Source organism: Brassica rapa, chromosome A06 (genome assembly GCF_000309985.2).
Source record: "Brassica rapa cultivar Chiifu-401-42 chromosome A06, CAAS_Brap_v3.01, whole genome shotgun sequence".
NCBI classification, from domain to species: Eukaryota; Viridiplantae; Streptophyta; class Magnoliopsida; order Brassicales; family Brassicaceae; genus Brassica; species Brassica rapa.
The window spans coordinates 2,223,193-2,714,787 of NC_024800.2; the positions used below are offsets into that span (position 1 = coordinate 2,223,193).

Genomic DNA, 491,595 nt, shown 5'->3' on the forward strand with positions numbered 1-491,595 from the left:
ATGAGACAAAGATCTATGTTTCTTTATTTTCCATACGGACACGTAGCACTGACACTGGACACGTAACCTTTTCTTCTATTCTTTTTTATTTTTATTTAATTTAATTTGGGAATTTAAGAAAAATGACAGCAAAGAAAGTATGAAATTGGTAAGCTTAATATGGGCAGATATTTGGAAGTTTATATTTATTTGTTTCCAACAGCTTATATGGGCAGATACTGGGAGTAACTTCAAAGCAACCAAATCTTGTTTGTTGTATACATTTATAGTATTCAATTCTTCTGGATTTTATGAAAGATATAGTGAAGCAAGCATATACGTCTCTCTCTGGTCTCGACTGATAGACAAGTCAAAAAGTATTGCTACAAATTATTTGTCTAAGAATTATAAATATCGTAATGCTCTACAAGAGTCGTCCCACATGAGCAGAGTAGTTACTTTTTCTGAGTTTTAAAATCATACTTTTTTTGACCCTTTGTAACTGACCTTCAAAGTTTCACATTACTGGAAGGACATATCCAGATTTAATTGAAAAGTGATATAGATACCCCATAGAGAGCAGGTTAAGATGCAAGGATATATCCAGATTTAATGGAATGTGATACATTATACTCTATAGAGAGCAAGACAACTGTATGTAACAGAGTAATAATCTATTTATGAGTAGAGACCATTTTCAATAGCTGCCTATATTTTTTACCCTAAAAGTAGAGTATTCTAAAAATTTGCTCCAATGATTACTTCTATTTTCTACTCTAATATATTTTTTCTATTTATTTCTTAATTTTTATACAATCCATAAATTTTAAAATATTTAAAATTTACCTTTTCATTTTATTTTATAGCAATATACTACCATAATTACACTATTTATATAACTAAATGACTATTTTAAATTTTTTTTTATTACAATACATAATTAAAAATAAATAATATACTAAACATAGTATTTAAATGTGAAAAGTTATACTATATAATTCTATTTGATAGAAAATGAGAACATATAAAAGATGAAGTGTTATTTTATAAAGAAAAAGTCTCCATCTAAAAAATAAAAATAAAGTAAATAAATAGTGTTATTGTAGATTTGGAATAATATTATTCATTCTTCTATATTTGGTGTAAAATCTGGTATACCATTATAGTAACTTTTACTATATTTTTAGCGTTTAGAGAAAATAGAATACTATTGAAGATGTTCTTAGCCGAAAAAACTAGTTATTTGAGAAGCGATTATGTAAATTTTTTTACAAATATAGATATGTCTGGTGAATGCATAAATGGTTGATATTATCACCATGTTATAAATAGAATGGAACATTATTTAACAGCCAGAGAGATCGGGTGAGTAGAGCCTCTGAGTGTGAGTTCTACTTTTACTGCTCTGGTTTGGAAAAGATATGCTTGAAACATATTAACTTTAAATAATGGGATCACTTCCAGTGTTTAATTCTCTTTTGGTATGGAACTATAGCTTGTGGAGGATAAGATGAGCACCATACTGTGGGTGGAGGGTGAAGACAGTGTAAGGAGCATGGACATAGGTAGGAGAAAGCTCAAAGGAGAATCTCTGTAGAATCAATGCCATTGCCATCTTTGCCTCTAATAAGGCAAAATTTTGGCCAATACAGATCCTTGGTCCCCAAGCAAAGGGAAAGAAGGAGACTTGGCTCTTTGTTGCCTTTGAGACACCATCTTCGAATCTCTCGGGCTTGAACTCTGCTGCATCGTTCCCCCATAGCTGGGTATCGCGTTGGACTAGCATAATAGGTAGATTGATCTGAACACCACCTGGTAGTGTCAGGTCTCCTAGCTTCATCTCTTTGTGAATCGTTCGGGTCAGAAGAGTTACTGGAGGATATAGCCTAATGACCTCATTAATTATCATTGTCATCTGAAAGAGATCAAAACATTCAGCAAAAAAAAACATGAAAACACAACCAGAGGATAGTTACTTGAAGGTTTTGGTTTAGACTTACAATTTTGAGATGGTTAAGGCCTTCTGTATCGGGTTCTTTATCACCAAAAACTTGCTTCACTTCTTCTCGTGCACGAGCCTGCCAGTCTTGGTGCTGGCTTAGCAGAATCATTGTCCAAACTAGAAGTACTGAAGTTGTCTCTTGCCCGGCAAAGTAGAACAACTTGCACTCCTCTATCACATCGTCAATGCTCATTCCATTTCCTTTAGCTTGTCCTAAATTTGATTCAAGAAGTATACCTAACAAATCTTCGTTTGGTGCTTCTCCAGCCTCTCTTGCCCTTAGCCTTTTGTTAACGAGCCCTCTTAGTATATCATGGGTTTCTTTGGCTGCTGCTTTTATCCTTCTATTGTCCTTTGTTGGGAGATATCTTCACGAAAAAGGACAACATTAGTCATGTTTCCTAAAAGAATTTCACTGGTTCTAAGTCCAAGATTCAAACCAGGAGAGTGAGGTTTTCATTACCTATATCCAGGGATGTAAGATTTTCGAAAAGCTTGTATAATGAGCTGTGCTAGTTCTGTTTGGAGCTCAAAGATCCTCTGTCCTTCTTTGTAGCTGCTTCCAAAAGCAGTACGAGAGATCACATCTTCTGTTATACTCATGAGCCCAGGCCAAACGTCCACCTCACAGGATGACCCTTTGTCCGAAACCATCTTGTCCCATTTGTCAACAACCTCGTTGCAGCTCTGGTGGAACACAGGTACCATATTCTATTCATAGAAACAGAAGTCAGGTTTTGAGTCAGATACAATACATAAAACGTAACTCCAGACTTGAAAAAATAAAGCCAAACCTTGATCTTCTCAAGGTGGAAAGCAGGGTTGATGATTCTTCTGTGTTTTGCCCATTTATCACCATCATAACTAAAGAGTCCACTGATTATAAGGTTGGTCAAAGGAAATGTATGCGGCTTTGGGAAATCATAAACTTTATTGAACACTTCCTTGATTTGCTCAGGATCCGTAATGGTTATGGATGGTATAGTTCCTCGCCATGTAAAGAAAGTCCTTCCTGTTCCAGACACAGAGATACAAAACCTGACACCTTTAGAGTAGACCAGGTACTCTCCGGACCCAGTCCCTTGTCCCCCAGACCCCAATTTTAATATATTTATGTTTTTATACCAAATTTACTAAAGCACTTTTTATATTCTTTTATTAGAAGAAAATTAAGTAAAGCACTCTTTGGTCAAAATTTGGTAAAGCACTTGAAAATTTAGTAAAGCACTTGAAAATTTAAAATTTAAGGATTAAATTTTATTCTTTTTCTCTAGAATCCCAAAAAATGTTGAACAGGCCCTCGTACTTTGCAACAATAGTTTTTGACAAGTTTATGAATCGATGAATGTTAACCTCTCTATTAATGTGGCCGCAGCCAAGTATTTATACAACCATCATAAGATCTCCTAAACCTAGTATCAATAATGTTAATAACTAGAATAGGAAATATAGATATACACAAATCTATGTAGTATCTCCCGTAATACCCCCCCTCAAGGTGGAGCATGTAAGTTACGAATGCCCAGCTTGGACAAGAAAATGTCGAACTCTTTGCGTCCCAATGCTTTCGTAAAGATGTCCGCTAACTGCTCTTTAGTGGAAACATATGATGGTTTTAGAACACCCTTGACAATTTCATCTCGTATGAAATGACACTCAATCTCTATATTCTTAGTCCTTTCATGAAACACCGGATTTGAACTAATATGAATTGCTGGTTGACTATCACAAAACAGTGTCATCGGTTCCTTGTGATTCACTCCAAGTTCCCGAAGTAAAGACTTTAATCCTAACAACTCCTTGGTGATGGCTCCCATAGCACGGTATTCGGCCTCTGCCGATGAGCAAGACACAGTGTCTTGTTTCTTGCTTTTCCACGCGATGGGAGAGGTTCCGAGCTGAACTATCCAACCAGACAGAGAGCGCCGAGTAGTGTGACATCCTCCCCAATCAGAATCACACCAGCCAGTCAAGTGGAGAGATGACTTCGCATCCAGAAAAATACCTTGACCTAAAGTTCCCTTCAAGTATCGTACCACCTTCAATGCAGCAGTCCAATGATCTTCTTTAGGATCTTGCATAAATTGTGAAAGAATGTGTACAGCATACGTTAAGTCTGGTCTTGTCGCAGCAAGATAAATAAACCGGCCAACAAGTCTCCGATACCGTTCTGGCTCAGAAATTGTAGGACCATCAGCTCGACTAAGTTGATGATTTTGATCCATAGGGGCTCCAGCCGGTTTACAACCAAGCAATCCGACTTCAGTGACAATATCAGTAGCGTACTTACGCTGACATAAGTAGAAACCAGACGGGCTTCGAGCAACCTCTATACCCAAAAAATATTTGAGAAGACCAAGATCCTTCATGTGAAAGCAAGTGGAGAGATAGTCTTTTATGAGTTTGATATCCTTCGGAGTACTTCCTGATATAATCAGGTCATCCACATAAGCCAAGATGCGAATGGACACTCCTTGCTTGACGTAAACAAACAAGGAATAATCAGACTTGGTTTGAGTAAACCCATACTTGAGAAGAGCATCTGTTAACTTGGCAAACCAACAACGAGGCGCCTGCTTCAAGCCATATAAAGATTTGCGAAGTCTACATACCAGATTCTTATCTGTAGAAGAAAAACCTTGAGGAATTTTCATGTATACTTCCTCGTGAAGATCCCCATGAAGAAACGCATTGTGAACATCCATCTGATGAACCTCATGACCCAACTTACACGCATAATCCAGAAATACTCTCACCGTAGTCATCTTCGCAACCGGTGAAAATGTGTCTGTATAGTCAACTCCATGTTTCTGGCGATTACCACAGACAACTAATCTCGACTTTGGTCGTTCAATACTGCCGTCCGATCGATACTTAATTGTATAAATCCATTTGTTATCAAGTGGTTTCTTACCAGGTGGCAATGGCACCACATCCCACGTATGCTGGCTCTCCAAAGCTGTAACTTCAGTACCCATAGAATCCTTCCATATCTTGTCAAGAATTGCTTCTTTAAACGATTTAGGAATATGATGAGATGATATCGCCACCAGGAAGCTGCGATGTTGGTCAGAAAATTTATGACTAGAGAGATAATCAGAGATAGGATAGACCGAACCTGAAGACGACTGAGGAGATGGTGAAGTAGTGGAGAGAGAGAGAGAAGAGTCAAGAGTAACCGTATTAACGACGAAGTCTCGCAATCGAGTGGAAGGAATTTTTGGACGATGTCCTCTTCCTAAAACCTCATCAACCTCAGTAGCCGGTGTATTTATTTCAACCGTCGGAGGAATCTCCTCGGGAACCTCCGCAGGAGCCATCGGTATATTCTCAGCTGCAGGTGCAGTATCCAGTACACCTTCCTCTGTTTCAGGTTGCACATCGTCGGATGTACCACTATCAGAGTCAGTGTCATCGAGAGTAGCCTCTTGTAGTTCAGACACTGGCTCATGATTGTCAGATTTATCAGAAGAAGCAGCCAATGGGAAGATATCTTCACAGAAAACAACGTCCCGCGACGTAAATATACTCTGCGTTTCTGAATCAAGCAGTAACCAGCCTTTCTTTCCTGCTGGATATCCAAGAAATATACACTTTCGACTCCTTGCCGCAAATTTATCTCCTTTGTGATTAATGTTATGAGCATAGGCAAGACACCCAAAGACCCGAAGATGATTAAATGATGGAGTTCTCCCATACAGCTTTTCAAAAGGAGTCTTACCATCAAGAAGTTGAGAAGGAGTCCGGTTCATGAGATAGACTGCAGTCTTCACACACTCGCCCCAATATTCAATAGAAAGATGGGCTTGAAATCGCAAGGCTCGAGCAATATTAAGTATGTGTCTGTGTTTACGCTCTACTCGACCATTTTGTTGTGGTGTGTACACACAAGAAGTCTCATGATGAATTCCATTCTCTTGAAAAAATCGAGACATACACACAAATTCTGTTCCATTATCACTTCGAATTGTCTTGACTTTCTTTGAGAACTGTGTGTTGACCAAAGCTATAAAATCCATGAGATGCCGTGAGACTGACGTCTTATCTTGCAAAAGATAGACCCAGACAGCTCTAGAGTGATCATCAAGAATAGTTAAGAAGTATCTTGTGCCACACAAAGCCGTTGTACGATACGGACCCCATAAGTCGCAATGAATTAAATCAAATATTGCATTAGAATAAGTTGAACTTTCAGAAAAACATTGGCGAGTTTGTTTAGCTCTGAAGCAGACATCACAGTTTTTAAAAGAATCCTTATGACTACTAACACCAGGAAGCAAACCAACAATACGAGAAGATGGATGGCCTAAACGACGATGCCACAAGATGGAGTCTTCACCAACACTTGTATGCGACGACAGGATTGGCGCAGCACAGCAGAGCCGGTAAAGTCCCTCTCTCTCTCTTTCACCCATCCCAATCAGCGTCTTCGTATTGCGGTCCTGTAATATCAAGAGTTTGTCAGTAATCTGCCCGATCAAACCATTGTCAGTAACCAGTTGACCAAAAGATATTAAGTTTGTGTCAAATCCATCAACAAGAAAAACATTCTGAAGTATCAGATGTGGATTTAACCGAATGGTTCCTTGTTTAGAAGCAAGTGAGTTTGTTCCTGTAGGCAACCGTACAGACACTGGAAGTATAGAACGAATGTCCTCTAGACACTCAGCCAGTCCAGTCATATGGTGCGTAGCACCAGTGTCCAGTATCCATTCGTTGCAGTTAGGCTTACCCGTCAAGGAGTCTTGTTTAGATGTGCTTCCCACCATACGTTGAATGATCTTCCATTGGTCATCAGAGATACCAGACAAGCCTTGTCTGTCAGCTTCTGTTAAGGTCACCGGAGTAACAGCAGCGGCATTTACTCCTATGATCTGCGTGCTGTTTACACGAGGCATGGATCCACGACCACGTCCTGAGCCACCACGTCCACCACGACCTGAAGTTCCATACCACTCAGGATATCCAACAACCTTGAAGCAGGCACTTGCCTCATGACCCATCTTGCCACAAACTAAGCACTTCCTGGAAGGATCTTTATTAACTGGTCGAAAAGTCTGATCACGATTATAAGTTGGTGTCGTGACTTGTGAAGCAAAGCTCATAGCCGGAGTCTCTTGTGTGACATTTGAGCGGATGGTCTCATTCTGAACAATAGTTTGATACACACTATCAAGGTCTGGAAGTGGTGTGATCGCACATATTTGAGAACGGATAACGCCGTGAGCCGAGTCATCCAGTCCCGAGAGAAAATCATGAACCCGTAGAGTTTCACGGTCTGATTCGTGAGCTGTGTTTAGATCACACTCACACTTTCCACAGGTACACTTCTTAGAGTTCATACTCTCACGAATTCCATCCCATATTTTCGTGAGCCTGCCAAAGTAGTCATCAACTGACGTTCCATTCTGTTTGCAAGTTGCTAGGGAATTGCGAAGTTGTTGCAGCCGTGCGCCGCTCTTCACAGAAAATCTCTTCTTGATTATCTCCCACAGCTCCTGTGCTACCTCTCGAGTAGATATAGAACTCCGTAGCTTTGGCTCAATGGTCTTGTTGATCCATCCGACCAAGAGGTGATTATTCGCTATCCAATCTTCAAGGTTAGAGGAGTCTGCTGGAGGTTTCGGAATGCTTCCATCAATGAAGCCAAATTTCTTGCGTGAACTTAAGGCCATACGCAAGTTAATAGCCCATTCATCATAATTCGTACCGTTAAGTAACGGGGATGAAATAACTGCACCAGGGTTGTCACCGGAGGTGAGGTCATACGGTGAGATAGTACGCCTCTTAGGTGTGCTCCCAATGTCTGTCATCTTGTTCGATTGATAGTAACTTGGAAGAGAAGAAAAATTTGAGATGTGAGGTTCTTGTAGATAAGCGGCTCTGTTTTCGTGAATGAAAACCGAGGCAGCTCGAAATCAATAAACTGTAAGGAATTGGATCAATGCTCTGATACCATGACAAGTTTATGAATCGATGAATGTTAACCTCTCTATTAATGTGGCCGCAGCCAAGTATTTATACAACCATCATAAGATCTCCTAAACCTAGTATCAATAATGTTAATAACTAGAATAGGAAATATAGATATACACAAATCTATGTAGTATCTCCCGTAATAGTTTTCTTGTTTTCGGTATCTCTATTAAGTTCTTAATAGATAGGAATCAAGAAACATACCGTAAGTCTTGAGCATGTGCGAGGGGAAAGGCAATACACGTGAGATGATATCATCCGTAAGTTTGATGGGTTTGGACCTTGCCTCCTTTGACATGCTATTGTCCCTTCTCATGTCTCCAACAAGTGGCGTATAAGGAGTACCGGCAATACCCTGTCTTCTCAGGTAACTTTCAAGCATCTTTGGTTTAAACCAAACCCACTTTAGAGTTCTCCATATCCACAACAACACAACAGATATAGCTACTGAAACTATTACAGACTCAGCTGATGTTTGCATATTCGTTTCCAGAAAAGAAAGAGAAAGAGAGAGATATGGACTAACCCGCTGATATTCTCAACCATATATAGATTGAAAAATTCCATGTTGGTGATGACATCACCACTTATGTCATTCACACTTTATCCTACGAAGCTACAAGAAGCAAATTTAGATTTGTGTGGGGGAAAAAGGCACGACCGTCAACATTTTCACATTTCTTTATCACTACAGCTACGGAAAACATTTTCCTGGTACAAGTGAATGTATTATATTAAACGTGTTAGACTTGCCCACTGATTAATTTTGTTTGAAAAGTGAACGTTAATTAAAAGTCAACTAGGATAAGACCCGCGCCTTGCACGGGATTAAGTTATTATTTTTATTATATTTTGGAGAATGAAACAATAGTTTGGCTTCATTTGAATTACGGGTGTTCAATCCGGATATCGGGTTGGTATCGGTTCGGTTCGGTTTTTTTCGGTTTTTGGTTAGTAAAATATAACTACTATTCTAAATCCATATTTACTTTGACTTTAATCTTTCACATACTTTTGAAAGATTTCAACTGGACGACTAAATTGATCAGCCAATCTTGTTGCTTTAAATCATTAGTGTTTATATATATATATATTATTTAGTTTGAATATTTATTAAATAAAAATTCATATGCGTTATATTTTATGATCATTTGTAACTTATTATAACAAAAAAATAATCTATTGATCACAAAATTTTTAGAGTGGGAATATTCAAATTTCTAATAATATATAGACGTATTGAAAAATTCAAATATAACATATAAGAAAAAATATAAATGTTTTTATTATATATTTAATGTGATTTTTTAATATCTTTCAATAATATAAAATTAAAAAAAAAGAACTAAGATACCAAAATTGTTATCAAATATTTATTATTCATAATAATTAATTTTCATATATACGTTAATCATATTAGGTAATTTCGTAGCTTCTAATTAAGGAAAGTGCAAAAAAAATTTTGGTAGATTATTTATCAATTCGATAGTTAGTTTATAAAAAATATAATGTAAGTCAAGATGGACCAACCTATTTTTCTAAGAATAGTATATTTTATATAGTCATTTATTAAATGAGAATTTATAATCATACAGTTCTATGATCATTCATATCATTTTATAACTGAATATTTAAATCATCGATAACAAAATTTTCAATGTGAAATCTTTAGTAAGTTTATAATTTATAAATGTTTTTGAAAATTCATTGAAAGTTTTAATATTAAAATATTTATGTAATCTTATGGTATATAGTATAATCTATATATATATATATGTTTTATTATTAAATGATATTTTTTACTCATATGGTTTTAAAATAATGTGTATCTTCTTATAATATTAAATAAAAGTTCATATTAATACAATTTTATGATCATTTGTAACTTATTATGACAAAAAAAAAATCTATTGATCACAAAATTTTCAGAGTGGGGATCTTCAAATTTCTAATAATTTATAGACGTTTTGAAAAATTCAAAATATAACATATAAGAAAAATTATAAATGTTTTTATTATACATTTAATGTGATTTTTAAATATATTTTAATAATATAAAATTAAAAAAAGAACTAAGATACAAAAATTGTTATCAAATATTTATTATTCATTATAATTAATTTTCACATATACGTTAATCATATTAGGTAATTTCGTAGCTTTTATTTAAGGAAAGTGCAAAACATTTTTTGGTACGTTATTTATCAATTCGATAGTTAGTTTAGTAAAAAGTGTAATGTAAGTTAAGATGGACCAACCTATTTTTCTAGGAATAGTATATTTTGTATAGTTATTTATTAAATAAGAATTTATAATCATACGGTTCTATGATCGTTCATATCGTTTTATAACAAAATATTTAAATCATCGATAACAAAATTTTCAATCTGAAATCTTTAATAAGTTTATAATTTATAAATTTTCTTGAAAATTCATTGAAAGTTTTAATATTAAAATATTTATGTAATCTTATGGTATATAGTGTTTAATATACATATATATTTATTTTATTATTAAATGATATTTTTTACTCATATGGTTTTAAAATCATGTGTATCTTCTTATAATAAAAATGTTAAACCATTGATCATTAATTTTTAACATAATAATTTTAATAGTTTTAGTCATTTATTGTCGTTTTTAATTATTCATAATATAACATATACGAAAAAATCTAAATTTTATTTTTATAGCTAATTTGATTGTTTAATTTATTTTAATAATATAAAATTAAACAAAAAATGATGGAGGAGATATACATTGTTATCAAATCTTTATTATTAAACTCATTAATTGTCATATATATATTAGTCATTTATGGTAATTCCGTAGGTTTTATTTAAGGAAAGAAAATATCATATCATATCATTATATCATATAGTTTGACCAATATATGTATCTAACAACATATAAAAATCAAATGTGGACCTACTTATTTTTCAATTGAATGTAATTGACTACCTAATTGAGTGCCACATATGCATTGGGGCCTCTTTTAATTAATACAAAATTGAGGTTACATCTTTTCAAATGTTCCTCAATTAATATATAAGTGATTGGTCACATGAAGTTGTTACATAATCAAAATGTTATCTTCTAAACTCAAAGAATAAATTTAATTAATAGACCTTTAATACTGTTTCGCTGGGACCAAACTTAATAAAACATTGGCTTAATAAAACAAAATTTAATACAATTATACTCTTCAAATAACTAATATTTAGATCCTTTTGTATATGTAAATGTATAAGTGTGTTTATACAAATATTTATACTGTTTATTAGACATAATTGTTTAAAATTTTATATATATATATATTGTTCCATGTGTATACTACTACACTGTTATGAATATATTATAATTTTTAGATATCTTTCTATTTGAATGACAAAAAAGATTACTCCATATGCATAGTGTCTAAGTTTGCTTTGTATTTTATACCTAAAAAATATGTATTTTGGTTAATGTTACTATTTTGCTTCATTTTACTATAATAGTTAAGTAAATTGTCAAATGTTAATATGTATTTTTGTAGTTTAACTTAAATATGTACTAGTAATTTCGTTTCATTTTGAAATATATATTTTGTAAATATAGGTCTCTTATTTTATATATTGTGAATGTTTTTAGATATTGTTATTTTGATTACTTTAACTATTTTAATATTAATTTACCATTTTATTTTTCTATAAACTGTATTTTGGAATAGTTGCAAAAGTCACATGAAAATTGACGGAAAATTTTCTTACATTCCAGCACCCAGATGAAAGCTTCAAGTTTGGCGTGTAAAGGTGATAGACTTTGTTTTGCGTTTTTTGTCTCCATCAGTCCCTCAAAATCTTCAACTGTAATGTACCATCCTTGTCCAGAGAAAACATTCTTATCATTCCTAGATCGATCTATAAAACATTCCTTCTCTGAGGTGTGTACTATGTGTTTTCTCCTCTCTAGGTTGTGTGAGTTGGAGTTGAGAATCATTATGCTTCGTTGCCATGTGTGCTTCATTCCATAGCATTACTTATTTTCTCTACCAATTGTAAAGTATATGTTTAACCTTTTCAATATCTTGATCTGGTCAAATGCAGCATAACAAGCCTGTTAAATCTCTTTAGTCTCGTAATTTTGTGTTATCTCTTAATAATAACAAAAAGGTGTGGTAATTAATGCTCTCTCTCTCTTCTAAAGCCCCTCTTATGCTCATATACTTTTCCGTATAAAACCAAGGTTTCTGATCAAGTATGAACCACCTTGTGTCTCCTTTGAAATGAAGAAACTTTTATGGAGTCTGACTCTGTTTGGTGTCATCTTAATCCTCCCTGTTAATGGGGAGAAGTTCAAAGATTTTAATGGGACAAATGTGTATCAGACCGAAAATAATGTCAATTCCAAAGCAAAGGTTACAATGGTTGGACTCACTCTCATTAAAAATGCTGCTCTGAGATCAGCAGGTAACATCTTCTATAACACGATCTGATTCATTGAACCATATCCTTTGATAATATGTTTATTATTACTCACTTTTTCGAACATTGATTCATTATATCATTCGATTAGCGCTTTTTTATTATTGCAGTGTGTCTAGATGGAAGTCCTGCCGGTTATCATTTTCATCCCGGGTCTGGTTCAGGAGCAAAGAATTGGCTCGTTCATTTGGAGGTTTGTTGCATCACAAAGATAAGTCTCTCCTAATAAGTGTTAATAATATTAGTCGTACATGATTTCATTTGATGTTTTGATAGGGAGGCGGATGGTGTAGTGACACTGAAAGTTGTGAATACAGCAAAAGAACTAGTCACGGATCGTCCAAGCATATGGAGAAAAAGATACCTTTTACAGGAATTCTAAGTGACAAAGCCTCCGAAAATCCAGGTTAGTGTTGAAATCACTATGTGTGATGATGTCTATTTCTGTTTAGGTTGCTAATACAAATTAAATGTTTGTTTGCAGACTTTTATAACTGGAACAGAGTAAAAGTTAGGTACTGTGACGGTGGATCCTTTATGGGAGACAATGAAAATAAGGTTAGCCAAGTCTAAAACATAAGTTTGAGAGGATTACTGTTTGTGTACTATGATTGCTATATGTTACTTTTTCTACGTATTAGGATGCAAAACTTCAGTTTAGAGGAAAGCGAATATGGACTTCTGTTATGTCAGATTTGCTGTCGAATGGAATGGAACATGCAAAGCAGGTAAACCATAGTTGTTGTTTTCGTGTATGCATATGTCGTATAATATCGACTTTATATATGTCACATTAGGGTCTGCTCTCTGGATGTTCTGCCGGAGGCCTTGCAGCAATATTCCAATGTGAAGACTTTAAGAGTTCACTCATGTCTTCCACCAGGGTAAAATGTCTGAGTGATGCTGGCTTTTTCGTTGATGCGTGAGTGATTTTCTAGCCAACTTCTTTTAATAAAACTTTGGTATCTATATATATATATATATATATTGAATTGTTTTGTAATTTATGTAACTGAAGCACTGATGTCTCTGGAGATCGATCTCTGAGACAGTTATACACCGACGTAATAGAATTTCAGGTACGAGCACATAAGATTTGCAATGTGTTACATTTCTCGAGTATATACTAATATGACAATTGTGTAATGTTTCTACAGAGTATTACAAACAATCTCCCTAATGACTGTTTAAATCGTCTTAATCCAACTTCGGTATATGTTTTCATCTTACATCTTCTATTCTATCTTTATAGTAAAAAACCAAATGAACTAGATCTCATAAGAAAGTGTACTCAATGCTTCAATATTTACAGTGTTTTTTCCCACAAAACCTAATAAACCAAGTCAAGACTCCATTGTTTATTCTAAATGCTGCATACGATTCTTGGCAGGTTAGTTTATCATCTTCTTTAATCCTCAGCTCTATCTACAAACGTCAAAATGTATCTTTTGATACAATGTATTCCTGCAGATCCAAGAGAGTTTAACTTCTAAATCTGCAGATCCAACTGGAAGTTGGGCTGACTGTACATTTAACCTCGCCAAGTGCAATGAATCCCAGATCATGTTCTTTCAAGGTGAAAAATGAGCCAATAATGTTATGGCTTTTTAATAAAACCAACTGAGCTAGTGCTTTCGAAATATGTAATACAGAGTTCAGGATTCATATGGTGAATTTGCTCGGTGGATTCAAAGAGCAGCGTAAGAATGGAGTGTTTCTTAACTCGTGCTTTTCTCATTGTCAAACAGAGAGCCATGACACATGGTATTCCAAAAACTCTCCTTCGGTTAAGAACAAGGTAGGCAATACTATTGGTTTTTACTACAGATCATGATTCGTGAACTATACAATATAATCCGCCAAACAATCCACTGAAAAGATGGGAAAACATCCAAACTAACACTTTAGCAGCCATTCTTTTTGAACTTTTGTTTTGATCTTATTTTTTGACTGACATCAAATACAAATTTCCATGCTAAATTTAATCATGTTATTTCCATTATACTATTTGTGATATTTTGGTATGATTTAAGCCCAATTATTAATGATGTTTGTTCCATATACTGAAACAGAGGATTGCAGTTGCTGTGGGAGATTGGTTTTTCGAAAGAGGAGGAGCAAAAATCATAGACTGTGCTTATCCTTGTGACAAGACTTGCCGCAATTTAATTTAAAGGATAAATTTGTTTTGTGTTTCTATTTTTTTGGGCATCCAAATCCTTCTTTCATTCTCCTAACAGCCAAAAACTTTAATAAAGTAGAATACCTAAAACGATTTACCTAACCAAATTGGTAGTGTCAAAATTAGTCCGAACCCTTTTTTTTTTAGTATGAACTATTGCTATTAGAAAACTTCGAACAATACGTGCCAATAATTTTTTTAGTATGAACTATTGGTGCATATCATCTTCTGCACTAGGTCAGAATTTTTTTGTTTTTTGTTTTTACTAAATTTGAAGGTCATAATTATGGCAAAAATCACATTACATTTTTCAGAGTATTATTACCTAAAAGCTAAGCTTTAACCTCTACGTGCAGGGAAGAGAGGTAGAAATACTTTTAGTTGGGGGCACAATGTTAAAAATAACAAAACAAATTCTGAGTCAGGGGCACTTTATCTATTTCTTCACTAAACTATGAACAATTCAACCAAATTAATTCAGATTACGTAAGAAATTTTTAAAAACAGTAGGGGCACGGGTTCCTGTTAATGTCCGACCGCCCTTGAGAGAAACTACTTCAGATATTCCTACCACTCATCATTGTATTTCCCACTCCATTTGTACTACTAATTAAACCTTTTCCAGTAAAAATCTAATGGTTTCCAGACCCCATTAACATTACACCAACCATTATAAACCAAATTACGATGTTGAACAGACTCTTTTGTATATTCATTTTGTCCCCTCCACTAATTGAGCATCTTCCCAATAATATCTTATATTCCCACTAGGCCTGGGCGTTCGGGTACCCATTCGGGTTCGGATCGGGTTTTTCGGATTTCGGTTCCATTTTGTAACACCTCCTAGGTCCCATTCTAGTAAATTTACAAGTACGAATCGGATTCGGATATAACACTTCGGTTTCGGATCGGTTCGGATATGTCCAAAGTAACCATATATCATTCGGATTCGGGTTATATCGGATCGGTTCGGGTATATCAAAAGTAAAATCTAAAATTTAAAAGTAAAACATAAGAAATATATCCTTCTTTGTATATAATGGAGTATTTAAAGTGTTTATTTAAATTTTTAATACTTATTGTTAGATATCATATCCAAATAAATATGAAATTGAATATTTGAAGTACATATTTATGTTTCAAATATTTATATTATATATTAATTTGGACATTCGGATCGGTTTCTTCGGATGTTTTTTCAGGTTTTCGGGGTTTTCGGATTTTCGGGTTACCCGTTCGGGCTCGGTTAATAACACTTCGGGTTCGGATATGTTTTGTAACACCCTATAAGATCCATTGAGGTATTTTTTTACATTTCGGATCGGGTACGGATCGGGTGTTTTGGTTCGGATTCGGTTCGAATTTCGGGTTTCAGATTTTATGCCCAGCCCTAATTCTCACTATTTGTAGGATCTCTTGATGGAGTAATCTTTCTAAAATATTTTTTCATTCCTACTTTTTCATGGATAATATCCAAGGAAAAAAAACTCGATGAAAATACCTTTTGGAAGTGTCCAAACTAAATAATCCAAATCAGAGAATATTGAAGATATTTGAAAAAGGCCTAGGTTGTAGGATGTTAAGCTAGATGAACTTCAAACTTAAAATCAATTGTTAATAAGTAGAGTGGCATGTCTATCTTATATATTACTAAAGATTCATTCTAACCTCCAATGTATGACACTTTGTATCTAATGTAGGAGACCTTAGATAAAGCCCAAGTTTTCTGTGCATAAAGATATTCAAAGGGACTGTTAATAATTGATTCCCTATCCTCCTTCTCACATGATCCACATTGACAATTTATCCGATACATTAAATTTTTGATAAGACCCATCATATAAGTGTATCCGGCCAAATAGCGAGAAGAGAGGCGGTTGGAAAAAGACAAGTCGTCAAAGGCAAAAAAGAGATATAGCCGACTTTTTCCTATATAGAGAAAAACTCATTTGAAGGATGAGACATTCACAAACACACGGAATCAGCACAAGAACATGGTTTGTATATGTTTTATTGTTATATTATATATTAATATAATATAGATCTAATTAGCATTCACCTGTGTTAGTATATTGTTGTATTCATATTTATATTTTCTTTGGAAAAGAAATAGTTCTTTTCATCCATAAATTCAATGTTTTTGATGATTTTTCTTTATTAGTTTATTTTTTGATATTAATTATTAATGATATTAGAAAAATTAGAAAATTACTTATTTTATACTTTGAGAATTTTTGTAGATGTATTGTTACTTTAACTATTTTAACAGTAATTTACCATTTATTTTATTTTAAAATGTACGTTGGATTATTATACCACGAATATGTATTTTTGGTTAATATTACTATTTTGCTTTGGATTTTCTAGGGTTGGGCAAATAAACCGAACCCGAAAATCCGAACCGAATCCGATCCGATAAAAATGAATCCGAACCGATCCGAACCCGACGTAAATACCGAATGGGTCTTGTTTTGTGGTATTTTGGGTTATGGGTATTATCCGAACCGAACCCGAATCTAAATGGATATCCGATAGAACCCGAAACATTCAAAACCTCGAAAAGATCTTGTACCAAACATGATCTCAATTCCTAATATGTATCCAAAATACATTAAGAAATATTGAACATCTAAAATACTTATCTATTACATGAAAGTTGGTGGTTCTATTACATGAAGGTTGATGGTTAAAGATGGCCGTTGAATCTTGAAGTATTTAGATTTAAATTTTGTTTTCGTTAAACAATATTTCTCATTTCATGAGAATTTGGTTTTCGTTTTATGCTTTTATTTATTTGGTTTTCTTTTTATCAGTAAATATGTTTACTTTTCGTTTGATTTTGAATGATCACGGTTGATGTTCCTTATTTTTGAATCGATTTTACTTAAGTTTTGGTTACAAAATAGGTACAAATCAGGTATTTTAAAACTGGAGAACCGATTTTACTCATGTTTTGGTTATAAAATAGGTAAAAATCAAGTACTTTTAAACCGAAAAACCGATTGGGACCCGAACCCGAAAGTATATTGGGTTGTACCGGTTCTTTGAAGATTCACTAACCCCGACCCGAACCCGATAGAACCCGAACCGGTCCCGAACCGAACTTTCATATAATCCGAATGGGGCTGATTTTGATGAACCCGAAAAACCGAAACCCGATTGGATAAAACCGAAACCCGATTGGGACCCCGAATGCCCAGGCCTAGGATTTTCCATTTTATTAAAATAGTTACCATTTTTAAGTAAGTTGTCAAATTTTAATATTTATTTTGTTAGTTTAACTTATATATGTAAAATTAATTTAGTTCTATACTAAAATATATATTTTTGGGAAATATAAGTTTCTTCTCCTATACATTGTGATTTTTTTAGATGTTTTCCTTTTTCTTAATTTAAATATTTTAACACTAATTTACCATTTTATTTTAGTATAAAATGTAATTTGGATTATATACCTAAAAATATGTATTTTGGTTAATATTACTATTCTGCTTTGATTTTCCATTTTACTATAATAGTTAAGTACGGTGTCAAATGTTAATATTTATTTTGGTATTTTAACTTATATATGTAATAGTAATTTCGTTTTATTTTGAAATATATATTTTGGAAATATAAGTCTCTTGTTTTATACATTGTGAATGTTTATAAATATTTTTTGTTACTTTAACTATTTTAACATTAATTTACCATTTTATTTTTCTATAAAATGTACTTTGGATTTATTACACCTAAAATATATATTTTCCCACCATTTTACTATAATATTTGCCATTATTTTAAGTAAGTTTTCAAATGTTAATATTTATTTCTTTAGTTTAGCTTATATATTTAAGCTCTATATGGTAACCAAATGAATGAGTGGGAATAGTGAATTCGTTGTCATTACTTACAATTTACAGTATATACAAAAAAATATTTGTTATTTATAATTCTTTAACATTCATTTACATTTAAGGAATAATAGATTATATTTATTTTTATCAAATTCGGAGAAGAACGTAAGTAATAGACATTTCTCTTTGTTCCTTTTATTTTATTATTCATATTCTTTTAATGGTTACATGTTGAAGCCTTAATAGTAATTAGACTTTGATCCACACACATGCGCTGATGTTTATTTTCATTTTCTAATAAATAAATATTTATTTGTATAAGTAATAATGTATATTTTTATAATTTACCTGCATTAAATAGTTGTTTAATATGAAAATTTTAAACATAATAATTTATAGTTTATATTAAGTAATTTTGTTTTGTCTTGTAAACTGTCAATTGCATTATCTTTATTTTTCAAATATGATCCATGCATTCACACAAATGTATTTTTATTTTTTATGGAACATTATTTAACAGCCAGGAAAGATCTAGAGCCTTTGAGTTTGAGTTCTACTTTTTCTGCTCTGGTTTGGATAAGATATTCGTTAAAAAAAAATTGACTTTAAATACTGGGATCACTTCGAGTGTTTTATTCTCTTTTCTGGTATGGAACTATAGCTTGCGGAGAATAAGATGAGCACCATACTGTGGGTGGAGGGTGAAGACTGTGTAAGGAGCATGGACATAGGTAGGAGAAAGCTCGAAGGAGAATCTCTGTAGAATTAATGCCATTGCCATCTTTGCCTCCAATAAAGCAAAATTTTGGCCAATGCAGATCCTTGGTCCCCAAGCAAAGGGAAAGAAGGAGACTTGGCTCTTTGTTGCCTTTGAGACACCATCTTCGAATCTCTCGGGCTTGAACTCTGCTGCATCGTTCCCCCATAGCTGGGTATCGCGTTGGACTAGCATAGTAGGTAGACTGATGTGAACGCCACCTGGTAGCGTCAGGTCGCCTAGCTTCATCTCTTTGTGAATGGCTCGTTTTACATGAGTTACTGGAGGATATAGCCTAAGGACCTCATTAATTATCATTGTCATCTGCGAGGGGTCATATTATTCAGCAAAAACAAAAACATTAAAATGCAAGCAAAGTCACCATAAGGTTTTGGTTTTGACTTACAATTTTGAGATGGTTAAGGCCTTCTGTATCTGGTTCTTTATCACCAAAAACTTGCTTCACTTCTTCTCGTGCACGAGCCTGCCAGTCTTGGTGTTGGCTTAGCATAATCATTGTCCAAACTAGAAGTACTGAAGTTGTCTCTTGCCCGGCAAAGTAGAACAACTTGCACTCCTCTATCACATCGTCAATGCTCATTCCATTTCCTTTAGCTTGCTCTAAATTTGATTCAAGAAGTATACCCAGCAAATCTTCGTGTGGTGCTTCCCCAGCTTCTCTTGCACTTAACCTTTTGTTAACGAGCCCTCTCAGTATAACTTGTGCTTCTCTGGCTGCTGCTTTTATCCTTCTATTGTCCTTTGTTGGGAGATATCTTCACAAAGAAAACAACATAATTCATAGATTGCAGTGGTTCTAAGACCAAGATTCAAGGCAGGAGAGTGGGGTTTTCATTACCTATATCCAGGTATGTAAGATTTTTGAACAGCTTGGATGATGAGCTGTGCTAGTTCTGTTTGGAGCTCAAATATCCTATGTCCTTCTTTATAGCTGCTTCCAAAAGCAGTACGAGAGATCACATCTTCTGTTATACTCATAAGTCCAGGCCAAACGTCCACCTCACAGGATGACCCTTTTTCGGAGACTATCTTGTCCCATTGGCCAACAACATCTCTGCAGCTCTGGTGGAACACAGGTACCATATTCTATACATGGAAACATAAGTCACATTTTGAGCAGATACAATACATAAAGCATGCAGCCTAACTCTAGACTTGAAAAAATAAAGCCAAAACCTTGATCTTCTCAAGGTGGAAAGCAGGATTAATGATTCTTCGGTGCTTTGCCCATTTATCACCTTCATAACTAAAGAGTCCACTGACTATCAGGTTGCTCAAAGGGAATGTATGTGGCTTTTGGAAATCATATACTTTGTTGAACACTTCCTTGATTTGCTCAGGATCCGTGATGGTAATGGTTGGTATAGGTCCAAGCCATGTAAAGAAAGTCCTTCCTGTTCCATGTCAAATATAATTTCTTTTTTTTTCTTGAAACACTTTTTTGTCACATATATAAAAGAGTGAATTTATGTCTAAGTTCAAATGGCTTCAATATACTATGGAAGTGATTGGTTGGGTTGTAGGAAGTTGGGCTGTAGGAACTGACTTTAACTTTAATTTTCATCTACAACCTTAAATACTACCAATAATGTATTATCTTAGTTTTTAAATTTACAATAAAAAAACTAAAACTAAAGCAAAAACATACAAAAAATGGTTGTAAAAATTTTATTTTTTAAAACCCCATATTTTTACCCGTAGAAAATTTTAAAGCTACATCCCTTAAAATTAAATCAAAAAATTCTACAAACTAAATTTTAAAGTAAATTTTCTACAGTTACAATTTAACCAATCACCCCCTATGTGTATCAGTAGAGTGATGGAGTCAGCCACACGAGCGCTACTGCGCGCCATCAACCCGCCCTGGCTAGTGGTTCTTCTTGGTATAGTTTCAAATCTTTAATTCAAAAATAGAAATAATCTATGGCATATAGATTTGAATAATTAAAGCTAATTTTCAAAAAATAAATAAATAGAAATAATTCAAGAGTTGAAAAATCTATGATATATAGATTAAAGCCAATTTTCAAAAAAAAAATAAAATAAATAGAAATAATCTATGGCATATAGATTTGAATAATTTATGCTAAATATCTTAAATTAAAATGAAAATGGATCCAATTTATACATTTTGATGAACAATCAGTAGGCAAGGAAGGTATCTACGGTGTTTTGAGTACTTTTAGATATTTTGGAATATTTACTTTTAGCTATCTTTCAAATATTTTGAATAATTTTGAGTATTTTAAAATATTTTGAATATACATTTAAATAGTGGAGTATATATCACTATTTAGTTTTGTCCCCAGAAAAATAAATTTCTAGATCCGCCAGCGTACTTCCTACTAAAATTAACATGCATATTAAGTTATTTTGTTCTGACTTAATTTCATATCTAATTGCAAGAGAATAAAAAAGATACAAAGCCTTTCGGCCTAGAGTTTTTGAAACTCAAATTAAGTTATGCAGCCCAATACAGACTGAGGCCCAAAAATTAAAAATCACACGATCAGTTAATCGGGGGCTTTGGTTGAAGCCGAATAACCGGAGGATTGCATGTCGGAGAAGGCGGAGTAGAAATTTCAACAGAGGTCCTATTCCACATCTGAATCAACCGAGAAGAGTGGGATGTATTCCTTTCATGATAACTAAGAAGCAGCAATGCATCCACTTCTCTTACAAAGTCTACTCTTGGATGGGTGTTAACTGTCTCATTGAGGGGCCGTAATGGTCCTTTGATGCTGTAAACACAACATTGTGTGATGTGACTGATTCTTTTTGCACTAGGTAAATAAGAAAAACTAGAAAAGGGACCCACCATATCAATGTCGAATCCGGTGGCATTAGAAAGCTGAAGGGGTCTTTGAAAGTCTCAGCCATTCGTTTTCCAGTCTATCAGCCAAGCATCATATTTAGAAGATCATTCAGCAGTTTCATCCCAGGACTTGCTTGCCGTTTTAAGATCCCTGTCTGGAAAAGCCAAATAGATAGCTATAAGGATTCACTTTCAACATTTGCATCTAGGCCCGAAAATCCCCAAGTAGCTGGAGGGAGACGCCAATACTAAGATAAAAGTTGGTTTGAAGGGGTTGAGGAAACTAATAAGCATGGACCTGGAGTTTACCGAACTTAAAAGCATTGATGGGATAGGAACAAGCTTACCAAATATTCAGCTGTTGAAACTATATCATTCTAGTTTTTTTATTGATGCAAGATCAATTGAAGAGCTACAACTTTTAGAGCACTTGAATATATTAACAGGAAATGTAGAGGATGCTTTGATGTTGGAAAGTATCCAAAGAGTGGAGCGATTGACGAGTTGTGCTCAACCCCTTTGGATTTTCAAAATCTCGGCAAAGATTTTAACATTAAACACGGTAGCTGTAGGTAGTTTTCTAGAACTTGATATTTTGGTTTCCAGAGATAAAGATAGACTGGAAAAGCAAAGAGAAAGAAGATCTTCTATGTAACAGTTATCCATGCTTCAAGCACCTCTCACGTATTGCTATATTCTGTTTGGAAGGTCCAAAAGAATTGACATGGTTATTTGTCTGCTCCAAATCTCAAGCATCTAGAAGTGGCACATTCACTAAGCCCAGAAGAAATAATAAATAAGGAGAAGGGAATGAGTATTAGCAAAGTGCATCCTCTTGATATGACAGTTCCTTTTGGGACGGTAGGATCCTCATTGTAATGTATATGGATGAATTAAAGAGAATATGCTCAAATTCTCAGGCTCTTCCATCGCTGAGAAAATTTGTTGTCGAAGACTGCCCAAAGCCACCATTAGAAAGTTTCCGAGACACGAACAGGAATAATGAAGTTGAGGAATGAGTTTTCAACCACATCGACTAGATATTATATACAATTCAAATATAATATTTTGAGAATTAAATACAATTCAATATACCAAAGAAGCAACCACATTGACTAGATATTATATATTTAAATTTATGTCTAATTAAAATAATATAATATATATTTTTTTAAATACTTATAAATTAAAATTTGAGTATTAATAATGTAAAATATATTTATTTGCATATATTTGTATCCGTGCATAAGCACGGAAAAATCACCTAGTATATATTATATACATACCTTATAGTCGGACTAATCATCCTTGAAATATCTAAAGTTAAAACTTACAATTACAGTCAAATTAATTACAACAAAATACTGCAAATATATCTACAACAATAAATTTACATTCAAAACCTATTCTCTTAAAGATAAATCACATGTAGTCCACAAGTGGTTCATGTGACTCTAATTACACATCCTAGGGGTAGGGGATAGGAAAAGTGTGGTCTTCATTATAAGTAATGTTTATGAATTATTGGTGTAGAGTTATTGGTCTTTGTTTATGAATTATTGGTGTAGAGTTATTGGTCTTCACGGGTGGCTTACTATTTTCTCATCAAGTCAATGATAATTATTGGTGTTCCTCTTCCACTTTCTCTTTCTCTTGTTCATTCACCAAAGCAGTGAGTTTAGTGGTTTTGGTTTCTTTCGGAAAGTTTGAGCAAAGATGGGAGGCTGTGTATCACTAGATTTATCATGTGATCAAGCGCTGAATCAAACTTGCAACTGCCTATTTGGTGATAGAAACTACATTCACATGATGAAGGCTAATCTTGATGCTCTGGAGACAGCTATGCAAGAACTTAGAGAAAAGCGAGATGATATTGCAAGAAAAGTTTCCATAGAAGAAGACAAAGGTTTGGAGCAGCTTGCTCAAGTAAAAGGATGGCGTTCAAGGGTGGACAGTATTGACTCTCAGGTCAGTGATCTGCTTAAGAGTAGAGAAACTGAAACTAAACGATTGTGTCTTTTTAGATATTTCTCCAAAAATTGCATATCAAGCTGTAAGTATGGTAAAGACGTATCGAAGAAGTTAATAGAAGTTAAAGAGCTTCTATCTAAAGGAGTTTTTGAAGAGTTGGCCGAAAAAAAGCTTGCAGCAAAGGTGGAGAAGGAAGATATCCAAAAAACAGTAGGTTTGGATTCGATGGTTGGAAAGGCATGGGACAGCATCATGAAACCTGAACGAAGAACGTTAGGTATTTATGGCATGGGGGGAGTTGGAAAAACAACCCTCTTAACTCATATCAACAACAAATTCGAGGATGAATTTGATGTTGTGATATGGGTTGTGGTCTCTAAAGATTTGCAGTACAAGGGCATTCAGGATCAGATTCTAAGAAGATTATGTGCTGATAAGGATTGGGAAAAGAAAACAGAGAAGGAGAAAAAAAAATTAATAGGGAATAACCTAGGAAGAAAGAAATTTGTTCTGCTGTTAGATGATCTGTGGAGCGAGGTAGATTTGAACAAGATTGGAGTTCCACGTCCAACTCAAGAAAATGGATCGAAGATAGTTTTCACCACTCGTTCAAAGGAAGTTTGCAGTGACATGGAAGCTGATGATAAGTTGCAAATTGATTGTTTGCCAGCGAATGAAGCGTGGGAACTGTTTCGAAGTATAGTTGGAGAAGACACATTAAAGCTGCATCAGGATATTCCCACACTTGCAAAGCAAATTTGTGAAAAATGTTATGGCTTGCCACTTGCACTCAATGTGATTGGCAAAGCTATGTCATGTAAAGAGAATGTACACGAATGGCGTCACGCAAAAAAGGTTCTCAGTACGTCTAGCCACGAGTTTCCAGGTATGGAAGAAAAGATTCTTTCAGTTTTGAAGTTCAGCTATGATGGTTTAGAGGATGAAAAGGTGAAATCATGCTTCCTATACTGTTCTTTGTTCCCGGAAGATTATGAAATAAAGAAGGAGGAGTTGATAGAATACTGGATCAACGAAGGATTTATTGATGGAAAGAGAGATGAAGACGGAAGTAACAACCAAGGTCATGATATAATTGGATCGTTAGTTCGTGCGCATCTTTTGATGGAGTGCGAAAAAGAATTCACACCTGCTGTCAAAATGCATGATGTGTTACGTGAAATGGCTCTTTGGATAGGGTCTACGTCTGGAAAAGAGGAAGAAAAGCAGTGCGTCAAAACAGGTGTGAAGCTAAGGCGTATACCAGATGACATCAACTGGTCAGTTTTGAGAAGGATCTCGTTGATGAGTAATCAAATTGAAGAGATATCTTGCTGTCCCAAATGCCCCAACCTTTCGACTCTATTTCTCCAGGGTAACAATTTGGAGGTTATACCGGGTAAATTCTTTCAGTCTATGCCAGCTCTTGTCGTCTTGGATCTTTCGGGTAACAAGTATCTAGAGGAATTGCCGGAAGAAATTCGCAGCTTGACTTCCTTGCAATACCTCAATTTATCACGCACATGTATAAGTTCTTTACCGGTTTGTTTGAAGGGGTTGAGGAAACTAATAAGCCTGGACCTGGAGTACTGTATCAATCTCGAAAGCATTGATGGGATAGGAACAAGCTTACCAAATCTTCAGGTGTTGAAACTATATTATTCTAGTGTTTTTATTGATGCAAGATCAATTGAAGAGCTACAACTTTTAGAGCACTTGAAGATTTTAACAGGAACCGTGATAGATGCTTTAATGTTGGAAAGTATCCAAAGAGTGGAGCGATTGGCGAGTTGTGTTCAACGCCTTTTGATTTTCCAACTGTCCGCAGAGGTTTTAACATTAAACACGGTAGCTCTTGGTGGTCTTCGAGAACTTGATATTAAGTTTTCCAAAATCTCAGAGATAAAGATAGATTGGAAAAGCAAAGAGAAAGAAGATCTTCTTTGCAACAGTTCTCCATACTTCAGGCACCTCTCACGTATTTTTATATACGATTTGGAAGGTCCAAAAGAATTGACCTGGTTATTGTTTGCTCCATATCTCAAGCATCTAAAGGTGGCAAGTTCTGGAAGCATAGAAGAAATAATAAATAGGGAGAAGGGAATGAGTATTAGCAACGTGCATCCTGATATGATGGTTCCCTTTCAGAAGCTACAATTCCTCAGTTTAAAGGATTTGGGTAAATTAAAGAGAATATGCTCCAGTCCTCCTCCTGCTCTTCCATCCCTGAGAAAATTTGTTGTCGATGACTGCCCAAAGATGCCATTAGAGAGTTTCAGAGACACGAACAGGAGTAAGGAAGTTGATGGATGAGGCTCCGAATCCCCTGTTCCATATGTCATATATGTGTGAGTGTATCCTCTCAGTTTCTTAAACTTGGTTTTGGTTTTATTGTTCTGCTTTTGATTGAATGTCATTGTTGTATTTCTCAAAGCTGGAAACTTTTCATTGTTTTCATTTCCACTTCTCTCCAGTTTGTATTCATTTGATACATTTTCCTTAAAGCTTTCATTTGTGTGTGTTTTGTTTCATGGATCTCTTGATTGATGCTCCCCCATGGCTGCTGGTTCTGAACTTGGTTAATGGCTTTTCTATAACAAGCAAATAGAGGGAGATCTTAATTTGACAAAATTTTGGGACTTTATATATGACTTTAAAGCAACGACTTCTCTGCAAACAGTTCGATTCAAATGTTCCATGTAATATCTGAGAGAGAGTGCGTTTCCCAAGAACCTTAAATTTCACTCGTGGGTCTTCTATGTAACCTCTCAACTTGACTCGCTACAAAGATGAATCAGGAATGAGAAAGGAGACATGTTTGAATGATATCAACCTGTGATCTGGAGTTTGATTTGAGTGATTAAATATCAGTGATGAGAAAAGAGATATATTTTCTGTTTGAATGATTTATGTTCAAACAGAGTCAAATGAAAAAAAGGCTTCCTGATCGATGTTTCTCAAGAGGTTAAATGAAAGCTACACAGTTTGCAAATTGCAGTTTTCACTTGTTAGTTTCTTATTTAAATTATTGGTGCTCATTCATTCAAGCATTAAGTTTTCTCTGTTTTTCTTCAGAAAGTTTTGAGCAAAGATGGAAGGTTGTGTATCACTACAGTTATCATGTGATGGAGCTTAGAAAGTAGTAATAAAACAAAACAAAAAAGTATTCAAGAAGCTGAAAGAAAGTTTAAGAGCTTCCAACTAAAGAACAAAGCAAGAAAACAAGAGAAGGAGATAATATAAAGGGTATAGAGAAGAATGATAAAGAACCGTTGGGATAAGAGAGTGAGAGATGTTCACCAAGAACTTACACTGAGTTGAAGCAATTAAACTCACAAAGATTGAATCATATTCAAAATTGAACACTCTTTAAAGAGTTTATAGAATTTACTTAGCCGAACTGGTACGTCAAGTTATTCTACGATTTTGGCATTCATTTTTTTTTTTTAACTCTTGCGTAACATTAATATAGAAAATGTGAAACTGAAACACCACGAAAAAACAAAATAAAACCAAACAGAACCAAAAGACAAAAACGTGCCCTCCTCATGGCAGGTACCGAGCATGGAGCTCTACCCTTACGACAAACCAACACCTCCAAATTTTATAAAACCAGTAAGCCATCCGCAGTCAACCAAGCCTTTGTCTATCTGCTTCGAAGAGATCCCTCAACCATTGTGGGTTACCTATCGCAACATAGGACTGGAGCCTCTTCTCCTTCGTCACACTTTGTGCAATAGCATGTGCACATCTGTTTGCTTTCGCGCTAACGACCGAGAAGTCCCACCCCTGAACACCGACCAGAGCTTTCCTCAGTTCTGTCCCTTGGTATCTGTAAGCTGGCCAAACCTTGGGCTTGGTGACCGCACCAAACAAATCCGCAGACTCTACTTCGAAGATAACCTTGTCCACATGATGGCTTCGCATGGATTCTGTCGCCCACATCAAAGAGTAGAATTTCGCATCCAGAAAAAAACCTACATTTCCAAAAGCCCTCCTACTATGCAGTAAAGTCCCTCCTCCACTGTCCCTTAAAACCCATGCTGCTCCAAGCATCTTATTTTGTTTAGACCATTGTACGCCAACATTACATTTGAAAAAACCTCGTATTTTACGCCTCTTCGTTATGATAAGTAGAGATAAGCAAAATTAATTCAATCTTCATGGACCAAGGTCAATCCATAAAATAATCAAATTACTGAATATTTGTGAGATTAAGAAAGTAATTACAATCTAGCTATAGATTATTTACAGGATTTTAAACAGAAGTAATTTAGAAAAATAAAACAGAATCTTGTGAGTTTGGTTTAAGACTCAAAGATCGCATAGGCACTGTCGGTGTGTCTGAAAGGTAACAGAACACAAACTCAAATGTATAGCTAACTCTCCCTCAAAATATCAATAACATCATTTTGTCCACCAAACCCAACCCAAAAAGTTGTCTCAGTTTACCAAATGAAAACGCATTCACTAACCAAAAAAAAAAATCATAATTCACTGACTAATCAAAATTACACATTTTCTCTTTTTTTTTTCTTTTCCTATCTCTATCTACACTCTCTCAGCAAAACTAATATTTTTTTATGGGTTATTTACAAATAAACCTTTTACCTAAATCCTCCATTAACAAAAGAAAAGGTCTAAAATACCATATAAAACAAATTTAGTTACAAAATATATAATTATATTTAAATTTTAGGTTTATAAAGATTTTATAAATAATACTATAAGTCACTAAAGTATTATTAATCAATTCTCGGAGAGAACATTAGAAAATTAACTGACCATTAACACACCGGAAAAATGATGAATATTAGGTTATATGCATAAGAAGACCTAGCCTACATATACAATCTAAAGCAAAAAAGGAAGTTAAGGGCGTGGGTAAGGAGACAGAGGAGGCAGAGCCTCCAACTCCATTGAACACCGGTGGCAAGCGAATCAGGTTGTCCCCAACATCACTGAGGCATGGTGTCCAAACCGACTGAAAGATCTGTCAGCGGTGTACCGTCAAAGCGTTGCCAGGCCACAGTACGGCGGAATCGCAAGAAGCTGAGTTCTAAAACCCTAATCCATTGTCGATTGCGAAAGGTTTAACCGTCTCACAGGTCTGCGCATCCACATGCAGATCTCTCTGATGTGCCATGGGGTAGCGCACCGGGCAAAACAGACATGCATGGTTTGATCATTGGAAGCAGTAATGATATATGTTCATTGTTTGACTCATATCTGCTAAACCACGAGGCTTCTACACATGAAATCACTTGGAGAATGTTCTCAACTCAATTACGGAGCTCCTCAAAGAAGAATCAGATCAAACGGAGTTCATATGTGATAGTTATGCTATTTACAAATCAGGTGATCTTCAGTTCTCGCGAATTCAGACCACCCGAGAAGCTCGAAATGGCTAACCTTCTTTCTGATGAACCAACGGTCAATTCAATCATGCCAAAGGTGACTATTCATGTTCTAAATGTCCAAAAAAGCATTGGGCTTGATGGTTTTCAAAAAGATTCAAAAACGAGCTTGTTTAGCCCAAATGGAGAAACCGATAAAATATTGGCTAAGAGAAAAGATGGATTTCGACCAGGCCTCAAAGGGACATGTCTTGGCCCATATCAGGAGTATATTCTTCACCTTTCAAAGTCCTGGTCGTGGCTATATGAAGAGGTAGTCCAAGTTTCAGTCAAAGACTTTATTTAGTCAAGTCTTTGTTTCTATTTCCAATGTCTTGTTTTTAGTACATTCTTCTTTGGATCTCTACAATTTGTAATCCTATAAATAAGGCCTTAGAGCCACGAAATAAGACAGATTGTTTTCCCCTTTTGTTGAGTTAAAACTCTTTGTTCTTTGTAGAACTTGTTCTTAGTTTCTTGGTGAGGTTATCTCCAAGTTTCGATCCTTCTTTTGTTGGACCGGTGCGTCACATCCGGCAACGATCGAAGTCTGGTAGTATCTTTGGGCTATTCCGCAACCCTTAGTGTCACCCCTCGATCCATCAGTTCTCAATCCTCTCGGATCTGAGTTCATATCAACCTTACCGAAGAGTGATCCTTATTTTGGTTCTATCAAGTGGTATCAGAGCCACTCTCTCGGTAACTCTATTATCATTCCATCTTCTCATCTCTCCATCTTCTTCAAACACTTCTTCTTCTACCTTTCTTAAATCTGGGCCCCTCATTACCATCCATATATATAAAAAAAAAGATTTACGATTTAATTCAAAAAAAAAAAAAAAAAAAAAGTTCAAAGTTTGTTTTGTGGATTGGTGGTGGAAGAGAAAGCCTGCTGGCTGAGGAGAAACCCAGCCTTTGAGGTGGTTAAAACGGATTTCAAAAATCAAAAATCTCTTATCTTTCTATCTTGAGAAAATTTCCTTGTTTGCTTGGATTTGCCCATTGGGATTCTTTGATTTGTTCTCTTAGAACATTGAGTAAAAACTTGTGTGTGATCACCTAAATCTGAGAGAAACACTTGTGTGGGTGAGGATCAAACACTTGAGAGTGTGAGGTTTTTATCTACTAACTTTTGTGTTGAGATTTTTCAGGTTTATGATGTTTGGTTTGCAAAGGAAAAGTAACAAGGAGAAGCCTCAACGAAATTCTAACTCTCAAACTCCTTTTAAATATCCTTTGAATTATTTTGATGAGTTTGTTAGTGTGCAGGAACAGCCAGCTATAAGGAGAAAAACAACCAGAGATGTGGCTGATCCAAAAAGGCAACCCTTTCAAATTGATGTCCAACATATTTGTGATAACCTTGTGAAGGGAGTGGACAAAGCCCTTAAGGACTTCAACAAGAGCCAAAAGAAGAGCACATCCACACGTGCCCCAGTAGCTGAGCCATCCTTGTTCATCAGTAAGAAAGCCCAAGGTGAATCTGAAAACCATTTTGAAGAACTTAAAGATTTTTCAGATTCTCTACCCATTTTTGATGAATCTGATGAAGAGCTAATTGAAAGCTTGATGTTTTGTGAAAAAGATTGTGATCTTCCTTCTCTTGAAACTGAGTTTAATCTTGATAATGAACAAGCTATTGAAGAACTAACTGTTTTGCAACCGGAGCTTCCGAGTAGTCTTGTTTTGTCTCCACAGGTTTTTGAGGAAGAGCCACTGGATTTTCCACATCAGTGCCCATGTCTTGACACTAGGATATGTTTGGATGATGAACTAGGTCCTATCTTTGATGAGGAGGACGAACTTGGTCCAGTCTTTGATGAAGAAGCAACAAGCATCATATCCACCTTTATGGAGAGCCATCTTTGCTTTGATTCCGGCACAACTACTGCTCCTTCATCTCCTGCCCCTTTGCTTCATGATCTTCAAGAGCACTGTGAGGAACCTTCTTCTCTTAATTCTCTGCCTGACATGGTTGTGAAAGTCAGTACTGATGATGTAATTCGTTTTGGTCTTGACAAGATGAAAGATTTTTGTGTTTCAAAATCTGTTTTTTATAACATGATTAATTCTTTAAAAATCTTTGAACCTGATAAATGTCTTGATCAATCACGTTTTCAAAATGTCAATGGCATTACTTCTGGAATTATTTTGAGCTCTGATCAGTTCTTGGAACATAACAAAGGTTTTCATCTTCTTGGAAGGCCATTTGATCTTGATTTGCAACAAACTGATTTTTGTGCTGAAAAATCTCTTGATTCGTTAGTTTGCAAAAGAAATAGCTTTGATCTGAGTTCTTCTAGACATGTACTGATCACTGATGAATTGTTTGCATCCTCTTATGCCTTGGACGAAATTTTGATTCAGAAGTTGCTGGAACAGAAATCACTTGAAACTGAAAATGATTTTCGTGATCTTGAATTTTGTGGTTCTGTTTTGCAGCCTGATCTCTTGAGTTTTGAAACTGATAATACTTGGCATTTTCTGAGATCATTTCGTGATAATGGTGTTGTCTTGAGTTCTGATGATATTTTGGTTTACAACACATTTTTTGAGAAATGCCTTGAACTTTTGATAAATGATTCTCAAACTGAACTTAAGCTTGTGTGTTCAGATGTTGGGAAGGATATGCCCATTTTGAAAATGAATACTGTTGTTGCATATCTTGATAAAATTCTTGTCTGTAATATTTACTTTGATGAGCACCTTGAAAGGCTGAAAAATGTGCAATTTGTTCTTGGAAAAGATATCTTGATTTGTGATTTGAACAAATATTTATCTTGCACATTTGATCCTGGTCTTTTAGTGTTTGTTTTGAGTATCCAGGAAAGACAGGTTCAGCCTCTGAATGAAAGCATTGGCCGTGCCCAACAACCTCAGATTTGGAGAAGCTTTGTTGTTCAAACCGGCTACCTTGGTGCCAGCGACAGAGGTTCAGTCCAAGAAGGATATCTCAACAGTCCTAAGGTCTTTTGTCTTGAATCCAATTTTACAAGAAAGCCAACTCATCAAGGATTCACTGAGGCTTGGAATCGCATGAAAATCTTCACGGATGAAGAAGTTATGAATTTTCCAAACCGGAGGTTCTTCAGTCCAACTATCCGCGAGTACCAGATTTCTAAAGGAGATTCATGCCCCAGAAAGAATCGACCTGAGCCAAAACCGATCCTCAATGAACCAAAGGTGTTTCCTCAGTCAACCTCCTGGCCAAACCAAAAGCACTGTAAGGATCATGGGTTGATTATCTCTGCTCATCATGAATATGTTTTAAAACCGAGAATTTCTAAACGAAATCACATCTTTACTTGGTTGAAAAACGTTTTGTTTAAAACTTTCCATGAATTGTGTTCATTGAGCTGTGCTTTGAAAGAGATTTGGTTTAGGAAAAGGCATGAACCAAAATTTCTTAGGCCAAAGAATCAATTTGATTTCATTCATGATAAGAATTTTTCAGATTTGGCATTGACTCTTTGTTTTCCTGACCGTTTCTCAGCTTGGCCTAATTTTAAAATTGATAAACCAAATTTTGGCGATCAGCTTACTTGTTTGAGTCTTGCCCACGTTCTTGATGATTATCCTAAGGGCTTGGATCCTGATCTTGATGTCCTAAAGATAGAGAAACCCTTTGATTATTTCTTTCGCAGATTTGATGTGGTTTCTCTAGTTGTTTTGAATGAACAGGATAAGCATGATCAGTTTCCAAGGAGAGCAAGTTCTGGAGAATGCCTAAGGACTTATGTTCTTCGAACATGGAACTGGAAATACTTGAGGGAAGCAAGTTCAAAACTCCAAGAAAGTTTCTGTCCAAAATTTTCCTTCTCTGAATTTTACATGATTTTAAAATTCTTTTTGTCTGATTCATTTTCTTTTGATTCAGGTAAAATTGATTTGAGGTCAAATCCTTTTGAAGAGGGAGGGAATGATGTGCCATGGGGTAGCGCACCGGGCAAAACAGACATGCATGGTTTGATCATTGGAAGCAGTAATGATATATGTTCATTGTTTGACTCATATCTGCTAAACCACGAGGCTTCTACACATGAAAACACTTGGAGAATGTTCTAAACTCAATTACGGAGCTCCTCAAAGAAGAATCAGATCAAACGGAGTTCATATGTGATAGTTATGCTATTTACAAATCAGGTGATCTTCAGTTCTCGCGAATTCAGACCACCCGAGAAGCTCGAAATGGCTAACCTTCTTTCTGATGAACCAACGGTCAATTCAATCATGCCAAAGGTGACTATTCATGTTCTAAATGTCCAAAAAAGCATTGGGCTTGATGGTTTTTAAAAAGATTCAAAAACGAGCTTGTTTAGCCCAAATGGAGAAACCGATAAAATATTGGCTAAGAGAAAAGATGGATTTCGACCAGGCCTCAAAGGGACATGTCTTGGCCCATATCAGGAGTATATTCTTCACCTTTCAAAGTCCTGGTCGTGGCTATATGAAGAGGTAGTCCAAGTTTCAGTCAAAGACTTTATTTAGTCAAGTCTTTGTTTCTATTTCCAATGTCTTGTTTTTAGTACATTCTTCTTTGGATCTCTACAATTTGTAATCCTATAAATAAGGCCTTAGAGCCACGAAATAAGACAGATTGTTTTCCCCTTTTGTTGAGTTAAAACTCTTTGTTCTTTGTAGAACTTGTTCTTAGTTTCTTGGTGAGGTTATCTCCAAGTTTCGATCCTTCTTTTGTTGGACCGGTGCGTCACATCCGGCAACGATCGAAGTCTGGTAGTATCTTTGGGCTATTCCGCAACCCTTAGTGTCACCCCTCGATCCATCAGTTCTCAATCCTCTCGGATCTGAGTTCATATCAACCTTACCGAAGAGTGATCCTTATTTTGGTTCTATCACTCTCTACACTCGGTTCAAGAGGTAATCTGCGCTGTCGAGGAATTAGAACCGGGAGAATTACCATCTCAGTAGCCAGATCCGCCGACAAAACGAACACTTCCCACCTCATCGATACAAACCCTAGAGGTTTCAATAGTTGACTTGCAGTTTCCGACTGTTCCACCGTCCTCTAGTAAAGCGACCACTGTCGACTCACGAACCAGCAAAACCTCTGCGATTCTCTTAGGGATCTGTGGCAACAAGGATCCACTTGACTCAAAAGAGAAAGAGAGGCATCACCAATGCCTCCATCGTCTCCCTCAAAAGCTCAGATGCCGAAGAAAGAGAGGCATCACCAATGCAATTAATATATTTAAATATTCAAATTGTGATTCAGGTATTTTTGGGTATCCGGCATATTTTGGTCCGGTTCGGATTAGGTTCAATTTTTCAGATACTAAAATTTTAGATCAGTTCAGATATCTTACTAGTTTCGGTTAGAATTTGGTACTAATTTTTTAGGTCGGGTTAGGTTCAGTTTTTGGGATTTGGGTATTTTGCCCAGCTCTAGTATTTCGTTTTTGATTTCATTTCCGATTTTTCGAGTCTTAAAATATTTTATGTATACCGGGAGAGTGGAGACACGTTTTTTTGTCTTTGACAAAAGGCTGAATACTGGATACACTTCAGCATCAGTTTTCTTGTTCTCGGTATCTATATTATGATCTTAACAGATAGGAATCAAGAAACATACCGTAAGTCTTGAGCATATGCGAGGGAAAAGGCAATACACGTGGGATGATATCATCAGTTACTTTGATGGGTTTGGACCTTGCCTCCATTAACGTGCTATGGTCCCTTTTTATATCTCCGACAAGTGGCGTGTAAGGAGTACCGGGAATACCCTGTCTTCTCAGGTAACTTTCAAGCATCTTTGGTTTAAACCAAACCCACTTTAGAGTTCTCCATATCCACCACAATACAACAGCTATAGCTACCGAAACTATTACTGACGCAGCTGATGTTTGCATTTTCGTTCCCAGAGAAAGAGAGAGAGAGAGATGGCTAAGCTGCTGATATTCTCGGCATATATAGTTTGTAAATGCCTATATGGCTATATTGGTGATGAAATCACCACTGATGTCAAATATTATGCCAAACCAGAATTGAAGTCCATCTTCTTAGCCGTCATCTCCTATTAATTCTCTGATAATTATTCTGTTGTGGCCGTTGGATTTGTGTGAGGGAAAAAGACATGAGTGACAACATTATTGACATTTCTTTGTCACTACAGATGAAAACATTAGTCCGCCAGAAGTGAATGCAAATATGTACTTTTTTCTTACTTTTCTTCTCTAGAAAACTATGTAATATGAAACGTGTTAGGACGTGTTTCAAATAAAGTGTTTCAAATAAAACAATGAAACGTGTTAGGACTTGTCCACTGATTATTTTCCTTTGAATTGAATGTTCGATCAAAGTACTTTGGTCACATCAAGTGTTACGTATGCGTGAATGACAAGTTAAAAATACTATTTTAAGCTAAAAATAAATTTAATAAATAGATGTTATGCCAAACCAGAATTGAAGTCCATCTTCTTAGTCTTAGCCGTCATCTCCTATTAATTCTCATTACTCAAAGCAGCCTATGCCTCATATTTTTGTCGATGAGAGTTTGTTTCTCTCAAGTTAATATGCATAATTGATTGAAACACACAGCTCAAAACAAATAATGGTGTCTTACTTTTTAAGGGTCCTGAAAGGATCGATTTCATTCCAGTTTGTCTTATATTATTACTTAAAGAATCAATTTTGCTACTACTTTCCATATTTAAATCGTGAAAAGCTTAAGTCTACATGAGATTAAACAACTTATTCCCCACACTTGGTCAATGAAATGTAAAGCTAAACAACCTTCTTAGTTACTTTCACTGAATCTCAAAGCTGGATTTCGATTTGTCCATGTTTTTGTTCACAGCCTGGATATTGTCTGCTCAAACGTGGGATCGATGCAAACGACAACCTGCGCAAAATTTGGAACATAACTAAAAAAGTAAGAAAACCTCATGTTACTGTAAAACTGGTATGTTTCCATGTTCATGAAAACTTAAGTTTCTAAGCTTTGAAAAAGGATTTATTATATTACCTTTCCAGTGCTTTTACCGGAATGCAGATACTCAACAGCATCTGCAACAGCGTTTAGACCTATAAACTTTTTCTGATCAATCCCAACCTACCAAAGGTGACAACAACAAAAAGGCGAGTTGTTAACTTTGGTGAACAAAACTAAATGTAAACAAAAAGAAACGCGAGGTTTAAGGTAACACACTTAAGCTTAGTTATTACCTTGAGCTTTCCGAGAGAGTAGAGATGGAACAACTTGTTAAGGTTTTGTTTCCAGAGCTGACTATATTGCACCAGAAAGAAACCCGCCTGGAAACAATATTCAGTTTGAACAAAATCAATTGAAGTAAACCAATATGAGTTTCTTAAGTCATCATTGTCAGATACTCAAACATACCACGGTTTGGCTTTTTGCAAGAATCTTCTCGCAGAGCCCCGGATAGTTTGCGGGTTGCCACCCCTTCTCACCTTGATACTGAGAAGAGATATCAAGTTATAACTATACTACTTCAAAATAAAAAAGAAGAAATGATGTATAGATATAATTGTTAATAAAACAGAACCTGAGAGATCATTCCAATCACAATGAGCCGTCCGTAAACAGCAAGAGCATTCAAGCACAGATCAAACATTCGACCACCTACAGATTCATATATGATATCCACTCCCTTTGGAAACTCCTTTTTCAAGACCTGTGAAAATTATGAATATTAATTCTCTATTAAGCCCACATAGACTAATAACATAATATAAACTAGAGTTTCTACCGTCTTGATATCTTCTGCTTTATAATCTATGACTCGATCCACCCCAAGCTCTTTTAATAGCTTGGCCTTATCTGATCCCCCACAAGTAGCAATCACTTTATTTCCTGCTAACTTTGCAAGCTGCATAGAGAATCTCACAATATCTATACTTAATACTTCCACAGATGAAAGAAAGGGAAATGATGAATGTTATGGTTAATAATTAAAACAACATATGATATGGTTACTGGTTAATAGATTAGACAATTACATAACATAAACTATCAATGAATCAACTAGAGATTTTTTAGTACCTGGACTGCGAATTGTCCAGTCCCTCCTGCAGCAGCAGTCACAAGTACCGTTTCACCTGATTTCATTTGTCCTGCCTGTGAATCCCACAAGACAAATGAAATTTTCAGACTGCATATCCACACATGTTTCGAATGATAACAAATATCTAACAAGCAGATAGCCAACAAAGCTTGTAAATGGATCAACCAAGACCTTTTCAAGGGCGGTTAAAGCAGTTAATCCTGAGGTAAGCATGGCGACAACTTCTGGATCTGGCCTTGGAACAGGAAGCACGTGCTTAGAAGAAACCTAAATCACCAAAAGACAGGATCACATTACCATTGAAGCCTTGAAAGAATCTCAAAATGGTTTAGAGAACTCTCATACTATCATGTATTCAGCATATGCTCCAAATGTCATAACGGCAGCTGGAGTCCCAACTTGCAGATTCTTAACAGATTCTCCCACTGCTGCAATTAGTCCAACTCCCTGACAAAGTGAAACAGTTTAGGAGTTTTAAAATGTAAATTAAAGGCTGGAGAAGTTGAACTTAACAAAAGAAAGTTACCTCAAATCCAGCGTCAAAAGGAAGCTTAGGCGAGCCACCGCTAAAGTAACGACCTGAGCTGAAGTTTACCTGCTCATAGGTTTACAACAAGAACAATATTATAAACTATGTGATAGACTGATATAATCTCGTGTTATGTGTACTAAGCTATACAAAACAAAACCCTGGACAGGAGAAAAGATCTTACATCACTAGCGTTGACACCAGCATAGATGATTTTCAGAAGAACTTGGTGCGGTCCAATGGGTAACTGTAGTGGTGCTCGAACTATGCGGGTAGCATTGCGGAAATTATGAGACAAGGCATGTACAATTCTGAAGGAGAGAGAGTGAGACACATCAGTATGTGTAGTCTAAGAGTAGATATAAATTTTTATTTTAACTTACATCTTCTCGAAGCTTTGAGGAAGTTTGATATTTGAAGTTAGTTTAAAGGAAGTCTTTTTGGTGGAACTTGAACCAACCAAGTACTTTGCCTGTTCCATTGGAGTCGGCCAATACTCCAATCCCCTGCGGTTGGTAATCCATAGACATGCGCCGGCTTTACTCTCATCGGTTATAAGCTCAAAAGCACCTAGAGATACAAAAGAATGGTCGCTCATATGAACCAAAGGCTATCAATAGAAAGTAGAGCTTAGACAATCCATAAAATAGCATTACTTTGTTCCAATTCTTTCTGCACCACTCCACATTTTACTTAACCAATCAACCATACCGATCTCTAATATAACTAAGTCTTGAAGTATAATCAAATATGCACACACACACACCTTTAATCAACATGTCCATAGACATGTAACCGCCTAGTGAGTGAAGGAAGGAATCACCAATAGCTCCAGCTAACTCCGTCTGGATAAACTGCACAAGACAAGTGCAGAACCAACACTTTAGGCAACACTCACCTACTTTGGTTTGTAACATGGACGGCATATGTTTCTGAAGTAAAACTCAGATATTTGATGAGAGAAAACGAATAATACAAAACTTCCATAGCATTGACAATTCTTATGTTAATCATATGCTGCATAATATACAATTTAAACAGCCAAACAGAGCATAAATAACCAAACATTTTGAGTGATTCTTCTTACTTCAGGGCAAAGCACATTGATGCGGATCCCTTGACGCTTGAAATATGCTAATGATCTAGTGAATAATACAACACCCCCTGTATAAATGTAAAAATATTGGAATAAAAAAGATAAAACTATTCATATGAAAAGAAACAACAAACAGACAAGTAAAGAGACAAAACCTTTGGAAGCAGAGTAGATAGGATCTAAGGGCGATGGATAAAGACCCGCAGCGGAGCCCATGTTAATGATAACTCCACGCTTTCTCTTGGCTTTCATAGCTTTGATCTACACAACAACAAAAGCAATAAATCATAAGAGCTACACACTAGAGAATTAACAAGGCAAGGAAAATGGTAAGAGTGCTCCAGAGAAAGAAACTACTTGTGTGGGAGCAGTATGAAGTTTATTTGATTCAGCATGTAAGAAAGAAGAGGAGTGAAGACTCTTACAGCAAGATGTGTGCATTCAACCACTGCAACAAGATCCACATTAATGGTGTGTTTCCATGATTTAGATCCATCAGTATCATCTTTATCAAACTTTACAGGATTGGCGATCCCAGCATTGTTAATGCAGATGTCCAGTGTTCCAAATGTCGCTAAGTGCTTGTCAAAAGCAGCAACGAGATCACCTGCTCTCATTTTTACTCAGTACAAACACTAAACACAATAGTAAAATTCTTTTAGCTCAAATTACATCATAAGCTTACTACCTCTATTGGTGACGTCACATTTGATAAAGATAGCAGAAGGAGAGTTTAGAGAAGGATGGAAAGGAGCATTGGCCTTTTGAACAAGAGAGGTAGTCTCTTTGCCTTTGTCCTCAGAGAAATCAACCACACTTACAAAAACTCCTTTCTCCGCAAGAGCCAAGCAGAGAGCTCGACCTACACATATATTTTTTGAACTATTCAATCACCACCTCACACGTGTCACTACCAACTACTTGGGGAATCATATACGTAAATCGAAGGAGATGAAAACTAACCGATCCCGGAGGCACCACCGGTGACAAGAGCGGACAAACCTGGCTTGATCTCCATTTGATTTTGAGGTTAGAAAAGAAGATGATGATGCTTGATCAATGGAAGAAGATTGAAATGGTTTGATTCGAAAATCCAAACAAGAGTGACCCCACAGCCACTTTGGCTGTCCTGTCTTAATAATCCCACCCAATGTAGTGTGTTATATTGTTGTGTCACGTCTCTAATTATACGATACTTGGTTCGGAAACCCGGTTTGTCTTAAACACCGTAACGGCCAATCATAAAACCGTAATATAACATTTTATTTTATTTTTGGTTAAGTAATATAACAATTTTGTCAATGCTTATTTTACAAACTCTTATTTAGAACATCGTATACATTTGAAACGTTTTTCATTAATACTTTGCTAGAACGTACAATGTAATAGAAGATTATCTTCTATTTTCAAAGTTTTTGTTTTAATTCCTTTTTCTGAAATTATTTTTAAACTACACATACTATATGGTAATAGAGATATATAATACTTGTTGTATAATGATGACAAGCAAGCGCCTGTAGCTCAGTGGATAGAGCGTCTGTTTCCTAAGCAGAAGGCCGTAGGTTCGACCCCTACCTGGCGCGAATAATACTTGTTATTATTTTTTCTTTTATCCAACACTGGAAAGAAAAGTTTATTCTCTTTACTTATCAATGGTAAAAGTGCTATTTGAGATATGTGGACACTATTTTTACCATCAAAAGAGACAACACCACAGTACAAGGTGTGATAGTTAAATGTCTGCATATGAATAAAAATATCAGTTGTTCTACATATCCCTTTTGATCTAATATGTTTAGATTTTTTTTCACTTCCCATTCAAAAGGTAAAACCACCTAAGCACAAAGCCAGCAACAAGTAAGCAAATACTGAAAATTTTATAGAGTAAGGTATAGCCCTTATGAAATACAGAATTATCAGGCTTGATTTCGTTCATTTAACACAAGCTTCCTGTTACCTAAGCAATTCAATATAAGTATCATGTTAGGATCCAATCTCAACAACTACAAGTCCTTCCGATAAAATGTAAATAGACAAATCAAAATCTGATTACCTACCCTCGCAAAGTAAAGAGGAGACAAATGAGGATGCTGGTTATTATGTGATGAGCCATCATAACAGCAAAGTCCTTTTCTATTGTCTCCCAGGCAAGCAACGCAACATTTTTTTTCAAGGACTCTTTGCATCGTTCAGTTTGTAATGGGTAATAATCGGGAAAGCTAGATTCTAACCAATAATCAAATCTCACCGTTCTTGCAAATATATTCGATAAATACTGAATAAAATATTAGATTATGTTCCTTTTCAGTTTTTCGTGACACAGAAAATTAACACTGAACATTGGTTCAAATATGTTATACGATAAAACAGATGAATTCATATTTCAAACAATCAATTCGAAGAAGTATGCTTTCTTACATAATAAAAGATGTTTATATGAAGGCATCAACGGGGAATTAAGATTCTCGCATGAAGAACAGCCATTTCAAAAGTAAAAAGATGATGGTCCCAATCGGAGCCGGCTTATTGGGTCATAGTGGGCTCGGAAGGCACCGTCTCGTGATCCTTCCACCGTTGAAAGCGGGAGGTGACGCTGCTCTGTGAAACCAGCCTCACGCAGTCTCCTCCGCTCTAAGAGAGGTTGAACCCCAAGCCTTCGCTCGAGTCCAAACCCTCAACTCCAAACTTGGAATGGGCAAGCAAGTAGATAGCCTAACCCGAACCCGGCCCAAAGAGATCGGTTCAATGTCCCATCATCTTGTAGTCTCCACTTGGATCACAAGCCTGCGTTACTAAGCTCGACGTACAGTTGTTGTGAGCTAAACTTATATATATAACAAGGGAAAACTTGTTTCTTCCGATGTGGGATTAAGTATCTTGAAATCATTTGATTAAACTCCCTACGACAGCGTTTCACCTTTGAGTCACCAAGACTGGGGAGTTATGGTCAAGTAGGACCAAACATTTGGTCAAGTTGTAACCATTGTTTTCTGAAATTCGCAAATATCTTGTGTATGAATGAATCGATCTGCATCTTGTTGATGAGCAAGATCCTTAAGGACCTAAGAAGCACTGCCCTTGCTCCCAACTTGAGTCTTGTAATCTAACAGGTCATATTATGATTGCTAAGAACTTCTTTTTGAATTTGGTGTCCATCAATGATTTTGTGATGTTCTTGGTCTCTGGATGATTGAGTGTTAAAGATCCACATACATTTCATGTGTTATTTAATGGGGAATAAGGTCAAAATAAGTTTTTGCTTTTCATATTCATTAGGGAAAGATAGTCAAGTTGAATGGTCCTTCATCATCCTTTATAAACAGAAGACTCGTCATTGTGAATGGCCATACGATCAGATTAACCCACCCCTCGACTATCATAATAGTCCATGAGCAAGAACGTTAAGGAACCCAAGAAGCAATGCTATTCATTGTTCCCAACCTCACTCTTGAAATCCAACAACTCAGAAAAATTATAATCTACATCGGATTATTTCTTTAATTCTTCACACAAACGCTAGAAAAAATATGCATGCCCGTAATATCTACACTTTATTGTCAGCTCCCTTTATTTCATATAAATGTTCTGAAGTAAAGGAACAGACCAAAAGAAGAAAATTAAAGGAAACAAGAAAAGGTCATTTAGACCATTACTGATTCTTTTTGCGAGTTTCTTTTGTTGCGTCACTCCCTGTTGTTGCTGTTGAGCCGCTGTTGTTGGTGAATCCATCACCTGCTTCAAGAGAAAAAACAAAGAAACCATATTTAGTAGTGTGTGTATGTGAATGAAAAGATTTTTATAAAAGCTAGTTTACCAAAATCAAGACTGTTCAAAGAAGCCAGAGACTGATGAGGCACTTGTTGCACAGGTAATGTCGTATAATCATGTTTCTGAAGACAATATTCTACTTGTTGATCTGTTAGATGTTCTGGTTGCTGAGATTTTAGCTGCAATATTTGTTGTTGTTGATCTAATTCTCTAGTGAATTGCTCTATACTCATCATATCTTGAAAATCAGTACCGTAATTAAAAATATTTGATTGTGGTGGTGCAGCAATCCATGACGCGTCAATGAGAGAAGAGACTGAGTTCTCTATATAAGCAAAATCATTAGATGCAATCCACTGATCATAAATATGATCTTGATGGTGATGATGCTGGTGATGATGATTAACTTGATCATTATGATGATGACATTGATCAATAGGTTGCTGAAGTTGTGTGACTACAAAAAGACACACAAATCAGATCTTTCATAAAACGATTTGAGTAATAAACTTAACGAGAAACATAATAGTGTTCTAACTATTATTAGTTACCTGGTGCAACGTTACTAAGCTCAATTTCTCTAAGTTTGTGCATTAGGTCTACTTGTTGAGCAAGCAAGTCGTTGAATGCAGCTATTTGACGAGCAACCTCGCATCGTTTGTAGTATTCTTCGAAGAAATCTGGATTACCTTCTTGAAGACGTTCCCAAACTGCTAACAAAAACAAAATTTTACAGGAGGAAAAGATTGAGAAATTGAAATCAAATTTGATTGTTTTACTTACTTGCGCTAGTGATAACATGATGAATATGGTATTTTTCATGTAGATACGTAATGGTTTGTTCCAAATTCATATATTTTTTAATACATCTTTCGATTTCGTCCTTGATCTGAAACAAAGTTTGAAAAGAACTAATGAGAAGGGTCATGAATATTGAAGGATTTCTGTTATTTTTAAAAAAACATACACGGTTTGCGGTCTTCTCTAGAAAATTCTGATTTCTATTCATAATTTGAAAATCCAAGAGGAGAGTTTCGTTTGACAAAAAAGCTTCAATCAAGTGAATAATGAGGTTCTCTTTGGTTTGTTTAAATATGATGAGTCGTAGATTGCGCGAAAGAAACTAACTAATATAGTGTTGTTGTGTTGGGTTGTAGTTTTTATTCGGTTTCTACATAAGATTCTCAAATATTTGTTTTGATTTTTAACGATATTTACTCTACTACTTTGGTTTTTTTTTTATCGAATAAATATTTCTGATTTTAGTATTTGAAAATGTTACCTCAGATCCTTTTTGTTCAGTCTTTTTTTTTTGTAATTTTTTCAGATTCTCTAAAAATCATATATAGAGTCTAGATGCATTATACATAGTGTTGCTTACAGTTTATCCCTTTGTTTCTAAAATTATAAAATCGTCTTAAGATACTCAAATATTTGTTTTGATTTTTTTAACGATATTTACTCTACTACTTTAATTTTTTATCGAATAATATTTCTAATGTTTGAAATTTGCAAATAATTACCTCACATCTTTTTTGTTCCGTCTTTTTTCTTTTGTAATTTTTTTCTGATTCTCTAGAAATCATAGAGTCTAGATGCATAGTGTTGCTTAAAGTTTATCCGTTTGTTTTTATAATTATAAAATAGTCTTAAATATTCAAGTAGCGAATAAAAAGGTATTGCATATATTTTATACGTTATGTAAATATAATTTTATGCTTTTGTTAGGATATTTCTCCTGATATTATTGGTCAAAATATATGGTAGTTAATAATATTTTTTAAAGAAACAAATCACTCATAAATATATAATTGGATCATGTGTCTCTCCATTTAATACAATATTGCATAGTATTTTACATTTTTACTGATGGGATACTTACAAATTGACAATTTTCCTTTATAGTTTAACCCTAATGAGAAGTGGTTTTTGTTTAAACATAAACCTATGAAAGATATTTAAAAGGTTAATCAACCAACTCTAAAGAGAAAAAAAAACTATCAAATTCATCTAAAACTTCAAACATCTATGCACCAAGAAAGCAACAACAAATCATCTGCAATGTCCGAATGATTTACACAGAGAAATATCTTGCCTAAAACAAACCAGTGTCATAACTTTAATGACCTTTTGTCTTTTCTAATCGGTTTCTTGCACTTTTGCGATTTTAACACAGGGAAATGCCTTCCAAAACTAAAGATGAAATGCTGAAATAGATCTTTGAGAATGAAACTACACGAAGACAACCTCAAACTTAGCACAAGGGTTGTGTTGAATGTGAGTGCTTAAACTCGAGTTCCCCTCGAATTTGAAGTTGTACAAAGCTTGTCGCTGCGTGAGGCCAAGCGGGTAAATCTTATGTACTCTAAGCTCGTTGTCTCCTTTTAAGCTTGCAGGCCTTTCCTTCTTCCACACCGGCTCATGTTTTAATGACTTGAACTTGGCCACAACCGCAGATTCCAAAGCTTCCAGAGTCAGATTTTTACCCCTGTATTGGACAAGAAAGCAATATTTCAGACAAAACATAATCATATCATGTTTTATGTAAGCTTTCTTACCTCAGAAAGATGGATTCCATCTCAAAACGGCCTCTTTCTCTAACAAAAACATGATAAACTGTGTCTGATCCTCCCCTGGTGCACTTGCAAGGCCGTTTCTTGAAACTAGGGCTTTTCTCTTCTTGTTCTTGGATCCTCGTAGCCAGAAAAATGCAGAGACGGCAAGAAGAGTGTACAGCAGCCATATCAACAAGTGCTTTGAAAGAATCTGAAGGACCTTCGTACTTCCATCTAAATCAAAACACAACCATGAAAGCTTTCAAGAAGAAGTTATTTACACACACAGATACAATCATTGAGGGCAAAGAAATGGACCTTAGTGTGTGATTATAAGCAGCAGGGTTATCTGCGAGAAACTTCATTCTCTTTGCAACTGGCTCCACATCTTCCATACTCTTGATTTGAAGGATTGAGCCTGAAGCAGGAGCAAAGTCTTCTATATTCGGAGCACCAACAACCACAGGAACAGATCCTGAAAAGAAACATTGAACAAATTGCTCTGATCAAATACTTCTTTGTTTAACTGTGTCACCAATCAAGAGTTTCTAAACAAATTGCTCTAATCAAATGCTTCTTTATTTAACGATGTCACAAACAAGAGTTTCTAAGATATGCTAATAGAGAAAGACAGTGAATCTAAAACATACCAGCAACTAGAGATTGGAAGAACTTCTCAGTGACATAATCCTCCTCATTGGTGTTCTCAAAAGCCAAACTGAACTTGTAGCGTTTGAGTGCTTCAACCTTGTCAACTATATGAATTTCACAACACCAAATTACATTAGCTCGTTGATCATGCAGGTGTTCAAGTTGAATCCTAATCTCTAAGCCTACCTTTTCCATCTCGGTTCCGATGACAACCACCATAAGAATCAATCTTGATTCTAGTCCTCATCAGGGCTTCAAGTGCTTGCAACCGAAAATTACGAGCACCACAGTTGGAAATAAAAGCAGCTGCAATAGCCTTCTCGGTCTTAGGCTGTACTGGCGCCATAATATCATACTCCGCCCATGAAAAATACCCAACAGGAACATCTGATGAAAGACTAGTGGTCATCACAACATCATAACCTCTCCTGATGAAACAAAGAATATATTACAAAAAAAAAGTCAGTCCATTTACAACATCTTCTACACACAAAAATGTCCTGAAGAAAACGTTTAAAGATTGTGCTTACCCACCGTCGTGCCTGTGAGAGATCATTATCAGGATAGTACTGAGCTGATTCCATGGAACGGATTATGCCAAGAGTTTCAGGTTTATGACCTAATCCAAACGTAGCATCTGCTGTCTTACCTGCGCTAGCTTCAAATGTACAATCGACAGAGCAAGATTGAAAGTCCTACAAAAAAAATTGAGAGAGGAAAAAACCATGATAACGCATACACCAATCACAAGAGAGACAAACACATATGAAACACGTAAGTGAATCCATCCATAAGAGCGAGATTAAAAGTCCTATAAATTGAAAGAGAGAGATGAAACCAATGATAAGCCATGAAGAAGCAGTAGCTTAACATATATCACAGATCTAGAAGAGAGACAAACACTATATGAAACATGTAAATGAATCCATCCCATGAACAAATCAATCTTTCTCACTCCATGATTCACAAATTACTATGTGTGATCATCAACCACCCTTCCATAATGAGAAACTTGAGCCCAAAAACGAATAATAACTGATCAAATACAAGATTAGCCAATGATGTATATACCAAACAAATCGTTCTCTTTTGTGATAGATGTTAAGAAACTCGATCCATCACAATTTAAATGAATCCATCAAGAAGAAGCAGCAGCTTAACATCTTATAACAAAAGACACAAACACTATATAAAACATTCTTTCTCACTGCATGATTCACAAATTACTTTCTATGATTCATAATGGACTAACCAACCACTCTTCCATAAATAATAAATGATGTATTACCTTGGCACCACCGGAGATAAAGATTGGATTTTTACGAAAGTCCCTCGAATAAGTCACCGAGTCTTCTCTCATCAACCACTCCTCGCAGCTCTTCTCCGTCCCCACCACACCGATCTTCCTCTCGGATCTACTCGGCGGAGAGAGCGACGGAGACTGAGTGAAGAAATCAGTCAACGTGTCGACCAAAGCGACTTTATCGAGCCGACCCAGAAACCCGATCTCGGCGATGACGACAAGAGCCACGCAGATTGGTAATAAATTCGACAGCTTTCGCCTGATCGATGAAGAGTGAGACGACGGCGAAGAAGATGAAGAGGAGTCATTTGCTAGAGGCAATTCGTCGTGGGTAGCTCCGATTCTGGGTCCTCGAAGATTGGAGAACGGACCCATGAAGCGAGAGGACGAATCTCGGTGAGGAGAAAGGATTAAAGGTTTTGCCTTTACGAGGTTTCAGAGAGAGAGAGAGAGAGAGAGAGAGAGAGTCTGTCTGATTAATGCTGTGTTTTGATATACTATCAGGTAGGCTTTGCTTCAAAGTCAATGCTCAGAACTTGTATAGTCATCGGCGGTGCTATAAAGTCGCCTACGTATTTTGATTTTTAGTTTTTTTTTTTTACTTTTCTTTTTAACATATTTTTTTTGTTTTTTTTTGTCAAATTTTTTTTTTATTTATTGCTTCATTCACAACTACAGTATTTTTTAACATATTAAGCTAGCTCACCCTTATTTTTAATTTGATTTTATAAAGTATAAGATAATATGTTTAAATTGTATATTTTATAAAAAACATTTGTCATTCGCTGAGTCTACATGAGTCTGTGACTGTTTGCTGTAAAAAATAAATAAATAAATAAATTTTTGATGGGAATTAAAATGATATGTTTTATTCATATGATTCTATTTGTATAAAACTCGTATCTATCAATTTGTATTTTAAACCGTTTTAATTGGTTACTTATATAAATATATTTTCAAAAAAAACTAGTATACAGTAATATGTTAACATGCAAAGAACTTCATAGCTATATCTAATTTTTATATATACACCAAATACATTACAAAACTAGCTTTACAGTTGGTCTAAACTTTAAAGTGTGAAAAAACAGATTATGTCTAATTAATAAGAAAACAGATAACATTGTCCTTAGGGCATCTCCAACCCCACTCCATATTTTACTCCAAAATTGAGAAAATGGAGTGGGAAATGGAGTGATGAACAAAAAATAAAAGCATTACTAGAGGCCTATGCCATATTGCCATCACGAGTAATGCCAGTCCTATATGCTTGAGAAGAATCAAAGTAACGAGTTTAACGGTGGAGTCTTCCATTCACTAAAATTCTTGTGATGTTTTCAAAAATAAGAATAAGGAAAGAGGTAGTGTCTAGACTAAAATAAGAATAAGAATATGTAGCGTTTGTGGGAGACTCACCTGTGTCATGGAAGACAAAGAAACAAGGAGTGGTGTCGCATTCGTCTGCAGAAGCTGAGTATAGGTCTATGGCACAAGCTACGCGGGAAGTAAAGTGGCTCAGGAGACTGTTGTGTGATTTGGGAGCTCCGCAACGTCAGCCCTCAAAAATGTATTGTGATAGTAAGTCTGCAATTCATATCGCAGCCAATCCGGTGTTCCATGAACGTACGAAACACATAGAATCAGACTGTCATCAGGTTAGGGATGTGATTCAAGATGGGTTGTTGGAGACAGTGCATGTTCGTACAACAGAGCAGTTGGCAGACGTGTTGACGAAGGCATTAGGGAGAGTTCAATTTGAAGAATTGTTGTTCAAGTTGGGAGTTCGAAACTTGCATCTTCCCAACTTGAGGGGGAGTATTAGAGTAGATAATGATGAAGTTGGTTAAACTTGTGATAAAGATAAGAGTAGTTAGGAGAATATTCACTAAGTCGGTGATTTGTGTAATATATATACGAACGTAATCTAATGAATAGGACAACACGTTTATACAAATTCACACTAAACAACCTATAGAGATCCCGCATTTTCAAATAGCATCTACATTAACTTTAGAGTGAAGACTTTAGATGGGTCCTTGAATTAATTTTTTATTCTCACGCCACCTTCTCGCTTATATAGAGACACATCCACACTACTTTGTTTTCATTGTAGAATGGGGAGACCTTCGCCAGAGAAAGTCAGAACAGATTCTACCATATCTATAAGTAATGTTTTGAAACTCTAATCATTAAACACCAACATCTCCAAAGGATCTCTATTTTCTTCTTCAAAATAGGTTAATTCTATAATAGAGCTGAGTTAATAAAATCATTTTTAATTGATCACTATTATTTCTTCAAAATAGAGTAAATACTAAAATGAAAATGAGTTATAATCTAACGATACTCTATTTTATACTAAAAACAGAGTGATGAGCAAAAAAATAAATAAATTAAATTATTGATTTAGTAGATCCATTTTTTACTATATTATAAAATGAAAATTGAGTAGGATTAAAATATTTTTATTTTCGATTCTATTTTACAGTGAAAAATAGAATGATGTTAAAGATGCTCTAGTACTCTATTTTAAAGTGAATAAAAATAATGAACAAAACATAAATGAATTACTTAATTATGGAGTAACCATTTTTAACTATTATATAGTTAAAAACAGAATTAGAATTATGAACATTTTTATTTTAAACTCTATTTTATAGTGAAAATAGAGTTATGCTAGACATGTTTTTGGTGATATTACTCCCTCCGTTTCTTAATGTATAATGTTTTGAGAAATTTTTGATGTTTCAGTACGTAAGATGTTTTTATTTTTCTATGTAACTTTTAATGTTATTAAAAATTATGTAATCAATAGTATTTTGTTGGTTAGATAGTTTTTAATTTATACTTTAAATGATATTTTTAAATAAATATTAAATTTCTTAACTGTTATGCACATGTATAAAATATCATACATTTTGAAACTGAGGGAGTATTACTCATTGAATGAGTTGTAATTGACATGCGCATGAACACTATAATTTAGTTACTTTATATAGCAAATTAAATTGTTGATAAAAGAACAGAACCATTTAAAAATTTCAATTGCAATATATCATATATGGTAGTCGTGATAGTGTGTGGGGTATTCTAAGGGAATGAGATTGGAACTCACTCTCAAAGACTTATCGAGTACACAGGTATGTTATGCTTGCCAAATAAGAAAGTTGCTAACCTCAAACTCTGTGGCTTAGAGAGGGGCTCTTGAACAAGACATCTTTCATTCAGTGAGTCTTTTCTCTTCTCCCTTGAAAGAATTATTATAAGAGAACCATTTTATAATCTTATACATGAGATGTTTTGTTTTCCGATTTGTCCCGTATAATTTATCATTAATACAAGAGTTGGTAGCCAAACTTTAAGTATTATTAACGTTGGTAGAGTTAGGCAAGGAGGAGAGGGTCAGCTGAACCCCATGACTTTTGAAAATTTTGTTTACTTGCTAGAGTTTGTTAATATATAATGGGAGATTTGGTTAACTCATGTTTAACTGACCTTCTTGTTTATGGTGTAAATCTTAATTCTTGCATTCTCTTAACATTATAGTCATATACTCCAGACAAAAACTGTATAACTTTACTACTGATATGCATCCATGGTGTTTTCAGTAATCTTTAGGCGTGGTGGATCTCATTGCACATGTCTTTCATCCTTCAAATTAAATGATCTTTAGATGAAGTTCTTGATAATGCATCATTACTGTAACTAGTGAGAATCATCTCCATCAACATAAGTGGAGGTAAAAAAAAAAAAACATAAGTGGAGGTGAACTCTATCATGGTTTTGATGCTCATTCCATACGTTTGGTCCAGCGTGACACAAAAGTAGACATTCCCTTAAATAACATATCATATAATGATGACTAGATTTTGACCCGCGCAGGCGCGCGGGTGTATATTTTGAAAAATATGTTGATATTTGTTTTTCATGTAATTATTAGGATTTGGAAAAATGAATCCGAGGAACATAACCGATACCGATCCAAAGATATAGTACCAAACCCAAACATAAATTGATTAAATATTCTAATTATTCAAAATTTTGTTATTTAGAGAACCGAATCTGATCCGAACCGAAGTATTTGGGTATCCGAATTTATCTAAAAATAGATTTATATACTTATATATATTAATTATTTTTAGATTTAACGTATATAAAACATAAAAAATGATACTTTTAAATTGGTTTAAATACTTGAAAATATATATAGATAGTCAAAAGTAAATATCTGAAATAGTTAAAGTATACTCAAATCACCAAAAATACTTAAAATAATTATTGATTTCGTATCCAAAATTTTAAATCAAGCCAATTGATATGTTAAGCTTAAGTATTATGACATATGTTATTCAAATTTATACGTAATATATTATTTTATTTATACATTTTGAGAAATTTAAAATATATAATGATTTAAGACTTTAAAAATAATTTAAATTAGTTATCCAAACCCAAACCAAACCCGCAAAGATCCAAATCGAACTCAAACCAAAATTTAGAAACATTCTAATAAGGCTGAAATCTTTGACCCCGAAAACCCAAAATACAAACCGATCAGAACTAAACCCGTATGGGTATCCAAAAGCCCATCCCTAGTCATTATTATATATCGTATTTTATCATCATATAATTAATCGTATTTTATATGTACCATCATATAAGTAATCATATAATTAATAGTATTTTATACATACCATCATATAAATAATTACATATATTATATTTTTAAAACTTAATATGAAATATGAAAACCATAATTTGAGTTGGTATTTCAAATTGGGCTTTGTATTATATTTTTCTTATATATATTGACAATATTTTTTTATAATGGTTATTGAAAAATAGTTTAGTAAAAATCCATTTTTGAATATATGTATATTTTTGAATCAATTTTTGATATAAATCAAATTTGAATTATTATTTTGATTTGAAATATGTATATAAAGTTTAAATTTTGTTTTATGGTTAGTTTGGAAAATTTTTTTTTAGGAAATTAGATTGACCCATTTTGGTATATTTTAAAAGTGGCCTAGATAACTTTCAATTTTTTAAAAAAACATAAGCCCATTACTTTTTTTCTTAATACTACTATCCTTGTTTTCAAACAAAAATATTTTTTTTTAAAAGACTGCAATCCATGTTTCCAAACACTCCAAATTTTTAAAAGTCTTATTCAAGTCTCCAAACACTCCAATTTTGTACTTGAGTTTTAATAAGATATGAGGAACCAATTACTAGATATGGAGAGGGAAACTTTCCATATTTAGAAGTGAATTGTATTTACATCGACGCAACAGTATTGTTCATTTTTGGGTTGCTTAGATATAATTATTGCTTGGAATAAAAATTCGCACACCATGGGGGTCCCAAAACAATCACTACCCACTTCTAATCTTTTTTTTTGCCACCATTTACGTTAATAAAAATAATAATACCAAAATTATAATAAGTAAAAAGATAATTAATAGATTTACTCCATGTTCGGAATCGCGCTAGGCGTGAATCGGGCGGTTGGCATACGCCTAGCGAGTTACTAAAAAATCGGAGATTAATCGGGGATTAATCGGGGATTAGTTTTTAAGCTTTTACGCATTTGTACATGTACATATATTAAGTATGCATTGGAACTTCAATAAAACACGCTGGCACAGGTGGTTTCGGAGAACTTTTGAACCAAATAATTCGGGTTCAAACCTCTTCCAAAACATTTTTTTAGTTTATTTCCTTTTTCTATTAATGAGGGGCAAAATAGTAAATTAGAGTTCGTCTTCCTCCTCCTAAACCTGCGATTTTGTTCTTGTAAAAATGGCGGCTTCTATGTTTTTCTCAGATCCCTCATTCTTTTTTATCATTTTTCACTTAATCTAGTTCAAACTTTATAGATCTAACCCATTTTCAACGTAAAACAGAACAAAAAAGCAAGTTTTTTTCGCAGCTCCGATTTATTAACCGAACTGACCCTAAACGCCACGGTGAAGAGTCACCTAGCGCTTCCACACCGAGAATCCGGGCGCATTGCCCGCGTTTTCGAACATGGGATTTACTCAATATTTACTAGAATAATAAACGAGTAACAAAAAATAACATGTCTGTCAAAATAAATTTAGCACGTGATTTGGGTGATAATATGGACTTTTAAATTAAAATAAAGCCATGTTCGAAAACGCGGGCAATGCGCCCGGATTCTCGGCGTGGAAGCGCTAGGCGACTCTTCACCGTGGCGTTTAGGGTCAGTTCGGTTAATAAATCGGAGCTGCGAAAAAAACTTGCTTTTTTGTTCTGTTTTACGTTGAAAATGGGTTAGATCTATAAAGTTTGAACTAGATTAAGTGAAAAATGATAAAAAAGAATGAGGGATCTGAGAAAAACATAGAAGCCGCCATTTTTACAAGAACAAAATCGCAGGTTTAGGAGGAGGAAGACGAACTCTAATTTACTATTTTGCCCCTCATTAATAGAAAAAGGAAATAAACTAAAAAAATGCTTTGGAAGAGGTTTGAACCCGAATTATTTGGTTCAAAAGTTCTCCGAAACCACCTGTGCCAGCGTGTTTTATTGAAGTTCCAATGCATACTTAATATATGTACATGTACAAATGCGTAAAAGCTTAAAAACTAATCCCCGATTAATCCCCGATTAATCTCCGATTTTTTAGTAATTCGCTAGGCGTATGCCAACCGCCCGACTCACGCCTAGCGCGATTCCGAACATGGAAATAAAGTGCGAAGAAAACTCCAAACACGATCTGTTTTTCACCTATTCACCACTCTGAGAAGGCAACAGAATCAACAACGAGTAATACTTTCACACGTCTCAGCTTCTCATTGGTTACCAGTCAACGTGGATGTCAGCTCAATTAAGTGAATAAGCTTAACAAATTTAATATAAAAAAAACAGGATATTTATTAATTTACTCTAAAAATTGAAAACAAAATATCTAAAAAAACCCTTAAAGAGGAAAAAGCTCACCCCCTTAAAATGGCAGTTTGTGTCGAGGTAGTAGCAAGCACACACACACACTTGTCGTCTCTCTCCCGCAACTCTTCTCGTGTTTCCGCAGTCACCAATAACATTAGGTGAGAACTCTTAAACCTTTTTTTTTTTGAGATCTGTCTTTGTCTAATCATCCCTCGAACTGTTTTTTTTTGTCTTTTGTCCGATTCATTACATCTGAATATCTGATCTATGTTTATTTTCTGTATGTAGTAAATAAAGTAGTAGTAATGAAGGAGTAACTACTTGTAGTGGAATAAGAGTTCAAAGTCTTCTTCTTTTTTTGTTCCTTCTTGAACAGATCTGTCTTTTTGTATTTTAAAGATTTTTTTTTTATTTTAATCTCTTTTTTATTATTGGTCTGAAATCAAATATCATTTGGGTGCTCAGATACACAAATACTGTATGTAACAAGAGATCAATGGTTTTTTGCTCTTTATAGGTAAAAGCTAAAGAGGGTGTGTGTTTCATTTAGTTTCAAGATCTGAAGAGGAGAGTGATGGGTACTCACATCAATTTCAACAGCTTAGACGTAGACTCTTCAGGAGGTAATGGGAGTGACAATAGCCAGTCAAAGCCATTGGGGAGGCAGTCTTCGTTATATTCATTAACATTTGATGAGCTTCAGAGCACATTAGGCGAGCCAGGGAAAGAGTTTGGGTCAATGAATATGGATGAGCTTCTCAAGAACATATGGACTGCTGAGGAAACTACGCAACCCATCATGACAACTACATCCTCCGTTGCATCCGTGCAGCAACCAAGTAGTGGCTTTGCTCCAGGAGGAGGGAGTCTTGTGCAGAGGCAAGGCTCCTTGACTTTGCCTAGAACGCTTAGTCAGAAAACTGTTGATGAGGTCTGGAAACACTTGATGTCCAAAGATAGTTCTAATGGAAGTGATGCGCCTGAGAGGCAGGAGACTTTAGGGGAAATGACTTTAGAGGACTTCTTGCTCCGAGCTGGTGTTGTGAAAGAAGATAGTCAACAGAACCAAAACAACTGTGTTTCTACTGGTTTGGGATTTGGATTTGGTCAGCCGAATCAAAACAACATATCGTCCAAGGGCAACAATAGTTCTATGATCTTGAATCAAGCACCAGCAACAATGCAGCAGCAGCAGCAGCTTCAACCACCACATCAGAGATTGCCACCAACTATATATCCAAAGCAAGCGAATGTAACATTTGCAGCGCCTGTGAACAACAATAATAGTGGTTTTGCTGCTATGGGAAGAGGAGGGGTTACTGTGGCATCAACTTCTCCTAGTGCGGAGAACAATGCAGCTTGGTCATCACCAGTTCCTTATGTGTTTGGTGGTCAGGGAAGAAGAAGCAATACAGGAGTGGTGGAGAAGGTTGTTGAGAGAAGACAAAAGAGAATGATCAAGAATCGTGAATCAGCTGCTAGATCAAGGGCTCGAAAGCAGGTAAAAAGTGTTCATTACCATATTCTTTTCAAGAACTTTCATATTGATTTCGATGTTCCCTTTAACCACAGGCTTACACCTTGGAACTCGAAGCCGAGATTGAAAATCTCAAGCAACTGAATCAAGATTTGCAGAGAAAGCAGGTGCGTTTTCTTACTTCTTCTTAAAGAATCTAGCTGGCTCAGTTCTTTAACTAAGCTATCCCTATAATGATGCAGGCTGAAATTATGAAAACACAGAAGAATGAGGTAAACAACAACTACCCACAGCAAAAAGACTATTTACATTTTCAGATACTTTTGTCTGTCTGAATGTGCGCTACTGTCTTTTTGATCTTAAGTTTACTGATACGGCTTGTTGAATTTACAGCTAAAGGAACCGGCAAAGCAGCGTCCATGGCTGGCCAAAACGCAATGCTTGAGAAGAACCTTAACCGGTCCATGGTAAGAAGACAAACACAAGCAAGAAGAACTCGGACTTGGGACTTGGAAGACAAAACTAATGTAATAGAAGATAGATTCTACTGTACAGGAGAGATGCAGACAATGTAGAAATCTTTTGAACTGAATCTACTTAAAAGAGTGAAGAGTATGAGAGAGCGTTTCAATATGAATTCATAAATGTTATATTTATATGTGAAACTTAAAGATTTAACTCAGAAAGAGAGTCCATTTACTGGAGAGTGAGGCACACTCTGGCTGCAAAGCGACTTGGACGACGATGAACCACCAATGAATCGGTTATTATTGCTTCTTTGAAACCTCAAAACGGTTCTCTGCATAGTATCTTGTCCCACCTCTTCATCAACAGCTTTAGCAAATCCGCTATGCAACGGATCATAGCTTTCACACAGCATCCTCAACACTTGCTTAATCGATGGCCTAGACCTGCCTTCTTTCTCAGTACACATTCTCACAACCGTCACAACAGCTTCAAGCTGTCTCTCTCCATCATCATCAATGGAGTCTTTGATTCTTGGGTCTACTAGATCCTTGTGTCTTGATTTAGTCACTAGAAACCGCTGAGACGTTTCAACAAGGTTCCTACCTTCATCAACAGCTCTTCTTCCCGTAATGATCTCCAGCAACACAACTCCGTAGCTGTACACATCACTCTTCTCTGTCAGCTCTTGTGTCACCACATACTCTGGATCTACATAACCTGAAAAAATAAAATTCAGTTTCCATCAGAAGTAGTCATGTTGTTTTGTTATGTATCTCTCTTCTTAACCTGGAGTTCCATGAATATCAGTATTCACAGGCTCAAAACAAACAGATCCATCTCTAGACGAATGTGCAAGGCCAAAATCTGAAAGCTGCACCAAGAAAACATTATTTAAAACAAGTTGAATGGTTTCTATAACATAGATAATGAGTGATGGTAGATACTTTAGCTACAAATTTATCATCCAGTAGTATATTGCTTGATTTAATGTCTCTGTGGCAGAGAGGTGGATCACAGTAGAAATGAAGATATTCCTGGAGAATAGAACAAAGTTGCAGCCAAAAAATAAAATAAAAAACTGTAAGAGACTTTTATAATGAAACTAAAAGAGTTTATCAGTCTACTAGAGAGTATTTACCAAAGCATTAGCCACATCAATAGCTATTTTCATTCTTGTTTCCCAACTAAGTGGAGGCTTCTCTGTAGCTGCATTGGAAAGAAGAAAAGTTTCAGCTCTTTGGATCTTTTAAGCCTAAGGTAAAAGAAGCAAGCATGTACATACAATGTAGATGATCTTTTAAGCTGCCATTTTCCATATACTCGTAAATGAGGAACCTGAAAGATTGGAGGGGAAGAAAAAAAGAAGAGAATTAATTTTTAACATTTTTACGAAAAAAACTATGCATGTTTCTTCACCTTTCTTTCTTTTCAATGCAAAAGCCTTTCAAGGCAACGAGGTTACGGTGATGAAGCTTAGCTAAAAGCTCTATCTCTCTGCAGAAATCTTGTTTAGATTGTTCAGAGGCTTTGTCCATTCTTTTTACAGCTGCAACCAATCCATCGCTGAACTCGGCTTTGTAAACAGTCCCAAAACCTCCATGACCAATCACCGTCTTGAATTCATTCGTTGCGTTTCGCATTTCTTTGTAGCTGAACTTTTGGAAAGGAGAAGAATCATCTACAGAGAAAACCGAAACCACATCATGTAATATTAGTTTCGTCCTAATATCATTCATATGATTTAGTGTAACGAAAGTACACATGTTGTTTTTCTTCACCTTGATGAATCTTGAATACAGGGCGGGGAGAAGGAAGTGTCTTTGCTGATTTTCTTTCCAAACTCTCGGATTCATCGAGTTCCCGGTTCTTTCTACGTATAAGAATCACCAGAACCACTAGCATTGTAAGAGAAACAGCCGTAACAACAATCCCAATGGTTGGAAGCAATGTTAAGTGATATGGATTGTTGCTTTCACTTGAAGAAGTCATTGGAGAATCACTCTTGCTTGGGACATCAGCATCAACCACGCTTGGAGACGGTCCTGGACTCTCCATAGGTGGAAATGAGACTGTCCACAAGAGAACCAAATCATAAAAAGATACAAACCTGAATGTGATGATGGTAAGAAAATTATACTTTCTGTGTTTCATTTTTAATGTAGTTTTAGATTTGTGCACAGAAATTAAGAAAATATTTAATTTTCTATGTTTTCTAAATAAAAATGTCATTAATTATACATCTAACTATATTTCAACTAATAAAAAATATTTCTTCCGTTCCATAATATAAGATGTTTTGCTTAAATGCACAAAGATTAAGAAACTTACCTTGTAGGAGATAAATTTATTAAATTATATAAATTAAGCATAAATTAACCAATCATAAATAATGTAGTAAAATGATATTTTTTTTTTGTAGTAAAATGATATTGGTTAACCAATTTTCAATAAAGTTAAAGTACTTTAAAAGTATCAAAACATCTTATATTTTGAAACATCAAAACTTCTCCAAAACATCTTATATCGTGGAACTGAGAGAGTAAACTGGAAGGAGTAACAGTCTAACCTGAAGGGACAACACTAAGCTCTGTCACTTGAAAGAAACAACCAAGCAGCTCAAGAGCCGAAGCATCGTCCATACGGCTCGCTAGTGTAGCGTAAGTCGCATCACGACAAGTACTCAGAGTAACGTTATTAGTCTCCGCACCAACTAGATTACGAAGGTAAGTGATACCAGAGTTCAAACACTTCCTGCATTGGTTAACCGGAGAAAGCGGGCCCCTGCAGTTTCTTGTAACGTGTCCGAACGTTGGAGACTGGTGCATTTGCGTTACAGTGGTCCGACCTTCGCAGCTGTACGTGACGAGGATCTTTGTTCCTAACCCGCAGAAACTAGTCGCGTTTCTAGAGACTCCGTAGAGCTCCATTGTTTTGGAGATGGAGGCAACGCAGGTTTCGGATAGATCCGATGTGACTCCGAGATTGTTTGATATGTTAGCGTAACGAGCCACGGATATGGCGACGAAAGCGTTCATGTAGCGGCAGCATTTGCCTCTGTTGGTTATGTTGGAGCAGACGGAAGCTACTAGAGTGAAGTTTGATGAAGTGAAATCTAGTGGACAATCTTCAGACACAGAGACAACAATGTAGTAAAACGTTAGTGTCTGAAACTTTAATTTTGTTAATCACTGCTTCAACAAAATTAAAGTTTTTTTTTTTGGTCACAAACAGAATTAAAGTTTTTTTTTCTTTTTTGTTCAAACAAAATTAAAGTTTATATCATTGATTTTACTCATGGAAACTTAGAATCTTATTTATTTTTCAAGATCTGTTTTCAATCCAAAACAGAGTATTTGCATGTAAGCAACACATTCACCAGCAACTCATCAAAATTCAAACTAGTGAAAGAAAGCAACAAAATTTTGGAAAACCCAGAAGCTCAAAATCTGATTTTGATGAAAAGGACCACCATATTATATCTTTGATTTAGAAGAGGACAAGATTAGAAAAAGAAGTTTTGAGATAAGGAAACAGGGGAAAATTGGGAAAGACAAACCTGCAGCCATTAGTGAAGACAATTGGGTTCCAAGTAATGCAATTAATGCTAACAAGAAAGCTTGACTATTCACCACCATAGCCAAGACCAAACCAGAGTGAGAGAGAGAAGAGAAAAGAGAGAGAGATTATAAAAAGGGTTAATGGAAGGTCCTGTGATATGACATTCGAGGGTCTGTATACTCTCTCTCACTAGACAAGGAAAGAGACAAAGAATCACAACTCTTCTATTCAATTCGTGATGATAAACGACGAAATGTTTTTAAAGAAGTCCATAACTTATCATTTCATCTCGTTCTCATCCAATATGAAATGAATAAAACATCCTCACAAATCATGTTTAATTATTCAAATGGTCTTGTTATAAGATTAGTTTCTCTCATGTGAAGTTTTCTTTGATTGGTTCAAACCAACATTAGTGCGTATTTATTAGTAGGATTAACAGAAGTTTTAAATGGGAACTGGCATGTTAATTATTATAATCTATTGTATGATTATGTCTCATGCAAGTTGCTCATAACAATTATTATGTATCTAACTAAAACAGTTAATTTTAGTATTTGTTTTTTTTTAGAAAAGGAAGATTATAGTTTTGTCCTTTTCTTGGAGAAGAAGGAAGGTATTGGTTGTTTAAAGAAAAGAAAAATAAACATTTATTTCAAGTGTTTGAAGAAGAGAAAACGACACAGTTAGGATTAAATGGATAATGGATTCGAGGGATATTAATCCTAAATTATCCTAATTTTGGTTTTGAAAAAAGAAATTATATAACAAATTCAAAAAAAAAATTGAGAAATGAAAGAAGCAGTGTGAACCTAAATGCTCTACATAACGGTGGTGGGGGTCACTCACATGTGTACACCCTGTCATATCACAGGCCTCAACCGCAACATTCTCTGTTTGATGTTTGATTTTTACAACATTTTTTCTGTGTTTTTTTTTGACATCAACTTTTTTCTGTTTTTAAAATTTTGATTTTTTCCAAACTACATGAAAATGATTCGTCGTGCCAAATTTTCATGATTTATATAAGCTATAATTTCAAGTTTGATTCATACCTGTCCCAAATTGTTCTGTGTCGGGCTCAAACAAATTGTTTGGTAAATAAATTAAGAAGGAAAAGATATTTTTGAAATTGGTTTAAAATGTAGTAGACTGGGCTGGATTGGGCGCCCATTGGCTCTCTTAGTCGACTTTGAAGGCTTACAAATGGACCATTAGGAGCCATGCAAAATAAGGTATGTGAACGTGATTGCGTGCAAACTTTATAATGGAAAAATATCATTTGCCTTTTAATTTCGTCAAGACTCTTCTCATCTCATGTGTATACATAATTACAAATCCTCAGCTAAAGACTTAGCGTTCAAGCCTCTAATTTTGGTACCTTTAGAGGACATAATGCGTATCTTATAGAAAGTTAAACCACATTTCATATAATTGGTATATATTTCCATTATCGTAATAAGAAATAAAAAAGATTAGTAAGTTAATTTTTTTGTTTACGTAACATCCCGATTTCTACTATGTAATGATGTATATTAAAAGATTTAAAAGAATTGATTTAACTAATATGTCATTCCGTACAGATCATTATATAGTATAGAAATCACATATCAAGTGAATAGAGTGAGAGCTCCATTAGCCCTAGATGGCGAAGACCTTACAATTTAGATGATATTTCGTTCTAACGTCGTGGTGCATAACCAGAGGTCCATATCCAAACCACATTAGTACTATATTCAATTTATCATTCAAGCGCGATTGGCTCAAGCGGTTTGAAGACTGGTGGAAAAGTCTTCCTAGACTCAAGCTCCAATCATTATTTAGCCTAAATTTGGAGAAGAAACTCATTTATTAGCATTTAATTTTGAAGTTTAAAAATGTCCTTAAAAGTTTAAATCACAACACTTGAATAGGCCAATTGCCAAGACTCAAGAGTGAAATCAGTGAACCGCAACACATGCTAATATGTTATGACAATTTCTTAAGTCTAGCAATATAACCAAATATAGAAACATAGAGCTAGTAAAGACACCCAAAGCTCCGTTACGGTTTTCATTTTTTGAATAAAAGGTACAGTTGGCCGAGTTGTTTAGAGTTCTGGTATGGACCAATGGTATTTTTGTGGCTCATAATTGTTGGACTTTATCGCATAAAATTAAATTCACAAAAAACATAAAATCAAAAATCAAAGAAAGAGACCTTGGAAAAGAAACGCACAACAACAACCCACTTTTGCAGCTTTTACATCATCGTGTATTCACCAACACGCGCGCACTTCCGTTCACTCTTATATTTTATCCTTAAAATTGTCAGATTCTTTGCTATCTTCACGCAAAAGCAAACCACAGTGATGATGAACTAGCTCTCCTTTGCCTCCTCCTATTCTTTCGTGTTGGGTTACATTTTCTTGGCGAAGAAAACCATGTTTCAAAGATTATTCTTCCTTCTCATTGTTTTTCTGTTTCAAGCTTCTTGTATTTTTGAGATTTCATCTGCTCTCAAGGTAAGCAATTATCAGCAAACATACAACATGTAGAGGATCTTTGTCTACCTAAATCTTTATTTTCTGGTTCTAATGAAACGTATTGCTCATCATTTTGAACTAAGTAATGGGTCGTCTAGTGATCTTAATTTGAGTAATCGGTTTCCAAGAAAAAAACAGAAACGTTAACCTATATCTTTTTATTTTGGATCGTAGGAAGGAAAGACATGCATTCTAAACAAGAACTGTGACGCTGGACTACACTGTGAAACATGTCTAGCCAACAACAACTTGAGACCCAGATGCTCTCGAATTCAACCCATCAACCCCATCTCAAAGGTTCACACTTTTTACTTTTATCAGTATAGTCATATGGACCAGTTTATGACAATTGATGAAAGCCAACATCTAGATATTGTAAAACTGAAAATGAAGATATATAAAGTTAGTTATAAGGATGAATAGAAAGAAACGGGTTATTGTTGAATCCGATTTGATATCAATGAAGTTTAGACGTTAGAAGAATCTTATGGACTATTTTCATTTAAACAAATTAATCAATTGATTATATATCAAAAGGTAAAGGGCTTGCCTTTCAACAAGTACTCATGGTTAACAACTCACAACTCGTTTGCTCGATTGGGGGAAGTATCAAAGACCGGTTCTGTGATCTTGGCTCCTACTAATCAGCAAGACTCGATCACAAGCCAACTCGCTGTAAGATTCTTCCCTCCATACTCATTACACAGTTTCAAACATTAATAATCTCTTTCAAAGATTTATTGCTAAAAGTGAATCTTTTGTGGGTTTGATGATTACTATTGCAGAACGGTGTAAGAGGGTTTATGCTCGACATGTATGACTTTGAAAACGATGTCTGGCTTTGTCATTCTTTCGATGGGACGTGTTTTAACTTCACGGCTTTCGTAAGTTTGAGGACATTTTTTCTGTTATGTATTGTATACGAGCATGCATGTCCTAAGATTTTAGAGGCCACAGACAATTTATTTCGAATTTTAGTAAATATCTTTAAATTTTGGGGACTTATATATACTAACTCGTAAAAAATTGAGACCTAAAGTCAATATTTTATTTGGCTATGTCCATGACCAGTTTTGTATACGAAAATGTTTGTGATTTATGTTTTTTGTTTGTTTGATGTAAAATGGCAGCAACCGGCGGTTAACGTTCTAAGGGAGATTCAAGTGTTTCTAGAGAATAACAAGGACGAAGTTGTAACGGTTATTATCGAAGACTACGTAAAATCTCCCAAGGGTCTAACAAGAGTGTTTGACACGGCAGGGCTACGAAAGTTCATGTTTCCGGTTACTAGAATGCCGAAAAATGGAGGAGATTGGCCAAAGCTTGACGACATGATACGACAAAACCAAAGATTGCTAGTTTTCACATCTGATAGAAGTAAAGAAGCAACCGAAGGAATCGCATATCAGTGGAAGTTTATGGTTGAGAATCAATGTGAGTCCCTATCTATGTGCTGCAAACCATATTATATACAAATTTACACGAACATATTTTGCTAATGAATGAAGAAATAAATTGCAGATGGAAATGGAGGGTTGAAAGCAGGAGTGTGTCCAAACAGAGCTCAATCAGCACCTATGAGCGATAAATCGAAATCTCTTGTTCTTGCTAACCATTTTCCAGATGCACCGGATTTTGTAGTAGCATGTAAACAAAACTCTGCTCCTCTACTTGAATCCATCAAGGCATGTTACCAAGCTGCTGGACAACGGTGGCCTAACTTCATAGCAGTCGATTTCTACAAGGTATATATAGTTGTAGGTCTGGATATGGTCTTAATTATTACTATTCATTATAACTTAAGTTTCATTTTTGTGCATCTGGTTCAGAGAAGTGATGGTGGAGGAGCACCGCAAGCTGTTGATGTTGCTAATGGCAATTTGATATGTGGTTGCGATAATTTTGCTGCGTGCAAGGTTGTTTTTCTTAATCTGTTTTGAATCTGAAGTCATTATGTAATATCCTATAATATTTTTTTTAAAGAAAAATCATTAGATTTTGCAGGCGAACGGGCAGTGTGAATAGAAGGACAGACTGAGCAACCAGAGGCAACTCTCATCACCAAAAGCTTTGGTTGATTTACCCATCAGAGATGTTGACTTTCTGTGTTTGTCTTCACCATTGTGCAACTTGTTTTCTTAGTGTAATGCTTAGGTTATCTTACAAACTCCTAATCATATACGAACCAATCACTAAACAATTTATCTATATAATAAAAACCACAAGTGAATGAATGTGAAACACCATATTTTTTTTTTAAAATAATTTAGCGAGATTAAGATATGTCCATTTGTAGTTAATTAACAACATTATAATAGGTGATAATTTATAACTATAACAAGAAACTTAACAAAATAATCTCCAACTTTAAAACTTAAGCCAAAAAATTTATAACTAAAAAATATACCATTATAATCGTCAAACTTTCAGTCACACACGAATACATCTCAAATTTTTATTCATCAAGCCATTTCAGTTCAGTCAAAAATCAATCATTTAGACCATGTTTGTTTTTGTATTTGATGCATCATCTAGATATAGCATCTGAATACAATATCTAAATATTGTATTTAAATGTTGTTCATTTTTATAGTTAGTATATGCATCAAAATGCAACATCTAGATGTCGTTTTGATTCTGTAATAGCATTTGAATACAAGTAGTTAAAAGACTAAATTGCATGATTTTGTTCTTGATAATGAACAAATTATAATATTAAAATAAATATATCTAAACTGATATTGTATTTTTGACGAGAAAATGAGATTTTGCGGTTCTCGCGAGAAACTTGATTTTGATGTTTGGGCGGAACAACAAAAATTGTAATTTTGGCGAATACATGATTTTACGGTTTCGACGAAAACAGTAACTTTATAGTTTCGGTAAGAAAATTTGATTTTTTTTTATTTCTGCAAAAAACGAGATTTTCATGTTTCGGTTTTAAAACTGAATTTTGTGGTTTAGACAGAAAAACTCAATTTTGCAGTTTTGACAGGAAAATGTGATTTTGCGACTAAATAATTACCAAAGTCACTTTTTATATAATTTTTTTTTGAAAAATAGACAACATAGACAATAAAATAAATAATAATCCATCCCATTTCAACAACCAAATCAATATGGCATGGTGACTCAATCCGCTTAAAGATACATAGTCCTATACAAACCCACAACAAAAGTTAACATGTACCGTTTAAAAATAAATCACAGAGAACAAGCCAACAAGGTGAATGATGCATGATTTCCATACACGAAATATCCCATGAAATTGATATTTTCAGATTAGTTTAGGACTGGTCAAATTGGGTTTTTATAAGATTGGGCCATAGAAATGCAGTCCAGATATTTTCAACATTTCAAGAAACCGGTTAACAATTCGTGGCCCATTTTCATTCAGTACCCAATAGGTAAACCGGTTTAGCATTGCTCAACTGTGTTTTGTAAATTGTGTTTCAATGCATCACATGTGGACAATTTAAACATGTCTGAACAATACATTTTATAAATTTAAAACAATAAGATTTTATAATTAACGGTATAACTAACGTTAAATACTTACAGAATCAGAACATTAAATAATTTTATTTTACTTTTAACCAAAGGAAAAATCAAGTTATCCAAAACAAAAAAGAAAAACAAAAGGAATTCACATTTATTTTTCTAAATAAATAAAAAAAAAAGGCAAAACCAAATATGGAAACAAGCATCCACAATGGGACCCAGAACACGACACGAAAGAATAAATCCAACGGCTGAGATATCTCAATTTCCATCAAAGCTACTAGGGTTTGGTGTGTAACCTTCCCTATATAAACTCGGACACCTCCAAGTAGCCTTTCCTCTTTGCAGTTTTTTTTCTTTCATTTGAGCTTTTGTCTCTGAGAGATAAGGTCACTCCTATCAAAGCTCAACACTGCATCTAAAAAGATCCAATTTTTATTTTCGTTGTTGTTCATTGAGCTGATTCGGAGAAGAAGAAGAAAGACGAGAGAAAAAATGGCGCAGATTCAGAATGCCAACGGTGGAGTAGCGGTTTCCGGTGCCGGCGCGGCGGCGGCTGTGGTCGGAGCGGGGCAGCAGGGGACGACGTCGCTGTACGTGGGAGATCTAGACCAGACGGTGACGGATTCGCAGCTGTTCGAGGCGTTTAGCCAAGCGGGACAGGTGGTTTCGGTTCGTGTCTGTAGAGACATGACGACAAGGAGATCTCTTGGCTACGGATACGTTAATTACGCCACTCCTCAAGATGGTAACTCTCTTGTCTTTTTATGATTAGAATCTAAGATTGGTAAATTGAAATTAAGATTTGCTTGTTGTGTTGTCTGCATTGATGTGTCATTATTATGTTTCTGAGATCTGTTTTTTTTTTATTGAGGATAGGGCGTAGTGAGAGATAATATTATTTGGAAACTTGTGTAATAAAAATGTGTAACCTTGTTAGGTTGTAGAGTGGTTTAATAAAATTGAAAACAGTGTGACATTTGTGTTCTTGGCAAAGCTTATTACTTTTGATTTACTAAACAAATAATTGCTTTAAGATTGTGTTATTGGAAACTATATAAATAAAAATGTGTAAGCTTTTTAGGTTGTAGAGTGGTTTAAAATTGGAATCAGTGTGACATTTTTGTTCTTGGCAAAACTAATAATAATATTACTTTTGATTTACTAAACAAATAATTGCTTAAGATTGTGGTATTGTTCATCTTTTAAACGATTGGTTTGTGCATTGCTTGAACAATCGGTTCAGTTTAGCTTTAATAGCTGCAAGAAAACTATACTTAGACTCCATTAATGATTAAAGCGTTAGTTTGTATGTGTAAATGATTCTCTTTGTGTGACAGCTACGAGGGCACTGAATGAGCTGAACTTCATGGCTCTCAATGGAAGGGCTATTAGAGTTATGTACTCTGTCCGTGATCCAAGTGTCCGTAAAAGCGGTCTTGGTAACATATTCATCAAGGTACGCAATATAAATATGAACTTACAATGCAGTGTTTGATTTCTTGTTTTGACATTTGTTTATCCATATCTCAGAATCTTGACAAATCAATTGATCACAAAGCACTCCACGAGACATTCTCCGCCTTTGGTGCTATCCTGTCTTGCAAAGTGGCTGTTGACCCCTCTGGCCAGTCCAAAGGCTACGGCTTTGTGCAGTACGACACCGAAGAAGCAGCTCAAAGAGCCATAGAGCAGTTGAATGGGATGCTTCTCAACGACAAGCAAGTCTACGTTGGACCCTTTGTTCACAAGCAGCAGAGAGACCCTTCTGGCGAGAAGGTGAAGTTCAACAACGTCTATGTCAAAAACCTGTCGGAGTCCATGAGCGACGAGGAGCTGAAGAAAGTGTTTGGAGAGTTTGGTGTGACTACTAGCTGCGTTATCATGAGAGATGGGGAAGGCAAGTCTAAAGGCTTTGGATTTGTGAATTTTGAGAGTTCAGAAGACGCAGCCAAAGCTGTTGAGGCTTTAAATGGAAAGACCTTTGACGACAAGGAGTGGTTTGTTGGGAGAGCTCAGAAGAAGTCGGAGAGGGAAAACGAACTCAAGCAAAAGTATGAGCAGAGTTTGAAGGAGGCTGCAGATAAGTCTCAGGGGTCTAACTTGTATGTTAAGAACTTGGATGAGTCTGTCACAGATGAGAAGCTCAGGGAACATTTTACTTCCTTTGGAACTATTACATCCTGCAAGGTATGTGACTGACACAGTTGTTATCGGTTTGTTATTTTAAAATAGTTTTGATGATTTTTAACACTAAAAGTATTTTGAATTTGAAAAAGAGTTCTGATGATTTTAATTATTTTGAAAAATTTAGTTGAAGAGTTTTGTAGATTATTAGATTTTTAACTGAAGATAATCCTTTGCCTTTCTCTCTCTCTTATTGTAGCAGTTCATCTGTTTTTTTCACGGCTAGTCATTTTCAAACTTTTTTCTTTTTGTTGACTTTGTAAAATAATGAATCCAATAACTCTAGATTCTTATAAACTATTAACTACTTATTACAAGTTCATAAACTAATAACACAAGATTTTAACATTGTTTTGAAAAGACTCAATTGAATAAGACTAGAATAATTATAAAATCTAAATCTATATAACTCTTTAAATACAAAATCTAAAAAATTTATTACATTTTGAATGTGACAGGTGATGCGTGACCCTACTGGAGTGAGTAGAGGATCTGGATTTGTGGCATTCTCAACTCCTGAGGAAGCATCTAGAGCTGTAAGTGACTACCATATAAAGAAGACATGTGAATTTTAAAGCGATCTCAATGTTTAACTTGTCCTTGGGTTCAGATTGCTGAGATGAATGGTAAAATGATTGTCTCAAAGCCTCTATATGTCGCTCTTGCACAGAGGAAAGAAGACCGCAAAGCTAGGTTACAGGTCTGTTTATGTTTTTAACCTTAAAACAAGAGTTGACGTTATCCTATTCTCATAGTACTCAATTTTCACTTTCTTTGCATTTTAGGCTCAGTTTTCACAGATGAGGCCAGTACCTGCGGTTGGTCCAAGGATGCCAATGTATCCACCAGGTGGCCCACCAATGGGTCAACAACTCTTCTATGGCCAAGGACCTCCTGGCATGATTCCTCCTCAGGTAAAAGTCAAAGTTCTTTAGCTAAAAACATGTGAAACCAATCTTTATAACTCTTCTTCTCCATTGAACAGCCTGGATACGGGTATCAACAACAGCTTGTACCGGGCATGAGACCTGGCGGCTCACCGATGCCAAACTTCTTCATGCCTATGATGCAACAAGGCCAGCAACAACAGCAGCAGCAACGACCTGGTGGTGGTGGTAGAAGAGGAGGAGCTCTTCCACAACAACCTTCCCCTATGATGCAGCCACAGCAGGTTAAGTATCTTCTGCAGCAATTATTGTCTCTTTGAGAATCATTTGCGTTCTTATATTTTGCTGTATTCTCCAGATGCATCCAAGGGGTAGAATGTATAGGTATCCACAGAGAGATGTAAACCCAATGCCTGGTCTTACTCCAAACATGCTGTCTGTACCGTATGATGTGTCTGGTGGTGGTGCTCATCTTCGTGATTCACCTGCTGCTTCTCAGCCTGTTCCTATTGGAGCTTTGGCTACATCACTAGCTAATGCGGCTCCTGAGCATCAGAGAACGGTAATATTAAAATGTTGTTTTTTTTGTCACTGAGACAATTTATTGTTTACTGAAAAAGTGTTGTTTTTTCTTCCTCACAGATGCTTGGTGAGAATCTGTACCCACTAGTGGAGCAGCTTGAGCCAGAATCAGCAGCTAAAGTCACGGGAATGCTTCTTGAAATGGACCAAACCGAAGTACTTCACTTGCTGGAATCTCCTGATGCACTTAAAGCTAAAGTTGCAGAGGCAATGGATGTGCTGAGGAGTGTAGCTCAGCAGCAGCAAGCTGGTGGTGCAGCTGATCAGTTAGCGTCTCTGTCTCTTGGAGACAACATCGTACCTTGAGTTATAAGTGCTTTGTTTGTCCTTGTGGAGAATCAGATACAAAGAGTGGTTCTTGAAAGTTTTGGATTACAATGTGTTTTTTTTTGTTTTGGATTTCAGCTAATCTTTAATACTTTGGGAAGTTTTGGATCATTTACCCATTCCATAGATCTTGGTTTGCTTTTATCTATTTAAGATTCATAAAACGTTTGGTTTAATGCGTTTGATGATCTTAGTCACAAAATGCACCAAAACTAGCGCATTGCTGAGTTCATATTAATTAGTTCATTTAGTTCTAATTGCATACACAAAACAATATTTCATCCAAATTGTGTTTTTTTTCTTTGTTTCTATATTGACACCAAAGGCACTATGGAAATTAGATTGTATGCCTAACAAAAAAATTATAAAAATCTAACAGTTTTACCTAATTAGCTAGAGTATACGATATATTATGTGTAAATGTTATTTTGCCTTTATAATCATGAATTAACCAACAATCTGGTAAGAAATACATAATAAAATAATTATTAAATAATTGTAATTAGTATATCATGTCTCATCCAGCATTCTGGCCTTTGTTTAAGTGTCTTCTGCCTTTCTTGTCCTCGGTAGTTTCGGTTAATGGAAACTTTATAAAGAGGTTGAGGCTGTTGATTCTCCAATGAAGGTTCAATTGAGCAGGGAGCTTAATTTCCAGACGTTTGTTTGTTTGCTTCTTTGTTGGTGTATGGTGTTAGGCTTGTGAGTTCTGGTTTGGTTTTTTGAACTGAAGGTTCAGGAAATCTTAGTCTTGTGTCGTTGTGAAAGCCATTGCATCGCTGTTTCTTCTTGTGCAGTTCGCAGCAAGTTGTCCGGCTCGTCAAAGTTCATAAGTCTTATCTAGGAGGAGTAGTGTCGAGTCTCTCTAGGAGGCTGTCTTTGGTTATCTAACCGACGGTAACCGCGTCGATCATCATGACGTTGCTTCTCAGCTTCAATTTGATGAAATACAATTCGTTGAGTGATGCCCAAGATTCTGTCCTTAGGAATGGGAGCGTTCCTAGGCCTGGAGGGGAAGTCTCTGTCCTCATGAAAGCGTGAGAAGCACGTAAAACAGTGTTTTTCAATTATGAAGTGTTCAAACTCCACTTCAGTAGTTTCTCCAGAAGGTAGGAGGATATCCATAGTCATTTCTAGAGGTTGGAGGCCGTTAATGTCGACTCTGAGTGACATCTTTAGTGGAGACATCCCCAAGTTCCTTTCCAATAGCATGAATCGCCTGTTCCATCCAGTAGAATATAGATTATAGAAATGTAACTATAATTCTTATTATAAATCAGAGAATTATATTAATGTCCGCACATCGTACATCTAGTTATATTTTTTTTAAATACCTAATTCACCTAGTAATGGTTTTCTTTTGTCGACGCTAGGATATTGGATTCATGAATCGTGATGTGTGAATGATTGCCACGTTACGTAACAAAAAAGTTACTTAGTTTTGTTTTATAGTACATTAAAATAATATTCCAGACTGTTTCCATTTGATAAGGAATAAGTTCAAAAACTCGAGAGTGAATATGAACAGATTCGGACAGTTTCAATTTAATTCAAAAAGTGTTTTTCAAAAAAATAATTACTTAAAAGAGGAAAGAAAAGGACACTCTTATCTCTGGCGATCAATGATTACAGGCACTGAAAACCATAAAGATAACGCTCACTTTTACCACCTGATAATTATTAGACAGTTAAGATAATCACAAGTTAATTAAGGATCCTAAATTCACATTTTTATTCTTTTCGAACCAGAGTAACAACTTTTTTGATAAATGGTTTCAGTCAGAGATCAGTTAACAATATTTTTAGATAGCTCATATTTAATCAAACAAAAGGTTACATAAAATATTAACTAATGAGTACCAAGACACTAGAATTCGTCTTTAAGCACTAACAATTTAAAATTTTAGAATCTATCTATACTATAAAACAAAAGTCATGACTTATTTCATGTGTGATATTTTAAAATGGAAAATTCTTTAAAATATTTATCAATTTTTTACATAGTTTAATCATCATATCTTTTAATATTTTTATATTTTACATAAAATACAAATAAATATTGTTTAAGAAAAATCTAAGAAAATCTGTTCAGAATCATTTAAAATTTTATTTCTGAAAATTAATTATTTTAAATTTTAACTATCATAAAATATAATTAGAAGTACAAATTAAATTTATTTCTTATGAACGAAAATTAAAATCATATAAAATACTTTTAGATATATTTTAATGATAAAAAATTTAAATTAATTAGTTTTCGGAAATAAATTTTATAAAGATCTTAAAAATATTTGTTATATCCATTTCTATTTCAAATAAAAAAATCTTATCTAATTTTGTGTATTTCAAGCAATTTTTCAAATAAGATTTTTACTACAAAATTATTTTGCATGTACAATATATTATAGTTTCTTTTAAAAAAATATTATTGTTATTTTTAACAATATCTCACAATATTTCTTCTCTATTATGTAAGTCTAATTTAATTTGACTTCCATATACATTTCAAACTTAGAAATAAAATTAAAAATTATGTAATACAGTATTGTTACATAATAATGTTCTCAAAATAATTAACAATATAAGCCACTTAAATATAGGCATTATAGAGTTATATAATACATATAAATTACATTAATTTAGTGATAATTGTTTTTATATAAACTAAAATGTTTTAGTATAATAAACAAAAAAATATAGTAATAAAAATATAAGTCACTTAAATGTAGGCATTATAGAGTTATATAATACATATAAATTACATTAATTTAGTGATAATTGTTTTTATATAAACTAAAATATTTTAGTATAATAAACAAAAAATTATTGTAATAACAATATAAATCATTTAAATGTAGGCATTATAGAGTTATATAATACATATAAATTACATTAGTTTAATGATAAATGTTGTTATATAAACTAAAATGTTTTAGTAAAAGAAGAAAAAACTCGCATGGATATGCGGATTAAGATCTAGTTTTATAATTTAAAATTATTCTTCATCACCCAAATAAACATTTACAAGTATTAAATACTCTCTCTGTTTAATAAAGATGTATGTCTTAGAAAATAATAATTTCAAAAAGATACATTTTTATTTATTTTTATCAAATAAGAATTATAAATGAAAATTTCAAAAGTATTGATTGCATTTATTAAAATCTTATTGGTTTTCAAAAGTATGGGAAATGGAGAACATAAAAAAAATGCATATTTTTGTCATCACAAAAAACTATGCATTTATAACTATTTTTATGCATTTATAACTATGATTTTACTATGTTTTATTAATATGTATAAAAATTATAAAATATTCATCATTTTGAAATATAATACTGTCTAGTGATTTCAATTTTATTTACAACTAGGTGTTGAGTCTTTTTCTGCTCATATATACGTCTTCTGTTCTCCAATATAAGTTGTTAAGAATAATTATTTCATTTTCTCTCATTTCTACAATTATGAAAAGTTTATATATACATATTATAATCATTTGTGTTTTGAAGTTTTATTATTGGCTAAAATTTTGTTTAAAGATAATATTTTATTGAAATATAAACGTCCATTGCTTCTAAGTTTTTGTGTTTGTAGCTAAATATATTTTTATAAAAAGTATAAAACTGATAAATTTAATATATAAAATTAATTAAAAATAAAAAATATTCTGTTGAAATTACAAATTTAAAGTTATAAAAAGAATTTTGTAACAAAGTAGAACTATTTCTATTTTCGGAGAAAACTAAGGCTACAAATAATCTTTAATTGAAAATTTTAATAATTTAATATATAAAAATATAGTGATTTTAAAAGGGAATATAAGTATGAGAAAATATAAAATTGATTCTATAAGTATATTACACCATATATATTGTGTAAATGTTACAATATCAGTTAAGTAGACAATGTTTAATTATTATGAAAAATCTCAGTACATTTAAAAATAACAATACCTTTTCACATCTTTTCGGATATTTTAGCCAAAATATAGATTTTATGTGATCTAACTAGAAGTATTGACATTTTTTCTACTTCAGCTCCCTTATCAACACATTAACTTGACAATTCACTAACATTAAACTTAATCTTAATTTTGTTTTCAGTAACATATCTAATATTATCTATACTATCAAAACAGAATCACAACTTTAGATCCAACTTGCTTATAAGTGAATTTTTTTTTTTTAAACTTATACACTATAATAATTTTCCTAACACACATATAATGTTAAAACATAATTACAACTTTAGATCAGACTTGCTTATAAGTGGAATTTTTTTTTTTTAAAATTATACACTATAATAAATTCTCCGAACACATTAATATTAATAACACATCAAATCTAGCCTAATTATGGAATGTATTTTGGATCAATATATTTGTGGGCCATATTAAAATAATGTTTATCGATTTGATTCTTAATTACTTGCCTTTAATTTTACATCAATAATAGTAAAGTTTTCTTCTTAATATTTATAAATATGATTTGCATCATACATATTTCTAACAATATGGACTCTTTATTTTACATAATTTAATATATCCAACAATATCTGACACCAAGAGAGGAGAGACAACACCGAAACACATTTAGCCAGCAGTTTAAAAAACAAATATTACTCTAAATTACAACTCTGTTTTATGTAATATTAAAAGATCTTTAATCCAACTTACTCTTATTTTCTAAATATTTATATGATCATACTTTCAATTTTTTTACTTCATATTAAACATCCCCACCATAAAAATATGATAAATGATATGATATTATCAATACCATAAAGTTTTATACATATTACTCTTATTATCATTCAAAACTCTTTGGATGAAAATATCCGATAAATAATAATTGGTTGACTAATGTTGTTTGTATATTTAATATTATGATATTATTTAAATTTTATGTAACAACTTTCTATTGTATATATAACTTTCTATTGTATATAATATTATTATTGTATATATAATAATGTAGCTTATGTTTTTCTTAAATCAAAATCATTAAAAGATAAAAAAAAAATCATTAAAGATATATTTCCTTATAAAATACAAATATATTCATAAATCTTATTTCTCATATCTTAACGTTTGTTTGAACACTGATTTGATTAAAAACATTCCACTAAGCTAGTTGGCGATAGCAGTACCATTAAGAGGGTGGCTTTAGCCATAGCATCAGTCATCTAGTTTTGGACCCTAGGAATGAAATCGAAACTGAAAATATATTGATAGTGCGTCGATGTCCCCATAGATTCCATAGATATCCACCGGAGGAGCCTTCGAGGAGATTGCTACTAAGAGAACTTGACAATCTTACTTGATGCAGATTTTTGATAAGCCAAAATCCTTGGCATTAAGGAGGGCAGAGCGCATGGCGAGAGATTCAGCCATTAAAGGTGACAAGATGTGGGACTCCAGCAATGATGCCTGTCTCAGAACGCGTCCATCTGAGGTAGTAATAATCCAAACACAGCCTGCTCTTTTGTTGGTTTTGTTCCATGAAGCATCAGTGAAACAATCCAGGCAGTCATTATGGTTGGTGAAGGTCCTGAAGGATATACGTCGTAGCTGATAACCTGAGCGTTCGGTTGTCTAGTAACTTGCGCTTGTTGCCATTCACGTGCCGATCTGATTGCGAGATTAAGCGTGTCTTCTGTAGACTATCATATCTGAACCATCTCTACAATCTGTTGAAATGTGTATTACTTTGCCAAAATTAATAACATTATTCAATCCAAAAATATATTATATATGAAAAAAAAATTCAATACAGAACATTAAGGCATTTAACAAAATCAGTATGAGATATTACCAAGAAAAATCAACAGATTATATTTCGGGAAATATTTTTACTATCCTAAAACAATTCAAGCAACTATTATGGAAAAAATATCATTTATAACAAAATATTTATAATTTACATTAAAAAAATTTTGAGCAAAATATAACCCCGCCTTTAGATACGCGTGACAAAATCTTGTAAATATGCAACATTATTAAAACTCTTTTTAAAATATAGTATACAAAAACAACAAATCATACACTTTCAAATCTTAATTAGATATATTTTATCATTTTATACTAACAAAATAACTCTTAATTATTAGTAGTATTGGACCATCATAAAATTCAAAAAAAAATAGTCATGGTAGCTTTTAAGCAGAAACAATTAAACCAAAAATATATACCACACTTTAAAAGAATCGGTCAAAATTTAGTAATTTCTTAAATCCAACGCATCTGCATATTTACGTCATACAACACAACACGGAGAGAGAGAAAATTCAAATTAGCATTGAATGTAACGTATATTTTATATGTATCGGAAATGAATTTTTATAATTGTATGACATATGTCAAAAAGTTTTTATAAAATTAAATGACTACTTTCAAATATTTAAATTTGGGATGAGGTTGAGAAATATTATACTACTATACATATATACAATCAATTACATTATGTCATATGTAACCAACTTTTATCTAATATTAAACTTAAGTACATAGTTTTACAACATACATATATACAAGTGGAGAAACTATGGAAATTTTTTGAAATAATACTAAGACAAAATGGAAATTTGGAATGAATTAATCAGAAGTTTAATATTTTGGTACTCATTTGTCGATATTTCCAAAGGATAAAAGTTATTCAATATATAACACCATTTTTTATATAAAATATATGCTTAAGACAATTTATAAAGTGTATATTAATAACATTTTATAAAATGCACTTCATATAAAATAGTATATTAATATTAATTTGTGTGCTTTCGTTTGATCTCGCTATATATATAGTGATGTACTTATTTTTGTCACTAATAAAAATATATGTGAGTTAAATAGGATTGATGACAACATTAGCACAAACCATGCACTAACTTATTAAATTGGATTAATTTATCTTGAATTGGTATGGTTGTATACAAATAAATTATACCATTTTAAAAAAAAATTAATAAAAACACGTATTTGATTATGCTAGTCATTTAATCGATATAAAAATATGTTAGCTGTAAATAATTTTAATAGATTTTTTCTTAATAACTTCGTAAAAAGGCAAAAAGATAAACGTTTATAACGTATATAATTTTTGATTTTAAGTTCTTAGTAACGGCCCTCGTGTTATGATTGTATTTTGGGGTTTTCCTATGAATTCACTTTACTTTATATATATATATATATGGTCTCTTAGTTTTCTTTCTTTCACCATCTTTGAAGCTTCTTTCTCTCTTTATATAAGACATTCATAAAAGCACCATAAATACACCAAAGCAAAAGAGGTAAAATGAGCATCCAATTCAATATGACTAATGCTCAAGAGGGTTTTATGTGGGGCGTATCCAGTTCTGATGATTCTGGAGGCGGTAGTAGAAGAATCGAGACGCAACTACCTCTACTGCAACCTTCTCTTCTGTTAGAAAATCCGATCTCGATGGATAAGAAGGATGCAAAAGGAAAGAAAAGGACGAAAAGAAATGGAAAAAATCATGTTGAAGACTCACCTGATCATGAAATACATATATGGACCGAGAGAGAAAGGAGGAAGAAAATGAGGGACATGTTCTCTAAACTACATGCTTTGCTTCCCCAGCTTCCTCCTAAGGTATACAAGATTTGGTAACAAAAACATGCATATTTGATATAGTGCATGCGATTGATTTATTTCTTCATTCATTTACTACCAATCGGAACCTGTAGACGATATTTTTTATTTATTTGCTGTCTGCTGTTATATCATCATTAATTAACATACGGTTAGAGCCGTTTGTATAAGTAGATTGAAAAAGGAATTTTCATTAAGTAGTCCCCATGTTTTAAAAAAAATTTCATACTAGTTAAACTTTTATTTAAAGTTTTCTACGCTTATTTTAAATAGTTAGTTTATATATTCAAAATTATTGTGATTCTAACTATTCTATTTTTTTAAGCCACAAACATTTCAACCCAGCTTACCTTTTTATTTTTTCTTTCATGATTGAAATTCGTTTTATATATATTTTTAAAATGTTTAGAAAGTATTGTTTAACTAAAACTCTGTGTTTAAAAAAAAATATCATAAGACTTACCAATGTCTCACCTCACATTTTAATTTTAATGTTATGAATTCAATTATTTGCGATGATTAAATTTTTTATTAAAATTTAATTAAAATTCAAAAGTAAAATTCATATATTATTTTAACAATTTTATCCATAAGCTTATTATTTATAAGATTTTTTTTATAATTTAAATTTAGATACTAGTCATTATTTAAAAATTGTAAAATACATTAATCTTTTTAACTCCATCGACCATCTATAAGTTTTTGTACGGTATTACATATGGTTCCCATCAATCAATTATGTTTCTTCTCTACCGGACTATTTTATTTTAGATTTCGATTTATTCAACTGCAGGTTCTTGTTTCTTTTCAGGTCAAGTTACATTTCTTTAAATTTATATAAATAAATATATCTGATATATGTCACTTAAGTTTGGTGAGATTTTGGCAAAGCTGTCAAAGCTTTAGATTCCTTTTTCTTATTTGTCTTTGTCCCAGTTTTTCCCGTCTTTTGATAATTAATTTTCGTGGATGTTAGTGTGTCGGATATCTTACGTTATGTAAAATCGTATACATATTCTAATATATTTTAACCTATGATCCATAGGCTGACAAATCAACAATTGTAGACGAAGCAGTGAGCTCCATCAAATCCCTTGAACAAACTTTGCAAAAGCTCCAAATGAAAAAGCTCGAGAAACTTCAATATTCTTCTGCTTCGAACACAACTACTTCTCCTACAACTCTGCTCACACCAATCTCACACCATTCCCAAATCCTTCCCGTAGGTGCCGCCCCAGCAGATTGTTACTCTCGTGAAGCTTTCTTGGCCGATCAGATATCTTCTTCCATCACAAACCTGCCTTACCCTTGTAATGACCCGACCGCTGCTTTCGATATTTGGTCCTCAAGTAACGTCGTGCTGAATTTCTGTGGGAATGAAGCTTTCTTCAATATTTGTTGCCCAAAAGACAAATCAGGAGTTTTCACTAATGTTTGTTACTTGTTTGAGAAGTACAACATTGAAGTCGTGTTTGCTAATGTCTCCTCTAATGTTTACCGGAGCACCTACGTGATCCAAGCACAGGTATAATATTACATATATCATTTTTATGATATGATATGTGGTGATACTATTTTTTTATAACAATGGTTCTTTTGTATTGAAACAGGTAAGTCCGAGTTATGAGAATCAGTTACTGGGAGATGGATTTGGAGTAGGGGATATTTTCAAGCAAGCTGCTAATGAACTGGCCTTATATTTTTCATCTCCTTGAATTATAAATGGCTGCTTCGGGTTGAATTCCTTTTCAGGTCATTGGATGAATCTTCAGTTTTAAGTACTTTCAGGGTTTGTTTTTCACAAAGTCCCGGCTTTTTATCGATGTGCATGCAGAGATAAGTTTGGACTTTGCACTTTATAACCCATTATTATCAAAAGAAAAAAAACAAAGAATAAGAGAAGAGATAAGCTTCTTCGAACATTGTTGTCTAGTGACTCTTTCGACAATTTTATTTTATTTTCTTTGACCAATGCATTGGCAAGAACTGTCCTATGGGATGTTGAAGTGCAATTTTCTTTTTGAGGGTTTAAATTTATTTCTTCTTTAACGTCTTAGAAAGAAAAATATTTACCCATAGTTTGCCGAACATCTTTTAACAAGAAAAGTAGCAAACAACGTCCAGTACGTACGTGTTTCCTGTCAAACCAAAAGCAATGAGACGTAGATAAAACGTAAAAATAAAAAAGAAGATTAAAGACAGCATCTTTATTAAAAAAAAACATTGAACAATCACAAGTACTGAATATCAAAGTCGTGATTCTGACATTCCAAATCTACCCAAAACTTACATACACAAACATCGGTTATGCTACAATCTTTGTTTTCTTCACCAACTACTTTATTTCTTTATTTCTTGATCCTCTTTTTATTACTTCTATTATGATGGCTAACACTATTTACAGAATATTGACTAAGATATATCACAACACTTTTCGGCTTGCTAGAACTCAATTTTAAAACATATTGCATCTATACTTCTTCAACAAAAAATCCGATAATTTTCCTTTTAAAATTTTTGTTTCCTTGGATACATTCCAGCACATTTTGATTTTGGATACATTCCAACACATTTTGAAAACTTTAAGACTATATGTATTGGAATGAAAAATATTTATCCTAAAAGCTTAATTGGTTTTGCCGATAGCACCCACAAACACTACGGCTAGAAAACTTTAAGACTAGAGCTCGGCAAAAAAATCAGAATCCAAAGAATCGAACCGAACTGAATCTGATCCAAAAAAATAGTACTGAATCTGAACCGTTAAATATTCAAAGGGGTTTAAAATTCTGGTATTTAGAGAACCGGAACTGAGCCCGATCCGAACCAAAATATTTCGGGTATTCGAATGTATCTAAAATATTTCGGGTACTCGAATGTATCCAAAATAGATTTATATACTTAAATATATTAACTATTTTAGATTTAATATATAAAATATTTAAAATATAAAAGATATGTTGCAGTTGTCCAAAATATATGAAAATATATATAAATAGTCAAAAGTAAATGTCTAAAATAGCTAAACAATAATCAAAACACCAAAAATACTTGAAATATTTATTGATTCATATCCAAATATTCAAGTTAAACCAACTTATATGTTAAGTTTAGGTATTTTAGCATATATTATTCAAATTTATATGTAATATATTATTTTTATTTTTAATTTTTTAAATTTTTTAATGATTTATTAATTTTAAAATTTTAAAATAATTTAAAAAGAATATCCAAACCAAACCGAACCCGTAAAGATCTAAAGCGAACTAGAACCAAAATTTATAAATATCTTTAACTCCGAGAATCTAAAATCCCAATAGACCTGAATCAAATCCGAATGGATATCCGAACGTTCACTAAAGTTGCGCAAAAAAAAGAGGAAGATTGAACTGATACTAAACCATGTGTGCACATCAAACCGAACCAAAGCCGAAGTTGGACTTGGGTTGATTGAAAACAACCGGATAGAAAAACCAAGTAAGAAATTAATTGGTTTGGGTTTGGCAAACACTAACGATCGGTTGGTTATTCAACGGTTCTTGAAAGGCCTGCGTGAGTATTGCCGTCTCGTTGGTCGGTCACTCCTTATACTGACTGCAGATGTGAAGCCAAAAACAAATAGAGAATCTTTGAACCTCTCTCTCTCTCTCTCTCTCTCTCTCTCTCTCTCTCTCTCTTATCTCTCCACACTTGCTTGAAACTGAAGCTGAGAGGAAAAGAGATGTCGTTCGATGAGTTCAAGCCGTTGAACGAGAAATCTCTAGTAGAGTACATAAAGGCAACGCCTGCCCTCTCCTCCAGGCTCGGAGACAAGTACGATGATCTGGTTATCAAAGAAGTTGGAGATGGCAATCTCAACTTCGTTTTCATCGTTGTCGGATCCACTGGCTCACTCGTCATCAAACAGGTTCTTTCTCATCTCATCTAAACCATAACAGATTCGTTATCACTTCCTACTGTGTCCGGTCTAAATCAGGAATTAGGGTTTATCGTTAGCAACTCGAATTGAGTTTCTAGATGATGGGTATTGGATCAAAGCCTTCTCTGTCCAATCAGCAATCGTATATGTCTCTGTTGTCTGAAAGTTTGTACCTTTGTCTTAATTTTGAAGAGATTGTAAATGATTCACTTTGTACCCAGTCTTAATCAGGAATTAGGGTTTATCTTTTGTAACTCGAATCGAGTTTCTCGATGATGGGTATTGGAGATCAAAGCCTTCTCTGTCCAATCATCAATCATATATGTCTCTGTTGTCTGAAAGTTCATACCTTTGTCTTAATTTTGAAGAGTTTGTAACTCTTAAATGATTCACTTTTGTCTGTCTCTGTTGTCTGAAAGTTCATACCTTTGTCTTAATTTTGAAGAGTTTGTAACTCGTAAACGATTCACTTTTGTCTTCAAGTTTGTACCTTTTTGTCTTAATTGTGAAGAGATTGTAACTCGAAAGTGATTCACTTTGTCTTCAAGTTGTAAAAGGTTGTACCTTTCTCTGCCGTTACTTCCATCTATAGAGAACATTGCTATTAACTTCCATGGATATGAAACAAGCTTTGATCTTTCAAGTAACTCAAGTTGTTGATTAATTTGTGTTCTTTTATCTAAGTAGGCGCTTCCGTATATACGTTGTATTGGAGAATCATGGCCAATGACGAAAGAAAGAGCTTACTTTGAAGCAACAACTCTGAGAAAGCACGGTGGTTTGTCTCCTGATCATGTTCCTGAAGTCTACCATTTTGACAGAACCATGGCTTTGATTGGAATGAGATACCTCGAGCCTCCTCACATCATCCTCCGCAAAGGACTCGTTGCTGGAATCGAGTACCCTTTCCTTGCAGAACACATGGCTGATTACATGGCCAAAACCCTCTTCTTCACTTCGCTACTCTATCATGATACCACAGAGCACAAAAGAGCAGGTTCCAAACTTGCTACAATAAACATTTTGGTGTTGCCTGAACTCAAGATTGATTCTCTGACAACCTTTTTTTTTTTTGTAGTAACCGAGTTTTGTGGTAATGTGGAGTTATGCCGGTTAACTGAGCAAGTAGTGTTCTCTGACCCATATAGAGTTTCTACGTTTAATCGTTGGACTTCACCTTATCTGGATGATGATGCTAAGGCTGTGCGTGAAGATAGCGCCTTGAAGCTCGAAATCTCAGAGCTTAAGTCAATGTATATTCTTTTGCTACCATTTCCATTACAATCTGCTTCTAAACCATTGTGTATTCGTTATGTTGTTAGGTTCTGTGAAAGAGCTCAAGCGCTAATACATGGTGATCTTCACACTGGCTCTGTCATGGTTACACAAGACTCAACTCAAGTTATAGATCCTGAGTTTTCTTTTTACGGACCAATGGGTTTCGACATTGGAGCTTATCTTGGTAACTTGATATTAGCTTTCTTTGCACAAGATGGGCATGCTACTGAGGGAAACGATCGAAAAGTAAGCAATATATATATTCAAAACTCTCTCATTTTCGTTTTTCTTTCTTCTCATCATCATCTGCAATGCAGGAATACAAGCAATGGATCTTGAGGACCATTGAGCAGACTTGGAATATGTTTAACAAAAGGTTCATTGCGCTGTGGGATCAAAACAAAGATGGTCCTGGAGAAGCATACCTTGCAGATATCTATAACAGTACCGAGGTTATGCAGCTTGTTCAAGAGAAGTACATGAGGAGTTTGTTTCATGACTCGCTCGGATTCGGCGCTGCAAAGATGATTAGGTGAGAGAGAATGAATGAATGCTAAGCACATAGATTTTATTTGTGGATCTTGAATATCTTGTTGATAGTTTTATCTTTTGGTTTTGGTATTTTGATTAGGAGAATTGTGGGTGTGGCACATGTGGAAGACTTTGAATCGATCAAAGAAGATGAAGAACGAGCGGTTTGTGAGAGAAAGGCGCTGGAGTTTGGGAAGATGCTTCTCAAGGAAAGGAGAAAGTTTAAGTGTATCGGTGAAGTTGTTTCAGCTATTCAACAACAAAGCTGAGACCTGTCTCTTTTTGTGTGTGTTCTAATGAATGATAAAGGAAAAAAAAAACAGATGTTTAAACTTGAAAGTCTCTTTTACTTTGATGATCTTCTTGGCTGGAGTTGCTTGCCATTGCCAAGAATGATCCCACTTTTTTAAGTAAAATAAACACAACATATTCGTCATCACTTGTAAGTTCGTTACTTCTTTAGCGAAATCACTTGAAAGAAAAAAAAGCGTATTCAATGCTTTTGTCTACAAAGCGACGAGAGGAAACAACATAACTGAGAGGCTGCGAGCGAGTGTAGTGAAACTTTTGAAAGAGACGACATGCATGCAGTGAAAGCCACTGTTTTTATAATACTGGTCTGAAAGAGAGGTATGTTTTCTTGAAACTCAAGGTATTCCAATTAATTTTATTCAAAAAAAAAAAAAAAACACTTAGATAGAACAATATAAATAAAATCCAAAACATAGCTAGAGAAATTTAGAGTAAGAAGGGTTACTGAATCGTAGAATTTAAAAGATTTCAGTTGCAGGCAAAAGCTACTGTACTCTAAATTTTTAATGTATTTAATTTAACTACAATTCTAGTGTTTATATTTTTCTAGATTTATTGACGTAAAGTTACAAAATATGAATTCTTCTAAAATTCTACGAATGCAATAGATTGTAAAAACAACACATGATTATTATATGCCTATTATAATCAATAAACCCCAAATCAATAAACCCCAACATGCAACTAGTTAATAAAGTATTATATATTAAAAAAAAATATGATGAAACAAAATAGGAAGATTATTACTCTCAATTAAAACCCAACCAAAAATGCCGTACACAAAAATAATTTGAACCATCCTCACTCTTTTACTCTCTCACTTTCTATATGTATATAAACCTATATGTCCTTTCTATAATTATTGTTCTCTTTCACTACTAGTAGTGAATCCAATATAACAAAAAAAAGAAGTTCTTGAAAAATGTTTTTTTTTTGAGATTTATGGAGATCTCAATCTCTCCATATCTGAAAGCTCTCAGATTTAGCATCTTCAGCATCTTCCATGCAACTATCACCACCTGTTGTAGTAGTAGTTGTTGTACAAGGCAAGTGCAATGGACCCTGAGGAGAATCAGACAGCGAGTTGCTCCTCTTTGATGATTCTCCTCCTTCACCTGCTCCTTCTTCTTCCTCTTTCGATGATGAATTCCACAAGTTAAACCCTAAAACAACTAGAGATTGTTTCTCCAGATTCGAATTAGACTTCCTGATGTGTAACCGGTACTTCTACAAATATAACAGAGAAAAATGTAAAGAAAGGTTGTTAGTAATAGTAACAGTTGCTTAAAGAGATTCAAAGGTCTTACCTGTAAATGACTCTTCACTTCATCATTGGTTAAGCCTTCTTCTTGCATATGCTCTCTTATTTGCTTAGGAGTTGCCACTGTAAACTCAAATAAACAAAAATATTATTAAGCAAACCAAACTTCAAAAACAAGAAGATGGATTATCATGTCTTTTTACCTCCAGGACCACCGAGTAGTTGCAACGCATCAACGAAACGGCGATGCAACTCAGGAGTCCAACACCTTCTTTGCTTCCGCGACAACGCTTGCTGCTGAAGATATGGTGGTAGCTGTGGCACAGAGTTAGAGTTAAACCCACAAGAGGCAGTCCCTTTTCTTCTTCCTCCGTTAACCATCGAGCTAGAAGCTAAACCGAGACCTAAACCGGTTTCCACCTCTGGAGTCTTCAACAACATAGGCAAACCACTTAAAGATTTCTCCTCATTTCTCTGCAACAACTAGACCAAACCAACTCAATCCTTGTCCTGGATTAATCCAAAACGTTGTCTCGATGTCAGAACTCTTACCTCAATATCATCCAGTTTGTTGTTATCTTCTCTCCATAGCAATGGAGAGATGAAATCTTTCAACAATGGTTGAGTATCCATCTCCGAACATCTCTTGTTCTCCTCCTTCAAATACAAAATAGCTGCAAAAAAAAAAAAAAAAAAAAACAGAGTTTCAGCATTCTCCTAAATCAAATTCAAAATTGTTAAAATGAGATAACACAGACCATCGTTTAGGATCTGCAAACAGAGAGGAAGCTCAAGATCACTGCTTTCGATCTTTATCTTCTCTTCTTCAAGCTTTTTAACATTCGTGATCCTCGAAGGTTTTGTCGGAATCGAACAGTGACTTCTAGATCCTAGACTAAGCTCATCTCCTAACGAACCCATCGACAAAAAAAAAAGAAATCGATCTTTTTAAGTTCAAAGTCTCGATCTTTAAACTTGGAAAGAAAAAAAACTCAAACTTGTCTTCTTGTCATGACAAAACCCTGTTCGAGTGTGAGCTGTAACAACCTGAGAAGAGATCTGTGTGAAGAGATTTTATAGCAAGAGAAGATGGAATGTTTAGAGAGAGAGAAGAAGATTGAAGGAAGGAAGAGAAACAGTAGAGAAGATTCTGTATATTGTTGTGGGGTATCTTCTTCTTTTTAGATACCAAAAAAAATCTAAAACTCTTCGCTTCGTCGCGTATCTCTCACATTCTCACTCGCTCTAGTTCGAGTTTTACATGTTAGTCGCGACTTGACTCGGTCTTATTCTTCGTACCAAACTCATGATTTTTCTCAATGCTTATTATGATCATCATTTAACATTCACATTCCATTTTCTTAAAACTAGTGGCTTAAAACCTGATTCGGTAAATTAATTTGTGTTTGAAGACGAGATACTTCTGTAATATATTATGACATTTTAATTTTTACTATATAAACTAAAACTTCAAATAATATTAAATTAAATTGTGTTTGAAGACGAGATATTTCCATAATATATTATGACATTTTAATTTTTACTATGTAAACTAAAAATTCAAATCATATTAAATTAATTTGTATTTGAAGACAAGATATTTCCATAATTTGTGTATTCATCCTAAAGTTTGAGCAGTTTTGATTTATTAGATGATTTTATCTAAATAACCGCTATAAAATTTCATTTAAAACCATGAAATTTGTGTTTTATTTTTTTTTCAACTAAGAAAATCCACTAATACAGTCTAAAATTATGCACAACTTCAGAATATTTTATTAAATGTCAAGTTGTTGATAACACTAGATTTTAAATGAGTTTTTGAAATTCATGTTTGAATAACATATGATTTGTTATTTTAATACAAATCACCTTAAACTTTTGGCTGAATACATCCCTTAATTTTTTGGCTTATTATTAATAATCAGTAGAAATTTACATTGTTATAATTACATAATTTTATGAAATAATACAATATTTCTATGGTGATGATGGTTTATATACCAGAAAACAGCATGTGTTTGTAATATATATGGAGGAGTTTCAAAGATGCAAGAATACACATTTGTGATTTTTGGAAGAAAAGTTTGTTGAATATAGTTATTTTTGTCCAAATTATCATCTATAACGTTATTTGAACATTAATATTTGTTGCGTTTTCAATGTTGGACCATTTCATATTTAATAGCATTTTATGTTCAAACAAAATTTTTTTTTGTGAGAATCAAATATAAATTAGATTATTTTAATAAATTTCTACTAAAATGAAACAAATAATTTGGCTACTAGAAGTCTAGAAAAAAAGAACTTCAAAATATTGGCTAATTTGTTAATTTGACGACCATGCTATACTTAATAAACAATTGTTCTAGACACAAAAAAACAAAGATTACAACACTAAAAACCATTTTTGGTACGCATAGAACCATTATTATAAAATGCGGTTACATTTCATTTATTTTAGGCCTATGAAGAAAACATATAGCATGACTAAAATTCTTGTTGATTTATTAGTAAAATAACTCTTAGCATTGCATTTGAATAGCATACTAGTTACTACACTCACCTTTCTTCTGTGTTCTTGATAAATGGTTTGGTCCAACAAAATTAATAACGCGGTGTTAAGGTATTTAAATTTTCATAATTGTCGGTGAAAAGCTTATAAATTTCAAAGATGTGGTGCCTCAAAAGTCAAAGATACTAAAATCATAGGATTAGGGGCACAGAGAAATGTGGTTGTTCGTTCCACCCTTTTTTCTCTGCTTTCCGATTTCGAGCTTTTGTGTAGTTGAAGGTTTTGTCCAAATAATTACTTTTGCAAATGCTCTCCTGGCTCTTGCTCCAATTGATACCGGACTCGTGTCCACTAGTGGCTAATATAGAATTCTAAACTCATCATTTTTTCCAATATCAACTATTTCTTGCTAACTAAGAAAATATGAAAGCACTTAGTAAAAGAATGTCAATCTTTTAGTCTTCTCTATCTATTCTTCGCTAATCATTTCAAAATCTATATTTTAGTCTAAATATTTGGGAGATTTAGACGAAACTATATTCATTTGTCTGGTTTAGTTATTTTAAAATCAATTATTTTTAAAAAGTGATGCATTTTTTAATAAAAAAAAAACAAAATAATGGATGATGCAGGTAGGCATATTCTGACTCACCATGTCATGTGCAGAGAATAGTTTTGTCTGACGAACCAAACATGCAGATACATTTTATTGAAAAAATTGTATGTCACTCTGCCAATATATTCTTCGAAATTATGAACCGAGACAAATATTTTGGAAAGGCCAATCGAATCTCTATCTATTAATATATTTATTTTATGCTGGTTGGATTCTTACTTTACTCTTTCATAGATATAAGAATCTTGCCCATCAACCAATGGTTTAAAATATATGTGTATAATATTTTTTTATATCAGTATGCAAATTTGATGTCATGATATACAACACCAGTACGAAACATGGATGTTTGGACCTTGCGTTGGATCCACATCGGTTTCTTTCATCTCCACTGATTTTGTCGGATAGTCATAGTCAAAGAATCTACTTTGTATTATTTAACTTTTTACCAAAAAAAAGAAAAATCTATTTTGTATTTTCCTAGGATTTATTTTAAAATAATTCGTTGTTTTGGCTACGCCACTTCTATTTGTATACTAGGGTCCTACTGAATTCATTTGTTTAAACTGAAGTTATGCTGAGATCTGAATGCAGGGGCGTCCCTTGGCACAGCCAACTGAAGCATTGGCTTAGGGCCCCCTTTTTTTAAGACCTCCATTTTTAAAAGTTTTATTATAATTTTTATAAATAATTTTGGATTTTACTGTTTTGTAAAGTAAAAAAATATACCAATGTCAAAATGAATTAAATTCAGTCCATTACTAATATGTCAGTGAAAAAACAAAAATAATATTAATAAAGAAACATTAAAAATAAAATAAATCCACAATTAGATAGGCCCCCAATTTCTTTTTTGTTGATGGTCTCCATAACTCTAGGGACGTCCCTGTCTGAATGTGAATCTAGATAGATGAATCTATGATTTACATACAATAACAAACACATTCGAATTAGCAGACTTAATAATGTTAAAACGGACTTGAAATTAGAGGTCTAAATGGGCACATTATGTGAAAATGAGCTGTTTTGCATCTATAAACTAATAGTTTCTAAAATGTTAAGACAGACTGATCTGATTAACTTTTGATTACAAAATGCGTTTTACAAGACTAAAGTTGCACTCGGTTTAGGAAATTCAGAATTATATATATTTTTTTTTTAAAATTCTAAAAACAATAGCTAGATCAATATATGAAATTTGATTAATATCTCTTGAGGATAACATTCTTATTTATTAACGAGAGTTTTTTTTTTGATATCGAAAACTTATTCTATTACTCAAACTAGAGGTGGTCTGGATAGTTAGACCGGAATAAAATAACTAATACAACATAGATCTTTTTAAAAAGACCTTGCAGTCTTATTTACGAGAGTTAATAGCCAAGTTTGTTACACAAAAATAAGGGAGTCAAATAGTACAAAACAATATAGAAACAAAGTTGTTACTAACATAATATCTATATTCTATCAACTTCTAGAATTACATCATCCGGCTGAAGATAGTAAGATTAGTCGAAAATCATTAAAATATTGAAAGAAGATATTTCATGAAGATATCTACAAACTGGTGTGAAGAAGGTATATGTAGTACCCAAACTTATCACATAGCTATTTTATCTTGATCAAAATGAATATCTATTTCAATATGGTTAGTATGTTGGTGTTTGTGGATTGTGAGAGAGATGAAGTGAACTGATATTGTCACAATACATAACTAATGCCTTCGAGATGCGAAAACTAAGATCAATATATGAAATTTGATTCGTCTGATAATACCAATAAGTCATCTGAAAGATAAAATGTGTGATCTTTGGAGTTGAACATTGTGGGTGCAATCTGATGGAGCCTGCATCAGCCATGAGCTCAAGCCTTCTAGACAGTCCCTTCATCACCATGATAAACAATACAGAGAGAATGAACCGCCTTGGCAAAGTCCTTTCTTTCTTGCAAAAAATCCAGCTAGCTCACCATTGATCACAACTGAAAACCAAGGAGAGGAGGTGCATTCTCTGATCCATGTAATAAACAGAGGCAGAAACCCCTGAGATTTCAAAATATTCAGCACAAAATTCCAATAGACCGTATCAAAGGCCTTCCGAATATCCACCTTAAGCATACAACTCTTCCGACAATCCGCTTTTACGAACAAAAAACTTTAGCTGTATACTAGATTCCCCATAAAACCAAATCTTGCTCATAGCCGGTGACTCTTCTTATACTTGTATCCAGTCTATATTTGTCTCCAGTTGCGAAAGAACTACAAAGATGATAACACTGAATTTATGTTTTGTGAAAGCACCAAAGGTTCAATAATTGATATTTAATGTGTTCAACTCCAGACAACTGCGGTGGTATGAGCATCTCTGCTTATTACGAAAAAAATGAAATAACTTTGGATCTTAATGTCCAATTTGTCTCATGTAACCACTTACAAATATATTACCCATCTTTAGCCCAATTAATTTTAGAAGGATGAAACATTGTCTATCATTTTATAGTTTTAGTTTAACCTATGAGTAATTACCCCTTTCAACATCCGTAAATGTGGGCATCCACAATCATTTTGCTCATCTAAACTTTGGAGGATTTTAATTCTTAGGAGCATGTCTAGCTCATTGTCATTTTTATCTAAATGCTATAATAAAAGAAAAGGTGCTTTAATCTATTTTTTACATTCCTGTAAAGATAGATCTAAAGATAGAGGAAAAAAATATGAATTCTCTATTGTAGAGTTATACTTTTTATTTTATTTTTAAAATAGTTTTAACTTTAAAATTTTATAGTTATAACCAAAAGAACTATTTTTAGAAGAATGCAGTTTTTATAAAAATATAATCACACTTTTTATTTACATAATAGTTTTTCAAGGAAACTTTAGTTTAAACAAAGTCATTATTTTATGAAAATTTTGTAAAAGTTTAAAGTAAATAGGATTAATTATCAACTTTCATTAATAAATACTATTTTTTGTAAAACTAAAATAGAATCTTTTGAGAACATTATTTTTAGAAGTAAAGATAGAGGAATATATTGAAAAAAAAAACACATCTCTATTTTATAGGTAAAAAAAAAAAGGAGAATACATTGAGTGTCTATTTAAGAACAGTCAAGTATTTTTATTAGAGCTTTGGAATCTAAAGCTTAACGGATCGTTACCAACAACTTTGAAGCTAAACTAAGAATAACTGAAACTAAGCTTATAAAGATGCTCGTGGATGATCTCAGATAAAAACCAAGAGAATAATATAAAACAACCCAATCAATGTTCGGGGAAAAAAAACATAGTATATAATTCAAGAAGAATAACTTGTTTTGCTGACTTCATTCTCCAATGCTTCAACAAACTTATCAGCGTAACCACTCAACAATCCCGGACAAGCCAAAGTCTCTCTCAGTTTCATATGATTCCTCTTCACTATATTCCCAATCTCACTGTCTTTATCCATCACAGATTTAACTGCATCTCTCAAGCTCTCTTTGGAGAACCATCCAGAATCTTCTCTTTGCACTTCCACAGAAACTTCGAACTCTTCACTCAACAATTTTGTGGTAAGAACTTGATCACCTGATTGAGGAATAAACACAATCTGACAATCACTAACCAAAGATTCCCACATTGAACCGGATCCACAATGGTTAACAAAGCAACCAACTGATTGATGAGACAATATCAAAGGTTGTTCCACCCTATAAGATTAGAGGCTGAATTGATTCTTTATTAACAACCGTAGAAGGTATTTATACATTATACAAGTAGGGTATTTAGTATTCTATACTAATTACAAGGAGGTCCTATAGATATATACTTATTGCCTAACACGCCCCCTCAAGATGGTGGGACTGTAGTAACACCAATCTTGTTGCATAAGTTCTGAAACATCGTCCGAGGAAGAGGTTTGGTGAGTCCATCCGCCAACTGATCGTGCGTGGAGACATGAGTGACGCGGAGCAAGCCATTCTGAACCTGTCCCCGCACAAAATGAAAATCAATTGCTATGTGTTTCATTCTTGAATGAAAGACCGGATTCGCACAGAGATATGTCGCGCCAACATTGTCGCAGTAGACCGTAGGTGCTGATGGAATAGAGACGCCAAGTTCGGTGAGGAGTGAACAAATCCAACGCAACTCTGCAGCGGCATTGGCAACGGCTCTATATTCAGCTTCTGTGGATGATCGAGCCACCCCTTGCTGTTTGCGTGATGTCCAAGACACAGGTTGACTGCCCAAATAAATGATGTAGCCATTTGTGGAGACATAGTCATCAGAGTCTCCTGCCCAGTCTGCGTCGGAAAAGGCATGGAGATGCGGCTGGTGTTGCTTGCGGAGGAAGATACCATGATGTAGCGTGCCTGAGAGATAGCGTAGGACTCTCTTGACCGCTTGCCAGTGATCCGTCGTTGGCTGGTGCATGAATTGCGACAGCCGGTTCACCGCGTAGGAAATATCTGGTCTTGTGAGAGCAAGGTATTGTAAACTACCCACAATCTTCCTGTACTCATGAGGTTCTGTTAAAGGAGTACCAGACCGGAGAGAGAGCTTTGGAGATGACGCCATTGGGGTAGAGACGGGTTTGGCATGAAGCATATCCGTTTTGGTCAGAAGATCCGTGATGTACTTCTTCTGTTTGAGATGTAAGCCATGCTTGGTCCTTGTAGCTTCAACACCAAGAAAGTAACTTAAGTCTCCCATATCCTTAATCGAGAATTTGCGAGCCAGATTCTGAATCACACTCTGTATGAGATGGGGTGAGGTACCTGTGACCAGAATATCATCGACGTAGACCAGCACATAAACAAAGTCTTGTCCTTGTCTGTATACAAACAGGGACGTATCTGCAAGAGAGTTTCGAAACCCGGAGGAGATGAGATAGCGATGAAGTTCAGAGTACTAAGCACGTGGTGCTTGTTTGAGACCATAAATGGCCTTCCTGAGCTTACAGACATGAGTCGGCCTGTCAGAGTCGATGAAACCAGGAGGCTGACACATGAAAACTTCTTCATTAAGTGTGCCTTGTAAGAATGCCGTGTTGACATCGATTTGTCGAACCGGCCAGTCCTTGTTCACGGCTAAGCCAAGAACCAGACGGATGGTTGTCGACTTTATAACAGGGCTGTAGGTTTCAGTGAAGTCTATCCCAGGTTGCTGATTGTAACCTTTAGCCACAAGCCTTGCCTTGTAACGATCAATGTCCCCATTTGGCTTATATTTGACCGTGAAAATCCACCGGCAACCTACAATGTTCATGTTCTCTGTGACAGCTTTCAGATCCCATGTACGATTGTCAAGCTGAGAGTTTATTTCAGCTAACATCGCAGCACGCCATTTTGGATGTTTGAGTGCTTGTTGCCAAGTAGTCGGTATCCAATGAGGGTCGGACTCAAGATTGACGTTGAGATTGTACTTGGTTGCAGGTTTGACAATATTATTCTGTGACCTTGTGGTCATAGAATGTCGAGGCTGCTCGTTGGTCTGCGAAGTGGTGGCTGTGGTCGTCACTTCTGCGACTACAGGTGATGGTTCCTCATTTGCTGTTCCACTTGAGACTTCCAGCTGAGTTGTTGATGGTGCCAACGGTGTTGTCGCAACACTCGGTGAGGAATCAGAGTTCGCAGGCGTAGTGTTCGCAGCCGGTGACAGAGACTGTATGAGTGACGGGGTGAGGTTGATCGTGGTGTGAGGAGGATAGGAGTAAGATGGGTTTGTGGTCTCAGGTATGGTTGTGGGTTGCGGTTTTGGTATGGGAAGTTGGTTTCATTAAACCGGACGTGGCGCGAAGTATATACGCGGCCAGTAGTTGGATCAAGGCATTGATACGCACTCTGTGTGAGGGAATACCCTATGAACACACATGGAGTGGATCGGTTTTCAAGCTTGTTAGGAGCATACGGTCGTAGCCAGGGATAACATAAGCAACCAAAAGTTCTCAGTTTCTGATAGTTGGGTTCAGTTTGGAATAGTTTCTGGAAGGGTGATTGGTTTGAGAGTATGGGTGTGGTCAGACGGTTAATGAGAAACACAGCAGTGGCAAAAGCTTCCGGCCAGAGAGTGAGAGGCATTTTGGCGGTGGATAAGAGGGAGAGACCAGTCTCAACAATGTGTCGATGTTTTCTTTCCGACAAACCATTGTGTTCTGGAGTATGGGGTGGAGTGGTCAGGTGAGAGATACCTTGGGCAGCAAGGAATGGTCTGAGGGCGAGAAATTCTCCTCCATTATCGGAGTAGAGGTGTATGATTTTGGTTTGAAATCGTGTTTCCACAAGGGGTTTGAACTGGATGAAGATATTTTTGACATCTGATTTGGCTTTGAGGGGGAAGAACCACGTATAACGTGTGTAATGATCAACTAGGACAAGGTAGTATTTCTGGTTTTGAGAAGAAGTGATCGGAGATTGCCATACATCCGAGAAAAGATATTGGAGAGGTTTTGTTGAAACAATTGTACTTTGATGAAAAGGAAGTTTATGAGTTTTATTGAGAAGGCAATCATTGCAAGGAAAAGCACTAGAAGTGTTTAAACAAGGTAAAGAAAACTTGGAAACAACAAATTTGAGAGTGGATGAAGATGGGTGCCCAAGCCGATGATGCCACTGGGTTAAGGTTGCTTTCGTATCAGGGTAGGTAGCAAAAGCTGTAGGGTTGCGGGTAGGCATGGGCCACTCATACAGTTCATCCCTCGTGCGGCCTTGAAGCAACTTCGCCCCCGAGCTGAGATCCTTCACCTGAAAATGAGCAGGAAAGAATTCAACCGATACCTTGTTAGCATTACACAACCGATAAACCGAGACAAGATTCTTGCTAACAGTAGGAACACAGAGTATATCATTAAGCTTAAGAGACTTAGATGATGTAGAGATAGATGCAGAACCAGTGTGAGTTATTGGTAAACTCGAGCCATCGGCAATGGAGACCGCTTCACTTCCATTGTAAGGTTGGTGGAGCGACAGGTTCTGGAGATCAGACGTGAGATGGTGCGTGGCTCCGCTGTCAAGGATCCAGGGAGCGACGTTGTAAGGCGACGCTGTAACAAAGTTGGCGCGCGGCTGCCATGGGACTGAGGCCTGAGACGGTGGTGTTTGAAGCGCATAAGAAGCTCCTGACTGAGGCATCTGAGGGCAGCGACGAGCGCTGTGACCATACACGGAGCAAATTTGACAACGTCCTTGGTAGCCACGACCTTGACCCTGAGAAGCAGTGTGCGTGAACTGTTGTTGTTGCCAGTTCTGATTTCCACGGCCTTGATAGCCACCACGACGTCCACCATTATGTTTGTTGTTGTGACTGGACAGTCCCTTGTAGTTGGTGAAGTTCGCCGTAACAGGAGCAGAGGAGACCTGTGTTGTCGCTGTCTGAAGCTTTGCTTCCTGGTTGATCAGCTTCTCATGGAGTTCTGAGAGAGAAGGAGCTGTATCACGGCTCTCAACTTGGTCAACAAGAGTCTTGTAGTCATCCGGAAGACCACCAAGTACCCGCTCAATCTGGTCTTCATGGTCCATTGGCTTCCCAAGAAGTGCAAGCTGATCGAACCTCGTCGTAAGACCTTGGAAATAGTCATTGATAGACTTGGTTCCTTTCGTCCAATTGTCAAGTTGCTGTCGAACTTGTTTGATGTGCCCGCGTGTGGGCTTTGCGTATGTCGAGTTCAAGGTCGTCCAGATCTCAGCTGATGTTGTCGTGGTGGAGAGTATGGGCTGGATGGTAGGGGTGATTGCACCGAGGAGACCACTGTAAATGAGCCGATCTTGACGTTTCCAAAGAGTGAATTCATTGTTGGGAACGATTCCCTCATCTGTAGTGATTGTAGGTGGTGGAACGATAGCTGATCCATCTATGTGACCAGCCAAATCGTAGCCATCAAGTAAAGCGTGGACCTGACGGCTCCACATGAGGAAGTTAGAGGAGGTGAGTTTAGTCACGTTCGTCATGTTGACGTTGAGAAGGCGTTTCGTGGTTGAGATCTCGATTGTTTCATGGTTAAAGGTTTGAGTTTCATCGGTGGGAGGCATGGTCGCCGAAGAGAAAAGGAAAAATTTGAACAATAGAGATGGCGGCTTAGCTTAGGGTTAATGCTAGCTCTGATACCATATAAGATTAGAGGCTGAATTGATTCTTTATTAACAACCGTAGAAGGTATTTATACATTATACAAGTAGGGTATTTAGTATTCTATACTAATTACAAGGAGGTCCTATAGATATATACTTATTGCCTAACACACCCACCCTCCACAAACGATACCACGCCCTTTAACCCGTTCTTCGAACCCTTGTGGTAACGCTTCTTGAATCGTTGATGCGCCTCTTGGCGGTTTAACCGCTACAAGAAATGGTAAACCAGTTAGCTCCATTCCTAAACAGAGTTCTTGAAACTGATCTTTCTCTAAAATGGTTTGGCTGCCCAAAGCACAAAACACTACCGAGCCAGGTTCGAATCCGTTCAACCAGCGGTTCCATTGGTCTTCTAGTGGTCTAACACTATTTTCTTCCGCCTCAAGGAACATTGGACCGGTCAAGAAAACTTTTCTCTGACATTCTCTCTCGATGAAACTGCAATATTTACCCTCGATTTCCGCGCATGTCCTAATGGAAACTACGTCACAGTTCTTAATCCCTGTAATGATCCGGCTAAAAACACGTTTGTGGGAGTTCATGAAGATAGAATAGAGGTTAGCGTCGTGCCCACGTAACCCCGATGGTTGAGGAAACCCTAATTCAACACCAGGTGCAAGAGCAATAGCTACACAAGCTGCAGATACGATCTGGTAACTCACACTCTTGACTCCAAACTCTTTCGCCATTTCTGGAACCCAAGGAGTTAAATCGAAAAAGATTAGGTCTGGTTTCAGAGCACAAACCTTTGCTTCGATTTGATCGCGTAAGAGATCCATGGCATCGGATATGACTTTCCCAGTCAGGTTTGGTGGGAGGTCTGAGGCTGTCTCTGCACCAACGGGCAGACCTTCAACAGGAGGAAGAGTGATAGGGTGGAAGAAAATGCTCTCTGGGAAAAGATTGAGAGATTCGAGATGTTTCTGAGCTTTCTTGGGAAGCAAGAAAGTTATGTAATGACCTTTCTCAGCTAGTTTGTTGGCTAGATGAAGATATGGGATCATATGACCAAAAGCAAAATAGGGGTACATAAATGCATGAAACTTTGACCCCATTTTCTCAGGAGAGGAAAAAGAAGAAATTTGTTTTGAACCTTTTCCCCTCGAATTATAGAAGCTATGTCACTTATTTTATGATGGATTGAATATGCCATTTGTTAAAGAATGTATTGATTAGGATTAGTTAGGTTAGGTGGTCTGGTTGGTGGACTGGATATATCTAGTAATTTACTCGTTTTTAACGTTAATTGCCATTATTAATTAGGATTACTTAGGTTTGGTGGTCGTGGTAGGTGGATTGGATATGCCATTTGTTAATGAATGTATTGGTTAGGCTAAGGGATTTCAGTGACATTATAAGTGTGAGAGAGCCTTACAGTTTGACGAGTCAGCTCGTTCAGTTGTAATTACTTACAAAACAAAAGCTAGTCTCTTCCCAATGTTCCTCAATTAATATATATGAAATATTTTGACTTTTAAAAATTGTAATTTATAGTTTCAAAAATAAAATAAACCATATACATAATGTTACTAAAGTTAAATCAATTGATATACCAATATAATAATAAACACATGTAACTTGTTAATGTAATATATTTTGTACCATTTTATAGTACACTTGTTAATTTGGCGTTATACGTTGTATTCTTTTCTAATAGAGGTAAGATGGTTAAAATTGCTAGTACATATATGTAAAAAAATCAAATAAAATCACCTCATATCTCATTTACTAGAAAATTCATGATCATAGACATTTATAAATATCAAGAAAATGTCATAGTAGTAACCACAAAATAAATAAAAACTAAACAATGTTTGAGAACAAGCAAAAAGTTTATGTATTGATCATGTTATTGATGGTAATGTTACTATCGATTTCTCAAAATACGAAAGGTAATGCAAATATTCCGCTTGCTCCAGTGTCAGAGGAAGGATTCTTGCCAAATCCATTTCAGTGTGTAAACGATGCTAGGAAAGTTCCAAATTGCATAGATGCAGTGAAGAAATTCCAGTTCAAAATTATCACAAAAGAATGTTGCTTTGTTCTACTAAAAGCTCCAGAAGATTGTCTTGGGATGTTATTTCCTATGCGTTTTGTTATTAAAATTATGCTTCAACTTACATGTAGGTTTATTGGTATACATGCTTAAGAATTTTTTTTTGTTAATCCTATATTTTTTAAACATTCTATGTAACAACAAAATTTACTGTATTAGTTATATTTTTTAATAATAATTTTGCTTCATATATAATTAACTAGCTAATAATGATATTTGCATTAAAATCATGCTTTAACCTTTTTGGCCATTTGTTTGTTTGTTTATATATGATGTTTACACTGTTGGCCTATTACTTGTCGCTCATTTTTTTAAAAGTAAAAAAATATTTTTGCTTAACTATGAAAATTTCTGTAAATTTCTTTTAATTTTATTTTTCCTATTTATTGTAATACAGAAAATCACTTAGAAATTATTTATTTATTGCAAAACTGCAACTTTTAAACAATTGTGAATAATATTGAATTAGTTAAAATATAGAGTTCAACATTTACAACATGGATGGTAAAATCTAAAATTTTAACATATCCAAATGCGTATTACTTATCTATATTATGACTAGAAAAATAATTCTATAGCTTTTCCTTAATTATAATATTTATTCTTGACATTGATAATTAAAAACATTATGTGCAATTAAAAGTAAAAGATTTATAAGATTTTTTTTAGTCTTTCAAACCTATTAGTATTTCGCAGAAAATGAGAGATAATAGTTGATACCTTATCCCTATTAAGAAAATAATGGTTAAACCTTTTATTGTGTGGCGATATTGTTAACATTACGATCACATTAACAATAGTCAAATATGTTTCATACTATATCGTAATTAAAATTATAATTATATTTCTATTTCATATTATTTATTATTATTTTAATCATGATCTACGATTTATTACCATACTCTAAATACTTTCCAAAAATATAAATTAACATTAAATGTAAATGTCTATGTCACAATTACCTTCAAGCCGTATCATAATTATTAGCATGTCAGGTCATCATTTTTTTTTATTGTGGTGATGACACATGGAAAATCACTTCTGAAATAATATTTAGGGGACAATAGCTTTTCTATTATTAACAATCTATCATGGTATTAAGAAGGTTTGTAATAAAAAAAACTTAGTTACATTTGCAGGGTGAAATTGGTTTTAATAAAATTTAGTCAACATACATAATCTACATGTCTGATTAATGATAAAATATATATTATAATGTGTAATAATATATAAGGGATAGTCCGAGTAGCAAAATAATGCATTACATTATTAGTTACCACTGGTCTTCTTGGGCTTTAAAAATTAAAATATTGTGTTCCTTTTCTATGTAGGGACATTAATATTTGGAAGCGGAAAGATACATAATCACTGGGTGTAAAGTATTCGTCAAGTGAGTAATGATTAACGTTAAGAATCAATGATAAAGGAAAATAAGAAACGCAATGTTAAATAAGGTAAATGTATAATGAATTGTACAAGCAATGCAATTCATCTTATTTTTGGTTAGGCTAACGGGTTTCAGTGACATTATAAGTAAATATTCTATTAATTAGTGGGTCTTTATAATTAAAACGTGAGAGAGCCTTACAGCTTGACGCGTCAGCTCGTTCAGTTGTAATTACTTACAAAACAAAAATTAGTCTCTTCCCAATGTTCCTTAATTAATATATAAGGGATATCTTGATTTAAAAATAAAATAATAGTTTTAATAATAAAATAAACCATATACGCAATGTTACTAAAGTTAAATCAATTGATCTACCAATATAATAATGAAACATGTAACTTGTTAATGTAATATATTTTATACCATTTTTATGGTACATTTGTTAATTTGGCGTTATACGTTGTATTTTTTTCTAATAAAGGTAAGATGGTTAAAATTGCAAGTACATATATGTAAAAAAATCAAATGAAATCACCTCATATCTCATTTACTAGAAAAGTCATGATAATAGACATTTATAAATATCAAGAAAATGTCATAGTAGTAACCACAAAATAAATACAAACTAAACAATGTTTGAGAGAAAGCAAAAATTTTATGTATTGACCATGTTATTAATGGTAACGTTTCTATCGATTTCTCAAAATACGAAAGGTAATGCAAATATTCCGCTTGCTCCAATGTCAGAGGAAGGATTCCTGCCAAATCCATTTCAGTGTGTAAACGATGCTAGGAAAGTTCCAAATTGCATAAATGCAGTGAAGAAATTCCAGTTCAAAATTATCACAAAAGAATGTTGCTTTGTTCTACTGAAAGCTCCAGAAGATTGTCTTGGGATGTTATTTCCTATGCGTTTTGTTATTAAAATTATGCTTCAACTTACATGTAGGTTTATAGGTATACATGCTTAAGAATATTTTTTGTTAATCCTATATTTTTTAAACATTCTATGTAACAACAAAATTTACTGTATTAGTTATATTTTTTTAATAATAATTTTGCTTCATATATAATTAACTTGCTAATAATGATATCAGCATTAAAATCATGCTTTTAACGTTTTTGACCATTTGTTTGTTTGCTTATATATGATGTTTACATTTTTGGCCTATTACTAGTCGCTCATTTTTTTTTAAAGTAAAAAATATTTTTGTTTAACTATGAAAATTCCTGTAAATTTCTTTTAATTTTATTTTTCTTATTTATTGTAATAAATAAAAACACTTAGAAATTAATTATTGATTGCATAACTGAAACTTTTAAACAGTTGTGAATAATGTTGAATCAGTTAAAATATAGAGTTCAACATTTTAAACATGGATGGTAAAATCTAAAATTTTAACATATCCAACTGCGTATTACTTATCTATATTATGACTATAAAAATAATTATATAGCTTTTCCTTAGTTATAATATTTACTCTTGATACTGATAATTAAAAAAAATGTGCAATTAAAAGTAAAAGATTTATAAGAATTGTTTTTAGTCTTTAAAACCTGTTAGTATTTCGCGGAAAATTGGAGATATTAGTTGATATCTTATCCCTACTAAGAAAATAACGGTCACACCCTTATTTTGTGGCGATTTTGTTAACATTACGATCACATTAATAATAGTCAAATATGTTTCATATTATATAATATTTAAAATTTATAATTATATTTCTATTTTAACTATTATATTATTTTTTATTACTATTTTAATGATGATCTGTCTACGATTAATTATCATCTTCTAAAAGATTTTTCAAAAATATAAATCAACATTAAATGTAAATGTCTATGTCACAATTACATTCAAGTCGTATCATAATTATTAGCATGTCAGGTCAACATATTTTTTCATTGTGGTGATGACACATCGAAAATCACTTTTAAAATAATGCTTAGGGGACTATAGCTTTTCTATTATTAACAATCTAGCATGGTATTAAGAAGGTTTGTAAAACTTGTTAAGCCTGCACCATTTGCAGGGTGAAATTGTTTTTAATAAAATTTAGTCCACATACATAATCTACATGTCTGATTAATGATAAAATATATAGTATAATGTGTAATAACATATAAGGGATAGCCGGAGTAGCAAAATAATGCATTACATTATTAGTTACCAGGGCCGGCTCAACACTGATAGGGGCCCTAGGGCAAAAAAAAAATTTTTACTCTCTAAAATTTATATAGAGATAATGTTTAAAATATTTTTAAAATTTAATCAATAATACTTTATATATTTTGTAATGAAAATAAAACTATATACATATCAAATAATTTTGGGCCCTTTTCAATTTTATTTATTGTATTTATAATTTTTTTTATATATAAAAATATAGATTTATAAAAAATTGGGCCCCTTATTTATCATTACACGGGGGGGACACGGGTTCGGACACGGGGCGGTCGCACCGCTTGTCCCCCCTTGTAAGCCGGCCCTGTTAGTTACCACTGGTCATCTTGGGCTTTAAAAATTAAAATATTGTGTTCCTTTTCTATGTAGGTACATTAATATTAAGAAGCGGAAAGATATATAATCACTGGGTGTAAAGTATTTTTCAAGTGAGTAATGATTAACGTTAAGAATCAATGATAAAGGAAAATAAGAAACGCAATGTTAAATAAGGTAAATGTATAATGAATTGTACAAGCAATGTAATTCATCTTATTTTTGGTTAGGCTAACTGGTTTCCGTGACATTATAAGTAAATACTCTATTAATTAGTGGGTCTTTATAATTAAAACGTGAGAGAGCCTTACAGCTTGACGCGTCAGCTTGTTCAGTTGTAATTATTAAAAAACAAAGGTTAGTCTCTTCCTAATGTTCCTCAATTAATTTATAAAGGATATCTTGATTTTTAAGAAAAAATAATTAATAGTTTAAATAATAAAATAAACCATATACGTAATGTTACTAAATTTAAATCAAATTATCTACCAATATAATAATGAACACATGTAACTTGTTAATATAATATATTTTGTACCATTTTTATAGTACATTTGATAATTTGGCGTTATACGTTGTATTTTTTTTCTAATAAAGGTAATATGGTTAAAATTGTTAGTACATATATGTAAAAAATCAAATGAAATCACCTCATATCTCATTTACTAGAAAAGTCATGATCATAGACATTTATAAATATCAAGAAAATGTCATTGTAGTAACCACAAAATAAATAAAAACTAAACAATGTTTGAAAACAAGCAAAAAGTTTATGTATTGACCATGTTAATGATGGTAACGTTATTGTCGATTTCTCAAAATACAAAAGGTAATGCAAATATTCCGCTTAGTCCAGTGTCAGAGGAAGGATTCCTACCAAATCCATTTCAGTGTGTAAACGATGCTAGGAAAGTTCCAAATTGCATAGATGCAGTGAAGAAATTCCAGTTCAAACTTATCACAAAAGAATGTTGCTTTATTCTACTGAAAGCTCCAGAAGATTGTCTTGGGATGTTATTTCCTATGCGTTTTGTTATTAAAATTATGCTTCAACTTATATGTAGGTTTATTGGTATACATGCTTAAGAATATATTTTTGTTAATCCTATATTTTTTAAACATTCTATGTAACAACAAAATTTACTGTATTAGTTATATTTTTCTAATAATAATTTTGCTTCATATATAATTAACTAGCTAATAATGGTATCAACATTAAAATCATGTTTTAACCTTTTTGACCATTTGTTTGTTTGCTTATATATGATGGTTACATTTTTGGCCTATTACTTGTCGCTTAAGTAAAAAATATTTTTGTTTAACTATGAAAATTCCTGTAAATTTCTTTTAATTTTATTTTTCTTATTTATTGTAATAAATAAAAACACCTAGAAATTAATTATTGATTGCAAAACTGAAACTTTTTAAAAATTGTGAATATTATTGAATTAGTTAAAATATAGAGTTCAACATTTATAACATGGATGGTAAAATCTAAAATTTTAACATATCCAACTGCGTATTACTTATATCTATATTATGACTAGAAAAATAATTATATAGCTTTTCCTTAGTTATAATATTTACTTTTGATATTGATAATTAAAAAAATTATATGCAATTAAATTAAAAGATTTATAAGTTTTGCAATTAAAATAAAAAAAAATTATGTGCAATTATGTGCAATTAAAAGTAAAAACAATTATGTGCAATTAAAAGTTTAAACAATACAAACAATAACTCATAAATATTGTAATAAACTTTGGGCCAATATTAAAGCCCAGCAAAATACTCCCTCTCAGACAGAACTCGAAAGTAATAATAACCCTTGTTCGTCTCCGCTTTCCCCTGAAATTTTCAGTCTGTACAATTCCCGGCGAGATTTTCCGCCGCCGGCGATATTTTACTTGAATACGCACCAGAAACAGAGAAGAAACCCCGTAATCTTCAGATCAAAAGCCATCCTTCCGACAAAGATGTCGAAAAACACCCAAGTGGAAGCGAAGAGAGTGTTCATAGGAGCAGGATGCAACAGAGTCGTCAACAACGTCTCTTGGGGAGCTTCTGGTCTCGTTTCCTTCGGTGCTCAAAACGCCGTTGCTATTTTCTGCCCTAAGGTCTCTCTCTTTCACTCATCTTCAAGAACCCTTTTGTTGTTCTCTCAATAAGCAAAGATGTGACTTTTTTTCTCTTGTGTTTTTTTTTCAGACAGCCCAGATTCTTACAACGCTTCCAGGTCACAAAGCTTCTGTCAATTGCACTCATTGGTTACCTAGTGCCAAGTTTGCTTTCAAAGGTACCTTCTTGCTTCTGCTTCTAGCTTACTTGCTGAACTATTTGTGTTTGGGATCTCTTGCATTGCAAAGGAAGAAACTTTTGATATTGGAGGCTTTAATTATTCTTATATGACTTATCTATTAGATCTAAGTGTGCTCCTTTTATCATAAAGAGATCTTAGACTGTAGGATTCTTGAGTTATAGCTAGCACTATTAGACACATGTTTAGTAAAATGTGAAGTAAATACGCATTCAGATTTCTATTTATAGTCTCTATTTACCGGTTTGGTGGTTTAGATTGTAGAATTTAAATATAGATTGTAGGAGAAAATCATTGAATGATTGATTAATCCCTTGAAATGAATATGATTTTTTTTGCAGCCAAGCATTTGGACCGACATTATCTGCTCTCAGGTGATACAGATGGTGTAATCATCCTTTGGGAGCTATCAACTAAAAGTAACAATGTAAAATTTCCTTCAATCTCTCAAATCTCAATTGAGTTTCTTTATGGTTTCTGTATTACCGCTGATCCTTTTTTTACGTGTTCTGTTTGTTATAAACAACAGTGGAGACATGTGCTACAGCTTCCACAGTCTCATAAGAAAGGTGTAACTTGCATCACTGCGTTTATGTGTTCTGAAACCAATGCAATGTTTGCTTCTGGTTCTTCAGATGGAGTTGTGAATGTCTGGGATGTTTCTTTTCCATCAAAGCCTAGTGGTACGCACTAAAAGTTAAACAAAGTGTATGTCTTTGAAAGCATTATCTATAATTTGTAATGTGTTATTTGTTGCAGAGGAATGTAAAGTTTCGTGCTTGGACTCCATCTCTGCCGACTCCAAAGCAATTGTAACGCTCTCTTTAGCGGAACTGCCTCAAAATCCTGGACGATTCGCCCTCGCCATGGGTGGATTAGACAACAAAATCAAACTGTACTGTGGAGAAAGAACGGGGAAGTTCACTTCTGTCTGTGAGCTTAAAGGCCACACGGACTGGATCAGGAGTTTGGACTTCTCTTTACCAAGAGAAGAAACCACCAATAGTATTATGCTTGTGAGTTCTTCCCAGGACAAAGTCATTCGAATCTGGAAGCTTGTGTTAGTAGGTGATGTTGGCTCATGGCAAAGAGAGATCACTCTTGCTTCTTACATTGAAGGTCCTGTTTTCGTCTCAGGGAGGTTCACATATCAGGTTTCAGTGGAATCTGTTCTCATTGGACATGAAGATTGGGTCTATTCCGTGGAGTGGCAGCCTCCAGTGGACCACCACCAACCGTTGAGCATTTTATCGGCTTCAATGGACAAGACGATGATGATTTGGCGACCTGAGAAGAAAACGGGTGTGTGGGTGAACGTTGTGTGTGTTGGAGAGCTTAGTCACTGCGCTCTTGGCTTCTACGGTGGTCACTGGAGCCCAGATAGTGTGTCCATCCTAGCTCATGGGTATGGTGGATCGTTTCATCTCTGGAGAAATGTTGGTAGCAGCAAAGAGTCTGAGAACTGGCAGATGCAGAAAGTCCCTTCAGGTCATTTTGCTGCTGTTACTGACATTACGTGGGCTAGAACCGGCGAGTACTTGCTATCCGTGAGCCACGATCAGACCACTCGGGTGTTCTCGTCATGGAAGAGTGATGAGGAGGATGAGCATTGGCATGAGCTGGCTCGTCCTCAGGTTCATGGTCATGACATTAACTGTGTGGCAATGGTTCAAGGCAAAGGCAACCACCGTTTTGTAAGTGGAGCGGAGGAGAAAGTTGTGAGAGTTTTTGAGGCTCCTCTGTCTTTCTTGAAGACACTGAAACACACTTGTGCCGGAGGAGAAGGAAGCTTCCCTGAGAATTTACAAGCAGATGTGCAGGTCCTTGGGGCGAACATGTCTGCTCTTGGTTTATCACAGAAGCCTATCTACTTACACTGTGAGTGATTGATTCAACTCCTGTCTAGCTTTTAACCAAATACGGTCTTGAGATTTCATATTATTTTTTATTTTTTTGCAGCTTCTAGTGAACCTTTAGAGAGAAATGGGGGAGGAGAAGGTTTGGAGACATTTGAAACGGTTCCAGAGGCTGCTCCAGTGGAGTTGAAGGAGCCTCCAATTGAAGATCAGCTTGCGTTTCATACTTTATGGCCTGAGTCTCATAAACTCTATGGTCATGGTAATGAACTCTTTTCTCTCTGCTGTGACCACAACGGAAGCCTTGTTGCTTCATCGTGTAAGGTAAGCTAATATATGTCTGCACTTGCTCCATCTCCTCTATACATATTTGACCGAGCATGAACCACAAACTTTTTCAGGCTCAATCTGCAGCCATGGCGGAGATATGGTTATGGGAGGTTGGGACATGGAAAGCTGTTGGTCGTTTGCAATCTCACAGCTTGACAGTGACACACTTGGAGTTCTCTTATGATGACACTCTGCTCTTGTCTGTCTCCAGAGATCGTCACTTCTCAGTGTTCTCTATCCAAAGAACAGGTAAACACCTTGAACTTGGAAGCTTTTAGTCTTGAGTGTCAGTATAGTCATCTAAGTCTTATCTATTTTTTCTTCTTTGGTCATTTCTGTTCAGATGATGGAGAGGTTAGTCACAAACTCATGGCAAAGGTCGAAGCACACAAGAGGATCATCTGGGCATGTTCATGGAACCCATATGGCCATCAGTTCGCAACTTCATCAAGAGACAAGACTGTGAAGATCTGGTCCATCGAGAAAGACGCTCACGTCAAACAGGTTCTTGCCTTGCCTCAGTTCGGGAGCAGTGTCACAGCCGTGGCTTGGACGGGACTAGACCAGAAGGAGAAGAGCGGGTGCATAGCTGTTGGGATGGAGAGTGGACTGATTGAGCTGTGGAACATAAAGATTAAAGAAACAGAGGAAGAAGGTACAACAGCAACAGCAGCTCTTGCTCTGAGGCTTGAACCGTTCATGTGTCATGTCTCGGCTGTGAACCGGTTAGCATGGAGACCAACCGAGAGTAACCAGAGTTTGCTGAGGTTAACTTCTTGTGGGGATGATAATTGTGTTAGAGTTTTTGACTTCAAGTTCTGAGCAACACAAAACAGCTTGTACTGAATAATGGCTAAAACTCTATTTCCCTATACTGTCGTCATTGTACTGTTTATGCAAATTTTGGGTTGCTAAGTTGAAACATGTTATCATATCTCAGACTTTTTCAAAGTTGTCGGGTTGATAAAAACTATGAATTCGTCTTGGTAATTGCAGAGAATAATATTATGCTGTAATGTTAAGAAAGAATGTGAGCTAATGGGTTTTGATATCATGCTTCTTGATGTAATTGACCTGCTCATATTCATTCCACACTAATTGTATCCATACAGTTCTCACTAATTTGATTAATTGGTTGCATGAATCCACCTAACAGACAATGCTATCTCGTTGTAGATTTTATACAGAACCTGGCCAACTAGCAAAAATTAGACAACCAAAACCAGATATGTGGTAAAACTTGCTCCTATTTAGAAACTGTCAAAGGTTTGAGCCTAGTGACTAATGTCCAGAGGTCTTTCTGCGTCTGAAAACGCCCCACAGGTACTCCTTTGAGTGAAACTCTGCAGAAAGAAAACTCAGCCTTTTTAGCTTAACAACTTCAAGAGAATCATAAATGAACAACCTGTAGAAGTGTAATAGATTTTTAAAAAAGACTTATAGACTTACTCCAACAAGGCAGTGGTAACTGATACGAGGTGAAAAGTAGAAGTTCCGCATCGTCAAGCAAGCATCTCATCCCCAAATCTTTCTTCTTCATTTCATCAACAAGGGAGTAGTAAAGATTTTCACTGTTACTGGAAAACAGAAAAGGTAAGGTCAACACTCTACAACATACGCATATGTTCTAGTGTGTGTATATTACATACCTATCATGGGAAGGGAAGAAGTAAAGAGCGATACTGTCATCTGTAGGTGGTCCGTTCTTGAGAAAGCTCGGTGGCCATATCTCCAACCTCGGAAGCATTTCAGCAGATAGGCGAGTGCGTAATGAACTTGCCTTCTCATAGACTTTAGGACACGCTAAGTTTGATACATGAGCAACAAGTCCATGAATGCTACAATTGTTTCCTTGTTTTACAGTTACTGACCCTCTACATATTAACCAAAAACATATCAGAACTCAAGTGATGATGATACTAAGATGCTTAAAATAGAGAGGAATGTGTTTTACTTTACCTCCACACCGGTGTGCAGATTGGTTGCGCTCTACCATTATTCAGTGCCAGCATCACCTCGTTTGTCTGAGGCATATTTGATTCAGTTTCTTTGCAAGAAGGTAACTCCATGTTTTCACTAGTAACCTGTGTGTTGCCAGAACTTAATCTTCTCTTTTTGCTGGTGGTGCAAGAGTTGTCATCTGGCACATTAGTTGAGTTACCATCTTCGGAGACTGATGCTTCATTTTTCTCTAATCCAGCCGGTTCATGAGGTTTCCTGCTAGCTGAGCTTTCTTGTGCCTTTGCCGGTTCAACATTGTCTGTTGTGTCACAGGCTACATTGTCTTTAGCAGCTAAAACCGGTGCAGTGTGATTGCTGCTCTCCTCATTTGTCTTCTTCTTCTTCTTCTTTTTCTCACTCTTCTCACCAATCAATTCATCAGATGTTTTGTGCTTCTTAGACACCTTCATAGCTTCAACACTGGCGGTATCCTGATGCCCACAGTCCACATCCTTTAGAACCGGCGAGGTGTGATTGCTGCTCTCTTGGATCCTCTTCTTTTTCGCACTCTTCTCCAAAACAGATACTTCATTTCCTACTAAAACGTTCAATCCCTCGGCTTCCTTACTTTCTGAGCATTGTCGCTTCTTAGACTCCTTCATAGGTTCAACACTGGCGGTATCCTGATGCCCACAGTCCACAGCCTTTAGAACCGGCGAGGTGTGATTGCTGCTCTCTTGGCTCCTCTTCTTTTTAGCACTCTTCTCCAAAACGGATGCTTCATTTCCTACTAAAACATTCAATCCCTCAGGTTCTCTGCCTTCTGAGCATTGTCGCTTCTTAGACTCCTTCATAGGCTCAACACTAGTAGTACCCTGAAGCCCATGGCCCTCAGCCTCTAGAACCGGCGAGACGTGATTGCTACCTTCTCCCTTCTCTATCTTCTTCTTCTTCTTCTTCTTTTTCTTCCCACTCTTCTCCAAGACAGATACTTCATTCCTCGCTAAACCAACCAATTCATCAGATTCTCCATTCTCTGAGCCATCTTGCTTCTTAGACACCTCCATGGTCTCAACAACGGTGTCATCTGGAAGGGAGTGAGTAACAATCTTTCTTCTCTTCTTCTTCTTTTCGTTCCCACTCATCTCCAAGACAGATTCGTTAGATTTGCTGCTACCAGGGACTCCTCTGGTCTCAGTCTCCTCCATTGTTGGTGGCGAAGAAGACACATCTAGAGATTCAACATCCTCAACCCCAACTTGTTCGGAATCAGAGGCAGAGTCACTCTCATCACAGTCTGAACAGAACCAAGTCACATAGCCATCTATAGGAACAGGCGTTATACCACAACAATGGCTGCAAAAAAGGGAACACTCTAAATCACAAATCAGCCAAAACACAAAAACAAAACCACAAGGGATATAGATAGATGGATATACTCCTCACCGATGCACAGCGGCAAGTTTACAAGAGTCACAGAAAATGAGTGCTTCTACCCAACCTTCGTCCCCACAAGTCTCACAAACATTCGCCTGACCAAAAAGATCAAAACTTTATACCCAAATCTTACAAATCTCGTCTGAAAATCAGCAAAGACATAAACCACTGTCGAGAGAAAGTTACCATCTTTACTGCAAAATTCAGATTAGGGTTTTGTGTGTTAGTTGTCGTGGTGGTTTGTGTAACTCGCCGTGATGAAGAGAAGCAGAACTCAGATTTCACTGTCACTTCCGTTCAAATTTTGGTCTGGTAGAACAATTGTAACTTTGCACTTAGGGTGTTCAGATATATTTCTCAAGTGGTTTTTTTTATCAGGGAAGATAAAAGTGACTTGAGAAATATATATATATTGTTTCCTGATATTTTAATTGGGCCTGACAATATTCAAATTCATAGCTTAGTAATGGGTTTGCTCTATATATATTGGGTGGGTAATGGGTTTGCGTAGTAATTGGGCGAGCCATGTTAACAAATCTTTTTTTCTTTTTAAACGAATCTTGAACCCGGGTCCGTATTGAAGTTTTTCATTTCCATTTCTTAATCTGATCATTTAATTTTTGATATACCAATAAAGTAATATTATAATTTAATTCTTTTTTTTAAACACAAATATTAGTATACTTTAATTCATCTCCCATTTTTTCTTTTATTCAATGTTTGTGTTCCAAAAAAAAAGTGGGCAATTTTTTAATACGCATATAATTGCAAAGTTGACTTCTATATTTTAGATCTTTTTTAGAAATGAAATATTGCAATCTTCTATTTGGTAGCTAAATATTTGGCAATTTTTTAATATGCATACAATTTTATGAAAACTGTCATTTATTATGTATTTTGTAAATTTATTTATTAACATTAATTATGTCTAAAAGTAACAAAGGAATGGCATTAAATATAATTAAAAAAATTGTTTTAACTGTTAGTTTCTATTTGTATTTCAGTTTTAATATATAGATACTGAGTGAAAGTTTGAAAATTCATAATTTCTACCATTTTTTCTAAATCCAAATTTGTGGCTGCATAAGGTAAAAGCGGGGCAGAGCATGCACCACCGATACAACATATAACTGCTTGTCACTAATAGTAAAGTTTGGTAGTATTGACAAAAAGAAAGAAGAAGTAAAGTTTGGTAGTGGTGGTGAAAAAAGATAATCAAACCCATTTAATTTTACTCCAATATTTTTCCATCTTACAAAGTTTACTTTAGTTCGATGAAATTAAGAAGTTAACATTAAATCCAAAAACAAAACAACAAATTCAAAACAAAACATAAACAATGAGTTCAGAATACTTTTTTTTTTGTAACACAAATGCAACAGACTAAAATATAACAAAAGACAGACCACTTTTCCCCCCTTCAGACACAGAGTACGTCTTCTATCCCTCAAAAGACTCGACCCTGCTTATCAACCTCCCAGCCTCCCCATCCTCGACCTCACCGTCGCTTCTGCAATCATCCACCGATGTGAGATCCCTAGCCCTTTCCGCCTCAAGTTCCCAATCAATCCTATACATCGCCACCATCATACCAATCACACAAGTTATCTGCGCTGCGAGCATCCCGAGCCAAAGTCCCTTTAATCCAAACCCAAACCAAAACGCCAGAGCCAGTGCAACAGGCGAACCAACGAAATAAAACGCCACCGTATTAATCCAAGCTCCCATCCACGTCCTCGCAGACCCTTTGAGAACGCCACCTACCGTCGTCTGAGGGCAGTTTCCTAGCTCGCAAAGGCAGACAATCGGCAGAACCTTGGAAACTAAATCAATGACGTCTTCATCATCCGTGAAAAACGTGGCCCATACGTTTCTGACCGAGAACATGAACGTGGACGCCATGATCCCGAGGAGAATGCTGAGACTGAGTCCCACGATGGCGGCTCTTCTCGCTGCTTGTGGCCGGTTCGAACCAAGCTCGTTTCCGACCCGAGTGGAGATTGCTGAGCTCAAAGAGTGAGGGAAAATGTAAACAAGAGAAGTGATTTGAATGATAAGGCCCATTGAAGCAATAGCTATATTGGGCTTTTCAAGAAGCCCACAAATTAAAATCATTATCTCATAGAACCAAAACTCTAGACAACCCATTCCACAACTCGGTAACGCGAGATACAACAGTTTCTTCCATTCTCTCTCACGATCTTCGTACGACTCCTCTGTAACCTCCTCCTCCTCGTCATTGTCGCTGCCTAGCTCTTTTTTGATGTAGATGAAGAGAAAGGCGACAAGGATAAAATTTGACAAAACAGAACTCACAGCGATACCTTTAACCTCAAACTTGAAGTGCGACACGAAAATGTACATGATCAGACAGTGGAGAAGACACGTCACTCCTGTCATGATTAATAGAGGCCGAGTCTTTGACTGAGTCTTGAGATAAGCTTTTAATGGGTGCAATAAAGACTGAGCGACGAGATCCGGAACAGAGTAAAGCAGAAAGGTGCCAGCTATGGACGCAAGCTTCACGTTCTGTTTAAGCAGTGTCAGAATCCTCTCGATGTTTAACCAGAGAAAGAAAACAGGGAATGATGTGCGGAGGAGGAGGATCATTCCTCGCCTGATGGTTGCCCTGAAGAGGTTATAGCGTTTTGCGCCGATGGCTTGTGAGCAGATGGTTTCGACGCCCCCGATCAAGCCGGAGAACAGAGCGTAAGCGCTAATGTTGGCGGATGCAAGGGCAAGGGAGCAGCCAGCAAGAGTAGAGGAACCAAGACGGCCTAGGAAATGCATAGTGGCTAAGGAGCGAAGGTAAGTGAAAACAGATGCGAGTAGCAATGGGAAAAAGATTTTGGCGACTGAGAATGCTCCAGTAAAGTAATTTTTAAGGAAATGCAGTTTCTCCTGAAGAGGCATGTTTTGGAGTAAAGGTATTGTAAGATGGTTTGATTGAGACATTTTTTTTATATGTTAGAAGAGAGGAGAATTTTTGGGTGTGAGAGGTGATGCATTGTGCATTGGCTTTATATAGTGAAAAGTCATTGGGTTCTAACATTACTTTTTTCCAAATTTCGCCAATCCTTGTTCTTAGTCAACCGTTATAATACATTAGTTTGGTATACATGTTATGGTTTAGACTTGAATTTGTACTCGCAATTTCGATTCTCTTTTAATCCATAATGACACGTGGAAAGCATCCATACAAACAATAGATTTTCAACTTCATATGGCAATTTTTACGAGGATATACTTTATTTCCTTCCGAGTTGACCTCATACCAGTTATGAGGATATATTTTACTTCATTACTTTTATTCCAAATTTCGCCGTTCTTATTCTTAGTCAATAGTTATAATAAATTAGTTTCGTATAAATACATATACATGTATGGTTTAGATTTGAATTTGTACTCGCAATTTCGATTATCTTTTAATCAATAATGACACGTGGAAAGCATTCATACGAAAAATAGATTTCTAACTTCGTATGGTAATTTTGTACGAGGGATACTTTATTTCCTTGCTTCACTATTTTTGTTCCGAGTTGACCTCATACCAGTTATAAGGATACACTTTATTTCATTACTTTTGTTCCAAATTTCACCGTCCTTGTTCTTAGTCAATAATTATAATAAATTAGTTTCGTATAAATACATATACATGTATGGTTTAGATTTGAATTTGTACTCGCAATTTCGATTCTCTTTTAATCAATAATGACACGTGGAAAATATCCATACAAACAATAGATTTCGAACTTCGTATGGTAATTTTTACGAGGATATACTTTATTTCCTTTCTCCACTATTTTCCTTCCGAGTTGATCTCATGCCAGACCCGGCCTGCAGCATAAGCAGCTGCTAAATGGGTTCAAGCCTTTATCCAATTTTTTTAATGCTAAATTTTCACTGTTTTTTAATACAATATTTACACTAACTGAACCCAATTCTTGAGTGGGGCCTTCACCACAACCGGACTGGCGCTGCCTCATACATATATGTTCTTTGATTATGCACACACATGTACTTAACAAGATTTGAATCCAATGCACGAATTTATGCGGTTTGAATCAGCATAGTGACATGTGGTACGTTTCATATAAATAGTATATTTTCAGCTCTAAATGGTAAATATTTTGAGGACATATATTATTTCCCTGTTTTCCATATTCAGTTTCAGTTCATGCAATGTATTCTGTTTGAAATTGTACAAATATGTAACTATTTGTATTTTAGTTTATACATATTCTACTTAAATATGTGCAGACAGGTAAGTTGTTAAATTTGAGTCAAGATGAACTTTATGCTGTTTGAATTCATATAACGACACATTGTAGCTTTTGTAAATGTATAGACTTTAAGCTTTAATTCTTAAGATTTACATTTAGCTTTCACTAATATATACTAATTTTTTTGTTTTGTTAAAACAGAAGTTTTATTTAAATTAAAATTGAGAAGTTCTTACTTCTTAAATCTGTAGTCTCAGTCCCTAACTCAGATGAGTTAATATATATTGTAATCTATCTTGCTTAAATAAAAGTGCCAAACTGAAAAAAAAAATGTGTCAAATAAAAATAGGTTCAAGATTAAATGCAAAAGTAACAATCAAAATTATTTAATTTTGGACTTTTTGATAACAATATTAATTTCCTTAAAATACGAGTTCACAACTCAACATCAGAATCATGCATATCTATTTGACACTAAAAAATACAATTAAAAGAGCAAGACTGAGTGGATCTCAGATATTCATTCATGCAAAATCTTCTTTAGTCTCTAGCATAAGATCTTTGAGACAATCTTACAACTCACATTGCACAAATTTATAGGGCGGAACTAAACCATTTCAGTGGTTTTTCTCTTTTTCCAGGATAATAAGGCATATGTTAGTAACATTTAATTAGTCTCATGACATAAGAAATGTTAGTCGTCATGAGATTCTTAGATAAACGTGTTTTAAAAGTTAATGAAACTAAATATATAGGAACTGAAAATATTATACTTTATTGTTACTCTACAATTTTTATATAAAAGCTGAAAATATATAAATATATGATTGACACAATCATTTATTTTATTTTTCTCGTTACTCTTAAATTTTAATGAATATTTGTATATTGTTATAAGAACTAGAGATTTTTTCCGCGCTTCGCGCGGATTGTGTCTTATAAATTTATTTTATTTATAATATTATTTGTCGGTTTGTTTCTTTTACATTAATTTTTTGTTTTTCCAATGTTAGTTTTTCTTAATTTAAATTTATATGTTTATAGTTTTTCTTTTTTCTGGTTGTAGATGGAGAATTATATTTTTTATTGATGGTTTTTGTATGTGATATAAACTTTTTGAAATTTTAAAATAATGTTATATATAGTACAATTAACACATTAAAGAAGAGAAACATATTTAAGCACATTTTATACAGGTTTTATATACATAATTTTAAACATTATATATGTATATATTATAAGTTTGAAACATGTAAATGTTTTCTAAAGTTAAATACTTGTTCTGAATTTACATAACTTATCGAAAATTTTATCTTTTTTAAATTTAAATCACAGAAAAAAATCAAAAAGTCAGTATAGATGGGTTTTCTTGGGCTTTTAAATCAACACTGAAAATTTACATGAATCATATAACAACAGTTTTATAAACAACTCGATAAAATTTGACCGAGCCAAAGATTTTCACACAATATGTTCTTTCTTCTTCAAATTGCGAAGAGCCTATAGGCACAAGAAAAAAATCATAATTTTTGTTTTCACTTATATAACATTTTTTTCCTTTACACACGGAATTTATTACACTGCTATAAGCAATTGAGAACTCTATTCATATAAGATTCACATCTATGTATTTTGACAAAGAAGAATTTTAGCCATCTTTAGTTTCGGAATGAATCAACTTCAGTCATATACACTATATTTTCTCTATGATTCAAATCTTACAATTTTAATATATGTGCAGATTTCCATGTGAAAAAACACGCACGCCATCTATCGTTCAACCTATTACTTTTTCCAAAGTAAACACTATAATCCTCGTTTGGTTAGCTCCACAAACTAATCTCTTTGGATCAGTGTAACCTTTCAGAAAATGATAATCTTAACATCTTACAAAAAAAACAACAAATATTGACTTATTTATATGAATATATATATTATTTTAAATCATTATAGTGGACGAAGAAATCACCATAATTTGTACAACAAATTTTCTTAGATTCACTTCATCATATTCACCATTTTACCATTTTAATTACATAATTTTATATGAGCTTCACCTTTCCCGGTTATTTTCTATTTATTTATAACTACAATATAAAGTTATAAACTATATATATATATATATATTATAAATTAATAATTTATTTACTCTTAAAGTAACGATTAAAAATAGAACATAATTCAATATAGATATATGATTCTAGTAATAAATTAGCAGTTACAAATTTGAAATTTTTAGAAATATCAAAAGTTTTATATTAGTTAATTATCTTCTAAATGACATTTATTTTTAATTCTTTTTGGATGAGAATATTTTGGCTGAGGTGGATAGTCTCAAAAGCCTTGAATTTAGTCCCTTTTATATAGTAGGATAAGCTTGAAAATTAAAGTATCTCTAAATATTAAAATTTAATTTTTCGAAAATAGTATAAATATGGAAGAAATGTTCTTTTCTTTTAAATTAGGTCATTATTTACAGATTTTTTATTTAAAATATTTCTCAAATATTTATAATTAAATTTATATACAAAATAATAATAAGAGATTGATACAAATAAGAAACTTCTCAACCATGTCATATTTTAATATATTAAAATATACTTTCCGATTCCAATAACAATTTTGCTATAAAGTAAAGCGTGGACAAGTGAGAAGGAAGTCCGAAAGATGGGCCGTTGTAAAAGCCCAAGAGTGAGCCCAAAGGCAGTTTAAAAAGCTTTCTCGACCTAAACCCTTATCTCTTATCTCTATTTTCTACCAAAGGTCCAATTAGCCTCTCAAGCCCAAATCTCTCTCTCTCTCTCCCACTCCCTCCGCCGGACATCCGCTCGATTCCTCCGTCGCCACCGCGCTTTCTTCCTCGCAGGTATTGTTCTCGATCTATTTTAGAGATTCTTGTTCTTCGGCTCGATCTCCTCGAAATCAATTTATCTAGCGAACTTTGCCTCTAATGTTAGAAATTCTCAGAGCTTGAGACTCGGAATAAATTCGAATCCGTCAACAATTTGAAAATTGATCGAATTTTGAGAAAGTTGTTTGGAGGCAAATCAATTTTGAAATTGATATCGAGGTTTATAGTTTTGAGAGCTTGGATTCACGTTCGTGTTGAGCCTTGTAATCTGGGCTCTAGTTTTCGTTCTGCAGCCCATGCTTGATCGATGTGTTAAGGACTTTTAAAGTTCCAGATCTGTATATCTTTAAATGACGATTTTACCCCTACGATAAGATGTTAATTATATAGATTATTATAGACCATGGGTTCGATGATGGCCTTAAATAGGGCCCAACGCACAACACGAAACAAACACAGTCTCTTTAATTATTTTAATCATTTGTTTTTTTTATTTTGCTCTCTGTAGAAGCAAGAAAAACAAGAAGATGGACACAGCGTTGGAGGTATACAATGGCGTTGACAATAGAACACCAGAGATACAACCCATCAAGCGACGCAAGAAGCAGTCAAAGGTCTGGGAGCACTTCACTATCCAGTTTACACAGCCAGGTTGCAGAAGGGCTTTCTGCAAAGGCTGTAACCAGAGCTTTTCCTACAGCAACGGCTCAAAAGTAGCTGGCACTAGCCATCTCAAGCGTCATATTGATAAAGGCACTTGTCCTGCACTTGTTCATCATCATAATACGCAGGACAGCAATGAAATGACAACACCCCAAACTGCCAAGAGTGAGACACCTAGTGAGACACCTAGGAGGAGGCGTTACCGAACCCAGGACAGAAGTGCTTGTGTTGTGTTTGATCAGGACAAGTGTCGCCGTGAGATTGTTAAGATGATCACTATGCATGACTACCCTCTTCACATGGTTGAGCATCCAGGGTTCGTCTCCTTTGTGCAGACTCTCCAGCCTCAGTTCTTTGACGCTCTCAGTTTCAACAATGTTCAAGGAGACTGTGTGGCGACTTACCTTGCCGAAAAACAGAATGTCATCAAGTGTTTAGAAGAGATTCCTGGACGGTTCTGTCTCACTCTTGACTTCTGGACCTCCAAGTTAACTCTTGGTTATGTGTTTATAACCTGCCACTTCATTGACAGTGATTGGAAGATACAGAAGAAGCTTCTCAACGTTTTGATGGAGCCTTATCCAGAATCAGAACAAGCTCTGAGTCTTGCTGTTGCTAATTGTGTTTCTGAATGGGGTCTGGAGGGCAAGTTGTTTAGCGTTACCTTCAACCATCCGGCGAGTAAGCCTGCAGCCGAAAACATCAGACCTCTACTATGCATCAAGAACACTGGGATTCTGAATGGTCAGATGGTGATAGGAAACTGCGTTGCGCGAACATTCAGTGGCATTGCTAAAGATGTGCTGGATAAAGGGAAAGATGTGATCAAGAAGGTCCGTGACTGTGTGAAGCACGTGAAAACCTCAGAGTCTCATGAGGAGAGGTTTGTTGCGCTCATGGAACAGCTTCAACTTCCAGGCGAGAAGGTACTTTCTCTTGATGATCAGACGCAATGGGACACAACATACAAGATGCTTGTGGCTGCTTCAGAGTTAAAGGAAGTGTTCTCTTGCTTAGACACTGTTGATCCTGACTTCAAGCAACCTCCTCCTTCGGCAGAAGATTGGAGCCACGTGGAGACACTTTGCACACTCCTGAAGCCTCTTTTCGAAGCGGCCTCTACTCTTCAGACAACTGGAAGTCCCTCTGCTGTTACGTTCTTCCACGAAGTGTGGAAGACGCAGTCAGATCTGTCTAGGTCCATTGCCGGAGAGGATCCGTACGTAGCGGGTATTGCTAAAACCATGAAAGAGAAGGCTGACAAGTACTGGAGAGAGAGTAGCTTGGTTTTGGCAATGGCGGTTGTGATGGATCCTCGGTTCAAGATGAAGCTCGTGGAGTTCAGTTTCTCCAAGATATTCGGTGAAGACGCTGGGAAGAACATCAACACCGTGGATGATGGGATCCACGAGCTCTTCAGCGAGTACGTGGCACTCTCGGCGCTGGTGAAACCGGCATCTGAAGATGAACTGTCAGAGTTCGACAAATTCATGATAAAGGAGAGGGCAGGGAAGAATCTGAAGTCAGAGCTGGACCAGTACCTTGAGGAAACGCTGTTACCACGGGTTCAGGAGTTTGATGTTCTCGAGTGGTGGAAACAGAACAAGCTCAAGTTCCCAACATTGTCGAAGATGGCTAGAGACATCCTCGCTATCCCAGTCTCGGCTGCAGCCTTTGACTATGTCTTTGACGTGGAACCGAGGGAGATGGATGAGTACAAGACGTCACTGAGGCCTGAGACTGTGGAGGCTCTTATTTGCGCGAAGGAATGGCTACGTGAGAGTGATGCTTCTTCTGCAGCAGATGTGCAAATGTCAAGTGCTATTGTCAAAGCTGAAACATAGGTGCTTCTTTTGTGTGGTTAGTCTTTAACCCACGTGTGAATGATTTGCAATAAAGAGTTTACCTCTTTTAAAACACTAGGGATCGTGTGGATCTGTGTTGTTGTTTTTGCTTTTAGATATTGAGTACTAGTTGGAGAGGCGTTGAGCCGTTGACCCAAATTTACAACAAACAAGATTCATTGCAGGTTGAAGATCAGTGTCAACTATATTTGATGTCGGTTGGAGCCCAAGATCTGTTTGTAGAATCTTATAAAATGGTGTGAAACATGAAAATGACATGCATTCTTAGTAATTGAAAACAAGCCACATCATCTTCTCGTAGTCGATGTCAAATATTTTTTCATCTCAAACCTCTAGTAATTTGCGGTGGCGTTTTTTTGAAAATTTTGATCATAATAACTCAATTACTGGTAAATTTCTTCACAGACTTCCACATCTTATAGGGTTTCCGGACAAATAAATTGTATTCACGTTCTATTCTATTGATCGATAAAAAATACTTTTGATCTATTCTTTTTGTTTTACTACACTACTTCTTGTTTCTGTACTATTATTACAAAAAAAACCTCTATTTTATTTTATCCTAACAATGAGCATAGTAAATAATAAGTATTAAATTATATAATATTATCGTAAAAACTATCAAAAATCTCAAATTTTTATTTTCATCTATGATATCTTAAGTTTTCTATATAAAATTTTTTAAAAAAAACAGATAACAAAAATTAATTAGAACATATTTCACTATAAAATGAATTAAAAATATGATATATTATATATATATACGAAAAATAAATTGTTAAGACATTCAAGTTAGTAGAATTTGAATATTTCACTGTCGGTGAATGCAATTTCTGTTGAAGAAATTTAATATACATTTTTGTTAAAAAAAAATTGAACTGTAATAAATAAATAATAATTAGACTATCAGATAAGTAAACCAAATTATGTAGGTTAAAAGAGTTGTATTGTATGTATAAAACATTGGCCATGAGGCAATGATGCCAATAAGAATTAAGAAGCAGCATCTATACTTTCTAGATTTGTTTGTTTTCACAATGCGTAGGGAAAAGTAATAGTTGGATATTTGCACAAAATAAAAAGAAAATTTTACATTTTGGAGACTTTGTATTGTTTTTTTTTGAACAAAATAATACATTTTGGAGGCTTTGTATTAGTAATAGCAATGGAAATAATACAAAATGTTTGTATTGAACGTAAATATAAAATCTAATAAATAAGTAAGTAAACTGTACATTATTCAACTATTTTCCTATTAAAATCTTTCTTGAAACTCCATATATAAAGCATAGAAATTCATAGAAGAATATCATACATAATTGTATTCTCCCCTTGTTAGCTTTCTCTTTATTCTCTCGTTATCTCTTTTTGGAAACCATGCCAGTGGTGGGCAAGGAGAAGGTAATGAAATAATCTAATAACTTCTCTATAAAAACCTATCAAGCAAAAACAAGGTTGTTCTTATAATATAAAAGCAACTAAAGTAACCATAATGATATATGCATAAAAACAGGTAACATGGATGAAGTTGACGACGAAACCTCTTGACAAGGAGGAGAACTTCAGTAAAGTCAAGAGGGCTCTTTGTAGCCTGACTCGTAAGTTATCTCTTATCTCTCTTTTTTCTTTCGTTGAATATATTGAGAATGAATGATTTTATAATTCAAAAAAAAAAAAGAGAATGAATGATTAATTTGTGTGTGTGTTTTCTTTTGATTCCTTTGCAACACTAAAGAAATAAGAGACCAACGGTTCGACGATAACGAAACAGTCACGATCAAAGTGGTTTGTTGCAGTCCTGAAAAAGTTGCGGACAAACTCTGCAAAAAGGGAGGTGGAGCTATCAAGAAGATCGAGTATGGTATCGAAAACCCTATGGCACCAAAGCCTAAGGCACCTGAAAAGCCTAAAGAAGCAGAGAAGCCAAAACCAGCTCCAGCTCCAGCTCCAGCTCCAGCTCCAGCTCCAGCTCCAGCTCCAGCTCCAGCTCCAGCTCCAGCTCCAGCTCCAGCTCCAGCTCCAGCAGCTTCCAGTTCTCAAACAATGATCAATAATTCAGAGCCGGGTCACCCGATGTATGGTGGGTCTTACAACGGCTATTACCAAGAATATAGGTCTTACCCGGAGACGCAGTGGGGTCAGCCGATGTATAATGGATATCCTTCAAGACCCATTTATGATAGCTATGGAGGTGGAGGTTGGTACGGAGATGAGACCGGCTCATCTTGCACTATTATGTGAAGTCTTGATATCACACACATTATTACCTTACCTATCTAACTAGTTTATTTAATTTAGGCTTTTTAAAATGTTTTGTTTCATTGTTTACAATACACTAACGATGCTTCTTTAATTATATATATCACATCTAAGTATACATATACAACTGCTATAAGTTATGGTTTAAAATTTTAAACAATTTGAACGAACCAAACCAAAATTGCATGGAAATAACTGGTTTTTATACCAAACCGAATAAACAATGTGACTGATTCGGTGTAATCAGTTCCATATCCAGAAAAAAAAAAGAAAAGAATTCGTAGCGAAACTGAACGAAGATTTATGATTTTGAAGTTGTATATACTTAAACCTATTAGAAACTGAACCTGGCTCAACCAACCACTAAACCGAACCTGGTTTAAACATACCAAAAAACGAACCTGGTTAAACCAGACTTTTTTTCTGAACTAAACCAGACAAAATAAAAACATTTTGAACATCTCCAGAGGGAATGAACAAAAAAAAAACGCTTACTTAACGGCCTATATCCAAACCTCTTCCTACAACTTGATAAAATAGTGAAGTTCAAAAGAAAAACTTGATAAAATAGTCAAGGCTATAGATATACAAAAAAATGAGGGTAAAAAAGCTGATATTGCAACTTGACTAGTTGATTGATTTGGTGTCAAATTAAAATGGTCAAAGTGTTGAGTGTGATATAAAGTGAGAATTTACTAACACTGTTACAGCAACTTTTCACTACATTACCGATTACCATAAAATAACTCATAAAGATCCTAGGAAACCAAATATATTACATACATCATCCTGAAAAATCAACCTCGATGGATGTATATGTTTTCGATTAGTCCAATGCCATTTTCCTTTGGAGCTCATGATATCCATTATCTAAAAGACACTTCCCTCTCTATGCATTCCGACTCCTAACAAACACTGCAACAAGATCATAGAAGGTTTAAGAGGGCTCGAGAAAATAAGGATATATCCAATTGGGAAGATAAAAAGGTCAACTGTTCATACATTCACTTCCGTTTTGTGAAGTCTTACGATGTTTACTAACTTCTTTTTTTTAACGCTTAGTGCCTTCAGTTTTTAAAAAATGGAATAAGCCGAGGCTTATAAAAACAGCGTATTGTAGCAGAAACAGAACATGAAGGTTAAAGCCAGGGTACCCGTGTATGGATAGAAGAGTAAGATCGACGGCTATCCCCTAGAGTCTGTCCTACATTGTTCTCCAGGATCCAAGAGGCACCACTATTCTCGGCTTCTCTTATCCAGGAGGTACTTCACAAAGCTAGGACAGGGCTTTTGCCAACGCAGGATCGAGGATATGCCCGAATTATCCTGGCGATCTTGTACTAAGCTCGGGTGATTTACCTCTAACGATATTTACTATCTAATAAGAAGATCCATATTGTCATACAAAATTGCTTTTTTTTGTTTGTGCAGTGTCGTACAACAATGCTTATAATCTAAACTAGATTTTTAAAGCCCGGAACATTTTACATTGTAAAAATCTAATAAAAATTCCGTCACATGATTTGTTAAGAATCTTAAATTGGTAGATTCACCTTATTTAAATCAGTCTCATTTTTCGCCAACACATTTACGACCGTTTGAACTCATTTACTTATAAGATTCAAAAAAATTATCTATTTAGATTCATGTAATTGTATTGATCTATTTAGACGATTATGATTTATCTTGAGTTAAGTTCCAAAATTATTTAATTTTTAGAAAAAGTATATTTGTATTGTATTTTTCTTAAGAATTTTTTTAATTCATTTCTAAAAAGTTGAAGTCAAAATTTTTATTTTTTGTTTTGAAAAAAATGAAAAATTAAATGATTGTAGTTCATGTATAAAATTCTTAGTATCTACGGTTTTCATGCTTAGTGGATTAACAATAATATAAAATTAGTAAAAACCATTAAAAAAAAGTTAGTAAAAAATTGATACATGTGGAAAATTACATAGTGAAAGTGAACCGGTCACCACATAAATCAAACAAAATCAAATAATCATTCACAATAACTTCTAACCTAGATTTGAAAATATTCAATAACTTTAAAATTAGATATTTGTAAGCCTAATAGTTTCATCATGCCCAATAAAATCCTCATATTCATACAAAAAATTATTCTAAGGTTTTCAATATTTAATTAACTGAGATTTTTAAAATATATAATTTTAGATAATCCAACATATTTATGTTTTAATATAAAATAAAAATATACATTCATATGTTATCATTTCTGAATAATTATTTTATATGTGTATATGCATATCTAATTTAGTGTGACATAAAGTTCCGATTTATTATTTATAAAAGGGAACAAAATAAATTAAAAATAGATTATTGGATCAATTTGTGCAATATCTATTTTTCTAATCAATCTTAAGAATATACCATTTGTGATGGAAAATTTAGGATATAACATTTAAACCCTAATGGACGAAGAGGAGTGCAAACAAAGTAACAGACTGTCTGGCAAAGCGCTTACAAGATGGAGTAGATTTTCAATTTAATTTCTATGTACCGCAATATTTACATTGTTGATCACATACACTCAAGCTAAAGTAATAAAATTGATTTTATAAAAAAAACATTTAAACCCTAATAATGTATGTTTCACCCTCCGATATAGCAGGTTGACTGTTTGTATATTATGGATGACGTTGGCGACTGCTTTAAATGTGATTAATAATGGAGGTGTACTGTCATTGATGCATGGTTCTTCAAACAGTTTTCTCCATTATGCATATACAACCTAAATTCTTCTGAAGCCTTAGAGAAGATTATTCAGTGTCTTTTACCAAAAAAAGAAAAAAGATTGATTCAGTGTCAGATCGAGTCTTCTCAAAGTAGAATTGCATTTCGAGTTTTCCAAAATTTTCAAAGGATCCATGGAGAGCCTCTCATGCATATCATGCTTCTTGCTGCATGCGAGTAAATGATGGTAGTTGAGGAAGAATGAGTTTATGGAAAAATCGGCTAGATGAAGTGGAAATGATTATCTCGCCCACATATCTCGAGCCACTCTGCAATGAAAGAGAACATGAAATATAGTTTCCTGACTGGAACCATACATTGGGCAGTAGGTATCAGTCACAATGCCCCTCAACGACAGCCTTGCCCTGACTGCTAACGCATCTAGAGTGCCCTCCACATAAAGTGTTTTTATCGTAAGAGGGATTTTCAATTTCAATAAACAATCACAAAGCTGTTTCTGCAAGGGATGAAGCTGATTTGGTTGGGGGGAAGCGAAGGTCATTCACAATTTTTACTAGCTTATGTCCACTCCTCGTTGTGTAGCTTTCAAAGCTTGCGAAACCCCAAACAAAAGAGTCCTCACGCGAAGGGGAGATTACTGTATTATCACTAAGATGACATCTTCCTCACTAATGATCATATGTCTAATACAGTCCATGTTCCATGAATGAGATGGATCATCAATGAGATCAGCAACCTCAAGATTCATGTCCACATTGGCATCATGCTAATAATGTGTTGTGTGAGGGATAGTGTCACGATTATCTAACCAGACCTTCGTATTTTCTTCCTTTACACCAATACTTATTTTATTAGTTCACGACTATGGAGGATACTATGCCACACATAGGAACGGCATATACTTAAACAACAGTCCATGAAAGAACAGTTGACTAAGTATTAGTGTTTAAGTACATCATCCATCAAAGATTCTAGATTGTCCCAAATACGCCAAGCTTGTTTACCAAGTAAAGTTTGATAGAAGAATTTGATGTCATGGAAAACTTCCCACATATTTGGACTTGCATAGTTTTTTCAGGCTACTCAAGGGATCTCTTTCGCCTTGTCGACATTGTTGCACCAAAACTTAATCATCGCGCTAGTAAGCTTGGCGCACACATCTTTAGGGAGCTTAAGACACGAATTTACAAACACTAGAAGCGCAAAAGTCACTGATTTGAAAGGAATTTATTTACCTCTCTGAGATAGAAAACCTGCCTTGGAGCTTTCTCTGAAACTTTTTCAGATAAAACTCAGTAGCTTCCTCTTTGATCCACTAAAACACTAGGGGGGACCGAGGTATAAGCTTTCACCACCCTTTGCTTTTATTCCAAGGACATGTTTAATCCCTTCCTTTGTATTTTTTGGCACGTTTGCATCAAACATTACCGGATGTTTTAGGAGATTGATGACCTGACCAGAAACCTCGCTATAACGTTTGAGATATAAGATACGCATCATGAGAATGTCGTCTTAAAAGCGGAGCTGGTGGACAGAAGGCCCGAGATAGCCAACTTGATACCATGACGGGAACCCGATGATTCATCGACATTAAGGCAACTTACTAAAGCTTCTGCGTACAAGACAAAAAAAGAATGGCGAGAGAGGATCACCTTGTCTAATACCACACTCGGGTTTGATGAATGCGAGTTCCCATTCATGAGGACCGAAAATGACATTGAGCTCAGGCAAGATATGATCCATCTAATCCAAACACGATTAAATCCCATTTTTCCAGTAGTATCTCCAAGAAATCTCATTCCATCCGGTCATAGACTTTGGACATGTCTGTCTTAACCTCCATAAAACCATCAGATACTATATCATTTATCCGGAGATTGTAAACTATTTTACGAACAATCAAAACATTGTCGGAGATCAATCTCACTCGAAACAAAGGGGCTCCTTGAGGTTTCTGATATAATGTCTTGTAAAATGTTCTTATACCAGTTACAAAATATCTCGGAGATGCTCTTATATTACACCGAGCACAAGCTAATGGATCGCAATTTTTAGACTTTGTACATAAACATATTTTTAGGCTTGTATATAAACATTTTCGTCAGTTGATTTAATGTTTAAAAAAGGGCATTCTTAAACAAAAATTATTTTAGATTTCAATAATCATTGCTAAAGACCCACATGACATTTGGCAAGTGCAGTATTTAACAGCATGAACTTGAAATTATTTTTAAAGACAAGACACGGTCGAGAAATCTCTAAACCGATGACAATACACATAAATAAGGATAAGCAAACATAGCTAAGCAAGCAGACCATTCATCCCTCATTTCTTAAACTCGCCAATGATCATAGCCATAAATTCCTCAAAGCTCACATAACCATCACCATCTGCATCCACGGCTTGAACCATCTCTGCACATTTTTCTTCTGTGAAGTCCTCCCCAAGCCCAGTCATGGCCGCATGGAACTCACTTGCTGTTACCTTTCCGGCACCATCAGTATCACAAAAATCAAAAGCTTCCTTCAACATGTTATTAATGCACAAAGTAAACTCGTCAGCGTCAAGCTCACCGTCACCATCCACGTCAAATTCCTTGAACATATTTGTGATTTCTTCATCAGGAATGTTCTTAGAGAAAGCAAGAGCCGCTTCACGGAACTCCTCCAGTGAGAGCTTGCCGTCGTTGTTCTTGTCGAACTTTTGGAGGATCTGTTTTGCAGACATTTTCTTATTATATTTGTTTTAGAATTTTCTTTTGTTTATGAGTGTGTGAATCTTGACACACTATGGTCTGGTATATATAGTCTTGACAACCCTAAACAAAAAGACCCTGTAAAGATTGATAGTTCCAGTGAATGTTTAATAAAAATGAAAATGAAAAAAAAAACTAGGAAATATTTAGAAAATATATATGTAGATATTATCCTACAAATGGATTTTTTTCATAATAACATAGTGCAAAGCTAAGCTAATTTTAACAGTATTAACCTTTAAATATTATTATAAAAAAAGAAATTATATTTCAAGGTTAGAAAACAAATTTTATATTAAGATTTTTTTCCAAAGTTGATGGATTCGCTTCTGCAAATGTCAAGTTTCCATTTAAACTATCAAAATTAAATCTTCAATATTAGGAGAATAATAAGCAAATGTAGAAAAAACAAAATACCAAATCAATACATTCTAATTATGATAATTTACAAAAAAATGTTATATAAAACATAACTTCCAGATAAATCTAAATACGTGTGTCATACTTATCCTATATTTGGGTACACGTTGACCACCGCTGACTCATCGTGCTAACAAATCCTTTTTTTTTTCTCAAAAATTGAAGATATATTAACGAATTGTTTTTTTAAATTAATGAAAAATCAGTACCATTGGATTCAAGTATTGCTACTTCGACGAGAAAGAAAAGTATTAGTAACGTAATCAACGAATTGTATACACTTATTTAAGAAATAAATTGGAGAACACTCGGTTTTAGTGCTTACGTATTCAGTGATGTAAAACAAGAAATAAGAATATGGAGCTTAAGAGGATTCAAATGTCTACAAGGAGAAATCATTTAACATCCATATGCGTTTGGCTCTCGCGTCACGTCCTTCTTTGTAGAGCGTAATAAGTGAGTGCATGCATGTCTCTAAAACTTATCTTTTAACAATGAAAAGGGAAAGAAGGTACATACACGTCTCTTTTCTTTCTTGCAATCTTTTTGGATTTATGGATATTTACATGGGCCATTTAAAACTTTGTGGACGATCGACTGACTGGTTATCATGCCTACGTTTGAATCTTGGAGAATTGAGGTAAAATTTGTTTCTTTTATTAGATGGAATAATCCAGTTGTATATGTAAACCCACCACGCAAATTTTTGTTGCTCTTCGTTTTTTGCTTTGCATGACAAATGTAGAGTTGATCGACTTTTATTGTTTTCAAGGTCAATATGGACTAGAGAGGTAAAGTTTCCCGTTTGTATTCAAGATTGTGATGTACGATCCAAGAAAAAATCATTGTTGTTGATTGAGGGCTTGGTTCCATGAAACTGAGCAACTAAATAGTCATTTCGAAGTGCTTGAGGATAATGAAAGTTTGAGCTCTGACTTCAAGTACTCTATAGTCTTCGTAAGAGAGTCTGGAATCGAAATGAAACTGTCTCGAGGTTTGAACAAAAGAAACTCTAAGGGGAACCGACAGAATAGGGATAGAGCTGGGCGAGGATTCTCGTTCGTGGCAACTATGGTTAGAGTAGAATAGCGTTTTACCACATGTTTCTAGAATCATTTTCTGATGCTGGAGATCGTCTGGTTAGTAAAATAATAAAGTAGGTTCTGATGTCAACAGGATAATATGATATACGTGGATCAGTTCTATCATCAATGAATCAAATACATTAATAGCTTGCACCTTACGTTATCTTAAACTCGTCACACAACACTCTACCTTGTCTTTTGTGAATGGCAACTCTGGTTTACGATAATCGAATTCCTCTTCCTCTTCTTTTTTTTGTTGGTTTACTTCTCGATGCCTTGTTGCAGATACTGAATCAAGTCGTAGCCAGCAGTAGTCCACTTGTTATACGCATCTGTACACACATGAATCATGAAGTGTGCAGCTTCACGTTCGCTCATCTCTGGGTGAAATCTTTTCCTTAGGTTACCAATTGGATCTCCTCTGCTAAAGCAAGGCAATCCACTGTCTAGCATCATTTGCACCGTGCTTATGATTCCGTCCATGTACCGGCGAGCAGCCAAGTATCCTTTGACGCACAAGCTTTTTAATGCAGAAAAGACAATAAGATTATCTCTCTGACAACAAAAAGAAAAGATCTCAGAAAGTTTTTAAGATATCTACCTCACAAATTGATGCCATGTTTTGCTTTTCATAACACCTGATGGATCTAGCAACTGAGTCATTTCGTGGCTCAGTTTGAAGTGAGCACTCTCGAACCGCATGTTTCCACCAGGTGAAGTTTCCAATATGAAACCAAAGTCGATGTGGACAAGTCTTCCCACGCTGCATTACCGTAACACATGGTGTTATTTTCAAGAAATTGCACAAATAAATAATATTGTCCAGAGAGAGTTAGGAAGCATACTCATCAAAAAGAAGATTTCCGTTGTGTCTGTCTTTGGGTTGGAGCAAAAGACTAGCCACAGCATAACCGGCACTGCTGATGAGGAAGTTCTCTCTTGCTGTTTCAAAGGTGGCTGAGCCCACGGGTCCATAGTCTTGTTGAAAAATTTCATACAAACCCCCGTCAGTTGTTTCACCCATTTGACTTCTGCTTCGTGTATTAGGCACAACCTGTAATCAAAGTAAAGAAAAGAGATGGAAGTTCCATTAGAAAGAAACCCGTATGAACCTTATCTGATGCATGAAATTCTTATACAACCAAAATCTATTCTAACGAGCAATAAGAGAAATAAGCTCAAGATTAACACATTTTAGACCGAGTTTACCTCAATGATTCCCCTCTCGTCACCAGTTGGGAGTACTCCATATGGAAAAAGATAAAGATTAAGACCAACCGCTTGAAATATATCTCTAAGAAGAGATATCACTTGAAGGGCAAGAACATCTTGTCGGCAATCATCTCCGACCTGAATACAAGAGCAAATCAGACTCAGAGTAAATACCAACTAGTGGGGGAGCGCATGACTGATTTTTTTTTTGGGGGTATTGGCAAATACTATTAGAATTATGAAAGATATCACAGTAGAATAGCTTTCATGTGGACCTAGAAACCCTACAAATTGTATGAAAATCATACCAAGGCTTACCTTGAAAATGCAAGCCTGTGGTTTCACATCATTATGGTCACCATCACGATCAATAACGTTGAAAGTTATCATAATAGGGACTTTGGCAGCTGATTGTAAGGGTATTCCACTGTCTACACGGATACCCCTAACAAGCTTACTAGGAGCAGTTGGCAAATAGAGGTCATCTCCCTGCATTTCAATTTTCTCTAACTCCCTGCCATAAATAAAGTGTTAGATTAACCTTGCATCCAACATACCCACCCATACCATGAAAGATAAACTCATACCTCCTGATACCGGCTCTGCGCTCTTCTTTTGGAAGGGGAAATAGCACCCCGGAAATCGATGTAACTTTGTCAAAGAAGTCGAACTCTCTAGTGAACATGTCCAAGGCACTGGGACTGAAACCATCAATGATATGCTGCCGAACTTGTGGCAAAATTTCTTGGAATGATGCATTCTGAAATATTACAGAAACAACAGGTGAGCCCGGATTATTACAGCCGACCACTCCACAGCTATACAACAAAGTTCTACTCCATCTCTATCTAAACAAACTAATCACTTTCTCACAAAATCTTTTGTCCAAATAATACTTTCCAATGAAAAATTCATGCTAATACAGAACTATAAGCAGTTATGAAACTCATTTTCACTCTTGGAATTATGTAACTAGAACTAGCGATCAACATGTCAAATCAAGAATGCTTTCAGCCTCGTATAACATGTGAAGAATAACCTACCCCAGAAGACTTTGCAGATGTTTTCTACAGGAGACCAGTTTGGAACTCGGGATATTCACAATTAGGGCCAGTAGATAGTACTAGATGACAATGCTATTTAATATTGTGAAAGATCGTTAAGCTACATAGCAGTATGTAACATAGATAACATACTAGCCAAACAGGAGTAAGATGCTGACTCTACATAAACTAAGACCAACGAAATATAAGCAGAAAATTATAATAATGGGCAAACCTTATCGATAGCGCCCTCCTTCGGTGTTTCCTGAACAGACTCACCCTGGCATTATAAGAGATATTTGAAATTAACAAATCTCCACATAGGTTACAAGCAAAACTAAGATCTTGCAAAGTCCACTAAGTTAAATTTACCTGCAAATGCCAAATGAGAATATGGGCAAATATGTCGCTTCTTTGGGTAGCTCTAAGAAGATACCCTTCCACCAACCTCTGCATTCAAAAAGAAATCAAAACATTAAACATCTTAAATGCAGGAAAAAAGGAAAGACGTAATATCCAGCTTCCCTAGAAGTATAATTTCTGTAGAGTTTGAGGATACTGTGACAAGAAAAACCGTGAGCAATCAAAGGCCTAATAACAAAAAAATAGACATGGTTTTGAAAATGCGAGGTTGATAATCCAATTCTACTTTTTTAAATAATAGTTTTAGATAAAAGACCAACAAAACAAAGGTTCCTGGGCTCGTAGTTTCTTTTTCACACCATGGTTGGATAAATTCTGGGAAATGCTGCAGTACACCAAATGCAGAATTCTATTTTTGAGACTATAAAACACTTCAACGACAGCACTGAAAAAGCAATATGATAAAACTTCACGTATTAAGATGAGCGACAATATATATAGTGAGCACAAGCAGAATGATATAATTCAAATCTAACGAGCACATGACGAATGATATACTTGAAATAGCTTAGACCCCAAACTGCTTATAGAGACTATGCATATTAGATAAGACGTACCCCTTCATCATAGCGTAGAGACTGCACCAACTGGGGCATGAAGAAAGTAACTCGGTCAGGAGGATAGGACTCCAAAACTCTTAGTACATATGCCATGACACGTGGATGGCCTTTATAAGCAGGAGTGAGGAACTCAAGAGCCTGTGTGATTGAACAAGCAGCCCAGTGTGGTAGCTGCTGCAACAGCGCTGAGTCCTCTTCAACATTTTTGGGTGTTACAAAGTACGGCAATGCCTGGGGAATTGTACGAAGATCTACAATATGTGTCTGCATGAAAGAGTCTCAGTGAGAAAGCTCATAAACATCAGACGATCAATACAAAGTAAAAGTATCATGGCCAAACTTTTTCCAGTTGCATCATGCCTGCTGATTTTGTAAACTTAAAACCAAAGATACAGTATACCCCACTTAAACTATAAAATCGTAAGAGGTCTGTCTTTCTACAGTCTTAGAGGAGTAGCATCTGTTTTATACCTGAACAAGCTGAGTGACTTCGGATTTCACACCAGCATTTGCCGGAAATCTTGAAGCAAGAGATAAAGCAATGCGAGGGTCCACTGAAAAGGCGGTTTTAGCATGTTCGGTCCATTTTTCGGAGCTTATTTTCAGCCGCGAATATGGACTGTCCCTGTACATACGTTGCCAATTGGAAGAATGAATATCATTTACGTCAAAGAGAACTAATGAGAAGTGAAAGCGTCATAAAAGGAAACCAAGTTTTACTTTGAACTAATAGGTTGCGCCCATACGTCAAGCCTGTCAGCTTCATGCTGGCAGAGCATTAGGAGCAACTGCCTCCTCTTTTCTTTTCCCACAGTGTAGTTGTCCATCTCACCCCAGACGGGATGATACTGATCGGTCTGTAGACATGCAGCCAAAGTAAATATCATATTTTGCAGTCAAACTATGTTACTCCGAGAAAGTAGAAAAAAAGTTTGCAGATGGTTACTATACCACGTCAATCAAGTTCCCTATTTCACGAGGTTTTCCTTTGGAATCGGATTGACTTAAATCCAATAGCTCGTTTGATAAAAAGTGAACAAAAACTGAAACAGATAGAGCCTCGCTTTGACAAAAATTCGGAATATTTACATCATACCACTCTGGTTGATGAGCAAACCAGCCTAAGGAAGTCCTGGAACAAGTAGAAAAGACATAGTTTCTTATTGACGTGCACGAACATAGAACAAAGGTATATCAGAGATAATAAAATTGGCCTAAGCATTAAGCCATTTGAAACACCGGGACATGCCATATTAAATGGCGGATTAACATAAGGCCTAAAATGTAGCTACTTTCAGTTTTCTCTCAATCTATGATATATCTATTAAAATAGCAGACACTAGGCCATACAGTTCAATGCAATGTGCAATGGCAATTCAATTTAAATCCTAAGGCGGACAAAACAGTAAGAGAGCCTATGAACATTAATATACAGTCCAGCAAAGAAAGTAGAAAAAAAATCAAATATGTGACGCCAGATCATAGACGCAGGATGGGAGACCTCCAAAAAAGAAAGAATAACAAAATGTATGGTGCAACAAAAAACAATGGCTCATCTTACAAAGAAAAAAACTGCGAATTAGCAAAAACTGACCTGTAAATTCGATCTTCCAATAGCTGGAGTCCAGATCTAAATTTCTGCATATTGCCTTGTGTTTGGCATGAGCAGAACTTCAGTCCAAGGAGCATCAAAGAAAAAAAGGTACCAGCAGCTGCAGGGTGGCGAGTAAAGCACCAGTCAAGGTCTGTACTCCGTTGTAACATTCGACCTAGCAGCAAGAGTTGCTCCGTGCTATTATGTCGAACAACCTAGAGAAGCATTTTGTGATAAGAAACTCACATAAATAATTATTTGCTTACTTAGTGGTTAGTAAGCAAATACCCAAGTGAAACAAAATTTCTCCAAGACCACAACTTTGTCGCCTACGGACGTTCGCAGAAAAGTGATAATTGATTCAACTAGTTTTATAAAATTATCACCACTAATAATACTCTAGATCTTCTTAACCAACGACTAATAAGAATTGAGGTGATCCACCTACATGAGTTCCGTCTGTAAAAGAAAAAAGTAGAGAGATAAATCCTAACCTCAAAACGATCAATTAAAAATCCAAGCCACAGTCTGTGAGCGACTATTTGGTCAACTGGATCACTTTCCGGTGATCCTTCTGGCTCCCCAGGGGCAAGATGGGGTCTTAATTTTGCAGCTGGGCCAGAGTATCGCACATCAGACGCAAAGAGCCCTCGCTTTGTATCAATTGTCCATATCCATGCATCTACAAGCTCGGCAAGGACTAGAGATACAAGTTGAGGAGCAGCAGAAACCAACCAGGTCCAAATAAAAATTCCAGTTTCCATAGCATCTGGAGTAGATATATATGCAGGACACCAACAAAGGAGACGCAGTAACTGAGAAAAGCCTTCCACATTCGTTTTTGACTCAGCACCCTGATGCAACAAGAGGAGAAATTAGAATACATGTGCTCGTCAATTCATCTGCTCTTGGTTAGAAAACCTTACCAGGTTTGACAGAAGTAGTGCAGTTGCTTGAGAACAAGTTTCTCGGAATTGTGTCTTATCCACCTCTCCACCTTTTTCAGCAGTATTAACAAATTGCTGAAGGAGACGCACAAATCGCGCTATCAACATCTCATTAAATGAGTCATCCTCTGGTTGTGGTGCCTGGGAAAATGCCCCAGATATTAATCTTTGAAGGCCACCACCAAAACCACTAGGCGCTGAGCCAGATTGAAATCCACCAATACTGTTGTACAACCTTCGCATGCCAGCAATTTCCCCAGCATGGTTGCACTTTACTGTTGCACTGACTACACCAGTACCAAGCACCTCCAAGTTAAAGGATTCAGAAACTTTTAAGTTTGCCCCTGATGCTGCAGCTGCTGCTGCCATCACCGCTGGAATATTTGCAGTTCTTATCCCTGACCAAATTTCATTTTTCCCAGTTCCAATCTTTATCTCAGATAGAAGAGAAACCACATCCGTGGTAGTTTGTGCTCGCTGCCATGTGTTTGCCTTACACAGCTTATCCTGTGGTGGATATTAAAAACAAGAGAGGACCGTGAAACCCTATTGTAACTCAGAGGAAGCAAAAACAATTTAACTTAAGCAGAACCCACGAAAAAAACCCCAGCCATGAGAATATATACAAAAAGAATCCATGAAAACAACAACTTAAGCCCCTATGTCTAAAGCAATTCATAGTTCGTTTGTGCACCAAAAACAGACTCATATATCTGAAAAGGAACACGCAACCAATACCATAAACACTGAAACAGTAATTATTAAGGGAGAGAAAAACTGAATGAATCCCACCTTCTTGAATCATTTCAAGAAAATAGGGAAGTCTACAACTAAAAAGAAGTTCGTTAAACAAAGTAGATGGAAGGAAAACATGGCACTGCAACAGAACAGACAGGAATTATATCTCCACAGTAAGTTCTGTTTAAAATGTCAAATTAACAGATTGAATTGGCGTAACAGAAATCTCAAAATAAGGAAATGTGAATGTGAATGTGAATATATACGATAATATGAATTGGTAAACAGAAGGAAACCTGAAGCAAACCCTGACTGGTACATGGAGCATATGAAAGCGATATTATGATCCATTCTCGAACAACTTTCTGGTATAAAGATCGAACAGCAGCAGTCCAAGCAGGATCATTGACAACTGTTGAAGATGTATTGTCATGAACAGAAAACAGCAAACTATCCAGACACGACGAATGCCAGAGGACCTGTATTTTCTCATTGTCAGACGATCAACAAAGCAGTGGATAATTTCCAAAAGAACAGTTGGAGAAGGCAAAAGGCAAACACCGAAACTTAGTAGACAGTACCAAAGGCAGTGATATAAGACAGACACCAGTAAAGAGAAGGAGGAGAGTAAATTACTAGATGTACAACAGAGAGGAAATATGCAGAAAAAAAGAGAGTAAAACCGTGAAAAATGTCTATAGTAGACGTGAAACAGCAAACACAACATATTTAGAAATCCAATAAAACAAACAGACTACACCACTAGTATCTAACGGAATTATATATGAGAAAATTGATATTTGTTAGAGATCAATAGAAAGAGAAAAACTAGATTCAGCAAAAGATAGGAAAAAAGTCTGCAATGGGTAACCCATGAAATTATTGCAGGCCAGTAGGAAGAAAAACACTTCAATCTGCAATTGTTCAATGCAAAGCTAAATGTAAACTATAATTATTAGAATTTGATAATATTAATTATTGCCTAAGTCGCCTTGAAAATACTATCATGGCTAAATATAACTCTACTTCTCCATACTTCTATCAGTGTAGTATATTCATCATATATAAGCAATATATCGGCTCGTTTTTTTACAAACATGGTGAAACTACATATAATCTTTTGAACGAGAGTGTATATCCATTTACCTGAGGAAACTTGTCCCGTAACTGAGTCAACAAGTTCACAGAGATATTTCTAACGTGTTCATCTCTCTGTGACATACTCTTTATGAGGAAACAAGCATGTGCATACGTTGTCAGTTCTCTATTACGAGCATCTTTTCCAGTAAGTGATATTCGATCTTCCTGAAATCAGATGGAAGTTTTATGAAAAATTCATTTACTGTTAGAATGTATGTGAGGATGTAGCAAACACACAGAAAAGCAGAACTGGTGTTGGTGACAAAATGAACAAAGTGCATATATATAAGGACAGAAGGAATGAACGGGCTAGAGTTGCCATCAAACGGCCCTTGGCCAAAAATGAGCTACAATAGTACGACCAAGTATTTACGTACCAGCCATGAGACTGCTGTTTCAAAGGATCTATGCACAATTGCCGTCAAACACTGGGAAACAGCAGGAGTAAGATTTGGAGTTTTCAGATATTCGAAGACACAGCTGAAGGCACTTCTAGAAGCAGATACACTTGAGTCGCCGTTAAGGATACCCCCGTTGCTAATAAAGCGTATGATTTCCAAAAAAGCGACAGCAAGCAAATAGGTAGCTTTCACTCCTAATAGGATTAAAATAATTAAAATAAAAATAAATTCTAAGCATCTAAGATAGCCAAACCAAAATCCTTCAAGCAGATATTAAACAATAACTCCTAGTTTGTTTTACCTGAAATGGTGTTCATTGATGCAACGTCAACTCGGCCACCTAAGGCAGTTGAAAGAGCAAGTCTCTGTGTTGAAGCTACTTTCTCATTTCCATTTCCTCGACGACTACCAGGATTATGGAGCGCGTTGAGTTCCAATTCGTCTTCAAGCCATTTTACAGAACTGACAACCTACAAAGAGCAATGCTCAATTAGGTACAGTTAAACTTCAGAACAAGTACGTATCTACTGGGAGATATAAGACTCAGTATTTAGAAGGTTTATAATATGGTGAACCATAAATTAAACTCTGAAGATGACCTTCTAGACTGACTTACAAGAGGGGGAGTGCCTTGAGAAATCCGCTGAACAGCAATAATCCACTCTGTATTCCACATGTAAGGCCCTCCCACAGCTTGCAAAGCAGCATTCATGCTCCCACTATTCGCTGAATTGGAGGTTGACTTCCCAGCGGGTGTTGGAGCTTTCAAAATAGGAGGTGCTAAGCCAAAAAGGGCTATATAGAACCAAAGATTGCGGAACAACTTCAAAAGTGAGGGTTCCACATCCAAAGTAGGATCAAAATCCGAACATATTTCCGCCACCGCAGGAAGAAGAGGCCCTAAAAAATCCACACCACTCCTGGAAGAAAAGGAAGCGCGTAATAAATATTCAGGTCATTACGAAGAGAGAAATAAACTTTGGAAAAGCATCCACTGATGATTTTCCGATTATTCTAGTTTTAGGACAATTGTAGTAGAGAGGAAAATGCTTATTTTATCTATAATGTTAACAGCAAGATCACAACATTGATCATCCAGTCATCCTTCATGCAATACATAAACCTTTCTGGGAACATAGTAGCCAGCAAAAGCTGTTGCCAGCAGATTTCTCGTAGTTTGCAGACTTTCTAATGTATAAAATACTTTTTATTCAACAGCGAATAGTTGTTCAAGCTTTTAGTTACTATATGACTAGGCAGTTAAAAGATAAACTAAACCATAGACAGTGAAAAAAAACTCTAATGTTTATACAAAGCTAAGACGATATAATTACCCGCCACTTTTGGATTCGGCAGCCAGGCCTACATCTGAACATAAGGAAAGCAAACGATGGCGATAGTCCGAACGCAATTTTGTATCCGCAAGACCATTGGCAATTGTAAGAAAACCTGCAGGAAGAGTCTATAGCACAATTGGATCTGTAAGGATCAGTATAATAGTAAAATCAAAAAAACATAGTAAAATACCTCTATACGCTCAGTTGTAGCTTCTGGTGCTGATGTTTTGCTCTCTACAGATCCTACAGTCGACAGTTTGCTCAAGTAACTTCTGGTCATCAAAACTACCGTCTCGCGGTAAGATTTTTCAAACCCTAACGTTGCTATGCGAGAAACAGCATCAAGAAGCTGCATAAAATTGGCATAGATGCATAAATAAATATGTCAACAAGGATGAAGATATCACTGCCAAATTTCGAGAAAGTAACATATATGGGGTATCATGCTAGAAAATGGAACCATACTTGGAGTCGCAAGAAGCTAGGAGCCGAAGCATCACCCTCTTCCAAGCTTTCAATAAAAAGTGGCAATATCATGTCTGCTACTTCGGGCTTCTTCACAGCAACATTGAGATCAGCAAGCAGCCGTATCACATTTAGCTGTACAGCAGGCACTTGCTTTTCTCTATCAACCTGGACACCAAATGATGAGCCTTAGCGGAAAGGTAAGATAAAAAGGGAACCTAAGGAAGGCGGATTAATAGCTGGCGAAGTAAAATGATTTTCTCCACGTTAAGAGAACGGTTGAAAAATTACCTGTTCTTCATAATCATTTCTTTCACGAATACTTGATGCTAACCCCATAATGAAGGTGTCCACTGGGGCTCGGTCCTTGGACCAGCCAGATTCAATAATCTCACAACTAGTCTTAAATACGCTCTCGAGCAAAGCCCCTTGATCAGGCTGTTCAAACAAACAATTAGAAATACATAGAAACTTCGTTTAGTAATTTAATTGAAAACGAACTATAATATACTAATATCTGTCCAAACTTGTGACATGATGTGTTCGATTGTACTTCTATAGAGATCCAGCGATAGAGTAGAAAATGTTGCTCGTCTGAGTACAAACAAAATTTTACCTGAGCACAGACTGCCAGTACCAATGGTTTAAGTCGGATGAGCAGCACACGAAGTGGCTGGCCTCCTCTTTCCACTGCAATCTTTGCAATCCCAGAAAGCAGAGAACCGAACAGCTCTTCACAGGCCTTCATTTTCCGCCACACAGATGTCAAGCAGGCATCGGCAGCATCTAATAGCAATGCAAGAGTCTCCAGGACCAACCTTTTAGAAGTTTTTCCATCTGTTTCCAGAGACACCAGGCTCTTGATTTTCATTTTAGCTACAGCCTGATAAACAGAGAGCTTCGCATTGACTCTAGTTTTCAGAACTGGACCTTGTTCGTTCCAGTCTCGTTTTCTTGACTGTAAACAAAATGCAGAAACAGAGTCATCATCTTTTCTAAGAAATCCATACTCCACTCAAGATCCGCAAAGTAAGCACCACCGTAGTACTATACTACTATCCCTCTTGAAAACATGCCGAATAATATTATAACCACGAGAAAAGCATTACCTTCAGAAACGCAGACATGGACTGGAGCTGCCTCTTCGCTATAAACCGCACTTGATCCTGAAGTTTGGAATCAACTTTGACCTTCTCCAAAATATGAGTGATCAACCTAAAGGCAATCTCTTGCTTCTCCAAGCTCTCGATGGACTCATCCTCAAAAGAAGCCACTTGTTGTCTAAACACAGGGTTAGAGCCTCCACTACCTTCACTAAATCCAAAGCTCAGCTGATCAACCCCAGTCTTCCACACGATACTACCCCCATTCACCACAACAGACGAAGAACTCTTAGAGGACGCGGTGGACCCGTCGCCAGGACTAGACTCCTCCGTTTTTCCTGAGGGATAACGATTCGTGCTAACGGGAGAGCTCTGAGCCGAGGAAGTTTCAGAGTTCGCCGAGTTCAGAGGCGCACGGCTCACAACAAACTGATCAAGCAACATTGTGATCAACTTATCCCCATCAGACTGCAGAATCGACGGAAAATTCTGAGAGAGCGCCACCAAGAACGCCTTGGAAATCGACGGATCACCATCCCCATTGCCATCGCCGCCGCAGCTCGCGGCGGCAATCACGACCTCACCTGTAAACCTAGCAACCTCGGTGGCGAAATCCGGCGATAGATCCGCCGCGGACGAAAGGTAACTCAAGAAATCGCAGTAGAACGCAGAGATCGACTGCGAGGGGAACGAATGCGGCCAGAAGGAGCGGCGGAACGAGGCGGGGACGGCGCTGAGGAAATCATTCACGGCGGATTTGGCGCGGTTGTCGGTTGATTCGGGGTTCTTGGAGATGATCCGCGCCACGGCTAACACGGCGTTGAGGTGGCTCCGAGAAACCCTGGGCGATTCGGCGAGGAGCCATTCGGTTTGGGGGCAACGGCCGCATATCCACGCTAGTTTCTCCGAGAATTGCTTCGGATTCTCCGCTATAATGTCGCAAAGCTCCGTCAATGCCTCCATGGGAAAGAAACAGAAAAATTTAGCTGAAAGGTTCGAGATCGGATCTGCCTTTAAGACGGAGTCGAAATCTCGTGTGATCCACGAACGGCGGAGATCATAAATGTGAGTGCGGGTTCAATTGTTCTTTGCATGAGGAGGAGGAAGCCATGGAAGGGGTTTGAAGGTTCATTGTGACGTCGACTGAGTCATCATCGTCATTCGTTTTGTCTCTTCCTTTTTTTTTTTTTTCTTCTCTCGCTCTTGGGGTAATGATTTGTCCGTTGTGGAAGATCTCCGAGAGGGGTAAATAGGTAAAATCCAGCTAAAAGTGTTCGTAGAGACAAATCGGTAGAATCGGTATAAACCATACCGGAAACATGAATCGGATTAAGATCCGGTTTATTTATGAACAATGCTGATATAGCTTCATGGCTGGCCTTATAAATTAAAGCTTTACGGGATGAATAAATTTCAAAAAATGTAAGAGGCATTTGGTTAAGAGAGACATGCACCCATGTTCATAATTTGGGCTCCGAAAAAGTCAGTGAGACGACCACTTTTTGTCGATTAAAATTAACATATACACCCCATTTGGTGATATTAATTGATTATTTACATGTGCTTTTAACATTTTTAATCTTTAGGATTAAATAGTTAGGTATTGGATGCTATTTTTATGACAAAATATTTCACATTAATTTAAAACATTTTTAATTTTTAATATTTGTTTTTCGTTTTTAGATTTTGGTTTTAGTTTTTAGTTTTTGGTTTTTAGCTTTTAATATTTGATTTTCAGCTTTTTGTTTTGGTTTTTGGTTTTTGGATTTTGATTTTGGTTTTTGATTTTGTTGTAGTTTTTAAGTTTTCAAAAAAGCAAGTAATACATTATTTTAAAATAATACAACAAAAATACAAATTAAACATTTAGAAGTTACAATTAAAATTGATCAAAATATTGTGATTCTTATTTAAAACATAAAAATACATTAACATGTTTTTAATAACTATATTTTATTAAAAAAACTTACATTATACTAAAATATAAATCATAAATATATCTAAATTATTTTTATTATTAAAAACTTGAATGGCAACTTTTTATTTTAAAAAATAATATATTCTATTTGGTTATTAAAAAATATTTTATGTTTTTATAATTTTTAGTTATTTTTGAATGTCTAATAATTATTATAAATTATTCAGTAATTATATTTATAGAATTTAATAACTAGTTTTTACAATTAGTTTATAGTTAGTTAGTATTATAAATAAATATCTAAATTTATTTTACATATATGAAATAAAAATAAATTATTTCACATTATTAAAAAAAATTACTTAAACAAAAAGATAGAAAGTATATACATATAATGGTCATGTATTTTATATTGATATTTACAAAAATAAGAAAAATATATATGAAAAGTAATCGTAGTACTATATGAGTCTGTAAAGTTGATGACAAAAAAAAAAAAAAAAGTAATCGTAGTACATTTTACAAAACCACTAAAACATGGCTTTTGGTTTTTCTTTGAATTTTGGTCAAAAGATCTAAAAACCAGTTTCCCTATTTTATAGGAAAACCTTTTTGTCAGAATCTTGATTGGTTTAAAACTAGTTTTTTGCAAAATCAGTTTTCCTAATTCTTAGGAAATCAAAAACTTGATTGGAAAGAAAATGGTTTTTGCAGTAGATTTTGGATTTTTGAAAAACATGAATGGTGTTTGTAGATTTTTGTTTTTAGTTTTTGGTTTTTGCTTTTAAAACTAATAGAATGAAAATATTATTCAAAGTAAAATATTTAATCTGCAAAATAATAAAATATAAAATACTGTTATCAAAACACATATAAATTTATTTAATAAAATTATTTTAAACAATACTGTAGATACAAAATAAAACTTTGGTTAAATGCAAAAACAATATATATATATATATATATATATTTCTATGGTTTGTTATTTTCTGTAAATTTTAAGTTTTTCTAAAACTAATGATATAAAAATAATAAAGATTTATTTTAAATTTTGTTTTTTTTTTATTTTAGTGTAGTTTTAGTTTAAATATATTTTATAACTTTGGTAAAAATGTATAACTTTTTGTAATTTAAATATTATATAATAAAATTAAAAGCTGATTTTTTAAAAAAAATCCAGTGTAATAAATGCATAATACTTATAACTAAAGAAATTATTTAACTTTTCTATAAGATTTATGGTATAAATATTGAATTGACTAAAAATTATAAATTAACTTACATAAAAATTAAAATAACTTAATTCGTAGAGAAGATTATTATTTGTAAGTTTTTTTGTTTGTTTTCTAGAATGGCATATATAATTATATATATGAAAAACTAATTTCTTGAAAGAAAATGAAGTGAGTCGTTTGGAAACCACAAAAGCACATAAAAAGTGGATTTTGGTTTCTATGTATAAAATGGTGTAGGAGTTGAAAAACTGGTTTCTCTAAAATATAGGGAATCTATTTTAGTTAAATCTTGATTGGGTAAAAAGTAGATTTTAGAAAAACAAAAACTAGAATCTAATCCAAAATCAGCAAACAATCAACCTCTTAGACATTTTTCTCTGTTTCAGAATAGATTTAGGACATACATTTATTAATATGTAAAAAACAAAAAAAACTTAAAAATAGGTTCATTAAATATATCAGTGGCATTGAAGTGTAAATAACTTGCAAAACTAAAGGTATTTTTATTTTGTACTCCTCTTTTAATAGTTAGATTTGTTGGTAATCTTGATTTTATGAAGTAGGTTAGACCCAAAAAAAAGAAGAAGATTACTATTTCTGAAATTTTGTCAAATATTTTTAAAAATAAGTAGAGGATAAGCAGAGCCGTTGCTGGTGTTGGGAAGTAAGGCCCCACCGTGTACCTACACCAGGCTTCCTCCACCGGTTGACTACGCCGACATTAGAGAACCCAGCCACACGTTGCCTCCGGGAACCGAAGAATCAAACCATCTTCTGTCGGTGGAGTTTGAGAGGTTTTGAAGTTGTTTTATTTCTAAACATGTAGCACAATATGAAAAAACAGTGTATTTTTCTTTTTGAGTAAATTTTACATATATTCCAAAAAAAAAATATGTTACATCAATCTTCGTTGTATTTTCACGTTAGAAGCTGCAAGTCACACAAAAGTGGCAATACCAAAACCAACAGTCCGTCCATTTTTTGCTTTCTTTTTTTTTTTTCTTTCAAGCCATAGTTATTAGAAGACACATATACTCACATCACATGGAACTAAGTTTATTTTCCTACTTTGCTACCCACACAATGTTATCAAGAGGGAAGAAGTGGCAAACTGGTGCGGACCTTGGCTCTATTTTCAACACCTTAAAAGCTTCGTGATCAACGTTCCACATAGACGTGTTCATGTGGCAAACAGCAGGTCCCACAACCCGATGTTTCCCATCATCTGTCACCAAGTTAACCTCAAAGACTTTGGTACCACTTTTATGACCATGGCAATAGTAAACGACATAAGGGTATGGCATTCTATGACACCCCAACATCTTTATCCCAACAAGCTCCTTTGGAGTCTCGGCGAACGTATAGTTATGCAAAGCATAGTTTATTGTGTACTGTTGGGAAGGTACCATTACTTTTGTTGTCATGACCTTGAGATCTGCATTAGACGCTATTGTTTTCTTGGCTAGATCAAGCATTGACTCCAAAGATGTCCCACAAAACTTGTACTCTCCTTCGATGGCCTTGTAGTTACAACGTACCAGAGTCTCCTTCATGGCTTTAGCTTGAGGGGACTCTTTTGAGATAGAGAAGTGATTCAGCAGGAAGTCAAGCTTAGACTTAGTGAAAGGAATGAGATCAGCTTCTTGTCTTGTGAGAAGTGGAGGAACTTTTCTAAGATCGTTTTTGTTGAAGTAAATGGGCAATTTGGTTCCTTTTTTAAGATCATCGATTTTGAAAAACATGTACAGTGTAGGATCCTCGAATTCACCATCTTTGAGCAAATGGCTATTGTTCTGAACTTCTTGTTCCTTGGTTGATATCAGCTTTCTTGACGTGTGTGCCTCCACGACCCACTAACACAATAACCGATTTGATATATTTAGAGACGAAAAACTTTTGAAAAAAAAAAAACTCAAATTTTACCTACACTTTCATTTTACGAAGCCATTTTACAAAAAGAAAAAAAAATTGACTTTCATTTTCACAAAAAATTTAATAACATGTTTCTCAAAAAAAAAAGATTTGTGTTTCTTTCTTTCTAAAAATGTGGTAAGAAGTTAGAACCACGAATCAAAAACTTCTGCAGATTAAGCTACAAAATTAATTCATTACAAACTATTTGATGAATACGATGTAATATTCACTCAAAAAAAAAGAAATCGATGTATATTTTTGCAGTATAATTAGTGTTTTTAATGATTTATGTATATTCTTGCAGTATAATTAGAACACTTGAAAAGAGGTACATAACATACCAGAGAGAAGAAGAGGAAGGTGTGGAAGGTGACTGAGAATCGCAAAGAAGCCATGGATTTTATTTCCTCTGTGGAGAAAATTGAGTTTCTTCTTCTTCTAGTTTTGACCTTAAAAAAAGATGCGCAAATTCTTTTAAAGAAATTAGAAGAAGGTATTCAACTGATCTTAGATCTCAATGAACTATGAATACCACCATCTCTCTACATATTTATAATAATAAATCTACTTGTGCTGATGCGGACTTATTATTATTATTTTAATTTCATTGATGTTTTCATCTATTAGTTTACATATTAAGTAAACTGTTGACATTCTTAATTCCATTTGATTTTTAAAACTAATTATTGTGCAGCCTGCAGCTTCTTACATCGCCATCTGATTTGAAACGGTAAAAGATGAAGATAAAATAATTGATATTAACTCAGAGATTGGTTCGATTGATTCTATAATACAAACAGTATATTTCATGGATCATCCTTTACGTCCTGAAGAAAAATATAATAAAAGAATTAAATTTTGTTTTGTATATTAATTATTATTTTCTTGTCGTATAGAAAAAGAGGAATATTCATAGCGATATACTTTGTTTTTTGTTCTAACTTTTGAAACTGTTTCAGTGGTTTTTGAAGCTTTTCAAAAAAAAAAACTTTCATCTACGTTTTGCAGGTGTTTTAGATGTTTGAGTGCTTTCAAAGAAAGATGTGATGTTTTATCATTAATTCAAGTAAATTCATGATGATCTGAAGAAAAGGGCAAAAAGTAGGGGTTTAATCTGAATTTTACATATTGAAAGTATGCATAATTTTGATGGTGGTGGGTTCAAAAGAACTTTTTTTGTACTCAGATTTGAACTAGATGAATAAATATAATGAATATTTTATATAATAGTTGAACCTGAAGATAGGTTGTCTACATACCATTTGAAGGAGTATCAAACATATCATATAGTTCATTATAAAAGAGACAAATTGCCAAAATGGTGTTTATAGAGAGAACTTGCTCTTTTTGACTTTATGTATAAAGTCATATAGACGATTGTCGATTGCCTAGATGATATGTGTGTGCCTAGAGGATTGGTGATGTGCCTAGATCACTCCCTCGAAGTTTTATGCCTTTGACGATCTAAGCGAATTTACTATGATTCTTTTCCTTCTTTCAACTAGATGATGATCAAGACGAGTGACTTAAATCTATCAATGAAAGTTTTACTCAACTAAGTTCCTGATCAATGCGAGTTTATTGTGAATCTTTTCAGAGTCATTCAACTAGACGGTGATCAACTAGCCGAGTAATTCAAACTTGTCAAGAAGAGTTGCATTCAGAAAGGGATTAAGACAAGTTTATTACCAACTATTTCTAGTCTTTCAACTAGGTGATGATCAACTAGGAGAGTAACTCAAACATGTCAAAGAGAGTTATACACTACTTAGTTTCTGATGAAGGTGAGTTTATTGTTAACTCTGTTCAGAGTCATTCACCTCTGCAAGTTACTTGTATGTGTCAAGGTGAGTTGAACTCGTTTTTGTGCTTAAATGAAGACGAATTTACTGTGAACATCTTTCAACTCAGTTACTCGTACATGTCAAGCTGGGTTAAAATCCTCTTTGTCTAGATGAAGACGAGTTTACTTCAACTCAGTGAGTTACTTGTATTTGTCAGGGTGACTTGAACTTGGCTTCATGCCTAGATGAAGATAATTTTACTGTTAACATCATTCAACTCAGTGAGTTAGTCATACCTTTCAAGGTGAGTTAAAGTCAAACAAAGGCGATTTTACTGTGAATGTCATTCAACTCGGCAAGTTACTCGTGTCAAGGTGAATTGAACTAGGTTTTGTGCTTAGATGAAGACGATTTTACTATGAACGTAATTCAACTCAGCGAGTTATTCAAACTTGTTAAGGTAAGTTGAACTTGGCTTTGTTTCTATATTAAGGTGAGTCTATTATGAACGATTTTTATTCGGCGAGTCTACTGTGAACGTAGTTCAGGCTTTTCTTTGACTTAAGGTTTTTGTTTTAGGATGATTTTATTGTTTTCTATGAATTATGGTTCTTCTTGTTTTTCTTTTATTTTCGTCATTTTTATTTAATGCATTTGTAGATCTGAATTATGTATGATCTGGTTCAACTAACATAGTCGAACTTGGTTCAACAAATTCAGTAGTACTTATTATGTTTCGGTATCATTAGCTCAGTATTACTCGGTAATGCCTTCTGTATTATTCAGTAATACCAGTATAACTTAGCATAACTCAATATACATATATTCAGTAATATCAGTACTACTCAGTATAATGAAGTATAACTGAGTAAAACTAAAGAAAACTAGTATATCATAGTTTGATCAGTTGTCGTTAATAATTAAAATTTAAATTTTTTAAAAAAATTGAAAATTTTGAAATTTTAATTTTTTTTCAATTTTCGAATTTAACTTTTTTAAAATAATAATTTCAGAAAATACAAAAAGGTAGAATCGAATATTCAAATTCATTAAAGAGGAAAGAGCATAAGCGAATTCATTAAGAAAAGGATATATGCGATTGTTTCTCGAGAGATGAAGCAGAGAATATGATGTTCCGGTAAGAGAAGGTCTAGATATCACATATAAATAAATAAAGCACAAAATTTCATTGATTTTCGAAACTAGACAAAATTCTATAATAATCTACCGACAGTAAAACTTTTACTGAAAAAGAATATTCATTGAAAATATAAAATCTTCAGCATATATATTATATTGAATGTTTCTGGTTCTTATTTTAAAATAGTATACAAAAGAAGTCATTCTCACGAAGTCTTGTGGTACCACATTTATTTTTTTATATTTTTTTATTTTTGATCAAATGGTACCTCATTTATTTATTTATTTAGAATGTGAATGATAGACGTTTGGCGAATTCAAAAGGATTAACGCACAATAAATCTATATATTTCTATGAAGACTGTAAATAATATTCTTAAAAAGTACAAGAAGGCCATTGATCTTTCATTGAACTTAGTCGCAGCATCATTGACCTTTTTTCATTATTAGAGCATCTCCAAAAGAAACTCTATAACTCTAAATATAGAGTTTTTTGCTCTCCAAAAAGAAACTTCAAAACTTCAAATTTGAAGTTTTGAAGAGTGAAACTCCAAATATAGAGTTTCACTTTTCAAAACTTCAAATTTGAAGTTTCATCTTTTTATTTGCATTTTGGTCCTTACAATTATAAATCATATTTATAATTCTTAAATATTTTTTTGTTTATTGTTTTAATCCTTAAAATTTTTATCATAAATATTTTAAATTTGTTTTATAAATTTAAGTTTTACACATGAAATTAAATAAAAAATTTAAAACAAGATTTAAAATATTTTAAAACTAGAATTAAACAACAAAAATATTACAAAAAACCATAATCTTACTTCGAAATGCACTAGTTGATCATATATGGGAGCATTACGAAAATAATTTTATAGAATAATGTAGTATTTTCTTGCAGTTTAATATTTAATTATGTACTTTTATTTATAATTTTATATTTTAGTGTAAGATTTTTTTAATTAATATTTATGTAATATTTATATATATGTACTAGCTATTTATAGAAGTTTTATGAATTTACATCAACTATGACAAATATAAGGATTATAGTGTAAAATATAAATAATTTTGAAGTTAGGTTTGAAGTTTTACTTTTGGAGAAGAATACACTGAAACTTCAAATATAAAGTTTTGGAAATTTCAAAATAGAGTTCATTTTTGAAGATGCTCTTACCAACCAACATTTACAATCTTTGACTTTAATGCATCAACCATTTAATTTTAACATTCGAATTTGCGCAAAACTAAAAACAACAAAATGTAGAAAGAATATTCACGTTCGTGGAATCTCTTTTAAATACTTAGGAAATAAACCAATTTGAAAGAATGTAAATGCACCGTCATTACAGAAATGAAATCATTAATGGTATAAAATCCGTTTTGAAGAATTTTCAAACAGGAAGTTGTTTCGGTTTTTTTTTTTACGTATTAGATCCATATATATTAAAACAAAAAAGAGAGAAGCAAGTTAATTATACGAATAAATTTTAAACAAGAAGTTGCATTACACAGATCCTGTTGATTTGCATTACGCTACCAAGCTTATATATAAAAAAATAATAAACTAAAATGATAATAAAATTATATGAATAATTATATTCATTTCTGTGTTTTATTCAGTGATGTTTGGTATATTTTTAGAGTTGTTGAACCACATATTATTTGAATACTTAAATTAAAAATCATATGGATATATATATATATGTGTGTGTGTATTACTCTTTTCATTTCACAAATAGTGTCTCTTCAATATTTATTTCGTAATTTTAATAAAGTATAGTTTTAAAATTTCATTGTCAATATTTCAAAGATTAAATCTAAAATTAATACCCAAATATATATCTACGTTGTTCCAAGTCAATTAGTATAACATCTATTAAAATAAAAGGAATGTTGATCTCTTATAACAGTGAATAGCCATTATATTAATGAACAGTAATAGTTGTAATATCGCAGTACAAAAAGAAAGTTGTAGTGTTTGTGCATGATTGAGAAATCTAAGTTGACTTTGGATTTAAAAAGGCTATTCCAGCAAGTACATGTTGAAGTTGACTATAGCTATATATTTACTCCATCGATAATTTCAAGAAAAGATAATTAAAACCAACTATTAAGATATGCATGCATGACTTCATTGATCCCCACTCACTTGCTTCGTGTCGTTTGATAAGATGTTACTTTTAAATGCAAGGTAAAAATATGAGGGTTATTCATTGTTATAAGAGATCAACATATAAGAATGATATCTATAAATTTTTTATTTAAATAATGTTTTATATAAATCACAGTATAAACTACAAATTAATATTTCATTAATTTATTAAGTGATTAATTTATAAGAATAGTTTAAAGTATTATGAGAATATGTATTCGATAAATGTATTATAAAATAATGCCACCAATGAAAAAATCATTTACATACATATAGTTACAATAAAATTAATATTTCTATTTAAGATTGAGAAAAAAATAATAATATTGTTTTCTAAAACATCACTTGTTATAAAATAAAAAAACATATTAACTATTATTTTTATATTAATATATTAACATATATTTTAACATATATGAGACCATAAATTTAGACAGATTTTGAATATTAATTATCATATTAATTATGTTCAAATTTAAAACTGAACCAAGCTAATTAAAAATCAAAATAATTTATTATTATTATATAGTATTTGTTAATTTAACAAATAATGATTTATGAAATATTTATTGCACTAAAGATTATATTTTTAGCTAAGGCTTCAAATGTTACGAACCGCTCCGCCCCGCACCACAGTTAAGAGTACCAAAAATCTCTATATATACCATATATCTATACGTTTTTATATCTGTTAAAACCGCACTGCAGTTAAACCGCTTGTCCCGCACCGCTCAAACCGCAGTTACCATTCAAGCCTTTAAGTGTGGTCGAGTGGAAAGCGGGTTTGGGAAAGTGCTTAACACATCATTCCTCTGTTTCTTCAACCCTATGAGGAACTACCCGTCGAGGTAAGTTAGTCGGTGTCATTAAGCACTCCTCACCTCGATTTCCTCATCTAGTTCCTCTCTAGATTGTCGATTTAGTTGGATAGCTTCGCCTCGTCCACCATTAAAATGAACTACATTCCATTGGTTGTGAAACCTCGAAGTAAAGCGGCAATTGTAAATGATGAGGACGTGTATGTTTATTTAACTTTAATTGATAGAGAGACACATAGATGTGTTTTTCATGTGGAGGTTAACAAAGAGTTGGGAAGAGGCCAGCTGGGCGAGTAACTTTCTAGGGCTGGATGAGGAAGTTAATTTGGTGTGAATTATAGTGAGTTAAACTCAAGTGAGGATGAGCTTGCACTTGCTGTTTACGTACCCAAAGAACAAGTAGGTGAACAACAGGAGCCAATACCATAATGTGAACAAGAAGAGCTGATGGAGAATATAGAACATCATACAAAGGAAACTGATGATAAGGTTGTGGATAGTCCTTGTAGGGATGATGATTATGTTTCACGGTTAAAAAAAATACAGAAATATGCATACATTTTGTGGTCTAATTCTAGTACAACAAACTATATAGAAAGAAAATAGCACCATGACTAGCTGCAGACTGTCCAAGAAAATATGATACTCCATCTCTTAAATGTCTGATCAATATGGTTCATCTAAGGAATGGTTTGAAAGTCTCATTCCATGGCATCGCGAGGTAAAAAAACTAGCTGCTAGAGATATTTGTGGCAGTTCAGAAGAAAATTATAAGGTATTATATAAATATTTATATATGTTAGAGAGGGTGAACCATGGTAAAGTAACGAATGTGGAGGCGGATGGAGGAAAAAATTCAAGTATATGTTTTCGTGTTGGATAGAATATAAGGATTAAAACCCAAGAGGAAGATGTTGATTGTGTATTCCACTTTTGTGAAGACTGTATATGGTGGTGTGATAATTTGTTGTGACGGCTTAGGTACACAATCAATAAAACTGAAGTATTTGATTCGAAATTACATAAATGAATATAACAAGAATATTCTGAAATCTCATGTATATATATAAATTATATTGTAACAATTAGTAAATATTTTATTTCATTTATTAATATGGTTTGAGTCATCATGTAATTTATATGTATAAAAATAAATAGATTTTATAATAAAATTATATTTTTCTTATTTTAGTTAGATCTTTGATTTTGGATAGAAGTTGGATTAATCGAATCACTCATGTTGTGAGTATATTGAGTTGCATATATATTCTTTCAAATTCAAACTCAAGTATAATTATTATATTTATTCTAATTAATTCTAATTAATTCAAATCAAATTAGTTTTATTTCTCGCTTAAATGTACATGTTTTTTCATAATATTTATCAAAATTATATGTTGATTTAAAAAAAAAAATTATAAATAGATTTGTGTAGATAGTTTGATAGTTTAGATTTGGGAGAATCAGTTGTTTATTTATATAGATGTTGAGGCTCTCAAATAGTATTAGGATTAGGAAATTATATATTAAAATATACAAAATTGTTAGGAGAACCTCTTAAAAATAAGAAAATTGTATACTTCTGAAAAAGTATAATATTCCTATGTATAGTAGAAAATTGTATAGTTATTATCACCTTAGGTTTATAAAAATATCAAAATTGGAAAATGTAAATAAGGAAAAAAAAGGATAACTTGTATAATTCTTACTAACTAAAACGTAGTTTCCTTTTCTATTAAGAAAATAACTAAAATAAAAATCGTTTAATGAATGATGAAATATGTAAGGTCACCCACATTATAATATAATTATGTTAATATGTAACTTACGTGAGGAAAATTTATTAAATCACATGTTTTAATAATATTGTGGGCATTATAGTAACTAGGTTCGTGTCCGCGCTACGCGCGGATTATATGGTTCTATAAATTTCTTTTAAAATTTAGCATAAACATATGAAATAACTGATAATGGTTGTGTAGGAAGAGAACAAACCATAAGTTTGGCAAAAGAACTGATATAATCTTCAGTTGTAGTTTATACTTGCAGTAAAAGAAAATTTACAAAACATAAGTGAGTGTGTACGAACTTCAGCATAATTCTCTAATTACTGTGTTTTATTTTTAGCCCCTAAGTGAATGTTATATACTAATAAGAAGATATAGTCGAACATATGGAGAGTCATACAAACCGGTGGTTTCTTATGTTTATGATTGGACATCTTTTGTATCAAAAAATAAAAAATGATTGGATATTTTCTTGAGCAAATGCAAAAATGGAAGTCCGTCTATCGGCATGAACGTTATAGCCTAGCTCCTTATTTCATTATTTAACTACATTGCTTTGAAATCAACTTTTTTTGTTTGCTGAATACATGGTTGGTGAAGCTGAAGCTTATGTATCAGATACTTATACCAAGCTAACTTGAGAAGAAATTTTTGAAATTTTGGTATATAAACGACAAATTGTTGTTAGAGAGGGTCCGAACAAAAACTGCATAATAGGTGTATTAGTTGTTATTTAGAAGAAAAAGCTTTGATTTATGTACTATGACCGATTGGCCTAAATGATAACCTTTGACTACATCCCCAAAACCGTAAAACTGCTAATTAGTTGTAAACTAAGTGGAATCCATAACTCCATAGGCTCTCTTAACTTAACGGAGATTCAAGAGAGAGACGCTCCGAATATCTTTATTTTGTTTACTAAAAGAATCAAACAAATATTATTGTAAAAGATAGTATAATTCTTTTATTATTTTGTTCACTCTAAAATATAATAATCAATATAGAAATCCAATAAAAAAATCGATCATGACCAGCCAAGTGAAGTGATTTATGCTTTGACACGAATACACACACCCGGCTAAAAAAATGCTCTTGGTAAAAAATTATCCCATATTTGATTGTTACTATCTTATTATATCTTCTACTCTATTAAAATAGAGTCCTATTTTTTATCTACCATACACAAATCTATGTTAGACCATTCATTAAAAATTTAACTAAACATCCTAAAATTACTCATATATAATATTCTCCTAACAAAAAAATATACATCTAAACAATAACATTTCTAAGAAAAGATAAATATATTGTCATTAGGTAATTATCATTTGACTGTTTATCATATTTAATATAGATCATATTTTATATATTTCAGTAACTAATTTGAAATTAAATAGTATAGCCTAATTCTTTTTAAATTATCAAATTAAATTTTTAGATAAAGGAAAATATATAATATTTGATTGGTTGTAACATTTTATTTTTGATATTTTAGTAAAAATAAAAACATTAAACTGAAATATAATATACTAAATAAATAATATTTTAAAATATAAAAAAATTAATTTATTCACATAAAAAAATTTCGAGAATAAAATTTCTAAACAAAGAAGCTAATAATTTTTTTATTAATTCATATAAAACTAATGTTTAAAATTAAACAATTAATATTGATGTTGCATTTTAAATAAATAAACAAAAATACTTCATTAATATATGATTTGTACAATATCATCAAACAAATTTCAACAAATATTTTTTTTTAAATAAAAATTATATACCTAAAATTGATATTAAATATATTTCTTTATAAGATATTTAATAGTTTAAAAGTTAATTTAAAAATATAAATATATCCGCACAGATGTGCGGGTTAATATCTAGTATATATTAAAACAGAAGTCACAACCTTGATTCATATGTGATTTTTTTAAAAATAGACCTAATGGACTTATTCCTATAAATTTATATTACATTTAATCTCTAATTTTATCATTTAAATTTTCAGCATACCAGAAGTTTTTATTGAGATATCAATAACTGAATATATACAATAGAAAATCCATTGGATTTATAGATAGTATAAATTAAATATATGTAATTTAAATATTTAATGTTGAAATACTATACCTCCATATGTTAATTATTTAAATATTTGTCGATGTTAACTTTTAAAATTATAAAGATTTTTTCTTAATAACAAAAATCATATTATCTAACAATGATTAATTTTTACTGCCTTAAACCAATAAAAACAAATTTTAAACTATATAGTTTATTTTAAAAATTAAACAAAAACTAAATGTTTAATTATTTACTCGATAATATAAATATATGAAGCGAAAAGTTTAATTTTTAAAAAACTTTCTAAATTTGTGAAATGTTACAATATCTTTAAATATGGAAATATAACAATAGTTTACTAATCTTTATATATATAGTTATGATTTTAATAATGAAATAATAATCTGAAAATATATATATGGAAGAAGATAGAAATTCATTTGAAAGTTTGAAACAATCTATTCAATGAAAAAATATACCGTAAACTTATATATTTTAAAAATTGATAGACACATATGTATTATAATATATACTAATTTAGAATCGAAAACAAAAATCCGCGCAGTTATGCGCATCGAGATCTATTATTTGATTATAACAAAAAGTTTTTAAACAGATTTTAAAAATCATATCCACAAACAGCTGGCAAATCCTCCGGTCTAGGAGGATCTGGAGCCGTGAAACAACCTAGCGTATCTCTCGAAGTTACTCATGTAAACCATCTTGAAACTCACGAACCCCTTCTCTCATTCTCTCCAACACATTGAGTGGAATACCGTGATTGATCACCTGAAAGAACTCAGCCGCGTCTCCGATCTTCTCCACCAAGTTCCGCCACGAGATTGAGTCTGTGCTGCCTCCTTGGAGATCGATTATTGGGAGGGTGAACTGCGACGAAGAAGGTAGTTTTGGGCTTGGTGATGGGCCACTGCAAAGCTAGATCCGATTTATTTTACATGTCGTAAAAGAAAAGAAGAGTAACTGGTATATGTGATGCTGAGCTGTCAATTTAATTATATATTTCTATTTTTTTAAAAATTTGAAACCCCACCTTCATAACTCTACCTTTTAACTTTAAATCATAAGTATAGATTAGTTAATCCTAGGATATAAATGTATATTTACTTTTTAATATATTTCCTTTGGTCATTTTTTTCTCGTTGAGATATAAATGTATATTTACCATTTACCATTTACCCTTTAATAAACTAAAAACACTATATTAGGAAATTTCTCTGTCATAATCTCCAAAATTCTTTTGATATATAAATAACAAAAACGGAAAACTTATTAAATTTAGCAACTAATTAGATTTTCCACAAGATTTCTATAAACATATGCTATATTCCTAATTCCACAGCCACAAAATAAACATATTCTATATTCGTAAGTACTTCTTCAGTTTTTTTATATTTGACGTTTTAAAGAAAATTTTTTGTTCCAAATTATTTGACGTTTTCAATTTTCTATGTAAAATTTATTATTAATTAATACTAGATGATCAATGATGTTATAGTTTCTATTTTATTATTGGTTAAATTATGGTTAGGTAAACAATTAATGATGTTTTTGTTTAGAAAATTAAATGTTTTTTAATCTATGTGTACAAATCTAAAGTGTCATATATAAAAAAACTGAGAGAATATTAAATAACATTTAGATACAAAAAACGTTACAAACAATATTTTAAAGTTACATTAATTAAAACCCGCATTAAACGCAGATCCGAATCTAGTCGTGTGTTAGTTTCAAGAAACGTTCAATTGGTGATATCAGTTTCAAAGACAATTTATTTGTGAAAGCATATTAACGTTATTTATTGATTTGTTAGCCAGATGGTCTGGTCTAGTCAAATCCAAACTAATTAAAAATGAAATGGTTAAACATTGTGGTTATTTAAACATTGACAGAACTGTCCTATTAGAAATTACAGTGAAGTAACTCAAACCCTAATCTCTCTTTTTTGGTGCTAACACGGTAACACCCTAATCTCTTAACTTACAAAAAAACTTTCGATTTCCCTAAGTTAGTTAAAGCTACTCAAGCGGAGAAATCCATGTTTATGTGACATGTTGTTCTTTTGGGCACTACAAATTTTAAATATATTTAAAAATGTAAATGTTTCAGAAAGCATTAAATACGGAAACTATTTATCTGCACCACAATTAATCAGGAAAAGTTGGAATCATTGAAACCATAAATACATAAATCTTATCTATTACCTTTATCATAACTTAAAATAGTAACAAATATTCAATATCCACTTATGAGGAGCACTAAGATCAGCTTTTTCTTCATGACTTTCTTTCTAAAGGTAAGCTGGTAGTCATGATTATCCATTTTATAAATGGAAAATCGTATAAGCGGTTTCAAATCTTTAGACAAAATTCCAAAAGCTAGCAAAGTTGAAAGGAAATTGGGTAAAGTATGACTGCACTTAGCCAAACACCATACTTTTGAGATCATTACAAGACAAATAATATTTTATTTATGTTCAGATGATCACAATCGCGACACATCATCTCCTGTAATATATATCGAACTGAGAGGATCAGCTAATGAATATATGGTAGGGTCTTTATTAATCCATTGTTCTCCACCAATTATGAAGTTAGGTTATTGTGCTCAATCCTGGCTGCCAAATCAATTTTTGAATTCGCATTGTTGTAATTTAAAATTTACCTATAAATTAATGACTATTTAACACGTGGTTTTGATTAAAATGGAAAAGTTTTCAATATATGTATATATGAAAGTTGTATACATTTGAAAATCATAAAAGCAAAACACTAAACAATAAGAGGCTTTAACTCATCTTGCCTTTAGTTAGTTACAATGCAAATAGTAGTTTTCTATGTTCGATGAATGTTTGATTTGATATGTAAAAAGTCAATACTTACATAATTATATATGCTCTTGGTCGCTCTCGTTACATGTCATAATTCGTCACAGCTTTTGTTCATATGGTAAATTACATTATTTAATAACATTTTGTTTGCGTTAATTTACTTATAAATTATGAGTTTATATTGTTCTAATATCATATGAAAGACAAACATAGATTACTCCACATATAACAGTCATTTTTCTTAATATTATACTAGACTTTGACCCGCGCGTCCGCGCGGGTATATTTTTCAAAATTATGTTTCTATTTGTTTTTCATGTCAATAATATAAGGGCTATGCAAAATATCCGAATCTGAAGAACCGAACCGATCTCGATCCGAAAAAGTAGTACCAAACCCAAACCGAAATTGAGTAAATATCTGACTTATTCAAAATTTTGGTTTTTAGAGAACCAAAACCGAATCCGATCCGAACCGAAGTATTTCGGGTATCCGAATGTATACGAAATAGATTTATATACTTATATATATATTAATTATTTTTAGATTTTATATATATATAAAACATCTAGAATATATATGATACTTTTAAGTTGGTTTAAATACTTGAAAACATATACAAATAATCAATAGTAAATATATAAAATAGTAAAAGTATACTTAAAACACCAAAAATACTTAAAATAATTATTGATTCTCTATCCAAATATTTGAACTAAAGTAATTTCTATGTTACCTTTAGGTATTCTGACATATGTTATTCAAATTTATATTTAATATATTATTTTGTTTATATTTTTTGATAAATTTAAAGTATATAAATATATAATGAGTTTTAAAATTTTAAAAGTAATTTAAAATTATATCTGAAGTCGAACCGAACCCGCAAAAATCCTAAATGAACCCAAACAGAAATTTAGAAATATTAGAATGAGGCTGAAATCTTTGACCCCGGAAACCCGAAACTCAAACAGACCTGAACCGAACCCGATTATGTACCAGATAGATAATTTCTCACAATATAATGGACTTCCAAATTTTCTTAAAAGTATAAGCCCATTACTTTTTTTCTTCTTAATATAGTGCTATCCATGTTTCCAAACAAACCTATTTTTTAAAACTACAATCTATGTTTCCAATCAAACCTCATTTTTAAAACTGCAATCCATGTTTCCAAACAAACTTTTTTTTAAACTACAATCTATCTTTCCAAACAAACTTTTTTAAAAAAATTGCTATACATGTTTCCAAACAAACCTAATTTGTACTTGAGTTTTAATAAGATAGATATATACAAATGCCACATGTAGTGCAGCGCAGTTACTAAAAAGCTATGTTCGGAACTACGCTAGGCGTTAGTCGGACGATAACTTTAGATTTAGCGAATTACTGAAAAATCAAAGAGTACTCAGAGATTAGGCGGAATCTAGTTTAAAATATAATTTAATGTATTTATAATATATTTAGCTAATTTTAAACAGATGATACAAGTTCTTAGACATAATTATATAATTTTTTATATATAATTTTAAACAGTCTCGTTTTGATTCGTAAATGGTAGGTTTGGTACGGAAAAAAAATCTCTAAATGTAGTATGTATGTGTTTGTTTTGGGTTTGATAGCTAATTATAATTATTTAGTAATGAATAATTACACAAAATCTGTCAATAATGAGTAAAAAATAATCAACCATGTTTTAACTTACACGGACGAAAAAAACTTAGACAGTCAACGTGGGATTAGGCGAGAATTAGCCGGTTAACACGAAAATTAAACGGTCTTACGCGGATCAATGCCTGACTACACCGATTTAGGCATAATCGCCGCGGTCAACCTCCGAACAGTGCTTAAACGACTGTGTTTTCGAACACGGCTAAAAAGTATTGGTTTGACACTTGTCACTCTATAAAAAAAAGATGACATAAAGCTATTGGTGGAATGTTTTTTTTTTACTTTGCTATTGGTGGAATGTTCAATTATGTTAAGTTATTCTAGTATAGTGGTTAGTTGTCTGTAGTTAAAAGTTATGTATAGGTGGAGTGTTCAATAATTTATATGACTATTTATTCATTTCTAAATGATGTTTACTTATATGCTGAAGCTAACAAAAACGAGAATCAATCAGAGGAATACCATTTTGCACTCGATATACAATACAAAAAGATAACAATGTAGAAAAATAAAACCTTGATTTGGAATTTTCCTACTACCAACTCATCATCACTTGCACGTTAGAAAGTAGGAGTAGGCTTCTCGATGATGCTGGATGTGGGTTAAGATATGATAGTAGGACAGCTTTATTTTGGACAAGACCAAAGTTTTCAATCGTTGTAATCTCATGTTCGATGCTGACTGGATCCCCCATGGTTTATTTTCTCACTTACTAGAAAGGAATGCACATATATATGAGTCACTAGTCACTAAACTAAATTAACAACTTACTAATCACGTTTGAGCTAACAATGACTAATAATATCACTCTTAGATAACTGTAATCTTTCTTTCAACTTTGAACTAAGGATGTACATTGAACTATTTTTTTCTACTCTCGTTAGTTTTTGTTGTCCTTATATGCTTTAAAAGTATTTTTAACTATATGACTGACAAAGTCATAACTATGTAATTTCTTTACCTTGCATTCTAACAAAAATAATTTAACAGTTTTTAATCTCAATGATTTTTCGTATTCAAAATTCAAAAATATAATTAGCGCACTGGAATGATTTCTTATTTCATATGTAAATTTTACAGAACAGTATTTAATTAGACGAATGAATGATACTAAACAAAAATCGAGATTGCTAGATTATTCGAACGCCAATTAATAAAAGTAATACGAAGAAGAACTAATCAATGGCTCTTCAGCTAATAAGTAATAAGTAGCCCACTACCAATTATGAAATTCATAATAGGTATTAAATTATAAGTATTCGATAATGAAAGTTTTAAAAGCAGGGTTATGTGTCGTATAGCAAAATGTGTGCACACATCCAAAGTTGACCGGCTTCACTTGGCACTTATAATATTTTTTTGGTAAATCCAACTTTTGGCCTGTCTCTTTCATCATTTAAAATAACTCTCACGGAGAAAAGCCAACATTTTCTTCTTGTCTTTTTCAATTAAAAATTCCTCTATTTTTTTTTTTTTTTTTTTTTTTGTCATCAACAAACAGACTCATATAGACTCTGCGAACCAAACTGGTAACTCCGCATCCATGTGAACGACGAAAGACGATTGTTTTCTGGCACATCGTGCTAGACTATCCGCCTTTTGATTTTCCGTCCGGGGTACATGAATGATTGTTGAGCTAGTAAAACATGTCTTCAGTAGCTTTATGTCGTGCAGGTAACTCTCAAACGCCGGCCATTCCTCTGGTTCCGAAACTATCTTCACCAATTGAGAACAATCCGTAGCAAAAGTAACCTGAAACTGATGTAAATTCCTCATGCATTCCATTGCCCATATCAAAGCTTCCATCTCTGCATGAAGAGGTGAAAGACATGCCCTAGTATTCCTTGCACCCATCAATCCCTGAAAGCCCTCGAGTATGCTATACCATCCTTGACCTGAATAAGGTTCTTTATCTTTCCAGGAAACATCTATAAAACACCAACGACCAACTCTCAGCTGCCGATTCAAAACCTCATTCTGTGGTGGAGCCTGCTTAGTCTTAATCACCTGGGCCTCAGCCCAAAGTGTTGATTCAGTTTCTGCAAGCGTAAGTGTATCTTTTGGATCAATATCCAAATTACTAAAGACCTTATTATTCCTTCCTTTCCAGATATACCATAGTATCCACGCAAAATGATGATCTTCCATCTTCGGGAGTACCCTCCAGAAAAGATGATCCATATTTGTAAATAGTGAGCTTGTGGGAAAGTAGACTGGGTTAGACGGTATCTTTGATAAAGCCCAAACTTGATGCGCAGGAGGGCACTCAAAAAACACATGGTTTATTGATTCCTCCTCAGCTCCACATCTAATACAACAAATATCTCCTTTCATTCCTCTTGCTTGCAGATTCTTCTTAACAGCTATACAACCGGATACCATTTGCCATAAAAAATGCTTAAGCTTCGGAGGACATCTCACCTCCCAACAGAAAGCTTTTAGAGTATCCACTGTGGGACCATAAAAAGCTGGTGGTTTTGCCTTGTCCGGATAGACCCGTTCTAGCTGATATCCTGTTTTAACCGAATATTTTCCATTATTTGTGAAATGCCATCCATTCCTATCCACCAATTGAGTCTTACTCAAAGGAATACTTTCAATAATTTGAGCGTCCTGGGGATCCACCAAATCCCGGATTACTTGCGACTTCCAAGTTCGTGAAATTGGATCTATCAAAGAGTCCACTGTGAGGTCCTGATAAGTGTCATGTTGCTTTTTGTTTGCTGGTCTCGGGCGAGTGGTTGGGAGCCATGGATCACTCCATACAGAGATAGAGGACCCCGTTCCCACCCTTTTGATTAGTCCTTTGCTAACCAGAGATCTAGCAGATACAATACTCCTCCAACCGTACGACGGAGAGTATGAACGGATCGGTTCTAGGGGTGAGGCATTCCTATAGTACCGTCCTTTAAAAACTCTAGCAAAAAGAGTTGAAGGCTTCTCTATCAGCCTCCACAATTGCTTTCCAAGCATAGCTGTATTGAAATCTGTTATGTCCTTAAAGCCTAGACCTCCTTCGTCTTTGTTTGTACATACTTTGTCCCATGACTTCCAGTGCATACCCCTTGTATTTCCCCCTGGGCTCCACCAAAATTTTGATACCGCACTCGTCAATTTCTTTACCGTTGCTTTTGGTAGCCGATAAACAGACATCACATGGTTAGGCAAAGCCGTGACTACTGATTTAATGATAACTTCCTTTCCACCTTTTGAAAAAAACTTAAACGTCCACCCATTCACCCTGTTATTCAAACGGTCCTGGACAAAACTAAAAACCTGTATCTTGGATCCCCCAAGACTCTCTGGCAGACCTAGATATGATCCCATCCCTCCTAAATTTTGTATCCCAAGGATGTCTCTCAATTCCTGTCTAGTGGACTCCTCAATCTTATGTCCAAATTGAATCGAAGATTTCTGAAAATTAATCAGTTGCCCCGAGACCACCTCATATTCCTTCAGAATCCTAAGAATAGTATGACATTCTTCCTTCTGTGCCTTACAGAAAAAGAGACTATCATCTGCGAACAATAAATGAGAGATTGAAGGACAAGCTCTTGCCACCTTCATTCCCGTGAAATGATTTCCTCTTTCAGCCTTCTTAATATTAGCAATCAAAGCCTCAGTACACATTATAAATAGATAAGGGGATAAGGGATCCCCCTGCCGTAAACCTCTTTGAGGAACTATATGTCCACGGGGCTGCCCATTTAGCAAAACATGATATTGAACTGATGATATACATTCCATAATTAATTTAACCCAATGCGGATCAAAACCCATCCTGAGAAGTAACGCTTGAATAAAACCCCACTCCACCCGATCATACGCTTTGCTCATATCCGTCTTTATCGCCATATATTTACTTTGGCAAGCCTTATTAGTCCGCAGTCCATGAAACATTTCCTGAGCAATAAGAATATTATCTGAAATCAACCTTCCTGGTACAAATGCTGATTGTGTCTCCGATATTAACCGTGGGAGGCATAATTTCAACCGCTGACATAAAACCTTCGAAATAATCTTGTACCCTACATTGCACAAGCTAATTGGCCTCAACTCAGACATCCTTGTAGGCCTTTCCGTTTTCGGGATCATACAAATATTGGTAATATTTAACCTTGAATCCATGTCTCCTGTGATCAAAAAATTATTCACCATTGCAACCAAATCAGTTTTGATGATATGCCATGCATGTTGGAAAAAAAGTGCTGTCATTCCATCCGGTCCTGGAGCTTTTTCCGGATGCATCAGGAACAAAGCCTGACGAACCTCCTCCTCCGCTGCTGGCCTCAGCAGCCCATTATTCATCTGTGGAGTAATAGACGGAACTATTTCCTCCAGAAAACTGTCAAAGTCTGAAGGAGAAGTAGTAGTAAACAAATCTTCGAAATAGTCCACCGCCACCTTTTCTACACCATTTTCTTCCGTTATCCAATTACCAGTTTCATCGTGAAGACCCACAATTCTATTTCGAACCCGTCTTTGTTTTGTTAAAGCATGATAGAATTTAGTATTTAGGTCTCCACATGAATACCACGTATTCCGACTCTTTTGGTGCCAATACTCCTCCTCATCCTTATAAGCCTCTTGCAACTTCCTAGATACTTCCAAAATCTCCTCTTGCGTTCTATTATTATCCGATTGGACCTCTTCCAATGCTTTTTGGAGCCCCTGAATTTTGTCCTTTCCATAAGGGGGGTTATTTTTTCGCCATGCTGCAATTTCATGTCGAGAATTACTAATCTTTGAAACAACATCCCCTGTTCGTCCTTCATTATTTTCCAGCCAGCCTGAGGCAATCGATTCCATAAGGCCATCCTGTCCAATCCAACGTTTATCAAACCTAAACTGCCCTCGTCTACGGTAGACTTTATCTTCCAAAAAAGCGACCACTGGCCGATGGTCAGACGCTACCATCCCTAGGTACTCCGTATAAGAACAGGGAAAAAGCGTGTGCCAGTCTTCATTCGCTAGAGCCCGATCTAGCCGACATCTGATCGTTACTGCCCCCTTTCCTTTTCCCCTTCTCCCCTGCCATGAAAAAGTGTTTCCCCGAGCTGGAAACTCCAACAAACCACAGTTTCTAATCATATCATTGAAGGGGACAAAAGAACTTGCGCTTCTTAAAGAACCTCCATCTTTTTCATGATTTCCGGTAATCTCGTTTAAATCTCCAATAATGAACCAAGGGTCTGTTCTCGATAACCCATACCTCGTCAACCGTTCCCATACCTGTTCCCTCAATTTTTGCACCGGTTCTCCATACACAAAAATTCCTCTAAAGGACCACAAATTCGAAAGAAAAAATCCATGTATATATTAAAATCGTCGACACAAAATATATTAAAATCATGAAAACAACGATCTCAAGATCCTCAACAATATATAATCAGAAATTAATTAATAGAGATATGGCAACCTTAAAAAGTAATGAAAACCTTGTTGTGGGATATATATCATAATTTTCATGTTATTATTGCAAACACTAATAATAAAGAAAGTAGCATTTTGTGATATGTACGCATAATAAAAAGGTATAAAACATAGTTGGGTACACGGTGTACCAGAGTGTTTCACCAATTTTTAAAATTAAATTGTTTTGAAGATACTTATAACGGAATACGAGCTTACGATGTTCGTATATTTGTCCCAATTCTTCTTTGTTTTATTATAACTACGGAATCTTTATGATCATAATAATTAATTGCTCAAAAAATTGCATTATAAATCATAGAATTCTTCTATGTTCTATTCAATTATTTCAGTTATATATTGTTATCACATATAAAAAATGTTTGTGTTGCTCTCTGAGCTGTAATAGTTGATCGCTCCATAGAAGAATAGACAAAAATCCTTGCACAAGTTAGCGGCCCACCACTCTGAAATTTAGATAAACATAAAAACTTGGTTACAGTAATATTACTATAAATAAATATGCACAGTACAAAGTTGACCTTACAATGTACTAATATTAAATTATTTTCATAATAATTAAAATGCAAAGAGCTAGAGGAGAATTATCACTATTATCAAGAAATCAACTTCCTCTAACAGGGTCTCTATATATAAAAACTTAACACCCCAAAGATTTATCATAGATCCAGAAAAATCCTCAGCAAAACAAAAGTTAAAAAATATGAAGAAACAACGTTACTTGGTCTTCGTCTTTGTCCTTTTCAGCTTTCTCGTGGTAAAGCTTCTTTATATTAAAACCCTAACTGATCAAGATCTGATTTATACATGTATATATAATTAAAAAATGTTGCATTTTGTTGGTATAGTTTGTGAATCTGAGTGAAGGAAGATCTGGAGGAGTTGCAGAGGAATATTGGAAGAAGATAATGAAGAATGAGCCATTACCTGAACCAATCAAAGAGCTTCTCAACAATCCATTTAGGACAGGAGAAGAGAGGTTCGTCAAGGATTTTAAAACCAAATCTATCGTCATCATCTACCACAATCCTAACGTATGATTAATTAAATCTCACACATATATATATATATATATATGGCTCTGTGTTTGTGTATGTATCGGTTTATACATGCAGGTATATGTGTGTATTAATTGAGCAAAGAACAGCTGTTTGAGTTGTTTGACTTAGGTATATTTTCCGTAGTGAAGAAATGTAAACCCTAGCTATAAGGGATTTTTAAATGCCAGTAATGTGAGTCTTTTGTGTGGTAATGGGCTTCTTGTGTATTTCTTATATTATGTACTATATGAAAATAAGGAATTTCAATATCTCATCTCGAGGGGGTTTTTCTTACGGATATTTGATTAGGGTTAACTTTCCTCTAAATGACTTTTTAACGTTACTTAAGAATGAAATTTTAAAATTTTAGTCTTTTAACCAATTATTCCCCTAATATTTGACAGCTTTTTTTTTCAACTGCTTTCATTGTATTTGCGAAGAAAATATCATCCTTTTAAGAATCAGTAAACTAACAGATACACTACTGATTTAGAGAAACTACAGTTTTTCTGGCTATATCACCCTACGTACAGCTTTTCTGGCTTAAACATCTGCACAGACATTTGCAGGCCGACTGTACAGTATTATACTGTTATATGGTGTTATTCAAATAATATGTGCTATATCCTTCCGTGACAAAAAAAAAAAGAAGTGCTATATCCATATAGGTCGTCGTCAAATCTACGTTAAGGCTTTGACTGATAAAATTGTACTCTTCAGTTTAAAAAGTACCTAAGTTTAAAATTTTCACACATATTAAAATATATATTAAATTTTGATTATTAATACATTATCTTTTGTGATTAACTATTTTTCACAACATTTTACCAATGTAATTTTAATAAATGTAATTATATTTTTTAAAGTTCACAATTTATCATCAAATAATATATTAAAAATGCAAAAAGTATTTTTTAAAATAATTATTTTCTTAAACGTAGATATTTTCAAAAGGGAGAAAGTATGAGTAAATAGAATTGTTTCAAGTAACTAGGAGAAAGTAGTAGTAAAGGACAACAAACGCTCTTATATCTTTTCTTTGTCAGAAACAAATAAATGAAAAAACACAAAATATTTCACCTTGTTCTAGTAAGTGATTAAAAAACTTCAGTTATATATAACCAAAAGTCAGAGTAATTTTCTTGTTGCTCAACAAGAAGTGTCGGCCAGCCAGAGTCCAAATCAATTAAAACTAAATCATTATTAAAGTTGAACAAACTACTCAGAACATCTCCAAAATAGAGTAACTCGAGAACGAAGTTGAGTTTTGCTCTAATGTATTACTCCATTTCCTATTCCAAAATAGAATATTTTAATATATTATGTTTTATGTTATTAAAAAATTAGTAATATCATTTTTCATTTATACTATTTACAAAATAATGCATTTTCATATCTATGATCTTTTATGTTTTATATTATATATCTTTTGTATGGTGCTTATCTTTTATTTTTTTATATGTATGGTCTTTTATGTTTTTTATTATATATATTTTGTTGCATAAAAATAGTTCATTAGATGAATATTTATATAATTAAGAAATATTAACAGCAATTTTTATAATATATATAGTAAAATAATGTTTATACATTTATTTATAATAATATTTTATTAAAAACGAAAATATTTAAATATAGAGGACCATTTTATAAATAAAAAATTCAACTCCATTTTGGAGTAATAAGTTGGTTGACTCCATATTTGGAGTAATCGTATCTATTCCTCCATTTTGGAGTAATCGTATCTATTACTCCATTTTGGAGTGGGTTTTGGAGTGGGATTGAAGATGATTTTACTGCAAAATGGAGTTTGAAGTGGGTTTTGGAGTAGCGTTGGCGATGCCCTTTAATGTATTAGAGCATCTCCAATGCATCTCCAATGTATTACTCCATTTTCTACTCCAAAATAGAGTAACTCTAAAATGGAGTTGAGTTTTGCTCCAATGTATTACTCCATTTCCTACTCCAAAATAGAATATTTTAAATATATATTATGTTTTATGTTTATTAAAAAATTGGTAATATCATCTTTCATTTATACTATTTGCAAAATAGTCCATTTTCATATGTATGATCTTTTATGTTTTATATTATATAGATCTTTTGTATGGTGCTTATCTTTTATTTCCTACTCCAAAATAGAATATTTTAAATATATATTTTGTTTTATGTTTATTAAAAAATTAGTAATATCATCTTTCATTTATACTATTTGCAAAATAGTCCATTTTCATATGTATGATCTTTTATGTTTTATATTATATATCTTTTGTATGGTGCTTATCTTTTATTTTTTATATGTATGGTCTTTTATGTTTTATATTATATATATTTTGTTTCCTAAAATAGTTCATTAGATGGATATTTATATGATTAAGAAATATTAACATTAATTTTTATAATATATATAGTAAAATAATATTTATATATTATTTATAATAATATTTTATTAAAAACGAAAATATTTAGATATAAAGAACTATTTTATAAATAAAAAAGTTCAACTCCATTTTGGAGTAATGAGTTAGTTTCAGGGACGAATCTAGAGGAGTTATTGACTGAGTGCATTATCAGTAGTAAAAATTAAATATGCATGGAAGAGATTTGAACTTGCAATACTATGGGTGCATTAGGTTGGGTTTTACCATGTGAACCACTGAAAATTTCATATTTTTACATGTAAAATTTTAAATATCATAATAACTATGGGTGCAAGTGCCACCACTCTCCGTAACGTGGCTTCGTCCCTGGTTGGTTTATTCCATATTTGGAGTAATTATATCTATTACTCCATTTTAGAGTGGATTTTGGAGTGGAATTGAAGATAATTTTACTGTAAAATGAAGTTTGGAGTGGGTTTTGGAGTATGGTTGGAGATGCCCTTAGGCCTTTATCAAAAGAAAAACAAGCTACTTAGGATGAGCCAAGGGTGAGGGATACAATAAATTTTTAACTAAGCGAATAGGTCATTTCATCTACCATCTGAGAGAAATAAATAGTGACGGTTACAAATTTCTGATTCATGAAACTCGCCTAGTGTACACGTAAAATTAACCCTGAAACTTAAACATGAAACTCAAGGGAAATGACCTAAGACTTGAAAAATGAGATGCTGAAACTTGTTATTACTCCGCCGAATGACCTTAACACTTGAGTGGATCCACGATTTAACTAATGTTACTGGACCGCGCAATGTATGTAGGTCAATGAACATGAAATTGTGTTTCTTTATAAAACTGTGGAAAAAAATTAATCGGTAAAAATCTGCTCAATGGAGTTGTACTAGGATAACTTTCCCACTAAAAGTTCCTATTATGTTAGAAGATTAAATTAATAAAGTAATTAGTGGTTGTAGTTAAGTGTTAGTATTTAATAAAGAAAGTTTGATGAGCCTAATATCTCTCATAATGTATATTTATATATTTTATTTAGAGTTTTCAAAATGTTAAACCTTATGTCATAGTATTGATTTGAAAGACTGGTATAATTTTCTTAAGATTTTATTTTTTCTTAACTTATATATATATATACTGTACGAGCGATCGTAGCTTAGATATACTACCAACTATAATGTTCTAAGTAATAACAAAAGAAACCATTTTGTCTTTCGTAAATGCGATGGACAAGAACAATAATGTTCAAAGTCAATACTAAAAGCGTTTTTTTTGTCTATCATCATAAACAGATTCATGTTAATACTAAAAGCGTAAAATGCATGAAAAAGAGATTCATGGCCACAAACTCTGATCAGTTCAGTTCCATTTCTTGATTTTTTTATTTGTTTAATTCCATAAAATCTGGATATTCATGGTATTGAATCAAATCAAATATTAATACGTAATATCTGTAAAAAATAAAATAAATCAAAATATTTATATAATCCACTTAGATTCGTTATATACTTATATATATATATTAAATTTTTTATATAAATTATATAATTCTTAAATTTAATGTAAATTTTACAATATTTATTTATTAAATTACTTATTTAGCTATAGAATTTTAAAAATAAAAACTACGGATACCTTTAAATCATGAGTATCCGTTCCGTGCCCATCCCTAACGATTATACATTAAAAAAAATATACGACATAATTACAGATTTACAATAAATAACACTTCAAGATAGTCAAATAAACTAGTTGGTTAGAGAGCTGAGGTAAATCTTTCCGTGTCACATCATGTTTGCCTCTGTTAATTGTGGGTTTTGACATCGATTATGTCTGGCAAGTACCTAAAATCAAGCATCAAAATAATAAACACTATAAGTTTTAAGACATAATTTCTGGCGAAAAAAGCAAGAGCAAAGCCCGTGAGTTCGTGATTGCGATCGCATGAACCTTTTCTGACTACTCGTGCCCTATATCGTGGTTTATTGGTAGGTGGACTTGGGGAGATATGCAGCCCGGATTCAAAAACACTCCACTACACTTCACCTTATGGTCACATGAATATAAATCCATACTTTAGGCTCCATTTGAATATCCAGAGAAAAGTTTATCCATGGACTGCATTTCATTTTCAAGATTAATTGAACCCTTATGTAAATCTAGGATATTCTTAGATTAATTAAAAATTATGCAGAAGTCCTACTGGAGTGATACATGAACTCTGTCCTCACTTAGAGTTCGGATAGGGGATCTCTCGCATGGTCCAAGTCTACCAAAAACAAAAATGTTCAAACTCGACGACTGAGTAATGTTATTTAGAATTGAAGGCTGGAAGGTGTCCTCGAGGTATTGGACATTAATTTCCTGAAAGTTCTTAGAATCAGAGTTTGAGTCTCCAAGTCCAGCACGAATTCTCTTCTCCGTTTGAATTGATAACCTTTTTTTAGCAGACACTCGTTCTTCACTTGACTGTATTCCAGTCTGAGGGTCACACAGAAGAGAAGGTAGGTTTGCTTTCCTCTCTAAATTTTTCTGATTGGTAACTGGAAACGAGTTAGACATTGAGCTGCCTTCTTTGGCAGAAGAAGAAGGAATTCTTTACGGATGAACATATAGTCTTTCTTTTGCAGACACTCTTTCTCCACCAGACTGTGGGCTAACCCGAGGGTTTGAGAGGCTAGAGGTCAAGTTAGGGATCTTTGCAGAGCTTGTTACTGGAGACTGGTTTGACTTGGAACTGATTCCTTTGTTTGGAGAGGTTGGGCTCTACAAGAGGGTTCAATAGCCGATGGACCATCTATTTGGAGTCTTGAAGCTGACGAGTTCCTTTCCGCTGCTTCTCTAAAGCTAGGTGTTCGTTGATGAGGTGAGGTTCTTCTAAGAGGTGGAGAGATGCGGCGTGAGAAACTCCTATGATCATAGCTTCTTTGGTTTTCTTCGAAATTAGAGCTTCTCTGCGATCCATTGCGGGAAGGTGCATACTGAAGAGAAGGTAGGTTTGCTTTCCTCTCTAAATTTGTCTGATTGGTAGCTGGAAACGAGTTAGACATTGAGCTGCCTTCTTTGGCAGAAGAAGAAGGAATTCTTTACGGATGAACATATAGTCTTTCTTTTGCAGACACTCTTTCTCCACCAGACTATGGGCTAACCCGAGGGTTTGAGAGGCTAGAGGTCAAGTTAGGGATCTTTGCAGAGCTTGTTACTGGAGACTGGTTTGACTTGGAACTGATTCCTTTGTTTGGAGAGGTTGGGCTCTACAAGAGGGTTCAATAGCCGATGGACCATCTATTTGGAGTCATGAAGCTGACGAGTTCCTTTCTGCTGCTTCTCTAAAGCTAGGTGTTCGTTGATGAGGTGAGGTTCTTCTAAGAGGTGGAGAGCTGCGGCGTGAGAAACTCCTATGATCGTAGCTTCTTCGGTTTTCTTCGAAATTAGAGATTCTCTGCGATCCATTGCGGGAAGGTGCATACTGAGAGAGAGAGAGAGAGAGAGAGAGATCCCTCTGTTTTCAGCTCCTCTATAGTTTGGCTAACGAGCCCCGTCCTTATGAGAGGACTGCTGGATCCTAACATGTTTCCTATCATCTTTACGTCTTTTATCTTCTTCAATTTTCATCAAGGTATTTCGTTGAGAGATTCCTAGGTGTCTTCGTTCTTCCTGGTGTTGTCTTGATGAACGGAGCTGACAGTCACCATCTTCATGAGCTTGTGACTTGCAGAACAAGCAATGTTTTCTAGCTTTTCATATTTGAGCTCCACTTCAACAACCTCACGAGAAGGTAACTGGATGTCCATGCGCATGATAAACGACTTCAATCCGTTCACTTAAACTCTCAATCTAGCCTTATCGACTTCCCAATCGTCAATAGGACCAAGCGCATCACCTATAGCATTGATAGTCTCATTTTTCTAGTAGTGTAGAAGAATACAAATAATGTTAATCCAAAACGGAATTAGAGCAGGAAAGGTATCCGAGATAACTGGTCCCATCTTTGCAAGATCATCATCCATTTTTTAAAGTGAAAAGGGAACTTGACAAGAATGGATTGGAGATGTTGTTCAGACTCGAACCCGAACTGGAACAGGAAAAGACCCAAATATATGCCGGTTATTTTTCCAACAATATTCCTGGAGAAAGAAGTCCACTAGAGCTCTTGTTTTTTGAATAGAGGGACTGGTGACTCTACCAATGAGAGTAAACATGTCACGTTCAATGAGATCAGCGATATTGAATTTTCGTATCTTCACAAGGGATTTTCGCAGAGGAAGACTCTCATCCTTCCATTTCCCCATTTTCGACCTCGAGTAGTGGTGCGTCATGACTGAAGTAGGAAGTGGTTGCTGGCATTGATGCAGGAAGTAGATCCAGGAATTAGACAAACTACATCAAGTAGAAAATATATTCCAGAGGAGTTGAGCGAAATACATAGAAGTAGTAGTGGAATCTAACTTGGTAGAGTGAATCCGAGCTCACGGATATAGCGGTGAAACTAAACTCAAACCGACTCAGAGCAGAGAGGTTAAGTTAAATACAGAGGAGACCAAAAAACGCCTTAGAACTAGATATAGCTTTATCGGCACCGAGGAGCATCATGGTGAGCTTCTCTGCTGCAGGGGAGGCCGGCTGCGACGGCTGAGGCGGACCTTCTGACGAAGTCGAAGGTGGAACCCGGCGGGTAATTAATACTCAAAGAGGTCTTTTATCCATTGAATTTTCCCTTAGAGGGTAGAACTAGTGGGCAAGGACCACTTTTGTAACTTGTGCCTGGGAGAGAAAAAACACTCAGAATAGGGAAAAATACTAACGAGGAGAAGTAAATAAATATTTATCACGCAACTTTAAGTTACATATACACATACAATATACATATATACATACTTCTTCTGTTTTATATTACATATATAACGTTTTAATTTTTTCACACATATTAAAAGTAAATACTCTGTTTTGCATCTAATATATATATCGTTTTGTCTAAGTGATAACTATTAAGTTAAATAGGATAAAAATAAAATTTGAAAGTTTGACAAAATAAGCACGTAAATATACAAAAACATTTAATAAAACAAATTATAAACATTCTTAAGCTTTGAATGTTGACTTACATATATACATATATCTATAGGCTTTTGTTACTGTTAGAAACAAGTAATTGTTCCGCATGTCACCGTTCGGATCCTTATGAATGAATGCATTTTAAGTTACATACACATACCTAGGAATGGAACTTTAAGTTACATACACACATACATAGAAATGGGCCTTTGAGTTACATATACATACATATACATAGGATTTTACCTTATAAGTTTTTTGTTTTTTTTTTCTGATAAAATTTATCTTTATGTTTAAGTTTTACACATATACATATTCATACACATGCATAGCAACGAATTTTCCGTAATGGAAAGAAAACTAGAAGGAAAAAAATGAAAACTATACAAAAATAAAAAGGAAAAAAATTAGGGTTGGGGGGATGAATCATCCCTGATAATCGAAGGGTTATGATGTATCATTCAGCGATGCAGAGCCTCTTTCGATATAATTAATTACAGACACGAACGACGCAAAACATATTATAGGGAAAAAAAGATCGCACCTCTTCACCAGTTTGAATGTCTCATATATTTAAACTGTCTAGAAACTAAAAGTACTGCACCACCGCCATAAAAATATAAGAAACCCTCATGTATTCTTCTACTTCTTCTTCGTCGTTTTCGGCTTTCACAGACCTTCCTTCATCTATTGTGGGTGTAACACGTGAGGAGTACTATGCTTTTCACAAAATAGACAGGACCTTATTCAGTCGTCTTGTCTTTGATCTTAACCGAGACACGAACCAAACGTCTCAAGTGATTGCTTTTCTCTTCTTGCTCGAGCAAATCGAGTACGCTCGAAACCTAACACCGTTTCTCGTCGAATTATCAGACGCATTCATCGATGCGGTGGCCAACGAAGTCGATGTGTGTCTAAGTATCTTACACAACCTAGATTATTCAACGCTCTTCGTTGCCAACAACGATGATGGTTCGGTTATACCTTTGCTCTTGCGTTTGACTGGAGGCAGGCTTACTCTCAGATACGTCCATCAACACCGCGAAACTCTCCTCCTTGGTGTGATAAAGAATATGAATGATATCTGCAGCCGAGCTTTTGATGACTTATGCGTGAAGGGAGAGATGTATAAGGAGCAATTGTTGGCGGCGTTAGAGAGGGAGAAAGTTATCGAGGAGATGAGCAACATCAGGTTAAGTGTTCAACAAGAATCCCCTAATAGGTTTAATGTTCCACAGGGAATCTCTACTCCGCTAAGGGTTCAACAACAAACCCCTATTAGGTTGAGTGTTCCACAAGGAATCCGTAATAGGCAGAGCGTTCAACAAAGAATCCCTACTAGGCAGAGTGTTCAACATCAAAGTCCTATTAGGTCAAGTGTTCAACAAGGAATCCCTGCTAGGCAGAGTGCGCAACATCAAACTCCTATGAGGTTTCAACAAGTAACCTCAAGTGTTCAACAAGAAAGCACTCCTGCTCCTACTACAACTCTTCCTGTTGAAGAAGAAACAAACAAGACCGTCGCGGAGGAGGCGGAGAGCGAGGAAGTGGTGGTACTGGCGGATGATAGGACTGTTTTTCTGACCTTTTCGAAAGGATATCCCATTTCGGAGTCAGAGGTTATGGTTTACTTTACAAGGATATTTGGGGAAGTGATAGAAACGATACTGATGCAAGAGGTGGAAGAGAATGAGCAACCGTTGTTTGCGAGGATGGTGTTGAAGATGGAATGTGCATCGAAGATGGATGATATTGTGGGTCCAGGGAATAAAAGAAAATTCACTATTGATGGCAAACATGTTTGGGCTCGTAAATACGTTCGCAAGAATCCTAGTTCAACTGCTTCTCCCTCATCCTCACATGTGTGACTGTCCTCTTTAGTTTTTTTTTTTAAATTATAAGTTGGATGTTTTCTCAGACATAAAATGGCAGTTGGTCTTATCACCACATTATAATATATATATTTTTTATTTGGCGATATATATAATCTATTTACTATTTTTATTTCGTTCAGAATGTGAAATTATATTGAATGTGACAATGTTAAACATTAAAAGTTCATCAACCATAAGTCAAAAGAACAGATTTTATCTTGGTTGAAATATTTACAAAATCAAATAAACTTATGAAATAAAAAGAAATATATGTTGTAGCTTCAAAATTATCAGATTGAGAAAGTGGAAAGATAAGCAGTAAAATTGTCAGAAACAATTATTTTCCGGCAAAGTCTTATATAACGATTAGTAAGAGTGGACGTAATCATTGTACAAACAATTATACATCCATGAAGTTGGTTGCAACTTTGAACTATGAAGGAACCTATTTTGAGTATCATATATCCATATTTAGTTAGGCTATGTGCGGACAGATTATTAATATCCTTATAAAACTGAATTAGTATTTTTAAAATTTCTGACTCCACATAAAATATCCGAAAGAATGTAATCGATGGATGCATATTTCCATCTTCCACAAATTGAGTCTATGAGAACTTTGTTTTCACCTTCAAAACTATACATATATTCCCATACGCCATGAATGTTGCGTTGAAACAAAGAGTGTTTTACTTTCAGCTTCCAGTCTATACGCTTTGGAGACATCAGTTTTAGTGGTCACATATAGTTTAGAAATTCTTGTCACATTATCATCAGTGATTATTCTACTTAGGATATAAGCTGCCTGTGTTTCTGAAATAGTCTTATTGGGAAGAGTTTGGAAACAGTTCACTAGAATTTTTGATATAGTTTATAAAAAACATTATATAATCCAGTAGGGCGATAGTCAGAAACATGTATTTGGTTTTTCATTTGGGATTATACAAATGTTTGTATTAGTGATTTCAATATTCATCTTAAAATAAAGAAGATTTTGTCTTGATCACATATTTTCCAACAAAAATCCCAACAAATATGATAAACATTGCAGTTAAAACGTCTGCTCAAAGTGCACATCAGCTCCAATACTACAGACTGCTTCTTCAATCTCACTTTCATTCACTTCCATTGTTAGTAAGTCTTTTACAGTAGAAGTTACCGTAGGTGGTCATCTCCTAAGTTGTCATTGCTTGTGTGTATATATATATATATATATATATTTTTTTTTTAAATCTTCCATTCTTCAGCATTCAGTTCCAAAATTCAGTTTCTCGAATATCTTGCTTTTATACATGCTTAGTTGTTAGAAAACAAGTAAATAAGAAATTTGGAAAGGAAAATAAATATGCAAACAGCTCTTGTAGCTCAGTTGGTTAGAGCACCCATCTAGTAAGCGCAAGGTCTCACTTTCAACTTTCAAGAAAATCATTATAACTAACAAATTTTCTTAGCTAACATCTCGGTTACAACAGAATTTTAAATTTTAATACTTTGCTGGGCTGTATAATTCCCAAACATAGAAATAACCAAAACAAAATCAAAAAATTTCTTAAAAATAGAATCTTAAAAGATTTGGAGTTCTAGTTCCTAATCTTAGGAACAGAAACAGAGGTGGGTATCCATTGTTTCAAATAGCTTTCAATTGACACCACCGGAGAGAGAGACCATGGCGGAGGGGCAGTCCCCGGAGAACTCACCGCCGGCACCTCCTCCTCCTTCTCCGTCATCTCCCTCTTCCAACGACCAAACAACATCTCCTCCTCCTACTTCCGACAGTCAAACAACATCTTCTCCTCCTCCGTCTCCAACCCTAGCTCCTCCACCAGAACAATCACCTCCTCCACCGGAAAATTCCTCCTCACCTCCACCACCACCGTATGAATCTTCAACCCCCTCCTCGCAATCACAATCTCCACCACTTCCTTCACAATCCCCACCGCAGCAGAGTGACAACAAAGGAAACAACCAAGGAAATGATGGAGGAGGCAATAACGCTTCTCCTCCACCTCCACCACCGTCTAAGACTTCCGAACATAGCTCCCATTCACCACCAAAATCACTGGCGCCGCCTACAAGCAACGGTGGCTCTAACTCGTCAAGTAACGATCGTCCGAACATGGGTGTTGTTATAGGACTTGTGGCTGCAGCTGGACTTTTGTTCCTTGTCATGATATTGTTATGCGTCTGTTGCTTGCGGAAGAAGAAGAAGAAATCAAAGATTGAACAGATGCCGTATTACGGAAGCAATGCTTTCGCTCCAGGTAAAAGTATGTATATTCAAAACCCTGTGAACCCTAACTAAGCCTCATTAGTTTTTTGTTTGCCAAGAAAAAACATGAATTTTGTTTCCGGAGAAATATTCTCAAATATCACCAAACATATTTTATGATTAAACTAACACACAACGGGGAAAATTAACGATAAAAAGCAAAAAAAAAAAGTATTCATATTTAGATTTATGGTTCATTGATTACAGTTTCGTATTAGGGGGGTGAAGATGGAATTATAATTTTAGAGGGTAATTTATTTTATTTATTTTTGTCAAATGAATGCTATTATTGGGTACTATTTTTGTGATGAACTCTTAAAATGTTCTTTTTAAAATTTGCCCAAAAATGAATCATATTTTCCGCTACTCTATTTCAATATGTACAGACAAACGAAAATACACCGTACGAATTCATAAGCTTCAGAATGATTTCTTGTTACACAAGAAACCAGCTGAATCACTTTTTCCTGCAAGACTCTAGTTCTTATAAATTGTTTTATTTCAAGTCAAATCTCATCTATGTCTTGTCTTAATTATTTTGTTGGGTGGGACTGTAGATGGTGGTGATCAATACTTCAATAATGCCGCTACACAGCAACAACAACATTACAACCAAAATGATAACACTGCCAATCTTCCTCCACCTCCTGGAACAATGGGAACAAACTGGGTAAATTCACCGCCCCCACCACCACCAGGAAACTGGCAGCCAATGCCTTCACCACCAGCACCAGTTTCAGGAGGTGCAAATGCAATCCATAGCAATGAGATGAGCTCAAATTACTCATCAGGTCCATATGCTCCGTCTCTACCACCACCTCACCCTTCAGTGGCTTTGGGATTCAACAAAAGCACATTCACTTATGAGGAGCTAGCAGCCGCGACTCAAGGTTTCTCCAAAGACCATCTATTAGGACAAGGCGGGTTCGGATATGTTCACAAAGGAGTCTTGCCTAATGGTAAAGAGATCGCGGTGAAGAGCCTTAAAGCGGGAAGCGGACAAGGAGACAGAGAGTTCCAAGCAGAGGTTGACATCATCAGCCGTGTCCATCATCGACATCTCGTGTCTCTTGTTGGATATTGCAGTAATTCAGGAGGACAGAGGTTGTTGGTCTATGAGTTTCTTCCTAATGACACACTTGAGTTCCACCTTCATGGTAATTAATGATGAGTTTTTTTTTCTTATGTTCTTGAAAAAGGTTATTAATTATATAAAAACTAACTCACTTTTTTTTCTCTAAGAAAAAGAACTAACTCACATTGTCACTAAATTAATGGAGTTATAGGGAAAACTGGGACTGTGATGGATTGGCCTACTAGACTCAAGATTGCCTTAGGATCAGCTAAAGGACTTGCTTATTTACATGAAGATTGTGAGTGAATATCGTTTCTTTCTTTGCTTTTCATTAATTTGACTTTAAATCAAAGCTCCAAAGTTATAAAATTCATATCTTTTTATCTAATAATTGTGTTAAGGTCATCCTAAAATCATCCATAGAGATATAAAAGCTTCAAACATTCTGCTTGATCTTAACTTCGAAGCCAAGGTATGTTTTAATTAGTTAAAAAAAATTGTTTAATATTGCTCCATAACATTCCTTTCAATTAATCTCCAGGTTGCAGATTTTGGGTTGGCTAAGCTCTCTCAAGACAACAACACACATGTGTCCACTCGAGTCATGGGGACTTTCGGATACTTAGCCCCTGAATATGCAGCAAGTGGAAAATTAACAGATAAATCAGATGTTTTCTCTTTTGGGATTATGCTTCTTGAGCTCATAACCGGACGCAGACCTGTTGATCTGAGTGGTGAAATGGAAGACAGTTTGGTCGACTGGGTATATACTTGTACATTCATTTAAACTAAACTCAAACCAAAATGAAACTAAACAGTTTCATGGTTTGACTAATCTTATTTGGCAGGCAAGACCATTATGCATGAATGCAGCTCAGGACGGAGAATATGGAGAATTGGTTGATCCATTTCTTGAGAATCAATACGAGCCTTATGAGATGGCACGCATGGTGGCTTGTGCTGCTGCAGCCGTTAGGCATTCGGGTCGTCGCCGCCCAAAGATGAGTCAGGTAAATAATAAGTTTGTATTTTACTATCAAAAATCTACATAGATGTTACAATTTATTTAAAACAAGTCATTTTTAATCATAGAAACTCTCGGCGTTAGTTAATCTTAGATCGTTCGGCTAATGCTTACTATAAACTAAAAATCTTCTGCTTTTTTTTTTCGTACTAGATCGTTCGGATATTGGAGGGTGATGCATCTCTGGATGACTTAAACGATGGTGTGAAGCCAGGGCAGGGCTCATACATGGGCTCAAGCGGAGGTGATGGGAGCTCAGACTATGAGACGGGCACATATGGTGCTGAGATGAAGAAATTCCGGAAAGTGACACTAGACAGTCGCGATTACGGGGCAAGTAGCGAGTACGGTGGCACCAGTGAGTACGGGCTTGACCCATCCTCCTCGAGCAGCGAGGAGATGAATATTGGAGGAGGCTCCAACAAAACTACTACTACTTCTACCCGCAGGGTTTAAACCATAAACATCAAAATCCGTTAAAACAAATATCTATTGTTTTTTGTCGGAAAATATGACTGTTGGATGTGTTTGTTTGTTGAATGCCAAAAATAAAATAAAAGTCATTATTTCTTAATTTATGTATCTTGTGCTAATATTTTTTAATATAATAAAAGATTGAAAATATTGGTTGTTACAATATTTGCCATGCTTGTTTTTTTGAACAATATGTTCATTCAAAATTATCGTTTTAAAACTGTTGCATGTTGTTTTCGTGGCTCTCTTGACTTTAAAACTGTTGCATGTTGTTTTATCTTTGAACTCTTAAGGTCCCCAAAACCTTATCTCTGTATCTTTCTAGCATTTAAATTGAAAACCTTTTTTCAAAAAAAAAAAAAAAATTATCATTTTACATGTTAAACCTTGATTGATTTATAGAAGAGAGAACTCCATTAACCAGTGACAACAAATGTTGTAACTCGATCATGGTATTTGTTACAAATAAGTAAATACACTAAATTGTCATTTAAACTTTTTATTATTTATCATATATTGATGCAACTCGATCATGGTATTTTTACTGCTTTTTCAGTATCAAATTATGTGGTTGATTGCAGCTCACTATACTTAATTTTCGATGAGTTTGGTTTGGTGAAACTGATCTTTATATTAGATAGTTGCATAGATTGATAGATGCTAGGTTGTTGAATTAGTTATGGCTACTCACATCTCCTCCTGTCACTCTCTTCATGTGATCTGTAAAACACCGAACCACCCAACCCCCTCTTTTAGTATGTTTTGATTTGACCATGTGATTGGTTCGTGCTCCGACCCCATATCTTGTGACCTCTCTTTTCCTTAACCCACCTCAGTGGATTCATTAGTGTATGTTTCTCTCATTTGTGGGCCTTTGACATATTTTTCTGGGGCTTTGTGTTGTCACATTCTTATATGGCCTGATGATCATTATCATCACAGCCTACACAGCTTAATTTTGTTCAATAACAATACAAGAAGAGCTGGTCTTCCACTACTTTTGGAAAGCTATATTATTATAGTTATATGCTTTTACATAAAAGTGCATTAACCCATATTATAATCAGTAAAAATAAAACTAGCTAGTGGCAGTACCTGACTTTTAATAACCTTGAAAGTTCTTAATGCTAACATTAAGATATTGCTCCTTAGTTGACCTAGCGATTTGGCCACTTCCAATGAACTATTGTTTAATTGGTTTTGCCCTTTCACAAGTCTGCACGTTTGGACTTCTAATTCTTTATATGTTCTTTTTCGAATGTGAGGTTTTGCAAGTCTAGCAAAGCGGCTGGTTGTTATGTAAAACTTTTGCCTGTAATTGTGAAACTATTATTTTGAGGAGGTCATTTTATACGAAGAAAGTAACATTTCCCGTAATTACAATGGAAATGCTAAACATGTTTTCAAGTGTAGGCCGCTTGTGATCTCGTTTAATTCTAAACACAATATTAGACCGTTTGGAGTGGACTTCTTCTTCATTTATATGTTCTTTTTCGAAGGGGAGGTTTTGCAAGTCTAGTAACATTTCGAATTTGGATGTTATGCAAAAGTTTTCATTGCCCTGTAATTGTGAAATTTTAAATATTCTAGAACGATTTAACCCCAAAAAATATATATATTTTAGAAGGTTAAGTTATGAAGAAAGTAACATTTCTCGTAATATTTACAACTTTACAATGGAAATGGTAAACAATAGTACTTTACTCGGGTTTTAAACATTACTGCTACTATGTCTAGGTGACTAGGTTCACCTAAAACAGTATATTGACCTATCCGGTTGTAGAGGTGCTATTTGCACGATGATGCTATCTTGCGGTGGTTGAGTAGTGTTCAACGAGCTTGTTTGGCTGCAGTCGGCGATCTTCTGGCATGTCTGGATGAGGCAGTGCCTGCAGGTGGGACAGGACGAGTGTGAGCTGAGCCACTTGTCTATACACCGGACATGGAATCCGTGGTGGCATGTCGGAAGCAGCTTCACACGCTCTTCGGATACAAACTCTGAGAGACATATGGCACACTCTGTATCTAGGCCAGGCAGATTCAAATCAGCAGAGTAACTTACTGTCTGGAAACTCTTCAAGGCTTTTCGTTTGACTCCTGTGTTGCTCAAGCGAGCTGCTGGTTGGTTGTCACCAGCTTCGGATGGTGCCAAACTGGAGCATCTCAAGGCACATCTTATTACAGAGTTGAGTCCAAGCGAGCAAACGAGTGCACATAAGAGGACTGATAGAACCATAACAACATTTGCATCAAAGTTGGTATCATCTGCATATGGGGACGGTGCTGGACTTGGTGACTGATCAAGTAGTAATCTTCTTGCGTAAGAACTTCGAAGAATATCTTGAAAGATCTGAGTTTGTTTCATGGTGGGAACAGACATGGAAGTTGACATGATAAATTGGTTTTAAGATAGTTGTGTGGGTTTCTATGTTTCCGTTGGAGAGCCTTGTTTATATAGAGGAAAGGTAAGGTTTCCATCTTTTAGATATTTAATTAGTAATAGTTCTTTTCCGTTTTTCTAATTATGGTTTAATGAATTACGCCCACAATAAGGTCCTCCTTGACTTTAGTTTCGTCTTTTCTGGAAAAATAATTTGCAGCTTAATATGCTTTGTTATAGAGAATGGGGTCCATCATACCAGTTGCTGCGAATGGTAGTGCCATGTGGCTGTGGCTTTAGCAAATCAAATCTCCCTGAATTGCTTCTAGGGACCCATGAGCTTTTAACTGGAGCAAGCAGCCGTGAACTTTCCCTATCTTTAGCATAGCAGCACGGCATTCAGATAATATCTCACTGTTCCTTTTGGTGTCAAGTCTTCTAATATATATCACTTTCTTCCCTTTGAAAGAAATTATCAAGCAATACCACATGTATTAAGTTCATATGCTAGTTAGTTTCCACTTTTGATGTTCCTTTTGAGTTTTCTGTTCCTCATGTCTAAAGATGTTAGCTTGGTTTTAGGCATCACCATGATATGATCTAGTGTTTCATATAGAAAACCAAGCAAGGGTTGATTAAACTTTTGTTTTCGTTGCCTTTTTTTGATATATATTTAACATTGGTGGATCTTTAAAAGTTTTGTTAATTTTGTGTGGTTTCTGAAGGTGTACGGATGATGTATTTCCATTAAGTGAATTCCACTTATTCTTGGGGGAACAGGAATCCACCCCCGTCCGTAGTAACTTAAGCTGTCCTATGAGTAAGCCAAAAGGACAGAACCTCTCCCAATCAAACTCGTTAAAAACTACTTTTATCTATAAAGATCACTTTCAAAGCATTAGTATCCAGCTCCTGCTTCTTTTTCTAAACAGTTTTTTTTTTCTTTCTTTATTTTCACATGCTTTTGTTTTTTTAAAAAAATCAAGAACTAAAGCAATTGGTCCTACGAATTGAACAAATAAAAACGATTCTTTTTTGTTTGCTTTATGAGATAAAATCATTCATTGGTTGCAAATTGTGAGGAAATCTACATGAATCTTATCACATGTTTTCCTTGTAGCTCCAAATCAAAGCTAGATTCTTTGAAAGGTGCTTCTATAGAACACTTTTTTTTTTCTTTTCTTACTACTTGCTAATAGTTGGTTCAGTGAAACATAAGTTTTGGTGAAGATTGTGTATCTTTGGGATAAAAAGGTTGACGTTACACAGCAGAATATGCCTCTTTTCTATCTTTTCTTACCAATGTCACTCGGAAATGGATTCCTTTTATCTTTTGTCTTGGTATAAAAAAAGATGTTAGTCTTTTGGTTCCATCTTTAAAGCAAATTAACTTTACTTTTATAGTTTATGCTATTATGATTCTTTTATTTGGAATATCTTAATTTGATACCCATTTGCTCTCTAATTGATATTCTTGATTTTTCATGACTATAGAACTGCAGAGGTTACATAGAGAAACAATATACAGTTGTATTTCTTCGAACGACTGAAGTGAAATGTTTTATTACAACACATCAAGTTGAAATCATGCTCAAGTAAGAGTTTTGCTTTCATGATGTGGAACGGATTCTCCAAAGGGTTTTTGAGGCCATGAGAAAATTTTCAGGAACATTATGATCAAATTTCTCTTTAGCCCATCTCTTAATAATCTATATTCCATTATTGGTGGAACCTAGTCTTAATCATTATTCTTCAATGCCAATTCTCAGTGTTCGTTTTCTGGTGAACTTTTAAGTGAAATATCTAATCATAAATATCTTTTCTAAGTAAATATCTATATGCTGACAAAAAGAGAGAGTAAATATCTAATCACCTGGTGTACTGCAGATTAGATCGATCACTTGTCAACCCGGCTTGGTCGGATAGCTTTCCCTCCGGAAGATGTCAGTATCTAGGTTTTGAAGCGTCTGATCATAGGACCCTAATCACGGTCTTTGATTCAGCTAAGCGCAGGCGGAATCGTCTGTTCCGCTTCGACCGTAGGCTCCGAGATAATGAAGAGGTCAAGGAATTGATAGCGAATACCTGGAACTCCAACCCAGAGGCTTCCGTTAACTCAAGACTGGCTCAGTGTCGTCGAGCCTTATCAACCTGGACAAGAGAACAACATTTCAACAGTAAGGAGAAGATCAACAAGCTGAAGCAGAATCTGGACGAGGCCATGACTGACCCCCAGGGTAATGATGATCTCATCGCCTTACTAAATGCTGAACTTATGCTGGCGTATAAAGCGGAAGAAGAATTCTGGCGACAACGGAGTAGAATTATGTGGCTTTCACTAGGAGATAGAAACTCTGGCTACTTCCATGCTGTGGCCAAAGGACGAAAAGCCCGTAACAGAATGTCGGTAATAGAAGATTCAAATGGCATTGCCTACTATGAAGAAGAACAAATCGCAAGCCAGATCACTGCTTACTTCACAGAGATGTTCTCTTCGCTCAACAGTGATGCTACTGAAGGAGACACGAGAGAGATTGTAGGCTCAGCCATCAGGCCAAGCGTCTCAGAGTCAGCAAATGCGAGACTAAGCGCCATACCTAACACTGCAGAGATTAAAACCGCTTTGTTTCTCATCCATCCGGATAAAGCTCCTGGGCCGGACGGATTTTCAGCAAGTTTTTTCCACTCTAACTGGAGTACAGTAGGCACTTCACTGATCCGGGAAATCCAAGCTTTCTTCCGAACAGGCCTTCTACCGACTGTCACCAACGTTACCTATGTCAGGCTCATACCAAAGTCCACAGGCGCCAAGCTCGTTTCAGACTACCGACCGATAGCTCTTTGCAACGTTGCCTACAAAGTGATCACAAAAATCCTCTCTCTCAGATTGAAACCAATTCTCCAAGATATCATCTCTGAGACACAGTCGGCCTTTGTCCCAGGGAGAGCCATATCTGACAACGTACTTATAACCCACGAGATCCTCCACTCTCTCAAAACATCGGAGGCCGTTATCCGATGTTCCATGGCTGTGAAAACAGACATGAGCAAAGCCTACGACCGTTTAGAGTGGCGTTTTATCGAGGAGGTTCTGACACGTTTTGGCTTCGCAGCCCCCTTTGTGCACCTGATCATGCAATGTGTGACCTCAGTATCCTATTCCTTCCTAATCAATGACTCAGTCCACGGCAAGATCATCCCGTCTAGAGGGATTCGTCAGGGAGATCCGCTGTCCCCATATTTATTCATCTTATGCGGAGAAGTGCTCTCCGGGCTGTGCTTAAGAGCTCAGCGCAGCGGACATCTTTCAGGACTGCGAGTGGCGATACCTGCACCGCGAATAAATCATCTTCTTTTTGCGGACGATACTATGTTTTTCCTTGGCACGGACGACCTTAGTTGTATCTCTCTGATGGAAATTATTCACAAATACAGAAGGTCATCGGGACAGATGATTAATGCTTCTAAATCTTCCATCTTCTTCTCAGCCATGACCCCGCAGGTAATACGGGAACGTGTTAAATCACACCTCGGGATTGAGAAAGAGGGCGGAGTAGGAAAGTATCTAGGACTCCCGGAACATTTCGGTCGACGGAAGAGAGACCTTTTCACTGGTATAGTGGATCGTATAAGACAACAGGCTGCGTGCTGGTCCTCCCGACAACTCTCTCCAGCCGGTAAACTTGTTATGCTAAAGTCGGTCCTAACCGCCACTCCGGCATACACGATGACTTGTTTCCAACTGCCAGTGAGTCTATGTAAGCGCATTCAATCCGCACTCACAAGATTCTGGTGGGATGAGTCCCCGGAAAAAAGGAAAATGTGTTGGGTAGCTTGGGAAACACTCACTGCACCTAAAGCATTGGGAGGTCTTGGTATCAGGGATATCCAAGCTTTTAACACGGCCTTACTCGCAAAACAGTCTTGGCGGATCATCTCGAAACCTGATTGTTTACTTTCCAGAGTTCTTAGAGGCAAATACTGCAGCAAGGTGTCTTTTCTTGAGGTCGAACCTCTGAAGTCTGCATCCCATGGGTGGCGGGGAATTCTTGCAGGCAGAGACCTCCTGGCAACTAACCTGGGTAAAGCCATTGGTGATGGGGAAAGCACTAGAATCTGGAAGGATCCTTGGCTGAGTCCCCTTCTTCCGACCAGACCCATAGGACCTGCAAATGAAGAACATCAGGACCTAGTTGTGGCGGACTTTTTATGTCGAGGAAATACAGATTGGAACATTCAGAGAATCAAGGAAGTGCTACCTAATTATCTGACTGACATACTGAATGTAAAACCGAGCATCATGGGAGTTCCGGACTCGTTTGTCTGGCTAGCATCGAGGTCAGGAGTTTACACTGCGAAATCTGGATATTATGTTGCTGCATCAATGGAGTTAGCTGCTAACAGAGTTGAGGCGAGACCCCTACCAGATCAGAACCTTTACAAATCCATTTGGGCTAGTAAAATACCACCAAAGCTACATCTATTTCTCTGGAAGATAATGCAAGGAGCACTAGCGCTTGGAGAAAATTTGGCTAGGCGAGGCATCCTCAACAACATCTCATGTCGCCACTGCGGAGAACCAGAGACCACAGATCATTTGTTTCTTCACGGTGTCTTCACACGACAGATATGGAGCTCACACATCTGGTCTTCTCCCTTTGACCCAAGGCTTCATGCCACCTTTGCGGAAGCTTTCATCGGTTCAACAGCGGCCACTAATCTGCCACCATTAGGAGTAGCGACTAACCTTTTTCCTTGGATTACTTGGGGAATCTGGACAGCAAGAAACTACTATGTCTTTGAGAATAGAGTTTTCACACCTAAGGAAATCATAGCGAATGCTATCAGATTGGCAAGAGAATGGAGCATCGCGCAAACATCTCCATATTCATCTCCCTCGCCACAGCTCAGCCGAACGCTTCCACCAACTCTGACATCCCCATTTGTAGTATGTTTTACTGATGCAGCTTGGCAGGCTGGATCAAAGAAGGCAGGCTGTGGATGGATCTTCACGGACCACCGGGATGCGTGGTTGAAGCAGGGAACGAGTACCTTCAACTACACTTCATCGCCACTGATGGCTGAGGCTCTCGCCGTCAGAACAGCTCTCCTCAATGCCCTCGAAGCGGGCTATACCAGAATCTGTATTAAATCAGATTGTCAAGCACTTGTTGCTATTATCTCCTCGAAACAACACCCGGCGGATCTCCACGGAATCACTCGGGATATCGAGTTTCTATCTCTCTCTTTTGATTGTATCTCCTTTGTTTTCATTTCCAGAAACTTGAACTCGGCTGCTGACGCCCTTGCAAAATCATCTCTGTACTCTGCTCCCACCAACTAGTTTGCTTGGTTTGGGTTTCATCTATATTATTCAGTGTTCAAAAAAAAAAAAATATCTATATGCTCACCTTTCCTACTAAATATCTTTTCTAAGTATATACTATTTGTTCTAGTTCCTACTAAATATCTTTCTCTTGATAATGTAGAGAACTTCATTTTGTGCTAGGATGAATAGGCACAGCCTATTGCGTACAGGTCTTTTGCTTTATAAGGGTATGTCCACAACCTTTCTTCATTATATTATTAGCATAGTTCTGATTATTATATTACAAAAAGTTTATACATGAATCTATCTTGTTGATTGAGGTCTTTAGTCCAACAAGTGGTGATAATTTTCTTAAAGCACTATGATAGTGTTTTAAAACATTATCTTCCAAAGCTACCATTGTCATCTAGTGCTTCTGTAATTACATTCTGCTATACTTTTAACGCTGTTAAATCATAAATAAATTCTCCTCCGCAACTCCTCCCCCCCCTCCACCCCACCAGGAAACATTAGAATAGCTGCAGTGGAAATTAGTATATCTCAATATTGTTTCCAGTATCGGAAAAATTGATCATCTTTAATGTTTGATTATAGTTATTTATAATTGTATTGATGTCTTGCAGTTGTTCCACTTAGTTTATAAAAGGAACATTTCTAGACACCTTCAATTGCTGAGAGATTAAAGAAATTTAGACAGTTAGATTCTGCAGTAACTAAGGGTATTTACTTAAGCTAATTTCTCAATTTATCACTGAAAAGTACTTCAAAAAATAATTTGTTGCAGTTTTATAGACACTCAATGGCATATGATATCACAGCCTCAATTACTATTAATCTCTCACTTTTTCAATACTTTAACTACACCCAATCCAATTAGGAATGCCTAGGATCTTATGTCTTGCTTGTTTAGGACATGTTGTTCCTTTTAAATTGCAGGACCTCTTAATCTCGTAGTTAGCACCTGTGGTCCTTAACTAAACTAGTTATTAGTAGTTTTAATTACAACAAGTTGTGGAATCCAGCTTGTTTTTGAATCACTCAGTTATCCGGATATTGAGTTTGATATTTGGAGAATCTGTGAAAACTACTAAATTCTCAAGTGGCTATCAGTTGATCACTCCATGTGGTATCTATTATATTTGAAAGATATTTTAATCTAATTGTATCATAGAGATCAGAATATGCTGAGTTTGTATATTTTTTTCTTCTGTTTACCATATTATGAGATAGCTATGAGTAGATCTGAATCATTTGGCTTAACCTTTCTCAGTATTATTATCATGATAATAGCTTGGACTAGCTAGTGTATATACTCAAGATGTGCTCCTGATGTGGAGAAAAAGAACCATATCGGGCTGGGTCCATATTCCTATGGGAGAGTTGATTTTGTTATCATTAGGACGAAGAATCATGTGGTATTGCTATCCTGATCACTCAGACTCAGGTTTGTGGATTGGTTTTGAGGCATATAGATTGTGCATTTTATATTTCTTATTCATGCATTTGTCACTATCAAGCATATATGTGATCAGGTCTGGACCGTCGTTTTGTCGCGTAGACTAAACATTGCTCCGTCACGCAATACGTTAGCATTCATTGCCAGGAAAAAAAAAACATTTGTTTTGTTTAATGATTGTTGCACATAAGATGAATTTTATCAGTCTTTAGTACTTATCATTCTTTAGTTATAGATGAATTTTAATATCTTTGAATAAGATTACATCATTTACACTCCACTGTAAAGAAATTAATCTGCAAAGAGAAGTTTGGTGAACTCAATGAGATAGTACTGAAAAGTGAGATATGTTCTCGCTATATATACTTTTGTGTTACATAAAAATATTTCTAAGTGTATTCTTTTGGAATCATATAGACATGAATAATGCTCAGATCTAAAATCTCCTATCTAGCTTGAGCATATATTCAGGATTAATGATCGTTTCTGAGCACTTAGCTGCTTTCTCTAAAAGTGTTTACTCTTCCTTCAGGTTCCAGAGGAGCTATTCTGACAATAACGTTCTCTGTTGGTCTTGCTGTCACTTGATCGGCTTGACTGAAGTCACCTAAGATCTTCTGGCATGTGTCAACAAGAGAGTGTCTGCATTTTGGACAAGTCAAGTGTTGTTGAAGCCACTTGTCAATGCAACAAACATGGAACCCGTGGTTGCACTTAGGTAGCAGCCTGAGCTTTTCACCGGAAACAAAATCCGACAAGCAGATGACGCACTCTTCACCAATCCCAGAGAGGTTCAGCTCATGTGAGTAACTCACGACTGGGAACATCCTAAGAGCTTTCTTCTTGATTCCTTTGTGCGATGGATCACGTTGTGTTGAAAGACTGGAGACAGGCTCAGAGATCATGAAGCTTGAATGGCGTCTGAATGCCAAACAAATGAGGTAATGTAACCCGAGGCAGAAGATGATTCCACAGATGAGGACTGAGAGAAGCACCAAGACAGCACCACTGACGTTGTTCTCATGGCTTATAGGAGGAGTTGGTGCGACCGCATGGGCTCGTTGAGTGTTGTGCAGAAGCAGCTTTCTAGAGATAAAAGCACTAAGGACTTGTTCATGGAAGGCTTGGGCCGAAGAAGGTAATTCATTTGAAGACATTTTATTACTCTTTGAAAAAGCTTTGAATCAAGGTCTATTCTCTCTGCTCTGTTTAGTTTTTTCTTCTTAATGTTTAGGGGAATACAAAATTGTCTTATATATATGCTTGATATGATTACTGATTGGGGACTGAGAATTCTTTATAATTGTAGATTAGTAAGAGTTTCCAAAGAAAGTGGCATTTTCTTCTTCTTTTCAAGTGAGATTTGGGACCCAGAAAGAGCGTATCCAACTACATGAATCCATTAGTGTTGATTGTGCCGTTGCCACATGTCTCTACAACCACAAGAAGCTTGTGTAGGGACTATCACTTCTCCAATATTGAATATTGAAATGATTTATTTTTGCCCACTTTAAACAGGATTGATTTTAAAATCTTATCTTCTAAAGCTACCATTTTCCTCAGTGATTTTGTCTTTACATACATGCTCTTGTTTTTCCTAAGAAAAGAACATTAAACTTGTTGCAATAGGAATTAGCACTTTTAAAACTCTTCAATTGAATGGTAGTAGATTTTAAACATCTTTGCTGTTCTGTTGTTATCAATTAGTAATGTATTCTATAAAAAATTAAGGAATATATCTCTTGATTGACAACCTCAATTGTTGAGAAATTTGAGCAATTGTGTACATATTTGCTGTTGCATATTAAGGGTATTACTTACTACTAAATTGTACTTTTAACTTAGTTATATATGACCAAAAAAACTTATGCGAAGTTATATACAGATGCTATGATTTGTTTATTTGGATTTATATATGTTGTTGCAGTTTTCACACACTCGCATATTACCGGATGTGATATGATACCATCTGATATCTCTCAGATGCGTAATGGACATATGCTACCTATAAATCACAGTATTCAATGATTAACCAATAATCCTTATTTTATGTGCACAGCCTCAATTACTATTAAACTCCCACTTTTTAGTGAGTCTCTTGTTTTATTTATTGAACTTTTCAAAACTTTAGTTACAGCCAATCCAATCAGAAACGCCTAGGATCTTGAGCCTTATTTGAACCATCATTTGTTTACGATTTGGCTTTTATTTTGATAACATTATTTATGACCTGTTGGTACAGCTTGGTCTCTTTTAATCTGCAGGATCTCCAAATCTCGTACTTATATTATGTGGTCCTTAACTATATCAGTTATTAGTATTTTTGTTGACAATGGGTTGTGGCTTTCCAGCCTGTTTAGCTGGTTTTGAATCACTAAAGTTATCAGGATGATGACTTTGATATCTGGAGAATCAATGTAAACGTCTTAGATAGCGTTGAGTCACAAAGTAGACCAAGTTATAACAGTATTTGTCATTGAGATAGAAACAAAATAGACCAAGTTTGTAGTGTGACTAGTGTCTTTTTTTTTTTTTTGAAACACACTTCATTGAATTAAAATTACGTGGAGGTCATAAATTCCTCACTTACACCCAGCACCTGTTTTGCTAATAAGTCTGTAGCAAAGTTTTCTTCCCTTGGTCATAAAGGTCATATTACGCTCCATGCTGCATCTGATCTAAGAACGATGTTTGCATCGTTGAGAGTTTGAGGTTTGCTAGCTATGTGCACCCTTATGGGTTTCACTTGCTCTTCTTGCCATTCTCTAGCCATTACGATGACTTTAGACAGGGACTCCTCTGCATCCAAATTTATATTAGAGAAGACTAGCTTGTTCCTTGTTGCATAGATCCCACATGATCCAAGGCGCTAAATGATTTGATGTGATATTCCTGTAGGAGGTAAGCATGGTCAGTCATCACCTGATTCGACATCTCCCTCAAATCTATTATTCCTCTAAATTCAATTTCACCCATAAAGGGAGCTGCTTACCACATAGCTTTTGCAAACTCGCATTGAAAAAATAGATGAGTAATAGATTCGGGTTCTCCATATCGCTTACATTGGGAGTCTACTTGGATATGTCGATCTTGAAGCCTTGTTCCCACTGGCAGAGCTCCCCTTAAAGCTTGCCAAATCAGCATGGGGCAGTACGCAGGCTCCAAACCTCTCGATTCCAGTTTCCTTCTAACTCCAGGTTCTCAGCATCATTTGATTCCTTGAACGCAGAGTGGTATCCTGACTTAGTTGAGTAGTCTCCGCTCCTAATTTCCAACCAACACAATTTGTCTGGAGCCCCAGACTTACGTGCTTTAATCTTAAGGATTTGCTCCTACTCCTTCCAACATATACCACAAACCGGGATGTTACATTACGATTATTAATGTTTATGAATAGGCAGACCAAAATAATATTTGCACGATGTTTACTAAAAAAAAAGAAGAAGAATACTTGCACAAAGAGAAGTTTGACGAACTCAGCAAGGTGCAACTGAAAAAGTAATATGTTTATATTTCTTCTGTATACACTTTGTGTTACAGGCACACAAATAAAAAAGACATAAAAATTTGTTAAAATTTGAACTATACTGTTTTTTTCCTTTTTTTCTTTTGGAACTCTTCTATGGCAATAGACATGAGCTGTGCTCAGATCTAAAAAAAAAATTATATCTAACTTGAGCACAGATTCTGAACTTATGATGGTTTCTGAGCATTTAGATGTTTTCTCTTAAAGTGTTTAATCTTCCTTCAGGCTCTAGAGGAGCTATCCTGACAATTATGCTCTCTGATGGTGTTGCTGTCACTTGACTGGAGTCACCTAAGATCTTTTGGCATGTCTCAACGAGACAGTGTCTGCAGCTTGGACAAGTCAAATGTTGTTGAAGCCACTTGTCAATGCAATGAACATGGAACCCGTGGTTGCACTTAGGCAGCAGCCTGAGCTTTTCACCAGAAACAAAATCCGACAAACAGATGACGCATTCTTCACCGACCCCTGGCAAGTTCATCTCAGTTGAGTAACTCACGACCGGGAACATATTAAGAGCTTTCTTCTTGATTCCTTTGTTTGATGACCCATGTGGTGTTGAAAGACTGGAGATAGGCTCAGAGATCATGAAACTTGAAGTACGTCTGAATGCGCAGCGAATGATATAATGTAAACCGAGGCAGCAGATGATTCCACAGATGAGGACTGAGAGAAGCATCAAGACATTCCCACTGACGTTGTTCTCATGTGTAATGAGGGGAGATGGTGCGACCATGAAGGTTTGTTGAGTGTTGTGGTCAAATGGGTTGTGCAGAAGCAGCTTTCTAGAGATAAAACCGCCATGGACTTGTTCTTGGAAGGCTTTAGTGGAAGACATTTTCTTAAGCTTTGAATCAAAGTATCTTCTCTCTCTTTTGTTTTGTTGTTGCTTCTTACTGTTTCTATGGAATTCAAAGTGGTCTTATATATAGCTTGAGGTACTGATTAAGTGAGTGGGGACTGATAATTATCTTGTTATATATAAAATTGGAGACTAAGATTTGTTTAAGAATTGGTATTATCTTCTTTTCAAATGAGACGAGAAGATTTGGGACCCATAAGAGATTATCCAATTTCAGGACTTGTTTGAGTGCTGATTGTGCCATGGGGCCATAGCTCCTCCAACCACATGATGCTTGTGTAGGGACAGGGACTATCACTTTTCCAACATTGTTTTCTGAAATCATTTCTTTTTGTCTCACTTTAATTAGAAAACTTTGTTTAGTAATGTTTGTCTTGTGTTGATTCTTGATAAGATCGATGTTATTTTATTTTCCATTATACTTTTTTTTTTGTCAGGAGGAAGATTTTGTTGTATCTTCACAACCTAAATGCTTTGCCCACAAGATGTAGTGTTGTAAAGCAGTCTTTGTGCTTTAGCAGCTATGTTTCCTTGTGATGTTAGGAGTTTTCAAGGCTCCTAAGACAAATGTTGTAGTATAAATGATTGTCGAACCAGTTCTGAGGGATATCAAAGCACTGAGAATGCAAGTACTCACTTAATCTAAGTGCAACCAATGATTTAGAAGGGTTTTAAACTATGACTAAAACTAGAAAGCAATAACAGAATGATACTTTCTTGACTAAAGGAAAAGAGAACTCATGGGTATAGGGATTAGACCTCGGGTGATCAAGTATCGAACTAAGGATGGCAGAGGATCAATCAAACTATCAACCTTAAGCCTAGACACAATTCTAAGCAAGCTCTATGTCTAGATGAATGCTCATTTGCTAACATATCTCAAACATCAAATGTCTTTGGTTGAATAATATGAAAGCAATCATTACTAACAAGTCTATTAGCTATCTTAGTACCTTTAACAACAAATGTCTTTGGCAAAGTATACTAAAAGCCTAGGAGAGTTGTCTCGGGCATTTCATCGAACACCTTTCGGGTGAGAAATGCCTAAGAATCAACAACTGAATGGCCAACTCAGAAGATGCATTATGATTACTCTACTAGCAAGGAAATATGAATGATCTACACTAAAACATCCTAGCTCTAACCTAATCACCCTTAATCTCCCTAACCCATGAATTCAAAAGGTGATTACTCACTAATCTCCATGATTCCTCTTAAACCCATATTGGATTTCAGATTAACCATGTAGAGAAATAGATAAGAAATCAACAAGAACACAAGAACATAACAAATCAAAACCCAAGAGATGAACTTCTCAAGAGAGTTCTTGTGTCTTTCTCCATAGATCCAAAGATAATCTGCCTGGTGGCTACAAAAGATGTTTAAAACATAGGTTTTCCAAGTGCAAAACGTCCAAAATAAATTGCAAAAAGGTCCCTGAGAAATCATGATTTTCGGCAGCAAAATAACGCGGAGCGACTTGCAGGTGTCGCTCCGGGAAGTCGCTCCAGGGCCGATTTTTGGTGTCTCCGGGCGAGAGGTCGCGAGCGACTTTGGTGTGTCGCTCCAACGCGTCGCTCTGGATCGGGAGCGACCTTGGTAGGTCGCTCTGAGAGGTCGCTCCAGGCTTCGCTTCGTGTCGTCTCGCCATAGAGACGCGAGTGACCTCGGGGTGTCGCTTTGGGAGGTCGCTCCGAGAGGGGTGTGAGATGCGAGCGACCTCGGGGCGTCGCTCTGGGCAAGTCGCTCTGGGGGGTTCTTTGGAGCGAGCTCATGACGTCGCTGCGGAACCTCGCTCCCATGCTCTGCTCGTCCAATGATCACCTATTTCACGTCCTTTAAGCTCCAAATGCATCCAAATGTCCCCAAGAACTCCATGTGGCACTCCAACACCTAATAAGGACAATGAATGCAAAATGCAACCTAGACATGGCTAAATCCTAATCTACATGATGAAAATGCTCATGGATGAATGGATAAAACAATGCAAATATGCAAGATATCAACTCCCCCAAACTTGTTCTTTTACTTGTCCACAAGTGAACTTTCTAGAACTCTAGGGAGAGAGGTTGAAGGTGGGAGCACATAGCCAAAAGAAACACAACTAGCACCCTCTCTTATTACACTCTAGCTTCTCTAGGCCTATCTTAACTCTTTTTGTTCTTACACTCATCATCAAGCATCCACACATTCAAATCAACCAACTCTCACATTCATTAAGCACAAAACATCAGGTGAATTCTTGCAAATGGTCAGTTGGTCCAAGTCATTTGGTTGGATAAGGAAATGCTTTTATTCAAGTGATTCAAGAGATTCAAAACATATGATCTTTAAGGTGGTTTACTCTCGAAACAAGTAGCCTTGACATTGCACATAATATATCTAAGAAAGGGATCAACTCATGCATACAATGCTCAATCTCCATTGTTCTACCCTTTTCCCAAACGTACAATTACACAATATTCTCAAATGTCAAACCCAACTCACATCTCTCACCAAAAGATCCTAAGAACATCAACTCTTTCTCTTTGAAATCTACAAGGGATTTTTCACAACCTCAAAACATTTCTTAGCTCTTAACAACTTTGCTAGCCCCCTTTTTCTTTTCTTTTTTCTTTTCTCTTTTTTTTTTCGTTTTTCTTTTTCCTTTATTTTTTTTTTATTTTTAGGCTGGGGGCCAAGACTTTTCAAAACTTGAGCTAGATGCTCCTCTACTTATCCCAACAAAACAATTCACTTAAGCACAAAGAGTCTAATCTTTTTCTTTTTCATTTATCCCAAATCATAATCACAACACTCACCCCCCACCTATAGCTAGACAATAGAGTGCCCAATCTAGCAAGAATGAAGATCAAGCATTGTCGTTCCCGATACTCTCAACATTATGCACATGTAAGACTTTCCGAAAAAGGCCTCACTCATCAAACAATGAAAGCTTAAAAGGAGGAAAAGGTTTTGGGAGTGGTCTACCACTAGAGTTTGTCAAAAAAGATCGGCATAAAAGATGTGACAACTCAAGTGTGTATAGCCATGACTCAGTACACAAGGGACCATGAGCAAGAAACATTAAGTTCGTTCAGTTCAAATAAGATTGTAGTTGGCTTCAAAGACTGAGTTTCATCAATCAACAAGTTTCAGGAAGAGTTTTCAAGGCTCGAAACATACAAGTCTTTTTGAGAGGTGCAAAAGCTACTCAGGTGCAACGTAGTGTTCTTTACAAGGCATTTAAAATCATTGCTCCCAATGCAACCTATATGCTCTAGACTCTCCTAGAAATGCAAATGATGCAAACTAAATGATTGTTTTTTTTTTTTTTTTAATATGCAAATAGGTATGCAATGCATGACTCAATGAAACAACATCAAAGCAAACATGATCAAATACTTGGTACCTCCCCCAAACTTGAGTTACACAGTCTCTGTGTTGTCAAGTAGAGAGAGATACCGAAAAGAAGACTAATATGCAAAAAAATGAGATGGTATATACAAGGGAGTGTGGTGGTTTACCTTCTATAGGGAATGAGTAGAGGGAGATGCTCCCTCCTCGTCGTCCTCAGGTGGTAACTCTTCAAGATGCTCATCAGCAGGAGTGGCCATCTCTTCAATGTAGAAGGCTTGCCCGAACACAGTTGGTTTCCTCATTTTCTCCTTAATGTCAAAGTGGAGGATGTTCTCTTTACCCAAATGGAGATCAATCGTGCCTTCCTTCACATTAACAATAGCTCCTGCTGTAGCTAAGAATGGCCTTCCTAGAATCAATGGGTCTTGAGCCTCCTCACCCATCTCAAGCACCACAAAATCTGTAGGTATCTCATACCTTCCAATCTTCACAGGGAGGTCCTCTAAGATGCCCACAGGGTACTTCACTGAACGATCAGCTAACACCAAAGAGAGTCTACACTTCTTGTACTGAGTGAATCCAAGCTTCTTTGCAACAGACAAAGGCATCAAGCTGACACTAGCTCCCAAATCGCAGAGACTTTTCTCAAATACCATAGGTCCAAGAGCACAAGGTAGTGTGAAGCTTCCTGGATCCTCTAATTTCTCTGGAACATCAAGCCTCTGGATGATGGCATTGCACTCATGGGTAAGAGTCATCATGCCGTCCATCTCCTTCTTCTTTGCAGCTACAACATCTTTCAGGAAATTGTTGTATTGAGGAATCAACATGAAAGCATCGATGATGGGCATTGCAACCTGAGCTTCACTCATTTGCTTCTCAAACAGAGCCTTGTACTTCTCTAGCAGCTGCTTCTTGAATCTACCAGGGAATGGAAGTTTGGGTTCATAGGGAGGAGGAACAAAAGAACTTTCACTTGCTGGAGTTACAACTTCACCATCTTTTACTGTCTTCTTCTCTTCCCCAACCTTTCCTTTACCTTTGGCTTCCACTATCTTCTCCAAGATCTCGTCATTGATCTTCTCATCAACAATCACCACTTCATCATCTATGTTGATGGCAACCCCCTCACCTAGTTTCTCAGCATCCTTGGTGAGGGTTCTAGGAGGCAACTGTTTACCACTCCTAAGGGTGATAGCTTTGGCCTCCTTGGGGTTTTGGTCAGACTTTCCAGGTAGAGATCCTTGCTGGCGATTCTGGTGAGTGTTCATGGAAGCAAACTGATTCTCTAAATTCCTGACTGTAGAAGCAAGGTGTGAGAATTTGTTGTTGAGCTCATTGTAGCTCCCATCAATCTTGGTATGAAGGTTCTTCAACTCATAACCAACATGCTTCTCACTTCTAGTCTGAGACTCCAAGATTTGTTTCAGTAAGGTATCAGTGCTGCTCTCTTGAGGAGCAGAGGAACCAGACGAGGGATTTTGCTGAGGCTGATAGCTGCCTTGCTGATTGTTCCGAGGCTGATAACCACTCTGCTGGTTGTTGGAATAGGACTTCTGTTGGTAGTTGTTGTACTGAAAGTTGGGTTCTTTCTTGTACCAGCTACCATTGTTGTTGATGAAACACAGCTCTTCCTGACCTTCCAAACCCTCAACTTCATGGACAACAGCTGGTGTCTCTTGGCTTGGGTTGCCAACAAAGTGCAGCTGCTCTTGGGTAGCTTTATCAGCAAGGAGGATGTCTATCTTATCCTGTAGAGCTTTCAACTCCTTCCTCGTTTGCTTATCCTCAGTTCTACTGCTTCTGTCGTGGTCTCCACTGTAGACTGCATCACTCTTAACCATGTTGTCAACCAGCTCCTCTGCATCCTCCTCAGTTCGCCCCAAGAAGAACCCATTACTAGCTGTATCCAGTCTGGCTCTGTACTTAGGTAGAGCACCACGGTAGAATGTGCTCAGCAAACTCTCCTTAGAGAAACCATGGTGTGGGCATTGAGCTTGATAGCCCTTGAATCTCTCCCAGGCTTCACTGAAACCTTCCAAGCCCTTCTGTTGAAAGCTGGAGATCTCGTTTCTCAGCTTAGCAGTTCTTGAAGTAGAGAAGAACTTCTCCAAGAATGCTTTCTTGCAGTCATCCCAAGTGGTAATGGAGTCGCTGGGTAGAGACTTCTCCCACTGACGTGCCTTATCCCCCAAAGAGAAAGGGAATAGCTTGAGCTTTAAAGCATCTTCGGACACACCATTGGTTTTTGACAACCCACAGTAGCTGTCGAACCTGTCCAAGTGATCAAATGGATCCTCGAGAGCCAAGCCATGATACTTGTTGTTCTCGATCACGTTGAGGAGTCCTGACTTGATCTCAAAGTTGTTGGCTGCCACGGCGGGTGCTCGGATTCCCAATCTATGACCATGAATGTTGGGACGGTCGTAAGTGCCAATGGGGCGAGCTGCTCGCTGTTGGTTAGGTGGACCATTGTTGTTAGCGCCATTGACGCCTGCATCTTCTTGATGAACGTCTCCCATGTCAGTGTTCAGTCTCTGCAATTGAGCCTGATGGTCTTCTTCTCTTCTCTTTCTAGCACACTCTCTCTCTAAAGCTCTGATGTCTGCTGCTCTTGGAACTAGGTTTGATGGACCCTTGCTCCTCAAGTTCATACACCTGTAGATTAAAGGGAGGTGAAGAAGAGTTAGTAACAAAAGAAAATAAAAATGACTTAGTCTCAAGCAATTGACTAAATCTCAATGTTCAAATCGACTCAGAATTTGGCAACGGCGCCAATTTGATGTTAGGAGTTTTCAAGGCTCCTAAGACAAATGTTGTAGTATAAATGATTGTCGAACCAGTTCTGAGGGATATCAAAGCACTGAGAATGCAAGTACTCACTTAATCTAAGTGCAACCAATGATTTAGAAGGGTTTTAAACTATGACTAAAACTAGAAAGCAATAACAGAATGATACTTTCTTGACTAAAGGAAAAGAGAACTCATGGGTATAGGGATTAGACCTCGGGTGATCAAGTATCGAACTAAGGATGGCAGAGGATCAATCAAACTATCAACCTTAAGCCTAGACACAATTCTAAGCAAGCTCTATGTCTAGATGAATGCTCATTTGCTAACATATCTCAAACATCAAATGTCTTTGGTTGAATAATATGAAAGCAATCATTACTAACAAGTCTATTAGCTATCTTAGTACCTTTAACAACAAATGTCTTTGGCAAAGTATACTAAAAGCCTAGGAGAGTTGTCTCGGGCATTTCATCGAACACCTTTCGGGTGAGAAATGCCTAAGAATCAACAACTGAATGGCCAACTCAGAAGATGCATTATGATTACTCTACTAGCAAGGAAATATGAATGATCTACACTAAAACATCCTAGCTCTAACCTAATCACCCTTAATCTCCCTAACCCATGAATTCAAAAGGTGATTACTCACTAATCTCCATGATTCCTCTTAAACCCATATTGGATTTCAGATTAACCATGTAGAGAAATAGATAAGAAATCAACAAGAACACAAGAACATAACAAATCAAAACCCAAGAGATGAACTTCTCAAGAGAGTTCTTGTGTCTTTCTCCATAGATCCAAAGATAATCTGCCTGGTGGCTACAAAAGATGTTTAAAACATAGGTTTTCCAAGTGCAAAACGTCCAAAATAAATTGCAAAAAGGTCCCTGAGAAATCATGATTTTCGGCAGCAAAATAACGCGGAGCGACTTGCAGGTGTCGCTCCGGGAAGTCGCTCCAGGGCCGATTTTTGGTGTCTCCGGGCGAGAGGTCGCGAGCGACTTTGGTGTGTCGCTCCAACGCGTCGCTCTGGATCGGGAGCGACCTTGGTAGGTCGCTCTGAGAGGTCGCTCCAGGCTTCGCTTCGTGTCGTCTCGCCATAGAGACGCGAGTGACCTCGGGGTGTCGCTTTGGGAGGTCGCTCCGAGAGGGGTGTGAGATGCGAGCGACCTCGGGGCGTCGCTCTGGGCAAGTCGCTCTGGGGGGTTCTTTGGAGCGAGCTCATGACGTCGCTGCGGAACCTCGCTCCCATGCTCTGCTCGTCCAATGATCACCTATTTCACGTCCTTTAAGCTCCAAATGCATCCAAATGTCCCCAAGAACTCCATGTAGCACTCCAACACCTAATAAGGACAATGAATGCAAAATGCAACCTAGACATGGCTAAATCCTAATCTACATGATGAAAATGCTCATGGATGAATGGATAAAACAATGCAAATATGCAAGATATCACCTTGTTCTTCCCATGTGTATGTGTTATGTTTCTTAGTAATTCACTTTTAAACAAAATCAGTAATACTGGTGGATGGTTCTTAGAATTCTACAACACAGTGTAGTCAATCTTGATGTGTTTGGATATACATGTCAGGAAAATTCAACAAATTGGAACAAAAAACCAAAAAACAAAAAAACAAGAGTCGTCTTTGCACTCGGAGCTCGAAGCACTTGCCCAGGAATTGGAAAGTGTTTCATCACTCAACTTGCCATAATTTTGGAATGGACTACAAGGATTTGATAGCTATGATTAGAGAATAAAGCGAGTCGCCAAATTTTTCAATGGAGCTGAAGGAGATAGAGGTCTTACGACATATATTTCACACCTTTAAGATTTTATACATCCCTTGAGGACATGACTATATTGCTGATTCTTTAGTTACGACTGCTAGAGCTATCCATAGAGAAATGTTTTTCGTAGGTTGTTCTATTCAGGTATGACTTCCCAAACAACTTCATGTTTGAGCAATAGAATAAGTTTTTAATGACAAAATTTAAAAAAATGAAAATCACTAGCAATATTTTATTAAAATATTTCGTGAAAATCTATTTAAAAGTTTTAATTTTCATGTAAGTTACAAAAAGTCTCAACTCACAAACACGTCATTTTAATCACCAAATTTTCAGTCAATGACAAATGAATCTTATACTTTTGTTGATCAAGCCGTTCTAGACATGTTGAAAGTCAACTGTTAAGTTTGCTAATAAATATTTAATGGCTGGTTCTATTAGTCAACAAAAGTATGAAATTTTATTGGTTCCAGTTTAAAAGTTGAAGATTAAAAATATGTTCAAAAGGTTAAATAAATTAAATAGAAAGTTACAACTGATCAATCCAAAAAATATTTATATATATACGAACACACAATGGTATCAACAAATTTAAAATAAATGAAAATAAGTTCATATCAAACCTAAAATAAGAAAGTATCAAACATAAATATAATACTCATAATTGTCTCAAACATGTAGTCATGATTGTGATTGTTTTAAGACAATTTATATATTTATGTAAATAATTTTAATACCAGTTTTTAAGTTAATTTATATATTTTCATATATTTGTACGTACTTTTAACTGTTTTATGGAGTTTTACGTAATTTAGATAATTTTGAATATGTTCAGATATTTATTGGTAGTATATATAGGATTTTTGGATGATTTCATTCCGATTCGAACTAAACCCTGAGAAAGAAATGATTCAGAAACTTTTTTTTAAAGGCAAAATACCAAAAATTTCTATGAACATATATTTTGGATTTAAATATCTATGAACACACCTTGAAAGACTCTCAAAAGGGATACATGTGGATATCATATCATGTGTAGCACTATTTTTTTTCGAACAAGCTTTTGTCATGGAATCGTACCATTTCTAGCATAGGCCGCACAATACCGTCGAGTCTACAAGAATTAATATCAACATAAACTCCTTAATAGTCTATTCATTAGCATTATTTCAGATATACAACTATCTAATGAATGTCTCTCAAATAGACACTTAGAGAGACTCATTATGTATGAGGTATGCAAGATTTTTTAGAACAACATGTACATAAGGCTACAACATATCTGCATAGTAGCATAAGGTTTGTATGCCAATAAAATTTACTAATATGCCATAATAATTTTACCCAGGAGACAGTTCAAGATCGGTAAAGCTTACTTAGCAAAATTGGATGAAGACTAACCAAAACGAAAGCAGACAAATATTGGAGGTCCATCAAGAAATTGTTCCACGTAATTATAGTAACCAGGTTACCATAATACTTAAGAAGTTATAGGAATACAAAACAATAAATACATGTCACTGCAAGAACATCAAAAATAGATGATATCCAGTACTACTATAAACAAATGAAAAAAAAATATTTTGCGGATTTAAGGAAGGGATGTAATTTTATTACTTCATCCGTTTCAGTTTAATTGTCGTTGTAGAGTAAAAATTTTGTTTCAAAATAAATGTCGTTTTATAAGTTTAATGCAATATTTATTGACTTTATATTCTAATATATTTTTATATCAGTTGAAATGTGGTTAGCCGTATTGATAATGATGTTTTTATTTAGTAAATATATAGAATTAAATGTTTTATTAATCTCTGTGTATAAGTCTAAACGACAATTAAAATGAAACGGATGGAGTATGTCTTAATAATTGTGGAAAGTTAAAATAGAAAAAAAAATGATTTCAATTTTTTTAATAGCATAATTCAATTGTAACAATGCAAATTAAGTAAATAGCTGTAAAGTTCGGACGAACACTGTAATACACAACAACTCGACAAAGAAAACATAAAAACAAGTTCCAGTAGGCGAAACTATAAATTAAGCAAGAGAAGGGGATTTGCCAGGGTCGTTTACGACTTCCTTCTGAAAGTGGAGGTCGGAATTATGGGCTCTTCACTTTTAACCAAGATTTGTATTATGATTAACTACACGCAACTATGCACTTTTTCAGTCGAAAAAGGATTTTATAAACTTAATTATTATTGATTAAGAGGCTTGGAGATAGTGTTTATGAATTTTGTGGACAAGAATTATCCCACGAATAGATAACAAATGTGGTATCCTTCTTCTTTTTCACCCTCCTTTGCACTTTTTATTAGCACTTTCAATTATTTTAATTAGTGATAATGCATTAAAGCCATAAGCAACAATTAACTTGTAAATGATGCGCCGTGACAAGCTAAATCGGTGGACTTATTACCTCCGCGCGCAGTACTAGAGAATCGTTATAAAGATTTTGCATCACACATAACCACATGTTTTTTTTTAAACTACACTGACATAGTTACATACTTACATGTATTAAGAAACGATCAATTTGTTTAAATATATCCTCAAAAGAACAAGACCACGCACTTAGAATAATAATCGTTGGTGTCACAAAACTTGAACGTTTCGTTCTTCGGTTGTTCCATGTTTATTGAAAGAAGTTTCCTTATTTTTTGAACACCGAAATATTATATAAGAAAGCAACCCAAACCAACTAGTTGGCGGGAATCAAGTACAAAGAGAATTAAGATTATACAAGTGCTCTCGTTGAGAGCCGAACTCTCATTTTTAATATGCTTCTAGTTACCATATAATTGTAAATGGCCAATGATATCACTCAAATTACTTTAATAAGTAACTTTTACTCTCTTAAATAAGAAAATTTAATTGTAATACTTAATTGTAATACTTAAACTTTTACTCTCTTAAATAAGAAAGTTTAATTTGAGAAAAAAAAAAACAAGGACACACAATACTTAGTGGTCGAATGCATATAAAACAAGGACACACAATATATCTAAAACAGTACTGATTAAATTAGGCAAATAGATTAAAAACAATAAATAAATGAAACCAGGGTGAACGAGCAATTGTTCAGTTGATTGAGGTTGTTAACAATTGAGAGAAATAGCTAGATTTACGGTTTCACCTAATCATGATTATAGTGATTTAAAATACTGAGGTTGAAATCCTAGAACTCGAAGTCTAATGCAAAAGGTATCCAGCTTCTGCTGTGAATCAATTCTATTGACTAAGTCCAATATCTCAGATGCCGCTTGTTGATACAGATCGAGCGTCGATCGATGCTATTGACTTAGCGTTGATCGATGCTACCTTAGGCAAGTGTTAACGAGTTAATAGATAGGTTCACTAGTTTTAATTAAATCACATGTTACTTATTTCTAATAATCCTATCTCAAGAAAATCTATTCTGGTGCAGAATCTACCATCATAATTGTCCACAATCCTAGGGTTTAGTTAACTACTTTAGAACACAAGCATTACAAGCAATTCTTTTAAAGATGTCTATCCCCTTAGCAATTATATAGTTTTGGCTAATCTTTCATAACCCTAATTGAACCCTAAATCTAACATGTGAATTACTCAGACATAACAAAGCATAACATAACAAATATCTCAATAAACTGCATAAATGGAATAAGATAATAATATCTTTACATTTTTACCCAATAAAAAAATTAATTGACTTGAGTACTATCAAAAACCTGCAACAACTATGAGACTTGGAATCTTATATGTAGTTGATAGTTGACTATTATAGCTTAGAGATCGGGGAGTTACAGTTAGAACTTAGAATCAAGAGCTGGCAAATGGTAGAGGTTGTTGTTTCCTTTACTGTGCAGCAGCTAAGGTAGTTGCTTATGGAAGAACGGTTGTTCTTGTTTGGTATATGCTTAATAATTTCAGGGGCACATAATGTTATTAAGTCAAGACCATTTATGACACATAAAAATGTATGACGAAAACTTATCAGTCTTATAGAGGATTCTTATTGTTTTATGGATAAGCATTAATAATTATCATTTCACCGCGAAAACATACGTTCACAAAGAGAAGTTTGATGATCTCAGTGAGATACTACTGAAAGTGATAAATATAAATATATTCTCGCTGTATACACTTTGTGTTACAGGCAAAATAAAGAAAGACAAAAAAATTGAACTATCCTGTTTTTTCTTTTTTTTGGAACTCTTCTATGGCTATAGACATGATTTTGCTCAGATTTACAAACTTCTATCTAACTTGAGTATATATTCTGAACTTGAGCATAGATTTTTGACCATTTAGCTGCTTTCTCTTAAAGTGTTTACTCTTCCTTCAGGTTGTAGAGGAGCTATCCTGACAATTGTGCTCTCTGTATGTGCTGCTATCACTTGATCAGCTTGACTGAAGTCACCTAAGATCTTTTGGCATGTCTCAACAAGACAGTGTCTGCAGTTTGGACAAGTCAAATGTTGTTGAAGCCACTTGTCAATGCAACGAACATGGAATCCGTGGTTGCAGTTAGGTAGCAGCCTGAGCTTCTCACCGGAAACAAAATCTGACAAACAGATGACGCATTCTTCACCGATCCCCGGCAGGTTCATCCCAGGTGAGTAACTCACGACCGGGAACATCTTAAGAGCTTTCTTCTTGATTCCTTTGTTTGGTGACCCATGTCGTGTTGAAAGACTGGAGATAGGCTCAGAGATCATGAAACTTGAAGTACCTCTGAATGCGCAACGAATGATGTAATGTAAACCAAGGCAGCAGATGATTCCACAGATAAGGACTGAGAGAAGCATCAAGACATTCCCGTTGAGGTTGTTCTCATGTGTGATTAGGGGAGATGGTGCGACCACGAAGGCTTGTTGAGTGTTGTGGTCAAATGGGTTGTGCAGAAGCAGCTTTCTAGAGACAAAACCGCCACTGACTTGTTCTTGGAAGGCTTGAGCTGAAGAAGATAATTCATTTGACGACATGTTCTTACACTCCTAAAAAAGTTTCGAATCAAAGTCTTGTCTCTTTGTTTTGTTTGTTTTTTGCTTCTTACTGTTTCTGGAGAATTCAAAGTGGTCTTATAAATAGCTTGAGATGATTACTGATTGAGTGAGTGGGGAGTAAGATTTGTTTAAGAAAGTGGCATTATCTTCTTTTTTTCAAGTGAGATTTGAGAGGATTTGGACTGTTTGAGTGCTGATTTTACTCTTGGGCCATAGCTCCTCCAACCACAAGATGCTTGTGTAGGGACTATCACTTTTCCAACGTTGAATTCTGAAATCATTTCATTTGGTCTCACTTTAATTAGAATACTTTGTTTTTATTCTGTTGGCCTTGTGTTGATTCTTGATAAGCTGGATTTATTTTATTTTCCACTATACTTTTTTATCAGGAGGGGGAGGATTTTGTTGTATCTTCTTCACAATTTTAATGCTTTGCCTATAATATGTAGTGTTGTAAAGCAGTCTTTTTTGCTTTAGCAGTTATGTTTCTTTGTTCTTTCCATGTGTATGTGTTGTGTTGCTTAATAATCCACTTTACTAACTAATATTTTTTCTATTGAGATATTTAAGTGGAAATCGATAAAACTCCCGGTACTTTTTATAAAAAATTATAATCCTTCGATTATTTGATTTATTTATACTTAAAGAAATAGATTTGAATTTGTTATTTTTTATTTCTTGAATATTGTGCTTTTAAAATTCTTTTTTTTCCTGGACTAATATCTTAATGGAGTTCTTTAGATCGGATTGTCTCTAATTTCATTGAGATATAGGAAATAGGTAAATATTGATTTTTACTAAAACTGGTGTTTCGTATGTTTTAGTTCAGAATCAATCATATTCTTAAACAGCTAAATGTCTGCATATAAATGGTTCTGTTTTTATTTGTTTTCTTTCTCTTTCGTTTTTTTCTGAAACACACTTTTTTAAACACATTTTTTGAAACACTTTTTTCGCTAAACTGCAAAGTTCTATGGTATGATCGCATATAAATGGTTTTGTTTGTTTGTTTATTTGTTTTCTTTCTCCTTTTTTACTTCTCAAATGATATATTGGATATGGGGAGATATCAGATCACAAGACCTTTTTAGATTTTTCAATGTAAACTATTTCCTCTTTCTACGGTACTAAATTGCAAAATGTGTTTTGATATTCCTAAGCATCTAAGTGTCTGCATATAAATGGTTCTGTTGTTTGATTATGTACTTCTTTTTCTTGGTCGGCGTTTGTTTATATGATTACCTTACGAAAAGAGATCGAACGTTATTCATTTGGATTTGAATTTTGTCGCTTTCTTCTCCTGAATTTCCCCAACCTCAGTACCAAGTTCCCATGTGTCTTAACTTTTAATATGTTTTATTTATTTATTTCATGATCGCTTTATTTAATATGGCTTTTTGTGACATCTTATGATTTATAATTTATTTAATCAAATTCAGAGCTCTTTTTATGTTCTTTTAAAAAAATCGTCGTATTAATTTTTTTTTGTTTCTAACTTATAACAACAGATGAAATTGTAGTTACAAAATAGATAAAATTAAAAAAAAATAGAAAAAAATAGACTGAAATTAACCACAACCCAATCCAAACTAGAAATATCTGAACCAAGTAAAAAACCAGAAAAGGAAAAAAAAGAACACTAAAAATACTTGCCGAAACTAGTCAAAAACCGCTACATTAACTAAAATAGTCACCGCCGAAACCACCGGAAGGCGTCAAGTCAAAACAAAAAAACAACTACCACCTAGGAGGTACACTGAGCTTGACTGAATTGAAAGAACCATCAGATGCTATAGACGACAACCAAAAATGAAATCGAGAGATACAATTTAGAAACTTGAAAAGAGAATAGAGTGAAGAAGGCACGTAGAGAAGACTACCAGATTTGACTGGCTTCACAAGTTAGAAGCCAGTAAGTGGATAAGCCGAAACCTCACCCAACAGCCGACTCGCCTTCGCTGTCACCAGAGAACCCTAATTTTATCTCCATCCATTCCATCCTAAAGCAGACATCAAAGAGAGGTGAGAGTCTCCGTGATTCAGATGTAGAGGTAAAACACATTGCAACGTCAAACTTTCCCCTCAGAGATCGGGATTCACCTCACCGGAAGATCGAAAGAACCCAACATCGATGCAAATCTAGGAGAATAAAACATATAAAGCTTAAGGAATCATGACTCAAATCTGTCCTCATAGAGCTAAAACACGAAGCCTTAAACTATGAAAGTTACAGAAGACTACTGTGCACCCTCCATCACCAGAAATCTGAACACTAAGACAGAAAACACCCGAATCGAATCTAGAAATACAGTACATGGTCAGAACAAAAAGAAAAAAAAATAGAAAAAAAAACTCTCTTGCAGCAACTGGTGAAAAAACCAATGCTAGAGAAAAAAAAAAAGCAAAAATTGGTGGATAGTATCTGCAAGAAGAGAGAAAGAGAGAGACAAAATAATTTTTTTTACATATTCCAAAAAAAAAATTAATCCTTGAGCTAAATTTTGCCAAGTGCACCTCTATTTTCATGAATATACAGAATCTTTGACTAAATTTCATTAGAATCATCAAATAATAGTTAATAAATCTTTAATTTCTTTAAAATTAAATGACATTATAGGATAACAATTGTTTCAGACGACTTATTTTAGTTTTTTCATAAAATTTAATTATTTTAATTGTTTCAACCATTTTGATTTTGAATTTTTATTAGTTAAATTACATTTTATGATGATTGTGTTGTTTTAAAAATAAATTATCACTTTATAAATTAATAATTATATAACTGTACTATTATTAATTTATAGAGTTCGTACTATTTTTATTCATTTAGAGTTGTTACTATTATAAATTATACTGAATAAATTTTATTTTGTAACACACCACATTTTGATTACTATATGAAACTATGCATACTTTTTCAGTTGTAAAAAATTATATATCATGATCTGGGCAATAGCACATATTTTATTTTAAACTGATTAAACACACTTTGTACATTAATTTAATATTTCTTAACTAATTGAATGTTGTTTAGTGTTAAAAGAGATTTTAGTTGCATAATATTTATTTCATGTAGCTTAATTAACATTATTATAATTGTTTTGTATAGTTTGTCTTGCTAATAATTTAGTTCATATTATAATAAGTTTAAATTTGTTGTTTATTAATAGTGTTAAGCATTTATCTTCAGATAATATATACTCTGAACATTTTCATTACTATTTTTTTATTATATTTATTGTATAATGTAGTTATTTTCAATGTATCTTCAGATAATAATATATGTATAAGATATTAGTTAATTTATTTTTAGTTATTTCAACTTTTTTAATGAATTTTTAATAAAATATCTGTAATTTATTTGATTAATTGTATGATATATTTTGAAAAAGATAATTATAAAATGTACTTGATGTAAACTTACTAATTTTTATTTATATACAATATTTAATTTAATACGTAAGTTTATTTAAATGAATGTATTATTTTGTTTATGAAAATATAAATAAAATAGTCCATAAGTTTAATTGATTTAATAGTTATTGAAACTTTTTTGAAGTATCTAAGCCTGCAAAAATAAGTTATACTTATTTTTTTCATAAATTTTTTGAATATTTTAGTCAGTTATTTGATTTATCAAATAATTTGAAAGAAAATTGATAAAAAGTTATTAAAAAGATGAGACATAATGTTTTATACTGTTTAAAGACAAGATTAATTATTTTCTTGTTTGGAAACATAGATAATAGTATAGTATAGTTTTCATAATTACTTTATAATATAAGGGTCTAAATAATTTAAAATCCTAGAAAAGGTTGGGTCCTAGCTAGAGAATGTTTATGTATCAATAAGAGAGAAGTAACTTTTTATTTATGAAAATATAAATAATATAATCCATTAGTTTAATTGATTTGATATTGATTGAAATTATCTTGTAGTATCTAAACCTTCAACAATAAGTTATACTTATTTTTTATTTTTTTTCATAGATTATTTGAATATTTTAGTTAAATTTTGAGGTTTTTTACTCAAGAAGCCCTCAAAATCTTAAAACACTATTTACTTTTCAGTTTAGTCCTTATAATTTTGTAACTTAAATATAATTTAATTTTTAATTATCTCAACTCTTTTTATGAATTTTTAATAATATTAATATAATTTATTTGATTAACTGTATGATATATTTTGATGAATTTTTAATTATAAAATATATTTGAAGTCAATTTATTGCATTTTATTTATATAATATTTACTTTAATATGAAAGTTATTTAAATTTAAATAAATGTATTTTTTATTTATAAAAATACAAATAAAATAATACATTAATTTAATTGGTTTGATATTGATTAAAATTATTTTGTAGTATCTAAACCTGCAAAAATAAATTTCCAATTTTTCATAAATGTTTTGAACATTTTAGTCAATTATTTGATTTATTAGATAATTTGAAAGAAAACTGATAACAAGTTATTAAAAAGATAAGACATAATTTTTTTATAGTATTTGGAAACATGATTATATATTGTGTTGTTTGGAAATACAGATAATATTATAATATAGTTTCTTTAATTAATTTATAATAATAAGATCTATTTAGTTTAAAATTTTATATAAAAAATGTTGGATCCAAGGGAATGTTATGTTTTAACTTTTAATACAGAGATTTCATACTGATTGAGATTTAAGAGGTTTGGAGGTAATGTTTATGTATTGAGATTTTGTGGACAAGAAATAGCCCACCAAAAGAGAATAAATGCGGGGTCCTTCCTTTTCATCTTCCTCACTTTTTTATTTGCACTTTGAATTATTTTAATTAGTGATAATGTATTAGTCATAAGAAATATTTAACTTCTAAAATGTTGCGCCATGACAAGAAATATTACCTCCGTAGTAGTAGAGAATCGTCATACAGATTTTTGCATCTCACATAACCACATGTTTGTTAAGAACTATATTTGACACACTTACATGTTATTAAGTAAGGATCAAGTTGTTGAAATATATTCTCAAAAGAACATCACCACACACCTAGGGGCCCTAGGGCAAAAAAAATTTTTTTACTTTCTAAAATTTATATAGAAATAATGTTTAAAATATTTTTAAAATTTAATCAATAATATTTTGTATATTTTGTAATGAAAATAAAACTATATACATATCAAATAATTTTGGACCCTTTTCAGTTTTATTTATTGTATTTATAATTTTTTATATATATAAAAATATAGATTTATAAAAAATTGGGCCCCTTATTTATCATTACACGGGGGGACACGGGTTCGGACCCGGAGCGGTCGCACCGCTTGTCCCCCCTTGTAAGCCGGCCCTGACCACACACTTATAATAATCGGCGGTCTGGTTTTTTTTTTCCCACAAAGTTGAAATTTCCCTTCTTCCGTATCTTGAAGATGGGTTATGTACTTGGTTTGGCTCAAGAATATAGATATGAAGGGTTGTAGATTTTTATTTTGAGTATCTCTATTTGATTTCATTATCAAAAACAGTTGCACTAGATATAATAGCAGTTTTGATTGAATAAATTTTACATTAAAAAAAAAAATTTCCTTTCTTCGGATTTTTCCATTTTTATTAAAACAATTTAGATGAGCAACAGCATAATTCTTTCCACAGGGCTTTCTTATGTCACGAAACGTTTATAGATCAATCAGTATATATAGTAAGACATCTTGATGACTCTTCTTTTTAATTTATTCACGACCTTACAATTTGTAGGGTTTATCTCTATGACTTTATACAAACTAAAAATAAACAAATATTTATAGGAAATAATCAAACTCCATATACAAAGGTGAGAATACAAACACTCATGACATTCCATGAATCAATGTATTTTGTGTTAATGGGATTTTAAATTTTGATGATAACTTAGGGGGAGGCCTTGGTTCAAACACAGTCACACAATTTTAAAGAACTTTATGATATAATCTTATCGGGATTAGATCCAAGGATTCCATCATTCCATTAGGCTTTCTTGAGCTTTTACAGGAGATCGGGCATGTAATCTGTCGTATATATAAATTAATCTACACTTTTGTCAAAAAGACACAATAATGGTATGATATATCAGAGATGTGGTGAGAAAGCTTTCAGGAAAATAACATAATAAACATTGTATATTTGTTAGAAGTACGTGTTCTTATCTTTAGCTAGCTTTTTGTTCTTGTTCTACACTTACGATATAATTTCATCCCTTATATATTAAAAAGAAAACATTTTTAGAGAATAACTTTAAATTTGTGTATTATTTACAATTATACCATTATGATAATGTGTTAACACCATAATCCTACTCAGCCAAAATAATAAATTCACCTTTACTTATTAAAATAATTACAGAAATTGCCATTGGTAATTCTATGACACATTACATCAATATTAATATCTCCGTATAATTTAACTTTTCTATACATCTATCTTATTAAAACTCAAGTACAAAATTGGAGTGTTTGGAGACTTGAATAGGACTTTTAAAAATTTGGAGTGTTTGGTAACATGGATTGCAGTCTTTTAAAAAAAAATATTTTTGTTTGAAAACAAGGATAGTAGTATTAAGAAAAAAAAGTAATGGGCTTATGTTTTTTTTAAAAATTGAAAGTTATCTAGGCCACTTTTAAAATATACCAAAATGGGTCATTCTAATTCCCTAAAAAAAAATTTTCTAAACTAACCATAAAACAAAATTTAAACTTTATATACATATTTCAAATCAAAATAATAATTCAAATTTGATTTATATCAAAAATTGATTCAAAAATATACATATATTCAAAAATGGATTTTTACTAAACTATTTTTCAAGAACCATTATAAAAAAATATTGTCAATATATATAAGAAAAATATAATACAAAGCCCAATTTGAAATACCAACTCAAATTATGGTTTTCATATTTCATATTAAGTTTTAAAAATATAATATATGTAATTATTTATATGATGGTATGTATAAAATACTATTAATTATATGATTACTTATATGATGGTACATATAAAATACGATTAATTATATGATGATAAAATACGATATATAATAATGACTAGGGATGGGCTTTTGGATACCCATACGGGTTTAGTTCTGATCGGTTTGTATTTTGAGTTTTCGGGGTCAAAGATTTCAGCCTTATTAAAATGTTTCTAAATTTTTGTTTGAGTTCGATTTGGATCTTTGCGGGTTTGGTTTGGGTTTGGATAACTAATTTAAATTATTTTTAAAGTCTTAAATCATTATATATTTTAAATTTCTCAAAATGTATAAATAAAATAATATATTACGTATAAATTTGAATAACATATGTCATAATACTTAAGCTTAACATATCAATTGGCTTGATTTAAAATTTTGGATACGAAATCAATAATTATTTTAAATATTTTTGGAGATTTGAGTATACTTTAACTATTTCAGATATTTACTTTTGACTATCTATATATATTTTCAAGTATTTAAACCAATTTAAAAGTATCATTTTTGATGTTTTATATACGTTAAATCTAAAAATAATTAATATATATAAGTATATAAATCTATTTTTAGATAAATTCGGATACCCAAATACTTCGGTTCGGATCAGATTCGGTTCTCTAAATAACAAAATTTTGAATAATTAGAATATTTAATCAATTTATGTTTGAGTTTGGTACTATATCTTTGGATCGGTATCGGTTATGTTCCTCGGATTCATTTTTCCAAATCCTAATAATTACATGAAAAACAAATATCAACATATTTTTCAAAATATACACCCGCGCGCCTGCGCGGGTCAAAATCTAGTTACCATTACATTCAATGCATATTTAATTGACATGTAAAAGTCTCCACCAAAGATTATGCACACATCTGTTGATTTCTTTTTTTTTTGTAACTTCAAATCTGTTGATCTTTACTAATCTTTTTATTAACATCTTTTTTTTATTATTTGAGAAGTATTTTTATTAAGTCTACTATCATGTGTGATTAACAAAAATGTCATTATTTAGATGTCATTATGAAAGCTTTTTTCACATATTTTTTTAAAAAAACTCTCTATTGCCTAGAAATAATTACATGTAATACCATTGTTCATTAAAACTATATATGCGTATATGAATATACAAACACGATGATATGTGCATAAATATAATAGAAGTGTGGTTTATAACTTTATATATGAATAACTGTAGAATACATATTATATATGTATATTCTGCGTATTATAATAAAAGATCTGATATGTTTTTATAATAGAATATTCTACGTATTATATATGTATATCATTAAGTCATACTAGATTTTTTAACCGCGCTACGCGCGGATAAGATATTATATGTATTTATCAATTCTAAAAAAATAATGTATAATATTATATTACATTATTTAAAGAATATAAAATAAGACTACATAACATAAATATATTTTTAAAATTTTCTTTGTGGAAATCATTATTTTGTTTGATTGTTGTACTTGATTCACATATTTGCATAGATATTTGTGATAGATAAATAACTATATTTTTATTATCAGTAAATAAAATATTTATTATATAATATAAAAAAATGAAATTATTTATTTTTTAAACAAACTTGTCTCATGTTGGGGACTCAGTTATAGATATATCATATTCGAAGGATACATTTTTACAGTTATCAATCTTCTTAACAGTCAAGAAACAAATCTGAATATCAAAACAATATCTCATACGATCTTTTTGTGGAATAAATGCTCTGAAGAAATTAAATTTGGGCATAAAAAAGACTGGAAATAGATGTGCAAATGTGTTATCCAAGTCAGCTTTACAAAATATTATTCATAGTTTATATATCATTTATGTCCATCCTATTTTTTTGTCCATCATTTCTTAAACATCTTGAAATAACTAATGCTAATTAATAATAAACTTTTGGCTGGCAAAAATAAAAATCAAATTTGTCTAATTATCGCTTAAATATTTTATTAATATTGTCTTAGAAGCTTTCAAGTGATATTATAGTTTAATTTTTATTTATTTTTTAGTTAATTTTTAAATTTCTATGTATTTAAGATTTTTCTCCATATTAAGCTACTATTTCTTTCACAGAATTGATATATATATATATATATCATAAAAATTACCATCAAATCAGTTTTACTTATTTATTATTTTATTTTTAATGAAAATACACTTTTTAAATAATTTAATTTAAAATAAAATTATATATCAAATTGTTGTTTCTAACAATTTGATTGATTTAATTAATTTGTTTTGGTGGATAACTTAAAAAGTTTTCATATAAATCGGGGAAAGGAAGCTTATGTTGTTATATATTTATTTGTGTAAATAGAATCTATATATAATGCTAGTGTAATAAAGAAAGAACATTATTTTTTGTAACTCCAAAAAGATACATTATTACAATTTGAAATTAATCAAAATTGAATAAAATGGTAATTAAATATTTGTAACTCTAATTGTTTTTTATCTTATTTAGTTGGATTCTCATGAAAAAAATTCTATGATTTTTCATATTTGTCAATGTTCTCACACATTCAAAGAATATATTAGCTTAGTCACTTACTTTTTTTTTTTACAAAACAGAGTATCGTAGTCTTGAAAGTTTAATTCATATTATTGTAATTGTACATAAGAGTTTGTGATTACATACTTAGTGATTCTTATATATGTGTTCAAGAAAGTCTCAATTGCTTAGCGGTAACTGTCCTATATTTATGTCATACTAACCCGGGTTCGATCCTTTCCTTCGCATTGTTTTTTCATTTTTTTCGAAAAAATAAATGAGATGACGTGGCAACTTCGGGTTCTCTGATTGGTTGATTTTTCTATCCTACGTGGACATCCTCTCTACTCCTCATATAACCATTTTAGTATAGTATAGATATGACTTTTATCTTGGTAGTTAACTTCTAATATATGTTTCGTTAATTACCAACATAATATATGCGTATATATATGCTCTGCTATATATATCAACGTAATATTTGTTCTTTCCACATTGTATGACTATATTATCTAAAATAATCTCGTTGCATACATAATCATTACTCTAACCACGTTTAAAATAAGCGTAAACCTTCATTTGTTTTCCAAAGTTGAAACCAGGTACCAGATATTGCAGTAGTGTACCTAGTACTTATGATCTATAATCTTAATTAACTACTAAATTGAAAAACATTTCCTAAATTGACTACTATACCAGATATTGCAATAAAACATTTCCTAAATTGACTTCACAACAAATTCAGTATAAATCTTTAACTTACCTATTGCATATCAATACTATAAACATTAATGCACATTAACAGTATACAAAAAATATTTATGTAACAACATAAGTTATATTTGTCTCACCACGTTAATCTTCATTTCCATTTTTTTTTGTTTAAAGGCTTGATTTTGAAATGTAAATTTCACAAACTATATTAAATTCAAGTTCACACTAGAATTTTTTCTCCACTGCATATTCCAAAAAAGTAATGATTATGGTTTGAAATCTTCTTTCTTTTTTTATGCACACAAACGTTCTTTTAAACAAACTTTTCTTCCTCACCAATATATATATATATATATATATATATATATATATATATATTACATGCACCACTATATGTTTATCAAATTTAATGCAAAGAATCCGTTTATGTGTTTTATTTGTATTTTATTTGGAGTTATTGTTAAATGTTTGCATACTTTCCATAAACATTTTCTATTCTTAACAAACTATTGATTTTTGAACACACACAATCTTTAAAAATATTCTCTATTATTAAACAAGTACAATATTTGTCTTTATAATCTTGCATTTTTACGTTTCTACTTAACCATAAATAAAACATCCGGCTCAAAACCATGATCAAAATATATGGGTAAAAAGCCATGATCTTTTGTTTTTTTGACAACGGACAGAAAACCATGATCAAAATATAAATATAAATTTATATACGTTTAAACTATAAAATATAGATATTCAATTTATGTAATATATAAATAAAATATAAATTAATATGTCAAGATATTATTTTGCGCATATTTCATATAAATAATAAACTCAATACAGTAAATATATGATAAGAAATGTGAGTAATACAGTTGACAGTATGAAAAACAAAATAAAATTACTCAATATAAAAAAAGATCACTATTTTGTTTCCATATGTTTAATTTAAAATAAAATAAAAACATGTGTTCAATTTAAATTTTGTATAATAACTCCAACCTATTATCGCTTTAGTTTAATATCACGAGTTGTATTATAACTATCATAAGAACTTCAAAAATAGTGTCTCTATCGTTAACGAAAATCTTTCATGAAATTGGAGGTAATGTATATTCTCTCAATAGCCCCTTCATATATTTGACCACCTATAAATATAAAATCATTGACTGAAAATTTGACTGTCACTTACCCTATTTTGAGCCATGTCTTTCAATAAAAGTGTTAGATTGCTTCAATAAAAGTGGATGTCGTGTTCAGGTTATGTTGCTTCATTCGTGGAGGCAACATACCAGTTACAGAAAAAATACTTTAAAATTTATCTTGACTAAAAAAACTGTAAATAAATTAACGATTTCTATTTTCATCACCAAAATTTACATTTATTAATCCAATTGTTCTAAATTTGTTTGTGGGATGCAAAAATACCACTAATAATATAAAAACAAAACTTTTACGTACATAAAAATGAAAACAAACACATGTGTGATTGCACATATCAATGTCTAATGTCTACTCAAAATTATTAAAACTAAAGTACAAATAAATCTTAACCCTAAGTTTTTCTCAATAATATGCCATTAACCTTATAAATAGCAATTTCCATAAAAATTGTTATGAAATTATCTAATATTTAGCTACTTAATAAATTTATAAGATATGCAATCATTCATTTATTTAAAAAATAAAAATTAAAAAGTCAATTTTGCAATCCATAAAAAACTATAAAATAGATTAAATGATCAGATTAATTTATTGGTTTATTTAAAATTAAATTAATCAAAATCGTTTAAAATTTTCAGAATAATAAAACTAACTCAGTTATATTTAATTTATTAACATCTTTTAATTTAGTTAGTACAATAATATATGTATTTAATTTTTAAATGTTTACAAAAAATAAAAACAAATATCCGTGCGGAGGCACGGATCAAGATCTAGTTTCATTTAAAACAAAATAGTTTTTAAATGTTTACAGAGCACGTGACCTCACTCACGACAAGATCGTCGCGCTAAAAAAAGTCCGGTTCGATCTCAACGACATAGAAAGCGCCAAGTTCATGGCCAGAGAGATCATAGTAATGCGGCGTTTAGACCATCCCAACGTCCTCAAACTAGAAGGACTCATCACCACACCCGTCTCATCATCCCTCTACTTAGTCTTTGACTACATGGAGCATGATCTCTTGGGACTCTCCTCCCTCCCCCGGTGTCAAGTTCACAGAGCCTCAGGTTAAGTGTTACATGCGACAGCTTCTAAGTGGGCTTGAACATTGTCACAGCCGCGGCGTGCTTCATCGAGATATTAAGGGTTCGAATCTTCTGATCGATGGTAATGGAGTTCTGAAGATAGCTGATTTTGGTTTAGCGACGTTCTTCGACCCGAAGGCGAGAACTGTTGCTTTGACTAGCCATGTTGTCACTCTTTGGTACCGACCACCAGAGCTTTTGCTTGGAGCCATAGAAGTCGTGGATGGTGGAATTGCGGAGAACAGTGTTTGGCGGAGATGACCAATCGCCATTTCTATTGCCGTTCGAGCTGGAAGAGATCGTCTTTGGCGGAGCTCCGCGCGTCCTGCGGTACACAGCGAGCCAATCCCGCGTCTGGTCCAATACCGCACAAGCCTTACCCGCGAGGCCCGCTCCCAATTCGGGCCTGTGTCTTAGAATCCAATCCCGACCCGAAGCAAGTTCACACGGGCCCGGCCCGCGGGCAGGTCCTTCTTTTGCCATCTCTAGTTAATACTAATTCTCAAATGACAAAAAAAAAAAAAAAACCCAAGCCACATCGTGTATAAATCAAAACAAATATTTTTTATTTTTATTTTCTTACTGTTTCTTCTGTTATTGAATTTGCAATTTTATCTCTAAGAAAATAATTAGTGGTAATCTATGTGAAAAGACGAGAAACAAATCGCGAACGGGCTCGTCATTATTTTGAGCCATCACCATTTTACCAGAGACCGTCGTCGTAGCCATTTCCAGATTATGCACTACTAGAACCCGAAGTTCAGATCTGGAGGATCCAAGATCATGGGTCGGATCTTCGAGTACTTCGTCGTGTGCGGACTGGGTCCCGAGATGCGCACCCTCGACGGCGATCTCGGATTCCACGGATTGGATACCAATTACTTGCCTTCGCTTCTAGACCAGTTCCCTCCTTCCGATCATTCTCTCTACCCTCCCCCTCCTCCTCAGCTTCCCACTGTAAGTTACGATCAAATCCCGATTGGGTTTAGGTTTGGAGACTTTCGAATTGGATCGGATTTGATGATTTTAAGCTTCTTTCGATTTGAATAGTGTGTTCTTCCTGCTGGTGTGGCGTTCCATTCGTCTGGGTTCGTTTCCAGCGACCCTGTGAGCTTCCCACGGAGCTATCCCATTGTCTTGACGGGTATATGTTATTGCATTCCTGTTTCATAATAAGACTTCGAATGTTACGAACCGTCCCGCCCGCAGTAACAAAAATCTCTACATATATTGTATGTTTATACGTTTTTATAACTGTTAAAACCGCACTGCAATTAAACCGCTTGTCCCGCACCGCTCAAACCGCAGTTACCATTCGGAGCCTAAGTGTCATTCTAGCTTTTTTTTTCTCTCAAATACTATTGGCATGAAATATGTAATTAATAACAACTTACATATATTTCCGCTAATTTCTTAGTCTGTGTTAGAAACGGAGGGAGTATTAAGTTTGTTTGATTTGTATGCACTTGCTTTATCTGTTTGCGGTTATCTTCAATCCACAGAGGGTGATGGGGCGAAAATATTTGTCAGTTGCATTGCGTTTCGGGACCGAGTCTGCGAGGATGTTACTGAAGCTTATCAGTTACCACCCAATACATACGCTGACAAGTGTATCTGTATTGTCTCTCACGCCCCCAATTTCAGAGCTCTTAGGGATTCTCTCGAGGAGATTTTTGTTCTTTGCTTCTCCTCTGAAGGAAGCTGGTAGAAACACTCTCTGTGCATGAAAACATCTTTGTCTTGATTTAATCCCTTTGCCTTTCGTTACTTTGTTTTGAAACTGATGTTAGTGCCTTTCAACCTTTTCAGTAAACCATTGTGGGATATTATAGCCTATATGGTATCTAATGTGCCATTGCCGACTCCCGGAAAAGACCGAGTCTTGTATGCTGTCGAGAATTGCCTGCTCTCGGTGGAAGCACCTCCAGAGGACAGTCTTCCTCAGGCAGATGTATGACTTTTGCTTTTTTTGTCTCCTTAATCTGTTTTGCTTAGCCTTAATATGTTGTGATAGTTCCCTGGTTTATTTCATGGTTCTCCAACTATGTAATGTAATGTTTGGCATGGTTTTACTGGATGCAGATATCTCTCCAACCTCTTGTACAATGCTTGGATGTCGACAACTTGATTAAGCTGTTTACATCTGTACTAGTTGAACGGAGGATTTTGCTTCGATCTAACAAGTAACTTTCCCATAATGAGTTTAAGTGACATTTTCTAAACGTGTTTTACCATTAACATTTTGCATTAATATCTTTACTTTTTGTTTTGAAACGTTTACCATTTGCATGCCATCTCTGTTTAGCAGCACCCTTATTTTACTTCATTTTGAATCTCAATAGGTATTCGCTTCTGACTCTGGTGTCAGAAGCCATATGTCATTTGATTTATCCTTTCCGATGGCAGGTATGTCTTAATACACTGATAAGATGTTAATTGTTCCCTTAAAACATAAATGAACGCATTTGTAAACTTGTGAATCCAAGAATTACATTGTGATTGAAAATTGGATATCTTGATTATAGATATAAGATGAGAACAAGCAAAGCTGTTTGCATTTCTACTGTTTAAAACATTTCTTCTGATCTTTATTCTTTGTTTTGATGTATGTTTGTGAAGCAAGTCTACATTCCTTTACTATTTTTTAGTGGAGTAGACTACATTGATGCACCAACACCTTATATGATGGGTCTCCACTCTGATGTTGATACATCAAATCTTGCTATGGATGGCGTGAGTCTAATTTTAAGTCGTACTTTCTCTCTTCAAAATTTATGCTATCTGATATTTGGCCTCACAACATTCCCATTTTTAGGTTGTAGTGGTGGATCTTGAATTTAACCAAATCACTACTTCGGAGGAGATACCTCCGATACCAGAGCCTGAGTTCAGCGCTCTGAGAAACGATATATTGAAACTACTGCAACCTAATGTTGTGGGGATCGATCACTTGAGGGGCTTTGGTAATTCTGTTGAGCAGGGCCCTAAAAGCCTTAGCAAACCTTGGGGAGAGGATCATGACCTTCAACTCAGGTGACTTTAGTAAACTTTGGCATATGTTTAGCAAAAAAATTTCCATTGGAACTTTTTGTACTCATGTCATCTGTTTGTTATACAAAATCCATTTCATCTCGCAGGGTTATATTCTTAAAGTTTTTTGCATCTATCTTGGGTGGCTACCGCAATTTCATAGTATGTGATTTTCACTCTTTACTTATATATTTATTCACCCTTTCGCATCACTTATACGGATTAATTAATTAGGAAAACAAAGTTTTTAGCACTGATGCGTTTCTGAAGAGACGGTCTCGATCCACCAACCAGCCACCGGAGCCTATGGTAAGCTAACTGTTTCATGTATGGTCAAGTATATATTTACAGTACCGTGTATTATTACTCGACCTGTTTGCTCTCTATTGTTCCAATCTGTATGGTAATCTGTCTTTTATATTCTTACTATTGAATTTTGGACTATTTACCGTGTTCATCAAAAAGTGTTGAATCTAAGTCACGTTTTATCTGTTGAATAATAGTTGGTTATTGTTCGTTTTCCATTCTTTTCAGTTGGTTCAGTTCTTGGGCTCTTTTGCATTCCTCGATTATCTTGAAAGGCGCCTAGGCTCTGATGAGAACAGTACTAATCTCTTGGAGAAGTTACAAGATGCTGTTGGAAGGGGTCAAGATGCCATGTCAATTCTGCCAAAATCTTCTATGGAGCCTGAGATAATCACAATAGCTGATCCGGATGTAGAAGAACCAGGTGCATTTTGATCTTTTGGTTTTTAGAGCGCATAAGCTGAATGATACAGTTTTAGGTTTATCATTTATAAGGAACTACCGAGAATGAAAAGAGTTCTGATTGATACAGTTTTAGGTTTACCATTCTACATATTCTCATGGGTTTTTTGCTTGCCACTAGTAGTTGAACTTGGACAGAGACTAAAACAAGTTGGTGTAGCATGCATAGCAGTATAAAAATAATCAGAATCTTTCAGACTGTTGTATTACTTCTGAGGAATTGTTGTATGCCTAGTGCCTACTGAGTTTGGGATCATGGTCTGATCCAGCTCTATTCTTTTTTCAGCCACCAGGTATACCTATGACAGGTTTCCTGCGAATGTTAGGTCAGAGGAACAAGAAGAAAAGCGAAAGCAGATCCTCGCGGCAGCAAGCGGAGCTCTTGAATCCAACGGACGGCATTCTCCAAGGTATATCCTGTTTTGCTTGGAACAGCAATCTGACTCCCTTACTTAATTTCTATATCTTCCGATTGCAGCTCACCGCCAGGGAAGAACACTAAGGAAGACAGTTTTAGTTCAAGGGAGAGGGCGGTAAGTGTTGCATGTAATCTTGTTGCTCATGCATGGGTCGAAACAAATTAATCTAACATGAAGAGGTGGCATGGATCTGTCATGCTTGGATAGTAAATCAAACAAAACTCATCAATGCACATCAATTAATTAGGATATCAAATGAGAAATTAATTTCTACAACTGTCGTAGTATATTATAGGATGCTATATCAACTTCTGCATTATCGTTTTGGTCTTCATTTTTTCTTGTGTTGAATAAGATTGATAACTCAACCAAAAATGAAAAAGGTCCACAAGACTTCCATTCTAGATGTCATGCCGTTACATCTCTTTTTAATGATATTGTACTGATTACAGGCAGAGAGAGATCGCATGGTCTTGGATATAAAAGTCAAGTTGCAGGTATAGTTTCCTTTGAAAGTTTATAAATTGGACGAAGTCAGTTACTTCCTCCTTCAAAAAAAAAAATCTTTCTATTTAGACCTTTGTGATAAAGTTTCACCTGTGGTGAGATTTACTTAGCCCCTGATAATCCTCAAATTTCTGTCAAACTTGACAAATAAACACACAAGATTTGACGCCAAAAAAAAAAAAAACACACAAGATTTAAGAATATTAACGTAAGCCAAATCAAGCTACACAAAAACTCTAAGCATGTTACCAAACTTGGCCAAGAATAACTTTCCGTTATTCTAAATATAACGATCTAAAGCATGTGCAGTAAAATTTCTCCTTAGAAAAGGTAGTTGGTTTACTTTACCCGGATTCCAGTCCTAGCAAATAAATTTATATTTAATAGGTTGCAGTGAAGATTAAGTCTATGTCACTCTCTGATTGCATTGGTTTGTTGTGGTTTCCAGGGATTATGGCTCCGTCTTCTGAAACTGGGTTCAGATGAAGATCCTCTTTCATCATTTGAATACGGCACGATATTGGGTATGTTTCATATCAGTAGGAATGTGAATAGATGTTCATAAAATTTTGGCCGCATGAATTGGTTAAATAAAAGAATGAATCAAATTTGTATGCTTAATCAGCCAGATAGTATACTACCCAAATAGTGGCCATTTTGACTGTATTATTTCTGCCTCTGCTGAAAAAAAAAGAGCTGTTATTGTCCTTATTGAAAATTAAACACACAAACTTTGCTCATGCAGCTCTCATTGAATCTGATGCTGAGGGAATTGGTGGGAGTGGCTTTATCGAGTGTATAAGAGAGCATCTGAAAAATTCGGTAAGCGCAACAACTAGCAACTGTACGGATATATACTGAGCCAATTTGACTGAGCTGGACCTGACTGTATAGTTGATTTATTTCTTGCAGGACTGGAATGGTGGATTGACTGTGGAGCAGTTCATTGCGGTAAAAGAATTGGTAGGTAATTCTATCTGTATACCGGGTTAGTATACCTAGTTTCTGAATAGCTTGCACTTTAGATGTGCATATTTAGCTTTGCGCAGTTTGTATTCTTGGCTGTTAATGAAGAATTATTTAAACTCTAAGAATTATACTCTTCAACAATTATTGTTCATTGTTAAAATCAGCTCAAAATGGCGGTCAGCCGTGCTGCTTCAAGGAACGATTTATCGACAGTCCAGTATGCACTTGAAGTTTCTGCAGAAATGTTTAAGAAGGATGCCAATAATGTCTCAGACTATGTTCAGCGTCATCTCATCTCCATACCCATCTGGGAGGAATTGAGGTCTGAAACCCAACATGTTGCGGCTTCTTTTAGTTTTTTATTAATGTTTATGCTGCTTAGAAAATTTGTTATTGACATACTGTGAGTTCTTCTGACAGATTCTGGGAAGGTTACTTCGAGTACCTCATGGAGCAGCCTGCAAATGAGTGAGTCTTCTTAAGATCTTCTATTCATTAGATAATATCAACTATTTGTTCGTATACTTGCTCCTGATCCTCGACATACTGAGAACTATATTAAACAAATGAGCTGGTTGAGTCAACTGTAAATCTTAAAACTTGTGGTGGGTTTTTTTGTCATGGACTCTTGGTAAATGAAGTTCTGTTAGCATACATGATCACGTGGTTTTTTTTTTCTTTTTAACATCTCAGTCTTTCTATTGATATTTTGGTTCTAGCAAGGGGCTCTTCACTTCTTTTTTTTGTGGTAAACTAGAGCGTTAAAAGAAAATTATTGGGAAAAGAGGGTTCATTTTAGGAATTTACTTTGTTTTTGTTGTAGATGTAATGCTTAATTGCGTATAGATTGTAAAGTAATTTCCGTGTCATGACTCATATGTGTCTTTCCAAAATTTCCCCTTAAGGATGATTCTTCAACTTGCCGATTGTAGTCAACGTACTTGAAATATAATTCCTGTTAGCCATATATCATCCTATTGTGTCTTACATTATACTACCAATTGATTGGATCATCATTAGCATTACTAATTGGTGTAACCCATTATTGTACTATCTCAGCTCAGTGAACTACGCTACTTTGGTCACAGCCAGACTAATCATAGTGGCATCACATATGGTGAATTCTTATTTTCAAAGTTGACTTATTATTCACCTTCGTTTACTGTAATGGGAAGATTACAGTTTTCTTGTTTACTTTATTTAATACTCTTTTGCAGGCTGGCTTGGGACTTTCTGATACAGAGGCTTGGAACATGATAGAGACAATAGCAGAGAAGCAAAAACTTGGATACAAATTACTGGTAAATTTAGTTTTGTTTAATTGATTCTGCAGTTTTTGAGAATTGGCTCCTTTTACTCCATACGAATTACAGTTTTCAAGCTTTCTAACATTTTTGGAAACACTAACCAACTGAGGAATAATAACTTTTTTTCAGATTAAACTCAGAGGGTTCTTGTCGCATGTTCAGCAACTTCGTGTAGGCTATTGGGGCGCTTCTTCATTTAAGCAACAGTCTATATCATCTGGGTTGCCATCACCACGTCCAAAAGCAGATGCCTCTGATGAAACCCAGCAACCTTCGGAAGCTTCTGGAAGGAGTTGGGTTCAGAGTATGTTTAGCAGAGATACAGCATCAAGAGCTAACTCGTTCAGTCGTGTTCGTAAGTGGGTTTCTGATAATGCTTCTTCAGGTATGTCCATGATTAGCTCCTCCCTTTGTAGTTGCTATTCTGGCTTGTTGTTGCTAAAGTCAGTATACTAATCTTGGCAAAACAGACATAACTGCTGCTGCACAGAAGAAAATCCAAACCAATGTACGTGTTCTGAAGGGTCACAGCGGTGCCGTCACTGCCTTGCACTCTGTTACAAGAAGGGAAGTCTATGATCTTGTGGGCGATCGCGAGGATGCTGGGTTCTTTATCAGTGGCAGTACAGACTGTCTGGTCGGTATAAAATGCATAGTTACACGAATGTTTATATGGATTTTTTTTTTCATTCGTCAGTTTTTAATTGTTTTGTTAGATTTTCTTTGCAACTATACATGTTAGTATCATCGTTGAGAACACACACATTCATTCTTCTGTTGCTAGCATTTATTTAGATTAGTGTATTATTTTGATATTAATGTTACCGTAGTTGTGAATATAGTAGATGGAATATTTGGAAGAATAAGTATGCCGAAATAGAACTGGAACAGTAATCTGTATGATACTTCTTTTCACTCAAGGTGATGATTGTGTAGTCAAATAGGATAGTCTTTCATTGTTTCATTTCTTGGAATTCAGATAGATTTAACCGTAGTTTTGTACAAATTCAGAATGAGTAACAACAACCTAGTATCCTCTTTTGATTGCTTCCTGAATTTGTGCAGGTTAAGATCTGGGATCCAAGTCTGCGTGGTTCCGAACTTCGGGCGACTCTGAAAGGACATACAGGGTACATATTTCTAATTCGACTTGATACCTCTCAGGAGTTGTGGGATTTAGTTAATTTTCGTTTCTTTAACAGTGCTTCCTTCTTTTTTATTTTCAACTTTTGATTTTGATGTAGAACCGTGCGTGCTATAAGCTCTGACAGAGCAAAGATAGTTTCAGGATCAGATGATCAATCTGTTATCGTATGGGACAAACAGACACTTCAGCTTCTAGAAGAACTGAAAGGCCACGATGCTCAGGTTTCCACTACGCTCTTAATGTTTAGCAGATATTATGACATAATTCAACAGGGTAAATTATATTAATGGTCAACTCAGAATAAATATATAGACATTGAAGTAATTAGCTAAACAGATAACTATCAATCATTGGAATTCCGTTTGGAAAATGTTGGAGCTGCCATCACTAGCATCTACACATTGACAATTGATCGACGATGATTTAAATTTGTAAAGCTAGTATCATTGACCAATCAGTAATAAGACACCGAAGAGGAAGCTTTTATCAACTGTTCCATCATGTACGTTCAAATATATTGTGCAGGTTAGTTGTGTGAAGATGATTTCAGGTGAACGTGTTCTCACTGCTGCACATGATGGAACGGTTAAAATGTGGGATGTTCGAACCGATATGTGCGTCTCAACTGTTGGCCGATGCTCTAGCGCTATTCTTTCGATTGAATATGATGACTCCACAGGAATCTTGGCTGCTGCTGGCAGAGACACGTATGTATACTATATTACACATAAGTAACAAATGGATTTTTGCTATATTGAATGTCACTTACGGATTCAGCTATATGGTTGGATAAATAATCAGGATCGCAAATATATGGGATCTTCGTTCAGGAAGACAGATGCATAAACTGAAAGGGCATACAAAATGGATACGGTGAGACTCACAATGTTCTTTTGAATATGTTTCATTTTTTGTGCTCTTTTCCTTTTCGTACAAGTTCTTAATATATATAGGGTTCTATTTACCGGTTGCTTAATTTTGTTATTTAAGACGTGTGACTTGTTTGATAAAATCGTGTCATCTCTGCAGGTCAATTCGAATGGTGGAAGATACCTTGATAACAGGGAGCGATGACTGGACAGCAAGAGTGTGGTCTATCTCCAGAGGATCATGTGACGCTGTTTTGGCATGCCATGCTGGGCCAGTACAAGCTGTCGAATACTCCACTCTCGACAAAGGAATAATCACAGGTCAATGATAGTTTCAGCTAGACCAATTCTGAAAATAACTATTGAGAAAAAGCAATGATTTCGCAAACAAACATGAAGGATTCAAGGTAGTGCATTGCTGATGTTTTTTTCTTGCAGGTTCGGCTGATGGGTTACTCCGGTTTTGGGAAAATGATGACGGTAAGGATCTCATTACCATATAAACGTTATGGTGTACAATCACAACTTACAACTGTAAACATTTAGCTCTGCGAAAATCTGATAATATACTTTGGTCTTCTTGGTTTACAGATGGCATTAAATGCGTGAAGAACATAACGCTGCATAACTCTTCTATACTATCAATCAACGCTGGTGAACATTGGTTAGGCATTGGAGCAGCAGATAACTCAATGTCTCTTTTCCATCGTCCTTCTAACGCTGGAACCAAAGTCTCAGGCTGGCAACTTTACAGAGTACCACAAAAAACAGCCGCCGTGGTATGATGACGATCCTCTTTTCACATGAATTGAAAAAACATTTTTTTGTTTTGCTACTGAGACTGAATGGAGTTTGTGATTCAGGTGAGATGTGTTGCGTCTGATCTGGAGAGGAAACGGATATGTAGCGGTGGCCGGAATGGAGTTCTCCGGCTTTGGGATGCGACCATCAATATCTGATTTGCCTTCCACATCTGTGTTATCCCTGTGCATCTCTTTTTAACTTTTTGTTGTTCTTTTACTCTGGGTGTTTTTCATTTATGATTTATCTTGGTATACATTTTTTACTTTTTGCTTTTTTTATGGCCTTTGAAGAAACATTTTGATTTTGATTTTCTTACTTTTTCTCGGTGTAATCTTTTTATGTTTAATTACTTATAAATATGTTTTACCAGTTCTTATTTCGATTGGTCTATCAATAAACGAGATTACATACATGTTTTAACAATGATTCTTATTTCGGTTGTGCCCTTTGTCCTTATTAAAAATCCTCATGGTTAACTTATTGTAAAGTATAAGTTACATTTTTCTTGTGGAAAAGAAATGATATATTCAGTCAAAGACTCAGCTGAGGAATTTGTCTTTTGATGTGTTTATCTACAGTAAAAAAAAACAAACGTAAGAAAGAAAACTTATTATTTTGGAATTTCAAAAGAATGTCACAGTGATATGATAATTTTAAGAAATTGTAGCAAAGATGTTCACATCACAACAAAGATTACATACCTAAGTTGACATTTATTTCTTGGTCGCAAAATAAAATAAGTACAAAGAAACAGAACACAAATAATATTACAAAAGCATGTTGTGTAATAAAAATTAATCTCTAAGTCAACCCATCATCCGCTGACCCATTGGGGGAGCCATCATCTCTTGTTGTTGTCGCTGTCTTTGCACATTCCCACTCCATCCTAAATACACCAAGATATTATATACTATAAGGCAACCAAGCATTAACAAACAAAAAACAAGTTTCAAATTATTAAAAAGATTGTGGGAGAGAAATAGGAGATGGTCAATTTACCAATGGCAGGGTCAAGGCCACGGTTCTTGAGCTCACGATATTCTTGGCAAAGTGCACAATATTCACAGAAGCAATGAGTGATCCAATCTGGAGCTGGAGCATCCGCTAACCCGAATTTGCTTCGGATCTTGGCCCGGAATGTGCATGAGTAAACACATGGTATCCCAAATAAACAACATATCAAGCCGTACAACATTCCACCCGTTCCACAACCTGAACACACATATACATATAAATAAACAGAAATGCAGAAATAAATTGTTTTGATTGGTAACATTGTTCAACTACAGAATCGTGACAAGATAAACTGCGTCCAAGAAATGCAGAAACTTAATCATAATCTATATGCATGCTGTATCGATGTACATTATATATGAATATATATACTTACTTGTTGCACCTTCATCGGTAACTTCTGCGATCTGTCCAAATGTGACGAATGGAAAGAAACATGTGATGATTGCTGATAAAAAAACAGACAACATATGAAGGGATGAAAACCATGATATAACAATAACGGACCATTACGGATAAAATAATTGAAAAGTTGGGTGTCTAACCATTTTCACCATCGTTCATGCAATCAAAAAGTCCTGAAGTCCAGTTTTGGTTAATATTTACCGGTCGGGCCATTTGTGGTGGTACGTAAGGTTGGTTACCCATTCGACCGGGATTGATATACGTAGGTTGAACCGGTCTGGGCATATTTGGTACTCCGCTTGATTGGTTAAGCATTCCACCATTGTGAGGATATTTCTGCTCGGTGTCGACCATTTGCTTTTCGTACACCGGTGGTTCAGGTGCAGGTTGTGGATGAAACATCGGATTGAAGTTGTTGTGCATTCTCGGACTCGGAGTTTGATCTGGACGACCCATTTGTAAACCAAAGAGAATAGATTAGGGTTTGAGGGAATAAAGGATTTGCTTTCTTCTACTTTTGCATTGTGAAAGAAACTTAGAATGAAGTTTTGACTTATATAAAAGTTGATCCTATGCAACTTGAATTTGTTTGAACTTTTCTTTACATCTTGCACTTTTTATTTATAATACAACTTGATCAATGTTGTACATAAATAAATTTGTTCTCATTATTATTTTGATTCGTTTTTTCTTATATTGAAACTAGCTCTACTGTCATGATTCTTTGAACATGGACCTATGTGTCTAGTGTCTACAATTGTTTGTTGACGCTTTTATTCTTGAGATGCCCCACTATTTACGAAGAAAATGGGCATATGAAAGCCAAAGCCTTTCCTAGAAAACTTGTTTGGCTTAGAATGTTATGTATTTTAGCTGAGGACCAAGGCAACATTATGCCTTAAATGATTCATTTTTGGTGAAAACAAAGTGACTTTTTTTTTCGGAAAACAAAATGATTCATTTTAATCATTAAATTAGATAGAAGTGTGAAGTTTATTAAATAGGGCTTTTCCAATAATTAGGTAACAAGATGTTAACAAATAATCGAGGTGTATATATGTTAAGACAAGTGTCTGAAACTGATATGCTAAGACAAGTTACTAGACAATTAATCGAGGTGTATATATGTTAACTCAAGAGAGAATTTGAAACGTGTGGAAGAGGTAACAAGATGCTAACAAATTAGGCATGCACTGAAGTAAAAATGCATGTTAGAATCTTCATTCATTCTATACTATTGTCCCTTCTCCTCTCCATTTCTCTCCCTTCTTTTTCAACGTCCGCTAGGGACGATCCTCTCTTCCATAGCCACTACCTTCATCTTCTTCTCCTCCACCGTAAGTCACCGAACCTCCATCACTTCTGTTCCTGTAGCTTCTCCCTCTACATCTCCTTGGTCAGACTTGTCAGAAACACCGTGATTGAGAATTTCCGGCGAGATCAAACTAGTAAGCCAAATCAAACTAAACTTCGTTTCTATGTTTAAGTTCTCGTCTTGTTTCTGACATTATTGTTTCCTTTCGAGGTCTCATTTTTCTTTATATGCCTCTTGAGGTCTATATTTTTTTGCATAATCCCCATTGAACCTCCAGAGTTGATCACGTTCACATTTTAGGCAAAGAGACGAGTTCAATTAGAATTCTCCAACTTATAACTAGTTTCAAAACAAGATAAATATATATGTTACATGCAAGGGTTTGGTTTGACAGGAAGCCCTTACTATTTGGTCCTCACAATATGTTTTGGCGAAGAAACTGTAACATTTCCATGTAAAAGATTAAAAAGTTTGATCTGGTTACTATGTTACAAAAGGTAATTATCATTTTGGTTGTTTGTCTACAAATTGTTTTTCTAATTAAGCATATATTTAAACTGGAGTAATAAAATGATAAATGACATATCTGAAAATGATTCATGATATTTTCTAAGTAAGGTTAAAGCATGTGTAAAAATTACATAGTGATTGTAGGGTCAATAAATAAGTTTTTTTCTAGTTTTTCAAAATTAATACACCAACAGTTGCATGAAATGAGTCCGAGGATTAAGCACGCGGATATGAGAGCCCATTATACATGAGGATTGGAGGGTTACAAGTGGTATCAAAATCATGTCTAGATGAATGTAGAGTCGTGAGGTTTCACACAAACATGGATGAGATAGTCTTAATGCGCAATGAGGAAGATATGCTTTGTGAGTAGACTATTTCAGAAAAAGAGCTATACCAATGGCAGGATCAAGACCACGGTTCTTGAGCTCACGATATTCTTGGCAAAGTGCACAATATTCACAGAAGCAATGAGTGATCCAATCTGGAGCTGGAGCATCCGGTAGCACATATTTGCTTCAGAGTTTGGTCCGGAATGTGCATGAGTAAACACATGGTATCCCTAATAGTAATAGACAAGCATATCACTCCATACAACAATGAAATATGCAAAACAAAATGACACGATTGTTATTAAGTCTCCAAATGTTCCGGAATGAAAAATCCCATTTTTGTGCGACATTACAATAAATCAAACATAAATGGGCGATTTAGAAATTATTTGTGATTATTAAAATGCTGATTCCCTAATTTCACAATCTCGTTTATCTATATTAATCCATGCTACATTGATACACATGTTCCGGTTCGTTGACATATATACTTACGCTTGTGCCTTCATCGATAACCTCCGCAATCTGTCCGAATGTGATGAACGGGAAGAAACATGTTATGAGAGCTGATTCGAAACACACATCAAAGGCAACAAAAATCATATATATAAGTTTTAACAGTGGAACAATAATATATAAGAACCTTTATAAGAAAAACTAATTGACTGAAATCAAAAACTCAATGTCTAGGTTTAAATATTTTTTGAAACTTCTAACCATTTTCTCCATCGTTCATGCAATCAAAAAGTTCTGAAGTCCATTTTGATGGTTGGTTGCTGGCGGCTCCGGTCATTGGTAGTTGACTTGGTATTCCAATTGGTCCGGGTGCGGATTGTGCATGAGACACTGCAGGATTTTGGTCTGGTCGACCTATTTGTAACCGAAGATAAGTGATTAGGGTTTGAGAATGAATTTTTCTTCTTTTATTATATTGTGATAAAACACTTGAATGGAGGTTTGATTTATATAGCGATAGATTCCATACAACTTGAATTAGTTTGAAAATTTCTTTACATCTTCAACTTTTGTTTTGACATTTTGCACTTTTTCTATCATATACAACATGACAATGATACATATAAAGGTAATTCGTTATAGTTAATATTTCAGTTTGTAAATATTTACTAATGAAACTAGCTATATGACCACGATCATCTTTCAATATAGTGAAGTTTAAAAACTATTTGCAAGAATTCGCCATTATCTATAGCTAAAGAGCTTTCAAGTAAATCTGTCGCCTAGTTGTATGCGTCCAATAAAAACCATATCTGATTTCGACCTCCAGGATTATATTAATTAAGATTATTATAACTTGGTTTACGAATGAGTAATCGTTTCTGCAAAAGAAATATTCGTAATGAGAGAGTTATTCTAATCAGTAATGTACGGATATCGGCGTTATTCTTGCCTAAAGAAGCATGCTTGCATCACAAACTAAGCTATACTTTCATTTGGAGGAAAACGGCACCAAACCAAATGTAGTTTTAAAATATTATTGACTTATTCTGGTGAAAATTTAAAGAAAATATTACAATCTATAAAAGAAGAAAACAAAACTCAAATTGCTATTGACCCTGTAAATATATTGTTATCTGATAATGCTAAACATGATTGTACACGCACATGGTCAATCATTACTTATTATTTGCCACTTACTAGAAGACTTGACTTGGTGCAAATAAGTAATGATTGACGCAAACACATCCAACAACTACGATTTGCGCGTATATATCAACAGATCATCAAGTCGTTGTAGTATAGTGGTAAGTATTCCCGGCAACTGTGTTAATAATTTTTTTTGTCAATTTCTGATACAGGTGAAATAAATACTGGGCTGAATTGATCTAGTATTGGGCCCAAATTGGCCCACACGCTTTGCTCAAAAGCATTTTAGCATATTCTGGAGCATCCAATAATTTTATTTTTTTTCGTTTCTCTTGGAGGAGAATTACAAATTTACAACTGTAAGTAAAACTGCTTCTATGTTTTGTCATATTTCTTGAAATTTTTAGATCACAACATGGCCGCATATCTGTTTCCCTTCTGAACATAAATTATTATTAAAATCTTCATTTCAAGAAATGTACTAAAAATTCCTTAAAAGACCATAGATTACTGAAATGGGAAAAACAGATTCCTCTGCTGTACATTATTGCTCCCTGTTCAATTTGAGAAATGTACACAAGTTTACATATTACAATGAAGTGTCAGTTTTCACCAACTCTTGTAGTCAATGCATAGTCGATGGAGTTGGATGTTGTTGTGGTATCGGTGGAACCGGATAAGCCGGTACAGCATAAGGAGCAACTCCAAGATGATGGGGATGATGATGATGATGAGCTCCCATTGGAGGTGGAAGCATCACTGGTGTTCCAACAGCTGAACCCATATGATCAGGTGGTGCAATGATCGGTTGTCCCACAGGCGCACTGCCATACATCCCTACTCCAGCCATTGTCGGATGATGCGGTTGCGGCTGTGCTGGTCTAGGTTTAGCTACTTGTTGTTGTTGTCCTGTAACTGCAGATGCTTGATTGTTCACAGAAGTGATGTCATGAATGCTAGACCGTCTTCGATCTCGGTTCATCGAGTTAAGCCTGATGAAGTATTTTTGAGCATGACTTGCTACTTGAGTTGGTGTTCTTGTGATCACAAAGTTCCTTGAGATGCTTCTCCAATCTCCCTTCCCAAATTTCTCCAAACCCAACAGAAACAACCTTCAAGAACAAGAAAACAATAAAACAGAGCATTTGAAACAGAGCATTCGAAACAGAGCATTCGAAACAGAGCATTTGAAACAGAGCATTCGAAACAGAGCATTTGAAACAGAGCATTTGAATAAAGGTAACATCTTTTTCACTTTCTTTAAGATGAAGTGAGGAAGAATAAGAAGAAGGAGACACCTATGCTCTTCTTCTGTCCATGGAATCCCTTTTCTTCTCTCCTGCTCATGTCTTGAACCACTTCTTCCGCCGCCATTTGTCCCGGAGACTCCGTGGTTTGGTTTCTTCTCCGGTGATCCGCTTCCACCGGAGGCATGATAGTCTCTGTTCGCAGGAGAAGCTTCTGCAGCTTCGTCTCCGGTTCTGTGATAACGAGGCAATGGGACTTGTCCGTTCTCTATTGCCTTCACGTCTTCTAAAAGGATTTGGTAATGTTTCTTTACTTGTTCTAACGTTTTTGTTGGAACCGTTGACGCCATTTTGCTCCATTGTTCCTCTGTTATCTCTTCTCCTACACAATGTATAGCAATTGCGTTCTCGAATGATTTCTCTTCTTCTCTGCTCCATGTCACTGCCACACTCTCCATTTGATTCTTGCTTCAATCCCTGTTTCTCTCTCTCTCTCTCTTTTCTATGCTTCTCTCTTCTCTCTTACTCTCTTCTTTGATCGTGTGGTGGACATGATGGTGTTTGTGAAACGTATGTGAAAGGGTCAGATTCTTTGCTTTTTGGAGTTTTGTGTAAAACTTCTTTTGTTTTTCAGGTGCGCATGATAAAAGTGGAGACAGTGTATCTGCGTAGGATAAGAGAGGACATGTGCGCAGGATAAGAGGTTTGATGGGGACTTTACAAGCATCAATCAGTTGGGTTCGTTTTCTATTGTGTCGAGAGTAGGCACAAGATAAGATTCTTGTAGTTGACGTACGATCACCCTCACTTTTCTTATAAATTGATCCTCCTCACTCTTTAGAGATTTGGTAATTTTTGGTTTATGTTTTTAGTCGGAAACCAATGTTAAAGATTAGTAAGCTCGTAAAATGTTTTGATATATATATTGCATGGAATCAGATATAAGTATTCGGAAAACATGATTACATGAAAGTAACTCTTTAGTAAATGAATATGCGTCGAAATTTAGGGCTATATATATAAATATGTGTGTGTGTACACGCGCATCAAGACCATGTTCGTTTTTCTATCCAAACGCTGCATCTAGATGTTAACATTCAGATATTGTTCGTCTTCACTATTACATCAACATCTAGATGCAGCATCCATAATATCTAGAATATCCAAATATTTAAAATGTAAAAAAGTAGAGGTCGGATGATGCATTTTTAAGGGAGGCTCATTATAGGCTCATATGTAGTATTACATTTTAATCAATAAGATAAATTATAAAGCTGAAGGTGGCATTGGTTTACAGCTGTGAAATGAATCACGTTTAACGCAATGTACGGAAGAAGAACTACATACGCTTTGATTTTTGTGGGTTTCAAAATTTTAATGTAATTATGAAATAATTAAGTAGACATATGCATCATCTAAGGTGAGAAGAGGCCTAAAGTTTGGGATATGAGAATGCTAGATTAATAGTTAAGAAAATGTCTGCTGCAATGCAACATTTTCGTGTCTTTACATTCATGCATGTGTACTATATTTAGGGCATCAAAACTATATTTTAACATTTCTTAGTGTACATTATGTAAGTCTAACATTATGTTACATTGGAAAATATCAACTATTCAGAAGAGGTTTCAGCTTTCTTTGATTCGTTTGCTTTGTGTAGAATGCATATTAATATTAATTACATATAGTAACTATCCATAGATATTATATAAGGGATAAAACAAAATCAAATGAAGCATGAATAAATGCCTATTAGTTTACATCTTAGTTTAATAGAATAATTTGTCCCAAGAGATTTAATATATTTATACATAATGTATCTCATTATCGAAGCGTCCTACTAAATCTAATAATATTTTTTTTTAAATATACTAGGCATTTGGCCTGCACATGCGGACATAAATCATCTTGTGAATATTTATTAATATATGTTATTAATTTAGTGATTACTATGTAAGTTATTGCTTATATTATCAAAATTTTATATTGAAAATATGTAAAGCATAGTTTTAATCAAAAAAAATATATATGCTTGTTATTGCTTTCATTTCATTTTTGCAACCACTCATGTATTATAAATATTTTGTAAAATCTCTTTATACAATAAATTCATTATATTTTTTTTTGCTTGATTAGTATTTAATTATGCATCATTATATTTTTTAGTTTAAATTTTTATAATTGAAAATGTTTTTTTTGGATAACAACACTTATCTTATTTGTTTTTAGCCAAAATTTATATTATATTAACTTATATTCAGTTGTCTAATCTAATATATAAATTAAAAAAATTTAATATGAGTTTGTGGCTAATTATAGTACATATTATATATAACTATTCATTATATATATTAGCATAATTATCCGTACATATTGGTCACCAAAATTACCTCTTATAAAACCAAACAAATAACATGTAAATGAAGTTGGACCATAATGTGATGTGTGCTCGTAATTTCACTTTTTACGTTTATAGAATCCAAAGTATTATTGTTGTTAAGTTGAGATACTAATTTTAAAGACTAGGGAGATAGTAATTTATACTATAACAAATACACTAGTTTTACAGTATAAAGTTTATATATATAATTACTGAATAAAATGAGATTGTCGAGATAATGACTCATTAATTTGTTAGAAATATATTTTTTAATTAGATAATGAATTATAACTGAATAATATGAGATTGTCAAGATAATGAATCATTGAGTTGTTAGAATTATATTGTTTAATAATAAAATGAATAATAGATTATATAACTATTCATTAAAGATAATGTATATATATATATATATATATATATATATATATATATTAATTGTTTTAACTTTAAACGTGAGAGTTTGAATGCGAAAAATCACTTCGAAAGTAATATTATAGATTTCATATTGGACAAATAAATAATATATTTAAAATTCAAGTATATAAACAAACCATAAATAAGTTCTCAATTATTTCAATTAATACTTATCTAATTACCTTATAGTATCAATTCTAGTTAATATTTAAACTCATGTGACAATTTCTTCTAACACATGATAATATTATATTCTGTTATCTAATATCAATATTATATTTCATAAGTCATGAAACCAGCGAAAGTAATATCATGAAAGTCATCATCAAGTCAACTACCACCGTGCATTATGGACGAATGTGCAATATTCAAAACGTCGGACTACTCAAACTTATACAGCTCAATTAATTCGAATATAGTTTCCTATATATATAAAGTAACACAAAAGTTAATCTGAGTATTAGTCAAAAAGGAGAAATTATCTCTCGGCTTAAGTGGAACCCGTATATCTGAATTATAATGAATAATATTACATATACACGTCGAAGATGTAAAATGTAAAAATGTGCTCACCTTCCAATAAAATTATGTCTTTACCAAATACAATGTAATAAATTCAAAACTTTGACTATTTGGCCTCTTTTCATGGCACCGCACCACTCCACCCCCCATTCTTCCTTGAAGTAAAGTAAAATTTCTACCTTTTTTTACTAAGAAATGTCTGAGCCTTCAGTCCAAATGATCTCTTAGGTTCGAGACCAGCCGTTGGTAATATACTTTGATATAACGTAAATCATCTTTCCTAACAGAAATCGAACTAAGGCACCATAGCATCAAGTCTAAGCATTAAATCATTAGTTCAAACTTCAATGCACCAATGGTAATTTTCTTTTCCTCATTTTCACATTTTGTTTCACAAATCGTATGCACAAACCTCACACACCTCACACGTATACGCCAATTTTGTTTCTTTTATCATAAAAATGATTTGAAGATTTTACAATGCAAATCTTAAATTCTGAGCCGAGGTTAATCTTCGTTTCACCTTATTTTTATTTCTTTTTGCCGCGGTATAAACCAAATATTACTCCATATCATATCTTATAAATTGAATATATAACTATACTTTACTCTCTTAGAAACTCGACACATGCTGTATATCATTTCTTGGAGACTAAGAAAATACAACCTTCAAGTTAAATCATAAATCTCATATCTTTTTTTTCTCACAATTTCTCTTAATTATACACTCTCTCTCCCCTTCTGTCTCTGTCTCTGTCTCCATGAGCTCTCTTGCTTCTTCATCATATATTTCATCTACAAGACAATGAAGAAACACCCTAAACCGTGTAGTTTCCTTTTCCACATCTCTATACTCTCTGTGCTATTCGTCTTTCTTCTTGTTTCTTGTGCATATACGACCTCGTACAAGCGTAAAGCCGGCACTGGTCTCGGCCAAAAGAGAATTCTAGCAAGTAATTTTGATTTTACTCCATTTTTCAAGAAGACAGATCGTACTCAACGTCTGCGTAGAAGCTCGGCCGAAAAGAAAACTAATTCTTGGTATAATGATGAGGACCGGATCGTACCTAGCGGTCCAAACCCTCTGCATCACTAGCTAAAAAGGGTTTTAAGTTTGATTTGTTTCAATAGATTTTGTTGTTTTTTTTTGAATAATATGCCTACATGACCGTGGATAATGAATCTATGTTGTGAAGTGCATTAGATTGATGTAACCATTATATTTGTGCATGTTTCTTCGTTTTCAGAATGGGGCTCGTTATCCTCTATCAATAGATTTAGTTTTTTTTTTTTGCAAACTAGTTAAAGATCTCTCTGCTATCCTACTACTGTTTCTTAAGATATCTACTGAATGTAAGCAATTTATATTTTTCTTTTTGTTATAATCTGAAATTTATTGGTGGTGATAAAATAATACTTTTGTACTTTTCCTATTTTTTTTATTTTATTGTGAAATTGAAACTAGTTTCTTTACAAAAGAAACTACTTTCTGATAGTAAAGTTCTATGATATTAATAGGTGAGAAAATATTATCGTACTATATTTGATAAAAAAAAATAATATTATCGTCCTAAATAAAATGAGATCTGTGATATAGCTCAATATAAGTTATTTAATGTTTTTGTTTGGAACTTGTTTTCTTTAAGATGTTTAGAATGGCATCTAGTTGGTATTGACATTTAATTTGTAAAGAAAACAATGCCACATTTGTAAATCATGGATCTAAGTAATCGATCTTTCCATTTTTTTGAACAAAGTAATCGATCTTTCCAAATGTCAACAAAAAGGTTGTGTTTGTTCACTAGCCATTCAATTAAATATAGCGCCACGAATAAAGGCAGTGCATGTCCTGTTTGTATGGTATGCGGTTCGATTGGATAGCCGCTTCAAGAATCAGATATGTCTTAAATTTTTACCCTCAAAAAAAATTTATATCTTAACTCCAAATAGTATCATCATGGAGTCGTCGGAAGACTAGAAACGGGATTCTTGCATCTGTTAAAACTTTCTAATGGCCCGGTGCAAGAATTTTTTTTCCAGTAATTGTTAAAAAAATATGGGCATTTTTTTTTCCTGAAATTAGGACCTTAAAATCACCTAATTTTTGTTGAAAAAACTGTTGGACCCTGTGCTTTTGCTCCACCAGTATTACCCTAGAACCGGACCTGGATTACACAGGCCAAAGCGCGCATTTTCAAACGCAAAATAAAGTAGGAAAATATGCAAAAGAGTAAATCATATCCAAATAGGCTTGAAGCCCATATGAAAATGAATAAAAATAGAAAAGGATGTAAATTAAGGGATTTTAACTGTCGTTTGGAGTTTCAAAGACAAAAGTTTCTATCGAATCACACTATCTAAACTTATATATGGTGGTTAAAAATAGAAAATGATGCAAAATAAGAGTTCATATTAAAATGGGTTTGAATCCCAAAGAAAATGAATAAAAATAAAAAGAATATAAAAAATACAAAAAATAAGATTTGAAACCCGTTTAGGATGGCAAATATATAAATTTTTATCCAATCACACTATCCAAACTTACATGCTGACTTACACTAAAGATTTTTATATTTGTGAGGGTGTCAACAGACACCCCTACTTGTTATGTGGATGTGTCTCTGAGTGCGTAGAACAAAAATCACACATCTTCAATGTAACTTTGAGTGTGGAATTTTCTTAGATAAGGAGCAAAGGCTCGATTGATTTCGAAGATTTGATGGCCCTCTATGAGATTTTCAATAGAGCTAAAATTATTTCCTCACCATCAATATTTTCATAGTAAAGATTTACAGATAATAAAATTTAAACTTATAATTATGATTATGTACGTTTATGTAAATAAAAATGATTCTATTCAATGCCCACATATCAATATATAATGCCTAAGTTCTTATCTAGTTAATTTATTAAGCTTAAATCCACATATTTTGATATTTTGGTTGTTCTGTAATTAATTGCTTAATATCAGTTATGCTTTCTTAATCAACATTCCAAAATAATAATGAAAAACAAGTTTATATTATTTTAGTTTTAAAACATCAAAATAAAATATAATATAAACTTAATGAATCCAGTGATGTCTTTGCTCCTCTTAGTTGTTTCAATTTTTTTATCATGACAATGAACCACTTGGGGTGAGAAATTTTGTTTGGACTTAGGTTAAAGATGATTGGTCAAAAATAAATTAATTTTTAAATTTAATAAATATTATTTTCAATTAAATATATCTAGTAAAAATGGACTATAACTACAGTCACAAAAACTAACTACTAATTTTGTATATTTAACGAAAGTTTGGGGCTAAAATACATATCTAATTTCTCTTTGTCGAGAGGTTAACCTTTGATCAATCTCTCTTGTTTAAAAAATTAAGTATTTTTTGTACTCTGAAAAGATCGCTAAAACACAATTAGACTACCTAAATCTTATAAGGTTAAAGGCCTTGGTTCTTTTTTGGTTAATTGTAATTATATATTTTTGCCAATCAAAGAATTCGATGCAATTTATTTCTCCCTCCATTTCATTGTAATGGTCATTTTAGATTTATGCATACATATTAAGAAAATATTTAGTTTTGTATATTTTCTATATGCATAACCATATTTCAACCAATAAAAAAACAGGAGAATGTTATTAAAAATTTTGCATTTAAATTCTAAAATAATACTTATTTTGAAACGAAAATTTTATTTTGCAACGAAAATTTTACTTTACAACGAAAATTAAACTGAAACGGAGGGAATAACAAAAGTTCGGTCTAAAATAATCACTACTATTCATAATTAACAAATGAAATAAAACTAGAGATACAACTAATTGTAGGGTTTCTTTTTCAATTCATTAACATTAGAGAACCGAGTAACTATTATGTTTACTAGATCCTTTCTCCGCGCTACGCGCGGATAATATATTTAAATTTTTTACATTTATCATTTTTATTTGTATGTGAATTTTTCTATATTAAATTATATATAACTAATTTTTAAATTTAATTTTCTTATATTTTTAGTTTGAAGTAAATATTTCTATTATATGTAACACAATTAACTAATAAAATATGAAGAATCAAGTCCGAAATTTTAGAGTTATGTAAAAAATATATAATTATGTATAGAACACAAATTATCTTAGTTTAAAAAATCAGAATCTCATCTCAAATAAATTTACGAAAAGAAAAAGTACTCCAATAACCTACTTAAAATATAAAACCTCTTTTTCAAAACAAAAGTGTACTTAATAATATTTTTTTAAGTGTAATAGTTAAAAACTGACAATTGAATATCGATCTAGAATATTGTTTTAATATATCTAATGTAAAATATTAATTGTAATAAACAAATTTTGAATTTTGTAATATTACATGAATTAGAAGTCTTTAAAATCTAAAATCTATTTTATTAACATACTATATTTTTTATTCATTTATTATTTTGACGTTACAAAATATTGCTTTAGTTTTATTTGTATATTATTTTTTTAATAATTTAGTTTCTTTTTAAGTAATTTTAAAATTATCAAGAATATAATATATTTAAAATTATTTATTTAAATATATCTAAATATGATGTCTCATTTTTATGTGTGTTTGCGTTGAGCATATTTAATTTGTAATTTGTATATTTAATAACACCTTATTGCGTGTTGTTCTATGCTTTTAATAAATGTGTTGTCATTTCATTTTTATTACTACTAACATGATTTTTTAGTGATCAATGATTGTATTTTTAACGTTATGTATTATATTTTATAGTATATTTTTAACTCTTCGTGCTGGCACTTTTTTTAGAATCATTTTAATTAGATAATAGGTTTAAAGATGTAAATAAAACTGTGTATGTTGTCAATTTAGACTTTTTAGTGTAGCTGAGCACTATCAATTATGGAAATTATATTATGATTTTATTTTACCAAATCTTTTTTTCTGTGTATTTTTTTGTTTTATTTTGTATTTTTACAATTTTATCGCATTATTATTTAATTGCAGAGAATTGATATTTCCAATTTTTGTTTCATATACCTTAAGTCTTCGGTTTATTTTTGTTTGTTTTCTTTCTCCAATTATAATGTACAGTTCGACCGTTTTTTTCTTTTTTTTGGATCAAATTACTAATATCATCAGATAGAAAAGCTTAAACTCTAAGAATGGAGTGAGTATTTGTGCTAGAAAAACTGATTTAACCACTAATATAGTGAGATATTATAATATTAGAAGGTATGGAAACTCTTCTATGTTGTCCTACGCTGGACATAATTAAGTTGTTATCAATTGATTCTATATTTGTGATAACTGAAAATACATCTTTATGTCTTCCTTACATCATCCTTAATTGGTTTACGGTTCGACCATTTCTAATATACTGAGAGTAACATAAAATTAGATGTTGATTATCTCCTCCCAATTAGGAATGCACAGAATGAGAGAAATTCAAGATGAGACCTCTTTACAATTTTGTCATCATATCTATATAGAGTTAGTTTATAGATTACTCTATCTGTTTCAAAATGTAATCAATTTTAATTAAAATCTGCAATTATTAAAAGTTATTACTTTAGAAAACTGTCATTTAATATATAAATTTAATCAATTACACAATAATTTACATAATTTAATTGGTCATACTATATCCAATAAATATAAAGTTACATTGAAATATAAAAACAATTTCCCTACCAAAAAAAAAACAATTTATATAGTGAAACAAAAAATACTTTTAAACCATTATATTATAAAACAAAGAGAATATGTAAATTATATTGAAACATTAGAATAGTAAAAATCAAAGAAGCTGAAATCTCAACGTCGATAATTTACGTTGGCCATGTTATTGACTTTGAAGATAACGTGAATGATCAAGAACAAAAAGATTAATTTTAGCTTCAGTCTTTTTTTTTAAATCATTTTACCAAAAAGAAAAAAAGAACAGGAAGATGACTAATAAAAAAAGATACAAACAGAGTACTGTAAAAAGGTGTTGATCACAATAGCAAACATTATAGTTGCAAAAATAATCAACTTTATATTAAATATTAGTCAAAATAATAAATATATAATATTAATAAATTTCATTCTAAATATAATTTAAGTTTTAAAAACTTTATGCTGCACATGGTGCAGGAAAACATCTAGTATTATTTGAATTTCAAAAACTATCTGATGCACTGACTTTTTATGACAAATCAAATTTAAGGAACTGGGCAAGAGATTGAGAGGAGGGGTGTGGAGAAGTACAAAGAGTCTTTACTTGATGAGTTATAATGGAGCATTGAAGTGCCATTGTTGTAGTCGTAGGAGTTATACCGGTGAAGTTGGGTAGACGAACAGTTTTGGAGTCGCTGGAGACGTCTGAGGCGAGTAGACTAAAGAAAAGGAAGCTATAAGTTATACAATGGGCTGACTATTTTGATGGGTTTGGATGGTTCGAGACCCATCATCTAAACATTCGCTATGACATGACAGTTTGATTGGTGGGGAATATTTTGTCCTATGTGGCACTCTTAAGAAGCCTTAAAATTAGTAACTTTTATATAGTAGGATTGTTAATTCGGATAGCGGTCAAAAAATTATAGCTTTTTTTTTTGTTTCTTTAAGGGTTAATACTTTTTTTAAGGGTTAATACATTCATGGATATTGATTAAATTTTGTCCAAATGAAAAAATAAAAACACAAAAATGTCAAATGAACGACCTACCGCAGAGACTGAGTCAGAGTCTTGAATAATAACAGACAGAAGTTCGTTCAAAACATAAAAGACAGAAGTCAACGGCTGAGGTCCCTGCCAATATTCAAAAGATCAAGTTGTTTGTTATAGGAATGCCCCATAAACGAAACTCGACCCGAATAATACAAAATAAAGTATACTGTAAAGTTGATGCAATTGATGACAATACTGAAACCTGTTTCCAAGAATGCACAACTGGAATTGATTTGGATGTTAACAAACAAATCAGCATTTATATTGTAAATCACTAACCTGTGTTTATATCAATAGTGTGAAATTTTCTTGCAGCCGATCGAATGGAAAATAAAATTTTATTAATTTTTTGGTTGAAAAGCTTGAATATCATTTTCTGCCAATTAAATCATTCATGGCAAACAAAGTGACGTTTACTTCCTCTTGTCATTTTTTGAGTATGTAATCACCAATCGCCAATTTTTTTATTATATAAGAGAGACGACATTGATATCCTAAAATTTCCATTTCACAATCATATATTGTAAATAAGTTTATTTTTAAACATCCATGGCATATCTCATATTAGTAACCAGAAACAGAATCCTCATGGATGAGAGTCACAATAGATTTGGGAACAAACAGAAAAAGATTCAAAGACTGAATTCTAGAAATTCTCCTTCATAAGATTTTACTGGTACTTGATTGTAGTTTCTTCGTACACAAGTAGTCTTTGCTGACTCAAATCTTGTTTTCTTATAGTCTTGAGTTCACGAATAGTTTTATTGTCGCGAGTGAGATCGTTTATGCATGTCCGTTGAATGCTCTTTTAACTTTGAAACATTTTGTAGTATAATTCTAAAGAAAACGAATGTTTCAAAGTTTCAAAAACTCATTGTCCACATATGACGAGATATTAAATATTAAAAAAAAGAACAAAATTACCGCAAAGGCGACCGGTTCCACGGGTAACCAACCTAACACCATTTTCTTAAATCTCGTCGACGCGTCTGAATTTATTTATATATTCATTCATTTCAGACAGTATGAGAATAATCCGCCTTGATCTTTCTGATCTTTCTTTTTGTCCGGCGAAGTTATGGACCGTTCTACGCCGACACATAACTCTTCAAACAAGGGTCTAAGCGTGAGCTATCTCGTCTCTCTGATGGTACTCTGCGCCAGGCACGCGAATCGCCTCTCCAAGAAGCTAAAGCCGAAGAAGCGAACTCGCTACGAAAACTTCGGCGGCCGATGGAATATGGCGAGCTCGCCGATGAGATTTAAGGCTGAAAAGGAGAAAACGGCGGCGATGGAAGAGGAGCAGCATGGCCTTTGGCAAAGAGAGATTTTGATGGGCGGAAAATGTGAGCCGTTAGATTTCTCGGGAGTGATTCACTACGACCGTAATGGACGGCAGTTAAGAGAGATGCCACCGAGGTCTCCACGTGGCTCTCCGTTCCCAGTTCTTAAGACGGGTCGCCGTGAACGGGTCACCGTTGGACATGATAGGAACTAATGATTTTGAAGCAGTAAACATATTATGTAATTATTGTCTAACTGATTTCACGAACTCAAAGATATAGAACTCGAACACAAGTAATGATCACACAAATAAGAAACTCTTCTTATTAATCTCTTGATGAAACTAACTCAAAACCTCAAGCTCTCAAACTCATAAACTCACACACACATATCATCTCATGATCTCTCTATTTATAAATAAGTAATCCTAATCTTATTAGTATTCATAGATATAGATAACTCCTAAATCTATTTGATTCACATCCTCATATCTCGGTTAGGATTAGGATTACTTCTTCCTCAAGCTTATCTCAAGCTTACTTCAACACTCTCCCTCCTAAGCTTGAAATCACATTTGTCTGTATCATGAACTCCAATCAACTCGCGCATCTCTTTGTATTTGATCCGTGCTAGAGCTTTTGTTAATATGTCTGCTTTCTGCTTGTTGCCTGGTACGTGCTCCACTTCCATTAGGCCCTTTTCAACACACTCTCTTATGAAATGAAACCTGGTATGAATGTGCTTGCTCCGACCATGAAACACCGGATTCTTCGTTAAGGCTATTGCAGATCGATTGTCTATCCGGATGACTGTTTTAGCAAAAGGAACTCCGATGACTTCATACAGCAAATCTTGAAGCCAAATAGCTTGTCGTGCAGCTTCAGTACCTGCCATGAACTCTGCTTCACATGACGATAGAGCCACTGTATCTTGCTTTTGAGAACACCAAGTTATTGGACTGCTTCCAAAGTAAAATATATGACCTGTCGTTGATCTTCCATCGTCCGGGTCTACATTGTGGCTACTGTCGCTATAGCCAACCAACCTTGATGCTCTCTGCCCTGTCCTCTCGAAGTTTAAACCGTATGACGTTGTCCCCTTTAGATATCTTAGGCATTGCTTCATTGCACCTCCATGTGACTCCTTTGGGTTCTGCATATAACGGCTAAGTACCCCAACACAATATGAAAGATCAGGCCGGGTATGGAGGAGATATCTGAAGCACCCAACAATCTTTCTGTACCCTGTAGCATCAATATCTGCTTCCTTCTCTGACTTTTCCAGCTTTAGACCAGAATCCATCGGTATCTGAACAGGGTTACAGTCCTTCATGCCTGCTTCTTCTAATATCTTTAATGCATATCTCTTCTGGCACAAGGTGATTCCTCCTTCATGGTGGGTTACTTCGATCCCAAGATAGTATGTAAGTAAGCCGAGATCACTCATCTCAAACTTTGTCGCCATCTCCCTTTTGAAGCCGTTTATGCTCCCCATACTGGCTCCTGTTACGAAGAGATCATCCACATAGACTGCAACAACTAGAAGACCTTCACTTGTCTCCTTTCTATAGACCGATGGTTCCTTCAAACATCTTGTAAACCCAAAACCAAGCAGGATTCCATTTAACTTGTCATTCCACGCTCTAGGGGCTTGTTTTAACCCGTACAACGCTTTCTTCAGTTTATAAACTTTATCTTCTTTGCCTTTAACCTCAAAACCTTCTGGCTGTGTCACATACACAATCTCCTTCAGATCACCGTGGAGAAATGCTGTCTTAACGTCCAGGTGATGTATTTCCCAACCACTTGTCGCAGCAAGATTAATAAGAAAACGTATTGTCTCTATTCGAGCTACTGGAGCAAAGACTTCTTCATAGTCTATCCCAAACCTTTGGACATATCCTTTTGCAACAAGGCGAGATTTGTATTTATTGATGCTTCCGTCAGAGTTGCGTTTGACTTTAAAAACCCACTTCAATCCTATTGGTTTGGCTCCAGGTGGAAGATCAACAAGTTCCCAGCACTTAAGACGTGAGATGGACTCCATCTCGTCTTCACAGGCTCGTACCCATTCTTTGTACTTCTTGGCCTCGTCAAAATTAGGTGGCTCATCGTTGAGAAACATGAGCAATATCTCTCCTTCTTCTTCAGAGAACAAAACATAGTCCTCTAAGTACTTTGGTGTTGATTTGATCCTCTCTGACCGCCTTAGTGTTACTGTCTCGTCACTTTGATCATCTTCTTGATCTCCTTCGCTTCCACTCTCATGGTTTTCTTCCACAAACCTCTCATGATTCTCCTCTGTTTTTGTCTGAAACTCATCAGACGCGGTCTCTTGCAGACCATGGTTCCCGAATTCTCCAACTATGACCTTAAAGGTTCCAGCATCCTTTTGATCCTCCCTTCTTGAGCTCCAGTTCCATCCTTTTGATTCATCAAAGATGGCATCCCGACTTACCACAACTCTCTGTGTTCTCGGATCAAACATTCTGTAGGCTTCTGAGCCTGGTTCTGTTCCAAGATGAACAAGCAACCGTGACCTGTCGTCTAGCTTCTTTAGTAGCTTTCCATCTATCTTCGCATATCCTATGCAACCAAAGATTTTGAGATGACTAACATTCGGTTTTCTCCCACGATATACCTCATATGGAGTTCGATCTTTCACTGCTCTTGTAGCTATTCTGTTGATGAGGTAAGTGGAATGTCTTGTCGCCTCTCCCCAAAGATAGTTTGGTACGGACATGTGCTTCATCATGCTTCTCGTCATCTCCATTATCGTTCTGTTTCTCCTCTCGACGACACCATTCTGTTGTGGGCTATATGGAGCTGTGAGATGTCTCTTGATTCCTGCCTCATCACACCATGAGTTGAACTCAACAGAAACAAATTCACCTCCTCGATCTGTTCTGAACGTTTGAATGTGCTTTCTTGTCTCTTGCTCCACTAATTTCTTGAAGTTTTTGAATTTGTTGAAAGCATCACTCTTTTCTTTGAGTAGAATCGTCCACATGTATCTCGAATGATCATCGATTAACACAAGGATATACTTGTTTCCTGCGCTTGTAGTTGGAGTTATAGGTCCACATAGATCACCATGAACAAGTTCAAGTATACATTGAGCCCGATATGATGTTGCTTGTGGGAATGACTGTTTTGCTTGCTTTCCAAGTAAGCAGGAGCCACAAATCTTCTTCTCGACTTCTATGTGTGGTACTCCTCCAACAAGCTCCCGTCGTATCATCAACCTCATTGTTTCCATGTTTATATGACCAAGTCTCGCATGCCAAAGACTTGAGTCACACATTTTTGTTGAGAGATAGCACATAGTCTCCTTTAACTCCATTCGCACTTTGTATAACCTATTCTTCGATCTAACTGCTTTTGCAATTAGCTTACCATCTCGATCGTGCATAATGAGATGTTCTCCTCTCATCCTCACGTCGCACCCAGACTCAGTGGCTTGCCCTAAGCTGATGATGTTGCTTTTTAATTCTGGAATAAAGTACACATCTGTTATTCTCCTTGAATCTCCATTCCTATCTGTGAACTCTATTGTTCCTTTTCCTTTGATATCGATGCGAGAGTCGTCACCGAAGCGTACTTTTCCTGTAACAGAGTCATCAATATAGGAGAAGTATCGTTTATCTCCACTCATGTGGTTAGATGCTCCATTATCAAGATACCAAGTACTCTCTGCTTCATTGTTTACTTCGTAGTTACTGGGAAGAATTCCTCCTTCATTTAAATAAACAATCTCATTCATCATAAGCTCGTCTGCTTCCTGTGTATCTTTGCTCTCATCCTCTTGAGCTTCTTGTAGCTTTAGTAACCTGTCTGGACAGTCCGCAGCGAAGTGTCCTATCTTATCACAACGGTAACATGTTATCCGAGAGGCATCTCTTACCTCGTTGTATTTGTACTCGTTGTATCTCCCACGACCTCGACCTCTATAATGAGACCTTCCCCCTCGTCCTCTGCCTCGATAATTGCTATTGTAGTTGTTGTTGTAGTTGTTGTTGATTCGGGAAGTCTGTGACTCGTTATTACTAAACATCAACTTGCCTTGATCATCCTGAGAGTCTTCTTCTTCCTCAGCCACGCGTTCTTCGTAAGCCTTTAGACGTCCGATAATGTCCTCAAAACTTGTAGTCTTGAGATCCAAGACTTGTTCCAGCGAAGCCACTATCTGAATATACTTCTTTCTTGGAAGACTCTTTAGGAATTTCTTGACAATTTTTGGTTCCTCTATCTCTTCTCCTAGCGCTGCAGACTTGGATGAAATCTCAGATAGTTTCCCAGCAAAATCATCGATTGTCTCGGTCTCTTTCATCTTGAGACGGTCGAACTCAGCCATCAATGTTTGTAATCTTGCTTCTCTCACACGCTCTGCTCCCATGTGTCGTGTTTTGATTGCATCCCAGATTTTCTTTGCTGTATCCAGCTCTCCTACCTGAAGTATAAGCACCTCAGGAACGGACTGGAACAACAAAGCCATCGCCATGTTATTCTTTTCTTCATCGATCGTCTCTGTTTCAATTATCTCCCACACTTTGTGAACTTTCAGTAAGACCTTCATTCTCAAGGCCCATACAATATAATTTGTTGAATTTAATATCGGACACTTGATTGAAGATCCTCCTTCCTTAGGTTTAGCTGTCGACACAATCAGATCCCCCATCGTTAAGCTCTGATACCAATTATTGTCTAACTGATTTCACGAACTCAAAGATATAGAACTCGAACACAAGTAATGATCACACAAATAAGAAACTCTTCTTATTAATCTCTTGAGGAAACTAACTCAAAACCTCAAGCTCTCAAACTCATAAACTCACACACACATATCATCTCATGATCTCTCTATTTATAAATAAGTAATCCTAATCTTATTAGTATTCATAGATATAGATAACTCCTAAATCTATTTGATTCACATCCTCATATCTCGGTTAGGATTAGGATTACTTCTTCCTCAAGCTTATCTCAAGCTTACTTCAACATTATGTATATTAAGCATGTTATTGTGATGCCTTTATATTCTAAGTTATGTTACAACATTTAAACTTGGATAGGCCAGTAAAGTTTAGGGTTCAAAGTCCAAACCAACATGCCATACTAATATACTCTTGCTACTTCAGTTGCTACTGTGTTAAGCTTTAATGTTTTCTAATCTCGTTCATGTTTTATTTTTACGATATAATGAAACTATCCGTAGTCTGCGTTAGCCAACTTTCGATCATAGCATATTAGCATAGAGCCAGCAACTGAAAACAGCTTTTCCTTTTGGTTTGTTTATTTAAATTGTAGGCAAAGATAAGAGTTTTGTTGTCTCGATTAAAGTTTGGTTGTTCATTTTAATATTGACTCGATCCGCTTTATTTATTTAATTTGACGAGGTTCAGTTTGACTCGGTTATGTGTTGAAACTGAAAATGCTATTTATACTTTGCTTATCAAGAACAAGACAGCGGTGAGTGGCCCAAAAGCTATTGACCAAAAATGAGAGGCCATGCCCAAAAGCCAAAACGGAAAACAAAACTGAAATAAAAGTTGCCTTTCCACTCTTATTATTTCTTTTTATAAAAACATAAATTAATTTAGTTATTCGTAAATCGAAAGAGGCTACTCGCCATGTTTCATACAAATATGGTGATATTTTGGACTCAAAAAAATATGGTGATGTTAATGTAGGGTTAATTAAGCTAATGACTCTCCACGGTGGAAAGAGATTATGGATGTAAGATCTGAAATTTCTAGTGTTTGAATGAAAAGATTAGGCCAAAAATAGATTACATGCTGATGATCTACTTTGAGTTTGCGGAGTTGTTGATGTTCAAGCAATATTTGAATCTTCCAGCTAAGACAACTTAAAGCTAAGTACAGTAGAAGTAATAAAGATCAAGTTTAGTCTGCTTATTGGAACCACTTGAAATGCTGCATGCGGTTTTTTTGTGAAATGCGATGAAGAGGACCAATTTTACAGCTGTCAACGTATAATGGTTTTATCCGTCTATGGTCAATAAAGCACGAGTCCTTCCAGCTGATGGTAAGACCAATGGCCTTAACATGTCACTTTGGAGGCATACACGAGTAAACCTAATGCACTTGAAATATATAAAGGTGTGTTATGGTACGGGTAAGTACTAGGTTGTAAAAAAGAAAGTGGTGAAAAAGAATCATAAATAAATTGAGCGATTTATGGGGACATAATGTAAATTCGTTGGCAATATGTCTATGCTGGTTCAAATCCAGCTGGGCCCAATAATTTGCATAGACTTGTTTTTCTCTAGCTCAAAGAGAAATACATGATCAGTCTAAATACTAGTGAAGGATATTATGCAGATTACTTGTAACTTCTTACTGTAATCACTGATTTTAGTAGATTATGAGACATATTCTCGGACAGAGACGTAGCTCCCTAGTTAAATCGGGTATACTCGATAAGTTAGTATGTATACTCTTTACTTGTCTCATCACTTGCATGTTTTCTCTCCTTGTTTGTTTCAACGTCTCTTCTTTTGTTTTCTCTGTTTCTTTCACACAAAATTCTCTTCTCAAGCTCTCAGTGTTTAGTCGTGTTTATTGTGTCTCTTTGTCCAAGTGAAATCGACTCTCTTGGTTGCAGAAGACTTAAGAGCATTAATCAAAATAATTCCACCAATGTGGAAGTCTTTAGTCCAGTGGTCTACCTCCAGCTAAGTAATGAATTTACACTATGAAGTCAAATGTTTGATTTTTAAAGGATGCAAATAAATTAAGTTAATATGAAATTTTGCAAATAAAACGGTTCATCGTGGTTTGATGTAGGTAAATTTTGGCTATCTTAAGTTTTTGTAGAATGAATATGATTTGCCGATTAGGCAATTAAAGAGTTATCGTGGTAATTGTTCTCAAAATTATACAGTAAATCTCCTAGGATCATTTTTAAAATAAATAACCTTAATGGCATATAATATTTACAACTTCACTAGCTAGCTCAGGTGTCTTCATATTAGAGCTTTCTCATAATTTGTTTTGGTCTGGCCCATCAATGCTTCTTAAATATTCTAAGAAATTGAAAGATTTTTCGTTACCATAACACACCTTGTTGGTAAATGAAAGAAATGCTTCGTAAATTTTATAAGAATTGCCTTCTTGTTCAAAACCTAGTACTCTTTCATCGCTAATGTCAATGTTCAATTGAGAGGAAAAAATTGACAATAAACGGATCGTAATAGTCGGACCAGTTGTTGGTATTGTAAAAATTACGTCCAATAGTTTTCAGAATTTGTTTTGGTCTGGCCTATATCAATAATCAAACTTTATGTTTTTGGACCAACTATTTTCGTGTATGGTTTACGGATTACGTATATACGGAGCGGTCAAAGATAAGGTAGCGCAAGGGACAGATCTCATACTAGTATATTTTATACGAGAAAAAAAAATCTTACCATTTTTAAGTGACATTTCATACAAAAACACAAACTAAATTTCAAAGATTAAATTGATCTCAGTATACATCATTGATGTTCATACAAAAAGAGACAGAATAAAACTAAAACAACACAAATAATAAAAACAGAAAAGTAATTTCTACATGAAACCAAACCGTATACGGGCGAAGCTTTTCATGCACCTGGTGCTGCATCTTTCTGCTTGCCATGGAAGTATCCACCAGCATAGTCTTTGACATGAGCAGCCGTGTCAAATATCCGACTCCGAGCATAATCCACTTGATCCGACCCGACAGGGTGCATGCCTTTAAAATACCTATACGTCCACGAGATCAAAGCCGCCGTACCGAACACCATTCCAGCGAGGGACAAGAAGCCGGTTACAAGGAGGAACAAAGGGATCCATATAGGGCTTGAGATGATGATGATTGGAAGGAAAGCGATGAATCCAAGGACGAAAGCTGTGACGGTGATTCCAGTGAGTAAGAGGAGTATTCCACCGGAGATGAAGAATGCAAGAAGGCCGAAAAGCTGGCCAGAGTGATTAGGAGCTTTTGATTGTAGCTGACGGAGAAAGGATGCGACTGGATTGTTAATGTTGGTGCTGCGAGGCACGGTGGTTGAGCCGTACACGGGTCTGTGTTGGATGTCGCTAGCCATAACGAGATAGAAAGAGAGATGAATGAGGTAACGAGATTGAAAGAGAGAGAGGAGATAAAGGGTGAAACAAATGGAGACATGTTTCGGATTTAAAGGCGCATGCATGCAAACACGTGTGGTTCCGGTCTTGTTTATTTTTACTGGCTTCTTCTGCGTTTACCATTATCCGTTGAAAGTTTTGTTGGTTTAAGTTTTCTCCTTTCTTTTCTGGTCAATATTATTAGTTAAATCTGATTTTTGGTGCTGAAACTTTTAGAAATGTAATTTTATTCGTTTTGAAAAAGTTAATATAAGTAAATAACTATTCGTTATCCATGACTTTCGCTACTTACCATGAGTCCATGACCGTTCTTCATGGTTATAAAGCATAAAGAAACGAAATTTCTCACTAATTGGTTAACTCCATATAAATTTTCAATTAATTTGATTTCGTAGAACATGTTGTTTGGTCACATCATTAAAGAAAAAGTGAAAAAACAATTTTTCCTTTTTTTAAATAAAATGTTAATTTCGATTAAAAACAACAACAATTATTCACATTATATATAACCACAAATCAAACGTTGTTCAAAAAAAAAAAAAAAAATATAACCACAAATCAAACTGAAATTTACTTAAAGTTGCACATTTTCAGAAACTAATAAACATGGTCAGATGAACTAGACGATTCCTGCTCGAATGGCAATGGCTGTATCCATTGCAGATCAGGCTCTGGTGTGAACCAGATTGGACGTTTTGACTCGTTCATTTTTCTAAATGTAATTGATATTCTGTTGAAAAACCAAGTAAAACACACATAAATAGCACAAACAATGTTGTTAATAAAAGGAAAACCAACCAAAACTACCTTTTTGTGGGAACTTCAGGTACACAATGCTTAGCTACATTAGCTCCATTGCCGTTTAACACAAGCACTGATCTGAAACAAGTTCAATTAGTTTTGTTTTATACAGTTCCAATACGTGATATAAATTTATTTTGCAAGCCAAAATACATATGATTTACCCAACTGGAAGCGGTAATGAGTATGAACCACCGGAATATTCACCGTTTTCCTCAAGTTTTAGGTTTGATCCGAAGAGGATATTGCATTCACTAAGGAAAGAAACGGTGCAGAATGGACGAAGAAAGTCGTGATTATCGACATGAGGAGGTATGCAATCACCTTCATCATAGATGTTGACGACACAACAATCAGGTACACAAGTTGGAGGCAGAACATGCCATTCAACCAACCTTCTAATGATCACTTTGAAAAGAGCAGGTAATGGTTCAACAGTTTCATGTCTAAGAATCCCAGCCGGGGTTCCAGCTTTGCTCTGTCAAAATGAGAAGAAAGCAACAAAAGATTATATTACAAAGAACGAGTTCTACTACTTACTGAAGAAACAGACAGATCAAGAACGAGTTTTACTACTTACTGTTCGGTAGTTGAAACAACAACCGAATTGAATAGCTGAACGTCCTTTTCCTTTAGGAGTAAATGCACGCTCTACAGCAAAGAGAAATACAAGAGGAGTCTTTTGTAAAGCTTTTGGCAAAAAAAAACAAGGAAAGCTTTAGCCTCACTTACTTAGTTCTCCTTTACGTGCCTTCTCTTGTAGCTCACACACTTTATCAACTATCTTTTGCTGTTCCGCTGCATTAAAAACATCGGTATGTAATTCGAGTCCCTCCAGTATGTTAACCATCTCGCCGTTAACTTTCTCCAAGCAAAGAAAGTCTCTTTTCCTCTTCACATTCATCACTTGGATAAGCTTTCTCTGCTCCATAGAGAACTTATGTTTATCACAACTCGCATCTCTACATGCATCTTCCTGATCTTCCAATGTCATATCAACAGCATCTACTGAAACATGTGTTAGTGATCCAAAGAATCATCTGGATTTACCAACCAAATGAACACCATAGACTGTGCCGTTTCCATCATAATCATCAATTAATATTGTTACGGGTTTCTTCTAATTTAAATTAATCACCACTGAATTTGAAAATAATTGAAGTTCCTCTATATCCATATCAACTAAATGCTGTTACAGTTCATCTACACAACTCAAATAAAAATTGAATAATCTAATCCAAAAATTACAAGCATAAGCTTAATTTCCCGCTGAAGTAATGGTTATATACGCCTTTACCTTGTTCTAGAGAGCAGAATTGATCGGAGGCAACGTTGATTTGTGAAGCGTTCATTGATTTCAATCAATCAGAATCGGACAGTCAAGATCTCTTGTACGTATGGAGATAAATTCGAGTTTGGTTTAAAAGGCGTTAACGGTCAACAGATTGGATATTTTGACTTTTTGTTTAGGTCGTCCACGTCATAATCAAATTGTATATGCGTATAAGCTATCGCATGTCACTTGACGAATTGGGTTTTGACTTCTTAGATCTGACCAAGTCATTTCACCGGAAAACTTCAATGAAGTTACTAACCAAATGATTTTATTATCTTTTTTATCATCTAAAAAATTGTGATTGTCCATTGCGATTTTAATGGACCATGAGAAACCCACATGTATACATAAGATCTATGGCTCGTCTTTGGTAAAGACCGTATCAGTTTTAAATTGGAATCGTCTGTTAACCGGAAGAATTGACCAGTTCATCTTGGTTAAGTTGGGATTGAGATGATGAAAACGACCTCCTGTTGAAAGGTTGTTATATTCTGTTTTCAACCAAAATAGAGAAGGATACAAGCTTTTTCTACTTCCTCTACTTCCTCTTTTGATCAATTTGATGTACTCTTTGATAGTTAATTTCTAAATGTTAATCATTGCAGCACAGTGTGCTCTATCGAAACTTGACATTACTTTATGCTCTTATTTGTACTTACATATTTGGATAAAGTTGATACAGTACATAAATCACATACCAGGCGGTACACAAGGGTAATCATATCGGCACATACAATTCTTACTTGGGGGTCACAGAGACCACTTGCATTATGTCCAGAAAAATAATTTTTGCATGCCCGATCACAGTCTGAGATATCAGGGCACGGGGTATCACAATGGTGGTTTGTGCACGGCCCAAGTATTCTTGCGCACTCTTTGGATCCCATACTCTGTTCACCTATATCAAACAAAGCCATATTTCATATCTTCTCAGATAACAAAAAAGTTCGCTACTATTAAAGAAAATAAATATACTGAACTACAATATTTGTTATATGTGGCGATAAAAAAAAAGGTGGCGATGAATAGTTGCCCAAATCTGAAAATTATAGCAAATAATAATCGATATTTTTAAATAACATTAGCACAAGTGAAGTATAAAGATAAATATACACCAACGGTTAACATCATAACTAACTACAATATTGGGGACTATGTCAATGATAGATCTGACAATAGTATAACGGTCTTTTGAAAAAGAAATGATGAAGATAATTTTATGAATAAATCTTAATGAAAGTGTGTACCTAAGGAAAACAAAACAAGGAAGATGATGGGAAGAACAAGTGGCGAAGTTGCATTGACCATTCTTTTCTCTTAAAATTTGTATAAATTGAATATGTTTGAAAAGTTCGGAGACTAGAAAAACCTTTATAGATCTATCAGAAGATTAGTCTTAGAAATACAATTATCTAGTATTATATTTTTTAAGTATTTTACTATATATATATTTTAACTCTATATGCTAATGTATTATATATTTGATATATTTTTGGCATATTACTTAACTGGATGTTACTTTTCTTAAAAGAAATATACTATTTATTAGTTATTCGTTTTACAAAATCTAGTCCAGTTCCATGCAATATTACAAGCCAAACCTATTAATAAATGGAAGATTAGTAAAAAAATTAACCGAAAAAAGAATTAAAACATAACTAAACACAGATTAAAAAAATTCAAGGGAGATAAACATACTATATGGGAAATAAGAGAGCAATCAGTCAAAATAGAATAAGATCTAGAAGGATCGACTGTACATATGAAGAGGAGTAAAGGTGGATCGGTTACTTATAGGGATTAAGAGAGAGTAGAGGTGGATAGGTATTGTTGGCATATGGGATTAGGCATGGACATTTTGCCTATATCTAAAACACCGACCGGACTGAACCGAAATAACTAAAACTGGAAGCGAATCATAATTTCCAAATATCTGAAGAGTTGCTATAAAAGGTAATGTTGTTAGGATATTCTTAGCCTACAGATACAGATACAACTTATGGAGAGGAAAGCGAGTTTTAAGTTTTAACATAAATGAGCATTTTTTACATTATGCCTATGCGTGTTAATTTCGCATTATTCGAATGATTTTTTGTATGGAGTTAAAATGTGTGTTACACAAGAACTGAGAGTAAAGCTAGACTATAAAACGGCAGCGTAACGGTCGTTAGATCTCCGTGGTCTTGTTCTCCATAGTATCGCATGAGGACTCGGACATAATCTGTACGGTACTTTAGGTGTTGGCATCTCAGGAACCCTGTTTCAGACAAAGCTACATGTCAAACATTCAATGTTCTGTAGATATCAAACTGGTCTGTGTCTTAAGATTATTTATTTATCAAATCACATAGTTTTAGTTAATATTTAAAAACAATATAATAGAATTTGAAAACAAAAGAGGTTAGGAATCTTACTGTAATCCAGAGATGTCTATTTGAGAAAAGTCAAAATTAGTTAGACTATCTAACGTCACCGTCGTCTGTGAGGTCTTGCGTCCCTTAGCTTTTCCCGGCAGCGGCGACTCTTCCGGTGAAGGCTGCTTTATAGCCATCACTTTGCAATTAAAATTTCTAGCTACATCAATCCCACTCACTGCCCATCTGCACATCACATTAAACAAAATCATAACTTGTGGGGATTCTAAAATCTTTAAAAATGACCCGTAACTTTCGAAACGATCATAGTAGTACCTGTAAAGAAAGCTCTGCTGATGGAGACCAACGAGAAGCGTTGACGCACCAGTCTCTTTCACGACTTCAGCGATCGTTCTTCCATCTTCGTCTCCTTCTCTCACGATTATCTCTGTATTTGTCTGTTAACCACGAGCACGAAGAGAGCTAATCAAAATTCTCATCAAGAATCAAGAAAATCTTGAGATCAGACTGTTTCATTCACTCACGTTGAAGAAATCGTCGCAGAGCTCACGGAAAGAAAGGGCGAGATGGTATCCGTGGCGGCGGAGGAGACGCGCCGCCGTGGATTTTTTCTTGCGGGGCGGAGGAGAGAATACGTGGAGGAGGACTATGACGTCACCGTGACGGAAGAGGTTATGAAGTGCCCACTGTAACGCTGTCCTGGCCGCTTCTTTATCCTCTACAACCACCACGATCCTCTGTACTTCTCCCATTACGATTCTCTCTCTGTCTCTCTCTTCGTCTTTGGTCTGAAAGAAAGAGAATTGACTTGGGTTCGGTTTTGTATCGTAATCTTGTGAGTCACTCTCTCTCTTTCCTTTGCGTCTCAATATGTGAATAATGTATATAATAAGTTAATAATCATCGTATGCATTATGAAAGCTGGAACTTTATGTTTGTGGAAATAAATTAAAGTGGGTCAAATGTGTGTTTGAGTATGAAAGCATGGACCGGGTTTTTGTTATTGGGGTAGAGTGAACGTGCTGCAGCTTTACACTCTTTGGGACAATAACTTTGTTCTAGTCATTTACCACATTGAGCATGGGTTGAAAAACAGGAATCGTGTTCGGTCACTTCACAATTAAGTAAATAGAAACTAATTTTAGTATTTTACCATTTAATTATGCATATATTTATCTTTTATACGACGATATGCACATTGAACATCCGATTAAATACTAATTCTTAAAACCAAGAACCATGTTGCACAAAAAAAAACCAGGAACCATTAAAAAAACTAAATTTGCCATTTCATTTCACATATTTTTGATTTTGTAAGTTCTTATAATTCCATACGTGCACGTTATCAGTGATCGAAAATCAAAAATATGATTTACAGTTACATACATTAAAAGCTTACAAGGATTTTTTTAATGGTAGTGTTTATGGTGCTAAACCCGCGTCTATTAAAGTAGGATCACAAGTTCACATACTGAATTAGGATGGAAAAGACAAGCACAAGTAGATGATCCCTGGTGGTGATAAAGAAGCTGCAAACAGATATAAACAAGGACTTAAACACCTCTTTAATACATAAAAAAGTTTAAGAAACACAAATGTGTTAGCATAGTCCATATACTTGAGCCATGAATCCGGGGATGGTCCACATAATTACTTAAATTGAAAAGTATTCATAAATTATTATTGTCTTAGAAAAGTTTTGATATAGAATAATTAAAATGAAGATAGTGGGACATGACGGAAGGAAATGGTCGTATATCAGGGATCTACTTGTGTTTGTCTTTTCCATCCTTATAGATTAAAATTAAAGAAAAACACTAATTTTTTTTATCATCAACTTAAACAACTTATACTCACTCTCTAAACAAAATCTCACAAAATGTCTGGATCAAAGAAATTTAAAGAGAAATTTTAATAAAACCCCAAAATCAAATTTTGTTTAGTTTACAATATCTCATGTAGCAAAATGATCACCTTTAATACCAATCACATATCTACAATAATCTTGCAAGTATTAGTTTTTTTTTTTTTTAATTTTGTTTAGAGCATTTCTAACCCACTCCATTTTTTACTCTAAAATAAAGTGAAATGAAGTATGTAGTAAAAAATATTTTAATCCAACTTCATATCTAACTCTATAATGGAGTAATCTATTTTATATTTGTTCATTGCTCTATTATGATTTGGAGTTGGATTGAAACAATTTTACTTCATTTTCTCTTTTACTCATGTTTGGAGAAAAAGATAGAATTTTACATTGGAAATATTTTTAGAGGGTCATTATAACTCTGTTTAAGTTGATGATAAAAAATTATTTTTTATTTTATTTTAATCTATAATTAACAAACAATATATTAAAAATTATATACTTATCAAAACTATTCAATTAATTAGATCACAAAATTTGGAAACAAATAAAATAAAAATAAATCTGAGAAGCTACGATTAACTAGTTCAAAAATAAGATAACAAAAGCAAATAGAAAGGAGAGGGTAGCAGAGTGGAGAAAAGAAATACAATGATTGTAACAACCGAGAAAGTTAATTTTATGAGAATGAAAAAAAGATTCGCAGTTATTTAATTTAATAAACCAATTAATAATAAATTATGTGTACCGAGTAACCGAGTGGAGAAATCAAATCAAATCAAGTCTAACACCAAGCAACACTGATTCGCAAATCTCTATCTATATCACCGATTAACGACTGAAAGAAAAGAAAGCTTTATGTAATTAATTATTTTATTATTAAAAAATGTATACAACAACGGTATAAACTTTCAACGGCTATATGAAATAGTGAAAAATGGAAATTACCGAGTAAGAAAATTGGAAATTAGACTGATTTAATTGTTAAAAAAGGAAATCAACAACGATCATCAAAATCTATAAATATACACAGCCCTAAACCTTCTGGTCACGCTACTAATAATCACTCACAATTCTCTTCTCTCTGTAAAACTCTCTAAGCTTTTGTTTTTGCCATGGATTCTCTTTCTTCTTCTACTTCGACAAAGATGAAGAACAACAACAAGCTCTCTGTCAGAAACCAAACCCGTTTCAAGAAACCGTTCTTGTTGTTAAGAGAGAAGACCATTCTCAAGAAAGCGTTAGAGCTTTCCATTCTCTGCGACAACGATATTTGTGTGATACATTACGACCGTGAAGGAAACCTCGTCAACACTTACCCTGAAGATCAGTGCCAAGTTAAACACATTGTCGAGAGGTATAGGAATTTGAGGGACGGAGAAAAAATCAAGAAAAACACAAATCTTTCACAGTTCTATAACAAGAAACTCGTTGACGAGAAGAGGAGATCTCTTACGGACGCAGAGGAACGCAAAAGGTTCACTAAGAAAGTTGGAGAGTTCAAGAGTTCCTTGGAACATAAGTTACAGATAGTAAAAGACAGGGTTCGTGACCTTCTTTACTCCCAGGATCATCAGACCGAGCCAGATCAGAGCACTTGTCTTGATGTTATGTCCCAACAAAACCACAACTTCCCGACGTCTTCTTCTGGCTTCTTCCCCCAAAATGACTTATCTTCTTCACTAATAGACGAGGAGGATCCATTGATGAACTTTTGTCCGCAGGTAATTAACAATCCTGTTTCTGTTCATCAACAACAAATAGGATCATCATTAACGAATCTTCTCATGAGTGGTGATGCGTCCGGTTCCTCCAATGATCGGAGTAAATTCTCAATGTTTCTGTTTAACCATGAAACCGCTACGTTTACTCCACTTCCCAACTCTGTTTCTTCAAGCTTTGACCAATGACTCCGTGTCTCAACAACCTCATGCACAACAATCTCTGTACATGACTGAGCACTTTGGTGAATGCACTTCAACCTCGTTTATATGATCGGAGTAAATTCTCAATGTTTCTGTTTAACCATGAAACCGCTACGTTTACTCCACTTCCCAACTCTGTTTCTTCAAGCTTTGACCAAGGGTTGACTCCGTGTAGCAACAACCTCATTACGGCTTCACATGGGGCACAAGGGTTCAACTTTGGGTGCAGCAACAATCTCAACACACAAGGCTTTAACTTTGGGTGCAACAACAATCTCTGTACATGACTGAGCACTTTGGTGAATGCACTTCAACCTCGTTTATATCCTCACAGACACCACATTGGAACCCTTCTTGATTAACACATGGCTTCTGATTAATTCATCCTATTAATCAAAATTGTGTATTAGTTTTTTTTGCATTTGTGTAAATCTCTTAAAAATTAAGTTCTTATTCCTATGTATACTATACCTTTTATCACTGATTATTCATTCGAGTTCCACTTTTAAAGAGTTGTGTGTATGTCTCTAAACTTTTCTTTTTTTTATATTCTATGTTGTAGTTTGCGAATTGCGAGTGAGGAAACTAGAATCAACATTTGTCTGTTGATACTATCATTATAGAGCATTATCATATGATACTATCTGTCTATAGAGCTCAAAAACTCAATAATCCAAACGATTTTTTTTAACCGTGAACTAGATCTCGATCCGTGCAACCACGCGGGTTATTGGTTTTATTTATTTTTATGTAAATATATTTTCGATTTTAAATTGGATATATTATAATATATATATATATATATATATATATATATATCAGTTTTTAAAACATAATAAGTTTACGGTATATTTTTTTAATTGAATAATTGTTCAAACTTTCACGTTATTTGTATCTTTCTATATATTATTTTTGGATATTTATATCATTAAAATCATAACTATATATATAAATATTAGTAAAATATTATTTATTGTCATATCCAAAGATATTGTAACATTTCACAAATTTAGAAAGTTTTTAAAAAATTAAACTTTTCGCTTCGTAGATTTATATTATCGAGTAAATAATTAAACATTTAGTTTTTGTTTAATTTTTAAAATAAACTATATAGTTTAGAATTTGTTTTCATTGGTTTAAGGTAGTAAAGATTAATCATTGTTAGATAATATGATTTTTGCTATTTAAAAAAAATCTTTATAATTTTAAAAGTTAACATCAAGAAATATTTAAATAATTAACATATCGAGGTATAGTATTACAAAATTAAAATTATATCTATTTAATTTATATTATCTATAAATTTAATGAATCATCTATTGTTTAAATCTAATTATTGATAGCCCAATAAAAATTTTTAGTAGGCCCAAAATTTAAATGATAAGATTAGAGATTAAATGTAATATGACATTCTAGGAATATGTCAATTAGGTCCATTTTTAAAAAAATCACACATGAATCAAGGTTGTGACTTCTGTTTTAATATATAAGATAGATAAATATCAATTATTGGTAAGATGCATATCCCCTATATATTATTTGTGAAATATTACAACTTATTTTTGTAGCCACATGTCATCATTAGGATGATTCTTAGAATTATTAGAGAAATAGGTTGGTCCATCTAATTATATAATAAGCTTTTTATTAAACTAACCATAAATTCATTATTAATGTCATTTTTTATTTTCTTAAATAAAGATTATGGAATTGCCTAATGTATCTAAAGTATATATGACATTAATTATTTTTAATAATAAAGAACTGATAAAAAATAATGTATCTTCTATCAAATTTGTTTAATTTTAAACTATTAAAATAAGTAAAAAAAAATCACAATAACCATATTATAAAAATTTAGATTTTTCTGTATATGTTATATTTTAAATTTAAAAAAAAACGACTATAAATTACTAAAACTGTTAAAAGTCTCACATTCAAATTTTGCGATCCATGGTTTCAAATTTTTGTTATGAAAAAATACAAATGATTACAAAATCATATAAGTAAAAGTCAAATTTAATTAATCATTAAGATTTAAAATATATATTTATATATATCATTCTAAATTAAAATATAAACCATATTGAATAAATAAATATTTTAGTTTCAAAATTTACTTGGAATAATTTTTTTTGATAAAAGTTTCGAACTAACATTAATAATTTTTTTTAATTATAAATTACCAAAATTATTAATCCCACAATAAAAAATTTGTTATCAGTAATTTAAATTTTTAGCTATTAAAGATACACATGATAAAAAACAATATATGAGTAGAAAGCATCATTTAATAGACATTAATATTAAAAATATAATATGTATGTTAATATCATTTAAACTTAATTACATATCCTATCAATTTTTTTAAGAAAAATTGTTTGGATTAGTAAAATTGATTTATACATTCGCACCAATTTAATTATATATATAATAGTTACTGACTTTTAATTATTCAATATATATTTATTATTTCATAATATGTAAGAACATATAATATATAAAATAATTTATATATATAATGTTTATACCGCGCAAGGCGCGAATCTTAATTTAGTTAGTAATTATTTCACATTGAGATTTTTTTTTTTTTAAATCACAATTTTACATGCAATAGAAGTGAGTAGCTTAAACGGTCACGCATTAATTAAAAGACAAAAGCAACATTAATTAAGTTACTTAAGGAGTTCTACTATCTATTCCCTCGAGTATTCCGTCAGAATATGCCATTTTTCTTGTATAAAAAGGCATATTAGCATCCAAGTTATTAATAGCAAAGCTCATCTAAGTTTCCACCTCCGGCCAGAGGGGCATTTTTACCTTTAAAATCATGTCCAGACTTGTACTGACTTGAATGCACAATCTGACCGGTGAAACTATAAAGCTCTTTCACCGCCGGAGTGTACCTTTCTCCGTTCTCTCCAGCCGCAACCACCACAAACTCCAACCAGTTCAACTTCCAAAGTTTGTGGCACTGGTCAGAGTTTCTGGTGGTTGCTACTGAAGAGAAGGTAGATCGGTAACTTCTAGCGGTGAAAGGCTTTATATTTTCATTGGTGAGATTGTTTATTCCACCGGTACAGTCTGAACGTGACTTTAATGGTAAAATTTCTCTTGTGGTCAGAAGGTGGAAATTCTTGTTTGGATGAGCTTTGATCTTAATAACTTGGATGCTAATAACTCTGGTAAGTAAATTAAGTAATGTCGCTTTGCCTTTTAATTATTAATTTCTGAATGAATAAATGTTAAAGCTGCACACTTCTCTTGCATGTCAAATTGTGGTTTAGATTTTGGTTCTTTTTTTCAGTGTGAGATAATTACTATTATGCCTCTTAACAATAATTTATGTATCATCTATTCATGGTTAAAAGTTTGTTTCTATTATTTATTTCTGAGCTATATAGACCATAGTATCATAAGATATTTGCTAATTTCTATGATCTTTTGTTATTATTACAATATGAGTCTTAACGATGTCTTTCCTTTCTTCAACTTTAACAAATAAAATAGATCTTTTTTTCTAAAAACAAATAATAAATGCTCAACATCTAAATTTTTAATATTCCTATTTTTCTTTACCATATGTTGTTATATTTAATTTATTCTCTAAATTTTGTTTGTTGACCAACGAAGATGTATACTTGGAAATGTAATTTCTGAAAATTATTTTTCCGGTGACTATGGTTGACACAGTTGTGATGTTCATGGCCAAGGCAGAGTTATTTATGTACGTAGATCCCTCCAACTATTGGCTCGTCCGACCAAAACAAGGTCCTTTCACCACCAAAATCTTTACCGGAAGAACTCCAGTTATCAGTGTGGGAACTTCCAAAAGATTTGCGATGACAAGATTCAGGTATTCTCAATTGTCCATCAAGATTTGGGAACCTTTCGGACAGTTCCCACATCGATGATTGGAGTTCTCCCAGTAAAGAATTTGGTGGCAAAAAGACCTTGTTTTGGTCGGACGAGTCCAGACTTGGAGGTAGGGGTGTGCATTTGGGTATCCGGTTCGGATATATTCACGTCTCGGGTTTAAGGAGTTAAAGATTACAGCCCAATTCAGACAATTTACAAATTTCAGTTCAGGTTTAGTTCGGATCTTTGTGGTTCAGTTTCGGTTCAAATAACCCGTTTATATTATTTTTAAAAAGCTAAAATTCATTAAATTTCATAAAATCTAAAACTAAAATATTATATAACATATAAATTTGAATAATGTATGCCACAATACCTTTACTTAATATAAAAATTGATTTTATTTAACTATTTTGATTAAAAAAAACAAGAAATATTTCAAGTATTTTGGTGTTTTGAGTATTGTTTAGCGGTTTAAGTATGTAAGTTTGACTCTTTGTATATATTTTCAAGTATTTTGGACTACTTCAACATATCTTATATTTTTAATATTTTGGAAATTAAATCTATAATTAATTAATAGATTTAAATATATAAATATTATTCGGATATATTCGGATACCCAAAATATGTTGGTTTGGACCAGGTTCGGTTTCGGTTCTCTAGATACCAAATTTAGAGACCATTTTTGTATCTAACCAGTTTGATTTCGGTTCGATACTACTTTTTCAGATCGGATTCGGTTTGGTTCTTCGGGTTCATATTTTTTGTCCAGACCTACTTGGAGGGATCTCCATGCATAAATAACATTGCCTTGGCCATCAAAATCACCAATGTGTCAACCATAGTCACCAAATTTTTTTTAAGCAATGACATCCCCAAGTATACCTCTTCTTTAGCCAATGCATGAACCTGTACAAATTAAGAGAATGGACTGAATAAAATGACATATGGTCGAAAAAATTAAGAATAATAAAAAAATTATTGTTTAAGCATTTATTAAAAAACTGAGAAATAAAAGATTTGTTTCTTTGTTAAAGTTGAAGAAACCAAAGACATTGAAAAAACTCATTTTGTACTAAGCTAGCCAAAGATCATAGTGATTTGCATTATCATATGATACTATGGTCTATAGAGCTCAAACTCAATAATCCAAACGGTTTTCTAACCACAGAGATAAAATATTAATTATTGTTGAGAGGCATATTAGTAATTGTTTCACACTGAGAGAAAAACAAAGACAAAATCTAAACCACAATTTGACGTGCAGTAGAAGTGTGCAGCTTTAATATTCATGCATTCATAAATTAATAATTAAAAGACAAAATCTCCCTATATATTAAATAAGAAGTCACTTTAGTAATTTTTGTTGATGTGTCGCTCATAGGTGAAGTTTCAAGAAATTGTTATAATTTGATTGGTCGATTGTTCTTAATTTTTATTTATTTAATTTAGATCTAAAAATTTAAGGTAAGTCTAAAATCATTTAACGTCACTTGCCATATAATCTAAAGAATATTACAAATAACAGTTTAAAGAAACTAATTCTCGAAATTATAGAAAGATTATTAATGTTTTATTTATTACTTTTAATATTTATAAACTATAAAATATAATAAACGAAATTTTATATAAGATAATTATAATATTTTTATATTCTACTTGATGAATTGTATACGAATATAATTATATAATAACTATTTTAAATATTACAAAATCCAAACATGTTTATTAATATTATTTTTAAATTATTTATTGTTGTTTAAATAATAAATTTATCAGAATTTTAAAATAATTTATAAAATGTTATAAATTATTTATAAAAATATAAATCTACTATATATTGATTGAGAAATCGCATAAGTCATTTTTTTATTATGCGTCGATCATAAATGAACTCTTCAAATTGTTATAATTTGATTGGTCGATAATTTTTAATTTTATTTATTATAATTATATCTAAAAGGAAAGGATAATTCAATTACCACTTTCCAAATAATCTACATAATTTTAGAAATAATTATTTATGGTAACTAATTGTTGAAACTATGAAAGAGTAATAATGTTATCAAATTTTTTATATATTTATATATTTATAAATTACATAAAATTAGAAACAATAATTTTTATTTGAATTGATATAATGATTTTATATTTGTATATAAAGTATCATAATAGCTATTAACGTCTAATAAATTTCATTTATGCTTTATAAATCATTTATTCAGTTATAAATAAATTTATAAAATTATTTTATTGACTTATCAGATGTTTTAAATTATTATAAGAGGTTCTAAGTCATTTATAGAAGATTATATAATAATTTATAAAATGTATTTTGAAAATATTTGTATATTAAATGAGAACTCACTTAATTATTTTTTTCTTAGGTGTCTTTGAGTTTTAGAAAAACTACTATAATTTGATTCGTTAATAGATTTTCTATTTTATTTATTTTATGAGTAAAAAAATCACTTCTAGAACCAATTTTTATCAGTATCCAAATGATATAAATATATTTCATAATTTAATTTATGGTAATTAAGTATGTGATTTATATAAAATATACGTAATGCTCATAAAATCATTTTATTACTCAAGTATTTATAAACTATATAATACATTTCAAAAGTAATTTATATAATTGATATAGTAGTTTTATATTCCTATGTATTTGAATATGAACATATAGAGAATGTGTAACAATCATATGGTTTTATCTTTTACTCTTAATAAAGACATATGACTTTAGCTATAAATTATTTAAAAATCAAATGTTTCAAAACTACATACCTTCAAAACTCATTTTTATTAAAAACTAAATTATGAATATTATATATAACTAATTTTAGTAAAAAAATTCAATAAAAAATATCAACAGATATTTAAAATATTCATAATCATCTTTTTCAAAAATAATTATTCTTTAAGAAAATTTAACAGTAAACACATATACAATTTTTGATGATGAAAAAATATCTTAATTTGACAAACTATAATAAATATATTGTTACAAAACATTCAAACCCGCAAAATTGCGGGCATCCACTTAGTAAACATTAATTAAGGAGTTTTAATATCTATTCCGTCGAGGATTCCGTCGAAAATACCATATTTTCTTGTAGTAACGGTCGTATCCAAGTTATCAAGAGCAAAACTAATCTCCATACCAAAATTTCTACATATGACCACAAGAACATTTTTACCTTTAAAGTAACATCAAGACTTGTCCTAACTCAAATGCACAATCTCACTGGAGAAAGTATGAAGCCATTTCACCGCTGGAATATACTTTTCTCCGTTCTCCTCAGTCGTAACCACCACAAACTACGACCAGTACAACCTCCAGAGTTTGTGGTACTGGTTGAAGTTTCTGGTGGTTACAACTGAAAATAAGAGAGATTGGTATCTTTTAGCGGTAAAGACTTGATACTTTCACCAGTGATAATGTGCATTCGATTCGGTAGTCTGGACGTGACTTTAAAGGTAAAAATGTTCTTTAAGGTGGAAATTCTAAAATTAATTAATATATTTTGGGCATCCAAATATATCCGAATCAGAACATTTTTACCTTTAAAGTCACATCCAGACATGTACTAGCTTGAATGTACAATCTCACCGGTGAAATTATCAAGCATTTTCACCGCCAGAAGATACCCTTCTCCGTTTTCTCCAGTAGAAACTACCACAAACTCCAACCAGTACAACCTCAGAGTTTATGGTACTGGTTGGAATTTCTGGTGGTTATAACCGAAGAGAAGACATATATGTATCTTCTGGCGGTCAATGGGTTTGATACTTTCACCGGTGAAAATTTCTTATGGTCGACGGTTGAAATTCTGGTTTGGAAATTTGCTTTTTAGATTTATATATGATAATGCTAATCACTATGATCTTTGGCTAGCATAGTACAATATGAGTTTTATCAATGTCTTGGGTTTCTTCAACTTTAACAAAGAAAACAATTCTTTTATTTCTCATTTTTTAATAATTACTTAATCAATACAAATTTTAATATTCTTATTTTTTTTTTGTAACCATATGTTGTTTTATTCCATCCATTCTCTAAATTTGTACATTTGCATATATTGTCCAAAGAAGAAGTATACTTTGGGATGTCATTGCTTAAGTATTTTCCGGTGACTATCGTTACACATTAGTGACAGTGCTGGCTACGGTAAGGTTATTTATCTCCAGAGATCCTTCGAAGTATGGATTCTTCTGACCAAACCAAGGTCCTTTTGCCACCAAACTCCTAAATAGAAAAACTACTCCAGCCATCGATGTCGAAACTGTCCATAAGATTGCCAAAGGCAAGATTCAGGTACCTTCCATAGTCCATCAAATTTTATATTCATCTTTATTAATTTGATTACTTATAATTTGATTAATTATGAAATATATAATGTTAAATATCATCAGTAAATACTTAAATTATATATATGAAAATGGAATATAAATATATAATAAGTGAAAAGAAGAAAAAATATTTCAAAAAGGAAAACTGAAAAGAATTAAAGGAAAATATATAAAATATAGTGTACATTTTTCATATGGCATAATTCATTTCTGGAAATGGGAAAAATACTTTTGCATATCAATAAGAAAATATAATAAAATATGTATGTTGTGTATATTTTTTATTTCTTCGTTTTCCATAGATCAAAGATTCACGAAAACTTGATTTTCTTTCTGAAAAGTATTAATACAACAATTTGAAAACAATCGAACATGTTCATTAACTATTGTTGGACTATTGGGTAAAGCCACCATCTATGACTTTTGGACTTTTGCGACAGAACAAAAATCCATAGGCTGTTTAAATAATTGTTGGAACAACTGAAAACATTAACAACAAGAATACTAAAATAGTTACCAGTTTTATAAGGTATACAAGAGAAGAAATTATGTCGAATTGATGGTTTGCTCTTGCAGGTTTTAGAAGAAACTTAAGCGATTAAACAAGTTGAACGAATAGTTAGGGTTTTAACAGAAAAAATAGACAATCTAATTGAGCTGTAGAGCTAATTTTATTTTTTTTAGTGGGATAGTTTTTTTTTTCTTTGGGCTAAATGTAAATTTTAATAGGTGCACAATCATATATTTTAATGAATGCACATTTAAAATTCTTTTACTATTACAATAATTTAACCAAAAAAAAATGGGTGTCTGTGCACCCTTTCTACTAAGTGGCTTCATACCACAATTAGTAGTCATGGAAATATGCTCAACCAGTGGTCTTCCAAGAACAATAAGAGCAACTGGAGTTAAATACATAAGCTATATGGCCTTATCTTCCACTCTATTGCATTATTAAGGACTACTAAACGCATCGTCAGCCATTGTCATATGTCACTAATATCGTTCAAGGTTTGAGGGCGTCTTTGTCTAGGTTGCTCACGGTGCCCGGCTCCCGACCTCAGCCACTTCGGTTACTTTGGTATGTGCTCGTTTTTTTGCTTAGCTGGTTTCTAGGTTTGGTTTCCGCACTCCTGTTGGGGGGTTAATCTTTTGTCATATTAGGTTTTGATGTTTAGTTAAATTCCGTAATCTACTACTAGTTTTCTTTATAATTTTTTGTCACAAACTTGAAAATTGATACGGTGATGATTGGTTCGGTTGTGGCTTAAAGCTGTAGATGTTTAGCTGTAGATAAATTGGTTGTAACTGTAAAGTTGTGACTGTAGACTTTTTCTGCAGAGACTTTTGCTGTAGTTAAATTTGTTGTAGCTGTAAGTTATATGCTGTAGATATTTTAAAATAAAATATATGTAATATGTGTTGTATATATAAAATTATTATTTTATATGAATTAAAATAATTTATATTAATATTTTTTTTATAAATTATCAAAATTTATTGTAATTTAAAATGTGATATGTAAATAATATTTATATTATTTAAATATCATAATAATTAAAAAACACTCAAATTCAAAATTAAAATATTTATAAAAGTTTTTATTATGATTATATTATTTATTTGATATTATAGATATTTTTTTTCATTTTACAGATTCTACAGTCTATAAAAAAATGATGTAGCATTTTTATCTAAAATATATAAGAAAAAGTTTTGCTTTATTTTTTTTTGTTGTTGCTTTAAAAATAAAGGTACAGCATGATTGGTAAAACTAAATAAAAATTTGATGTAGACTTTAATTTTTAAAAGTAAAGCTACATTATGATTGGTAAAATTTAGTGATTTAAAATAAATAAAGCTAAAGTAGAAAGATAAAACTCATATATTTTCTTAAAACAACTCTAAATTAAAAGACAAAATGGAAAAAAAGTATTGGAAGATGTGAAGACCAACGAACGAAAGCTTGCCCGTTGACACAACAAAAATCAACCCATATATTTTCTTAAAACAACTCTAAATTATTTTTTACACAAGATACATTCATCTATTCTTCTATTCATATAGATAGTTGATATCACGTTCATCCAACGGCTAATAACAAATACACGTCGTAAGTCAATATTGGTTCAGCTTCGGCACAAAACTCTCAAGGTACAACGTGAGAAGCTCTAAGAAAACGTGAAAGCCACAACTAGTATATTATCAAACAACACAAAACACACACGAACACAAATAAAGACAAAGACAATGATTGTTCAGACAAATGTGTACCTACATGATTCTATTCATTCCTCTCTCTCGCCAAACTCAGGGACACAAACTCTCTCTGTCCAATATATATATATACTAACTCGCATCACACAATTCTGAACAAAGAACATTTCTTGGGAACTTAAAACTAACATTGATCGAGAGAAATGAGTAAGTTTGGTAGGTCTTTGTTGGGTGTAAGCCTATTACTGACCGTTCTTCTAGCGGCAGCCACCACCGCCGCAGAGTACTACAATTACGGAAGTGCCCTTGACAAGACCTTCTTGTTCTTTGAGGCTCAGCGATCAGGGAAGTTGCCTGCTACTCAACGCGTCAAATGGCGTGGCCATTCTGGTCTCAAGGATGGTCTTGCTCAAGGCGTAAGTCCCATATAACATACTCACAATGCTTATATATAATTAATGTTCTTGGATTTATACATGCTTATTAAAAACACACCAGTAAAAAAAATAGTTTATGTAATGATACTGAGGTTGGTGTATATATGAATGAACAGGTGAGCTTGGAAGGAGGATATTATGATGCAGGAGACCATGTGAAATTCGGTTTACCAATGGCTTTCTCAGTGACAATGCTATCGTGGGCAGCGGTTGATAACCGGAAAGAGCTATCCGGTTTGAACCAGATGCAACAGACATTGTGGTCAATCCGATGGGGTACTGATTACTTCATCAAAGCTCATCCTCAGCCTAATGTTCTATGGGGTCAAGTTGGAGATGGACAATCAGACCATTACTGTTGGGAACGTGCTGAAGACATGACAACTTCAAGAACAGCTTATAAGCTTGACCAGTACCATCCTGGCTCAGACTTAGCTGGTGAAACCGCTGCTGCTTTTGCCGCTGCTTCTTTGGCTTTCAAGCCTTATAACTCCTCTTACTCTGCTATCCTCTTAAGCCATGCTAAAGAGGTTTGTTTTTCTTAGTTTTGGTTTGGTTGTCTGGTTCGGTTTTGGTTTGGTTTATTTCGGTTCGGTTATTTTCTTCCTCTGTTTTTATTCATTTTAGGGAAGTTATTTGGTTATGTTTGGTTTGTTTATTTTGATTTTTATTTGTCCAGTTCCGGTTCGGTTTTGATTATAAATTCTGTCCAGTTATATGTCCACACACTATGAACCGGGTCGGTTAAGATTCTGAACATTTGGATCTTTGTTGTTGTGTGTGTTTCAGCTCTTCTCATTTGCTGACAAGTACAGAGGATTATACACTGATTCAATCCCAAATGCAAAAGCTTTCTACATGTCATCTGGTTACTCGGTATAACACCTTTGATCTGATCTCTCAAAATTTTTCCTTCTCTGAAATCTCTGATTATTGCTTCAATACAAATAAATAAAGTCTATATTGTGTAAATGTTTTGAAGGATGAGCTTCTTTGGGCTGCAGCTTGGCTACACCGTGCCACCGGGGACCAGTACTACTTAAAATACACTATAGACAATGCCGGTTACATGGGTGGAACTGGCTGGGGGATGAAAGAGTTCTCTTGGGATAACAAATACGCTGGTGTTCAAGTCCTTCTCTCCAAGGTAAACCAAAACTGGTTTCTTCAAGAATGTACTTTCCACAGTTTCAAGAATACTAATTTTGATTCTTGTTTGATTTTTGTGTGAATAGGTATTGTTAGAAGGTAAAGGCGGTCCGTATACTTCAACATTGAAGCAGTATCAGATGAAGGCTGATTACTTCTCTTGTGCTTGTCTCAAGAAGAATGGTGGCTACAACATTCAAACAACTCCTGGTATGTAAACTAGTACAGCTTTAAGTCATAAGCAAATCTAACAGCTAGTAAAATCTTCTGAATTCTTTAAGGGTGACAATTACAGGTGGTTTGATGTATGTTAGAGAGTGGAACAATCTGCAATATTCATCTGTGGCTGCGTTTCTTCTTGCGATTTATTCTGACTATCTCTCAGCAGCGAACGCTAAACTCAACTGTCCTGATGGTTCGGTTCAACCTCGAGCACTTCTAGACTTTGCTAGATCTCAGGTAAAAGTAAAACCAAATCTTTCAAGAACCAAAACATTTTTCTTGATTTAAATGCAGTAACCGAGTTTTTAACCACTTGCAGGCTGATTACATTCTTGGAAAGAACCGTCAAGGAATGAGTTACTTAGTTGGATATGGACCAAAATATCCAATCCGAGTTCACCATAGAGGCGCTTCAGTCCCTTCAATCTTTGTTCAACATTCTTCTGTGAGCTGTGTACAAGGATTTGATTCTTGGTATAGAAGAGCACAAGCTGATCCTAATGTTATCCATGGTGCTCTTGTTGGTGGACCAGACCAGAATGATAACTATTCCGATGACCGGACAAACTACGAGCAATCAGAACCAACTTTGTCAGGCACAGCCCCACTCGTTGGTCTATTCGCTAAACTCTCTGTAGGATCTTACGGAGGAGGATATTCCAAACCTTACCAAACAACAAAACCACCAGGTTTTTTTTTTAACTTGCTACGCACATCTTGTCTTTTCAAGCAGTGTCTGATTCTTATTTTTCTGAAAACTCTCACAGCTTCCTCATACAAAGCAACACCAACAACATACACTCCAAAGCAATCAGGTGCACCAATCGAGTTTCTACATTCAATAACTGCCAACTGGATGGCTGGGAACACGAGGTACTACAGACACAAAGTGATCATCAAGAACAATTCTCAGAAACAGATATCGGATCTCAAGCTCAAGATTGAAGACCTCTCAGGACCTATATGGGGGCTAATCCCAACGGGGCAAAAGAATACCTACCAGCTTCCTCAGTGGCAAAAGAGACTGAGAGCCGGACAAACACATGATTTTGTCTATGTACAAGGTGGTCCTCAGGCTAAAGTATCAGTCTTAAGTTACTACTAAGACTCTTTATTAGCATTCTGAGAAATGTAACTTTGCATCCCTTTGAGAGATGTTTTTGTTGTCACTCATTGTAGGATTAACGAAGGGAAAGACAATGATATAACACCAAAAGTACTCAAAACTGAGCTTAATTTAAACATCAAAACCAAAAATTCAAAGGTTCTGAGAAAAAAAAAAACAATAAAAAGACGCTGAAGTATCATAAGTTAAAGATTTAAAAAAAACATAAACAGCATTATCTTCTACAAGCTTTCTACTCGTCGCTGAAGACAGTCTTCTTAGCTGCAAAAATAAACAAAGAATCAGTGAGAAGTTGGGTTCTTGAACAAAGATCAAATAAACAAATTCAAGTTAAATACCTTGAGAAGTGAAACTAGGCCTTCCACGGCCGTTGTCTCTTCCTCCTCTGCCACGGCCACGGAAACCATCTCTTCCTCCTCTGCCACGGCCACGGAAATTATCTCTTCCTCCGCTAAAGCTGTTGCTCCTTCCACTGTTGAATCCACCACCACTGTTGTTCTCCTTCGGTCTAGGCTGATCAACGACGAGGTTCCATCCTCCCATGTCACTACCATTAAGTTCAAACGCCTTCTCTGTGCCTTCTTTGAACTCAACGTAAGCAATTCTGTTTAAAAAAAACAAAAGTTAGTTAAGCATCCTGAGGAAGTGGTAATAATAAAGTAGAGAGTAAAGTCACACACCCTCTCGAACCACCAGTTTCACGGTCAACGGGAACAGAGACCCTTGTGATCTCTCCACACGAAGCAAAGTGTTCAGTCAAGGCGCTCTTGATATCATTCGGAGCAAGAGAAGAGTCAAACCCCTTCACGAAAACCTCTTGGCCTCCACCACCACCGCTCCTGGAGTTATTACCAGTGCTGTAATAATTTGGCAAAGAGAATGTTATCAACACAAGAACATCAAAGTTCCAACAAAAGAAAACTGAAAAATTTAACTTACCCGCTCTGTGGAGTGTAAGCGGGTCTTTCACCCCTCTCTTGAGCAACATCAAGACGAAGTTCACGACCGAGCAAAGGTCTACCGTGAAACTCAAGTGCCTAAGTAACAAATGGTTTTAATCAGCAATCGACTTTAATGTAACATCATAAGCAAAAAAAAAAACTACTATCACCTTCTGTGCTTCTCCGGCGCTTGCAAACTCAACATGGCCAAAGCCTCTGAAACTGCCATCATCCCTGTTCGTAGCAAATCTAACATCAACAACTTGGCCAGCTTCCTTGAAGAATTCCTCACTGCATATGAAAAAATAAAGTTATGAAGAAAATGAAATTGCACAGAGAAAGAGATTATTTAGAGAGGACAGTGCTACTTACACATCGGATCTTTCAACTTGGAATGGGAGATTCGCAACAAAGAGAGTCTTTGATCCTCCTGTAGCAGGAGTCGATGGTGTCTTTGGCTGAAACAAAAATTAAATTATAAGCATGATATAGAAAGAGATTACAGCAGCTACAATGTTAAGAGAAGGGGTTATTTTTTACCTGTTGCTTCTCAGCATCCACCATTTCTACATCAGAGCTCTGTTTTCATTAAAGGGGAGTAACTTTCCATAAGCAAACAGCAAGAATGAGAAATAAACAATCAATAATAGGCAGGAAGCATTTCTCGAACCTTCTTCTTTGGGGTTTCTTTCTCATCCTCACTCTCAGACTCCTCAGAGCCAGAGTCATCGCTACTGCTATCCTTTTCAGCCTTCTTGGTACCTTCTTTAGCCTTTGGTGCAGGTTTTTCATCTTCACTTTCCTGTAAATCGACCACGTGGTCAAATGAATCAAATGTTTCCTTGTCATCAAAAGCTGCTTAATGGTACATTTAAAGAACATAAACTAACCTCATCAGAATCTTCCTCAGACGACTCTGAACTGCTTGCAGCCTTGGTAGCAACAGGAGCTGCCTTCTTAGCAACAGGTTTCACCTTCTCATCCTCGGATTCATCTTCTGAATCCTCCTCAGAGGATGAAGAATCCTTCGCAGCTGGCTTAGCTGCAGCAGGTTTCTTGGTAACAGCAACTTCTTCCTGAAAGAGAAGGTAACAACAATCAATTGTGTTAAGCAAAAAGCCAAGAAGAGCAGGCTAAACTTGTATAGTTGTATAGTAACCAGAAACTAACCTCATCTGAAGATTCCTCCTCAGAAGAAGATTCATCATTTGCCTTCTTTGCAACAGTTCCGTTAGTAGCCTTCTTTGGTGCGGGTTCCTTCAAACAACAGAAGGTTTTAGCAACATGCTTCACAAGATAAATTAACAACAAAGTGATAAACAGCTCTTACATCATCTGAAGAAGAGTCGTCATCATCACTGCTTGAAGCAGCCTTCACTGGAGCCTTCTTGGCAGGAACTTTCTTAGCCTAACACAATTTATTCATGGCAAATAAGTTTATCTCAGTGAACATAAACTTAAAGTAAACTTAATCTAAGTTTTCAAACAATTGAATCAACCATGTGACTATTAAGACATTATACCTTGTCCTCTTCCTCGGAATCAGAGGAATCAGACTCATCAGAGCTCTCCACCTTCTTGGGCACCTTCTTCTCAGCTTTCTCCTTCTTAACAGCAGCAACCACGTCTTTCTTCTGCTTCTTAAGGTTCACCTTGGTTTCCAAATCATCCTCAGGCTCTCTCTTACCTGAATAATAACAGCAAACACAGTTAAAAATCAAACAACCCCTTCAGAATTAAACAATTACATCAACAAAAGGGTTCAAAAAACAAAGATTTAGCCATCAATTAAACTCAAACAGAACACAAAAGCAAGCATGTAATAGATGGGCAAACCAAAGTACAGAACTTTATCTATCATCAGACATAAAACCATAAAGTTGTTACCTTTCTTCAAAGGTTTGGTCGCCTTAATGGCAGCAGGGGCTGCTTCAACCTGAAAATTACGAAACACAAACAAAGTTTCATTAAAATTTAAAGACAGAGTACGAAGAAAGAACAAACTAGCAAAACCCAGAAGGAGAAGAAGATTACTTTGGTGGCGGATTTTTTACCCATGGCGAATTTGAGAACTGCAGAGAGAGAGAGAGGCAAATAAGCTGCGTAAGATATTTTTCGATTTAGGGTTTTAGGAGTTTGTATTTATAATCGTTTTGATTTTGGTTTGGGGATATAGTTGTCTTTTTCGTTTTTACATCTAACGGCTATCTCCTCGCGCGTGTTATTTGATCTGTGCCGTCCATATGTGGCGGAAGTCTGATTATGGAAACAGATTTTACTTGATATGTGGCAGCGGGTAGGCCAAAGATGGGCTGACTTTATTAGGCTTGTAGTGGGCTAGGCCTTTGTTTATTGTTCTGTCCGGCCTCGGAAAATGTCATTTATATAAAATCTACTTCTTTGCCTTTTTCTTTTCCTTTTGACTCGTACTTTCAAAATGCGGATTTGTTTTCCCCTTAATTTTTTTTTCAAAATTAGAAAATAATTATGAAATGTAATATTTTCATATATTTTTATTTTATTTTAAATGTACCTCAACAATGAAATTTTGAATGTGTATCCATATTCTAACAGAGGCGTCATTTACTTTCCATGTAAAACTTCTTACAAGAGGCATGTATTTGTATCCCTTATACATGTATAAAACATTGAAAAAGCAACGTTAGAGAAAAACTTAATATGTTATTTTATTCAATCAATTCTCTAAATTTGTACAGGTGCATGTAGTTGTCCAAAAAGAAAAGTACATGTGCATATATTGGCGAAAGAAGAGGTATACATGGGGATGTCATTGCTTAAGTATTTTCCGGTGACTATGGTTGACACATTAGTGATTTTGATGGCTAAGGCAATGTTATTTATGTATGGAGATCCCTCCAAGTAGTGAATTTTCCTACCAAAAAGGGTTTTCACCACCAAATTCTTTACCGCGAGAACTCCAGTCATTAGTGAGGGAACTGTCCAAAAGATTTGAGACAAAAGATTCAAGTATCTTCTATTTTCCATAAGAAAATCTTGCCATCCCAAATCTTTTGGAAAGTTCCCTCACTGATGATTGGAGTTCTCCAGGTAAAGAATTTGGTGGTGAAAGGACCTTGTTTGGTCGGATGATCGAGCCAATACTTGTATGGATCTACGTACATAAATAACCCTGCTTAGCCATCAAAATCACCAATATGTCAACCATAGTCACTGGAAATACTTCAGCAATGACATCTCCTAGTATCCTCTTCTTTGGTCAATACATTCCTCTGAAATACATGCCTCTGCAGTACATACATCTGCACAAATTCAGAGAATGAAATAAATATATTGACATAGGGGTAACAAAAAAAAAGAGAATATTAAAAAATTAGATGTTGAGCGTTTATTATTTTTTGAAATAAAAGATTTATTTCCTTTGCTAAAGTTGAAAAACTGAAGACACTGATAAGACTCATATTGTACTAAACTAGCAAAAGATCATAGCGACTAGCATTATCATATGATACTATGGTTTATGAGCTCAACACTCAATAATTCAAACAAGATTTTAATGAATATATAAAACATCAATTATTTTTGAGAGGCATATTAGTAATTATTTCACACCAAAAAATAAAATCGTAAACAATAAATTGACATGCAAGAGAAGTGTGCAGCTTTAACGTTCATTCATTCACAAATTAATAATTAAAAGACAAAGCTACATTAATTCATTTACTTACTGAACGTATTTGCATCCAATTTGTTTAGATCAAAGAAACTCCAAACCTGAATTTTCACCTTCGACCACAAGAAAAAAAAATTTACCTTTAAAGTCACGTCCAAAGTGTACAGACTTGAATGCACAATATCTCTGGTAAAAGTACCAAGCCTTTCACCGTCAGAAGATACTGATCTCTATTTTCTTCAGTTGCAACCGACAGAAACTCCAACCAGCACCACAAACTCTGGAGGTTGTACTGATCGTCGTTTGTGGTGGTTGTGACTGGAGTGAACGGAGAATGTTACATTCCGGCGGTGAAACGGCTTGATATTTTCAATGGTGAAATTGTGCATTCAAGTAATTACAAATCTGGACATGACTTAAAAGGTAAAACTGTTCTTGTGGCTAGAGGTGGAAATTCTAGTATGGAGATGTGCTTTGCTCTTAATAACTTGGATGCTCGTATGGCCGTTTCAACAAGAAAATATGGCATTTTCTGACGGAATTCCCGAGGGAATAAATATTATAACTCCTTTAAGTAACTTAAATAATATCGCTTTTGTCTTCTAATTATTAATTTATGAATGCATGAACGTTAAAGCTGCATACTTCTATTGTATGTCAAATTGTGGTTTAGATTTTTTTCCTCTCAATGTGAAATAATTACTAATATGCCTATCAACAATATTTATCTATTTGTGGTTAAAGCTCCCTCCGTTTTTTAGTGATAGACTTTTTTAAAAAAAAGTTTGTTTCACAAAGATGTATTTTTTGTATTTTCTATAAAAAAATTGTAAACTTCAAAAAAAAAATTGACTTTCTTAAATTACTATTGGTTAAAAATTATTGAAAATTACAGAAACCAATACATTTATTATTGTAGTTTAATGTGTTTTTTAATATGTGTGAAAATACTAAAAAGTCTATCTTTGTGGAACGGAGGGAGTATGATATTTGGCTAGCTTAGTAATATATGATTTTTATCAATGTCTTTGGTCTCTTCAACTTTGACCAAGAAACAAATCTTTTATTTCTCAAACGTTTTTAAATAAATGCTTAACCAATAAACCATCTAATTAATATTTTTATTTTTTTTGTTACCATATGTTGTTTTATTCAATCCCTCCTCTAAATTTGTATACATGAATGTCGTTGCTAAAGTATTTTCCGGTGACTATGATTGACACAATGGTGATGTTTAGCAACGACATCACCATTGTGACTATGATTGACACAATGGTGATTTGTATACAAGAAACAAATCTTTTATTTCTCAAACGTTTTTAAATAAATGCTTAACCAATAAACCATCTAATTAATATTTTTATTTTTTTTGTTACCATATGTTGTTTTATTCAATCCCTCCTCTAAATTTGTATACATGAATGTCGTTGCTAAAGTATTTTCCGGTGACTATGATTGACACAATAGTCACTATGATTGACACAATGGTGACTATGATTGACACATCACCATTGTGTCAATCATAGTCACCGGAAAATACTTTAGCAACGACATTCATGTATACAAATTTAGAGGAGGGATTGAATAAAACAACATATGGTAACAAAAAAAATAAAAATAATAATTAGATGGTTTATTGGTTAAGCATTTATTTAAAAACGTTTGACAAATAAAAGATTTGTTTCTTGTATACAAATCACCATTGTGTCAATAAAAGATTTCCGGTGACTAAAATTCTTTACCGGATAAGTAACCGATGTGGAAACTGTCCAAAGGGTTCGAGACGGCAAGATTCAGGTACCTTCTATTGTCAATCTATTTTTTAACACATTGTCCACCAAATTTCATATTCATATTTATTAATGTGATTTCTATGTAATGGGTAGTGTTAAACATATTCCGTAAATACTTAATTTATGTCTATATATATATAAGTGAAAAAATAAAAAAAATATTGAATAACGAAAAGAAAACGAAAATACGAAAAAATAAAATAAAAGAATTGAAGGAAAAAGTATAAAAAATGTAATGTAGATTTATTAATAAGTTTTAAAAAATACTCTGACAACTAAATCGTGAAATATTATTGTGTACATTTTTCATATCTAAAAAGTGAAAACCTTTATTTCTTAAAATGGCAAAAAATAATTTAGTATATCATAACAAAATAGTATAAACATTATTTTTATATGTTTTTATTTCTTCATTTTCCATAAACCGAGGCTTCACAAAAACTTGATTTACTTGTCACTGGCTATTGATGCACTATAGGTTATCAATGGTGGCATATAAAGCATCAATGGCAAGACTTTGACGTTTTCAAATGGTATGAAACAGATTTATTTGCAATTTTGTTTGCAGTTATCCCAAAAACCCTCTACACAAAATAAATACAAACCTCTTTAACGTAACTGACTGAATAATATATGATAATGGTTATGTGTTTTGTGAAACTATAAACACAAGACTATGAGTATGTGATAAAGAATGATGGCTTTCCCGAAAAAAATGTCGAAGCATTGGTATGGAGAGAATCTTTACTGTGTTGGATTTTCCTGTAAGGGGATCCCCATAGCCGCTCAAGATGTTATTTCCATCGCCGAAGACATCAAAGCAACCTTGGCAACCAAATATTAAAGACTTTTTGAATTAAAGAAGGAACCATTGTGTCAGTTTTGGTTGAGTCTGGTGTTTCATCTCAGTGTTCATGTCTGTAAGTGTGTTTTGTCTATGAATGAATCAGTAAAATGGTGGCATATATTCATATATTGTAGATGCACATTATATGTCCTTCATCAGAATAAAAACAATATTTGATTCAGATATGTAAATTGGTTTTTGTATCATATATGTTCCTATGTTAATGTTGACCCATATAAAACTCAAACGATATCATTACTTCCAGTGTGCAACAGTTCAATGCATAACTGAATCTAGAGATCATGCATAAATGTTTGAAAATATAAAATAAAATAAGAACTGTTTGGTTGAACAAAAAAAAAGAAAAGTTTATAAATTAGTTTTTTGTACTTTATAGCAAAAACTAGTTATCTATCTAACGTTTCTTAGAAAACATGGATCTAATGAAGACTAACATAACAACATATTGCAAAAATAAGCGCCTGAGAATCTTCACAAAAACGTTTTTCACAAAAAAAAAAAAAAAAAACCCACCAAGAGGGTCATTGCGGTGTCAGCATTTGGTCGGAACACACATCCAGTGCCATCGTTGGCCCTTGGTCAACCTTGTTAGTGTGTTAGACTCGATTCTGTGCAGGTTAAGGATCCCATACTTGTTAAGAGGCAGTCGCGGTTACAATCCATGTTCTTGCATTCTGTTTCGTCGTCAATGGCGAGTGTGTATAGCTTGGATTCTTCTTAAGCTCGCTCAGGTGTGTCTATTTTGGATCCTCCTCTCACTTTCTTCGTCTCGTGCTTAAAGGTCAATGAAGATTACATGCTGTGATAAGAACATCAAGAACCAGCTACTTCTAGTGACGTCTTGGGAATTATGGCATCCCAGGCAACAAGGTTAAACCCACCTTCCCCGGGTTACCATCATCGTTGAGAACGGGAACTGGTAACTGAAGGATTCTCGAACTATCTAGCGAAAAGTGCCAGTTAGATAGTGATGTGAAGCTAGTTGCGTAAGATTAAAATTAGTTTAATTTTCTTCGAGACAAAGTTGTAACCGACATTGGATGCCCGGGTTTTAGAATTTATTATATAGTTCTATATTTAAAAAAACAACTGCACACTTCTTTTGCATGTCAAATTGTGGTTTAGATTTTTTTTAGTCTGAAATAATTACTACTATGCCTCTCAACAATAATTGATATTTTATCTATTCATGGTTAAATACTCATTTGGATTATTGATGTTTGAGTTCTATAGACCGTAGTGATATATGATAGTGCTAATCGCTATGATCTTTGGCTAGTTTTTTTTTTTTTTGGTCAACTTTGGCTAGCTTATTATATTATGAGTTTTATCAATGTATTTGGTTTCTTCAACTTTAATAAGGAAAAGAAGTTATTTATTTCTCAAAACAATAGTAAGCGCTTAACAACTAACTTTTTAATATTCTTAAATGGTGAACTCTTAAGAAAAATCCATTCTCTAAATTCGTGCAGAAGCATGTATTGACCAAACAAGAGGTATACTTGTGGATTTCATTGCTGAAGTATTTTTCGGTGACTATGGTTGCACATTGGTGATATTGATGGCTAAGGAAATGTTATTGAAGTACGGAGATCCCTCCAAATATGGATTTGTTTGACCAAAACAAGGTCTTTCCGCCACCAAATTATTTATCGGGAGAACTCCAGTCATTGATCTGGGAATTGTCCAAAATATTTGCGACGGCAAGATTCAATACTTTCTACTGTCCATCAACTTTTTTAACACATTGTCCATCAAATTTCATATTCATCTTTATTAATTAGATTTTTATGTAATAACTCGTATTAAATATATTCAGTAAAGCATTATTTATATTTATGAAAAGGAAATATATATATATAACAAGTGAAAACAATAAAAAGAATATTTGAAAATCAAATACAAACGAAGAAAAAGAAAAACAATGAAGAAAATAAAATAATTAAAGGAATTTTTCTGAAAATTTAATGTAAATTTATCTATAAGTTTTACACGCAAAAAATGACAACTAAAACATGAAAAAAATTCTTCTAAATATGAAAATACAACTATGAGTTATTAAAAGAACTTAGTATTACCAGTTATACGAGTCATATATATTGTTTTCTTAGTTGTACTAGGTATATCAGTTATACCAGGACTTACATAAACAAAATACAAAATTTTAATTAAAATAACCATACAAGCAACAAGAAACTAACTACACTATATTAAAATCAAACTAGAATCTTAGGAACATATCATAGCAAAGTTGAATATTCTGCAAAATCAAGTACATTAAAATATCTTAACTCAATAACTCATAAATCACTGGTTTAGTTAACATAATATAAAATATAAAACAAAAACAAAATAAATATTAATAACTATTACAAATTATTGTTTTACTAAATATTAATTTCTGCGTATACATACGGTGATTCACCTAGTATAAGTGTATATTGTAATCCAATCTTTCTGGTGGTTGTTTTGAGAATTCCTTAGTATCTGGCCGTTTCCAAAATAGATTTGATGTCTTGGGCGACAGACATCGCATCTTGAGCGGCTCCAGCGATTCCCTTCCTTGAAAATCCAGCACAATAAATATTTTTCTCTCCTTTCCAATGATCTGGCATTGGATTTTTGGGGAAGCCATCATCCCGCATCACGTACTCATAGTTCTAGTGTTAAAATTTTTACAAAACACATAACCATTATCATTTTATTCAATCAGTTACATTAAAGTGGTTTTAATTTTTTTTTTTGTAGATTGGTTTTTATTGGGGGGGGGGGGGGGGGGGGGGGGGGGTTTAGGACAAAGTATCAATTATAATTGGGAGGCCTTTTTGTAACACATTGGGAGGCTTTTCTGTAACACATTGGGAGGCATATAAGTAATTATTTCACACTGAATTAGGAAAAATCTAAACAACATTTTGACATGCAAGAGAAGTGTGCAGCTTTAACGTTTTTTTTTTTGTAAAACAAACAGCTTTAACGTTCATGCATTCAAAAATAATAATTAATTAAAAGCTTAATATTTACACCAAAAAAAAATAATAATTAAAAGACCAAAGAAACATTAATGAATTAATACTTACTGGAGTCCTAATGAGAACGGCGGTATTAGCATCGAAGTTATTTAGATCAAAGCTTATTTCCATCCCGGAGTTTCCTCCTCCGACTACGAGAACATTTTTATCTTTGTAGTCACGTCCGGACTTGTACATACTGGAATGCACAACCTCGCCATAGAAATTATTAAGTCCTTTTACCTCAGGAATGTATCTATCTCCGTTCTCTCCCGTTGCGACCACGACAAACTCCGACCAGTACACTTCGATTTCTCCGGTCACTGTGTTTTCGGCCTCTACCCTCCACTTGTTGTTAGACACGTCAAACATTGTGAACTTCACGGTTCGGTTATATCTAGGATTTATGTCAAAACGGGTGACATAAGCGTCAAGGTAATCGATGAAAAATTCTTTGGGCATGAAAGTTGGAACATCAGGACCATGCGGCATGAAAGGCAGCTGACAGAAGTTTTTGGCTAAGTGAAGTTTGAGACGGTCGTAGGCTCGTTTCTTCCAAAGTGATGCATATACGTCTTCTTTCTCGAGGATCAAGTTTGGGATTGAGTGTTTGTTTAGACAAACTGATGTTGCTAAACCAGCTGGTCCAGCTCCCACAATCACCACTACAGTCTCCATATCTATATATCTCGACCGTGTGTTTAGGTATGATAGATTTTTTCTTTGTGTTGTTCGAAGATGTTCATTAATTCTGCTGTTATATAGAGATATGAGGACATCGTGATATGTGTGAGCAAAAACGATGAAATAAGGAATCTTAAAATTTTTGACACTTGTAACACAATGCTGGCTGGGAACACGAGGTACTACAGACACAAAGTGATTATCAAGAACAATTCTAAGAAACAGATATCGGATCTCAAGCTCAAGATTGAAGACCTCTCGGGACCTATATGGGGTCTAATCCCAACAGGGCAAAAGAATACCTACCAGCTTCCTCAGTGGCAAAAGACTCTGAGAGCCGGACAAACACATGATTTTGTCTATGTACAAGGTGGTCCTCAGGCTAAAGTATCAGTCTTAAGTTACTACTAAGACTCTTTATTAGCATTCTGAGAAATGTAACTTTGCATCCCTTTGAGAGATGTTTTTGTTGTCTACGTATCAATCATTGTAGGATTAACGAAGGGAAAGACAATGATATAACATCAAAAGTACTCAAAACTGAGCTTAATTTTAACATCAACAGCAAAAAAATTCAAAGGTTCTGAGAAAAAGAAAAAAAAAATCCAAAACAATAAAAAAGACGATGAAGTATCATAAGTTTAGACTTTAAAAAAAAACATAAACAGCACTATCTTCTACAAGCTTTCTACTCGTCGCTGAAGACAGTCTTCTTACCTGCAAAAATAAACAAAGAATCAGTGAGAAGTTGGGTTCTTGAACAAACAAAGATCAAATAAACAAATTCATGTTAACTACCTTGAGAAGTGAAACTAGGCCTTCCACGGCCGTTGTCTCTTCCTCCTCTGCCACGGCCACGGAAACCATCACTTCCTCCTCTGCCACGGCCACGGAAATTATCTCTTCCTCCGCTAAAGCTGTTGCTCCTTCCACTGTTGAATCCACCACCACTGTTGTTCTCCTTCGGTCTAGGCTGATCAACGACGAGGTTCCATCCTCCCATGTCACTACCATTAAGTTCAAACGCCTTCTCTGTGCCTTCTTTGAACTCAACGTAAGCAATTCTGTTTTAAAAAAAAAACAAAAGCTAGTTAACATCCTGAGGAAGTGGTAACAACAATAAAGTAGAGAGTAAAGTCACACACCCTCTCGAACCACCAGTTTCACGGTCAACGGGAACAGAGACCCTTGTGATCTCTCCACATGAAGCAAAGTGTTCAGTCAAGGCGCTCTTGATATCATTCGGAGCAAGAGAAGAGTCAAACCCCTTCACGAAAACCTCTTGGCCTCCACCACCACCGCTCCTGGAGTTATTACCAGTGCTGTAATAATTTGGCAAAGAGAATGTTATCAACACAAGAACATCAAAGTCCCAACAAAAGAAAACTGAAAAATTTAACTTACCCGCTCTGTGGAGTGTAAGCGGGTCTTTCACCCCTCTCTTGAGCAACATCAAGACGAAGTTCACGACCGAGCAAAGGTCTACCGTGAAACTCAAGTGCCTAAGTAACAAATGGTTTTAATCAGCAATCTACTTTAATGTTTCAACATAAGCAAAACAAAAAAAAACTACTATCACCTTCTGTGCTTCTCCGGCGCTTGCAAACTCAACATGGCCAAAGCCTCTGAAGCTGCCATCATCCCTGTTCGTAGCAAATCTAACATCAACAACTTGGCCAGCTTCCTTGAAGAATTCCTCACTGTATATGAAAAAATAAAGTTATGAAGAAAATGAAATTGCACAGAGAAAGAGATTATTTAGAGAGGACAGTGCTACTACTTACACATCTGATCTTTCAACTTGGAATGGGAGATTCCCAACAAAGAGTGTCTTTGTTCCTCCTGTAGCAGGAGTCGATGGTGTCTTTGGCTGAAACAAAAATTAAATTATAAGCATGATATAGACAGAGATTACAGCACCTACAATGTTAAGAGAAGGAGTAACTTTACCTGTTGCTTCTCAGCATCCACCATTTCTACATCAGAGCTCTGTTTTCATTAGAGGGAGTAACTTTCCGTCAGCAAACAGCAAGTAAAAGAAATAAACAATCAAATAATATGCAGGAAGCATTGCTCGAACCTTCTTCTTTGGGGTTTCTTTCTCATCCTCACTCTCAGACTCCTCAGAGCCAGAGTCATCGCTACTGCTATCCTTTTCAGCCTTCTTGGTACCTTCTTTAGCCTTTGGTGCAGGTTTTTCATCTTCACTTTCCTGTAAATCGACCACGTGGTCAAATGAATGTTTCCTTGTCATCAAAAGCTGCTTAATGGTACATTTAAAGAACATAAACTAACCTCATCAGAATCTTCCTCAGACGACTCTGAACTGCTTGCAGCCTTGGTAGCAACAGGAGCTGCCTTCTTAGCAACAGGTTTCACCTTCTCATCCTCGGATTCATCTTCTGAATCCTCCTCAGAGGATGAAGAATCCTTCGCAGCTGGCTTAGCTGCAGCAGGTTTCTTGGTAACAGCAACTTCTTCCTGAAAGAGAAGGTAACAACAGTCTAATGTGTTAGCAAAAAAAAAGCCAAGAAGAGCAGGCTAAACTTGATAGTAATCAGAAACTAACCTCATCTGAAGATTCCTCCTCAGAAGAAGATTCATCTTTTGCCTTCTTCGCAACAGTTCCGTTAGTAGCCTTCTTTGGTGTGGGTTCCTTCAGAAACAGAATTAAAGGTTTAAGCAACATGCATCACAAGATAAATTAACAACAAAGTGATAAACAGCTCTTACATCATCTGAAGAAGAGTCGTCATCATCACTGCTTGAAGCAGCCTTCACTGGAGCCTTCTTGGCAGGAACTTTCTTAGCCTAACACAATTTAATCATCGCAAATAAGAACAGGATACATCCAAAGTATCTAAGTGAACATAAACAATACATAACTTACTACAGCAGAACACAGTTAAGGTTTTCATACGAATTAATCAACCATGAGATTAGTAGTATATTTTACCTGTTGCTTCTCAGCATCCACCATTTCTACATCAGAGCTCTGTTTTCATTAGAGGGAGTAACTTTCCGTCAGCAAACAGCAAGTAAAAGAAATAAACAATCAAATAATATGCAGGAAGCATTGCTGGAACCTTCTTCTTTGGGGTTTCTTTCGCATCCTCACTCTCAGACTCCTCAGAGCCAGAGTCATCGCTACTGCTATCCTTTTCAGCCTTCTTGGTACCTTCTTTAGCCTTTGGTGCAGGTTTTTCATCTTCACTTTCCTGTAAATCGACCACGTGGTCAAATGAATCAAATGTTTCCTTGTCATCAAAAGCTGCTTAATGGTACATTTAAAGAACATAAACTAACCTCATCAGAATCTTCCTCAGACGACTCCGAACTGCTTGCAGCCTTGGTAGCAACAGGAGCTGCCTTCTTAGCAACAGGTTTCACCTTCTCATCCTCGGATTCATCTTCAGAATCCTCCTCAGAGGATGAAGAATCCTTCGCAGCTGGCTTAGCTGCAGCAGGTTTCTTGGTAACAGCAACTTCTTCCTGAAAGAGAAGGTAACAACAATCAATTGTGTTAAGCAAAAAGCCAAGAAGAGCAGGCTAAACTTGTATAGTTGTATAGTAACCAGAAACTAACCTCATCTGAAGATTCCTCCTCAGAAGAAGATTCATCCTTTGCCTTCTTTGCAACAGTTCCGTTAGTAGCCTTCTTTGGTGTGGGTTCCTTCAGAAACAGAATTAAAGGTTTAAGCAACATGCATCACAAGATAAATGAACAACAAAGTGATAAACAGCTCTTACATCATCTGAAGAAGAGTCGTCATCATCACTGCTTGAAGCAGCCTTCACTGGAGCCTTCTTGGCAGGAACTTTCTTAGCCTAGCACAATTTAATCATGGCAAATAAGAACAGGGTTCTTCAAAAGAATCTCATATACAAAACAAAGCTTAAAGTAAACTTAATCTAAGTTTTCAAACAATTGAATCAACCATGTGACTATTAAGACATTATACCTTCTTCTCTTCCTCAGACTCAGAGGAATCAGACTCATCAGAGCTCTCCACCTTCTTGGGCACCTTCTTCTCAGCTTTCTCCTTCTTAACAGCAGCAACCACGTCTTTCTTCTGCTTCTTAAGGTTCACCTTGGTTTCCAAATCATCCTCAGGCTCTCTCTTACCTGAATAATAACAGCAAACACAGTTAAAAATCAAACAACCCCTTCAGAATTAAACAATTACATCAACAAAAGGGTTCAAAAAACAAAGATTTAGCCATCAATTAAACTCAAACAGAACACAAAAGCAAGCATGTAATAGATGGGCAAACCAAAGTACAGAACTTTATCTATCATCAGACATAAAACCATAAAGTTGTTACCTTTCTTCAAAGGTTTGGTCGCCTTAATGGCAGCAGGGGCTGCTTCAACCTGTAAATTACGAAACACAAACAAAGTTTCAATTAAAGTTCGAGACAGAGTACGAGGAAGAACAAACTAGCAAAACCCAGAAGGAGAAGAAGATTACTTTGGTGGCGGATTTTTTACCCATGGCGAATTTGAGAACTGCAGAGAGAGAGAGAGAGAGAGAGAGAGAGAGGCAAATAAGCTGCGTAAGATATTTTTCGATTTAGGGTTTTCGGAGTTTGTATTTATAATCGTTTTGATTTTGGTTTGGGGGTACGAGTTCTCTTTTTCCTTAGACCATCTCCAACCCATCTCTATAATAGAGATCTCTAAAATAGAGAAAAAAATAGAGATAGTATTTTTGCTCCAATGTGTTTCTCTATAATAGAGAAATGCTATATTTGCCTCTATAAATAGAGGAATGCTATTTTTATCCTCTATATTTAGGGGAAAAAATAACATTCCTCTATTTATAGAAACAAATATAGCATTCCTCTATTATAGAGGAACATATTGGAGCAAAAATATCATCTCTATTTTATCTCTATTTTAGAGATCTCTATTATGGAGATGGGTTGGAGATGCTCTTAGTCAAGAAAGTATCATTCTGTTATTGCTTTCTAGTATTAGTACTAGTTTAAAACTCATCTAAATCATTGGTTGCACTTAGATTAAGTGAGTACTTGCATTCTCAGTGCTTTGATATCCCTTAAAAATGGTTTGACAATCTTTTATACTACAACATTTGTCTTAGGAGCCTTGAAAACTCCTAACATCATATATATTGACATAGGGGTAACAAAAAAAAGAAGAAAATATTAAAAAAATTAGATGTTGAGGGTTTATTATTTTTTTGAAATAAAAAATTTATTTCCTTTGCTAAAGTTGAAAAACTGAAGACACTGATAAGACTCATATTGTACTAAACTAGCAAAAGATCATAGCGACTAGCATTATTATATGATACTATGGTCTATGAGCTCAACACTCAATAATTCAAACAAGATTTTAATGAATATATAAAACATCAATTATTTTTGAGAGGCATATTAGTAATTATTTCACACCAAAAAACAAAATCGTAAAAAATAAATTGACATGCAAGAGAATTGTGCAGCTTTAACGTTCATTCATTCACAAATTAATAATTAAAAGACAAAGCTACATTAATTCATTTACTTACTGAACTTATTTGCATCCAATTTGTTTAGATCAAAGAATCTCCAAACCTGAATTTTCACCTTCGACCACAAGAAAAAAAATTTTACCTTTAAAGTCACGTCCAAAGTGTACAGACTCGAATGCAAAATATCTCTGGTAAAAGTATCAAGCCTTTCACCACCAGAAGATACTGATCTTTATTTTCTTCAGTTGCAACCGACAGAAACTCCAACCAGTACCACAAACTCCGGAGGTTGTACTGGTCGTCGTTTGTGGTGGTTGTGACTGGAGTGAACGGAGAATGTTACATTCCGGCGGTGAAAGGGCTTGATACTTTCAATGGTGAAATTGTGCATTCGAGTAAGTACAAATCTGGACATGACTTAAAAGGTAAAACTGTTCTTGTGGCTAGAGGTGGAAATTCTAGTATGGAGATGTGCTTTGCTCTTAATAACTTGGATGCTCGTATGGCCGTTTCAACAAGAAAATATGGCTTTTTCTGACAGAATTCCCGAGGGAATAAATATTATAACTCCTTAAGTAACTTAAATAATATCGCTTTTGTCTTCTAATTATTAATTTATGAATGCATGTACGTTAAAGCTGCATACTTCTATTGTATGTCAAATTGTGGTTTAGATTTTTTTCCTCTCAATGTTAAATAATTACTAATATGCCTATCAACAATATTTATCTATTTGTGGTTAAAGCTCCCTTCGTTTTTTAATGATAGGTTTTTTAGAAAAAAAGTTTGTTTCACAAATATGTATTTTTTGTGTTTTCTATAAAAAAATTGTAAACTTCAAGAAAAATAATTGACTTTATTGAATTACTATTGGTTAAAAGTTATTGAAAATTACAGAAAACAATACATTTATTATTGTAGTTTAATGTGTTTTCTTAATATATGTGAAAATACTAAAAAGTCTATCTTTGTGGAACGGATGGAGTATGATATTTGGCTAGGTTAGTAATATATGATTTTTATCAATGTCTTTGGTCTCTTCAACTTTGACCAAGAAACAAATATTTTATTTCTCAAACGTTTTTAAATAAATGCTTAACCAATAAACCATCTAATTAATTTTAATTTTTTTTTGTTACCATATGTTGTTTTATTCAATCCCTTCTCTAAATGTGTATACATGCATGTATTGACCAAAAAGAGGGATACTTAGGGATGTCGTTGCTAAAGTATTTTCCGGTGACTATGATTGACACAATGGTGATGTTGATGGCTAAAGCAATGTTATTTATGTACGGAGATCCCTTCAAATATGGAGCTGCCGACCAACACAAAGCCTTTTCGCCACCAAATTCTTTACCGGATAAGTAACCGATGTGGAAACTGTCCAAAGGGTTCGAGACGGCAAGATTCAGGAACCTTCTATTGTCAATCTATTTTTTTAACACATTGTCCACCAAATTTCATATTCATATTTATTAATGTGATTTCTATGTAATGGGTAGTGTTAAACATATTCCGTAAATACTTAATTTATGTCTATATATATATATATATATAAGTGAAAAAATAAAAAAAATATTGAATAACGAAAACAAAACGAAAATACGAAAAAATAAAATAAAAGAATTGAAGGAAAAAGTATAAAAAATGTAATGTAGATTTATTTATATGTTTTAAAAAAACACTCTGACAACTAAATCATGAAATATTATTGTGTACATTTTTCATATCTAAAAAGTGAAAATCTTTATTTCTTAAAATGGCAAAAAATAATTTAGTATATCATAACAAAATAGTATAAACATTATTTTTATATGTTTTTATTTCTTCATTTTCCATAAACCGAGGCTTCACAAAAACTTGATTTAGTTGTCACTGGCTATTGATGCACTATAGGTTATCAATGGTGGCATATAAAGCATCAATGGCAAGACTTTGACGTTTTCAAATGGTATGAAACAGATTTATTTGCAATTTTGTTTGCAGTTATCCCAAAAACCCTCTACACAAAATAAATTCAAACCTCTTTGACGTAACTGACTGAATAATATGATAATGGTTATGTGTTTTGTGAAACTATAAACACAAGACTATGAGTATGTGATAAAGAATGATGGCTTTCCCGAAACAAATGTCGAAGCATTGGTATGGAGAGAATCTTTACTGTGTTGAATTTTCCTGTAAGGGAATCCCCATAGCTGCCCAAGATGTTATTTCCATCGCCGAAGACATCAAATCAACCTTGGCAACCAAATATTAAAGACTTTTTGAATTAAAGTAGGAACCATTGTGTCAGTTTTGGTTGAGTCTGGTGTTTCATCTCAGTGTTCATGTCTGTAAGTGTGTTTTGTCTATGGATGAATCAGTAAAATGGTGGCATATATTCATATATTGTAGATGCACATTATATGTCCTTCATCAGAATAAAAACAATATTTAATTCAGATATGTAAATTGGTTTTTTGTATCATATATGTTCCTATGTTAATGTTGACCCACATAAAACTCAAACGATATCATTACTTCCAGTGTGCAACAGTTCAATGCATAACTGAATCTAGAGATCATGCATAAATGTTTGAAAATATAAAATAAAATGAGAACTGTTTGGTTGAACAAAAAAAAAGAAAAGTTTATAAATTAGTTTTTTGTACTTTATAGCAAAAACTAGTTATCTATCTAACGTTTCTTAGAAAACATGGATCTAATGAAGACTAACATAACAACATATTGCAACAATAAGCGCCTGAGAATCTTCACAAAAACGTTTTTCGCAAAAAAAAAAAAAAAACCCCACCAAGAGGGTCCTTGCGGTGTCAGCATTTGGTCGGAACACACATCCAGTGCCATCGTTGGCCCTTGGTCAACCTTGTTAGTGTGTTAGACTCGATTCTGTGCAGGTTAAGGATCCCATACTTGTTAAGAGGCAGTCGCGGTTACAATCCATGTTCTTGCATTCTGTTTCGTCGTCAATGGCGAGTGTGTATAGCTTGGATTCTTCTTAAGCTCGCTCAGGTGTGTCTATCTTGGATCCTCCTCTCACGTTCTTCGTCTCGTGCTTAAAGGTCAATGAAGATTACATGCTGTGATAAGAACATCAAGAACCAGCTACTTCTAGTGACGTCTTGGGAATTATGGCATCCCAGGCAACAAGGTTAAACCCACCTTCCCCGGGTTACCATCATCGTTGAGAACGGGAACTGGTAACTGAAGGATTCTCGAACTATCTAGCGAAAAGTGCCAGTTAGATAGTGATGTGAAGCTAGTTGCGTAAGATTAAAATTAGTTTAATTTTCTTCGAGACAAAGTTGTAACCGACATTGGATGCCCGGGTTTTAGAATTTATTATATAGTTCTATATTTAAAAAAACAACTGCACACTTCTTTTGCATGTCAAATTGTGGTTTAGATTTTTTTTAGTCTGAAATAATTACTACTATGCCTCTCAACAATAATTGATATTTTATCTATTCATGGTTAAATACTCATTTGGATTATTGATGTTTGAGTTCTATAGACCGTAGTAATATATGATAGTGCTAATCGCTATGATTTTTGGTTAGTTTCTTTTTTCTTTTTTGTCAACTTTGGCAAGCTTATTATTTAGTTAACATAATATAAAATATAAAACAAAAACAAAATAAATATTAATAACTATTACAAATTATTGTTTTACTAAATATTAATTTCTGCGTATACATAGTGATTCACCTAGTATAAGTGTATATTGTAATCCAATCTTTCTGGTGGTTGTTTTGAGAATTCCTTAGTATCTGGCCGTTTCCAAAATAGATTTGATGTCTTGGGCGACAGACATCGCATCTTGAGCGGCTCCAGCGATTCCCTTCCTTGAAAATCCAGCACAATAAATATTTTTCTCTCCTTTCCAATGATCTGGCATTGGATTTTTGGGGAAGCCATCATCCCGCATCACGTACTCATAGTTCTAGTGTTAAAAGTTTTACAAAACACATAACCATTATCATTTTATTCAATCAGTTACATTAAAGTGGTTTTAATTTGTTTTTGTGTAGATTTGTTTTTATTGGGGGGGTACCTTTAACCAATTGCATACAGAGCTTTTGTAACCAGTCGCAAACACAATGACATCAAAATCTTGTCTCAGTCCATTTTCAAACGTCAAGGTCTTGCCTTCGATGCTTCTTATGCCACCATTGATAACCTAATAGTGCAACAATAGTTAGTGATCCCATTTTATTGGAAAATATACATAATACAGTGATAATTTTTTATCGAAAATATACACAAAGTAGTGATAAAAGTTTATTAGGAAATAAATACAAAATAAAAATATTTTTATTTTGATGATATGGAAAAGTAGAAATTTTCCAGAAATAAAGGTTTTCATTTTTACGATATTTAAAATATAGAAGATAAAACTTTCATGGTTTGGAAGTCATGTTTCGTTTTCTGAAATATTTATACATGAAGTTACATTATATTTTACTTTTTTAAACGCTGATTTATTATGACATTACATTTATGAGAAAGATTACATAGTTACATTACATTTTATATTTTTTGTTTTTCCATTTTCCTTTATAAAATACTTTTCTTCATTTTCAGATTTAATATATCAATACTTCCTTTTCGTATGTATATATATTGAGTTTTATGGTTATTGAATTATTTAAAATTAAGTATTTCTTGTGCAACCGAATTAACAAAGATGACTATAAACTTGATCGACAATGGAAGGTACCTGAATCTTTCCTTCGTGAATTTTTCGGACAGTCCCCACGTCAATGACTGGAGTTCTCCCGGTCAAGAATTTCGTGACAAAAGGACCTTGGTTTGGTCGGATGAGCCCGTACTTGGAGGGATCTCCGTATATAAATAATCTTGCCTTAGACATCATCATCACTAATGTGTCAACCATTCTCACCGGGAAATATTTCAACAGTGTCATCCCCACGTATACTTCCTCTTTGGTCAATATATGTCTCTGTATAGATTTAGATAAAGAATTTAATAATATGACAAATCATACCAAACAAAAACTTAACAATATTAAGCATATGCTAAGCGTTTATTGTTTTTGAGAAAATTAAGATTTTTTTTTGTTAAAGCTGAAGAACCAAATATATTGATATAAATTGTACTAAGCTAGCCAAAGGTCATACCATCAACACTATCAGTAATCCAAACGATTTAAAAACATAAATGGACAAAGTATCAATTATAATTGGGAGGCCTTTTTGTAACACATTGGGAGGCTTTTCTGTAACACATTGGGAGGCATATAAGTAATTATTTCACACTGAATTAGGAAAAGTCTAAACAACATTTTGACATGCAAGAGAAGTGTGCAGCTTTAACGTTTTTTTTTTTGTAAAACAAACAGCTTTAACGTTCATGCATTCAAAAATAATAATTAAAAGACCAAAGAAACATTAATGAATTAATACTTACCGGAGTCCTAATGAGAACGGCGGTATTAGCATCGAAGTTATTTAGATCAAAGCTTATTTCCATCCCGGAGTTTCCTCCTCCGACTACGAGAACATTTTTATCTTTGTAGTCACGTCCGGACTTGTACATACTGGAATGCACAACCTCGCCATAGAAATTATTAAGTCCTTCTACCTCAGGAATGTATCTATCTCCGTTCTCTCCCGTTGCGACCACGACAAACTCCGACCAGTACACTTCGATTTCTCCGGTCACTGTGTTTTCGGCCTCTACCCTCCACTTGTTGTTAGACACGTCAAACATTGTGAACTTCACGGTTCGGTTATATCTAGGATTTATGTCAAAACGGGTGACATAAGCGTCAAGGTAATCTATGAAAAATTCTTTGGGCATGAAGGTTGGAACATCGGGACCATGCGGCATGAAAGGCAGCTGACAGAAGTTTTTGGCTAAGTGAAGTTTGAGACGGTCGTAGGCTCGTTTCTTCCAAAGTGATGCATATACGTCTTCTTTCTCGAGGATCAAGTTTGGGATTGAGTGTTTGTTTAGACAAACTGATGTTGCTAAACCAGCTGGTCCAGCTCCCACAATCACCACTACAGTCTCCATATCTATATATCTTGATCGTGTGTTTAGGTATGATAGATTTTTTCTTTGTGTTGTTCGAAGATGTTCATTAATTCTGCTGTTATATAAAGATATGAGGACATGGTGATATGTGTGAGCAAAAACGATGAAATAAGGAATCTTAAATTTTTCGACACTTGTAACACAATGCAAAGTGGTTTTTATTACTGGTGAATGTTTTGGAACTATGTACATAATTTCTGTAAATAAAGGAGAGAATACAGCCTAGCATAAACGTTACGAACTTATGAGCATAAGGTAACAAATATAATCATATATTCCTTAATCTGCGTGGCTTACAACTTGAATGGTGAGTTGACAGAGAGGATGTATGATAATATATTTTTGTTTTGACTATGCTATTTTATTTTGACATTTGTGACTATGATTTTAACTACTATACTTGCTTAGATATTAATACTTTTTTGTATATATTTGATAAGACTAGCCAAATACAGAATCTCAAAACATTTATTATTTTGAGATTCTTTATTTAATTTTGAAATACAGATCAAGTATATAAGTGGATAACTACTAAAGTTCTGAAAAAACATTTTAAAAAAAACCAAATTTTTAATTTTTTTACTGACACCCATTATTTTATATTTACATTGAACTACTTAAAATATAGGCATATGTTTAAAATAATTAAATTTTAACTTGACTATCTAACTTCGCAGTAAAAGACAATATTAGTGTCATATTTATTGTAAAACTACTGCAATCATCTTTAAAACATACAGCATTTTTTACATTGTGGCAATTTTTCAATCTTTAATAGAAAGAGACTGATATTCCACTACAAAAAAAGAGTCATTTAGCATCATTTAATTTATATTTTTGCATTAGTTATAAATGATGTAAAATAATTTTACATCACTTAAATAAATGACTCTGAAAGTGGTGATACAAATAATTTACATCATTTTATTAACAAATGATGTAAGAAATTATTATATTTTCATCAGTTACTTTATGTGATGTCAATATATATATCAATTGTAAAAAACGATATTAACAATTACATCAATTTTTCCAAATGATATTAGTATTGACATCAATTAAAATAACTGATTTAGTTAATAAAATATTAATTAATAATTTAATAAATTAATATCGATTTATTAAAAAATATTTTAATAGTTTTACTATTTATAGTTATTGTTTTAAATATTAGAATCATTTGTAGAGTAGAAAATACATATAAAATAAAATATTATTTTGTAACAATTTATTAATTTTCCATTGAAATATAACGTAGCCAAGAAAACAAGAAAAATAAAAAAGGTACAGAGAAGAAAAAAAGACTATAGAAAGTTAAACAAATTACTAGTTATGAGAAAGAAAAAAACATGAAGAATGCGGAGATACAAAAAAAATACTAGCAATTATATCCAGATTCTTCTTCTTTCTTCTCATTCTTTGCATCTTCTTTTTTCATCTTCAATCTCTATCGATTTTCCTCCACATTTCAAATCACTCTTGTCGTGTCCTCATATATCTCTGAATTATTCTGATCCTAATAGAGAATGATTATTAAGACATAAACAAAAAATATAAGAACTTGTAGTTTTCAAAAAGTTTGAGAATAGAGAAAGAAAAAAGAAATAATACCTCTCAAAAGTTTAATCAGAGTCGTTTGATTAGCAAACTTCAGCAATCTTTAAACCCTTTCATGAAAAGAAACGCATTTGTCATCGTGACTCATATAATGCTTGATATTGTTGAAATCTGTTTCTGATCAAATAACCAAAACAACAAATTTTAAGCTCTGAACAAAAGTTTAAGAAACTGAAACAGAGAAAAGATGAAAAAGAGACGAAGATGAAAATATTGAAGTGAAACAGTTATAGAAAATTATGATCCAGTAAAATTAAAGCTAACAAAAAATTAAAATCACAAGAATATTATACTACTTCTCGTAATCCCTACTTTTTAACTGATTAGTTCACGTTTTATGTGGGATTGTGGTTCCTTTTTTTGGGGAACTATAATAGATCCTGTTTAGTATATAATTATACAATTATATTATATTTATTAATTATTTTATAGATCCAAACTAATTTTGTACTAGATAATATATTTCAACAGATGCAAAATAAGATTAAAAACAATATCATTTTTATTAGACCGATGCTAATATATATATATATAATTTTTATTAGCATCAATTATTTTACTGATGTAAATTATAGATCATTTAAATAAGTGATACTAAACAAAATAATATATGCATCAATTGTGTAATTGATATAATTTTATATAATTGTATCATTTTTGTTAAAATGATACAAATTAAAAGAAAAGACATCACTTATATCGAACTGATGTTAAATTAATTAATAATAACATCAATTACTATAAATGATTTAAAAGTATAAATATTTGTTTCAGTTCTGAATAAGTGATTTAAAATGGTATCACTTATTTTTGTGATACAATTTAAGTGATACAATTCAATGTTTTTTTTGTAGTGTTCTTTGTATTTGGTCATTTTTTCCAAAATTATATTTTAAATCCTAAAGATTATTTCTTCTATGATCTATCTATCTAGGTTATATTATAAACAAGAACCATTGTAAGGTTCAAATAAAAGTAGACGTTATATTGAAATGATCAGTAATAGAGTGATACGTGTTATTTAGTCTTACCGCTGTTCTCTTAATATTTTGGGAAAGTAATAAAATGTATATTCTAAATGAACTGAATCAGTTATGAAGTCATTACACATATTGTTTAACAAAGAAATGACACATATTGATTTACTATATACGTTAAATGAACGTGTCCATGGACTACTGGAATCTATTTACTTTGCATGTATCCAAAAGATGGTTTCTTCGTATGCCCACGCAAGTTCAGATTGGTATTGATGTAAAACGTTTCCTAATGGTCGGATATACGAAAGTCGAAACAGATTATTCTTCTACAACTTATCCGTTTGAAAATTGAGCCCACCAAAAAAGTTAGTTGCTTTAATGTTAAACTAGATTTTGATCCACGTTTCAAAAGCGCGAGTTTTTGTTGGTTAATAAAATGTTGATATAAATTAGTGTTATAATTTTGATGTACATTATTAAGTTACAAAGTCGTATTATATTGAAGAAGAAAATAATTTTTTGTTTAAAGTTATATAATTGATCAGTTAGTTTATGTGAGATTTTATATGTACATCTTTAGTTTACAACGTCATTTTTATATTTTGTGTGCAAGATTATATATATGTTGAGCTGGTGAGATATATTATTTACCCGGCATATTTTGGTTCAATTTAATAGTATTAATTTTTTTAGGGTTAAATAGTTTTAACAGTGTTTTCATACCCAATCCAGACCCATGGTTGAACCGGTAAATGATAGGTCAACCCTATATAGTCCGGTTCAGACTTAGTTAAAATCCGATATTTAAAAATCAGATAACATCTGATAAAAAAGTAAAAACCCTTCCTTAACCTGAGATCTGACACTGGATTACCCAATACAAACCCTTATAAAACTTTATGATATTTTTAAGAAAATTATTCAGTTTGATATACTTTTTAATATTTTTTAATAGTACAAATATTTGAAAAACTATTTTATTTTTTTATTTTTAATTGTGATAAAACTTTTACTGTATCATTTGAAGAAAATAAAGAAAATTGTGATAGAAGAAACTAAAATTTATTTTTATAATTCAATATTATTTTACTTATATTATTGATGCTATGTTGTAAATTTACCTATTTTCTTTTTCTTTTATATTCAAAAGTTAATTTTTAGTAGTTGTTATTTACTTATTTAGAAATTAATTTTAATAATATATTATAAATTGTCTATTTTCTTTTATTAGTAATAACTATATGTGTTGATATGATATTATCTACATTATATTAATATTTTAAATAAAAGGATTATTATATGTATATATATAGTTTCAGTATCTTATATATTATACTATTTTATTTGCCATTTTATTTTATTTTATAAAATACAAATTATTTTAGTTTAAAAATCTAATTTTACATTGATAAAAATGAAATTGGATAACCGATATATTTCAGTATTTTGTATCAAATAAAATAAATTTTCAATTTTAATGGAACAACCTACAAAACCTAGTTATACTTAATTATGGATTAAGTGAACCAACAATTATTTTCCAAAAAAAACTTTATCTAACACATGTCTGTCTAATCTAGTTTTTTTTTTGCATAAACATATTATATCTAATAGATAAAATATAATAACTAAGAAAATGTAACAGAACATATGTACACTTTGTCTTTATTATGCATAAAAAATACTGTGTGATTGAATTGTTAATTCATACTTTGAGTTTTGTTTTTTAACTTAAGTTTGTGGAATAGCACTGCATTAACAAAGACAACATTAAAATCGTTAGATATAATTAAGAGAGAATTGGTTAGTTATATTCTTTAGGAGAAAATGTAGTGCATTGACAAATATTTTAGTACTGCACACGTTAGATATAATAGTACTGCATTGACAAAGATCCCCTATATATTATTTGAGAAGCATTACAACTTCTTTTTGTAGCCACATGTCATCACTAGGATGATTCTTAGAATCATTAGAGAAATATGTTGGTCCATCTAATTATATAATAAGTTTTTTATTAAACTAACAATAAATTCATTATTAACTAGGATAAGACCCGCGCCTTACGCGGGATTAAGTTATTATTTTTATTATATTTTGGAGAATGAAACAATAGTTTGGCTTCATTTGGATTACGGGTGTTCAATCCGGATATCGGGTTGGTTTCGGTTCGGTTCGGTTTTTTTCGGTATTTGGTTAGTAAAATATAACTACTATTTTAAATCCATATTTACTTTGACTTTAGTCTTTCACATACTTTTGAAAGATTTCAACTGGACGACTAAATTGATCAGCCAATCTTGTTGCTTTAAATCATTAGTGTTTATATATATATTATTTAGTTTGAATATTTATTAAATAAAAATTCATATGCGTTATATTTTATGATCATTTGTAACTTATTATAACAAAAAAAATAATCTATTGATCACAAAATTTTCAGAGTGGGAATATTCAAATTTCTAATAATATATAGACGTTTTGAAAAATTCAAATATAACATATAAGAAAAAATATAAATGTTTTTATTATATATTTAATGTGATTTTTTAATATCTTTCAATAATATAAAATTAAAAAAAAAGAACTAAGATACCAAAATTGTTATCAAATATTTATTATTCATAATAATTAATTTTCATATATACGTTAATCATATTAGGTAATTTCGTAGCTTCTAATTAAGGAAAGTGCAAAAAAAATTTTGGTAGATTATTTATCAATTCGATAGTTAGTTTAATAAAAAATATAATGTAAGTCAAGATGGACCAACGTATTTTTCTAAGAATAGTATATTTTATATAGTCATTTATTAAATAAGAATTTATAATCATACAATTTTATGATCATTCATATCATTTTATAACTGAATATTTGAATCATCGATAACAAAATTTTCAATGTGAAATCGTTAATAAGTTTATAATTTATAAATGTTTTTGAAAATTCATTGAAAGTTTAAATATTAAAATATTTATGTAATCTTATGGTATATAGTATAATCTATATATATATATATAAATATATATGTTTTATTATTAAATGATATTTTTTACTCATATGGTTTTAAAATAATGTGTATCTTCTTATAATATTAAATAAAAGTTCATATTAATACAATTTTATGATCATTTGTAACTTATTATGACAAAAAAAATAATCTATTGATCACAAAATTTTCAGAGTGAGGATCTTCAAATTTCTAATAATTTATAAACGTTTTGAAAAATTCAAAATATAACATATAAGAAAAATTAAAAATGTTTTTATTATATATTTAATGTGATTTTTAAATATATTTTAATAATATAAAATTAAAAAAGAACTAAGATACAAAAATTGTTATCAAATATTTATTATTCATTATAATTAATTTTCATATATACGTTAATCATATTAGGTAATTTCGTAGCTTTTATTTAAGGAAAGTGCAAAACATTTTTTGGTACGTTATTTATCAATTCGATAGTTAGTTTAATAAAAAGTGTAATATAAGTTAAGATTGACCAACCTATTTTTCTAGAAATAGAATATTTTGTATAGTTATTTATTAAATAAAAATTTATAATCATACGGTTCTATGATCGTTCATATCGTTTTATAACAAAATATTTAAATCATCGATAACAAAATTTTCAATCTGAAATCTTTAATAAGTTTATAATTTATAAATGTTCTTGAAAATTCATTGAAAGTTTTAATATTAAAATATTTATGTAATCTTATGGTATATAGTGTTTAATATATATATATATTTATTTATTTTATTATTAAATGATATTTTTTACTCATATGGTTTTAAAATCATGTGTATCTTCTTATAATAAAAATGTTAAACCATTGATCATTAATTTTTAACATAATAATTTTAATAGTTTTAGTCATTTATTGTCGTTTTTAAAAATTCAAAATATAACATATACGAAAAAATATAAATTTTATTTTTATAGCTAATTTGATTGTTTAATTTATTTTAATAATATAAAATTAAACAAAAAATGATGGAGGAGATATACATTGTTATCAAATCTTTATTATTAAACTCATTAATTGTCATATATATATTAGTCATTTATGGTAATTCCGTAGGTTTTATTTAAGGAAAGAAAATATCATATCATATCATTATATCATATAGTTTGACCAACTTATGTATCTAACAACATATAAAAATCGAATGTGGACCTACTTATTTTTCAATTGAATGTAATTGACTACCTAATTGAGTGCCACCTATGCATTGGGGTCTCTTTTAATTAATACAAAATTGAGGTTACATCTTTTCAAATGTTCCTCAATTAATATATAAGGGATGTATTTCATTATTTCCTTAAATAAAATTACGGAATTGCCTAATGTGGTTAAAGTATATATATGACAATTAATGATTTTGAATAATAAAGATTTGATAAAAATTAGTGTATATTCTATCATATTTGTTTAATTTTAAACTATTAAATAAATTAAACAACCCCAATAACCATATAATAAAAAATTTAGATTTTTCTATATATGTTGTATTTTGAATTTTGAAAAGCGATTATAAATTAGTAAAACTGTTAAAAGTTTCACATTGAAATGATTACAAAATTATATAAGTAAAAAGTATAATTTAATTAATTATTAATATTGATATATATATATATATATATATATATATATATCGTTTTAAATTAAACTATAAACCATATAAAATACATAAATCTTTTAGTTTCAAAATTTACTTTGAACAATTTTTTGGTAAAAGTTTTGAACGAACACTGACAACTTATTTTTTTTAAATTATAAATTATTAAAACTATTAATCTCACAATGAAAATTTTGTTGTTAGTAATTTAAATATTTTGCTATAAAAAATACAAATGATCAAAAACACTATATGAGTAGAAATCATCATTTAATAGATATTAATATTAAAAATATACTAAAATATACTATGTATGTTAGTATCATTTAAATTTAATTACATATCCTATCAAATATTAAAAAAAATTGGATTAATAAAATTGATTTATATGTTCACACCAATTTAATTATATATTTAATAGTTACTGACTTTTAATTATTCAATATATATTTATTATTTCATAATATGTAAAAATATTTAATACATAAAATAACTTTTATATATAATGTTCATCCCGCGCAAGGCGCGGGTCTTAACCTAGTTTTGTATTATTTTGAAAAGATATGATGAATCTAGTTACTTAAATTTGATTTGGTTAGTTATATTCTCTAGAAGAAAATGTAGTGTATTTGATTGATATTGTATTGTTAGATTAATTATTGTAGGACCAAAAAGGCAAAAACTAATAAATAGCAATCCTAAATAGGTCCAACAACTTTTTTATGGTAGATTTTTTTAAGACTCCTTCTCTTTTTATAGTATAGACTAGACTTTGAGCCGCGCGGATGCGCGGAATTATTTATATTTATAATTTATGTTTTTAAATTAAAAAGTATGATTTAATAAAATTTTATGAATTTTGGTTCGTTTCCAGATTTGTATTTTTTTGTTTGGTTCCGGTTCGGATGTGGTATTTGGTTCAAAAAATATAGTAATCGTTCAGTTATTTTTGAATTTGAATATGGTTTGAATTTAGCTATTTTGGTTTTTGGTTTGGATCAAATAACAATGTTAGACATTTTATTTTTAATTTAGTTATTTAAAAACTTAATTAAGTGAATAAATAGTGAACAACTTTCTTAAACTGTTTTGGGAAAGTTGGAATGTAATTAATATATTCTACATATAAAAAGAGCAAACACAGGAAATGAATAAAATAAAAATATTCCTGAAAACGTTAAACTAAAAAGATGTTTAACAATACAAATCTTATTTATAATATGTTTAGTGTAGAAAATATTGTGGGTTGGGTATTTAAAGATGTTGTTGCCTGTTGGTATATGCGTCTCTTCTACAAACCCCAAATAAATATTCCAAGGTCAGTAGTTCATTTAGTTTCGCAACAGCCATAGTCTAAAGTTATCTCTACAGCAAGATGACAAATTAAACATAAACTAAAAACTAATTGGCTATTTTTGAAGAACTGGTACCGAGTTCTCACTGGATATATATATAGTAAGCACTAACCAATAACACATGGTTGCTGTCACCAGCTATAAATTATCATAAACTTTAAATTCATCTGAAACCCATGTCTTTTATTTGATGTCGTGTTTAAACTTGAAAAAGAAAACTCAATCCTTGACAAAGAATAACGTAGAAGAGACACATAAGCTAGTAAAGTACTAATCTAGAACATTGGATGATGAGGAACTCGAACCAGATGTCGAAGGTCTCTCCGACTTATCCTACGCCCACCACCAGCACACACCACGTTTTCACGTGGCTGAACCTTTTAAATTTCACGAAATAAACCCATCAAGCCACCCAAAAGAACAGATACAAACTTAACCAAGCACCAAAAATTTATAATGAACCATCAATGAAAACGTTACCCATCGATCTTCCCACATCCAGATTAAAAACCCTACTTCCTGTTTAGATTGAAAATCTTAAGAGTAAATCCATCTCGACTCGAGAATTGCTTTTGATTTTCACTGTTGATGGTATTTTCGTTCAAAGCTCTTAACGATGACAGATGAGCTTGTGTAGACTTTTAAGTTTAGTTATATGTTTAATCTAATAATTAGGTGAATGTGTATTAAACCTCCTCCAAACAATGATAGATGAAAGTGAATTTAATAAAGTCTATATTTTTATATTTAGTCACAACATATTTAATAAGCCCAAAATTAAAAACATACCATGGTAGAATTCAAATAGGACTTTATTTTAATAGAGTAGATAAAAGAAAAAAACAGGTGAGAGTTAGGTCGCACCACAATAGAAACAAACAGAGATTTATGGCTAGACATTTGCAATTTGTTGTGCCAAAAATTACACCAAAATTGCCTCTCACTCAAATATATGTAATTGAATGAGCAGGGCAGTGCATAGTCACTCTTGGTGCCCTAAACCAACATATGTGGCCTTCAGAAAAATACAAAGCAATTCAGAAACTTAACAACACTCAAATTTTTATTAGTTAAATAACGATTTTCTTTTTGAAATACTTATTTCCCCCAAAAGATGTTCATAATTTTCATAGTGCAATATTAGTACTCAATTTATATATAATAAAATACAATGATAAAACAAAAAGATTAAAAAAATATACTAAAAATGAATTAAAACGAATAATATTAATTTTTTTTTTACAATTTTATAATGTTGATTTTCATCCAAAAGGTCGTTAAAAATCTAGGTTGAGAGTTTGCTTTCTAACTTTTTACAATCTATATCGTTTTCAATCTGCTAATTAGTTTTGCCAGTTGTTACTAACAATTAGTCTATTGAACAATGAATTTAGTCTAATTCGAATGTTATAATTTGAAAAACAGCAAATCTACTATCTTAAAATTATGTTGAAAACAATTGTTTGTCAATAATTTTCATAATAAATCAAATAAATTAAAACCTAATAAAGATTTAAGCAATGACTAGAATTTTGTGCTTAAAATTAAACAAAATGAAATTATTCAAATTAGTATTTTATGCTATATTAATATTATTTAAAATAATTTATAATTTTTATATTAAAATGTTTCGTTTTCTTTTTCACTTCAGTTTTAATGAGTAAACATGTCCTACATTTTCCATAAAGGTATGAATTTGGAAAATTAATTAACTGATGTAAATATCAAAATTTATGTTTTACTTATATTTTATAAATGGGTTATGAATTGATGATTTTGACCAAAAATCCAATGAAAAAAAAATAGTTGTACTGGTTTTTGTGGATGGTTGATTGTGGAGGACGGAAAGTTAAAGTCTCAAATTAAGCATTTACCTTCTTATGTTTTTGACAAGTGTTTTTCATTTCTTTATTGAATTTTCTGATATTAGTAAGCATTTTAATATTAAAACAGACAATTTTTAACAAAACCAATGAAGGTTCTATTTGTCGTTTATCATTGACGACTAAATTGTTAAAGAAATAGTTTTGGTCTGAAATCTTAGGAAAACAATTGTGTTGAATATTGGAGAAAGTTATATTTATGATGACGACGAGTTAAATTCTTTGATTAAGAATTGCCTTCTAACGTTTTTGAAAAATATTTTTGTTTTCATTTATTTATTGAATTTGTCGATATTAGTAATAACTTTTAATCATTAAACCGAATTTTTTTGCGGAAACAATGAAAGTTTGATTTGTCGTTTGTCCTTAACAGTTACATTGTTAAAAAATAATACTTTTGGTATGAAATCTTGTAACAAAACTAGACGATTGCTTTTGGTCTGAAATATTATTACAAAAAACTGTGTTTCCTGTTACAGAAAGTTATATTTTGGATGACGGTTAGTTAAAGTCTCATATTAAGAATGTAAATTCTAATGTTGTTTACAAATGTTTTTGGTTTCATTTCTTTACTGAGTTTGTCATATTAGTAAACACTTTTAATCATTAAAACAGAAAATCTTTAATGGAGGAACTGAAGGTTGATTTGTCATTTCTACTCAACAGTTATTTAAAAAAAAAGTTTCATATGAATTCTTGTGACAAACCTAAAAGATTACTTTTGGTCTGATATATTATGACAAAAAAAAATTGTTGACCGTTGCAGAAAGTTATATTTTGGATGAAGGCAAGATAAAGTTTCAAATTAAGAGTTTACTTTCTAAAATTGTTGACAAGTGTTTTTGTTACCGTTATTGAATTTTCTGATATTAGTAAGCACTTTTAGTCATTAAATCCGATAACTCTTTTAACAAAACCAATGAAGGTTCGATTTGTCATTTGTCATTAACGGCTAAATGATTAAAAAGTTTCTACTTGGTATGGAAACTTGTCAAAAACACTAAAAAGTTATGGTCTGAAATTTTATAACAAAAAGATTGTGTTAACTATTGCAGAAAGTTATAGTTTGGATGAGTAAATTTAAAGTCTCAAATTACGAATTTACCTTCTAACGTTGTTGCCAAGTGTTTTTGTTCACGTTATTGAAATTTTAGATATATGTACGCACTTTTAATCATTAAAACCAAAACAAATTTAATGGAACCAATGAAGGTTTGATATGTCATTTGCCATTAGCCGCTAAATTGTTAAAAGTACTTTTGGCCTGAAATCTTTTGATACAATTAGACAACTACTTTTTGTCTGAAATCTTATAATAAAAATATTTTATTGACTATTACATAAAATTATATTTTGGATGATGGAAACTTGAAGTCTCAGACTGGGAGTTACCTTCTAATGTTGTTGAAAAAAAAATTTGTTTTTGATTTTTATGTACTTTATCGATATATTAAACACTTTTATTCATTAAAATTGAATATTTTATTATCCGGAACCAATGAAGGTTCGAGATGTTGTTTGTCACTAATGGCTGAATTAAAAAAAAATGCTGTTGGTTTAAAATCTTGTGCTAAAACTAGACTATTACTTTTAGTCTTAGAACATCCAAAACGTCTTTAAAATCTAGGTTGAGAGTTAGCTTTCAAATTTTGTTGAGAAGTGTTTTTGTTTTCATTATTTCAATTAGTTTTCCGGTTGTCACTAACAATTAGTCTATTGAAAAATAACTTGCCTATAAATCAACTGTTGTGGAATGTTAGATTTTGGATAACTGCAGTTCTACTATGTAACAGGAAACACGTTTTATTTCCTGTTACAAAACTAGACGATTGCTTTTTTGTTTAGCTATTCTTATATGTCATTATTAATTTAAACATAAAAATGATAACTCAAAATAGTAACAGTTGAAGATTGAAATTTATTATTATTATTATTATTTAAATAAATTTTGACAAAAAGAGATTAAACAATAACTTTGGTTACTCATAGTGATAACAAAATGATATAATAATTCAAATAAAGAAAAAACTAATAAAGAAAATTTAAGAAATGAATAGAATTAGTATGCTTAAAATTAAGTGAAATTAAAATTATTTAAAATTAAACTTTTATAATGTATTAATATTATTTAAAATAATTTATCTTTTTATAGTAAAATCCTTCTTTTATTGTTTCCTACAGTTTCAATGAGTAAATATGTCCTATATTTTCAGTAGAGGTATGAATTTAGAAAATTAATATATATGTATAACATCAAATTCCTATTAACTGATGTAAATATCAAAGATTTTTATTTTATTTTTTTTTATTTTTATAAATGGGTTATCAATTGATGGTTCTGACCTAAAATCTAATTAAAAAATAGATGTACCGGTTTTTCTGAATTGTTTGATTTTGGATGACGGAAAGTTAAAGTCTCAAATCAAGAATTTACCTTCTAATGTTGTCGAAAAGTGATTTTCATTTCTTTATTGATTTTTGGTTTAGTAAGCATTTTAATATTAAAATATAAATTGTTTTAACAAAACCAGTGAAGGTTCTAATTGTCGTTTATCATTAGCGACTAAATTGTTAAAAAATAATGTTGGTATGAAATCTTGAGATAAAATCAGCTGATTACTTTTGGTCTGAAATCTTATGACAAAAAAAATTACATTAACTTTTGCATAAAGTTATATTTTGGATGACATTAAGTTAAATTATGTGGTTAAGAATTTACCTTCTAACATTGATGGCAAATTTTTTTGGTTTTCATTTCTTTATTTAAGTTTTTGATATTAGTAAGCACTTTTAATCTTTAAACCGACAATTTTTTTACGGAAAAAAATTTGAATTTTTCGTTTTTCCTTAACGGCTGGTTAAATTCTCTAAAAATACTTTTAGTATGAAATCTTTGTAGAAAATTGTGTTGAGATTTACATAAATTTATATTTTGGATGATTGTAATTTAATGTCTCTGATTAACAATTTACCTTCTAATATTGTTGACAAATGTTTTTGGTCATTTCTTTTTTGAGTTTTTTCATATTAGTAAACAATTTAAATCATTAAAACCGACAATCTTGAATGGAGCAAATGAAGGTTAATTTGTCAGTTGTCCACAACGGTTAATTATTTTTTGAGAAAAATATGTTTGATATGAAATCTTGTGACAAAACTAGACTATTACTTTTGGTCTGATATCTTATGACAAATATTTTGTTGACTGTTGCAGAAAGTTATATTTTGGATTAATGCAAGTTTAAGCTAAAATTAATAATTTACTTTCTGGGGTTATTGACAAGTGTTTTTGTTAACGTTATTAAATTTGCCGATATTAGTAAACACTTTTAGTCATTAAACCGGTAGCTCTTTTAACGAAGGTTTGATTTGTTGGTTGTCATTTACGACTAAATGATTAAAAAAAAGCAATTTTGGTAGTGAAACCTGTGAAAAACACTGGTATGGAAATTTTGAAAAACACTAGACAATTTCTTTTGCAATAATTTTTCTACCAAGTGCAAAGATTTAACCTTTAGTACAAAACCTTTTTACTATACAAAGGCTCTTTTTATTCTATTATCAACACATTCTTTTATTGCTCTGGAAATGACAAGTATAAAGCAAAAGAGTTAGAACAGGTGTTGATAATTAACACATAGTCACAGTCAGTGGCGGAGCCAGAAATTTTTTATACCGGGGTCATAATTTTTTTTTTTCAAAAACATAATTTATAAACCATTAAAAACTACAAATTATAACTTTAATTTTTAATGTATTATAATTATTTTAGTAGGATTATATATTTTGTGAGGTCAAATTATATATTTTAATGGAGTCAATAATTTTTTTCTTAAACAAAAACAAATATATTTAAAAAAATAGTGGGGTCAGCTGACCCCACTTCTCCTTCACTACCTCCGCCCCTCACAGTCTCTCCATTACTCCTCTTCTTTGTGTTAATAAGTCTTTTGGTGTTTCCAAACCATAGCAAAATGAATGAACCACCACATCACATATAAAGTAATTTCCATTTGAAGCAAGACACCACTTGTGAATAAGAAGAAGCGAGAAAGACACTTGCTTAAGGGGACAAATTGCAAACTTAATATGCAATAACGTTAAGCAAGAAAAGAGATTCCGTACCATTCAGTCCTGAACTTCTTTGAAGGAAACTCAACTTGTAAAAAGTCTAAAGATTAACAAATTCTCTGTCACTGATTTTTGTGTCTGTTGGTAATAATAACTAAATCATTAAGGAAAAAACTGTAAGTTTAAGAAAAGAAAACAGAGCAATTTCTCATAATTTCGTACGTTTTCGGGCAAATAGATCTTGTTTCTTAAAATCTTAACCAGATCAAGCTTTCGCTTCACCCATAACCCAAATTTGAATAACTACAAGAAGATTCAGCGCTAATCTAAACAAAACCTACTTTGATTTTTTTTGCCATCAAGATCGCATAAGAAACCTATAAACCCTTACTGATATTTCTAGAGAGAGATAAAAGGGGGAATATCAAATAAGTGATAACTTCTGACCTGTGTGATGAGAGGAAGACGATGGAAAAGTTTGATTAGAGAACTATGCGGGTAAACTTCCATTAAATTAGAAAATATTGATAATTTAGGTTTATTTTAGGATGATATAACGAGTTAGAGAATTTTTTTAAGATAGTCCTTTAAGTTTTTATCACAAAAATAGCATTCAATGAAAAAAATGACCAAAATAAATTTTATTAAAAAGTTAAAATATATTTTCACGCTAAGGTTAACTAATCTAAACTTATGGTTTAGACTTAAGGGGTGGAGTTTTGGGTATATGGTTTTAAATTTTAAAAAATAAAAATAAATATTAAAAATTCTAAAATTAAAAATAGCTATTTTGGTCAATTTTTTTTTAATGTTATTTTTGTGACAAAAACTTAAAATGTATATTCGAGAGAATTGCCCAAAGGGTTATTTCAAGGGCAATTGTCAATAATAGCACATTTTGAGTTTTTGTCTCAAAAATAACACTAGAAGGAGAAAGTCACAAAAATAACATTCACTAAAAGGTAAAATATCTCTAATATCATTGGTTTAAAATTAAATAAACAAATAAAATAAAATAAAAAATAAATAAAAAAATAAAAAAATGAAAAAAATAATTTTTTTTTATAGTTTCAGATTATATGTTTTCAGATTCGAAATTTTTTATAATTTTTTTGAGTTTCTTTTTTTATTTTTTTTTTTATTTTTTTCAAATTTTCTTTTTATAATTCAAAAATACTTTTTGAAACTGTTTTTAAAATTTTTTAGTATTTATTTTTTATTTTATAAAATTTTAAATCATAATTCCAAAACCCCACCCCTTAACTCTAAACCCTAAGGTTTGGATTAATTAACCCAAGGGATATAAGTATTTATTTACTTCTGAAACATATTTTTGTGACTTTGAGTCTTAAATGCTAATTTGGGAACAAAAACTTGGTTTGGTGCTATTCTAGTCTTTTTTTTCTTATTTCAAAAGTGTTTTTAGTTTTAACTTTTAACTAGACTTTGATCCGCGCGCCTGCGCGGATGTATATTTTGAAAAATATGTTGATATTTGTTTTTCATGTAATTATTATGATTTGGAAAAATGAATCTGAGGAACAGAACTAATACCGATCCAAAAATATAGTACCAAACCCGAACATAAATTGATTAAATATTTGAATTATCCAAAATTTTGTTATTTAGAGAACCAAATCTGATCCGAACTGAAGTATTTGGGTACCCGAATTTATCTAAAAATAGATTTATATAGTTATATATATTAATTATTTTTAGATTTAACGTATATAAAACATCAAGAATGATACTTTTAAATTGGTTTAAATACTTTAAATTGGTTTAAATACTTGAAAATATATGTAGATAGTCAAAAGTAAATATCTGAAATAGTTAAAGTATACTCAAATCACCAAAAATACTTAAAATAATTATTGATTCCATATCCAAAATTTTAAATCAAGCCAATTGATATGTTAAGCTTAGGTATTCTGACATATGTTATTCAAATATATTATTTTATTTATAAATTTTGAGAAATTTAAAATATATAATGATTTAAAACTTTTAAAATAATTCAAATGGGTTATCCAAACCCGTCAAATCCGCAAAAATCCGAATCGAACTCAAACCAAAATTTAGAAACATCCTAATAGGACTGAAATCTTTGACCCCGAAAACCCAAAACACAAACCGATCAGAACCAAGCTTGTATGGGTACCCGAAAGCCCATAGTCATTATTATATACGTATATTGTCATCATATAATTAATCGTATTTTATACGTACCATCATATAAGTAATCATATAATTAATAGTATTTTATACATACCATCATATAAATAATTACATATATTATATTTTAAAACTTAATATGAAATATAAAAACCATAATTTGAGTTGTTATTTCAAATTGGGCTTTGTATTGTATTTTTCTTATATATATTGACAACATTTTTTTATAATGGTTATTGAAAAATAGTTTAGTAAAAATCCATTTTTGAATATATATGTATATTTTTGAATCAATTTTTGATATAAATCAACTTTGAATTATTATTTTGATTTGAAATATGTATATAAAGTTTAATTTTTTTTTATGGTTAGTTTGAAAAAAAAAGTTTTAGGTAATTAGATTGACCCATTTTAGTATATTTTAAAACTGACACACATAGATAGTTTCTTATAATATGATGGACTTTCAATTTTTCTTAATAACATAAACCCATTACATTTTTTCTTAATACTATTATCCTTGTTTTCAAACAAAATTAATTTTTTTTTAAAAGACTACAATCCATGTTTCCAACCACTTCTATTCAAGTCTCCAAACACTCTAATTTTGTACTTGAGTTTTAATAAGATAGATAGATTAGATAGGGCTTAAAATGGCCCATTAATGAGAAATCTAAGTGAATTAGGCCTTAGTTTTAAAATAAGTACTGTTTACCGATTACCCATTACCCATTGGACCTGCAAAGTTTCTACCGACTATAGTCGTAACCGGTTTACGGATTATAGTCGTAACCGGTTTAATGATTAATAACAACAACGACTTCTTCTTCTTCTCCCAACCTTACAATCTCTGAATCAAAACCTAAACCCTAATTCCCCAAATCCGATTCGATTTCGTGAATCCCCGCATCAGCGAAGATGGTTTTAGCGGAGCTGGGCGGGCAGATCGCCAGCGCCTTACAGAAGATGAGCAATGTGACGATTATCGACGAGAAGGCTCTGAACGAATGCTTGAAAGAGATCACTCGCGCCCTTCTCCACTCCGATGTTTCTTTCCCCCTTGTGAGGGAGATGCAGAACAACATCAAGAAGATCGTCAACCTCGAGGAGCTAGCTGCTGGTCACAACAAGCGACGCATCATTGAACAAGTTTGATTTTTTTTTTTTAAAGAATTTTTTTTTATTAAATTGATTATTTATTTAATTGTTGTTTCTTTTCAGGCGATATTTAGTGAACTGTGTAAGATGTTGGATCCAGGGAAGCCTGCATTTGCGCCCAAGAAGGCTAAACCTAGTGTAGTTATGTTCGTGGGGTTACAAGGTGAGGTCTTGAGATAAAAGGTTGAATGTGTAAACGTTTTGTTGACTGTTAATGTTTAGGTGCTGGTAAGACCACAACGTGTACCAAGTATGCTTATTACCATCAGAAGAAAGGGTACAAGCCGGCTCTGGTGTGTGCGGATACTTTCAGGGCTGGTGCTTTTGATCAGCTGAAACAGAATGCCACCAAGGCTAGGATCCCCTTTTATGGAAGGTATGGAGATTTTTATTCTTGCAGACCTTTGTTGCTTGTTTTTCCAGTAGAATAGTAGCTCACAGACTCAAGGAACAAAAAAATTCTATGATATTCTTTGATTTAGGATGGATATTTGATTGGTTACATAACATATTTTTCTTTTTTTCATTATCCAGTATGTTTTCGTTATACTTCTCTGCGTGTCATTTATGTTTAGGAGTTTCTTTAAGCCCTTTTGACCTTTTTGTCAATTACTGTGACTTGGCTTTTTGTAGTTTCTTATTTACGTCAGTGACTGTAAAAGAGGGAGATGAAAAAGCGAAAGAGATATTCTATAGGGCATATTGTGATAACAAAAAGTCTAATGCTGGGTTGTGATACTTTGCAGCTACACGGAATCTGATCCTGTGAAAATTGCTGTTGAGGGAGTTGATACGTTTAAGAAAGAAAACTGTGATCTTATTATTGTCGACACCAGTGGACGCCATAAACAAGAAGCTACTCTCTTTGAAGAAATGCGTCAAGTTGCTGAAGCAACGGTATGTTCTGTTATCTTGAAGTATTATGTTTGTTCCTTGGTTGATGTCTTCTTGATCATGGTCTATTCATTTTGCAGAAACCAGATCTTGTTATATTTGTCATGGACAGCAGTATTGGTCAAGCTGCATTTGACCAAGCTCAAGCATTTAAGCAAAGTGTTGCCGTGGGAGCTGTGATTATCACTAAGATGGATGGCCATGCCAAGGGTGGTGGTGCTCTTAGCGCGTAAGTATCTTCCACCTACTGAATCTCGTTCTATGAAGTCGAAATAGTCTGAAAATCTTTCTTGCGGTTTTTTTTTTTTAGTTGGACAATTGAATTTGATCCGTTTTCATCTTGTTAGTGTTGCAGCTACAAAGAGTCCTGTGATATTCATCGGAACAGGAGAGCATATGGATGAGTTTGAAGTGTTTGACGTCAAACCATTTGTCAGCCGTCTCTTAGGTAACCTCCATGGCATTATTGAAGGAGAGTAATCGAAGTCTCCCATTGAGTTGTTTGTTGACTCGGAATCGGTTTTTATGCACAACAGGAATGGGTGATTGGTCTGGATTCGTGGATAAACTACAAGATGTGGTACCTAAAAATCAACAGCCTGAACTTCTGGAAAAGCTCTCTCAGGGTACCTTCACATTGAGAATTATGTACGACCAGTTCCAGAACATACTGAACATGGGCCCACTAAAGGAGGTCAGAGAATCTCTTGTCAAATTATTATTATGCTTAAGAGCACGAGGTGCCTGAGTGATATATCAATAGCCTGAGGTGTTGGGTCTGTGTGTAGGTTTTCTCAATGCTTCCTGGAGGTGCTGCTGATATGATGCCGAAAGGACATGAGAAAGAAAGCCAAGCCAAGGTAAAGCGATACATGACAATGATGGATTCTATGACAAACGAAGGTGAGAGCAATACTTTCTTATAATTTGGATAAAGTTTCCAGAGTAGAAGTAATAAGTAATAACTGATGGTGTTTGTTTCTTAACTGGTGCAGAACTGGACAGCTCGAACCCGAAGGTGTTTAACGAGTCAAGGATGATGAGGATAGCGAGAGGGTCAGGGAGGCTTGTAAGAGAAGTGATGGAGATGTTGGAAGAGTACAAGAGGCTAGCAAAGATATGGAGCAAGATGAAAGGGCTCAAGATCCCAAAGAGTGGAGACATGAGCGCACTCTCGAGAAACATGAACGCTCAGCACATGAGCAAGGTCCTCCCTCCCCAGATGCTCAAGCAGATTGGTGGCATGGGTGGTCTACAAAGTCTCATGAAACAGATGGGTTCCGGCAAGGATATGATGGGAATGTTCGGCGGCAAAGACAAGTAGTTTCTTTCTTTCTTTCTCACCCAAAAAACAACAACACTTTGCTCGTTTGTCATTATTTGTCTCTTTTATTTTTTGTAATCAAATCATTTACACCATAAGAGTACTGTTTTAGCTTTGAACAAAACCTCTTCGAATCAATAATAATACAATAAGGAAGAAACAAGGAAAGAATGAAGTGAGAAAGAGAGTCAGGTTTATTATACTTGTTGTCTAAAGAGGAAGAAGAGCAAGATTTCATCCCAGATATCAGGAACTATTAGAATTGAAATCTTGTCTACTAAAATGATCTTACAGATTGTATTTGAAAATGAAAACATTTTTTATGTAAATTTAAAATTGATAGAATTTTCCTTAAAAAAACTCGAGCAAATAGTTCAGAGTATAAACATGTGCTTTTGGTAAAGAACAAAAGCATTTCCAGACAAAAAAAAACATGTCTAAGACACATAGATTTGATAATATCATGAAACTTGATCTACCTCTTCTCTAATCTGACAACATGAACCAAACATAAGCTTGCGTGATCCCCGAAGAGAAGCACAAGTTATAACATTTCTCAGCAGCTCCATCTATGATGGCCGTTTTGTATAAAGAAACAATGGAGTTCCATTTCCATTTATATTAGCTCTTCTTCACTTTGCTAATATATGCCTGAAAGTTGAACAACAAAGACAGGGGTTAATGAAACCTCAAGTGACTGCATATTTAGTCTTAAGCTAGAGAAGTACGCATGTGCGTGAACAAACAGACCTGGACAAGCTTGGTAAGCTTTGGTTTTGAAGCTGATAGATAATGGTCGATCTTCTCTTGTGTCTGAGGAATGTTTCCGGTTTGAATTGCGCCTGTAACTTTGTCAACTGCCTTCTTGACTATGTTTTTGTAAGCATCCTTATTCATCCCACCTTCTTTCCAAGCAGGTTTTAGAAGCTCCTTAACAATCTCCACCAGAGCGAACTTAAACGCTTTCATTCCCTTTGGATCCTTTTCTTTCTTGCTGTTTTCATCGCCAGCCCCATCATCTTCTTCTTCTTCTTCCTCTACATCCTTCCCGGTCGTTTCTCCTCCTTCTTGTTCAGTCTTTCTCACATCTGGCTCTTTGCTGGCTTCTTCTTCAGAAGCCTTTGGATTTCCAGCTATCAAAGTGTCGCTGTTGAGTATCTGTACAGCTGGAACTACTCCGGTTTGAATGGAGTTATTACTAAGGAGGTCACTTTGAGCAAGTGAAGACTGTTGCTCTTTCCCATACACTTCAGGCACCTGCATAGTCTCTTTGGGGTTCAAAGTAGATTGAAGCTGAGGAATCGGCTGCCCGTTTCCGAAAAACTGTGCTAGAGATGCTGAGATGTTACTAATATGATTAAGCTCTTCCCTACTCACAGTGCTTTGAGCAATTCCACTCTCAGGAAGATTAGTAGTAACAGCAGGAGGAGGAGGTGGCGGCAGCACTTGACTTCCTCCAACAGCTAGTGGTGTGCTTTGGTAAGGCACTGCACTATGATTCTCAATCTTCTGATTGAATGCTTGCACTGGAGGAGCTGAGTTAGCGATGATGTTATTACTGAAACCATGATGCGAATGAGATATAGCTGCAGAACCAGGTGCTAAAGTATCTTTAACTACACTGTGCTCTTCGTTCAGAGGCTTCTTTAAAGTTTTAACTCCATAGTTCCAATCTGGAGACATCTCCATATCACCAATCCAGCTACCATTATTATTATTATTATTATTACCCTTAGATCCCTCACAAGACTTCCCTGTATCTGACCTTTCGTTCCATCTATGACTGTTCCGCATCCTCTCTGTTGTGCCACTACTAAACATCTGGTCTTGCGGCTTTCTCTCAGGACTTCTCCTCGCAGGTGGGGCACCATGGTGAGAGAATCTGCAACTTGTGCCATTACGACAGTTCCTTAACGCAAAGTACCTGCAAGGAACATTGGAGACCCTGTTGTATTCTCGCTCAGGAACATCCCTTCTGTCTCTGTGGCTTCTCAAGATAGGATCTGAAGCTTCTCTTCTTGAGTTACTATGATCCTCTGGGTAATCAGACCTCCTCAAGGGATACTGTTCTCGTGAATCCTCAGTATAGTATTTGGTATCTCTATCATTATAGTCACCAGCTCTACTGTATCGACCATCAGTATCTCTCGTCTTGTGTCTGTCATAGGATCCTCTTGCATCTCGCCTTACTCTCTGCAATGGACTTCTGCTACGGCTACGGCTCATGCTCCTGCTGTTACTTCTACTTCCACTCCTATTGACAAACACAAGTATCAGCTTATTACATAAACAAAAGGAATAAGACATAACCGACACTGACCTACGGGTTCGAGGCCTGTCCCAATACGGTTGCCTAGTTTCATCTTGTTCAGAAGACTTTCTAGTATCATAGTAACTCATCATGGCGTCATCACCTTCGTCATGCGAAACTCTGCTTCTGGAAGGCCAAGCTTCTCCTTGATGTTGTTGTCTAGATTTCAGACGCTCGTCGTCATTGTCATCATCATCGGGAACAGATCTCCTGCTGCTTCCGTTTCTACCATTACCCTCTGGATAGAAGCCTGCATGCTCAGGATCTTTGTCGTGGTAATAAGAACCTGACTTCTCAACGTAATCATTCCCATTCTCAGTGGCTTCTTGCTTGGCGTCCCATTTCGAAACACGTTTCCTCCCAGAACTACTCATTCTCAGTATTGTCTGCAAAGAGAGAGAGGGAGAGTACATGTGTTTGAAACACTCAAGCAGAAGCATATCTCAATTCTCAAAAGGACAAGACCAAACTAAACTACCAGGGAATGAATTAAGAATCAGACAGCAAAAAAAAAAAAAAAAGTAATATTTCTAAAAAGAACAAAAGTGAAGCATAAGATCCTGTCTGAATCAATGCGAGAACAGCTACCCACGAACTAAATTCGAATGCCCTTCCTAAATTAGAGCTTATTTCAAGTTTCTGGAAACCCTAAATTCAAGAGGGGGCTAATTAATAATATTAAGACAGAGAGAAAGAGAGAAGAAGAAGAAGAAGGAGACTTACGTGTAGCTATCTATGGAAGGAGGCTTCATCGGTTGTTAGGGTTTGAAGAGAAGGGTACGAGCGAGGAAGGACGAAGACTTTTTTTAACTTTTTTTTTTTCTGATTAGTTGGAGCTTTCTTTCTGTTTCTTCTTCGAGGAGGGTAGGTTGAGTTTTTTTGCCCTTCCGCGTGGTGGGACCCCCACGCCTTAGGTGGGTAATCACAGCCGTTGGTTTAGTTTAATGCTTAACGAACCGAACGCCATCTCACTTATGTTCCGCTGATCAGCACCGGTCTGAACCAATTGAAGTTGAACATTTCTTTCTTTTTTTTCTTTTTATTAACGTTGGATAGTATTATTAACTTTTCTACCCAAATTAAACTAACACACGTTTAATTCACTACGAAAAACAAATGTAGAAAAAATGATATACCAGTAGAAATCTAAATTAAACTAACACATATTTATTTTATCGTATGGATAAAAAAAATCATATAAAACTCTATATGTATAGAATAGTTGAATCTCAAGAGATAATCTCGTAATAATCCAAAAACATTTGTCAGTCTGAAATGAGGACGAGTGTCAGTCTCATTTTAATATTCTAGTAGGAGCAACCGAGATAAAATAATTTTTTATATTTTCTATTAATAATAACAGAGTCAAAAAGATTAATGTTCTATAAAATTTTATGTTGTCTTTCGGAGTAATCATAGTTTGCACAAAGAATTCCATCGCCGTCAAATAAAGATCTATCTGCACAGTAGATCTGTAATTACTTTTTCTGAACGTTCAGATGAACAAATTTTTTTTTCTTTTCAAATCTATTGGAAGAAACATATAAAAAAACAATCAAAACTTTGTCAGATTTAAAATAAATTGGCAATCAAACAAACCAAGTGAAATTTTATTAATTTATAGAGTTATTAGTTAACAAAAAAATTCCTTTCTATAAAATATATTGTTTTTGTTATACTATTATGTGTATAAGATTTAGCTATAATTTTACTAAATATTATTAAAATGTTAAGAAAAAATAGAGATGAATTTCACTGTGAATACAAAACAACTAATAAAATATTTTGTTTGTACTTATATAAACCTTATAAATATAAATTATTAATTTATGATTTTAATGACACTATATATTTACATAGTATTTTCTAAAAATAATATTATTTTATTAATTTATCAATTTGCGTTATATTTTGAACTAGACGTAAAAATTTATTAATTTATCGTGGTTATTAATTTATTGAATATTAATTTATAGAGTTTCTATTATAGTATAAGTCGTTGGTGACTCATCTATCTAGATAAGAAGAAATAAAATATGGTGAGAAGATGATGTAACATATTCAAGAGTAGGCCTGAGTGTACATTTTTTTCTTTGGTAGGAAGGCCTGAGTGTATTTACCCCAAGCCGAAGTACCTATCTAAACCCGAACAGAAAAAATTTGAAACCGGATCCGAGCCATTATATAAAAATATATGAATAGGACTTATGGGCTTAGTACTTTGGAGTTTGGGTATAACCTGAAAAGAATCAGAATCCGAACTAGGATCCGAAGATATTCAAAATTAGTTAAATATATAAATGTTTTTATATATGCTAAGGTAATTTATATATTTTATACTATTCTAAATATTTTTGTAGTTTGTTTTATTTGTTATATTTTGAATAATGTTTAGATATTTTTGATGGTTTAACTAACTTTTAATTAGATTTTTGAATAATTTATATAATTTAATTTTTGTCAATTTTCAGGTTTTAGAAAGAAAAAAAATTGGACGATTTCAGAAAATGGTTTCAATCCGCTCCGAACCAAACTCGAAAAAAAATAAACCGAATCCGAACCGATAATTAGTAAAACTCGAATGTTACTTATGAGCATAATACCAAAAATATAAAAATCCGAATCAACTGAACTAAAACCGATGGGTCTCCCAAACGTCAATGCCTATTCAAGAGCGAAAGAGAGAGAGTTACCATTGTATACTGATAGGAGCTCAAGTTTGAGTTGCTCTGGTGGATTGCTGGCTCATGCTCAGCCCCGGTGAGTATATATAGCTCCTTCTCCGATTTGGAGGAGGGAGGTGAACACCGGGTAAACAAGATCTTGTGTCGTTTCTTTATAGTTTATCTCTCATCTTACATTCAAATGAATCTGATTCTAACAACAAAGTATTGAAGCGGTTGAGAGTCTACTGTGAGGATTGAGCTTAGGATTGCACAGTACATAAAGCAAAAAAAACATTTAAAAACAATCCAAACATTTTTTTTAAACAAAACAATCCAAACATATTATCAAGTAATTCAAAGATTGGATCATTGTCCAGAAGACCAGAAAAATGTGTTTTGATCAACAAGACATATCCAATGTACAGGAAATATAGCCTTGTAGGGTCCTATATTTGGTTGAAATAAATTCCTTGAGTTATATATCAGAAACAAGTGTAATCAAGTCATTTGGAACTCTAAGAAGATGACCCCTATTTAGTGAAGAAATATATGTTTGAAATTAAAGAGAAGTCTGCGGAGAAGTGAAGCTCGAACCTTGGAGCCACCAATATCGACCAATCCTCGACCATAGACCCATAACCTATGCACAACCCATCCTCTGGCAGAGGGATGCATCAATTTTAGGAAGATTTTATTTTCTGCCCTTAAACCTAAATTAAGCTGACACATGCCCACGTAAGGTTTAAGTTTTTTTGGGGCAAACCTTACTTGATTAGATAACTGAGTTTACTCTATGACGGAGGAATTACATAGACAAACCAGAGAAGTCTTCGCGAGGCTGGCTGTCTGCTGCAACATTTTCTAAACGAGAAATACAAGAAAAAGAGATATAATGGAAGGAGTGGCTCAACGTGCGGATGCCACGGAGAATTCCTTGAATTTCCACCATTGAGGGCCTGTTTGTTTCTCCATTTGGATGGATCATCTGGATGAAGATGAGAGTTTTGTTTGTTTAGGCACTAAGATGACTTTTGGAAATTTAGGCTTAATTTTAAAGTCCATTCAGCTGAACCAATTTGGATCATTTGAATGGATATGGTTCATTCAAAATAGTATAAAGTCTATTATGCCCTAATGTAATTCACAAATTACAAACCTAAAAATAAAATCATTTTTGTCACAAACGAAAACTGACAAAACTACAAACACTTTTTCCCGTGATAAAAACTATTTTTTACGCCAAAACCCCAAAACGCATTTTCCCGCTAAAATTGCACAAAAATATTTTTCCGTCAAAATTGCAAAAACGTGTTTTCCCGCAAAAATTGAAAAACATGTTTTCATGCACAAATCACAAAAAAAAAATGTTTTCACGCCAACACCCCCAAAATATATTTTTCCGCCAAAACACAAAAAAACATGTTTTACCGCCAAAGTCGCAAAACGTGTTTTCCCGCCAAAATTGCAAAAACGTACTTTTCCGCCAAAATTGCAAAAACGTACTTTTCCGCCAAAACCAAAAAAACATGTTTTCCCACCAAAACCAAAAAACGTGTTTTCTCGCCAAAACCGAAAATTTGTATTTTCCCGCCAAAACCGAAAAATCTTGTTTTCCCGCGAAACCGTAAAAATGTGTTCCCGCCAAAAACGTGTTTTCCCGACAAAATCGCAAAAACACGTTTTCCGCCAAAATCGCAAAAACGTGTTTTCCCGAACGTGTTTTCTCGCCAAAATCGCAAAAATGTGCTTTCCCGCTAAAACTGCGTTTTCCCGCCAAAACCGCAAAACCGCATTTTCCCGCCAAAACATCAAAAGCATGTTTTCCCGCCAAAATCGTAAAAATACGTTTTCCCGCCAAAAACATGTTTTCCTGCCAAAATCGCAAAAACGCGTTTTCCCGCCAAAACTGCAAAAACGCATTTTCCCGCCAAAACCGCAAAAATGCGTTTTTTCGCCAAAATCGCAAAAACGTGGTTTCCTCCAAAACCGCAAAAAACGTGTTTTCTCGCCAAAAACGTGTTTCCCGACAAAACCGCAAAAAACCTGTTTTCTCGCCAAAACCGAAAATTTGTATTTCCCCGCCAAAACCGAAAAATCTCGTTTTCCCGCCATAACCGAAAAATCTTGTTTTCCGCTAAAACCGAAAAATCTTGTTTTCCCGCTCAAACCGCAAAAAAGAAAACTCGTTAATTTTGAAATAATTCTAATGTAAATATATTAAATTAAATAATTAAATGTAATATAGTTAAAATTAATGTCAAACATATGATTAAATCAACATAAGGGTATTTTGGTAATTTGTTTGCTAAACTCATTTGAATGGAAATAAAAATAAAAAAACAAACATAAGATCCATTTAGATGATTCATCTAGATGAGCTATGTGGATGGACAAACAAACAATCACAAAAATCTGAATGGATCATTTGAATAGATCATACAAATGAATCATTTGAATGGAAATGACAAATGGTGAAACAAACGGCCCCTGAGTCTTTAGAGTTGATCATGGCCTCAAGATTGTTAAACCCCCCCCCCCCCCCCCCCCCCCCCCCCACAAAGAGACTTTCTCCAACAGGGCAGACTTGATCGCTAGAGCTTCAGAGACAGCCGCCATAGCCACGGACAAGACGCACTTCCTTGCTTGACACAGGTTCTGATTTTTAAACCGGCAAGGTTTACGTTAAAATTGCTTTTTATTACTAGAGATTCGAGAGTTTATTCCCTTTGTTCAAGGATTTAGTCTGGTATTTTATCCCTTCTCTTTTTCATAAACTTATGGATTCTACTTTGATTCGTTCCACTTTTTATTTAACCATGTCTTATAGTAGGTTTATTGTTAGGTTGTGAAATTTTCAATGCATGCATAATATGTCATTCTTATATATAATTGACCGTAATAGGTTTAAGTTATTCACCTTTATTTTTTGTTTGAGAACAACGACAAATGCTACATCTTAATATATGAACCAAAATTTGGTAAGTTATGCATTGTATTTGTAACCAACGAAAGTTGAGTTGAAGAGTATAGTAAACCATTTTAACTTAATCGACCTCATGGATATACATATACATTTCGTAATAACAATTGAAAGTTTGAATTATTATTTTTTTTGAATGAATGTAAAATTTATTCAAACCAAAAAAACTTATTTACATCAAGTCCATCAGTTTTTCTTTGTATTTAAAGAATCAACAAGAATACTATAAATAAAAGAATTTATCCAGCTCCTCCATTTGTTTCTTGTATCCAAAAACAAGTGCTCAATCCTTCATCAAGATACTTCTGGCCCTTTTTTTTCACTGAAAGCAACATGAGTCTCATTGTCTTGTCCACAAACCTGATCAAGCAGCTAGTATCTTGTGGATGTTCTCCATGCCTTCTAGCATTGCGTTCTCTCCAGATTGTGTGCATTGTCGCTTGTAGAGCATACCGAAAGATAAAAGTCTTTGTTGGGGTGAGTCTCGGGTTGGACATGAGCAGTTTGAGCGCATTCCAGTCTGTGGTGAAATCGTCGAGCAAGAGACCTCCAATCAGCCTTCTCCATATATGTCTCGAGTATTGACAATCAAAGAAAAAATGGCAACAAGATTCATGCTCTTCATTGCACAAAACACAAATTGTGTTGATTGCGACGTTCCAATGTTGCATTTTATCAGCTGTTTGAAGTCTGTCTCGAATAGCTACCCAATGAAAGTTTGAATTTATTGAGTTGTTAAGTATAGTGATTGGAACCACGAGAATTAAAATGTCATATAAACGTATTTTGAATTTAAGAACCTATTCAATGAACCTTGAGTATCATTTAAGCATGTTTATGGTATTTTTTGCTAAAAACGTTAATATCATATAAATGAAATGTTAGGTGGTTGCAAAATGAACACCTAAGGTTACAAGCTTCCATGGTAAAAAAGAATAAAAACATGGGAAGCTAGAAGGATGTGAACAAATCAACTAAGCTAAACAGCCAAGTTATGGACTTTACAAGTCTTTCATCGCTTCACCTTTTTTACTGCACTAAGAGTCGCGTTCTTATAGTTATTTACTTTTCTTGCATCAAAAAGGCTCACAAATCTTTGCTTTGATCTATTTAACTCAAGTTTTAAAAATTTAAGTGTAGATTCCGCAATTTTCAGTGGATTGACACCATAATACTACATATTTTACTGCACACTGTTGGGCTCAAGACCGAGTTAAGATAGAATATGGTCATATAATCTAATAGCTGAACCAAAAAGATTACGTTATCCAAACCAGTAAATGTGATATGTTCCTTATGAGGCATTGAGGCTTATTCCTTTTATTTATAGATGAAACTTGTGCGTCTCCTCCCCTTAAATTGACTCGAATAATAGGTGGAATTCTTTCTCGGACCTGAACTAGGAATTTTCATCTGCCGTGCTGCATGACTAATCATGTGGCATCCGGTTTGGTCGATCTTATCCTTTCTAACCATGTGCGCGCGGGTCGTAGTACAGTCCATGCAAAAACAATTCCAAAACTAACATACCTCTTGTAATCTAAATTAATACAACGTATATTTATATTTTTAGATGAATATTATTTTTAGGCTTTTAGCTGCAGAATAATATTATAATATACGAAATCTTGTCAAACAAAAAATAATAATTATGTAAATACTATGACAAAGATACAACCCTGACCCCAAAAAAGTAATGAATTATTAGCCCAACCTAAGGATTGATCACATGCAGAATCTTATCATAAACTCTACTTAATTACCCAAATCTTAATATCTTATCAATTAACTTTTCAACTAACAAGATATTGATACCCGTATCTCAATCTTTAATCACGTATTAATCATTAACTACAACTAAATCCACGAGTAAACAATTTGGCCAGTAAGGATGTTCATGGAAATAAAAAATATTTGGCCAGTAAGAGATATGTGTCGTATATATCCGAAATTTTGTATGTTCGCTGTTTTTATCAAATGACATTTTGTAAGCTTGGACCCAATCGCAAACTCGATGATAGTCATGGTATAAAAGAATACTACTACAAAAGTCACCTAAGTTATACTCTGTAGAATTAATCTGCGTAATTTCGTTATTATGTTTTCGTCAAAAAGTTGTTTTATGGTATATTGTCATGGTATATAACTATATAATATGTCTATTAAAATTGACCCGTCCAAGGAATAAGTCAGCAGAACCCAGCAATTGCATGGGACTCGAGACAGTAGCCATTAGTAGTTTTTCTCTTAGTTAATTAGCATAATATTGTAGTTAGCTTGCATGGTACAATTAGTCGTAGCACCTTTTTGAGCGTCAAGATAGTATTAATTAGCCTATTAGGCTTCGTGGAACGAAGAAACCGAAGTTTTTTTAGGAACAACTCTTGTTTACTATATCGATAAAATAACCTATTCCAGCTATACATATTGGTCATCACGAGTACTGGTCATCACTGAATATAAAATACTAATTTCAATAATATTTCGAACTCATCCACCTATATAGAAAAGTATTGAACTCAACTCCATAACAAATTCAAACTCAACCACAAAACAACATTTATATTTAGTTTCAAAAAAAAAAACAACATTTATATTTTTGTAAGTTCCGTTTAGAAGGAAAATAAAGCTCCTTTGACCCCGGCCCAAAAGAAAAAAAAAACTCTTCAACAAAATATTTTGTGAAAAACAACCGAGTCTTTCTTGGTAATAATCAACTACGCTATTGCATCAAACGTTTAAAATTTGACAAATAATTAAAAGAACAAGATCTTTATAACTTATTCATTCTGAAAACTTTCACAACACTCTCCTTTTCGAAAATTTAAATAATAAAACTAAAAAGATAGGGTTCCATTAGAAAAGGTACACCAACTCGAAACATTCCACGTTCAAGATGTATCCACCATTAGCCTGTAATAAACTAATAATCACCTTTATTCATAATCACTGGTTATAATTATTAACTTCATGGTTCAATTATTTGCATGAATCATTCTCATGACGAAGATACGAGTTAGGTTTGGTACCGTATAACAAAACAAAATGCAGATTTCTGGGCAATTAAACAATTAATTGGCCACCAAATTACGTGCTACCAATCAAATCTCTTCAGATTTGAACAGTATCATCTAATGGTTCCCGAATCACAAAATAAAGGTAGCTAGTGGCCGCATTATGTTACTTGTAAATTTTTTCATTTTTCATTTTTCATTTGTATTTAGAATATATGTTCGAATTAGTAGTTTCTTAATCAAGGTATATATATTAATACTTTTTGTTAAAAGTTATTTCAGAATTTAAAATTTTACACTAATAAAATTTCACATCTGAAAACTTTAATATAGATTTCTTACAATTTAAAATAATTATTAATAACATTTAATCGATTTATGTTTCTACTTTGAAAATTAAATATCGAAACAATTTAGTATTAAGAGATTCACTTGAAAATGATGGTGTTCTTGTAGTTTTCATCCAAATTCCAATGAACCATTTAGTCAAATGTAAATGTATTGTATTTGTACCTATAAAATTTTTGTGTATGCCTACACAAGATATAGAAGAATGTGCGTTCCTACTAGCTGGGGAAGAAATAGTTGTCATAATAAAGTTTTCAATTGTTTTTATCTTTCTTTCCTCTATAAACATTTCTCAATGCTTTTAAAATCTAATCAAATTTTTAACTATACATCAACGAATATCATGTACTGTTCAGACATTTAAACATAATAACTATATAAGCACGTATCTTCGACGACTAATGTTTTATAACATTAATCATCTCTCTCTCCCTCTCTCTTTCCGCCATTTTTTTTGCTAAATACATTCCGCCATTGTTGGTGAACAAGTTCAGTTTTAGTCCAAACTACAGTCAAGATTGCTGGTTCGTGTTCTTACCTATATATCATATTATTTTTCAATATTTTCCTTTAGATCTACATAATATATAGTCTTGTATATTCTTGTGTTTTTTCTATATACATGAAAAAAAGATATATAGGTATGAAACCAAACGCATGTATTTTGCCTTTACATAGAAAAGTGTACAAATTAAGAATGAAAACCACATTATATATTATAAGTACATAAGCAATTGATGAATGTAATGTTAATTCATTGCTTGTTGAAACTTGAAAGAACTACAATGTATTTAAGCAAAAAAAGAAGAAGAAGAACTACAATGTACCTCTGCTTCTTATCTATTGACTCCGTAATCCCAACGCGACCAAGCTTCTAGGTTCAATATCATTTCTTACTATTTTCATCATGATCATTGTTGTCATATTTTGGAACCAGTAAACCAACAACTCGATTCTTTCAGAATTTTAAATTCAAAACTTTCCAGTCCTTGTTACATCATGCGATCATCGTATCAGATAATGCCCAAAATGTAGCAATCTTGATGGTCTCAGAATATATAATGATTCCGTCCAAAGATCTCCCTGATTAATTTTCTCCTCGTCCTGTAACACGAAAATCAAAACGATTTATCCACACGTGTACATTTTCTAAGAGCATTTTCATTCATTTTTTTAATTTTTGCTTCATTTTTTGCTCCATTAGTGCTTCATTTTTTTTTTCTTTATTTTTTGAAGAATTGAATAGTAAAAAATGAATCACTATTGGAGATGTTCTTAGAAAATGTGAAAAATACTATTCACTTCTTCATTTTTGAAGATACATTTTTTAACTACAGATTGGTTTCTCAACTTTAACTTATTCTTAGTTTTTACTTAAATAAACTATAAAAGTTAATATTACCAACTTACTTTTAAAGTTTTTATTATTATTTTTATTCAATCAATTTAAAATATTAAATATACTAGAAACATGTTTTTTTACTAATATTTAGATGAAACACAATTACATAAATAATATAGAAACTCAAAGACTTGATAAACATCAATTTAAATATATAAATAAAAACTTAGCACATCATAAACTAACACTTAATAATCTGGTAAATTATTTTTAGATTCACTAAGATTGTTAAAATATTGTCCAAATGAAGTGGCTGATTGAGAAGGCTGTTGAGCTTGTTGTTGTTCACTCATTTCTATTAAAATTCGAATTTGCTCAGATTGAATGTATGCACGAACATTAGGACTTTATATGGAGTTCAAATCACGAAATAAAATTTTGTCTCTTCTTTAAACTTTTTCAAAGCATAATTCTTGTTTTGAATCTTCAAATGTTGCTATCTTTGTGCGCTTGTTTTTTCTTATTTCTCTAATAGTTTTTTATTTCCTTCTTCCAAGGTATTAATAACAAGCGATACCATTGGAGATGTGTACTAATTATATTGTATGATAATATTTATTTAATATTAATTAGCAATTGTGGTGAAATATTATTAAAATAAAATATTTGGGTAAAATTAGTAAATTAGCAAAAGTAAAAGATGCTTTTGATAAATAATGATAAAACAAAAAAATAATATACTTAAAATATTCCTTTTTGAAGAAAAAATAAAGTAAACTATTGAAAAACATGCTTCTTCATTTTTTGAAAATCTTCATGTTTTGAAGAAAAAAATAAAGTTTACCATTGGAGATGCTAATAGTTCATTTCACTATTTTACTTAAAGTTACTTGTCGGAAAAAGATAAGTATATAAAATAATAGAATTTAATTATATAAATTATGAAATCATAAGTTTATTTTATACTCTATATATATATATCAAATATATAACTTTTGTTTGTAATTCATATTCCATCCAATTTTTATATAATATCAAAAATGATAAACAACCTTAATATCAATCTTATTTGATATTCAAGTTAGAAAATTATGAAGATAATATGATATATATGTAGATGATGATGGGTCATCAACTTCTTTATATATATATATAACTCACAAAGAAAATAAATAAAAGTGTATTAGTTACATAAGAGAAAAAGAGAAAAACAAATTTCCAAAAAAAAAAAAGATAAAAACAAAACATCTTTATTTCTTTGTTTGCAAGAGGACAAACCGATGTCAGGAGAAATAATGGTACGAATCTTCCAAGAAAATGAAATGTCTTCCATATAGTGTAATAATAATACTCAAAACAGAGCCAATGCACTGTCTTTTACTTTTCTTATAGGATCATAAATGTTAAAAAATCTAGGGTAGACAAATATACGTTTACAAAGATTTATATATATATATATATATATATTACTCACCATTGCATAATTTTTTAATTGAAATATTAAAAATAAAACAAGGCAAATATCCCACTCAAAGATTATACGTTTACAAAGATTTTTTTTTTTTTGCTGTTAAAAAAAAAAGCAAGGCAAATATTATATCCCACTCAAAAATATATTCCGAAAACTACAGTGAATTAAAAAATTCTAAACTACACGAGTTTTCATAATTTTGAATTATTTAAAACTTTAACATAATTATGACATAAAAATAATATTGGTTAAAAACTATTATGACATGTTTTTATTATAAAATGGCTTAAGTTCTTTTAGTTAAAATCTAAAAAAATAACTAAAATTTATTATTAGTTCACAAAAAAAACTAAAAAAATATTAAAATAATGTATTAATATAATTAAAAGTAAGAAACTTTGATGCTCTTTTAACTCTGGGATTTGTCGACAATCGGCTCTTCTCGTCTGTTCTGCACACCAAACACGAATCTGATCCAAAAGGTTAACACTTTATTATCGCCGTTTGTGTGCAGAGACATAACTCGAAACCAGAACACAACAGTAAAAGAGTCTGAGAGATTGGTCGGGTAGGGAGGGAAAGAGGTTTTAATTGTCTCCTGTCTCCTTTCTCGCGGCCACTTCGCCGCCAAGCCTCTGATTGGGCCGCCATTGATGAACCCAGCCAGACCCAGTCACAGACATAACGTGAATGTTCTGTCCATTTCAATCTTCCCTTTATATTATTATATCTCACACGGAGACACTTAAAAAAAAATAACAAACTTTATTCTCTTGCTGGATCTTGAAGATACCAAAACTCAAAACCCGACCCAGTTCCTCGTCGGCTAAAAACATCGTTTGACTTCTTGTTTTGTTGCGTCATTGCTTCTTACGGAGTCAAAGGTACACACACACTTTCACCTTTGGATTTTGATTATTCTAATTCACTTCCTGAGTTTCAGGAACCGTCTTTTTGTTTAATCGATTAGTTTAAGAAATTGTCAAGTCCTCGTAGTTATGTAAGTTCAGAGAATGGAGTCGTTTGTTAACGGTTTTCACTCTTTGGTTTAGGTTGGAACATTGAGGGATTCACGGTCCGTGAACCGTGTGGAAGCTACAAGAAGAGGTTCTATAAAGAAAAAAGAAACAAGCTTTTCAGTTATTTGTTGTGATTGAGATGAAGAGTGTAGAAGTTGATGATGAGTTCTTTGATTCATCTGATGTTTTGTCCGTTGGACAAGTAGAGGAAGAAGAGTTTCAAGTTTGGTCGTGTGAGCCGGTTAGTGTTGAGGAACGTCGTCAACGGTTCCTCAAGAAAATGGGTCTACTTGAGGAGGAGAAGGAGAGGATAAATGATGACAGCGACGAGGTTACTACTAGCTCCTCAGAGTCATCGTGTGGTGAGTGTTGCGTTAGGGAAGAGAACTACGGATCAACCAATTCAATGTCTGATGAGGAAGAGAATGAATCAGAACAAACCTCAATGTCTAATGCTTGTTCAAGTCCATCTCCGAGTTTGAGAAAAAAGATGACTGCAAATAAATGGTTATTCGAGTGCTTCGTGGGAGAGCGTGAATACAAGCCCAAGGAAGAAGTGATGATGAGCAAAGTGAAAGTGAAGACTAACAAGAAGAGTCATGTGGAGTTATCCGCAGCGTACAAGGTGCAAGAGATTAATGGACACAAAGGGAAGATTTGGGCGTTGAAGTTTAGTCCTGACGGTAAGTTCTTAGCAACGGGAGGGGAAGATGGAGTTGTGAAGATATGGAGAATCACGTTATCAGCTTCTTTCGTCGGACAGGAGCTAATGAGGGAACAAGAAGCGTTGGTTATGTTCCCTAACAAAGCTTTTTATCTTGAGGAAACACCGTTTCAAGAACTCTATGGTCATACCGGTGATGTCTTGGACTTGGCATGGTCAGACTCAAATGTGAGTTTAGTCTTTTATTTTATTTTATTTTATTTTATTTATTGATTAGTTTTCTTATGAGAATCTTTGTTTTTTTTTGCAGTTACTTCTTTCAGCTTCTAAAGACAAGACAGTTCGGTTATGGAGAGTTGGTTGTGATGAGTGTCTTCATGTCTTTCATCATAACAACTACGGTAACTTTTAAACTCTTACCTCAGTTAAAAAAGAAACAGATTTGGTAAAAAAAAAAGTGACTCACTGTTCTTTCGTTTTTGTGTAATACAGTGACGTGTGTTCAGTTCAACCCTGTGAACAAGAACAACTTCATAAGCGGTTCCATAGATGGCAAAGCTCGAATCTGGGGCTTATCTGAACAGAGAGTCGTCGCTTGGACCGATGCTCGTGACTCCATTTCTGCAATCTGTTACCAACACAACGGCAATGTAATTTTCATTTCAAGTCTCTCTTCACACGCTTTGCTCTGTTTTAAAATTCGCAGCTTTACTCTGTTTTAAAAATCGCTGCTTTGCTCTGTTTCAACAGCTTTGCTCTGTTTTTGAGATTCTAAAGTTTGCAACTTTGCTCTGTTTATGTATTCAGGGATTCGTCGTTGGTTGCATCACCGGAGATTGCAGGTTCTATCGAATCTCAGGTGACGAAGTGTTAACGGAGGAGCAGATTCATATCAGGGGGCGAAACAGCATCACCGCCGTGGAGTTTTGTCCTGGAAGCTCCGAGAAAGTTATGGTATCTTCAGACGACTCGAAGCTCCGGATCTTTGATAGATCACAGATCCTTCACAAGTTCAAAGGTAAGTTTGAAACCGAATCTTTTTGAGTTTCTTACAGTTTTTTCGAGTTTGTGTTTTGATGTCTGAAAACTTCTCTTCAGCTTCGGCGAAGTTTGGGAAACAATCGTCGGCGTCGTTTGTTTCTTCCGCCGGGAAACATATTTTATCAGTGCGACGAGGCCACGGTGTCTTCCTCTGGGATAACGATGGCTTTCCGGCGAAGAAACAAGCGACGACGTCGCGCTCTTTCGAGTATTTTAACTCGCCGGGCGTTTCCGTCGCGGCGGCTTGGTCTCCGACGGGAAAGGAAGTGTCGGTCGTGGCCGGAGAAGAGGACGAATCTCGGAGAGCGTTGAGACAGATTCAGAACTCCGGGAGATTGTCTCGCTCCTCTCGTGTGACCGCCACGTGGCCTGAGGAGAAGCTTACGTCCTCGTCCTCCGTAGGCGGCGCGTGGAGACTTGTGATTGTTACGGCGAGTTTAGATGGGGTGATTAGGACATTCCATAATTATGGACTGCCACATAAATTGTAGAAATGTAGAGGTTTCGATTGTAATTTCGAAAACATAAAAATGATTTAGAAATTAGTAAAGCTGACATGTGGATACCATTGTGGGCAACGTAAAACAACTGTTAAAAATAAGATTTTAATGTAAAAATATTTAAAAGTAAATATTTATTTCGTTTTTAATTCTGATTAAATCTAAATATTATATAAATTTCTATATAAAAAATCAATTTTCTCATCAAACTGAAACAATTAGAAAAGATTAAACAAATTATTACTTTTATTTATTATTTTTTAAAGTGTCAATACAGTAAAATCTCTATAAATTAATAATTTGGAATTTTGATAATTTATTAATTTACATAATTTCTTATTTAGATTTTATATTTTGATGTATATTTTATATATAAGAAAATACTTGATTTTACAGTATTTATGTTTTAGTTCTAAACTAGGATGAGACGCATGATGAGTTTATATAATTAAAATTAAAAACATATAGTATTGATAAATTAAATACTTATATCTAATCAAATTTGTTTTATGTATACAATTATGTTTTTTTTATATAATGATCTAAAACCTGCGCCGTAGGATGAGTTTTTATAATTAGAATTAAAAACTCATAGTATTGGCAAATTAAATATTTATATCTGATCGGATTTGTTTTATGTACACAATTATGTTTACTGTATATAATCATTTTATACATTGGGCCGGAACCATTCGTAATTGTAATTGTAGACAAAAACCTATCTTAAATTTATGATGGATTTATCGGTTTGAGCTTAAAATTTTTATTTTTATTTAGAATTAAACAATAATACATATGGTGAAAAAATGAAAATATTTAACTAATTCACATGGACAGTTGTATTATAAACCTAACCCAATTTAAAATTTACATATAGTCTATATAAATTGGGTTAGTCTTATAATTTAGAAAATAATTGTAACTCTGGTTCTTTATGGACCATAGACCATATACAATAATTGTAAATTGGGTTAGGCTTATAATACAACTGTCCATGTGAATTAGTTATATAGATTAACGTTGTCTACATAAAATTATATTTGATGCAAAAAACTTTGTTACCAAGGATTAGCTATATAGATTAAAGTCATCTTTAATTATTATTAACTAATACGATTTGCATTTATTATAATTTTCTTTAACTCTCCAAAAAATATTATCAATTCTTGCTTTGATGACAAAGTTTTTGCATAAAATATAATTTTTCCATATTTACAAAGAGTATTAAGTTAATAGCCTTGAGGTTTAAGAATATTAAGTTAATAGCCTTGAGGTCGAAGAGTATTAAGTTAATGAAATCGCGGAGTATTAAGTTAATGAAATCGCCGAGTATTAAGTTTATCATATACTCTTCTTATTATTACTAATTTTTTATTGATTATTATGCTGCCACGTGAGCATATCTTAATTAATTGACATCTAAGTAAAAAAAAATTAATTAATACAAAGTTAAGATTACAACTTCTTAAATGATTCTGTATTAATATATAAGAGATATTATTTATATATATAATGGTCTAGAAATTATAAAAGCTGACGCGTGGATACTGCATCTTGGGTAAATTACAAATGTTGTTGAAAATAAGATTTTAAGACTTTAATTGCAATATTAAAAAAATACAGATTTTTTTCTATTTGTTTGGTTAACATAAAATACATTTCCTAAACATTTAATGACCTTTAAGGATAAAAATCTTATAAATAGAGATCATACTATCATTTCACCATATTAAATATCCTAAATCCTAATTGCTAACGTTCATCAATAATCTCCACAAAGAACTAAAGATGTCGGCGTCCAGACATATTGTGTTGAAAAGCTCCGATGGTGAGACCTTTGAGGTTGAAGAAGCAGTGGCTCTCCAGTCCCAAACCATAGCTCACATGGTTGAAGATGACTGCATCGATGGCGGAATCCCTCTCGCCAATATCACCGGCGTGATCCTCGCCAAAGTAATCGAGTACTGCAAGAAACACGTCACTGTTGTCCCTGATGGTGATGGTAATTCGTCTTCATCTTTGGAAGAGGAGCTGAAAAATTGGGACGCTGAGTTTTTGAGTAATATCGATCAGTCGACACTCTTTCACCTGATTATGGCTGCTAATTTTTTAAACATCAAAGATCTTCTTGATCTCACTTGCCAAGCAGTCGCTGATATGATTAAAGGTAAATCTCCAGAAGAGATTCGAGCTCAACTCAACATCGAGAATGACTTTACACCCGAAGAAGAAGCGCAGATTCGCGCTGAAAACCAATGGGCTTTTGAGTGATCACTTTGTATGACTTTGTTCATGATTTTATGTTTGTCCTAGCGCAGTCATGCTTCTTTGCTATTTAATAAATTGCGAGAAAATAATGTTTTAATCTTCATGTCTATTAACTTAAAAGTTCTACATTTTTTTTTGTCACAAATTTAAAATTTTTTACATATCCATCATATTTAACAACATATATAAAAAAAAACATACAAAGGTAAATCCTGAACTTAGTGGATGGGTAAAACATAAATAACTTGACGAAGATTATTAAAACAATATAAGCATGACATCTAAAGGTGGATATAAAGCGGATGTCTAGAATTTTAGTGGTATTTGTTAGGGCAGGGACTATTATAACATCTTATGGTTTATAATTTTATTTTAGAAAATATAAATGCACATAGCTTATATAATTTTTCATAACTTAAATATATGTAACAAAATATATAAAAGAAGCTATTAGTCATTTTTAATAGTATAGATAAGTTTTCAAACATAATTTACTCAAACTGAACTAGACCCAAAAATTTATGCCAAATCCGTATTGAATCTGGCAGAATATCCAAACGAATCCAAAATCTTGATATTTGAGGAACCGAAATCGAATCCGATCCGAACCAAAATATTTCAAATATCTAAAAATAACTTAATGACAATTATATATTTATTTTAATACATAATATTTTAATACATAATACTTGAAAATATCCAATATAACCAAAAATAAATCTGAAAAGTCAACAATTACTCAAAACACCAAAAATAAGTTAAATACATGCTGTCTATCTACTTAAATACCCAAACCAAAATAATTTCATATTTATTTTAGGTATTTAACCATACTTTACAATTTTTTATTTTTTTGGATTTTGAGGATTTAAGGTATATTTTTGAAATTGTTTATATAACTTCAACGGGTATCTGAACGGAACCTGTAAGGATCTGAACCGAGCCTGAAGCGAAACTGATAAATATCCGAATGAGATTTAAATCTCTAACCCCAAAAATATGAAAGTAAAATAGACTCAAACAGAATCCCAATGAGTACCTTAAAAGTTAAAAACCATCCGTAATATTTTCAATTACAATTTTTAGGTAAAAAAAAACTAAATATAAATTTGGTGAGCGAAAGTCATACTATCTATATGTATGTTAAATTATTTAATATTTAATTCAATTTTTAAGTTATTATAAGTACATTTAAAATAAAATAAATATGAGAAATCATACCCCATTTTAATAATATAGGTACAAAAACCACAATTTTATAATTGTATGTTTAATTATAATAATTTAGTAAAACCAGTGGCATTCATAAATTTGGTTATACTACTATGTATTATTTTATTTTTAAGTTTAGTTTTTTTTTATTTACCAAATCATTTACTTTTTTAATAATTGTGCCACTGTGAAATCTCAAAAAAATTTTAGACCCAAAGACTAATCCCACGAGACCTTGCATCTGAGTATGCAAAATCACATCGTTAAGGACACGGCTAGGTGACCAATGCTATTCGAACCCAAAGCGAAAACTCTAGTTGGAGCCATTTTGCCACTAGGCCAAAAGCGACTTGGTTAACAAATTAGTTACATGAATAAATTTATCTAATCTAAAATGATATAAAATATATTTTAAATATATATATATATATATATATATATATTCATTTTTTTGAAAATAATAAATTAAAAAATAAAGTAGTAAAATTAATAAAAAAAATTATGGTTAACTTTGTTAAGTATATAATAAATTAATCATATATAAATAAAATGAACCAGTAAATTATATTATATATATATATATTTATTTATTTTGAATATTCTAACTAATTTTTTGGATAAAATGAGTTGTTTGGTTTACTAGTTCAATAACATCAAAAGTATTTAATCATGTATATTTATAAAAAAAATAATGGAGATATATATATATATATATTGATAAAAAATATATATATATTTCCATATTTGCTTTTATTAAGCATGTTGAATTTACATCGTTAATATATATCCATATTTTGTTTTTGTAACTGATATATTTCCATATTTGCTTTTTCTGCTTTTCGGATAGGGCTACCATAAAATTGGTATATTTCCATAATCTCCAATCCTGTTTCGACTAAGCACCGACTCAAAATCCTATTTATATGGATAGATTGTATCAGTCACCACATTAAATAAATATCATAAGTCCTAGTTTCATTCAAACAAAGAACGAACGATGTCGACCTCCAAGAAGATCGTGTTGAAGAGCTCGGATGGCCACATCTTTGAGGTTGAAGAAGCAGTGGCTCTCCAGTCGCAGACCATAGCTAACATGATTGAAGATGATTGCGTCGACAATGAAATCCCTATTCCCAACATTAATGGCGAGATCCTCTCTAAAGTGATCGTGTATTGCAAGAAACACGTCGTCCTCCCCGATGGTGACTCGTCCTCTTCCGCCAAAGAGGAGCTCAAGGCTTGGGATGCCGAGTTCATGAAGACAGACCAGTCGACGCTCTTTAACCTTATTCTTGCTGCTAATTTTCTGAATATAAAAAATCTTCTTGATCTTGGTTGCCAAACAGTGGCTGATATGATCACAGGTAAAACTCCAGAGGAGATTCGTACTGTGTTAAACATCGAGAACGATTTCACACCCGAAGAAGAGAAAGAGATTCGCAAAGAAAACCAATGGGCGTTTGAGTGAACGTGTGTCGATGGTCCACTTTGGATGACTTTTAGTCTCTTTCTCACCTTATTCATGGTTATGTTCCTCCTCGCACATTCGTGTGCTTTCTTTGCGTTGGATAATAAATTAATAAGAGCAATTATTTTTCTCTTTTCTATAACGTTTCTTTTTGTTAATTTTATAAGGCGTTAGCATATTCAATGAAAATACCAAATATTTAAACAAGACAACAACACAAGTAGATTATTTAAGAGCATATCCAACGGTAAAGTTCTTAGGCACAAGTTTTTAGTTGTTGTTTTTTTGGTTTTAAAAAAATAAAATAAAAATAATAATAATCGAATTAATTGCAGACCGCCATGTATCGAGGGACCCGCGCACAATGCAAAAACCAAACTAAACTTGACTCTTACAAAGAGGCAGAAGAGACAGCTCTTAATAATATGGTAGGACCCGTTTATTTTGAATTATTTTTTAAAAGACAGCTATAAGAGTTGCCGTTAATCCTGGTCTAAAGTTGCACTTTTTAGGACCCACAAAATAGTCGATTGATCTTGATAGGACATAATGTGGTTAATTCAAAAAAAAAAAAGTAAAAAAACCTTGATGAATATTATAAAGAACAACATAATCTGACGAGAACAAAAACTGAACCAAACGTTGTAAGTGTTGAATCGAGTAAATGTACTCAGCCACCCCGGGCCGGGTTCCCCTGTTCACTAGAGGGGATTCCTCACTTTCTCCAACAGCGGGTTAGGGGATTCTGATTAATTTCAAATTTTGGTATCAATTTGTTGAGAAAGAAGAAAGTTTTGCTTCACGTTTGCTCCTTTTGTTTCATTTGATGCAAATCTTCTTGATTGGATTCTATGAAAAGTTTAACCGATCATGAGAATCATATTGGTTATTTTCTCTTCTCATTTGAACTGCATCATTGAGGTGTTTCAATTAGCATTCCCTACTTGATAAAGCTTAGGTATTGTACGTTTTTCTACTCTGTTGTTGTGCTCCTATTTGGTTCCCACTTGATGCATTCCAAAAAAAAAAAAAAACTGAAATAACATGTTTGGTTGATCAAATATGTGGTCTTTGATTATATGTATCAAAGATTTGTTTATGTTGATAAAGTAAGGCTGAACAAAAACTTAGAGAACGTAACAATCAAGCTCGCTACACACAAACATTGTAGTTGATCAAAGCCTAAACCCAAAACGTAGCAGCAACCAAATGGACTGGCCTATCTCATTCAGTAAAAAGCTTCTGATGATACTAACCATAGCCAATGTGCTTGAACATGGGAGCTTAGGCATGAACATAATCCTTTTGCTGATCAAAAATGTTTCAACGGCCGTCTTCTTCTATTTCCTCTTCTCGTGAGGTTACTTTACCTTCTGTAGTATCTCCGTGGCTATAGTATAAGGAACCATTAGGATCAGGTGTGGTAGTGTTTAATTGGTAGAAGTCTCTGATAACTTCAAAGTCATAGCTCTGTGAAGGTAGATACACATGGATCACCGGGTACTCTACAATAGCTACTTTGGCAAGTTGTTTCCTCAAAGAAGCCTTGATGTCCAGCTCCTTGAAAGTAGCCTTTGCACCCTTCAACAAAAAGAAAGAAAAGTAAATAAAGTTGCAGAAGAATGCAACTCGAGAACCAATAAAGAGGAGGAGGATAGTGAGTACCTTTTGGATAAAAAGTTTGAGAGAAAAAAGATCCACATCACAAAAAGGCTTGAGCTTATGAATCCAAGGGCCTGGCTTAAGATGATTCTCTATCACAGAGCAAAGACTTGTATCTTCACCAACTCTGGTGATAAATTGTTTCAAACGTTAAATCGAGCATAAAAAAAAAAAAAACACGAAACTGTAAGTCAAAGAGAAGATAACTAACTAACTAACCCATGGTCAACAATAACCACATCTGTAGAGTGGAACCGCCACTCAATAGTCCAAGAGATGCACTTACTCCTGAAAAAAAAAAAAAAAAAGATTGGTTAAAATTGGTCAAAATCATTACATTGAGAGTCATAATGATTAATTTACCGGTTATCATAACGAGTCTGGTTCCTTTCCCGGTTCAACATTCCACTAGAAAGAAACAGTAGATTAGTACTTCCCCTAGCCGCAGCAGCTCGAAGTTTACTACGCTGAGATTCCTTAAAGTAAGGATTTTTACATATCTGATCTCTCATTCTCTTAGCAGACTCTGCTACTCTCTTTGTCTCCTCCAGCATCCTATAGTCTTATCATAGAACAAGAAAGTATTACAGGAGATCAAAAGTATCAAACTTTTAATGTGAAATTATGTACCAGAGAGAAGGAGATTATCGTCGAAGTGTGAGAGAGTAACGAAGTCTGTGACCTTCCTCTTGCCTGTACAACCTGTTCGCTGCTTGTGAGCTTTCACACAAGGAAGCCCACAGGAACGGATCGAACATCCCGGACACTTGTACTTCCATGGTTTCAACTTGCATTCCCCACAGACAGAACTATTATCCATTGTCCCTCGAGGTCCTCGCCAAGGTTTCGGAGAGGCGTTAGGGTTTTTGGAAAATATGTAATTATGTTTTTGACCCCAGACTTCTAAAAGTTAAATCAAGATTTAGGGGGCTATTCAGATCTTATTTTAAGTTTATGGGTTATTTATAGGTTATTTAGATGTCCTTGAATCCTTCCAATTTTTACTTTAATTATTTGAGCAGTTTATTTCTTATGTATCTTTTCCGATGAAGGAAAACTTTGCAATAGGGAGTGTTTAATCCGATAAAACTAAACCAACTAAAATTGACATCAAACTGAAATAGAGAAATTGGTTTCGATCTGGTAATATCAAACATACCGAATGAATATTATTTTAAAAAAACCAGAATATATAGATATGACTTTGTTTATAAACTGATCAAACCGAATAAACCGATCAACTAAAATATAGTAATCTAATTATATGTAAATTTTATAATACAATTAATAATAAATACATAATTTATTTTATTGATGTGATCTTCATACTTAAAATGTTAATTTTTAGTAATTTAATATTTTGTTTTAAGTTAAAATTTATTTTGTTCTTTTATCAAATTAAACAAAAAAACATTTTTTACTTTTTTGTTGACAAATATGTGTGCTAATATTTAGTTATTTAATAATATTATGGATTACTAATTTTTCTTATTTTTATTCTATAAAAACTGTTATTAATAACTTAATATGTTTACTAATTATCTAAATAGTTAAAGAAAAAAATGAAAAAAAAATTATTTAAAAACCGAAATACTTTAATGTTATATTAAAGCCGATGTCATGTAAAGTGAAATTCATAAAATATATTTATGGTTTTTTGGTATAAAACGAAACAAACCAAAAACCGACGGTATATAAACCGAACCGATATTCAAATTGAACACCCTACCTTGCTTTGTTAATTTGTTCCCCATGTGTGGTTTTGGTGAAAGATTTTTGCTTGCTGCGCGTATTAGTTTTTCCCAGATATGTTCTGATGTCGGAGAGTTTTTTTATAGAATTCAGTCATGGGTCTGGCTGCCGAGGGTTCGATCCTTCGATTCATCCTGTTCCGGGAGGAAGATGACAGAAGTTTTAATGTTATGTCTGAGTTTCAAGAAGACTTTCAGGACGAGTAAAAAATCTGGTGAGGAGGACAGTGTTGCGGACGTTGACGTCTTTGCTACCATCCATCCGTAATCGCTGCATTTGAATCAGTCGGACCCCTGGCGTAAGAACTTTTTAACTTTGATTGTATTGAGTACGGTCGAAATAGACTTTTGTTTTGTCAATCTCAAACCCACCCACCTAAAATCTAATTTACATATTGCCCCCTAAAAGAAAGTCAAATTACTCAACTCATCGGTTCCTCTCGCCAAATCGCCATTAACGCGTCGTCGGTTTTCCACCACCCTGTGACGCTTCCGTCGCTGATCGGCTCAGATCTCCGTCATCCTCTTCAATTCCTATATATTTATACGCGAACCGGAGGAAGGAAGTTTGCTTTTGTTTTTCTTCTCTGCTGGGAGCAACCATGGGGTCCTCTTGCGAGATCATCGATCTCTCCACTAGTGCTCGGAGAATAACCGTAGACAATCGTATCTCTCTCAAATTTTACTTCAGAATCGCAGATAATATCCTCAAACAGGTACTCCACTTTGGTTTTGATTTAGGGTTACTTTATCGAGCTCTCTTTGATTTCTAAAATCTGGTTACCGTTGAGCTTTGGTCGCTTGACCTCGATGCTTTTATAGTCTTAGGCTTCGAATGATACCAAGTGCAGCCCACCGTCCACCCTAACAAAAATCTCTACGTATACCATATATCTATACGTTTTTATAACCGTTAAAACTGCAATTAACGTTCGGAAGCTTAGTGGAATTCCAGATTTAGTTCTTAGGCCATTTCTCCATATTTGTGGTTATCTTCATCTTTATTAGGTTGTGGTCTCTCTTAGAGTGATTCCTTGTTTAAGATTTGTTGTTCTCTCTGAAGCTTGTAATGATATGCATAAACGTTTTTGTAGGCCAACATATTCCGGGCTGAGAAGAATGTAATTGATTTATATGTCATGCTTCTACGTTTCTCGAGGTGAGTGACAACTATACATGAGAATGAAAAGGCTGCTGACACTCGTTGAATACAGAACAAGATCCTACTACTAAAAATGAAATTAACATTATTTTTGTTTGTAACTAGCTTGGCTCTCGAGACTATACCCTCCCATCGAGATTACAGAACTTCTCTTAAAAGCAACAAAGAGTATTTGAGAATGGTAATGTGTTTATATATATCCTTCTGAGCCTTCCTTGTCAATGTTGATGTTTTTTTCTGTCAATCGGTAGTTAAATGTGAGCTCTTTTTTGTATATTCTAGAGACTATTGGATGTGTTGACCGAGCTGGAGAAGTTGAAACCAGTTGTACAGCAAAGGATCGATGAACTCAATCCTAAGCCTTTACCTCGATATAGTGTGCATGCTCATCCCGCAAATGGTACTCCACGTTGGTCTTCGGCTGTAAAACCATCGTTAACTAGCTATGATCATACTAAGGTGTGCTTTATTTGCTCTACTCGTAGTTGTCACATATGCCATGCATACAATTATTTCTACTAAATATGCATTATTTTCCACTCTTGTTTGTTTCTGAAACTTTTGGTTTCAATTAGTAAAAGATAACGTTATGATGCGAAATTTTTAAGCTGCATTAGATAAACATTGCCTGCTCCTTTTTGTGTTGCTCTTGTTCTGCATAGGTACTAAATCCTTCTGGACATAATTTTGGCTACATGGGTTCCAGGGGTCAGCAACTCTTGAACGCTGCACCACTTGAAGAGCGTTTCCGAAAGATGTATGTCTTCAATTTTACTTCTTGAAGCTGTCCTCAATCTTAAGCTATATTTCTTACACTGGTTTCCTGATCCTGTCTCATACTTTGTTTATTTGATGCACGATTTTCTAGGTCAGTTAACTTGATGCGGCCAACAGAGGAAACCCTTTCTAAGCATTCTATCTTGGGTCCAGGTGGACTCCGTGCACAGTGGCAGCCTCCCAAGATTGACATTAAGGTATTATATATCATTGCTATTTTTTATGCACTTCTTCACACTAAACTGATGGTTCCTTTTGTTCTATTATCAGGTTCAGTATCCAAGCAATATAGATTTTGCACCAGTTGAAATCCCAAGGTTTGACCATCTAGCTGGTTTTTAAGCAAATTGTACATTTTCATTCTGCAGATCCTGAGATTTGGTTTGATATATTACATTTTTCACTCTCGTTGCTTGATGTGTTCACCTTCTCTACTGATGTTCTCTATGGGGAACAGCTTCCAACGACAATTCGTGGATAGCAAACCAATGATAACAAACGGCAGTAACAACGAACCTGAGAGGCCAGTTGTGGAATCAACTTCTACTCCAACTGAAAATATCCAGAAAAACTACACGGAAGAGCTTTCATCCATGATTTCTTTCGAAGAACCCGAAAGTGTTAATGACAACCATATCATCAGGCAACCTTCACCACCTCCAGTACTAGCAGAAGTTCAAGACTTGGCTGCTGGTTCATGTCATGAAGCGATAGAAGCGGAATGTAAGATGGATAACCCCTTACCTGATGAGTCTCTACGGTCAGAGTCTCCTCTTGAACTCCATATTGTAAGTTTGCTATAGCTCTCCCCTCTTTGTTGTTATTCTGATGTCAAAACTCATACAAACATTAGGGAGAAAAGTGAATTTAGAATGCATCCATTGGTGATTTGTTGTGAATGATTTATCTTGCTCGTTTGTCCTATATGACTTCGACAATACATACATATCATTTTTTTTTTGTTTCTCACGTAAGCATTGTTACATTATCTACAGAAAGATAAAATAGACTGAGAAAAAGTTTGGTAGCAGCCTCTGGTTCTATGTTCATTAATCCATTTGCCTTCGTATTTTTGATAATAACCTTGTTTTTTGCAGGCTACAACAATGATGGATACATTTTTGAGGCTTGCCAAGTCAAACACCAAGAAGAATCTAGAGACGTGTGGTATTCTTGCTGGTTCACTAGTGAGTTGTTACATGCCAATGGCCTTCTGTTTCTCAAATCTGAAAAATGCAATATTGAAATGGATCAGCTCATAATGATTTGTGAATTACATGCTTGCAGAAAAACAGAAAGTTCTATATTACAGCTCTCATCATACCAAAACAGGAATCAACATCTGACTCGGTAAGCTCAGTTTCGTTTTGGTATTTCTGCTAAAGTTAAGATATGCCAATCTTAAAACACTTTTATCTCGTTATCTCTACAGTGTCAGGCCACAAACGAGGAGGAGATATTTGAAGTACAGGACAAGCAATCTCTTTTCCCACTTGGATGGATTCATGTGAGTAACATATTACATGTTTTTCTATCTCCGTTTTTACATGTGGATTATGCTTGAAGATCGTTTTCATTGGCCAAGTGGTGTCTTATATTTCTCTACTGACTTGTTGATCACTGTCTCTAATTCTTCAGACGCATCCGACACAGTCTTGTTTCATGTCATCTATCGATGTACACACGCACTATTCATACCAGGTACGGAAATAATCGTTCAAAATAATTTGCATAACACGATCTCAACAAAGGGTTCATCTCTTTATGCTCTTATACAATGTTTTTTTTAGATTATGTTACCGGAAGCTGTGGCAATCGTCATGGCCCCGCAAGACTCTTCAAGGTAATAAAGACCAAAACCTTTCTTTATCTTTGAACATGAAATGATTCGAGAACCATAATAAATTGGTTCTGTCTTCTTAGGAAACATGGAATATTCCGGCTGACAACGCCGGGAGGGATGACGGTGATAAGAAACTGTGACCAGCGTGGCTTTCACGCACACAGTTCGCCGGCAGACGGAGGACCGATTTACAATACATGTACGGATGTTTACATGAACCCAAATCTAAAGTTCGATGTCATCGATCTGAGATAGCATCACTGGACTTGTGAGACTATGGTATATCTTCCTTTTACCATTTTAATATGATCTACGTAAGCTTATGTACAATCTACATGTGATTTTGTGAAAATAATTCAAAAAACGAGAAAAATTTGAAGTAATTGTATCTTATTAAACAAGCTCACAATATATCTAAAAAGCATGTATCTGTATATTTATGGGGAAAATGCAATGTAAATCACAAATATTTGTGACTTATGTCGTCTTCTGGTACAAATGGGGAACATGTCATGTTCAATTTCTCAAACACAAATAATGTTATGTTAGTCACTTAAATAACTTAAAAGTCTTAATTAAGTAAACGGGTCAAGTTAGACTTGGCTTTAACAGATGTTTATTTGTGATTTTTGTCGTCTTCTGATTCAAATGGGGAACATGTCATGTCCAACTTCTCAAACACAAAAAAAGTTATGTTAATCAGTTAAATAACATAAAAGACTTTATCTAGTAAACGGGTGAAGTTATACTTGGCTTTAAAACTAGTCTTTAATATTCACTTTCACCTTATTTCAACTAATACAATTCTATATATTAAATCATCTTTTAACCTTTTGATATGTTCACGTACGATCTCTGGTGTGTATATAGAGATTTTGTAGGACATTGGTGCTACCCACATCTTACCTGTCTCTTCATTGACAATTCAAAGTAAAGAGTCCTTTTGTATCAACAAAAAACTTGGTATTATTCGCAATAAAATTCATTGTGTTACAAGTAGCTTCTGTTAGATATGACCACTTCAGTCTGATTACTAAATGTGTCATTAAGGTTGTGTCCAGTTCAAAATAATGCAGCAACCTAAATAAAACGTTTGGTAGTAACACGAAAAAACACCCAACAATTTGTAGACAACAATCAAACAAGAAAAAAAAACAATTTATCGAAACTCTCTGTTCATGTAACCATCTACTTCTTGTTCTTCTTCTTCTTTGAGTGACGTAGAAACGATCCTGCTTCACCTTTCTTTCCTGTGTGCTTCTGAGGCCTGAAGTGATAGTTGCAACAGACAGAGGAAGAAGAAGAAGTGGGAGAGACCCTATGGTTGTTAACATCTCTCAGCATTGCTCTCTTTGAATTAGTAACCGAACCTGTAGAGTTGCTTCTCGTGAGACGAGGAAACGAACAGATCAGACTCTTCTTTAAGTCGCAGTTGAGACTCGAGCTTCTCTTGAAACTCCAAAACGACTTTGACGACTTCTCTGCTTCCGAGTCCGAGTTTGCACCGCTGGTGTCCTTCTCGCTGTGTTTTGGCGGTGATGGTTGTGGAGGGAGAGGAGATGGAGATGGAGAAAGAGAGGAGGTAATGGGAGGGAGTTCGTATTTGTAGAGACGTTTTGGTGAGGTGGAAGGTGGGGTTACATGGAAAGGGAGGATCATGCCGTCAGCGAAGATCTCATCGGCTGGTGAGGAGTCTCCAGGATCAAAGTTGTTTGAGATGTGGAACTCGAAAGAAGAGTTTGATGAATCAAGAAGAGATTCGTCTCTTCGGATAAGGGCTGGTGGTGGTTCTATCACAGGTGGTGGTGGTGGTGGTGGTGGTGCGTTATCTGATTGGCCAAGATCACTGGAGAAGGAAATACGCTGGTGATTTGACTCCGTGCAGATCATATTTGGAAACAAAAGAACAATGTCAAACTTTGCTTTCTTAGAACAATGGAAGTTGTAAGGTTTGGAATGAAACACATAAGTTAGTTGGTGGGAAGAAGTTTTTAAGTTTGGAATATAATAATAGAAGGGCGTAATCTGACTAAAGATTGTGGTTAGGCACTCATTACTTGTCTTCAGAGAAAGCAATTGCTTATATCTATATCAAAATATCTTGACAGGGTTTGAATAAGTATGTTACCGTTAGGATGGATGATCCATTTAAGGATCATGATCATAGAGAACAAGGGATTAACTCAAAACTCAGCCCAATCTAATATATAGTTATCTTGAAAGGGAGAGTAATGCAAGTAATATGAGATGAACACTTGAAGATGTGATAGAACAAAGTCTTGAGAAATAAATAAAAAGAAGCAATAACATACATCAAAGAAGTATGTAGATAAAGTTGTACAAAACTGATGTTGGTTAATGCATCTATAAATCTGGATCATCTGGACTTGGAAAAAAAAGGGTGTTTAAATATGACATTTTCAGAGAGGAAGAAAACTATGTGAACCTTGTGTGATTTTTGTCTTAAATGAAGCTATCAAACAGCATATGATAGCAAAAAGATATTGTATGCATTCATATATTGTTGTAAACATCTAATCAAGATAACACATGAAACCACAAAGATGAAAAATCCAAGAATAAGAAACTTTAAAAGATTTTTTTCAAGATCGTTATTAGTATATGATCATGCTAACTTAGTAAAAATTACAGCAGCATAATATGTTTTAGTTCAATATTCAGGCGCATAAAGTTGAGTGGTACATACTCAAAAGTAATCTTCATATTTAACAAAAACACTCATATCTGTAACACAAATGACCAGAGAGAAAGTAACCACCTTAAAAAACATTAGACATTTGAAGTGTCTGTACAGAGAAACCTGTCCAACACTTGACAAATGTTTTCAAATGTAACTATCGGCGAAACGAGTAGCAAGTTCTTGAACCGAGTCATAAAACATACTCAAGAAACCAGAAATTACAAAAAACAAACAGCTGGGAGATTACAACTAGACTGGTGATGAATACCAATACTACAATCTTCTAAACTACAATCTTCTTCACGGACAATCGCTACACTTTCCATCGCTTACAATGACAACTTGAGAATGTCTCAAGAACAGATAAAACAAAAGAAGTTATAACACCTTTATCACGTTTCAAGAGCTTCAGGGACGTCATATGAATCTATCGTTACTTCTTCGGACAACCACAATCCAGGAAAAATCGTCTGCCGAAAACAAAAACAAAAAAAATAATAATTAGCAATTGATTTTTGATTATTCTCAGACCAAACCATAAAGTTTTCCGACAAAACTTACATTGAGTTTCTTCTGAACAGTTCGTGGTCTCTTCTTAGGTCTCCTTGGAAGTCTTTTCCCAATCATATTCGAAAAATCCTCTTCGATCTCTTTCTTCAACAACGAAACCGAGAATTTCAGTTTCTCATCCTTCTCCATTTCTTCTACATCCAAACCTCTCTTCACGCCGATTTCGATCTTCGCCGGAGATTCGTCTCCAGGTTCACTACATGCAGCTCTTCTCGTCCTCAGATTCCACGGCCGAGCCGCCGCTACGACGGATCTGTTGGCTGCGTGATCTGGAGAAGGAGAGGAAGAAGAAGAAGGAAGATGATGCGAAGGTAGATTGACGCATCTGAGGAATCTCTGTTGACCCCAGCGGAGATAAGGTAAGGTGAAGTTATGGAGGCGTTTCGATCTTTCTGGAGGAGGAGGCTCCATTGATGAATCTTGCTCTTTTTCTCTCGTCTTTTGTTTAAGCTTCGAGCCGTTCAAAGTTTTTTCGTATTTATTCTCTCAATTTCTTGTTTTGTTTTAATATTGTTGAATTATTGTAACGTTATGCGGTTTTTTTGGGTAAGCTTTTTCTGTCTGTAATAAAATAAAACTAAACAATACAGTATCTGACTTTTTTTTTTTTGGTTAATTAAAATGACTATCTTATTATGCTCATCTCTATATGTCCTTCTAAATTATTCTTAATTTTTTAAATAGATGCTTAGCAAACATGTCAAGTAGTGTGAATTTAACTAGTATCATATATGACATGAGAATGAAATGGTGGTGGATGTATAACAAAAAAAAAAGTTGTATCAATACCCTACAGAGTACAGACACTCTTATTTGAAATATTCTCAGTTGAAACTTTGTTAGTTTGTGTAATTCCTTCCTATGTAGTGTATTTTCTAAAAAATATATATATATATATAGTAATTAATTTTTGAAACATTTTATTATCTTCTGTTAACCAAAAAAAAAACCCATAACTTTGTTCATACTAAACTTTGAGGATCTAATCAAAGGCTTTCTCTCCATACACGAGATGATCGGTTTTTAGCTATAGATTAGGAGTTTTCCTCCAACATGAACAGAAATAAAAATTTTAAATAGAATATTATTTTTTATTTTTAAGTTTATTACTTATAATAAAAATTTTATTTTGAGACATAATCATTTTTTATTTAACTTTATTGGTTTAAATAAATAAAACCATAAATGTACTTTTGAGCTTTAATTTTTTTTATTTGGTTAAAATTTTCACTTCAATTTTATTTAAATTTTAGTAGCGTTAAGATTAGATTTTTTATATTATATTTAATGATTTTTTTAAGTTTTAAATATGTCTATATATAGATATATAACATCCTAATAATAAAATATTCATGCACCATGCAAATAAATTATAACTTTAAATATAATATTTTTTTATAAATTTGGATATTATTATTTTTATATTTTAATTTCACCGGTCTAGAAAAAAATAAAACCAAAATGTATTATTTTATAATCTTATTTCTTTTTGATTTAGTATACCTATTTTACTTTGGATTTATTTAAATTTCAATATAGTTAAGATTACATTTTATAAATATAAATTTTTTAATTTGTATTATATTATATTAGTTGATAAGTTATTTTAAATATGTCTATATACGAAATTTATATACTAATAATATAATATTCATGCATCATGCACATAAATAATAATTTGAAATATTATATATATTTTATCTTAAAAAATATTTTTTAAATTTGGACATTAATATTTTAATATTTTAACTTTATCGTTTTGAAAAAGTAAAACCATAAATAAATTTCAATAGAAATAAATTTTTATTTTTATAAAATATTTTTATTTTAATTTATATTATATTCTATTATATAGTGGAAAATAGAGTGGGATTGAAACATTTTTTTTTTAATTCTATTTTAGAGTGAAAATTAGAGTGGAGTTGGAGATGCTATGTATGTATTCATTTCCACTAATGCACAAGCACCTTCATGCCTTCTTGAGTTCCTCTCCTTCCACAGCATAGACACGGATGTCTGAAACACAGGCCCGAGAAGTACTGTGTCGAGTCTATTCCAAGACGTGTGCAAGAGAGTGGTGATAGTATCTCCCCAGTCCGGTGTGATTGTTGCACCAAGTAGTGAGAGGATCGGTTTTTAAGCTATAGATTATTGTATTATTAGAAAATGAAATTCAAATAAAATGTAAGTAAAGCGAAGATAAAGAGCAAGAACTAAAAATAATAATTCAAGAATTTTTAAAGCATAAGTTTCATACAAAATCAAGTCTGCTATTAATAAAGCAACAAGCAAATAATTAAAAGATAGTGAGAAAAGAAAACAAGATAATACAAATAAAACACACATTTCTCCACAGTTACTTGGACCATATCATGGCTTAAGCAAAATGAGATGCACTTAGTGTACTAAAGAATCCAGCAACCACATTTGTCTCCAATACTTGTAAGCCTTCTTCAGATGTGATGCATATTGGAGTCTTGTATTGAGAAATCGAAGTACCCTTTGAGATGGACAAGTTCATAAGAGAATCGAACGTCCCATCGTTCACTACTCTTATCTCGAGAGGCCCGACAAATTCGTTAGACCGACAGTACCTGTATTCATCGTCAAATGAATCCTCCATTACTGAACAACATTCCAAGAATGTCTTCTCATCGAACTGGAGCTTCTTCATGTCTTCGGTTTTAACATTTACTTCCCAATATATCACATAGTGACCCGGATCACTAGTGGAGATATCAGCATAGCTGGTGAAATCTACAAGCCTTAGATCTGATGACTCAAGAACCAACTTTGCTCGATTTATTGCCTTGAACAAGTATTCTTCATTTGTCCGGTCCGTGTCAATGCTTAACAAGGCGTTCTCTCTTCCTAGAAACCTAAACTGAGGTGCCTTGTTGTAGAATCCAGTCACCTTTACCATATCTCCGATTCTCATTCTATACAAACCCCATAAGTTTGTGACCAGTAATTTATAAGAAGAGCCGAGTTTGACGTCTGCCAGATCCAAAACATCACCATTGTCTCCCTCCATCGGTATAAACTCAAAGTAAGATATGTTGGGCATGAGTGTGTAAGAGATATCTTCAGGCTTACACAAAGGATATGTATTAATACCGAAGATTGACTCGGAAGAAGCGTAAGTTGTTGAAACAAGAGGCAGGTCACTGCAGTAATGTTCCAACGTAGGAATATATTGTACCATTGAACCTGTAATAATAGCTTCAATGTATTTAGTTTGTGGCCATAGTTTTTTCATTATACCTTTCCAAGACTTTTGGCTGCATATACTTTCAATCTCGTCTGATAAATTGGGACGGGGCTGACCACCAAGAACCATAGAAACAGCGTTTCGACAACCAGAGTCGGTGATCCACTCGCTGAGATAACCTGATCGGATATTCGAACACAGCTCCTTCCAAGAATCTTCAAGAACTTTGATTACTCGGACCATACCTGAAGCGAATGTGGAACTAATTCTCACGACCTCGTCTCTTTGGACAAGACCACATAGCAAATGGCAATAAAGGTTTTGCTTGAGGTCACTCCCTAACATAATTTCATCAGGACTTGTATAAGAGTAAAACCTAGATGGTCGATTCTTGAAATAGTCGCTCTTCAGGTACCAGCTTGTTCCGGGCTCAATGGGTAAGCCACCTGGGGTTCTGGTCTCGTGCCCGGTTAAGAGAAATACCATCCCTTTTCCTTTCTCCACACCTTCCACATGCCTAAACATAATAATATATTAAATCCTGGACTTATTTTCTGTTCTGGTAGAGATGTTTGAGACTAGCAGACTAGTATATTAATTACTATATATTAATGTGATATACTTAATGGTTAAATGATAATATATTTATTATTGATTGATATATATATTGGTCTTTTGGTACATAAAGTTAGTCGTGATATATGTATTGTTACTAGTTGGTAGAATATCCCCGATGAGGTAGTTATTTTGATCATACAAGACTATAACATTATATATACAAACATAAAATTTTGAGGAATTCTTCTAACTTCATCTTCATTTTCCAGTTTTTCTTTCTTTAAAAATAATCATGTTTTTTTTATATATTAAATGACCAAAAATCAAATGAAATAGTTTTAAATTTATTTATTTCTATATTCAAAATTGATGATATATAATAAAGTATTGAGTGGTCTATTTGATGTCACTCTTTTAATAATCCTAGTAAAATCGGTCCAATTATAAAACTGGGAGCGTTCTCAGCTTGACACGTAAGCATGTTCTTCAAAGTTGTTATTTAACCAATGCTCCATAGTTAATATATGGACTAGCTTAAGATCCACGCAATTGCGCGGAATGAATGTTATATATAAAAATATTTTTTTCTAATATTATTTATTTGTATTCATTTATGTATATAATTAAATTAGAGTAAATACATAAATCAAAACAATACATCTTGTTTATTTACGATATTTTTTGGTAAATAAATCAAAACAATCATTTTATTTATTTTATATGGTATATAGCTAATTTTCAATGACATAGACATAGATATATAATATATTTTAATATATATATTTATTATTGAGAATTCATACTCATATGATAAAAACAAAATTTCTAATGTGTGAATTTCTGAATGAAAATTTCAAATTTAAAATATTAAGATTTCAATACTTTTTCAATACAAATTTAGAAATTATCATATTTAAGTATTTTTATGTTATATAGTTTAATTTTAAACTATATTAATATATAATATAAATATCTAGTAAATGAGACTTCATATTTATACGATTTATAATCATTTGTATCTTGTTATTACCAAAAAAAAGTTAAATCTTTGATCACAAAATTTTAGTGTGAGACATTTAACGTTTTTAGTAATTTATAGTCGTTTTAAAATTTCAAAATATAACATATAAGAAAAAAAATAACTTTTTATTATATGGTTAATGTGGTTGTTTAATATCTTTTAATAATATGAAATTAACCAAAAAAGAGCTAAGTTAGAAAACATATTATCAAATATTTATTATTCATAATTATTAATTGACATATATATGTTAATCATATTAGGTAATTCAGTAGTTTTTATTTAAGGAAAGTGCAAGAATATTCTTTTGTACACTATTATCAATTTAATATTTAGTGTAATAAAAAGTATAATATAAGTTAGGATGGACCAACATATTTCTTTAAAAATTCTGAATTTCATTCTCATGGTGACATGTGTTTACAAAACAATATTGTAATGTTTCTCAATTAATATATAAGAGATTATCAACAATGATGAACATACTTGGTCGTATTCCAAAAAAAAAAGGAACATACTTGGTAAAAAAAATATGTTTACAGGATTAAAAAAAATTTACAATTAATAATAATTTTGTTTGATAAACAAAACATGTGGTTCCACCTCTTTACCGGAAAAAATAATAATAAAATATTTTTTCCCAACAAGAATTGAACACAAGTGGCATGCCTACTAGACATTCTTTTACCACTAGCTAAGAGCTACTTGGTTTTCTTAAATTTTGATTCGATTCGTTATTAGTTTCGACTCGAACTAAAAATACGGATATTTGTAACTTTACGAAGAAAAGCAAATATTAATATGCAATATCCGTAAAGAACGAAACAAATCACAATTAATAAAAAAAATTAGAAACAGATATCCGATCTGATACAATCCATTATATACATATATCTAAAAAATTATATATATAATTATATAAATATATTTATATAAGCTTAACAATATTTAATTTACTAAATTTATTATACTAGTTATTATAATTTAAAAAGTAAATAACTTTTATTTTATAATAAAATATTATTTTTTGTCATCAATTTAAACGTAATAAAAATTATTATTTTTTATTATTTTTTATTTTCATTTATTTCTCATAATTTATTTGATATGTACGGATCGAATTGGATATCCGGTTAAAATCTAAATTTTATGACTATCTCAGACAGTGTATATCCAGATGGCTATATATCAAATAAGATTAGATAGGATAATTGATTATTCAGACAAAAAAATCAGATTATGAATACTTCAAAAAACTAGATATTTTATTTGTGTCAACCCTTAATCATGACATACTTTTTGGACAATGCAAACAAATCTATCATGACATTTAATTAGAAAAGTCAACAAATGCAAACGTCAATTGCAAACAGTGACATAAATGCATGTCACAAACGTTGGTTTCAAAAACATTAAAATATTATTTATTATTATCATTATTATTACTATTATTATTATTATTGTAATGATAATGGTGTTTTGCTATTAGTATGAAAAAAAGATATGAAAATCAAAGTTAAAAGACTTTTACCAATTTCTGATTTTTAGTATCAACATATATATATACAGTAAAATGCTATGCACTTACTTGCTTATAACGTGCGCGAGAAGATCATTAACGAATGCATAGCCATCCAAAAATTGTTGTTCGATGGTAGTAATTTGTTTGCTCCTCCCGAAGTTCCCGAACTACAACAGCAGTTTCAAAGCAATTAGTAACACAAAAAAAAAGCAAGGAACACAAGGACCAGCTAGCTCTTATATTACCTCATGAAGAAATTTGTAAGGGGTAGGGCCGATATTATATCCGATGACTCTCCATTGGCAACACGATCAAAAAAAGGTTTCACATCTTTATAGGTGACTATTGGTAACTTCTTCTTGAAGATCTCTTTAGCAGAGCTTCCATGAAGGAAGTTTTGGAGATACTCTGTTCCTGAGTTAAGTGTGAGTATCTCTTTCACATTCCAGGTTAGGTCCTCAAGAACCTTTCCTTTTTCTTCCTCGTTGTAATAAGAGATTATACTCATATTTGGTTGTTTCTAACTTCACATGGAATGACTTGGCTTTATTTATAAGGCTTCGTGTATTTTGTTGGGGTATAAAAGTTATTAATGTAAAGTCTACTTGATTGGGGCTCCAAGTCACCTGTCATTATTATATTGATAGATTACGACCCAGAGTGAGGGTAGCCAGGCTGGTTTAAGGCATCTACGTCTATCAGATAAGGATTCGTTCGTCTGCTACATCACATGATAAATATATTATTTCTTCATCAACTATCAACATTACTAAAACATGCATGATTGTTGCTAATATTTGCCTCACCTACTATTGACATATTATTATTTTTTTGCCATTGAATCTGCTTTAGAAAAAGCTGATTATTGTATAACTGTATCTAATTTAATTAAATCACTAACCACATTCTCTATGTCTTTTTTTTGTCACTGATTAGAGTATTCTTCGTCTATAAACAAAAGTAGTTACGTTTTTCCTTTGATTTATCTTTCACATAATTTACGAAACATTTAGAGAACAGAAGGAGAGTATCTTTTTTTTTTGTGCAACCTTTCATTTCTTTAACTTAAACTTCAAACAAACAGTAGATAGAGGGAATTATCTATCCTCTTTGATTACAACAATAAAACTTAAAACCATAGGAAGTTAAAGTAGATAGATTCTCCGAAGAGATTGACAGCGAAAAAGAGACAATGCTCAAATGCGTCGATAGGAGATTCACGGTAAAACCGGATTCATAAACCATAGTCACCATATGTTGTATATGTTGTGACGTTGAAAACAAACCCTTACCTCCAGAACACATCACTAAGACAAGTCTGGTTGCATCTTCTGGTCCTGTACAGACCTCTAAACAAGATAGCAAAATGGTGAAGGGGTTGAAAAGCTTTTCCGATATTGCAATCGGGATAAGACGATCTCTTACAAAGAGGGATGTTTGTAGAATGATTCTCTCCTTTGAGAAGGAGGAGGTGGACAAGGAGAGTATCATTTATGATGATTGGTTAATGAAAAATCACGAAATCATCAGGAATACTCTTCAAACTATTCGTGAATTTCGAGTTCAACAACCTTGATCTTCCTGAGTAACAGAGTAGAAACCCATTTTGTGAAAAACAACCTCTACCCTAACAAAAAAAGTTCCTAAAACTGCAAGCCTACTTGAATACGGCATTTCAAAGATCCAAGCCAAGTTAGTGATTTTGATTGCATTAAGATTCGATCGTAGAAACTAGAAAAAATCGTGGAAGAAGGAAAGGGGTATTCAAAACCCTAATTCCAATCGAATCCCAACTTCGTTCGAGCGACTACGACTGTAAGACTTTGCCAAAAAGATGCAAACACAAGCTGCAAAAGTGAGAGGTTTGGTGATATCTTCTGCTGGGAAACTTCAGCCATTAATACACCAAGGAGAAAGATTTGCTGATTAGTGTGATTGAACCAGAGAAAGGTTACAATTTGTGTTTCATTTAGCCATCCAATGTTGATATAAATCTATTAGATTCTGGTTGTGGATACTTGAAAACTGAAGATGTTATTCACCTGTGAATTTTGTTTTGACAAAACACAAACAGGTCAAAAATATTCATAATAAACATGTACGTTTTGTATTTGCAATTACTTCAGTTAAAATAGATTATACTCCCTCTGTTTTTATTTATAGGTAGTTTTAGCAAAATATACCCCTTGTTTCACAATGTAAGGTATTACAGAATCCAAAGCAATAAAATGATTTAATTAAAAACATTTAACTAAAAAATCTTTACTTTTCCCAAAAAATTGAACACAACTTACAATGAGTAAATTTTAAATCTAATAGGTAGTAACTACTAACATTTACTAGTACCAAAAACGTGTCTTCTAAATTCACTATAAATCTAACAAATCTAATGTAAATGTCTTATTCTATCAGATTTTCTTCTGATTTGTTTTCTTCAACCTATTTTTTTCTTCAGAAAATAATGGAAGAAAAGGAAGAAGAAAATCAAAAGAAAACAAAACAGAAAATGTTGAAAACATCAACAAAACACAATCAAACTTTCATAATTTTGAACTGAAACATTTAAATCAAAATCAGAAGCCATAGAAAATAATCAGTGACCATTTCTGGTTTGACGCTTAAATAAAGATCAAAAGCTTTCCAAAATTTTGATTTTGGCTCCATTGTTAAATTTTGAGTTTTTAGTTCAAATTAGTTATACAAAAATTGGTTCCAAAATTATGTTGTAAAAATTTCTTAAAAACTCAAACGTGTGATTTTTCGTATTCCTGTTCACTTTTTAAATTTTTCTTTTTCTTTAATTCTTCTTAAGAATGGCAATAACCTCACTCTCTAATTAAATGTCCCAGACAAAATGAGTGTGTTATAAATAAAGCAACATGTTTTGCTTGCTGGTTTCTAAGAAGTTAAAAAGTCATAATCTGCGTGTTTTTATGTAAAACTACCTACAAATAAAAACAGAGGGAGTATAAAATGTGTAATCAAATTTTGGTAAAATGGTTAGACGAAGTATATTAAAATCTAAGTAGTTATATAAATGAACGTTTACATTTAATAAAGTTTTGGTACTTTATTTTCTTTTAATTAAATTAGTTTATTTGAACAAGTAATAAGAATGGACCGATACATGAGCTTATAATGAAAGAACATAATTTATTTTATTTTAATTAAATTAGTTTTTTATCCATAGATACCAAAGTATCTAAAATATTTTTTATATACCTTCAAAAAAGAAATAGATTTAGCTTTAAAATTATCAAATATTCTAAAAATATTACTTATAAACCAAACAACCCTAAATCGTGATTACACTGTTACTTTTTATCTGAAATATTTAAAATTATCTTAGTTTTTCCATAGAACAGAATTACCATAATATTTTTTTATCAAAATATTTAATTTATTTTATTTAAATTTTTTAAAAATGTGATCATTCGATTTATTTGAAATTATCAGAAAACAGAAGCCAAATCAGAGCTGAATTGAACTAAAAAAATAATCCCGGGTTCATAACATTGTTATCGAGAACAAACTGAAAGCTAAAATAATAAAAAAAAAAACTAGACCAAAATTTATAAATAACTCACCATTCCTATATCTCTTGAATAAAAAACAATTACCACAACTGAACCGAAATTGAAAACCAGAAAAAAAAGAAACCGGAATCGGAAGAATGAACAATCATGCCTAAGATATTAGTGAATAAGCATACAGATTAATAAATTTTTCAATATGAAATAATCTCGAGCTTTTGAAAGCACGGATCAAAATCTAACTTTTCATTAAAGCCCAAACTTAGAAAACTACAAACGGTTTTGGAAACACCAAATCCAAATATACCCAAAAAAAAGATACGATTTGCAAAAAAAATGGAGACATGTGTTTTTTTGAAACTAGAACTGACACATGTTCCACATATGAAATAGGGTGTCGATACATAAGAAAGCGATATATATATATATATATTATGTTTTCAATGTATCCTCACTACATGTGGAATCATGTGAAACCTTTATTTGAACGATGGAAAGTATGAGAAATCTACGATAATTTCATGTGATGTTTAAAAAAGATTATTTTCAATTGGTGAAGATGGTTTTAGAGCCAGAAGAATGGTCGGCGTTTACATCATATCTTGAAAAAATACATCGGATCAAGGAAGGTTTTACATTTTTGGGATCAAGTATGTGCTCCAGACTCAAAACACAACGGCTGACAAGCTTGCACGAGGTGACGATGCCAACATTCTTATTTTATCTTTATGGACATAGAGTTCTCTAGTTGATTAGCAGAGTTTTAACCGAGTCTGTTCATTTTTATATAATTTATGCTTAATTTTAAAAACTAGTAAATTTGGATATAATGATTGACCAGTTAGCTAGGCAGCAAAAGATTATTGAGATAAATAAATTGTGGACAGATTTGAATAGGAAAACGAGAAATAGTAAACAATGATTAAGATTATCTATAATTGTTTCATGATTCAGTATCATACTTTTCATCTTTTAATACTTCACATCATCTTTTTTTTTTCATCTCATGATTCAACTAACATGCAATTTTTCCACAATACAATTTTTTGTTTATTAAAATCTAATACTCTATATTATTAATTAATTATTATTTTCCTTTTTAGTTAAATAAACTTAGTAACTATTTATGAAGAATTTAAAATAATATTCTTCTTATAAAAACAGAAAATAAATTATTTAATTTTTAAATAATTAAGAGGTTGTGAAAATATCAAAAATCTCTAAAATTTGACATGTGGTATCCGTAGTTTCCAATTTTTCTTATTCAATATGTTGGCTATCTTTATACCAAATATTCCACATTATCAAATTTTTTATTTTACAAAAAAAAACACATTGTATTTATTCAATTGTTGAATTTTTTATTGAGCACTCGCATTATAAATGACCTAATATGAATTTTTAAAACTTTTAAATGTAATGATTGATTAGTTAGTCAACCAAAAGCTGGTTGATTAGGTAAATATAGACCAAAACGAGTAAATAATAGACATTGAAGATATAAAATTGAACTCGTGTTGGAGCATTGTTCGAAGATTTGTTCTTGTTCATTAATTAAGTAATAAAAGTTTATAAAAAAAATTAAGCAACAGAAGGCGTCATCAATTGTTTGAAGCTTGGACAATGCGAAAATGGCCTCGAGCTTGGCTTTTTTTTTCCAACACCAAAGCAATCAACCATTGCATATTCCTCTATATCGAGTATTGGTTTGTATGTTATCATCGATTTTGTTTTTGCAAAAGGTATTCAATTTAAAAACACAATCTGTTACATGATAATTCTAATTTTTTCTACTTAGAAAAATTTGCAAGAACATTTTCATGACACTGAAACTTCTTACTACAAAAGTGGTAGAGATGAATTATATCTCTAGGATTCGGATAAAACACATCAATTAAACAAAATTTGTCCCACTTGACTAGAAGGCATTTAAAGATATACACCAATTTGGAGAGAAAAAAAAGAACGAATTTGGCTATAAAAGGAAAGACCTATACAAGTATATCCGAACCATGGTTTCAGTTTGATTGTCGGATGAATTAATGCTTTTTCTGGTTATAGGGTGCAAGTCCCGATAAAAGAAATATATATAACTTTTTTTTTTACAAAATGACGATGTAATTATAAGCATATATCTATGCATCCTTCTAGCTTATTTCACTAATTTTTGACAGATGCTTAGAAAAATATAGTTGATGTATAGCCAAAAAAAAAAGTTGTATAATTATGTTACTGACACTCTTATTTGCTATTTTCTTAAATATTCTCAACTGAAATTTGTTAGTTTGTGTTATTCCTCCCTATAAGATAATCTCCAATCTCACTTCACAATTTAGTGCAAAATGAAGTGGAGAATGTAACCATGAACAAACAAAAAATACATTATTCTATTTATAGAGTAATCACTTTTTTATTTGTTCATGACTGCATTCTCCACTCCATTTTGCAATAAATTTTGTAGTAGGGTTGAAAATGCACTAAGTGTATTTAAAAAAACTAAAATATAGTAATTAATTTTTAAAACATTTTTTTTCCTTTTGCCATTTGATTGGCTCTCCAGCACAAATTTTAAGTTTGGGTTTCGAATTAGTATACATATTTTTCTCAAAATGTTCAACATGAAATTATTAAGGCCTATTATCAAAATCCTTATCTTCTGTTCAACAAAAAAAAACCCCATAAATCTGTTCCTGCGAAGCTTCGAGGATCTAATCAAGCTATAGATTACTGTGTTATTAGAAAATGAATTTCAAATAAAAAGAAAGTAAAACAAAGATAAAGAGCAAGAACTAAAAATAATAATTCAAGAATTCTTAAAGCATATAATTGCATACCAAATCAAGTTTGTTATTAATGAAGCAACAAGTAAATAGTCAAAAGATAGTAAGAAGAAAACAAGATAATACAGATAAAACACACACATTTCTCCCCCGTTTCTTGGACCATATATCATGGCTTAAGCACATGAGATGCTCTGAGAGTACTGAAGAATCTAGCAACCACATTTGTCTCCAATACTTGTAAGCTCTCTTCAGATGTGATGCATGTTGGAGTCTTGTATTGAGTAATCGAAGCACCTTTTGAGATGGACAAGTTCATAAGAGAATCGAACGTCCCATCATTCACTACTCTTATCTCGAGAGGCCCTATAAATTCGTTAGCCCGGCAGTACATGTATTCCTCGTCCAACGTATCCTCCATTACTGAACAACACTCCAAGAATGTCTTTTCATCAAGCTCCTTCATGTCTTCCTCTTTAGTCTTTACTTCCCAATATATCACATAGTGACCGGGACTACTGGAGATATCAGCATAGCTAGTGAAAGCTACAAGCCTTAGATCTGATGACTCAAGAACCAGCCTTGCTCGATTCACCGCCTTTAACAAGTATTCTTCAGTTGTCCGGTCCGTATCAATGCTTAACAACGTGTTCTCTCGTCCTATAACCCTAAACTTAGGTGCCTTGTTGTGGAATCCAGTCACCTTAACAATATCTCCGATCCTCATTCTATACAAACCCCATAAGTTTGTGACCAATAACTGGTAAGAACAGCCGAGTTTTACGTCAGCTAGGTCCACAACATCACCATTGCCTCCCTCCGTTGGTATAAACTCGAAGTAAGATATGTTGGGCATGAGCGTGTAAGAGGTGTTTTCAGGCTGACACAAAGGATCAGTATTAATACCGAACATTGACTCGGAAGAAGCGTAAATTGTTGAAACAAGAGGCACGTCACCGCTGTAATGTTTCAGTGTAGGAACATATTGTGCCATTGAACCTGTAGCAATAGCTTCAATGCATAAGGTTTGTGGCCATAGTTTCTTCATTATACCTTTCCAAGACTTCTGGCTGCATATACTTTCAATCTCGTCTGATAATTTGTGACGGGGCTGACCTCCTAGAACCAATGAAACGGAGTTTCTACAACCAGAGTCGGTGATCCATTCACTGAGATTACCTGATCGAATATTAGAACACAGCTCCTTCCAAGAATCTTCAAGAACCTTGATTACTCTGACCATGCCTGAAGCGAATGTGGAACCAATTCTGGTGACCTCATCTCTTTGGACAAGACCGCATAGTAAATGACAATACAGGTTTTCCTTGAGGTCACTGCCTAACATAACTTCATCAGGACTCGTATAAGAGTAGAACCAAGTAGATGGCCGGTTCTTGAAATAGTCGCTCTTTAGGTACCAGCTTATTCCGTCCTCAAGGGGGAAGCCACCTGGAGTCTTGGTATCGTGCCCTGTTAAGAAAAACAGCATCCCTTTTCCTCTCTCCACACCTTTCACATGCCTAATCAGAACAACAACAACTTATTTTTTTATAAAATAAAAATGTATCATCATGAATTCTTGTTTGTTTTATTAGCGCCAAAGTATCCGCGCCAAACTATTCCAAACTCTACTAAATTTATAGAATTACTTTTTTTTTTTGAACAAATGGAAACACTTAAATTTATCATGAATTTTACTAACCCTAAGACATCTTTGCTCCAACTAGTAGTTATAGGCTTAAACCTTATGAATTGATTTTCAAAAGAACTTGCACAAACCCACAATATGATATATAATTGGGAGATTGCCTAAATTTTGCAAAGTTTTTTTTTTTTTTGTTAAAAAGATCTTTCAAAATCATTAAAATAGAGTTTGTTTTCAATCTCTTTTCTTTGTTGATAAAAACATCATTACATTTTTACACACAGACAACACTTGGAAAAATATGTGCACCCAAACAAATAAGTATATATTTTATCTTTCTAGTTATGATAATTTAATATTAGGATAATACTTATTTTGTAGACTTCTTTGGTAGAGAGTTTTGAAGTGAAAATTTTACTTGTCAAATGTAATAGAATTGTTATTGTGATAGATTAATTTATTAGTTGAGTAGCAGACTTATCTCATAGATTTTTATGGATTAAAAGATTATTTTGTCTACTGATATATTTATTTAATTGCAATATCTTTTTTTGTTAATAGTCGTGACTGAATTATTTTGTTTGATAGTAAATTAAAGTTGTGTAGTAATTATAATATTTTTGGTGGATATGATAATTTTTTTTTAGATATGATAATAAATTTATTTATAATGCTGATATATATATATATATATATATTGTTTTTTGAGAAAGGATAATGCTGATGTATTTATAGTACTGTAATAGCTTTATTAGTGATGAATACAAAAAAAAAAGATAGAACTATTTGTTGACAAAAAAAAGATAGCTATTTAATATTTTTGAGTTTACTATAATATTTATGTTGGTACATTTATTGGTTATTATTGTGGTAGATTCACAACGATAGATTTGTATAGTTTGTTAAATTGATAGTAAATATATATAATATTTTGAGTTTACTAAAATATTCACATACAACGATTGTAGATTTGTATATTTACATACTGGGAGAGATTGGTATATTTATATACCTATAGTAATTTTGTATGATACATATAAACGATAGTCGGAAACACAAGCTGATATATATGTCTACCATCATTTAGAAAATAAATCAATATACAAATATTTTTTAGATAATTAAAACAAATTTACCACAAATACTAATAAAACCTTTTAGAGGGCATAACATTCACCGCTAATCATCACATACTTTTGATAATGCAAGTAAATCTACTTTAGATCTAAAAGTATCAAATACAACCTGCAAATGATTATCATAAAATGAGGTCACAAATGCCGATTGCCAAAAAAAAAGAATAAATGTTTTTACTAAAATATTATTTTTGTTATTATTATACTGTATATTATTACTATTGTAATGATAATGGCAATTTTGATAAAAGTATAAAATTTCAAAGTTAAAAGACTTCTACCCCCTTCCCCACCCCCCCCCCCCCCCCCCCCCCCCCCCCCCCCCCCCCACACACACATTTTTGAGCATTGGTCTAGTAACTTTTTCTTTTAATTTTTGTAGTAAATATGAAGCTTTCCATAAATTTATGAGTAATTATCTTTAAAAAATTAGGCAAAACTCCAAAACTGATTTATCATGTCTGTCTCTATTTCTAATGAAGTGGCATCGTAAGTATGCCTGATTTACTGTATAATTCCCGCATATTCCTAAGGTTAGCAATTTTGTTTTTCATAAACTTCCATTCGGATCAATAACTGACCGAAATTCAGAAATAGAATATACAATTTTATTTATTATATTTAAGAAAATTTTATAATCATTCATGAATCTGATGTTTTTAAGTATTAACAACTATCTACAATAAAAATGCTATGCACTCTTACTTGCGTATAACGTGCGCGATAAGATCAGTACTGAATGCAGAGCCATCCAAATACTTGCTATTCGATGGTAGTATTTTGTTTGCTCCTCCAGAAGTTCCCGAACTACGACAACAGTTTCAAAGCAATTAGTTTTATATTACCAATAGTCCAATACCAAAAAAGCAAGAAATTCTAGGGCAATTTAGCTCTTATTTACCTGTTAAAGAAATTTGTAATGGGTAGGGCCGATATTATATTCGACGACTCTCCATTTGCGACACGATCAATGTAAGGTTTCACATCTTTATAAGTGACTATTGGCAAGTTCTTCTTGAAGAGCTCTTTAGCAGAGCTTCCATGAAGGAAGTTTTGGAGATACTCAGTTCCTGAGTTAAGGGTGAGTATCTCTTTCAACAGATCGTCTTGTATTTGCTTCACATTCCAGGTTAGGTCCTCAAGAACCTTTCCCTTTTCTTCCTCGTTGTAATAAGAGATTATACTCATATTTGGTTATCTCTAACTTCACATGGAATGATTGGGCTTTATAGATAAGGCTACATGATTGGGAGGTTCAATTCACATGTCATTATAATATTATATAAAAATTACGATCGACAGGAGGCAGCTAAATCAAAAGAAAGAGTTCAGGGCTGTAAAGAAAAAGACAGAGGTCACGGGTGTAAAGCAAAAGACAGAGGTCTTTGGAGTTTTGTACTTTTTCTTTGGAGTCTTTTAGAATCACCTTCACGGGTCTTTGGAGTCTTTTAGCATCACGGGTGTTAGAGGAAAAGACAGAGGTCACGGGTGTTTTTGTATAGTGTTCGAGTGTTGATGTTGTTATATATTCGTAAGTGTTGATGTTGTTATATATTCATAACACAAGCCATTTCTCTATCTATACTCTCTCAAGCCATCTCTCTATCTAATACTCTCACAAGCCATCTCTCTATCTCTACTCTCACACTATTTCTCATTCTTCTCTATATTCAAAAATTTCCATTTCGTAAACCAAACGTCTAATAGCTTCTTCTTCTCATCATAATTTGGATGGGTCCTTTGATGAAATTTTCGATCAAACATTTGATCAATATTTTGATCAAACTTTCGATGAAACATTTGACAATATGTGCAATGTTTATGGTGATCAAGAAGATGAAACGAGGAAAAGAAAAAAACGCGTTTTCATCGAACGCAATCGGGAAGAAGGTCATCTCCGGTTATGGAATGATTATTTCAGTGACACTCCCACATATCCCGAAAATTTATTCAGACGACGATTTCGAATGAACAAGGCGTTATTCATGCGTATTGTTGATCGCCTCTTCAATGAAGTTCGATTCTTTCGTCAAAAGCAAGACGTTATCGGAAGACTTGGTCTATCTGCACTTCAAAAGTGTACAGCAGCTATTCGTGTGTTGGCATATGGTTCTGCGCTTGATGCGGTCGACGAATACCTCCGGCTCGGTGCAACCACTGCTCGCTTATGTGTAGAAAACTTTGTGGACGCAATAATAAATTTGTTCGGTGTTGAGTACCTAAGGAGACCAACCCCGGCTGATCTTCAGCGTCTGCTTCATATTGGAGAGGTTCGTGGATTTCCCGGGATGATAGGAAGCATCGATTGTATGCATTGGGAGTGGAAGAATTGTCCCACTGCATGGAAAGGCCAATATTCTCGGGGTTCGGAAAAACCCACAATCGTTTTAGAGGCGGTTGCTTCATATGACCTCTGGATATGGCATGCGTTTTTTGACCTCCAGGTACTTTAAATGATATTAATGTTCTTGATCGCTCCCCGGTTTTTGATGACATAATAAATGGTCATGCCCCGCAAGTGCATTTCTCGGTCAACGGAAGAGAGTACCATTTGGCTTACTATCTCACCGATGGTATTTATGAAAAATGGGCAACTTTTATCCAATCTATTTCAATTCCACAAGGGCCGAAAGCAGTTTTATTTGCGCAAAATCAAGAAGCTGTCCGAAAAGATGTTGAGCGGGCTTTCGGAGTTTTGCAAGCTCGATTTGCCATTGTTAAAAATCCGGCACTTTGTTGGGATAAAGTTAAGATTGGAAAGATTATGAGAGCGTGCATCATACTCCATAATATGATAGTAGAAAATGAACGAGATACCTTCTCTCATTTTGATGTCTCGGGTTATCAACAAGGAGAAGGGAACGGAAGTTCACATGTTGATATGACCTATTCTACAGATATCCCTACTAATATCGCCAACCAGATGGGTGTTCGAACGAGAATTCGTGATAGACAAGCGCATGAACAACTAAAAGGTGATTTGGTTGAACATATATGGCGTAAATTCGGAAGTGATCAAGACAACAACTGAGATTCGATGCCGCTTTGAAATTATTATCTTTTATTTATGTATTATTTGTTTTTATGTTTTTATGTTTTTTTTTAAATCTATGTTTAAAATCTTATGTTTGACTTTGTTTTAATTAATAAATAAATTTAATCTTTGTTTTGAATTTTATATTAAAAAATAATTTTAGTCTTTTTAAATTGTTAAGAACCTTAATTAAGATACCACCAATAAACCCCAATAATTAACTGTCTCTTAGCAAAATCTCTTACCATAATTTTAATAATATAATAATCATTACAACCCACTTAAGAGACCTTAATGTGTCTCACTAATGAACATGCTCTAAGAGCATCATTAACGCAAGCTCTTAGTGGAGTGCTTAAAGATTTTTGTATTTAAAAAAAAATGAAAATGAAGTAATTATTAAAAACACGGCGCTTAATTAAGCTTCAGAAGAAGCGAAGCTTAGGAGACACGTGTTGCACCATGGGTTATCCGCGTCTCTTTCTCTCTCACTCATGAGGAAACAAAACCGTCTCGTGTTCTCTCTCGACGACTCCGCCTTCGGGTTCTCTCCCTCGACGAAATCGAGAATCGCCGGTGCTCCTCCGTCGTGATCTCTCTCGACGCCTCCGTGATCTCTCCTCGACGCTTCCGTGATCTCTCCTCGCGACGCCTCCGTAATCTCTCTTGACGCCTTCGTGATCTCTCCTCGACGCCTCCGTGAGCTATCGTCGCGATCTCTCTGCGATGCCTCAGTGATCTCTCCTCGTGATATATCCTCAACGCCTCCGACATGCATCCGACTCCGCCTCCGTGATCTCTCCTCCTGATCCCTCCTCGAAGGTTCTCTCTCCTCGACGAATCAGTGGAAGATGATCTCTGTTCGTGTCTTTCGCTCCTCGACGACTCCGCGGTGAATCTTTCGGCGACTCTCTGTGTCGATCTCCTCCAACTCTCTCTCTAGACGGCTCACCTCGATGAAGAATCACCTCGCATCTCTCTCAGGTCCGGACCTCTCATCGCCATATCTTTCCTCTCTCTCAGGCCCGAAGCTCTTATCGACGAAAGGTAAAGTTAATAATTTTTCCTTTCATGTCTGAAGCGTTTGTTATTTTGATTAGTCTGCGTTTGAGTCTTTGTTTATATTGCTCGGTTTTACTTAGGTTCATATAGGAACGATTGAATTGATATGTTGTAGCTTCTGTTCTTGTCTGAAATGATATAATTTAGCATCTGCTTTGGAATTTGATCTCAATTGTTTAAGAGTTCAATTATATGATATAGTATCTGGTCTGAGTTGAATCGTGTATCATGTTCGGTTAATCATTTTTGTTTTGTTTCTGTGTGTTTGTCTGTTGAACTTCACGGATCAAGCATCCCATATTAAGCACCTTGCATTGGAAGGAGAAAATATACAAGTTTCTTAATAAAATTCTTAACACATATTTGTCAATAAAAAAATGATTAAGCACCCCATTAGGGGTGCTTTGGTTAAAGATGCTCTAAGGTGCCTTACCCTTTAGACTTCTCAAAGGGCTCTGTTCTGAAAAAACGGCTTGTACGGCGTACATGCACGTCTAAACGCTGTGCGTTAGTTATCTGTAAACCAATTTTTCAAACATTTGGCAAGTCTTAATGGGCTATATCATTTAATAAGCACAAACTAGGTAAATTAAATAATGTTTATAGGATCGCTAGTAAACTTGATTTAATTTCATCACGCGCATTATCACCTAGTTATTATGTCGTTGGAAAATGAAATTCATATAAAAAGAATTCGCTACAAGAAAACTTGTAAAGTTCAGGGAAACCAAGAGCAACAACTAAGGATAATACATCTGAGAATTCTTAAAGCATAAGTTTCAAAGAACATCTTATCAATGAAGCAATAAGCAAATAGTCATGGATAGTAAGAAAATAAAATACAAATAAAACACAATTTTCTCCAATTTCTTGAACCACGGCATGAGTTAAGCAAAATGAGATGCACTTAGAGTACTGAAGAATTTAGCAACCACATTTGTCTCCAATACTTGTACGCCCTTTTCAGACGTAATGCATGTAGGAGTCTTGTATTGATTAACCGAAGTACCCTTTGAGATGGACAAGTTCATAAGAGAATCAAAACTCCCATCATTCACTACTCTTATCTCGAGAGGCCCAACAAACTCGTTAGACCGACAGTACCTGTACTCATCATCAAATGAATCCTCCATTACTAAACAACACTCCAAGAATGTCTTTTCGTCGAACTCGAGGTCCCTAATGTCTTCGTTTTTAGCCTTTACTTCCAAGTAAATCACATAGTGACCTGGACTACTGGAGGTATCTGCATAGCCAGTGGCGGAGCTAGATCTCACGTTTATATGGGTCATAACTCATTTATTAGAGACAAAAATATACATCTATGTGGTTTGAACCTAGGAACATGTGGGTCAGTAGGAGAGATCTTGACCAAATTACCACAATAGCAACATGAAAAATAGCCTTACAAGTTTATTTTTATTAATTTCACATGGGTCATTTGACCACCATGCTTCTAAGGTGGCTCCGCCACTGTGCATAGCTGGTGAAAGCTACAAGTCTTAGATCTGATGACTCAAGAACCAGTGTTGCTCGATTCAAAGCCTTGAACAAGTATTTCTCGTTTGTCCGGTCGGTATCAATGCTTAACAGTGTGTTCTCTCTTCCCATGAACCTAAACTGAGGTGCCTTGTTGTGGAAACCAGTCACCTTTAACATATCTCCGATTCTCATTCTATACAAACCCCACAAGTTTGTGATCAATAACTGGTAAGAACACCCGAGTTTGACATCTGCGAGGTCTACAACATCATCACTACCTTCCTCCACTGGTATAAACTCAAAGTAAGATATGTTGGGCATGAGCGTGTAAGAGATGTCTTCAGGTTTACACAAAGGATCAATATTAATACCGAAGATTGACTCGGAAGAAGCGTAAGTTGTTGAAACAAGAGGGAGGTCATCACAATAATGGTTCAGTGTAGGAACATATTGTGCCATTGAACCTGTAACAATAGCTTCAATGTACATGGTTTGTGGCCATAGTTTTTTCATTATACCTTTCCAAGACTTTAAGCTGCATATATTTTCAATCTCGTCTGATAGCTTGGGACGGGGCTGGCCTCCAGTTACCATAGAAACAGCGTTTCGACAGCCAGAGTCAGTGATCCATTCGCTGAGATGACCTGATCGGATATTCGAACACAGCTCCTTCCAAGAATCTTGAAGAACCTTGATTACTCGGACCATACCTGAAGCGAATGTTGAACCAATTCTCATGACCTCATCTCTTTGGACAAGACCACATAGTAAATGGCAATAAAGGTTTTGCTTGATGTCACTTCCCAACATAACTTCATCAGGACTCGTAAAGGAATAAAACCAATTGGATGGTCGATTCTTGAAATAGTCGCTCTTTAAGTACCAGCTTGTACTGGACTCAATGGGCAAGCCACCAGGAGTTTTTGTCTCGTGTCCGGTTAAGGAAAAAATCATCCCTTTTCCTCTCTCCACACCTTTCACATGCCTAACAGAACAACAACAACATCTTTTCTTAAGAATAAAGATGTATGATTTTAGTAATTATATCTCTTGATAAATTAACAAAAAAAATCTCTAAATAACTAGGCGAAATGTTTAAACTGATTATCTTGTGTTTCTCAATTCTGAATGAGTTATCATCTTAAGTATGTCAAATTCTTCTTATAATGCCAACCCATGTTCTTAAATGCGGATTAGGCGTTGGTCGACCACCTTTGTCTTATATTCCTTCTGTGTTTACGAATACTGTCATTTTTATATTTGTACACAAATTTAGAAAAAATGTATTTATGCTCTTAGCATTTACACCTATTTAGTTAATAGTAATTTTTGATAAAAAAATATTTATTAAATCAATAAGTATAAATTCTGCTGGAATTCTAAAATGACATTTTGTATAACAAAAAAAATTGTCAAAATGAAACTTTTTATAACATATAGGGAGGATTATACAATATTTTATGTGGATTTAAATAATCCAAACGCATAATAGCGTTTTAATGGGAATTATACAAACACATAGACATATTTTAAGCATTAATACTTAATAAACTAAAATAATAAAATAATTATATATTTAATAAGGAGTATGATTTATATTAATTATTATTTAGTTTATGTGTTTTAATCTATTAATTTGAATTATTGTGAAAATTAATTCATAATTATATTTTAAACATGTTTTATAATTTAACCCAACTCTATATGTTAAATTATATTTTTATACATGTATTTTATATTTGAAGTATATTTGATTTTTAGTTTTCAAAAATAATAATATGTATATAATATTATTTCAGCCATACTTTCTATAATCTATCTAAATATTAAACTATAATTAATCAATGCCAAATATGTAAAAATATATCCATTATTATGGGTTGGTTATTTTTAACTTTGGCATAATTAACTATGTCGAAAAAAACACAAGAAAATGTTATAAAATACATAATATAAAACAGAAAATGTAAATGATATATTGAATTTTATATCGTATAAATCAAATATAAATCATAGATAACAACTTTATTTTACACTAAAATTTTGATCCATAAAAATACATTCGCACAAAAACAAGGGTCATATTTTAAAAATATAGATGATACAATTGACGGATCAAAAAATAAAATAAAATTATTCATTATTAATTATCAAATTATTTTGTTTTAAAAAGCTAAAAATTATTTAATACATATAAATTTTAAATATATATATTTTCAGTTGTACTCATCCCGTTCCAAAATAAATGATGTTTTGAAGAGTTCTTAATGTTTCAAAATACATGATGTTTTGGTATTTTATATTAGTTTTAGTTTTATTGAAGATTGTGTGACCAATGATTGGTTGAATTAGTTTTTATTTATATTTTTATTTTTATTTTTAGGTAAAAGTCCATGCCTTAGTTCTTGTGCATTGAATCAAAACATTAACTATTTTGAGATGAAAAGAATATAAGATATATATATACTTTAAAAAAATAAAAATAAATATCCGGGCAGGTGGAGGATCAAACTCTAGTATAGTATTAAGTAAACAACAACAAAACAGGCGGTTAACCAAAGAACAAAGCATCAATTACTCAAAGATAAAGAGCAATACTTCACCTAAACAACCTTAGAAAAAGAGTGTATGCTTCAATAAAATTAAAAGGTGTGGAGAAATAAAAGACGGAACCATTAGATCCACGGCGGAGACGAGTTAGGTTTAGCGTGAACTGTAGGGCCGAAATCGGCAAGGCCGCAATTAGATATCCGAATTTTCTTTTATTTTCTATACGAAACATTTATTATCAATCATGAATCTGATTTTTAGTATTAGTATAGTTATATGCACTTACTTGCTTATAATGTGCACGAGAAGATCATTACTGAATGCATAGCCATCCAAAAATTTGTTATTTGATGGTAGTATTTTGTTTGCTCCTCCAGAAGTCCCTGAACTATACAACAATAGTTTCAAAGCATTTAGTCTTATATACACCATTACTAATACCAAACAAAAAAAAATTAACTCTAGAACAAACAAGCTCTTATATTACCTCACGAAGACATTTGTAATAGGTAGGGCCGATATTACATCCGATGACTCTCCATTGGCGACACGATCGAAATAAGGTTTCACATCTTTATAGGTGACTATTGGTAAGTTCTTTTTGAAGAGCTCTTTAGAAGAGCTTCCATGAAGGAAGCTTTGGAGATACTCAGTTCCTGAGTTAAGTGTGAGTATCTCTTTCAACAAATCGTCTTGTATTTGCTTCACATTGGAGGTCAGGTCCTCAAGGACCTTTTCTTTTTCTTCGTCGTTGAAATCAGAGATTATACTCATATTTGGTTCTCTAATTCACATAGAATGGTTTAGCTATGCAAGGCTACAGGATTGGATCTCCAAGTCACCTCCCATTATTATATCAATAAATTACGACCCAGTGGAGACAGCCAGGCTGGCTTAGTGCATCTACGTCTGTTTGGTGAGCATGTGGTACACGGAAAAACATGCTGGGTTTGATTGTTTATATGTTAAGATAGTGTTACAAAATCGTTACTAGTATAATGTAAAAAATCAGAAGTTGATCTGCGGGCCCATGCAAACATTTGTTTTTGTTATAGCTTTTCTATAGACCCGCTTATTGAGAGTAACACTTTTTGTTAAAGAAAACTCATAAAGGTCACATACAATAGTGTTATACAGCCTCTTGAAAATGTTTTCAAATCACAGCAAAACGGTATAGTTACCTTCCAAGCATTCTCCATGCTTTGTTATGTGTTGTCTAGTTTGAGTTTCTCAGCCAATTTACAAATAGCTCGCTTGATGCATTAAAGTTGTTACGTTTGGATCATCTTTGTAAGATACCATGGTTACCTTTATGCTCACATACGAGTAGAATACAAATATGAATACAAAGACAAAGAGTATCTAAGAACAAGAACTTATGTAAGTACTAAAAGTATATAATTTCTTAGAAGAATTTGGATCTTCTTGTCCTTGGTCTTTTTTATAGAACTTCAAGAATGGATCGTAAGGGCCACGTGATCTCCAGCGTGGATTACATATATTTATGGTCGTCTCCAATGTTTTGACATCCGTTATACTATAAGTTGAATATTTCATCTCAGCGTGGGCCTTCTCTTAAGCTTGGTATGGGTCTTGGATCTTCGTAAGCACATTGTCTTTTTGTGGACCTAAAAGGTACTGGACCAAGTTCTCAGATCGGGTATGGAGCGGAGCGAAATCCGCCTAGTCAAATATCTTCAACAAAGCTACAAGAGAATCACGATGGGAAGAAAGGAAAAACAATACAGTCTTGTCGAAGAAACAAAGAAGGGAACAAAGGAGAAAGAGATTAAAAAAGAAGAAAAAGACAACATTACATTTAATTTAAATAACTAAGGCCTAAATTAGGTGAATCAAACCATCCTGAGTGGAAAGAGATCAAACCTGACACCCACGTTAATCTCTGAGATTAATATCTAAGCAAACCCGAAACCACAACCCATAACTAAAACAGTGACCACTCAATAAACAACCAACCCAAACAACACAAGACCCTAGAAAACCGAACAATAACTTTGCAAACAGAAATAAGCAAATGGGAGGCGGTTAACATGAAAAAAATTGAGACAATGAGGAAGCCGCACAAAGAGCAGGCTGAAGATGAACAAAAAAGTTGAGAACGAAACCAACTGTAGCATCACTCATCCAACAAGCCACATTGGGAGAGACCGTACATCGTGTTTATGTACTCATTGATTTCCTGAACCACCAAAACTTATTATGCCTTTTCTATGTTCCAAGGTGAAGAGTGAAATGCAAGTAAACATAGATTTATGAAATTAACCTAGATCATATTTCTTGTAAACAACTAGGTTTAAACACAGAGATGCAAGTAAGTTTAAGTTGTTCTTTTATAATTTATAAAGCACTATCCACTTTATCATAATTGCCTGCTCAATTCAAATTAGTTCAATCCACCATGTGATCTTCATGTAGTTGATATTCATACATCAGAGTTAGTGATCTATTTAACAACATATAGTAAACACATATGGCATAATTGGCAGAGGGATATGGATTTGTTGAATTTATTGTATTAAAATAATTATAGGTTTTGCAGGTTTCCCTAAATTTTAAATAACAGATATGTTGAATTTATTTTAAAAAAATTGTCTGATTTTGTTGTTTCTAACACATCTTGTACGTCATCTGATTTTGTTGATTATGGGTGTTTTTTTTTGTTTGTGGATGTTTATATCAAATTTGATATTAATAGGTTGTTTCAAATGATCGATATCAACTAACACCTCTTCATTAGATCGATTTTGTGAGATTTGTTTGCCTCATATCGATTTTGTGAGATTTGTTTGCCTCATATCTATACGATGAGAAATATATGAATAATAAAGGTTACGTCATACGTGGGTCATATTTAGGGGATATTTATATAACTGTCCTTAGTTTGTGGTAAGTTCTATCATAAGCAGAGGAAACAACCACTATAATTTAGACTTTTATGAAGAGTGATATTAGACTTTTGTTTTGAGTGAGAGTGTGATTGATTGGTTGATTGAATCCCCTATATATTATTTGAGAAACATTACAACTTCTTTTTGTAGCCATGTGTCATCACTAGAATGATTTTTAGAATCACTAGAAAATTATGTTGGTCCATCTAATTATATAATAAGTTTTTTATTAAACTAACCATAAATTTATTATTAATGTTCTTTATAATTTTCTTAAATAAAAATTACGGAATTGTCTAATACGGCTAAAGTATATATGACAATTAATGATTTTGAATAATAAAGATTTTAGAAAAATTAGTGTATCTTCTATCATATTTGTTTAATTTTAAACTATTAAAATGAATTAAACAACCACAATAATCATATAATAAAAATTTAGATTTTTTTGTATATGTTATACTTTGAATTTTAAAAAATGACTATAAATTACTAAAACTGTTTAAAATCTCACATTCAAATTTTGTGATTCATGGTTTAATTATATATGTAATAGTTAATGATTTTTAATTATTCAATATATATTTATTATTTCAGAATATGTAATAACATATAATATATAAAATTATTTTTATATATAATGTTCATCCCGTCTTAACCTAGTTATAGTAAAAAAGAGAATCGTTACTTCATATGTTTCCATCTTCTCTGATTTGAGATCATTTACCTTCCCTCTCTTTTTCCTTTTTATAAATTAATCCCACAACGGCAATAAGAATTTGGATTACAAACTTTGGCTGGAACAGAGTTTCCCGAATCATAATACTCCTAACTAGTTCATCTCGACTATATTCCGGCGCATTCTGTTAGCTCAGATTTAAAATCCTCAAGAACCAAAAGCCGCTCTTAGCCATCAACGAGAACCATAGGAAAGAGAGATTCAGCTCGTTTTCCCGGATGACATGTCTTCTGTGTCGTCTCTTGAGTAGATGGCTCCCAATAATCTTATCTAAATTTGTAATCTAATCCGCCTTTGAAGCTCTTACAACAAGAAGTGAGAGGATCGAGACCGTGCAAGAAATGGGTTGTAATCACCGCGCTTCCTTACATGTAGCTTCTAAACCTGCACAGGAAAGTCAAATGCACCACCGAAAATAGCCAAAAGAACCACTGTGATACTGGAATGTACACATTGACCAAGAGCGACACCAAGATGACAAACAGCTGCAACAGAGATCCGCCACAGCACTTGAAACCTACCGAAAAATAATAATCTGCGCTGAAGAAACCCTTTCCGGTGTCACATAGACCGGTCAACAAAAAAAAACAGGAGCTCATGCCCGAAATGAAAATAAAGCTATAGTTAATTATATATATACATATATATTCATTTATTTCTAATCTTGGTTTTTTCTTTTCGTTTCTGTTAATTCATATCATTTTCACCTTAATACGCTAAACTGTTTTAACCACACCGTAAAAGTGTGAAAAGTTGATCATATATATATATATATATATATTTGATGTTAGTAGGGAAACAATTATATTTATGTTGGATATACAATAATAATCTTGTAACTACGCTGGCAATTCACCATGTTGCTTTTTTTTCAAAAAAAAAAAAACTGCGCTGGCAATTTTCTATCATGAAATGCAATTATATAGAGGCCGGCATCTTTTGCATGTGACCATTCCATGGCCACCAGCAGAAGATTGGAACCAAAAGTATTCAGAAAATTTAATGGTTATGATTAATAAACTAAAAGGACTCACTTATAAACCAAGCATTTCCGAGATGACGTTATTTATTAGAGTTAAACTTATACTCATTCAGAGAACCTAATGATATGAATAAGAACAAGTTAACAGAACAAACGGTGGTTAATATTCCGGTGGCATAATTGCATTCTGGATAACTAACAAAAATAGTTGTTAAATATTAACTGATTTTTTATTTCTAGAATTGAAGACAACCCGTCTAATAATCAGGAACGAGCCCACATGTAATTCGATTCCTAAAATCATTATTACATAATATATAGAGGTTCACATAATGTTTTTTCCGAGTACTTTAAATCAAACAAAATACGATGAATGCATATATAGAGGTTCACATAATGCATGTAGTTTAATAAAATATTTTGAAATTTAGATTATTCTATAATGATAAAAGCTCAAGTTCTTACTAACACGCAAATAGAAAAGTAATATGGAGTACACGCAATAAGTGTGAAACAGAAGATGCGATGCACCATTCTTTTCTTAGGCAGGCTGTCGTTAGTTTGTTAGTTATTCACTTGTACAAAGTCTTCGAGAAATGAATCTAGGGAGACAGGGATCGAGACAACCATATAACTGATCTGTGTTTGTCTGCTTGCTAAACATGGGACGACTTTGCATTTATTTCTTGAACTATGGAATTCATTTATCGTATCATGTTTATATCTATAGATATTAAATATCAATTTTTTTTTGACTAATATCAAATTTTATTTGCTCTTCTAATAAAACTATTGGTATTTGGCGCCTGAATGATATTGCGATGGTATTATCATAGTTCGTGATAAAAATGCTGAATAATAATTTTTTATATATTAGATATGCACCCAACATATTTGAGTCAACGCAAAGAATAAAAATATAAAAATCTCATAAACTACCATCCAAAGCCTATTAATCTAGTCAAGATGTATACCATCTTACATCATTATTCATAATCATTACTACACAAATATAATGGCCCCCCTTGAAGAATTATACCCATCAGAGTTCTCTGATACAGCCAATCATTCATTTTACTAAATAATAATTAATTCTAATAATTATTTTGAATCTCAAACTGTACCACCACACACTCACATATAAGAGTAATCTTGATACGGAAGTACAGATAAAGAAAGAGAGAACAAAAGAAAATCAAGCAGAAAGAAATATAAGATTTTATAAAGTAAAAGTAGAATAAGAGAAATGGGAAAAGCAGTAGTATCTGAGAAGATGAAGCTTCTTGTAGCTTTGATAACTTTACAATTCTGTTTCGCAGGTTTCCACATTGTCTCAAGAGTTGCACTTAACATTGGTGTTAGTAAAGTGGTCTATCCTGTTTACAGAAACATTCTTGCTCTTCTTCTCATTGGTCCTTTTGCTTACTTTTTGGAGAAGTAAGTTCACAGTCTTCCTTTTAATCCTTTAGCTCGCCGAGGCTCAACGAGCATTTGGGATTGTCTCATATATTTTTGGTTTGTCTCAAGATAAACAATGTGTTTGGTTTGTCTCATATATGTTTCTTGGTAACAGCAGAGATTTGTCATTTGGATTTCATATGTGGTTTCTTGAGTAGGAAAGACAATGTTTATCCTTTGGTCTGAGATGTTGATTTCTTTTTTGGTAAACCATATAGGTTTATTCTTTTGAGTTCACAAGGGTTGCTTGTGTAAGAAGAAATTATATATATATATAGGATAAAGTTTTCTTCTCTAAATCTCATTTGGGTTTCTTGGGTAGAACCAGAACGTTTTGTTATTTGTATCTCATATGAACCAGAAAAAAAATTCATTATGTATCATTAAGGTTTAGTTTCAATGGATAAGATCTCAATCAATTTTTTTTTTGTGTGTTTCTTAGGAAGGAAAGGCCTCCTCTCACATTCTCATTACTTGTTCAGTTCTTTCTCTTAGCACTAATAGGGTAAGAAACGAAACATTCCTTTTTTTTTTTAAATCAATAATCAATTTTATTCTTAACAAGTATGAAACCTGATTCTTGTTTTCTTCCATCTGATCCAATGAACATCAGAATCACAGCAAATCAAGGATTCTACCTCTTGGGACTGACATATGCATCTCCAACGTTTGCTTCAGCAATGCAGAACTCTGTTCCTGCAATCACTTTCATCATGGCTTGTACCCTAAGGTACCTTAACCTTCTTTTTTTTTCAAGTAAAATCCTTTCAAGGGAGTTTATCATCTTTATATCCATATCCTAACGTTGAGCTTCATCAATTTTCAAGGATCGAGCGCATAAACCTTGTTCGAAGACACGGTGTAGCCAAAGTGTTAGGGACTATAGTGAGCATAGGTGGAGCAACAACCATCACATTGTACAGAGGATTCCCACTTCTTCACAGAAGTCTTACGGCGCAAGAAACCATTAACAAGTCTCAGAATTGGACACTTGGATGCTTATACCTTATGGGACACTGCTTGTCATGGGCTGCTTGGATGGTTCTTCAAGCTCCTGTCTTAAAGAAGTACCCAGCGAAGCTGACTTTAACATCATTCACATGTTTCTTTGGTCTGATTCAGTTTCTGGTCATTGCACTGTTTGTTGAAACTGATCCCAATAATTGGATCATTGGCTCATGGGAAGAGCTCTTCACCATCCTATACGCGGTAATTCTCTTTTTTCTATGTGCATTACACAAGATCTCTGAGTCCAATGATTGAGCTAACAAAGACAGAATCTTACAGGGAATAGTGGCGTCTGGTCTGGTGGTTTATCTTCAAACATGGTGTATTTACAAAGGCGGTCCTGTCTTTGTAGCTGTCTTTCAACCACTCCAGACACTTCTAGTAGCTGCAATGGCATTTGTTGTCCTCGGTGATCAACTGTACTCTGGAAGGTAAGTTCACAAGAGGAAACATCTAGAACATGGTCTTCCACATAGTTTAAAAGAAGATAGTAATATTTAGTATTTTACTTGTGTGCAGCATTGTTGGCTCAGTGTTCATAATGTTGGGGCTGTACTTAGTCCTTTGGGGTAAAACAGAGGAGAAAAGACAGGTGAATGAAGCGTCAAGTCAAGAAGAAGATCATGAGTCGTCACTCACCAAAAACCTTCTTGGAGATGAAACTAAAGAAGCTCATGATTCTGAATCTCCAGTTTAAGACAGCATATACATGAAAACACAACTCAAGACAATTTTCTATGTATATACACACACATGACAAGGATATAGCAAATAAGAACTTTGCCAAACCAGAGGTCCTATAGAAGGATCTTGTTGGTGGTTATTTTATATTTTGTTTTGTTTCCTCAGATCATTGCTAAGAACAAGCATTTTGTATCGTTTCAATCTTACTGTTTCCAATTGATTTACTTTACATTTGGAATATTGTACTCCCACATATACACATATTCCTATTCTACTGCTGTGGACTGAATCTAGAAATAGAGTGGTGGGACATTAAAAAAAATTATGTTTGACAAACAAACATTATGTGCGGAAGCAAATTCAAAAGATTGTTTCTTGAAAGAAATACAAAACCAGGCGACTTAGCTTCAATGGCACATGGTTGAAACTAGGCATGGGCGTTCGGGTATATGTTTTGGAACCGAACTCAATATCTGAGGTATCATAATATGAAACTCAATCGAGTTATTTGCTAGATCCGCAACAAATCTAATACCCTTATTTCAAGTCACGTTCGAGTTGGTTTTTATGTCATGCCTAGTTAAAATAGAAGGTTCCAATTTAACTATTAAGCAAAACACATGACGAAGACAAAAATATAGGACTTGATAGGATAAACAAGACATTTCAACCAGGGCTTGTGGCCTGGTGGTGATTAACTTGAGGGAAAAAAAACCCAATACGGTACACCACCAGGGTTCGAGTCATGGCCACTGGGGAATTAACATTTCGGCATCGCCAGGGACAGAAGACCGACACGTGGCAACACGTGACTAGTCTGGACCACTTCTGTGGGGCCAGGATACCTCTGTATAATTCAAAAAAAATAAAATAAATTCTAATATAAATGAGTATCAAGATAATGTGGAACTCGGAAATCTAGTATATGATATCAGACAGTGGATCAGTTTGTTGCCTAATTGCTCGGTTGATCAAGTTAATAGAGAGAAGAACCAAGCTGCGGATTGTCTTGTACTCAAATAATCTGTCTGAAGTTTTTACTTTGCCTCCTTTGTGGCTGATTGACTATTTGTATTATCTCTACACTGTTTGATTCAATGAAAGTATTGTTGTTAAAAAAAAACAAGACATTTCTAATATATTCATAAGTTTTTACTTCAAAATGTTATAACCAAAAATAAAATAAAATTTTACTCCAGTTTTTTTCTTTATTCTGGAGTAAAAACAGAATATTACATATGAGTACTCTAGAAATTTCGAAATGAAAGTAGAGTCAGGTTTAAAAGAATTCATTTCAAATAAAATTTTGAGTGGAAAATTAATTGAGTTTGAAATATTTTAAGTTTGAATGTAATATTTAACATATTATATAATACAAAAATATAGAAAAATATTAATTGAATATTTCAAAAAAGTTCTAAAGTTAATAGTAAAAATTAAATAGTTAATACATATAGCTATACTATGTGAATAAGTCTGTCCTGGTAAAAAAAAAAAAAGAATTGGTAAAGTACAACTCGGCCCAAATAACAAAAGCCCAAAGCCCAAAGGATAGCTCAGTGTCTTCTTCTTCTTCTCCGTCGTGGCCGTCATTAGAAAAGGTTGTGGCACCTCCGCAGCCTCACAAAAACCTCACCTTTTCCATCAAAACCCCCCCCCCCCAAACCTCCATCCCTCGTCTCTGGAGAAGACTTAACTCTTTTCTTCAGATGTTCTAAGAATCTCGAAAAAAGATGCCTTACTACTCTGCAATTTTCCGAGGACATATCAAACCTAACGCCGTCGTCGGTGCTGCCTCCATGTTCATCCAACATAGCTCCCTCCACCTCTTTCGGACCCCTAACTTACTCTTCAGCAGACCGTCGTCTCTAGTTAGGTCTCTTCATTCTCAGAGGTCAAGGGTCTTGTCAGCCAAAGCAGGTCGTTCTTCGTTGGAGTGGAGAGTATCTAACTTACCTTACTTTCAAAAGCAAGGCTATGGAAGAATCGCTTACAACGACTACGAGTCCAGCGATGAGTCGGACCGTGACATCGTCGGCTCTTCTCAGTCTCAGCAAATGGTAAAGTTTTAAACTTTACATTTCAAAGTTTCGAACTTTAAATATAAAGTTTGTGTCTTTTTGCTTAGTTGTGTTCATTGTTTTGTTAGGCGGGTTCGACTCTTGATAACATTGACCAATGGAGGTTTAAACTTACTATGCTTCTACGGAACCGAGAAGACCAAGAAGTTGTGTCCAGGGAGAGGAAAGATCGGCGTGATTTTGATCACATCTCTGCAATGGCTACTAGAATGGGATTATTCAGGTTAAGCTTTGTTGTGCTACTGAGAGAAAATATGTTTCTTTCTTTTCCTCTACAAGACTTTAGAGTTGTTTTATGTTTGTTTGTTTGCAGCCGTCAGTATTCGAAGATCATTGTCATTAGCAAGTCTCCCTTGCCAAACTATAGACCTGATCTTGATGATAAGCGTCCTCAGAGAGAGGTATAACAAACTTATCCCTAAGCTTCTTTATCTAGCTTTTTGATTACTAGTAGTGCAAAGCTGAATGCTTATTTGGTTTACTGAGTTTCTTATTGGTTTGTTCATTTTTCATGGCGTCTTGGATTCATCAGGTGGTTTTGCCTTTTGGCTTACAAAGTGAGGTGGATGCCCATCTACATGCTTTCCTGGATCAGAAGAAAATGTTGATTCCGGAGATGCCCAGGCCAAATAGTAGTGAAAGCTTAGCAACTAATTATGGAAACTACGAGAACCCAGAGGCGGTGATGCAGAATAGTCTCGCCAGGGAAAGAATACTCCGTCCCAGGAGTCTGCAACTGAGGAGCAAGCAACAGCAATGGGTGGTAGGCTTTTCTTTGAAGTTGTAGCTTCATATTCTCGGAATCATATTGACTCGTATGTGGTTTAATATGTGTAATTGTCTTGGCAGGATTCTCCGGAAGGCCAGAAAATGGTAGAGTTCCGCAAAACACTTCCTGCATACAAAGAGAAAGAAGCACTATTAAGAGCTATTTCAGCAAACCAGGTGAAACAGAAGTCTTCAATTCATTTTAATGTAATAATGATGACGTTTATCTAATGGGCGTTGTGTTCATGTTACATAGGTCATAGTGGTTTCTGGAGAAACTGGCTGTGGTAAAACAACACAGCTTCCTCAGTACATATTAGAATCTGAGATCGAGGCTGCCCGTGGAGCTGCATGCAGCATCATATGCACACAGCCTAGAAGAATATCTGCTATTTCTGTTTCTGAACGAGTCGCTGCAGAACGTGGTGAACAAATAGGAGAATCCGTAAGTTCTTTATCCTCTCTTGTATTTGTGAGAATACTTTTTGAGGTTGACATGCGCTCTCTTCTCTTGGAAGGTTGGCTACAAAGTGAGGCTTGAAGGGATGAGGGGGAGAGACACACGTCTTCTCTTTTGTACAACTGGTGTTTTGCTTAGAAGACTACTTATAGATCGTAGCTTGAAAGGTGTGACTCATGTCGTAGTTGATGAAATTCATGAACGTGGGATGAATGAAGGTAGAGTTTGTTATTTACCAAAAGTGTTCCATTTGGTAGTGACAGTCTCATATTCACACACAATCTTCTTCGTTTTTTTCTGTCAGATTTTCTGCTTATTGTCTTGAAAGATCTCCTTCCTCGTCGACCTGACCTTAAGCTGATTTTGATGAGTGCCACTTTGAACGCTGAGCTCTTTTCTTCTTATTTTGGTGGTGCACCAGCCATGCATATCCCAGTAAGCTTATGCACATATTTATATTTCTATCATGTTGTAGAAAAGTCACTGAAATAAAGTGAAAATTTCTGTACAGGGATTTACATACCCTGTCCGAGCCCATTTCTTGGAGGATTTTCTTGAGACTACTGGGTACAGGTTGACATCATATAATCAAATTGATGATTATGGCGAGGAAAAGACATGGAAGATGCAAAAACAAGCTCAATTCACAAAAAGGAAATCCCAGATATCCTCTGCTGTTGAGGTACGAGAAAGATAGAATTTGTATTTTCTCAGGTTATATGCTTAAAGTATGTTTCTCCTCAACTTGTGCGCAGGGTGCTCTTGAAGCTGCAGACTTCAAAGGATACCAGTTTCGTACTAGAGATTCTTTGTCATGCTGGAGCCCTGATTCGATGGGCTTTAACCTCATTGAGAATGTGCTTTGCCACATCGTCAAAGGAGAGAGACCTGGTGCTGTGTTGGTATTCATGACTGGTTGGGATGATATTAACTCCTTGAAGAAACAGCTCGAAGCTCATCATCTTCTGGGAGACCCCAACAAAGTTTTGCTTCTTGCCTGTCACGGATCCATGGCCAGCTCTGAGCAGGTAGTTCTAGTACCCATTGTTCGCCGTTGCCTGTATGTGCATACAAGTACTACACATGTTTTAATTTGATGATGATGTTCCTTTTCATATCTGCAGAGGCTGATTTTTGATAGACCTCCAGAAGGAGTTAGGAAAGTAGTGCTGGCCACCAACATGGCTGAGACAAGTATCACCATCAATGATGTTGTATTTGTGGTTGATTGTGGAAAAGCAAAAGAGACGTCTTATGATGCGCTTAACAACACCCCTTGTCTGCTTCCATCTTGGATCTCGAAGGCAGCTGCTCGCCAAGTGAGATATAGACATTGATTATTGCTGCTTTGCTTCACATTCTCTGTGTGTTGTAAATAACTGTGCCTTTTCTTTTTTTTTTCTATTACAGAGAAGAGGAAGAGCAGGTCGTGTTATGCCTGGAGAGTGTTATCACCTTTATCCTAGATGCGTCTATGATGCTTTTGCTGACTACCAGCAGCCAGAACTCCTGAGGACTCCGTTACAGTCTCTGTGTCTACAAATCAAAAGCTTAGGACTTGGAAGCATTTCAGAGTTCCTTTCCAGAGCATTGCAACCTCCTGAAGCTTTATCAGTAATGATCTATTACTGTTTATTTTCTCCACTTGTTGGGTTATTACTTATTAGTTTGGGTTTGCGATCAAATCTTGATTGTCACTTTGGTTTCCAGGTCCAGAATGCTGTTGATTATCTAAAGCTTATTGGTGCTCTTGATGACAACGAAAATTTAACAGCTTTAGGTGTGTATATACTGGAATATTTTTTCTATTATCTTAAATATCTGAGTTCTCAAGTTCTGGTATGAACTCATTTATGTGGTATTCCTATGCAGGGAAGAATTTGTCGATGCTTCCTGTGGAGCCTAAACTTGGAAAAATGCTTATTTTAGGGGCTATCTTCAATTGTCTTGATCCAATAATGACAGTTGTTGCTGGTCTTAGTGTCAGAGACCCCTTCCTTATGCCATTTGACAAAAAAGATGTAAGTTTATAGTGGATTATTCATGTGATTCATTCAGATTGGTTTTGGCAAAAAGGGTCTGCTCTCAAATGACTAGAGCCCAGCGTAAAGCCAAGAAGTGCTTCTAATTATTATTTTTTTTATTTTGCAGCTAGCAGAGTCAGCGAGGTCCAAGTTCTCTGGCCGTGATTGCAGTGATCATTTGACACTGATTCGAGCGTACAGCGGTTGGAAAGAAGCTGAAAGAACACGTTCTGGTAACGAGTATTGCTGGCAGAACTTTCTATCTGCCCAAACTCTTAAGGCCATGGACTCTATGCGGAAACAATTCTTCTTTCTCCTCAAGGAGGCTTCTCTCATTGATAACGTTGAGAGTTGCAGTAAGCTGAGCTATGATGAACATCTTGTCCGCGCCATCATCTGTGCTGGCCTGTTCCCTGGAGTTTGTTCTGTTGTTGTAAGTCATCAGTCGCCTTTACATTTACATAACCGCTCTTAGCTGCAGTTCTACTCAATAATAAAACTATTCTGCTTCACAGAATAAGGAAAAGTCAATTACGCTCAAGACAATGGAGGATGGGCAAGTGCTTCTATACACGGTGAGTCTATCTATTTAGCTTATTAGTCTGCAAACTACGCTTAGAGGCTTACCAATTCTGTTTTTTTTTTGTAAATTTGCAGAGTTCTGTGAATGGCAATGTACAAAGGATTCCTTTCCCTTGGCTAGTCTTCAACGAAAAAATCAAAGTCAATTCTGTGTTTCTCCGAGACTCCACTGCTGTATCTGATTCAGTGCTTCTATTGTTTGGGGATAAAGTATCTTCGGGTGGATTTGTAAGTTATAGTCCCATCATGTTTTGTCAATTTCCTTCCTTGTTGGTCTGGTTTTAACGTCATGTCGTCTCTGTCAGGATGGTCATCTCAAAATGCTGGGAGGATATCTAGAGTTTTTCATGAAGCCCTCTTTAGCATATACATACCTTTCTTTAAAAAGAGAGCTCGACGAGCTTATTCAGAATAAGGTAAAAGTTCCAATCCTAGTCCCGAGGATATACATCTTTTGTGTTCTTTACTTTCTTTGACAAAGTTTGCTTCTCGTCTTTTCTACAGCTTGTGAATCCAAAACTTGATATTCAACTGTACGACAAACTCATGACTGCCATTAGATTACTTGTGTCTGAGGACCAATGTGAGGGCAGGTTCGTCTTTGGCCGGAAAGCTCTGAGCCCTACAACGACGAAGAAGTTGAAAGTAGTAGGGACTCAGCTGCCCAACAGCGGCGGGGAAAACGATAAGAACCACCTTCAGACAGTGCTTGCCCGAGCAGGACACGGAACACCAGTGTACAAGACAAGACAGCTGAAGAACAACCAGTTTCGGGCCATGGTTACTTTCAATGGACTGGATTTCATGGGAAAGCCATGTGGTAGTAAGAAAAACGCAGAGAAGGATGCAGCTCATGAGGCGTTGCTGTGGTTACAAGGCGAGTCTAAGTCGAGTTTGAATGATCTTAACCACATGTCGACGCTCTTAAAGAAGGACAAGAGTAAAAAATCCGCAAGGGCACCAGCTAGATGGAATTAAAGGGTTCATAGAAGAGAACTGAACGTGATGGTATGGATTATATATTGCTAACCTCCTGATCTCTCAGAAAGAGTCGTGACCAGAAGATTCTTTAGACGATATACTGAGTGGGTTTTGGTTGAAGTTTTTCAGATTTTGTAGGTGATTTATTCTAGTTCTTGGTTTGGCTGCTAAATCAAGAACCCACCAAGGCGTCACGTTACAGCTCTCTAACAAATTGCTCTGTAGACTTTTGCTAAGTGGTGAGATCAAAAGGAGTGGCTCGTGGAACTGGTCTTGTTTCTGTCTTAGTTAAGTCTAAGCTTATGATTCTTCTTTATCAGTGTATACATATAATAACCATGTAAGATCAAACTATATACTTCAAAAATATATTTATTGGGTACCTTGTAACATTTTGAATGTTTTGTCTAAAGTAGGCTGTACTGTGTAGTAGGTAGGTGAACTACAGGTCTACAAGAGAAGCCGTAATTCATATTTGGTTTTGATCATTACTTGGTAGGTGTAGAACAATGATCTATAGTAGATTGATTTCACTTGGCATGTCTTTTATTTTCGTTCGTGTGATTCACTTATTAACAACCAAACTGTTTCAAATTAACATGTTACACATATCACAAACTACACAGTTGTCTAGACAAAACATAAACTAACCTCACCAAGTAACATTGTCTCTTCATTATTCTTTAGTAATATGATATGATTTCTGTTCAGAGAGAAGGGGACTTGTCACATAGAAAATTGATGCATAGGGGTGTCTTGTACTGATACACAGAAGCACCCTTGGAGGTGGAACGTACCATGAGAAATTCGTATCCCACCTTTATAGAAAGTACAATTGATCCACCTTTCATTACCACACAAGTTGAGACTAACTGCTACGCCATTGTACGTTTTGAATTCATCATCCAGTCCGAAGATCAATATTATTACAACAAAATCACAATTTGAACCTAACTTTGGTTTACCATATGATACTTACCAAATTGGAGTTATCTTATCTATTAACTATGCGTCTTAATTGGAGTTTCCTTACTTCGATAATTTTTATTTCCACTATAACTTTCATCTTCATCTTGGGCGTTCTTTTTTGAAACAAAGATCAGCAAGTCTAGCCAAACTCATGTTCTTGCAACTGCGTAGTTATTGCAGAGCCATTGATCGATCATGCTGAAGCGTTGACTATTAGAAGTATACTCTTTTACGTACCTAATCCAATAGTCTTAGTTTTTGTTTCTCTCATTGGTTTGGGCGGTGGGTTATGATCTGGTTGAGCACAATCCAAAGTTGTAAAGATCCCTCTTTGACAGAAGATGCCATGTTTGTACATATTTAAGAGCTGTAAATGATGTATAGCCATCCATGTGTTCCATTTGTATATTTTGAACGAAGATAAATGTGAAGAAGAAGAAGAAATAGTAAACGATTCATCATTATTTTTGGGAACACTTCATCATCTACAACTATGTGCACCATAACAAACCTAACTGAATACATACCATTATGATAGAATTCTCAAGAAACTTTCTTATAAATTTAATTTTATAACTGAAGATATTTTGAGGGAAAAAATAAATCATGTGAATATAACCAACTTTAAATCATGTAATGATGTAAACCAAGAAAAAAAAACGACAAGCTAATTAGGCCCCAAAGAAGAAAGCAAAACGTTAAAACACTGAAATTGCGATTAGAGAACGCTGAAGAGAACAAACAAAAGCTGCTACTGCGGCATACTAGCATATAAGAGAGTAAAAAAGACTTGAACTTCAGACATATCTCTGATGAGTTGTAAGAACTGATTCTTGCCAGGTTCAGCTATAATCACAGGTATTGTCTTCTCAATCTGTGGTAACATCTTCGCCAATGGCATCCCCGTAGCCAAACCGCCGGATATACTCTGCGTTTCCATTTCCTCTACCAACGCATCCGTGAAACACTTGAGCGAAATCTCGACTATATCTGTGAACTCAGTGCTGCAAACAAGAAAGAAACAAAGAGATAAGGTTATTATTCCTCATGAGTCTCTGATGCAGAGCGAGAGTGAGACATTACTTACCTGGTTAGTACTTGCCGCGTTTCGACCATAAGTTGATTAAACTTGCTCACAGTTTCATCAGAAGAGCCATCACTTGTGGTTCTTGAAAGCTTTGTGTCTTGAGGCATCATTAGATAATCAACCCAGTGATGTGGACTTCCACTGCTCATGAACACATCTACAATCCGTAACAGGGTTTCTTGAAGAACTCTTGTTGTTATTACATCCTTTAACTGCATTCTGAAATTTTTTTAAAAAAAAAAAACGCAAATGACATTTGTTTCTCCCAAATTATAGTCAAATTATAAACAATCTAGATATGGATTTGCAACATTACCCTTTAAGAACTTCGCTGACAGCACTTTGCATATTTGAAATCAAACCCGGCATTGCATTGGTCACAAGAAAATCAGCACTTGACAAGAACTTTTGTTCATCATCTCTATCAATGACATCTAACTCTTCCTGCCAAAAGATCACAGGACAGGTAGCAGTTGGTTTAAAAGGTAACAATAACTATATCAACGACGACTAATAACTATAGCTACTTGCAATCAAATGAGAGAAGAGGAAAGAACGTGTGCAGTGTCGATTAAACAAGCAGAAAAGAGAGGAAGGCTAATAATCTTACAAGTAAATGGGAGGAGGAGGTGTCAAGAGCTCGAGCGGTGTCAACATACAAATGTCTACCTAGAATGTTGACTTGAACCCTAATGTACAAGCTGAGCATCGTCACGGACCACAGAGACAAAACCATCCTAGTGAAACCTGCAAAGAGAGCACACACACACACAGACAAAATAGCAAGTAAGAAAAACATCGAACTCGCACACTCAAAACACATGTAAAAAAAAAAGATAAGTGAATTACTCAAAATCTTGAGCTGGTCCCAGAGGTGAAGCTTCTCAGACTGACTCAACACCCCTTTCCCTCTGTTCAGTCTCTCCATAACGCTAGAGACATCAATCTCTTCCCTTATAGAGATACTCAAGCACCGCATCGCGTGAGGCAGTGTGGTGGAGTCCACTATCATCTGAATATTCTCGAAATGGGCTTTCATTCTAATCAAAAACGGTAAGATCAGTAAGGACAAATCCAACAGTGTGTTTTTAATTGGTTAAGAAACTTAACTGAGCTTTGATGTTCTCGTCATGTTCACGGTCGTTAGCGAGTTGTCGTTGCAAATCAGCAAGCCTACGAGTATGTGAGTTGTATAGTTTGTAGAGAAGATACCCACTTCCCAAACAACCAGCCGTCACGAGAATCTTTCTTCTATGCTTACTCCAAAGGCCCCTAATTTTATTCCAGAAGATGGCGAATCAGTTAAAAATCCTAACTTTTTGGGAAGAGAGAGAGAGAGAGAGAGAGAGAGAAGAGAAGCAAAGACCTGACGAAATCCATTGGCTGGAGAAGGCTAAAGACAAATTTGAGGAGATGGGTTTTGTTTTCAGAGATGTGATTGACTCGAAAGAGTGAAACTTTATCCAAATTTCCTCCTCACGAGATTCTTCTTATTCTTCGAAATTCGGACATGTAAATCCCCGACCGAGTTCCCTTCTACACGGTCGGTCACAGTCGCCGTCGTTCTTTTTCTTAGGGATGTTGGATAATAGAATTGGCCCAACTTGGTTTGTTTAACTGAACCGACTTTGGTTTTATTTCATCAAATTTTGTCGGTAGAGATTTCAGGTGGTTATCAAAATCACGTATGATTAACTCCAGCCATACAAGCTAAACCAAACCAAACCAAAATCTTAAATATATGAAACTATTTATCATACTACCTAAAAATGTTTTTAATAATTATTTTAATAATCTTATATAAATTATAGTATTTCATACAACACAGGACATGCTAAAATCCTAAATGAAACTAAATTAAATCTAACTTTTTTGGATATTAGCATGTTCTGTGTTGTATTACCTAAACCAACTTTAATTTGTATAATTGTATAATGGTACTAAAAATAAAATAAAAAACAATTCAAATCAAATATTCAAACGTTTAGACCTTGTGAACACAGATAAGATTCGAGTTAATTAGTTTGGATTTTGACATGATTTGGATTTTTCAGTTTATGAAATTTTGGTTATGAATAATCTTTACTAAACAAAATTTAGATGAACCTAATAATCATATTGAATTTTTTTAATTTATTCAATTTTGAAAAATTTGAATTGGTTTATAAATTTACATTAAATACGAAATACAACGATAATATAATTATTTTACTAAACAAAATAACTTTCAGATTATAAAGGATTTTATGTTATTTATATATTGGTTGTTAAAAAAAAAATGTTATCCATAAACTGATCTCAATCCATATATCCTTGTTGGGTTAACACTGGGCCAAACAAGAAGACCCAAACTATTTGAAACTGAACAAAACCCTAACTCAGAATATATAAACCCTCGTTTCTTGCCGCCTACATTTCTAAACCCTAAACCATGGCTGAGGGACTCGTGTTGAAAGGCACAATGTGTGCCCACACCGACATGGTCACAGCCATCGCCACCCCAATCGACAGCTCCGACACTATCGTCACATCCTCTCGCGACAAGTCCATCATCCTCTGAAAACTCACCAAGGACGACAAGTCCTACGGCGTAGCTCAGCGCCGCCTCACCGGCCACTCCCACTTCGTCGAGGATGTCGCTCTCTCCTCCGACGGACAGTTCGCACTCTCCGGAAGCTGGGACGACGAGCTTCGTCTCTGGGACCTCGCCACAGGAGTCTCCACTCGACGTTTCGTGGGGCACACGAAAGACGTTCTCTCTGTTGCTTTCTCAACTGATAACCGTCAGATTGTGTCGGCTTCTCGTGACGGTACGATTAAGCTTTGGAACACGCTTGGTGAATGCAAGTACACTATCGGGTCCGATCACGGTGATGGACACAAGCAATGGGTTAGTTGTGTTAGGTTTAGTCCTAATACGCTTGTTCCGACCATTGTGTCTGGTTCTTGGGATCAGACAGTGAAGGTGTGGAATCTTCAGAACTGTAAGATTAGGAACACTCTCGCTGGTCACTCTGGTTACTTGAACACTGTGGCTGTGTCGCCTGATGGTTCGTTGTGTGCTAGTGGTGGGAAAGATGGTGCGATCTTGCTTTGGGATTTGGCTGAAGGAAAGAAGCTTTACTCTCTCGAGGCGGGAGCGATTATTCACTCTCTTTGCTTCAGTCCCAATAGGTACTGGTTGTGTGCAGCGACGGAGAATAGCATTAGGATATGGGATCTTGAGAGCAAGAGTGTTGTTGAGGATTTGAAGGTTGATCTCAAGGCTGAGGCTGAGAAGTCTGATGCCTCTGTCGGAACCGGAAACAAGACTAAGGTACAAAGTTTGTTTTGAGGTTCCTGTAATGTTTGATTGTTTCTGTCTACATGGTTTTTGACTTTTTTTTTGTATGAGATTTTATTGTGGGTTTGTGTGTTTCTAATGTGGAATGCAAAATGCAGGTGATCTATTGCACAAGCTTGAACTGGAGTGCTGATGGAAGCACATTGTTCAGTGGATACACTGATGGAGTCATCAGAGTTTGGGGTCTTGGTCGTTTTTAGAGTGAAGAAAAAGACATGACTAGAATCAGTTGTCGAGAAAAAGTTTATTTAATCTCTCCAATTTTTTCATCGACTCAAATGGTTTCTCTTATGTTTTAGTGTTTTTGAGATTTATTTGGTTTTGTATTTCCAGGACCACTCATAAGCATGATATTGATCCATTGATTCTATTTTTGTCATGTTTAATTATTATACACTTTGAAAGTTAACTAGATTGAATTCAAGAGAGGGCATTAGGAACGTTCTTGCACATTTTGCAGACGCGCATCTGTGATGAATCACTGAGAATGAAAAGACGTCGTGCAAGTTAGCACCATGGGGTTATGCAGTATTGAACCTAACTTTATCTGTCATCTTGAAATCCCAGCCCCACCACAAGATTAGGAATCCAGGAAGGGAATCAGGAGTCATGAACCAATCGGTGCCAAGTTTAGTTGACTCGATCATTGTGATCTGATTCAGGGTGGTTTTGATCGAAGTTCAAAACTTAAACTTCTTCATGCACAAAAACATCAAACGAGGCATCCAGGCATAACTACGTAATTGAAATAGAATCATGAGCGTATATACTGTTCCTAGAAAGAAACCAAGATCCTCTATGACATGTTTTAAGGTTCATAAATCGCTAACTGTGAAGTGAAATGGTTCAAATGCTATGTGCTAGTTCATATATCTAAGTTGGTAGATATTCTACAAAAAATGTAATAGATATTTAAAAAAATTTACAACACAAAAATGTAATGGTTGCACAAACATGCGTTTTTGTGAGTGTTAGTTCGATTTGTAATATCTAACATTAATGATAAATCGACGGTTTTTAATTGTATGTAATTTGTTAGTTGCTCATATTGTGGTTGAAATTAAACTAATAAAATGATATGTTATATAAAATATTCGTCAAATCATATTTTTAACTACATGAACCGTTTCTAATGTATTTATTTATAAACTAATACACCAATTTGTATGTTTATCTATATTTATAAAATGGATAAGTAAATCTTTTTATATACATATTAGTATAATGTTTAATATTTAAAATTTTGAATAAGTATATATATTACATTGGATTCATGATTCTATGAATTAATATGATCTAATATATAATACTGAGAAAATATACAACATAAAGTATATTACTTTTTGGATTTTTATGGATTAAGATTTGTAAATAAAGTAGTAGTAAAACAATAATAAACATAAGCAATGTATCTATTAATTAAGTGGTTTTGAATAGCTTAAAATGTAGCTAGAAGTAACATGTAGTATTGATATGGTATCCACATAATTATGATGCATTAAGTAGAAAGTAAAAGATTATACATGATAAAATATTAGATTTAAAGTTGTGCTTCTTCACGTAAGTGGGATTGTCATATATATGAGAAATATTATGTAAGGTTAGTGAAGATTGTGATATTTCAAAATTGAAAAGAGCAAATATTCTGTTAGTAATTTTTACAATTGTGATTTAATAAAATTTAGATATTTTTTTATAATAAAGTGAAAACTTATACTAAATGGATATCTTCCCATATTTCATCATATGGAAATGAAAGGGTCTAACTTGATTTTCGACTAAGGACAATCTATTAAAGGAAAACCCAAACTGTCTTCAAAGCCGGGTTCGTTCATGCTTTCGATAAAGTGAAAACTTATATTAAATGGAGATCTCTCCATATTTCATGATATGGAAATGGAAGGGTCTAACTTGATTTTCGACTAAGGCAAATCTATCAAAGAGAAACCTAAACCTCGAACATGGATCAACTATTCAAAACTTTGACTATAGAGTTAGACAATTAGAACTATGGTTATTATCTAATACGTTGTAGTTCATGCCCTTTCGGTTTAAAATGAACTACTTTTGATCCATGTTCATCCTTTTTAATGTTTATTTTTTTTTTTTTTGTAATGCCATAAAAGTTATGTACAAATTTTCTCTAACATTTTACAATATACTATTTATATTCTGATAAATTCACTAAATATTATAAAATATTAAAATGTTAAAATAAGATTTTTGAAACATTGATATGAAATATATACAAGTAATACTATTTCTATTTAATTGAATTAATTTATAAAAAATAGTTAGACTTCATATTTGTATGTACATCTAGTAAATATAACTAAAATATTTTATGGATCATAATTATTTATTGTAAAATTAAAATACTAAATGGATTAAAATAATTAGTTATAAGAATAAATTACATAATAAGATTAATTAATTATAGCTGAGTGTTATTTTTAGAAATAAAAACTAAGTGTAATATAAATATATAATAATTAGGTATTATGTACATATCTTTTAATTATTTATTTAAAAACTAGTTTCATTATATTATCTTTGATAAATAATTAAATGACTTTAGATTAATTAAAATGAATCTTATAAAGTTTTAAAATAATAAGATATATATTTTAAAATTAAATATTTAAATTTTATTAAATTCCATAAGTTAAAAATTTGTAATAACTAAATGATTATTGGAACTTTATTAAGAAAACAGGCTTAAAATATCAAAATTATTTAATTGGCCCAGTTTATCAAAAAAATCTGAAAATTTAAAGTTGCATAATTTAAATTAAATATATAAAATAAAAATTTATTTTTCTAGCACTTTTAAACAGATATATAAAACATATTAACTCAAAAGGTATTAGATCTCATTCCTCAGTAATAAATCTTTTAAACTAGGGAAAATAGATAAATTAAAAAATTTATGAGTATTAATGAGTAAATTTATAAAAAAAATGATTAGTCAAACTTTCTGTTTATAAGATTTGGAAGTTTGTTTATATATAATTAATTAATTAATACAGCGTAATAGTAACATAGAAAATAGCTCAAAGAAACACAAAACACAATTTTAATATAAGAAAGAGCGCCACCTCATCGATCCGTGTCGTAAATCGGCGCAAAAAGACACAATCAACGGTTAGATTTCAATCACCCTCTCGTCATTTTCATCTCTCTACGCACACACACACACTCTCTCTCTCTCTCCAACCTAACTTTTTTAATCTCCTCCTCCTCCCACAAAATCTTTTTAATTAGAAAAAATAACAAAAATAAAAAACCCAAAAAACTCATCACCTTCTCTCTCTCTCTCTCTAAATCCATGGATCCTTCCCTCTCTGCACCGAACGATCCTCACCATTCTCCACCGTTCCCCTTCTCCGTTCACCATCACCCCTTCTACACCAACAACAACAACAACAACAACAACAACCAGTTCTATCAACCGCAGCCGAATCCGACATGGGTTCACCCTCCTTACTCCGAAGTAAGCTCCTTTACTATTCAACTTACTTTTTTTTTTTACAAATTTGAATTTTTTCTTTTTTGTGTAGATGATTTGCTGTGCGATTGCTGCGTTGAACGAAGCGGAGGGGTCAAGCAAGCAAGCGATATCGAGGTACATCGAGAGGACGTACACAGGGATACCTCCTGCTCACGGAGCTTTGATGACTCACCATCTCAAGTCTCTCAAGAACAGTGGCGTCCTCGTGATGGTGAAGAAGTCCTACAAACTAGCACCTGAACCTCCCAGATCTGACTTCAACCAGACGCAACCCTTGCCAGATCTTGCTCCGACAGCTTCTCAGAAGCGTGGTCGTGGTCGTCCTCCAAAGCCCAAACCGGATGTTCTTCAGACCAACGGATTACCTCAGGAGCAGATACTGCCCTTACCCCCACCGCAGACGGTGGTTAAGAGACCACCGGGTCGTCCTAGGAAAGACGGAGCTTTACCGACAGTGAAGACTCCTGTTGAAGCTGCGAAACGAAGAGGTCGGCCACCGAGCGGAAGAGCTGCCGGGAGAGAGAGGAAGCCAGCTGTTGTCTCGGCTCCTGCTTCGGTGATCCCGTATGTTTCTAACGGCGGTGTCAGACGCAGAGGAAGACCAAAGAGAGTTGACGCTGGTGCTTCTGCGCCTAAAGCAGAGGGTGGAGGATCAGGATCAGTCGTGGTTGCGAAGAGAGGAAGAGGACGGCCTCCTAAGGTAGGAGGTGTGGTGAGGAAGCCTATGAAGCCCAAGAGAGGAGGCTATGTTCGTACTGGACGACCCCTTGGAAGACCCAGAAAGGTATCTCTTATCTCACCTCGAGGCCGCCCTTTATAAAGTCTGGAACTTTTTGTCTCGTGAATAAATGTCACTGTCAACTCTGAATATTGTCTCCTTCGAGTTTGCTGGTAGAGAGTATCTTTGATAGTTTCTACAGTTTAATTATATTCGTCTTGTCTCTGCTTATGGTGTACTGTTCATTAATTTAAGGGTTCTCTTTGTTTGGTAATCAAGAGCTAGTTGTAGCTTTAGCTTGTATTAATTGTTTTGAGCTACATAGGGCATTAGCTTCTGATGTACAAAATAGATTGTTGATTTAGCTTGAAGTTTGAGTCTTTTTATTATTGTTAATTGTCCTCTAGAATCTGTTAATATGAATGAGTTATCATTTACTTACATCTATTTTATTGTCTTCTTCTATACATAGAATGCTGCGGCAAAGGGAGCTTCCAGACAACAAGATATTGGCTATGGCGAACTCCAGAAGAAGTTTGAGTTGTTTGTAAGTGGACTAATGAACATAATTAAAACTATGTGGTCATCCTCTCTTGGTTTAGTTTTCTTCTTATTTTCTAAATTCTAAATTCTCCATGCTTAATGTAGTTTTTGGTCTTCTTGTTTATGCAGCAAGAGAAAGCTAAGGAGATTGTTAATGTGTTGAAAGCCGAGGTCGGAGGAAGTGGAAACCATGCAGTGGTTCAAGCTATACAGGCGCTGGAAGAGCTAACAGTTACCACAACGGAGGAGCCAACGCACATGGAAGAAGTGCAGCCGGATGAACAACACCCTGGAAATGAACTAGAGCTTGAGGGACATGGACAAGGGCAGCCGCAGACAGAAGCAGAAGCAATGCAAGAAGCGCTGTTCTGAAGAGAGCAGCCTTGACAAAACTAATAAAAGCTAGCAAGTGGTGGTGGTGATGATGATGGTGGGCTTGCTTGTTGTGTTTTCCATGAATTTGTTAATTTTATAAGGGTGTTTGCAGGAGAAAAATCTTTTTAAGTAAAACGATGATGAATGGTGTCTCTAACGAAACAAGGAGAGGTACTGAGGTAGAGTAATGTATGTAAAGTAATTAGGATATATTGCCATTGTTCATGTACCTCTCTCTCTCTCGATATCATCCTTGTCTGTAGGCTTTTGCTTTGTACCCTCATGTTTCTCAGACAATGGTCTTTTATTTGGTTTTTAGAGCACCCAAGTTTCTAAATATTATCGTATAATTTTTGTTAAAGAATAATTCCAGATAGCACTAAATTATACCAAGGTTCTGTTAAAAAAACGAAAATTCCTAAAATAACATTCATTAAAAAGTAAAGGGTAGTAAATATATTAATGTATTTGGAATTAGGTTCAGTGTTTAGACCATTTACAGTGACCTATTAAATAATTTTAATCAACATTTGAACTTATATAATGCGTGTTGAATAAAAACAAAAAGTACACAGATTAAATCTTGTTGAATGAATAAAGTGTGGGAGCAAAGAATACATATAGCACATTTTATTCGAAGGTGAAAATTAACTTTTTATTAAAATAAAAAATGAATTATGTATTGTCTTGGTTGTTTAAGTATTAATTTTCTCGTCTAAACTATTTGACATCAATTATTTAATAGTAAATTTTTTTTTTAATAATTTTTATACCAGAATGTTATCATTTTATATTCTATAAGTAGAGACTTATTTTATTATATTTGGAAATATAAGAAATCATACTTCTAATGAAATAGTTTCAAAAAATAATAATTATTTTTTACTATTTGAAGAATAATTAGTTTAGAATACAAAAGTTTATTAAAAAGTATAAAAATTTATTTATTAATATTATTTATTTCAATCAAAATTATTAATAATGTGTAGTTTCTAAATTATTAAAGAAATAAAAATATAAATAAAAATGGTAGAGTAAGATAATAAACAAAATTATTATAAAAGGTTCAATTAAAAATGTGGTGAATAATTAGGTGAAAGAAAAAAGATGATGTGAATTGTTAAAAAAGGAAAAGAAAGTATTGAATAGTTTAACTATTATTTATAGTTTTAGTCTAGTAGAGTTAATGTTTAGTATTTAAGAAGTTAAATTAAAATTAGAATTCAGAATATAGAGTAGTTTAGGGTATGACTGTATAGTCATTTTCGAGTAAACAATTTGGAGAAAATTAATTTACTCTGACTTCAGCTGAAAAATCACCAATCAAGTAGAATACATTCTTTTATGTTTTGCAAGAGAAATACATTAATGTTCAATTTTGTTTATTTATCATGTTTCCACCCTTTTTACTTTTCACTCATTTCTGCCTTTTTATTTACTCTATTTTACTCTTATATTTACTAATCACAACTTTAGTATTTTGTTGATTAGTAACTAAGTCTGAAACTTATTATATGGGGATCCGATTCGAGATCCGATCTGGATCTATTCCAAAAATAGGAAGATAACCAGATCCGGATCCGTATTTTTTAAATATATATATTTTTAATTTCATTAATATTTATACATAAATTAGTCTTATAATATTATGTTTAAATTTTATCATATTATAATATATATATAAATCTCGTATAAATATTTAATTTATGTATTTTTTTGGAATTAGTATTTTTAAATTATTTGTACGGATCCGGATCCAGATCCGTATACCCCGAATAGTATAATATCTATCTCGATATCTGATATTCGGGTATCCGAAAGCCATGAATCCAAATCCATATATTAAATTTACGGATCCAGATACCGGATTCGTCCGAGGATCATTTTAATATTTTTTAAATGTTCTTATATGACAGAATCTAAAAAGTGCTATTTATTAAATTTGATCCTTTAAAAAAATAGTTGTCTAATTTAAAGAAAAACTAACTAATCTCTGAAGTATCTTCAAAAATCTTCTCTTTTTATTTACATATTATCAACATTTATAATGAAATGGGTTTTCCAATTGAGAATTTTTTTGAACCACTATCGATACTTTTTGACACACTTATTATATCATATGACTATATGAGTGATATATTTTTTCACAATCTAGACTTCTAATTATATAATTTAACTATATAAAGATGTTGATATTAAATTATCTGACCTAACGGTGCTCTAAAGACCGCCGAATTCAGTAATTAATGTAGTTTTTATGACCACTTCTACCTGTGTGATGGTTTCTCCAGTGATAAGCCATTAAATTAACGTTGCATACGTCAGAAGCTTTGTTTAATGTTGGTAATTATTGCCAAAAGAAAATAGGTAGGAGTTCGAATGGTTTGTATTCACTCAAACCTATTAAAGTTTTTTATTTATTTTTTGGTCTAAAACCCTTTAAAGTTTTAACCACTTTTTCCTCCCAATTTGAATTTGAAAAAAGTAGAGAAGTATTTTGTTTTAGTAACCCTTTAAGAAATTTGTCCCAAAGAAATAACCTTTTCATAGAAAAGGTTAGGAAACCACAAAACTATTTTAGTACTAAACCATTCACAATTTACTTCACTTTTCATTAAATTTTTATAAAAATATAAAAAAATATTTTTAATATATGCTTATAATATATAGTAATACTGTTATTTCCATCTAAATATATAGCAAAAATAGCAATTTTATTTTTAGTAACAAATATAGATGAGTTTGAAATAATTTATAGAGTATAATATAGAAACTAAGTTGGAGAAATTCTAATTTTTGAATAATCATGTCGATTTAAATTTAACTCATGTAAAATTAATGCCGATATACAAAAGGACTGGAGGGTGGACCCCAATCGTTTAGACGCAACGGATTCTGAACCTCTACGGCCGTTTGTTTTATTCTCTCTCTCTCTCTCTCTCTTCAAAAGCAGTCTAGCCAGAGAGAGCCATGGTCACCATCTTGTAACCGCGTAACGATCTCTTCTTATCTTTCTTTCTCTTTTTCAGCCAACCTTCTCGTTCTCGTTCTCGTCGCAGCTTCTCTCTCTTCGTCCTCCAGCTCCTCATCTCCTAAGCTGAACTAAGGTACGTGCATTGCAAACCCTAGCTTCTCAGTTCGTTAACTATGAGATTCTTGGTTTAGAGACATTGAACTTTCTTCTTCGAGGCTTTAACGGAATCGAGCTTGTGATTTATTTTTAACGTTGACGTCCGTTATCTAGGGTTTCTAGATTCCGTTTTCTCACGCGCTTTTTTTGAATCTAGATCCCTCATGGCGACTCCCGGATCTGATGCGGCGGACAACAACCCTCCTCCTCCTGCTCCCACCGACGCCTCACCCGCGGCCAACGATTCCCAGAAACGCGGCCGTGGTCGTCCGCCGAAGTCCAAGTCCGACGGCGCCGTTTCAGCTCAGCCGGCTAGGAAGCCAAGCGGTCGCCCGAGAAGAAACGCGGCGGTTGTTCCGGCTGCGGCGGTTGTGAAGAGCGGCCGTGGTAGGCCGAAGAGGTCGAGCACTGTGGCTGCGACGGAGTCTCAGGTGACTCCTGGATCGAGAAAGCGTGGGAGGCCAAAGAAGGATGACGTGGCGGCGGCGGCTCCAGCTAAGAAGCGTGGACGGAAACCTAAAACTGAGCAAGTGGCTAAGCAGAGGACTTCGAACAGGACAAGGAAGGTATAATATCTATCTTTACTACTGATAAAATTTTTAAAAAATTATTTATATTCATTAGAGTAATTTGCTATTTGGACCTGGTCTATAATATGGTATGTGTGTATAAATGTGGTTATCTTTATGTCGAATATTTGTGGATTTTGTGTAAAATTTGTTGCATAATGTGAAAAAATGTAACTGGTTGATCTATTTGGTAAGTCGTTATCATCTATCATTCATATAACACATAACCATATGCGTATACAACTAACTGTGTATCTTTATCTGAAATATTTGTGGATTCTCTGTGAATTTTGTTTGTTGTAAAATGTGAAAATGCAAGTGGTCGGTCCATTTGGTAAATCGTTTATCATCTATTATATGAGTCAATATATATACAAGTTTATAGTTCATGTAACCCATGCTTATGCAAAAATGTGTATACTTATGTCAAACTTTGTTTTTCCATGGATGAAGGCAACAACAGAAGCTAACACTGGGCATGGAGCTGCAGACCCGAGAGAGTACAAGAAAAAAGCCGCACTCTTGGTATGTTATAACTACTCCCACTTGGCTTTTATAGTGATGTTGGTTTACGTTTCTGTATTCATTTTGTATCAGCTTGGTTTAGACATTATATGTTGTGTGGGATCTCAAAAGGGTACTAAGAACTAATACTTCGACATGGATGTAGTTTCGCTTTGAGTGGGAAGTGAATGAACATTTGATTAGTTACAGTCTCATGATTATTTTATTAAATAGTAAACAAATAAACATATGACCTAGACAATCTCATGATTATTTTGTTTCTTCTGAATGACAAATGGTTGCAGCAAAAGAAAGTGAAGCAAGCTGCGGATAAGTTGAAGGTAGCAGTTTCAGCAATCGAGGAGGTCCAAAAGATAGCGGATGCAATGTAGAAGACTCATCAACAAGGGATAGTGGAGAAGAATGTTATGTTTGTCTGTTTTAGGGAAAACATTTGTTTGCAGAAATTAAAGACTAATTGGTTGGTTGAAGTTTGATGTTTCAATTTAGAGGTTTGTTTGTACGTTCGTTGTAGGAATGGTACCAAGAAGAGAGAAAACAGCTAGTGTTAATGGTTCGTAAGCTTTGATGATATATCTGGTGTAGCTGTGACTTTGGGATGCTTTAACTCTTTTGCGTTGAACTCTTTATGAATTAAATTGCTTTATGGTGAATCTCGTCTCTACAATGAGCTTGTGCTTATTAAAGACGTAAAAGATGAGTACTTTTTTCATAATCTTGTTATGAATATCTCAAATTTGGGATCCGTTTAGTATGAGTTTGCGTAGATAAAAAGAATCTTTTTTTTAATTTTATTTTGTCATCATTAGATTTTCATTTCCATTTTTGAGACCATTACAAAGACCAGAATAATTACAAGTCAAGACCATAGCCGAAAAACAAACTCAACTCAACATGAACCGATCCGGAGATTTAAAGGACAAATCTACCACCAAACCAGGCCGTTAGTGGTCCATGCGATGATGCCGTCGTTCGAACCGCATATATGCATATATGAAGAATGCCGTTTTTAAACCCGACAGTTCGTGACCGTGTACACCCCTTGAACTGAAATCTCATATAGAGAGAACGGACTGCGTAGAAACTAACTCTCCAGAAATACACCTGCAAGAAAAGAAGCAAAACCGAATGCCCAACTGCCGCACATAGACTAGATAACAGCCAAACCACCATAGGAGAACAAGACAAAAACCCACAACTTATTTGGGTAGAGCGAGTGAGATTGCTACAATGCATTCAGTAAAAAACTTATTCGTGTTGCTCCAATGCATTCAGTAAACAAACATGCGTTGTAGCAACACGAGTCCACAACTTTTACTTTGCTTGAATCTGGCAAAAAGCTGAAGAGATTCATAAATCCCTTAGCTACAGCATCAGAGATTGAGATATACTCTCATTTATAGCTGCAACTTCTTAAATAAAAAAACTTGCAATAGATCATCTCCGGTTGTAATAAAAGATTTTCACTTTTTATTTATTTATTCAGGATTAGTAAATTACACAAGTTAACCCATTTGCTCGCTCAAATACCAGATGCGATGCGCGGGAACAAAACGATTAGAAGAGCTCTGTGCTCAGAATCAACATTCATCCTTCAATGGACTCAAACCCAGATTCAACGCCAAAAAGGAAGCAACTTTTCACTCTTCAGCGAAGACAACTCAAACCCAACTCCAGAAACCGCAGAGCAAATCCGGAGACGAGGATATAAAACAATGGAACGTAGCTATAAGCAGCTACATGCGCAACGGACGCTGCAACGAAGCCCTTCGCGTCTTCGAGCGCATGCCCAGGTGGAGCTCCGTATCATACAACGCAATGATCTCGGGTTACTTGAGAAACGGCGAGTTCGAAACCGCCCGGAAGATGTTCGACGAAATGCCTGACAGAGATTTAGTATCGTGGAATGTTATGATCAAAGGGTATGTGAGGAACAGGAGCCTCGGGAAAGCGAGGGAGCTGTTCGAGAGGATGTCGGAGAGAGATGTTTGCTCGTGGAACACGATGTTGTCTGGGTACGCTCAGAACGGGTGTGTTGATGAGGCGAGGAGGGTTTTTGATCGGATGCCTGAGAGGAACGAAGTGTCGTGGAACGCGTTGCTTTCTGCTTATGTTCAGAACGGGAGGATGGAGGAAGCTTGTGCGTTGTTTGAGTCGAGGGAGAATTGGGCTTTGGTTTCTTGGAACTGTTTGCTTGGTGGGTTTGTTAAGAAGAAGAAGATTGTTGAGGCAAGGAAGTTTTTTGATGGGATGAGTGTGAGAGATGTGGTTTCGTGGAATACTATCATTACTGGTTATGCACAGAGCGGGAAGATTGATGAGGCGAGGAAGCTCTTTGACAAGTCTCCGGTTAAAGATGTTTTTACATGGACAGCAATGGTTTCAGGTTATGTACAAAACAAGATGGTGGAAGAGGCGAGGGAGTTGTTTGACAAGATGCCTGAGAGGAACGAAGTTTCATGGAACGCTATGCTTGCGGGATATGTGCAGGGAGAGATGATGGGGATGGCTAAGGAGCTTTTCGATGTTATGCCTTTTCGAAATGTTAGTACATGGAACACGATGATAACTGGATATGCTCAGTGCGGCGATGTTTCTGAAGCGAAGAGCCTTTTTGACAAAATGCCTAAGAGAGATCCGGTCTCTTGGGCTGCTATGATTGCAGGGTACTCGCAAAGCGGACACGGACATGAAGCTTTGCGGTTGTTTGTACAAATGGAGAGGGAAGGCGGGAGGTTGAACCGGTCTTCGTTCTCGTCTGCTCTAAGCACGTGTGCAGACGTTGTCGCTCTTGAGCTCGGGAAGCAGCTGCACGGGAGATTGGTTAAAGGTGGGTATGAGAGTGGGTGCTTTGTTGGGAACGCGCTTTTGTTAATGTATTGCAAGTGTGGAAGCATAGGTGACGCCAGTGACTTGTTTGAGGAGATGACTGGGAGGGACATTGTCTCTTGGAACACGATGATTTCAGGTTATTCAAGACATGGGTTCGGAGAAGAGGCTTTAAGGCTCTTCGAGTCGATGAAGAGAGAAGGACTGAAGCCAGATGATGCTACCATGGTTGCGGTACTATCTGCGTGCAGTCACACAGGACTTGTAGACAAAGGCAGGGAACATTTCTACACGATGACTCAAGACTATGGTGTAACACCAAACTCGCAGCACTACGCTTGTATGGTGGATCTTCTTGGTCGAGCTGGGCTTTTAAAAGAAGCTCACAGTCTAATGAAAGCAATGCCCTTTGAGCCAGACGGTGCAATATGGGGAACTTTACTTGGTGCAAGCAGAGTCCATGGAAACACAGAGCTAGCTGAGATAGCTGCAGATAAGATTTTTGCAATGGAGCCTGAAAACTCCGGAATGTACGTTCTTCTCTCCAATCTATACGCTTCTTTGGGTCGATGGGGAGATGTAAGCAAGCTGCGAGTGAGGATGCGTGACAAAGGAGTCAAGAAAGTTACAGGGTACAGTTGGATTGAGATACAGAACAAGACGCATACATTCTCGGTTGGGGATGAGTTCCACGCCGAGAAAGACGAGATCTATGCGTTTATGGAGGATCTTGATTTGAGGATGAAGAAAGCAGGGTATGTTTCGAAGACGAGCGTGGTTCTTCATGATGTAGAGGAAGAAGAGAAGGAGCGTATGGTTAGGTACCATAGCGAGAGATTGGCTGTAGCGTATGGGATAATGCGTGTGCCGCAAGGGAAACCGATACGTGTGATAAAGAACCTGCGTGTGTGTGAGGATTGTCATAGTGCCATCAAGTGTATGGCGAAAATCACAGGGAGGGTGATTATACTGAGGGATAATAATAGGTTTCACCATTTTAAGGATGGTTCATGCTCTTGTGGAGACTACTGGTGAAGTAAATGATGATTCCATTTCGTCGCCAGTGACCAAACAAGATTTTAGTAACTGAGATCAGATATTTAAAAGGGAAATGGCTGGTCTTTTGTTGTGCATGGTGTGTCAAATAGACACTTACATTTGTTTTAAAATATCTAATGAAAAATACTGTTTTTCATATATAATTTATATTCATATTTATTTAATTCACCTAATATATGATATATATAATAATTTTATTAAAATTGAATATAATTATAAACATAAAAATATATAATAAATGACCTATTAAAATAATTTTCTATATCCGCCGTTGTGTTGTGCCACTCTCTCTTACAGAGAAGAGCATATTATAGTTGGCAATGAGTATGCTTACCTTTGATTCAGTAACCTTTTGTAGTAAGTTTGGCTCTCGTCTCTGAATCTGATATGTTGTCAAGTGTGATTTCGTATGGGTTTTGAAAATAAAAGAAAATTTAATTAATTAACAAAAATGTATTTACAACACACGCACACACGGTAAAAATCCCAACGGCTACAATAAAAATGGAAATTATCCTGTTAAAAAAAAAATGGAAATTATCCGAGTGAGAAAAAAGGGAAACTAATACATCAAAAAAGGAAATTATAAACGATACCCAAAATAAATCTATAAATAAACACAACCCTAAACCTTGATCAAGCTTAATCACTAACAATTCTTTTCTCACTCTGCGTAAACTGAAGCTTTGTTTTTGCCATGAATTCTCTTTCTTCTTCTGCTTCTAGTTCGACAAGGATGAAGAACAACAACAAGCTCTCTGTCAGAAACCAAACCCGTTTCAAGAAATCGTTCTTGTTGTTAAGAGAGAAGACCATTCTCAAAAAAGCGTTAGAGCTTTCCATTCTCTGCGACAACGATATTTGTGTGATACATTACGACCGTGAAGGAAACCTCGTCAACACTTACCCTGAAGATCAGTGCCAAGTCAAAGACATTCTCGAGAGGTATAACAATTTGAGCGACACAGAAAAAATCAAGAAAAACACAAATCTTTCACAGTTCTATAACAAGAAACTCGTTGACGAGAAGAGGAGATCTCTTACGGACGCAGAGGAACGCAAAAGGTTCACAAAGAAAGTTGGTGAGTTCAAGGGTTCCTTGGAACATAAGTTACAGATAGTAAAAGATAGGGTTCGTGACCTTCTTTATTCCCAGAGCACTTGTCTTGATGTTATGTCTGAACAAAATCACAACGTTCCGGCGTCTTCTTCTGGCTTTGTCTTCCCAAACGAGTTATCTGATCCACGGATGAATTTTACTCCGCACGATCTTGATCAACAACAATCATTCACGAGTCTTCTCATGAGTGGTGATCATGTGTCAGCAAATACCGATCAATACCTCCTGAGCCCTGCTTCTTGCGCAACTGATTCGTCCAATCACGAGAGCAAATTCTCAGTCTTTGTGTTTAACCATGAAACGGCTACGTTTACTCAACTTCCCAACTCTGCTTCTTCAAGCTTCGACCAAGGGTTGATTGGTACTTACTGATACAAATAATCCAAAGCCACATCTCTCATCTGCTTCATGATATGATTATAGTCAAATGTGTATTCGTTTTTATTTCCACTTCTTTGTAAATGTTATGACAATACTACGGTTCTTTATTCCTATATACTTTCTTATGTCTTCATGTGCAACAGTCTTACTTTTAGAGATTACAAATGAAACTATTTTTTTCACTTTTAGTTAACAAATGCAGAAATTAATCTTTACTTGATCATTTGGAGTAGAAACTTTACACACGTCCTTGCATGCGTCCTTGTATGGAAGATTCAAAGCAAGTAGATTAAGAAACATAAACAACACATGAGTTTTTTTTGTTACAATTTACGGTTCCATGATAGTAAAAACAAGCAAGTGTTTGTCCTCCAAGCTAAGGAACACTTTTTTTATTGAAGGGAAAATAAGTTTTTTATCTTTTTGGGGACTTTTCTACTTCTTGTTGGCGATGAACAATCCCCATTTCTGCTCGTCAGACCTTTCAAGCTTTGCTTTCCATCCTCCTACAATGTCATTGTAATCTTCCTGCAATACAAAAATACATTTTTTTATCAAAATTTTGTGACGATGAGAAAGTGACATCATCAAATATTTGTTCTTGCTATTAAATGTTTCTATTCAATGAGAAATGTTTTTACTTCTGAGAAGTCGCTGATGAATTCTTCCTTTTCTTTCTCCACTTTCTCTAACTCACGCCTCAGGACTTGTACAAACTGAGAAAATATAAAATGGTTTACGTTATAATCAGAAGGCATTATACAAAGGAATGTACAATTTATGCATGTATAGTTTGAGAGTCACCTGATCAGTACGGTCCTCTGCGATCACATCCTCAAAGCCTGCGTCTTTCAGCATCTACAGGAAAGAAGGTTTCATGATTTATAATACTCTCGAAAAACATTTTAAAAAAATGATGAAAGTTTTATATGAAAACAAACCTGTCCATAAGCTTGAACATCATGGAGATCATATCCTCTTTGTTTGATGTACTCTGCGAATGTAGGAGATGGAGTTTCAGCACTCTTGCAATAGTCAGTGATGAGAACTCTTCCACCTGGTTTAAGCCACTTGAAGAATGACTTAAACAGAGCCGGCTTGTCCTGAAAATAAAAAAAAGATGATTACTACCAAAAGGGATAATGCATCTTCAAGAGTGGGTTGCTTACTTGGATGTGCAGAATAGTGTCACGGCTGTAAATGACGTCGAAAGAGTTATCAGGATATGTCTTCGTGGTGCAATCAGCGACTTCAAACTCGACTGAGCAGTTGAGTCCAATAGCACGCTCCAGCGCGAAAGAGATCATGTTGACTGATAGATCAATACCAACAACATGAACATCGAAAGTCTCAGCCATGTAGAAGTCACCTCCACCGATACCACAACCAACATCTAGGACTTTCTGTCCTGGTTTCAGCTCCATCTTCGCCACAAACTCTTTAGTTGTCTCTGTTTAAGTACAACAACCACTTAGAGACAAGAACCAGGCAAGTACTAACATAATGAAAATAAAGAGTTAGAAATGGAGTTTTACCAAAACCACCAGTGCTGACATAACCTTGCCCAAAGACACGCTCGTAGCGCAAGATCCCGTTGGACTTGTACTGAACATTGTCCAAGAAACGCTGGAAGTCCTTGTCATTCTCCACGCTCACTTTTTGCCAAATCCAGCATATCTGCCATCACATGGATGATAATGTTTTACCTATTGGGGGATGAATAAGAAAAGTAGACCAACTGACAGAGAAACTACTTTGTTACCTGATTTTGATTCTTCTTGTTCTTCACATACGCTCCAATGCATTTGCAACCAACCATAGTGAGCTCAAATGATTTTCCAGAAGCATCACGTGCCTGGCACTCCTGGAAAACCTGCATTGCACCCATACGTTTTCAAGATTTTTGGCACATTCTAAAATAATAAGCTCAACACATTAGATTTGAGAGAATGGAACCAAGTGACATCAAGTCTATGAACTGATTATATATATATACACACACACACACACACACACACACACACACACACTCTTAAAGCCTTATCAAACTTAAATATACAGCATAATATTTTAGACAGCCTCCATGTCACTGTTCTCACAGCTGTGCATAACATAAACGTTTAGATCTCAATCATATACAAGATGGTATTAATCCAATTGGTTCAGTCTTTTATAGAAGCCCACTAAAACTTCTATAAATAACTCACATGCCATAGCACAAAACAAAGAACCTAAACGTTTACTTTCCTAAAGTTAAAGCCAAGTAAAAAAAAAGAGACCGAACCTTTGTATAGAATCTTGGTTCACGGTAGTGGGTGGGGTTAGATTTACGCTTGCTGTCTCCAGATTGATGGAAGCAAGATTCTCTGAAGAAAATGTATCCTCCTGGCTTTACCCATCCTAGCATTCTTTCTGCCAGAAGTTCCACCTGAATCCCATCTAAATCATTTAGACTTTCTTCTCTTCTAACAGTTAAAAAAAAAAGAAACAGGTAATGAGAAAGGGATATCATATCACCTCTTTATCAGAGAGATACATGAGCAACCAATTTGAGAAAATCAAGTCGACGGATCCATCTTCGATTTTCAGGTCTGGAGATGTCACATCAGCGCACATAAACTTGACGTTCTTGTAATGCCCATTCACACTTTCATTCTACAACAGCATCACCAAAGAAACGTTACTTTAAAACATAGCAAGAGCTACCAAATCAAAGTAGTAAGAAAACAAACCTTCTTAATGGCGCTTTCGATGAAGTCCAGGGCGATGACTTCACCAGCCTTTTGAGCCAGTTCACCAGTGAAACGACCGATGCCAGCTCCAAGTTCCAGCACCTTTTTCCCTTCATATGGTGGGATTAAAGAGAGTACCTAAATAGCAAAGAAACACATCACTCAAGCTTCTGTTTATAAATACTCCAATAAACGAACTAACTTGTTTGACAATAAAACAAAAAAAAAGGCGACAACGTTTTAAAAAGATGATAAAGAACAGTAAGTTACATGTTCCTGAGGTCTAAAAAAACTACTACACTGTCTGAAAATAAAACAGAAAAATCATATATCAGTTGAAAAAGCCAACAACCTTAAAAAAAAAGGTGATCAAGAACTGTAAGTCACATGTTCCTATGCTCAATTCATTAAATACTCAAAGAGAAACCAATCACAATCCCACAATTCATTAGAGTTCACAATCCAATAAGAAATAGATGAACAAACCTCAGGACGTTCTTCTTTGTCAAGATCAGAAGCTTTGGAGTCAAGCATCATAGCCTCAACAGTCAAATCACTTGAGTGCTCCATCCAATAACTCTTTTGGATGTCTCTCTCTGCCTCTGTTCCAATTATATACACACAAATAAAGATTCCCTCCAACTTTCGTGATAACGAAGAGACACCTACTTAGTGTAAGTAATGCTTTTTATTTAACTTTTAAAAAATAACAATTTACAAACGTGATTAATTTCCTGAAGAGGGGCCAAGAAAAAAAATATAATTTCGAAAGTGTTATGATCCGTTTTATTAATTTCGAAAAGGAAAAAGACAAAACAACAACAACAACAACAACAACAAAAGCAAAAAGATTCCATGTCAGTGACTCATGAAAATGACGATTTACATATAAAAAAAAGGAGAGTTTGTTTTTTTTTGAAATTACTGTAAGGTGTCGCCATCGATTAGTTAGTTTAGGTTGTTAGGTCGTCGGAGAAATGAAATGTGGGGTGAGATTCAATGGCCTTCAACAGCGAGTCTTGATCTAGAGAAGCTCCTTGATCTACGGTTGTTTGATTTTCCTCTCTGATGCATCGATCAGTTTTGAACTCAGACGATGAATATTTCCCTCCGATTTCTCCGCTTAGCTTCATTCTCTGCCTCACAAGGTTACCGTGGAGCGTTTTCATAGAGAGAGTGAGAGAAAAGTATGGGCTTGAGCATTGGGCCTTGGGCTTTGTTATATTAGATAGTGAATATTAATCTCTAATTAGGCCATAATAAATCAAAACTATAGTTAAAAAAAATTCATAACTATAGTGAATTTAACCATTAGTAATTACCTTTAGTAGTAATAACTCAGCAACTCCAAATATCTTTTCGGTACGGAGTATTTACGCTAATATGGATGATCTCTTCTAGAAAAATAACAACATTGTTGAGTCGGAATTATCCAGGATCTTAATCTCTGGATAATCTGATATATTTGGAAAATTTAAAATGACAAACTCTTTAAATGGATAGACAGAAATCCATCTAAGTTAGTTCGCTATGCAGAGAGTTAATGTCAAGTCTGGTTTAAATGTAAACGAGATGGTGCTACCAATTCTACAATATCACAGTATTGAGAAACCCAAGTTTTAAGCTTGGGTAACATCTGTATGTTCGATGGGTCATGGACATCCACAAGACAGTTCAACGGGTGTAGATAGGTTTAGATGGACAACTTCGAGAAAGTTAAACTTATGGAGACACAAAGAAATTATATTCGATGCGAGTCTACCTTGCATTTTGCATTAAGAAGTAGATTAAGGGTCTGACTGGTTCAAACGCAGCGGTTACGGTTGCGGCTGCGGGCGTTTGCGGATGCGGGTGGTTGCGGTTTCTAGCGGTTTTAAGAGATTTGTACGACTGGTTCTGCGGTTAGAAATTGGTGCGTTTGCGGGATACTTATGACTGGTTAACTACCAAATACAGCAGCGGTTAAATAATAAATCAACAATATTTACATTTTATATAATTATAAAAATATCGAAAATCATAATATTATAATAAATATGTAAATTATATTTTCAAAGTTATAGTTTTAAAATTTTTAAATTATAGAAAATATTTTTATTTTAAAATTTTATAATATTAATTAAAATATAATAGATATATTTTAGTATTTTTATAATTCCATTTTAAAAATTTTATTTTTGTATTTATATGGTTTTTTTTTAAAAAAAAAAAAAATTATCCTCCCGCAACCGCCCGCAACCGCAAACGCTAGCTGGAACCAGCTTTTGATTTTAAGAGGTTTGGAGCGGTTTGAAGCGATTTGTAGCGGTTTGTATGATTGTTTCGAAACGCTGTCAACCGCTACTAATCGCAAAAGCTGCGTTTGCGGGTGGTACCGGGAAAACCAATCAAGCTCTAATTTGTAGTCGTGGATCTTTTTATCTTTTGAAAAAGATTCGTTTTAAAAAGAAAACTGAGGCGGCCCATTTATTAGGCCCAATTTATAATGACACAAATACCCTCACGAACGAAAGTTCGAATCACACACAGAAAAAAAATCAAAACCCGTTTTCTCGCACTGAGACGCCTCTCTCTCACCATTCATATGAATTCTCAAGAAGAAGAAGTAGAGCAATGGGAAGCTCTTGACCTTGGCGACTCTGAGCTCCCTTCTTTCCTCCGCCCTTGCAAACGCAAATCTCCATCAAGGCCTCCTCTGCAACCAACGGCCCCACGGCTTAATCCAAACCATCAGACTCTTGGCCGCTGCTCCTCCTCGCTGAGAGATCGTTTTCTTGAAGACAGTTATTCTCGTTCTTTGATTCCAGGACCTGCTGGGACTGTTCAAGTGGCAATCCGGAGAAAGATGAACAAGGATCCGAGATCGTTTGATGAGCAGGGAGAACCGATTCCAACTCAAGAGTTCATTTGTAAGGCTGCCGAAGAGCCTGATTGGGATGACAAGGATTTCTCTGAGGACCCTTGGGTCTCTGCTGTTGATTACATACGGCGTGAAGGTTGATCCCTTTCTCTTGAATTTAGGGCTGTTCGTTTGGTTGCCGCAGGTACAGGCGGCAGCGGCAGCACCAACATTCTGCGTCAACTCTTGTTCGTTTCGTTGATGCACGAAGCTGCGTCTGACGCCGCGTCCGAACGCCGCGTCTAGCGGCTGACGCCGATAAAACCTGTGGTCGCGTCAGCGGCAGCGTCTGCGAAACGAACAACAATTGTTGTCATTGACGCTGCCGCCGACGCTGACGCTGCCGCTGACGCCGAAACCTGCGGTAACCAAACGAACAGGGCTTTTGTCACTTGCTTGTTAGTTTCTTGTTCTTAAATTCTCGTTTTATAATTTTCTTGGCAGGTTTGCTGAGCAATGGTGGGAAAGCTATTGGGACACCGTTGAGCGAGATTAAGAGCGTATGTTGCAGTTGGGGTAAGGTCGACCAGGTATGAGCAGCAACCAACTCAAAACTTAGCAGTCACCATACACTTAGTTTCTGGTTAAAGTATATTTGAATTACGCATCTTATATTAGTCTAGTGCTGTGTGGTTGGCTTTGTCTCTGTGCTTGTCGAGAGCAAGGCGGAGTATTCTGGAATAATGTATTCTCCCAATGTTACTATTTTAAGTTATCTGAATTTTGTGGTTAAGACACAAGCTGATGACATCTTCATAATGCGTCACGTGAATGCTTATCTCTGCTACTAATAAAATGAAAATTCTGGTAGTGACTTAACTTGGTTTGTGGTTGGTCATTTATAGGTGGTGGCAATTGTCAAAACCTGCACTCCAAATGGTCTAGGTGATATCATGGTGACTCTTAAGGTAAAATAAAATCATACCTGAAACTCGTAATAACATTAACAGTTTCCAGTTTTTGTTTTTGTCACAGCACCATGTATCTCAAATTTCTTTGTATTGCTTGTAGGATCCTACTGGAACAATCGATGCCAGCGTGCACAGGAAAGTGATATCTGAGAGTGAGTTTGGAAGAGATATACGAGTTGGTGCAGTGGTGATACTTAACAAGGTTTGTTGTTTTTCTTCGAGGGGATAAAACGATTCACATGGTTTTGAAGTCGGCTACTTAGTTTCTCAGTTACTCTCGGTAAGCCAATGGAGATGGACTGAGCTTATAGTGTTTTTGCAGGTTGCAGTCTGTGCACCTTCACGGTCCTCACGCTATCTTAACATAACACTGAAGAACATCTCCAAGGTAGGTTTTTTTATGATATCAAGTTCCATACTACTATACACATTAGAATCAATGAAGATTTTAATTAAGAAACGAGAGTTTCATTTACAGGTTATCACAAAGGATACACCTGTTTTACCTAAGGAGAGCCATTTCGAAACAAGTGCCAAGAATCCTGTTCCAGTGAATGGTAGGAGATGGAATTTTCTTTCACAGTCTGATAAAAAAACTCAAACCTTGACTTGGTCTATTATTATAATAATCTAACAGAAAACGAGGAAGATTTGCGAATGCGGCCCAAAGTGTTTCCTGTGGAGCAAGGAACTACTCAAGGAATCATGAACAGTCTCAGAAGAAGTGTCAGAGAAAGCAGTGAAGCAACCACTGACGTAGAAATGGAAGAAACGAATCCAACAGAGGAAAGCAACTCCTGGCTAAAAGGGGTGGCCAAGAACCAGTTTCAAGCCAGAATGGACCTGACCCACTTGGGAAAGCATGATTCAAGCAGCCAAACAGGAATTGCAGCAAGCAGGACAACCGGGACTGATACAGCCGATGACATTAGACTGGCGAAAAGGATCAGTAGAAGTCCTGAACCTCAAAGTGGTGAGCTAGAGAGCGTAAAGGGGAACTCTGATGAAGTTACATCAGGATCTAAGGTCAACAAATCTCAGCCCATGGCGTCTTCCAGCTTGGTGCCACAGTGGACCGACGAGCAACTTGAAGAACTCTTCGATTTTGACTAAAAATGGACAGTGTTTTGTTTTTTTGTTTTGTTGATGCATGAACTGTTGTTCTACGTTGCAGATAGCAGTGAATTTCAAGTAAAAGTTGTGCTGAAATACTGAAACTATTAACAGATGTAAATATCAAAAAGAAAAAAGTTTCAACAAAATTGGATATACATCGAGTTAAGTTTAACCTTTTAATATTTCTCGAAATCAAATCACTGCCTTACTGGTGTAAATATCATTGAACAAAAAAAATCTCTTGACAGATTATAATAAACGCAAAAGAATGGTGACAACAATCTGCAAGACTGCAACATCATATGATTTAGTAACTGGTCACTGGAGGAAGACCTTCCTGAGTCTATCTGCTGACAGAGCCGCTCTCTTGTTATTTGGCTCCAGCACTAGCGAATAACTGAAATCTACACAGTTTAACCAAAATCCATCATTGAACGTTAGTGATGATTCCATTCTTTTGCTTTTTCTGCAGAATCAGAAAAGACTCTGCAAAGCTTACCATCTATAGCTTCCTTGAAATTGCCCAGCATTTCTCTTGCAGTTCCTCTTCGTAGATAGGCCTTGATGTTCTGACAAGGTTACAAAATACAATGATCAAGATTCAAGGCAAGTGACTTCTTCGTTACTCTGATGAAACAACAAGGAAAGTTTACCTTCTTATCTAGGGTAAGAGCTTTTGTACAATCAGCTTCAGCTTGACGATAGCTGTACATATAAGGATCTTGTCAAGCCCCCATGTGACAAAAGATTATATCACTTAAAGAAGTTTTCAGCTGATAAAAAGATATATATTACCTTCCAAGTTCAAGGTATGCAGCAGCTCTGTTACTGTAATAGGTACCATTCTTGTCATTTAACTTTATAGCTTCTGAGTACATCCCAATTGCTTTCTGCCATTGTTTCTCCTTGAATGCTTGGTTTCCCTTAAATCACACGAACATACAAAAGAGCCTGAGAAACACTTCCTATCCTTAAACCAAAAGATAAGCTATTGAGCAATAGATTGAAACCTTCTCTTTTGCAATCTCAGCTGACTCTTCTTGGCTTATAGTATTTATGGATGATGATTTAGGATTAATGATTAGGCTGGAGTTCTCTTGCAAAGAGGCATACATTTTCTGCACCGTATCTAGCAAAAAGCGATCGCCACCATGCCTTGCAATCAAAGATACTGAGACAGGGCACTTATCATGCTTCCCAAGCGGCACGGTCACCTGAATCATCAAATGAATACATGTAAGTCTCAGATATGGTCACTTTGCTTCTAGCATATGAAAAGGATTGAGATTTGAACCTGACAACAGCCTGATATGCTAGCAACGCAAAGTAGACTTGAAGAGCGGTTCTTATAGTCTTCAGACATAGTCTCTTTGCTACCAAGTTTTGGAGGAACAGATGGCATTGTTGGAATCACCAAAATGCCATCATCCTTGATACATAATGGTACAAAGTTAAGAAACGGTGAAAGCTAAGCTAAGAGGGCTCAACATGAAACAGCTAAAAACACACACCTTGAGAAGTGAGCCAATAGCTACCCGCATCTGGTTCCTAACTGCGTTCAGGTTCTCAATCTCTTCATCGGTCAGCTCTGGTGTCTTACATAACTGTGAGTAAACCGCAGGATCAATGGATGGATTCACTGTGTTGATCCAATCCCCATGGTTTTGAAGAAACTCATGCCTACACACAAAACCATAAACATGATTTAGTGTTCCAATTTTTAAAATCTGAAATAAAAATGGTCTTACACACCTCTGAAGAAGCTGCATTACATTCGCAAGCAGCATTGATGTAGTGAGCTTTGCATCATCACCATTGGCTTTTCCCCTACAGAACTCTTTCAAGCTAGGAACCTTAGCCTCAAAATACTTCTCCAAATTCTCATGCTTAAGTGCTTGTCCTTGAAGACAATAAGAAAGGATACTGCTGTTACAACCAGGTGAGACCTAAGAGATAGAGAGGATCGTGTCAAGAAGAGAGTAGAGCGCTTACTCCCGAAAAGCTTCTCAGCTGATTTGATCACCACTTGACTTATCCGGTCCACAGGAACTTTGGACAAGTGAAGATAGTCATCAGCCAATATAATTTGTCTCGGATTCCTTTGAGCTGCAAATGGAAGTTGCAAGATTACATGGCCAACACGACGCAAGGTGTTTGGATCCCGAGCAAACCATCCTGAAGAGACACACAAATATCCATTCATCAGACAATGATAAAAGACTCTAGTCTAAGTTCATATCAAGTTTCTATGTATTCATACCAACAGCATCAAGACTAGAAGACACTGGTATGATTCCAGCGTTTGATACAATCCCTTGAGATGATCTGAATCCTAAAACGCCACAATATCCAGCAGGCACTCTTACCCCACCAACCGTGTCAATACCTGAACATTTCTCAAGTTAGAATCAAAACCAACCATGGAACCAGAAACTAGAAAGCAGATAAGAGTGTATTTTACACTTACCTAAAGCAAAATCTACAAGGTTGGCAGCAACTGCAACAGCAGCTCCACTACAAGAGCCACCGGGGATACGAGCAGGAGCAGCAGGATTAGTGGGTGTATCATAATGCTTAGTTTCTCCACTGATACTGAAAGAATAAAAAAAAAAGGTGATTAAAACCCAGAATCAGACCAAAACACTTGTAAGAACTCAGACAAGACAAACCTAAAGGCAAATTCACCAACTACAGTCTTCCCAACACATGTAGCTCCACCTTCAACAAGAACTGAAACCACAGGAGACGTTGAAGCAGCAGCTTCATGTGTCCTAATCCACTCTGGATGACCAAATCCAGACACATATCCTTTCACATCAAATCTGCCAGAGAAATTAAAAACAGAGAAACTTAGGAAAGATACAAACTTTTTTCCAAAATACAAAACTTTAATCTATACATTGTGATATTAATCTCAAAGACTCAAACTTTGCAAGTCTTTTCAAGTGCTTGGAACAGTTTTCATTCTGCTAATACAATTTTGAAAGTGCCCATCATACTTAAAGAGTTATCAGGTGACTTACAGGTCGGAGACGGCGAAGGAGAGAGCAGTGAGGGGATGAGGAGCTTTGGGAGGAGAAGGCTGAGGGGGAGGAAGCAGAAGAAGCTTCTCGATGAAGGCACCGAAGTCTTCACGAACTCTCTTCTTCAGCTTCTTTGTAATTAGAAGAGCTCCAGCAATGCCGAGACCAAGTAGCACCCAGAGGTTCGAAGCTCGAGATGCCAGTACATGACGACGCTTCGGCTGCATTGGATAAGAGAGAGAGAGAGAGAGAGAGAGAGAGAGAGAGAGAGAGATCTTTCTGATGGAAAATGTGGGGAATGAATGAGAAAAGAGTTTTGTGTTTTGTGTGCTGCTCTGCGTGTGTTTGCCTCGAGATAACTTCGAGGTTTCTTTGTTATGTGCAATATCTTACTTTCACGGTCTAGTTAAATAAATAACCAAAACATAAATATTTATACCAACTTCAAATAACTTTTTAATATAGGCTTTGCAACCCCCTAATTTACAAACACAACAAAGAGTGTATTGATTCTGAGATGGAGTGATATATATCAAAATAATAAATCGTTGCTATTTTTTTTTTAAGAAAACATTTAAAATTCAATAAATGAGGTTATGGTTTAAAAGTATATTTTTTTTTTATAAAATCTACTTATTAAAATATTTAAAATGGTGTTTTTTTTTAGTTTTGTTATATTAAAAATGTTTGTTGAAGTTTTTAGTTGAAAGTATCAAATTAATATTTTAATTTTATGTAGGATTTAGCCTTTTCTAGCGGAAATCATATCAACTTCTTTAGTTCACCTAAAATTATCTAAAGCCATTACAAAGCATCATTTAAAAGTAAAATTCAATATTGAGTACTCTCTAAGTAGTAAGTATGCTATGAAATTTACACAAGGACTATAAATAAAATATACATGATGAGAGAGAATACAGCCATGTGAGGAACTTCAGGTGTAAAACTCAATTTGTAATTAAAGGGATAACAAATGGTACTTTTATATAAATAAGAGGTCCAAATTGCAAATAGTTAACACTCGAAAGCCATCTCTTTATCCACTCATTCGCCGACCAAAACCCTTTCCTAAAACCTCACTCGCTCTGGTGAGATCTTACCAGAGACAAAGAAACATGTCTTCTTCCAGAATCTTCCTCGTCGGAAACTCAATCTTCCGACCTCAAAACCCCTCCTCCTTTCCACTCTCTCTCAACCGCTTCCCCTCTGTTTCCCTCCGCTTCCGCTGCTTCTCAAACGCCACCGCCACCGCCGCCGCATCACCCACCGTGGAACCGGATTCTCCCTCTTCTCCATCTCCCCATCCATGGCCAGAGTGGATAAACTTCGTCGACCGCCTGAAGACCAAAGGCTACTTCACCAAAAACATCGAAGACGACACTGTTTACCAAGAAATGAACGTAGTGAAGGACGCTTGTCTCAGCTTCGCTCGCGACCGTTACGACGTCCTTAGGTACACAAAAGCTCTCACCTTTCTCATCTTAAACGTTCGTATTAGTGATAACGTTAGTGCCCTTTTGATTCAGATCCTTGTCGTCGAGTGATGTACAAGCTCTCGTGGAGCGTGGATGCCCTAATCTCTTTCGCAAAACAGTTAACTCATCAAAGAGGATTCGAGCTCATGTTAAATTAGACGAAGGAGATGTAAGTTAAGCACACATTGTCTCATTCATGGTTCTAAAAATCTGCTTAGGTGTCAACTAGGTGCTTTGTAAGTCGGTTAAAATTGGTTTAAATCGATCTAAATTAATCTAAATTAGACGAAGGAGATGTAAGTACACATTGTTTCATTCATGGTTCTAAAAATCGGTTTAAGGTGTCAACTAGGTACTTTGTAAATCGGTTAAAACTGGTTTAAATCGATCTAAATTAGTCTAAATTAGATGAAGGAGATGTAAGTACACATTGTTTCATTCATGGTTCTAAAAATCGGTTTAGGTGTCAACTAGGTACTTTGTAAATCGGTTTAAATTGATTTAAATCGATCTAAATTAGTCTAAAGTTGTTAAATTAAGTAATAATGTTAGTACAAATCTACAAATTGGTCTAAGTTTTTTTTTGTTTGATATATCTAATTTTGACAATAAATTCTATAACTAAACTTAAAAATTAAAATGTTTTTTATAAATGTAAAATGTATATATAATAAATTGATAATTCGTTTACGCCTAGGCCTGGACTAGCCCCATTCGCTAGTACTCTATAAAGCTCGGACTTGCACTAGCCATTTTTTGAACATTGGTTTCATTAGTTTAAGGATTTGTTAAAACATTGGATTAAATGTTTAATCTTTTTTGGTTTTAGGTTTGTGGTTCTTGTGAGCTTCGTAGCTCTTGTGATAGAGCTTATGTGATACTTAAGGACACAGAAGCTGATGCTCGAACCGTTGATGTCATGCGTTTGTTACTGTTCAATGCGCTTGATTCGGTTGTTGTCTCTCGAGGGGAGGTTCCACCAGGGAAAGAGCTTGTGCATGAGTCTGCAAGGAGACTTCTTTTGGAGTTGCTTGAGCTCAGTGAGAAGCCTGTGAACCCTGTTTTGCCCAAACCTGCGGCCAAGGTAGCGTTGCCTCCTAAGGAGAGGGTTTTTAAATCGAGGAGTGATGAGCCTTCTCAACGTGTTCGGTCTCAGTACAGTGCAGATTGGGCGTGTCCCAAGTAAGTGGTTTCTAAGAATGATTAGCTCTTTTGCCATGTCTTTAGAGTAACTCGACTTGACTGTTTTTTTTTAGTTTACAAAGCTCTTAACTTACTGAATCTTGAAGATCTAGCCAATAATGTTGTTCGCTTATTTGGATGAAGAGTTTATAACATTGCTTTGAGGAAATTAGTGTTTTTTGTTGTAGATTTTTTGACATAGCTTCTTTGTGTGTTTCTCTACAGGTGTGACTTTTTGAACTTTGCGAGAAATGAAAGATGCAGAGAGTGCAATGAAGTGGCTGACAGACGATCTGTTGCTGCTGTTGTCAAGGAAGGAGACTGGCTATGTCCTGAGTAAGTCTATATCTGATAATTGCCTGTTGAATAGAAGCCTTTTATGCCATACCCTCACTGAGTATAACCTTTGCTGATTCCACAGGTGCAATTTCTCAAACTTCTCAAGAAACCAGAGCTGTCTGAAGTGCAAAGCAAAGGGGCCAAAGAGAAGTTCAATGGAGAATATTGAAATGAAAAAGGGAGACTGGAACTGCTCTGGGTTGGTTCATCTTTACCTCGTCTCTAAATTGTCTCCTTTGCGTCTATCTTTTTGTGTTTGTAGTTTGATTAGTTGCCCCTCCTGTTTACTGATCGTACCACTTTTGTGTGTTTAGGTGTGGATTCATGAACTTTTCTAGCAACAAAAAGTGTAAACAGTGTAGGGAACAACGTCCCCCAAGGCAACTTGAGCCTGGAGAATGGGAATGTCCTTCGTGCGTCTCTCTTTCTCCTATCTCTAATTTAGACCCATGGCATTTTGTATATATAATCATCCTTAGCCAACCGCCCTTCTTCTCTTGTCTTAATGTGTTTTCTTCTTCTGGCAGATGCGACTTCTTGAACTATAGGAGAAACACTGTTTGCAAGAAATGCGAGTGCAAACGACCTAGTGAATCCAACAACCATGAAGATGATCATTCATGGAAGCGACCTGCCTTACTATAACTTTTACCTTTAGCCTTGTTGTAAACTTTTGCTTTTTGAGTTTTGATCATACCAGATTGGCAGCTTGCTCACTTAATCTTTCTTCTTCATTAAGTTCCCAACTTTCTAAACAGATAAAAATAATTTGAAGCAGATTGATAATGCAAACCTAGTCACATGAAATCATTCAAAGCTATTTTATATATTCATGTGTAAACTACATGAAAATACAACCTTCAGCGCAAAAAAAGAAAAAAGACTTGCAAGTTCTACCTAAGGTATAGGCCTTTGCTACTATTACAAGAGGACAAGTTATGCACACAACTAGTTAAATGATGGTCTTCATGTGTTGGTCGTTTCGAATGTCACCTTGAGATGACTTCTTCCCTCTTCTTTATCTACCGAACCATGTTTCTTAAGACATGATCTTGGTGATGGAACAGACTGTTGAGGCTTCTGAGACAAAGGAGCTTTGTTTACTTCAATGTCTCCCTCAGAGGCATCGAGCCGATACACTACCTTAGAGCGTCCAAGCTTAAACTTTTTGCTTCTTGCAAATTGGTAAGCTGTCACTGCGTCTATGCTCTGCAGGAACACTACTTTCGCAGACCTTCCCCCTGGGTTTACATCAGTTCTCGAAGCATCTATTTTCCCAAACACGCTGAATCTCTTCAGCAGCTCTGATTTGGATGGGAGATTCACATGTGTACTCAAGAACTTCATTCGCAAGCATTTTGGATCAGCGAAACGCTTATCTTTCAACACCTGTAGGTTCTGCGGTTTATCAGCAGAAATGGATTGTTGGTGGGATCCTTTCTTCCTTCTCTTGAAGTTACCTGATGCTTTGTCTCGACTCGCTTTCCTTTTGGCCCCAGTGGATCTGATATTATCAGCTGCGCTGATCTGGTTTTCGACAGTTGTTGCAACTTCCAAGTCATGTAACTGCTCCACAGGTGCAATGCCTACATCATCAGAACCGAACTCTTTGTTTGAACGGCCGGTAATATGTAGAGAAACCTGCCCTGCGTTCAGATGGGACTCTAATGCATCCTCAGGGTTGTCACGTGTTCCATTGGAATGATTCCTATCTGATTGGTCCTCATCCAAGGTATTGGCACTCATCACAGATCCATCAAGCTTGCTTCTTGGGTTAGCAGATGTTTCTTCCACTGAACAAGCTAGATTCTTGCAGGCTTCCAAAACAACAAAAGAAACAGGCTTTGCCAGAAAAGCCTTGCTGTTACTCCGATCAAGCAAGGGTGACAACTGTTTTGCGGATGTCATAGTTCTATCATCTGAGCCAGTGATGTCATCATGCGTTTCAATCATGACTTCAGGAGGTGCTTCTCTTTGGGCAGCAGGAGTGGTGGTGTCTTCCTCTATTATATCTTCAACACGAGATTCTGAATTCAGTAAGCAAATACTCTCTTGACAGCGTTCTCTACTCTTAAGCGAGTGTGCTGCCTCCTCTTCATTAGATATCCTAGCCATGGTTCCACAAGCTTTCATAACACTAGAATCAGATAGGATCACAGTGCTCCTCGTATTCCAACTCTGAACTAGTTTATCAACAGAACAGCAATGGATATCCTTGGGCAACGGATCACTACCGTTGTCTACGTCAGCATCTTCTGTCTCAGGAAACATAGAAACCATGTCGTCGATGCAGTCCATGTTGTTGGAGGGATCGAGATACCAATCTGGTTCTTCTACGCCATCCATTAGCTTTGCACCTGTACAACACAATGACAGAACTATTTGAGAATACAAACAACCCAAAAGCAATGTACAGTGATCAGAGCATATAGATTTAGGCTTCAAATGTTACGAACCGCACCGTTAACAGTAACAAAAATCTCTACATATACCATATATCTATACGTTTTTATAATTGTTAGAACAGCTTGTCCCGCACCGCTCAATCCTCAACCGAGTAAGAACAAGAACACTAGAAAACCAAGAAAAATCACAACTTTTCAAACTTACTTTCTATAACTTCTTCATAGACAGATTCTGAGCGATTCAAACCAACAGAGTAACGCCTAAAGCTAAGGATCTGAGCGGTGGAACCGTTGGTCTCAGCTAATCTCCGAAGAGGCACTCGTCGCGAAACGGCCATCTCTCTAACAAAACTCAGAGCCGAATCGGAGCTAAGAGGAGGAGAACAAGGGAGTGAGGTTTCTCTGTCCAAGTACGGCGAATCGATCGGGGGCTGGCAAGAACACCAAAGCCCAAAGGAGATGTTCCAGAAGTGCGTTTGCAGAGCTCTGTTCACGAAGCGGCGGAACCTCAACGAATCTGCAACCAGAGTTTCGAAATCGCGATCGAAGCTTCGGAGACAAGGCTTTGGAACGTAGCGTGGTTCCATCAGGTCGAAGAAGGAAACGAGGATTCCTAACGGTTCGGATGGATCAAGGATCCGACCCGGAATCCATGGATCTGACGGGTTTAATCTCACCCACACTAACTCTCCTTTCTTCCACATTCTTCTCTGGAGAATTTAGGGTTTAGGGTTTGTGAATAGTATGATGATCTATCTCTGTGAGTACTCTGTTTAACGTCTCCTCCGCAGATTTGTTTTTTTTTTTTTTTTAATGAGATCACCTTGAACTACACTTCATACTATTTCCAACTTTCACGTGCTAACTACTTGTCGTTGTAATGACATTTTGTGTTTTGATGAATCTGATGTAGAGACACACCATGTTGTTTTTATTCCCTCCGAAAAAGACTACAACACTTTCATACAGTTTCCGACTTTTTTCACAAGAATCTCATGTATTAAGCTTTGATTTAAAGAAAATTCTGAGTTTTCTAATAAATGCCAACTTGCATTTTTTTAACAGATTCAACAATTTACAAACCATAATCATATAGTTCAGTACATTTTTTTTAGTAGTTAGTATAATATATTTAATCATTTAATATAGCTAAAGATTTCCCAAAAAATATATTTTCTCAATAATTAGTTAATCAAAATTGTTTATATATTTTAATTGCTAATTTTGTCTGATAACTAAAAATTTATGTACATAAATTATTTTTATATGTATGGGAGATAATATATATATATATGTGAATATCTTTAGTTAATTTAATATATCTTATTAGCTTTTTATTTAATATTATTTATATTATTTTTAAATAACATTATTCAATTTATACATCAAAATTGTTACCAGTTAATTATATTACTAAAATAGTAACTCATTTTTTATATCAAACGAGAATTCACAACTTTTACCCCATAGTTTACTGCAAGTTACATCAAATCATATTTTTTAATTGTAAATCAACTCAAATACTACATGTGTCACCAATCGGAGACATAATTTTTAAGCCTGAAAAAGGAAATTCTATATAACAAAAAAAAAGGAAATAAATCAGTAAAAAGGAAAATGTTAGACTTTGGTATCAGTAAAAATGGAAATTGATGTGATCCCACTCTTAATCCATCTACTATAAATACAAACTCAACCCTAATTAAACGAACATCATCCATTCATCTTATTTCTTTTACGTAACACGTAGAAAAAATAGGTCAAATTCCTGTTCTATAGTTTTCTTTGAGTAAACTAGTCATGAGAGCCAGTTTCTACCACGAAGTCTTTGGTGATTCTCAACCGGAAGATGCTGGCACGATCACAGTCACTGCCACAATCCTTGGCGACGATGATGACTTTGACACGTCATTCACGACAAGCTCGCTTCCCATACAAGACTTCTTCGGTTTAGATGGTCAGAACGAAAACTACGTGTGTCAAATCATACGAGAATTGATGTGTTTCCTTCTGGAAGCAGATATCGACGCGGACACTATTAGAGATACGATGATGAAACTACTTGGCTACGTTCTTATTGTAACTTGTTTCAGTAGTAGTGGGTACTCTCCTGGATGTGATTTATCGGTTGAGTTGGATCTCTCTCCTTATTATCTCCATGATGATGATGACTCCCAGTCACAGATTGAAGAAGCCGCTCAAGTCTTGTTCGATGAGATCACTAATAACACCCGGTTTAGACCCGCTAGCAAGCTCGCGGTCAAATCCCTAATCAGGAAAATTTACAAGAAGAAGAATAGCGCCTTGGAAGAGTGCACGATTTGTTTGGAAGAGTTTAAGAATGGAGGAACAGTTGTGCCTTTGCCTTGTGGACACGAGTTTGACGAGGAGTGTATCGTCAAGTGGCTTGAGACAAGTCATGTTTGTCCATTGTGTCGTTTGGAGTTTCCATGTGAAGATCAAATGAACTAATTAAGTGCTCGATGGATTAAACAATTAGTACGAGAGGGTAGATTTGGCTTATGAGAGTTACTTGTTGTGATGAAGCTCTGTTTAGTAATTAAAAAAAAAACAATTCGATCCATTTGTTTTGCTACTTTAGAGTATGTTCTTTTGTACAATAATTGTTTTATTATATTGATTGTTCTTACAAACTATCCAGCAACCCTATATACAGAAAATGCCTAAAATTATCGAGAGTATTGACAGTGGATGTAATTTAATAAAATAACATCAAAAAGAGTAAAAAAAGAATGGAGATGAATTTTATTTTGAAAAAAAAAAATCTCACAATACAAAGTTTTGTGGGACATTTGCTAAAACCAACCCAAATATTCAAGTCAAATGTAAAAGTATACCCCACTTTCAGTCAAATGCAAAACCAACCTAAAGGAGTAGTGAAAGTACTATTTAACCCTTATGACCAAACAAAAAACAGAAATGTATTTTACGTTTCTATCCTTTGGAAGTCTACACGTAATAAAAGAAGTCTACATATATATAGACTTCCTACGAAGTCTACTTTATATACTTGTTTTGTAGTCTACACTCTAATTTGATCTAATAATTTAATTTTAAAAATGTATAAAAATAATTATTGTGATATTTTTAACTAATCATCAATATAATGGATAATATGAAGTAAATAAATTAAAATTTCATATAATCGAACAATTTTGAAGAATATATACTAATTTGGTTATCATGTGTTAGACTATGTTCATAGTTTACAAACAAAAGGTTCTAACATGTTATGTCTTTTAGTAGTTGATTTCAAAGGGTTAGATTTTAGATTTTGTTTTTTTTTTGTTTTATTAACTTAAATCTGCATATTAATGTTTAGTAGTTTATATTTTATATAAATGAGACTTTTTGATTATCAAGCAAAACATTTAGGGTTTGAGATTTGTGGTTTAGGGTTTCGTAGACCTACAATAAAGTCTATTTATCTGAAGACGTCTTTTTCAGTCTATATTTTTCAATTTGTTTTACAAAAAATCATTATATTTAAACTAAGTTAAGTTCCTTACGAATAAAAAAGTGAAATCATATACTATAACTATTAAAAAATAAAAAAATAAATTTAATAAATCATATATTAAAATTATTAAAATAATAAAGAATAAACAACAATAATTAAATTATTATAGTAGACTTCCAAAAAGGTCTACTATGTTAAGGTAAGATCTACTCCAAAATTTTAATTTTAGTAGACTTCAAACGAAGTCTACAGTATCGTAAATTTTAACCTAGTTACATTTTTGTCTCCCTATATAAACAAAATTTATACAATCTCTCTCTAAAGTGGCTGCACAAGTTTTTAAAATTCTCTCCCTTCTCTCTAAAACTTTCTCTCTTCTCTCTAAAATTCTCTCAATTGTTTCTAAATCTCTCTCATTATCTTCTTTCTCTCTAAAATTTTCTCAAGTCTTTCTCACAATATTATCTTGTCATTTTAGATATTATGATTCATGGTTTTCATCTTCTCCTTTAAAAAATGTAAGTTTTAGATCTATAGATTTTAAATGTGTATTTTTATGTTTATTTCTCACAATATTATCTTTTTTTGGTAGGTATTATCACTCATGGATTTCATCATCTCCTCTAAAAATGTAAGTTTTAGATTAATAGATTTAAAATATGTATTTACATGTTTATATTCAAATAAATTTATAGATCAAGCTCTCTACATTAATTTGCTACTAGTTTACCTTATAAATTCTATTATGTAAAGTATTTTCAGATTTAAAATTATTTTCACATTTCAAAATATATAAATTTTTTCAGATCTGAAAATTATTAGACAGTTTAGACTTCTAAAAAAGTTTATTAAAGCTTGCAGACTTCATATGAAGTTTACTAAACCACAAAGTTTAAGCAGACTTCATTGGAAGTCTACAAAAATATGACTTTAATTTTTTTTTCTATGTTTTTTAATAATTTTATCTTATTTTGCAGGTATTTTCTTCCATAGTTGTTTTCTTCTCCTCCTAGAAATGTAAGGTTTACATCTATAGATTTAAAATATGTGTTCTAGTATTTATATTCAAATAAAGTTACATATTAAAATTCATATTAATATGTCTTTAATTTATAACTATTTTGTCTATTAAATCATATTTTTAAAAGTTTTTTAGATTTAAACTTATTTCATATTTTTAATGTATTTATTTTCCAGATCTATTTTTTTTTATAGAGTAGACTTCATTTGAAATCTACTTAAAACTTACGGCTGGTAGACTTCAAATGAAGTCTACTATCCTTGACTTTTAAGCATATTTCATTAGAAGTTTACTCAAATATGATTTTAGTTTTTATCTTATTTTTCATAATTTTATTTTATTTTGCAGGTATTCTCTTCCAATGTTTTCAAATCATCTTCCCAAAAATGTAAGATTTCCTTATATTCATTATAAGATATTTTGTGTTAATAATGAACTAAATTTATAGATTCATACATTATCTTTTTGCTTTGTTACAAGGATGACAAAAAACCATTTTTGAAATATTTTCCAGAACAAAGTATTTTCAAATTTTCTAAATACACACTTTTAGATATGAAAATTTTCCATTAGTGTAGACTTATACTAAAGTCTACTAAACAATAACTTTACGTAGACTTAATAAAAAGTCTACTAAAATATGATTTTATTTTTTATCTTATGTTTTTCTCATAACTCTATTTTATTTTGCAGGTACTTTTTCCAAGACTTTATTTGAAGCATCAAGATTATGAAAAATCAAACATACTCAAGAATACTTTTTAATATATTGCTCTGTAATAACTTTCATAATAAAATATTAATTTTTAAATAATTTTTAATGCATAATCTATAAACATTGTATTCATTTTTAGTTGTTTTCACTTGTATGATATTATTAATTTTTTGTTAGATATCAATTTTTTCACAAGATCTAACCAACCAAACAAGTAAAACCACCATAAGCTAAAATAATAACTAACACACATGTGAGAAGAAGAAAATCTATACAAAATTTTCCCAAAAATTTTCAAAAATAACACTAATCAAAACAATTTGCAATAAGTATCAAGTGTATAATTATAACACATTAAATTGTGAAATTCATCCAAGACCATTAAAATTTTACTAACATACACTGTAAAATAACTAAATCATGAAAAAATATGATGAATAATACACAAATACACTTTTAATAGAATTTACGACGTAGACTTCAACTGCAGTCAACATTTGTAGATTTACAAAAACGTCTACACTTATTATCTAACATATAGTCAATCCAAAAATTTTTAGTGTATTTGGCGCAGGCTTGATACACAAAGGCGTACAAAGTGTGTCTTAGATAATTCGATCAAGTTCCGTACTTGTCGATTATTCGTGACATGCATAAGAGGAGTATTTTCCTATTCGGAGTCATTTGTTTTAAATGATGTTTGGTAAGAAATAGGTTAGCACCATCTTCTCAATTTTGTTGTCCAGATCATAATTTTCTTGTGTCATTTCAAGAAGTTTACCATGTGTACTGCCATCATGCATAATGAACATTCTTCAACCTTTCCGATTCTTCATCCTTTTCGAATATTTTGTCATCTAAAATGTCTTTGGCCCATGCTTCACACTCGCTCTAAGTTTTCAACCACATCCTTGAACACGACACTTAGCCACATACAGAGTTTTCGTTGTCTTATATGCTGAGAATGTAAATTTATATTCCACAGTCACCGACTTCAGCTTTGAAACAAGCTCAGCCTTACTAGCAAAACTATAAACGAAGACTTACAAATACGTCTACAATTATTAGCTAACAACATTGTCAAATCAAATGAATTATACCTTCATAATTATAAAAAAAAATTCTTTTCAAAATCACTCAAACCCATTAGGATTAACTAACACACACTGTCAAACAAAAAATCTAGAAAAAATTTAATGAATAATACACAAATTCACATTTTTATAAATTTTTCTATGCAAACTTAATATTCAGTCTCTGAAGATGTAGACGTTCTTTTCAGTTTACAGACGTAGACTGTCAAATAGGTCTACTCTTTGGGTTGGTTTTTGCAATTGACCATTTTACGGGTTGCTTTCTATAGTTGAATAAAAGTTGTGATTTTGTACATGTAGACTTTCTTTTCGGTCTACAATTTAAAAAGGTTACTTTTTGTAATTGACCAGAATTCATCCAAGATTTGACTTTCAGAACTAGACTTCATATGCAGTCTACATGTTTGAATTTTTTTGAAAGAGGTTAGTTTTGCAATTGACCAAGTTTGACTTCAAATCAGTAGATTGAAATGAACGTCTACGGGTGTGTAGACTTCTTGTGAAGTCTACTCTCAAATCCGACGGGTTGGTTTTGCATTTGACCAAAATAAAAAAGTAGACTTTATACGCAGTCTACATTTTTTTTTTAAGATAAGAAGACTGCATATGAAGTCTACAATTTAATAAATTTTTGATTGCTTTTTAAACTTTTTGGTCAAACACAAAACTAACCTATTCCACGAAGTCAAAGTTTTGGTCAAATGCAAAACTGACCTTTTATAGACTTCGGTGGCAGTCTACATTCTGTAGAGTTCCGTTGAAGTCTATTTTGAAAAGTCAAAAGTTTGGTCAAATGAAAAACTAACCTCTTTTAGGTAGACGTCTTAGTAAGTCTACCGAAAGTTTTATTTTTGTTGTCAAAGGTAAAGACGGAGACTACTGGGGAAGTCTGCGTTAGAAAAAAAATTTGTCTGGTCAATTGCAAAACTAACCCGTGCGTTGACAAATAGACTGCATCGTAAGTCTCCACGGAGGCGTAGACATACAAAACAGTCTACCGTCGCGACACAGATCTGAAAAAAGAACGAAAACCATGTAAATAGTTACCTTTTTCATGTGTAAAGCTCGTTTCCAACCTTTTCAACCGTCCAAACTCCAAATATGAGCAAAAAGAAGCATCTTTAACGATTCACTAATGAAGAAACTCGAAAATATGAAGTTTGTGATTATGAAAATGATAGTTATGAGAGTTTTTTAGATGGAAATGTAGAGGAAATGAGAGGAAATGAAGTTTTTTGGGTTAGAATGAGAAAAAAAGTGGTTGAAAATTGAATTCTAGAGCTTTAGAGCTCAAAAATGGTGGTTCATGGTGGTTGGAAAAATTGATGATGATGGCATTTTTGTAAATAAGAAGAAATGGTTAGGGTGTATTTGGTTTTTTGTTAATTTCGAAATTAATAAAAAAACAAATAAAAATGGCAATTTTGTGAATAATTCAAAAACATAAGGATAGTATGGAAATTTTATTGATGAATAGTATGAACAAAAAAAAAGGGGTTGGTTTTGGATTTGACTTGAAAATATGGGTTGGTTTTGAAAAACACCCAAGTTTTGTTCATGTCTATATAAAATTTATTCAAATCATATACATATTTATTGATTTATGGTTTTAATGAAACATATATTTATATAAATGTTTTCTAAATATTAATATTTACATTTGACATTATCAATGGTTCAAAATAGTAATTTCAACTATTTTGAATAATTTTGTTTGAGAAACTATGGAAAAGTACACAATTTTATGATTAGGAAGATTCCAAAAACAAAATTGAATAAATTTAGTTATTTTATTAATTTTTATAAATTTAAATGAGTAATTTGTTTACTCTATCTGAAAACTTTTCTTTCCCATATTTTTATTTTCTCTTGAATAAATAAATATTTTCAAATATATAATCTAAAATAAATAATAATAAAACATAAATTTGAAATTAAACTAGACCCTGACCCGCGCAGGCGCACGGGTATAAATTATCGGTTTTTGGTTATTTATTTAACTAAATGATGTATTTGTAATATTTGATGCATTATATTCACCAAATAAATAATTTTTTGGCATCTTAAACCATCTATTTATGACGAATATTCAATATCATATAAAAAATAGAACAAACAGACGTAATTAGAGAATCGTAGACGATATATAAAAACAATGGTTATTAATATAAAATATAAAGAAATATTATATTATGACTTAGTATGGCATAAAAGATTATAAATTAGTTATACATGTTTAAAGAAAATACAATGATTTTTAAACTTCTATGAAAAATTTAACATATAAAAAAGGACGATGAATTAGTCCTCAAATTGTAAATAATTTCATAATTTTATTAATAATAAATTATTTATAGTCTCTGTTTTTCGTCAAGATAATTATTAAATGTCCATAACATTAATATGTTAAAAAAGCATATTATGAAAGTCCATGTTGTAACTGTTTTTTTCCGGGAAGTGTAACAAAAAAAATTACGTTTAACTCTTCATTTTGTTTAAGTTATGTGTCGGTAAAAGATTAAAAAAATGTTTCTATCTTTTTCAATGTTCAAGTTGAAGCTTATTATGCGAAAATCATACGCAAGTATAGACAATTGGTTGGAATCTCTATAACTTTATATTCTTACAAATTTTAAATTTATTGTTTTCTCTTCTGCAAGCAAATATATTCTTATAATTAGTGTAATTATGGTTACAAATTATATATTTAATAGGTACATTAAAGATACGACATTGAAGATATTATGTTTTGATTAATAGAAGATATTGGATTTTGAGTTTGTATTTATTGATTTGTTTTTTTATAAAGCTTAGAAAATCAATAGGATGATTGGTTGGTTGATACATCCTATAAGGAAAACGAAAACTGTATGTGGTTTGAATAACATCGATCGATGCATGATGTAAGTTGGCTATATAAAACTTGAGCATGATCATTTCAAACTAAAGTATATGAAGGTTATATGCATTTGTTATATTGTAGTTAATATATTTTAAATATTACATGCGTCAAGTGATTCACATTTTCGTAAAAATAAAATTCAAGTTCATTATTGGGCTGTACTCGTCCGTAATAAGCTACGTTAAATATGATGTATTTGTAGGTTCATTTAATGACATTAAGTTTAAATTTGATTAAGAAAAACACATTAATTTAACTGAAAAAGACAAGCATTAAAATATGTAGGTTCATTTAGTGACATTAAGTTTAAATTTGATTAAAAAAAACTCACTAAATTAACTGAAAAAATAAGCATTAAAATAAGTAGTTTAATTTAATTCTCAGTGGCATGGAAGTGTAAATAAGTTAGAAAACTTAGGGATATTTTTTAATGAGTACTTCTCTTTTAATAATATAGATATGAGTCTAGACGGGTTTCATGTTTCCAAAATGAATATGATTATTCGCAACGAAAAATAGTTGCAATGTAAAAATTAAAAAAAAAAAAAAAACCAAGAGAACATTATTCAAAAACGCCAAATTCCCCTTATTTGTAACTTACATCTCTTTACGTTGGTTAACAAATTCTATATATTTAAGAGGAAACCAAACAGAAAAAGAAAATTATTTTTTGCTAAAGGATATTGTTAGGTGTCGGTTGATTCGGTGTCGGTAAAAAAAGTGTTGAGGTGATCACCATTCTTATAAATTCAACACAACCCTAAAACAAAACATTAACTATTTTAGGTCTGTTATCTTCGAATGATAGTGTTTCTCGAGTAAAGTAGCCATGAGAATCAATTTCGACCACGAAATCGATAACAATCCTCAACCGGAAGAAGCTGGCACGATCACAGTCACTGCCACGATCTTTGGCGACGATGATGAGTTTGACACGCCATTCACGACTAGGTCGCACTCCATACAAGACGTATTCGGTTGTGATGAGGACGAAGACTCCGACTGTCAGATCGTACGGGAATTGAAGTGTTTCCTCCTGGTGGAAGCCAATATCGACGATGACGACGTTATTGGTGATGCGATGAGGAAACTAGTTGCCTACATTGACGGTGTAGCTTGTTTCACAAGTAACAGTGGCTATTCTCTTGAATGTGCTTTATCGGTTCAGATGGATCTTTTTCCTGATTCTCGGTCTCAGATTGAAGAAGCCATTCAAGTCTCGTTCGACGAGACAAGTAATAACACCCGGTTTATACCCGCTAGCAAGGTCGTGGTCAAAACCCTAATAAGGAAAGTATACAAGAAGAAGATCGAAAAGGAAAACATGAACAAGAAGAAGAAAAAGAAGAAGATTAGCTTGGAAGAGTGCACAATTTGTTTGGAGGAGTTTAAGAATGGAGGAAGAGTTGTGCCTTTAGCTTGTGGACATGAGTTTGACGAGGAGTGTATCGTGAAGTGGCTTGAGACCAGTCATGTTTGTCCATTGTGTCGTTACGAGCTGCCATGTGAAGATCAAATGAATTAAGTGCTCCATCGGTTTCACAACTAGTAAGAGAATGTAGATTTGGCTTAGGAGAGTTACTTATTATAGTGAAGCTCTCTTTAATTAGTACTCTCTTTTTATAAAAAAAAATATCCATCTGTTTGTTTTGCTACTTTGAAGCATGTTGTGTATACTTATCATAATATCCTCTTCTGTTGTCTAAAAAAAACTTGGCTAACATTTATAAAGAAACGGACATTGATCATTCTTACAAATGGTTGCAATCAACCTGTGTGTTGTACATTCTATTTGGCAGAAGTTAAAAGGTTTTTGGTTATGTTAAGAAATTGTCCTCAAGAGAGAGAGGAAAATTTACAAAATATTGAAACTAACCTGTGTTGTTGTACATTCTATTCCCAAAGATGGTTGGTTTCTTTTTAGCAAAAAAAAAAAAAAAATTTGGTTGTTTCTGTAATGACCTTCCTGCAAGGTGAAGGGAACAATCTTTCGTAAGTGACGAGTTCAGGAAACTAAAATGAATATTTGGCCTATATGATTTTAGTTAAAATGAATAATACAACACAACACACTTTCTGAATCTCTGATTCTTTCAACAAATTTTCTAAACCCATGATTTTATTCCCTCAAAGAGAACTAACTACACTTCATACAGTTTCCAACTATTACACTAACTACCTCTGATATTTTGTCATTCTCAAACACCCATACTTAACAAAAAAAAACACCCACTTAGACACACGCTTAAGTGGCTTATGGCTCCGGAAAGGTTACAAACAAACCTTTGCCGGCTCATTGTAATCCTTGGTTGAATGAATTGAATCTAATATTTCTTTTGTTTTATATTAAGTATCATTTTAACATTTTTTATCTTGTTATAAAAAAAAAAGTCGTTTCAGAATTTTAATGCAATTTTCAGATCAATAATAATTAAAACTGCATTAATTTTATAACTAATTTTATTTATCTAAAATACTATTGGTTGACTATGTGTAATTAATAAGAATTTAAATAGATTTCAATCATTTTTTTAGTATGTGTAAAAAATATCAAAGTGACATTGTGTATAAATTTACAGGATGACAAAAAAAAAGAAAAAGACACACCATGCGGTTTGTCTTATCATAGAGAGAACTTCTTGCCGTCTTTAATCATTTCGCCGTTGAAATAAATAACCACAAAACCTGTCTGCCTCCTCCTCGTGGAAGCAGCTCAATGACGACGACGACGACGGTGACCGTCAAGCTTTCTCGTTCAAATCGAATCTACCGCTCTTCAGTACGTCTCGAATCTCTTCCTTTACGATAAATTTGAAATTGCTCAGTCTTTCAATTTTCTCCAGGAACCAGTAGAAGGAAAAATCGTGATAAAATCTCCCAACTCGATCTCCCACCAAGCTATACGTTTATCAGTCAACGGATCAGTCAATTTGCAGGTTTTCAGATTCTCGATCAAACCTTTGTTTCGATTCAAATTCCAAACCTAAAAAAAAAATCGATTTCTTCCTCTGACCTCAGGTGCGTGGAGGCTCAGCTGGAGTTATAGAGTCTTTCTATGGCGTCATCAAACCTATCCAAATAGTGTAAGCATTGCTCATCTGTTACACACTCTTGCTTAAGCTGACTCTTGAACATTGTCATTAGAAAGAAGACGATCCAAGTCAGATCTTCTGGGAGAATCCCTCCCGGAACTACAGAGGTAGTTGTACCATTTGAGAACGTTTGATTGTTTTCAAGTATTAAGAAACTTGTTGTTGTTGTTGGTAGATACCTTTCTCTGTGAATCTGAGGGAGTCTGGGGAAAGCATTGCAGAAAAGTTCTATGAGACGTTTCATGGAACTAATATTAACATCCAGGTTAGTGTATCTTTGATCATTTTTTAAATTAATTTTATCTGAGAATTGGTATATTGATGCAAATATCTGTGACAGTATCTACTTACTGTAGATATACCGCGAGGATACTTGCATAAACCTTTATCTGCAACAATGGAGTTTATAATCGAGAGTGGTAGAGGTAACTTTTTTTTCTTTGACTTCTTTGTGTGGACAAGTTTGAATTTTGTTGTGATGTTTTTCTTTTTGGGGTTGAAGTTGATCTTCCTGAGAGGCCGCTTCCTCCAGAAATGGTTATCTTCTATATCACTCAAGACACTCAGAGACATCCGTTGCTTCCCGAGATTAAGTCAGGTTTGTCTTCCAATCTGGAGATATTGCCATTTTTGTGATCTGTTAATGAGAGAACTAACCGGACTATTGATCTCACTAGGTGGTTTCCGGGTTACTGGAAAATTAGCGACTCAATGCTCTTTGCAGGATCCACTTAGTGGCGAGTTAACAGTGGAAGCATCTTCAGTTCCTATTACTTCTATCGACATTCACCTACTCCGCGTTGAGTCGATAATTGTGGGGGAGAGAATTGTTACTGAGATCTCTTTGATTCAGTCTACACAGGTTAACTACTACCCGTTTATGCAACAGTTGTAATATCGAAATTTCTCGCTAAGAGATTAAAGACAGTTCTTCTTATCGTCTCACATGTTCAGATTGCAGATGGAGATGTGTGCCGTAAGATGACACTGCCAATTTACGTTCTACTTCCTCGGCTTCTGATGTGTCCATCCATTTTCGCAGGGTAAGTTTCGTTGCTTCTTTCTAAACCTCAAATAGTAACTGATGGATGGATGATCCAATGTCTCTGTGGAACAGCCCCTTCTCAGTGGAGTTCAAGGTGTGCATCACCATCAGTTTCAAGTCGAAGCTAGCCAAAGCACAACCGAAATCCGATCCTACGGCTCCAAGACTATGGGTGAGAAAAATAAAATCTAACTTCCTAATGTGATTTTTTTCTTTGCGATGCTGCAAGTAAACGATTCATGCGAGATTTTTCAGATGGCACTGGAGAGACTACCGCTAGAACTTGTTCGGACAAAGCGAGATCAGTTCAGTTGCTAGTGAACAAGCCAACACAGCACTGTGTCTGTTATTTGTTTGTGGTACCAAAGCTGTATCCACGTGGTTCACTTTGTCTGCCAGCTTGCTCTGCCTGCGTAATTTAAGCGGTTTGAACATTCATGTCCGCGTGTAAATACCATTTATTTCGATTTTATTCCTCCGGCCAAAATATTTGTAGACACCAGATTCAATTGAGAGATGATGTTTAACCGATAAACAAATTTAACCAAATGAATCCGACTTAGAAACGGAAAGAACGGCACAAAACACAGATCATTGATGATTTTAACGCATTAACAAATTGAATCAAATGAATATGAACAATGTACGTGTGTGCTATATACATAACTACACAGAAAAGTGACCTGTAAAACTAAACAAAAAAACAGCATTCGAAGGCTTATCTTCTGTAGCTTACAGCCAACGGACACTGTGCCGAATCAGGGTGAAGAGCTTTGACCAAAGTCACAAACTTGAGTGCTTTCTCAGTGCAGCACCACTTGAGCTTCCATATCACTGAATCCACTCCTCTGGTCTCTTTGATCTTCAGTGACACAACCCTGCCTTGCGATTCAACCATCTGGAGAAGGGCAAATTTCAAGTTTGTACATCAAAACGTTCACATCACATCTCGATGAAGCGCGAGCAAAAGGGAAAGAAGAATGAAGACACTTATTACCGTCTCAGATATATCAGAAATGTAGCAGCACGAGTCAAGCGAGTAATATGGAACAGAAGAAGAATATGCTCTTTGAGAACTAAGTTGTGCCAAGTCTTCATTGCATATAAAGAGACGCCCACCAGCCACAAATAGCGACCGCCAACGCCACAACGCTTCTATTCAGCAAATCAAACAAAAATGTTAGTTTCCAAATCAGTCATAGCATGTATTGTAGGTTCTGGACACAGAGAACATAGATGACTGTAGTTACGAGACTGTGCTGTTTCATGGTTCATGATGCAGACTGCACCTTATTAGGAACATGCAAGTCAAACAAGGGACCCAAAATATTTTCTCCGGTAAAGTGCTCAGCGCCATATGTTATAAAACCACAGTAACAAAAAAGAAGGGACATTGGCTTGTTGTGAATATGAATCCTATACTCCGGGTTGCCTAAGTGAGCATAAGTAACTGATTTGGCCTAACCACAAGTTTGCGGAACTATCAATAGAAGATACACTCTCAAGCTTATTTTTCAGTTGTGGTTTAAGGGGAGATGCAAATTTGAGTGAACCATTTTATATCAATCTAGGATATCATAGATAATTGGATGGACACACAAGAAAGACTATACCTCCAAGGGTGCTGCTCTGAAATTGAAGAATATTGTACTGGAATATACTCAGCTTCAATCCTCCACAAATTTCTTTCTCAAACAAGTCCACCTGAATATTCTCTAGACTGCCATTAACATGGAAGAAAAGATTACGACAGTAAAAATTTACACAGCCGACTCTAGACTGAACGTTAAAAAGCTTACCTTCCAAGAGAGCATTTAGAATCCTGAGAATCAAAAACTTGTATGATATTGAGTAACTCTGTTGTCTTCTCAATGCACTTAGTAACAAAAATGTATTCTGCATCCTCCAAAAAGCGTAGCCTACACAGAAAGAACAAGAAGGATTCAGAACATATACATAAACCAAATCGGCAAAGCCGGAAACAACACCAACCTCACAAGCTGAAGTCCTAGACCAACTGAAACGTCTTGTAACTCGCTGATTTCATGGGAACACAGTACACTTAAGGTGCTCCCTGCAGAGACCCGAGGCCGTTAAGAACTCAGCATCAGCAAAACTTATGACATGATAGGCAAAGGAACACAGATGATTAGTCTAACCTTGATAAGTCGTAGACACACCCACGAGTAGCACGTAAAGCTTGTTTAGGGTGCTCAGCAGCAACACTGCTTCCCTGTATTTCAGAATACGGTCAAAAGGGAAGATAACAAATAGCTTCCTGGTATAACGATGCTTCTCAACTAGCTATGAAGTTAAATAAGATAAATAAAAATTCAAGTACGATTTTTCACACATCACCCACTTCAAGAAAGCCCAAGCATCTAAATCTAATGCAAACAATTCCGTTGAATACTAAGAAAGCTTAGCCATAATAAAAAAAAAAGGATGATATCACATCTCTCTCAGCAAGTCAAGAATTAAAAAACCTATGTATAAACCTACCGAAAGGGACTTAATATTACCATCATTTACCACTACAAACTAAACCACGAAAGTGTTACAAAAACTCACCGTTGTTTGTACTTAGAACCTTTCTGTAGTATATAATCACAGCTCATGTACGTCCTACAAGTTTCTTGAGAGCTGGAATCTGCCAGTTTTGCTGAAAAATATTCCTCTACTGAAGCACCCTTTCCTTCATGTGTTCTGTCAGTCCCCAAACATCTAATATTCCTACCACTACTACTACACATCATTGACAGAGAACTTCCTAGCAAATGATCAGAACCAGAAAAACAAATATCTGCGTCACCAATGAGAGATGCCTCCGCATTAGTAATGCAACTTTCCTCTTTCCGGAAGGAAACATATCGTTTAATAGGTTTCCTTATGCTTGTCTTTGTCTCAACCAAATGGCAAATATGTTCACCACTATGCAATTCAGAAAGAGTATTCTCCTTCATCGATCCATCAGTCCTTAAAGATCCTATTATGCTACTACCATTTTGCGGTTGAGAATCAAGAGAGCTTGTTACTTTCGGTTCACACCCTGGAATCTCCTCACGCAGTCTATTCACATCAATAAGATCTGTCAACCGACTGTTTTCATGGTTCGAATACTCAGACTCAGAGTCATAGTTATCATCTTCACTGCAGCTGCTTGTGCTATCAGATGATGCGACTGAATAAGAATCTGCAGACAGCTGTAAGATTTCTTCCACCAAGTTCTGACGTCGATGCAAGACATCTTTTTGATAATGAGGGGGTGACCCAGGATAAGTTGATGAAAATGATCCCATTATATCCTGGCCTATATCCAATGTTGACGCATTTCCATTTTCCGCTAACTTCCCCCCGGAAGGGGCTGTAGAAAACAGGTTGTTTGGTTCAACCGGTGCAAATTCCTGACTTTGATTTGTAGCTTGAAGGCCTAATGAAGAGATGTCACTAGTCATAGTCTGTGTCGCATTACCTTCAACGTACTTCAAATCATCCATACCGGTTTTGTGATCCATAGATGAACCATTGCATTCTAAATTTTTCCTATGGCTCTTATCTCTTGAAGCTCGTAAAGACCTGGACGAACATCTTCGTGTTCCACTATGCTGCCTTGAGGTTCCTGTTGTATTTGTACAGTATTTATTTTCCATATTGGTACCCAAGCTGTCTTTGCTGACATCTGCAAAATCCTCTGATGAATGATCCATCCATTCCTTGAACTCTCGTAGCCATAGAACAGAACGTTCTTTCTTCAGGTTTTCAACTTTCCTTATAAGACCAAATATGTCAGCATCTTGATCACACTTTAGATTGTCTTTGTTCTCGTGATCACATGACACAGTCTCTTGGTCAGAATTCACGTAGGTGCTCTCTTCCTCGCAATCAATAGAAGCCAGGCGGCAGATCATTTTCTGTTGAAGGTTAAAACAGAACAATAAGCTTACAGTAATTATTTATCAAACAAAATAAACCAAGATGCTGAAAAGAAACAAATAAAGAAGCTGAATGCCACATGTGCATGGCTGAAACGTTCACCAAAACAGTCACACCACAATGCCCAACAAACTGGCTTGAATTTTGTTTCGTTTCTACATTTTTTCCTAATTCACTATCACGAAAAGGTTCGATACAAGCAAGAGAAAATAATATATGCATGCATGTGTGCAAGTGTACTGTGAGTGGACTTGTGGCTACTTACCTTTTTTCTATTACAGTTTTCTTCTTCGTTACCTTCCTCTCTAGCTGGATAATAGAATCCGTAGCTGGCAGGCTCACTATGTCTATGGGCTACAATGATCTGCCTCTTCCAAAATTCTCTAGTTCCTATCTGTTTACCATCTAGCTTCAGCTGAAAGTCAATACACCACAAGATGCATTACAAGCCAAACAAAAGCAGGCAGTGCCATTTCTTTCGTCTAGATAAAATTCCAAGATCTCCAAAACAAGAATAAAGAAACTTACGCCATCTGGAAGAGCAATGTAGCTGAAGACATGTGCCCTGTACCATCGAGCACAGCACACTGGATTTCCTTCCAGCCACAATTCTTTGAGTAGTGAAAGACTCCAAAGCAACTCCAACTCCGAAAAATTTGAAATAATATTGTAGGATACATCAAGGCCTTCGAGTGACTTCAAGTTCTCAATCCCACGCAACGTAGTTAGAGCATTGTTCCTCAAAACAAGTTTTACAAGATGACATGATACCTGCATTGTCCCAAAACACCTGTTATGGGTCCCAAGTGTGAATATCAACGCTTCAGGACAGATGCATGTATCATTCCTAGACAATCAGAATACGAACCTCAAAGGACAAAAGCGAGCACTACAACATTCCTTCTCATCTAACAAACGTGAATGTTATATAACCTTAGATAAAACGAAACACATGCATGGATATAATGAAGCCTGAAGTTTCCTTCACCTGACTCAAGTGAGAGACCGTTCTAAGATGATTAAACCCCAGATCAAGGTGCTTCAGTTTGGTGCATCTCCTGAGATTATCCACTTTCGCAAACTTGTTTCGACTCAGATCAAGCGACTCAGCAGCTGGAAGAAGCTGCAAGGACTCATCCATGAGCACAAGACGGTTACAAGAACACGATACAACCGCCAACTTGTTCCACTCCTGCGAATTCGTTATCTCGGCAATTCTACTGGCGAAAACATGCCGCAACGCATCCTACATCAAATGGTACCAACACATTACTCAAAACGATTCATAGATATATAACTTCAACTGCTCATTATCCATCCCAACTATACTAATAGTGTTCAATTTTTTTTTATCGTCTTATTTTAACCAGGGTTAGTGGCCTGCTGGCGATTAACTTGAGGGCAAAAGCCCAATACGGTGAAGCCTCCCGGTCACTGGGAATTAACATTTCGGTGACTAGTCTGGACCATTTCTGCGGAGATAATTCAAAAAAGAAAAAAAATAGTGTTCAATTTCTCTGTATAACAAAATTGTAACTAACAGTGGAGTTATGGCAAATGATCTTCTCCAAGGTGTGACGGAGCTCGAGCAAGCCCTTAGCCGGAGAAGTCGACAAATCGCAGCCACGAAGCTCCAAAACCTTAAGCCTACCAAACGGAATAAGAGACAACGGCGTCGGATCACGAGCCGGGGAAGGAAGCGTGGAGACGACCTTAACCGAAGTGAGGATTCGGAGTATACGACGGAGCTGCTCGAGCGCGCGGTAGTCTCCTAGGTCGGACACGTAAGCGCGAAGGTAGTCAACAGGAGCGCCGGAGAGCATGCGCTCGAGCTCACGGAGAGAGTCAAGGCGGAGGTGGATATAGTGAAGACCAGCTGGATTGAGCTTGAGAACAATCGTTTCCTCGAGGAGAGACTCGGTTTCTTCTTCTAGAAACTTCTGTAGCTTCTCAACGTAGCGATCTCCCGTCACAATCGCCATTGGAATCGAGTCGTTAAGAAGGCGGAATCGGGGTAGAGAGAGAGGGAGGTTTTGGAGGTGTAAAGATAGAAACCGCCATGGCTGATTGATTACGGAGAGAGAAGAGCGACGGGGGAAGACGAATGATTGGAGAAAGAGAGGGTAAAATGGGAAATTTGAAAATAGTTTAAGGGTGTTTTTGTCTTTTGCATAGTATGTGCTAAAATTCAAGAAACACATGGCAGCCATGCCTTTCAACAATCAACCTGGTGTCCTACTCCTCCCCATGTGGTGTTACAAGTAATTCTGATTCTGTTTTCAGGTTGGTCGAACCGGATGAGTTGTAGAAGAACAAATCGATTTGAGATATTGATTAAACCGAAGGAATAAAAACAAAAGCATATACTCTAGACGCCCTAGAGGTTCATGGTTATAATCACCTACATTAATAGTGTAAAATAAGTTTTAAAAGCAAATTCATAACCAATTCAGGCCAATTCTAGAAAGGTTTTTATAATATTTAAAATCAGTGGAGCCGAAAAAAATATATTGTAAATTGAAACAAAATTTTTGAAAAAATGTTAAGATTTTTCTCCGAGATTTTGAGGAGATAAAAAAGAGAGTTTTTTATTTGATGTTTTTGACTTTTTCAGTTGTTTCTAATAGTTGTTTAGTTTAATACCATTAAATAGATGCAGTATTAAAAAATGCATATGCTATATATGTATAAATTACTATAGATTTTTTGCTTCGAGTTTCTGAAATTATGTTTACTTTTCTTTTCGTCTACACTACTTTCCTTTTGCATTTTCTTAAGTCGTGAGTTGAAAAGGGGAGAGAGATTGGAGAGACGATTTGTGTATGGCTGTTATCCCATTAATTTTTGTCACACATTAATTTTAAAGTCTATTTAATTTAGTGAGATTATATATTCGAATCACAAATTAAATTAGATTTAATTTAATATAAATAAAATATTTGAGTCACCAATTAAGTTATTTCTGTTTAAAGTATATGTAATTCCATTTAATTAAATATCTGAATCCCAAATAAACTTATTTTCATTTTAACTATTTTAATTAAATTTAAATTAAATATTTGTCACTGATTAAGTTGTTTTCATTTAAAGTTTATTTCAATCAATTTAAATAATGTGAATCTCCTAAATAGCCTCTTTTTATTTTTCACTTTCTAAAATAGAACCCAAAAATCAAAATGACCATAATATGTTTTACTAAGAGGTTAGATGACGATTATATTCTTATTTATTATTGTAATTAATTATTTATTGAATATAAAAAATTAAACAAATATTTTAAAATTTTAAAATAATAAAACTGAAAGATATTTTTGATTTTTATCAAAATTATATTCACAATTTCCTTTTTTCTTTAATTATATTTGTTTTTTAAAAGAAATTTGAAGACTTTCCTGAACATATATGATATTTTCCTAAATTTCTAATTTTTTAAATTAACGAATGTCTTCATAAATGTGTAAATATACTTTTTGAATGTACAATTTATGTTTATCTATGTAGATATTCCTAAATGTATACGTCATCCTTCTGAATTTGATTTATATGAATATTTAGGAAAATATTATTCAATTTATGACATCTCTCGAGAATTGACAAAGTTGTTTTTAAAAATTTATAATATATTTTATAAAATTAGATATCAAATCCATGAAGATCTTCCAAAAACTGTAAGAAGGTGGTATAGATATTTAGAAATATCTTATATATATATATATATACATTTATGAAAGTTTTTCAAATTTTTATGAAGATATTATACATAGTTATCAATATTTTTAAATATAGGAAGATATCCTACATATTTGACAATACCTTATCAATTTTAGGAAGATACTATACTTATTAAGGAAGATATCATATATATTCAAGAAGGTCTTCCACAAACCTTTTTAAGAAAAAATTGTTTCCTAAGAAATTTTCCTCCCTAAAAAAAAGAGCTTCAATTGTTTTTGAATTTTTTTATGAAATAAAAAAAATTCTAAGTATTAAAAAAAATTATTTGGATATTTATTTTGTGTTGAAAACATTTTAGTGCTATCTTAATGTATTTTCTCACTAAAAAATATCTATGAAAGTTTTGCTTGTTGCAGTCTTTATCAAACTTATCGGTAGAAACTATACTTTGTACTACTTATGCATTTTAATTTGAAAGTTTTTTTACAAAAAAAATAATATCTATGAAAGTATTTTTTAGTTGCATATCGAGTCACTTATAAAATTAAATTATAATTAATATGAACTTGAATTAAAAAACACACACCCAAATATGCAGTGATGACATTGTTATTGATGGATAAATTTCATATGGATTTAAAATGTTCTTAAGTAAAAAATTAATTATAAAAATATTATGTATATAGTTACTGGAAATTATCTGGTAAAATAAAATATTATAAAATTTTATAATAATGTATTTTAATTTGTTATGAATGTACTACTTCACTAGCAATTATCATTTATCTCTAATTTATATCGGTTTATTTAGTTTATAAATGTTGACAATAAAAGTAAGAAGATCCAACTAAATTCTTATCTCCAGTTTAATTATAAATTATTTATTAACTTGATAAATAATATTTCAACGGTCATAATATGTCTTAAATTAGTTTATTTTAATACTTTAAAATAAAGTATATATTAATTTCACTCAAAATCATCAGTTATTAATTAAAATTATATTTTGTCAATAATAAATTCACTTTTAAAATTTATCTTAATTAATGTTTAAGCTTATTATCACCGTTAAACTTTAAAAATCTTAAAATATTATCAAATCAAAGTTAGTTAGTTTAATAATATAAATATAAATTAAATAACAGGCAATCAGAACTATAATTTTTATTTTTCTTATTGTTGGCACCAAATTATAACTTTAGAACCCACATTTATCTCAAATGTCGGTTTATATATTGTTCATTTACTTTAAAAATGGTGATAACAAAAGCAAAAACATCCAACAATAAAATATTTATCTTTGAAATAGATTTATGAACTATCTATTTATTTATTAAATACCAAAAAAAAAAATCCAATAGCAATAGTCTATCTTTAAATTAATTAAGATTAATAATTTAAGTATAAACAAAATATGCGTACAATGTCATGCAAAATATTTATATATTAATAAAATTATATTTTTGTCAAAAATTAATCACTCCAAAAACTATATTAAATTCACTTTTAAAATATATATTAAAAATATATTAATTTTATTTTTACCGTTAATTTTTAAAAAGAAATCTCAGCCATAACAGTAACTCCAAAATTAGCTATTTATAATAATTCAAATACAAACAAAATATAGTGTGCTAAATCTTGGAATATTAATCCATTCCTTATTTTGCAAGCCAATTATAACTTGACAACCCACACTAAATTCATCTCTGGGATTATTAACCCTCTTGAAAATCTGACAAATGTCGTATCTAATCTACTCATTTTATGCAAATCAGCATAAGAACAATGATGTCCATTAGTCTTTAATCCTATAGAAAATCTAGTGATTGTGTAATCTACTCCACTCATTTTATGCATATATATGCAGAAAACGAAGCCTGTCGTCATTAAGTTGAAAGTGATCGTAAAACATTTGTTTAATCGTATAAACTAAGGTTTACGTCCTCGACAGGTTTGACTCTTGTGTTTCACCTTTGCTTTGAAAATATTAGCTCTCCCTCTTACACTGTTATACAGTTACGTCATCTTCTTCGAGAGATTGTGTTTCTGAAATGGAGTTTTTGTTTTGTGTGGTGAGATTAGGTTTTTGGGAAAATCAGATATGGTGTTCAAGAAACTGAGGAGGCTCTTCTCTTCCTCGAAGAAGGTCGAAAGCGCCAACACTCCGGCGAATTCTCCTAGCGAATCCGACGATAGGGAACGAAGATCCAATCGGATACTTGGCTTCGCCGCAGTTTTAATAGCGTTCGCGAAGAAGCATTGCAAACGAGCTGAAACGTCTACCCTGGGTTTGAATCGGAGGTCCCTCCGGGTGACGCTGGAAGCTTGCTTCAGCTTTAGGAATGATGAAGCAACTCCGGAGTTGAATACTCATCAGGACTCGGGTACGAGTAGTGATGATCACATATGATCAAAACTCTCTTGTTCATGTTGTTGTTATGTTGCACATCGTGTGGAAATGTTGTCTTAGGCAACAGTTAATATTTCAATTATTGTATTCTCACGTTTTGATTGTGATGTTGCTAAGCAGATACTACATCCAACGTATCACCTTGCGACTTGGGCACACCTGAGGTACGTAATCGTTTCTCCTTAGTCCTTAACGTCATCAAACAAAAAGGGGTTTGTGTGAGGACAGCCGAATGAAACATTGGTCTTGGCCCCATGGAGACATTTTACATAGATTTATGAATTTTTTAATTAAAATTGTGAAGAAACGTTTAAAACCCTCCAAAATCTGAGATCCGGCCCTTGTTCTGACATGTATCTATCTGTCTTTGTAGAATCCAAAGGAGCTAGAACCCCCTCGTTATCAAGCCTTACTTAACATGACCAGTGCTCCAAGAAAGTGGTTTTCTGGTGACAAAAAGAGCTTTTCTCATGAGTTGAATGCGGAAGGAGTAAGACCTTTTCCATTAAGGAAGCCTCATAGGTCGAACAGCTGGGAGGTAGTCTTGGTGCTCTTGTCTATGTGTTAACTTCATTTGGAAATTTGTTCAATGCATGCTCTAATCGTCTCCTCTTAAGCAGGAAGTATTGAATCATATCAAGGCCAAATTTAATAAAGCAAAGGAAGAAGTGAATGTCGACCTTATACAATTTTCTGAGGACTTGCTTGGAATCTCAAAGGAAAATAATCATGAGTTGAAGGTTATAACTGGAGACTTAATGATTTTGACACTGAAATGTACCAGTGCTAGTTCAGGAAAGTTCTGGCTTCAATGTGAGAGGATAGTTCGAGAGTTAGATGATAAACGGCAGGAGCTTGCCCCTGGTGTTCTCAAGCAGCTTCATACTCGCTTGCTGTTTATTCTTACCAGATGTACTAGATTACTTCAGTTTCGCAAGGAAGGTTGGAGGCAGGAGGAAGATTTCGAACAACTAAGTCACTCAAGACTTCTCTCTTCTTCGTACAATGAAACTTCTTGGAATAGACTTCCATCTATAGTGTCGAAAGGTGTAAAAGAAGCTGCAGTATCAATTATTTGTCGTATATGCGAGGAGGATGTTCCCACCACCCACCTGGAAGTTCACTCTAAATTATGTGAATTGGCTGATAGATATGATCACAAGGGTGCGAGTGTTGATGCGCGGCTGGCGAGAGTTGCTTCGACTCTTATTAGTATCATTAACTTTAGGCTAAGTGACTGCTCCCAAGACGACATGCTAGACTGTTTCGGTGATCAAGGCATGACTACTACTTCATCTGCCAGTAACATGACTCCTAGATCCCCTAGACCCAATCCATTTGAATTGTTAGGAGGCAAGGCTACATTCTATGACCGGTATGATATTCCACTGGTAGGTCTTGGTACTGCTCTATGATCATACTTTCCTAGCCTTTTGTTATTTAATATGCTGGCCTGACGAATCACCTCTGGACAATTGATGATGCAGATGACTGCACTTTCTAACATTGCAAGACGAGCAGCAGAAGCCATATCACATGATGATAAATCCATGACGATCTTATATTCTTGTCTTCGTGACTTGAAGGTTACCGTAGACCGCAGAGATTTTGCTGCGCTTACAGTAGAAACTTTCGGGACACGCATAGAAAAGTTGATACGGTGAGTTCTTAGAATATATTATTGGCTTTCTCCCCATGCTGTCTTTGCTTGCAGTATAAGTGTTCTGGGAAATGAATCTATATACACTTATCGTTTGAGGCAAATTTTAATAGAATATTTTATTTATTATGTAGTGCTAAGTATCTTCAGCTGAACGAGATTCTGGATGATGAAAAAGTTGACCTGTCAAGCACCGTAATTGATGAAGATGTTCTTTTGGAAGATGATGTTGAACGCAGTTTGAGGATCAGATCAGTACATCTGCGGGACCGCATATCCATAGATGATTTTGAGGTGATAAAAGAAATTAGTCGAGGAGCTTATGGGAGAGTTCTTTTGGCTAAAAAGAGAGCAACAGGAGACTTATTTGCAATTAAGGTATTTAAATTTCATTTCGCTTTGCTTCTGTTACTCTTCTCGTCGATTATTTCGGATGTCAGGTAGTTCGGATTGGGGGCTAGAGAATCCACATAGAAACTGGCAAATTTTTGGTTCAGATTTTTTTTGAGTAGCTTTGGATCTATTGGGCTCGGTTCGGATAATAAAATTAGGAACCGTCTAATACCTTTTAATTCTGGTTTTGGGTTTAGTTATTTCGGGTAATTCGGGTAAAATATTAGTCAAACTTTTTTTTGTAAGATACTGTAACTGGGAGGCTTTCATACTCCTTAGGTTCTGAAGAAGGCAGATATGATCCGCAAGAATGCTGTTGAAAGAATACATGCTGAACGAGATATTTTGATCAACGTCCGCAATCCCTTTGTCGTAAGCTGCTCTTACCATTTATAGCATGTGTTTCTCTCTGCAGAGATTCCCTTATTTCTAACGTAACCTTCTTCTTTTTTGACCAGGTTCGATTCTTCTATTCTTTTACTTGTCGCGAAAACCTGTATCTTGTGATGGAGTACGTGAATGGGGGTGATGTTTTTTCAATGTTAAAACTTATTAGCATGGATGAAACTGTTGCCCGTGTATACATTGCCGAAGTTGTAAGTGTGTAATGCACACAGATCATGCCATATTTAACAAGGAAATTTATCAAGACTTTGTGATTCAATGTCAGGTCCTAGCTTTGGAATATTTACACTCTGAGGGTGTTGTGCATCGTGATTTGAAACCTGACAATATATTGATTGCACATGATGGTCATGTTAAGGTAATTAATAGCCATTTTAGAAACTTATATAGAGTATTATCAGGCTTCAGAATGTTTAGTTGACTTCATGCAATCTCATAAAACTCACACAGAGAATTAGCCTCTCCAGTTAATAACTGTAAATATAATATTAGTACCGTGTTTCCCTGTACACCTTATGGTACCTTTTTGCTTCATTTGTGCAGTTGACAGATTTTGGGCTCTCTGAAGTTGGTCTCATCGACAGCACCGGTGATCTCTCTGGTCCAAAAGTGCCAACATCGGAGCATAAGTCTGAAAGGCGAGATATGGCTGGCACTCCTGACTACATGGCGCAAGAAATTCTTCTGGGGACAGGACATGGTACACACTTCCTTCTTATCTTTTTGTCCGCTTGTATCTCTATTATTTCAGTCTTATTTTGAGTAGAAATTGGTGTTGGGTTGAGATTAAAATGATTAGTCCTACTCCTAGGTGAGGATTGTTAATCTGAATAACAAAATTTGTTGTATATATCAAGTTGATTACAGCTCTAGTTATCTTGTGGAAAACTTGAATGTATTGCGTATCACTAAGTTAGGCCACTCAAATTCGTACCAAATTTTTGCTCTCTGCTGTCTGTCTGACAATAGTTTCTGTTTATCACATACTCAGTCTGTAAAGATTGATATACTTCAATAACTGTGATATGACTCTAGTGCACACAAGAATTATATAGAAAATTTACGCTAAGCTTCCTTTTAACCCTAAGCGCTCTTGGAGATAGGTTGATTCCTGAAATCTTTATATAAGTATACAATCTAATAGAAAGAGGAAAATGATTAAACCTAATACAGAAAGAAAACTTCAAAACAATGATTAAAAATAAAAATCACCAAAACTAATTATATAAAATATCCTAAAAACCCTAACCATGGTTATATATCAAACTGTTCAGGTGCAACTGCGGATTGGTGGTCTGTTGGCGTCATTTTGTTTGAATTCATTGTGGGAATTCCGCCCTTCAATGCTGATAGTCCTGAGGTCAGTGACTTGATATTGCATCGTTCCTGTAAATAGTTTTGGTAGAGGAGATAGAGGTTTCTCAAGGTTCATCAAATACCGGGGGTCTTTTTTTTCATAATGGCCTCTTATCTTTGTATAATTTTCATTTCACATCTTCATAATTTATATGTTGCGACAGTATTTTATATCTCTAGTTCACTCTCCAACTCCCTGATATTTTGATCTGCATCTTCTTTGTTGGATTCTAGCAAGTATTTGATAATATTATCAACCGGAGAATACCATGGCCTAGTGATCCAGAGCAGATGATGAGCTATGAAGCCCGTGATTTGATAGATCGGTTAGTGACTTTTCTTTACATCCAATCATATGCATAGTGAAAATAGTCCTTAATTTGTGGGCACCTTTGTTGTAAACATCAATAAGCAAACCCGTTTTTCTTAATTTATGAACTATATGTATCTTCCCATAAGGGTCCAAGTAAATGCATGCCTATTCTGATCATGCTTGGTTCAAGATCAGCTTATAACCGAATTGAGAAGAAGGCAAGACTATATTTTCTTTTCCTGTAATATTGTGTCATGTGCTTTATCCAGGTTATTAACGAAAGATCCTCATCAGAGACTTGGAGCTAGAGGGGCGGCTGAGGTGACATTGATTTTTCTTTTCTTGAAAGACTGAGTCCACTTTTTTTTTGTTAAGTGCTGTGATGAAGCAAATATCATTACACAGGTCAAGCAGCACATCTTCTTTAAAGACATAAACTGGGACACTCTACCAAAGCAGAAGGTGAATTAATTTATCCTTTTGCTTTAAAAGTTGTAAGCTTTGCAAACTCCTTTATTATTTATTTTCTTTCATTGCTTGTTTTTTTTTCCTAGGCTCCATTCGTGCCGGAAACAGAAGATGCTCTTGACACAACTTACTTCCTTAGTCGCTACGCTTCGGATAAGCGATCTTCTCCAACCAATGAGAATGGAAAGTCTTGTGAAAGTGGCAGCAGTGGTTGCCTCAGCAACGATCACAACGATGGGGTACTGTTTGATGATCCACTCTCATTCCTCCTCCGAAACGTTGATGTTTTTTTTTAATTCTATAGATGTGTAATTTCCCTATATTGGATCAATATTGATGGTATATGCAGGTTGATGAACGTTGCGGACCTGCAGAGTTGGAAACTAATGTTTCGGAAAATAACCCATTTGATAACTTCTCCTACAAGGTACTGTATATTTCCTCCGAATATCCAATCATAGTTTTATACAGTTGTAGAAGTTCACTTGCAAGTTTCGTTCATAATTGATATCTATACATAGGTTGCTAGCTTTGTCAACTTGCAGAATCCTCCTACTATAAATTATGAACTTGTGTGTCTGTCTCCATCAAGAACTGTCATTTACTTCTTTTGTTATGGCAAATGACTTTGAGTAAACCCTATCTTTTGAAGTGGTATTCTTATAAGAAAATCAGTTATATAACATTCTGACTTGCTCTTTTTTATGGTATGAAGAACCTCAGTCAGCTGGCATGTATCAATCGTGATTTGGTGTCCAAAGGTCAGAAACATGGAATAGCAACAACTTTGTATCCAAGACAACAAACAAATCAATGCTACAATTATCTTTGAGGCTTTGGCGTTCCTACCTCCAGAGAGAGATTATCTAACTTTCTTTACTTTTTCGCAATGCATCTTTCAAATATGTTCATAGATTTTGAATAAGAGACGCCATTTTCAAACCAAAGCTATAAAACTAAGCTATATGTATTACAAAAGTGAAAAAGATTTAAGCTGCAGATAAGATCAGAATCATCATCTCTCGTTGTCTTCTGCCTTTTTCTCTGTAAAAGCATCAAATTTGAAACCATGGTTCCTTCCTATCATGTGTATGAATACCTCTGGGACCTCTTTAAGAGTGTCAAACAGTTATATATACTGTTGCTGTTGCACCCATTCCCACCTAATTTATTACCGGATATGCATTAGCTGCTTAACTCATAAACTCTCATGTTTGGTAGCCAAAAAATGCAAAGGGTTGTTTTGTGGGGAAAAATAAAAAATTCACAATGTGTTGGTTTCACTTTAATCTACGAAATATTAAAAGTTTGTCTACATTTTCATCAATATATCATCCATTCATTCGTTTTATATAAATCACTCGCAAAGTGTTTATTTTTATATAATTAACCTGTCACTTGGAAGTATGGATGTGATAAGAGAATAAAAAATAACAAGTAGAAGACACAAGTTTTTCTTTTCGATTCAATAGAAAGAAAACAAATTACACCATTCTGTTAATGCATAAATCAGACACACCTTCCTGAAGAACTATCATTCCTTCTACAAAAAGATTCTAGTGATATTATTTAAATTTTAGATATTTTCAACTTAATTAATTTTGTTTCAAAGGTTGACGCTGCATTACAAAATCTGAAGTTAACAATACAGAAAACAAATATTATTCCGAAAACAGTGGACTAATAGGCCTAAACAGATCTGAGCACAACACCAAATTAAACAATCAGTTTATTTTTGTCGGCAACAAAAGTCGGTTACATATGCTTTTTCCTTGCGTTTATAATACAATTTCATTTTCATTTACTATTTTTTGCCTATTTTTTTACTATTCACACTCATATTCCTAACCCTACGTATTATTTTCTCTTACTTGAGTTGTTTATGCAATCATAAGAGTATTTTGAGTAAGTTTTTAATGAAAATTCAAAAATTGACTGTTTAAAAAAAATTCTCACTAGAGAGAGAGAATTTTCATTTAATGAAAATTCGCACTAAAAAATAAATCTCATTATATAATTTTTTTTACTTTACTTGAACAATCATGGTAATATGTTAAGCATTTGCTTTGCTTTTTTTAATAAATGCAATATTTTTTGAATAATCCAAATTTTCATGGTTCAAAGGTTCTATTTAAAAGTTTTGTCCTAGGGCCTACGATATGTTTAAGCCGGCACTGACTATATCTTCACCCGAATGGTTCCCTGAAATAGGAGAGTTTCTAAAATCATAATGAATATGTACCAAGCAGTAACTCAAGGGTTTCAACCACATTCGATATGGAAATACTTACTAAAAGTGGAACAAAAGTGACTTCTGAATTGGACATTCAATTAATTGTTATTTTACCGGTTTATGTATTATTAATTTAATCTCCGCAAGTACTTGTGAGTTTATACTTTCAATTTGAGTTTATATATATATTTCTATCTATACTATAAAACAGAATCCCTTATAGGATTATGCCCTTAGTTTTTGAAAGTATTACAAAAGAATATCATTTCCATATTTTGATTTTTTAAAATTAATTTTGTCTAAATATTTTAGACCAATCGCAGGATTTATTGTCTAATCACTTTGCTTGCAGCAGTATTTATTAATCTATGTTTACTCCTAATGTTCTCTCTTTTAATTTCTTGACTGCTTCCTTTTAAAAATTTTAAAGACCACGTATTAACTACACTATATATATATGAACTTGGGCAGCATAACTTGTATTAACTAAGGAACCATATTTGAGCTTTCTTAATATTTGAGATTTTGCTTGACCAAAAACCTAGGGATTTCAAAAAATATTTTTGATTCAAAACTGGAGAATCGACTAACCTAATGCTAATATGCTATATATACAACTACAGCTAATTTAAGTTTTCTTATCTCTATTCCAAGCCGAAAATATCTTCTATTATGTAGGTCACCTCTTTGAAATAGGTGAAACGTTTCAAAACATCATATAAATATATTTTTGAGAATCTATATTATTAAACCATAGATAAAACTTTTTTATCCCTACATGTTTTATTATAAATTATATACGTTTCAATAACTGATATATAATTATTTAGTGTGTAAAAGAAAATTATATTTTATATCAATATATTAAATGAATTACATATCATTCATTCATCGGTTCAACCGGTTAGTTTTAGGTTTTATAGGGTTTTTTGCAGGTTTTATCGGGTTTTTTTGCAGGTTTTATCGGTTAATCGGTATTTTCTAAAACCCAAACATGATTACATATCAGATTATTGGTTTAGTGGTTTGACCGCTAGTACGGGTGGAGTATAAAAACGATGATTCAAATAAAAAAAATTTAAGTAGAAATATTCCTATACATCAAATTAACAAAACTTTTGAAATATTGTTAATAGGATTTTTCATCACAAAATATCCCGCGCTTTGAAAGCGCGGATCAAAATCTAGTGAAGACAACTTAGACAAGATTTATGTTAACATATTACAGTTATTGTTTCTACTATTCGACCCTCTGGCCTCTGTCATAAGTTAAATACCATTATATTCTTATAGATACCAACATGTTCTCAAGGTTTCTTGTAAGTGACGGTAGACTAAGCCGCGAGCTGGACCAAGACTAATTCGTGATCGAACATGCCAATTTAGTGGAGTCCTTCGCGCTCCTCTGTTACATGTTACACAAAAGGCAATCATACTTGACAAAGCTAATCACAAATTTTGATGAAAAGTGACCAAGTAAGGGAGCAGATAAACTTCCCATACATAGGCATGAAATCATAGACATGCAAGAAGCTTCTCGTCTCTGCTAAAATAGTAAGCGCCTCTGTCTCAACTCTCTCACTGGATACCTTCCTTCTGATCTCAATACCCGAGTTTTTTTTGGTCTCTTTTAATTCAAGATCACCAGTCCGTCTGTAGTAGGAATGAACCTTACTTGGATCACAAGTCTGATAATATATTTGAAGTATTTGCATAAGGTTACCAACTTAATACATAGATCTGCTGGAGCAAATTAATTAAAGAGTATGCTTTAAAAAGTAAGAACTAAGAACCTTTATTTTCCCAATTCAATTTTGTTTAACACTAACAACTGAACCAGGATAAACAAACAATAGGATCAAGACCATCCCATGAATTATTAGCAATAAAAAAAAAAGTCTCAAACCGAAATTAAACCGAAACATGAAGAAACAAAAGAACGTATGCAACAACTTCAAAAGAAAGCTTAGCCGAGGATGGTGGTTTCAGCTATCATGGAGGTAACAAGATAAGGATCCATATTAGACGAAGGCCTTCGATCTTCAAAATAACCTTTCCCTTCTTTCTCCGTATCTCTTCCCACTCTCACCGATGCTCCACGATCCGCAACTCCCTACTCCCAACAAAACCAAATTACACACATCAAGAAAGCTTGTATAAAGCATCACAAATCCAAAACTATATATTTGATTTTATTCAATATCTCATACCCAAGAGAACTTGTTGATGTCTGCGGTTTCATGCTTCCCAGTGAGACGCCTCTCATTGCCTTCACCATAAGCAGCAATGTGTTGTTTATGTTTCACTTCAAGCTTCCCTATTGCTTTCTTGATCAAATCCAATCCTCCTTCTTTCCTCATTGATTTTGTACTGAAGTTTGTATGAGCAGCTGCTCCGTTCCAATCACCCTAATCATTATCAAACCGCCATAGATAACAAACCCAACTCAAACAAAAAAAATCCATGATAACTACAAAAAAAAAAGAGTCTTGATGATCCGTACCTCGATTGGTTTGGGATCAAATGAGACAATTACGCCGCATATCTCAGTAATCCTCTGCCAAAATAAACACAAAATGATTCATAAGAGATACAAAAAAATGCTACTTAGTACAAAGAAATAAAAATGCTTTATGTATATCGTTTTTTAATCACCTCGAGTATGTAGCGAGCAACCCATAACTGATCACCTGCACCAATACCAACAGTAGGGCTGATTTGAAACTCCCATTGACCAGGCATGACTTCACCATTGGCACCACCTATGCTTAAACCAGCGTAAAGACAAGCTTTGTAGTGACCATCCACAATGTCACGCCCAAAGGCTTTGTCTGCACCCACCGCACAATAGTACGGTCCCTGTTCATCAAACACACACACACACAAAAGGGAGAGATATTGATATCAGAAACATGTTCTTCATATTAAGAGTTTAGTCTATGAATTTATAAGGAGAAATGTTAAGCATTAGTGTACCTGAGGACCAGGAAAGCCACCAAGGGGCCAACCCAATGGCCACTTGACGTCTTTCTTAAGTAATGTGTATTCTTGCTCTATCCCAAACCTAATAAATAACACATCCAAATATCAACCCGAATTATAATTATGAAATTAACCAAACTAAGAATTATATATATTCATCAACCGATCGGTTATCAAATGTTTTCAGCGAACCGAAAGTTAAACTTAACCCGATATTAGTCATACCGAACCGAACTGAATCAACCACTATTTTCAAGAAAACAATTTTTGTAGACAATTAAAATATATATTTGTCCTAAACTAAACCGGCTCCAAACCAAGACTCAAAGTGAAATATGGAATCATCTTACCAAGGCTCTTCAGCCTTCACATTGGGATGATCGAAGATTTTCACGGCTTTGTGCCTATTGTTGGTCGGGATTGGATCTCCTTTCGGTGTGTAAGCATCACACATCACCTGATTTAATTATAATTATTAAAGAAATTTTGAATTCATAAAATCCTCCAACAAAAATAATAATCAGATGAATCTTTTGCTAAAGAAAATCAGATGAGCTTACGAGAATGTTATTCCCTTTCCTGAATGGGTCTTTAAAAATCGCTTGAGGACTTTTTTAGATTCATTTCAAAAATAACATTAAACAAACATAATAGTTAATAATAATAAGTTTTAATTCATTATACTTGAAAATAATTTATGTGAAGAAGATTACTATAGAATGACTTCACTGTCATCTCCGGCGGCTTGATTGGTGCTGGATCCATCGTAGTTCCATTTCGGAAGCTTTGATGGATCACTTACTGGTCCTGGTAATGTCTGTATTAAAAAAAAAGTTTTTTGATTATAGAGTTAAAATAAAAGAGAAAATAGTGTAAATATTATTATTCTTACCCTGCCTTTGCTTCTAATGTCCATTCCAGACCCACCGATCCTGTTCTCACGAAGACAAGAATAAAAACTGTATGTTGTTAACAGAGCCATGTAAGAACATGCGCATGCTTTGATAAAAAAAAAAATACGCATGCAGTAAGATCGAGAAATCTACAGAACAAAAAAAAAAGATCGAGAAATCTAGATGAAATGCAGCAGTGTTCATGTCCAAAACGGGACATAGCAATCAAGAGATTAAGCAAACACAAAAGAGTGACATGATCAGGGAAAATGATCGAACCATATGTATTCAGCGATGATTTGCTTGGTGTCGAGATTGAGGTTTAGGAGATCGGAGAGTGGAGACATTTTTTCTGTTTCCATCAAGCCGAAGAAGAAGACGATCGAGTTATAATAATCAGTCTGAGGTGAGCACTGGCTCACTCTGCTTCGCTCACTCACTTTTTATATAGAAGCGGCTAACTATCCGGAGATCCTATTTTATTGTTGACCAGTTAAATATAATTATTTTAACATATTAAACAAAAATTACAAAGCTAGCATTCTTGTGTATGTGTTTATTTTAAATATCAACTTTCCTCTAAATTATTAGACGAAATTGTTTACAAAATCAAAATATGAAATAACAGACGTAACAAGATTTGTGGATCATATTGCGGTGTAACAACAGATGCATTAATGATTTTAAAAAATGCAAAGAGGAGCCGGTAGAATAGAAGAAGGGACGAGATGACATGTGTTAAAGCTTACGTCAGTAAAAGACACGAATCAGAGGCACAGATGTGAACACCCTTTTTCTTTGTTACCACAGAAGATCTTTAACAGATAATAACACTGGCGTTTTAGCTCATTTACCTACATGCTAAAAAGGACTTATTCACTTTGAATTTGGCACGTATTAAAATTAGTATGATTTTGATGGTGGGTTAAATAAAATTTCGTGCTGAATTCAAAAAAAAAAATATATAAAAGATGTTCTATTAGTTATTGTTAAACTAAGTTTTTATCGACAGTTATATTTAAATTAATGGCTGCATACCTCCTTTTGAATAGGGATCAAATAAATTGTAGTTCATTTACAAACTACAGATGTTCATATATACCTAGATGAAGGCATGTGCCTAATTGAGAAATGATAAGCCTAGGAAAAATGTGATGTGTATCCTAGGCAAGATTCCTAAATGATTACGATTAGACATGTTCAGTTCTTGATTCGGAGGTGGTATCAAGATTTGATGAACACGACCTGAGATTTGGATCGTGCTTTGGAGATTCAGCTCAGACGATTCAGAGCTGCCATAAAGGTTAGTGTTCCGACAAGATTCTTCTCTTGTTTTTACTGAAGCTTTTTCTTGACCTCAGTTTCTGACAATTGGAGAAGACAATCTCGAGATTCACGGCGATCAAAGGTACGGAGAACATGCAAACAATCTCAAACGAAATCGGGATGGAGATCGATGGATTCTGGCGAGATAGTTCCGGCACTGCCTTCTCTTCTCTCGGTTAAAGAAACGAAGCCATGTGTGGACCGCGTGTCACTACGAGCTTCATTGTTAGCTTTTAAGGTACTGGGCTTTATTATTTTGGGCTAAGAAACTAGAGCCGTTTTTAACGAGACGATACGTTGACAAAAAAAAAGTACAGTGCAACTGTTCGAAGCGAAAATCATAAAGAGGAAGTTGGAACGTTAACAAAAATTCTAAACTCTAAATTAGCGCCAAATAACTTCTAAACTATTTTGACCAAAAAAAAAAAGAAAAACCAAATCAGCCAGACAGAGAAGAATGTGGAAGAAAGGAGAGCTAGTGTGGGTGAGACTAAACCCGTCAGATCCATGGATTCCGGGTCGGATCCTTGATCCATCCGAACCGTTAGGAATCCTCGTTTCCTTCTTCGACCTGATGAAACCACGCTACGTTCCAAAGCCTTGTCTCCGAAGCTTCGATCGCGATTTCGAAACTCTAGTTGAAGATTCGTTGAGGTTCCGCCGCTTCGTGAACAGAGCTCTGCAAACGCACTTCTGGCACATCTCCTTTGGGCTTTGGTGTTCTTGCCAATCGCCGATCGATTCGCCGTACTTGGAGAGAGGATACTCTCTCCCTTGTTCTCCTCCTCTTAGCTCCGATTCGGCTCTGAGTTTTGTTAGAGAGATGGCCGTTTCGCGAGGAGTGCCTCTTCGGAGATTAGCTGAGACCAACGGTTCGACCGCTCAGATCCTTAGCTTTAGGCGTTACGCTGTTGATTTCAATCGCTCTGAATCTGTCTATGAAGAAGTTATAGAAAGTAAGTTTGAAAAGTTCTGTTTTTTACTTTTAAGGTAAAAAAAAAAAAAAAGGTAAACCGCTCGTGAGAGAATGTTAAATCACCGGTGGCCACATGTTAGGATATCTGAGTGTAGTTGGATTCGAACTCAGCTTGTTTAGCAACGCTGGAATGCCATGCTAACACCGACCACTAGCACGTGGTTAATTAGGAAAGAAAACCCTTTTAGTGTTTTAATCTATATGCTCTGTTCACATGACCAAGGCGAAGGATTGATACGCTTTGAGTTGTTTGTATTTTCAAATAATTCATGTAAATGTGTGTATGTACAGGTGCAAAGCTAATGGATAGTGCAGAGGAACAAGATTGGTATCTCGATTCCTCCAACAACAGTAGTGATTTGAGTCTAAGAGATCCATTGCCTAAGGATATCCATTGCTGTTCTGTTGACAAAGTAGTTCAGAGTTGGAATCCGAGGAGCCCTGTGATCAGCTCTGATCCTTGCGTTATGAAAGCTTGTGCAACCATGGCTAGAAGAGTTGAGACTGATGTTCAGGTGGAGGAGGAGCATAAGAGCGCTGTAGAAGAGTTGGAAGATAGAAATGAAAAGGATGTTGAAGATGAGAAAGGTCACAGTGAAACAAGTGATAAGGAAGATGAGACATCTAAGAGAGAAGAGGAGGTGGAGACTGAGAACCTGAACTGTAGTGTTAGAGAAGATGGAGAGGCAGAGAAGTTACAAGATACAATTGACGAGGAGGCTGGAGTTGAGACATCAGATGGTGAGTGTGGTGATGAAGAAGAAGAAGAGGAAAAGGCTGAGGAGTCGAGGAGTAATAAGAAGGTAGATTTAAGGAAAATGACACTAGGAGAATGGTTTGAATTCATGGAGGTTCACGTGCAGAAACAGATAGTTGAGGAGACGGAGAAGATGTTTGAGCTAATGAGAAGTAAAGCTTTGAGAGTTGACCAGTATATTGCAGAGCAGAAGCAAGCAATGGGAAAAGGGAGTGTGTGAGTTAATTATCTATACCTGAGAGTACCATGATCCTCCTTTCTAAGTTAAGATCTTTGTTAATGTTGTTATGTGGGTGAGATTGTTAAAAGCACCTGTATAACTCACTTGGTGCTATTCGACATGATGATTTTGTTTTGTGCTAGGAACCACAACTTGTTCGAGTTTCTTCTTCATTGTTAATAAATATTAGGCAATGGTATCTACAGCAATAACACAACCATACAGCTCAAGTTTATCAATGTCTGGAACTCACTAACTTTTGTCAATAGAATGTACAACAACACATGTTAATTACAACCTTTTGTTATTTTTCCTGTGTCTATCTCTTCAGGACAATTTCTTAACCAGACCAGAAGCCTCTAACTTCAGCTTTAGAGCGGGATACAGACTACAGTGTCAATACTCAGGGGAGTTTTAAGCTTTTGTGTATATAGAATGTTGACTAGTTACCATATATTTTGTAACAATGATATCAATATAATAAAAATAGTTTATTTATAGATGTTGACCAAGTGTTTTTGAGACAACAAAAGATGTTACTGTGACATGTATACACAATATACTTTAAAGCCCTTTAAAGTAACTGCTGATTTATAATGAAGGCCCCCTAATGTATGTATTGTTTATAAAAAGTCTTATTGAAGATGCGAGCGAGCAGAGATCATTGCCAGAACAAAACGTTTGCAAAGAATATATGTGAGAACAAATTACCAAAAACATAACAAGAGAAGAAGTACAAAAAACTCAAATTTTACTTGTTAAACATTTTATTACACTTGATTAAGACATGGAGACACAAACCAAACCGGTAGGAGTTCGATTAATTTTCTCTAATCTGAGAAAACTGAACGTAGTCTCCTCAAAATTACGTGAACAATAAGTCATCAGACCAGAAGAGATCCGCTTCATCATAGGGTACCAAACCTTCAAAAATAGTATCAAAATCAAGATCCATCGTCACTTCTTCCAAACTTTTTTCAGGTAATGATGATACATAGTTGTTGTTTTTTTCAGATACAGTCTGATCCTCTTCTTCTTTGTTGTCAGTGTTGCTAACAAGAGGTGGTGGTGGTACATCATCATCACAATCTTGGAGGAGTTGAGTAAGTTCCATCTCACTCCATTCATCCAAGTCAGGTGAAATCTCCTCGTCGACGGTTGTTAGCGTTTGATCCTCCAAACCCTTGAGATGGCTCATGAGTACTTTCATAGACTCCATCGCTTCCATAAGTTCCTCCGGATTCTTCGAGTTGACAAGCTTGTCGTCGTCCCACCAAAACCCTAACCCTAGATCCTTGCGAGCCATACATATACCGAGGTCTTCTCTCGTATCACGCCATGAAACAGGAGGAAGTCTCTGTCCTGAGAGATAAGCCGAGACGACGGACTCAACGGAGGAGTGACCAAACGAGAAGAAAGAAGCGTTGGAGTTCGAAGAAGAAGAGGGTGTCGCTAAGATTGCGATTTGAGCGTCGGAGAGAACACAAAGCTGAGCCGCTTTGCTGTAGAGACCGTCTCTGCGTTTCGAAAAGGTTGTAGCGCGCGAAGCTTTGTTAGTGATCTTCTTCATCTCAGGCTTCCTCTTCGTACCTCCTTTCACCATTCTTTCTTACACCAACAAACCAAACCCTAACTGATACAAAAATCGATAGAGAGAGTTTCTGTTGTGTAAGCGCGTAAGACAAACAAACACTCTCTTTCTCTCTGGTATTTATAGACTATCCATCGGTCGGTTGGTAAATAAATGATTTTTCACTATTTCCTTTTTTTAAGTTAAACCCGCTACTAATCTGTAATTAACAATTAATTAACTTACAGCATTCCCTTTTTTTCTTCTTAGAGCATCTCCAACCCACCTTTATTTCTACCTCTATAATAGCATTTAGAGGCAAAATCACTCCAACCCATCTCTATTTTTGCCTCTAAAATAGAGATTGCTATTTTTTCCTCTATTTATAGGGGAAGAAATAGCATTCCTCTATATTTTGCTCTATATATAGAGATCTCTATTTTAGAGAAATACATTGGAGTAAAACCCATCTCTATTATAGAATTCTTCTATTTTAGAGGTAAAAATAGAGAAATACATTGGAGATGGTCTTAAAAACAGCAACGAACCCATCAGACAGACCGGTTCGAGTAAACGAAATTCATTTACTCGTACCAGCTTTCAGTTCGAGTGATGGAATTAAATGATTTATCCCGTTATCCCGATTATTCACCTTCACTATATTATTGGTTTACCCAAATACAAACCTGAAAGAAAAATTAAAGCAATGAATAATCTTGGTTTTTATTATTGAGATTAAGTAGGTTTAATCAAGCAAATTATTGTAATTTTTTTTCACTCAGAATCAATCAAAATATATAGTCATCTTTAGTATAAAAGAGGGAAAATTTTGAAAAATACCATCCATCAAATAAGCTTATATTTTGAAAATTACAGTATTTATTATTATTTTTGAAAACTACACTTATTTATAATTTTATAAATTTGAAAGGTTATACAATTGTAAATTTTAAGAATGATTGGTAACTATTATGTTGATCTAAATAAATTAATAAGAATACTAACAATTTCTTAATTTTTATTTATTAAAAAGAGGGTCAAACGAATCTTATCACACTCGAACAAATGTAGTATATAAATTTATTGTGATTGGCGGAGGCCCATAAGGCCCAATAAGAGAGAAACTATGGAGAGTGAGTGAGTGAGCAATCACGCGAGTAGAAGCAAATGAGAAGACTCTCAAGAGTAGTAGCCTTCCTCGAGCTAAGCATAAGAACAAGAAGAATGTCTGCAACAGCAACACCCATGGCGGATTTTCTCACGAAAAGCCCCTACACTCCTCCTTCCTGGGCTTCTCATCTCCGTCCGCTTCCTTCCCACACCTTCTCCCTCGCTCACGTGCGTACGCTACTTCAATCTCTTCTATATATGACTTAACCATCTCTCTCTTTTCACACTGATCGTCTTCCTCTTCAGCGTCCTACTCCGATCCATCGATGGAACCTGCCCAATCTCCCCAACGGCACCGAGCTCTGGATCAAGGTCACTACTCTCATCTCTCCACCTCTAATTTTGTTTTCTTGTCTTACCGTTTAAACGAATTCGCAGCGAGACGACTTCACGGGGATGGAATTGAGCGGGAACAAAGTCCGGAAACTCGAGTTCCTGATGGCCGACGCCGTGGAGCAGCAAGCCGACACCGTCATCACCATCGGCGGTATCCAGAGCAACCACTGCCGCGCCACCACCGTCGCTTCTAACTACCTCAATCTCGACACTCATCTTATCCTCCGCACCTCCAAGGTTTTGGTCCGGGATTTTTGGATTTTCGGTGCTATGCTCAGAAGTACCATTCGGATTTTACTAATTATCGGATCGGGTTCGGTTCATTCTGGTTCGGTTCGGATCGAATGTTACCGATGTTTAAAATCGTCCAAAAATAATTTTTTTAAACCTCAAAAATTGACAATTTTTTTTTTCAAAATATATAAATTGTTAATTTAATTAAAAATTAGTTAAACTATCTAAATTAACTAAAAAGTATTCAAAATAACAATTAAAACAAACTAAAAAAATATTTTGAATAATCTAAAATATTTAAATCATCTTAAAATATGTAAAAACATTAACATATTTAACTAATTTCGGATATCTTTGGATCCTAGTTTGGATTTCGGTTCGGTTGGGGTTATAATCAAACACCAAAGTACTAAGCTCATAAGTCCCTTTCGGATATTTTATATAATAGTTCGGATTCGGTTTCCGTTTTCCGGTTCGGGTTTAGGTAGGTACTTCGGGTTGAGGTAAAAACGTTCATGTCTATCTCTCTCAGCTCCTTTTTGATTGCAGCTTCTTGCTGATGGAGATCCTGGGTTGGTTGGGAATCTCCTTGTTGAGCGCCTCGTTGGAGCTAACGTTCATCTCATCTCCAAGGAAGAGTATTCCTCCATTGGGAGTGAGGTACTCCCTTGCTTTCTCTTTTTGATCACTAAGTAGCTTTGATAATATGGGGAGGGAACACTTGTTGTTAGGCTCTTACTAGTGCCTTGAAAGAGAAGCTGGAGAAAGAAGGGAAAAAGCCTTATGTTATTCCCGTTGGTGGATCCAACTCTTTGGGAACTTGGTGAGATTGTCTTCTCATATCAAGCTTATTGTGGTTTTCACACTTGCTTTAGATTGGATAGACACTACTCGTTTGCTTGACGAGCTCTTTATGAATACTGAATTCCTCATATTAATTCTATAGGGGTTATATTGAAGCAGCAAGGGAGATTGAGGAGCAGCTTAAATGTAGAACTGATGGCTTAAAGTTTGATGATATTGTGGTAGCATGTGGCAGGTTTTGCTTTTACTTCTTCTCTTGTACATTTTCTTACTTCATTCTCCTCATATTAGTCTTCTGTTGATTGCTTTCTAGTGGTGGTACAATTGCTGGTATTTCATTGGGATCTTGGTTGGGAGATCTAAAAGCCAAGGTATAGTCTTCTTTTCAGTTTTTAGTTGCATCTCTTACAGTGAAGTTGATAGATGGCTCTGTTATCTTTCATTTTCATTGTGCAGGTCCATGCTTTCTCGGTTTGCGATGATCCTGATTACTTTTACGACTTTGTCCAAGGCCTTCTGGATGGACTTGAAGCTGGTGTTAACGCTCGCGATATTGTTAGCATCCACAATGTGAGTGTCACAACAACCTTCTAAGACTTTTCTCCGTATTTTTACTTTTGCACAAAGGCTATACTTCCTGTCAAATGTTTATGTTGATTTTTCTTGGATCCTTAGCAAACAAAATCAGATGGAAAGTTGTGTGATAAAATACTTTCTTCTTATGCACACACGGTTTGCTGTTATTGATTCGTATGTTTTTTTTTGCAGGCCAAGGGAAAAGGATACGCCATGAACACTTCAGAGGAGCTTAAGTTTCTAAAGGACCTAGCAAGTGCAACAAGTGTTATTCTTGATCCTGTTTACAGGTATGTTGGTCTTTCTAGTCCTTCCTTGTTCCTAGTATTTTTAAAAGTCATGATTAGAATCGTAATATATAGAGAGAGGCTTGATCCATTTGGGGTTTGGAGTGTTTATGTAGTGGGAAAGCTGCGTATGGTTTGATAAATGAGATGACCAAGGATCCGAAAAGTTGGGAGGGGAAGAAGATATTGTTCATACACACTGGTGGGCTTCTTGGGTTGTACGATAAAGTTGATCAAATGGCTTCTCTGATGGGTAACTGGAGCCGTATGGATGTTCAAGAATCCGTCCCAAGAAAAGAGGGTGTTGGGAAAATGTTCTAGCAGAACAAAAATATCATTCTGTAATAATCCTGTGAAGATGAGAGAGGTTGAACAATTGTTTGTGCATTTGGTCTGATAAAACGCATCCATTCATGTGATTTCTATTCTGTGTATTATGTTTAATAGCTATCGATGATTACGATAAAATAAATGGTGTGCCCACTCTCTTTCTTTCTTATACATATGTGAAGATAATGTGATGTTCTTCTGCTGATTGGGTTCAGCTCTATCTATCACTTATTATCTATTATGGCCAAGCTATTCCAACACATAATACCCACAAACTCATCACCGGTTGCGAATATCAGGTAAGGATCACCACTGGCTCTCATCTGATTTATACACATCCAACCATATCATCCAAAGTAAACAAGAATCAAGATTCTTGAAAAGATAGTGATGAGGTTGTCTTCTATGAGTTTCCCATTCTTCGTAAAATTTCTTCTTGTGCATGCCTTCTTGTTGTATCTACCCCAATAGTCAATAGTCTCTTGAGTCTTGACCACCTCCTTGAGTCCATATACTGACAAATAAGTTAATACTTTGTCTTTTGGTTCGGCGTCTGCTAATAAGTTACAACACACTACTATCAGACATCGGAAATGTCAATCCATCTGCAAAATAAACCAACTATTTTGTGGCTCAAGAGTTCAGAGAAAGAAGAAACTATTTGGCGGCTTCATTTATGAAATGTGATTCAATCTGAAGCTCGACTTCAATGAGGTAAAGATTGAAGAGAAAGAAAGAAGATGACACACAAACAAATCAAGCAAGGATCATTTAAAGAGTTACTAGTTAAAATGCACCTTAAAAAAAACAAAACTCTAAAGAAAACAACACTAAAATAGAGACGTTCCAGACATTAAGGGAAAACAATTTTAAAAGGACCAGCTTAGTCGACTTCCTCAATCTTGGGACCAGCTCCTCATTGATACATGTTTGCAATGATGGGGTTACACACACTCTCCAAGTCTCTCATCTTGTCTTCAAACTCGTCTGCTTCAGCCGTTTGGTTACCATCAAGCCATTGGACTGCCTCCTCAACCGAATCCTCAATCTTCTTCTTGTCTGCAGCAGCAAGCCTCTCACCAATCTTGTCATCACGGATGGTGTTTCTCATGTTGTAAGCATAGTTCTCAAGAGCATTCTTGGCTTCGACCTTCTTCTTGTGCTCCTCATCCTCCGACTTGTACTTCTCCGCTTCTTGCACCATCTTCTCGATCTCGTCCTTAGACAAGCGACCCTTGTCGTTGGTGATCGTAATCTTGTTCCTTTGTTCAGTGGTCTTGTCCTCGGCAAAGACATTGAGAATACCGTTTGCATCAATGTCGAAACACACCACGTGGAGCTGGAGGGATGCCAGAGAGAGTGAATTTTCCAAGGAGGTTGTTGTCATTGGTCCTAGCTCTCTCACCTTCGTAGACTTGGATCAACACACCTGGCTGTTTGTCAGAGCAGGTGGTGAAGACCCGCTCCTTGTTGGTCGGGATCGTTGTGTTCCTCTCGATCAAGGTGGTCACGACTCCACCCACGGTTTGAATACCAAGAGAAAGAGGAGTCACGTCCAAGAGAAGAAGGTCTTGCACTTTTTCATTGCCTTGACCACTTAGAATCGCCCCCTGAACCGCTGCACCATAAGCCACAGCCTCGTCAGGGTTAATAGACTTGCAGAGCTCTTTACCGTTGAAGAAATCTTGGAGAAGCTGCTGGACTTTCGGGATACGTGTGGAACCTCCCACGAGGACAACATCGTGGACAGTGCTCTTGTCCATCTTAGCATCACGCAAACACTTCTCCACAGGCTCCATACACTTGCGGAAAAGATCCATGTTGAGCTCTTCGAACCTAGCACGAGTAAGCGCAGAGAAGAAATCAATGCCCTCAAAGAGAGAGTCAATCTCAATGGTAGTCTGTGCGGTTGAAGAAAGAGTCCTCTTCGCTCTCTCGCAAGCAGTCCTCAGCCTCCTCAGAGCTCTAGGGTTACCGCTAATGTCCTTCTTGCTCTTCCTCTTAAACTCTTGAACAAAATGGTTAACCATCCTGTTGTCGAAATCTTCCCCACCGAGATGAGTGTCTCCAGCAGTAGCCTTGACTTCAATATGAAAACCATTGAATGAACTAATGTAAGAACTAATATAAAAACCATTGAATGAACTAGTGAATGAACAATCATTCAATGGTTTTTATACTAGTGTTTGTTCATTATATAAAGAACTAATGTAAGAGAAAAAGGACATGTAATTTAAAGATGATTAGGAAAATGACGATGGAATTTTAAATGGTTTGTTAAATATTTTGTTCAAATAATAAGAAAATTAAAGAGGTGAATAAATATAAAATTTTAAAATAGTTGATGGGTGTTAATTTTTGGTAAACCAAATTATTATTATTTTTGACCCCACAAAAAGTTGACATAATGGTCCTTAGTCAAGTGAATCGTTAAGGGAAAAAGATACAAATTAAAGGCCTCAGAATACATTTTATTATCATTCGCATTATCAGACGATGTAGGCATATTTTGCAATTTGCATCATCATTGGCCCTTAAGCACCCACCAAGATCATAGCTACTTATTATCCAACGATCCATTTAAGTTGTAAGTCGGAGGATGAAACGTTATGGCTTTGTTTTTTTTTTTTTTTGAACAAACGTTATGGCTTTGTTAAAAATAACTTAAGACGAGAACAATTAATATACATTCATATTCTTCGTTAATTCGATGATGTGTGAATCTTTTTATAGCAATAATAATGAAAACTGCAAGTAAACCACTCACTTCTTTTTTAGCAAGGTAGTTATGGGTTGGGAAAACATATAAATAGGGAGTGAAAGCATCAAGGTTAAGTTTACCATATGATATTTGTTCTGATAATTGCACAAAGCATGAAGCTCAAATCAATGCCAAAAACCGTCCGAACCATCCATGATTGGTGATTACTGACCTACGCAAAGAAGAAAATATATATGGACACAAAGTGTAGAGAAAGACAGAAGAGTAACATACATGCGTAACATACATGCGGTGTTTACGAGTTCAAATTAAACGATGCGATTGATCCAACGCCTCAAGGCAGAAGGAATCCTGCCTTTTACTATCTGAATAATACATAATCATATCACACCGGCCCACAGCATGGCTTTTATAAGCCTCAAGATTTTTGTTATTCTTTTTGAAAAGAAACTGTTTTAAGCAAGTTCGATTAGGTCTTACCCTATATACAATGATAAACAAAAAAAAAACAAATGGATTTTGTTTTTATTCAAATTTAAAAGTCAACAAAAGAGAATGAAAGACCATATATACTTTTCTGGCTTGGCCACCAAGGGGTCAAAAGTTTTGGCTTGAAGAGCAAGGGTGAGTTTCTACAAATGACAAGTTGATACATGCAGGCCCGGCTCAAAGAATTTGTGGTCCTTGTGCGCATCTAATTTTTTAACCAATTGCATGTAGTTATGTCGTTATCAATTTAAAATTTAAGACCTTAATCTATAGGTTTTTATCAAATAAAGACCCTAATTTTCTTAAAGAGAACTGCCAAAAAAGAAAGGATCTATTGCAAATGCACGCTGAGTACATGCTATAAGCCGGCACTGGATACATGTCCTCACTCAGTTGCTTATTCATAAAGGGGTGATTGGTAAACACTTAGTGTTGTTGTACACAACACTATTTAAATTTAGAAAAAAATTAGAAATATGAGACTAAGAAGTTGGGTTTGTCCCCCTAAGATTTTATCTAAAATTAGAAAACTGAGACTAAGAAGTTACTAAATACGAACTGGTTGAGAACACTGCTTGAAACTCAAACATTATAATACAAAAAAATTTAAATTATTTGTTGTCTAATAAAAAAATATAAATTCATGCAAATTTTATTAAAGTGGTCATCAAAAAAGATATTCACGTTTGAAAGAACATGTCAAAAAAGTACTATCTTCTAAATAATATAAGGATAAGAATTGTGTAAAATTATGGTTGGAGCTATAGAACAAATATATGACAAGAGAAACTCATTTTCAATTAAAATAGAAAATTCATATCGTTACTAAATTTCAATAACGAGAACACATTGTTCTTCAATATAAAATATCTATACTATTAAATCATATATATAATCTTTAAATCTATTTCAAACAAATACCACATTTAAATAAAAACAAATGATAAAAGCTCAATTATTAAGATATGAAATTTTTTGTCATTGTTTAAATCAATTTTGCATCAATAAGTGAAAAAAGTTCAACATCGTGGATCAAAATATTTTTAATATTATTTTATAAAATTATATTTGAAATCACAAAATGACTATTTAAAATACACAAAAATATTAAATAATCTAAAATATATCATGAACATTAATCCGAACATTTTACAATACACCAAAATTTATAGAAAAACCGGGCATTTAAATACCAAACATACTCAAATTTGCCAAAAAATACAGACCTTTCATTAATCTAAAAAAACAAAACTTACCTTGACCTGGCCAATTTAGGTATTAATTTAATCAAAAATAATTGTCATTAGTCAGCCGTTTACTTTTCACGTTTACAGTTGAATCGAAAAAGCTAAATATTATCTAATATATCCAAATAATAACCAAACAATTGATATATTGTATATCAAAAATTATACGTCTTATTAAAATAGCATAATGTTATTTAAAATAAACCATGCATATTTATTACAATAAAAATAACAGAATAATTAAAATTTTAAAACAAAATATTAATAAATTCTTATAATCTAAATAAATTATTATACAGATTTACTTTATAAATATTTATACCCGTGCATGAGCACGGAAAAATCACCGAATATATATAAAATTTGTTCAGAATTATATTTTTCTGAAAACCCATTATACACAAACAATATTTTTATTATACACAAATCAATAGGAAATTAGATTTAGCCACATGTGTTTAATATTTAAACATTATTACTCAAAAATACAATATAACAATGTCTACAACAATATGACTATATCCCATTAGGATCCACGTGATATATCATTTTCTAAGAAATCATATTCATTTATTTGAGATCAAGTGTTCGTTTCTTTTAAATATTTGAACTAAAAAATTGTAAATCAAAATTGATTTAAAACTGCAAAAAATTAAATTGAGATTAATATTACTGCATCTTACCTTTTTCTGGATATTTGAGGCAATAAGGTCGCATTAATGTTCATATCATCATCTCACTGATTTATGCCTTTTTGTTATTCTTTCTTTTATAGTTTCCAAAAATATGGGATTTTGACTTTCCTTAAAGCTCCCCCTTACTCTCTGTTCTCCTCTAAACAACATCCATGGATACCTCTCTTCCACAATTGCCTTCTCTCTCCGGTACACTTACACAAATTCAAGCTCTTTTTTTTTTTGTGTGTGTGTGTGTGTGGTGTGTTTATATGTCTTCATGTAATGTTCACTTTGGTTTTTTTTTGGGTATGTTGTTGTTAAATAAACATAGAGCTTGAGTCTCGGATGCAAGTAATGCGCGTATCTGCTCTTGAAGATAACCAAACCGGTGAAACTTTCTCTCAGCGCGCTGAATGGTTTTACCAGAGACGTCCTCTTCTTCTTTCACTATGTCAAGATCTCTTTCACGGTTACGCCACTCTCTTGAACCGTTACGACCAAGCTAAACCACAAAACCTTAAACCTGTTTCTCATGAAAATAACTCTAATGATGATACCGACATAAGTTCTCAAGTCGAGAGCATCTTGTCCTTTGAACAGACTCAAATCACGGCTTGTGATAAGCAGAAAGTTGACGAGTTAGTCTCGCAGCTCGTGACCGCAAACTTGGAAAGAGACATGGCGCAGGACGAGTTGCTTCGCGGTGAGCAAAAGTTCAGAGAAGCTTCCGAGACGATCGAGTTGCTAAAGAAGCTTGTGATGTTGCTTGACATGGAGAAAGAAGTAGCTGTGGAGGAAACTGTGAGTCTCGGATACAAACTCGCTTCTCTCTTGGAAGAGAACAAAGACCTAGCAACGGAAGCACTGTTCATGAAAAAGGAAGCTGTGAGGCTCGCTAGATGCATGCTAAAGATGAGGGATGAACATATTCACCAGGTGTGCGTTCTACAGAGCCAAGTGTATGCGTTGCAGTCATCGAGAGAGTCTGTTTATGAAAATGCATCCTCACCGAGCTGCTTTGGGTTGGATAAGAGCAAGAGCAAGAAGAGAAAGATGAGTGAAACAAGAAGTGAACCAGGAGAGAAAAAGAGGAAATCTAAGTGGTTGAAGAGACTTAACCCGTTTGTTAAATTCAGCGTTAGCCCATCGCCTGCTCTTCTCCATCAATAGAAACAAGTTTACTCTTTACATTGACCTTTGCATAATAATAATGTCTGCTTTATATTCTACTTGCCTTGTAAACATAGCAGTGTGGTCTTGTTTTCTGATCCATAGTAGAGAGAGTAGTGCAGCTCAATACTCTTGTGATTTAACTTGTTTGGTTGATGGAAACTTATATCAATTTTGTAATTGTTTCACTGTTGGAAGGTATGAAAGACATATGCATTCTCCTTAACATCTACCAAGCCCTGAAATATGGTAGAGTCCTCTCTCTTTGTATCTTGGAGTCTTGAGCATTTGGTAATATTCACACAGACTGTCTTAATCTGTATCATGGTGGATTAGGACTATAAAAAACTTGTAGCAATGGCTATGGTTTGGTTTTGTTTGTCTGCTTACCAAAAATGGCCCACTTCCAAGGAAAAAGGGCCTTGGTCACTCGTGTAGAAAAGGAAGAAATGGTTAAAAATGAAGACCATGTTCACGTGCTGCAGCGGCAAGAGCTTCAATACGTTTATGGTACGGGTAACCACCACGGTCAAATGCCGCCTTTGTGATCCCTTTCTCCAAGCAACTTTTTGCTATAGCGTCTCCTACATTATACGCTATCTCCTACTCAAAATGCCACAAACAAAAACTATTATTACATCATGTCTATAGAAAAATCAATTTGAGGGTGATTTGTGCGTGAATGGTTACTATCATCAAGTAGATGTGGTTACACATCTACTTGCAACCCAAGTTTAGAAGGCGGGTACACAAAAAGTACTTACAATGGTGTAGTTGATGTCCTCAGAGATAGGTTTATGTTTGGTGGAAGCTGAAGCTAAAGTGTGTGTGCATCTTACTATCACAATTACTTGCACATAAAAATATGCTTGTTTGAGCGAAAAGCCACAGCCTTGGCATCTTTGTTGTATTGTTATTCCAACCTATGAGGAGAATGTAGAGCATTCCAGTAATGGACCCGTATATGCGTGGTCACATGTGAAGATAGTAATTTTTCACCATAGAATAATCGATTTTTGGCCTTTACCAACAGAGTAACTCCGCATCTAATGAAAACCAATAGACCACCACGATGTGGTTGACTATATTTGAAGGACAGATTCGTGGAATAATTTTTGGTATGTGTTTTCAATTTCAAAGGTGGGACTTTGTACACCTTAACCTCTTGGCGATGAACCTTTGATGGGATGACCTCATCGTAATTCATAAACCATTGGCTGGGTCTACAAAAAAATATTTATGCTGATGTGTTTGAAGCCGGCTTGAGAAGAAAGTCACTCAAGGTAAACAGGTTTGTGTACATTTCTATATTTGCATGAACCCAAATGTTTTGTGCCAAAATGGATATAATCTTCTTCTCTTATGGATTGCCAAGAGGTACATGTATTTTGTTCATAATCTTCTTACACCAGAAAACATTCGAGACCCACCCCAAGGCCCCATAAAATTAAACTACAGACACTAAGTTAATGAATTTGAGCTTCTGAGGAAACATTCACATAGATTCATGTATCTCTCAAGATTTCACTCTCGTGCTAGGCCCTGCACGTAAATGTTTGCTCTAGATCAATAGTTAATCTAGAGGTCAATCATTCCTAACCAATAGTTTATAGACACATGATAAGATAGAAAAATAATATATATTTATATCTTATGTAAGTTATGTTGTTTGTCTTGTAATCGAAAAGTCGGTATTCCCGAAATTGTACATGAAATTTAAGAAATTTGTAGATAGATTTGACCTTTAGAGGGGCCATGTTAGGTTGCAGAAGTGAGGCCAGCTCTCTGATCATATGTTTGAACATGTTAGGGATGTTAATGAGGATGATGGAGAAGAAGACAAGGCACGTTATAGGAATCATGTTGTCCCACTTTCACTTTAATACAATCACATCGTATCATTCATCGCATTACCTCACTATGTGCGTTATACGGCTGTACTATTTTCTTTCCTTCTCTCTTCTTATTTTATATTTTGGGTTTAATGATTGGATTCTCATAAGTGCAAGGGATGTCATCTAATTTTGATTCTAGTTCCTGTTTGACTTTTTTGTAAGTTCTTATATATATATATTTTTTTTTTTACGTCGGTAAGTTCTTATATTAAGATTTAAGCACCCATCTAATGAAAAGTTATTGATATATTGTTTGTACATTTTTTGTCACATGTTCTACTATTTTGGGGGTTAAACTTGGTTGTTATGGCTGTCAAAGTAACCAAATATGTGAACGGGATTAAACTGAACCAACAAAATCTGTTTAATTTGGTTTGATTTCCTGTAAAACTGATTTAACCAATAACAAACAAACCAACCCAAAACTGAAATGCCATACAAGTTATATCAAACATAGACATCTAACATAGTTTCAACTTAACAATGAGCTCAAGTCGTCCGAAGGACAATTGGATAAGAGTGTGGAAAACATTAGACTGGGATAATTCTTAACGTAGAGTTATATCACTTATATCACTACACATCTTTTAATGAATTACATTATTACCCAGGTTATATTTATTTCGTATATTGGTTATAATCTCAACGTCCTTAATTATTCTATTCGATTCATCTATGGTTTGGTAAACCGCTAAAACATATGATTAGAAACAGAAATTGAAAACCAGTATCAAAAGACTTAATTTTATTTCAAACCAAATGAAAAATCGCACTGTAATTTCGATTAGATCATCACAGGGATTAACAACATCCGAATCAAACTAATTATCGGATAAAAGTTCACTAAAATCTAAGTTAAAAAAGAAAACAAATAAGCCGCGACCACATAAAGATAAGCAGAAAGAAGAGAGACATGGCGGGCTAATACAAAGCTATACACGTGAAAAACGAGAGGACAACACTTTCCCATTTTTCGTTGTAAGAAACTAATTAAGAAGACAGATTGTTTGAAGAGTTTGACTTGTCAAGAATTGACCACATGACGAGGACATCTTCATAGCCACAAGCCATGACGTCACCTTGAAGCTCCTTCACAGTTCGTCTCTCGTGTTCTTCTCTCGCCTTCGCGTTTGCGTGGCGGTTGTGCGGCGTTTGCTGCGGTTGGTTAAAGAACGTCGCCGCTTTCTTGAATGGCGTTGCAATTGTTTTCTTCCATGAAGTCATTTTTTAAAAAGAAAAAAAAAAGAGAAAAGAAAAGAAAATGAAACTAGTTTTAACGGTGAATTGCTTCTTCCCTTTCTCGTTTGGAGTTGGATTTGGAGACGATGAGGCTTCTATGTATTTATACACCACATGTGAACACAAAAACAACCTCTTTCTTATATTTTTTTATAAAGAATTGTAATAAAATAAAAATTAGTAAACGGAATTTTGTTTTTTTTTTTGAATAATATTGGAGAAAGGGAGAGAGAGTGTGGTCAATAGAGGCAAGATCCGCGATAGGAGCATTCCCATGAACCCATCAATTCGATTTCTTATCCGCCCCCACGTGATCTCTCCTTTACATAACTTACACAGTTTTACCATATTTCTCACCTTTTAAATTCAGTTCAAATTCTATTAAATCAAATTAGTACCAGTTTAACCAGTTAATATTCAATTTACTTGGATGAGATTTAGCAATGCAAAAAGTTTTTCGACGCATTTGATATCGCACTAGTTTTTCGTATAACTAACACATAATTCGGATAAGAATATAAGATAATGCGAAGTGTTTAGATACAACCATTCCCATTTAGTTTTTTGGACAGTGTATAATCGAGTTAGCTATCGGAATCGTTTTTCATTTGAATACTATCGTTGACAAATAACTAGTTACAAAGATTGTAAATTTATAATACATTTTACTGAGCAAAGTAATTTCCAAATTATCAAGAATAACTAAAGTAGTTTAAGTTCAATGGTCACTGGACAAAGTTTTTTTATTTGGTCAAAGGTCTTGGACAAAGTTAATTATTCATTTTCATTGGATTATAAATTACATGATGATAATAAGGCAATGAGTTAGTTTATTTATGTTCTAGCTCATTATCAATCATTGCTCATAAGAAAAGGTGGTATTATATTGTAATAAGATATCAATGTATTCCATACTTTCTATTATGTATTTATAAAATTATTGGGATGGGTTAGATGATTAGATCCTATATGAATCTCGAAGAATTGTCTCTCTAAACCCCAAGAAACTAAGACTAAATAAAATTCAAAGTAGATGACTAAAGCATTACAGAATACGAAATGAAATTTGGTTCTTCTAATAGTAATAGCTCAGTAATACATAAAAATTAGACATATTTCTTATGATGAAAATCGGTTTGACACGTTTATGGTGAAATATAAATGCTATTTCTGACCACAAACTATTAGAAGATATTTTTTCAGCTCCATAGTACTGTAGTAGATATTTTTCAAGCTTTCACTGGTAGATATGACTACGCACATGACAATAATTTGAAAGGTCAAGAATTTGCCTTTCCGGTTCTAGGTACTGACGACAATCACAAAACACTTACATCAACTTTATATGGGGTCTCACTTTCTACAAATGTGTTTTTACAGTCTCCTTCTTCTTCATCGATCTTTGCGCTACTTCTAGATATTTTTCTTATAGGGTCTCCATCTTCACACAAGTGTAGACACAATGACACATGTACCTGGAAATGCAGTTTAGTCAATTCTTGCATTCTGAATAATCCTATGATATCAATGACAACAATGTTATTGACTGTTATGACTTATGAGATGCGGACACCGACGCTAGATATTATTAGTTGATTAAATGTTTTTCTAGTTTGTTAGCTTAATAAACCGTCTACTAACACAAATATATATGGATTCACCCAAGAGCTTTGGAGATTTTTTGTTTTGTTAATTATTTGTAACTTCAATAACAACATATTGTTTGTAGCTAAGTGAGAAATATGCCAACATCATGTAATCAAGAGAAAGAACAAAACTCAAAAGTAAGAAAATCAAGCCTTTTTGTTTGTTTTGTAATTGTTTCATTTCTAATATCAAAGTAAATCGATGGATGATCTCCAACTGATAATATAATTTTTTTCTTCTTATATATGTTTTTGGTAATTCTTAATCGATTACTCATTTTATTTCTATGTTGATTCCTATGTTCGTTTGAAGGGAGATTTCTAATGACCCTGAAAATATTAGGTTTAGAGGTTCACAAAGCTTGCTAATTCTATTAGATGTTTCCCATTAAATAATATCCGAATAATTATTTTGTGAGATATTTTTTCCCTCGTCTAGATATATCACACAAAAATGCTAAGTTAACAGTTAGAAATATATTAGTTAGTTTTTAATAAAATTCTAAAAATAAAAATAGAAAGATGATGCATTGTTCACAGGACCAATAGAACTGAGAGATGGTTATGTAATGAAAATGTAGGATCCAAAGATGAGTAAATGTGTATTGTTCACAGGACCAACGGATTAGGAGTTTGAGGTGGGCAGAGTAATACGCAGAGTATCCCATGTGATCTCCACATGTCGTCTCTCTTTCTCAACTTCCATCCTTATTAACTATTTTTTTTATTTTTTTATTTATTTATTTATTTGGTGTATGCCAATTAAATTCATTTTTCTTCTTTCATTATGTCTTGGTTGACATTTCTATACAGTCTATATAACATATCATAGTTTTCACTTTTCATTTTTTTTGATAAAGAACACTCTGGAAATATATCAACAACTACATTAAAACTTAACGCAGAGCAGTTACACATCACACAAGCACCAAATAAGATCTTTCGGTTATCTTTTTTTTTTTCCCGTCAAGTTTTTTTTTTTTTGAATTAATAAAAGGATGGGCCGCGCCCACCGGGTCAAAACCCGATTACAACATAACAGAACAAAAGGCCCACAAACACAACTGGGCTGAACACAATCTAAGCATAAGCCCAATTCAAACGAAATCGGCCCACCGGCCTAACCCTAATCCCTCCTCCCGATTCCGACCTGTGCGCCGACAGGGAGCGTAGAAGCAAAATACGTGGACGAATCTACAACGTTGTCACTGCACGCGCTGCTTCATCTCGACCTATCCTTCACAGCATCGGAGAGTCGCCGGAGGAGAATATCGGCACCGCGATACGGCGGAGCTCATTCCTTGCGGAGCTTCCGACATCTCTTAACCCCATTTCATCGCTCTATCTATGTGTCGGAGATCCAAATCTTCCCCAACACGCCCAAGCTTCACGAAACACTGACTAATCTTCTCCGCAATGTCTTCACGCCAGAGAATTTCACCGACACATCACGGCTTCTCCGACTTTGAACCACCTCAAACACTAGACATGCGAAACGAGAACCACCACTTTCTCCCTTTAACCCTCGTCACCACCACCGGAGGGCTTCATCGTCTACCGAGAAAGCCAACCGCCGTGACCCAAACTCTAACTCTAACCCTAGAAAAGCCCGATCCAAAATCAGATCACAAACCGCTCCAGAAAAGCCCAAAGACCTGGACCCACTTTAACCGACAGCGCAAGACATAGGGAGTCTTCACCCTCCGGCGACTAACTCGGCGACGGCGAAGCTAGCAAAGCCTTCGTCTCCCGATAACAGAACCGACGTCGACGAGGCTGACTCAGCCTCCGTCTCTCGGAGATAAAACACAAACTGGACAAAACAGACAGCTTCCCCGCGCCAACCTCAACGTGACCGCGCCGTTACTCCAGAACGAGAACTACCGTAGGTGCTTGTTTCAGAGCTAAGGCAAGGCGGAGAGGAGAGGAGGCGAGCTAGAAACGAGAACCACGAGCTTGATTGGTCACGCAAAAGGAGCTCCGGCGACGGCACGCACGCTCACGCGCCGTCCGTCGCCGGAAAAAAACTAGATCTACTTTATCTCTCTCTCTTGCGAAAGTTTTTTTTTTTATCTTTCTTTCGGTTATCTTATTCCAGCTTTTAGTTTCATAATATTTTAAATTATATTGTTATCTTATTGTTACATTTAATGAGACGTGTTCTTAGTCTAGTGGCACAACATAATTTTACACACCAAAATCAACGTAATTTTTAGGTAAGCAATTCTAATTCGAAACAACCTAAAACACTAACCTTTTGTAGCCATGTGGATATGAATCTATGTTTTGAATCTCACTTAGATATCCGAATAGATAATTTATCTGTGGGCTACATTCCCATAAAACAAGTTCGTGTAGACTTTCCATAATTCTAAGACACCCAAGTTAATAGCAAAAATATTATTTTATGTGTGTAGACTTCTATTCTCTATGAAAATATTTATGTTTTCTATATTCAAATTGCTAAAATATATGTAAATAGATATTAAAATGTAGGAGATAAAAAAGGTGGAATCTATTATATCAATTATATTGACTTATATGATTTAATATTTAAAACTAACAAATAAATAAATGAGGGTGAAATGGATGCTGACCATCCATGACATATGCCCACAATCCTCGTTTACAAATATTTTTAGTCTGCATAATATATGTTAGTCATGTCCACTGAATGTTATCCACAGTATTTTGTCAACAGTATTCTGTCACAAAATATTTTTTGTAATTTTTGTTTTCAAATTAAAAACTATATGAAAGTGGGAGTTAAAATATAAAGAATAAAAATGTAATTTATTATATCAACATATTTATTTTTATATTTTATATTTTTTTTAAACAAGCAAAAAATGTGGGATACATTTTAGTTAGTTATATTTATTAATATAATTAATTATATTTATTAATATAATTAACCAGACGATTTCATTATGTTATATCAGCAAACGTGCTCTTTCATTACATCACTACATTGTGACTTCTTGTGTAAAAAACATTTAAAAAAAAGTGACATAAAAGTGACATAAAATGTCATAAAATGTCATCCTATCTATATTACACTCGAATTTGTGTGTATACAAAAGGATAAATGACATGTTTTGTAATAAAACCCGTCCCATCTTTTGACTTATGCAGTTCTAGGTGATATTAAAATTGGCTTTGGGTATTCATATGATTTTAGTCGTATTCACACAACACAGACATATATATATATACTCTCTGTAAATAATTACCAGAAAAACCAAGAAGATTTCGTTTTGTATATGTGGGGAAATTTTTTTTTTTTTTTGACAGTATATGTGGGGAAAGTTTATTTAAAATTAGAGTAAAAGGGATTCAAAGTGTGATAATTCCCTGACAATTATTTTACAAGTGGTTTTTAAATTTTGCTTATATTTCATCATCATATTCATTTTGAAAGAAAATAATGACATGGCTTAACGAAAGTTGCAATGTTTATTGTTTTGTTTTTTTTTTGAAAGAACAATGTTTATTGGTGCAATTCTATTTGTTCTTTCCCACCAGTACATTTTCCATTTATTTATTTTTACCGGTTTGTTCCAGCAAACGGACTCTATACCTTTATAGCAATTTCCACATGACAACTGATTAAATCTGCTCGTTGATTCAAAATTTTATTATATAATATTATAGTCTTTGTATGTGAATATGATTACGTTCGTAGTTCGTTGATCACACATTTGGAGGTGCCCTCGACCTCGAGACACGGTGAATTTAATTATTTGATTGCAACTTACAAGTAGTTAGTGATCTTTTGTTGTTGTTTATCCGCCTTATAAGTCACTATATATACACAAACTAATTAAATAAATCGAGCAAAACATATTGCCTGCATTGTAAGATTATGAATCCTTACGATTCGGATGGATGTTTATTCGTTATGTCTAACCAATGTTTTTTTTTTCTTCTTCTGATTAGTCAAAACTGAATATGCATTCTTTGAATGGAATTTAGACGGTTTGACGGCTGGGAGGTGACCTTAACTTATTTTTTTTCTTTCATACTTGTAGCACTTCCAATGGAACACAAAAATTTCTTCTACATTTCACATTAAAAAAGATTAAACTCTATTATAGAATTAAATATACTCCAATGGTTCACTCTATAATATAGTTACTCTATAATAAAGTGAAATATAGAATAATGTTGCTAGTTGATAAAAAAAAGAGTAATGTTGATTTTTCACTCTATATTTAGAATAAAAAAAGTAACATAAAAGTAAACAACTAAAGCAAATTCAACTCTATAATAGAGTTATTCTATTTTAAAATGAAATATAGAGTAAATTTTTGTATACCAGCCTATTGGAGATGGTATTAGGACTTTGTTTTTATCTGCTTACAACTACAATAGAAACTTTAAACAATATTGGTATTGTAACATTTTAATAATATATAGAATTATTAACTTAACTTTTTTTAGTTTAGATTTTTTTTTTTACAAAATTATTTGTTTCTACTGTATTCTATATTAATTAAACTTTAGAAATTTGAATTTCATCTCTTTTTATTAAATTATTTGATATATCATTATATATATATATATATATAAATATATATATATGTGTATCATAATTATAAAAATATGTTTGGATATGATTAAATAAAATAATATAAAATATTGAAGTGGAAAATTAAAGATCAAATTTATTTTAAGGATTTTTTTAATAATTTATGTTTATATTAATTATCTATACAATAGTTACTAATTTATTATTTAATAGGAATATATATTTACTTGCTAATTTTATTATTTTGTTATTACTAGATTATATCATATTTTATCTTGATCTAATTTGAAATTACAAAACATAATTAATTTATCATATTATTAATTTATAAAGTAATAATTTATCACTTTTATTTTGTCTTATGAAATTCATAAAGAGGGTATCCAAGAAAAAACATAAGAATTTTATTTTAAAGAGTTTTTAGTGTTATAGTGAAAATAAATGAAAATATGATTGACCAAAAGATCTAGAAAAAGAAAGGAGAAAACCATGTTTTCTTTTGTCTTGCTAAGAAATGCTTTAAGATTTAACACGCTGCTTAAGTGAGTTTGGAAGAGGGTTAAAGGAAGTAGTACATGGTTTTCCGACGAATGAAATAATTATAACTTTCTGGATTTGGACGGTGAATTTGGTTGGACGGACTGTTTTATTTAATCAGTAATATTAGAGACGTTATTCCAAAAAGAAAAAGCCGAAAGATAGAAGAAACTAATTAGAAAATAAGAACTGATATTTGTTTGTTTGTTGAGTCTAGGACGAAGTGAAGGTTTGGTCGGTCCAAAAGTTAGGTGGTTTCTAGTTTCTACTACCATAACTGCGGCTATCGTCCCACGGAATCTTTCAATTCGATGCTCATTTTTATCAAAAAAAAAAAAAGTCCTCGACTTTCCACCTTTTCCTATTTTGCATCTCTACTACAAAATTTTGTAGAACGTAGGCTATGTTTTCCAAACGGTTAGTACACATAATAAATCTACAGTGAACTAACGACTATAAATTCATAAGATATCCGAATAGACTGGTTTGTGTTTGCTTTGTGTTTCATTTGACAGGTTTATTCACATTTTAGAAACCACCACAGTTAAAAACCGTATGAGAGATTTTCTCTAATTGAAATAATTAAACCAATCAAACAATCAATTGAGTTTCAGTTACACAAAGCCGTATGCGAGCTTTTCCCTAATTGAAATAATTAAACCAATCAAACAATCAATTGAGTACACTTACACACTACCTTAAATAGCCAAACTGAGGTCTTCATTTACAATTTCTTTTTTTTTTACCATTTTAGCAACTAGAGTTTTAGGTAGTATTAGAGTATTTTCAGGTCCATACATGTGGAGATTATGGAGCATTTTAGAACTTAAGGATGAGGAAATTCGTAGTTATTCAAGTAGTTAGAAGTCAAAACCGAAATTCAGGAGAAATGCCGATCGACTCAAGCCTAGAATAACTACGAATTTCCTCATCCTTAAGTTCTAAAATGCTCCATAATCTCCACATGTATGGACCTGAAAATACTCTAATACTACCTAAAACTCTAGTTGCTAAAATGGTAAAAAAAAAAAGAAATTGTAAATGAAGACCTCAGTTTGGCTATTTAAGGTAGTGTGTAAGTGTACTCAATTGATTGTTTGATTGGTTTAATTATTTCAATTAGGGAATACTACGAGAATGCTCTTGGCCGATTTTATACCTAGTATTTATAACTTTGCCATTGTTTAGGCAAAAAAACACTTTACACATCTTTACCACACCATATTACTTAGGGCTTTTATTTAGTAACTTTTGTAAAGAAGATCAAAGACTTCTTCTTCAAAGATTTTGTATTTTTTTCCTAGTGTCTTTGTCTCCTGTTAATGTGGCTCCACTCTTGATTCTTCCAGAGTTTCTAAGTTGTAAATCTATATAGAGCTGGACAAAAATAACCAGAACCAAAAACAAACCAGAACAGACCCAAAACAAACCGATTTTCTTTGGTTTCAGGTATAGTCTTAATACTCGATGGTTTGAAACATTAATACCAGTGAGTATCAGTTAAGTTCCGGGTATTATCCAAAAGACCTGAAAATTTGGGTATTATAAACATAGTTTTAGTATTTCATGAATACATGTTTTAATTATTTGGATTTATAAAGATATTAGATTTCAGATATTTTTTAGTTTTCTTACTGGTTTTCAAATATTTTTTTAGGATTTATGATATATTTTTAAAATTTTAGGTACTATTTCAAGTTTTCGGATAGTATTTCGGGTTTAGGTAAAAATACCCAAACCAATCCATTTTTTTTTGGAAATTTCTCAGTTATTAAAATTAAGTATCAAATCAACTCGAAACTTAAATAAACCTAATTGAAACCGAACTGAAACTCTATGAACATCTATACAGGTCCAAATTATTTAACCCGAAAGAAGCAAAACTGATCAGTTCCCTAACCCTATAAAAGTCACCTGTATATTAGACATATACACACAATCAGTGCCGGCTTAAGGCATGTGCAGACGGTGCTTTTGCACTTGGTCACTTAATTTTTGATAATTTTTGTTAAGAAAATAGGACCATGTTTTGTTAAAAAATTATAGATAAGGGTCATATTTTAAAATTCACAATAATACAAGCAACAGTTTGGATCTACAGAAAATCTAGGACAAGGGCTCTTAGTTGAATGAGATGGGCCTGCACACTTATTACACAAAATTTATACTTCATATTGACAGCTTTGATTACAAGAGAATAAAAGAGCACATTATCCCAGTTTCTTGAAACTGAGGCTAAGGCTACGTCTACTACAATGCCATAGGTTAGAGTGTCTACAGGGAAGACAACAAATGGAAACACTGCAGTAAAGACTGCAAGTACTACGAGTACTGCTATAACGACTGCCTCGAGTATAGTTTCTCACTTGAAGACTGTATCTTTACGAAAGTTTCGGCCTGGTTGTCATCACTATGGTATTGTTGGGCACATTAGATGAAGCAATCTTATGGTATGAGGTGTCATGGTTCATTATTCTTGTGAAGTTGAAGAACATGTTCGACTTGACTGTTTCAAGTTTGTTCAATGAGCTAATCATGGAGGATTAGGGCTCAAGAATACGTGGTTTAGGAGATTTGATTACTATGGAGATGGTGGAATGAGATTTCATCCTCACTTTGGAGAATATGGATCTTTATATTAGTTTTTGATCATGATGTGATTCATAGGAGGAGAATAAAGACGTGATTTTTTATCTAGAGTTGATGAATTCACATGCATAGTCAAAAAGGAGGAGATTGAATATGTATATTATGTATCGGTTCTTGAAGTATTACATGAGAGATAGTACATGTGTATGTCATAAAAATGGGCTGGGTTGGAGTTTGTGTTTTGTGATGCATGTGGCCTTGTTAAGCTTGGAGAATATGTAATATATATTTATTGGAAAATTTACATTAAATATAAATGATATTACTTGAAGAGTAAAAGTAAAGGAAATGAAAAAGAAAATTCTTAAGTTATCTTTGGAAAAATTTGAGAACCAAGTTCTGGTTATGTATACAAGGATGACGTGTTTGTATGAAGAAAATTGTCTGTAAAAAAAAAGATAACCGAGAGATCTTATTTGGTGCTTGTGTGATCAAGATTTTGGTGTAACTACTCTGCGTTAAGTTTTGATGTAGTTGTTGATATATTTCCAGAGTGTTAGGAAGATTAAAGCGTAAACTCATGAAGATTTTAGCTCATGGTTATGCTATTCTGATAAATCAAAGTGTAGATTCTAGGGTAAGTTTTAGTTTAAGATTGGATTATACTTAAACAAATTGTGATAAAAATGGTTATATTTTGAAGAGGTTGTGCATGAGTTACACATTAGCAGATTAGTGTAATTTGTTTACTTGTTGTAGTGAATTTAGAAAAAGAAACTTGTATTTTATTTATTTTTTGCACCTTACTGTGACCTCATTGAACTTACATAATATATGGTTGTTTAAGTAGTTTTATCATTTTTCACATCTATTTCATATACAATAAGTTTTATAAATGCAACTTTCGTTTGCCACTACTTGGGTAAGAGTTCCGTATCTCGTTACACCGTTCACCAACCAAAATATACTACGTTACTTACTAAAGAGAAAACGAGTGATTTGTATTGACCGAAAGAAAAGGAAAACGAATAATGTGTCCCACTAACGGGCCTTAATTTACGGTAGCCCATTAGTTAGGCTCACCTCTCACTTTCGGTCTATTAAAAGCTAACGAAGGATTATCCATACGACACGTGCGCCTTGTCAATACCTCTAAACTCAACCAACATTTGTTTGACATTTGGTCCGAAAGTGAGACCTAGCTTGCTTGGCATTTTGATCGTTAAATTTAATTTGATCCGTTATTTGTTTCGATTCTATCTGAAAAATTCGATTATCCATAAAGTTTCAAAGTAAAACAAATACTAAAACTCAATATCTATTAAAAACGAAGTAAATCACAAATACTAAAATTTTAAAAATCGAATATCCGCTCCGCTCCGACAGCTATATAAATACATATATGTACTGATTAAATGTAGAGTTTTAAATGTGTGAGTTTATATAAATTTTATTTTAACATATGATTTAATAAATTCTATTCACATTATTACTTATAAAAGTATTAAAATTAAAAAAAGAAAAAAATTATTATGATATCTATAACTTTTTCTTAAATTTATCTTTCTTATAAATAATTTTAAGATTTATAAAAATATAGTTTCATTGTTTCTTTTATTTTTTATTTTATATATCATGTAAAATATCTTAAATAACAAATTTATCTTATTTTTTCTAGATTATTTGTATTAACTAAAACAAAATAATATATCCTTAAGTTTTCGTAAATATCGACGAATATATACATATTTTCGGATATTTAGTTTTTCGAATATCTGTATTTTTCTGGAACAAAACGAAACGAAAAATTTGATATCCATAACATTTTAAACAAATCATAGATACCTCTAAAAACCTGGATATCTGATCCATGACCAGTCATAACTCAAAAATGTAACTAACATATTCACCAAAATAAGTACAATATTCGTTTGACGTCATTTCCAACAAAACAAATTCAATTCATTTCGCACTTCTTTTCTAAACCTCTCTTTATCATCATCTTACAACTTCACCTACCTAACCTTGTCTTTCTCTCGCTTCCTCTGAGAGCAGATGACACAAATGGTTTCTGCATCGTCCAAGACGAAAGCTTTAGACCCCCCTCTTCACGCCTTAGGTTTCGAGATCGATGAACTATCTCCCACACGTGTCACTGGTCGTCTTACCGTTTCTCTAATCTGCTGCCAGGTTCCTTTCTCCCTCTTCTTGAATTTTGATCATTGACTCTTTTTGTCCACAACATCTGAGAAATTTCAATATCTTTAAAAGCCTTTCAAGGTGTTAAACGGTGGTGTGTCTGCTTTGATAGCCGAGTCTTTAGCAAGTATGGGAGCTCACATGGCTTCCGGTTTCAAAAGGGTCGCTGGAATTCAACTCTCCATAAACCACGTAAAGAGTGCCGATCTGGGAGACCTTGTCTTCGCCCAAGCATCCCCTGTAAGCACAGGCAAAACCATTCAGGTCTGGGAAGTCAAGCTTTGGAAGTCAACACAGAGAACTGAGAAGAAAATATTAATATCTTCCTCCAGAGTCACACTTCTATGCAACCTTCCTGTCCCAGATCACGCCAAAGATGCATCAGACCTGCTAAAATTGATCTCCAGATTGTAGATTTCAAAGCCTTCTTTTTCTTTCTGTCTATATATATGATTGTGTTTATCTTGCTACTGGCTTCTTATTGTCACTTGTATGTATCATCATCTAAACATCTACTCCTTTTGGGTGATAATAAGCTAAAAGTGGCAAAACATAGTTAACTGTAATTGTCCCTGATATGGAAAATCTACTGGAATATCAAGTAGTTAGAAATCCCCATTTTTTGTTAGGACAGCTTGTGTATGTACTCTGTACACATAGAATGTACAGAGTGTATGTACCTGCAACATCACTTCGGACCGTAACAAGTTTTTTTTTGATCTAAAGATTGTAACAAGTGGAAGATATAATGTACACAGAATTGACCTTTTACATTTGTTCTCTATATATATGTAATAAATAATTATTTAAATAAAAATAATAATAATAATAAAAAAATAATTTTTTTATGTTTTCAAATTACATTTTTTCTAATTCGAACATTTTTAAAATCTTTTTTTTTATTTTTTTTTTCAATATTTCTTTTTGAAAATCGAAAATTATGTTTGAAACAATTTTTTATTTCTTTATATTTTTATTATTTATATATATATATATATATATTTATTAAAATCTTAAATTTTGCATTTCAAAAACCCTATCCACCATTCAACTCTAAACCTTAAGTTTAGATTAGTTAATCCTATTAACTATTTCCCAATTAACTATTTGAAATGTTAAATGTTGAATATTATGAGGAATGAAAACAATTTTTTGGTATGGATGTTAAGAGAAAACAATATATTAATGACATAGACCAATTAATTGACATCAAAGTTTAAAGTTCATAACATTTTTAATCATTTGAATCCAAAATATAATTAATCACTTGTTATATAAAACAAGGAGAAATTACATGTTTACCATTTTCATGGTACCATTTTTTATTTTTACCACCACTAATGAGACATTTTCAAAAATATATTTTTCATTAAGTGGCAAAAGACTCTTATGCCCTTGTTATTTATATATATAATAAATCATTATTTAAATAAAAAAAAGTAAAATAAAATAAAATAAAAGAAAAAAAAATAAACATTTTTTTATGTTTTCGAATTATACTTTTTCAAATTCGAACTCTTTTATAAAAAAAAAATTGTGAATATTTTTTTTTCGAATTTTTTTTTATTTTTTTTCAAATTTGTTTTTGAAAAACGAAAATAATGTTTGAAACTATTTTTAAAAATTTTTTATATATTTTTTAAGTATTTATATATTTATTAGAATCATAAATTTCACATTCCAAAAACTCTACCCCGCCCCTCAACTCTAAACCCTAAGTCTAGATTAGTTAACCCTAAGGGTATAATTGTATTTTACTCTTTATTAAAATTGAGGGTAAAAATGGTTAGTGTAAATATGAAAAGTGGTACTATAAATGTGGTATTTGTGTCAATTTCCCATAAAACAATTAGGTTGATATGCAATGTCATATAGTAAAACGTTAACACAAACTATGTTTATTTTATTTATTTTAATCAGTGACAAAAAAAATATATTCCTTTTATTCAAATATAATTAAAAACTAGTTGATGTCCCGCACCTTATGCGGATTAATATATCTATACATATAACAATTTTTAATTATAATTTTTTTAATAAAATAATGATAATTAAAGTAGATACAAATTTTAAATTATTATAAATTATAAAATTTCAATATTGATAAGGGTAATCAATTTATTAAATTGTATTATTTTGTTTTATATTTTTATTTATGTGATGTAGATTTTGGATCAAAATCTTTTTTATAGTAATAATTAAATTAGAAAATTTTGTATGTGAAATTAACACATATTGTATTTGGACTGAAAATAAATCATGTGGTACTATAAGGATTATCAAAAATCACAAATATAAAACATTAACAAATAACAATAGTTTAGAAGTGTTCAATCTGGTAAAACTAAACCATTCAAAACCGAACCAAACCGAAATAGAGAAAATAGTCTAGATTTGGAAGTACCGAGGATGT

General features: G+C 34.1%; 84 protein-coding genes, 3 long non-coding RNA genes, 3 other non-coding genes and 3 pseudogenes across 113 annotated transcripts in view; 48 read left to right on the forward strand and 45 right to left on the reverse strand.

The window, feature by feature from the left end:
• LOC103871391 (probable carboxylesterase 5) overlaps window positions 1-966 on the reverse strand; it is a 2,161-nt gene extending 1,195 nt beyond the window's left edge. The window contains exon 1 of the mRNA XM_009149631.3: window positions 1-966. This exon is cut by the window's left edge and continues 1,195 nt beyond it. The gene's annotated coding sequence lies outside the window, so the exon portion shown is untranslated.
• Window positions 967-1,218: 252 nt separating this feature from the next.
• On the reverse strand, window positions 1,219-35,711 carry LOC103871394 (cytochrome P450 72A15-like). The gene is made up of 6 exons (XM_033272549.1): window positions 34,986-35,711; window positions 20,393-20,610; window positions 20,055-20,302; window positions 19,602-19,971; window positions 18,977-19,519; window positions 1,219-1,355 (listed from the first exon to the last, which is right to left on the reverse strand). The coding sequence occupies exons 1-5, from the start codon at window positions 35,260-35,262 to the stop codon at window positions 19,094-19,096; spliced, it is 1,539 nt and encodes a 512-aa protein (XP_033128440.1). The 5' UTR covers window positions 35,263-35,711; the 3' UTR covers window positions 1,219-1,355; window positions 18,977-19,093.
• On the forward strand, window positions 10,985-14,782 carry LOC103871393 (pectin acetylesterase 2-like). The gene is made up of 12 exons (XM_009149634.3): window positions 10,985-12,405; window positions 12,531-12,613; window positions 12,697-12,826; window positions 12,905-12,978; window positions 13,062-13,148; window positions 13,218-13,342; window positions 13,439-13,499; window positions 13,578-13,631; window positions 13,733-13,810; window positions 13,891-13,996; window positions 14,073-14,218; window positions 14,493-14,782. Exons 1-12 carry the CDS (start codon window positions 12,222-12,224, stop codon window positions 14,592-14,594), a joined length of 1,230 nt encoding a protein of 409 aa, XP_009147882.1. The 5' UTR covers window positions 10,985-12,221; the 3' UTR covers window positions 14,595-14,782.
• On the forward strand, window positions 23,571-26,534 carry LOC103871395 (probable disease resistance protein At1g15890). The gene has a single exon (XM_033272546.1). It carries the CDS (start codon window positions 23,748-23,750, stop codon window positions 26,310-26,312), a length of 2,565 nt encoding a protein of 854 aa, XP_033128437.1. The 5' UTR covers window positions 23,571-23,747; the 3' UTR covers window positions 26,313-26,534.
• On the forward strand, window positions 32,409-35,104 carry LOC117125858. The gene is made up of 2 exons (XM_033272557.1): window positions 32,409-34,628; window positions 34,966-35,104. The coding sequence occupies exon 1, from the start codon at window positions 32,432-32,434 to the stop codon at window positions 33,458-33,460; it is 1,029 nt and encodes a 342-aa protein (XP_033128448.1). The 5' UTR covers window positions 32,409-32,431; the 3' UTR covers window positions 33,461-34,628; window positions 34,966-35,104.
• A 274-nt stretch (window positions 35,712-35,985) lies between the features above and the next one.
• LOC103871396 (prostaglandin reductase-3) lies at window positions 35,986-40,284 on the reverse strand. The gene is made up of 18 exons (XM_009149636.3): window positions 40,026-40,284; window positions 39,751-39,924; window positions 39,488-39,669; window positions 39,218-39,323; window positions 39,054-39,130; window positions 38,733-38,820; window positions 38,350-38,536; window positions 38,151-38,277; window positions 37,964-38,032; window positions 37,783-37,884; window positions 37,609-37,704; window positions 37,416-37,490; window positions 37,123-37,242; window positions 36,919-37,047; window positions 36,753-36,830; window positions 36,578-36,664; window positions 36,378-36,464; window positions 35,986-36,254 (listed from the first exon to the last, which is right to left on the reverse strand). The coding sequence occupies exons 1-18, from the start codon at window positions 40,078-40,080 to the stop codon at window positions 36,204-36,206; spliced, it is 1,890 nt and encodes a 629-aa protein (XP_009147884.1). The 5' UTR covers window positions 40,081-40,284; the 3' UTR covers window positions 35,986-36,203.
• Window positions 40,285-40,572: 288 nt separating this feature from the next.
• TRNAR-CCU lies at window positions 40,573-40,645 on the forward strand. Its single transcript has one exon. It is a non-coding gene; the product is annotated as a tRNA-Arg (tRNA).
• A 909-nt stretch (window positions 40,646-41,554) lies between these two features.
• LOC103871684 lies at window positions 41,555-44,582 on the reverse strand. Of its 3 annotated transcripts, XM_018659771.2 has the most exons (5): window positions 43,798-44,582; window positions 43,614-43,719; window positions 43,382-43,540; window positions 42,877-43,287; window positions 41,555-42,797 (listed from the first exon to the last, which is right to left on the reverse strand). In XM_018659771.2, exons 1-5 carry the CDS (start codon window positions 43,837-43,839, stop codon window positions 42,712-42,714), a joined length of 804 nt encoding a protein of 267 aa, XP_018515287.1. In that variant the 5' UTR covers window positions 43,840-44,582; the 3' UTR covers window positions 41,555-42,711. The 3 variants fall into 3 exon arrangements, with proteins under 3 accessions (XP_018515287.1, XP_033128451.1, XP_033128450.1); XM_033272560.1 differs by having other exon boundaries at window positions 41,555-42,794; window positions 43,614-44,582; XM_033272559.1 differs by having other exon boundaries at window positions 43,614-44,582.
• Window positions 44,583-44,815: 233 nt separating this feature from the next.
• On the reverse strand, window positions 44,816-48,230 carry LOC103871397 (putative fucosyltransferase-like protein). The gene is made up of 7 exons (XM_009149637.3): window positions 47,325-48,230; window positions 46,571-46,731; window positions 46,223-46,464; window positions 46,036-46,140; window positions 45,704-45,860; window positions 45,389-45,619; window positions 44,816-45,318 (listed from the first exon to the last, which is right to left on the reverse strand). Exons 1-7 carry the CDS (start codon window positions 47,712-47,714, stop codon window positions 45,063-45,065), a joined length of 1,542 nt encoding a protein of 513 aa, XP_009147885.2. The 5' UTR covers window positions 47,715-48,230; the 3' UTR covers window positions 44,816-45,062.
• A 6,019-nt stretch (window positions 48,231-54,249) lies between these two features.
• Window positions 54,250-56,416, forward strand: LOC103871400 (ABSCISIC ACID-INSENSITIVE 5-like protein 4). Its single transcript, XM_009149640.3, has 5 exons — window positions 54,250-54,415; window positions 54,775-55,758; window positions 55,830-55,901; window positions 55,977-56,006; window positions 56,128-56,416. Exons 2-5 carry the CDS (start codon window positions 54,832-54,834, stop codon window positions 56,203-56,205), a joined length of 1,107 nt encoding a protein of 368 aa, XP_009147888.1. The 5' UTR covers window positions 54,250-54,415; window positions 54,775-54,831; the 3' UTR covers window positions 56,206-56,416.
• On the reverse strand, window positions 56,313-60,941 carry LOC103871399 (probable receptor-like protein kinase At1g49730). Of its 2 annotated transcripts, none has more exons than XM_009149638.3 (9): window positions 59,759-60,941; window positions 58,769-59,326; window positions 57,981-58,271; window positions 57,619-57,880; window positions 57,485-57,537; window positions 57,341-57,408; window positions 57,147-57,236; window positions 56,989-57,073; window positions 56,313-56,910 (listed from the first exon to the last, which is right to left on the reverse strand). In XM_009149638.3, the coding sequence occupies exons 1-9, from the start codon at window positions 59,835-59,837 to the stop codon at window positions 56,414-56,416; spliced, it is 1,983 nt and encodes a 660-aa protein (XP_009147886.2). In that variant the 5' UTR covers window positions 59,838-60,941; the 3' UTR covers window positions 56,313-56,413. The 2 variants fall into 2 exon arrangements, with proteins under 2 accessions (XP_009147886.2, XP_018508016.1); XM_018652500.2 differs by having other exon boundaries at window positions 56,313-56,919; window positions 59,759-60,933.
• Window positions 60,942-61,959: 1,018 nt separating this feature from the next.
• Window positions 61,960-64,563, forward strand: LOC103871401 (PI-PLC X domain-containing protein At5g67130). 2 transcript variants are annotated; one of them, XM_009149641.3, is made up of 8 exons: window positions 61,960-62,263; window positions 62,459-62,581; window positions 62,822-62,959; window positions 63,070-63,168; window positions 63,415-63,718; window positions 63,806-64,029; window positions 64,114-64,200; window positions 64,280-64,563. In XM_009149641.3, exons 1-8 carry the CDS (start codon window positions 62,183-62,185, stop codon window positions 64,307-64,309), a joined length of 1,086 nt encoding a protein of 361 aa, XP_009147889.1. In that variant the 5' UTR covers window positions 61,960-62,182; the 3' UTR covers window positions 64,310-64,563. The 2 variants fall into 2 exon arrangements, with proteins under 2 accessions (XP_009147889.1, XP_009147890.1); XM_009149642.3 differs by having other exon boundaries at window positions 62,183-62,263; window positions 64,289-64,546.
• A 1,545-nt stretch (window positions 64,564-66,108) lies between these two features.
• LOC103871402 (polyadenylate-binding protein 8) lies at window positions 66,109-69,864 on the forward strand. The gene is made up of 9 exons (XM_009149643.3): window positions 66,109-66,533; window positions 67,126-67,244; window positions 67,319-67,975; window positions 68,431-68,508; window positions 68,583-68,672; window positions 68,758-68,886; window positions 68,958-69,143; window positions 69,218-69,421; window positions 69,502-69,864. Exons 1-9 carry the CDS (start codon window positions 66,281-66,283, stop codon window positions 69,745-69,747), a joined length of 1,962 nt encoding a protein of 653 aa, XP_009147891.1. The 5' UTR covers window positions 66,109-66,280; the 3' UTR covers window positions 69,748-69,864.
• Window positions 69,863-80,618, forward strand: LOC103871403 (transcription factor bHLH95). Its single transcript, XM_009149644.2, has 3 exons — window positions 69,863-77,378; window positions 78,424-78,903; window positions 78,989-80,618. Exons 1-3 carry the CDS (start codon window positions 77,061-77,063, stop codon window positions 79,091-79,093), a joined length of 903 nt encoding a protein of 300 aa, XP_009147892.1. The 5' UTR covers window positions 69,863-77,060; the 3' UTR covers window positions 79,094-80,618.
• A 351-nt stretch (window positions 80,619-80,969) lies between these two features.
• LOC103871404 (methylthioribose kinase) lies at window positions 80,970-83,545 on the forward strand. The gene is made up of 6 exons (XM_009149645.3): window positions 80,970-81,285; window positions 81,985-82,294; window positions 82,376-82,550; window positions 82,620-82,821; window positions 82,893-83,107; window positions 83,207-83,545. Exons 1-6 carry the CDS (start codon window positions 81,100-81,102, stop codon window positions 83,373-83,375), a joined length of 1,257 nt encoding a protein of 418 aa, XP_009147893.1. The 5' UTR covers window positions 80,970-81,099; the 3' UTR covers window positions 83,376-83,545.
• A 558-nt stretch (window positions 83,546-84,103) lies between these two features.
• LOC103871405 (transcription factor HHO6) lies at window positions 84,104-88,361 on the reverse strand. Its single transcript, XM_033272558.1, is given in 5 exon segments — window positions 84,104-84,382; window positions 84,385-84,645; window positions 84,726-84,802; window positions 84,883-85,353; window positions 85,438-88,361. Coding segments are annotated over 5 exon segments (996 nt in total). The 5' UTR covers window positions 85,601-88,361; the 3' UTR covers window positions 84,104-84,358.
• Window positions 88,362-96,017: 7,656 nt separating this feature from the next.
• On the reverse strand, window positions 96,018-96,971 carry LOC103871406 (UDP-glycosyltransferase 79B4-like). Its single transcript, XM_033272828.1, has one exon. The coding sequence runs from the start codon at window positions 96,969-96,971 to the stop codon at window positions 96,018-96,020; it is 954 nt and encodes a 317-aa protein (XP_033128719.1).
• Window positions 96,972-99,934: 2,963 nt separating this feature from the next.
• Window positions 99,935-102,360, forward strand: LOC117125861. Its single transcript, XM_033272566.1, has one exon. The coding sequence runs from the start codon at window positions 99,992-99,994 to the stop codon at window positions 100,328-100,330; it is 339 nt and encodes a 112-aa protein (XP_033128457.1). The 5' UTR covers window positions 99,935-99,991; the 3' UTR covers window positions 100,331-102,360.
• Window positions 102,361-103,655: 1,295 nt separating this feature from the next.
• On the forward strand, window positions 103,656-107,332 carry LOC103871408 (elongator complex protein 2). Its single transcript, XM_009149648.3, has 8 exons — window positions 103,656-103,976; window positions 104,068-104,155; window positions 104,518-104,603; window positions 104,706-104,859; window positions 104,936-106,054; window positions 106,136-106,356; window positions 106,434-106,611; window positions 106,706-107,332. Exons 1-8 carry the CDS (start codon window positions 103,836-103,838, stop codon window positions 107,182-107,184), a joined length of 2,466 nt encoding a protein of 821 aa, XP_009147896.1. The 5' UTR covers window positions 103,656-103,835; the 3' UTR covers window positions 107,185-107,332.
• A 90-nt stretch (window positions 107,333-107,422) lies between these two features.
• LOC103871409 (general transcription factor IIF subunit 1) lies at window positions 107,423-110,135 on the reverse strand. Of its 3 annotated transcripts, none has more exons than XM_009149650.2 (6): window positions 109,927-110,135; window positions 109,750-109,835; window positions 108,322-109,659; window positions 108,012-108,236; window positions 107,812-107,933; window positions 107,423-107,705 (listed from the first exon to the last, which is right to left on the reverse strand). In XM_009149650.2, the coding sequence occupies exons 1-6, from the start codon at window positions 109,927-109,929 to the stop codon at window positions 107,644-107,646; spliced, it is 1,836 nt and encodes a 611-aa protein (XP_009147898.1). In that variant the 5' UTR covers window positions 109,930-110,135; the 3' UTR covers window positions 107,423-107,643. The 3 variants fall into 3 exon arrangements, with proteins under 3 accessions (XP_009147898.1, XP_009147897.1, XP_033128438.1); XM_009149649.2 differs by having other exon boundaries at window positions 107,812-107,939; window positions 109,927-110,133; XM_033272547.1 differs by lacking the exon at window positions 109,927-110,135 and having other exon boundaries at window positions 107,812-107,939; window positions 108,322-109,678.
• Window positions 110,136-110,278: 143 nt separating this feature from the next.
• LOC103871410 (protein DETOXIFICATION 50-like) lies at window positions 110,279-114,871 on the reverse strand. The gene has a single exon (XM_033272550.1). It carries the CDS (start codon window positions 112,693-112,695, stop codon window positions 111,181-111,183), a length of 1,515 nt encoding a protein of 504 aa, XP_033128441.1. The 5' UTR covers window positions 112,696-114,871; the 3' UTR covers window positions 110,279-111,180.
• A 1,465-nt stretch (window positions 114,872-116,336) lies between these two features.
• On the forward strand, window positions 116,337-119,517 carry LOC103871411 (zinc finger BED domain-containing protein DAYSLEEPER). The gene is made up of 2 exons (XM_009149653.3): window positions 116,337-116,829; window positions 117,323-119,517. The coding sequence occupies exon 2, from the start codon at window positions 117,342-117,344 to the stop codon at window positions 119,319-119,321; it is 1,980 nt and encodes a 659-aa protein (XP_009147901.1). The 5' UTR covers window positions 116,337-116,829; window positions 117,323-117,341; the 3' UTR covers window positions 119,322-119,517.
• A 395-nt stretch (window positions 119,518-119,912) lies between these two features.
• On the forward strand, window positions 119,913-122,160 carry LOC103871686 (translation initiation factor IF-2). Its single transcript, XM_009149964.2, has 3 exons — window positions 119,913-120,743; window positions 120,856-120,940; window positions 121,078-122,160. The coding sequence occupies exons 1-3, from the start codon at window positions 120,720-120,722 to the stop codon at window positions 121,581-121,583; spliced, it is 615 nt and encodes a 204-aa protein (XP_009148212.2). The 5' UTR covers window positions 119,913-120,719; the 3' UTR covers window positions 121,584-122,160.
• A 436-nt stretch (window positions 122,161-122,596) lies between these two features.
• On the reverse strand, window positions 122,597-128,353 carry LOC103871412 (probable calcium-binding protein CML34). The gene has a single exon (XM_033272576.1). The coding sequence runs from the start codon at window positions 127,042-127,044 to the stop codon at window positions 126,643-126,645; it is 402 nt and encodes a 133-aa protein (XP_033128467.1). The 5' UTR covers window positions 127,045-128,353; the 3' UTR covers window positions 122,597-126,642.
• Window positions 128,354-128,607: 254 nt separating this feature from the next.
• Window positions 128,608-140,888, reverse strand: LOC103871413 (phosphatidylinositol 4-kinase alpha 1). The gene is made up of 26 exons (XM_033272575.1): window positions 139,547-140,888; window positions 139,054-139,395; window positions 138,729-138,875; window positions 138,438-138,605; window positions 138,163-138,321; window positions 137,970-138,097; window positions 137,252-137,555; window positions 136,937-137,105; window positions 136,612-136,829; window positions 136,241-136,399; window positions 135,391-135,573; window positions 134,336-134,863; window positions 133,904-134,263; window positions 133,410-133,624; window positions 132,767-132,947; window positions 132,536-132,672; window positions 132,287-132,440; window positions 131,813-132,079; window positions 131,205-131,282; window positions 131,068-131,112; window positions 130,377-130,549; window positions 130,108-130,303; window positions 129,787-129,927; window positions 129,423-129,631; window positions 129,179-129,340; window positions 128,608-129,097 (listed from the first exon to the last, which is right to left on the reverse strand). Exons 1-26 carry the CDS (start codon window positions 140,501-140,503, stop codon window positions 128,839-128,841), a joined length of 6,039 nt encoding a protein of 2,012 aa, XP_033128466.1. The 5' UTR covers window positions 140,504-140,888; the 3' UTR covers window positions 128,608-128,838.
• Window positions 140,889-143,225: 2,337 nt separating this feature from the next.
• Window positions 143,226-148,092, reverse strand: LOC103871414 (BURP domain-containing protein BNM2A). The gene is made up of 2 exons (XM_009149658.3): window positions 144,949-148,092; window positions 143,226-144,546 (listed from the first exon to the last, which is right to left on the reverse strand). The coding sequence occupies exons 1-2, from the start codon at window positions 145,000-145,002 to the stop codon at window positions 143,758-143,760; spliced, it is 843 nt and encodes a 280-aa protein (XP_009147906.1). The 5' UTR covers window positions 145,003-148,092; the 3' UTR covers window positions 143,226-143,757.
• A 16,849-nt stretch (window positions 148,093-164,941) lies between these two features.
• Window positions 164,942-165,616, forward strand: LOC103871415. The gene is made up of 2 exons (XM_009149659.3): window positions 164,942-165,064; window positions 165,156-165,616. The coding sequence occupies exons 1-2, from the start codon at window positions 165,011-165,013 to the stop codon at window positions 165,345-165,347; spliced, it is 246 nt and encodes an 81-aa protein (XP_009147907.1). The 5' UTR covers window positions 164,942-165,010; the 3' UTR covers window positions 165,348-165,616.
• Window positions 165,617-173,139: 7,523 nt separating this feature from the next.
• On the forward strand, window positions 173,140-174,775 carry LOC103871416. Its single transcript, XM_009149660.3, has one exon. The coding sequence runs from the start codon at window positions 173,428-173,430 to the stop codon at window positions 174,661-174,663; it is 1,236 nt and encodes a 411-aa protein (XP_009147908.1). The 5' UTR covers window positions 173,140-173,427; the 3' UTR covers window positions 174,664-174,775.
• Window positions 174,776-175,021: 246 nt separating this feature from the next.
• On the forward strand, window positions 175,022-181,091 carry LOC103871418 (proline-rich receptor-like protein kinase PERK7). Of its 3 annotated transcripts, none has more exons than XM_009149661.3 (7): window positions 175,022-176,936; window positions 177,496-178,095; window positions 178,225-178,311; window positions 178,415-178,485; window positions 178,555-178,776; window positions 178,862-179,023; window positions 179,191-181,091. In XM_009149661.3, exons 1-7 carry the CDS (start codon window positions 176,336-176,338, stop codon window positions 179,491-179,493), a joined length of 2,046 nt encoding a protein of 681 aa, XP_009147909.1. In that variant the 5' UTR covers window positions 175,022-176,335; the 3' UTR covers window positions 179,494-181,091. The 3 variants fall into 3 exon arrangements, with proteins under 3 accessions (XP_009147909.1, XP_009147910.2, XP_009147911.2); XM_009149662.3 differs by having other exon boundaries at window positions 178,219-178,311; window positions 179,191-180,889; XM_009149663.3 differs by having other exon boundaries at window positions 175,022-176,930; window positions 178,219-178,311; window positions 179,191-180,889.
• Window positions 181,092-181,139: 48 nt separating this feature from the next.
• On the reverse strand, window positions 181,140-182,150 carry LOC103871419 (RING-H2 finger protein ATL78). The gene has a single exon (XM_009149665.3). The coding sequence runs from the start codon at window positions 181,901-181,903 to the stop codon at window positions 181,259-181,261; it is 645 nt and encodes a 214-aa protein (XP_009147913.1). The 5' UTR covers window positions 181,904-182,150; the 3' UTR covers window positions 181,140-181,258.
• A 1,328-nt stretch (window positions 182,151-183,478) lies between these two features.
• On the forward strand, window positions 183,479-187,235 carry LOC108872195. The gene is made up of 2 exons (XM_033272831.1): window positions 183,479-183,486; window positions 183,779-187,235. The coding sequence occupies exons 1-2, from the start codon at window positions 183,479-183,481 to the stop codon at window positions 187,233-187,235; spliced, it is 3,465 nt and encodes a 1,154-aa protein (XP_033128722.1).
• A 1,158-nt stretch (window positions 187,236-188,393) lies between these two features.
• Window positions 188,394-191,836, reverse strand: LOC103871420 (E3 ubiquitin-protein ligase ATL76-like). Its single transcript, XM_033272979.1, has 2 exons — window positions 189,076-191,836; window positions 188,394-188,418 (listed from the first exon to the last, which is right to left on the reverse strand). The coding sequence occupies exon 1, from the start codon at window positions 189,831-189,833 to the stop codon at window positions 189,171-189,173; it is 663 nt and encodes a 220-aa protein (XP_033128870.1). The 5' UTR covers window positions 189,834-191,836; the 3' UTR covers window positions 188,394-188,418; window positions 189,076-189,170.
• A 331-nt stretch (window positions 191,837-192,167) lies between these two features.
• On the reverse strand, window positions 192,168-193,142 carry LOC103871422 (RING-H2 finger protein ATL75-like). Its single transcript, XM_009149668.3, has one exon. The coding sequence runs from the start codon at window positions 193,038-193,040 to the stop codon at window positions 192,390-192,392; it is 651 nt and encodes a 216-aa protein (XP_009147916.1). The 5' UTR covers window positions 193,041-193,142; the 3' UTR covers window positions 192,168-192,389.
• A 242-nt stretch (window positions 193,143-193,384) lies between these two features.
• On the reverse strand, window positions 193,385-212,583 carry LOC103871421 (RING-H2 finger protein ATL75). Its single transcript, XM_033272978.1, has 3 exons — window positions 211,319-212,583; window positions 200,656-211,008; window positions 193,385-193,594 (listed from the first exon to the last, which is right to left on the reverse strand). The coding sequence occupies exon 2, from the start codon at window positions 205,955-205,957 to the stop codon at window positions 205,280-205,282; it is 678 nt and encodes a 225-aa protein (XP_033128869.1). The 5' UTR covers window positions 205,958-211,008; window positions 211,319-212,583; the 3' UTR covers window positions 193,385-193,594; window positions 200,656-205,279.
• On the forward strand, window positions 198,378-198,484 carry LOC117126385. The gene has a single exon (XR_004448953.1). It is a non-coding gene; the product is annotated as a small nucleolar RNA R71 (small nucleolar RNA).
• A 5,683-nt stretch (window positions 212,584-218,266) lies between the features above and the next one.
• On the forward strand, window positions 218,267-218,696 carry LOC103871688 (probable serine/threonine-protein kinase At1g54610). The gene is made up of 2 exons (XM_009149966.2): window positions 218,267-218,394; window positions 218,468-218,696. The coding sequence occupies exons 1-2, from the start codon at window positions 218,267-218,269 to the stop codon at window positions 218,694-218,696; spliced, it is 357 nt and encodes a 118-aa protein (XP_009148214.2).
• Window positions 218,697-219,059: 363 nt separating this feature from the next.
• LOC103871423 (DENN domain and WD repeat-containing protein SCD1) lies at window positions 219,060-228,631 on the forward strand. Of its 2 annotated transcripts, XM_009149669.3 has the most exons (31): window positions 219,060-219,392; window positions 219,486-219,579; window positions 219,938-220,139; window positions 220,245-220,386; window positions 220,518-220,618; window positions 220,778-220,841; window positions 221,055-221,168; window positions 221,251-221,468; window positions 221,573-221,627; window positions 221,700-221,774; window positions 222,000-222,195; window positions 222,520-222,643; window positions 222,712-222,766; window positions 223,105-223,149; window positions 223,608-223,683; window positions 223,905-223,981; window positions 224,072-224,122; window positions 224,293-224,450; window positions 224,549-224,596; window positions 225,188-225,245; window positions 225,346-225,429; window positions 225,565-225,820; window positions 225,906-226,072; window positions 226,501-226,565; window positions 226,680-226,803; window positions 227,108-227,289; window positions 227,384-227,455; window positions 227,612-227,772; window positions 227,890-227,931; window positions 228,043-228,230; window positions 228,315-228,631. In XM_009149669.3, exons 1-31 carry the CDS (start codon window positions 219,219-219,221, stop codon window positions 228,408-228,410), a joined length of 3,564 nt encoding a protein of 1,187 aa, XP_009147917.1. In that variant the 5' UTR covers window positions 219,060-219,218; the 3' UTR covers window positions 228,411-228,631. The 2 variants fall into 2 exon arrangements, 1 of the variants encoding a protein (XP_009147917.1); XR_004448355.1 differs by lacking the exons at window positions 227,108-227,289; window positions 227,384-227,455; window positions 227,612-227,772; ... (1 more) ...; window positions 228,043-228,230; window positions 228,315-228,631 and having other exon boundaries at window positions 219,219-219,392; window positions 225,906-226,076; window positions 226,680-226,809.
• LOC117125888 lies at window positions 228,455-233,637 on the reverse strand (annotated as a pseudogene).
• Window positions 229,062-230,130, reverse strand: LOC103871424 (protein PLANT CADMIUM RESISTANCE 6). Its single transcript, XM_009149671.3, has 4 exons — window positions 229,815-230,130; window positions 229,646-229,717; window positions 229,255-229,467; window positions 229,062-229,141 (listed from the first exon to the last, which is right to left on the reverse strand). Exons 1-4 carry the CDS (start codon window positions 230,128-230,130, stop codon window positions 229,062-229,064), a joined length of 681 nt encoding a protein of 226 aa, XP_009147919.2.
• Window positions 233,638-233,875: 238 nt separating the features above from the next.
• Window positions 233,876-235,379, reverse strand: LOC103871425 (transcription factor MYBS1). The gene is made up of 2 exons (XM_009149672.3): window positions 234,735-235,379; window positions 233,876-234,548 (listed from the first exon to the last, which is right to left on the reverse strand). The coding sequence occupies exons 1-2, from the start codon at window positions 235,139-235,141 to the stop codon at window positions 234,062-234,064; spliced, it is 894 nt and encodes a 297-aa protein (XP_009147920.1). The 5' UTR covers window positions 235,142-235,379; the 3' UTR covers window positions 233,876-234,061.
• Window positions 235,380-235,612: 233 nt separating this feature from the next.
• On the forward strand, window positions 235,613-242,227 carry LOC103871427 (CLAVATA3/ESR (CLE)-related protein 11-like). Its single transcript, XM_033272716.1, has one exon. The coding sequence runs from the start codon at window positions 238,808-238,810 to the stop codon at window positions 239,096-239,098; it is 291 nt and encodes a 96-aa protein (XP_033128607.1). The 5' UTR covers window positions 235,613-238,807; the 3' UTR covers window positions 239,099-242,227.
• A 669-nt stretch (window positions 242,228-242,896) lies between these two features.
• LOC103871428 lies at window positions 242,897-246,457 on the forward strand. The gene has a single exon (XM_033273245.1). It carries the CDS (start codon window positions 245,776-245,778, stop codon window positions 246,193-246,195), a length of 420 nt encoding a protein of 139 aa, XP_033129136.1. The 5' UTR covers window positions 242,897-245,775; the 3' UTR covers window positions 246,196-246,457.
• Window positions 246,458-253,435: 6,978 nt separating this feature from the next.
• LOC103871429 (oleosin 18.5 kDa) lies at window positions 253,436-254,454 on the reverse strand. Its single transcript, XM_009149675.3, has one exon. It carries the CDS (start codon window positions 254,175-254,177, stop codon window positions 253,587-253,589), a length of 591 nt encoding a protein of 196 aa, XP_009147923.2. The 5' UTR covers window positions 254,178-254,454; the 3' UTR covers window positions 253,436-253,586.
• A 203-nt stretch (window positions 254,455-254,657) lies between these two features.
• Window positions 254,658-258,059, reverse strand: LOC103871430 (RNA demethylase ALKBH9B). 3 transcript variants are annotated; one of them, XM_009149678.3, is made up of 6 exons: window positions 256,211-258,059; window positions 255,646-255,918; window positions 255,494-255,564; window positions 255,078-255,391; window positions 254,920-254,991; window positions 254,658-254,842 (listed from the first exon to the last, which is right to left on the reverse strand). In XM_009149678.3, the coding sequence occupies exons 1-6, from the start codon at window positions 256,263-256,265 to the stop codon at window positions 254,710-254,712; spliced, it is 918 nt and encodes a 305-aa protein (XP_009147926.1). In that variant the 5' UTR covers window positions 256,266-258,059; the 3' UTR covers window positions 254,658-254,709. The 3 variants fall into 3 exon arrangements, with proteins under 3 accessions (XP_009147926.1, XP_033129135.1, XP_033129134.1); XM_033273244.1 differs by having other exon boundaries at window positions 254,758-254,842; window positions 255,083-255,391; XM_033273243.1 differs by having other exon boundaries at window positions 254,758-254,842; window positions 254,920-254,986.
• A 109-nt stretch (window positions 258,060-258,168) lies between these two features.
• Window positions 258,169-261,335, reverse strand: LOC103871431. The gene is made up of 4 exons (XM_009149681.3): window positions 259,149-261,335; window positions 258,940-259,061; window positions 258,664-258,849; window positions 258,169-258,506 (listed from the first exon to the last, which is right to left on the reverse strand). The coding sequence occupies exons 1-4, from the start codon at window positions 259,374-259,376 to the stop codon at window positions 258,392-258,394; spliced, it is 651 nt and encodes a 216-aa protein (XP_009147929.1). The 5' UTR covers window positions 259,377-261,335; the 3' UTR covers window positions 258,169-258,391.
• Window positions 261,336-261,606: 271 nt separating this feature from the next.
• Window positions 261,607-262,401, forward strand: LOC103871432 (agamous-like MADS-box protein AGL93). Its single transcript, XM_009149682.3, has one exon. The coding sequence runs from the start codon at window positions 261,607-261,609 to the stop codon at window positions 262,399-262,401; it is 795 nt and encodes a 264-aa protein (XP_009147930.3).
• Window positions 262,402-265,933: 3,532 nt separating this feature from the next.
• Window positions 265,934-267,670, forward strand: LOC117125878. The gene is made up of 2 exons (XR_004448337.1): window positions 265,934-266,505; window positions 267,007-267,670. It is a non-coding gene; the product is annotated as an uncharacterized LOC117125878 (long non-coding RNA).
• A 4,672-nt stretch (window positions 267,671-272,342) lies between these two features.
• LOC103871434 (endoglucanase 5) lies at window positions 272,343-275,935 on the forward strand. Its single transcript, XM_009149683.3, has 8 exons — window positions 272,343-273,266; window positions 273,404-273,817; window positions 274,077-274,163; window positions 274,270-274,434; window positions 274,523-274,646; window positions 274,732-274,895; window positions 274,978-275,347; window positions 275,426-275,935. The coding sequence occupies exons 1-8, from the start codon at window positions 273,054-273,056 to the stop codon at window positions 275,761-275,763; spliced, it is 1,875 nt and encodes a 624-aa protein (XP_009147931.1). The 5' UTR covers window positions 272,343-273,053; the 3' UTR covers window positions 275,764-275,935.
• LOC103871689 (nucleolin 1) lies at window positions 275,840-291,379 on the reverse strand. Its single transcript, XM_033272667.1, has 24 exons — window positions 291,206-291,379; window positions 291,060-291,108; window positions 290,696-290,859; window positions 290,484-290,561; window positions 290,320-290,406; window positions 290,040-290,225; window positions 289,820-289,951; window positions 289,690-289,728; window positions 289,467-289,544; window positions 289,303-289,389; window positions 289,029-289,214; window positions 288,814-288,945; window positions 288,684-288,722; window positions 278,056-278,133; window positions 277,896-277,982; window positions 277,616-277,801; window positions 277,396-277,527; window positions 277,266-277,304; window positions 277,098-277,183; window positions 276,896-277,016; window positions 276,724-276,821; window positions 276,465-276,641; window positions 276,123-276,388; window positions 275,840-276,045 (listed from the first exon to the last, which is right to left on the reverse strand). Exons 1-24 carry the CDS (start codon window positions 291,227-291,229, stop codon window positions 276,017-276,019), a joined length of 2,580 nt encoding a protein of 859 aa, XP_033128558.1. The 5' UTR covers window positions 291,230-291,379; the 3' UTR covers window positions 275,840-276,016.
• On the reverse strand, window positions 278,612-280,934 carry LOC117125877. Its single transcript, XR_004448336.1, has 2 exons — window positions 278,760-280,934; window positions 278,612-278,661 (listed from the first exon to the last, which is right to left on the reverse strand). It is a non-coding gene; the product is annotated as an uncharacterized LOC117125877 (long non-coding RNA).
• Window positions 283,226-287,425, reverse strand: LOC117125876 (probable indole-3-pyruvate monooxygenase YUCCA10). Its single transcript, XM_033272669.1, has 2 exons — window positions 286,119-287,425; window positions 283,226-285,698 (listed from the first exon to the last, which is right to left on the reverse strand). Exons 1-2 carry the CDS (start codon window positions 286,725-286,727, stop codon window positions 285,519-285,521), a joined length of 789 nt encoding a protein of 262 aa, XP_033128560.1. The 5' UTR covers window positions 286,728-287,425; the 3' UTR covers window positions 283,226-285,518.
• Window positions 291,380-291,939: 560 nt separating the features above from the next.
• On the reverse strand, window positions 291,940-302,943 carry LOC103871436 (probable indole-3-pyruvate monooxygenase YUCCA10). 2 transcript variants are annotated; one of them, XM_033272668.1, is made up of 5 exons: window positions 299,888-302,943; window positions 297,647-299,792; window positions 296,937-297,179; window positions 296,271-296,396; window positions 291,940-296,159 (listed from the first exon to the last, which is right to left on the reverse strand). In XM_033272668.1, exons 2-5 carry the CDS (start codon window positions 298,466-298,468, stop codon window positions 295,980-295,982), a joined length of 1,371 nt encoding a protein of 456 aa, XP_033128559.1. In that variant the 5' UTR covers window positions 298,469-299,792; window positions 299,888-302,943; the 3' UTR covers window positions 291,940-295,979. The 2 variants fall into 2 exon arrangements, with proteins under 2 accessions (XP_033128559.1, XP_009147932.2); XM_009149684.3 differs by having other exon boundaries at window positions 297,647-302,943.
• Window positions 302,944-312,188: 9,245 nt separating this feature from the next.
• Window positions 312,189-313,863, reverse strand: LOC117125906. Its single transcript, XR_004448376.1, has 2 exons — window positions 312,864-313,863; window positions 312,189-312,767 (listed from the first exon to the last, which is right to left on the reverse strand). It is a non-coding gene; the product is annotated as an uncharacterized LOC117125906 (long non-coding RNA).
• Window positions 313,864-315,785: 1,922 nt separating this feature from the next.
• Window positions 315,786-318,523, forward strand: LOC103871438 (signal recognition particle 54 kDa protein 3). The gene is made up of 9 exons (XM_009149685.3): window positions 315,786-316,133; window positions 316,206-316,305; window positions 316,365-316,518; window positions 316,889-317,039; window positions 317,117-317,265; window positions 317,384-317,484; window positions 317,573-317,730; window positions 317,825-317,939; window positions 318,032-318,523. The coding sequence occupies exons 1-9, from the start codon at window positions 315,903-315,905 to the stop codon at window positions 318,358-318,360; spliced, it is 1,488 nt and encodes a 495-aa protein (XP_009147933.1). The 5' UTR covers window positions 315,786-315,902; the 3' UTR covers window positions 318,361-318,523.
• Window positions 318,524-318,683: 160 nt separating this feature from the next.
• Window positions 318,684-321,818, reverse strand: LOC103871439 (zinc finger CCCH domain-containing protein 38). Its single transcript, XM_009149687.3, has 4 exons — window positions 321,395-321,818; window positions 320,681-321,057; window positions 319,111-320,614; window positions 318,684-319,011 (listed from the first exon to the last, which is right to left on the reverse strand). The coding sequence occupies exons 2-4, from the start codon at window positions 321,043-321,045 to the stop codon at window positions 318,982-318,984; spliced, it is 1,899 nt and encodes a 632-aa protein (XP_009147935.1). The 5' UTR covers window positions 321,046-321,057; window positions 321,395-321,818; the 3' UTR covers window positions 318,684-318,981.
• Window positions 321,819-325,927: 4,109 nt separating this feature from the next.
• On the forward strand, window positions 325,928-335,867 carry LOC103871440 (uncharacterized WD repeat-containing protein C3H5.08c). Of its 3 annotated transcripts, none has more exons than XM_009149690.3 (7): window positions 325,928-333,178; window positions 333,282-333,376; window positions 333,545-334,403; window positions 334,486-334,576; window positions 334,668-334,825; window positions 334,983-335,193; window positions 335,274-335,867. In XM_009149690.3, the coding sequence occupies exons 3-7, from the start codon at window positions 333,651-333,653 to the stop codon at window positions 335,705-335,707; spliced, it is 1,647 nt and encodes a 548-aa protein (XP_009147938.1). In that variant the 5' UTR covers window positions 325,928-333,178; window positions 333,282-333,376; window positions 333,545-333,650; the 3' UTR covers window positions 335,708-335,867. The 3 variants fall into 3 exon arrangements, with proteins under 3 accessions (XP_009147938.1, XP_033128830.1, XP_009147936.1); XM_033272939.1 differs by having other exon boundaries at window positions 325,928-326,430; window positions 327,035-333,376; XM_009149688.3 differs by having other exon boundaries at window positions 325,928-333,376.
• Window positions 335,868-336,913: 1,046 nt separating this feature from the next.
• LOC103871441 (SKP1-like protein 13) lies at window positions 336,914-338,149 on the forward strand. The gene has a single exon (XM_009149691.2). The coding sequence runs from the start codon at window positions 337,505-337,507 to the stop codon at window positions 337,985-337,987; it is 483 nt and encodes a 160-aa protein (XP_009147939.1). The 5' UTR covers window positions 336,914-337,504; the 3' UTR covers window positions 337,988-338,149.
• Window positions 338,150-338,386: 237 nt separating this feature from the next.
• On the forward strand, window positions 338,387-341,288 carry LOC103871442 (SKP1-like protein 1A). Its single transcript, XM_033272940.1, has one exon. The coding sequence runs from the start codon at window positions 340,194-340,196 to the stop codon at window positions 340,662-340,664; it is 471 nt and encodes a 156-aa protein (XP_033128831.1). The 5' UTR covers window positions 338,387-340,193; the 3' UTR covers window positions 340,665-341,288.
• Window positions 341,289-341,684: 396 nt separating this feature from the next.
• Window positions 341,685-343,609, reverse strand: LOC103871443 (box C/D snoRNA protein 1). Its single transcript, XM_009149693.3, has 5 exons — window positions 342,957-343,609; window positions 342,690-342,888; window positions 342,546-342,614; window positions 342,330-342,453; window positions 341,685-342,245 (listed from the first exon to the last, which is right to left on the reverse strand). The coding sequence occupies exons 1-5, from the start codon at window positions 343,144-343,146 to the stop codon at window positions 341,988-341,990; spliced, it is 840 nt and encodes a 279-aa protein (XP_009147941.1). The 5' UTR covers window positions 343,147-343,609; the 3' UTR covers window positions 341,685-341,987.
• An 839-nt stretch (window positions 343,610-344,448) lies between these two features.
• On the forward strand, window positions 344,449-348,339 carry LOC103871444 (AMSH-like ubiquitin thioesterase 1). The gene is made up of 14 exons (XM_009149694.3): window positions 344,449-344,793; window positions 345,172-345,236; window positions 345,345-345,420; window positions 345,522-345,698; window positions 345,902-345,996; window positions 346,108-346,213; window positions 346,287-346,333; window positions 346,474-346,804; window positions 347,114-347,203; window positions 347,304-347,366; window positions 347,449-347,523; window positions 347,655-347,717; window positions 347,807-347,859; window positions 347,940-348,339. Exons 1-14 carry the CDS (start codon window positions 344,680-344,682, stop codon window positions 348,112-348,114), a joined length of 1,530 nt encoding a protein of 509 aa, XP_009147942.1. The 5' UTR covers window positions 344,449-344,679; the 3' UTR covers window positions 348,115-348,339.
• A 547-nt stretch (window positions 348,340-348,886) lies between these two features.
• Window positions 348,887-350,326, reverse strand: LOC103871445 (ras-associated and pleckstrin homology domains-containing protein 1). Its single transcript, XM_009149696.3, has one exon. It carries the CDS (start codon window positions 349,747-349,749, stop codon window positions 349,048-349,050), a length of 702 nt encoding a protein of 233 aa, XP_009147944.1. The 5' UTR covers window positions 349,750-350,326; the 3' UTR covers window positions 348,887-349,047.
• Window positions 350,327-350,621: 295 nt separating this feature from the next.
• On the reverse strand, window positions 350,622-352,248 carry LOC103871446. Its single transcript, XM_009149697.3, has 2 exons — window positions 351,122-352,248; window positions 350,622-351,030 (listed from the first exon to the last, which is right to left on the reverse strand). The coding sequence occupies exons 1-2, from the start codon at window positions 351,539-351,541 to the stop codon at window positions 350,953-350,955; spliced, it is 498 nt and encodes a 165-aa protein (XP_009147945.1). The 5' UTR covers window positions 351,542-352,248; the 3' UTR covers window positions 350,622-350,952.
• Window positions 352,249-353,334: 1,086 nt separating this feature from the next.
• On the reverse strand, window positions 353,335-363,508 carry LOC103871449 (annotated as a pseudogene).
• A 275-nt stretch (window positions 363,509-363,783) lies between these two features.
• On the reverse strand, window positions 363,784-369,331 carry LOC103871448 (4-substituted benzoates-glutamate ligase GH3.12). The gene is made up of 3 exons (XM_009149699.3): window positions 367,438-369,331; window positions 367,242-367,343; window positions 363,784-365,275 (listed from the first exon to the last, which is right to left on the reverse strand). Exons 1-3 carry the CDS (start codon window positions 367,722-367,724, stop codon window positions 363,925-363,927), a joined length of 1,740 nt encoding a protein of 579 aa, XP_009147947.1. The 5' UTR covers window positions 367,725-369,331; the 3' UTR covers window positions 363,784-363,924.
• LOC103871690 lies at window positions 368,504-369,567 on the forward strand. Its single transcript, XM_033272832.1, has 2 exons — window positions 368,504-368,843; window positions 369,056-369,567. Exons 1-2 carry the CDS (start codon window positions 368,504-368,506, stop codon window positions 369,565-369,567), a joined length of 852 nt encoding a protein of 283 aa, XP_033128723.1.
• Window positions 369,568-369,615: 48 nt separating this feature from the next.
• LOC103871447 (4-substituted benzoates-glutamate ligase GH3.12-like) lies at window positions 369,616-375,447 on the reverse strand. Its single transcript, XM_033273078.1, has 4 exons — window positions 375,152-375,447; window positions 374,951-375,052; window positions 372,107-373,099; window positions 369,616-371,898 (listed from the first exon to the last, which is right to left on the reverse strand). Exons 1-4 carry the CDS (start codon window positions 375,436-375,438, stop codon window positions 371,520-371,522), a joined length of 1,761 nt encoding a protein of 586 aa, XP_033128969.1. The 5' UTR covers window positions 375,439-375,447; the 3' UTR covers window positions 369,616-371,519.
• Window positions 375,448-378,071: 2,624 nt separating this feature from the next.
• LOC103871450 (WAT1-related protein At3g18200-like) lies at window positions 378,072-383,310 on the forward strand. The gene is made up of 6 exons (XM_009149700.2): window positions 378,072-380,731; window positions 381,195-381,257; window positions 381,366-381,482; window positions 381,580-381,961; window positions 382,040-382,191; window positions 382,280-383,310. The coding sequence occupies exons 1-6, from the start codon at window positions 380,541-380,543 to the stop codon at window positions 382,455-382,457; spliced, it is 1,083 nt and encodes a 360-aa protein (XP_009147948.1). The 5' UTR covers window positions 378,072-380,540; the 3' UTR covers window positions 382,458-383,310.
• A 719-nt stretch (window positions 383,311-384,029) lies between these two features.
• LOC103871455 (DExH-box ATP-dependent RNA helicase DExH3) lies at window positions 384,030-389,736 on the forward strand. Of its 4 annotated transcripts, none has more exons than XR_004448841.1 (20): window positions 384,178-384,504; window positions 384,594-384,748; window positions 384,839-384,926; window positions 385,058-385,288; window positions 385,375-385,470; window positions 385,550-385,738; window positions 385,812-385,971; window positions 386,058-386,188; window positions 386,265-386,435; window positions 386,509-386,781; window positions 386,878-387,072; window positions 387,164-387,367; window positions 387,464-387,533; window positions 387,626-387,774; window positions 387,905-388,210; window positions 388,293-388,352; window positions 388,435-388,587; window positions 388,665-388,775; window positions 388,864-389,430; window positions 389,468-389,736. XR_004448841.1 is itself a non-coding variant. In XM_033274144.1 (20 exons), the coding sequence occupies exons 1-19, from the start codon at window positions 384,178-384,180 to the stop codon at window positions 389,335-389,337; spliced, it is 3,543 nt and encodes a 1,180-aa protein (XP_033130035.1). In that variant the 3' UTR covers window positions 389,338-389,369; window positions 389,469-389,736. The 4 variants fall into 4 exon arrangements, 3 of the variants coding, with proteins under 3 accessions (XP_009147952.1, XP_033130035.1, XP_018515400.1); XM_033274144.1 differs by having other exon boundaries at window positions 388,864-389,369; window positions 389,469-389,736; XM_018659884.2 differs by having other exon boundaries at window positions 388,864-389,367; window positions 389,462-389,736.
• Window positions 389,737-390,894: 1,158 nt separating this feature from the next.
• Window positions 390,895-392,776, reverse strand: LOC103871454 (peroxisome biogenesis protein 3-2). Its single transcript, XM_009149703.3, has 7 exons — window positions 392,763-392,776; window positions 392,507-392,668; window positions 392,246-392,436; window positions 392,007-392,143; window positions 391,713-391,840; window positions 391,397-391,615; window positions 390,895-391,313 (listed from the first exon to the last, which is right to left on the reverse strand). The coding sequence occupies exons 1-7, from the start codon at window positions 392,774-392,776 to the stop codon at window positions 391,061-391,063; spliced, it is 1,104 nt and encodes a 367-aa protein (XP_009147951.1). The 3' UTR covers window positions 390,895-391,060.
• Window positions 392,777-392,795: 19 nt separating this feature from the next.
• Window positions 392,796-395,151, forward strand: LOC103871453 (receptor for activated C kinase 1B). Its single transcript, XM_009149702.3, is given in 2 exon segments — window positions 392,796-394,712; window positions 394,838-395,151. Coding segments are annotated over 2 exon segments (987 nt in total). The 5' UTR covers window positions 392,796-393,827; the 3' UTR covers window positions 394,940-395,151.
• Window positions 395,152-397,964: 2,813 nt separating this feature from the next.
• Window positions 397,965-400,223, forward strand: LOC103871451 (histone H1). Its single transcript, XM_009149701.3, has 4 exons — window positions 397,965-398,232; window positions 398,300-399,034; window positions 399,441-399,515; window positions 399,641-400,223. Exons 1-4 carry the CDS (start codon window positions 398,068-398,070, stop codon window positions 399,881-399,883), a joined length of 1,218 nt encoding a protein of 405 aa, XP_009147949.1. The 5' UTR covers window positions 397,965-398,067; the 3' UTR covers window positions 399,884-400,223.
• Window positions 400,224-402,736: 2,513 nt separating this feature from the next.
• Window positions 402,737-404,735, forward strand: LOC103871456 (putative DNA-binding protein At1g48610). Of its 2 annotated transcripts, XM_009149706.3 has the most exons (4): window positions 402,737-402,993; window positions 403,174-403,582; window positions 404,039-404,110; window positions 404,395-404,735. In XM_009149706.3, exons 2-4 carry the CDS (start codon window positions 403,181-403,183, stop codon window positions 404,479-404,481), a joined length of 561 nt encoding a protein of 186 aa, XP_009147954.1. In that variant the 5' UTR covers window positions 402,737-402,993; window positions 403,174-403,180; the 3' UTR covers window positions 404,482-404,735.
• Window positions 404,736-405,008: 273 nt separating this feature from the next.
• LOC103871457 (pentatricopeptide repeat-containing protein At4g02750) lies at window positions 405,009-408,166 on the forward strand. The gene has a single exon (XM_009149707.3). It carries the CDS (start codon window positions 405,644-405,646, stop codon window positions 407,972-407,974), a length of 2,331 nt encoding a protein of 776 aa, XP_009147955.1. The 5' UTR covers window positions 405,009-405,643; the 3' UTR covers window positions 407,975-408,166.
• Window positions 408,167-408,695: 529 nt separating this feature from the next.
• LOC103871691 (agamous-like MADS-box protein AGL53) lies at window positions 408,696-409,490 on the forward strand. The gene has a single exon (XM_009149970.2). The coding sequence runs from the start codon at window positions 408,696-408,698 to the stop codon at window positions 409,488-409,490; it is 795 nt and encodes a 264-aa protein (XP_009148218.2).
• A 206-nt stretch (window positions 409,491-409,696) lies between these two features.
• LOC103871458 (phosphomethylethanolamine N-methyltransferase) lies at window positions 409,697-413,395 on the reverse strand. The gene is made up of 12 exons (XM_009149708.3): window positions 413,157-413,395; window positions 412,718-412,833; window positions 412,232-412,369; window positions 412,017-412,154; window positions 411,784-411,927; window positions 411,262-411,372; window positions 411,035-411,176; window positions 410,669-410,949; window positions 410,441-410,602; window positions 410,304-410,357; window positions 410,141-410,215; window positions 409,697-410,027 (listed from the first exon to the last, which is right to left on the reverse strand). Exons 1-12 carry the CDS (start codon window positions 413,170-413,172, stop codon window positions 409,935-409,937), a joined length of 1,470 nt encoding a protein of 489 aa, XP_009147956.1. The 5' UTR covers window positions 413,173-413,395; the 3' UTR covers window positions 409,697-409,934.
• A 1,273-nt stretch (window positions 413,396-414,668) lies between these two features.
• LOC103871461 lies at window positions 414,669-417,312 on the forward strand. The gene is given in 7 exon segments (XM_009149711.3): window positions 414,669-415,227; window positions 415,575-415,660; window positions 415,976-416,038; window positions 416,142-416,243; window positions 416,364-416,429; window positions 416,520-416,634; window positions 416,637-417,312. Coding segments are annotated over 7 exon segments (1,461 nt in total). The 5' UTR covers window positions 414,669-414,716; the 3' UTR covers window positions 417,155-417,312.
• LOC103871460 (outer envelope protein 64, chloroplastic) lies at window positions 417,276-420,636 on the reverse strand. Its single transcript, XM_018652632.2, has 13 exons — window positions 420,181-420,636; window positions 419,827-419,979; window positions 419,625-419,749; window positions 419,418-419,543; window positions 419,150-419,332; window positions 418,910-419,057; window positions 418,669-418,837; window positions 418,452-418,586; window positions 418,168-418,371; window positions 417,953-418,080; window positions 417,811-417,862; window positions 417,657-417,726; window positions 417,276-417,561 (listed from the first exon to the last, which is right to left on the reverse strand). The coding sequence occupies exons 1-13, from the start codon at window positions 420,405-420,407 to the stop codon at window positions 417,476-417,478; spliced, it is 1,806 nt and encodes a 601-aa protein (XP_018508148.1). The 5' UTR covers window positions 420,408-420,636; the 3' UTR covers window positions 417,276-417,475.
• Window positions 420,637-421,229: 593 nt separating this feature from the next.
• LOC103871464 (zinc finger protein VAR3, chloroplastic) lies at window positions 421,230-424,003 on the forward strand. The gene is made up of 7 exons (XM_009149713.3): window positions 421,230-421,633; window positions 421,707-421,824; window positions 422,485-422,837; window positions 423,063-423,173; window positions 423,259-423,375; window positions 423,491-423,589; window positions 423,704-424,003. Exons 1-7 carry the CDS (start codon window positions 421,296-421,298, stop codon window positions 423,819-423,821), a joined length of 1,254 nt encoding a protein of 417 aa, XP_009147961.1. The 5' UTR covers window positions 421,230-421,295; the 3' UTR covers window positions 423,822-424,003.
• On the reverse strand, window positions 423,984-426,531 carry LOC103871462. The gene is made up of 2 exons (XM_009149712.3): window positions 425,787-426,531; window positions 423,984-425,533 (listed from the first exon to the last, which is right to left on the reverse strand). Exons 1-2 carry the CDS (start codon window positions 426,283-426,285, stop codon window positions 424,143-424,145), a joined length of 1,890 nt encoding a protein of 629 aa, XP_009147960.2. The 5' UTR covers window positions 426,286-426,531; the 3' UTR covers window positions 423,984-424,142.
• Window positions 426,532-426,810: 279 nt separating this feature from the next.
• On the forward strand, window positions 426,811-428,381 carry LOC103871692 (probable E3 ubiquitin-protein ligase XERICO). The gene has a single exon (XM_009149971.3). The coding sequence runs from the start codon at window positions 427,382-427,384 to the stop codon at window positions 428,051-428,053; it is 672 nt and encodes a 223-aa protein (XP_009148219.1). The 5' UTR covers window positions 426,811-427,381; the 3' UTR covers window positions 428,054-428,381.
• A 5,062-nt stretch (window positions 428,382-433,443) lies between these two features.
• Window positions 433,444-436,715, forward strand: LOC103871465 (E3 ubiquitin ligase BIG BROTHER-related-like). Its single transcript, XM_033272135.1, has one exon. The coding sequence runs from the start codon at window positions 435,624-435,626 to the stop codon at window positions 436,317-436,319; it is 696 nt and encodes a 231-aa protein (XP_033128026.1). The 5' UTR covers window positions 433,444-435,623; the 3' UTR covers window positions 436,320-436,715.
• A 670-nt stretch (window positions 436,716-437,385) lies between these two features.
• Window positions 437,386-439,480, forward strand: LOC103871466 (vacuolar protein sorting-associated protein 26C). Its single transcript, XM_009149715.3, has 11 exons — window positions 437,386-437,573; window positions 437,638-437,730; window positions 437,813-437,877; window positions 437,939-437,993; window positions 438,062-438,151; window positions 438,227-438,311; window positions 438,389-438,484; window positions 438,564-438,748; window positions 438,841-438,929; window positions 439,004-439,103; window positions 439,187-439,480. Exons 1-11 carry the CDS (start codon window positions 437,511-437,513, stop codon window positions 439,247-439,249), a joined length of 984 nt encoding a protein of 327 aa, XP_009147963.1. The 5' UTR covers window positions 437,386-437,510; the 3' UTR covers window positions 439,250-439,480.
• Window positions 439,481-439,493: 13 nt separating this feature from the next.
• On the reverse strand, window positions 439,494-445,260 carry LOC103871467. Of its 5 annotated transcripts, XM_033272130.1 has the most exons (12): window positions 444,406-445,236; window positions 443,853-444,110; window positions 443,393-443,635; window positions 443,130-443,279; window positions 442,404-442,842; window positions 441,503-442,295; window positions 441,091-441,164; window positions 440,924-441,005; window positions 440,731-440,850; window positions 440,545-440,651; window positions 439,929-440,086; window positions 439,494-439,829 (listed from the first exon to the last, which is right to left on the reverse strand). In XM_033272130.1, exons 1-12 carry the CDS (start codon window positions 445,072-445,074, stop codon window positions 439,650-439,652), a joined length of 3,273 nt encoding a protein of 1,090 aa, XP_033128021.1. In that variant the 5' UTR covers window positions 445,075-445,236; the 3' UTR covers window positions 439,494-439,649. The 5 variants fall into 5 exon arrangements, 3 of the variants coding, with proteins under 3 accessions (XP_033128021.1, XP_009147966.2, XP_009147965.2); XM_009149718.3 differs by having other exon boundaries at window positions 439,929-440,083; window positions 441,503-442,842; window positions 444,406-445,249; XM_009149717.3 differs by having other exon boundaries at window positions 441,503-442,842; window positions 444,406-445,232.
• Window positions 445,261-445,508: 248 nt separating this feature from the next.
• Window positions 445,509-457,704, forward strand: LOC103871468 (probable serine/threonine protein kinase IRE3). The gene is made up of 18 exons (XM_009149719.3): window positions 445,509-448,493; window positions 448,625-448,926; window positions 449,073-449,116; window positions 449,326-449,490; window positions 449,573-450,343; window positions 450,440-450,612; window positions 450,747-450,990; window positions 451,285-451,377; window positions 451,464-451,601; window positions 451,676-451,768; window positions 451,954-452,110; window positions 452,685-452,770; window positions 453,001-453,092; window positions 453,349-453,400; window positions 453,485-453,541; window positions 453,634-453,786; window positions 453,897-453,974; window positions 454,263-457,704. The coding sequence occupies exons 2-18, from the start codon at window positions 448,644-448,646 to the stop codon at window positions 454,377-454,379; spliced, it is 2,796 nt and encodes a 931-aa protein (XP_009147967.1). The 5' UTR covers window positions 445,509-448,493; window positions 448,625-448,643; the 3' UTR covers window positions 454,380-457,704.
• LOC103871469 (glutamine synthetase cytosolic isozyme 1-5) lies at window positions 457,551-460,237 on the reverse strand. The gene is made up of 10 exons (XM_009149720.3): window positions 459,935-460,237; window positions 459,655-459,694; window positions 459,476-459,579; window positions 459,323-459,371; window positions 459,113-459,219; window positions 458,757-458,844; window positions 458,436-458,639; window positions 458,284-458,337; window positions 457,991-458,188; window positions 457,551-457,893 (listed from the first exon to the last, which is right to left on the reverse strand). The coding sequence occupies exons 1-10, from the start codon at window positions 460,015-460,017 to the stop codon at window positions 457,747-457,749; spliced, it is 1,074 nt and encodes a 357-aa protein (XP_009147968.1). The 5' UTR covers window positions 460,018-460,237; the 3' UTR covers window positions 457,551-457,746.
• Window positions 460,238-460,489: 252 nt separating this feature from the next.
• Window positions 460,490-463,128, forward strand: LOC103871470. Of its 2 annotated transcripts, none has more exons than XM_033272132.1 (3): window positions 460,490-460,958; window positions 461,017-461,937; window positions 462,249-463,128. In XM_033272132.1, the coding sequence occupies exons 2-3, from the start codon at window positions 461,439-461,441 to the stop codon at window positions 462,932-462,934; spliced, it is 1,185 nt and encodes a 394-aa protein (XP_033128023.1). In that variant the 5' UTR covers window positions 460,490-460,958; window positions 461,017-461,438; the 3' UTR covers window positions 462,935-463,128. The 2 variants fall into 2 exon arrangements, with proteins under 2 accessions (XP_033128023.1, XP_009147969.1); XM_009149721.3 differs by having other exon boundaries at window positions 461,036-461,937.
• Window positions 463,129-463,391: 263 nt separating this feature from the next.
• LOC103871693 (agamous-like MADS-box protein AGL97) lies at window positions 463,392-465,659 on the reverse strand. The gene has a single exon (XM_033272133.1). The coding sequence runs from the start codon at window positions 464,535-464,537 to the stop codon at window positions 463,800-463,802; it is 738 nt and encodes a 245-aa protein (XP_033128024.1). The 5' UTR covers window positions 464,538-465,659; the 3' UTR covers window positions 463,392-463,799.
• A 12-nt stretch (window positions 465,660-465,671) lies between these two features.
• Window positions 465,672-468,446, forward strand: LOC103871471 (putative D-cysteine desulfhydrase 1, mitochondrial). Its single transcript, XM_009149722.3, has 10 exons — window positions 465,672-465,842; window positions 465,921-465,986; window positions 466,053-466,247; window positions 466,794-466,904; window positions 466,976-467,067; window positions 467,191-467,283; window positions 467,362-467,419; window positions 467,505-467,618; window positions 467,817-467,914; window positions 468,028-468,446. Exons 1-10 carry the CDS (start codon window positions 465,672-465,674, stop codon window positions 468,230-468,232), a joined length of 1,203 nt encoding a protein of 400 aa, XP_009147970.1. The 3' UTR covers window positions 468,233-468,446.
• A 516-nt stretch (window positions 468,447-468,962) lies between these two features.
• LOC103871472 lies at window positions 468,963-471,218 on the reverse strand (annotated as a pseudogene).
• Window positions 470,694-470,777, reverse strand: LOC117126321. Its single transcript, XR_004448896.1, has one exon. It is a non-coding gene; the product is annotated as a small nucleolar RNA SNORD34 (small nucleolar RNA).
• Window positions 471,219-473,371: 2,153 nt separating the features above from the next.
• Window positions 473,372-477,400, forward strand: LOC103871474 (kinase-interacting family protein-like). Its single transcript, XM_009149723.3, has 2 exons — window positions 473,372-473,583; window positions 473,708-477,400. Exons 1-2 carry the CDS (start codon window positions 473,547-473,549, stop codon window positions 474,544-474,546), a joined length of 876 nt encoding a protein of 291 aa, XP_009147971.1. The 5' UTR covers window positions 473,372-473,546; the 3' UTR covers window positions 474,547-477,400.
• LOC103871475 lies at window positions 477,170-477,924 on the reverse strand. Its single transcript, XM_009149724.3, has one exon. It carries the CDS (start codon window positions 477,663-477,665, stop codon window positions 477,432-477,434), a length of 234 nt encoding a protein of 77 aa, XP_009147972.1. The 5' UTR covers window positions 477,666-477,924; the 3' UTR covers window positions 477,170-477,431.
• Window positions 477,925-488,668: 10,744 nt separating this feature from the next.
• On the forward strand, window positions 488,669-489,796 carry LOC103871476 (1,4-dihydroxy-2-naphthoyl-CoA thioesterase 1-like). The gene is made up of 2 exons (XM_009149725.3): window positions 488,669-489,173; window positions 489,255-489,796. The coding sequence occupies exons 1-2, from the start codon at window positions 489,039-489,041 to the stop codon at window positions 489,594-489,596; spliced, it is 477 nt and encodes a 158-aa protein (XP_009147973.1). The 5' UTR covers window positions 488,669-489,038; the 3' UTR covers window positions 489,597-489,796.
• The last annotated feature ends 1,799 nt before the right edge of the window (window positions 489,797-491,595 follow it).

Coding starts and splice junctions, on each gene's coding strand:
- LOC103871692 (XM_009149971.3), top strand. CDS start 427,382: ATGAGAGCCAGTTTCTACCACGAAGTCTTTGGTGATTCTCAACCGGAA.
- LOC103871396 (XM_009149636.3), bottom strand. CDS start 40,080: ATGGAGATCAAGCCAGGTTTGTCCGCTCTTGTCACCGGTGGTGCCTCC. Junction 38,821..39,053: donor TCAATGTGCTTTGCCCTGAA/GTAAGAAGAATC, acceptor TGTCTTGTGCAG/TTTATCCAGACGGAGTTAGC. Junction 37,885..37,963: donor CTTTTGACGCTGGATTTGAG/GTAACTTTCTTT, acceptor TCACTTTGTCAG/GGAGTTGGACTAATTGCAGC.
- LOC103871422 (XM_009149668.3), bottom strand. CDS start 193,040: ATGTCTTCCACTAAAGCCTTCCAAGAACAAGTCCATGGCGGTTTTATC.
- LOC103871395 (XM_033272546.1), top strand. CDS start 23,748: ATGGGAGGCTGTGTATCACTAGATTTATCATGTGATCAAGCGCTGAAT.
- LOC103871464 (XM_009149713.3), top strand. CDS start 421,296: ATGTCTTCTTCCAGAATCTTCCTCGTCGGAAACTCAATCTTCCGACCT. Junction 421,825..422,484: donor TTAAATTAGACGAAGGAGAT/GTAAGTTAAGCA, acceptor TTTTGGTTTTAG/GTTTGTGGTTCTTGTGAGCT. Junction 423,376..423,490: donor GGAGACTGGAACTGCTCTGG/GTTGGTTCATCT, acceptor TTGTGTGTTTAG/GTGTGGATTCATGAACTTTT.
- LOC117125861 (XM_033272566.1), top strand. CDS start 99,992: ATGTTTGAGAGAAAGCAAAAATTTTATGTATTGACCATGTTATTAATG.
- LOC117125876 (XM_033272669.1), bottom strand. CDS start 286,727: ATGGAGACTGTAGTGGTGATTGTGGGAGCTGGACCAGCTGGTTTAGCA. Junction 285,699..286,118: donor CCGTTCTCATTAGGACTCCA/GTAAGTATTAAT, acceptor TTTTAACACTAG/AACTATGAGTACGTGATGCG.
- LOC103871410 (XM_033272550.1), bottom strand. CDS start 112,695: ATGTCTCAATCAAACCATCTTACAATACCTTTACTCCAAAACATGCCT.
- LOC103871402 (XM_009149643.3), top strand. CDS start 66,281: ATGGCGCAGATTCAGAATGCCAACGGTGGAGTAGCGGTTTCCGGTGCC. Junction 66,534..67,125: donor TTACGCCACTCCTCAAGATG/GTAACTCTCTTG, acceptor TTTGTGTGACAG/CTACGAGGGCACTGAATGAG. Junction 68,509..68,582: donor CTGAGGAAGCATCTAGAGCT/GTAAGTGACTAC, acceptor CCTTGGGTTCAG/ATTGCTGAGATGAATGGTAA.
- LOC103871451 (XM_009149701.3), top strand. CDS start 398,068: ATGGATCCTTCCCTCTCTGCACCGAACGATCCTCACCATTCTCCACCG. Junction 398,233..398,299: donor TTCACCCTCCTTACTCCGAA/GTAAGCTCCTTT, acceptor TTTTTTGTGTAG/ATGATTTGCTGTGCGATTGC. Junction 399,035..399,440: donor CCCTTGGAAGACCCAGAAAG/GTATCTCTTATC, acceptor TTCTATACATAG/AATGCTGCGGCAAAGGGAGC.
- LOC103871432 (XM_009149682.3), top strand. CDS start 261,607: ATGGATTCTCTTTCTTCTTCTACTTCGACAAAGATGAAGAACAACAAC.
- LOC103871455 (XM_009149704.3), top strand. CDS start 384,178: ATGCCTTACTACTCTGCAATTTTCCGAGGACATATCAAACCTAACGCC. Junction 388,588..388,664: donor AAGTATCTTCGGGTGGATTT/GTAAGTTATAGT, acceptor CGTCTCTGTCAG/GATGGTCATCTCAAAATGCT. Junction 388,776..388,863: donor ACGAGCTTATTCAGAATAAG/GTAAAAGTTCCA, acceptor TCTTTTCTACAG/CTTGTGAATCCAAAACTTGA.
- LOC103871474 (XM_009149723.3), top strand. CDS start 473,547: ATGGATACCTCTCTTCCACAATTGCCTTCTCTCTCCG. Junction 473,584..473,707: donor ACAATTGCCTTCTCTCTCCG/GTACACTTACAC, acceptor AAATAAACATAG/AGCTTGAGTCTCGGATGCAA.
- LOC103871689 (XM_033272667.1), bottom strand. CDS start 291,229: ATGGGTAAAAAATCCGCCACCAAA. Junction 288,723..288,813: donor AAGAAACCCCAAAGAAGAAG/GTTCGAGCAATG, acceptor TAATGAAAACAG/AGCTCTGATGTAGAAATGGT. Junction 278,134..288,683: donor TGGATGCTGAGAAGCAACAG/GTAAAGTTACTC, acceptor AAATTGTGTTAG/GCTAAGAAAGTTCCTGCCAA.
- LOC103871462 (XM_009149712.3), bottom strand. CDS start 426,285: ATGTGGAAGAAAGGAGAGTTAGTGTGGGTGAGATTAAACCCGTCAGAT. Junction 425,534..425,786: donor CTATGAAGAAGTTATAGAAA/GTAAGTTTGAAA, acceptor TGTGTTGTACAG/GTGCAAAGCTAATGGATGGC.
- LOC103871436 (XM_033272668.1), bottom strand. CDS start 298,468: ATGTACATAGTTCCAAAACATTCACCAGTAATAAAAACCACTTTGCAT. Junction 297,180..297,646: donor CCGTTCTCATTAGGACTCCG/GTAAGTATTAAT, acceptor AAATCTATACAG/AGACATATATTGACCAAAGA. Junction 296,397..296,936: donor TTCACGAAGGAAAGATTCAG/GTACCTTCCATT, acceptor TTGCACTATTAG/GTTATCAATGGTGGCATAAG.
- LOC103871440 (XM_009149688.3), top strand. CDS start 333,651: ATGAAGAGTGTAGAAGTTGATGATGAGTTCTTTGATTCATCTGATGTT. Junction 334,404..334,485: donor TGGCATGGTCAGACTCAAAT/GTGAGTTTAGTC, acceptor TTTTTTTTGCAG/TTACTTCTTTCAGCTTCTAA. Junction 335,194..335,273: donor GATCCTTCACAAGTTCAAAG/GTAAGTTTGAAA, acceptor ACTTCTCTTCAG/CTTCGGCGAAGTTTGGGAAA.
- LOC103871427 (XM_033272716.1), top strand. CDS start 238,808: ATGAAGAAACACCCTAAACCGTGTAGTTTCCTTTTCCACATCTCTATA.
- LOC103871448 (XM_009149699.3), bottom strand. CDS start 367,724: ATGAGTATAATCTCTTATTACAACGAGGAAGAAAAGGGAAAGGTTCTT. Junction 367,344..367,437: donor ATTACAAATTTCTTTAACAG/GTAAATAAGAGC, acceptor CTGTTGTCGTAG/TTCGGGAACTTCTGGAGGAG. Junction 365,276..367,241: donor ATCGCGCACGTTATACGCAA/GTAAGAGTGCAT, acceptor TGTTCTGATTAG/GCATGTGAAAGGTGTGGAGA.
- LOC103871434 (XM_009149683.3), top strand. CDS start 273,054: ATGAGTAAGTTTGGTAGGTCTTTGTTGGGTGTAAGCCTATTACTGACC. Junction 274,164..274,269: donor ACATGTCATCTGGTTACTCG/GTATAACACCTT, acceptor AATGTTTTGAAG/GATGAGCTTCTTTGGGCTGC. Junction 275,348..275,425: donor CCAAACAACAAAACCACCAG/GTTTTTTTTTTA, acceptor AAACTCTCACAG/CTTCCTCATACAAAGCAACA.
- LOC103871445 (XM_009149696.3), bottom strand. CDS start 349,749: ATGATCTGCACGGAGTCAAATCACCAGCGTATTTCCTTCTCCAGTGAT.
- LOC103871684 (XM_033272559.1), bottom strand. CDS start 43,839: ATGAATAGAAATCAGAATTTTCTAGAGAAGACCGCAAACCGTGTATGT. Junction 43,288..43,381: donor GCTTAGTAACGTTGCACCAG/GTAACTAATAAT, acceptor GTCTTTTTGTAG/TCACACAACTTCAGCAACCT. Junction 42,798..42,876: donor TTTGAACAGTCTTGATTTTG/GTAAACTAGCTT, acceptor TTTCTCTTGAAG/CAGGTGATGGATTCACCAAC.
- LOC103871414 (XM_009149658.3), bottom strand. CDS start 145,002: ATGGCTTCTTTGCGATTCTCAGTCACCTTCCACACCTTCCTCTTCTTC. Junction 144,547..144,948: donor CCTTCCTCTTCTTCTCTCTG/GTATGTTATGTA, acceptor TTATTGTGTTAG/TGGGTCGTGGAGGCACACAC.
- LOC103871693 (XM_033272133.1), bottom strand. CDS start 464,537: ATGGTGAAAGGAGGTACGAAGAGGAAGCCTGAGATGAAGAAGATCACT.
- LOC103871468 (XM_009149719.3), top strand. CDS start 448,644: ATGGTGTTCAAGAAACTGAGGAGGCTCTTCTCTTCCTCGAAGAAGGTC. Junction 451,602..451,675: donor GTGTATACATTGCCGAAGTT/GTAAGTGTGTAA, acceptor ATTCAATGTCAG/GTCCTAGCTTTGGAATATTT. Junction 452,771..453,000: donor TCAATGCTGATAGTCCTGAG/GTCAGTGACTTG, acceptor GTTGGATTCTAG/CAAGTATTTGATAATATTAT.
- LOC103871404 (XM_009149645.3), top strand. CDS start 81,100: ATGTCGTTCGATGAGTTCAAGCCGTTGAACGAGAAATCTCTAGTAGAG. Junction 81,286..81,984: donor GCTCACTCGTCATCAAACAG/GTTCTTTCTCAT, acceptor TTATCTAAGTAG/GCGCTTCCGTATATACGTTG. Junction 82,822..82,892: donor CTGAGGGAAACGATCGAAAA/GTAAGCAATATA, acceptor TCTGCAATGCAG/GAATACAAGCAATGGATCTT.
- LOC103871470 (XM_033272132.1), top strand. CDS start 461,439: ATGTGGAAGAAAGGAGAGCTAGTGTGGGTGAGACTAAACCCGTCAGAT. Junction 461,938..462,248: donor CTATGAAGAAGTTATAGAAA/GTAAGTTTGAAA, acceptor GTGTATGTACAG/GTGCAAAGCTAATGGATAGT.
- LOC103871690 (XM_033272832.1), top strand. CDS start 368,504: ATGAACAAGGCGTTATTCATGCGTATTGTTGATCGCCTCTTCAATGAA. Junction 368,844..369,055: donor GATGATAGGAAGCATCGATT/GTATGCATTGGG, acceptor ATGCCCCGCAAG/TGCATTTCTCGGTCAACGGA.
- LOC103871691 (XM_009149970.2), top strand. CDS start 408,696: ATGAATTCTCTTTCTTCTTCTGCTTCTAGTTCGACAAGGATGAAGAAC.
- LOC103871469 (XM_009149720.3), bottom strand. CDS start 460,017: ATGGAAACAGAAAAAATGTCTCCACTCTCCGATCTCCTAAACCTCAAT. Junction 459,580..459,654: donor ACATTAGAAGCAAAGGCAGG/GTAAGAATAATA, acceptor TTTTTAATACAG/ACATTACCAGGACCAGTAAG. Junction 457,894..457,990: donor ACATCAACAAGTTCTCTTGG/GTATGAGATATT, acceptor TGTTGGGAGTAG/GGAGTTGCGGATCGTGGAGC.
- LOC103871438 (XM_009149685.3), top strand. CDS start 315,903: ATGGTTTTAGCGGAGCTGGGCGGGCAGATCGCCAGCGCCTTACAGAAG. Junction 316,134..316,205: donor AGCGACGCATCATTGAACAA/GTTTGATTTTTT, acceptor GTTTCTTTTCAG/GCGATATTTAGTGAACTGTG. Junction 317,940..318,031: donor GGATTCTATGACAAACGAAG/GTGAGAGCAATA, acceptor TAACTGGTGCAG/AACTGGACAGCTCGAACCCG.
- LOC103871444 (XM_009149694.3), top strand. CDS start 344,680: ATGGGGTCCTCTTGCGAGATCATCGATCTCTCCACTAGTGCTCGGAGA. Junction 345,699..345,901: donor CTAGCTATGATCATACTAAG/GTGTGCTTTATT, acceptor TGTTCTGCATAG/GTACTAAATCCTTCTGGACA. Junction 347,718..347,806: donor ACACGCACTATTCATACCAG/GTACGGAAATAA, acceptor TGTTTTTTTTAG/ATTATGTTACCGGAAGCTGT.
- LOC103871431 (XM_009149681.3), bottom strand. CDS start 259,376: ATGGGAGAAGTACAGAGGATCGTGGTGGTTGTAGAGGATAAAGAAGCG. Junction 259,062..259,148: donor TCTGCGACGATTTCTTCAAC/GTGAGTGAATGA, acceptor CGTGGTTAACAG/ACAAATACAGAGATAATCGT. Junction 258,507..258,663: donor ATAGACATCTCTGGATTACA/GTAAGATTCCTA, acceptor TGTCTGAAACAG/GGTTCCTGAGATGCCAACAC.
- LOC103871394 (XM_033272549.1), bottom strand. CDS start 35,262: ATGCAAACATCAGCTGCGTCAGTAATAGTTTCGGTAGCTATAGCTGTT. Junction 20,611..34,985: donor GCATATGCTCAAGACTTACG/GTATGTTTCTTG, acceptor GACATGGAACAG/GAAGGACTTTCTTTACATGG. Junction 20,303..20,392: donor TCCACCTTGAGAAGATCAAG/GTTTTGGCTTTA, acceptor TTCCATGTATAG/AATATGGTACCTGTGTTCCA.
- LOC103871465 (XM_033272135.1), top strand. CDS start 435,624: ATGAGAATCAATTTCGACCACGAAATCGATAACAATCCTCAACCGGAA.
- LOC103871441 (XM_009149691.2), top strand. CDS start 337,505: ATGTCGGCGTCCAGACATATTGTGTTGAAAAGCTCCGATGGTGAGACC.
- LOC103871443 (XM_009149693.3), bottom strand. CDS start 343,146: ATGGATAATAGTTCTGTCTGTGGGGAATGCAAGTTGAAACCATGGAAG. Junction 342,889..342,956: donor CGATAATCTCCTTCTCTCTG/GTACATAATTTC, acceptor TTCTATGATAAG/ACTATAGGATGCTGGAGGAG. Junction 342,454..342,545: donor GTGGTTATTGTTGACCATGG/GTTAGTTAGTTA, acceptor ATTTATCACCAG/AGTTGGTGAAGATACAAGTC.
- LOC103871424 (XM_009149671.3), bottom strand. CDS start 230,130: ATGGGTCGTCCAGATCAAACTCCGAGTCCGAGAATGCACAACAACTTC. Junction 229,718..229,814: donor CATGAACGATGGTGAAAATG/GTTAGACACCCA, acceptor TTTTTTTATCAG/CAATCATCACATGTTTCTTT. Junction 229,468..229,645: donor TACCGATGAAGGTGCAACAA/GTAAGTATATAT, acceptor ATGTGTGTTCAG/GTTGTGGAACGGGTGGAATG.
- LOC103871416 (XM_009149660.3), top strand. CDS start 173,428: ATGTATTCTTCTACTTCTTCTTCGTCGTTTTCGGCTTTCACAGACCTT.
- LOC103871418 (XM_009149662.3), top strand. CDS start 176,336: ATGGCGGAGGGGCAGTCCCCGGAGAACTCACCGCCGGCACCTCCTCCT. Junction 176,937..177,495: donor TGCTTTCGCTCCAGGTAAAA/GTATGTATATTC, acceptor GTGGGACTGTAG/ATGGTGGTGATCAATACTTC. Junction 178,777..178,861: donor AAGACAGTTTGGTCGACTGG/GTATATACTTGT, acceptor CTTATTTGGCAG/GCAAGACCATTATGCATGAA.
- LOC103871439 (XM_009149687.3), bottom strand. CDS start 321,045: ATGAGTAGTTCTGGGAGGAAACGTGTTTCGAAATGGGACGCCAAGCAA. Junction 320,615..320,680: donor GACAGGCCTCGAACCCGTAG/GTCAGTGTCGGT, acceptor GTTTGTCAATAG/GAGTGGAAGTAGAAGTAACA. Junction 319,012..319,110: donor AGCTTACCAAGCTTGTCCAG/GTCTGTTTGTTC, acceptor TTCAACTTTCAG/GCATATATTAGCAAAGTGAA.
- LOC103871409 (XM_009149649.2), bottom strand. Junction 108,237..108,321: donor ATCTGCACACCGGTGTGGAG/GTAAAGTAAAAC, acceptor GTTAATATGTAG/AGGGTCAGTAACTGTAAAAC. Junction 107,706..107,811: donor GTTACCACTGCCTTGTTGGA/GTAAGTCTATAA, acceptor TTCTTTCTGCAG/AGTTTCACTCAAAGGAGTAC.
- LOC103871421 (XM_033272978.1), bottom strand. CDS start 205,957: ATGTCGTCAAATGAATTATCTTCTTCAGCTCAAGCCTTCCAAGAACAA.
- LOC103871400 (XM_009149640.3), top strand. CDS start 54,832: ATGGGTACTCACATCAATTTCAACAGCTTAGACGTAGACTCTTCAGGA. Junction 55,902..55,976: donor AAGATTTGCAGAGAAAGCAG/GTGCGTTTTCTT, acceptor ATAATGATGCAG/GCTGAAATTATGAAAACACA. Junction 56,007..56,127: donor TGAAAACACAGAAGAATGAG/GTAAACAACAAC, acceptor TTGAATTTACAG/CTAAAGGAACCGGCAAAGCA.
- LOC103871428 (XM_033273245.1), top strand. CDS start 245,776: ATGGACCGTTCTACGCCGACACATAACTCTTCAAACAAGGGTCTAAGC.
- LOC103871688 (XM_009149966.2), top strand. CDS start 218,267: ATGCGGCGTTTAGACCATCCCAACGTCCTCAAACTAGAAGGACTCATC. Junction 218,395..218,467: donor GGACTCTCCTCCCTCCCCCG/GTGTCAAGTTCA, acceptor ACATTGTCACAG/CCGCGGCGTGCTTCATCGAG.
- LOC103871411 (XM_009149653.3), top strand. CDS start 117,342: ATGGACACAGCGTTGGAGGTATACAATGGCGTTGACAATAGAACACCA.
- LOC117125858 (XM_033272557.1), top strand. CDS start 32,432: ATGAAAATCTTCACGGATGAAGAAGTTATGAATTTTCCAAACCGGAGG.
- LOC103871399 (XM_018652500.2), bottom strand. CDS start 59,837: ATGGTGGTGAATAGTCAAGCTTTCTTGTTAGCATTAATTGCATTACTT. Junction 57,538..57,618: donor TGCATTGAAAAGAAAGAAAG/GTGAAGAAACAT, acceptor CCAATCTTTCAG/GTTCCTCATTTACGAGTATA. Junction 57,237..57,340: donor TTGATGTGGCTAATGCTTTG/GTAAATACTCTC, acceptor TCTATTCTCCAG/GAATATCTTCATTTCTACTG.
- LOC103871447 (XM_033273078.1), bottom strand. CDS start 375,438: ATGAGTATAATCTCTGATTTCAACGACGAAGAAAAAGAAAAGGTCCTT. Junction 375,053..375,151: donor ATTACAAATGTCTTCGTGAG/GTAATATAAGAG, acceptor ATTGTTGTATAG/TTCAGGGACTTCTGGAGGAG. Junction 371,899..372,106: donor GCTTTCACCAGCTATGCACA/GTGGCGGAGCCA, acceptor CGTGAGATCTAG/CTCCGCCACTGGCTATGCAG.
- LOC103871403 (XM_009149644.2), top strand. CDS start 77,061: ATGAGCATCCAATTCAATATGACTAATGCTCAAGAGGGTTTTATGTGG. Junction 77,379..78,423: donor TTCCCCAGCTTCCTCCTAAG/GTATACAAGATT, acceptor TATGATCCATAG/GCTGACAAATCAACAATTGT. Junction 78,904..78,988: donor CCTACGTGATCCAAGCACAG/GTATAATATTAC, acceptor GTATTGAAACAG/GTAAGTCCGAGTTATGAGAA.
- LOC103871442 (XM_033272940.1), top strand. CDS start 340,194: ATGTCGACCTCCAAGAAGATCGTGTTGAAGAGCTCGGATGGCCACATC.
- LOC103871397 (XM_009149637.3), bottom strand. CDS start 47,714: ATGGGTCCGTTCTCCAATCTTCGAGGACCCAGAATCGGAGCTACCCAC. Junction 46,732..47,324: donor TTATCTCCGGTGGTGCCAAG/GTAATACATCAT, acceptor TTTTTTTTGTAG/GACTTTCAATCTTGCTCTGT. Junction 46,465..46,570: donor GATCTCTCACAGGCACGACG/GTGGGTAAGCAC, acceptor TTGTTTCATCAG/GAGAGGTTATGATGTTGTGA.
- LOC103871457 (XM_009149707.3), top strand. CDS start 405,644: ATGCGATGCGCGGGAACAAAACGATTAGAAGAGCTCTGTGCTCAGAAT.
- LOC103871420 (XM_033272979.1), bottom strand. CDS start 189,833: ATGTCTTCAAATGAATTACCTTCTTCGGCCCAAGCCTTCCATGAACAA.
- LOC103871413 (XM_033272575.1), bottom strand. CDS start 140,503: ATGGAGGCATTGACGGAGCTTTGCGACATTATAGCGGAGAATCCGAAG. Junction 139,396..139,546: donor CCATGTCTGCGTTTCTGAAG/GTAATGCTTTTC, acceptor TTTTGTTTACAG/TCAAGAAAACGAGACTGGAA. Junction 137,106..137,251: donor CTCAAGGCACTCCCCCTCTT/GTAAGTCAGTCT, acceptor TGCTCTTTGTAG/GTTGTCAGTTCTGTAAAATG.
- LOC103871454 (XM_009149703.3), bottom strand. Junction 392,437..392,506: donor GACGAGAACATCAAAGCTCA/GTTAAGTTTCTT, acceptor GTTTTTGATTAG/AATGAAAGCCCATTTCGAGA. Junction 391,841..392,006: donor CCTCCTCCTCCCATTTACTT/GTAAGATTATTA, acceptor ATCTTTTGGCAG/GAAGAGTTAGATGTCATTGA.
- LOC103871419 (XM_009149665.3), bottom strand. CDS start 181,903: ATGTCAACTTCCATGTCTGTTCCCACCATGAAACAAACTCAGATCTTT.
- LOC103871686 (XM_009149964.2), top strand. CDS start 120,720: ATGCCAGTGGTGGGCAAGGAGAAG. Junction 120,744..120,855: donor CAGTGGTGGGCAAGGAGAAG/GTAATGAAATAA, acceptor GCATAAAAACAG/GTAACATGGATGAAGTTGAC. Junction 120,941..121,077: donor GGCTCTTTGTAGCCTGACTC/GTAAGTTATCTC, acceptor GCAACACTAAAG/AAATAAGAGACCAACGGTTC.
- LOC103871450 (XM_009149700.2), top strand. CDS start 380,541: ATGGGAAAAGCAGTAGTATCTGAGAAGATGAAGCTTCTTGTAGCTTTG. Junction 381,962..382,039: donor TCTTCACCATCCTATACGCG/GTAATTCTCTTT, acceptor AGAATCTTACAG/GGAATAGTGGCGTCTGGTCT. Junction 382,192..382,279: donor GATCAACTGTACTCTGGAAG/GTAAGTTCACAA, acceptor ACTTGTGTGCAG/CATTGTTGGCTCAGTGTTCA.
- LOC103871475 (XM_009149724.3), bottom strand. CDS start 477,665: ATGACTTCATGGAAGAAAACAATTGCAACGCCATTCAAGAAAGCGGCG.
- LOC103871393 (XM_009149634.3), top strand. CDS start 12,222: ATGAAGAAACTTTTATGGAGTCTGACTCTGTTTGGTGTCATCTTAATC. Junction 12,827..12,904: donor CAAAGCCTCCGAAAATCCAG/GTTAGTGTTGAA, acceptor GTTTGTTTGCAG/ACTTTTATAACTGGAACAGA. Junction 13,149..13,217: donor GAATGGAACATGCAAAGCAG/GTAAACCATAGT, acceptor ATGTCACATTAG/GGTCTGCTCTCTGGATGTTC.
- LOC103871458 (XM_009149708.3), bottom strand. Junction 410,950..411,034: donor TGTCAGCACTGGTGGTTTTG/GTAAAACTCCAT, acceptor GTACTTAAACAG/AGACAACTAAAGAGTTTGTG. Junction 410,028..410,140: donor TCATCAGCGACTTCTCAGAA/GTAAAAACATTT, acceptor TTTGTATTGCAG/GAAGATTACAATGACATTGT.
- LOC103871476 (XM_009149725.3), top strand. CDS start 489,039: ATGACACAAATGGTTTCTGCATCGTCCAAGACGAAAGCTTTAGACCCC. Junction 489,174..489,254: donor TTTCTCTAATCTGCTGCCAG/GTTCCTTTCTCC, acceptor TATCTTTAAAAG/CCTTTCAAGGTGTTAAACGG.
- LOC103871425 (XM_009149672.3), bottom strand. CDS start 235,141: ATGGAGAGTGTGGCAGTGACATGGAGCAGAGAAGAAGAGAAATCATTC. Junction 234,549..234,734: donor TGGACAGAAGAAGAGCATAG/GTGTCTCCTTCT, acceptor TTGTTCTTGAAG/GTTGTTTCTGTTGGGTTTGG.
- LOC103871412 (XM_033272576.1), bottom strand. CDS start 127,044: ATGTCTGCAAAACAGATCCTCCAAAAGTTCGACAAGAACAACGACGGC.
- LOC103871446 (XM_009149697.3), bottom strand. CDS start 351,541: ATGGAGCCTCCTCCTCCAGAAAGATCGAAACGCCTCCATAACTTCACC. Junction 351,031..351,121: donor CTGTTCAGAAGAAACTCAAT/GTAAGTTTTGTC, acceptor TGTTTTCGGCAG/ACGATTTTTCCTGGATTGTG.
- LOC103871460 (XM_018652632.2), bottom strand. CDS start 420,407: ATGCAGCCGAAGCGTCGTCATGTACTGGCATCTCGAGCTTCGAACCTC. Junction 417,727..417,810: donor CTCTTACCCTAGATAAGAAG/GTAAACTTTCCT, acceptor TAACCTTGTCAG/AACATCAAGGCCTATCTACG. Junction 417,562..417,656: donor TTTCAAGGAAGCTATAGATG/GTAAGCTTTGCA, acceptor TAAACTGTGTAG/ATTTCAGTTATTCGCTAGTG.
- LOC103871466 (XM_009149715.3), top strand. CDS start 437,511: ATGACGACGACGACGACGGTGACCGTCAAGCTTTCTCGTTCAAATCGA. Junction 437,574..437,637: donor ATCGAATCTACCGCTCTTCA/GTACGTCTCGAA, acceptor AATTTTCTCCAG/GAACCAGTAGAAGGAAAAAT. Junction 437,878..437,938: donor ATCAAACCTATCCAAATAGT/GTAAGCATTGCT, acceptor CATTGTCATTAG/AAAGAAGACGATCCAAGTCA.
- LOC103871423 (XM_009149669.3), top strand. CDS start 219,219: ATGGGTCGGATCTTCGAGTACTTCGTCGTGTGCGGACTGGGTCCCGAG. Junction 220,387..220,517: donor ACAGTCTTCCTCAGGCAGAT/GTATGACTTTTG, acceptor TACTGGATGCAG/ATATCTCTCCAACCTCTTGT. Junction 223,150..223,607: donor ATATAAAAGTCAAGTTGCAG/GTATAGTTTCCT, acceptor TGTGGTTTCCAG/GGATTATGGCTCCGTCTTCT.
- LOC103871430 (XM_009149678.3), bottom strand. CDS start 256,265: ATGAACGCTTCACAAATCAACGTTGCCTCCGATCAATTCTGCTCTCTA. Junction 255,919..256,210: donor ATTCTGCTCTCTAGAACAAG/GTAAAGGCGTAT, acceptor ATGTTTCAGTAG/ATGCTGTTGATATGACATTG. Junction 255,392..255,493: donor GTTGTTTCAACTACCGAACA/GTAAGTAGTAAA, acceptor TCATTTTGACAG/AGCAAAGCTGGAACCCCGGC.
- LOC103871408 (XM_009149648.3), top strand. CDS start 103,836: ATGTCGAAAAACACCCAAGTGGAAGCGAAGAGAGTGTTCATAGGAGCA. Junction 104,604..104,705: donor TATCAACTAAAAGTAACAAT/GTAAAATTTCCT, acceptor TATAAACAACAG/TGGAGACATGTGCTACAGCT. Junction 106,357..106,433: donor TTGTTGCTTCATCGTGTAAG/GTAAGCTAATAT, acceptor AAACTTTTTCAG/GCTCAATCTGCAGCCATGGC.
- LOC103871456 (XM_009149706.3), top strand. CDS start 403,181: ATGGCGACTCCCGGATCTGATGCGGCGGACAACAACCCTCCTCCTCCT. Junction 403,583..404,038: donor CTTCGAACAGGACAAGGAAG/GTATAATATCTA, acceptor CCATGGATGAAG/GCAACAACAGAAGCTAACAC. Junction 404,111..404,394: donor AGAAAAAAGCCGCACTCTTG/GTATGTTATAAC, acceptor AAATGGTTGCAG/CAAAAGAAAGTGAAGCAAGC.
- LOC103871406 (XM_033272828.1), bottom strand. CDS start 96,971: ATGGGGTCAAAGTTTCATGCATTTATGTACCCCTATTTTGCTTTTGGT.
- LOC103871471 (XM_009149722.3), top strand. CDS start 465,672: ATGAGAAGACTCTCAAGAGTAGTAGCCTTCCTCGAGCTAAGCATAAGA. Junction 465,843..465,920: donor ACACCTTCTCCCTCGCTCAC/GTGCGTACGCTA, acceptor CTTCCTCTTCAG/CGTCCTACTCCGATCCATCG. Junction 467,619..467,816: donor ATATTGTTAGCATCCACAAT/GTGAGTGTCACA, acceptor TTTTTTTTGCAG/GCCAAGGGAAAAGGATACGC.
- LOC103871467 (XM_009149717.3), bottom strand. CDS start 445,074: ATGGCTGCCATGTGTTTCTTGAATTTTAGCACATACTATGCAAAAGAC. Junction 441,165..441,502: donor GGTTCTAAGTACAAACAACG/GTGAGTTTTTGT, acceptor TCTGAAATACAG/GGAAGCAGTGTTGCTGCTGA. Junction 440,652..440,730: donor TCTAAATGCTCTCTTGGAAG/GTAAGCTTTTTA, acceptor TGTTAATGGCAG/TCTAGAGAATATTCAGGTGG.
- LOC103871401 (XM_009149641.3), top strand. CDS start 62,183: ATGTTTCAAAGATTATTCTTCCTTCTCATTGTTTTTCTGTTTCAAGCT. Junction 62,960..63,069: donor CGATCACAAGCCAACTCGCT/GTAAGATTCTTC, acceptor TTACTATTGCAG/AACGGTGTAAGAGGGTTTAT. Junction 64,030..64,113: donor TAGCAGTCGATTTCTACAAG/GTATATATAGTT, acceptor CATCTGGTTCAG/AGAAGTGATGGTGGAGGAGC.
- LOC103871429 (XM_009149675.3), bottom strand. CDS start 254,177: ATGCATGCGCCTTTAAATCCGAAACATGTCTCCATTTGTTTCACCCTT.
- LOC103871415 (XM_009149659.3), top strand. CDS start 165,011: ATGAAGAAACAACGTTACTTGGTCTTCGTCTTTGTCCTTTTCAGCTTT. Junction 165,065..165,155: donor TCCTTTTCAGCTTTCTCGTG/GTAAAGCTTCTT, acceptor TTGTTGGTATAG/TTTGTGAATCTGAGTGAAGG.